This window comes from Rhamphochromis longiceps, linkage group LG11 (genome assembly GCF_057381845.1).
Source record: "Rhamphochromis longiceps isolate RC_006_pf linkage group LG11, R_longiceps_female_GT1.1, whole genome shotgun sequence".
Classification (NCBI taxonomy): Eukaryota; Metazoa; Chordata; class Actinopteri; order Cichliformes; family Cichlidae; genus Rhamphochromis; species Rhamphochromis longiceps.
The window spans coordinates 16,540,842-17,050,154 of NC_140567.1; the positions used below are offsets into that span (position 1 = coordinate 16,540,842).

At 40.5% G+C, this 509,313-nt stretch overlaps 35 protein-coding genes, 1 long non-coding RNA gene and 10 pseudogenes across 41 annotated transcripts; 17 read left to right on the forward strand and 29 right to left on the reverse strand.

Annotated features, from left to right (window-relative positions):
• The first annotated feature begins 2,859 nt into the window (after positions 1 to 2,859).
• LOC146658760 (hepcidin-like) lies at positions 2,860 to 3,330 on the forward strand. The gene is made up of 3 exons (XM_085422590.1): positions 2,860 to 2,946; positions 3,037 to 3,111; positions 3,244 to 3,330. Exons 1-3 carry the CDS (start codon positions 2,860 to 2,862, stop codon positions 3,328 to 3,330), a joined length of 249 nt encoding a protein of 82 aa, XP_085278716.1.
• Positions 3,331 to 29,069: 25,739 nt separating this feature from the next.
• On the reverse strand, positions 29,070 to 29,564 carry LOC146658761 (hepcidin-like). The gene is made up of 3 exons (XM_085421742.1): positions 29,478 to 29,564; positions 29,302 to 29,379; positions 29,070 to 29,165 (listed from the first exon to the last, which is right to left on the reverse strand). The coding sequence occupies exons 1-3, from the start codon at positions 29,562 to 29,564 to the stop codon at positions 29,070 to 29,072; spliced, it is 261 nt and encodes an 86-aa protein (XP_085277868.1).
• A 490-nt stretch (positions 29,565 to 30,054) lies between these two features.
• LOC146658762 (hepcidin-like) lies at positions 30,055 to 30,602 on the forward strand. 2 transcript variants are annotated; one of them, XM_085421743.1, is made up of 3 exons: positions 30,055 to 30,138; positions 30,226 to 30,312; positions 30,478 to 30,602. In XM_085421743.1, the coding sequence occupies exons 1-3, from the start codon at positions 30,055 to 30,057 to the stop codon at positions 30,568 to 30,570; spliced, it is 264 nt and encodes an 87-aa protein (XP_085277869.1). In that variant the 3' UTR covers positions 30,571 to 30,602. The 2 variants fall into 2 exon arrangements, with proteins under 2 accessions (XP_085277869.1, XP_085277871.1); XM_085421745.1 differs by having other exon boundaries at positions 30,055 to 30,132.
• Positions 30,603 to 33,655: 3,053 nt separating this feature from the next.
• LOC146658763 (uncharacterized) lies at positions 33,656 to 34,638 on the reverse strand. Its single transcript, XM_085421746.1, has 2 exons — positions 34,599 to 34,638; positions 33,656 to 34,506 (listed from the first exon to the last, which is right to left on the reverse strand). The coding sequence occupies exons 1-2, from the start codon at positions 34,636 to 34,638 to the stop codon at positions 33,656 to 33,658; spliced, it is 891 nt and encodes a 296-aa protein (XP_085277872.1).
• Positions 34,639 to 37,001: 2,363 nt separating this feature from the next.
• On the reverse strand, positions 37,002 to 37,496 carry LOC146658764 (hepcidin-like). The gene is made up of 3 exons (XM_085421747.1): positions 37,410 to 37,496; positions 37,234 to 37,311; positions 37,002 to 37,097 (listed from the first exon to the last, which is right to left on the reverse strand). Exons 1-3 carry the CDS (start codon positions 37,494 to 37,496, stop codon positions 37,002 to 37,004), a joined length of 261 nt encoding a protein of 86 aa, XP_085277873.1.
• Positions 37,497 to 37,986: 490 nt separating this feature from the next.
• On the forward strand, positions 37,987 to 38,534 carry LOC146658765 (hepcidin-like). Of its 2 annotated transcripts, none has more exons than XM_085421748.1 (3): positions 37,987 to 38,070; positions 38,158 to 38,244; positions 38,410 to 38,534. In XM_085421748.1, exons 1-3 carry the CDS (start codon positions 37,987 to 37,989, stop codon positions 38,500 to 38,502), a joined length of 264 nt encoding a protein of 87 aa, XP_085277874.1. In that variant the 3' UTR covers positions 38,503 to 38,534. The 2 variants fall into 2 exon arrangements, with proteins under 2 accessions (XP_085277874.1, XP_085277875.1); XM_085421749.1 differs by having other exon boundaries at positions 37,987 to 38,064.
• Positions 38,535 to 41,587: 3,053 nt separating this feature from the next.
• Positions 41,588 to 42,570, reverse strand: LOC146658766 (uncharacterized). The gene is made up of 2 exons (XM_085421750.1): positions 42,531 to 42,570; positions 41,588 to 42,438 (listed from the first exon to the last, which is right to left on the reverse strand). The coding sequence occupies exons 1-2, from the start codon at positions 42,568 to 42,570 to the stop codon at positions 41,588 to 41,590; spliced, it is 891 nt and encodes a 296-aa protein (XP_085277876.1).
• Positions 42,571 to 44,935: 2,365 nt separating this feature from the next.
• On the reverse strand, positions 44,936 to 45,430 carry LOC146658767 (hepcidin-like). The gene is made up of 3 exons (XM_085421751.1): positions 45,344 to 45,430; positions 45,168 to 45,245; positions 44,936 to 45,031 (listed from the first exon to the last, which is right to left on the reverse strand). Exons 1-3 carry the CDS (start codon positions 45,428 to 45,430, stop codon positions 44,936 to 44,938), a joined length of 261 nt encoding a protein of 86 aa, XP_085277877.1.
• A 490-nt stretch (positions 45,431 to 45,920) lies between these two features.
• LOC146658768 (hepcidin-like) lies at positions 45,921 to 46,464 on the forward strand (annotated as a pseudogene).
• A 3,065-nt stretch (positions 46,465 to 49,529) lies between these two features.
• LOC146658769 (uncharacterized) lies at positions 49,530 to 50,512 on the reverse strand. Its single transcript, XM_085421752.1, has 2 exons — positions 50,473 to 50,512; positions 49,530 to 50,380 (listed from the first exon to the last, which is right to left on the reverse strand). The coding sequence occupies exons 1-2, from the start codon at positions 50,510 to 50,512 to the stop codon at positions 49,530 to 49,532; spliced, it is 891 nt and encodes a 296-aa protein (XP_085277878.1).
• A 2,364-nt stretch (positions 50,513 to 52,876) lies between these two features.
• Positions 52,877 to 53,371, reverse strand: LOC146658770 (hepcidin-like). Its single transcript, XM_085421753.1, has 3 exons — positions 53,285 to 53,371; positions 53,109 to 53,186; positions 52,877 to 52,972 (listed from the first exon to the last, which is right to left on the reverse strand). The coding sequence occupies exons 1-3, from the start codon at positions 53,369 to 53,371 to the stop codon at positions 52,877 to 52,879; spliced, it is 261 nt and encodes an 86-aa protein (XP_085277879.1).
• A 490-nt stretch (positions 53,372 to 53,861) lies between these two features.
• Positions 53,862 to 54,405, forward strand: LOC146658771 (hepcidin-like; annotated as a pseudogene).
• A 3,054-nt stretch (positions 54,406 to 57,459) lies between these two features.
• On the reverse strand, positions 57,460 to 58,442 carry LOC146658772 (uncharacterized). The gene is made up of 2 exons (XM_085421754.1): positions 58,403 to 58,442; positions 57,460 to 58,310 (listed from the first exon to the last, which is right to left on the reverse strand). The coding sequence occupies exons 1-2, from the start codon at positions 58,440 to 58,442 to the stop codon at positions 57,460 to 57,462; spliced, it is 891 nt and encodes a 296-aa protein (XP_085277880.1).
• A 9,081-nt stretch (positions 58,443 to 67,523) lies between these two features.
• Positions 67,524 to 68,018, reverse strand: LOC146658773 (hepcidin-like). The gene is made up of 3 exons (XM_085421755.1): positions 67,932 to 68,018; positions 67,756 to 67,833; positions 67,524 to 67,619 (listed from the first exon to the last, which is right to left on the reverse strand). Exons 1-3 carry the CDS (start codon positions 68,016 to 68,018, stop codon positions 67,524 to 67,526), a joined length of 261 nt encoding a protein of 86 aa, XP_085277881.1.
• Positions 68,019 to 68,508: 490 nt separating this feature from the next.
• LOC146658774 (hepcidin-like) lies at positions 68,509 to 69,052 on the forward strand (annotated as a pseudogene).
• A 3,064-nt stretch (positions 69,053 to 72,116) lies between these two features.
• On the reverse strand, positions 72,117 to 73,099 carry LOC146658775 (uncharacterized). Its single transcript, XM_085421756.1, has 2 exons — positions 73,060 to 73,099; positions 72,117 to 72,967 (listed from the first exon to the last, which is right to left on the reverse strand). Exons 1-2 carry the CDS (start codon positions 73,097 to 73,099, stop codon positions 72,117 to 72,119), a joined length of 891 nt encoding a protein of 296 aa, XP_085277882.1.
• A 2,362-nt stretch (positions 73,100 to 75,461) lies between these two features.
• Positions 75,462 to 75,956, reverse strand: LOC146658776 (hepcidin-like). The gene is made up of 3 exons (XM_085421757.1): positions 75,870 to 75,956; positions 75,694 to 75,771; positions 75,462 to 75,557 (listed from the first exon to the last, which is right to left on the reverse strand). Exons 1-3 carry the CDS (start codon positions 75,954 to 75,956, stop codon positions 75,462 to 75,464), a joined length of 261 nt encoding a protein of 86 aa, XP_085277883.1.
• Positions 75,957 to 76,446: 490 nt separating this feature from the next.
• LOC146658777 (hepcidin-like) lies at positions 76,447 to 76,990 on the forward strand (annotated as a pseudogene).
• Positions 76,991 to 80,055: 3,065 nt separating this feature from the next.
• LOC146658778 (uncharacterized) lies at positions 80,056 to 81,038 on the reverse strand. Its single transcript, XM_085421759.1, has 2 exons — positions 80,999 to 81,038; positions 80,056 to 80,906 (listed from the first exon to the last, which is right to left on the reverse strand). Exons 1-2 carry the CDS (start codon positions 81,036 to 81,038, stop codon positions 80,056 to 80,058), a joined length of 891 nt encoding a protein of 296 aa, XP_085277885.1.
• A 2,363-nt stretch (positions 81,039 to 83,401) lies between these two features.
• LOC146658779 (hepcidin-like) lies at positions 83,402 to 83,896 on the reverse strand. The gene is made up of 3 exons (XM_085421760.1): positions 83,810 to 83,896; positions 83,634 to 83,711; positions 83,402 to 83,497 (listed from the first exon to the last, which is right to left on the reverse strand). Exons 1-3 carry the CDS (start codon positions 83,894 to 83,896, stop codon positions 83,402 to 83,404), a joined length of 261 nt encoding a protein of 86 aa, XP_085277886.1.
• A 490-nt stretch (positions 83,897 to 84,386) lies between these two features.
• LOC146658780 (hepcidin-like) lies at positions 84,387 to 84,898 on the forward strand (annotated as a pseudogene).
• A 3,077-nt stretch (positions 84,899 to 87,975) lies between these two features.
• LOC146658781 (uncharacterized) lies at positions 87,976 to 88,958 on the reverse strand. Its single transcript, XM_085421761.1, has 2 exons — positions 88,919 to 88,958; positions 87,976 to 88,826 (listed from the first exon to the last, which is right to left on the reverse strand). Exons 1-2 carry the CDS (start codon positions 88,956 to 88,958, stop codon positions 87,976 to 87,978), a joined length of 891 nt encoding a protein of 296 aa, XP_085277887.1.
• Positions 88,959 to 91,321: 2,363 nt separating this feature from the next.
• On the reverse strand, positions 91,322 to 91,816 carry LOC146658782 (hepcidin-like). Its single transcript, XM_085421762.1, has 3 exons — positions 91,730 to 91,816; positions 91,554 to 91,631; positions 91,322 to 91,417 (listed from the first exon to the last, which is right to left on the reverse strand). The coding sequence occupies exons 1-3, from the start codon at positions 91,814 to 91,816 to the stop codon at positions 91,322 to 91,324; spliced, it is 261 nt and encodes an 86-aa protein (XP_085277888.1).
• A 490-nt stretch (positions 91,817 to 92,306) lies between these two features.
• On the forward strand, positions 92,307 to 92,818 carry LOC146658783 (hepcidin-like; annotated as a pseudogene).
• Positions 92,819 to 95,895: 3,077 nt separating this feature from the next.
• Positions 95,896 to 96,878, reverse strand: LOC146658784 (uncharacterized). The gene is made up of 2 exons (XM_085421763.1): positions 96,839 to 96,878; positions 95,896 to 96,746 (listed from the first exon to the last, which is right to left on the reverse strand). The coding sequence occupies exons 1-2, from the start codon at positions 96,876 to 96,878 to the stop codon at positions 95,896 to 95,898; spliced, it is 891 nt and encodes a 296-aa protein (XP_085277889.1).
• Positions 96,879 to 99,241: 2,363 nt separating this feature from the next.
• On the reverse strand, positions 99,242 to 99,736 carry LOC146658785 (hepcidin-like). The gene is made up of 3 exons (XM_085421765.1): positions 99,650 to 99,736; positions 99,474 to 99,551; positions 99,242 to 99,337 (listed from the first exon to the last, which is right to left on the reverse strand). The coding sequence occupies exons 1-3, from the start codon at positions 99,734 to 99,736 to the stop codon at positions 99,242 to 99,244; spliced, it is 261 nt and encodes an 86-aa protein (XP_085277891.1).
• Positions 99,737 to 100,226: 490 nt separating this feature from the next.
• Positions 100,227 to 100,770, forward strand: LOC146658786 (hepcidin-like; annotated as a pseudogene).
• A 3,053-nt stretch (positions 100,771 to 103,823) lies between these two features.
• On the reverse strand, positions 103,824 to 104,806 carry LOC146658787 (uncharacterized). Its single transcript, XM_085421766.1, has 2 exons — positions 104,767 to 104,806; positions 103,824 to 104,674 (listed from the first exon to the last, which is right to left on the reverse strand). The coding sequence occupies exons 1-2, from the start codon at positions 104,804 to 104,806 to the stop codon at positions 103,824 to 103,826; spliced, it is 891 nt and encodes a 296-aa protein (XP_085277892.1).
• Positions 104,807 to 107,169: 2,363 nt separating this feature from the next.
• LOC146658788 (hepcidin-like) lies at positions 107,170 to 107,664 on the reverse strand. The gene is made up of 3 exons (XM_085421767.1): positions 107,578 to 107,664; positions 107,402 to 107,479; positions 107,170 to 107,265 (listed from the first exon to the last, which is right to left on the reverse strand). The coding sequence occupies exons 1-3, from the start codon at positions 107,662 to 107,664 to the stop codon at positions 107,170 to 107,172; spliced, it is 261 nt and encodes an 86-aa protein (XP_085277893.1).
• Positions 107,665 to 108,154: 490 nt separating this feature from the next.
• Positions 108,155 to 108,698, forward strand: LOC146658789 (hepcidin-like; annotated as a pseudogene).
• Positions 108,699 to 111,752: 3,054 nt separating this feature from the next.
• Positions 111,753 to 112,735, reverse strand: LOC146658790 (uncharacterized). The gene is made up of 2 exons (XM_085421768.1): positions 112,696 to 112,735; positions 111,753 to 112,603 (listed from the first exon to the last, which is right to left on the reverse strand). The coding sequence occupies exons 1-2, from the start codon at positions 112,733 to 112,735 to the stop codon at positions 111,753 to 111,755; spliced, it is 891 nt and encodes a 296-aa protein (XP_085277894.1).
• A 2,363-nt stretch (positions 112,736 to 115,098) lies between these two features.
• Positions 115,099 to 115,593, reverse strand: LOC146658791 (hepcidin-like). Its single transcript, XM_085421769.1, has 3 exons — positions 115,507 to 115,593; positions 115,331 to 115,408; positions 115,099 to 115,194 (listed from the first exon to the last, which is right to left on the reverse strand). Exons 1-3 carry the CDS (start codon positions 115,591 to 115,593, stop codon positions 115,099 to 115,101), a joined length of 261 nt encoding a protein of 86 aa, XP_085277895.1.
• A 490-nt stretch (positions 115,594 to 116,083) lies between these two features.
• On the forward strand, positions 116,084 to 116,627 carry LOC146658792 (hepcidin-like; annotated as a pseudogene).
• Positions 116,628 to 119,681: 3,054 nt separating this feature from the next.
• On the reverse strand, positions 119,682 to 120,664 carry LOC146658793 (uncharacterized). Its single transcript, XM_085421770.1, has 2 exons — positions 120,625 to 120,664; positions 119,682 to 120,532 (listed from the first exon to the last, which is right to left on the reverse strand). Exons 1-2 carry the CDS (start codon positions 120,662 to 120,664, stop codon positions 119,682 to 119,684), a joined length of 891 nt encoding a protein of 296 aa, XP_085277896.1.
• A 2,364-nt stretch (positions 120,665 to 123,028) lies between these two features.
• On the reverse strand, positions 123,029 to 123,523 carry LOC146658794 (hepcidin-like). The gene is made up of 3 exons (XM_085421771.1): positions 123,437 to 123,523; positions 123,261 to 123,338; positions 123,029 to 123,124 (listed from the first exon to the last, which is right to left on the reverse strand). Exons 1-3 carry the CDS (start codon positions 123,521 to 123,523, stop codon positions 123,029 to 123,031), a joined length of 261 nt encoding a protein of 86 aa, XP_085277897.1.
• A 1,224-nt stretch (positions 123,524 to 124,747) lies between these two features.
• On the reverse strand, positions 124,748 to 125,291 carry LOC146658795 (hepcidin-like; annotated as a pseudogene).
• A 490-nt stretch (positions 125,292 to 125,781) lies between these two features.
• Positions 125,782 to 131,494, forward strand: LOC146658796 (hepcidin-like). 2 transcript variants are annotated; one of them, XM_085421773.1, is made up of 3 exons: positions 125,782 to 125,868; positions 130,515 to 130,592; positions 131,393 to 131,494. In XM_085421773.1, exons 1-3 carry the CDS (start codon positions 125,782 to 125,784, stop codon positions 131,492 to 131,494), a joined length of 267 nt encoding a protein of 88 aa, XP_085277899.1. The 2 variants fall into 2 exon arrangements, with proteins under 2 accessions (XP_085277899.1, XP_085277900.1); XM_085421774.1 differs by lacking the exons at positions 130,515 to 130,592; positions 131,393 to 131,494 and adding exons at positions 125,967 to 126,044; positions 126,182 to 126,277.
• Positions 131,495 to 137,544: 6,050 nt separating this feature from the next.
• On the reverse strand, positions 137,545 to 197,222 carry rspo2 (R-spondin 2). Of its 3 annotated transcripts, none has more exons than XM_085422514.1 (6): positions 196,979 to 197,222; positions 196,027 to 196,313; positions 170,224 to 170,408; positions 162,241 to 162,384; positions 161,787 to 161,975; positions 137,545 to 139,062 (listed from the first exon to the last, which is right to left on the reverse strand). In XM_085422514.1, exons 2-6 carry the CDS (start codon positions 196,224 to 196,226, stop codon positions 138,947 to 138,949), a joined length of 834 nt encoding a protein of 277 aa, XP_085278640.1. In that variant the 5' UTR covers positions 196,227 to 196,313; positions 196,979 to 197,222; the 3' UTR covers positions 137,545 to 138,946. The 3 variants fall into 3 exon arrangements, with proteins under 3 accessions (XP_085278640.1, XP_085278639.1, XP_085278642.1); XM_085422513.1 differs by lacking the exon at positions 196,979 to 197,222 and adding an exon at positions 196,624 to 196,779; XM_085422516.1 differs by lacking the exon at positions 196,979 to 197,222 and having other exon boundaries at positions 170,224 to 170,412; positions 196,027 to 196,266.
• A 6,159-nt stretch (positions 197,223 to 203,381) lies between these two features.
• eif3ea (eukaryotic translation initiation factor 3, subunit E, a) lies at positions 203,382 to 230,951 on the reverse strand. The gene is made up of 13 exons (XM_085422517.1): positions 230,821 to 230,951; positions 229,617 to 229,734; positions 229,312 to 229,429; positions 226,522 to 226,564; positions 224,916 to 225,020; positions 219,835 to 219,960; positions 219,348 to 219,472; positions 216,145 to 216,271; positions 215,455 to 215,556; positions 211,453 to 211,562; positions 205,243 to 205,345; positions 204,640 to 204,774; positions 203,382 to 203,541 (listed from the first exon to the last, which is right to left on the reverse strand). Exons 1-13 carry the CDS (start codon positions 230,908 to 230,910, stop codon positions 203,506 to 203,508), a joined length of 1,338 nt encoding a protein of 445 aa, XP_085278643.1. The 5' UTR covers positions 230,911 to 230,951; the 3' UTR covers positions 203,382 to 203,505.
• Positions 230,952 to 239,465: 8,514 nt separating this feature from the next.
• On the forward strand, positions 239,466 to 263,713 carry emc2 (ER membrane protein complex subunit 2). The gene is made up of 11 exons (XM_085422518.1): positions 239,466 to 239,578; positions 240,387 to 240,500; positions 243,713 to 243,777; positions 244,718 to 244,803; positions 246,418 to 246,475; positions 252,117 to 252,202; positions 252,478 to 252,537; positions 255,579 to 255,660; positions 255,794 to 255,904; positions 257,624 to 257,728; positions 262,286 to 263,713. Exons 1-11 carry the CDS (start codon positions 239,476 to 239,478, stop codon positions 262,370 to 262,372), a joined length of 957 nt encoding a protein of 318 aa, XP_085278644.1. The 5' UTR covers positions 239,466 to 239,475; the 3' UTR covers positions 262,373 to 263,713.
• Positions 263,714 to 303,319: 39,606 nt separating this feature from the next.
• On the reverse strand, positions 303,320 to 308,736 carry LOC146658800 (uncharacterized). Its single transcript, XR_014913657.1, has 3 exons — positions 308,495 to 308,736; positions 306,420 to 306,573; positions 303,320 to 304,124 (listed from the first exon to the last, which is right to left on the reverse strand). It is a non-coding gene; the product is annotated as an uncharacterized LOC146658800 (long non-coding RNA).
• Positions 308,737 to 316,734: 7,998 nt separating this feature from the next.
• On the reverse strand, positions 316,735 to 320,480 carry tmem74 (transmembrane protein 74). The gene is made up of 2 exons (XM_085421775.1): positions 320,351 to 320,480; positions 316,735 to 319,709 (listed from the first exon to the last, which is right to left on the reverse strand). Exon 2 carries the CDS (start codon positions 319,640 to 319,642, stop codon positions 318,797 to 318,799), a length of 846 nt encoding a protein of 281 aa, XP_085277901.1. The 5' UTR covers positions 319,643 to 319,709; positions 320,351 to 320,480; the 3' UTR covers positions 316,735 to 318,796.
• Positions 320,481 to 335,526: 15,046 nt separating this feature from the next.
• On the forward strand, positions 335,527 to 343,950 carry trhra (thyrotropin-releasing hormone receptor a). Its single transcript, XM_085422519.1, has 2 exons — positions 335,527 to 336,707; positions 340,959 to 343,950. Exons 1-2 carry the CDS (start codon positions 335,901 to 335,903, stop codon positions 341,397 to 341,399), a joined length of 1,248 nt encoding a protein of 415 aa, XP_085278645.1. The 5' UTR covers positions 335,527 to 335,900; the 3' UTR covers positions 341,400 to 343,950.
• A 50,970-nt stretch (positions 343,951 to 394,920) lies between these two features.
• Positions 394,921 to 397,783, forward strand: eny2 (ENY2 transcription and export complex 2 subunit). The gene is made up of 5 exons (XM_085422520.1): positions 394,921 to 395,129; positions 395,371 to 395,451; positions 395,888 to 395,958; positions 396,796 to 396,870; positions 397,068 to 397,783. The coding sequence occupies exons 2-5, from the start codon at positions 395,384 to 395,386 to the stop codon at positions 397,139 to 397,141; spliced, it is 288 nt and encodes a 95-aa protein (XP_085278646.1). The 5' UTR covers positions 394,921 to 395,129; positions 395,371 to 395,383; the 3' UTR covers positions 397,142 to 397,783.
• An 83,853-nt stretch (positions 397,784 to 481,636) lies between these two features.
• On the reverse strand, positions 481,637 to 489,295 carry gdf6a (growth differentiation factor 6a). The gene is made up of 2 exons (XM_085422521.1): positions 487,520 to 489,295; positions 481,637 to 483,407 (listed from the first exon to the last, which is right to left on the reverse strand). The coding sequence occupies exons 1-2, from the start codon at positions 487,878 to 487,880 to the stop codon at positions 482,446 to 482,448; spliced, it is 1,323 nt and encodes a 440-aa protein (XP_085278647.1). The 5' UTR covers positions 487,881 to 489,295; the 3' UTR covers positions 481,637 to 482,445.
• A 9,847-nt stretch (positions 489,296 to 499,142) lies between these two features.
• sybu (syntabulin (syntaxin-interacting)) lies at positions 499,143 to 507,200 on the forward strand. Its single transcript, XM_085424162.1, has 6 exons — positions 499,143 to 499,365; positions 499,747 to 499,947; positions 502,129 to 502,228; positions 502,406 to 502,558; positions 503,825 to 503,980; positions 505,504 to 507,200. Exons 1-6 carry the CDS (start codon positions 499,143 to 499,145, stop codon positions 506,666 to 506,668), a joined length of 1,998 nt encoding a protein of 665 aa, XP_085280288.1. The 3' UTR covers positions 506,669 to 507,200.
• The last annotated feature ends 2,113 nt before the right edge of the window (positions 507,201 to 509,313 follow it).

The window sequence follows — 509,313 nt, forward strand, 5'->3', positions numbered from 1 at the left end:
GACAAGCAGCAAAAACTGTGGCCAAATCAATAATCTGGTGCATCCTTAACAATGCAACGACCAGGTCAACAACACCAAAAGGCTTGAAAGACCACATAAGACAAATACAGCAGATTACTGGTCATGAAAAACCCTTTCACAACATCTGTCTAAGTCAAGGACAGTCTGAAAGATATAGTCTAGGTTAGACTTAAACAATATAATTATTGTAAATACAGAGAGTTTACTGAGCAAGAATTGTGTCACTACCCAAATACCATTGCACCAACACTAAATTGGCTGTGTGAATAGGTGTCTCGGAGTGTTGGCCATTTGATGGGCTGGTGACCTGATTTCACCTCATACCCCACGCCAGCTGCACCACTGAATTACACAAACAATTAAGAATTAAGTTAAATAGAAATTTCTGTCTCAAGGTGATTTTTGTGATTTATCTGTAGGTAATATGCAAAGGTGGTGAAAATTCTGTTCCATTTTAGTGCCTGTAAAGCCCCCTTTTCCTAAGCAAAAGATATTACCTTTCTCTGGAGCAGGACTTTCCATTGACTGTATAGTGACAAAACCATACAATCCGGTCACCATACTGTGGAGTTTAGCTCTTTTTGTCACAGGTAAACACGCAGTTACTGAAAATAAATGTCATGGTTGATGTAGTGGAATAGGAAATATAGCCAAAAGTCAAAAGCATCAGTGTCATTCGGGAAGCATGCAGGTTCTGCCAGTGATGACGCAGCATGAACTTAACAGACCAGCTGTTTGTTTGAAACAAACAGGCAGAACTCAAAACTGCTCTGAAAATAAAGACGTTGAGGGTTGCAGCTGCAGTGGCTGCCATCCTAACATTTGTCTACAATTAGAAGGGTTCTGCTTTTCCATTTCTTGGAGTGAGATTACATTACATTACAAAGTTTTTTTTACAATGCTAAAAGGAAAATTATGTTTCGGCTGTGGTAGCCCATTAGCAGTCCGCTGGCAGCTTCAGACCGTCCATCTACCTGCAGAGAGTATCTGTTGTCAAATGGGGGCAGTGTCAAAAATAAGTGCTTGCGTTGTTGTAAATTAGCCAGCCATGGAGAACAACTAATTTATAACATACAAAGAACTGAAGTGAAACCGAGTGTGCACTGCAGCTACTGTCTGTACTTTTCATGTCGTATTCTTGGTCTTTGCCGCTGTCACTCCTTTCCTTGTTCCAGCTCGATTGTTAACCAATTAGCATTTGGCTAATGCACCACATCATACACGTTGTGCAGGAGTCTCTGTAGGCAAAACTACAACTGCAGTACCATAAATACAAAATATTGGGTATATGCAAAATTGTTTGATGGACACATGAGGGGGAACCAGTGAAACCTTCAAAGGTACATACAAGTAGCTTGGAGAAAGCACGAGAGCTGAAATAGTTCATGGTGTTTCTGTTAATCTGAGATTATTTAATATTGCATCTGAACGATATGAACCTCCAGTGAAAAACTGGAGCAATAAAAAAATAGAAAACTGTAGTAGGTCAGCTTGATGAGGAATTTTTGCATCAGTGTAGAGCAGCTATGCAACACCTGATCTAGTGCTGGCTTGCTCTTTGCTGAGTTGTAACAGATGCATATTTTTACTTCACATGCAGAACCCATCATACAGAAATGATTTAATTTAAAAGTTGTGGTTTGATTTGATTTAGTTACAGACTGTTCAGCCAAGAAAATCAAGAAATTCTCATTTCCCATAACCATTCACTGCAATTTCCAAGCCCCCTCCTGGAGGCAGTTACATGCTGCCAACAATGAGGCTGCCAACAATGAGGCAACAGTGACCCAGCTGAATGTAAATAATGTATCAGCAGACTCTACCATACGTCAGGAGAAGAAATCTCACTACTTCATTCTGTGTGTAAATTTTAAGAAGACATTTTTTTTTTTTGTCAATTTGCTATTTTTAATCATGTTTCTGGTGGATTTGGTAATCACCCACATGTAGGCTACAAACAAGCGTTTGAATATCTGTTATTTATGTCCTATTGCTACTTTCCATAATCCCATACTTCTAAATACATAATATGGTTTCAATCTTTTATAGTTCATGTAACATATTCCGCTATAGTTTCGTTGTTATATCACTGATAACATTTAAAATGGTGAATTCACAAAGGACCCAACTTCAAGAAAAATGTAGACATTCATATACAGATTTATACTTTTATCAAACAGAGTATCCAATCTTAAATTACAAATCCCGAACTTTAATGCAAAATTCTTTTTGTCAATTCTTTTGTCTTTTTGTTTATCAGTAGTTTACGTATTCATTAATCTCGGAAAAGTGAACTTTATTCTTTACGTCATGCTGTTAATGTCAGAGATGTGGTAAAAGCTTTATTATGTGGCTGATAGTATATTCAGCAGAGGTTCAAAGATAAGTCAAGCTCCTGCTTTATCAAAAAACATTTCATCATTTGTTGACCATGACATTGTAGTCAAGCACACAGGTCAAAAGGCTTTGACACAGTGAAGCCAGGGATTTTAGTCATTGCAAAAACTGCAGTAATTGTTAAGATAGCAGTCCAATGAACAGAGTCTGCAGTTAGGTTCATTTTTCACAGACATGACAGTCAGAAAGAAGTTAATGATTGAGCAGACACGAGTAAAACATGAAGAAATTCCAAATTTACCAGTCTTTGGAAATTTTTCACCCATTTTCCCGAGCGTCTCGTGTATGGTGCCAGTTATGAGGCAACAAAAGCCTGAGGGGATATAAATACTGGCACTTTTTCTATACTCAGCCATCGGATCAGAAAATCTCAAAGAGCTGACAACAAGAGACATCAAAACATCAGAGAAGAGCAAGAAGTTTAAGCTAAAACCTCTTAAGATGAAGACACTGACAGCTGCAGTTACAGTAGCCATTGTGGTCACAATTATGTGTATTCTGAGGAGCTCTGCTGTCCCTGTTGTTGAAGTAAGAAATTAACCTTTACTATTACAGTATTAATAACTCTATTGTGTAGTAAATTTTCTCGCTCTAAACATGACAACTCATTAATAGGAGCAATTGCTGGTGGAGCTAATGAACACTGACAATCCAGCTGCAGAACCTGAAGAGATATCAGTGAACTCGTGGAAGGTGAGCAGGGATATTTGAATGAATCATTGGGCTAATTTAAAAGTGCCCAGCAGGGAGCTACAGAGCACAAACAAGAGTGAGCTGTAAGGCTGAAGATGAACACTGTGCTCATGTTTCTTGTCTTTTACATAGATGCTGCATAATGGAAGACAAAAGCGTGGTATCTTTTGCGGCAGGTGCTGTAATGGCAAAGTCTGCTGGAGGTGCTGCTATGCCTAACTTGATTTGGTTTTACTCCTTTTATCAGCTGACAACTTTAAATTGTTAAAAAAAAATGCAGCTGTTTTTACCCATGCACAACTGTCTATCTATGCACAACTGTGTAACATGAATTGCTTGCAAAAATAAATGCCTGAATAATAAAATGTAGCATTACTATAATACATTTCAGTGTTATTTTGTATGTCTACAGAATTTTTTCTATAACGTATATGTTAAAAAAAAAGAGTTACCTCACTGATAAACACCTTAAATAAATTAGTTAAATATTTAAACTCCAGTTAAGGTACGTAGTTTGGAATAATTGGAAAAATATAGCAGCTATAGCTAAAAACAAAATTATATAAGCAATAGCTTAACAAAGCATCTTCAGCTAGCTATACTTCTCCAAGTCTCGCAGAAAGTCAGTTATACAGTAATTAATTGATCTGTTTGTTTTTGTATTAGTCAGCTCGAGCTTGTAGTACAAAATAATATATAATTTCAGGAACACTAGCTTAAAGCAAACTCTGTATTAACTAATTAGCAAGCTAGCATGCTAAGCAAGCAGGTAATATCAGAATATCAGACTATCAAAACAATATCAGTATCAGTTAGATTCAAAACAAATTTGCTACACCAAATTGAAACAACTACCTGAACGTACTTTTTTCAGGTCACTACTGCTGAATGCTGATAAAAACTGTTTTATTTTTCAGCAAAAGAAGAATTAGCATTGGTGTAATGGCTCTTGGTGACAGTTATTTGACTAATAAGGTATGTAAGGGTGAACGTGTAACCCAGGGTATTTTCTGCAAAACACAGCAAATTTACAGATACCCCATAAAAAACTCACATGCAGACATTCAACTGTAAGAGTACAGTCACTGCAAGCATGACTGCTCATAAAAATAGCACACATAAAGGGAACCTGAGCAGCAGCTAATGCTAACTAAGGAAGTCTTTGCAGGAATGGAATGAACTAGGTCAATGAACATAGCACAAAGATAGTTCAACAAAGAGAGTGAACATGATTTTTTTGATATACAGAATTTAGACAGAGGTATTTGGCAGTCAGACTCCGATGGCCCGTCGCCACGGAACAGAACCCCAGCGGTAGTAGGAATTAGAGCAGGACCCCTGGAGTCTAGTAGTGGAGATTAAGATGGAGGCTTCAGAGGACCCTGAGTGATGAGAGGTGGGGATGAGGAGGAGGTGGACTGGACAAAGGCATCTGCCAATGAGAACGACTAACGCACAATGAGATTTAAAGTACGCGCCATGAATGCTGATTGGCCTGTGGATTGGAGTAGACCAGTTATGTCACAAACATCAGATACCATAAATCATCCTAAGGGAATTTATGCATAAGCTTCTTTAATACATATGTGTGTGTGTGTGTGTGTGTGTGTGTGTGTGTGTGTGTGTGTGTGTGTGTGTGTGTGTGTGTGTGTGTGTGTAAGGAAATTTGAGAAAAACAAAAAACCTTGATCCAAAATATGACACTAATGGTTCATTCCATCTCAAATTAACATGGAAAAAAGTACGGGCACAGTTTCACATATTTGAGATGAAAATGAAGACTGATAAATGACATGATAGTCCAAAAAAGTGTTATTTTGAAAATGTTGGAAAAAATATTTGTAGTCGGTAATGCAATGAGAGGTATAAAGGTATAAAGATAAAGATAAATTGTGAATGTATACATAGTACAGTTTGTTGTTTCTGAGACAAGCACAGAATTCAGAAGGCTTTTCAGTAAACGTGACTGTAGTTTGGGATTTGAGTTATTGCAAAAGATGCAATATTTGTAAGCACAGCAGTGAAACAGCTACAGTAAGAATGTAGAAAGCCCACAGTGCTTATAATCCTTTGTAGTGGTATGTGAAGGGGCATTTACAATGACAGATCAATTCATGCCACATTGTTAAAATTCTTTTAAAATAAAATTTTAAAAAAGCCAGCTGTCATTTTCTTTTGACGTGTAAAATGTACTTTCATAGACAAGAAATTAAAAAGTATGATTGAAGAGCCACTGTTCATGGTATGTAAACTTTTGCAGATGTTTCCGGCTTTGGTTAATTTTGCAGTCTGTGATCTATTTACAATCGTGTAACTGCATCATCCAAATATTTTCTTAATAAATGTGCAGATCTTTCCCGTCTATAAATAACAAACTTACTAACTAAACATTACTACAATATAATGCTTAAATATATTTGTGTTATTTGTGCTTGCTTTATATATAAATGTTATTTAACTTGAATAACTAAAATGTGGAGATAAACATATACCTGTGGCGACTGCAGGCCTAGTTAAGTTACTAAATAATATTTCAGTCATCATCATTAGGCCAAAAACAATTTAGGCCCGTTCCTCATGTACAAGGTATTTTGGAAAACATAATGAAAGCAGAAAATCTTCATTTTAAAGAAAGGCCGATGTACAAAGTCTAATAAGTATATCTTACCATTGGACTGCACACTGAATTCCCCATTCAAGCATTGGCACTTAAGTACATCAGCAGATCTTGCTGAAAGTAAGTCATATACTAATTAATTAGTAGTGCACATGTTTAAACCCAACAGTAGCTATAGCAACTAACAAATTATCATTAAATAGCAAGTAAACTGAATGAAATTAGCTAACAATTATCATAGTGATAAACAACAGAATATGGTTATATGGTCCCATCTCGTCATTGCTGATGGAAATACACGTGAAGGCAATTTTGCCCTGCACAACAGGACTTCCTGAGCAGTAACAAACTTGGTTTGGTGGGTTTCCTTGACATTTATATACTCAAAAGTCTGTGGTCCTTCAGAAAATACTAGAATTTTTATCATGATTTGACTCAAACTAATAATAATCTTTCAGACTTTGCTATCTTAAAGAACCTTAAGCAGACCTGCAGATCTTTGGCATTCTAGCTGTCAGTTTGTTGAGGTCATCTGGAGAAATTCTACTCCATGCATCCTGAAGCAGCTCTGACCCCTCCCCCACATTGGAAAATCGGACCATCTCTCCCTGTTCCTCACACCTCGGTATTCACCACTCATCCAACGTGTGAAACCTGCTGTGAGGACAATTAAAGTGTGGCCAGAGGGGACAGACGCAGTGCTCCAGGACAGATTTAAAAACACAGACTGGAATATGTTCACCCACACAGACCTGGACCAGTACGCCTCATCTGTACTGGATTACATCTCCAAAACCACAGACAGTGTCACCACCCAGAAACGGATCACCATGTACCCCAACCAGAAGCCTTGGATGAACCGGGATGTTCGTCTCCTCCTGAAGGCCCGCAACACTGCCTTTAGGTCAGGAGATGCACACGCCTACAGCACAGCCAGGGCTAATCTAAAGAAGGGCATCAAAAAAGCCAAACACCATTACAAAAAGAAGGTAGAAGAACACTTCTCCAACTCCAACCCCCGACGCATGTGGCAAGGACTCCAGACCATCACAGACTACAGGACCACCAAACCCTCCCCCGCATCCTCTGATGTCTCCTTCCTCAACGAGCTCAACAACTTTTATGCTCGTTTTGAGCGAGGGAACCCCACAACCACAACCAAAGCAGACATGACGCCAGACCACCAACCTCTGACTCTCTCCCCCACCGATGTAGGAGCGGTGCTGAGCAGGATCAATGTCCACAAGGCTGCAGGCCCTGATGGCATCCCCGGGCGTGTTCTCAGAGCGTGTTCTGGGGAGCTTGCAGGAGTGCTCACAGACATATTCAATCTGTCCTTGGCCCACGCTGTGGTACCGGCCTGCTTCAAATCCACCTCCATCGTCCCGATACCCAAAAACTCCAACCCATCTTGCCTCAATGATTACCGCCCAGTAGCACTCACCCCCATCATCACTAAGTGCTTAGAGCGACTGGTCCTAGCACACTTCAAATCCTGTCTCCCCCCCACCCTGGACCCCCACCAATTCGCATACCGCCAGAACAGGAGCACAGAGGATGCAGTCTCCATCGCAATGCACTCTGTCCTCTCACACCTGGACAACAACAACACCTACGCCAGAATGCTGTTTATAGACTTCAGTTCAGCATTCAATACAATCCACCCCTCACAACTCATCAGGAAACTGACAGATCTGGGCATCAGTTCCCTCATCTGCAAATGGTTACTGGACTTCCTGACCAACCGCCCCCAACATGTCCGGCTGGATAACCACTGCTCATCTACCATCACAATGAACACCGGTGTACCACAAGGCTGTGTGATGAGCCCTTTCCTCTACTCCCTCTTCACCCACGACTGCAGACCTGCTGATGGTTCCAACACCATCATTAAGTTTGCAGATGACACCACGGTGATTGGCCTCATCAGTGACAACGATGAGGCCGCCTACAGGGAGGAGGTGGATCGTCTGGCTGAGTGGTGCGACAGAAACAACCTGCTGCTTAACACCGAGAAGACCAAGGAGCTCATCGTGGACTACAGGAGGAATGCTGACCCACATCCACCCATCCACATTAAGGGGACGGCTGTGGAGCGTGTGAGCAGCTTCAAGTTCCTGGGAGTCCACATCTCCGAGGATCTCACCTGGACGACCAACTGCTCCAAGCTGGTCAAGAAGGCTCACCAGCGCCTCTTCTTCTTGAGGACTCTGAGGAAGAACCACCTGTCCTCAGACATCCTGGTGAACTTCTATCGCTGCACCATCGAGAGCATCCTGACCAACTGTATAACAGTCTGGTACGGGAACTGCTCTGCCTCGGACCGGAAGGGGTTGCAGAGGGTCGTGAAAACTGCCCAGCGCATCGCCGGAGCACCACTTCCTGCCATAAAAGACATCTACAGGAAGCGGTGTCTGAAAAGGGCTGGGAAAATCATCAAAGACCCCAGTCACCCATCGCATGGACTCTTCACCCTCCTGCCCTCTGGGAGGCGCTACAGGAGCCTCCGGACTAAGACCACCAGGTACCGGAACAGCTTCTTCCCCACAGCTGTCAGACTCCTGAACTCTGCCTCCTGACATCTGACCCACGTTAAACTCATGGACTGAACATACACACACCCACAATGGACAACTGTACCCTCAAACACACAATAATAACATGGACTGAACCACCACTCACAACCACTAGCACTTTATATAGCCTCTGTAGAAACTATCTACACCCTCACTTATCTTAACTGCACTACTGTATAGCTCTGTGTAAATAATCATTCTGTACATTCGATAATCTTTAATCCTACAACTGTTTACAACTTGCATAGTTCCCATTCTGTATAGCTGTATATCTCAGATTCTGTAAAGTTATTTATTTCATATTCTGTATAGTTTTTCATATTTATATCCTGTTCATATCCTGTACATAGCTTGTACTCACTACAGCCTGTACATACTTATAGTTATAGAATATTCACAACATACTTCATACCGTGTACATTATAACATACCATAATAGACCCATTTCTGTAATATACTCACATATCTATATTATTGCTAATATATATTGTAATATATCTATATCACTAAAGCACTTCTGGATGGATGCAAACTGCATTTCGTTGCCCTGTACCTGTGCATGTGCAATGACAATAAAGTTGAATTCTATTCTATTCTATTCTATAAGTTGGACAGCTTTGATTGAGATGTTTTGGTTACCTTATCATTCTGTTCCCACAACAGCTCAAGAGGGATGAGATCCAGTTGCAGTCCAGTCATGTTAGCTAAACGCTTCTTTTCTAAACATGTCTTATATTTTTAGTTTTTCTGTGATGTCACGTCATTAGACTAACAAGACTTTCCTTTGGTGCTTCTCATGTATTTTTAACATTTTTGTTTATCCAAAATTACAAAATATAAAACAGGTGCACAAAGGAATATCTATCTTTTGCTTTTTTTTTCACTTCCCTGCTTCACAGGGTTCAGATGACCAACCACTGTCCAGGTTGTCAGTAGTTGGTCATCTGAACTAGGATGAGAAATAAGTTTTAAATTGATTAATATAATCAAAAAATTGTAAACATTTCAATTTTCAAAATATTAGGGCCTGCCTAATACTGTCCCAAAAACTGAGAATCTAATGATAGATTTCTTAGCTAGCTAAAATCAATTATTTGAATATTACTTTTGCTTTAAAAATAAGTTTCTTGTCCTTCACTTCCTAAGCAGTAGCATTAGGGACAAAGCTACACTTTAATTCTGGAGGCAGTGTATAAGGAGAGATTACCCTCAACAAAATGCATTGTGTTAGCTAGTTGGTGAAACAACTTGATCAGCTGTCTTATTGTGTCCTGTGATACTTTCTCTTTATTGCACGTGGATGTAACCATCAGTATCCTTGCATATGTCCACTTCCAGCTGTTTCATTTTGTACAAATCCAGCCAACATTTCCGAGTTTGTGTGGTTTATCCGTCTGACTTGATGCACCTCTCTGCACCATCTTTTCAACAACCTTATACTTATCACCACACTGTGTTTATGTGCTAAGAGAGAAATCATTTAATTGCAACTCAAACTGATTCTAAAGTACGATTTCTCTAACTCATCTATGCAAGACATTTTATATAGGGTGTAGTGTTGGAGAAAGTGGCATGGTGAAATATGTCTGCCAGCTATTTGGAGTTGAGTACAGGGAGTAGTTGATTGATGATGATTTGAGCCCTTCTCTATAAAGGGGAGAGAAAGAGGAATTGAGAGAGAGAAACAGGAAGGGAGAAGGTTGTAGGACACAGTTGTAGCAGGGAAGCTGGTTAAACTTGGAGACTCTGGTGAGGGAAAATGACATTTTAAAAGAAAATAGTTTTAACCTGGCCCGAATGGTTTTGCTTTTGAAGTTGTACCGGAAGGAGGATTCATTTTAATTAAGATTTACGTGGATTTGTTGTACTTAAAGCCTGGATTGGAAACTGTTGGACCGGTGGATTTAGGGAGTTGTAATGGAAAGTCTCAAGCGCAGCCATTCGGAGCAAACTCACATGTTACTACAGTCATAAAAGAACAAAAACAAAGCTATCCTTTTTCTGGTTTCTTATTCCACCCCCGTATCCATGTCTAAGCTTTCTCCTGAACGCCGCACAGCGACATCTGCAGATTGGAATGAAGACTGCACATCACAGGATTTTAAGGAGGAAAAGCCTACTCGGTAATTAGGAAGTGAGCAACCAGAAGAAGTCACTTGAATCTGGAGAGGAAGAGCTCTAGAGTGGTATTCGCAGGATCTGGTGTAGAATCACTCCGTACTGACGCAAGGCAGGTTAAGATGGGTGAAAAGCCTTTCTCGGGAAGATGCAAGACTGATATGTGATTGCCTGCTTGTTCTTCTGAGTGACCACCTTTTCCTGTTTGTAACCAAGTACATTACTTTGACTGTGGTGGCTTCAGAACTACGCCTTCAGCCCACTAGTCTGCTTCAAAGAAAAATAAGGCTTGTGTAGCCTATTTTCAGTGTGAGTGTGGTGGTTTTCTACTGGTCACTATTAGAACTTATTTCTTGCACTGAGGCCGTTTGTTTCCCACTTTCAAACAACAACTTTGATCTCCACATTTCGACTTATTTTTCAAAATAGTATTGAGCTTAATATCATAATTTTGACTTTATTCGCAAACTGAACAAATACATTTTTTTCTTAATGTGGCCCTAATACTTCTTCATAGAAAGAATGTCTGTAACACACCGATATTTAACCAATCAATCACTCACCTCAGCACTCTGACATTCACTTAACTTATTGTGGTCTGACCTGTGTGACATGCAGCAATAATAAACACCAGCTGTAAATGTTGTATCAGTTATGATCTTGATAGGCACTTGAATTTTGTCTAACTTCCAACAAACACAGAACATTTATTGAAGTATTTTTCTTACAGATGGATCAAATTAGAAGTCTGGCGTTAAGTCAAAGAATACACTCTTTAGTAAGCTAATGGCTTTCTTCCAATAGGCTATTAAAATTGGATCGACATCGTTTAGAAAATAACCAAGAAGCTAATGTGATCGTTGAAAAAACACTTTCTTTCTTTCTGTTTTTCCAATTTTTAAATATTGCGGCTTTCGATCACAGCTAGAATTTGGCATACATAATGGCATGTAATCACTGTGACTGGTAAAGATGTTCTGGCGAACATGGCTGAAACCCTGATGTCAACTGGTCAAAACTAAAGTATGACTGCAAAAACTGAACCGCAGTTTGGACAGATGTTGATGTCTCCACAAACAACATAGGTCCTACAAAGTGAGAAGTCTAGATGTGGTTATTACAGTGAAGGGAATAATGCATCCGTCTTCATATAGTCTTTAAACAATGACAACTTAATTGGTTAGTATACCTTTGTGAACAGGAAACCACACACCATCTTCTCAGTGTTAACAAAGTTCAAAAAGAGTTCCATCAACCACTAAAATATAGTTGTACATGTGTTCTTTAATATGTTGTAATAAAAAAGCTGTTTAGCGATGACATTTATTTGTTATTATTTAAAAAAATCATCTGACTGCTACAGTCACCTGGAATAAAGTCATACAGTTGGTTTGTAGATGCCACTCAACATCCAAATGTCTTAGTTTTTAGTTAGCCAAGAAGCGCAGTCAATATCAGATCTCTGCTTTTCTTACAAAAACTTTTAAAAAATCAACATTAAAAAGGAAAAGTCTTAAAGCAAAATGCTGAAAGTGGTTCAGACATAGACATGTGGTCAGAGTGCTTTATTCTAATGTGCTATTTTCATGGAAATGCTTAATTTAGAAGCATCTACTGCTGAATAATTAGATGCTTGTAAATTAGATGTTAATTTTAACTCGTAATAAAACGTTTTGGGGGGTTTTTAACTGGAAGGACCTTAACAGGAACTTGATCTACTTGAGGTTTTAAAGTGGTGAAAGACACTACTTATCATGAGAAAATCAAACGTCAGTAATATCAAGAGTGAGCATCACTGTCAACAGTGGTAGACTCAGTAATAATTCCCAGGTTACTATAATAACCTATACCAGGGAGAGAGGAGGGAAGCTTTTGATGTTACTGCATATGTGAATCTGTTAGGATCTATTTAGGTTCAAGTGATGCCAATTTTGTTATTGGATGCTGAACGCAAGGGTCGGGGAAGACATCTGCATACCAACCAAATGTTTGTGACTGTGCAGACTTGACTGCAGGGACTCTACATTACAATCCACCGACTGTGAATGTGCTCGAGACAGTGAACTTCAAATAGTATAACAGCAGTGACTAACAGGGTGTGGTGTCTTCTGCTGTTCGTGTCAACAACAGAGTAGAATCAACCTTATAGTGCCAGCTTAAACTCTAAGCTAAGGCAAAAGCAGGCTTGTTGAAATGACATGCTAAAATTCTGCCTTTTGTAGCACAAACTGTGGTCATAGTTAATGTTTTATATATGAATTTGAGCCAATGAGCATTTGAAATAGTCTTTTAGTCTTTTTTCTGCTGACATAAAAAAAATACTGGATAGCTCAGCTGAACTACCAAGTTCAGCTTCTTCCCTATGTGCTCATGAACAGATGCAGACAGATCTTTGGATTTTAAAAGAAAAAAAAAATTGTTCAATTTAAGCAGGAATTCCCTTCCGATGAATTCTGAGGAGACTTTTTTTTAAGAAGGGTCATCATTGTAAGGTTACAATAATTACAAAATTCATCATGTCAAAAACAGACACGGAATGATAAAAATACGGAAAGTCAAAACAAACAAGGAACATAATGCAAAGTCTAGTTTAGCAACAGAAGCTTTGCTCTAAAAGTATGAAGAGCGTTAAATTCTCCCAGAGAGACAAAAGCTTTCAGTTTTTTTCTGAAGGTTTTTTGTGACTGAGGTGCAAAATAACACGACTCTGTTCTACCTAGTTCAGAAAACATCCTGGGTACCCCAAAAGAGGAACCACCTGGAGGAGTGAATGTCATACCAGCTGTTGGAGAGCGATAAGAGATCACACACATAAGTTGCTGGGTTCACAGTATGCCCTGGTGGATAAAAATATATCAACGCTTTTGTGTCCTTAGGCTAAATGAAGGCCACGAAATCACATCATAACATAAACAGCGATGTGTTCCGACTCTAATTTTACCTTCAGATTTACTGCTGACCCTCCAGTTCACATGCGTTTTTGCCCACAGACAGTCCAGTTTTTTCAAATGTTTAAACATGTTTCCAGAAACTGCAGCTTAGTTTGGTGAAGTTTTTAAAATGTTGTCTATTTCACACAATATGTAACAAAACTCTGTCATTTCAGCCTGGTAATTTAAGTACAGTAAAAGAAAGAAAATCAATGCAGAGATACAAAAAGGTAACAGGAAATATTTGTTTGTTACTGTAATACAAATGACGCAGTTGAACTGACAATGAATAAATATGTAATAACTACCTTCTGCCTCCTAAGCCCCCCCGTGCTCTTACTCTCACTTTTCTTCTTTCTCTCTGTTCTTGCTCACCCATCTTCTTGCCTAATATTACAAACTTTAGTGAAACAAAAAAAACAAAACATATGAAAACTGACAAAATGTGACTTGTTGACCTGTAGCAGCCAGTTTGAACAAAGCTTTTTTCATAGAAATGTTATTACTTTATGCAAATGCAAATGTTTCTTTACGATTATTTATCCTCTTTTTATCTGATATATCTGAATTAAGTGTAGTAAATGGTGCAGTAATTCTGCATGGTTTTCTTTGTTGAAATGGTTGCACAGATGCTCAAATATCTTCTGACTGCATTTTGAACAAACCTGATGGAAGTCGATGAAAGATCATGTCCTGATTTGTTGCAGTATTATTATTCTCTGACTCTCACTACATGTGCTAAAAAGACTTGTACTGTACTCCTTTCAAAAAAATTTACAGCCTCCTCCAGAGTAAATAGACGTGGACTCCAGCTAACACAGTACACCGACAGCATGCACTCATTATAGACAGTGTTGGGTAAGTTACTTTAAATTAGTAACTTAGTTACATTACTAGTTACTTCTATCAAAAGTAACTCAGTTACTTCAAGTTACTCGTTACTTTCAGAGTAACTAGTTACTAGGGAAAGTAACTTTGGTTTTACTCAGAATTCTCTTGTTAATGTGTTGCTTCCGTAACTGGATACCCAGCCAGACTGCCAGTATTCTAGCTTGCTTACTTGCCATAAGTGCACTGTGCCACCTACCAATAGAAAGGAAAAAATAATGTGCACATTTCCACAAGAGAAATCCCACGCCTGGACCGTCGTTGACCGCCGCATGATTCTAGCCTGCTTTTTACATCCAACACAAAAACTGCAGTCGTGGTGCTTTCGATGGTACTCAGAACTTGGAAATTCTGCCTTCTGAATAGGAAGATGTAGGTAACACCAGACTGCAGATGAGCTGCATACAGGGCTGGACTGGGACAAAAAAAAATCGTCCCGGGGGATTTGACTAGAGACCGGCCCACCATTATAGGAAAAATCATAAAGCCTTTGAATGAAAACAAACGCTGTTGTGACAGTGATGTACACTGTTCTGATGGTATATATGCATCAATTTATCAATCATTTGTTGTAAGACTCAGATAATTATTTTTTTAAAAGCTAGACATTTTAAATGAGAATAAGAAAGAAAAGTATTTCCTTGTGCCCCCCTTTCCCTGTTAATGCCCTACCTGCCCCCCTGGCAACACTTTGCTAGACCCGCCCCTGCACAGTTACCAGCTATCAGCTAAGTAAAAAAAGGATCCTGGTGTTATTTGTCTCTCAGAAACAGTTCATAACTTCCCTTCAACTCATTCATGTCACCTAAAAGGTAAACCTGTTTCTCCATCACCTGTTCAGCTCTGATGATTCAGTAAGGACATCTCCTGGTTTCATCTTCATGTTTCCCTCTCACCACATATCCAAACCGACATCATGACCAGCAGGTTTACAGCTGTGGCTCCAGCAAACATCAGCTGATAGTAGAAAGTAATATTAAATAAATTCTAACAACAGCTGATCAAGCTTAAACGTACTGCTGTTGTTTAGACTGCGGTCAAGTGAGCCCTCACTTACGAAGTCGCAGTCAAGCTAGCCGCCCCGCCAGCCGCACCTAAAATGTTGTTGCACTACTCTTACGCATATTACGGTATAGGTGCCGACTGGCTTAGAAACGCAGTGTTTTCTGTCCTGACACTATTTTACTTCACAATCCACTCCCAGTTTTGGTTAATCTCCACTTTCCCCCCTGTGATCCACAGCCCAAATTACTGTATGATTCAGAGAAAATTAACAATAAAATTTACCCAATTTACTCAACTATACTTTTAATGTCCTCATCTTTGAGCTCAGATTACAGGAAAACTGAAAGAGGTGACGCAGATATCTCACTGGATTCTGACTCTGGGTGACCCCCACTCTGCATGCTGTGATCCACAGCCAAAATTACTGTACAGTTTTTGAGAAAATTGATAGTAAAATCTTCCCATTTTGCTTTACTGTACTCTACATATTGACATCTTTGATCTCCGATTACAGGAAAACTGTAAGAGGTGACGCAGATATTTCACTGGATTATGAATCTAGGCCATCTCCAGTCTTCACCCTGTGATCCACAGCCAAAATTACTGTACGGATTTTGAGAAAATTGATAGTAAACTTTGCACAATTTACTCTACTGTACTCTATATATTCTCATCTTTGAGCTTAGATTACAGGAAAACTGTAAGAGGTGACGCAGATATCTCACTGGATTATGACTCTGGGTGACCCCCACTCTGCACCCTGTGATCCACAGCAAAAATTACTGTACAATTTTTGAGAAAATTCATAGCAAAATCTTCCCATTTTGCTTTACTGTACTCTACATATTGACATCTTTGAGCTCCGATTACAGGAAAACTATAAGAGGTGATGCAGATATTTCACTGGATTCTGAATCTAGGCTGTCGCCACTCTGCACCCTGTCATCCACAGCCAAAATTACTATACAGTTTTTGAGAAAATTGATAGTAAAATCTTCCCATTTTGCTTTACTGTACTCTACATATTGACATCTTTGAGCTCTGATTACAGGAAAACTGTAAGAGGTGACGCAGATATTTCACTGGATTATGAATCTAGGCCATCTCCACTCTTCACCCTGTGATCCACAGCCAAAATTACTGTACGGATTTTGAGAAAATTGATAGTAAACTTTGCACAATTTACTCTACTGTACTCTATATATTCTCATCTTTGAGCTTAGATTACAGGAAAACTGTAAGAGGTGACGCAGATATCTCACTGGATTATGACTCTGGGTGACCCCCACTCTGCACCCTGTGATCCACAGCAAAAATTACTGTATGGATTTTGAGAAAATTCATAGCAAAATCTTCCCATTTTGCTTTACTGTACTCTACATATTGACATCTTTGGCCTCAGATTACAGGAAAACTATAAGAGGTGACGCAGATATCTCACTGTATTCTGACTCTAGGCTGTCGCCACTCTTCACCCTGTGATCCACAGCCAAAATTACTGTACGGATTTTGAGAAAATTGATAGTAAACTTTGCACAATTTACTCTACTGTACTTTTAATATCCTCGTCTTTAACCTCAGATTACAGGAAAACTGTAAGAGGTGACGCAGATATTTCACTGGATTATGACTCTGGGTGACCCCCACTCTGCACCCTGTGATCCACAGCAAAAATTACTGTACGGATTTTGAGAAAATTGATAGTAAACTTTGCACAATTTACTGTACTATACTCTATATATTCTCATCTTTGAGCTCAGATTACAGGAAAACCATAAGAGGTGACGCAGATATTTCACTGGATTATGAATCTAGGCCATCTCCACTCTGCATGCTGTGATCCACAGCCAAAATTACTGTATGGATTTTGAGAAAATTGATAGTAAAATCTTCCCATTTTGCTTCACTGTACTCTACATATTGACATCTTTGAGTTCCGATTACAGGAAAACTGTAAGAGGTGACGCAGATATTTCACTGGATTATGAATCTAGGCCATCTCCACTCTGCACCCTGTCATCCACAGCCAAAATTACTGTACAGTTTTGAGAAAATTGATAGTAAAATCTTCCCATTTTGCTTTACTGTACTCTACATATTGACATCTTTGAGTTCCGATTACAAGAAAACTGTAAGAGGTGACGCAGATATTTCACTGGATTCTGACTCTAGGCTGTCGCCACTCTTCACCATGTGATCCACAGCAAAAATTACTGTACGGTTTTTGAGAAAATTGATAGTAAACTTTGCACAATTTACTCTACTGTACTCTATATATTCTCATCTTTGAGCTCAGATTACAGGAAAACTGTAAGAGGTGACGCAGATATTTCACTGGATTCTGAATCTAGGCTGTCGCCACTCTTCACCCTGTCATCCACAGCCAAAATTACTGTACAGTTTTTGAGAAAATTCATGGTAAAATCTTCCCATTTTGCTTTACTGTACTCTACATATTGACATCTTTGAGCTCCGATTACAGGAAAACTGTAAGAGGTGACGCAGATATTTCACTGGATTCTGAATCTAGGCAATCTCCACTCTTCACCCTGTGATCCACAGCCAAAATTACTGTACGGATTTTGAGAAAATTGATAGTAAACTTTGCACAATTTACTCTACTGTACTCTATATATTCTCATCTTTGAGCTTAGATTACAGGAAAACTGTAAGAGGTGACGCAGATATCTCACTGGATTATGACTCTGGGTGACCCCCACTCTGCACCCTGTGATCCACAGCAAAAATTACTGTACGGATTTCTGATAAAATTAAATCCTATTCCATTACCAAACAAAATGAGTTCATTGAAGTATTTGCTTAACTACAAGAAATGTCTTTCCACACACAATTTAAATTTTTCAAAATGTCATTCACACACCACCTCAAGTATCAACTTCAGTTTTAGACATTATTTATTCAGTGCTTAATCACAACAATAGTCAACTTAAGGCACTTACATAATAAGTTAAACCTTACAATAATACATACAGAGAAAAACCCAACAATCATATGACCCCCTATGAGCAACAGTGGGAAGGAAAAACTCCCTTTTAACAGCAAGAAACCTCCGGCAGAACCAGGCTCAGGGAGGGGCGGCCATCTGCCTCAACCGGTCAGGGTGAGAAATTACATTTCTCAGATTACTGATTTCTCATATTACTACTACACAGTTTAGATACACTCAACAAAAATATAAACGCAACACCTTTGTTACTGCTCCCATTCCCCATGGGATGGACGTAGAGACCGAAAATTCATTCCAGATACACAATATAACCATCCCTCCCAAACAGTGGTCACAAATCAGTCCAAATGTGTGGTAGTGGGCACATCTGCCATATTGAGATAATCCATCCCACCTCACAGGTGTGCCACATCAGGATACTGATCTGACATCATGAGTAGTGCACAGGTGTACCTCAGACTGCCCACAACAAAAGGCCACCCTGGAATGTGCAGTTTTTTTGCGCTATTGGGGGTCTGGGGACCCAGAACCGGTCAGTATCTGGTGTGACCACCATTTGCCTCATGCAGTGCAACACATCGTCGCATGGAGTCTATCAGATTGTCAATTGTGGCCTGTGGAATGTTGGTCCACTCCACTTCAATGGCTGTGCGAGGTTGTTGGATATTCGTGGGAACTGGTACACGCTGTCGTATACGCCGGTCAAGCACATCCCGAACATGCTCAATGGGTGACATGTCCGGTGAGTATGCTGGCCATGCAAGAACTGGGACATTCTCAGCTGCCATCTGCCCTGAACAATGTGAACCATGATTCATCCGTGAAGCGCACACCTCTCCAACGTGCCAGATGCCATCGAATGTGAGCATTTGCCCACACAAGTCTGTTACGGCGACGAGCTGGAGTCAGGTCAAGACCCCGATGAGGACGACGGGCATGCAGTTGAGCTTCCCTGAGACGGTTTCTGACAGTTTGTGCAGAAATTGTTTGGTTGTGCAAACCAATTGTTCCAGCAGCTGTCTGGGTGGCTGGTCTCAGACGATCTTGGAGGTGAACCTGCTGGATGTGGAGGTCCTGGGCTGGTGTGGTTACACGAGGTCTGCGGTTGTGAGGCCGGTTGGATGTGCTGCCATATTCTCTGAAACGCCTGTGGAGACGGCTTATGGTTGAGAAATGAACATTCAATGCACGGGCGACAGATCTGGTTGACATTCCTGCTGTCAGCATGCCAATTGCACGCTCCCTCATTGCTTGTGGCATCTGTGGCATTTTGCTGTGAGACAAAACTGCACATTCCAGGGTGGCCTTTTGTTGTGGGCAGTCTGAGGTACACCTGTGCACTACTCATGATGTCAGATCAGCATCCTGATGTGGCACACCTGTGAGGTGGGATGGATTATCTCAATATGGCAGATGTGCCCACTACCACACATTTGGACTGATTTGTGACCACTGTTTGGGAGGGATGGTTATATTGTGTACCTGGAATGAATTTTCGGTCTCTACATCCATCCCATGGGGAATGGGAGCAGTAACAAAGGTGTTGCGTTTATATTTTTGTTGAGTGTATCTAAACTGTGTAGTAGTAATATGAGAAATCAGTAATCTGAGAAATGTAATTTCTCACCCTGACCGGTTGAGGCAGATGGCCGCCCCTCCCTGAGCCTGGTTCTGCCGGAGGTTTCTTCCTGTTAAAAGGGAGTTTTTCCTTCCCACTGTTGCTCATAGGGGGTCATATGATTGTTGGGTTTTTCTCTGTATGTATTATTGTAAGGTTTAACTTATTATGTAAGTGCCTTAAGTTGACTATTGTTGTGATTAAGCACTGAATAAATAATGTCTAAAACTGAAGTTGATACTTGAGGTGGTGTGTGAATGACATTTTGAAAAATTTAAATTGTGTGTGGAAAGACATTTCTTGTAGTTAAGCAAATACTTCAATGAACTCATTTTGTTTGGTAATGGAATAGGATTTAATTTCATCAGAAATCCGTACAGTAATTTTGGCTGTGGATCACAGGGTGCAGAGTGGGGGTCACCCAGAGTCATAATCCAGTGAGATATCTGCGTCACCTCTTACAGTTTTCCTGTAATCTAAGATCAAAGATGAGAATATATAGAGTACAGTAGAGTAAATTGTGCAAAGTTTACTATCAATTTTCTCAAAATCCGTACAGTAATTTTGGCTGTGGATCACAGGGTGAAGAGTGGCGACAGCCTAGAGTCAGAATACAGTGAGATATCTGCGTCACCTCTTATAGTTTTCCTGTAATCTGAGGCCAAAGATGTCAATATGTAGAGTACAGTAAAGCAAAATGGGAAGATTTTGCTATGAATTTTCTCAAAATCCATACAGTAATTTTGGCTGTGGATCACAGGGTGCAGAGTGGGGGTCACCCAGAGTCATAATCCAGTGAAATATCTGCGTCACCTCTTACAGTTTTCCTGTAATCTGAGGTTAAAGACGAGGATATTAAAAGTACAGTAGAGTAAATTGTGCAAAGTTTACTATCAATTTTCTCAAAAACCGTACAGTAATTTTGGCTGTGGATCACATGGTGAAGAGTGGAGATGGCCTAGATTCAGAATCCAGTGAAATATCTGCGTCACCTCTTACAGTTTTCCTGTAATCGGAGCTCAAAGATGTCAATATGTAGAGTACAGTAAAGCAAAATGGGAAGATTTTACCATGAATTTTCTCAAAAACTGTACAGTAATTTTGGCTGTGGATCACAGGGTGAAGAGTGGCGACAGCCTAGATTCAGAATCCAGTGAAATATCTGCGACACCTCTTATAGTTTTCCTGTAATCTGAGGCCAAAGATGTCAATATGTAGAGTACAGTAAAGCAAAATGGGAAGATTTTGCTATGAATTTTCTCAAAATCCATACAGTAATTTTTGCTGTGGATCACAGGGTGCAGAGTGGGGGTCACCCAGAGTCATAATCCAGTGAGATATCTGCGTCACCTCTTACAGTTTTCCTGTAATCTAAGATCAAAGATGAGAATATATAGAGTACAGTAGAGTAAATTGTGCAAAGTTTACTATCAATTTTCTCAAAATCCGTACAGTAATTTTGGCTGTGGATCACAGGGTGAAGAGTGGCGACAGCCTAGAGTCAGAATACAGTGAGATATCTGCGTCACCTCTTATAGTTTTCCTGTAATCTGAGGCCAAAGATGTCAATATGTAGAGTACAGTAAAGCAAAATGGGAAGATTTTGCTATGAATTTTCTCAAAATCCATACAGTAATTTTTGCTGTGGATCACAGCATGCAGAGTGGGGGTCACCCAGAGTCATAATCCAGTGAGATATCTGCGTCACCTCTTACAGTTTTCCTGTAATCTAAGCTCAAAGATGAGAATATATAGAGTACAGTAGAGTAAATTGTGCAAAGTTTACTATCAATTTTCTCAAAAACCGTACAGTAATTTTTTCTGTGGATCACAGGGTGAAGAGTGGCGACAGCCTAGAGTCAGAATCCAGTGAAATATCTGCGTCACCTCTTATAGTTTTCCTGTAATCTGAGCTCAAAGATGAGAATATATAGAGTACAGTAGAGTAAATTGTGCATATTTACTATGGATTTTCCCAAAAACCGTACAGTAATTTTGGCTGTGGATCACAGGGTGCAGAGTGGAGATGGCCTAGATTCATAATCCAGTGAAATATCTGCATCACCTCTTACAGTTTTTCTGTAATCTGATCTTAAAGATGAGAATATATAGAGTATAGTACAGTAAATTGTGCAAAGTTTACTATCAATTTTCTCAAAAACTGTACAGTAATTTTGGCTGTGGATGACAGGGTGCAGAGTGGCGTCAGCCTAGATTCATAACCCAGTGAAATATCTGCGTCACCTCTTACAGTTTTCCTGTAATCGGAGCTCAAAGATGTCAATGTATAAAGTACAGTAAAGCAAAATGGGAAGATTTTGCTATGAATTTTCTCAAAATCCATACAGTAATTTTTGCTGTGGATCACAGGGTGCAGAGTGGGGGTCACCCAGAGTCATAATCCAGTGAGATATCTGCGTCACCTCTTACAGTTTTCCTTTAATCTAAGCTCAAAGATGAGAATATATAGAGTACAGTAGAGTAAATTGTGCAAAGTTTACTATCAATTTTCTCAAAAACCGTACAGTAATTTTGGCTGTGGATCACAGGGTGCAGAGTGGGGGTCCCCCAGAGTCAGAATCCAGTGAAATATCTGTGTCACCTCTTACAGTTTTCCTGTAATCGGAGCTCAAAGATGTTAATATGTGGAGTACAGTAAAGCATAATGGGAAGATTTTGCTATGAATTTTCTCAAAATCCGTACAGTAATTTTGGCTGTGGATCACAGGGTGCAGAGTGGGGGTCACCCAGAGTCATAATCCAGTGAAATATCTGCGTCACCTCTTACAGTTTTCCTGTAATCTGAGGTCAAAGATGAGGACATTAAAAGTATAGTTGAGTAAATTGGGTAAATTTTATTGTTAATTTTCTCTGAATCATACAGTAATTTGGGCTGTGGATCACAGGGGGGAAAGTGGAGATACACTAAAAATGGGAGTGGATTGTTAAGTAAAATAGTGTCAGGACACAAAACACTGCGTTTCTAAGCCGGTTTTCACCCATACCGTAATATACGTAAGAGTAGTGCAACCACATTTTCGGTGCGGCTGGCGGGGCGGCTAGCTTGACTGCGACTTCGTAAGTGAGGGCTCACTTGACCGCAGTTTGTTTAGCGCGACATCCGCTGGTTTCCTCTTTCTGGCGCAAAGTGAGCGATAAACAAACAAGAGAGAAAAGCCGATCAGCTGATCACTGATCAGTTTCATGATTGAAGTAGCAACAGGAGAGGGAGGGGCAGAGGATGAGAGAAGAAGAGGCAGCTGTGCGGCGTAAACACAGAATAACTCCAGCTTTGTGTCTTTTTCATTGTAGCTGAAGTCCGGGACAAAATGTTCCTTTTCACCTCAATACAAAACCCGTAATATTTTCTCTGAATACCAGACGATTCCGTTTTTACGGGACGGTTGGCAACTCTAATAATTAACCGTATGAACAAAATAAAGTTCAACATCAGTAACATAGCACCCACCCAGCTGTATAGAAACTCCGTCATGCTAGCTAGCACGCAGTACGAAAAAGTCAGCATAACGAAAATAAACTCCACCTAAACTTGGTTTATGTGACTCAGATAGACTGCAGGTCATAACTTCTTACCTGAAGTTCAGTTCACCTGATACTCGGACCGGCGGCTGCTTCAGGTCTCTCCTCTTGCCTCCCTTTTCCTTCATCCACCTGCTGGCTTCCACCACTTGCTAATGTTATTGAATCTGTGGAAGCTCCGCGATAGCCACCACACGAAGTAACGAATAACGAGCCTATCTAAATCCCAGTAACGAGTAACGCGTTCCTGGTTTTGGCATAATAACTAGTTACCGTGCTCGTTACCACAATAATAACGTAGTTACTGTAACGCGTTACTTAATAACGCGTTAGTCCCAACACTGATTATAGATTAATGTGGTTGTTCTACAGCAACCACCAGAACTGGGATTATGCACTTGACTTGAGAGGAGTGAGAAAACAGAATTTAGTTGACTGCAATCTACAGTCTACTGACATCTAGTGGTGAGATTTTACAGACTGTGCCTTTAAACCCTGGAAAAATAAATCAATTTTTAAGACATGTTGCTAGAAAAGTCCAGCGTTCGTGTAGGTGAACAAAGCTTGCTAAATGATCCAGTCTGTGTTCAGAGATTAAACAGAATGATTTTTGAGTGAGACCAGTGGAAGTTGAATTGAAGTGTTACATTGACCATCATGCTTCCAGAATTGTGTTCACATTTCCACTTTCATTTCAGATCATTTTTTCTCATTTTTCTCTATTCTTAGTACACACCAAAGAGCAATGTTGTATTTATGTAGAAATATGTGCAAACCACCTCTTTACTGTTCCATGACTACAAGAGGAACATGAAGTATTCAAGGTGCTCCACCGAAAGATAAACATTTGCTTAATGACTGGGTGGATCAGTAAATTAAAACACACATTACACACATTTCCATTCACCTGCGCTGATGACAGATTAACTGTTTTAAATGAAACACACACTGGCAGTTTGGGTGAAATTTTATCGCATAATTGTTGAGTGTGTAAAGAGGCGTCCTGCTCTGACGTCTCCACTCCGCTGTAGATATAAGCAGTTACTCTGCAAGACTCTGACAGACCTTTTCCTCCATCCTCAGAGGAACCAAACTGCATCTTTTCTTTCAAAGCATGTTCAGTTCGACCTGCAGGTGAGTCCACACAGGTGAGTCTGCGACATCTCACGCAGCTCCTAAAGGCTATGTCGTTTTTATCTCAGTCTGAGTCTGTGGTATATTAAAGTAAGTGCCAGTAACATGTAAACTATTATCAAATAAATAATAAAACAAATGTAATCAATTGAACTCTATGTATTCTGTATATATATATATATATATATATATATATATATATATATATATATATATATATATATATATATATATATATATATATTTAATGTTAAAAAAAGTGAAACTTATAATCATCTGTCTGCTTCTGTCTGAAAGGTAACAGCAGCGCTTCAGTGTCAGATCAGAGGTGAGAGGAAAATTAAAAAAAAACCAAAGTTACATATCTCCAAAGTCATTAATATGTGTATCAATTTCTAACATCAATAAGTCATTGTTTTAAAGGTGCTTAGAAATATAGATTAAATAAATATAATTAACACACAAATTTATATTTGTGTGTCTTAATTCAATTCAGTTTTATTTAAACAGTGCCAAATCACAATAACAGTCGCATCTTTCTAGCATCATTGTAAGGAAGAATGTAAGATACAATAATAATAATGCAGAGAAAAACCCAACAATCATATGACCCCCTTATGAGCAAGCATGTTGGCGACAGTGGAAGGAAAAACTCTCTTTTAACAGGAAGAAACCTCAAACAGAACCAGGCTCAGGGAGGGGCGGCCATCTGTTGGGGTGAGAGAAAGAAGACAGGACAAAAGGCATGTTGTCTCAGACATGTAGCACATTGTACAACAAGTGTTTAGAAATCATCGAGTACTAAAGATGCTAAGAAACTCTCCATTAATGTTACTGGAGTGGAGATATCAGGGATAGGCACGGTTGTGGCACTGATTCACTCTTTAAAAATATGGTCACCCCGGTGTGTCGGCCAGAACACCACCTAAGGCCAAATTGTCAAAAAGTATGGAAGAAGGAACTTGAGGTTTGGTTTGAAGCACTTTATACTTACAGCTCAATTCCTGTGGTTGTAATCACAGGGGGGGGGTGTGTGGCTTTTTATCATTCACGCACACATCACATCCCACAGGAATCAGTGCACCCCCACCGGACCAACACTGCTCGTCCGACATGAAACTGGCCATCTTACTAACTGGATGATGTCACCAGACAGTGGGCTGGATCAAACTAACAGAAGGTTAAATATTAAATGAACAGTTTATAAACTTATATAAACTTACAAACACCTGTATCAGAATTTAAATAGAATTGTCCTGTGAACTTTGGGCCCTTTTATACAGTTACAGATATATGAACATCATAAGAGGTGAAAAGGCTGTTATCTATTCAGTTTAAATTCTTTTTTTTCTTTTTAGAATATATATATATTTTATAGCCAACGTAAACAGCTGAATGAAATTATACCACCCTGTTAGGTCAGACCTGAGCACTGCACAGCCTCCTGTACAACACTGCTGAAGGATACATGCTTTCAGAGCAAAACACTGCGCAGTTTAAGAGTACTGCTGATGTAAGCTGGTCGTGAAATGCTACACTGTGACTAATGAGGCACCTTGGACCAAATGAGTATAAATACCAGCACCTTTTACCGCAGCCAAGCATCACAAAGGAGCTGACAGAAGCCAGTCAGAGGATCTGACCAACATAAACCATTCAACCTTCCTGAAAATGAAGACATAACATGTTGCAGTTGCAGGGGCCCTTCAGGAGAGCTCTGCTACATTTGCCGAAACAGGCCGACTTAAATTCATGAATGAGCAGCCAAGACACTAACATCTGGTTTTCTTTAAGCAGCCACAAGAGCTATCGGGGGCAACAAGCAATGACAGTCCAGTTGCAACTGTGAGTCAGCTAACATAAGGAGATGTTAGCTGACTCACAGTTGGTGTGCTCAATTCATTCAATTAAAACAATGACTGTAAAATCACTCAAATATAAGTGTGTGCGTGCGTGCGTGTGTGTGTGTGTGTGTGTGTATGTGTGGTTCTTTTAAAACATATTTTCCCAATGCCTCTCTCCACAGGAGAAAAGGGGGGGCGGGGGAGGGGGGGGTATGCTAAGGGATCGGCTCATACTGCAGGCTCTTGACATTTTGCTCTTGTCTTTCGCACAAAATCAAACAGAATCCTGTTAGGTGTCAGGTGTTACTTTTGCTTCAGACAGTAGATTGTTTTATCCGTGCTTTTACTGACTACTGAAACTTATGGAAGCCCGTTTCTGCCACAAAAAAAAAAGTATCCATAACTTGGAATTTCAAGTTATCTTTCTCAAGATTTCGACTTATTAACTCAAAATTTTGACTCATTTTCTTGAAATTTCGACTTATAAATTCAAAATTTCAATGTATTAATTCCAAATTTTGAGAAAAGTAAGTCAAAATTTCGAGTTAGCTCTGCCAATCAACAATCTACGTGGAATGCACACTCAAAACCGGATCACAACTAATTGGCGCTTTCAGGAGTACGTTTGCTGATCGAAACGCCATGTGATTCCGCTAATAACTCAAGGATTTCATCATTTGTGAAGTCACGCTGAAAATAATCAGCAATTTGTGCATTCACGACTGGCTGTAACACTGGTAGCTTAGCTGTAGCATTTGTAGCTGAGGGCTTCAGCTTCCAGGTAACAAGGAAAAGACGTCATTCACGTAGATTACTGATTTCGACTTATTAATTAAAAATTTTGAGCTACATTTCGAGTTAATGAGTCGAAATTTTGAGTTATGAATACTTTTTTTTTTGGCAGAAATGGGCTTCCATAGCACTAGCTTCTGTGGGGGTGAAAAAGTTGTAAACAGGAAAATAAACAAAGCGGGTGGCTTATGAATGCTCATATGATTTATCACATCATTGGACACTGCACTAGTACTGCTACTTTACAGTATACAGTATACACAAAAACACACACACAGATTCTTGGATTTATTCGCAAGGTGTTTCAGCACATAAATGAGCTGCTCCACTCACGGTTTGCAGGTGCACAGACCCCGAACCAAAAGGCAAAAGCCCTAAAATGAAACCCATTACACAGCTATTCACAATGAATGGTCAACAATAAGCTAAATATAGGAACACCATAAGAGGGTGGATCGATTAATAGATGGAGGGATGGACTCAATAGTGAGCAACTGCAATACAAACAACTGCAGCACCATTATATATCCATCTTCTTTAAAAAAAAATAATTTTGTGTGTTATGCGTGTTTGTCATTATATCTCAAAGAATCAGCATTACTTTCCTTTTGCTTTGGTATTTGAGGACAAACTATGGTGAACAAGCAAATGCAGGCTTGCCTTTCACTTGGAATTTCCAAGCTGCAGGCTCAAGCATAGATGCTGGGAATACAGAGTGTTGCAAGTTCACCCATGAGAGCAGGCTGAACCATTGTGAGTTATGAGCGACAAAACGTGTCCTAGCTGCTTAAACAACATTGAGCAGCACACCAGACAGGTTTCAGAAAATAAATACAGCAGCCAAGGAAGAGTTAAGAGATAATAATTCTGTTTAGATGTAGGCCTTCTTTTGTTTTATGTACAGTAACTGTAAATGTTGCTTACACTATGGTTCTATGAGGCACTTTTACTGTGAGTCTGACAGGTTTTAGAAATTAGAACCAGCAACTAAGACAGAGTTAAGATGTAATATAACAACTTAGTTTATGCAAATGTAAGCCTGTCTTTGCTGGTTCACACACAGCTGTAAATCCAGTAGTAGTCCAGTGCCTAATACAAATCCAGTGCTTGTATTAGGCACTTTATACTGTGTATGAAATCTAAACATAGAAGAAAGAGTTTATAGCTTTTCTTTAACTCAACTACAGAAGCGCATTTTCTACAGGACTCAACACGTCATGCAGTGCTTTCAGAATATTGGTTATATGCTTATCTCATCATTCTTAAATGAACTCACAAATGACATCCACAGTTTGACGGATTGAATCTGAGTATTTAAAAAGTTATTATCTGCAGCAAATAAACATTCGAGATCCTGATCTGTTTTCATCCGTTTGGTTGGTTTAAAGAATTCTTTCATGAGCCATTAAAATTTTTGAAGTTATTATAGGGAAACAACGTATCAATGATAATGATATAAATAGTACATATTTTGGTTCTTCAATAAAAGTATCAGAATGATGCTTGAAAAAAGAAACTTGGAGTTGTAGAGCAAAGAAACAAACATGGATAATTTCCCATTTCCGATGCAGTGGAATTTCCCAGTCCCACTGATGCAAGACTGCTCCAGACATAGCTTTCGTACTTTGAGTGCTTGTTTCTCTGTGTGTGAACACTGTCCAGCCCACCCCACAAGAAAGTGGTTATGTAAATGGATAGATGGATGGATGGCCATTTTTAAAGGTCTAATAAAGGAAAAAGCTACATTTAAAATGACAACAAAAATGCACATTGCACTTAAATTAAAAGTTTATTGTGATAAACTGTGCAATACAAGCACGTGGTTGAGGCAGTAACTGAGGACACAATGTGACTAAAACAGTAGAATCTCACACATTAACTGTGACATACAGTTTGTTAATACTGAGTGGTTGTTGGAGCAGGAATCCTCAGAACCTGCAGCAAACTCCACAGATACCGGGGGTGCAGCAGCCACAGCAAAAGCGACACTTGATGCCACGCTTGTGTCTGCTGTTATACAGCGTCTGTAGGAAACACAAGAGACATGAGCACAGAGTTCATCTGCAGCAGCATCACTGCTCTTTATTTTCACCTGCTCTAACAAACACTTTCATTTAGCTGAAGTAATTTGGCCACCTTCACTCAGTTAGTGTTACTTACCTTCCATGAGTCCACTAATATCTGCTCATGTGCTGCTGCTGGATAGTCCATGCTCATTGGCTCCTCCAGCTCCTGCTCCTGTTAATGAATTGAGTGCAGTAGAAACCACATTGTAGCACTGAAACAAACATTTGCAGCTTGTAAGCTAATACACTTGGTTAAAGTCAAGTTCTTACTTCAGTGACTGGGACAGCAGAGCTCTGCTGAACACAAATGAATGTGGGCACGACGGCCACTGCAACTGCAACACTGAACGTCTTCATCTTAGGAAGCTTTGAGAGGCTCAAGTTCGACTCTTTCTCCTGGTCCGGATGATTGTTGTGAGCTGAGTCCTTCTGTCTGATGGTTAATGTGTGCAGAAGTGCTGATATTTATACTGATTTGGGCCCCTGCTGCCTTGTCACTCACAGCTCTTACTCTACCTGATTTCAGGAACATTGCAAAACTCCATATTTTCCTGTGCTATGAAATTGTAGGAATGGAAAATTCCTGAGGAAGGAGAAAATCTGTACTTTTCTCAGTCGGCATGAACTTTGACCTTCGGATGTTTAACTATATGGGTTTTCCCTGTCCTATTGATGCAAGCCTGTTCCCGACAGTAGTTTCTGTACTCTAAGTGACGAGGCAGCAGTGGAGCAAATGAGTATAAATACCAGCACCGTTTCCCTCAGTCAACCATCACAAAGGCGCTGACAAGAGTCAACGAGAGAGTCAAAGGATCTGACCACCTTAAACCACTCAAACCTCCTGAAGATGGAGACGTTCAGCGTTGCAGTTGCAGTGGCCGTTGCACTCATGTGTATTTGCATTCAGCAGAGCTCTGCCACATTTGCTGAGGTTACATACTGTGTTAAATTCATGTAATGTGCTTCTTCTGCATGAATTTGTTGTGAAGATGCTAAGATCTGTTTTCTTTCTCTACAGATACGAGAACTGCAAGAGCTACAAGAGGCTGTGAGCACTGACAGTCCAGCTGCTGAACATCAGGAGGTATCAGCTGACTCATGGGTGGTGAGTTTACTTCAATAAATGAATGAAGACAGTAATTGTGAGATCTCTCAAATGCAGGGAGATGTTTAAAATAAACTGTGCACTCACAACTTTTCATAAAATTAGAAACAATGAAGTGACTTGCAGCTGAAGATAAACTCTCTGCTCTTCTCCTCTTTCACACAGATGCCGTACCACAGACAGAAGCGTGGCATGAAGTGTCGCTTTTGCTGCGGCTGCTGCAATGCTGGTGTCTGTGGATTGTGCTGCAGATTCTGAGAATATCTACCTGCGATTCTCACATCAACCACTAAGTATAGACTGTTATACATGAAATGATTTGACTGCTTAGCATTTGTTAAAGTCTGACAGTGTTTCTTCATCTGGTCATCCTGCTGTATCAGTGAACAGTGTACCAAGCATTTGGAACTACAGTATGTTATTATATTAAAAAGTTCAGAGTCACTATACTACAACATGTGCTGTCTGTTTCTGTTTCTGTCTGACAAGAATTAAACATTAATGGAAACCAGTGACATGAAGCTCCTGATGTACAGTTTTTGTGCTGATGTCAGTTAAGAGTTGTTGCCTCATACTCTTGCCCATGTCGTATGTGGTACAACCTGTTAATAGAGCCAAGCCATTGATAGCAAAAGTAAAGTGAGCATATTTTCCCATATTTGTAATTATATGAGTGGGGAGCATCTCATCATCATTCAATTTTACCACTAATTATGACAAAAATGCAGTAATGTACAATAGCTTTGAGCTGATGGACTGGTTCATTGGTTATTTGAAAGTTAAACCAAGCATACTTTTTTTTAAAGAATGTAGAAGTGTTAGATAATGTTTCCTAGAAACACTTTCTATACAAGTTCATTCATAAATGTTTTAGACAACCTTATCTCGACAACCTTTCACTGAATTTATTTGGAGGTGTTTTCACGGTGTGCATATGAAGTTTCTAAGCTGCATGATTAATGCAGGAATCCCTCACACAGAAGAAAAAGAGAGAATAGAAAGATTTGCGTACAGCAGAAATTTGATACTGGACATAATAATAGAAAACATCTCAACAATACTGAGAGACGTTGCACTGTGGTGAAACTGTAAAGTAGGTGTAACACTGTGTAATGCTGTTTCAGATAATATCTGTACTGTATGTGCGCTGCATCCGTTCTGCAGAACATTTAAGCAAAATATTTCACGACACTTCAAAAAAAGCTAGAGTAGCTGTATCATGTGGATGTAGCGTATCACAAACAGGCTCAAAGCCAGTACAACCAAACGTGATCAAACGTCAGGCCAAGGTGGAACTGATTCCTATCTTCTGTAACTTCTACAACACTGTCCAATAGAGACACATGAATGAAATGCAGTGTCGTTAAAAACACTGATGATTTTTTTCATATTCTTCATTTTAAGAATTTAATATATTTACATCAGAATAAACTTTTAGGCATTACGCTGACTGATTGATGCAGAATTCCCGTTGGACTGTTCCCATCACGACCCAGGTGATCAGTCTCTCGATAGCTTTTCCTCTGGTTCCTGCTCTCTGCTGACACTCCTAGCTGCAGCCACGTTCTCCATTCCATCTCTTTAAACAAATTCTTATAAATAGTTTAACCATGTGCATTTAGTTCAGTATTACCTGTTGCCTGTGTCCTTGTCTTTTGGGAAAATACTTTACACAAATAATGGCTCAAAAAGGATTCCTTTTTTTTACTGTGCTGCAATTGATTACTGGATTATTTGTACCATTAATTAGTGTCAACTAATTTTTATTCAGTCTCCACATAGGATATTCTTGTGAAGATGGAATATGGGGGAGAGCAGAAGTGCGTTGAAGTTCCACAAAGGGATGAATGAAGGACATGCATATTGTATTGAAGAAATAAGTGATGAGAATGCTGTTATTTGCATTTACCAGCTCACCTATGTCAGACCTTTTGATAAACAAAATTCTAATGAAAGTGAGAACATGTATACTGTTACATCTTTCAGAAAATGTTTTGAAATTGTGGTGCACAGTTCAGAATAAATGTTTTTCAAAAACCATTGCGTCTTTTTAGTAAATGTTTATTTCCAAAAGAAATTTCTAGAAGTTCAGAACAGTAAAATTCCCACTTTTTAGAATGAATTAGAAGATAACTCTTACGTAGTTAAACTAAAATACTCTTTTGAGAGTTAATATATAAACTCTTAACACCAAGTGTTAAATTATCAACTCCAGACAGATTTGGTGTTTAACACTAAATCAGAGTTAACGTACCAACTCTCCAAAAAGAGTTAAATTTTAAATTCAATTCAATTTTTTTTATATAGTGCCAAATCACAGTAACAGTCACCTCAAGGTGCTTTATATTGTAAGGTATACTTACAAAGAAAAACCCAACAATCAAATGACCCCCTATGAGCAAGCACTTTGGCGACAGTGGGAAGGAAAAACTCCCTTTTAACAGGAAGAAACCTCCAGCAGAACCAGGCTCAGGGAGGGGCGGCCATCTGCTGCGACCGGTTGGGGAGGGGGAAGGAAAACAGGATAAAGACATTCTGTGGAAGAGAGCCAGAGGTTAACAACAAGTACAATTCAGTGCAGAGAGGTCTATTAACACATAGTGGGTGAAGAAGAAACACCCAGTGCATCATGGGAATCCCCCAGCAGCCTACGCCTAATGCTGGACATACACTGTGCGATTTTTGGCCCATTTTGAGCCGATTTTTCAGTCGTGCAACTGTTTTGGGGATCGACCCGAGTTTGGCCTTAATCGTGTGTCGTGCATCGTATACATGGGGTAACGAGAAGTGATTAACACCTCATGATCAGCTCCTGATCATCAGTCATTTGGTCGTAAGAAAATCAAACCTGTTTGAGGGTCGTGAGGGTGTCAACGCAGCGTCTCTCACTGCGCACGCGCAAACACAGAGATGAAAGCGAAAAGACAGAACAGCACGGCAGTGCAGCGTGTGATCCGGACACAAGCGATGGAGGCACAACTTGTAGAACTGCCAAGCTCATCCGAGCCTTTTCGATGTGACTTCACAAAATTATCGCGACCACAACAACCGTGAAAATAGTGTAAAATTTTGTGTTATAACCTTCATGCTATGGACGAACAGTGTGAGCACTCAGGTTGCACAGAGCATCGGGCCGTATAGTATGAGACCCTGCATCGTGACCTACGAACTTCTAACCCCTACGAGTCAATTGGAGAGTTTGAACAGGAGCTGAATAACGCGACTGAAAAAATTGCACAGTGTATGCCCAACTTCTGGCAGCAAAACCAAGGGAGGATTCAGGGTCACCTGAGTAGGCCATCAGCCTACTAAAAGGATACAGAAAAATCACGTTGAAATAGTGTTAGTTGTCATCACAGGTGCTGGTGGACTCATTTGAACACCTCCGAAATTTGCAAATGCGCAAGCATTCCTCTTCTTCTTCCAAATCCTCTCTGGACCTTTTCCTCGAGCCTCCAGTTTCATGGTTGTCAGTCTCTTCATGGGCATCTTCAAAGAGTTCATCACTACTGCTCTCAGAGTGATCATACACAATTGAGCTGGTCCCCGAATCAGAGTTTGCGAGCCTGGATCTTTTGCTATTAGGCTCTTCTTCATCTCCATCTTCCTTTCTGGACCTTTTCGTGGATCCAACAGACAGCGGTACCTCATCAGCAATATTACCAAGATGAGGACAGCCCTCGCTATCAGTATCACAGGCAGAGATGAAGTCAGAGTCATCATCAGAAAACTCCTCGCTCCATCTGATTCTTTTGTTGGGCTCCACATCTTCCACATCCATCACTCTAGACCTCTTCCTGGATACACCTGGCTGAGGATCCTCTTCTGGGATGTACGGGTGAACATCCTCACAGTCTTCAAATGCCTCATCAGAATCGTCATTTTCAATGCCGACAACAACAACAGCATTATGATCATCATGCAGTTCATTGTTGTCAACATTGGCATCATTGTCTCTCACATTAATATTGTGATTGTTTACATTGTTGACATTGCCGTCATTGACATTGTGAAAGTCAATATATAAGACATCATATCGATCCTCTAATTCATCTAGTATCTCAGTCAGCCTCCAAAAAAAGATATCATAGAGAGTAACATAAAGTCTTTCCAGTAAACCCCAGATTCCACCAACAGGTTCGTAAGCTGGCTCCTGATCTCCTCTTGGAAACATTTCTGGGTTAACCTGTCGGCCTGCAAGATCATTTTATCTTTTAATTAGCATTCATAAACATCTGCTGAAAATCAGTTTTTCATCAATTTTACGACTGAGTGCATGTGCTTACCATTACGGTTATTTTGTGATCCATCTCCGCTTCCATTCATTTTGACTACAAGGAACAGAAAACAACAATGATCACTAAACAACTCAGAATGTTCAGCGAATTTGCTTTTTTTGTGATAACTTTAGGCTACGTCCACACGTACACGGGCACTTTTGTAAACGGAAATTTTCCTTTTTCGTTTAAAAAAAATCCCGTCCACATGTGCAGTTTTGAAAAAATATCTCCTTCCACATGTAAACCCTAAAAACAAAGTCAGGAACATGCCAAATCCTAACCGTGTAGAAATGTTGGCCAATCAGAAGTCTAGAAGCCTGGGAGGAAAACCTCACAAAACCTTACATACTATACTTCTGAAAGGTTTTTGTCTTTTTCTGGAAAGGCAGCTAATGTTGTGTTACTTTCAAGTGCCTTCATCATTTCAAATGTTAATAGCTAAAGACAGCATTTTGGCTGGTATAGACTCACAACTTTGGAATGGACAAAATGCATATAGCATACATGAATGTAAATTTTTTAAATTACATTTATTGCAAACCGACGTCAGGATTTGTGTTGTGAGAGCGTCTGTGTTGAATGATGCTCACTCTGATGCCTCTGTCTTTCTAAATGGAGGGACAGTAACTGCGTGTGTTTGTGTAAGCGTGTAAAAACTGCAGATACTAAGATTAACAGCAGAGCTTCTGTCACTCTAAGATATGATTAAGAACATTTTCTAATTTATGTATAATTTGTCAAATATTACAACAGCTGACAAATAGTTAAGTCTTCATTTGTTTTCCTGAATAATAGAGCCACATCATCCTCTCTATGATGTAAAATATAGTCTAGACTTGCACAATGTAAAGTACAGAAATACTGTCCTGGCAGGCAGGAAAATCAGGCTTTATATTTAAGTAAATGATCTTAAGTCTATAAAATGAAATTTGAACTTACTTTAGTTCTTGGTAAGTTACAGAGCAGTTAATCCTCAGGGAAATGTAGAAATTTCACTAAATAGTCGTCTTCCTTCATACGGTTGCAGTGTCTCTTCAGTTGTGTTTTCATATGCTGATGTTTTCATTCAAAACATGTTTAAATGCTGCGATGCCATTCTAGCATCATAGACTGCGGAATGTACATAGATTATTTTTACATCAAGTTGTATGCACAGATTTTGATATCTTTTATATGGAGACAAAAAATACTTAAGACAGAAGTGAATCTTAAAAACTAAAGCAGTCAATGTGTGTTTTTTTTTTATTCTAATAGTTACTGTAAAGTTCTACTCTAAGAGATTCATCTTGGCCTTTATGCAGGGTTAAAGCTCAATAATGAGGACACACACAAAATATAATACATTTCTTTATGATTGTTAGGCAAAAACAAAGAGAACCCAAAGCTATCAAAACATATATCCACAGTCTTATTCTTGCTCTGCTCCCTAATTTTCCCCTGGAGGCATCACTATGGCAACAAAACAACATGCATTAAATGACGTTCCAAACAACAACAACCAAACTGTTTTCAGTGCTTAATATTTAACATGTCTTCATTATAAACTGTATTTGTGCAAATCAGTGAGGTTGATGTGCACAAGCTGGGATTCAGACTTCGGAGGGTTAATCCAAAAATTAGGTTTACATTGTTGTTCATGACAGTGCAGATTTCTGACGTTTTGTGTGCTTTAAGCATTTAACAATTTGATTATTTTCTAACAAAAAACAGTGTGAAACTCAAGTTACACTTGTGTTTGTAAATGAACTGCCCCATGTCGTGTAGCTTTCTGGATTTTATACTTATTGGGCTACATCTTTATTTATTACACAGGCTATACAGTACATAACATCAAAACTCACATGTTTTATCTAACTAAAGTGTTTAATTATGTGGGCTACAGACAATAATCAAGTTATGGACTCTATTTATATGAAAAATGTATATATTTACTGCATTTGAATCATTTTAACCATATGTAACCAACTGCGTATGTGTTTGAAATAAAAATAGAATATTTTGGAGAGTCTCCCCTCAAAGTCAGAACACTTTGGTGTTTGGTTAAATTGTGATTTTGAATCAGTTACAGGGGTTACTGTGATCATGAATGCTTTTCTCTCTATGTGTTAACACTGTCCAGGATATACCCTGCCTGTAGCCCTATGGCAGCTTTGATGGATGAATTGATGGATGGACGGTGCATAGCAGTCAGTTTTACAAATGTAACAAAGGAAAATACGACATTTAAAATGACAACAAAAATCCACATTATATCTACATGACCATAAAGTTTATTGTGATAAACTGTGCAATACAAGCACGTGGTTGAGGCAGTAACTGAGGACACAATGTTACTAAAACAGTAGAATCTCACACATTAACTGTGACATACAGTTTGTTAATGCTGAGTGGTTGTTGGAGCAGGAATCCTCAGAACCTGCAGCAAACTCCACAGATACCGGGGGTGCAGCAGCCACAGCAAAAGCGACACTTGATGCCACGCTTGTGTCTGGTGTTATACAGCGTCTGTAGGAAACACAAGAGACATGAGCACAGAGTTCATCTGCAGCAGCATCACTGCTCTTTATTTTCACCTGCTCTAACAAACACTTTCATTTAGCTGAAGTAATTTGGCCACCTTCACTCAGTTAGTGTTACTTACCTTCCATGAGTCCACTAATATCTGCTCATGTGCTGCTGCTGGATAGTCCATGCTCATTGGCTCCTCCAGCTCCTGCTCCTGTTAATGAATTGAGTGCAGTAGAAACCACATTGTAGCACTGAAACAAACATTTGCAGCTTGTAAGCTAATACACTTGGTTAAAGTCAAGTTCTTACTTCAGTGACTGGGACAGCAGAGCTCTGCTGAACACAAATGAATGTGGGCACGACGGCCACTGCAACTGCAACACTGAACGTCTTCATCTTAGGAAGCTTTGAGAGGCTCAAGTTCGACTCTTTCTCCTGGTCCGGATGATTGTTGTGAGCTGAGTCCTTCTGTCTGATGGTTAATGTGTGCAGAAGTGCTGATATTTATACTGATTTGGGCCCCTGCTGCCTTGTCACTCACAGCTCTTACTCTACCTGATTTCAGGAACATTGCAAAACTCCATATTTTCCTGTGCTATGAAATTGTAGGAATGGAAAATTCCTGAGGAAGGAGAAAATCTGTACTTTTCTCAGTCGGCATGAACTTTGACCTTCGGATGTTTAACTATATGGGTTTTCCCTGTCCTATTGATGCAAGCCTGTTCCCGACAGTAGTTTCTGTACTCTAAGTGACGAGGCAGCAGTGGAGCAAATGAGTATAAATACCAGCACCGTTTCCCTCAGTCAACCATCACGAAGGAGCTGACAAGAGTCAACGAGAGAGTCAAAGGATCTGACCACCTTAAACCACTCAAACCTCCTGAAGATGGAGACGTTCAGCGTTGCAGTTGCAGTGGCCGTTGCACTCATGTGTATTTGCATTCAGCAGAGCTCTGCCACATTTGCTGAGGTTACATACTGTGTTAAATTCATGTAATGTGCTTCTTCTGCATGAATTTGTTGTGAAGATGCTAAGATCTGTTTTCTTTCTCTACAGATACGAGAACTGCAAGAGCTACAAGAGGCTGTGAGCACTGACAGTCCAGCTGCTGAACATCAGGAGGTATCAGCTGACTCATGGGTGGTGAGTTTACTTCAATAAATGAATGAAGACAGTAATTGTGAGATCTCTCAAATGCAGGGAGATGTTTAAAATAAACTGTGCACTCACAACTTTTCATAAAATTAGAAACAATGAAGTGACTTGCAGCTGAAGATAAACTCTCTGCTCTTCTCCTCTTTCACACAGATGCCGTACCACAGACAGAAGCGTGGCATGAAGTGTCGCTTTTGCTGCGGCTGCTGCAATGCTGGTGTCTGTGGATTGTGCTGCAGATTCTGAGAATATCTACCTGCGATTCTCACATCAACCACTAAGTATAGACTGTTATACATGAAATGATTTGACTGCTTAGCATTTGTTAAAGTCTGACAGTGTTTCTTCATCTGGTCATCCTGCTGTATCAGTGAACAGTGTACCAAGCATTTGGAACTACAGTATGTTATTATATTAAAAAGTTCAGAGTCACTATACTACAACATGTGCTGTCTGTTTCTGTTTCTGTCTGACAAGAATTAAACATTAATGGAAACCAGTGACATGAAGCTCCTGATGTACAGTTTTTGTGCTGATGTCAGTTAAGAGTTGTTGCCTCATACTCTTGCCCATGTCGTATGTGGTACAACCTGTTAATAGAGCCAAGCCATTGATAGCAAAAGTAAAGTGAGCATATTTTCCCATATTTGTAATTATATGAGTGGGGAGCATCTCATCATCATTCAATTTTACCACTAATTATGACAAAAATGCAGTAATGTACAATAGCTTTGAGCTGATGGACTGGTTCATTGGTTATTTGAAAGTTAAACCAAGCATACTTTTTTTTAAAGAATGTAGAAGTGTTAGATAATGTTTCCTAGAAACACTTTCTATACAAGTTCATTCATAAATGTTTTAGACAACCTTATCTCGACAACCTTTCACTGAATTTATTTGGAGGTGTTTTCACGGTGTGCATATGAAGTTTCTAAGCTGCATGATTAATGCAGGAATCCCTCACACAGAAGAAAAAGAGAGAATAGAAAGATTTGCGTACAGCAGAAATTTGATACTGGACATAATAATAGAAAACATCTCAACAATACTGAGAGACGTTGCACTGTGGTGAAACTGTAAAGTAGGTGTAACACTGTGTAATGCTGTTTCAGATAATATCTGTACTGTATGTGCGCTGCATCCGTTCTGCAGAACATTTAAGCAAAATATTTCACGACACTTCAAAAAAAGCTAGAGTAGCTGTATCATGTGGATGTAGCGTATCACAAACAGGCTCAAAGCCAGTACAACCAAACGTGATCAAACGTCAGGCCAAGGTGGAACTGATTCCTATCTTCTGTAACTTCTACAACACTGTCCAATAGAGACACATGAATGAAATGCAGTGTCGTTAAAAACACTGATGATTTTTTTTCATATTCTTCATTTTAAGAATTTAATATATTTACATCAGAATAAACTTTTAGGCATTACGCTGACTGATTGATGCAGAATTCCCGTTGGACTGTTCCCATCACGACCCAGGTGATCAGTCTCTCGATAGCTTTTCCTCTGGTTCCTGCTCTCTGCTGACACTCCTAGCTGCAGCCACGTTCTCCATTCCATCTCTTTAAACAAATTCTTATAAATAGTTTAACCATGTGCATTTAGTTCAGTATTACCTGTTGCCTGTGTCCTTGTCTTTTGGGAAAATACTTTACACAAATAATGGCTCAAAAAGGATTCCTTTTTTTTACTGTGCTGCAATTGATTACTGGATTATTTGTACCATTAATTAGTGTCAACTAATTTTTATTCAGTCTCCACATAGGATATGCTTGTGAAGATGGAATATGGGGAGAGCAGAAGTGCGTTGAAGTTCCACAAAGGGATGAATGAAGGACATGCATATTGTATTGAAGAAATAAGTGTTGAGAATGCTGTTATTTGCATTTACCAGCTCACCTATGTCAGACCTTTTAATAAACAAAATTCTAATGAAAGTGAGAACATGTACACTGTTACATCTTTCAGAAAATGTTTTGAAATTGTGGTGCACAGTTCAGAATAAATGTTTTTCAAAAACCATTGCGTCTTTTTAGTAAATGTTTATTTCCAAATGAAATTTCTAGAAGTTCAGAACAGTAAAATTCCCGCTTTTTAGAATGAATTAGAAGATAACTCTTACGTAGTTAAACTAAAATACTCTTTTGAGAGTTAATATATAAACTCTTAACACCAAGTGTTAAATTATCAACTCCAGACAGATTTGGTGTTTAACACTAAATCAGAGTTAACGTACCAACTCTCCAAAAAGAGTTAAATTTTAAATTCAATTCAATTTTTTTTATATAGTGCCAAATCACAGTAACAGTCACCTCAAGGTGCTTTATATTGTAAGGTATACTTACAAAGAAAAACCCAACAATCAAATGACCCCCTATGAGCAAGCACTTTGGCGACAGTGGGAAGGAAAAACTCCCTTTTAACAGGAAGAAACCTCCAGCAGAACCAGGCTCAGGGAGGGGCGGCCATCTGCTGCGACCGGTTGGGGAGGGGGAAGGAAAACAGGATAAAGACATTCTGTGGAAGAGAGCCAGAGGTTAACAACAAGTACAATTCAGTGCAGAGAGGTCTATTAACACATAGTGGGTGAAGAAGAAACACCCAGTGCATCATGGGAATCCCCCAGCAGCCTACGCCTAATGCTGGACATACACTGTGCGATTTTTGGCCCATTTTGAGCCGATTTTTCAGTCGTGCAACTGTTTTGGGGATCGACCCGAGTTTGGCCTTAATCGTGTGTCGTGCATCGTATACATGGGGTAACGAGAAGTGATTAACACCTCACGATCAGCTCCTGATCATCAGTCATTTGGTCGTAAGAAAATCAAACCTGTTTGAGGGTCGTGAGGGTGTCAACGCAGCGTCTCTCACTGCGCACGCGCAAACACAGAGATGAAAGCGAAAAGACAGAACAGCACGGCAGTGCAGCGTGTGATCCGGACACAAGCGATGGAGGCACAACTTGTAGAACTGCCAAGCTCATCCGAGCCTTTTCGATGTGACTTCACAAAATTATCGCGACCACAACAACCGTGAAAATAGTGTAAAATTTTGTGTTATAACCTTCATGCTATGGACGAACAGTGTGAGCACTCAGGTTGCACAGAGCATCGGGCCGTATAGTATGAGACCCTGCATCGTGACCTACGAACTTCTAACCCCTACGAGTCAATCGGAGAGTTTGAACAGGAGCTGAATAACGCGACTGAAAAAATTGCACAGTGTATGCCCAACTTATGGCAGCAAAACCAAGGGAGGATTCAGGGTCACCTGAGTAGGCCATCAGCCTACTAAAAGGATACAGAAAAATCACGTTGAAATAGTGTTAGTTGTCATCACAGGTGCTGGTGGACTCATTTGAACACCTCTGAAATTTGCAAACGCGCAAGCATTCCTCTTCTTCTTCCAAATCCTCTCTGGACCTTTTCCTCGAGCCTCCAGTTTCATGGTTGTCAGTCTCTTCATGGGCATCTTCAAAGAGTTCATCACTACTGCTCTCAGAGTGATCATACACAATTGAGCTGGTCCCCGAATCAGAGTTTGCGAGCCTGGATCTTTTGCTATTAGGCTCTTCTTCATCTCCATCTTCCTTTCTGGACCTTTTCGTGGATCCAACAGACAGCGGTACCTCATCAGCAATATTACCAAGATGAGGACAGCCCTCGCTATCAGTATCACAGGCAGAGATGAAGTCAGAGTCATCATCAGAAAACTCCTCGCTCCATCTGATTCTTTTGTTGGGCTCCACATCTTCCACATCCATCTCTCTAGACCTCTTCCTGGATACACCTGGCTGAGGATCCTCTTCTGGGATGTACGGGTGAACATCCTCACAGTCTTCAAATGCCTCATCAGAATCGTCATTTTCAATGCCGACAACAACAACAGCATTATGATCATCATGCAGTTCATTGTTGTCAACATTGGCATCATTGTCTCTCACATTAATATTGTGATTGTTTACATTGTTGACATTGCCGTCATTGACATTGTGAAAGTCAATATATAAGACATCATATCGATCCTCTAATTCATCTAGTATCTCAGTCAGCCTCCAAAAAAAGATATCATAGAGAGTAACATAAAGTCTTTCCAGTAAACCCCAGATTCCACCAACAGGTTCGTAAGCTGGCTCCTGATCTCCTCTTGGAAACATTTCTGGGTTAACCTGTCGGCCTGCAAGATCATTTTATCTTTTAATTAGCATTCATAAACATCTGCTGAAAATCAGTTTTTCATCAATTTTACGACTGAGTGCATGTGCTTACCATTACGGTTATTTTGTGATCCATCTCCGCTTCCATTCATTTTGACTACAAGGAACAGAAAACAACAATGATCACTAAACAACTCAGAATGTTCAGCGAATTTGCTTTTTTTGTGATAACTTTAGGCTACGTCCACACGTACACGGGCACTTTTGTAAACGGAAATTTTCCTTTTTCGTTTAAAAAAAATCCCGTCCACATGTGCAGTTTTGAAAAAATATCTCCTTCCACATGTAAACCCTAAAAACAAAGTCAGGAACATGCCAAATCCTAACCGTGTAGAAATGTTGGCCAATCAGAAGTCTAGAAGCCTGGGAGGAAAACCTCACAAAACCTTACATACTATACTTCTGAAAGGTTTTTGTCTTTTTCTGGAAAGGCAGCTAATGTTGTGTTACTTTCAAGTGCCTTCATCATTTCAAATGTTAATAGCTAAAGACAGCATTTTGGCTGGTATAGACTCACAACTTTGGAATGGACAAAATGCATATAGCATACATGAATGTAAATTTTTTAAATTACATTTATTGCAAACCGACGTCAGGATTTGTGTTGTGAGAGCGTCTGTGTTGAATGATGCTCACTCTGATGCCTCTGTCTTTCTAAATGGAGGGACAGTAACTGCGTGTGTTTGTGTAAGCGTGTAAAAACTGCAGATACTAAGATTAACAGCAGAGCTTCTGTCACTCTAAGATATGATTAAGAACATTTTCTAATTTATGTATAATTTGTCAAATATTACAACAGCTGACAAATAGTTAAGTCTTCATTTGTTTTCCTGAATAATAGAGCCACATCATCCTCTCTATGATGTAAAATATAGTCTAGACTTGCACAATGTAAAGTACAGAAATACTGTCCTGGCAGGCAGGAAAATCAGGCTTTATATTTAAGTAAATGATCTTAAGTCTATAAAATGAAATTTGAACTTACTTTAGTTCTTGGTAAGTTACAGAGCAGTTAATCCTCAGGGAAATGTAGAAATTTCACTAAATAGTCGTCTTCCTTCATACGGTTGCAGTGTCTCTTCAGTTGTGTTTTCATATGCTGATGTTTTCATTCAAAACATGTTTAAATGCTGCGATGCCATTCTAGCATCATAGACTGCGGAATGTACATAGATTATTTTTACATCAAGTTGTATGCACAGATTTTGATATCTTTTATATGGAGACAAAAAATACTTAAGACAGAAGTGAATCTTAAAAACTAAAGCAGTCAATGTGTGTTTTTTTTTTTTATTCTAATAGTTACTGTAAAGTTCTACTCTAAGAGATTCATCTTGGCCTTTATGCAGGGTTAAAGCTCAATAATGAGGACACACACAAAATATAATACATTTCTTTATGATTGTTAGGCAAAAACAAAGAGAACCCAAAGCTATCAAAACATATATCCACAGTCTTATTCTTGCTCTGCTCCCTAATTTTCCCCTGGAGGCATCACTATGGCAACAAAACAACATGCATTAAATGACGTTCCAAACAACAACAACCAAACTGTTTTCAGTGCTTAATATTTAACATGTCTTCATTATAAACTGTATTTGTGCAAATCAGTGAGGTTGATGTGCACAAGCTGGGATTCAGACTTCGGAGGGTTAATCCAAAAATTAGGTTTACATTGTTGTTCATGACAGTGCAGATTTCTGACGTTTTGTGTGCTTTAAGCATTTAACAATTTGATTATTTTCTAACAAAAAACAGTGTGAAACTCAAGTTACACTTGTGTTTGTAAATGAACTGCCCCATGTCGTGTAGCTTTCTGGATTTTATACTTATTGGGCTACATCTTTATTTATTACACAGGCTATACAGTACATAACATCAAAACTCACATGTTTTATCTAACTAAAGTGTTTAATTATGTGGGCTACAGACAATAATCAAGTTATGGACTCTATTTATATGAAAAATGTATATATTTACTGCATTTGAATCATTTTAACCATATGTAACCAACTGCGTATGTGTTTGAAATAAAAATAGAATATTTTGGAGAGTCTCCCCTCAAAGTCAGAACACTTTGGTGTTTGGTTAAATTGTGATTTTGAATCAGTTACAGGGGTTACTGTGATCATGAATGCTTTTCTCTCTATGTGTTAACACTGTCCAGGATATACCCTGCCTGTAGCCCTATGGCAGCTTTGATGGATGAATTGATGGATGGACGGTGCATAGCAGTCAGTTTTACAAATGTAACAAAGGAAAATACGACATTTAAAATGACAACAAAAATCCACATTATATCTACATGACCATAAAGTTTATTGTGATAAACTGTGCAATACAAGCACGTGGTTGAGGCAGTAACTGAGGACACAATGTTACTAAAACAGTAGAATCTCACACATTAACTGTGACATACAGTTTGTTAATGCTGAGTGGTTGTTGGAGCAGGAATCCTCAGAACCTGCAGCAAACTCCACAGATACCGGGGGTGCAGCAGCCACAGCAAAAGCGACACTTGATGCCACGCTTGTGTCTGCTGTTATACAGCGTCTGTAGGAAACACAAGAGACATGAGCACAGAGTTCATCTGCAGCAGCATCACTGCTCTTTATTTTCACCTGCTCTAACAAACACTTTCATTTAGCTGAAGTAATTTGGCCACCTTCACTCAGTTAGTGTTACTTACCTTCCATGAGTCCACTAATATCTGCTCATGTGCTGCTGCTGGATAGTCCATGCTCATTGGCTCCTCCAGCTCCTGCTCCTGTTAATGAATTGAGTGCAGTAGAAACCACATTGTAGCACTGAAACAAACATTTGCAGCTTGTAAGCTAATACACTTGGTTAAAGTCAAGTTCTTACTTCAGTGACTGGGACAGCAGAGCTCTGCTGAACACAAATGAATGTGGGCACGACGGCCACTGCAACTGCAACACTGAACGTCTTCATCTTAGGAAGCTTTGAGAGGCTCAAGTTCGACTCTTTCTCCTGGTCCGGATGATTGTTGTGAGCTGAGTCCTTCTGTCTGATGGTTAATGTGTGCAGAAGTGCTGATATTTATACTGATTTGGGCCCCTGCTGCCTTGTCACTCACAGCTCTTACTCTACCTGATTTCAGGAACATTGCAAAACTCCATATTTTCCTGTGCTATGAAATTGTAGGAATGGAAAATTCCTGAGGAAGGAGAAAATCTGTACTTTTCTCAGTCGGCATGAACTTTGACCTTCGGATGTTTAACTATATGGGTTTTCCCTGTCCTATTGATGCAAGCCTGTTCCCGACAGTAGTTTCTGTACTCTAAGTGACGAGGCAGCAGTGGAGCAAATGAGTATAAATACCAGCACCGTTTCCCTCAGTCAACCATCACGAAGGCGCTGACAAGAGTCAACGAGAGAGTCAAAGGATCTGACCACCTTAAACCACTCAAACCTCCTGAAGATGGAGACGTTCAGCGTTGCAGTTGCAGTGGCCGTTGCACTCATGTGTGCATTCAGCAGAGCTCTGCCACATTTGCTGAGGTTACATACTGTGTTAAATTCATGTAATGTGCTTCTTCTGCATGAATTTGTTGTGAAGATGCTAAGATCTGTTTTCTTTCTCTACAGATACGAGAACTGCAAGAGCTACAAGAGGCTGTGAGCACTGACAGTCCAGCTGCTGAACATCAGGAGGTATCAGCTGACTCATGGGTGGTGAGTTTACTTCAATAAATGAATGAAGACAGTAATTGTGAGATCTCTCAAATGCAGGGAGATGTTTAAAATAAACTGTGCACTCACAACTTTTCATAAAATTAGAAACAATGAAGTGACTTGCAGCTGAAGATAAACTCTCTGCTCTTCTCCTCTTTCACACAGATGCCGTACCACAGACAGAAGCGTGGCATGAAGTGTCGCTTTTGCTGCGGCTGCTGCAATGCTGGTGTCTGTGGATTGTGCTGCAGATTCTGAGAATATCTACCTGCGATTCTCACATCAACCACTAAGTATAGACTGTTATACATGAAATGATTTGACTGCTTAGCATTTGTTAAAGTCTGACAGTGTTTCTTCATCTGGTCATCCTGCTGTATCAGTGAACAGTGTACCAAGCATTTGGAACTACAGTATGTTATTATATTAAAAAGTTCAGAGTCACTATACTACAACATGTGCTGTCTGTTTCTGTTTCTGTCTGACAAGAATTAAACATTAATGGAAACCAGTGACATGAAGCTCCTGATGTACAGTTTTTGTGCTGATGTCAGTTAAGAGTTGTTGCCTCATACTCTTGCCCATGTCGTATGTGGTACAACCTGTTAATAGAGCCAAGCCATTGATAGCAAAAGTAAAGTGAGCATATTTTCCCATATTTGTAATTATATGAGTGGGGAGCATCTCATCATCATTCAATTTTACCACTAATTATGACAAAAATGCAGTAATGTACAATAGCTTTGAGCTGATGGACTGGTTCATTGGTTATTTGAAAGTTAAACCAAGCATACTTTTTTTTAAAGAATGTAGAAGTGTTAGATAATGTTTCCTAGAAACACTTTCTATACAAGTTCATTCATAAATGTTTTAGACAACCTTATCTCGACAACCTTTCACTGAATTTATTTGGAGGTGTTTTCACGGTGTGCATATGAAGTTTCTAAGCTGCATGATTAATGCAGGAATCCCTCACACAGAAGAAAAAGAGAGAATAGAAAGATTTGCGTACAGCAGAAATTTGATACTGGACATAATAATAGAAAACATCTCAACAATACTGAGAGACGTTGCACTGTGGTGAAACTGTAAAGTAGGTGTAACACTGTGTAATGCTGTTTCAGATAATATCTGTACTGTATGTGCGCTGCATCTGTTCTGCAGAACATTTAAGCAAAATATTTCACGACACTTCAAAAAAAGCTAGAGTAGCTGTATCATGTGGATGTAGCGTATCACAAACAGGCTCAAAGCCAGTACAACCAAACGTGATCAAACGTCAGGCCAAGGTGGAACTGATTCCTATCTTCTGTAACTTCTACAACACTGTCCAATAGAGACACATGAATGAAATGCAGTGTCGTTAAAAACACTGATGATTTTTTTTCATATTCTTCATTTTAAGAATTTAATATATTTACATCAGAATAAACTTTTAGGCATTACGCTGACTGATTGATGCAGAATTCCCATTGGACTGTTCCCATCACGACCCAGGTGATCAGTCTCTCGATAGCTTTTCCTCTGGTTCCTGCTCTCTGCTGACACTCCTAGCTGCAGCCACGTTCTCCATTCCATCTCTTTAAACAAATTCTTATAAATAGTTTAACCATGTGCATTTAGTTCAGTATTACCTGTTGCCTGTGTCCTTGTCTTTTGGGAAAATACTTTACACAAATAATGGCTCAAAAAGGATTCCTTTTTTTTACTGTGCTGCAATTGATTACTGGATTATTTGTACCATTAATTAGTGTCAACTAATTTTTATTCAGTCTCCACATAGGATATGCTTGTGAAGATGGAATATGGGGGAGAGCAGAAGTGCGTTGAAGTTCCACAAAGGGATGAATGAAGGACATGCATATTGTATTGAAGAAATAAGTAATGAGAATGCTGTTATTTGCATTTACCAGCTCACCTATGTCAGACCTTTTAATAAACAAAATTCTAATGAAAGTGAGAACATGTACACTGTTACATCTTTCAGAAAATGTTTTGAAATTGTGGTGCACAATTCAGAATAAATGTTTTTCAAAAACCATTGCGTCTTTTTAGTAAATGTTTATTTCCAAAAGAAATTTCTAGAAGTTCAGAACAGTAAAATTCCCGCTTTTTAGAATGAATTAGAAGATAACTCTTACGTAGTTAAACTAAAATACTCTTTTGAGAGTTAATATATAAACTCTTAACACCAAGTGTTAAATTATCAACTCCAGACAGATTTGGTGTTTAACACTAAATCAGAGTTAACGTACCAACTCTCCAAAAAGAGTTAAATTTTAAATTCAATTCAATTTTTTTTATATAGTGCCAAATCACAGTAACAGTCACCTCAAGGTGCTTTATATTGTAAGGTATACTTACAAAGAAAAACCCAACAATCAAATGACCCCCTATGAGCAAGCACTTTGGCGACAGTGGGAAGGAAAAACTCCCTTTTAACAGGAAGAAACCTCCAGCAGAACCAGGCTCAGGGAGGGGCGGCCATCTGCTGCGACCGGTTGGGGAGGGGGAAGGAAAACAGGATAAAGACATTCTGTGGAAGAGAGCCAGAGGTTAACAACAAGTACAATTCAGTGCAGAGAGGTCTATTAACACATAGTGGGTGAAGAAGAAACACCCAGTGCATCATGGGAATCCCCCAGCAGCCTACGCCTAATGCTGGACATACACTGTGCGATTTTTGGCCCATTTTGAGCCGATTTTTCAGTCGTGCAACTGTTTTGGGGATCGACCCGAGTTTGGCCTTAATCGTGTGTCGTGCATCGTATACATGGGGTAACGAGAAGTGATTAACACCTCACGATCAGCTCCTGATCATCAGTCATTTGGTCGTAAGAAAATCAAACCTGTTTGAAATCCTGTCGGCCGTCGTGAGGGTGTCAACGCAGCGTCTCTCACTGCGCACGCGCAAACACAGAGATGAAAGCGAAAAGACAGAACAGCACGGCAGTGCAGCGTGTGATCCGGACACAAGCGATGGAGGCACAACTTGTAGAACTGCCAAGCTCATCCGAGCCTTTTCGATGTGACTTCACAAAATTATCGCGACCACAACAACCGTGAAAATAGTGTAAAATTTTGTGTTATAACCTTCATGCTATGGACGAACAGTGTGAGCACTCAGGTTGCACAGAGCATCGGGCCGTATAGTATGAGACCCTGCATCGTGACCTACGAACTTCTAACCCCTACGAGTCAATCGGAGAGTTTGAACAGGAGCTGAATAACGCGACTGAAAAAATTGCACAGTGTATGCCCAACTTCTGGCAGCAAAACCAAGGGAGGATTCAGGGTCACCTGAGTAGGCCATCAGCCTACTAAAAGGATACAGAAAAATCACGTTGAAATAGTGTTAGTTGTCATCACAGGTGCTGGTGGACTCATTTGAACACCTCCGAAATTTGCAAATGCGCAAGCATTCCTCTTCTTCTTCCAAATCCTCTCTGGACCTTTTCCTCGAGCCTCCAGTTTCATGGTTGTCAGTCTCTTCATGGGCATCTTCAAAGAGTTCATCACTACTGCTCTCAGAGTGATCATACACAATTGAGCTGGTCCCCGAATCAGAGTTTGCGAGCCTGGATCTTTTGCTATTAGGCTCTTCTTCATCTCCATCTTCCTTTCTGGACCTTTTCGTGGATCCAACAGACAGCGGTACCTCATCAGCAATATTACCAAGATGAGGACAGCCCTCGCTATCAGTATCACAGGCAGAGATGAAGTCAGAGTCATCATCAGAAAACTCCTCGCTCCATCTGATTCTTTTGTTGGGCTCCACATCTTCCACATCCATCTCTCTAGACCTCTTCCTGGATACACCTGGCTGAGGATCCTCTTCTGGGATGTACGGGTGAACATCCTCACAGTCTTCAAATGCCTCATCAGAATCGTCATTTTCAATGCCGACAACAACAACAGCATTATGATCATCATGCAGTTCATTGTTGTCAACATTGGCATCATTGTCTCTCACATTAATATTGTGATTGTTTACATTGTTGACATTGCCGTCATTGACATTGTGAAAGTCAATATATAAGACATCATATCGATCCTCTAATTCATCTAGTATCTCAGTCAGCCTCCAAAAAAAGATATCATAGAGAGTAACATAAAGTCTTTCCAGTAAACCCCAGATTCCACCAACAGGTTCGTAAGCTGGCTCCTGATCTCCTCTTGGAAACATTTCTGGGTTAACCTGTCGGCCTGCAAGATCATTTTATCTTTTAATTAGCATTCATAAACATCTGCTGAAAATCAGTTTTTCATCAATTTTACGACTGAGTGCATGTGCTTACCATTACGGTTATTTTGTGATCCATCTCCGCTTCCATTCATTTTGACTACAAGGAACAGAAAACAACAATGATCACTAAACAACTCAGAATGTTCAGCGAATTTGCTTTTTTTGTGATAACTTTAGGCTACGTCCACACGTACACGGGCACTTTTGTAAACGGAAATTTTCCTTTTTCGTTTAAAAAAAATCCCGTCCACATGTGCAGTTTTGAAAAAATATCTCCTTCCACATGTAAACCCTAAAAACAAAGTCAGGAACATGCCAAATCCTAACCGTGTAGAAATGTTGGCCAATCAGAAGTCTAGAAGCCTGGGAGGAAAACCTCACAAAACCTTACATACTATACTTCTGAAAGGTTTTTGTCTTTTTCTGGAAAGGCAGCTAATGTTGTGTTACTTTCAAGTGCCTTCATCATTTCAAATGTTAATAGCTAAAGACAGCATTTTGGCTGGTATAGACTCACAACTTTGGAATGGACAAAATGCATATAGCATACATGAATGTAAATTTTTTAAATTACATTTATTGCAAACCGACGTCAGGATTTGTGTTGTGAGAGCGTCTGTGTTGAATGATGCTCACTCTGATGCCTCTGTCTTTCTAAATGGAGGGACAGTAACTGCGTGTGTTTGTGTAAGCGTGTAAAAACTGCAGATACTAAGATTAACAGCAGAGCTTCTGTCACTCTAAGATATGATTAAGAACATTTTCTAATTTATGTATAATTTGTCAAATATTACAACAGCTGACAAATAGTTAAGTCTTCATTTGTTTTCCTGAATAATAGAGCCACATCATCCTCTCTATGATGTAAAATATAGTCTAGACTTGCACAATGTAAAGTACAGAAATACTGTCCTGGCAGGCAGGAAAATCAGGCTTTATATTTAAGTAAATGATCTTAAGTCTATAAAATGAAATTTGAACTTACTTTAGTTCTTGGTAAGTTACAGAGCAGTTAATCCTCAGGGAAATGTAGAAATTTCACTAAATAGTCGTCTTCCTTCATACGGTTGCAGTGTCTCTTCAGTTGTGTTTTCATATGCTGATGTTTTCATTCAAAACATGTTTAAATGCTGCGATGCCATTCTAGCATCATAGACTGCGGAATGTACATAGATTATTTTTACATCAAGTTGTATGCACAGATTTTGATATCTTTTATATGGAGACAAAAAATACTTAAGACAGAAGTGAATCTTAAAAACTAAAGCAGTCAATGTGTGTTTTTTTTTTTATTCTAATAGTTACTGTAAAGTTCTACTCTAAGAGATTCATCTTGGCCTTTATGCAGGGTTAAAGCTCAATAATGAGGACACACACAAAATATAATACATTTCTTTATGATTGTTAGGCAAAAACAAAGAGAACCCAAAGCTATCAAAACATATATCCACAGTCTTATTCTTGCTCTGCTCCCTAATTTTCCCCTGGAGGCATCACTATGGCAACAAAACAACATGCATTAAATGACGTTCCAAACAACAACAACCAAACTGTTTTCAGTGCTTAATATTTAACATGTCTTCATTATAAACTGTATTTGTGCAAATCAGTGAGGTTGATGTGCACAAGCTGGGATTCAGACTTCGGAGGGTTAATCCAAAAATTAGGTTTACATTGTTGTTCATGACAGTGCAGATTTCTGACGTTTTGTGTGCTTTAAGCATTTAACAATTTGATTATTTTCTAACAAAAAACAGTGTGAAACTCAAGTTACACTTGTGTTTGTAAATGAACTGCCCCATGTCGTGTAGCTTTCTGGATTTTATACTTATTGGGCTACATCTTTATTTATTACACAGGCTATACAGTACATAACATCAAAACTCACATGTTTTATCTAACTAAAGTGTTTAATTATGTGGGCTACAGACAATAATCAAGTTATGGACTCTATTTATATGAAAAATGTATATATTTACTGCATTTGAATCATTTTAACCATATGTAACCAACTGCGTATGTGTTTGAAATAAAAATAGAATATTTTGGAGAGTCTCCCCTCAAAGTCAGAACACTTTGGTGTTTGGTTAAATTGTGATTTTGAATCAGTTACAGGGGTTACTGTGATCATGAATGCTTTTCTCTCTATGTGTTAACACTGTCCAGGATATACCCTGCCTGTAGCCCTATGGCAGCTTTGATGGATGAATTGATGGATGGACGGTGCATAGCAGTCAGTTTTACAAATGTAACAAAGGAAAATACGACATTTAAAATGACAACAAAAATCCACATTATATCTACATGACCATAAAGTTTATTGTGATAAACTGTGCAATACAAGCACGTGGTTGAGGCAGTAACTGAGGACACAATGTTACTAAAACAGTAGAATCTCACACATTAACTGTGACATACAGTTTGTTAATGCTGAGTGGTTGTTGGAGCAGGAATCCTCAGAACCTGCAGCAAACTCCACAGATACCGGGGGTGCAGCAGCCACAGCAAAAGCGACACTTGATGCCACGCTTGTGTCTGCTGTTATACAGCGTCTGTAGGAAACACAAGAGACATGAGCACAGAGTTCATCTGCAGCAGCATCACTGCTCTTTATTTTCACCTGCTCTAACAAACACTTTCATTTAGCTGAAGTAATTTGGCCACCTTCACTCAGTTAGTGTTACTTACCTTCCATGAGTCCACTAATATCTGCTCATGTGCTGCTGCTGGATAGTCCATGCTCATTGGCTCCTCCAGCTCCTGCTCCTGTTAATGAATTGAGTGCAGTAGAAACCACATTGTAGCACTGAAACAAACATTTGCAGCTTGTAAGCTAATACACTTGGTTAAAGTCAAGTTCTTACTTCAGTGACTGGGACAGCAGAGCTCTGCTGAACACAAATGAATGTGAGCACGACGGCCACTGCAACTGCAACACTGAACGTCTTCATCTTAGGAAGCTTTGAGAGGCTCAAGTTCGACTCTTTCTCCTGGTCCGGATGATTGTTGTGAGCTGAGTCCTTCTGTCTGATGGTTAATGTGTGCAGAAGTGCTGATATTTATACTGATTTGGGCCCCTGCTGCCTTGTCACTCACAGCTCTTACTCTACCTGATTTCAGGAACATTGCAAAACTCCATATTTTCCTGTGCTATGAAATTGTAGGAATGGAAAATTCCTGAGGAAGGAGAAAATCTGTACTTTTCTCAGTCGGCATGAACTTTGACCTTCGGATGTTTAACTATATGGGTTTTCCCTGTCCTATTGATGCAAGCCTGTTCCCGACAGTAGTTTCTGTACTCTAAGTGACGAGGCAGCAGTGGAGCAAATGAGTATAAATACCAGCACCGTTTCCCTCAGTCAACCATCACGAAGGAGCTGACAAGAGTCAACGAGAGAGTCAAAGGATCTGACCACCTTAAACCACTCAAACCTCCTGAAGATGGAGACGTTCAGCGTTGCAGTTGCAGTGGCCGTTGCACTCATGTGTGCATTCAGCAGAGCTCTGCCACATTTGCTGAGGTTACATACTGTGTTAAATTCATGTAATGTGCTTCTTCTGCATGAATTTGTTGTGAAGATGCTAAGATCTGTTTTCTTTCTCTACAGATACGAGAACTGCAAGAGCTACAAGAGGCTGTGAGCACTGACAGTCCAGCTGCTGAACATCAGGAGGTATCAGCTGACTCATGGGTGGTGAGTTTACTTCAATAAATGAATGAAGACAGTAATTGTGAGATCTCTCAAATGCAGGGAGATGTTTAAAATAAACTGTGCACTCACAACTTTTCATAAAATTAGAAACAATGAAGTGACTTGCAGCTGAAGATAAACTCTCTGCTCTTCTCCTCTTTCACACAGATGCCGTACCACAGACAGAAGCGTGGCATGAAGTGTCGCTTTTGCTGCGGCTGCTGCAATGCTGGTGTCTGTGGATTGTGCTGCAGATTCTGAGAATATCTACCTGCGATTCTCACATCAACCACTAAGTATAGACTGTTATACATGAAATGATTTGACTGCTTAGCATTTGTTAAAGTCTGACAGTGTTTCTTCATCTGGTCATCCTGCTGTATCAGTGAACAGTGTACCAAGCATTTGGAACTACAGTATGTTATTATATTAAAAAGTTCAGAGTCACTATACTACAACATGTGCTGTCTGTTTCTGTTTCTGTCTGACAAGAATTAAACATTAATGGAAACCAGTGACATGAAGCTCCTGATGTACAGTTTTTGTGCTGATGTCAGTTAAGAGTTGTTGCCTCATACTCTTGCCCATGTCGTATGTGGTACAACCTGTTAATAGAGCCAAGCCATTGATAGCAAAAGTAAAGTGAGCATATTTTCCCATATTTGTAATTATATGAGTGGGGAGCATCTCATCATCATTCAATTTTACCACTAATTATGACAAAAATGCAGTAATGTACAATAGCTTTGAGCTGATGGACTGGTTCATTGGTTATTTGAAAGTTAAACCAAGCATACTTTTTTTTAAAGAATGTAGAAGTGTTAGATAATGTTTCCTAGAAACACTTTCTATACAAGTTCATTCATAAATGTTTTAGACAACCTTATCTCGACAACCTTTCACTGAATTTATTTGGAGGTGTTTTCACGGTGTGCATATGAAGTTTCTAAGCTGCATGATTAATGCAGGAATCCCTCACACAGAAGAAAAAGAGAGAATAGAAAGATTTGCGTACAGCAGAAATTTGATACTGGACATAATAATAGAAAACATCTCAACAATACTGAGAGACGTTGCACTGTGGTGAAACTGTAAAGTAGGTGTAACACTGTGTAATGCTGTTTCAGATAATATCTGTACTGTATGTGCGCTGCATCCGTTCTGCAGAACATTTAAGCAAAATATTTCACGACACTTCAAAAAAAGCTAGAGTAGCTGTATCATGTGGATGTAGCGTATCACAAACAGGCTCAAAGCCAGTACAACCAAACGTGATCAAACGTCAGGCCAAGGTGGAACTGATTCCTATCTTCTGTAACTTCTACAACACTGTCCAATAGAGACACATGAATGAAATGCAGTGTTGTTAAAAACACTGATGATTTTTTTTCATATTCTTCATTTTAAGAATTTAATATATTTACATCAGAATAAACTTTTAGGCATTACGCTGACTGATTGATGCAGAATTCCCGTTGGACTGTTCCCATCACGACCCAGGTGATCAGTCTCTCGATAGCTTTTCCTCTGGTTCCTGCTCTCTGCTGACACTCCTAGCTGCAGCCACGTTCTCCATTCCATCTCTTTAAACAAATTCTTATAAATAGTTTAACCATGTGCATTTAGTTCAGTATTACCTGTTGCCTGTGTCCTTGTCTTTTGGGAAAATACTTTACACAAATAATGGCTCAAAAAGGATTCCTTTTTTTTACTGTGCTGCAATTGATTACTGGATTATTTGTACCATTAATTAGTGTCAACTAATTTTTATTCAGTCTCCACATAGGATATGCTTGTGAAGATGGAATATGGGGGAGAGCAGAAGTGCGTTGAAGTTCCACAAAGGGATGAATGAAGGACATGCATATTGTATTGAAGAAATAAGTGTTGAGAATGCTGTTATTTGCATTTACCAGCTCACCTATGTCAGACCTTTTAATAAACAAAATTCTAATGAAAGTGAGAACATGTACACTGTTACATCTTTCAGAAAATGTTTTGAAATTGTGGTGCACAGTTCAGAATAAATGTTTTTCAAAAACCATTGCGTCTTTTTAGTAAATGTTTATTTCCAAAAGAAATTTCTAGAAGTTCAGAACAGTAAAATTCCCGCTTTTTAGAATGAATTAGAAGATAACTCTTACGTAGTTAAACTAAAATACTCTTTTGAGAGTTAATATATAAACTCTTAACACCAAGTGTTAAATTATCAACTCCAGACAGATTTGGTGTTTAACACTAAATCAGAGTTAACGTACCAACTCTCCAAAAAGAGTTAAATTTTAAATTCAATTCAATTTTTTTTATATAGTGCCAAATCACAGTAACAGTCACCTCAAGGTGCTTTATATTGTAAGGTATACTTACAAAGAAAAACCCAACAATCAAATGACCCCCTATGAGCAAGCACTTTGGCGACAGTGGGAAGGAAAAACTCCCTTTTAACAGGAAGAAACCTCCAGCAGAACCAGGCTCAGGGAGGGGCGGCCATCTGCTGCGACCGGTTGGGGAGGGGGAAGGAAAACAGGATAAAGACATTCTGTGGAAGAGAGCCAGAGGTTAACAACAAGTACAATTCAGTGCAGAGAGGTCTATTAACACATAGTGGGTGAAGAAGAAACACCCAGTGCATCATGGGAATCCCCCAGCAGCCTACGCCTAATGCTGGACATACACTGTGCGATTTTTGGCCCATTTTGAGCCGATTTTTCAGTCGTGCAACTGTTTTGGGGATCGACCCGAGTTTGGCCTTAATCGTGTGTCGTGCATCGTATACATGGGGTAACGAGAAGTGATTAACACCTCACGATCAGCTCCTGATCATCAGTCATTTGGTCGTAAGAAAATCAAACCTGTTTGAGGGTCGTGAGGGTGTCAACGCAGCGTCTCTCACTGCGCACGCGCAAACACAGAGATGAAAGCGAAAAGACAGAACAGCACGGCAGTGCAGCGTGTGATCCGGACACAAGCGATGGAGGCACAACTTGTAGAACTGCCAAGCTCATCCGAGCCTTTTCGATGTGACTTCACAAAATTATCGCGACCACAACAACCGTGAAAATAGTGTAAAATTTTGTGTTATAACCTTCATGCTATGGACGAACAGTGTGAGCACTCAGGTTGCACAGAGCATCGGGCCGTATAGTATGAGACCCTGCATCGTGACCTACGAACTTCTAACCCCTACGTGTCAATCGGAGAGTTTGAACAGGAGCTGAATAACGCGACTGAAAAAATTGCACAGTGTATGCCCAACTTCTGGCAGCAAAACCAAGGGAGGATTCAGGGTCACCTGAGTAGGCCATCAGCCTACTAAAAGGATACAGAAAAATCACGTTGAAATAGTGTTAGTTGTCATCACAGGTGCTGGTGGACTCATTTGAACACCTCCGAAATTTGCAAACGCGCAAGCATTCCTCTTCTTCTTCCAAATCCTCTCTGGACCTTTTCCTCGAGCCTCCAGTTTCATGGTTGTCAGTCTCTTCATGGGCATCTTCAAAGAGTTCATCACTACTGCTCTCAGAGTGATCATACACAATTGAGCTGGTCCCCGAATCAGAGTTTGCGAGCCTGGATCTTTTGCTATTAGGCTCTTCTTCATCTCCATCTTCCTTTCTGGACCTTTTCGTGGATCCAACAGACAGCGGTACCTCATCAGCAATATTACCAAGATGAGGACAGCCCTCGCTATCAGTATCACAGGCAGAGATGAAGTCAGAGTCATCATCAGAAAACTCCTCGCTCCATCTGATTCTTTTGTTGGGCTCCACATCTTCCACATCCATCACTCTAGACCTCTTCCTGGATACACCTGGCTGAGGATCCTCTTCTGGGATGTACGGGTGAACATCCTCACAGTCTTCAAATGCCTCATCAGAATCGTCATTTTCAATGCCGACAACAACAACAGCATTATGATCATCATGCAGTTCATTGTTGTCAACATTGGCATCATTGTCTCTCACATTAATATTGTGATTGTTTACATTGTTGACATTGCCGTCATTGACATTGTGAAAGTCAATATATAAGACATCATATCGATCCTCTAATTCATCTAGTATCTCAGTCAGCCTCCAAAAAAAGATATCATAGAGAGTAACATAAAGTCTTTCCAGTAAACCCCAGATTCCACCAACAGGTTCGTAAGCTGGCTCCTGATCTCCTCTTGGAAACATTTCTGGGTTAACCTGTCGGCCTGCAAGATCATTTTATCTTTTAATTAGCATTCATAAACATCTGCTGAAAATCAGTTTTTCATCAATTTTACGACTGAGTGCATGTGCTTACCATTACGGTTATTTTGTGATCCATCTCCGCTTCCATTCATTTTGACTACAAGGAACAGAAAACAACAATGATCACTAAACAACTCAGAATGTTCAGCGAATTTGCTTTTTTTGTGATAACTTTAGGCTACGTCCACACGTACACGGGCACTTTTGTAAACGGAAATTTTCCTTTTTCGTTTAAAAAAAATCCCGTCCACATGTGCAGTTTTGAAAAAATATCTCCTTCCACATGTAAACCCTAAAAACAAAGTCAGGAATATGCCAAATCCTAACCGTGTAGAAATGTTGGCCAATCAGAAGTCTAGAAGCCTGGGAGGAAAACCTCACAAAACCTTACATACTATACTTCTGAAAGGTTTTTGTCTTTTTCTGGAAAGGCAGCTAATGTTGTGTTACTTTCAAGTGCCTTCATCATTTCAAATGTTAATAGCTAAAGACAGCATTTTGGCTGGTATAGACTCACAACTTTGGAATGGACAAAATGCATATAGCATACATGAATGTAAATTTTTTAAATTACATTTATTGCAAACCGACGTCAGGATTTGTGTTGTGAGAGCGTCTGTGTTGAATGATGCTCACTCTGATGCCTCTGTCTTTCTAAATGGAGGGACAGTAACTGCGTGTGTTTGTGTAAGCGTGTAAAAACTGCAGATACTAAGATTAACAGCAGAGCTTCTGTCACTCTAAGATATGATTAAGAACATTTTCTAATTTATGTATAATTTGTCAAATATTACAACAGCTGACAAATAGTTAAGTCTTCATTTGTTTTCCTGAATAATAGAGCCACATCATCCTCTCTATGATGTAAAATATAGTCTAGACTTGCACAATGTAAAGTACAGAAATACTGTCCTGGCAGGCAGGAAAATCAGGCTTTATATTTAAGTAAATGATCTTAAGTCTATAAAATGAAATTTGAACTTACTTTAGTTCTTGGTAAGTTACAGAGCAGTTAATCCTCAGGGAAATGTAGAAATTTCACTAAATAGTCGTCTTCCTTCATACGGTTGCAGTGTCTCTTCAGTTGTGTTTTCATATGCTGATGTTTTCATTCAAAACATGTTTAAATGCTGCGATGCCATTCTAGCATCATAGACTGCGGAATGTACATAGATTATTTTTACATCAAGTTGTATGCACAGATTTTGATATCTTTTATATGGAGACAAAAAATACTTAAGACAGAAGTGAATCTTAAAAACTAAAGCAGTCAATGTGTGTTTTTTTTTTTTATTCTAATAGTTACTGTAAAGTTCTACTCTAAGAGATTCATCTTGGCCTTTATGCAGGGTTAAAGCTCAATAATGAGGACACACACAAAATATAATACATTTCTTTATGATTGTTAGGCAAAAACAAAGAGAACCCAAAGCTATCAAAACATATATCCACAGTCTTATTCTTGCTCTGCTCCCTAATTTTCCCCTGGAGGCATCACTATGGCAACAAAACAACATGCATTAAATGACGTTCCAAACAACAACAACCAAACTGTTTTCAGTGCTTAATATTTAACATGTCTTCATTATAAACTGTATTTGTGCAAATCAGTGAGGTTGATGTGCACAAGCTGGGATTCAGACTTCGGAGGGTTAATCCAAAAATTAGGTTTACATTGTTGTTCATGACAGTGCAGATTTCTGACGTTTTGTGTGCTTTAAGCATTTAACAATTTGATTATTTTCTAACAAAAAACAGTGTGAAACTCAAGTTACACTTGTGTTTGTAAATGAACTGCCCCATGTCGTGTAGCTTTCTGGATTTTATACTTATTGGGCTACATCTTTATTTATTACACAGGCTATACAGTACATAACATCAAAACTCACATGTTTTATCTAACTAAAGTGTTTAATTATGTGGGCTACAGACAATAATCAAGTTATGGACTCTATTTATATGAAAAATGTATATATTTACTGCATTTGAATCATTTTAACCATATGTAACCAACTGCGTATGTGGTCACCTACTCCCCCACTCACCTACAAACAACACCCTCTATTTCTCCATATTTTCACAACACGATCACGTAAACACATCCGCTCAACGGCAGCACATTCACAACAGCCTCACAGCACGCACAGACTTGCAGGACACATAAGGAAGCCACGCTTGTTCATATTAGTGAATATTCACACACATAGTCAGACTTATGGAGTCTCTCACCACACTTCTTTTTCTCTTTCTATTTACAAACAAGGGATGTTTCCATATTCTCTCCACCTGTCTAAACGAAACACCCAGCATACATCATTAAACATAAACGCACAATTAAGGGCATGCTGAGGTTTGTCACATGGAATGTAAATGGAGCTGGCACCAGAGGAAAGAGGTTAAAAATATTTAACCAGCTTAAAAAACTACAGGCAGATGTTGTTTTATTACAAGAAACTCACAAACCTGTCACAGGTTTAAATGAACTTAAAACACCTGAGTTTCCTAACGTGTTTGCAGCCGGTTATAATTCTAGACAACGGGGAGTAGCAATTTTAATACATAAAAATGTTAATTTTACAGTACTCGATACAGTTATAGATCCAGAGGGTAGATTTCTAATTATTAAACTATCAATATTGAACAAAAAACTATGTATTGTTAGTATATATGGTCCAAATGTTGATGAACCCTCATTCTTCCACGGTTTTTTTAGTGCACTCTCTGAACACCTTGATTGCACACTCATTCTTGGCGGTGACCTCAACCTTGGACTAAATGAAGAAATGGATAGGCTCAACACAACAGGAACTCAGCGTAATTGGCAGTCCACAAATATAATCAAACAGTATATTAACGACTTTGGTCTTTGCGATGCATGGCGCTCTCTTCACCCCACCAGTAAGGAATATACTTTTTTCTCGCATGTTCATCACTCTTACTCTCGTCTGGATTATTTTTTGGTCAGCAGCTCACTGCTGTGTGACATTTCAGACACTGAGATTCATCCTATAGCTGTCAGCGATCATGCTCCTGTATCTTTAACACTAATGCACAAGAATAATACTACGCCAAGTAAAAACTGGAGATTTAATATATCACTACTTAAAGATGAAGACTTTATTAAATACTTTAAAAAGGAATGGACTTCATATTTAGACTTTAATGACACTCCCGGAATATCTGCTTCTGTTCTATGGGAAGCAGGGAAAGCTGTGATGAGAGGTAAAATAATTTCTTTCTCATCACACAAAAAGAAAGAAGAAAACAAAAATATTCAGGAATTAGAAAAAAACATCAAATCACTAGAAGAAGCCTACGCGTCCCACCAAGATCAGGAAACATTGAACAAAATATGCAAAACAAAACTAGAATTAAATGAAACTATTAATAAAAAAACACAATTCCTTATACAAAGACTTCGCTTGCAGAATTTTGAACACAGTAACAAATCAGGTCGATTTCTAGCTAACCAGCTAAAAATAAATAAAGAAAAAACAACTATATGTGCTGCTAAAGATTTATCGGGGAACACAATATATGATCCTGGAAGAATAAACAACATTTTTAGGGATTTCTATGAAACTTTATACTCACCACAAATAAACCCATCTAAAAATGAAATTGATCTGTTTCTTGACAACGTAACTCTTCCAAAATTACTAGACAGTCAAGCAATGGAACTGGATTCGCCACTGACGCCAAGTGAACTCCAGGAAGCCCTGATAAGTATGCCCAATAATAAGGCTCCAGGTCCAGACGGCTTCCCTGCAGAATTCTACAAAGAATTCTGGACAATTTTGGCACCAGTATTCCACAGCATGTTGCAGGAAATCGAGGAAAAGGGCAGACTACCACCAAATATGAATTCTGCCAACATTAGTCTCCTGCTAAAACCAGGCAAAGATCCTTTATTTCCCTCAAGCTATCGTCCAATTTCTCTTTTAAATGTAGACCTTAAAATAATCTGCAAAGCTCTCTCAAAGAGATTAGAGAAAATGACCCCCCTCTTAATTCATCCTGACCAAACTGGTTTCATAAAAGGTCGGCACTCCTCAACAAACACTCGTAGATTACTTAATTTAATAGACTACTCATACGATAAAAACATCGAAGCCATAATATTATCTCTAGATGCAGAAAAAGCATTTGACAGAGTTAATTGGAAATTTTTATTCGCAACTTTACACAAATTTGGTTTTGGAAACTCTTTCATAAACTGGATAAGAATATTATACAATTCCCCAACGGCTCGTATCAGAACAAATGACCAGACATCCTCCAGCTTCTGTCTCCTGAGGGGCACCAGACAGGGATGCCCACTCTCCCCCTCACTTTTTGCAATTTTTATCGAACCTCTAGCAGCAGCATTTAGACAGGCTACAACAATTAAGGGCATAAAATGTAAGAACATAGAACATAAAATCAGTCTCTATGCGGATGATGTGTTGCTTTTTCTGCAAAACACACAAACCAACCTCTCTGAGGTAATTACTTTAATAAACTGGTTTTCAAGAGTTTCAGATTATTCAATTAACTGGCCAAAATCTACAGTTCTCCCCATTAACTGCTCCTTCCATAATTCTTCCTCTGCCCCACTGCAATCCGGAAATATTAAATATTTAGGTATTAATATCTCTCCTAAGCTTTCAGACTTAACTAAACTAAACCACATCCCACTTCTAAAAAAAGTAGAAGGCGATCTGACTAGATGGAAATCTTTACCCATATCACTCATGGGAAGGGTCGCCACTATAAAAATGATGATCTTGCCAAAAATAAATTACTTATTTTTGATGATCCCTAACAAACCATCACAAGATTGGTTCAGATCTCTGGATTCATATATTTCCAAATTCCTTTGGAAAGATAAACCCCCGCGTATTAGCTTAAAAACGCTACAAAGAACCAAGGATAGAGGAGGATTAGATCTGCCTAATTTTCACCAATACTTCTTAGCCAACAGGCTTCAGTTCATCTCAGAATGGTTAAAACATACCTTCTTAGTTGAGCCCTGGCTAGATGTTGAACAGGCACTATGCAAGGATCTAGAGATTTCAGACCTACCATTTATTAGCTCAAACATCAAAAGACATGAATGCTTTAAAAGTATCAACATCAGCTTTTCTCTAACAGCATGGTGGGAGTTTCTAAAAATAACGGAGTCTTCATTAATCCCATGCAAACGTACACCTATCTGGAATAACCCTGACATATTACAAAACAATAATATGATTAATTTCCCAGAATGGAGTTGTAAAGGAATTAAATACTTAGAACATATATTAGAGGGAACAGAATTTATTCCATTTGACAGACTAGTTGAACAATATGGGATCAACAAGACAAGGTTTTTAGAATATCAACAAATTAAATCCATAGTAAAAAAGAAATTTAACCTCAGTCAAGTTGAATTACAAACACCACTAAGTGCGGCACATTTTCTTACTCTTAAATCCCCCAAATTATTATCTAAAATATACAGAACACTTTCTAAATTAGATGAATCAATATCCCTTCCTATTGCAAAGTGGGAAGCAGATTTATCAGTCAACCTAGACCAAAACTTCTGGTCTCAGATTTGCTTAAAAACTTTTAAATTAATTAAAAATCCCAGTCTGCAATTAATACAATACAAAATACTTCATAGAGTGCACTATACAGGTCATCGGATGTTCAAGATGGGCTTTACATCTTCCAACAACTGCTCACACTGTCAAGGCAATACACCAGACAATTACATCCACGCTCTTTGGTTCTGTCCACCAGTGCAAAAGTTTTGGCGCGAGATATGTGAAGACTTATCAAAATGTCTGAAATGTAACATTCCAACCTCCCCCTTAGTGTGTTTGTTGGGCAGCTTAGATAATGTCACTTCAGAAAAGAATATAGCCCATATGATCTTCACTGCCCTATGCATAGCCAAGAAAACAGTCCTCATGAACTGGAAAAATAAAAATAATCTTAATTCTAACCAATATAGAAATTATCTATTAGATTACATTAGTCTTGATACAGCCTCTGCCACCACATTAGATCAATTGCTCTGGGCCCCTTTTATCAGCTCCATCACCTAGTGGGGGTGGGGGGTCATAGTTTGGTCCCGCCTTCACTGTTGTGATTGGTGAGGGGGTAGGGACAGGCTTAGGGCGTCGGGGGGTTCCCCGGAGGCATCTTCCTTGGGGGGCTCAACCCGGGGTAGCGGTCACGTCCGGTTGAGGGCTCTGTTGGCTCTCAGGTGACTGTTTCCTCGCGGCTGCGTGCAGCGGGGCTAGGGGAGGGTCTGTGCTGACGGACGTGGGTTACTGACCTGGTAGCCTGTCTGCCCCTGGGTGGGTCCGGGATGGGCGTGAGGTTTTGGGGGCGCTCCGTCTCTGGGCTGGGGCCCGGGCCGGGCCTCGGGGGCTCGGGTCCTGGTTGGTGTGTTGCCGGGGTTGTGGGCGGGTGGGTGCATGGGGGCCCGGCCCTGGAGCAGGGTGCCGCCGGTGCATCGAGCCGCCTGGGGGGCTCTTCAACTGGTGGGGGGGATGGTCACATCTTGCAGGAGCTTTCTTCTCTCAGGAACTCTCTGCAGGAGGGGGAGATACAGGAGAGGTGGAGGAAGATCTCAGCCTGAGCGTTTACCGTCTTATGTAGTCTGGAAGATGTGTGGTTGGTGGGGTGGGTGCAGTTTTCTCTGTGGTGGGGTTGGGTGGACTGTCCAGGGCTCTGTGGAGCCGGGGGGCGCTACTGCACTGGGCCCCGGTCTGATGGGCCTGGGCCCCCCTTCCCTGGCGGGTCGCGGAGGGTGGGAGTGCCTACTGGGGTCAGCGGGGGAGCTGGCCCCAGGGAGGGGTTACCTGCCCCTCCCTTCCTTCCCTCCCCATCTCCAGCTGCCTCCCTCTTCCCGCTCCTCCACAACCACCCACACATGCAGGGCCTTGGAGTGGGGGTATGTCACCAGGGTGCAGAGGAGGCTACCCCCCCCCCCGTCCCCTTCTGGCTGCCTCTGCCTCAATTTTATCCCACAACTTAGACATTCACATTATTCACACTCTCATTACACATACATATAGGATCTTGGGGGTGGGCACAATCACGGAGTCCAAATCACCATCAGGGTGTATACCTCACCCCTGACGTCGTTGCCCACCTCTCAATTTTAAATACACTTAGTCATTGAGGGTTAGCAGGAGGGACTATGCGCTTACCTGCTGCTCCTTGGCAGGTAGCTCCATGCCCTCCTGGGTTTTAATTGCACCTTAGAACACATATGCATCAACACTACAATGAGCGGGTGGAGGGAGGTTTGGAGTCTTCTCCCACCCCCATTCTCTGCGGCCTGCTGGAGCGGGAGGGCTAGTAGGAGGAGTTGGCCGTCCGACTGCGGTCTGGGGTGTGGGGCCTCCCTGCTGCTGCGGAGTCGGGGTGGTCTGCCTCTCCCCACTGCAGGGAAAAGGGTAACACCACCTGGGTCTGGGTGCAATTCCCCCCTCCAGGGGCAAGGGTACCTAGACCCGGTTTGTAGAGTACGCTTGGGGAGTGTGATTGTGTGTACAGCGTCTCTTTATGTCTGTCTCCACGTTGGTTGAGTGTGGAGTGAGTGCATATGAGAGCATGAGGGTGGGAATGGATGTTTGTGTCTGTGTGTGCCTGTATGTCTGTGTCTATATGTCAGGTTGGGTATCAGACGCCACCTCTCTGGGGACACCTCAGGTCCTCCAAGGTTTGGAGGCCTATCTCCACCCACCACCACTTCCCCTGCCGGTGGCGGACTCCCTCAGGTGTCGGTGTGTTGGTGGTTCTTTTGTGTCTGGGGGTGGGCGTCCGGGTGCACACCGGCTCACTCCTTGGCGGCCGCTTGTCGGGGCCTGGGGCCTGGGGCTCGCTCGGGCCCCTTTGGAGGTGGGGTGCCCCCGGCCTCTCGGCCTAGGGCTCGGTCACTCAGGCGCAGCTGGGGGCCGGCGGAGCTCACGGGCGCGTCACTGCAACTCCCCCTGACTTCTGCTCCGCGGCTGCTGGGCGAGCCCTCATCTGGGACTCTCCTCAGCTCTTACTGGGACAGTGGCGCGGCTGCCCCTCTGTTGGTCTTCCATGGTCTCTTGTGTTCTGGGGGCCTCTGGATGTCTGGAGTTTTGATCTCCTCCATACCCGCTTCACACCCTGGAGGACGGGGCTGTGGCCCCCCCCACACTCCCTAGCAGATCATTACATGGAGAAACCTTTGGAATGCAAGCATGCTGATCCACACAGGTATGCACACATGGGTATTCACAGACGCGGACTAAAGCTTTCTTGGCTGCTGCCTCAAAGCACACTGTGCGCTGTCTATCTTGCGTGCTGCACAATATCGTTTATTACTTAGTAAATACTGATATCTATGACTAGCTAGTTTATTGTGATGGTGCTTTGTTTTCTCTATTATTATGTTGCTCTTTGTTGTTTGCTGTCTCCTCTGTTTGTTTTTGTTTGTTTGTTGTTTTTTTTTTTTTTTTTTTTTCTCCATACAGGTGACCCAGGAGTTTTTTTTTTTTTCTCTCTCTTCCCCCCCCTTCTCACCGTCTCTTCTCCCCTTTGGTTTTCTTTCTTTCTCTCCCCCTCTCTCTCTCATTCATTCCCCCTGTCCTATTTATTAAAAAAAAAAAAAAAAAAAAAAAAATGACAAAGGATGAACTGAAGCTCTGCCATCACGTAATGTCGCATACTGCTGTTTCTGATGTCATTTAAGAAGAAAAAAAAAAAAAAAAAAAAAAAAAAAAAAAAAAAAGAAATAAAAATAGAATATTTTGGAGAGTCTCCCCTCAAAGTCAGAACACTTTGGTGTTTGGTTAAATTGTGATTTTGAATCAGTTACAGGGGTTACTGTGATCATGAATGCTTTTCTCTCTATGTGTTAACACTGTCCAGGATATACCCTGCCTGTAGCCCTATGGCAGCTTTGATGGATGAATTGATGGATGGACGGTGCATAGCAGTCAGTTTTACAAATGTAACAAAGGAAAATACGACATTTAAAATGACAACAAAAATCCACATTATATCTACATGACCATAAAGTTTATTGTGATAAACTGTGCAATACAAGCACGTGGTTGAGGCAGTAACTGAGGACACAATGTTACTAAAACAGTATAATCTCACACATTAACTGTGACATACAGTTTGTTAATGCTGAGTGGTTGTTGGAGCAGGAATCCTCAGAACCTGCAGCAAACTCCACAGATACCGGGGGTGCAGCAGCCACAGCAAAAGCGACACTTGATGCCACGCTTGTGTCTGCTGTTATACAGCGTCTGTAGGAAACACAAGAGACATGAGCACAGAGTTCATCTGCAGCAGCATCACTGCTCTTTATTTTCACCTGCTCTAACAAACACTTTCATTTAGCTGAAGTAATTTGGCCACCTTCACTCAGTTAGTGTTACTTACCTTCCATGAGTCCACTGATGCCTCCTCATGTGCTGCTGCTGGATAGTCCATGCTCATTGGCTCCTCCAGCTCCTGCTCCTGTTAATGAATTGAGTGCAGTAGAAACCACATTGTAGCACTGAAACAAACATTTGCAGCTTGTAAGCTAATACACTTGGTTAAAGTCAAGTTCTTACTTCAGTGACTGGGACAGCAGAGCTCTGCTGAACACAAATGAATGTGGGCACGACGGCCACTGCAACTGCAACACTGAACGTCTTCATCTTAGGAAGCTTTGAGAGGCTCAAGTTCGACTCTTTCTCCTGGTCCGGATGATTGTTGTGAGCTGAGTCCTTCTGTCTGATGGTTAATGTGTGCAGAAGTGCTGATATTTATACTGATTTGGGCCCCTGCTGCCTCGTCACTCACAGCTCTTACTCTACCTGATTTCAGGAACATTGCAAAACTCCATATTTTCCTGTGCTATGAAATTGTAGGAATGGAAAATTCCTGAGGAAGGAGAAAATCTGTACTTTTCTCAGTCGGCATGAACTTTGACCTTCGGATGTTTAACTATATGGGTTTTCCCTGTCCTATTGATGCAAGCCTGTTCCCGACAGTAGTTTCTGTACTCTAAGTGACGAGGCAGCAGTGGAGCAAATGAGTATAAATACCAGCACCGTTTCCCTCAGTCAACCATCACAAAGGCGCTGACAAGAGTCAACGAGAGAGTCAAAGGATCTGACCACCTTAAACCACTCAAACCTCCTGAAGATGGAGACGTTCAGCGTTGCAGTTGCAGTGGCCGTTGCACTCATGTGTGCATTCAGCAGAGCTCTGCCACATTTGCTGAGGTTACATACTGTGTTAAATTCATGTAATGTGCTTCTTCTGCATGAATTTGTTGTGAAGATGCTAAGATCTGTTTTCTTTCTCTACAGATACGAGAACTGCAAGAGCTACAAGAGGCTGTGAGCACTGACAGTCCAGCTGCTGAACATCAGGAGGTATCAGCTGACTCATGGGTGGTGAGTTTACTTCAATAAATGAATGAAGACAGTAATTGTGAGATCTCTCAAATGCAGGGAGATGTTTAAAATAAACTGTGCACTCACAACTTTTCATAAAATTAGAAACAATGAAGTGACTTGCAGCTGAAGATAAACTCTCTGCTCTTCTCCTCTTTCACACAGATGCCGTACCACAGACAGAAGCGTGGCATGAAGTGTCGCTTTTGCTGCGGCTGCTGCAATGCTGGTGTCTGTGGATTGTGCTGCAGATTCTGAGAATATCTACCTGCGATTCTCACATCAACCACTAAGTATAGACTGTTATACATGAAATGATTTGACTGCTTAGCATTTGTTAAAGTCTGACAGTGTTTCTTCATCTGGTCATCCTGCTGTATCAGTGAACAGTGTACCAAGCATTTGGAACTACAGTATGTTATTATATTAAAAAGTTCAGAGTCACTATACTACAACATGTGCTGTCTGTTTCTGTTTCTGTCTGACAAGAATTAAACATTAATGGAAACCAGTGACATGAAGCTCCTGATGTACAGTTTTTGTGCTGATGTCAGTTAAGAGTTGTTGCCTCATACTCTTGCCCATGTCGTATGTGGTACAACCTGTTAATAGAGCCAAGCCATTGATAGCAAAAGTAAAGTGAGCATATTTTCCCATATTTGTAATTATATGAGTGGGGAGCATCTCATCATCATTCAATTTTACCACTAATTATGACAAAAATGCAGTAATGTACAATAGCTTTGAGCTGATGGACTGGTTCATTGGTTATTTGAAAGTTAAACCAAGCATACTTTTTTTAAAGAATGTAGAAGTGTTAGATAATGTTTCCTAGAAACACTTTCTATACAAGTTCATTCATAAATGTTTTAGACAACCTTATCTCGACAACCTTTCACTGAATTTATTTGGAGGTGTTTTCACGGTGTGCATATGAAGTTTCTAAGCTGCATGATTAATGCAGGAATCCCTCACACAGAAGAAAAAGAGAGAATAGAAAGATTTGCGTACAGCAGAAATTTGATACTGGACATAATAATAGAAAACATCTCAACAATACTGAGAGACGTTGCACTGTGGTGAAACTGTAAAGTAGGTGTAACACTGTGTAATGCTGTTTCAGATAATATCTGTACTGTATGTGCGCTGCATCCGTTCTGCAGAACATTTAAGCAAAATATTTCACGACACTTCAAAAAAAGCTAGAGTAGCTGTATCATGTGGATGTAGCGTATCACAAACAGGCTCAAAGCCAGTACAACCAAACGTGATCAAACGTCAGGCCAAGGTGGAACTGATTCCTATCTTCTGTAACTTCTACAACACTGTCCAATAGAGACACATGAATGAAATGCAGTGTCGTTAAAAACACTGATGATTTTTTTTCATATTCTTCATTTTAAGAATTTAATATATTTACATCAGAATAAACTTTTAGGCATTACGCTGACTGATTGATGCAGAATTCCCGTTGGACTGTTCCCATCACGACCCAGGTGATCAGTCTCTCGATAGCTTTTCCTCTGGTTCCTGCTCTCTGCTGACACTCCTAGCTGCAGCCACGTTCTCCATTCCATCTCTTTAAACAAATTCTTATAAATAGTTTAACCATGTGCATTTAGTTCAGTATTACCTGTTGCCTGTGTCCTTGTCTTTTGGGAAAATACTTTACACAAATAATGGCTCAAAAAGGATTCCTTTTTTTTACTGTGCTGCAATTGATTACTGGATTATTTGTACCATTAATTAGTGTCAACTAATTTTTATTCAGTCTCCACATAGGATATGCTTGTGAAGATGGAATATGGGGGAGAGCAGAAGTGCGTTGAAGTTCCACAAAGGGATGAATGAAGGACATGCATATTGTATTGAAGAAATAAGTAATGAGAATGCTGTTATTTGCATTTACCAGCTCACCTATGTCAGACCTTTTAATAAACAAAATTCTAATGAAAGTGAGAACATGTACACTGTTACATCTTTCAGAAAATGTTTTGAAATTGTGGTGCACAATTCAGAATAAATGTTTTTCAAAAACCATTGCGTCTTTTTAGTAAATGTTTATTTCCAAAAGAAATTTCTAGAAGTTCAGAACAGTAAAATTCCCGCTTTTTAGAATGAATTAGAAGATAACTCTTACGTAGTTAAACTAAAATACTCTTTTGAGAGTTAATATATAAACTCTTAACACCAAGTGTTAAATTATCAACTCCAGACAGATTTGGTGTTTAACACTAAATCAGAGTTAACGTACCAACTCTCCAAAAAGAGTTAAATTTTAAATTCAATTCAATTTTTTTTATATAGTGCCAAATCACAGTAACAGTCACCTCAAGGTGCTTTATATTGTAAGGTATACTTACAAAGAAAAACCCAACAATCAAATGACCCCCTATGAGCAAGCACTTTGGCGACAGTGGGAAGGAAAAACTCCCTTTTAACAGGAAGAAACCTCCAGCAGAACCAGGCTCAGGGAGGGGCGGCCATCTGCTGCGACCGGTTGGGGAGGGGGAAGGAAAACAGGATAAAGACATTCTGTGGAAGAGAGCCAGAGGTTAACAACAAGTACAATTCAGTGCAGAGAGGTCTATTAACACATAGTGGGTGAAGAAGAAACACCCAGTGCATCATGGGAATCCCCCAGCAGCCTACGCCTAATGCTGGACATACACTGTGCGATTTTTGGCCCATTTTGAGCCGATTTTTCAGTCGTGCAACTGTTTTGGGGATCGACCCGAGTTTGGCCTTAATCGTGTGTCGTGCATCGTATACATGGGGTAACGAGAAGTGATTAACACCTCACGATCAGCTCCTGATCATCAGTCATTTGGTCGTAAGAAAATCAAACCTGTTTGAAATCCTGTCGGCCGTCGTGAGGGTGTCAACGCAGCGTCTCTCACTGCGCACGCGCAAACACAGAGATGAAAGCGAAAAGACAGAACAGCACGGCAGTGCAGCGTGTGATCCGGACACAAGCGATGGAGGCACAACTTGTAGAACTGCCAAGCTCATCCGAGCCTTTTCGATGTGACTTCACAAAATTATCGCGACCACAACAACCGTGAAAATAGTGTAAAATTTTGTGTTATAACCTTCATGCTATGGACGAACAGTGTGAGCACTCAGGTTGCACAGAGCATCGGGCCGTATAGTATGAGACCCTGCATCGTGACCTACGAACTTCTAACCCCTACGAGTCAATCGGAGAGTTTGAACAGGAGCTGAATAACGCGACTGAAAAAATTGCACAGTGTATGCCCAACTTATGGCAGCAAAACCAAGGGAGGATTCAGGGTCACCTGAGTAGGCCATCAGCCTACTAAAAGGATACAGAAAAATCACGTTGAAATAGTGTTAGTTGTCATCACAGGTGCTGGTGGACTCATTTGAACACCTCCGAAATTTGCAAACGCGCAAGCATTCCTCTTCTTCTTCCAAATCCTCTCTGGACCTTTTCCTCGAGCCTCCAGTTTCATGGTTGTCAGTCTCTTCATGGGCATCTTCAAAGAGTTCATCACTACTGCTCTCAGAGTGATCATACACAATTGAGCTGGTCCCCGAATCAGAGTTTGCGAGCCTGGATCTTTTGCTATTAGGCTCTTCTTCATCTCCATCTTCCTTTCTGGACCTTTTCGTGGATCCAACAGACAGCGGTACCTCATCAGCAATATTACCAAGATGAGGACAGCCCTCGCTATCAGTATCACAGGCAGAGATGAAGTCAGAGTCATCATCAGAAAACTCCTCGCTCCATCTGATTCTTTTGTTGGGCTCCACATCTTCCACATCCATCTCTCTAGACCTCTTCCTGGATACACCTGGCTGAGGATCCTCTTCTGGGATGTACGGGTGAACATCCTCACAGTCTTCAAATGCCTCATCAGAATCGTCATTTTCAATGCCGACAACAACAACAGCATTATGATCATCATGCAGTTCATTGTTGTCAACATTGGCATCATTGTCTCTCACATTAATATTGTGATTGTTTACATTGTTGACATTGCCGTCATTGACATTGTGAAAGTCAATATATAAGACATCATATCGATCCTCTAATTCATCTAGTATCTCAGTCAGCCTCCAAAAAAAGATATCATAGAGAGTAACATAAAGTCTTTCCAGTAAACCCCAGATTCCACCAACAGGTTCGTAAGCTGGCTCCTGATCTCCTCTTGGAAACATTTCTGGGTTAACCTGTCGGCCTGCAAGATCATTTTATCTTTTAATTAGCATTCATAAACATCTGCTGAAAATCAGTTTTTCATCAATTTTACGACTGAGTGCATGTGCTTACCATTACGGTTATTTTGTGACCCATCTCCGCTTCCATTCATTTTGACTACAAGGAACAGAAAACAACAATGATCACTAAACAACTCAGAATGTTCAGCGAATTTGCTTTTTTTGTGATAACTTTAGGCTACGTCCACACGTACACGGGCACTTTTGTAAACGGAAATTTTCCTTTTTCGTTTAAAAAAAATCCCGTCCACATGTGCAGTTTTGAAAAAATATCTCCTTCCACATGTAAACCCTAAAAACAAAGTCAGGAATATGCCAAATCCTAACCGTGTAGAAATGTTGGCCAATCAGAAGTCTAGAAGCCTGGGAGGAAAACCTCACAAAACCTTACATACTATACTTCTGAAAGGTTTTTGTCTTTTTCTGGAAAGGCAGCTAATGTTGTGTTACTTTCAAGTGCCTTCATCATTTCAAATGTTAATAGCTAAAGACAGCATTTTGGCTGGTATAGACTCACAACTTTGGAATGGACAAAATGCATATAGCATACATGAATGTAAATTTTTTAAATTACATTTATTGCAAACCGACGTCAGGATTTGTGTTGTGAGAGCGTCTGTGTTGAATGATGCTCACTCTGATGCCTCTGTCTTTCTAAATGGAGGGACAGTAACTGCGTGTGTTTGTGTAAGCGTGTAAAAACTGCAGATACTAAGATTAACAGCAGAGCTTCTGTCACTCTAAGATATGATTAAGAACATTTTCTAATTTATGTATAATTTGTCAAATATTACAACAGCTGACAAATAGTTAAGTCTTCATTTGTTTTCCTGAATAATAGAGCCACATCATCCTCTCTATGATGTAAAATATAGTCTAGACTTGCACAATGTAAAGTACAGAAATACTGTCCTGGCAGGCAGGAAAATCAGGCTTTATATTTAAGTAAATGATCTTAAGTCTATAAAATGAAATTTGAACTTACTTTAGTTCTTGGTAAGTTACAGAGCAGTTAATCCTCAGGGAAATGTAGAAATTTCACTAAATAGTCGTCTTCCTTCATACGGTTGCAGTGTCTCTTCAGTTGTGTTTTCATATGCTGATGTTTTCATTCAAAACATGTTTAAATGCTGCGATGCCATTCTAGCATCATAGACTGCGGAATGTACATAGATTATTTTTACATCAAGTTGTATGCACAGATTTTGATATCTTTTATATGGAGACAAAAAATACTTAAGACAGAAGTGAATCTTAAAAACTAAAGCAGTCAATGTGTGTTTTTTTTTATTCTAATAGTTACTGTAAAGTTCTACTCTAAGAGATTCATCTTGGCCTTTATGCAGGGTTAAAGCTCAATAATGAGGACACACACAAAATATAATACATTTCTTTATGATTGTTAGGCAAAAACAAAGAGAACCCAAAGCTATCAAAACATATATCCACAGTCTTATTCTTGCTCTGCTCCCTAATTTTCCCCTGGAGGCATCACTATGGCAACAAAACAACATGCATTAAATGACGTTCCAAACAACAACAACCAAACTGTTTTCAGTGCTTAATATTTAACATGTCTTCATTATAAACTGTATTTGTGCAAATCAGTGAGGTTGATGTGCACAAGCTGGGATTCAGACTTCGGAGGGTTAATCCAAAAATTAGGTTTACATTGTTGTTCATGACAGTGCAGATTTCTGACGTTTTGTGTGCTTTAAGCATTTAACAATTTGATTATTTTCTAACAAAAAACAGTGTGAAACTCAAGTTACACTTGTGTTTGTAAATGAACTGCCCCATGTCGTGTAGCTTTCTGGATTTTATACTTATTGGGCTACATCTTTATTTATTACACAGGCTATACAGTACATAACATCAAAACTCACATGTTTTATCTAACTAAAGTGTTTAATTATGTGGGCTACAGACAATAATCAAGTTATGGACTCTATTTATATGAAAAATGTATATATTTACTGCATTTGAATCATTTTAACCATATGTAACCAACTGCGTATGTGTTTGAAATAAAAATAGAATATTTTGGAGAGTCTCCCCTCAAAGTCAGAACACTTTGGTGTTTGGTTAAATTGTGATTTTGAATCAGTTACAGGGGTTACTGTGATCATGAATGCTTTTCTCTCTATGTGTTAACACTGTCCAGGATATACCCTGCCTGTAGCCCTATGGCAGCTTTGATGGATGAATTGATGGATGGACGGTGCATAGCAGTCAGTTTTACAAATGTAACAAAGGAAAATACGACATTTAAAATGACAACAAAAATCCACATTATATCTACATGACCATAAAGTTTATTGTGATAAACTGTGCAATACAAGCACGTGGTTGAGGCAGTAACTGAGGACACAATGTTACTAAAACAGTAGAATCTCACACATTAACTGTGACATACAGTTTGTTAATGCTGAGTGGTTGTTGGAGCAGGAATCCTCAGAACCTGCAGCAAACTCCACAGATACCGGGGGTGCAGCAGCCACAGCAAAAGCGACACTTGATGCCACGCTTGTGTCTGGTGTTATACAGCGTCTGTAGGAAACACAAGAGACATGAGCACAGAGTTCATCTGCAGCAGCATCACTGCTCTTTATTTTCACCTGCTCTAACAAACACTTTCATTTAGCTGAAGTAATTTGGCCACCTTCACTCAGTTAGTGTTACTTACCTTCCATGAGTCCACTAATATCTGCTCATGTGCTGCTGCTGGATAGTCCATGCTCATTGGCTCCTCCAGCTCCTGCTCCTGTTAATGAATTGAGTGCAGTAGAAACCACATTGTAGCACTGAAACAAACATTTGCAGCTTGTAAGCTAATACACTTGGTTAAAGTCAAGTTCTTACTTCAGTGACTGGGACAGCAGAGCTCTGCTGAACACAAATGAATGTGGGCACGACGGCCACTGCAACTGCAACACTGAACGTCTTCATCTTAGGAAGCTTTGAGAGGCTCAAGTTCGACTCTTTCTCCTGGTCCGGATGATTGTTGTGAGCTGAGTCCTTCTGTCTGATGGTTAATGTGTGCAGAAGTGCTGATATTTATACTGATTTGGGCCCCTGCTGCCTTGTCACTCACAGCTCTTACTCTACCTGATTTCAGGAACATTGCAAAACTCCATATTTTCCTGTGCTATGAAATTGTAGGAATGGAAAATTCCTGAGGAAGGAGAAAATCTGTACTTTTCTCAGTCGGCATGAACTTTGACCTTCGGATGTTTAACTATATGGGTTTTCCCTGTCCTATTGATGCAAGCCTGTTCCCGACAGTAGTTTCTGTACTCTAAGTGACGAGGCAGCAGTGGAGCAAATGAGTATAAATACCAGCACCGTTTCCCTCAGTCAACCATCACAAAGGCGCTGACAAGAGTCAACGAGAGAGTCAAAGGATCTGACCACCTTAAACCACTCAAACCTCCTGAAGATGGAGACGTTCAGCGTTGCAGTTGCAGTGGCCGTTGCACTCATGTGTGCATTCAGCAGAGCTCTGCCACATTTGCTGAGGTTACATACTGTGTTAAATTCATGTAATGTGCTTCTTCTGCATGAATTTGTTGTGAAGATGCTAAGATCTGTTTTCTTTCTCTACAGATACGAGAACTGCAAGAGCTACAAGAGGCTGTGAGCACTGACAGTCCAGCTGCTGAACATCAGGAGGTATCAGCTGACTCATGGGTGGTGAGTTTACTTCAATAAATGAATGAAGACAGTAATTGTGAGATCTCTCAAATGCAGGGAGATGTTTAAAATAAACTGTGCACTCACAACTTTTCATAAAATTAGAAACAATGAAGTGACTTGCAGCTGAAGATAAACTCTCTGCTCTTCTCCTCTTTCACACAGATGCCGTACCACAGACAGAAGCGTGGCATGAAGTGTCGCTTTTGCTGCGGCTGCTGCAATGCTGGTGTCTGTGGATTGTGCTGCAGATTCTGAGAATATCTACCTGCGATTCTCACATCAACCACTAAGTATAGACTGTTATACATGAAATGATTTGACTGCTTAGCATTTGTTAAAGTCTGACAGTGTTTCTTCATCTGGTCATCCTGCTGTATCAGTGAACAGTGTACCAAGCATTTGGAACTACAGTATGTTATTATATTAAAAAGTTCAGAGTCACTATACTACAACATGTGCTGTCTGTTTCTGTTTCTGTCTGACAAGAATTAAACATTAATGGAAACCAGTGACATGAAGCTCCTGATGTACAGTTTTTGTGCTGATGTCAGTTAAGAGTTGTTGCCTCATACTCTTGCCCATGTCGTATGTGGTACAACCTGTTAATAGAGCCAAGCCATTGATAGCAAAAGTAAAGTGAGCATATTTTCCCATATTTGTAATTATATGAGTGGGGAGCATCTCATCATCATTCAATTTTACCACTAATTATGACAAAAATGCAGTAATGTACAATAGCTTTGAGCTGATGGACTGGTTCATTGGTTATTTGAAAGTTAAACCAAGCATACTTTTTTTTAAAGAATGTAGAAGTGTTAGATAATGTTTCCTAGAAACACTTTCTATACAAGTTCATTCATAAATGTTTTAGACAACCTTATCTCGACAACCTTTCACTGAATTTATTTGGAGGTGTTTTCACGGTGTGCATATGAAGTTTCTAAGCTGCATGATTAATGCAGGAATCCCTCACACAGAAGAAAAAGAGAGAATAGAAAGATTTGCGTACAGCAGAAATTTGATACTGGACATAATAATAGAAAACATCTCAACAATACTGAGAGACGTTGCACTGTGGTGAAACTGTAAAGTAGGTGTAACACTGTGTAATGCTGTTTCAGATAATATCTGTACTGTATGTGCGCTGCATCCGTTCTGCAGAACATTTAAGCAAAATATTTCACGACACTTCAAAAAAAGCTAGAGTAGCTGTATCATGTGGATGTAGCGTATCACAAACAGGCTCAAAGCCAGTACAACCAAACGTGATCAAACGTCAGGCCAAGGTGGAACTGATTCCTATCTTCTGTAACTTCTACAACACTGTCCAATAGAGACACATGAATGAAATGCAGTGTCGTTAAAAACACTGATGATTTTTTTTCATATTCTTCATTTTAAGAATTTAATATATTTACATCAGAATAAACTTTTAGGCATTACGCTGACTGATTGATGCAGAATTCCCGTTGGACTGTTCCCATCACGACCCAGGTGATCAGTCTCTCGATAGCTTTTCCTCTGGTTCCTGCTCTCTGCTGACACTCCTAGCTGCAGCCACGTTCTCCATTCCATCTCTTTAAACAAATTCTTATAAATAGTTTAACCATGTGCATTTAGTTCAGTATTACCTGTTGCCTGTGTCCTTGTCTTTTGGGAAAATACTTTACACAAATAATGGCTCAAAAAGGATTCCTTTTTTTTACTGTGCTGCAATTGATTACTGGATTATTTGTACCATTAATTAGTGTCAACTAATTTTTATTCAGTCTCCACATAGGATATGCTTGTGAAGATGGAATATGGGGGAGAGCAGAAGTGCGTTGAAGTTCCACAAAGGGATGAATGAAGGACATGCATATTGTATTGAAGAAATAAGTAATGAGAATGCTGTTATTTGCATTTACCAGCTCACCTATGTCAGACCTTTTAATAAACAAAATTCTAATGAAAGTGAGAACATGTACACTGTTACATCTTTCAGAAAATGTTTTGAAATTGTGGTGCACAATTCAGAATAAATGTTTTTCAAAAACCATTGCGTCTTTTTAGTAAATGTTTATTTCCAAAAGAAATTTCTAGAAGTTCAGAACAGTAAAATTCCCGCTTTTTAGAATGAATTAGAAGATAACTCTTACGTAGTTAAACTAAAATACTCTTTTGAGAGTTAATATATAAACTCTTAACACCAAGTGTTAAATTATCAACTCCAGACAGATTTGGTGTTTAACACTAAATCAGAGTTAACGTACCAACTCTCCAAAAAGAGTTAAATTTTAAATTCAATTCAATTTTTTTTATATAGTGCCAAATCACAGTAACAGTCACCTCAAGGTGCTTTATATTGTAAGGTATACTTACAAAGAAAAACCCAACAATCAAATGACCCCCTATGAGCAAGCACTTTGGCGACAGTGGGAAGGAAAAACTCCCTTTTAACAGGAAGAAACCTCCAGCAGAACCAGGCTCAGGGAGGGGCGGCCATCTGCTGCGACCGGTTGGGGAGGGGGAAGGAAAACAGGATAAAGACATTCTGTGGAAGAGAGCCAGAGGTTAACAACAAGTACAATTCAGTGCAGAGAGGTCTATTAACACATAGTGGGTGAAGAAGAAACACCCAGTGCATCATGGGAATCCCCCAGCAGCCTACGCCTAATGCTGGACATACACTGTGCGATTTTTGGCCCATTTTGAGCCGATTTTTCAGTCGTGCAACTGTTTTGGGGATCGACCCGAGTTTGGCCTTAATCGTGTGTCGTGCATCGTATACATGGGGTAACGAGAAGTGATTAACACCTCACGATCAGCTCCTGATCATCAGTCATTTGGTCGTAAGAAAATCAAACCTGTTTGAAATCCTGTCGGCCGTCGTGAGGGTGTCAACGCAGCGTCTCTCACTGCGCACGCGCAAACACAGAGATGAAAGCGAAAAGACAGAACAGCACGGCAGTGCAGCGTGTGATCCGGACACAAGCGATGGAGGCACAACTTGTAGAACTGCCAAGCTCATCCGAGCCTTTTCGATGTGACTTCACAAAATTATCGCGACCACAACAACCGTGAAAATAGTGTAAAATTTTGTGTTATAACCTTCATGCTATGGACGAACAGTGTGAGCACTCAGGTTGCACAGAGCATCGGGCCGTATAGTATGAGACCCTGCATCGTGACCTACGAACTTCTAACCCCTACGAGTCAATCGGAGAGTTTGAACAGGAGCTGAATAACGCGACTGAAAAAATTGCACAGTGTATGCCCAACTTATGGCAGCAAAACCAAGGGAGGATTCAGGGTCACCTGAGTAGGCCATCAGCCTACTAAAAGGATACAGAAAAATCACGTTGAAATAGTGTTAGTTGTCATCACAGGTGCTGGTGGACTCATTTGAACACCTCCGAAATTTGCAAACGCGCAAGCATTCCTCTTCTTCTTCCAAATCCTCTCTGGACCTTTTCCTCGAGCCTCCAGTTTCATGGTTGTCAGTCTCTTCATGGGCATCTTCAAAGAGTTCATCACTACTGCTCTCAGAGTGATCATACACAATTGAGCTGGTCCCCGAATCAGAGTTTGCGAGCCTGGATCTTTTGCTATTAGGCTCTTCTTCATCTCCATCTTCCTTTCTGGACCTTTTCGTGGATCCAACAGACAGCGGTACCTCATCAGCAATATTACCAAGATGAGGACAGCCCTCGCTATCAGTATCACAGGCAGAGATGAAGTCAGAGTCATCATCAGAAAACTCCTCGCTCCATCTGATTCTTTTGTTGGGCTCCACATCTTCCACATCCATCTCTCTAGACCTCTTCCTGGATACACCTGGCTGAGGATCCTCTTCTGGGATGTACGGGTGAACATCCTCACAGTCTTCAAATGCCTCATCAGAATCGTCATTTTCAATGCCGACAACAACAACAGCATTATGATCATCATGCAGTTCATTGTTGTCAACATTGGCATCATTGTCTCTCACATTAATATTGTGATTGTTTACATTGTTGACATTGCCGTCATTGACATTGTGAAAGTCAATATATAAGACATCATATCGATCCTCTAATTCATCTAGTATCTCAGTCAGCCTCCAAAAAAAGATATCATAGAGAGTAACATAAAGTCTTTCCAGTAAACCCCAGATTCCACCAACAGGTTCGTAAGCTGGCTCCTGATCTCCTCTTGGAAACATTTCTGGGTTAACCTGTCGGCCTGCAAGATCATTTTATCTTTTAATTAGCATTCATAAACATCTGCTGAAAATCAGTTTTTCATCAATTTTACGACTGAGTGCATGTGCTTACCATTACGGTTATTTTGTGACCCATCTCCGCTTCCATTCATTTTGACTACAAGGAACAGAAAACAACAATGATCACTAAACAACTCAGAATGTTCAGCGAATTTGCTTTTTTTGTGATAACTTTAGGCTACGTCCACACGTACACGGGCACTTTTGTAAACGGAAATTTTCCTTTTTCGTTTAAAAAAAATCCCGTCCACATGTGCAGTTTTGAAAAAATATCTCCTTCCACATGTAAACCCTAAAAACAAAGTCAGGAATATGCCAAATCCTAACCGTGTAGAAATGTTGGCCAATCAGAAGTCTAGAAGCCTGGGAGGAAAACCTCACAAAACCTTACATACTATACTTCTGAAAGGTTTTTGTCTTTTTCTGGAAAGGCAGCTAATGTTGTGTTACTTTCAAGTGCCTTCATCATTTCAAATGTTAATAGCTAAAGACAGCATTTTGGCTGGTATAGACTCACAACTTTGGAATGGACAAAATGCATATAGCATACATGAATGTAAATTTTTTAAATTACATTTATTGCAAACCGACGTCAGGATTTGTGTTGTGAGAGCGTCTGTGTTGAATGATGCTCACTCTGATGCCTCTGTCTTTCTAAATGGAGGGACAGTAACTGCGTGTGTTTGTGTAAGCGTGTAAAAACTGCAGATACTAAGATTAACAGCAGAGCTTCTGTCACTCTAAGATATGATTAAGAACATTTTCTAATTTATGTATAATTTGTCAAATATTACAACAGCTGACAAATAGTTAAGTCTTCATTTGTTTTCCTGAATAATAGAGCCACATCATCCTCTCTATGATGTAAAATATAGTCTAGACTTGCACAATGTAAAGTACAGAAATACTGTCCTGGCAGGCAGGAAAATCAGGCTTTATATTTAAGTAAATGATCTTAAGTCTATAAAATGAAATTTGAACTTACTTTAGTTCTTGGTAAGTTACAGAGCAGTTAATCCTCAGGGAAATGTAGAAATTTCACTAAATAGTCGTCTTCCTTCATACGGTTGCAGTGTCTCTTCAGTTGTGTTTTCATATGCTGATGTTTTCATTCAAAACATGTTTAAATGCTGCGATGCCATTCTAGCATCATAGACTGCGGAATGTACATAGATTATTTTTACATCAAGTTGTATGCACAGATTTTGATATCTTTTATATGGAGACAAAAAATACTTAAGACAGAAGTGAATCTTAAAAACTAAAGCAGTCAATGTGTGTTTTTTTTTTATTCTAATAGTTACTGTAAAGTTCTACTCTAAGAGATTCATCTTGGCCTTTATGCAGGGTTAAAGCTCAATAATGAGGACACACACAAAATATAATACATTTCTTTATGATTGTTAGGCAAAAACAAAGAGAACCCAAAGCTATCAAAACATATATCCACAGTCTTATTCTTGCTCTGCTCCCTAATTTTCCCCTGGAGGCATCACTATGGCAACAAAACAACATGCATTAAATGACGTTCCAAACAACAACAACCAAACTGTTTTCAGTGCTTAATATTTAACATGTCTTCATTATAAACTGTATTTGTGCAAATCAGTGAGGTTGATGTGCACAAGCTGGGATTCAGACTTCGGAGGGTTAATCCAAAAATTAGGTTTACATTGTTGTTCATGACAGTGCAGATTTCTGACGTTTTGTGTGCTTTAAGCATTTAACAATTTGATTATTTTCTAACAAAAAACAGTGTGAAACTCAAGTTACACTTGTGTTTGTAAATGAACTGCCCCATGTCGTGTAGCTTTCTGGATTTTATACTTATTGGGCTACATCTTTATTTATTACACAGGCTATACAGTACATAACATCAAAACTCACATGTTTTATCTAACTAAAGTGTTTAATTATGTGGGCTACAGACAATAATCAAGTTATGGACTCTATTTATATGAAAAATGTATATATTTACTGCATTTGAATCATTTTAACCATATGTAACCAACTGCGTATGTGTTTGAAATAAAAATAGAATATTTTGGAGAGTCTCCCCTCAAAGTCAGAACACTTTGGTGTTTGGTTAAATTGTGATTTTGAATCAGTTACAGGGGTTACTGTGATCATGAATGCTTTTCTCTCTATGTGTTAACACTGTCCAGGATATACCCTGCCTGTAGCCCTATGGCAGCTTTGATGGATGAATTGATGGATGGACGGTGCATAGCAGTCAGTTTTACAAATGTAACAAAGGAAAATACGACATTTAAAATGACAACAAAAATCCACATTATATCTACATGACCATAACGTTTATTGTGATAAACTGTGCAATACAAGCACGTGGTTGAGGCAGTAACTGAGGACACAATGTTACTAAAACAGTATAATCTCACACATTAACTGTGACATACAGTTTGTTAATGCTGAGTGGTTGTTGGAGCAGGAATCCTCAGAACCTGCAGCAAACTCCACAGATACCGGGGGTGCAGCAGCCACAGCAAAAGCGACACTTGATGCCACGCTTGTGTCTGCTGTTATACAGCGTCTGTAGGAAACACAAGAGACATGAGCACAGAGTTCATCTGCAGCAGCATCACTGCTCTTTATTTTCACCTGCTCTAACAAACACTTTCATTTAGCTGAAGTAATTTGGCCACCTTCACTCAGTTAGTGTTACTTACCTTCCATGAGTCCACTAATATCTGCTCATGTGCTGCTGCTGGATAGTCCATGCTCATTGGCTCCTCCAGCTCCTGCTCCTGTTAATGAATTGAGTGCAGTAGAAACCACATTGTAGCACTGAAACAAACATTTGCAGCTTGTAAGCTAATACACTTGGTTAAAGTCAAGTTCTTACTTCAGTGACTGGGACAGCAGAGCTCTGCTGAACACAAATGAATGTGGGCACGACGGCCACTGCAACTGCAACACTGAACGTCTTCATCTTAGGAAGCTTTGAGAGGCTCAAGTTCGACTCTTTCTCCTGGTCCGGATGATTGTTGTGAGCTGAGTCCTTCTGTCTGATGGTTAATGTGTGCAGAAGTGCTGATATTTATACTGATTTGGGCCCCTGCTGCCTTGTCACTCACAGCTCTTACTCTACCTGATTTCAGGAACATTGCAAAACTCCATATTTTCCTGTGCTATGAAATTGTAGGAATGGAAAATTCCTGAGGAAGGAGAAAATCTGTACTTTTCTCAGTCGGCATGAACTTTGACCTTCGGATGTTTAACTATATGGGTTTTCCCTGTCCTATTGATGCAAGCCTGTTCCCGACAGTAGTTTCTGTACTCTAAGTGACGAGGCAGCAGTGGAGCAAATGAGTATAAATACCAGCACCGTTTCCCTCAGTCAACCATCACGAAGGAGCTGACAAGAGTCAACGAGAGAGTCAAAGGATCTGACCACCTTAAACCACTCAAACCTCCTGAAGATGGAGACGTTCAGCGTTGCAGTTGCAGTGGCCGTTGCACTCATGTGTGCATTCAGCAGAGCTCTGCCACATTTGCTGAGGTTACATACTGTGTTAAATTCATGTAATGTGCTTCTTCTGCATGAATTTGTTGTGAAGATGCTAAGATCTGTTTTCTTTCTCTACAGATACGAGAACTGCAAGAGCTACAAGAGGCTGTGAGCACTGACAGTCCAGCTGCTGAACATCAGGAGGTATCAGCTGACTCATGGGTGGTGAGTTTACTTCAATAAATGAATGAAGACAGTAATTGTGAGATCTCTCAAATGCAGGGAGATGTTTAAAATAAACTGTGCACTCACAACTTTTCATAAAATTAGAAACAATGAAGTGACTTGCAGCTGAAGATAAACTCTCTGCTCTTCTCCTCTTTCACACAGATGCCGTACCACAGACAGAAGTGTGGCATGAAGTGTCGCTTTTGCTGCGGCTGCTGCAATGCTGGTGTCTGTGGATTGTGCTGCAGATTCTGAGAATATCTACCTGCGATTCTCACATCAACCACTAAGTATAGACTGTTATACATGAAATGATTTGACTGCTTAGCATTTGTTAAAGTCTGACAGTGTTTCTTCATCTGGTCATCCTGCTGTATCAGTGAACAGTGTACCAAGCATTTGGAACTACAGTATGTTATTATATTAAAAAGTTCAGAGTCACTATACTACAACATGTGCTGTCTGTTTCTGTTTCTGTCTGACAAGAATTAAACATTAATGGAAACCAGTGACATGAAGCTCCTGATGTACAGTTTTTGTGCTGATGTCAGTTAAGAGTTGTTGCCTCATACTCTTGCCCATGTCGTATGTGGTACAACCTGTTAATAGAGCCAAGCCATTGATAGCAAAAGTAAAGTGAGCATATTTTCCCATATTTGTAATTATATGAGTGGGGAGCATCTCATCATCATTCAATTTTACCACTAATTATGACAAAAATGCAGTAATGTACAATAGCTTTGAGCTGATGGACTGGTTCATTGGTTATTTGAAAGTTAAACCAAGCATACTTTTTTTTAAAGAATGTAGAAGTGTTAGATAATGTTTCCTAGAAACACTTTCTATACAAGTTCATTCATAAATGTTTTAGACAACCTTATCTCGACAACCTTTCACTGAATTTATTTGGAGGTGTTTTCACGGTGTGCATATGAAGTTTCTAAGCTGCATGATTAATGCAGGAATCCCTCACACAGAAGAAAAAGAGAGAATAGAAAGATTTGCGTACAGCAGAAATTTGATACTGGACATAATAATAGAAAACATCTCAACAATACTGAGAGACGTTGCACTGTGGTGAAACTGTAAAGTAGGTGTAACACTGTGTAATGCTGTTTCAGATAATATCTGTACTGTATGTGCGCTGCATCCGTTCTGCAGAACATTTAAGCAAAATATTTCACGACACTTCAAAAAAAGCTAGAGTAGCTGTATCATGTGGATGTAGCGTATCACAAACAGGCTCAAAGCCAGTACAACCAAACGTGATCAAACGTCAGGCCAAGGTGGAACTGATTCCTATCTTCTGTAACTTCTACAACACTGTCCAATAGAGACACATGAATGAAATGCAGTGTCGTTAAAAACACTGATGATTTTTTTTCATATTCTTCATTTTAAGAATTTAATATATTTACATCAGAATAAACTTTTAGGCATTACGCTGACTGATTGATGCAGAATTCCCGTTGGACTGTTCCCATCACGACCCAGGTGATCAGTCTCTCGATAGCTTTTCCTCTGGTTCCTGCTCTCTGCTGACACTCCTAGCTGCAGCCACGTTCTCCATTCCATCTCTTTAAACAAATTCTTATAAATAGTTTAACCATGTGCATTTAGTTCAGTATTACCTGTTGCCTGTGTCCTTGTCTTTTGGGAAAATACTTTACACAAATAATGGCTCAAAAAGGATTCCTTTTTTTTACTGTGCTGCAATTGATTACTGGATTATTTGTACCATTAATTAGTGTCAACTAATTTTTATTCAGTCTCCACATAGGATATTCTTGTGAAGATGGAATATGGGGGAGAGCAGAAGTGCGTTGAAGTTCCACAAAGGGATGAATGAAGGACATGCATATTGTATTGAAGAAATAAGTGATGAGAATGCTGTTATTTGCATTTACCATGTCAGACCTTTTGATAAACAAAATTCTAATGAAAGTGAGAACATGTATACTGTTACATCTTTCAGAAAATGTTTTGAAATTGTGGTGCACAGTTCAGAATAAATGTTTTTCAAAAACCATTGCGTCTTTTTAGTAAATGTTTATTTCCAAAAGAAATTTCTAGAAGTTCAGAACAGTAAAATTCCCACTTTTTAGAATGAATTAGAAGATAACTCTTACGTAGTTAAACTAAAATACTCTTTTGAGAGTTAATATATAAACTCTTAACACCAAGTGTTAAATTATCAACTCCAGACAGATTTGGTGTTTAACACTAAATCAGAGTTAACGTACCAACTCTCCAAAAAGAGTTAAATTTTAAATTCAATTCAATTTTTTTTATATAGTGCCAAATCACAGTAACAGTCACCTCAAGGTGCTTTATATTGTAAGGTATACTTACAAAGAAAAACCCAACAATCAAATGACCCCCTATGAGCAAGCACTTTGGCGACAGTGGGAAGGAAAAACTCCCTTTTAACAGGAAGAAACCTCCAGCAGAACCAGGCTCAGGGAGGGGCGGCCATCTGCTGCGACCGGTTGGGGAGGGGGAAGGAAAACAGGATAAAGACATTCTGTGGAAGAGAGCCAGAGGTTAACAACAAGTACAATTCAGTGCAGAGAGGTCTATTAACACATAGTGGGTGAAGAAGAAACACCCAGTGCATCATGGGAATCCCCCAGCAGCCTACGCCTAATGCTGGACATACACTGTGCGATTTTTGGCCCATTTTGAGCCGATTTTTCAGTCGTGCAACTGTTTTGGGGATCGACCCGAGTTTGGCCTTAATCGTGTGTCGTGCATCGTATACATGGGGTAACGAGAAGTGATTAACACCTCACGATCAGCTCCTGATCATCAGTCATTTGGTCGTAAGAAAATCAAACCTGTTTGAGGGTCGTGAGGGTGTCAACGCAGCGTCTCTCACTGCGCACGCGCAAACACAGAGATGAAAGCGAAAAGACAGAACAGCACGGCAGTGCAGCGTGTGATCCGGACACAAGCGATGGAGGCACAACTTGTAGAACTGCCAAGCTCATCCGAGCCTTTTCGATGTGACTTCACAAAATTATCGCGACCACAACAACCGTGAAAATAGTGTAAAATTTTGTGTTATAACCTTCATGCTATGGACGAACAGTGTGAGCACTCAGGTTGCACAGAGCATCGGGCCGTATAGTATGAGACCCTGCATCGTGACCTACGAACTTCTAACCCCTACGAGTCAATCGGAGAGTTTGAACAGGAGCTGAATAACGCGACTGAAAAAATTGCACAGTGTATGCCCAACTTATGGCAGCAAAACCATGGGAGGATTCAGGGTCACCTGAGTAGGCCATCAGCCTACTAAAAGGATACAGAAAAATCACGTTGAAATAGTGTTAGTTGTCATCACAGGTGCTGGTGGACTCAGTTGAACACCTCCGAAATTTGCAAACGCGCAAGCATTCCTCTTCTTCTTCCAAATCCTCTCTGGACCTTTTCCTCGAGCCTCCAGTTTCATGGTTGTCAGTCTCTTCATGGGCATCTTCAAAGAGTTCATCACTACTGCTCTCAGAGTGATCATACACAATTGAGCTGGTCCCCGAATCAGAGTTTGCGAGCCTGGATCTTTTGCTATTAGGCTCTTCTTCATCTCCATCTTCCTTTCTGGACCTTTTCGTGGATCCAACAGACAGCGGTACCTCATCAGCAAGATTACCAAGATGAGGACAGCCCTCGCTATCAGTATCACAGGCAGAGATGAAGTCAGAGTCATCATCAGAAAACTCCTCGCTCCATCTGATTCTTTTGTTGGGCTCCACATCTTCCACATCCATCTCTCTAGACCTCTTCCTGGATACACCTGGCTGAGGATCCTCTTCTGGGATGTACGGGTGAACATCCTCACAGTCTTCAAATGCCTCATCAGAATCGTCATTTTCAATGCCGACAACAACAACAGCATTATGATCATCATGCAGTTCATTGTTGTCAACATTGGCATCATTGTCTCTCACATTAATATTGTGATTGTTTACATTGTTGACATTGCCGTCATTGACATTGTGAAAGTCAATATATAAGACATCATATCGATCCTCTAATTCATCTAGTATCTCAGTCAGCCTCCAAAAAAAGATATCATAGAGAGTAACATAAAGTCTTTCCAGTAAACCCCAGATTCCACCAACAGGTTCGTAAGCTGGCTCCTGATCTCCTCTTGGAAACATTTCTGGGTTAACCTGTCGGCCTGCAAGATCATTTTATCTTTTAATTAGCATTCATAAACATCTGCTGAAAATCAGTTTTTCATCAATTTTACGACTGAGTGCATGTGCTTACCATTACGGTTATTTTGTGATCCATCTCCGCTTCCATTCATTTTGACTACAAGGAACAGAAAACAACAATGATCACTAAACAACTCAGAATGTTCAGCGAATTTGCTTTTTTTGTGATAACTTTAGGCTACGTCCACACGTACACGGGCACTTTTGTAAACGGAAATTTTCCTTTTTCGTTTAAAAAAAATCCCGTCCACATGTGCAGTTTTGAAAAAATATCTCCTTCCACATGTAAACCCTAAAAACAAAGTCAGGAACATGCCAAATCCTAACCGTGTAGAAATGTTGGCCAATCAGAAGTCTAGAAGCCTGGGAGGAAAACCTCACAAAACCTTACATACTATACTTCTGAAAGGTTTTTGTCTTTTTCTGGAAAGGCAGCTAATGTTGTGTTACTTTCAAGTGCCTTCATCATTTCAAATGTTAATAGCTAAAGACAGCATTTTGGCTGGTATAGACTCACAACTTTGGAATGGACAAAATGCATATAGCATACATGAATGTAAATTTTTTAAATTACATTTATTGCAAACCGACGTCAGGATTTGTGTTGTGAGAGCGTCTGTGTTGAATGATACTCACTCTGATGCCTCTGTCTTTCTAAATGGAGGGACAGTAACTGCGTGTGTTTGTGTAAGCGTGTAAAAACTGCAGATACTAAGATTAACAGCAGAGCTTCTGTCACTCTAAGATATGATTAAGAACATTTTCTAATTTATGTATAATTTGTCAAATATTACAACAGCTGACAAATAGTTAAGTCTTCATTTGTTTTCCTGAATAATAGAGCCACATCATCCTCTCTATGATGTAAAATATAGTCTAGACTTGCACAATGTAAAGTACAGAAATACTGTCCTGGCAGGCAGGAAAATCAGGCTTTATATTTAAGTAAATGATCTTAAGTCTATAAAATGAAATTTGAACTTACTTTAGTTCTTGGTAAGTTACAGAGCAGTTAATCCTCAGGGAAATGTAGAAATTTCACTAAATAGTCGTCTTCCTTCATACGGTTGCAGTGTCTCTTCAGTTGTGTTTTCATATGCTGATGTTTTCATTCAAAACATGTTTAAATGCTGCGATGCCATTCTAGCATCATAGACTGCGGAATGTACATAGATTATTTTTACATCAAGTTGTATGCACAGATTTTGATATCTTTTATATGGAGACAAAAAATACTTAAGACAGAAGTGAATCTTAAAAACTAAAGCAGTCAATGTGTGTTTTTTTTTTATTCTAATAGTTACTGTAAAGTTCTACTCTAAGAGATTCATCTTGGCCTTTATGCAGGGTTAAAGCTCAATAATGAGGACACACACAAAATATAATACATTTCTTTATGATTGTTAGGCAAAAACAAAGAGAACCCAAAGCTATCAAAACATATATCCACAGTCTTATTCTTGCTCTGCTCCCTAATTTTCCCCTGGAGGCATCACTATGGCAACAAAACAACATGCATTAAATGACGTTCCAAACAACAACAACCAAACTGTTTTCAGTGCTTAATATTTAACATGTCTTCATTATAAACTGTATTTGTGCAAATCAGTGAGGTTGATGTGCACAAGCTGGGATTCAGACTTCGGAGGGTTAATCCAAAAATTAGGTTTACATTGTTGTTCATGACAGTGCAGATTTCTGACGTTTTGTGTGCTTTAAGCATTTAACAATTTGATTATTTTCTAACAAAAAACAGTGTGAAACTCAAGTTACACTTGTGTTTGTAAATGAACTGCCCCATGTCGTGTAGCTTTCTGGATTTTATACTTATTGGGCTACATCTTTATTTATTACACAGGCTATACAGTACATAACATCAAAACTCACATGTTTTATCTAACTAAAGTGTTTAATTATGTGGGCTACAGACAATAATCAAGTTATGGACTCTATTTATATGAAAAATGTATATATTTACTGCATTTGAATCATTTTAACCATATGTAACCAACTGCGTATGTGTTTGAAATAAAAATAGAATATTTTGGAGAGTCTCCCCTCAAAGTCAGAACACTTTGGTGTTTGGTTAAATTGTGATTTTGAATCAGTTACAGGGGTTACTGTGATCATGAATGCTTTTCTCTCTATGTGTTAACACTGTCCAGGATATACCCTGCCTGTAGCCCTATGGCAGCTTTGATGGATGAATTGATGGATGGACGGTGCATAGCAGTCAGTTTTACAAATGTAACAAAGGAAAATACGACATTTAAAATGACAACAAAAATCCACATTATATCTACATGACCATAACGTTTATTGTGATAAACTGTGCAATACAAGCACGTGGTTGAGGCAGTAACTGAGGACACAATGTTACTAAAACAGTATAATCTCACACATTAACTGTGACATACAGTTTGTTAATGCTGAGTGGTTGTTGGAGCAGGAATCCTCAGAACCTGCAGCAAACTCCACAGATACCGGGGGTGCAGCAGCCACAGCAAAAGCGACACTTGATGCCACGCTTGTGTCTGCTGTTATACAGCGTCTGTAGGAAACACAAGAGACATGAGCACAGAGTTCATCTGCAGCAGCATCACTGCTCTTTATTTTCACCTGCTCTAACAAACACTTTCATTTAGCTGAAGTAATTTGGCCACCTTCACTCAGTTAGTGTTACTTACCTTCCATGAGTCCACTAATATCTGCTCATGTGCTGCTGCTGGATAGTCCATGCTCATTGGCTCCTCCAGCTCCTGCTCCTGTTAATGAATTGAGTGCAGTAGAAACCACATTGTAGCACTGAAACAAACATTTGCAGCTTGTAAGCTAATACACTTGGTTAAAGTCAAGTTCTTACTTCAGTGACTGGGACAGCAGAGCTCTGCTGAACACAAATGAATGTGGGCACGACGGCCACTGCAACTGCAACACTGAACGTCTTCATCTTAGGAAGCTTTGAGAGGCTCAAGTTCGACTCTTTCTCCTGGTCCGGATGATTGTTGTGAGCTGAGTCCTTCTGTCTGATGGTTAATGTGTGCAGAAGTGCTGATATTTATACTGATTTGGGCCCCTGCTGCCTTGTCACTCACAGCTCTTACTCTACCTGATTTCAGGAACATTGCAAAACTCCATATTTTCCTGTGCTATGAAATTGTAGGAATGGAAAATTCCTGAGGAAGGAGAAAATCTGTACTTTTCTCAGTCGGCATGAACTTTGACCTTCGGATGTTTAACTATATGGGTTTTCCCTGTCCTATTGATGCAAGCCTGTTCCCGACAGTAGTTTCTGTACTCTAAGTGACGAGGCAGCAGTGGAGCAAATGAGTATAAATACCAGCACCGTTTCCCTCAGTCAACCATCACAAAGGCGCTGACAAGAGTCAACGAGAGAGTCAAAGGATCTGACCACCTTAAACCACTCAAACCTCCTGAAGATGGAGACGTTCAGCGTTGCAGTTGCAGTGGCCGTTGCACTCATGTGTGCATTCAGCAGAGCTCTGCCACATTTGCTGAGGTTACATACTGTGTTAAATTCATGTAATGTGCTTCTTCTGCATGAATTTGTTGTGAAGATGCTAAGATCTGTTTTCTTTCTCTACAGATACGAGAACTGCAAGAGCTACAAGAGGCTGTGAGCACTGACAGTCCAGCTGCTGAACATCAGGAGGTATCAGCTGACTCATGGGTGGTGAGTTTACTTCAATAAATGAATGAAGACAGTAATTGTGAGATCTCTCAAATGCAGGGAGATGTTTAAAATAAACTGTGCACTCACAACTTTTCATAAAATTAGAAACAATGAAGTGACTTGCAGCTGAAGATAAACTCTCTGCTCTTCTCCTCTTTCACACAGATGCCGTACCACAGACAGAAGTGTGGCATGAAGTGTCGCTTTTGCTGCGGCTGCTGCAATGCTGGTGTCTGTGGATTGTGCTGCAGATTCTGAGAATATCTACCTGCGATTCTCACATCAACCACTAAGTATAGACTGTTATACATGAAATGATTTGACTGCTTAGCATTTGTTAAAGTCTGACAGTGTTTCTTCATCTGGTCATCCTGCTGTATCAGTGAACAGTGTACCAAGCATTTGGAACTACAGTATGTTATTATATTAAAAAGTTCAGAGTCACTATACTACAACATGTGCTGTCTGTTTCTGTTTCTGTCTGACAAGAATTAAACATTAATGGAAACCAGTGACATGAAGCTCCTGATGTACAGTTTTTGTGCTGATGTCAGTTAAGAGTTGTTGCCTCATACTCTTGCCCATGTCGTATGTGGTACAACCTGTTAATAGAGCCAAGCCATTGATAGCAAAAGTAAAGTGAGCATATTTTCCCATATTTGTAATTATATGAGTGGGGAGCATCTCATCATCATTCAATTTTACCACTAATTATGACAAAAATGCAGTAATGTACAATAGCTTTGAGCTGATGGACTGGTTCATTGGTTATTTGAAAGTTAAACCAAGCATACTTTTTTTTAAAGAATGTAGAAGTGTTAGATAATGTTTCCTAGAAACACTTTCTATACAAGTTCATTCATAAATGTTTTAGACAACCTTATCTCGACAACCTTTCACTGAATTTATTTGGAGGTGTTTTCACGGTGTGCATATGAAGTTTCTAAGCTGCATGATTAATGCAGGAATCCCTCACACAGAAGAAAAAGAGAGAATAGAAAGATTTGCGTACAGCAGAAATTTGATACTGGACATAATAATAGAAAACATCTCAACAATACTGAGAGACGTTGCACTGTGGTGAAACTGTAAAGTAGGTGTAACACTGTGTAATGCTGTTTCAGATAATATCTGTACTGTATGTGCGCTGCATCCGTTCTGCAGAACATTTAAGCAAAATATTTCACGACACTTCAAAAAAAGCTAGAGTAGCTGTATCATGTGGATGTAGCGTATCACAAACAGGCTCAAAGCCAGTACAACCAAACGTGATCAAACGTCAGGCCAAGGTGGAACTGATTCCTATCTTCTGTAACTTCTACAACACTGTCCAATAGAGACACATGAATGAAATGCAGTGTCGTTAAAAACACTGATGATTTTTTTTCATATTCTTCATTTTAAGAATTTAATATATTTACATCAGAATAAACTTTTAGGCATTACGCTGACTGATTGATGCAGAATTCCCGTTGGACTGTTCCCATCACGACCCAGGTGATCAGTCTCTCGATAGCTTTTCCTCTGGTTCCTGCTCTCTGCTGACACTCCTAGCTGCAGCCACGTTCTCCATTCCATCTCTTTAAACAAATTCTTATAAATAGTTTAACCATGTGCATTTAGTTCAGTATTACCTGTTGCCTGTGTCCTTGTCTTTTGGGAAAATACTTTACACAAATAATGGCTCAAAAAGGATTCCTTTTTTTTACTGTGCTGCAATTGATTACTGGATTATTTGTACCATTAATTAGTGTCAACTAATTTTTATTCAGTCTCCACATAGGATATTCTTGTGAAGATGGAATATGGGGGAGAGCAGAAGTGCGTTGAAGTTCCACAAAGGGATGAATGAAGGACATGCATATTGTATTGAAGAAATAAGTGATGAGAATGCTGTTATTTGCATTTACCATGTCAGACCTTTTGATAAACAAAATTCTAATGAAAGTGAGAACATGTATACTGTTACATCTTTCAGAAAATGTTTTGAAATTGTGGTGCACAGTTCAGAATAAATGTTTTTCAAAAACCATTGCGTCTTTTTAGTAAATGTTTATTTCCAAAAGAAATTTCTAGAAGTTCAGAACAGTAAAATTCCCACTTTTTAGAATGAATTAGAAGATAACTCTTACGTAGTTAAACTAAAATACTCTTTTGAGAGTTAATATATAAACTCTTAACACCAAGTGTTAAATTATCAACTCCAGACAGATTTGGTGTTTAACACTAAATCAGAGTTAACGTACCAACTCTCCAAAAAGAGTTAAATTTTAAATTCAATTCAATTTTTTTTATATAGTGCCAAATCACAGTAACAGTCACCTCAAGGTGCTTTATATTGTAAGGTATACTTACAAAGAAAAACCCAACAATCAAATGACCCCCTATGAGCAAGCACTTTGGCGACAGTGGGAAGGAAAAACTCCCTTTTAACAGGAAGAAACCTCCAGCAGAACCAGGCTCAGGGAGGGGCGGCCATCTGCTGCGACCGGTTGGGGAGGGGGAAGGAAAACAGGATAAAGACATTCTGTGGAAGAGAGCCAGAGGTTAACAACAAGTACAATTCAGTGCAGAGAGGTCTATTAACACATAGTGGGTGAAGAAGAAACACCCAGTGCATCATGGGAATCCCCCAGCAGCCTACGCCTAATGCTGGACATACACTGTGCGATTTTTGGCCCATTTTGAGCCGATTTTTCAGTCGTGCAACTGTTTTGGGGATCGACCCGAGTTTGGCCTTAATCGTGTGTCGTGCATCGTATACATGGGGTAACGAGAAGTGATTAACACCTCACGATCAGCTCCTGATCATCAGTCATTTGGTCGTAAGAAAATCAAACCTGTTTGAGGGTCGTGAGGGTGTCAACGCAGCGTCTCTCACTGCGCACGCGCAAACACAGAGATGAAAGCGAAAAGACAGAACAGCACGGCAGTGCAGCGTGTGATCCGGACACAAGCGATGGAGGCACAACTTGTAGAACTGCCAAGCTCATCCGAGCCTTTTCGATGTGACTTCACAAAATTATCGCGACCACAACAACCGTGAAAATAGTGTAAAATTTTGTGTTATAACCTTCATGCTATGGACGAACAGTGTGAGCACTCAGGTTGCACAGAGCATCGGGCCGTATAGTATGAGACCCTGCATCGTGACCTACGAACTTCTAACCCCTACGAGTCAATCGGAGAGTTTGAACAGGAGCTGAATAACGCGACTGAAAAAATTGCACAGTGTATGCCCAACTTATGGCAGCAAAACCATGGGAGGATTCAGGGTCACCTGAGTAGGCCATCAGCCTACTAAAAGGATACAGAAAAATCACGTTGAAATAGTGTTAGTTGTCATCACAGGTGCTGGTGGACTCAGTTGAACACCTCCGAAATTTGCAAACGCGCAAGCATTCCTCTTCTTCTTCCAAATCCTCTCTGGACCTTTTCCTCGAGCCTCCAGTTTCATGGTTGTCAGTCTCTTCATGGGCATCTTCAAAGAGTTCATCACTACTGCTCTCAGAGTGATCATACACAATTGAGCTGGTCCCCGAATCAGAGTTTGCGAGCCTGGATCTTTTGCTATTAGGCTCTTCTTCATCTCCATCTTCCTTTCTGGACCTTTTCGTGGATCCAACAGACAGCGGTACCTCATCAGCAAGATTACCAAGATGAGGACAGCCCTCGCTATCAGTATCACAGGCAGAGATGAAGTCAGAGTCATCATCAGAAAACTCCTCGCTCCATCTGATTCTTTTGTTGGGCTCCACATCTTCCACATCCATCTCTCTAGACCTCTTCCTGGATACACCTGGCTGAGGATCCTCTTCTGGGATGTACGGGTGAACATCCTCACAGTCTTCAAATGCCTCATCAGAATCGTCATTTTCAATGCCGACAACAACAACAGCATTATGATCATCATGCAGTTCATTGTTGTCAACATTGGCATCATTGTCTCTCACATTAATATTGTGATTGTTTACATTGTTGACATTGCCGTCATTGACATTGTGAAAGTCAATATATAAGACATCATATCGATCCTCTAATTCATCTAGTATCTCAGTCAGCCTCCAAAAAAAGATATCATAGAGAGTAACATAAAGTCTTTCCAGTAAACCCCAGATTCCACCAACAGGTTCGTAAGCTGGCTCCTGATCTCCTCTTGGAAACATTTCTGGGTTAACCTGTCGGCCTGCAAGATCATTTTATCTTTTAATTAGCATTCATAAACATCTGCTGAAAATCAGTTTTTCATCAATTTTACGACTGAGTGCATGTGCTTACCATTACGGTTATTTTGTGATCCATCTCCGCTTCCATTCATTTTGACTACAAGGAACAGAAAACAACAATGATCACTAAACAACTCAGAATGTTCAGCGAATTTGCTTTTTTTGTGATAACTTTAGGCTACGTCCACACGTACACGGGCACTTTTGTAAACGGAAATTTTCCTTTTTCGTTTAAAAAAAATCCCGTCCACATGTGCAGTTTTGAAAAAATATCTCCTTCCACATGTAAACCCTAAAAACAAAGTCAGGAATATGCCAAATCCTAACCGTGTAGAAATGTTGGCCAATCAGAAGTCTAGAAGCCTGGGAGGAAAACCTCACAAAACCTTACATACTATACTTCTGAAAGGTTTTTGTCTTTTTCTGGAAAGGCAGCTAATGTTGTGTTACTTTCAAGTGCCTTCATCATTTCAAATGTTAATAGCTAAAGACAGCATTTTGGCTGGTATAGACTCACAACTTTGGAATGGACAAAATGCATATAGCATACATGAATGTAAATTTTTTAAATTACATTTATTGCAAACCGACGTCAGGATTTGTGTTGTGAGAGCGTCTGTGTTGAATGATGCTCACTCTGATGCCTCTGTCTTTCTAAATGGAGGGACAGTAACTGCGTGTGTTTGTGTAAGCGTGTAAAAACTGCAGATACTAAGATTAACAGCAGAGCTTCTGTCACTCTAAGATATGATTAAGAACATTTTCTAATTTATGTATAATTTGTCAAATATTACAACAGCTGACAAATAGTTAAGTCTTCATTTGTTTTCCTGAATAATAGAGCCACATCATCCTCTCTATGATGTAAAATATAGTCTAGACTTGCACAATGTAAAGTACAGAAATACTGTCCTGGCAGGCAGGAAAATCAGGCTTTATATTTAAGTAAATGATCTTAAGTCTATAAAATGAAATTTGAACTTACTTTAGTTCTTGGTAAGTTACAGAGCAGTTAATCCTCAGGGAAATGTAGAAATTTCACTAAATAGTCGTCTTCCTTCATACGGTTGCAGTGTCTCTTCAGTTGTGTTTTCATATGCTGATGTTTTCATTCAAAACATGTTTAAATGCTGCGATGCCATTCTAGCATCATAGACTGCGGAATGTACATAGATTATTTTTACATCAAGTTGTATGCACAGATTTTGATATCTTTTATATGGAGACAAAAAATACTTAAGACAGAAGTGAATCTTAAAAACTAAAGCAGTCAATGTGTTTTTTTTTTTTATTCTAATAGTTACTGTAAAGTTCTACTCTAAGAGATTCATCTTGGCCTTTATGCAGGGTTAAAGCTCAATAATGAGGACACACACAAAATATAATACATTTCTTTATGATTGTTAGGCAAAAACAAAGAGAACCCAAAGCTATCAAAACATATATCCACAGTCTTATTCTTGCTCTGCTCCCTAATTTTCCCCTGGAGGCATCACTATGGCAACAAAACAACATGCATTAAATGACGTTCCAAACAACAACAACCAAACTGTTTTCAGTGCTTAATATTTAACATGTCTTCATTATAAACTGTATTTGTGCAAATCAGTGAGGTTGATGTGCACAAGCTGGGATTCAGACTTCGGAGGGTTAATCCAAAAATTAGGTTTACATTGTTGTTCATGACAGTGCAGATTTCTGACGTTTTGTGTGCTTTAAGCATTTAACAATTTGATTATTTTCTAACAAAAAACAGTGTGAAACTCAAGTTACACTTGTGTTTGTAAATGAACTGCCCCATGTCGTGTAGCTTTCTGGATTTTATACTTATTGGGCTACATCTTTATTTATTACACAGGCTATACAGTACATAACATCAAAACTCACATGTTTTATCTAACTAAAGTGTTTAATTATGTGGGCTACAGACAATAATCAAGTTATGGACTCTATTTATATGAAAAATGTATATATTTACTGCATTTGAATCATTTTAACCATATGTAACCAACTGCGTATGTGTTTGAAATAAAAATAGAATATTTTGGAGAGTCTCCCCTCAAAGTCAGAACACTTTGGTGTTTGGTTAAATTGTGATTTTGAATCAGTTACAGGGGTTACTGTGATCATGAATGCTTTTCTCTCTATGTGTTAACACTGTCCAGGATATACCCTGCCTGTAGCCCTATGGCAGCTTTGATGGATGAATTGATGGATGGACGGTGCATAGCAGTCAGTTTTACAAATGTAACAAAGGAAAATACGACATTTAAAATGACAACAAAAATCCACATTATATCTACATGACCATAAAGTTTATTGTGATAAACTGTGCAATACAAGCACGTGGTTGAGGCAGTAACTGAGGACACAATGTTACTAAAACAGTATAATCTCACACATTAACTGTGACATACAGTTTGTTAATGCTGAGTGGTTGTTGGAGCAGGAATCCTCAGAACCTGCAGCAAACTCCACAGATACCGGGGGTGCAGCAGCCACAGCAAAAGCGACACTTGATGCCACGCTTGTGTCTGGTGTTATACAGCGTCTGTAGGAAACACAAGAGACATGAGCACAGAGTTCATTTGCAGCAGCATCACTGCTCTTTATTTTCACCTGCTCTAACAAACACTTTCATTTAGCTGAAGTAATTTGGCCACCTTCACTCAGTTAGTGTTACTTACCTTCCATGAGTCCACTAATATCTGCTCATGTGCTGCTGCTGGATAGTCCATGCTCATTGGCTCCTCCAGCTCCTGCTCCTGTTAATGAATTGAGTGCAGTAGAAACCACATTGTAGCACTGAAACAAACATTTGCAGCTTGTAAGCTAATACACTTGGTTAAAGTCAAGTTCTTACTTCAGTGACTGGGACAGCAGAGCTCTGCTGAACACAAATGAATGTGGGCACGACGGCCACTGCAACTGCAACACTGAACGTCTTCATCTTAGGAAGCTTTGAGAGGCTCAAGTTCGACTCTTTCTCCTGGTCCGGATGATTGTTGTGAGCTGAGTCCTTCTGTCTGATGGTTAATGTGTGCAGAAGTGCTGATATTTATACTGATTTGGGCCCCTGCTGCCTTGTCACTCACAGCTCTTACTCTACCTGATTTCAGGAACATTGCAAAACTCCATATTTTCCTGTGCTATGAAATTGTAGGAATGGAAAATTCCTGAGGAAGGAGAAAATCTGTACTTTTCTCAGTCGGCATGAACTTTGACCTTCGGATGTTTAACTATATGGGTTTTCCCTGTCCTATTGATGCAAGCCTGTTCCCGACAGTAGTTTCTGTACTCTAAGTGACGAGGCAGCAGTGGAGCAAATGAGTATAAATACCAGCACCGTTTCCCTCAGTCAACCATCACAAAGGCGCTGACAAGAGTCAACGAGAGAGTCAAAGGATCTGACCACCTTAAACCACTCAAACCTCCTGAAGATGGAGACGTTCAGCGTTGCAGTTGCAGTGGCTGTTGCACTCATGTGTGCATTCAGCAGAGCTCTGCCACATTTGCTGAGGTTACATACTGTGTTAAATTCATGTAATGTGCTTCTTCTGCATGAATTTGTTGTGAAGATGCTAAGATCTGTTTTCTTTCTCTACAGATACGAGAACTGCAAGAGCTACAAGAGGCTGTGAGCACTGACAGTCCAGCTGCTGAACATCAGGAGGTATCAGCTGACTCATGGGTGGTGAGTTTACTTCAATAAATGAATGAAGACAGTAATTGTGAGATCTCTCAAATGCAGGGAGATGTTTAAAATAAACTGTGCACTCACAACTTTTCATAAAATTAGAAACAATGAAGTGACTTGCAGCTGAAGATAAACTCTCTGCTCTTCTCCTCTTTCACACAGATGCCGTACCACAGACAGAAGCGTGGCATGAAGTGTCGCTTTTGCTGCGGCTGCTGCAATGCTGGTGTCTGTGGATTGTGCTGCAGATTCTGAGAATATCTACCTGCGATTCTCACATCAACCACTAAGTATAGACTGTTATACATGAAATGATTTGACTGCTTAGCATTTGTTAAAGTCTGACAGTGTTTCTTCATCTGGTCATCCTGCTGTATCAGTGAACAGTGTACCAAGCATTTGGAACTACAGTATGTTATTATATTAAAAAGTTCAGAGTCACTATACTACAACATGTGCTGTCTGTTTCTGTTTCTGTCTGACAAGAATTAAACATTAATGGAAACCAGTGACATGAAGCTCCTGATGTACAGTTTTTGTGCTGATGTCAGTTAAGAGTTGTTGCCTCATACTCTTGCCCATGTCGTATGTGGTACAACCTGTTAATAGAGCCAAGCCATTGATAGCAAAAGTAAAGTGAGCATATTTTCCCATATTTGTAATTATATGAGTGGGGAGCATCTCATCATCATTCAATTTTACCACTAATTATGACAAAAATGCAGTAATGTACAATAGCTTTGAGCTGATGGACTGGTTCATTGGTTATTTGAAAGTTAAACCAAGCATACTTTTTTTTAAAGAATGTAGAAGTGTTAGATAATGTTTCCTAGAAACACTTTCTATACAAGTTCATTCATAAATGTTTTAGACAACCTTATCTCGACAACCTTTCACTGAATTTATTTGGAGGTGTTTTCACGGTGTGCATATGAAGTTTCTAAGCTGCATGATTAATGCAGGAATCCCTCACACAGAAGAAAAAGAGAGAATAGAAAGATTTGCGTACAGCAGAAATTTGATACTGGACATAATAATAGAAAACATCTCAACAATACTGAGAGACGTTGCACTGTGGTGAAACTGTAAAGTAGGTGTAACACTGTGTAATGCTGTTTCAGATAATATCTGTACTGTATGTGCGCTGCATCCGTTCTGCAGAACATTTAAGCAAAATATTTCACGACACTTCAAAAAAAGCTAGAGTAGCTGTATCATGTGGATGTAGCGTATCACAAACAGGCTCAAAGCCAGTACAACCAAACGTGATCAAACGTCAGGCCAAGGTGGAACTGATTCCTATCTTCTGTAACTTCTACAACACTGTCCAATAGAGACACATGAATGAAATGCAGTGTCGTTAAAAACACTGATGATTTTTTTTCATATTCTTCATTTTAAGAATTTAATATATTTACATCAGAATAAACTTTTAGGCATTACGCTGACTGATTGATGCAGAATTCCCGTTGGACTGTTCCCATCACGACCCAGGTGATCAGTCTCTCGATAGCTTTTCCTCTGGTTCCTGCTCTCTGCTGACACTCCTAGCTGCAGCCACGTTCTCCATTCCATCTCTTTAAACAAATTCTTATAAATAGTTTAACCATGTGCATTTAGTTCAGTATTACCTGTTGCCTGTGTCCTTGTCTTTTGGGAAAATACTTTACACAAATAATGGCTCAAAAAGGATTCCTTTTTTTTACTGTGCTGCAATTGATTACTGGATTATTTGTACCATTAATTAGTGTCAACTAATTTTTATTCAGTCTCCACATAGGATATGCTTGTGAAGATGGAATATGGGGGAGAGCAGAAGTGCGTTGAAGTTCCACAAAGGGATGAATGAAGGACATGCATATTGTATTGAAGAAATAAGTAATGAGAATGCTGTTATTTGCATTTACCAGCTCACCTATGTCAGACCTTTTAATAAACAAAATTCTAATGAAAGTGAGAACATGTACACTGTTACATCTTTCAGAAAATGTTTTGAAATTGTGGTGCACAATTCAGAATAAATGTTTTTCAAAAACCATTGCGTCTTTTTAGTAAATGTTTATTTCCAAAAGAAATTTCTAGAAGTTCAGAACAGTAAAATTCCCGCTTTTTAGAATGAATTAGAAGATAACTCTTACGTAGTTAAACTAAAATACTCTTTGAGAGTTAATATATAAACTCTTAACACCAAGTGTTAAATTATCAACTCCAGACAGATTTGGTGTTTAACACTAAATCAGAGTTAACGTACCAACTCTCCAAAAAGAGTTAAATTTTAAATTCAATTCAATTTTTTTTATATAGTGCCAAATCACAGTAACAGTCACCTCAAGGTGCTTTATATTGTAAGGTATACTTACAAAGAAAAACCCAACAATCAAATGACCCCCTATGAGCAAGCACTTTGGCGACAGTGGGAAGGAAAAACTCCCTTTTAACAGGAAGAAACCTCCAGCAGAACCAGGCTCAGGGAGGGGCGGCCATCTGCTGCGACCGGTTGGGGAGGGGGAAGGAAAACAGGATAAAGACATTCTGTGGAAGAGAGCCAGAGGTTAACAACAAGTACAATTCAGTGCAGAGAGGTCTATTAACACATAGTGGGTGAAGAAGAAACACCCAGTGCATCATGGGAATCCCCCAGCAGCCTACGCCTAATGCTGGACATACACTGTGCGATTTTTGGCCCATTTTGAGCCGATTTTTCAGTCGTGCAACTGTTTTGGGGATCGACCCGAGTTTGGCCTTAATCGTGTGTCGTGCATCGTATACATGGGGTAACGAGAAGCGATTAACACCTCACGATCAGCTCCTGATCATCAGTCATTTGGTCGTAAGAAAATCAAACCTGTTTGAGGGTCGTGAGGGTGTCAACGCAGCGTCTCTCACTGCGCACGCGCAAACACAGAGATGAAAGCGAAAAGACAGAACAGCACGGCAGTGCAGCGTGTGATCCGGACACAAGCGATGGAGGCACAACTTGTAGAACTGCCAAGCTCATCCGAGCCTTTTCGATGTGACTTCACAAAATTATCGCGACCACAACAACCGTGAAAATAGTGTAAAATTTTGTGTTATAACCTTCATGCTATGGACGAACAGTGTGAGCACTCAGGTTGCACAGAGCATCGGGCCGTATAGTATGAGACCCTGCATCGTGACCTACGAACTTCTAACCCCTACGAGTCAATCGGAGAGTTTGAACAGGAGCTGAATAACGCGACTGAAAAAATTGCACAGTGTATGCCCAACTTATGGCAGCAAAACCAAGGGAGGATTCAGGGTCACCTGAGTAGGCCATCAGCCTACTAAAAGGATACAGAAAAATCACGTTGAAATAGTGTTAGTTGTCATCACAGGTGCTGGTGGACTCATTTGAACACCTCCGAAATTTGCAAACGCGCAAGCATTCCTCTTCTTCTTCCAAATCCTCTCTGGACCTTTTCCTCGAGCCTCCAGTTTCATGGTTGTCAGTCTCTTCATGGGCATCTTCAAAGAGTTCATCACTACTGCTCTCAGAGTGATCATACACAATTGAGCTGGTCCCCGAATCAGAGTTTGCGAGCCTGGATCTTTTGCTATTAGGCTCTTCTTCATCTCCATCTTCCTTTCTGGACCTTTTCGTGGATCCAACAGACAGCGGTACCTCATCAGCAATATTACCAAGATGAGGACAGCCCTCGCTATCAGTATCACAGGCAGAGATGAAGTCAGAGTCATCATCAGAAAACTCCTCGCTCCATCTGATTCTTTTGTTGGGCTCCACATCTTCCACATCCATCTCTCTAGACCTCTTCCTGGATACACCTGGCTGAGGATCCTCTTCTGGGATGTACGGGTGAACATCCTCACAGTCTTCAAATGCCTCATCAGAATCGTCATTTTCAATGCCGACAACAACAACAGCATTATGATCATCATGCAGTTCATTGTTGTCAACATTGGCATCATTGTCTCTCACATTAATATTGTGATTGTTTACATTGTTGACATTGCCGTCATTGACATTGTGAAAGTCAATATATAAGACATCATATCGATCCTCTAATTCATCTAGTATCTCAGTCAGCCTCCAAAAAAAGATATCATAGAGAGTAACATAAAGTCTTTCCAGTAAACCCCAGATTCCACCAACAGGTTCGTAAGCTGGCTCCTGATCTCCTCTTGGAAACATTTCTGGGTTAACCTGTCGGCCTGCAAGATCATTTTATCTTTTAATTAGCATTCATAAACATCTGCTGAAAATCAGTTTTTCATCAATTTTACGACTGAGTGCATGTGCTTACCATTACGGTTATTTTGTGATCCATCTCCGCTTCCATTCATTTTGACTACAAGGAACAGAAAACAACAATGATCACTAAACAACTCAGAATGTTCAGCGAATTTGCTTTTTTTGTGATAACTTTAGGCTACGTCCACACGTACACGGGCACTTTTGTAAACGGAAATTTTCCTTTTTCGTTTAAAAAAAATCCCGTCCACATGTGCAGTTTTGAAAAAATATCTCCTTCCACATGTAAACCCTAAAAACAAAGTCAGGAATATGCCAAATCCTAACCGTGTAGAAATGTTGGCCAATCAGAAGTCTAGAAGCCTGGGAGGAAAACCTCACAAAACCTTACATACTATACTTCTGAAAGGTTTTTGTCTTTTTCTGGAAAGGCAGCTAATGTTGTGTTACTTTCAAGTGCCTTCATCATTTCAAATGTTAATAGCTAAAGACAGCATTTTGGCTGGTATAGACTCACAACTTTGGAATGGACAAAATGCATATAGCATACATGAATGTAAATTTTTTAAATTACATTTATTGCAAACCGACGTCAGGATTTGTGTTGTGAGAGCGTCTGTGTTGAATGATGCTCACTCTGATGCCTCTGTCTTTCTAAATGGAGGGACAGTAACTGCGTGTGTTTGTGTAAGCGTGTAAAAACTGCAGATACTAAGATTAACAGCAGAGCTTCTGTCACTCTAAGATATGATTAAGAACATTTTCTAATTTATGTATAATTTGTCAAATATTACAACAGCTGACAAATAGTTAAGTCTTCATTTGTTTTCCTGAATAATAGAGCCACATCATCCTCTCTATGATGTAAAATATAGTCTAGACTTGCACAATGTAAAGTACAGAAATACTGTCCTGGCAGGCAGGAAAATCAGGCTTTATATTTAAGTAAATGATCTTAAGTCTATAAAATGAAATTTGAACTTACTTTAGTTCTTGGTAAGTTACAGAGCAGTTAATCCTCAGGGAAATGTAGAAATTTCACTAAATAGTCGTCTTCCTTCATACGGTTGCAGTGTCTCTTCAGTTGTGTTTTCATATGCTGATGTTTTCATTCAAAACATGTTTAAATGCTGCGATGCCATTCTAGCATCATAGACTGCGGAATGTACATAGATTATTTTTACATCAAGTTGTATGCACAGATTTTGATATCTTTTATATGGAGACAAAAAATACTTAAGACAGAAGTGAATCTTAAAAACTAAAGCAGTCAATGTGTTTTTTTTTTTTATTCTAATAGTTACTGTAAAGTTCTACTCTAAGAGATTCATCTTGGCCTTTATGCAGGGTTAAAGCTCAATAATGAGGACACACACAAAATATAATACATTTCTTTATGATTGTTAGGCAAAAACAAAGAGAACCCAAAGCTATCAAAACATATATCCACAGTCTTATTCTTGCTCTGCTCCCTAATTTTCCCCTGGAGGCATCACTATGGCAACAAAACAACATGCATTAAATGACGTTCCAAACAACAACAACCAAACTGTTTTCAGTGCTTAATATTTAACATGTCTTCATTATAAACTGTATTTGTGCAAATCAGTGAGGTTGATGTGCACAAGCTGGGATTCAGACTTCGGAGGGTTAATCCAAAAATTAGGTTTACATTGTTGTTCATGACAGTGCAGATTTCTGACGTTTTGTGTGCTTTAAGCATTTAACAATTTGATTATTTTCTAACAAAAAACAGTGTGAAACTCAAGTTACACTTGTGTTTGTAAATGAACTGCCCCATGTCGTGTAGCTTTCTGGATTTTATACTTATTGGGCTACATCTTTATTTATTACACAGGCTATACAGTACATAACATCAAAACTCACATGTTTTATCTAACTAAAGTGTTTAATTATGTGGGCTACAGACAATAATCAAGTTATGGACTCTATTTATATGAAAAATGTATATATTTACTGCATTTGAATCATTTTAACCATATGTAACCAACTGCGTATGTGTTTGAAATAAAAATAGAATATTTTGGAGAGTCTCCCCTCAAAGTCAGAACACTTTGGTGTTTGGTTAAATTGTGATTTTGAATCAGTTACAGGGGTTACTGTGATCATGAATGCTTTTCTCTCTATGTGTTAACACTGTCCAGGATATACCCTGCCTGTAGCCCTATGGCAGCTTTGATGGATGAATTGATGGATGGACGGTGCATAGCAGTCAGTTTTACAAATGTAACAAAGGAAAATACGACATTTAAAATGACAACAAAAATCCACATTATATCTACATGACCATAAAGTTTATTGTGATAAACTGTGCAATACAAGCACGTGGTTGAGGCAGTAACTGAGGACACAATGTTACTAAAACAGTATAATCTCACACATTAACTGTGACATACAGTTTGTTAATGCTGAGTGGTTGTTGGAGCAGGAATCCTCAGAACCTGCAGCAAACTCCACAGATACCGGGGGTGCAGCAGCCACAGCAAAAGCGACACTTGATGCCACGCTTGTGTCTGGTGTTATACAGCGTCTGTAGGAAACACAAGAGACATGAGCACAGAGTTCATTTGCAGCAGCATCACTGCTCTTTATTTTCACCTGCTCTAACAAACACTTTCATTTAGCTGAAGTAATTTGGCCACCTTCACTCAGTTAGTGTTACTTACCTTCCATGAGTCCACTAATATCTGCTCATGTGCTGCTGCTGGATAGTCCATGCTCATTGGCTCCTCCAGCTCCTGCTCCTGTTAATGAATTGAGTGCAGTAGAAACCACATTGTAGCACTGAAACAAACATTTGCAGCTTGTAAGCTAATACACTTGGTTAAAGTCAAGTTCTTACTTCAGTGACTGGGACAGCAGAGCTCTGCTGAACACAAATGAATGTGGGCACGACGGCCACTGCAACTGCAACACTGAACGTCTTCATCTTAGGAAGCTTTGAGAGGCTCAAGTTCGACTCTTTCTCCTGGTCCGGATGATTGTTGTGAGCTGAGTCCTTCTGTCTGATGGTTAATGTGTGCAGAAGTGCTGATATTTATACTGATTTGGGCCCCTGCTGCCTTGTCACTCACAGCTCTTACTCTACCTGATTTCAGGAACATTGCAAAACTCCATATTTTCCTGTGCTATGAAATTGTAGGAATGGAAAATTCCTGAGGAAGGAGAAAATCTGTACTTTTCTCAGTCGGCATGAACTTTGACCTTCGGATGTTTAACTATATGGGTTTTCCCTGTCCTATTGATGCAAGCCTGTTCCCGACAGTAGTTTCTGTACTCTAAGTGACGAGGCAGCAGTGGAGCAAATGAGTATAAATACCAGCACCGTTTCCCTCAGTCAACCATCACAAAGGCGCTGACAAGAGTCAACGAGAGAGTCAAAGGATCTGACCACCTTAAACCACTCAAACCTCCTGAAGATGGAGACGTTCAGCGTTGCAGTTGCAGTGGCCGTTGCACTCATGTGTGCATTCAGCAGAGCTCTGCCACATTTGCTGAGGTTACATACTGTGTTAAATTCATGTAATGTGCTTCTTCTGCATGAATTTGTTGTGAAGATGCTAAGATCTGTTTTCTTTCTCTACAGATACGAGAACTGCAAGAGCTACAAGAGGCTGTGAGCACTGACAGTCCAGCTGCTGAACATCAGGAGGTATCAGCTGACTCATGGGTGGTGAGTTTACTTCAATAAATGAATGAAGACAGTAATTGTGAGATCTCTCAAATGCAGGGAGATGTTTAAAATAAACTGTGCACTCACAACTTTTCATAAAATTAGAAACAATGAAGTGACTTGCAGCTGAAGATAAACTCTCTGCTCTTCTCCTCTTTCACACAGATGCCGTACCACAGACAGAAGCGTGGCATGAAGTGTCGCTTTTGCTGCGGCTGCTGCAATGCTGGTGTCTGTGGATTGTGCTGCAGATTCTGAGAATATCTACCTGCGATTCTCACATCAACCACTAAGTATAGACTGTTATACATGAAATGATTTGACTGCTTAGCATTTGTTAAAGTCTGACAGTGTTTCTTCATCTGGTCATCCTGCTGTATCAGTGAACAGTGTACCAAGCATTTGGAACTACAGTATGTTATTATATTAAAAAGTTCAGAGTCACTATACTACAACATGTGCTGTCTGTTTCTGTTTCTGTCTGACAAGAATTAAACATTAATGGAAACCAGTGACATGAAGCTCCTGATGTACAGTTTTTGTGCTGATGTCAGTTAAGAGTTGTTGCCTCATACTCTTGCCCATGTCGTATGTGGTACAACCTGTTAATAGAGCCAAGCCATTGATAGCAAAAGTAAAGTGAGCATATTTTCCCATATTTGTAATTATATGAGTGGGGAGCATCTCATCATCATTCAATTTTACCACTAATTATGACAAAAATGCAGTAATGTACAATAGCTTTGAGCTGATGGACTGGTTCATTGGTTATTTGAAAGTTAAACCAAGCATACTTTTTTTTAAAGAATGTAGAAGTGTTAGATAATGTTTCCTAGAAACACTTTCTATACAAGTTCATTCATAAATGTTTTAGACAACCTTATCTCGACAACCTTTCACTGAATTTATTTGGAGGTGTTTTCACGGTGTGCATATGAAGTTTCTAAGCTGCATGATTAATGCAGGAATCCCTCACACAGAAGAAAAAGAGAGAATAGAAAGATTTGCGTACAGCAGAAATTTGATACTGGACATAATAATAGAAAACATCTCAACAATACTGAGAGACGTTGCACTGTGGTGAAACTGTAAAGTAGGTGTAACACTGTGTAATGCTGTTTCAGATAATATCTGTACTGTATGTGCGCTGCATCCGTTCTGCAGAACATTTAAGCAAAATATTTCACGACACTTCAAAAAAAGCTAGAGTAGCTGTATCATGTGGATGTAGCGTATCACAAACAGGCTCAAAGCCAGTACAACCAAACGTGATCAAACGTCAGGCCAAGGTGGAACTGATTCCTATCTTCTGTAACTTCTACAACACTGTCCAATAGAGACACATGAATGAAATGCAGTGTCGTTAAAAACACTGATGATTTTTTTTCATATTCTTCATTTTAAGAATTTAATATATTTACATCAGAATAAACTTTTAGGCATTACGCTGACTGATTGATGCAGAATTCCCGTTGGACTGTTCCCATCACGACCCAGGTGATCAGTCTCTCGATAGCTTTTCCTCTGGTTCCTGCTCTCTGCTGACACTCCTAGCTGCAGCCACGTTCTCCATTCCATCTCTTTAAACAAATTCTTATAAATAGTTTAACCATGTCCATTTAGTTCAGTATTACCTGTTGCCTGTGTCCTTGTCTTTTGGGAAAATACTTTACACAAATAATGGCTCAAAAAGGATTCCTTTTTTTTACTGTGCTGCAATTGATTACTGGATTATTTGTACCATTAATTAGTGTCAACTAATTTTTATTCAGTCTCCACATAGGATATGCTTGTGAAGATGGAATATGGGGGAGAGCAGAAGTGCGTTGAAGTTCCACAAAGGGATGAATGAAGGACATGCATATTGTATTGAAGAAATAAGTAATGAGAATGCTGTTATTTGCATTTACCAGCTCACCTATGTCAGACCTTTTAATAAACAAAATTCTAATGAAAGTGAGAACATGTACACTGTTACATCTTTCAGAAAATGTTTTGAAATTGTGGTGCACAGTTCAGAATAAATGTTTTTCAAAAACCATTGCGTCTTTTTAGTAAATGTTTATTTCCAAATGAAATTTCTAGAAGTTCAGAACAGTAAAATTCCCGCTTTTTAGAATGAATTAGAAGATAACTCTTACGTAGTTAAACTAAAATACTCTTTTGAGAGTTAATATATAAACTCTTAACACCAAGTGTTAAATTATCAACTCCAGACAGATTTGGTGTTTAACACTAAATCAGAGTTAACGTACCAACTCTCCAAAAAGAGTTAAATTTTAAATTCAATTCAATTTTTTTTATATAGTGCCAAATCACAGTAACAGTCACCTCAAGGTGCTTTATATTGTAAGGTATACTTACAAAGAAAAACCCAACAATCAAATGACCCCCTATGAGCAAGCACTTTGGCGACAGTGGGAAGGAAAAACTCCCTTTTAACAGGAAGAAACCTCCAGCAGAACCAGGCTCAGGGAGGGGCGGCCATCTGCTGCGACCGGTTGGGGAGGGGGAAGGAAAACAGGATAAAGACATTCTGTGGAAGAGAGCCAGAGGTTAACAACAAGTACAATTCAGTGCAGAGAGGTCTATTAACACATAGTGGGTGAAGAAGAAACACCCAGTGCATCATGGGAATCCCCCAGCAGCCTACGCCTAATGCTGGACATACACTGTGCGATTTTTGGCCCATTTTGAGCCGATTTTTCAGTCGTGCAACTGTTTTGGGGATCGACCCGAGTTTGGCCTTAATCGTGTGTCGTGCATCGTATACATGGGGTAACGAGAAGTGATTAACACCTCACGATCAGCTCCTGATCATCAGTCATTTGGTCGTAAGAAAATCAAACCTGTTTGAGGGTCGTGAGGGTGTCAACGCAGCGTCTCTCACTGCGCACGCGCAAACACAGAGATGAAAGCGAAAAGACAGAACAGCACGGCAGTGCAGCGTGTGATCCGGACACAAGCGATGGAGGCACAACTTGTAGAACTGCCAAGCTCATCCGAGCCTTTTCGATGTGACTTCACAAAATTATCGCGACCACAACAACCGTGAAAATAGTGTAAAATTTTGTGTTATAACCTTCATGCTATGGACGAACAGTGTGAGCACTCAGGTTGCACAGAGCATCGGGCCGTATAGTATGAGACCCTGCATCGTGACCTACGAACTTCTAACCCCTACGAGTCAATCGGAGAGTTTGAACAGGAGCTGAATAACGCGACTGAAAAAATTGCACAGTGTATGCCCAACTTATGGCAGCAAAACCAAGGGAGGATTCAGGGTCACCTGAGTAGGCCATCAGCCTACTAAAAGGATACAGAAAAATCACGTTGAAATAGTGTTAGTTGTCATCACAGGTGCTGGTGGACTCATTTGAACACCTCCGAAATTTGCAAACGCGCAAGCATTCCTCTTCTTCTTCCAAATCCTCTCTGGACCTTTTCCTCGAGCCTCCAGTTTCATGGTTGTCAGTCTCTTCATGGGCATCTTCAAAGAGTTCATCACTACTGCTCTCAGAGTGATCATACACAATTGAGCTGGTCCCCGAATCAGAGTTTGCGAGCCTGGATCTTTTGCTATTAGGCTCTTCTTCATCTCCATCTTCCTTTCTGGACCTTTTCGTGGATCCAACAGACAGCGGTACCTCATCAGCAATATTACCAAGATGAGGACAGCCCTCGCTATCAGTATCACAGGCAGAGATGAAGTCAGAGTCATCATCAGAAAACTCCTCGCTCCATCTGATTCTTTTGTTGGGCTCCACATCTTCCACATCCATCTCTCTAGACCTCTTCCTGGATACACCTGGCTGAGGATCCTCTTCTGGGATGTACGGGTGAACATCCTCACAGTCTTCAAATGCCTCATCAGAATCGTCATTTTCAATGCCGACAACAACAACAGCATTATGATCATCATGCAGTTCATTGTTGTCAACATTGGCATCATTGTCTCTCACATTAATATTGTGATTGTTTACATTGTTGACATTGCCGTCATTGACATTGTGAAAGTCAATATATAAGACATCATATCGATCCTCTAATTCATCTAGTATCTCAGTCAGCCTCCAAAAAAAGATATCATAGAGAGTAACATAAAGTCTTTCCAGTAAACCCCAGATTCCACCAACAGGTTCGTAAGCTGGCTCCTGATCTCCTCTTGGAAACATTTCTGGGTTAACCTGTCGGCCTGCAAGATCATTTTATCTTTTAATTAGCATTCATAAACATCTGCTGAAAATCAGTTTTTCATCAATTTTACGACTGAGTGCATGTGCTTACCATTACGGTTATTTTGTGATCCATCTCCGCTTCCATTCATTTTGACTACAAGGAACAGAAAACAACAATGATCACTAAACAACTCAGAATGTTCAGCGAATTTGCTTTTTTTGTGATAACTTTAGGCTACGTCCACACGTACACGGGCACTTTTGTAAACGGAAATTTTCCTTTTTCGTTTAAAAAAAATCCCGTCCACATGTGCAGTTTTGAAAAAATATCTCCTTCCACATGTAAACCCTAAAAACAAAGTCAGGAATATGCCAAATCCTAACCGTGTAGAAATGTTGGCCAATCAGAAGTCTAGAAGCCTGGGAGGAAAACCTCACAAAACCTTACATACTATACTTCTGAAAGGTTTTTGTCTTTTTCTGGAAAGGCAGCTAATGTTGTGTTACTTTCAAGTGCCTTCATCATTTCAAATGTTAATAGCTAAAGACAGCATTTTGGCTGGTATAGACTCACAACTTTGGAATGGACAAAATGCATATAGCATACATGAATGTAAATTTTTTAAATTACATTTATTGCAAACCGACGTCAGGATTTGTGTTGTGAGAGCGTCTGTGTTGAATGATGCTCACTCTGATGCCTCTGTCTTTCTAAATGGAGGGACAGTAACTGCGTGTGTTTGTGTAAGCGTGTAAAAACTGCAGATACTAAGATTAACAGCAGAGCTTCTGTCACTCTAAGATATGATTAAGAACATTTTCTAATTTATGTATAATTTGTCAAATATTACAACAGCTGACAAATAGTTAAGTCTTCATTTGTTTTCCTGAATAATAGAGCCACATCATCCTCTCTATGATGTAAAATATAGTCTAGACTTGCACAATGTAAAGTACAGAAATACTGTCCTGGCAGGCAGGAAAATCAGGCTTTATATTTAAGTAAATGATCTTAAGTCTATAAAATGAAATTTGAACTTACTTTAGTTCTTGGTAAGTTACAGAGCAGTTAATCCTCAGGGAAATGTAGAAATTTCACTAAATAGTCGTCTTCCTTCATACGGTTGCAGTGTCTCTTCAGTTGTGTTTTCATATGCTGATGTTTTCATTCAAAACATGTTTAAATGCTGCGATGCCATTCTAGCATCATAGACTGCGGAATGTACATAGATTATTTTTACATCAAGTTGTATGCACAGATTTTGATATCTTTTATATGGAGACAAAAAATACTTAAGACAGAAGTGAATCTTAAAAACTAAAGCAGTCAATGTGTTTTTTTTTTTTATTCTAATAGTTACTGTAAAGTTCTACTCTAAGAGATTCATCTTGGCCTTTATGCAGGGTTAAAGCTCAATAATGAGGACACACACAAAATATAATACATTTCTTTATGATTGTTAGGCAAAAACAAAGAGAACCCAAAGCTATCAAAACATATATCCACAGTCTTATTCTTGCTCTGCTCCCTAATTTTCCCCTGGAGGCATCACTATGGCAACAAAACAACATGCATTAAATGACGTTCCAAACAACAACAACCAAACTGTTTTCAGTGCTTAATATTTAACATGTCTTCATTATAAACTGTATTTGTGCAAATCAGTGAGGTTGATGTGCACAAGCTGGGATTCAGACTTCGGAGGGTTAATCCAAAAATTAGGTTTACATTGTTGTTCATGACAGTGCAGATTTCTGACGTTTTGTGTGCTTTAAGCATTTAACAATTTGATTATTTTCTAACAAAAAACAGTGTGAAACTCAAGTTACACTTGTGTTTGTAAATGAACTGCCCCATGTCGTGTAGCTTTCTGGATTTTATACTTATTGGGCTACATCTTTATTTATTACACAGGCTATACAGTACATAACATCAAAACTCACATGTTTTATCTAACTAAAGTGTTTAATTATGTGGGCTACAGACAATAATCAAGTTATGGACTCTATTTATATGAAAAATGTATATATTTACTGCATTTGAATCATTTTAACCATATGTAACCAACTGCGTATGTGTTTGAAATAAAAATAGAATATTTTGGAGAGTCTCCCCTCAAAGTCAGAACACTTTGGTGTTTGGTTAAATTGTGATTTTGAATCAGTTACAGGGGTTACTGTGATCATGAATGCTTTTCTCTCTATGTGTTAACACTGTCCAGGATATACCCTGCCTGTAGCCCTATGGCAGCTTTGATGGATGAATTGATGGATGGACGGTGCATAGCAGTCAGTTTTACAAATGTAACAAAGGAAAATACGACATTTAAAATGACAACAAAAATCCACATTATATCTACATGACCATAAAGTTTATTGTGATAAACTGTGCAATACAAGCACGTGGTTGAGGCAGTAACTGAGGACACAATGTGACTAAAACAGTAGAATCTCACACATTAACTGTGACATACAGTTTGTTAATACTGAGTGGTTGTTGGAGCAGGAATCCTCAGAACCTGCAGCAAACTCCACAGATACCGGGGGTGCAGCAGCCACAGCAAAAGCGACACTTGATGCCACGCTTGTGTCTGGTGTTATACAGCGTCTGTAGGAAACACAAGAGACATGAGCACAGAGTTCATCTGCAGCAGCATCACTGCTCTTTATTTTCACCTGCTCTAACAAACACTTTCATTTAGCTGAAGTAATTTGGCCACCTTCACTCAGTTAGTGTTACTTACCTTCCATGAGTCCACTAATATCTGCTCATGTGCTGCTGCTGGATAGTCCATGCTCATTGGCTCCTCCAGCTCCTGCTCCTGTTAATGAATTGAGTGCAGTAGAAACCACATTGTAGCACTGAAACAAACATTTGCAGCTTGTAAGCTAATACACTTGGTTAAAGTCAAGTTCTTACTTCAGTGACTGGGACAGCAGAGCTCTGCTGAACACAAATGAATGTGGGCACGACGGCCACTGCAACTGCAACACTGAACGTCTTCATCTTAGGAAGCTTTGAGAGGCTCAAGTTCGACTCTTTCTCCTGGTCCGGATGATTGTTGTGAGCTGAGTCCTTCTGTCTGATGGTTAATGTGTGCAGAAGTGCTGATATTTATACTGATTTGGGCCCCTGCTGCCTTGTCACTCACAGCTCTTACTCTACCTGATTTCAGGAACATTGCAAAACTCCATATTTTCCTGTGCTATGAAATTGTAGGAATGGAAAATTCCTGAGGAAGGAGAAAATCTGTACTTTTCTCAGTCGGCATGAACTTTGACCTTCGGATGTTTAACTATATGGGTTTTCCCTGTCCTATTGATGCAAGCCTGTTCCCGACAGTAGTTTCTGTACTCTAAGTGACGAGGCAGCAGTGGAGCAAATGAGTATAAATACCAGCACCGTTTCCCTCAGTCAACCATCACAAAGGCGCTGACAAGAGTCAACGAGAGAGTCAAAGGATCTGACCACCTTAAACCACTCAAACCTCCTGAAGATGGAGACGTTCAGCGTTGCAGTTGCAGTGGCCGTTGCACTCATGTGTGCATTCAGCAGAGCTCTGCCACATTTGCTGAGGTTACATACTGTGTTAAATTCATGTAATGTGCTTCTTCTGCATGAATTTGTTGTGAAGATGCTAAGATCTGTTTTCTTTCTCTACAGATACGAGAACTGCAAGAGCTACAAGAGGCTGTGAGCACTGACAGTCCAGCTGCTGAACATCAGGAGGTATCAGCTGACTCATGGGTGGTGAGTTTACTTCAATAAATGAATGAAGACAGTAATTGTGAGATCTCTCAAATGCAGGGAGATGTTTAAAATAAACTGTGCACTCACAACTTTTCATAAAATTAGAAACAATGAAGTGACTTGCAGCTGAAGATAAACTCTCTGCTCTTCTCCTCTTTCACACAGATGCCGTACCACAGACAGAAGCGTGGCATGAAGTGTCGCTTTTGCTGCGGCTGCTGCAATGCTGGTGTCTGTGGATTGTGCTGCAGATTCTGAGAATATCTACCTGCGATTCTCACATCAACCACTAAGTATAGACTGTTATACATGAAATGATTTGACTGCTTAGCATTTGTTAAAGTCTGACAGTGTTTCTTCATCTGGTCATCCTGCTGTATCAGTGAACAGTGTACCAAGCATTTGGAACTACAGTATGTTATTATATTAAAAAGTTCAGAGTCACTATACTACAACATGTGCTGTCTGTTTCTGTTTCTGTCTGACAAGAATTAAACATTAATGGAAACCAGTGACATGAAGCTCCTGATGTACAGTTTTTGTGCTGATGTCAGTTAAGAGTTGTTGCCTCATACTCTTGCCCATGTCGTATGTGGTACAACCTGTTAATAGAGCCAAGCCATTGATAGCAAAAGTAAAGTGAGCATATTTTCCCATATTTGTAATTATATGAGTGGGGAGCATCTCATCATCATTCAATTTTACCACTAATTATGACAAAAATGCAGTAATGTACAATAGCTTTGAGCTGATGGACTGGTTCATTGGTTATTTGAAAGTTAAACCAAGCATACTTTTTTTTAAAGAATGTAGAAGTGTTAGATAATGTTTCCTAGAAACACTTTCTATACAAGTTCATTCATAAATGTTTTAGACAACCTTATCTCGACAACCTTTCACTGAATTTATTTGGAGGTGTTTTCACGGTGTGCATATGAAGTTTCTAAGCTGCATGATTAATGCAGGAATCCCTCACACAGAAGAAAAAGAGAGAATAGAAAGATTTGCGTACAGCAGAAATTTGATACTGGACATAATAATAGAAAACATCTCAACAATACTGAGAGACGTTGCACTGTGGTGAAACTGTAAAGTAGGTGTAACACTGTGTAATGCTGTTTCAGATAATATCTGTACTGTATGTGCGCTGCATCCGTTCTGCAGAACATTTAAGCAAAATATTTCACGACACTTCAAAAAAAGCTAGAGTAGCTGTATCATGTGGATGTAGCGTATCACAAACAGGCTCAAAGCCAGTACAACCAAACGTGATCAAACGTCAGGCCAAGGTGGAACTGATTCCTATCTTCTGTAACTTCTACAACACTGTCCAATAGAGACACATGAATGAAATGCAGTGTCGTTAAAAACACTGATGATTTTTTTTCATATTCTTCATTTTAAGAATTTAATATATTTACATCAGAATAAACTTTTAGGCATTACGCTGACTGATTGATGCAGAATTCCCGTTGGACTGTTCCCATCACGACCCAGGTGATCAGTCTCTCGATAGCTTTTCCTCTGGTTCCTGCTCTCTGCTGACACTCCTAGCTGCAGCCACGTTCTCCATTCCATCTCTTTAAACAAATTCTTATAAATAGTTTAACCATGTGCATTTAGTTCAGTATTACCTGTTGCCTGTGTCCTTGTCTTTTGGGAAAATACTTTACACAAATAATGGCTCAAAAAGGATTCCTTTTTTTTACTGTGCTGCAATTGATTACTGGATTATTTGTACCATTAATTAGTGTCAACTAATTTTTATTCAGTCTCCACATAGGATATGCTTGTGAAGATGGAATATGGGGGAGAGCAGAAGTGCGTTGAAGTTCCACAAAGGGATGAATGAAGGACATGCATATTGTATTGAAGAAATAAGTAATGAGAATGCTGTTATTTGCATTTACCAGCTCACCTATGTCAGACCTTTTGATAAACAAAATTCTAATGAAAGTGAGAACATGTACACTGTTACATCTTTCAGAAAATGTTTTGAAATTGTGGTGCACAGTTCAGAATAAATGTTTTTCAAAAACCATTGCGTCTTTTTAGTAAATGTTTATTTCCAAAAGAAATTTCTAGAAGTTCAGAACAGTAAAATTCCCGCTTTTTAGAATGAATTAGAAGATAACTCTTACGTAGTTAAACTAAAATACTCTTTTGAGAGTTAATATATAAACTCTTAACACCAAGTGTTAAATTATCAACTCCAGACAGATTTGGTGTTTAACACTAAATCAGAGTTAACGTACCAACTCTCCAAAAAGAGTTAAATTTTAAATTCAATTCAATTTTTTTTATATAGTGCCAAATCACAGTAACAGTCACCTCAAGGTGCTTTATATTGTAAGGTATACTTACAAAGAAAAACCCAACAATCAAATGACCCCCTATGAGCAAGCACTTTGGCGACAGTGGGAAGGAAAAACTCCCTTTTAACAGGAAGAAACCTCCAGCAGAACCAGGCTCAGGGAGGGGCGGCCATCTGCTGCGACCGGTTGGGGAGGGGGAAGGAAAACAGGATAAAGACATTCTGTGGAAGAGAGCCAGAGGTTAACAACAAGTACAATTCAGTGCAGAGAGGTCTATTAACACATAGTGGGTGAAGAAGAAACACCCAGTGCATCATGGGAATCCCCCAGCAGCCTACGCCTAATGCTGGACATACACTGTGCGATTTTTGGCCCATTTTGAGCCGATTTTTCAGTCGTGCAACTGTTTTGGGGATCGACCCGAGTTTGGCCTTAATCGTGTGTCGTGCATCGTATACATGGGGTAACGAGAAGTGATTAACACCTCACGATCAGCTCCTGATCATCAGTCATTTGGTCGTAAGAAAATCAAACCTGTTTGAGGGTCGTGAGGGTGTCAACGCAGCGTCTCTCACTGCGCACGCGCAAACACAGAGATGAAAGCGAAAAGACAGAACAGCACGGCAGTGCAGCGTGTGATCCGGACACAAGCGATGGAGGCACAACTTGTAGAACTGCCAAGCTCATCCGAGCCTTTTCGATGTGACTTCACAAAATTATCGCGACCACAACAACCGTGAAAATAGTGTAAAATTTTGTGTTATAACCTTCATGCTATGGACGAACAGTGTGAGCACTCAGGTTGCACAGAGCATCGGGCCGTATAGTATGAGACCCTGCATCGTGACCTACGAACTTCTAACCCCTACGTGTCAATCGGAGAGTTTGAACAGGAGCTGAATAACGCGACTGAAAAAATTGCACAGTGTATGCCCAACTTCTGGCAGCAAAACCAAGGGAGGATTCAGGGTCACCTGAGTAGGCCATCAGCCTACTAAAAGGATACAGAAAAATCACGTTGAAATAGTGTTAGTTGTCATCACAGGTGCTGGTGGACTCATTTGAACACCTCCGAAATTTGCAAACGCGCAAGCATTCCTCTTCTTCTTCCAAATCCTCTCTGGACCTTTTCCTCGAGCCTCCAGTTTCATGGTTGTCAGTCTCTTCATGGGCATCTTCAAAGAGTTCATCACTACTGCTCTCAGAGTGATCATACACAATTGAGCTGGTCCCCGAATCAGAGTTTGCGAGCCTGGATCTTTTGCTATTAGGCTCTTCTTCATCTCCATCTTCCTTTCTGGACCTTTTCGTGGATCCAACAGACAGCGGTACCTCATCAGCAATATTACCAAGATGAGGACAGCCCTCGCTATCAGTATCACAGGCAGAGATGAAGTCAGAGTCATCATCAGAAAACTCCTCGCTCCATCTGATTCTTTTGTTGGGCTCCACATCTTCCACATCCATCTCTCTAGACCTCTTCCTGGATACACCTGGCTGAGGATCCTCTTCTGGGATGTACGGGTGAACATCCTCACAGTCTTCAAATGCCTCATCAGAATCGTCATTTTCAATGCCGACAACAACAACAGCATTATGATCATCATGCAGTTCATTGTTGTCAACATTGGCATCATTGTCTCTCACATTAATATTGTGATTGTTTACATTGTTGACATTGCCGTCATTGACATTGTGAAAGTCAATATATAAGACATCATATCGATCCTCTAATTCATCTAGTATCTCAGTCAGCCTCCAAAAAAAGATATCATAGAGAGTAACATAAAGTCTTTCCAGTAAACCCCAGATTCCACCAACAGGTTCGTAAGCTGGCTCCTGATCTCCTCTTGGAAACATTTCTGGGTTAACCTGTCGGCCTGCAAGATCATTTTATCTTTTAATTAGCATTCATAAACATCTGCTGAAAATCAGTTTTTCATCAATTTTACGACTGAGTGCATGTGCTTACCATTACGGTTATTTTGTGATCCATCTCCGCTTCCATTCATTTTGACTACAAGGAACAGAAAACAACAATGATCACTAAACAACTCAGAATGTTCAGCGAATTTGCTTTTTTTGTGATAACTTTAGGCTACGTCCACACGTACACGGGCACTTTTGTAAACGGAAATTTTCCTTTTTCGTTTAAAAAAAATCCCGTCCACATGTGCAGTTTTGAAAAAATATCTCCTTCCACATGTAAACCCTAAAAACAAAGTCAGGAATATGCCAAATCCTAACCGTGTAGAAATGTTGGCCAATCAGAAGTCTAGAAGCCTGGGAGGAAAACCTCACAAAACCTTACATACTATACTTCTGAAAGGTTTTTGTCTTTTTCTGGAAAGGCAGCTAATGTTGTGTTACTTTCAAGTGCCTTCATCATTTCAAATGTTAATAGCTAAAGACAGCATTTTGGCTGGTATAGACTCACAACTTTGGAATGGACAAAATGCATATAGCATACATGAATGTAAATTTTTTAAATTACATTTATTGCAAACCGACGTCAGGATTTGTGTTGTGAGAGCGTCTGTGTTGAATGATGCTCACTCTGATGCCTCTGTCTTTCTAAATGGAGGGACAGTAACTGCGTGTGTTTGTGTAAGCGTGTAAAAACTGCAGATACTAAGATTAACAGCAGAGCTTCTGTCACTCTAAGATATGATTAAGAACATTTTCTAATTTATGTATAATTTGTCAAATATTACAACAGCTGACAAATAGTTAAGTCTTCATTTGTTTTCCTGAATAATAGAGCCACATCATCCTCTCTATGATGTAAAATATAGTCTAGACTTGCACAATGTAAAGTACAGAAATACTGTCCTGGCAGGCAGGAAAATCAGGCTTTATATTTAAGTAAATGATCTTAAGTCTATAAAATGAAATTTGAACTTACTTTAGTTCTTGGTAAGTTACAGAGCAGTTAATCCTCAGGGAAATGTAGAAATTTCACTAAATAGTCGTCTTCCTTCATACGGTTGCAGTGTCTCTTCAGTTGTGTTTTCATATGCTGATGTTTTCATTCAAAACATGTTTAAATGCTGCGATGCCATTCTAGCATCATAGACTGCGGAATGTACATAGATTATTTTTACATCAAGTTGTATGCACAGATTTTGATATCTTTTATATGGAGACAAAAAATACTTAAGACAGAAGTGAATCTTAAAAACTAAAGCAGTCAATGTGTGTTTTTTTTTTTATTCTAATAGTTACTGTAAAGTTCTACTCTAAGAGATTCATCTTGGCCTTTATGCAGGGTTAAAGCTCAATAATGAGGACACACACAAAATATAATACATTTCTTTATGATTGTTAGGCAAAAACAAAGAGAACCCAAAGCTATCAAAACATATATCCACAGTCTTATTCTTGCTCTGCTCCCTAATTTTCCCCTGGAGGCATCACTATGGCAACAAAACAACATGCATTAAATGACGTTCCAAACAACAACAACCAAACTGTTTTCAGTGCTTAATATTTAACATGTCTTCATTATAAACTGTATTTGTGCAAATCAGTGAGGTTGATGTGCACAAGCTGGGATTCAGACTTCGGAGGGTTAATCCAAAAATTAGGTTTACATTGTTGTTCATGACAGTGCAGATTTCTGACGTTTTGTGTGCTTTAAGCATTTAACAATTTGATTATTTTCTAACAAAAAACAGTGTGAAACTCAAGTTACACTTGTGTTTGTAAATGAACTGCCCCATGTCGTGTAGCTTTCTGGATTTTATACTTATTGGGCTACATCTTTATTTATTACACAGGCTATACAGTACATAACATCAAAACTCACATGTTTTATCTAACTAAAGTGTTTAATTATGTGGGCTACAGACAATAATCAAGTTATGGACTCTATTTATATGAAAAATGTATATATTTACTGCATTTGAATCATTTTAACCATATGTAACCAACTGCGTATGTGTTTGAAATAAAAATAGAATATTTTGGAGAGTCTCCCCTCAAAGTCAGAACACTTTGGTGTTTGGTTAAATTGTGATTTTGAATCAGTTACAGGGGTTACTGTGATCATGAATGCTTTTCTCTCTATGTGTTAACACTGTCCAGGATATACCCTGCCTGTAGCCCTATGGCAGCTTTGATGGATGAATTGATGGATGGACGGTGCATAGCAGTCAGTTTTACAAATGTAACAAAGGAAAATACGACATTTAAAATGACAACAAAAATCCACATTATATCTACATGACCATAAAGTTTATTGTGATAAACTGTGCAATACAAGCACGTGGTTGAGGCAGTAACTGAGGACACAATGTTACTAAAACAGTAGAATCTCACACATTAACTGTGACATACAGTTTGTTAATGCTGAGTGGTTGTTGGAGCAGGAATCCTCAGAACCTGCAGCAAACTCCACAGATACCGGGGGTGCAGCAGCCACAGCAAAAGCGACACTTGATGCCACGCTTGTGTCTGCTGTTATACAGCGTCTGTAGGAAACACAAGAGACATGAGCACAGAGTTCATCTGCAGCAGCATCACTGCTCTTTATTTTCACCTGCTCTAACAAACACTTTCATTTAGCTGAAGTAATTTGGCCACCTTCACTCAGTTAGTGTTACTTACCTTCCATGAGTCCACTGATGCCTCCTCATGTGCTGCTGCTGGATAGTCCATGCTCATTGGCTCCTCCAGCTCCTGCTCCTGTTAATGAATTGAGTGCAGTAGAAACCACATTGTAGCACTGAAACAAACATTTGCAGCTTGTAAGCTAATACACTTGGTTAAAGTCAAGTTCTTACTTCAGTGACTGGGACAGCAGAGCTCTGCTGAACACAAATGAATGTGAGCACGACGGCCACTGCAACTGCAACACTGAACGTCTTCATCTTAGGAAGCTTTGAGAGGCTCAAGTTCGACTCTTTCTCCTGGTCCGGATGATTGTTGTGAGCTGAGTCCTTCTGTCTGATGGTTAATGTGTGCAGAAGTGCTGATATTTATACTGATTTGGGCCCCTGCTGCCTTGTCACTCACAGCTCTTACTCTACCTGATTTCAGGAACATTGCAAAACTCCATATTTTCCTGTGCTATGAAATTGTAGGAATGGAAAATTCCTGAGGAAGGAGAAAATCTGTACTTTTCTCAGTCGGCATGAACTTTGACCTTCGGATGTTTAACTATATGGGTTTTCCCTGTCCTATTGATGCAAGCCTGTTCCCGACAGTAGTTTCTGTACTTAATGATGTCACAAGACTTTAAACTTAACTATAACATAGATCATAGGTGTCAAACTCTGGCCCGCGGGATATTATCTGAAACAGCATTACACAGTGTTACACCTACTTTACTTTACTTGGTTTAACTTTCAAATAACCAATGAACCAGTCCATCAGCTCAAAGCTATTGTACATTACTGCATTTTTGTCATAATTAGTGGTAAAATTGATTGATGATGAGATGCTCCCTACAAATATGGGAAAATTCCACCAGATGTAAAACTCACTGTGGTTCTGTCCTCCTATTCAAAAATATTGTCGTCTTGAGTAACATATCTATAGAAATCTGAATAATGCTGTGAGTGTAAAACCTTAGCTTTTCATGAAAATGGTGAAATAATGAAAAAATGGTGAAAAACTTCATGAAACAACATCAGTTTAGAAAAACACCAAAGGATGTCTTCATGATGACTTAATTAAAGAGCACTAGTAATAATTGTTTTGACAGTTTTTGACAGTTTTGGACAGTTACTGTAAAGCTGCTCACTTTACTTTTGCTATCAATGGCTTGGCTCTATTAACAGGTTGTACCACATACGACATGGGCAAGAGTATGAGGCAACAACTCTTAACTGACATCAGCACAAAAACTGTACATCAGGAGCTTCATGTCACTGGTTTCCATTAATGTTTAATTCTTGTCAGACAGAAACAGAAACAGACAGCACATGTTGTAGTATAGTGACTCTGAACTTTTTAATATAATAACATACTGTAGTTCCAAATGCTTGGTACACTGTTCACTGATACAGCAGGATGACCAGATGAAGAAACACTGTCAGACTTTAACAAATGCTAAGCAGTCAAATCATTTCATGTATAACAGTCTATACTTAGTGGTTGATGTGAGAATCGCAGGTAGATATTCTCAGAATCTGCAGCACAATCCACAGACACCAGCATTGCAGCAGCCGCAGCAAAAGCGACACTTCATGCCACGCTTCTGTCTGTGGTACGGCATCTGTGTGAAAGAGGAGAAGAGCAGAGAGTTTATCTTCAGCTGCAAGTCACTTCATTGTTTCTAATTTTATGAAAAGTTGTGAGTGCACAGTTTATTTTAAACATCTCCCTGCATTTGAGAGATCTCACAATTACTGTCTTCATTCATTTATTGAAGTAAACTCACCACCCATGAGTCAGCTGATACCTCCTGATGTTCAGCAGCTGGACTGTCAGTGCTCACAGCCTCTTGTAGCTCTTGCAGTTCTCGTATCTGTAGAGAAAGAAAACAGATCTTAGCATCTTCACAACAAATTCATGCAGAAGAAGCACATTACATGAATTTAACACAGTATGTAACCTCAGCAAATGTGGCAGAGCTCTGCTGAATGCACACATGAGTGCAACGGCCACTGCAACTGCAACGCTGAACGTCTCCATCTTCAGGAGGTTTGAGTGGTTTAAGGTGGTCAGATCCTTTGACTCTCTCGTTGACTCTTGTCAGCTCCTTCGTGATGGTTGACTGAGGGAAACGGTGCTGGTATTTATACTCATTTGCTCCACTGCTGCCTCGTCACTTAGAGTACAGAAACTACTGTCGGGAACAGGCTTGCATCAATAGGACAGGGAAAACCCATATAGTTAAACATCCGAAGGTCAAAGTTCATGCCGACTGAGAAAAGTACAGATTTTCTCCTTCCTCAGGAATTTTCCATTCCTACAATTTCATAGCACAGGAAAATATGGAGTTTTGCAATGTTCCTGAAATCAGGTAGAGTAAGAGCTGTGAGTGACAAGGCAGCAGGGGCCCAAATCAGTATAAATATCAGCACTTCTGCACACATTAACCATCAGACAGAAGGACTCAGCTCACAACAATCATCCGGACCAGGAGAAAGAGTCGAACTTGAGCCTCTCAAAGCTTCCTAAGATGAAGACGTTCAGTGTTGCAGTTGCAGTGGCCGTCGTGCTCACATTCATTTGTGTTCAGCAGAGCTCTGCTGTCCCAGTCACTGAAGTAAGAACTTGACTTTAACCAAGTGTATTAGCTTACAAGCTGCAAATGTTTGTTTCAGTGCTACAATGTGGTTTCTACTGCACTCAATTCATTAACAGGAGCAGGAGCTGGAGGAGCCAATGAGCATGGACTATCCAGCAGCAGCACATGAGGAGGCATCAGTGGACTCATGGAAGGTAAGTAACACTAACTGAGTGAAGGTGGCCAAATTACTTCAGCTAAATGAAAGTGTTTTTTTAGAGCAGGTGAAAATAAAGAGCAGTGATGCTGCTGCAGATGAACTCTGTGCTCATGTCTCTGGTGTTTCCCACAGAAGTTGTATAACACCATACACAGGCCTGGCATCAAGTGTCGCTTTTGCTGTGGCTGCTGCACCCCCGGTATCTGTGGAGTTTGCTGCAGGTTCTGAGGATTCCTGCTCCCACAACCACTCAATATTAACTTATGAAGCTTTAAAATAGTCAGTTTTAACTGTGTTCATAGGATGAAACATTTTGATTTGGTAAGGTTGTATTTTCTATGTCTTCAATGATGTGACTGTATCAACATATTTAATCACATGTGTGTACTCATTAATCAAGTCTGTCAAATAATAACATTAAACGGTACTTCAGAATAATTCTTTTGCTCTGAAAAACAGATTTTATTACACTGCAGCCGATAAAGAGCAGCTTTAAGTTCAACAGTAGTTAGACTAAACGTGAAGTAGAACATTACTTCACGTTACATTTTTACATGGATGGCCTATAACTTGAAGTCATTATAAGATAAGATAAGATAAGATAAGATAAGATAAGATAAGATAAGATAAGATAAGATAAGATAAGATAAGATAAGATAGAACTTTATTAATCCCTCGGGTGGGTTCCTCTGGGAAATTCGACTTCCAAAAAAAGCACAGCAACGACCGAAGTTACAGTTACAGAACTGTTATATATATATATATACACACACACACACACACACACACACACACACACACACACACACACACACACACACACACACACACACACACACACACACACACACACACACACATATAAATACAGAGACAAATATAAATAAAATATACAAAGGGGATAAATAGAATAAATAGGAATAAAAAATAAAAATACAAGTGAATTGCACATTTCAAGTATTGAGTCTATTGCACTGTTGACTATTTACAAAAAGTATTGCACAAGGTATTGTACAGTGAGGTGCAGAGGCACTACAGCTTAGTTGTTCCCTCCTTTGTCCTCCTGTTTCTCCTCCCTCTCCCCTCCAGAGAGGAGTTAAACAGTCTGATGGCGTGTGGGACAAAGGAGTTTTTAAGTCTGTTAGTTCTTGTCTTGGGGAGAAGCAACCTGTCACTGAACAGACTCTTCTGATTGTTTATGGCCGTGTGCAGAGGATGCCCAGCATTGTCCATAATGTCCATCAGTTTCTTTAATGTCCTTTTCTCTGCCACTGTCACCAGAGTGTCCAGCTTCATGCCGACCACAGAGCTAGCTCTCCTGATCAGTTTCTCCAGCCTGGATGAGTCCCTCTTTGCTGTGCTGCTCCCCCAGCACACCACAGCATAGAAAAGTACTCCAGCAACCACTGACTGGTAAAACATCCTCAGGAGCTTCCTGCAGATGTTAAAAGACCTCAGCCTCCTGAGGAAGTACAGTCGGCTTTGGGCTTTTTTATACAGGTGCTCTGTGTTGCATGACCAGTCCAGTTTATTGTCCACCCACAGCCCGAGGTACTTGTACTTGTTGACCACCTCCACCTCCTCCCCCTCTATCTGAACTGGCAGTGGACCTTCTCTGGACCTCCCGAAGTCCACAACCAGTTCCTTAGTCTTTGAGGTGTTGAGTTGCAGGTGGTTTGTGTGACTCCATGCGACAAAGTTCCTCACCAGACTTCTGTACTCCTCTTCCTGATCATCCCAGATACACCCCATGATGGCCGTGTCATCTGCAAACTTCTGAATATGGCATAATTCAGAGTTGTAGCAGAAGTCAGAGGTGTACAGGGTGAAGAGAAGAGGGGACAGCACAGTTCCCTGTGGTGCTCCTGTGCTGCTGACCACTGTGTCAGACGTGATGTCCTTCAGCCTGACGTACTGTGGTCTGTCGGTGAGGTAGTCGGAGATCCAAGCGACCAGGCAGGGGTCCACCTCCATCCTGTTCAGTTTTTCCTGAAGCATACAGGGCCGGATGGTATTAAAGGCACTGGAAAAGTCAAGAAACAGGATCCTGACCGTGCCTTTTCCCCCATCCAGGTGTGAGTGGGCTCTGTGTAGGAGGTACAGGATGGCATCCTCCACTCCGACACCCACCTTGTATGCAAACTGTAGTGGGTCCTGGGCATGTTGTACCTGTGGTCGGAGGAGGTTGAGGAAGAGCCGCTCTAGAGTCTTCATAAGATGTGACGTCAGTGCCACCGGTCGGAAGTCATTCAGCTCATTGGGCCGGTTCTTTTTGGGGACCGGGACGATGCAGGATGTCTTCCATAGGGCGGGCATTATGTGGCACTACATAACATTTTATATAAATATAACATAGACAGTTCAATCGTTACTCAGTAGTACTTCTCACTGTATAAGGACCCAATGGTATATGACAGCAAATGTGCTATGAAGTGTTGATTCATCCACTTTATGCAGCTATAACTACATTTATATAGATGGCAACAGCTGAAAGCAGTAACCAGCTAAACTGGTTCCTGCCAAGTCTGTATTTGTGCGTCAGCACTTTAGACTTTAGCCTCTCCATGCTTGGGACCTTATATTTATGGCATTGTTGTTTGGGTTTTTTGATTTAGAAGTTAATTTGTAAATTTAACATGGAAGTCTATGGGGACTGGCTTGTTTTTCAAGCAGAAAAATAGTACCAGCTAGTGGTTTTTGGCACTAACATCTTAGCTTTATTTTTTAGCCCTGGAGTTTGTTTGTTTTTTGTCAAACATTTATATAGACTCATTATGGACATAAATTGAATTTATATATTTATATACACAGGCTCTAATATATCAATAAATTCAAGCTTTTGCAACTAATTCTTGTTTTAAGGATATTTTCTGTACAATCATTCCACCCTGGAAAAACAACAGTTCAAAGAAAGCATTAAAAGCCCAAAGTTACCACGACATTCATGCCCATGATGAGTGCATGTAAACTTTAGACCACATCTTAATTTCCCGTACAGATCTTTTGATCTGATGATGGATTAGACTTTCTCGTTTTGTTTCCATTTGTTGTTCTTAACAAGTTGGTTAACAATTCACAGTGTAGGTTTGGCTGTTATGTAGCTGATCATTTTCAGTGATCATTTATTGGTGTGAAGTGTTCAAACTAAACTTGATCACATTAAGTAATGCATAGGAGGGAGAAGAGGGGGACTACTTTTATCAGGACTTAGAGGAAAAAGGTAAACAAATCCCAGCTGTGTGATCTCCATTAATGACAACACTGCAAGAAGCTCTTGTTTTTCTGCACAGGTACTTTAACACTGCACTCATTACTCCAGTGCTGAAAGCATTACTCCTCAGGGGCTGGAATCTTTTTAAAAATAATGAAATCATCCATCAATTCATCAATATATTCGAGGTGGATTTGTAGCTGCAGTGGTCCTTACAGCTACTATAAATGAGACCAAAAAATGAAGTAATTATTCCTTATAGTCCTAAAAAAACAGTTAAAAAGGCAGAATGTATTCCTACAGAGCCAATAATCCTACTGTTGTTGTTGACACAGATGTGCTCATTAAGCTAAAGCTAACAGGTCAGCGAGGTCACGGTACGTGAGACAGAGTGGAGATAAGGGATTTTGGTTATTGCACAAGATGTTTAGTAAAATTCAAAAGACCCTTTCAACCTTTATCAGAGTAAACACAACGTGCACTCCTGTCATTATTGATTTTGGTATTTCCCTACAATTTATTTCCTTGAACAGATTTACATTATTAAAGTGGTTGTAATAGAGTGACAAAATTTAAAGATAAGCCGTTTGCTCTGTGTTTAAGTTGACAGTTACATGACATTTGATACTGATCCATTTGAAACCCACTCAGTCTAGCATCTTCTTATAAGAAAGTTCCAAGCACTGGACACGTTGATTTGAAATAATAATTAGTGTATTAGTAGCATAGTGCAGAATATAGGTGACAAACTGTGTGCTGTATTAAACTGTTGCACTCATGAAAATTCAATACTATGGCTGAATTAAGGAATTAAGATTATTGAACAAATACTGTTCGCACCAGTGCAAAATACTTAACATTTTGTTGTTTGGGAATTTCCTATTACAACACCCAGCATCATTTAAGTAGTGTTGCAAGTCTTTCCCAAGAAGGAATAAAGTACTGCCAGTGACAAGGTAACACTGTATAAATAACAGCATGATCAGCAAACAGAGCCATTATGCTCAAAAGCGCTGATAGCAGAAATGAAAAATTCAACCTCTTTGACAAGTTAAACTGCTGAAAATGAAAACATTCGCGTCTGCAGTCATCTTGGCTGTCGCACTAACTATTTACATTGAGGGGAACGCTGCCTTCCCATTCACAACCGTGAGTAGCCTGCTTGATGTAAATTAAGATTTATTCCTTTTTATTCAATGCTCATCAGCTCTGTGTGTTTTACTGTGTTTCTGAATGTATGCAACTAATCAACAGGTAGAAGACATGGAGGAAGAAAAGAGCACTGATGATCCTGCTGCAATGCAAGAAGAGACGTCAGTAGAAACATGGATGGTATGCTGAGTTGATCAAATACTTAAAATAAGTCATGAAGCTTGAGTTCATTCAATTTCTAGTCTACAGTGTTTTCAAGTAGCACTTCAAAATACAGCCGACAACCCATCCTGTAATTTTACAGGGCAATTTTTTTATATTTAGGGTGCATTTTCAGTACCCAAAAAATACTTCAAAGAAGCAGAACAAAGCAGTAGCAAACTGAAGTTTTAAAGGATAAAAAGACAAAGAAAATATACGTCAAGTGTATTTGAGGAATTAATAACTGAGATATTTTAGAGGAAAGGACAAACGGTGTTGCCCAATCTTACATTGCAATTTTAGGGGAGAGGGCTGTATTACTGTATCATTACCCCAACCACCCTATATTACACTGCAATTACTCATTATTTTGGTGTCCACATTGTTGCTAGAAATATGTGCCAGTAAACATTGGATTTAAAGCCACTCACACTACATAAAAACACAGTAGAATTTCGGCTTCTTCTTTCCTTTAAAACCTCTAGTTGTCACAGCCTTGACGTACTGTACCCACACCAGTATCTGGGGAAAATTAAACTCTAGGTCAGGAAAATTCAATTCAATTCAGTTTATATAATGACATATCACAGCAACTGTCACCTCAAGATGGTTTATATTGTAAGGTAAAGACGATACAATAAGACAGAGAAAACCCAAACAATCAAACAACACTCTGTGAGAAATCACTTGGCAACAGTGGGAAGCAAAACTCCCTTTTAACAGGAAGAAACCTCTTTGATGTATTTATTGTTCAGACGTATTTCAATTTTTTTTCACAGATGCCGTTTGACATCGGGGAGAATCGCAACACTAGCCCCGTCAGATGCCATCATTGCTGTGACTGCTGCCTGTTCAGTGGCTGTGGCATATGTTGCCAGTGAGGCTCAGATTTGAGTAGCTTCCATCAAAAGCAGCTTTACTTTCTCATCTTCAGCTAAAAAAACATGATGTATGTATTTATCCATGCTGTATTTACTATTATGTACAATAAACAACTGTGATGATCAGAAAGAGGGAGTGTCTAGGGACAAACAACAGAGGCGGCTATATTTTCCGAGGGTGGTCTGCTGTCCAAGTGCAAACCAGGCTCAGCTCTGCAGTGGTTCACTTATTATCCAGTACAGAACATGGAGGTATGGCATCCAGCCATGGTGGTGTGCATGCTATTGTGTAACTTTCAGCATGGCTGGATCGTGCCTCACTATTATAATGACCACAAAGGTCAAATAAATGATGCGGTGTTAAACCGGTGTAGAAATAATTAGGGAACACACAGACGCAGGCAGTCTATCTGACAGAGTTGTGAATGGATGGAACAATATGCAAAGAAGTCAACAGATTGCAAGTGACATGCAGAACAATGGCAAACCCTGTGGTTGCTGTTTAAGCCTGTGTGATTACAATTTAATTACCCCCAATACACACAGAAGTGCAGATACACAAAGAAAAACACACACATTCGCTTACACGCATGCACAGACTACCAGTCTGGAGCCTGGTAGACTCCTGCTCTGATCCCACCCTCATTCAGCCTTGCAGGGGGCTGAGAGGCATGCCAGGCTTGCCTCACGTCCAGACGGATGCCCGTTGTACGCCCCCATACCGACAAAGCTGCTGCCAAACCACACAAGGAGATAGTAAATGAGTGCACAGAGCTCTGTTCAGCTTCCTTACACACACAGAGACACGCACACACACCATGTGGTTTATTTTATCTGACTCATACCCACATACACATATGAGGCACAGTGCAGGCAGGTAGCAATTAGGGCCCTGTTCATCGGTAAATGCAGTACACTACGTCTATAAATCTTTTAAACTAGTGATATTTAAGTGTGTAAACTAAACTTCTCGGGTGGTAAGATGAGGAAATCACACAGTGCTGCTTTTTGTTGGTGATTTGATTTGCAGGGGAAGGCGTTTAGCCAGAAAAATAATAATAATCATACAAAAGAAAGCCACTTTAGATCTTTAAGACAAACACAACTGGAACAAAGAGCTTTATGTAGCACATAATTACTGGGCTACAAACTCTTGACCTGATGGCAGCACTTGCTGAAATGTCTGGAAATAAACATGGGCATCAGAATTCAAAGGGGATGCCAGCCCATCTGATAGTAAATGTAATTTACAAATAGTCAGTAACTGTTATTTGAAGGTTATTGACCTGCCCGTGAGTCAGAAAGCTCCGCTTTCTGTGTCTGCACTGTCTTGTGTCTGCATCATTCAGTCTGCTGTTGCACTGTTTTTGCAATTTTTGCACACTTGCACTTTATGTAGTCCTGTAGCATGATCTTGGAGGAACGCTGTCTCGTTTCAGACTCTTAACTGACAAATCAGTTATCACTTTCTCCAGTTAATCACTTAAACCAGCAAAGAGCAGAGTGTCAGCCACTGACTCCACTGCAGGTCACGCTCGACAGCAAAGGCACGCACACACGCACGCTCAATCTGGGCTGGAAATGTCTGCGATGAGGTCAAGACCTCCCCTATAGCTGAGTTGATTAAACACGTTTCTACAACCCACACACTGCCCAATAAAATTTGCTGTGCTGAAGATGATGACTGTGCTGCCCTCACTGGGGGCATCACTGGCTCCAGTCTTCCCAAAGAGCCCAGCCCAGGGACTTACCCTCAACACCCTGCTTCAGCGGCTCCACTTCCACCTACTCACCACGGGCCTTAAGGGAGCAATCAACCTGGCTTCTTATTAGAAGGATAACAACCATTTGCACGTGTGTGTATATGTATGAATGAATATTCCTTCCACAGACCCTCCAAGTGGAGCCAAAGGTTGCTTCTGAAGCATGCTACTGCATAATCCATCCCTGAATCAAGGAGGGGTTGGGGATAAACATTCCTGGACAATGAGAGCCTGCTTTACCCCCTGCTGTATTCATACCCACTTAAAATCTGCTTACCCACAATGCAATACCTGGCTTAAGCGAATAGCCCCCCAGGAAGGAATGCAGTGCCACTACAGAACAACATATCCCTACACGTAGAAGCCACTAGTGTCAGCTATGGCTCACATAAAGCCCCTCTGGGCTCTGACTGAGTACATTATATCCCATTCAACTGGTCTTAATATACTTTAATAAGACCTGTTTTTGATTAATTCTCCCTTGAAACCAGTAGTAACGCAGCTACTAGGCAGTGGGCACATATAAAAATTGAATGAATGGAGCAGGGCTGCCAGAGAGTCAGAAGAGGGAAAATAGGAATCCTTGTGGATTTGTCCTCACCAGCTGGCTCTTGAGTCCAATATAATGGTTGTGCCCATGGCTCTCAAAGCACCAGTTAGAGGAAATGTTTGCCCAGCCTGTAATGCGTTTAAGGTGTGCAGTATGATTCATTTCAGGTCATAAAGCCCTTGCGTGTCACATCCTGAGTGGTATGAGCGAGTTGCTCTGCCTATGACTGAGCAGGGACAATGGCTTTGTGTTGCATTTGAATCCCAGTGAAAAAGAAACAGCTAGGTATTCCAGAAGAACGCGGGGTTGAATCGGCCAGGAAAAACAATAGTTACGGCACCCTTAGGAATCGCCACGCTGGGTAGGTATAGAAATGCCTGTCTGCTCCATGTAATGGATGGTGATAAAAATGTCCCATGTTCACTTCTGCACCTGCTGCAATGAAGCTCAACTGAAACACTACCAGCGCAAGTGACTCATAAATATCCCCATCTGTCATCCAGAAATTTAAACAAAAATATATGTGTGTCAAAGCATGGCAATATTAATGCACAAGGTGAGCATTATGACAAAGGGCCTACGTTTCCTGTCCCGCAGGTGAGGCCGACATAACGGGGCTACACGACTGCGATCATCCACGCAGGCTTAACTGGTGCACCGCTACTCCAACTTTGAATCTTTTTACAGTTTCCCATTTTGAATGTTTCTGCTGCAAAGCAAATGACTGTCACAGACAATTAGCTTTTATTGAAGACTGTATTTATTCTAGGGATTAACGTGTTCCCTAGCAACTCCAAATGAAGCGAGTTCCTGCTTTGAGAGTTGACTTTGGATTGCATTGTTGCAATTAGGAGCGAGTTTAGTAATAAAAGTCACCCATTAATGCCACCATTTCGCAGCCTTGTACACATCATGATGTCTAACATATGGCAAACTTGTTCAAAATATTAAGATCTGCTTGTCCTTTGACACCAGTATGTTCCTACTCAGTGCTGTTTCAGCCCGTGCCAAACACCATGGCTAACCCACCAGAAGATTAATGATTCCAGATTTCCGTCAACTCGCAGGGCAAAGCGATGGCTCATTATACAGTTATTAAAAACAGCAAATTATTGCAACATTTATTATCCAGGGCAATCTTATTTGCCCCACCAATGTCATAACTTCCACTTCTGCCATGCACATTGGAACAAATGTGTCACATATGCCACAACTGCTTACTCGCATTAAGCTGCAGCATGTTTAATATAGGGCAGAGGTCTCAGCACCCCTCCTGTTATCCTCCTACTGTCTTGTGAGCTCCATACATGGCCGACAGCAGATACGCTTAAACGCCATCCCAACCTGCTTTAAAAGCACTGATCTATCCGAATTCAAGCCCACTGGGTCATTTCCTGTTAGTGGTTTCACTTGTTGTGCCTTTGAAGCAGGCTTTAATAATAGGACCCAACAGAACTAATGAAAATGCTCTCTGTCAGATTAAAAGGGAGCTTCAGTCTCAGCCACCTAACCGCATTCAGCACAAACATTAAAAAAAATGCGCACAAAGGAAGGCATACACACACTCACACACTTTACAGAAGTGGTTTGCACAGGGAGGACCATTCCTTCTGATGTGTGCATGACTGTTAACCTCCTCAACAATACTGAGAATTGCAGCAATGTCCTTTTTCTCACAGTCACAGAAAAACAAATGAGTGGAAAGGGACAGACCGATATTAAAGAATAACTATAAGAGTTTGATCGCATCGCATCAAATGTGCGATGTGATTCTTTGTACTTTCTTTTTTCCACTGTGGATGCTGCAATGTGTGCTTTAGTGGTGGTCTTGTGCTTAATGAATCCACTTCAGTGGAGTTCCTCTCCGTAAGCTGTAAGGTTTAATCCCCAAGTCTGGAGTAGTGATAGTCTGGCCCGGGAGATGACATCTGTGAATCGTTCATTAACTTGGAACCAGCAGCAGATGTCTTTAAAAACAACTTACTCAACCTCTATGACATGTTTAATTCCTTTCAAAAATTTATTTCATTTTTGCTTTGTTTCATTTATTCATTGGCCCAACTGGTTGTTTATGGGCTCCCTTTTGCCATCTTTAAATACATTTTTTAGAAAGTAAAATTTTACGACAGCTCTAGATGGAGGCCTAAAACTACTTAATACTACTTGTCTGTCAAATAAAGGCTTGCATCTGGGTAAGTTTGTTAGCTAGAGTTAAAGTTAGCTACCTTTAGACGTGCATTAAATTACATATAAGGTATTAAAGGCCATGGGTTGGCCATTGATGTTATTCCCCCCAAAATTTGGCTGCTTCCAAAAGCCCAAATAACAAGACAGAAAATGTGGATTTTTTAAAAAAAAAAACTAAAGGAAAGATCTCAATGGGAAAAAAATCATGCTAGAAATCTATACTGATACGGACTGGGTAATGTCTTTGGAACAAAAGGATGCCACACTGTTTGCTTGAAATGAAAATAATCAAACTACAAAGTGCAGATTTGAAAGTCGCTCTTAAAATCAGAGTGAAAAAATGATGAGGCAGGCTAGTCCATTATACTGGAATTTCACTGCAGCAGCTCACTAGTTTGTATGGCTCCCTAATGTTCTTGTACACATGCTTGACAACATCAGGGCATGCTCCTAATGTAACGACAGGTTCCTGGAGATCTACTGCCAGATCTGGAACAGGCTCAGTGAGTCCTATCAGTGACCTGGCAGCACCTGATCTGGATCCTCTTTGTGAACTTAACATGCTAGCCAAAAATGATTTCTTTGCTATAGCCATACAGGGCTTATTTAAACAATTCTGACATTTTGTATTGCGTTTGATTAAATGTTTCTATTCTCATTGTTCTAATGTCATGGTAACTAAAATAACCAAACGTGTTAGCTATTCTTTTGACTTGATAACCTTTTACTACATGTTGGTTTTGCGGCTCCACTGTTAAGCTTTGAAAAGCCTCCTGGGTAAAGTCTGCCGTGTCACTTGGAACACCTGTGAAAGATGTTCAGGCACTTAAAGCTGCATATTTGGCCTTAAGATAGACATGGAGCCCATAAACTGAGGGGTATTTCAACACTGACAGGCTCCCTGTGGAAATATCATTTGTGATTTCAGGGGAGGTTAAGCAGAGCAGGAAGACTGTGGTCTCTTTCTCCCAGGATGATATATGTATGTGACACAGCGCGATTCATCTGCTACTGGGCATCCATAAGCTGTCTGGCAGATTTGAATTTTTTTTTCTTTCCTTCATTTTTTGGGATGGTGATTACGCAGCGTGGACCTCGGGTTAAATTAGCCATGACTTGCATTAGAACATGCTCTCTTCACCCATATACCAGATAGATTTAGCATAAAGCTAAATTTCTCTGTGATTATTTAATGTTTTGAAGATCACAGAAGTAAGTGCGACGTGCATCACTTAAGTTGGTGATCGATTGTGTGTCGCATGACAAAAGACACAGCCAAACGCAAGTTGTTAGGAAATTATAGTGTAATGCTGGAGATGGATGAGCCACCAATGACATCCGCTGGTTTTGTAGCTTTCACGAGGCTACGTCATAGTGAATTACAAACCCTTAACGGTGCTGTCATGCCGTTAAGGCCTAGTGGACCATATCCAATCCTTTGGCTGGAGATACCACTTGTCTCATGCAGTATGACATGACGGATTTCACAAATGTTTTTGAAATCACTCAATGGTACTCGGAAAAAAAAGACAAGAAAACTACAGTTTCAGAGTTTAGCCACATATATTATAGCCACAGACAATAATGAAAGGCTTCATCATACAGTCACATGAAATGTTTTTTAATAAAACACAACGTACACATATGCAGTCCTATGACCATACATTTGCTGGATCCTAATCAATAAACCTAGAATATGTCAAAGCATAGTTTTATTAGTCTTGTTTTTTTTTTTCTTCTTTAAAACATCAAAATCAGTAGATGAGGTCAAATGAAAGGAATACAACACCTGCGTGACAGACGAGAAAGCGTTTCCACGTGTTAAAGATATGCACTGTTATAAGGAACGCAAAGAATATTTCAGCATATAAGAGTAACAGTATGAGGCAAAAATTCTCACTGAACCAAAAAAAAGTACAAAACAGAATTAATAAATAAATCAAATATATACCATATAAATGAAATAGCTATATGGTGGCTATGTTTATTATTTGTTTTTAATCATTTTAATCTGTAGCTTGTATTACAACCTTTTTTTCTCTAAAACATTTAGAACGATAAACGAGTCAATACTGAAAATACAGTAATAAGCTTTCAATATTAGATCAACTATGTACACGAGTCTGTTGCCATGCTAGTTGAACAACTAAATTTATTCTTTTCTTCTTCTTCTTTTTTAGTTTTTTAACCACACTATACAGTTAGAGCATAAAGCGGTCTGAACGTAAACAGTTTGTGCTGAGAATAAAATACTTTGCAACTATGCATGGTAATTTCTTTTAATATTACTCTCAAAAATGTACATAACATAAAGGCCACAATGGGAACACTTGTCTCCATGAATAAGGAAGGTAAGGATAGCGTTGACATAAATATAGGGAACAAAAAAATAGTCTCTCTCTCAGGTCAAGATGCCATTTTCTTGTCCATCAGCATCATTTTGCTTCCTCGAGCATATTTTTAAATCTCTCCCGAACAGTTTATGTCGCCAACTCCCTCACAACCTCACCGTCCCCTTCCTGGCTCCTCCGCCTCCGCGGTACCTCTGGTGGCTCCTCCGTCTTCCGTCACCCCAGACGTTGAATGACATGGTTAATGACGATGAAATGAGTTCGGTAATGTCAACTGTAAAGATCCACAAGGTAACAAGGCTGGGAGAACAGAGTCACCTGGCTGGTCACTGCAGCTCGGGGAGAATTAGCAGGAGGCAGAGGCATGAAAGCATGTGTTTGGTGTGGTTGTGGTTTAGTGTTGTACTTATATCACACATTATATGCTGTATATTGTTGGACTGGCAGATTTATGAGTCCTGGTTGGCAGGGCGAAGGTGGGATAGGGCTGGGCAGCAGGACGGGAGGTGGCGGGGTTCGTGATAGTCGTCAGTCAGAATATAGGTGCAGCAGCGGCTAGCAGCTTTGCGTTGGTTCTTTGTTCACTGGGTAGTTTCAGTCCTCACTGGCTGGAGCGTTTAGAGGCCAAGTGGTCACTGTGCTGGTTCTGAGCTCGAAACCGCAGCCTCTGCTTGTTCTTCTTCTTTGGCTCTTTGGATCGATGCTTTCCTGAACCACCTGAGCAGAAACAAGAGAGAGAAAAGATTTTTCATTTTAATCATTACCGTCAGGTGTGAGATTCTCTGAGTGAGAGCGATTTTGTATTTTACACTGCCTCATGTCAAACTCGTTCTCTTCTTTAGCCTAAGGTTGGCAGGTCATTTCAGTTAATTTTATTATTATTAACCTCCGGCTCTCTTCCACAATGTGTATTTTCTCTCGTGTTTGCTGACAATTGGCTTGTGAGGGCCTTAAAAAGGTACGTATGTGAACTTTTGCCAAAGCCTGCATTATGTAAAAAGTGAGTCCTACGTTAGGAAACATCACAAATGAGGTCTTAGCTTGCTCCAGCCCTCAGAACTGAACCCCAATTTTAAACAAACGTCTGTACAGCCCAACACTTCACTGTCACTGCAATAGAGAGCAGCAATAAGTATGGGAAGTTGCATAACTCTTTTCCAAGTTGGAAAGGTCCCCCAGCCCAAGGTTAATCCATCCCAGGTTTCACTGGGATGGGCAAAGCATGCTGGGAACTGACTTCCTGCTCTCATGGAAGCGTGTGTGGTGAAGGATCTGCACCCAAGGCTCTCTGTGACAGAGAAAACTGGCTACTGAACCACAAGGCAACCAATCTGGCTGCCAAGGCCACAAATAAGATAACGAGGTGTGTGTGCAAGATGTATGTGTGCAGAGGGAGGAGAGGGGAGGCGGGTGAGTGTGAGGGAATTTAGGGGGAAAGAAAATCTAATGGGGGGAAAAGTGGAGTAAGGCTTGGATGATGAGAAAGATATCTGGATCCTGATCTAGAACACAAAGAAACAAGCCACGCTCTGGTTCGCTGACATGGGAAACACAGGAGGAAAGTGCTACAGAAAAACAAGTCTCATATGGTGGCCTTCACCGCTTCGACATCTTATTACAGCAGTTGTTTAAGCTTTTGTCTTGAAAGGAAGGTAACGGTGTGTAAAATGTGGCCCCATCTCTAATTGCCTTCTCATACTGTATGTGCTGGTGTTGCGTTGGCCCTTCAACGCACCCATACAAAAGACTGTTTTCCCGTTCTCAGGGCTGCTCTCTGAGGTAGATTTGAAAATATTCACTCATTTAAGCTGACACGCATGAGAAAGCAAGATATTGCTCTAGTAACAGGGTTTCCCAATGAATAATACAGATGCATGCAAACATCAAACCATCTCTGAGTTATTTCCTGCAATTAATCTAATCTTGTTATTTTCAGTCACTTTGCCAATCTGAAACATGGCAATAAAGTTTCTTGCACACAGCTCCTAGTTAACATCACCCTTTGAAAACAACTTTCACATCTCTTCCATCAAACTCTCATGCCCTTCAATTGAAAATATTGCCAGGGGACTTTGTACACTTGCTTAGCTGATTCTACTCTAGATTTTCTGCGTGACTTAATGTAGAATAATATTAAAGTAAGTCTGGAGCTCAAAGGCATTTGGCCTATAGGTTCATTTTCCTAATTGCTCTTTAAAGAGGTAATTTTCATTCAAAACAGTGTTGCTAGGTGCCTGATAAACATGGCTTTCAGTGCAATCAAGTCAGGATAAATTACATTTGACAGCAATAAAGTACACGGTGCTGCATTAAACTCTCGTGGGCCATTCCTTGGACGCAAGGCTGCATTTAAACTGAAAAAGCCTGCATTTACAGCAATTGCTTAAAACAAATAAATATGTGAGAGTTAAGTTAAAAGGCTCTTTTCCTGGCTAGTTCAGGACTGGGCAGGGGATCTGTAATCCAAAGAGTTTTACGCTCACAAAACACACACACTGAAACAAACTCAGCAGCTGCACAAGCAGGCTGACTTATAGAAAATCAAAACAAAAGTTCACAAATTAATAGTTACGCTAATTAATTACAACCTGAAATGCCTGATTAGTACCTCTTCTACATCATGCACTGCTACTATCACATATTTTATTGAGCAAACTTGAATTTTTTTATTGTTTTAAATGATTGTGAAGAGAATGAAAATTAAAATTTTTAGTGACAACAAAACTGAGCTACAATCAAAGGCAAAACAGAACCTGCAGTGTAATTCTACATGTAATGCCTAAAGCTAGTTTTCTTAGCATTATTTTTTCTGCTCGCTGTGCCCCTGACCACATTTTCACTTGCGCTTCTCTTGAGTGCTTATTGTTGCCTGGTTACAAAAAAACATCGCCTGCCCAGTTTTTCTTCTCCTCCTGCTTGATTTTGATTAGTTAGTGTGAACACTGGCATTGTTCTGAAAGTTTAAGTGTTGAGGCCAACTGAGTAAAGACAGTAAACACACACACAGACAGACAGACACTGATTGCATTTATTTCCCACAAAGAAACAGCTAACTAGCTAAACAATGGGAATGGTAGATACGGCGCTAAATAGGGCTAAAGCTAAGTTTGCTTATTACATTCCTGTTGCAAATTAGGAATTTGCCATCCTTAATATCATTATAAATTTTTACATGGTATAAAAAATGTCATATCACAATACCAATGATATTAGCAACACCATGCATTTACATTCCCAAGCTGGCACAACAGCACAAGCCCAGACATGTCTGACAGCGAGAGCCACATGTCAGTCTAGGGAGGAAAAGGGAGGTACTCCAATAAAGCTTTGCAAAATATGCAAGAAAACTGTTCTCGCTAAAGGAGGAAACAACAAATTGTTTTGCCACTTGAGGCACGCCATCAAGTACAACCACGCAGTAAAGGCAAGAGAGCTGGAGATATGCCACCCAGAAGTAAACAACTGGACCCCATATGACATGATGGAAATTACTGACTCGGTTACACGGTGGTAAAGGCAGGCTTTGAGCAAATGGTTAAAAAACCCGGCCCAGGTTACAGCATCCCAGATAGGAAATATTTTTTTAATTTCGATTTATTACGTGACATTGTGGCAGGTTCCTGAAGAGCTCCATTATTAGATCATTTCAGTCCCTGCTATTGTAAACTAAAGAGTTAAACAGTTGTGTTACAATTTTACTTAAAATTTACACAGAAAACACTATCTAGGCTACTTTACTGTGTCACTGGATATAATGCCGTGTCAGTATGGCTGCATTGCTAATGCTGGCACCTTGTTGCAATATGTTCAGACTTTGAATTAAATAGTCTATCATCAATGACAGTAGCTCGCAAAGGATGAAAAGAAAAGAAGGAAAAGAAGGATGGAAAATTCAATCCATTTTGTTTGCACTAATAAATGCTGCTACCTATAAGCTCCAATCACTGATATAATCACCAGTTGCACACTTCCAATATAACTTTGGATGAATTGACATTCACTGTGCGTTTATACACCACTGTGCACTGAATAATTAGTTATTATTAATCTGAATGCTTATTTAATAGAACTTATTCTTTATGGTTGGTAACCTTTGCATTCAAAGTCTCAAAACAGTGCCTCCATCGTTAGCACCCTCTTGCAACGTTGTTTCAAAAGCTTTTTTTCCTGTTCAGTCTTTTGGTGTGTGGCTGTGGCAAGTTGATGACAGCCATCAACAATGAGTACAAGCAAAATCATCATCCTCCATATGGAACACAGGAAGTAAAATAAACATGGGGGCCTTCACAGCAGAAACCAAATACACTGCCTTCTAGCCTGTTCCCTAGCTTTGGTACCCAAAAAACTTTACTTTAGCATTTGCATGAATCCTGACTCTGTCCACTGGCTCCTTGTTGTTTTTATTATTAATTGAAAGGCTCTCCTCTCACTTTCTTTGTTTTCAATATTTTACCTGTCTGTGTTCCCATGTTTTCATCCCAAATGTTTCTTTTGGGGGTTTTTTGGTTTTTATCTAGCAGATATTGACAAGTTCAGACTTTTCCAAGCCACTAGTGACTCCTTCCAATCATACTCCTTCACATCAACATTACCAGTACATTTCAAAGCTAAGCTCACGCCCCCAAGCTAACTGATAGTGCTTCATAAACACACCTCAACAGAAAATTAGGACCATATTTCATAATCCAGTCTCAACGCTGACAGCTAGAGGGCAACCACTCCCCACATAAGCCCCTTCCCCCCTGCATCTGGTGCGGTCCCAGTGTGATGTTTTATCATATCTACCCTATGAACTCCCATTTAGCCTTTCCTCAGGGTACAGTGCACACTGAGCTTTCATCATCTCATATTTACGACCGATGTAATCACTTAAGCTGATTACTAGGGTTCACAGAGGAAACAGTTTAATTTGCATCAATTGCTTTCAAAACCAAAACCAAATTCATAAATCTTACAGCATGTAAAGATAATTTTCTCTTGGAAGGCACAGTGGCCTTCAAATCATTCTCCGTCTTTGTTTTGCATTGAAACTGGCACAGCAAGGATCAAATCAAAAGAACACGACTTTTATAAGAAAATTATCTCCATTTAAAAAAAAATAAAAAATTCTCTTTCCATTCTGGCTGCATTTACTATCAGCAGAGCAAAACCGCAACTTCACCAATGTTTGGTTCTCCTCCATAGATACAGTCTTCTTTGCCAACTTGACGTTCGCATTCGGGTTTGAACTGAAAAGTGAATCAAACAAACAAACAAAGCTCTCAAGAGCAAATCAAAATGTTTTTGCATTTCGGAATCAGAAGCAGAGCCTGCGGTGGGATTGTTATTTACCGCTGTCAAAAGTGACCTTTGTGGAATTCTTTTGTGTATCAGTCAGCGTGCGAGCACATGTGCGAATGATGTGCGGCATATGCCCTGTACGCTTGCGAGTCCATGATCGTGAGCTTCTATATCACCTTTGTGAGCTTGAGAAATACTTTGTGTCATTTCCAATTTTTTCAGCTGCCAAACCAATGAGCAAAGAGATATTAAACCTCTCCACAAGCACCGTAGAGGACATTCCTCAATAACCTCTTAAAGCCATTGAGGATCTGCTACTTTTTCTTTTTCTTCCCTATCCTTGCTGTTTCCCCTCTCCATGTCCCCGACTTTCTATTTGAGGCTCTCAGTATGGTACAGCTCCAACTAAGAGTTAAGTGCTATTAGACGTATCATATTATTAGGATCACACTCCAGAATAATATCTTCTTGCGGAATGGCAATATGACTACTTGTCCAACTGATGCACTGAAAGATAATCAGTCAAATCCATATCCAAGGGGAAGGGGGCCAAAGCCAAAGCTCCCTTCATCTATGTCAAAGCCAATATCTTTGTTTTGGAAAGGGGAAGCAAATTGAAGAACATGTATAAGTTTACATGAGAGAAATCAGACTTTTGTTTACTTTTGTCACCATAAAGAGATTTTCCCGTTAAAGTAAAAAAAAACCAAAAAACTACTTTTTCACTGTTTGCTCACGCGTTATTGTGAGGCTACTGCTATCTTACCCTATCGTCACAGAGGCCGCAACCTCCTAAAAAGAAGCAACACACCAACCAATGGGCAGGCCAAGTGATTTCATCCACTCACGGCTCCGGCAGCAGTGCAGGAATCAAAGGCCTAATCTTATCTCCTTTGCTTTGCGGTTTGAGAACAAAAATCGATGGCTGACCTCGAGAAGGCATTAAGACATACGGTAAATGGGATCCTACGCTGCTGAAAACTTGCCCCTGCTCTTCTGTTACCCCATCCTTTCACTCGACACAGACGGTCAATTAATAAGTTTCGAAAAACATGGAATAGGGACTGGGGGCAGAACAAAGAAGAAAAACAACAACAAAACAACAACAAAAACATTCAAACAGTTTTGAAGAAGATTCAATGGGACTCAAGGAAGGTAAAGCCGGAATTTTTGGCGGCTCGTCTTTTTCATAAACAGGCCAAAGCGGAGGCCATTATTTGTGAGGGAAGGAGAGAACTACTGGCGCCAGTGAGATTTGATTTCAGTGGAAGAAATTGGATTAGCAGCCATTAAGGGCCTCCTCACACATACATTTATAATGCTGTGAAGGGGAAAGGATCTGCAGCCAGCCAGTACTCACACACCGACAACTCCTCTGTCTGGGAAAAGGTTACGGACTGACACTGCCCTATATTGCCGCTGAACTCAGTTTGCAGTTGATTTATAGGTGGGACATAGCCATGTGACCTCAGCTGACCCGTGGTTCATTAAGGCGTGGGCCTGATAGGTAAGCCAAAACTTTTAATGGCGCTTTGTGCTGTTTGTGTCCGCCTGTGGGGGAAACGCTGCAGAAGGGTGATTTGACATTGGAAAACAAGGAGAGCGTGCTACAGGATGAAATTATGTATAAAAAGAGGCCACAGTTTGTAACAGATACAGATGCGAAAGGAGAAAAAGCTCCAGTATTTGAAGTACTGTGGCAGAGACACAGAAGTCAGATAGTAGGAAAAAATAAATCAGCCCCTTGACAGAGAGGACAATCATTTACAAGATGCTCATCTTGCCAGCCAACTGACAAAAGGCCCTCTGCACAGCGTCACTTAGCCCTAACAAGGTTATTCTGGATCACACTCTTTCATTCACTTTCGTTCCGTCCTCCTTCCCTTTCACCCCATGCTCTGCTTACTATCACCACGCTGCTGGCAGAGAATGATTTAAAACATACGCATTCCGATTTAAAAAGCTAATGTTGGGATTAGGTCGCTCATTATTTTCTCATCTATGACCACGGCAGAGGATAAGCGCAGAGATTTTAAAAAGCAGGTTAGCTCTCTGCTCTGCTCTTTGATGCCTTATTTCACTGACAGTAAGTTAAAGCGAAAACCGGACTCGGAGATTAGCGTCTCTAAGCAGAGAAGTCCTGGCAAAATATGCATGACTGACACGGTGATTAATGCGCCCGATGGTCAGCACAGACAGTTTTGTTTTTCCCCCTTGGGAGATGAACGATAACACCAGCAAGATGCAGCCGCAACCTGCACAGGTCGGCTACAGAAGCAATGAAGTTCTCCTCCATCAGTCTACTCAGGGTTCAAAGTCATGCTCAACTTTGCCCAATACACTAACTGTTCCCCCGGGTTACGACTGCTGCTGGCTCGAGCACTCACAAACAAGTTATTAACAAGAGACCTTGACAGATGCTTAAATTAGACTATCTTCCAAAGAAACTCCAAAGTCAAATCTTGCCTTCCAGAGATCTTTCTTCACATTTACTCACTTAAAACATTCCAAAATGTTGGAAAGTCAGGAATTAGTTCTTCCTGCTGTACAAGAAAGCACACAGTGGATCGATTCCTTAGGCCAGATTTGAAAGTTGGAAAATTGGAGCACGTATCATTTCCCACGTTTCTGAGATACAGTTTACTGGCACAACATAACATGATAATCCTAGAGCTAAGGTAACTACTCAGGACAGAGAAATAACATGCCAATGAATATAATAGGAGCCAGCGTACAGTATATGCCCATATGAAATTTATCTTAAAAGATGTTTAGCTAATCATAGTAAAGTATGACTTTTCTAACTATTGTTTACGATGGAGGCTAATTACATTAGTTTACCAATTCATAAACAAATTGAATTAGATTTTTTACATTATGTGGCCCATTTACAAACAACTGCAAAGCCTTCAAAACTACACATCTTTATTCATTTGTAGAAAGAGAGGATGGGTGAAGTAGCCTGTTTAAAGCTGAAGGTGTTTTTATTACAGAAAATCAGCAGCTACTGTATCTCAGAGGCATGAGCCACCACCACCATTACTGTCTATTATGTCAAAATGTAATGTGTGTATATTTGTGTTCATCGTGTATTCATCATGCTGAGTGTGTAGCAGGGATTTATTAAATACAAGAGGATTATTTTGAAATGCATCAATTTGATCGATGTTTTGTTTGCTCTGTTAACTAGTCAGCTAAAGATGCCAAATACCACAACAGGAGCTGTTGACTGATGTATCCATGGTTTTATACAAAGGTTTCCCAATGTTGCACGACCGAGCACACCAAAAAAAAAACAAAAAAAAAAAACGGTGGAACAAATGTATAATCTACAACCTTGAGAAGAATGCTATTTTCTCATCTGGCTACTGGGCTTAAGAACAGACATGATTTTGGCAGGTTGTGTTGACTGATAGAACATCAGTTCAAAAGAGGTTAAAGTGAACCACTAAAAGAGCAGGATGTTCTTTCACTTTAATACTGTATCACAAACACTCTTGATTGAAGAAAAGAGCCCCACGCAGGAGCAAGATGGTTCCTTACCAGTCCCTTTAAGAGCTAATTGTCTAAAGCTGATATTGAAAACTACACCTCGGTTCTTTGCCTCAGTTAGCATCCCGTCACTGGACAACAGGTCATATACACCGCACAAACACTTAACCTCAAACTATAAATGCTTCCTCTAAACTGCACTGAGCAGATGCCTCGTCAGTAGACAACCGAACACAGTGATACAGGGATAGATTTCCTCATCCTCAGTGGTAAAGCGGTTCAGTCATTATTTCTAATCGTTTGGTGAGCGTACCAGACACAGAAAAGGAAAAATTAGGTCTCAGGGGTTAAATTACATGACGTAATCTGGTTTCTGGTCTGTGACATCCTGCAAACTGTTACGGTTTTCCCACTTCCACTTGGGGTTGCCAAAATGTAACAACTTGGGAGCAGGGATCGTACGCACGCTGTCGCCCCCTGCAGCAATGAGAGGCTGTCTGAACATAGGCATGCCGCTAATGCGAATCAGCCTCCTCTCAACTCGGAAGACGTGCCTGCTAGAGAGGTACGATACTCACTCTTCATTTTTCTGTTTGAATTAGGGCTGTATAACTGATCATCATTGATTTTTTTTTCTTTTTCTTTCTGGTAAATGGAGCCTTGCTGTATTGCGGTAGCTTTACACGGCTCATGGTGTCATGAGGGTAACGTCAGCAGCCAGTCTGTGAACAGGCATTAAGACCAGCCTGCTGAGTCTGATGCCCCTGGAAACCGCAGGGCCCAGAGAGAAATGAGCAGCCCCCTCTGCGGTCTGCTATCTACCGACTGACTCATCGACACATCTGGGCCTAAGTATACGGGGGCTGCGCTGGCCCGTGGGCTCTTGGGTAAATGATGGATAATTAGCTCTAGTTGACTTTAATGAATGGCTTAATGTTGTGTTTCATTTCTGATGACAAAAATATAAAGCACAGCAGTTATCAAAGGGAGGCCCCTGCACCAATGTTCCTGAAGGCTTTGCCACTGGCGTGGTCTATTTGCTTTTGAATTTGTTGTGCGCATGGGGGAGTGAGCTAAAGCGAGCTACAGTGTTCAGCAGTGTAAAATATAAACATGGATCCAAAGATCGGGGAACTTGCTGGGATCTACAGTACAGTAGCAAATTCATTATTCTAGACAGTAAGCTATTACAGATGTCAACTCTGTTTGTCTTTACTCAAAGATAGGAAGAGCTACAGCACTCCAGTTTAATTTCCATGCCTTCTATATTAAGATGAGATCTCTATAGAGTCTTTGATCCGTCTTATAATTTCCACATGCGGTGATATAAAGCAGGAAATGTGCTGCAGAGTTATCATAGTCATCCATCTTAGTTTCCGATAAGTGCTTTGCATCGAACTGATGAAATTAAGCTTTTTCAGCAAACACATGATCGAGCATGGATTCATTTATTCTACTGGACACTCGATAACAAGATTCTCAGAAGCTTGTGTAATATAACTGCCGTTTACATTTCTGTGTCTTTACAGTGATGTACTGCTGCTTGCTGCTGTAGCTCTTGATCTTATTTGACGGTTCGGTTTCATGCACTTGTACACCATCCACCTTGTCCTTGATACAGTTAATCAGACTTGCGATCCACAGGCAAAAGCAATAAAAAAACCACTCACTCCAAAGAACCTCAGCAATCTTCCTCTCTGTGCATAAACAGGCATGTCAGCAGAATTAAATGGGCACCTCTAAACGGATCTGGGCAAGAAAAGGAGATCAAACTATGGAGGTGATATAAGTATTTGGAGCATTATTTGTCTGAGGAGGGGAATCTGCATCTCCAGGATTTGTTGAGAGTCTGGGGCTCATGTAACGCAGGGGGTCAACCCCCAATGAAGCATCCTGGCTGGGGGATTTACCTGGATCAGCCACCTCCTGTGAGCCTGGAAGGCCTGAGCAAGAATCTCTCTGCGTAACAGTTCCCCAGCCTCCTTTATAGACAGGAATAAAATGGGTGTTAGCATACGCACGAGGGGGCACACAATAAGGTGTATTAAGAGTGGAGAGGGCTTTCTGTATCCCTGTTTGCCAAGTAGCATTCATCCCAAGTGTTTCTAGGCTTAAACATGAAATCGATAGCATAACCAGCTAACTAGCGTACGCTAAACAGCATTGCTTCCATCATAAAAATAAACAGTAATTTAAGGAATGTCTGATCTTGTATTTGTGCTTACTGTGCTTACAGTATTTATTGACTCTTTTCTTTATTTCTAAGTGTATCGTCTGCTATTGAATTTGGCTTACAATCACCTTTTTAACAAGCCAGCTAATCATCTATGGTCAACTGTGTCATTGAGTGTTTTCCAATGTGTTTGAGTGCACATGCTCCTCTAATCAATACATCCTCCTGTCTCTCTAGGTCTGTAAGGGAATGGGGAAGGATATAGAAAGAAATTGTTCAGCAAGACTCCCTTTTTACATCTCAATTCTGCACAAGCCTTTTCATCCCCCACCCCTTCTCTCTACTGGGAAACTTCAGGAGGAAATCCCTCACATGTTTGGACATGGAGCACAACTGTCCCAAAAGAGGACCAGACCCTAACAAGCGGGGAGCCAAACTAAGTCAGATGGGCTTAGGCACAAAAACATAGACAGGGGCCATCAGGATCATGGTGCAATCCCTGTGCAATGGCCAGTGATGAGAGAATCAAGGCTGGCAGCCACTTTTTTGTTTTCCTTGATTGTTCACCTAACTCTCAAAGGGTGCTGTTGTTCAATCTCCTCCAGTGATCCCACAGACGGCACATATTTTTTGATAAAAATAGTTCATTAGTTCACAAAGGAAGGAAGGGGGGAGATGCGTTTGATGTTCGCTGAGCTCCTGTTGCACAGGGAGAGAGGTAAAGCCAATTCAGGAAGGGCTTGATCCTCTCTAAGGCCTGTGCTGCATCAAACACTTGTCAAACACCAGACAGACAGACAGCTGAGTGGCTCTGACAGATCCGATCACAGACACGAGCAATAAGAGTCACTGCCGGCTCAGCTCCTCTATCCAGGCACCACTCACTCCCTTGTCAATAATCCCCCTTAAATTCACAAGAACACAAACAGAGGGCTTTTAGGCATATGGCAGACATTTTCTTGTTGTTTTTAGCTGTGCGTGATTACAGTGCAATTTCAACAGTCGTTTCATGGTCTCACCTCACCAGGGAGAGAGAGTTGTGTACTCCAGCATCTGTCATAGATGCAGCAGGGGCAAGAGAAAGGAATCGAATCAAAGAAAGACTTAAGCGCTCTCTAATCTGAAAGAACTGTCTCAAGGCCTGCTGGGATCATGGTCCTGAACCTTGCCACCCAGTGAGAAGGAGCATTTACATTTGAGGGGATTTGATATGGTACCTGGAATAGGTTGACTTTCGTTGAATGGCCCATTCAGTCATTTCTTGACATTTTCTTTGGAGCGCTATCATATTCTGTGCACTAAACGGACCATTTTTAACATGACAGAATATTCAAACTCTGAGAAAATGCCCTTTGCGCCACTAAAGCCAGTGTGCTAACACAGTCTAAAAGAGGTCTGGATAAGCACCATTTGCTCTTCTGTAACTTCTCCAAGTTTCAAGAAATTCAGCCAGATCATTTCTGTTGTGTAATTTCAGTGACAGACAAGCAGACTAAGAGGACTGAAAATGTATTATGTGCAATCAAAAATGTAAATTTGCCCGTTATTCTCACCAGGATTGTCTCTGTGAGCTTTCCAGCTCTTCTATTGCACTTGGATTGCTGACTGATAGTCCCATTCTGACCATCTGCATGTATGCATTAGCAAATTCACCATCCTTAGACCTCAAACTTGAGCTGAGAACAAACCTCAAATAACGTGTCAAATTGGCCCAACTTTCATGTCAAGGATCATCACCGATGATGAGATCTGGGTCACTGGCTATGACCCAGAGACCACACAGCAGTTTTCAGTGGAATAATCTGAAATGTCCAAGCCCGGAGGCGGTGAATCAGATCAGGAGTACAACCAGAAAACACGTTCATCTTTATTTTCGATTTTGGACTCTGGGGTCAAACTGTCAACATGGAGTGCTAGTTTAATGTCCTAAGTCATCTGAGGGGAAGAAATTTGGCGCATGCCATCGTCTGACCAACGGCATAGCACTGATTAGGAAGACGTTTTTCAGTCACACAGACATAATTGTCATTCAACACCCACCCTGCTTGCCCTTAAAATGAAATCCAAGCAGTAGGATTGCTGTTTTGACACACTGGAGAAGACCTTAAATAACCTTAAAGTGTAATTTATGGTCCTGCAAATGCGTCCGTCTGCGTCCGTTTCCTTTTGGGCAGCAAGCGGAGAGGGGGTTTTCACCCACCGCAGACGTGCTCGCGTGCAGTACTCCAAAATCACAACTGCACGTCGCTGGACGCGGATGTCGTACGCATGTGCCAAATGCTGATTAGTTGAAAAGTGGGCCGAAACATGGAAGGGAGCCACAGAGGAGTTCCGTGCAAATAGGAAAACCACGGAAAAAACTTCAAAGATCAAAAAAATAAAGCACGAAAAGTACGTTGTGTATTCATTTTCAGTTCAGCTTTCATCTGTTGCAATGTCGGTCTTCTCCGTGGATGGCTCACAGACCAATGACAGCAGACCGGATATACTACATACTCTAACTCAAGAACAAAAACTTCCAGTAGACTGTGAACCATGAATTCTACTTAATGATCATAGCAGCGTTTAGATCCAAATTGTGCGTGTTACTTTATAAGTGCAATGTTCGGTGCCCTTGCATGGTCAAACTAACTGTAACTGTAACAATAAAAAATAAAAAAAACCTCTGCAACAGCAAAAACACAACAGAAGTAGAAAAAAACCCAAACTCTCACAAAACACAATGGAAGTGTTTCTGGGGACACAATAATGTGACGGACCAGCTGCCGAAGTATCAGATAAATGTTTGCTATTAGCCGTTTACTCACTTTTGGAGCTGTTCCGTCACAGTATTGTTTCTTCCAAAAAACTTTTATTTTGTGATTTATTTATTTTTTGCTTTTGCATTATTTTTTCTATGTTTGTGTTTTATTCAACTTCTGTTGTGTTTTGTGAGCTTTTGTAGAATTTCTCTCTTTGCTGGTGTTTTCTTAAGTTGCAGTGAATTTGACCCCTCAGGAACACCGTCAAAAAGTAGTTACAGAAGGATTATTGCACTTTGTTTACATCAAAGTGCTGAAACCCTAAATCAAGAGGAACGTGTCATCCACCCAAAGAAATACAAAGATGCTGCATTATATTATTCTTGTCCTCTAATATATTGCTTACAAAATAACAAACCATGGTAACATTGCATGAATTGCTATTTGCCTTTGAAAATTCATGGTCTGGTGCACTTATGCCACCTGCAATTGTCTAACAATAAAGAAATACTGGTGAGTCCAGGCTGTAAAACTATTGGACATAGTGAAGAAGTAAGCTTTAACAGAATCAGATGCTTGACCTATTTCTTTTTCAAAACTAGACTCATCAAGTAGTCAAAAACCTGAACCAAAATGCATGGCAACAAGGCTCAGTGTCTGCTGGGATGGAAAAAAAATAGGCAAAAGCTTGATAACATGCTAGCATTTCAACTTTAATAAGACACTACTTAGTCAGTATTAGCTTATATTAGCTTACAGCTAGATCTGTCCTGGACAAGTGGCTAAAAATCAATCAAGTTAAATACCCTACCTGCCACTCGCTCCAAACTAAAAGCATGTAAGAAGCTAATAACTTCAGATTGGCTCGTGGAAGCTACTTTGTGCTTGTGTTTTTTGTTCTTAGTCTGAGCATGTCAGGGTCACTAACATCCTGCATTCACTCATTTAAGCTGACATTGTTAACCTGTGACATTACCCTGGCATTTTGCTTTTAGTTGTGTGCTGATGAGAGTGCAGTGTTCTTCAATGCTGGTACGCTGGGCTTGGCCTCTACTTACCACCGTAATGGCTGTGCTTTTAGTCTGCACCCCCTGTATTTGTCACTTAGTTCACACAGACACATAGAAAAACACCCCAGACATACACGCAGCCAACGGCCAGCAGGTCTATACTTGTTCTTTGTTGTGTCTACATGTCTCTGCGCTGGGTCCACGTTCATGGACATGAGTGGGTCAGAAGCCACAGCCTCTCTCTCTGAATCACTAGCTGTAATTAAACGCTGTGATGGCTCTATACAGACACTCGGCAGCAATGGAGAAATAAAGTGAAGGCGATGGAAAGAGGAGGAGAGGAGTTGAGTGGTGTGGAGTGGAGCTGAGTGGAGAGGGATTCTTGGAGGCTGAGCCAGTGCAACTGTGGACCAGATGTTTTCAGGCTGTCCCGTTCGGCTCCTCGCCTGCCTTCTATTCTCCTCAAGCCAGACCGCTTAGAGAGTGAGGACCACAGAGTGCCGCTTCAAAACAATGTGCGCCACGCGAACACGTCCTCCTCCGTGGCATGCACTTTATTCCCGCACTGTGATATGTGATACACGAGCACTAGCGTGTCATTCGAGTGCGAGACAGGAAAAGAGAATGGAAAGAGGGACGAGGGAAAGAGTAGATAATGCGGTGACTTGTTCTGCCTGTGAGGTCTGTTTTACTGTTTATCGGTGTCTATTACACGTTTCTCACACTCGGGCGGTGTAAACGGGTGTGCGCACGTGTGCATACGCATCCTCATCTGTCTGGCGTGTTGTGGATGTGGAGATGAAAGCGTTCGTGGGCCCCACAGGAGAGCTGGCAGCAGCGGCGGACTGGAGGTCTGGCAGACAGAGAGGCGTTGCAGGGATGGGGCGCGATCAGACAGATCACTGTTTGACCAGTTCGGGTTATTTAAATATGAGGTGACAAACCCCAACACGGGCCTGCTTCAAGCTATGGGTGCTTCATATTTTCAGACTGGAGAAGAAATGATGGCTTTACATTTTGCCTTGTTTCAGCTTTAAGAAATTACAATAAATAACAGAGTTGACTCTTATACTCCTATAATTTCATGCTGGAAAAGCCTCTAAAACCATAGTAACCTCCAAATACATAGCAATGAACTTCAATAAACATTTTTTTTAGAGGGCAAACAGGTTCCATATAGTCACATATTTTACAAAAGGCCAAGGAGTGCTACATATATGATCCATCACAACTTCAAAGATCAAATCAGAAGCTGTTTCCATCTATCCTTGTAAAGACTGTCTTGTCTGCAGTTAAAAAAATAATAATAATAAAAAAAAAAAATCACAGGGTGTAACGGCACCAATCAAGGGGTCGTTGGTCGTTTTATGGTCATGACCGTTTCATGGGTAATATCAGCCCATACACTGCACAACGGGGGGGGGGGGGGGGGGGGGGGGGGGGGCATGAGAACATGAAAACATTCCACTACTGTAGAACATTTCCCCTCCTCCCCCTCTTCTACCACCTCCTTCTCTCCCCCCACCAGTTTGCTGCCACTTTGTTTGTTTGTGTACGTCTGTTTTTGATGGGGTTGTTGATGTCGGCCCATATGCCTCATTTCCTCAGCCAGAAGACGACAACGGAAGCCGCGCAACCGACGCAGCGTCCCCTCGTCCCCGACAGAGTTCCTCTCTGAAAACAGTGTGATTGCAGTGAAATGCTGTCTGCAGTCACGGGTGAGCGCAAGCATCAACTTTTGGCTGTCGCCATCAGCTAGCTCGCATCAATGGGAATAAGGACAGCAGTAATGCACATTTCAATAAGCCCAGTCAAACAAATAAGAGGACGTCTGTATCTAATGTGCGTACACGAGTCTACAAAAGGCAGTTCAGCAAAACCACAACTTAACTGGGCCAAAGAGTGTGAAAAAAAACAACAAAAAACCCTCACACCCCTCCTCTTTCTTCCTGCTTGGAAAAGACCAGATGACAATAATGTGGAGCACGGAGCCCCAGTGAGTGCCACTGACCCCTCCTCTTCCAACGCCCTCCCCTCCCTCCATCCCCCCGGTCTTTGAAAGGCCTCCACATGTTTATGGTTCATGCCTGTGGTATGACGATGGATTCTCCATATAAAAGCCAGCAGGATCATGGGTGTTTCAAATATTGCTCTCTGAAGACAGTTGCAGACAAAATGACAGCAGCCATATTTATTTTGGTCAGAGAGCAGGGACACTTAGTGGGAAGTTAATCAGAGACACCCCTGTTTCCCCGCAGGGTTCCAGCATCACCCCCACATGCCCTATAAGGAATGTACCCAGGGAAGAGAAGTCTCTAAGAAGACTACCGGTAATGACTTTCTCCTGCAGTGGAAGATTTAACACCACCACGAGAGGCCAGAAAAACAAACCCAAAGGTTCGGTTTGAGACCATCGGCATAAAGCACGTGTTGATGGTCTGTCCAGACAAGAGCCTAGACAATCAATTTTAGGGAGATATGAAACACAAGCGGAGAGATGGGGAGAAAATCATGGCACAAATGCGCACACGTGATAGATGAAGTGTTAATTTGTGCGTGTGACCGTGGTGGTGACCGTAACTGCCATTGGCACTGAGATGCCGGAGACCTGGCCAAGGCAGTGACAGGTTGATGTGTCTGTCCTCTTCACCCACGCTCTTATTCACTCCAGCACAGCGCAAAACTTCCAAAACACGCTCACCTCAGTTTTACAGAGCCACAGCAATGTGTGCAACACATGGAATTTGTCATGTTTAAATTAATTCGCTTTTTTTTTTTTCTCGTCTTTCGTCTGCCCCAGATTTGGTAAGAATTTAATTAAATCAATGATTGATGAGTGTTTGTGCAGTGGGTGGTGGTGGCAGGTGGGCGTCATCACAGTCAGACACCAACTCAAGCCCATGTGACCGCAGCCAAACCATCAATGCTTTCCAAAGAAGGCAGAGTGCTCCTGAGGCCCCCTCACCAGCTACTGTGTCAGCCCCTATGGAGCAGCCTTATTAAATGTAGATTAAGCCGTGGCTCCATCAGTCACAACAGGCTGCACTGAGAGGCACAAATAATCACTATGACAGGGTGGCTGCCAATTAGGGCTCTCCTTCTGTCCTGGGAAAGCGCTCCTCACTCCACTCCCGCTGGCGGGAAGAACTGATCCAGATTGTCCGTGATGTTACCCGGGCCAGAGATCGCCATTAATCACCACCTGCCATTGTAGTGCGGTAGAAATCAGAGCGAAACTTGTCATCTGTGCACCAGCTCCACTGACTTCCTGTAGCGCACACCCGGCGAACATTAATTGGAATAATGAGATAAGTACACAAAGGGAGAGGAGTGCAAACCTTTACTGTCGAGAGCTTTGGGTAGAGTTTAGAGCGGTGTCTCGAGCAGAGCTCTGTCGTTGTTTGGCTTGGACCCACTGCGCTGTGAGCTTTTCTGCTGAGCCGAGAAGACCACGCTCCATCAATTAGGCTCAAGTTGAAAGTGTGCATCTGTTTTAGAAGCAAAAAAAAAAAAAACAGGAAAAAAAAAACTGGCCTCATAGTCGAAGGCTACATCCGACAAAAACACACACAGAAATGTGTTTGGATGTCGGGTTTCCAAGCCAAACACAGGCCAGACTCAGATGTGATCATGCTGAGTGCGTAACTCAAATACTCAGAAGTGAGTGGCATCTTTCGCCAGAGCTTAAACCCCTTGGCTCGGTGAGTATAAACACCAAAATTGTGTCTCACACGCTCATAGGCATACATATAAACTGCTCGCTTAAATGCGAGCGCTGGCAGAATCCAGAATTGTTTGGGGTCGCGAGCGGTGTTTGCCACAGACAAAGCAGGCTGAGCTGAGCTTCCTCCAGATTGGATTTAAGGCAATCACCATCCCTCTGTGCATCATTTTACAGGAGCAGAGACTTTCGAGCAGATGGTTCGCAGACGGTGAGGACTAGGGGGGTCCGCAGTACTGTGGATTCACCGCAGAACCAGACTGGGTTCAGACAGAACCTGGCATAAAATCCCACCAGTCAACCAAATCTTCCTGGAGTCTGGTCTATCCAGGGCGGATCTGCGTTCCTTTTAGTCTCGTACATCAGACTGTTGGTAGTGTGCCACTGCTCTGTCACGTCCAATGGCTTAAATGGAGACAAAGGACCTCAAAGGCCTAGAGATGTCACACTGCAGAGGAGTGATGAGGTGATACACTGATTCTAAGTGGGTTTATCCTCTTCTACACCCCTGCCTCAGAATGTATTAAAAAAAAAAAACCCCTCAAGGTTCAAATTGATGGCATTGGGAATGGACTGAGCAGCAGGAGCAGAAGAAGTAGTAATCACAGTTACAGTATAAACATAAACTGCACAGTTAAGTTATGACAGGCAGTATTAGTGGTGGCTGGATCCAAGCACTTAAATGACTGATGGGATGGAGGGCTTGGCCTCAGCTGAGCCCTACAGCAGAAAGGGTTTCTCTGGTTACACATACGAGAGATCAATACTCTCACTAAGGCCTGCAGCTCTCCCAAGTGCAGGTACATAATCCAATGGCCAAAGATAATCATTATATGCTCCTTCTCTCTTAGTCTTCCTCTCTCTGCCTCTTTCTGTTTCTCTCTTTTTCTTTCCATGAGGTCAGCGATGTGCCTGCGAGTCTTCACGGGCTCAGAGTAGCAGTCGTAGAAGCGTAACTGTACACTGAAGCACATTGTTCTAAAAAGCCAGATCCTAAATGTCTTTTGGTTATCACTTCCAAATATTTGCAAAGCTGTAAATTTTTACTATTTCATAATTTCATATTGTAAATTTTTTGTGCTTGTTCGCTTAACTTTGGCCTTGGCCGCAAATATCTACCTTTACCTAGAAACCTAATAAACACCTATGGAAATACAGCTCTGAGAGCTGATTTGCAGAAACGGTTGGACATGAGCCCGAATTACAATGGGCCATTTGTGTTGGATTTTACTCCCTCTTAAATGCCAAATCGGGGATAAGAGTTTTGAAGGCTTTATGTTGTTTACACAACATTTAATGTCACTGCCATCGCCGAAGCGGCCATTGTTCAAAGATTACAGTAACATGACTGGGGAAAGAGAGAAAGCTGAGGCAACTCCAAAGATGGTTTGATAGGCAGAAGGAAAATGAACTTCAAATGGGCATCAAACTCATCGCACACATCTGCTTGTAAACCAGTGAATCTGATGACAGGGGGCTGCTGGGAAATCTCTGTAGGGAATTCCTTAAAGACATCACCTATCCTCTATTCCCATCAACACACAAGTCAGGGAATGGGAGGAAGCCAGTGCTGATAGTGTCAGAGCTGCTATTAATAATGTCTCTTTATTGTTTCTAGCCTGGTCAGAGCAATGCTCCAGGGATCCAGGGGCTATAAGAGCATTTTACCATCTCAAAGGTACAATGCGTTGCCATGGTGGTCCAAATGTAGGTTATTTTTGCAACTTTTTTCCGTCATTCCCACCTGGAAATGACAGGATTTCACTGTTATTTCTTGTAAGTTTGGAGAACTACGTGAACGACAACCAAAATGTTCCTGGCTAAACAACGTGGCTCCGGATGCTGAAAATATACACTAATTATCTGTCTACTCATTCTATGTGTTGTCATGTATGCAGTACAGCTGTAATGCTGCAATAGCGTTTTCTTTAACAGAACCCTTCACCGCATGTTTTGTCTGTCCGTGCGCCACAAACCTGCGTAATCAGGATCCTGCTTTCCTAGCAAACACTGGCCCAAATGGATCCCAGCAGTGCGAGTGATATACGGTGTTTACACTGATCGGCAACACCCACTGAAGACATCAGACGGTGCGTCATGTTCAATGTGAAAACTCACCTCTTCACTTTATCTGGGCTTTACTTTTTCCTCTTGTGCACATTTTACAGGGGGATTAAATCTCTGCAGACACAGAAAGGGAACGAAGATCGCTCGTGTAGCGTCTGTTTGTGCCCTGCCTGAGCTGGGAGACAGGGATCTGTCTGTGACGTCCAGTGTAATTTAAATACGTGGCTGTGTTGAAATGCATCCATAAATAGCATATAGATACATGCTTCCTATTATTTTCTGTCTCCATTTAATCCATAGCATCTTTACAATGTGCAGTTATACAATCCTGTGCTGATGTCTATGTGCTTTATGTATAAATAAAACATTGATTACTGCATTGCAAGGTTTATCATGTGCATGTTTCTGACTAAACTGTCAGAGACAGACTCCATGACGGTCCGACATCCTTTAGTGGGACCTGTGACCAATTCTGGTATTCTTTGGTGAATGCCAATTGAGCTACATGGTGCTAAACTGACAGCACAGGTCCCACTGAAGGACATCACGCCCCCCTGTACATGAGTAGCCCAGGACACACTGGAAGTCATTTTGTTGGGCTCTGGCAGCCCTCCACTTGAGAACAAGAGAACAGATACTGGTCCTGTTTTTGGTCGATGCCCTGTGCAGCTTTCTTTCTGCATCCTCCAAAATTTAGAGACTGCTGAAAGACAGCAAATCTTCTTGCAGCAGCACATATACAATGTGTTGTCCTGAAGGAGCTGGACTACCTGTGCTAACTGAATGTACTGGAGGTATTGTCTCACGCCACCAGTAGTGATAAGGATGCCAACAAAAAGAAGAACTTAAGAAAATTAGTCTGAAGAATGGAGAGAACAATGGACTGTTGTCACCATCTGTATTCAAGCAAGGTGAAATGATTTCAAAATTCTTTATGCTTCTTTACTGTACAGATTTATATCAATGATCATTAACAGACTTTTTGTTACACTTTGATGATCGAGTATCATTTTCTGAGCAATGTATTTTCTCAGATAATTGCATTAAAATCAGGCCAAGAAGAACAGGCACCATAAACTCTCTAAAGGTCCAAGTTCAGTGATTGAATCAATTTCAAGCATCCTCTGCCAGCACTGGTGAATGTGGCCGTGCCCTTAACTTTAAGCACTGATGCAGTTTAAAAGCGTTAGCTGAAACAGTCCGAAGATGTTTGGCAGTAAAAATTCTCTTTTTACGCCTGTAATGTTAGCTATTTTAACATGGGAAGCTATGTGGACTGAGCTGTATTTGGAGCCCCCCTCAAGTGGACACTTAAAAAACTGCAGTTTCCGCCTTCTTTTTCAGTCCCGGATGTCGCTGCTTGGATTTCACTCACGGACGTGATTATTTGCCGGCGTCTGTCGGCTGAGCTCCCAGGCAACAGTTCTAGATGTGTGCACTGCTTCTCCTCCCATTTACTTCAGCAGCTTCCATTTTCACATTGTATTTATTTGAATTGTAGAGTGTTGCATTTCACCGGCCTTTGCCAAGAAGGGATTTTTCACAAGCAGTGAGGAATTAACAACACATGCCTAAGTCTGAAATTTGCCTTTATTTAACGGGCCACCGCAGCACTTCACAAGCCCAGAGAGCCCCAAGATGCACACACAGTGACACTTTAACACACGTTTTGTAACCACTAGAGATGTAACTCAAGTCACTGGAAAGGGAACTGTACTGAGAGGTTTACAAAGACTGGATCATCAGTAGCGTTAACTAAGATGGACATGGGCAAGTCTGGTGTCGAGTTTTTAAAGAATCCAAAGGGGGGAAAAAAGCTTCTGCTACGCACTCTGTTCATAATTAACAACTCTCCATCACTGACTTCATGCTTGAGATAACTGACGACAGTAACCATGTACAAAAATGCCACATTTTAATTAAAGGAGGTCATAAAATTTCTTGGAAAAGGTCAAGCAGGCATGGCAAAGTCATGAAGAGGTGCGTGGGGGTTGGGAAGAATTTCCCTGACAAACAGCAGAGCGCTTTAGGAACTAAATGTGCCATGGAATCACAGTTTCCAACCCAGACAGCAGCAACCGCCTCGGTACTGCTGAAATATGAGAAACTATCAGGGTTTATTTCGAGTTTATTTACTCTTTCACCACTTCGCTAAATGACCCTCCCATTCAACGGTCTAGGCCAAAAATGGAGAAAAATCCTCAAGGTTAGAATATTTTCCTCTTTCTGTTAAACACTGTTTTGACAGGCTGAATGATATCTGCCACTGTAATTGCTTCCTTATTTGGTGAATTAAATATTTACACTTGGCCTATTCTAATCCAAAGTTTATGAGAGACGTAAAAGCACATTAAGGGAAAAGACATTTATTTTAAAAGCACTACTAACTGAGGCCGTCACCCCAAATGGTGTGTTTGGACCATCTAAGAGAAAATGGTTTACTTTTTGAAAAAAAAATATTTCCTTTAGCTCTATTTGCACACTGAGAATTTCCAGATTTGACTTCTCATTTAATGGCCTGACATGCATGCAGCACGCACCGCAAATATCTCTCAAGTTGACGGGAGGAAACAGAGACGGCCATTGAGGAAACCTGCAGTTTGTACTTTGAAGAGTTCCACTGAGGAGATGGAAGAGAGGGGCGAGGAAATATACCCAAGAAAAAGAGCAGGCTATCTTATGGCCGCCATGGAAAAACTGTGATATTTCACGCAAGGAAATGTGACGGCACACCTCAAAAAAAAACAGATTCTGAAAACACAGGTACAGGAGTTACATGAGACAGGTGGAACTCTGACAGGATGGGAAGAATTCTCCTTTGGGATAAGTGCACTGTTTTCTTTAATATTGGCCCGAGTAGAGCAAACCTTAAAGTGAGTGTGGATAAAATCGGGACTGACTGACAGAAAGCCTTTCTCATACACAAAAAGCAACACATGGCTGTGTAACTTCCTCACCGTTCCTGCAGTGCCGCTTGGCCATTTTGCACATCCTGGACTCGGCGATGGTGGGACAGGGTATTGTGTCCTTGGGTGGTTTCTTTACAATGTGCCGCGTTCGGGTCTCCAGACCCCACTTAAAGCCACAGGTTTTGTTTCTCCTGGTGCAGGCTCCCCATTCGCTCCACTGACCCACCTCGCAGCCCTCTGCAGAGAAAGACAGAAAAAAGTGATGTGCCGTGAAACCACAGCGCTATTAGGGGTCAACACAGATACCCCGGGGTCAAGATTAATGCAAGCTGAAGGAGCTTTTACTTGGATGCCATAACTTCTTTGTGTGTGGTCCCATTGTTTTTTCTTTAATAAGCAACTCACACTGAGAAGTTATAGAATACTGTTTACAGATAAAGAAAGGTGTAAAAGAGAAGGAGGCATTTCCATTTTTTCTACATATTTGTTTCACTTCACATACCTCCACACTCCATGGTATCTTCCAGCGGGGCAAAGCCCTCGGGGCACTTATCAAAGCAGCGCCCTTTGTGTAGGTAAAAACCCGATTTGCACTTGGTGCAGAAGTCTTTACTGAAGCAGGACTCGCAGTTCTCTATCCTGCACCCTGGAGGGAGAAGCAAAGAAAGAGGGAGAGTCATCAGCAAGCCTCTCATCTGGAGCTGATCGAGAGCTAAGGGGTTTTGGGGAAAGAGGGAGGCCTTGAAGGAATTATACTGTCTCTCCCACAAAAAAAAGAAAAAGTCGATAATGCTTTGTGATTCATTTCTCTACGGAGCTCTAGTCTATATCATAGGACTTGTTTTCCCTGACATCAATGTGTTTTCACCTTCGTGTTCTTGTTGCGCAGTGAGCGAGCAAACAGTGTGAAAACGCAGCAGCAGAGCCGGTGAGGAATTATGTCACGCTGACCTCTTTCAACAGGATGAACTGACATCCAGCACATGAGCGCACATGTTTTCAACTAATGCTCGTGCTGAAACAGGAAGAACACATCCCGCCGGAGCTCTGAACCTCTGAGTCCTTAATATGCTGTCGTATCACTTCACACGCTTCCGATCCGCGTGCGTTTCCATAGCTAAAGATCATTCGGAACTCGGGTTTTCATTAAACGGCGAATAGTGGCTCTTGATCACAAAAGCGGACGACTCTGTGTGGATGCTTTGGCTACAATATGAAAGGGTGGCAGTGCGTTTTTTGTTTTTATTTTTGGAGTGGAAGGTGGGACGGGGACGACAAGATTTTCTATTGCACAGCTAAATAAATGCTGAATCCTTTAGTCAGCAAAACCAACAGCGCACTTATCCTCCCACGCCACACCCTGGTGCTGCACATGACACCCTGTGCCGCGCTTGCAAAGAAAGGCAACGGCAATGTGTCATCAAGCTCTCTGCAAATAACACATCAGGCAGGGCGAAATTACAACAACCACACCAACGGGGCGACGCACAGGCCCACATGATTAGTAGGAGCCTCCCCGGGGCTGTCTAATTTATGTTGCTACTCAGAAACATTATGTGGCTCTTTTGCCCAGTAAATTCAGAGTGAACCAAACCTTTAACCTGCAGGCACCATCCACCTCAGACTGGAAGGCTGGGTTCTTGTGTAGGGTGTCGTCTGCTCTGCTGATTGTGTCCTGTATGAGGATGCATAAGCTTACATGCTTTTTCTCTCACGTGTTAGTGGTGGAGGCTGAGGGCTGCTCTTTTATCTGTGACCCTTGCAGGGCCCAGAGATGGGAAGGTTCTCACAATCACACCCCTTAATTACACCATCTTCAGCTAACCATCAGGCCTCCTCCTCGACATTCCTCCAAAACAAGGGGGTCCCTCCCGCTCCACTTTGAACCCTAAAGTATGGCCTCTGCCCACTCACTCTGGTCTCACGCTTTCCCGACCAGTCTAAACAAACCATGGACACACACACACACACATATGCACAAACACACACATACCAATAAGATAAGGCTAGTTATAAATGCGATTCCACAATAAAGCTGCACTCCACATTCTGAAAAATGAAGGTGGACTCATCATCAATCACTCGCTCCTTGAGCTATTTCCTGCTTTCACACATCGCTTTTGCTTTAATAATTCAATCATCTGATATTATTGTATTATTATTATTATTCATCTACATATTTTCTAGTTTCATTACGGATTTTCTGGCGTTGACCAAGCGGTTCTGTTATAAATGCACTCTGCTGTTCTTTTTAAGTATCCTGCCTCTGTCTGGATAAGGAAGTTAAATCAGCAACGCTTGGGTCTGATACAAAACAAGCCCAATACAGGGAGCGAGCAAATAAATCACAGCGCTAATTGGAAAGCACAAAGCTGTCTTTTTACCCCTCACACTTCCCAGGCCTGTCATCACCTGAGAGACTTTTAGCTTTTGGACCAAAAAATAAAAGAGGGAGCGGGAGAACAAGAACATCTGGCAGCACTCTGAAGCACTGGGGCTGTTGTGCAATCCTTGGTTATTGACAGTAAATATGAGCAACCCAGATGTGCGGAGGTTTATGTCCTTGCAGAAGCAGCATAAGCACTTGACAAGGTTTTTGATTAAAACATCACTCTTGGTTTCAGTTTTTCAGATGTAGCCAGGCAAAGGCTCAAACACCCAGGTATCTAGTTTTCTAAATAGCAGATAAGCAATGATGTCATGCTGGGAAATGGATGAGGTGGACGACAACATCAATGCAACTGCATGGGAGTTAGAAATGAAAGTAGGCAAAGCCGGAGGGTCAGAGGTCGTCGGCATGAGGGGCAGGTTAGGAAGGGAATCCCTGTGACAGACATTCAGAGTCCAGCTATCAGCCAAAAGGCTATCTGGAACAGCGTGGGCTATCTGAGGCACCGGAGAAGCCCCTATACTGACCACCGACCAGCTCAGCAGTGAGAAGGCTAGTCCAGCAGCTCCAGAAACAGATACAGGGGAGTGGGTTCACTCTCCCAGCGGGATTAACCTCTGGACCACCTTTAAAGTCTTCATCTAGGTGCCACAGGGAAACTAATGAGAAATAATGAGGTCATCAGATCCCAGAGAAGGCCCGGTGTTCCTGTGACTTAAACTTATTATCATCATTATCTCCCAGCCTGGTTCTGGCTGTTACTTATATGATGAACACTGGAAAGTGTGTGTGTGTGTGTGTGGTGGGGGGCAGTGGCTGAGGATGCTCAGTTTTGAAGAGATTTCGTCAGTGCTTCACCACTGTTACAATGTCACTGCTTCACTTTTCTTTTTTCTTTTTCATCTGATTTTGCACTTCAGTTGTACGCGGTTTGCACGCCAAGTGCTTTTGAAGTCAAGACATGAGTCACCGAGTGTCCCTTGTCATCTAATAGCACATGCTTGGCAGAAGGAAGTCCCTCAGCTGTGGTCTGGATGGGGAACCCACTGATTTGATCATGGACACTTGAAGCTCCGTGTCAGATTCTGTCAACTTGCTCCACTGGCTCACAGCAACATGTGTAATCACTTCATTTATTGACACGAATCCTCGCTGTGCAGAGAGAGATGGTGTTAAATCATATTGTTCCTCACAGGCTTATAGCTGAGCCCGGAGTTGGGCTGTCAGGCCAGTCATCAGTCTACTGAGAGAGCCATCTCCACAAAACTAACCAGACTTGATGATGCACAGCAGGAGTGTCCATGTTATAAAAAGGGCCTGGCAGAGTGAGGGGGAAAACAAGCCCTCTTTTTCCATCTTTCTTATCCAGCCTAAGTCGAACAGCTCTAACCTACTGTAGGGGCCCTGAATTTGGCTGACATGGAAGCTTTGGCTTGCCCGCTGCCACCCAGCCATGTCGTGTGGGGCTGCGGACGGCAGATGTTCGTGGCAACAGCCAGCGCTGCCATGTTCTTCCCGACACTCTCCGTGCGTTTTTTTCCCCACATGGCTGCACCTCCGCACACAAGCGCAGAGCAAGGTGGAGCAGAGGTGATGTTTCTGTCAGTCAGTATCTCCCAAAGAGAGATCAGGGATGACAGACATGTCAGCAGGTCCTCGTAGTTTCACTCCAAAAGGCACAATCTTGTGATATGCTGGGCTCCTATATTCCAGCATGTACTCGCAGACAGCTCAAGCTTCAGACGGTGGTCAAGCGTAGACAGCCCTTCCACTCTTGCACTTTGGCATGCATAATTATGCAGGTCTCTGAGAACAAACCCAATTCAACTCTGTGTCTGGGTGTAAGGTCCTGGGAGCGGGCTTGGTTTGGTGGGCCCGTTGTATTGTCTGGCAAATCTGAAAGTGCGGTTAGTAAAGCTGTGATGATTAAATGTCCCTTGGTGAAGCTCAAAGGCCAAAAGCAACTGGTCTTTTTGTTGGTTAGACTGCAATGGAAATACCCACATGCTCAGAAGCAGAGCGAGGAAAGGGGAGCTTAAAGGAAAGACTCCTGCCACTGTTGAAAGCTAAAGGCAGCAAAAACTTAAGTACCTTTACGCACACTTGTGCCCATATGGTTAACGATCATGATGCATAACGGATCTGCAACCCAACAAATTCCCAAAATGCACTTTAAAATTCAAATGATCTTGGAGAGGTTACATCCAATGAGCTTTTATTTTGACCCATAACAAAAAAGAAAGAAGTCTCTAGAGCACAACAGACTGGCACTAAATTAGGGGCAATTTTTAAATCACATTTCCAGGATACTGGATCTCAGGCCTTGATTTGACTGGTTGGTGGTTGGCAGTGAACGCAGCGTGGGGTTTTTAAAGCTGCTGCATTGGGGTAAGGCAACTGTGCTGGCAGCTAGAGTATGTCTAGCAGTGGGGGGTCTGTAATACACCCCGAGGGAGGAAGTCTTCAATGCAGCCCTGCACTCATGCTGACTCTCTCAACACTTTGTCTCATACAGAAGACAGCTCTGATAGTCGCCTTTCAGCTCATAATTCTTTCAGCCAGTGAGCTCGCTTGTGATAGCAAATGACAGAATATGCTTTGGATGAGGATTGTATATTAAAAGCAAAGTGATATGAAATGTGACTTTGCAGAGAGCGTGACTTCTCTACATTCATGCAGATTTGGCTGTACACAAAGCAGCGCACTGTGTGTCCGTTGCCACAAATCTTCCCTGCAGAGCGGTGGGCTGACACTCACAGACACCGGTGTGGGGCCTGTTCTGGGCGACTGATAAGAACTCCCGTGGATAACACTGGAGTTATAGCATATGGTTTATGGCTCATATCAACCCATTCATTAGCTGCTGAAAGGAGTTTCAGGGGAGCAGAGGTCCAAGAACATAAAATATGGTCACACAGAAAGATATTATGCAACAAAAAGACATTACTGACGAACCAGCTCCATCTCCGTGATGGCAGTAAACACTGTGGCTCCCATGTCTCAAGCCTCTTTGGAACCTAGCTGAAGTGTAGCTGCAAATGGGCTTCCAGTTACGTTACGCCACAGAAAGCAGAGCTCCCATTGTTTCAGTCTCTAATTATGGTGTTATCTTCCCTGCAGTGAATGGGAAACCCCCCAGAAAAGTGTGCATTAAATTTAAAATTCATCATACGGCACAGTTTCTCAAGGTATTCAGAGGAAATTCAAGGAAACATTTTAGTAACAAGGAGCAGCAGTCAACGTTGAGTTCTTTGCGGATTTGCAAAGAGCAAAGATTTAAATGATCATACATTAAAGTATTGCTGTTGGCTTCAATTTTAGTAGAACCGCATTATCACAGTTTTTGGCGAGCACTTTCCCAAGACATGCTAGTCAGGTGGACCAGACTGTCTGCAGTGCACAGAAGCTGGGTGAGAATGTGATCCTCTAAAGAATGAAACGCGTGAATGACGACCTGTTAGAAGACCAGAAAGCCACAAGAAACCTGCTTTCCAGATGAGCCAGCTGACCCTAATAGAGATCAACCATAATAGTGCATTTGGAGGATCTTTAACTAACAGTTGTAGTCAAGGATCTCTATATTTATGACCAGGAGCTTGATCCTGAACAGCAGAGAAAGTACATCTGACATCTAAATTTACAGTCTGAACCATGACTTGTTCAACATAACAGTATACATACGATTTTTGTATTTGTCTTAGATTCCATACCAGTGAAACTACAGCCCTCTGTCTAGCTATCCTTGCTTTATATTGCATAACAATGTCAGTTTACGGTTTTCCTTTAGAAAAAGTGAACATTAGATTTCAGAGAGAGTCCCCAATCCTATCGACCTCTTGCTTAGTAGAAGAATTTCAGAACAGCCCTCAAAAAAATTCTTGAATGTGATAAGATCACACAGACAAACTCGGATTTAATAATAAACAGCTGTCCTCTAAGTGATTTCAGAGGCAGTGCTTAAAAAACACCAAAGAAACAGGGCACAGAGAACCCCTCATCATCGCCATTCATGTCCACTGTGTCTGAGTTCCAGTTGCCTGCATTAGCTCACAAATATTACCTTCCAAGTCGATAAAATGTCCGCAATAAAATGATCGGATGCCAGCTGTTTAGTGGAAATGACACACAGAGCGCAGTTGAGAGTGAGACTCGAATAGGAAACCGGATTAGAGAGCCACAGCTGAAGCAGCGATCACATCAAAGTAGTTCTCGCATTAAAGTCTGATGCTACCTGACAATACAAGATGTTGTTCTATGAGCAGTTTGCATGGCCAGTGATCCAGATTAACTTCCCACACATCAGGATCCGTTAAAGTCAAAATTCAGCCTGTGTGGGGCGGTGCAGTCAGGAAAGCAGGGTTAAAAAGTAACGTTTTAAAAGACTTTTTTTTTCTCTTCGACCAAAAAACAAGATGTCTTTCACTTCTAGCTTTCTCTGAGTAATGAAAATGGGATAAAGTGACTTTGGAGCCTTTAGGATTTTGCCTCTAATGTGGGAAAACTGATGAACTATGAGCATGCAAAGAGCAAGGGTTTTGTTTGTGGGTATCCAATTGATACCAGCAGTCTGCTAAAAGAGACGTTCAAAGTTTCAAACTGCACTACAGGATATTTCTGCAAACCTTTTGTGATCTTGTTATCCTAAATCCAAAAAAACATCCTACAAAAAGGAAAAACCGCCCATTTCGAATAATCTCAATCTCAATGTATTTCCTCAATATTTTTAATTTTATTTAGTTAGTAAAGGTTTAGCTTTATGTTTGGTAAGAATGGGAACAGGCTGACCCACAAAACACTGTTAGTAATTAAGAAAAACGTTATTTTAAATTCATTCATGAATTTATATTTTGAACCTTTTATAGTACTAATTTCTGAACAGAGCCTCAAAGACTGATGAAGAATCACAACCTGACCAGGTAAAAATGAACATGCGCTGATGTTCCACTGCCAGATTTCTGGACACTGAAGTTTCACTTTCAATAGAGGCCGTTTATGGCTTGAAGAAAAAAGAAATTGGTAGTTTGGCTGTAATATGCTTTTATTTTAATATCAAAATGAGCCAATCTATATATTTGCATCTAGATGGGCTACGGTTGCTGCATGTCAGAGGCAAAGGTACGGACATCCTCATCTGGGACTTAATTTCAGTACGCCTGTCAGAAGTTTGGCCTAGGATTTAAGTTCCACTGTTTTTATATGAAACACTCAGCCAACACCTATAAAGGTCCTCTCTATTTCTCTCCGGCCATATTTCACGTTCGTAAAGGTTAAGTTACGAAAGTGAAACATGAAGAGGAGAAGGACATATTTGATTGACGAGCTATTGTTAATAGTATAATTTAGAGTATGTAAGACCAAAGGTGTGGTCCAAAACACTAATATGCCTAATGATGAGGGGATATTTAATATGGTTTCATTACTCAAACAGTAAATAAAAGTAAGTCAAGTTCTGAATTATATTGCCTTTCTCTAAATACTAAATACAATATTAGTCTAAGGTGTAGTGCCACTTTTATTGCTTTACTTTTCTTAATCAAACTCTCCAGTCAATGCACAATATATTGGTGGGTGGCCTGCTTTCTGTTCACAGGCAAAAAAAATTTCTTTGACTCCCAAGAAATTACACTGTCTAATGAAAACCTCAATCCACAAGCTCCGGCAATCAGTCGTTAAAACAAGTAAGTTTCCTTCCCTTATTCTAACATATAAACATCTTTCTCCATATTGCATAGTATCTCGAAAAGGACTGCTTTACCGTACTGCTGTTTAATGTGGCCCTAAAGCTAGTTTTGGCCTAATTGCATTTGCATTTTGGTTGCATTTGTGGTTCGATTTCATGCCTTCAGACAACCTCGCGTTACAGAGGCTGCTAAGACAAGGCTTCACCAGTTACATCCACCTGTGTGAACGGATGAGCCATTCAAATTGTCAGGCATGTGCGTCTCCTCTGAGTAAGTCGCAATAAATCATTCGCTGTGGGAAAATGGGAGGTGGTATTGTATGTCTGGCTAGGGAGCCAAGGGTGGAAGGAGATTTTGGGGAGTGAAGGTGGAGTGTATGAGGGATGCTGGTAGGTTAAACTCGATAGGATCTTACTGGAGCACATGTTGAGTTCGGGGCTGCGCATGCCGTAGTATCCGGCCGGACAGTCGTGAAGACACTCCCCATACTGCCTCATCCTCTCCCTCCGCAGAAACAGGAACAGTTTGGGCTGGCAGTTCACACAGCCGTTATCCCTGGAGCACACCGAGCAGCCTTTACAGATGGGGTACGCACCATAGCTAGCTGCAGGAAGGACAAACAGGGGGGGTGGGGGGAAGAAAGAGGGTGACATAGGAGCAAGAGTTGATTAGAATCCGGAAGAATCTGTCACTTTTTTTCGATCAAAGATTTTGTTCACACAAAACACACAGATTTATATTTCCTAAAAACTTTCTGAAATCAGCATTTGTGATCGATCCTTTATTGAACAGTGAATTTACCATCATCAATCAATGATCATCAGACACAAAAAATAATTTTTATTTTCAGTGCGTGTGTGTGTGTGAGGTCAGTGCTTCTGTTAGCTCGACTACCGCTGGAAGATGTAACTTCCACGGTGGTTCAGATGGCTGTTTATTCTGAACCAGCAACAAAGAAGCAGGATTCCTTCAGATCCTTGTATCATTACTCATCTGCGGATGACCGTAAGTTCACCCTGTGACAGGGACGAGGTGAACAAGAGGCAACACACTCAACTGTGGGAGGGCTGACCGTTAGAATAATACCTAAGTACAAGAGTAAAAACCCAAACAACCATAATAGATATATCAGCAGGATATCCTTCAATTCATAGTAAATATGTCCAATTCAACAATTTGTCATTCATGCAAACTCTAGTTCGCCTCTCAGCGTTCGAATGCTGATTGGTTATGAATGTGAATATTGCATTAATTCTGGTCAGAGCTGGCCTCCTAAACGATTGTGTTGAGACAGCCGATGAAAGCCCCCAGAACCGCAGCAGCTCTAGCCTCAGCTCGAGTTGCCTGTGGAAGACAAAGGAGCCAGTAAAAAGACAGTCCTTTCTACAATTAAGTGACTTTCAATCTAAACTCCTTAGCATCCCGTTTACAGGAAAATATCCTCGGGCCATTCCAAACAAGAGACACTTCAGATGTTCTTCAAGCCAAGTCTTGAATATCACAGGCAGGGACTGGGTAACAGCGGTGCTTATACTGTGCGACCTACCACAACGCTTAATAAAACGCTGTGTAGCAAGCTGGACAGCCTGAGAGACAGAGCAGAGCATGCCTGCATTACTGGCCATAGATCCACATATTAGATTTCTCTGAAGGGATTCAACCAGAAAAAGTGAGAGCTAAGTGGGCCCATTGCAAGCATCAGTTTGTAATCATGTAAAAAATAAGTCAGCGCATGTCGGAGGCTGCCTTGGTCTCATCTTTTTTTCATTTGTTTTGTTGGAGCGCTGGGAGACAGTCTTTAGAGAGGTATGCTGGCTCTGCCAAACTGTGCTCGTATTCCTGAAGCCAGAGTGGATGGAAGTAAGATTAAGTGCTAATCAGAATGTGTCTCTGATGGTCTTTAGGGATGAGGTTTACAGCGACACTCCATCGATCACAGCAGCGCCGTGATGTGCGCTCCAACTCCATTCATCACACAGACTGGGGATGGTTCATCTCCAGTCAGCACTTGCTCAGTAAGACATGAATGAAAACCCCAAATTAATACTAGCGTTGGCTCTTCCAATTCTCAGATGGAAAATCGTGTCTTATATTCAACTGTCAATCCAACATTTTAGTTGTGCCAATGCAGCTCCAAGATGGCATCCTCAAAGTCATCTGGCGGATACAGGTGCGCCTTACCTAGCATCTAGTACAACTGGACAAATGTCAAGTGCTTTCCTTACCTTACAGAAAGTGCTATAATAACGTGCAGGAACTTAAAGCCGACTTCTATTTCCCGTCAGGTAACGCTATCGCTATCACGAGAATCACTCCCCCGAATATATCTCATATTTCATTCTGTCAATCCTTCCATTCTGTAAGACTAAACTGCATCATTAGACCCAACCTCAATACTCAACCATATATTCCTGTAGAATACACAATCTGGGTGCATTTACAGCAAACTGACATTCGCATTAAACCAGTCACATGTACTCCCGTCTGCCCTTGCTAAATCTGAGCATAGCACTGACAGAAAAGGAAAGCCAACTTGGCAAAGGTAAACCTGTCAGGCTGGAAAAAGTTTATTTCTGCAGCGCGTTTCAAGCGGGCTCAAACCTCTTAACACTATGCTAACAAAACTATCCTAACAAGAATGAAAGAAAAACACTATCCGGGCCTGTGGTCATCCCAGACCATTGGCAGGTCAATCAACAGAGAAATTATCAGAATCAGAATCAGAATCAGAATACTTTATTGATCCCTGGGGGAAATTATTTTTTGTTACAGTGCTCCATTTTAAACCAACATTAAGACAAGACAGACAATACGCTAACTAAGAATAGTACAATATATACATATATATACATACATACATACATAAGTCACTTATAAATAAATATTTGGAAAAGAAACATGTGTAGTTGTAGCAGCAAACAGTGTGTTAAGTGGATGCGTTGTACAGGGAGATGGTTATAGTTATTGAAAGGCCTTTTGATGAGCCTGGCTCAAAGTTCCCGCTCATTCTTTGCTCTCCGTTGTTTCTGCTTGTTGCTAATCTCACGGTGTCGGCAAGTGAGGACAGCGCAGTATACGTTGTTTGAATGAAGCATTTCCCGTGTCCTGGAATTACCATATGACTATGGGGAAAGTAGGGAAGGAAAGGCTGAAGGCAGTGGAGAGAAACTCTTTTGGTCCAGATCTTGGGGAGATTAGCTTGTGTGTGTGCGTCTGTGGAAAGGTTTGGAGGTTTAGGCCACAGGTATGTCAGGAAAGAGGCCACAATTCACAGTGTCTGGAGCTACGCTGTCCAACTCACGTCCCACACTACCGGCATAATGTCTAGTGCACTTTACATCAATCTGCCGACTGCCAGCAGGTTTCAGCCATTCTTAAGAAAAACATCCAAATGTACTTAGAGCAGAAGAAAAGATACTGAAAAGTAAATTAACAGACATCTCCATATATTACAGCAGTTTAATTTAATTTGGGAGGACCGTATAGTTAGTTTGCTAGAGAATATGTTCCAAATTGTAAATGTGGTCCCTTTTTCTTTTGGCATATTATGTCTTTCCTATTTTCAGACACCAGGTCTACTTAAACCCAGTCTATCTTAATGCTAAGTGTGTTCAGACACATGTTCCATGTTCTTCTTCTGTTCTTCACGCCCATGCTCTTCTTCTGTCAGTCACTTTGAAATTAAACTGACCCACAGATGTAGAACAAATGGACCGAGTGGTCAACATCTCATTATGGATACCAGGTTTAACGTATACGGTATGTATTTTGAGACTTCGGGAGAGGACTGCACATCATTAAAAGCACCACTCCTTTCACATGATAAAGTGATGTCGTTTACGATTTCAACCACAAAGTGCTTATTACGTGAAACAAAACAAATCCGCAGTTCCCACTTCTGACAGCTGAGTAAAGATCCCCCTGGGCTTCAAGTACTCTATTTACAAAAGCCCAAATCCATACGAACATCGCTGAAAAAGCCTCCACGAGGACATTTTAATACAAAAACTTAATAAGTGCCTCAATGTGTCATGTCTACAAGGCAGAGCGCTGTGCAAAGTTGCTGTTCTCATACAGGAACCACATGAAGGACCCCTCACATATCGTCTACCTCAGCCTTCACAAATGTACTGTGACAGCTAAACCCTGGTAAGTCCCGAGGGAGGAAAATACCTTGAAATCATTTGCATTTATAAAGAGAATTTACATAATGGGTACATTTTTAAAAGAAAATGCTGGCAGTTTGGAGAAGATTACGTCTGTGTGCAAGTTTAAAGCAGAAGCCAGTTAGCTTAGCAAGATCTAACTTTCCTCATTACAAAAACTGTCCAAAGTTTAAACACAGTACATGGCAAGTTAATTTATAAATAATTTATAAATTTCTGGACAGATTATTGATATGGCTAGATTATGATTATGCTGTTTCCCTATGCCCCAATATTTATACTAAATTAAGTTAAAGACCTGCTAATTATAGCTACATATGTAGCTTACAATATGAGCGCAAGACTGGCCCAAACCTTATTTAACCTTTGTCAGAAAGTGTACTTTCCAGTGTGCCACTAAGCAGTGTCCTTTCAGCTAATTTACAGAGGATTTTCTTTTTCTTCATGCTTCATGCTTCTATCCAACTAACTATCCAAAAACCCAACTGCACCTGGCATCTTGTGGGCTGTCTTCTCTAGAGTGAGATGGCAGCCAGTTTGGAAATACTCTCATGTTATAAAAATATAATAATCACCAAAATTAAAATTGATCATGTTACAGTGAAATATGCCATGCAGTTCCAACACCTGTTTTATTTTAGATCAATAGCAGTTAGCTTAAAGGTTTCTGAGAGTGACAAAGGCAGGGTGTTATTCTGGAATCCCCTTGAATTGCATTACTTAGACATCAACCTTCTCCAAATGAGGAATGACCAACTTGATGCCCCAACACAAAAATACAGTGCTGTGAAAATGTATTGAATGGTTGGTTACAATTACAGTGGAGATGACAGATCTTGTAACGCAAGTTTACATGTTTGGCTAGCATTAGCGCTGTCAATATGCTCTAAAATCTGCCAAATCTATCTTTTAAATCTCATGTCAAAGTAGAAGAATCCACAAGATCAAGATTACCCTTCATTAAGATCCCATACAGGAAGTTTGGCCATAAAAGTAAATACATAGGAGTAGAAGCAGTAACAGCTAACTAGCGCAACTGACTCTTGACTTCATCCATCAGTTATGCATCTACTATAGGATGCCACTCACATATTTGACTGGGAAAGTACCCAGTCAAGAGTCATAGCTATGCTAATCAAGTGGTCAAGGCTGCAAGAGAACATGTTTTATAAACCTGCTATTAAGTATGTATGCTGTTCATCTTAAGTTTGTCGAACAACAGTTAGAGTCACAGCATAAGAATGACAGCGTGTTTGGAGCGCGGCAGCTTTCGTTTTGCAGCCTGGGAAATTTAACTGCATGCAGCTCAAGAGTAATTAGGGCTGCTTTAAGATCAAGTTGAAAAAAAAAAAAAAAACACAAACTCCATTGCAGGTAGATTTTTATGAGTCCAAAGCCAGCGTGACAGATTATGCTCATGGCTGCCAAAACCATCAGCATACGCCATGAGGTTCCACCCACGGTCAGCTAACTTCCTGCCTTGCACTCACCTACCTACTGTTACCCATGAATACATTCATATTGAAAGATTCCAACTTTCTGCACTCCAAACCCCTAACAAGGCAAACTGCATATAATTTTTGTGTTTCTTCAAGAGCGGTGAACTTCACAAAAAGAACAAAAGACATGTTTTAGTAGGCTTCAGTGATGTAGGTCTTTTTTTTAGATTGACTTTGTTAACAAATCTTAGGTCATTACTGATGAAGACTGATTCTCTGTAACCATTTTCAGGCCCTTAAAGATATACATTTTATTTTCATTTCCTTTAATTTTCATAGGATCCTTGTATTTATGTTTTTTGGGATGTCATTTTCAGATGCAAGGATTTTTTTTGTTGTCTGTGGCCAACAACATTTAGAACAAAGCAGTAACATGATTCTGTTTCATGCCTCGGCTCCTCAGTTCAAGTCACAGTGTCATTCACTCAGCAAAAAGTAACAGACCATAGTTTACCTTGACACCTGTCATTTTAACCAAGCACTAAATAAAAAACCAGAGAGTGGGCTAGCAAAAAGCGTGTCCCGGTTAACTGCTGAGGTGATGCAGAAATGCTGCAGACTTGTATCGGTATCATAACACGGTGGTGAATTCCGAACTCAGCAAAACTGAAGACTGGTGCTTATATTAAAACACAACTCTTTCTATTCTCATAGTTCTGCTTCATTTCTCCAAGGGCCCCTGGTATGTAAATCTAATAATGCAGACTGTGAATGCAGCTATCCAGCACACTGTCCATTATTTGGAAAAGGCACTTTACAGTGCAGGACACATATATACATACGGGGAATCTTGACATCATCCAGTAACACGGCAAAAATATATCAGCCGCTTCATCTATATTATCCATAAATGTCACATGGTCAAGAGGCAGTGATGGAAAACCTCAGCTTTTGGAGTAGCAGCAGGTCACAAAGACTTGCACTCTCATGTGGAAAGCGCCACATTCACCAACAGAATTATACGCTTTCCTCGTGGCACTGGGACTATTATTGTTTATTGTCTACCTCACTTGTTCCCCTTAAATGCTGGTATAAGCTTACTGCTGTTCCACTTAAGGGGAAAAAAGAGAAAGCATGGGACAAGGAAAGGGCATATACAGGACAGCGCAGCAGCCTCCAGCTGACTGGCGGCGAATCGTACCAGAAGGAGCAAAGCAGCCACTTTCTGGATCTCTTCAAACCACCAAACTATCGAGGATTACGCTCCATAGCTGTAGCAGTGTCAGCCCTCACACCCGCAGTTCACAAGCGGTTGTAACATCTCAACATTGTTCGAGCATGGAAAATGACATCAAACGACCTGCTTTTCGGGCCCGTGACTTTGTCATGAATTTGGAAGTCGCACTTAGCTAAAAAATTGCGGAGTAAAAGCAGAAGGGGTAAAAGAGGGGGGTACTTTGGGCCTGTGTGCTGAAGGCGCATTTCTGTTCCAATTTAGCAGAAAATATATTGGACTTGCCTCTGACTCTGTTCCAGCTGGAAACAGTCAGGTTTTAGGATCTATGCCTTTTTCCCCCCGGTTTACTTTAACAGATCATACTGTAAGCACATGTTTATAATTTGGGACAGTCCTGCTGCTTATAATGATTTTGCAGCATGAGACTGAGCAAACACATTTTGCTGTCAGACATATTAGCCCCAGCCAAAGTGTTCTTGTGACACAGATCCACCGTGTGACGCAGGCAGCTCGGGGATTTGAACCCTCACTTAAAAGCGTGGTTGTTAATGTAATGGCGAATGGGTAAAACAGGCAGCTATGGTTCAAACAGGCAAGTGGAAAAATGGCAACATGAAGGCAACACTTTTTAGTGCGTAATAAAACAAAAAGTCAAACTAATTTAATTTGGTGTGACTCAACAGGTCGGGCCACAGTGCCATGCAGGTGAGAAAAATAGATTTGACTCACTGGATAACCACGGATGCAAATGAATGGAAGGAATAGTTTGACATTTTAACAATTTTTTGGAGTTTTTTTTTTCTGTTTGTGTTTTTTCTGAGAGTTAAATAACAAGATTGATACTGGTAGGGTTAATGTGTACATGAGAACTAACATGTTAGAGTCTCTGGTGGTTTCCCTATTTACTGCGCTCAGCCAAGACATACATAAGTTTCAAACTTCCCATAAAAAGACAATTTATTTGCTGTACACGCATAGATTCAACATGATTACACAAGATAAAACACATTAAATAGCCTAGTGAGCTTTCAAGGGAATGTTGGTTGTTTTGCAGCTTTAAAATTCAATGTGGCCTAGCTCTATGTCTCTATGTCTCTGTCACGTCAGAGTAAAAACAGGACAACAACCTCTTTGTGACTAGGAAAACTTGGTGGTTGATTTTTTTCTGCTGTTTGCAACCAAATGAGAGTATGAACAACAGGTCACCCAGAGATTGAGCAGTCAACATCCTCAAACATAATTTAACGACAAGTTGCCTGATGGGAGGCAACCTATCTACAAACCATTGCGGCTCAACACAGACTAATTGCAACCACTCTTAGACTCTAAGTGAAGGTTTTGGTGAAGGGTTGCAAATAACTAACATCTAATTTATAAATGCAGATAGACAGAAACATGCTGTAATCAGTCTGAGTGAGTCTGCGTCAATGAGTTTAACTCCCCTGCAACACAACCCTTTGCAAAAGGAAGCTCAACACCTGCTGTTGTTCTGGTTATATTCCTACCGGTATATAAAAGCAAGGCTGCCAAGAATCTATGACTCCATCTACTACTGTTTTATCACCATTATTATGCACCAAAGTCACTGTGAACACAGTCTTCAAAGCAACATTTTTAATGCAACAAGGTTGCAAGTTCATTCAAAGTGTGATTTGAATGTCCTTCCTGATTTTGCAGCTGGTCAAATAGAGATACATTGAGAGTGCTTCCAAGATTATCTGGAAACACTCTGCACCTTTAGCCCATCTGTCCAGTCGAACTCTCAACCTTGCACTCCTTTCAAGTCTGTATGAAGACCCCAAGTTAGTTCACTTCCTAATATCTTTAAGACTTAAGTCCCTTATTCAGGTCAGACACAACATCTGGATTCCTTGATGTGAAAGAGACCTTGTAATTCCTGTTTGGAAATTCGTAATAAAAGATGAATCACTAACCTGCCTCTCGCAGTGTTTTCACACTTTCAACCACAGTGATGGACACTTACACCCTTCAGCCAGTGGAAAGCTGCTCAAAAGCTGGTCATATATGAGAGGGGGAAAAAACAGAATGACCTTGATGTGGTGGTCAACTAACGGCATCGCCTCTTCATTGTGGGTTGCGGTCCCATAAATGTTTTACAATTTTGCCTTGCCATGAAAACAGCAGAATATCTGTTTGCAGTCCGTGTCAGCATTATTTAAACAATGCAGTGAAACAATGCAAACCTCTAATCATGTTAAACTTTTGTTCCAGTGGAGTAAGAAAACAAAAAAAGTCAATTCTAAAAGAGTTGTGACACTTTAAAAAGCATTTGTTAGGAACGCTGCATTTATGGGCCTATTTTATTTTTGGTATATTTTATAGATTTACAGCACAGCTTTAAAGTGGTTTAGAAAAAAATGAACCAAAAACAACAGTGTTAATTGTAGCACTTTGACACTATTAAATGCACAAAATATTCCCTATTTAATGCACATGAAATCTGTTCTCTTTCTTGCCATTGTTTCAGTAAAAATGGACAAAAAAAAAAAAAATCAACCTGTCTGCTGCCTGTGATGGGTCATCATCTGTTTTTCATTCTCTTGGTGGTTAATACTTGTTTTATACATTTACACTAGGACTGGCCAGTGCAGGTGCAAAAGGATCTTGTCATATTTAATCACTGGGGCACTGCAGGAGTTAATTGATGAGTCACGAAGATGGACTTTATCACCCCCTAAACAGGCACCATGAGATGAACATGTGGTTTGCATTTCTTGCTGGCTCCATTGCTTCTTCTTGTCTATCTTTTTTCAAAATTTCAACAAAAGGTGATGATGTTCTTGTGAAACACCAGAGTTATTTCAACCCATTTTCAGTAACTCACACCAGACTAACGATGGTGCCAAGTGAAATCGACAGGTTCAGAGCACATTAACAAACAAGCAGTTGGATATTGGAGATTTTATCAATAGCAAACATGTTGTTTAAACCAGTGAGGTGATGGAATGTGGACATTTTTATGCTTTTTTTTTAAAAGGACTGGCCTGGATGAATTATGGACCTCTACGTAAATTTGTGCCAACACATTGACCTTTAGTTGCAAAACTACATGGAGTATAATAAATTGTTTTATGGTTTTTTATTCGTGAGACTCCAGAGGTGATGCATAGCACATTTGGAAAGGATTAGATCAATTGTCCAGGATGTGGTTGCAAAATACAGTTTAAAAAAAAAAATCTGCATCATTCAAACACGGCAAGGTATGTAGTAAGCTAATTGCAGATGATGGTCCATTTTCAGCCCTTGTACCAGATAATTCTCAGATCTGGTTTTTGCTTTTTGCGAAGCTACTTAACAATGACAAATTATTCGAGCATAAAAAAAACGCACCTAAATCAAGCGAGTGTGTCGATACATAACAGACAACTTAGCCAGGCGACAGTTTTAATAGTGTCCTTAAGGACTTTGTTACTAGCAGCTTGTCACAAAAACATATAATTTTTGTCCCACTTCTAAAGTAAAATCCAGAAATAAAACAGTATTTTTGATTCCCAAAGAGATTATAGCTGAAAATCTGGCATATCTCAGCATGGTGTGCAGAGATGCACTGGGCCCTTGAGTTGATCCATGTACTGTCCACTGAAGCCTCATCAGAAATGGTGTCAGTGGAAGTGTGGCTGTCAAGAAGCCATTATTAAAGAAGGCAAACAGAGAGGAAAAATCTGATTTTTTTTTTTTGCCAAATTAGAAAAGAACTGGAGTGATAATCAGTGGAAACAGGTTTTTTGTAGTGATGATGTAGTGTTTTGATCAAATCATTGTATCAAATCACATCTATGGAGGACATCGGGAGAGAGGTACAACAGTGAGTGTCTACAGCCATCTGTCATGGTTTTGGGCTGCAGTTAAGCCAGTGATGTTTATCAAAATTGTTGGAATTATACATGCAGAAAAGTACAGTCGAACTTTGATCCACTATGCAAAAATCATCTGACAAGTGTCTGATTGGCAGCAAATCCCAAACACACTGCCAATGCAACACAAGCATACATGGATGGTAAAACATACAATGGTACACTATCAGTCATTGACTGGCCTCCCCAGAGCCCAGACCTAAACGTTAGTGAAGCAGTGAGAGATCCAAAGAAGAGCTTTGAATGTCTTTCAAGATCCCTGGGGAGTTATTCCTGAAGACTGCTTAAAGAAGTTCTAAGAAAGCTTGCCTAAGAGAGTTCAGGCTGTGCTGAAGAATAAAGATGGTCATACCATTGACTTTCAGGCTTGTTAGAACTGTACAAACTTTGTTTTTGTTTTACATTTCAGTGAATCACGGCACCCATTCCCCATTTTCCTAACAAAATATAAAGAAATGAGGAGAAGCTGATAACTGATAACCTAGTGTATATCTAGGCAGTCTGATATCAGGAATGTCAGTACATTAACAGTTTTTGACACTGACTGAAAGAGCATAAACTACTTATGAAGTATAAGACATGCAAAATAAGAAGTAATTCCCAAAAGAAAGAAACCCATTTGGAATTTGTATAGTTCAGTATTTACACTCCCTCAAATTCACTCAAGCTGTGGGAAAAATGTGTTCTCAGAACAGAAGGAAGAAATGGCTGAGGGGAAAAAGCTGGGTGGAGGGAAAGGTGGAGTGGCTGTGATTAGCCACATGTTGGTAATTTATCACACATAAACCTCACACCTAATTTTCACACCTGTAGCTCACCGTGTGGGTAGTCTAGTAATTCACTCACACACGCACCTCCACACACAAATACACACTCTTACACCGCTGGGTGGGACTTGGCTGTGGGTTTTCCCAGTGCAGGAGGCGACCGAGGACATCACAGGGATCAGCAAAGTCATCGGGCATATTTGGCATATTTGCACCCCATGTAGCTTCTGCTCCATCTCTCCCGCCCTAACCCGTGCACACGCTCCCCTCCCCATGTGTCATCACCTTGACTAAACTCATCTCCACTTCTAGCTCACACATCTGAAAAACAAAAAAACTTGGACGTGACTTTTTCGTACTTGCCAGAAACATATTTTTGGAGCTCCAGATGGAAGATAATCATCTTTTGCTGAAGTGTCACGCAAAAACAGACCGTAAACTTAAGGTTTTGTTACTTCCTATCACTGGCTCACAAAGCTGGGAAAATAAATTATTTTTTTAAGTAGAAAAAGCTGGATGGATCACAATGAACTGCTAAACGTGGAACTCTGAAATAAAAATATAAGAAATTGCCATCAATGCTGTATTAAAAGCTCAGATTTTTACTTGAAAAAATTAGCTTACTTTCACGCTTTTTAAATGTTTAGCAATTACAGTAAATTGTGGAATTAGTGTTAGTGAATAGTAGCTGAAGGTAGGGCAAATTCCATCATTGTAAAATTTGATTACTTGGCTTTACTTTAAATTATACAAACTTACTCTCTCTCAAAAACATTTATTAGCCTCAACTTAAGATGGTCAAGATATGCTAACTTGGTTTTTTTTGTGACCATTACTCAAGGTCAAAGGTGTAAAATAAAAGTTCTCCTATCAAGTTAAACACACTCTATGCAACTTCAGTTGGATATGAAATATTGATCAGATAATGATGACGATGACTTTAATATAAATGACGCACTGTGCCCCATACACCGCACAGTTTAAGAAATGCTGGTTATACGAAGATAAAGTACAAAAGTCACATATTCAGATTATAACAAAACAGGAGTTTTGTTTCCTCATGGATAATTGTGACTTTGTTTTAGTGTCAGAGCAGGTCGCAGGAGGGGTCATCTTAATATTCTATACAAATATAGGTTTTAATATTAAATTCTATACAGTGGAACCCCGACTTACGAAATGAATTCGTTCCCGAGGGTCTTCCGTAAGTCAAAAAGTTTCGTAAGTCGAAGCACCCATTGCGCCTTTTGAGTGAGGTGATGCTGAACGATAGGCTATAGGCTAATTGCTAACTAGAATAACAATATGTCGTTCAAGTGGAACAGCGAAGCGCAATTACGAAAGCCAAGGGGTTGTCACATCATTCGGAAGGCATTCTGGGCATTCTGGGCTCGGCCAATCAGAGCCAGCGGATTTCGTAACACGGACATTTTGCTGTAACACGGGCAGAAATATTGCCATTCAGTGCCTTCGTAACTTGAATTATTTCGTTCAATGGGGTATTCGTAAGTCGGGGTTCCACTGTATTGTGTAACTTAATCATGTTTTATATACAATTATTCTGCTAAGGAACTTTAAAAAAAAAAAAAAAAACATACAGTATGTTTTATCTTAAATGAAAAAGAATGAAAGTTTAAAGGAACAGTGAAAAGAAACATACTGGTTTCTTTTCACTGGTTTTGGACGTTAAGAAAACACACTGAATGTTAGATCCAGGAAAAGACTGCCAATTGTGAGGACTCGCATAAATCAGCCAGTTACTAAAAGCTTTGACATTTTCTGTTCGCCTCACAGAGTTTCATTATTTATTTTCTTAGGGGTAGCCAAATTTTGGGAGACGGGAGCAGGAGCAAAGAGCTGCCACCTGATGGAATCTTCATTTTCACAGAATGTGTTTGAATCAAGTCATTTATCATTAAAAAAAAAAAGAGAAAAAAACGAAAAGAACATGAACAGCTGTTGAAAAATTATTCCTTATTAAGTGCTTAACAAGATACTACTTCACACTCGCACTTCACCCACTGAGGCCAAAAGGGAGATCTGACGTGCTTACCGGGGTCAAAAGTGGAGAGCACCACAGGGGGCAAATGGCAAAGACCTGGTCTCGCTTTCAGTTGTGGTGCCTGACACTGAAAAAAAACCTAAAACTCCTAAACATCAAAGCCACACTTTTCTCTCTCTGTCAAAAAAAGAAAAACTGGACTGGATCCAATATCGACTTTTTCACGGGAAAATACCGCAACCTTGTTTGTTTTCTCACTTAACTGCCTGCTGCCAGCTTTTCGACGAGAGAAATGGTCACAGCACAGGTCATTAGAAGGCTGAGACTTATATTTCTTTCACTAAAGCTGCCATTATTTTGTTAAGTTCTCTTTAACTTAATTACCAGAAAGCGCACACATACACAAAGAATCTTTAAAGAGAAGTTCATCTGAGGTACTTCTCAAGTCTGCGATGTACAGTTTTGCGTAGAGCCGCCTGCTCCTGTAGCAGGTGCCTGGGTCACATCTGGCCTCGTGTTTTCACACCACCACAAACCGGCACCTGAATGGTTGGCACTGCCCAGATTTCTTAACAGAAACCGGCTTGTGTTGGCTCTGAGAGGCCAGGACTCAGCCCGCGGGAGGACATGTTTCTTTTCTTATATTGCCTTTTGAGAGAACCTTGGAATAAATGCTTTCATAACGCATGAAGGAGGGGGGCATTTTGCTGTAGCTGAATTTTCTTTCAGCCCGAATACTGCACGTGCTCTTCAGTATTTGACTACTGCACCCAAAAAAAACAAAACAAAAAAAAGAACACAGGCTTCCAAGGTATGTGTTAGATGTTTCAATAAGATTTAAGAAGCCGATACTCGCATCCAAAACCCTCTGGGTGGTAGGAGGGTTGTCAAGTCTATCATTACATGCAATGGAGACAGATGAATGGATTGAATGGCTGTGCCCGCCTTTTACCTGCACGCCGCTGCGTTTGCTGCTACAGCTATGAGCAAATCAACTCAATAAAGATTCAGTATCTTCTTTGTTACATATATCAAATAAATGTTGAGGTGAGATCATTTATTTTTCTTATTCTATTTCACTAAGGCTTTCACCCTTTGAATACAAATGTGTGCACTCATCGTCATTGCTGATGCTAAGCAGCCCCATGCTGTCCATTACACTTCACTAGTGTTCATTACCGCACCAAGGCGGTACCATCTCTGAAGCCATTAGCTGGTAAACATATAAACTACACATGACCCTTGTCCACAGATACCTATTAGTTATGACTCCTGCTGGTGACAGCTGTTTACACAGCTAAGGCCGCATGCTCCTGAGCCCTGGCACTACTCCAAATCAAATAATATCCAGTTAAGGAGAAGTCAGCCAAGATGTAACACAAGTGCATAACTAGAAGGGGGTGGGGGGAGGGTGAAGGAATTTGACAAATGTTAATGGACCTCTTTCTTTCTTTTTTTTTTTTTGTTCTTTTGAAGCTTATACTTCTCTGTCTAGCATTTGTCTCTACCACAGTCATGTCTCATTGTCTGCATCCTAAAACAAGATTAGTGAGAAACCCTAATGGAGAAAGAAAAGTCAAAGGGCAGTCACCACAATTGATGTGCTGTTTGACAAGGCGCAACATAAAAATGCGCTGCATTAAAATCATAACAGCTTAAAAATTTTCTCCCGCAATTAGACTTTCACTCGTGTGTGTGCGTGTGCATTTGTGTCCAAAGCCCATGTGGCATGCAGCCAGAGGAAAAAACAACAACAAGACAAACAGCGACAAAAATGTCCCCGACCACAAAATACAACGCTGCATACAATACAACAAAATGAACTGTATTACAGTGAACACAGCTGTGCCCATTCTGTGAAACAAATGGGACTGCATCTCATTCAGTGACGGACAGCGTTACCCAAAGTGTAGATTTGACTGAGAGGGGAGGAAACTACACCTAACTTGTCGTTCTCATATTAGTTCGGGGATAATCGAGAGCGCGCTCCAACAAACTGCTTCAAAATCTCAGAGACTTCACAATTTGCTCTAGTCATTTAAAGCATCAACCTATTCTGTGAGTCCCACATGGATGCATTTTCATTTGTTAATTTGTCAGTCATTCAGCCAGGTTTTTCCTAATATTTGTAAGCAATATCTAGGCCAATCACAGGAGGACATCCGGTCCAAGTGTAGCCCACTTAGACTGTCAGAAATAAACCTTACTGCTGCAGTGCTTACAATGAAGCTGCTTTAAGCAATATCTTTTAGACTAACAATGGACTGAATTGGTATTTGATGAAACAATCCCTATTTTTAAGCAAAGCGAAGAAGTAAACAACTAGAAACTTAGTGCGTAAAATCTGCCTGGCTTAAAAAATTTACAAGGCCTGACATTAGCAGCTTAAGTGTTGCATATATTCTGTAGAAGTTTGCAGAGACCCCAGCACAGTAAAAAGAACTTGCTACTCTGGTATTTGTCACACGGTCAAAAACAAATCTCAAACTGATCACTAATGATTTAACCGGACAGCTGGAAAGTCTAGATAGCAAAAGTTAGTTTTGGTACTTCGATTGTTCAATCACACCTTAAACCAGATTTGTTCTGCACGCGTGGGAAAATGCACATGCTTCCTCTTACTGCTTCAGTTTAAAATTAATTTGTTTTCTTTCTCACACTGGGTTAAAGTGTGTATGTCAATGACTTTTATTGTGAAATGCATGAAGAGGAAGAAGCCCACAACAGAGAGCATTTACAGAGAGCCTGTTGATTGCTAGTACTGGTGTTTCATGAAAAGCGGCAACTACTCGTGCTCGAAGGATAGTCAGTGAAAATGAGTGAATGAAGCTACAAGGCTAACATAATTATTTATATCTGCTTCTAGAGAAAACAGCTAAAAAATACTGTCGTTACATGACATCACACTATTACATTAGTGTAATATTTAGTGTAACTTTCTTTGTCTTTGGGCGTCATTCATAGACAGTTTAAAGGATGGATATCATCCACTGGTTTCTGAAGTCTTGTTTTAAAGCCTCAAGATTAGCATTTTCACTGTCATCGTCTTGGTTTAAAGAAATAAAAATCAGATGTGTTGAGGGGGTGCACACCTGACTGTGAAACTACTCTTTGGCATGTGAGTTGTCAATAATGAGTTGGCAGCCAATGAGCATGGATAATCCTTTTTTTTTTAAACAAAGTATGACAAAGATTTGCAAATGAGACAGTTTTCTATTCAATACGTCCCAAAATGAGTGACTGAGCCCATAAACCCACCAGGAAAGTGTTTGCAGAGGTAAAGACAGAAAACGTAATTAAACTTAATTGTGACTGGAAGTCGTTTTGCAACCACAGCTATTGCCATCTTGTGGCCTTTAGATGGAATAAAAGTTTATGCTTCATTTAACCAAACCAATGTCTAGGGTTACTTTTACAGTAAAATACTAAATAAATAAATAAACAAATAAATAGTTTAATTATTGATTAAACCAATTTCATTCATTTTTATAGTTAATGAAAGTTTCTTTTTTCATTTTGTTTTCTTATTTTTCTTCTTTTTTTTTCTTTTCACCAAAACAGTGTATAAGCAGAATTTTCTATGTAATTTGACATTCTTAATACAAATAAGGATCAAATTTATTCAGAAAAAATATTTTTCATAACTAGTCAAATAAAATATAAATTTTAATCCTAAAATGTTAAATGAGAGTGTAGCAATTTTATGTACATCAGTCACACAGTGTACGTGTTGGTGACTTTTATTGTGAAATTCACAGGAAGAAGCCAACTACAGATCCCATCTATAAAGAGCCCATTCATTGCTAGTATCACATGCTGCATGTTCCAAACCTGTCAATTCTGATAAAATAAGCACATATAAAAATAAAACACTGTTATTTGGGAAGGCTCGGGGGGATTTTATGTCAAAAACACATCCTTTTTCCAACAAATAACCAGCTCCCCATGGAGAGTCACACCTACGGCACCAAAGAAACTCATTGAGCGAAAACTTAAAAAAAGCCAACACAGATGTTTTGTTTTTCCAAGCTCAAGGTTGGGAATGAGCTCAGATACTGAGCGTACATACTTACAGTTTGACAGCTAGGATGCTAGCCGTTTAGCGAGGAGTTTAAAGACACACAGAGGTGCTCTGTTATCTCGGATATAATCTCACAGCTCATCAAGCTGAGTGACAAGTATTGGGGTGTGAGACTGAATAAATCTGACAGGAGAAGAAGTACACTTCACTGCCTTGAGGCTAATGTTGCTGTTACTATAGCTTCCATTACAAGATTGACCTACAATCTTGTTGCTTTGCTCTGATAAGAGACAGACCAGATCTTATCCAATCCTTCCTCTATCGTGCACTCTCTGTTCCCATCACTCCTTTTTGCTCCTTCTACCCCGACCTCATAAGTCTACAGGGTATGACCCTCTAAGACCTTTTTAAATCCGACACGCAGGCTACGTTGCTGTTGGTCTGTTTCCTCCTCCTCGTCCTCTGCCTTCCTTTCTCTCCACAGAGGGAGTCAAAGAGACAATGAGCTAAGCATCAAGGCCCAGTAATGACTCCCAGCCCTGTTTCTGATTAAAAACACACCGGGTGCTTCTGCACTCCACAGGCAGCTATGAGGCCTTCCTCTCCTCACACCATGAGGCTTGAGAGTTAGATGACAGAAGCACAGGCCAGCCTCAACACAGCTCCATGGCCAGGAAAACAAAACCAAAAAATAAAATAAAAAATCCGGTCTAAGCATGACACGTTGTATCATTCAAAGCTCTTGTCTCAACTAGTCCAAGCCTAATTCCACAGGCAAGTCCTTATTTAGTCTGAGGGTGCCCAATTACCAACATTAACCTCAACCTCAGCCAAAACCATAACAAAGCCATAACAGAGGGTGCTTACAGTCCCCGCCAACGATGCATCAAGGGTGGGGGTAAAATATCTTGTCACGGTTATATGTAATTGAAAGTGCATTGGTTTTGTCTTTCACACAGTATACAATGATACTGGCAAACCAAGATAGCAAGAAAAGCGGATTTTGTTGAGCGTTCTTCAATAAAGCACCTCAGTGCCACTCCATAGATGGCTGTACCGCACCACGCACTCAGCAGGCGGCAGTGGGGACTTCCCTACCTTTACCTCTCCGTGTCCATACTCAGGCCACCAAATTACAGACGTGCCGCAGAGAGACGCTTTATTGCATCTGACCAGCTCACTTCCTCTCCATACCAAAGGCATTACATGCTGAGCTTTATTTTGATGTGGCATGTAAGCATAATTAGAGGTCCCATAAAAGAAGGGAGGGGGGGAGAAAAAAAAAGAAGGAGTCTTGTCCATCTGTCGAGTGTTAAGGGGTGGGCTGGGCACGGGGGTAGCAATCAGAGAGCCCCATGCCTCCTTCTTGTTAGAGCCATTCTAACAGGCATTGAAGCAGACCTTAGCACCAAACTCGAGTCAGTGTGTGTGTGTTTGTTTCTGTACATGCTGGTGTATTTTCTCAAGGGGCCTCCTTGAGTTTCAGATTTCCGGGCTTTGCAGATCAATGCAAAGTAGGTACTAGTCAACACGCACACAAAGGATCATATCAATATGGTAAACAAGAGCACATACTGAGTGTGGCTTTTTCTAGAAACACTATACATTAGCCTTCCTTCCAAAGGCTCTTGGGCCCTAAATGATCCACTAAACATTTAGAGCCAGCCGGCTATAAAGAAATGGAATATTCATAAAATATCTTAAGGAAAATTACATGTTATGTGTTGTGAAAACACATTTTTTGCTTTCTGGTTGTCATTTTATGCTGTGTAGTGTTGACTAAGGGCACCCTAACCCTGACCATTTCACATATTGGAGTGATAAAAGCACACGATGTGATAAATGTGCTCAATATTCTATTATGTATGCTATGTACGTTTTCCAAAAGTGACGATTTCTATCGATATACTTTTGATATCTGGACGTTTAACATAAAACTTATCATCAGACTCAAGCTAGCTTAAAGCTAGCCTGAAGCTAGCCTGAAGCTAGCCTAATTCAATGGTTCTCAAAGTGTGTGTCGCACCCAGCTGGTGGGACCCACAGTTCTGGCAGGTGGGGCGCAAGTTACCTGGCAGAAAAGTCAGGTTTAACATCGGAATCCCTTTTACTGCGGAACAAAGAAATTTGCGGCAGTTACGTTAATAATATGCGCATCCGCTGAAAAGCTGCACCCGCGTGTGTAAGTCGACAGCCGCAATAAAGAAGTGTACTGAAAAGTGCGAACATGTGGTCAGGTCTGTCGTGCATCATTTACAGTGGTGCCGAAACCCAGGATTGGAGCACAACAGACCCGGCCACATGTTCGCACTTTTCAGTACGCTTCTTTATTGCGGCTGTCGCCTTACGCACGCAGCTGAAGCGTTTCGGCTACAGCCTACATACAACAACAACAGGACCCACTTAATTCTGTTTTAAGCCGCTCAGGTGCGTCTGCCTCCCCCGCAGCCGTGCCGCAGACCACGCCCCGCCACAGCTCTGCAGTCAAAAACAGGCTCACTGCAGCCACTAAGAGTGAAAAGTATTAAACTCTCACTAAATCCTTTATTTTTCATCTCTGTTCACAAGTTTCTGGATTTCTTTTTTATAAGGCTAAGACCCAACTTTATTTTTCCATGTTTGGGAATGTTGACATTCTGTTTAACTTGTTGCTTTTTTGAAGAAGTGGTGCAGACGAATGAAGCAGTCTAGTGACAAAAGTTACAGTTGTTTGTTTAAAACAAAAGTTACTGAAGGATTCATTGTGAATGAGTTGATCTTATGAATAAAGCTGCTTTTCTGTCATTGTTTTGTTTAGATGGGGCGTGAAAGTATTTCTTCCTGCCGTGTGAGGAATGATGTAAAAGTTCGAGCACCACTGGCCTAATTTCATGTAATAACTAGAAGAAGGAAAATAGGAAAATAATCAACATGTAAAGAAGGAAATGTATGTTTTTATACAAGTTTTTATACTTCTTAAAATGTGAAAGGACAGCTCAACACTCAACCTATTCCTTTTTTTCGTGGAGGTCATGAGAACATTAGGTATCACTGCTATGTGTATTATGTGAACATACAGCAGCAGTCTGTCAGCTAATAAAACAGTACATAAATATTTACACCATTTTACAATTTTATAATAATAATTACATTGTTGTAGAAACCTTAAAGAATACTGTATATACATATGTAATTGTAATAAACTAGAATAACTGCAAATAGCGAATCCAAGTGCAGTAGTTTACTGCAGTTTAACACAAACCGATGTTACAGGGAAAATATAAAATCCCACTAGTGTAAGTGTAATTTTTACACTTTCTGTAGTGTGTTAAATTACATTGTGTTAATTAGTGAGCTTTGCGTGTGGTTTTGTTGCCTTTGGACAGAGTCAGACTGACTGTTTTCAGCACTTACACTAAACTAAGCGAACTGGCTGCTGGCATAAGCATGATCTAACTCATGTGAATGAACACATTTCTTAAAATGTCCAGCTTTAAGCCTAATTTTAATGCTTTGTTTTGTGTAAAGCGAAAGGGGAAATGGCTCATTTTAACAATTCCCATGATTAGATTCATTGAGGAAAAAAAAAAACACAATAGATGCCTATTGTGTTCACATCATTACCTCTAAACAGCTCTTCACTGGATTCTTTTAGAGGTGTGTATTAGTAACGTGAGAGGTAAGCAGCCTGGAAATGCATTCTGGTGTAAGCTCGAGGGGCTCCATCCCCAGCTCTGGGCAGCTCTCCCACCTGGAAGGACCTTGTATGTGTTTTTTTTTTTAAATACTCTTTTTGTTTTGTTGTTTTATGTGTGGCACTTAGAAATGATTCCCAACATTAGAATCTTTTATGGCCCAATAAACTTGAGAGAATTGGACCAAATTGGCTGCTCATATTTAGAAGCTTTATAAGGAAACGTATTAAGGTGTAATTGCTGCGAAGGAACAGGCATAGGTGAGGGATGCAAAAAAAAAAAAAGTCTTCACACTCTGGACAGACACTGTAGTTTTTGTCTGCTGCTGAGAGATTCCAGTCACCATGAGGAAACATGGAGTGTGTTCTAAGATTTTATATAATAGCTTTATTTTATTTCACATTTCCGAAAAAAAAAAAGAAAAAAATTTTACAGCGTGGTAACACATCGCCTAAAATTGAAAACATCTGTTTGGCATTTAGCTTTGCCAGTATATGGGATCCTCAGATGACAATAGTTGAAAGTTGGAAAGGAACATCCCCATGCGTATCCCCCTCCTAACCCTCCAACCCAGCCTCCCTATCAAAAAAAAAAAAAAAAAAAAAGCCAAAAAAGGTGGGGAGAGAATTTATGAAAGAGAGCCCGAATCTGGAGATGGAAGAAGTTGATAGACGAATATGAGTACATCTCCTACCTCACGATCACACGCTCATAAATAAAAAGGTTATTCAGCAAACTCAATTCATTCATTGGGATTTACTGAATTTTTCAGATGGTAAAACAGTGGAGAAAAAGCAGATCGGATCATCCTACTTTGTCGTGGAGCCCAATAAAGAATCCAGATCTGTGTCTCCCTACAGAAGAAGGTTCATGCCACTGCATGTTTTTTCCTCTTGCTGGGGGGTTTTCAGCAGTGTAGCATGGCACGAACACACTGAGGAGCCTTTCACCGGCTTCACCTGATACCGCTGGGACTTGAAGTGGGAGCTGCACTACAGGCCGGGATCGACGTGCAGGTCAGACGAGGAGCTAGTCTTTCGACAGAGTTCGGAGGCTGGGTCAGACTAATGTGATTTATCAATATAGTGCATAAGTGAATCATTGTCCTTAATGGCCACGATAATCCCCAAGACAGACCGTGAACATGATTAGTTGAAGAAGTTGGGGTGGGTGAAGGGAGAGGATGTGTGTTGTGGACCCTTGATCATCGGTAACATGCACCTGCAGGGTGTCCATGTATCTGCCAGTACTCTTCCTCTCTCGCTCACACTCTCTCTCAGACACACACAAACACACACACACACACACAAAGATTTACACTTCTCGAAGCTTAGCTGACAGGGCCTGGGAGAAAAAAGACAGAGCTCTGTTCCTTGACGCTGGAGCTCGAGCTCAGGTCAAGACTCAGCCCGCTGTAATCCCTCTCAGGTGATGCTGTTCACATTCAGCCGCTTCCAGCTGATCTGCTTAAATATGCCTTCCTCATCCCCTAAAAAGCCCCCTCCTCTCTCTCCTCAGCACAACCTCCAAGGATGGTGAGTGAGAAGGACGGATCTCTGCTGAGATCAGATCCGATGGCTTTTCAGCATTTTCCGGAGACCAATCCCGAATAAAACAAACACACTTTCAAGTGTTAGCTATGGAATAAGAAAGAAAAAAAAACAGACGAGTGAGGCTGCAGTGCTAACATCACCTGGAGTAGAGTGGCATCATGTGAGAAGGTCTTGTTAACAGACGTGCCATCAGGCTTTTTCCCTCCACACACACTTTTTTTCCAGACTAGCGAGGGTTGGTTTAAAAGCAGCTTCTTGGAGCGTTCCCTGTCATTCCCCTTAAACACTTAATCAACAGATTATATTGCGCTGAAGTGCTGTGTTCCAACATTAACACTTACACCCACAAACCTGGGACTTTGTGCAAGCTTTCAGCACACACAGGTCCACAGGCTGATGTGCAGGGCTCAGAAAAGAGAGCGCACTATGTGCAAGTAGCTAAGCTGCATCTAAAAAGAAAATCCACCAAACTTTTGCTGTATTATCAAAGTAAACCATAGAATCAGTTAAGAAGAGTCCACTACCTGAGAGTATCACGTTTTCACTCATTTTCAGTAACATCTTGTGATTTTTAGCACTAAAACCATATTCCCCCCCCACACACACACAAACACATCCATGCTGCAAGTGTCATGCATCTCTAGCCTCGCCCCCTCCAACTTTGCATTGGTTTAATCTAATCACTTTGGTCCTTCAACAGAAAACACGCAAAAAAACAAGCATCTGGGAACCCAGTTAACACAGTTGAGTAACAGATTCCACAGCTGAATCTGATCTGAACCATGCTATGACCTGCAGGGAATTCAAATTTGGGATTTCTGGCTTGATGCACAAAGGGTTAACAGTATCACATGGCAACTTTTCACCACTCTCGACTGCCATTACCTATTCATTACCAGTTAAAACGGCTTAGGGCCCCACTGTGTATCCCTGTTCCTTCAGGCAGCGCTCCTACTCGAGCCTGATTTTATGGAGTCAGCAGGTGGCATCATTAGCCAGAGAATAAAAATGAAAAGTAATACCCTTGTGTCTAGCTATGATATCATAGCAGGGCTCATTGGCATCATTTTCCTATTTCTAGTGGGCACGATAGGGGGTAAGGAGGTGTAAATTTAATATATTCTGTCATCTGTTTTACTTCTTTTTTTTTTTTTTAAGTGTATATGCACAATTGCCACAGTCAAAACAAGAGGCTGGTTCATGCCATGCAGTGTGTGAGCAACACCAGACCAGCCCAGAAAACCACACAAAGATCCCAATCTTGACCGCGCGCCGGGGGTCACATGCAACGGCAGCGTTACTCCTTGACAAACCCGCCCGCCCCCATTCCCCTCATTATGATGGCATCTCCATTCCTTACACCTCGCTCAGTTATGCGGCTACGTGTGCCATAGCATGTCAGTGGCAAAAAAACTCTCTTTTCTTTTGTTTATACTCATCAGTGTTTGGTAAATTAAGCAGGATGTCTTTCATTCCACGTTACAGCAGTTTCGCCTGGGGGAGCCGAGCACGGCCAAACTGAGTTTTAAACGTGCCTGGGTCTCAACACTCCTGAAAGCTTTGGATAGCTTCCCCGTGCATGCCAGACAGGCTGTATATAAAACTGTCACAGGAACCTTGAGGGCTAGAAAAATATTCAAGCATTTCTAGGCCTATTGGACAATGATCTCTTACACATGCTTCTTTCAATATAACCGTGATAAATAAAGGAAGGAAACAAATACTGAAGACTTGGCTGACTGCCCACTGCTTGCTAGGATGGCAGTTTTGGCCCAAAGTGCTGTATATCCACCCCCCTCAATACAGACGCACACACAAACACACACGTATACTTTAAACATTACAATAAAGGCCAAACCTGTGCATATTTGCACGGGGTTAGCATGACAAGTGTAACATCCGCTCTGAGAGTGAGCGGTAACAGTGTGTAGCTTATCGTCCTCAGCCTGAAGCTGTTCTTGAGGTCAAATGTGTAAGTTAACCTTTTGATCTCGTCCCTGCTGGTTAGGCCACCCCCCAGCTCTCTTCCTTCTTTCTCTCTCCGAACTCTCCCTCACACACAAACAGACAGCAGCACAGATAAAGAGGCACCTAAAGACAAATGTGCACCGCTGGATTTGCTGCTTGACCATCCAACCCTGCAGATTACAGGCGCTCTTAAGGGCGAAACACTGCTCTTACCACATAAATGGCACTCCATATCTTGTGTGCTATCTAAAAGTTGCACGGTGCAATGAGAGAGAGAGATGCAGAGAGAAAGAGAGGGGCTGAAAAACGTGTGTGTGCCAGTACCCCGCAGTGATTGCCTGATTATTTGCAGATGGGCAGTGGAGGGCTTGCAGAGTGTGGAGGTTCCCCCTGGCACGCAGCGCATATGATTAAATATGTGATTGCCTTACAATTTACATGAACCCACCCCCCCACCACCACCACCCCCCTTTGACTTTAAATGAGTTTTTCAAGTGTCCTACCTTTAGACGTGGGTTGTTAGCGCCATGCGCAAACTGGACCACATTTCCTCTCACGGTCACCCTAAAAAGGATCTCGGCAATGTGTTATGTCACAGGTCTGAGGAGGGCTCCGCAGGGGCCACTTTCCTAATCCGGCTGGCTCCTCATTCATACAGAGTAGAGAGTGGTATTTACGAAGGTGCTGCTCCCCCCCTCCTGCCCCCGACCCCTCCTCACAGCTCCTGCGCCTCTGCAGGGTGATTGTTATGCGCTTTTCCTACCAACTGTTTAAAGTGGTTATGAGATCAATTAAAACCAGCTTAAGAGGTGGTAGGTGGGAGGGAGGGTGGAGTTGAGATGTGGCATCCATAAGTGTGAGGACGGGGATTCCGTATCTGTCCACTGAATAAGTCACCTCCTGCTCGCTACAGACCCAAAGCGCTATTTATTTATGTAGCGCTTTACGATTTATGTAGCGCTTTACGTGCCTCCAACACACTGCACCTTTTCTGGTACCAGAACATCCACAGATAGCCTGAATTAACGCTAATCCAGTTCGCTCTTTGTCATTTTGGATGCGCGTGGCCCATTTTGCGCACATTTTACGCACCAGTTACCGGCTCTGAAATCATTAAACAATGTGGAAAATCTTATTTTAGAGAGGTCAGTAGGTTACATGAGATGCTGTAAGAATGAGCTGTAGCTCAAACAACTATTCATTTTTTCTCCTTTTTGCATGGATTTCTGGAATGTTCTGGTTTGGATCGACGGCACTAAGTTACGTGCGTTGAAAACAAAATTCAGATTTAATTTCATTTTCTAAAAGAAAAACAACAACAACAAAACCCAACAACTTTCCGCCCGCGTTTAGTGCGCACAAAACAGGGGCTACAAGTAGGAGCGAAGAGGACTTTTTACAGAGTGTGTGAACAACCTTGTTTAGGCTAGTTACCTCCCCGGACACACACAAACTCTTTGCGAACCCTTAAAAGTGATGCTCCTGTAATACTGGAAGGTTTTAACCTTCTAGTTACCTCTTTTGTTTCTCCTCCAGCGGTGCGACGGCGCCTGACAGTTGCTGTACTCCATACAGTTCAATATGATCAGGGCAAATGAGAAGAGTCGAAACTGCATCTGGACGGCGGTGTGTAGCTCGGACTCCAGTTAAAATCTCGAAATCTGTGAAACGTCCTCCTCCACGTTTCTTTAGCTGGTCATCGGATGTGTCAAACATAAGACGAGATGTGACATCGTATCAAGTCGCCGACTGGGATCATTTTATGGAGCGCGCTGATCCTCACTGAGTAAAAGTGTCCGTGCGCTGAGGGGGAGAATGACAAAGGAGGTTACTGTGATAACAGTGTAACGAAATCAACACCTTCCCTAAACACTGATGCGTGGGGATGATAGAGGAGTGCACTGAAGCCCCCCCCCAAAAAAAAAACAACAAAAAAGCAGAGAAGCTTCTGTGTGTTAATGTGTCGGAACAATCGCAAATGTAAAGCTCAAAGGGCACCCCTCTCTAAAAATAAAAATAAAAATAAAGGCAACTGTGCGTAGTGGTCGCCAAAAAATAAAAATAATAATAATAAATAATAATAACGCTCCGTGAGTAACGTGATGTTGTGTACCTTTCACAAGATTAAGTGCAATTCCGCTCCGGTTCCACTTTCAGCTTCCCACCTCTGAGTGCAAGTGCGAATGGGGAACGTGCAGCATCCCTCTGTGTGTGTGTGTGTGTGTGTGTGTGTGTGAGTGAGAGAGAGAGAGAGAGAGAGAGAGAGAGAGAGAGAGAGAGAGAGAGAGAGAGAGAGAGAGAGAGAGAGAGAGAACTTGTGTCTCCAGAAGAGAACAGAGGTCCGAGGAGGAGGAAAAAGGTGGTAGCGGTAAAGAAGGGGAGGTGGTGGAGGAGAAAGAGGAGGAGGGGGTCCTTTCCTCCTCTCTGTAAAGAAAGGGGAAAAATTGGGGTGCTTAGATTCCGTTTACCTGCGTTTCCTCTCTCAGGCTCGTCCACTTGGCTTCCAGCAGAAACACATGTGTTGCTTGTTTGAGAGCGTAAAACGAGAGCCGGTGAAGTGAGTCTGCGTTTTGCGCGCTGCTCAGACTGAGCGGTGACTTGGAACTCCCGATCGGTCCTGATGCTCGCTGCTGCCTTTTGCCAGATATAAGCGCCGTGTCGCTGTCACGTGTGGAGACTCTTCGCGTTGTGTGTTGCTCCTTATTTCAGATGTTCGAGATGACATTTCTTGTATTCCCCCCACCCTCCCTCCTCTCCCCTCCTTCCCCTCCTTCCCCTAGCCCCCTAGCGCAAACTCGGCCACACTGGCCAATCCGAGGCTGCCTCTGGGTCCTAGTGAGCATTAAGAAAAAAGCTGGATCGTCATTCAAGAAGAAAAGAAAAAAGTTGATGTATTCGTTTCTGGATAATGGGATTGCAGTCCGTATACAATGGACTTTTTTTCTGCCAAACGACAAGATTATTTAGGACCCAAATCATCATCCAAACACGCCCCTTTGCCCTTCGGCAGAAGTTTCAAATCAAAGTTTTTGACTCCTCTCAACTGGAGATGTAATTGTTGCACAGCCAGTCTATCTCGGTTGAGCTTTATTCCACTGACGATGGCCCTATTTAATAATTAGAGGTTCACCCCACGAAAAAGAAAAATTATCTGCATAATTTATGGTAATAGCATGGGTAAAGTCAACCATATGGTCACGCCTATTTTACTCCAACCCCCACCCCCTCTCTGAAATTAATGCTAATCGTCGGAGAGGCTGTAATTGTGGAACTTGGATCAATCATTCAATCGTTTCTGGGAGTTTTTCCGCTTTTCCCCTCATGCCGGGCCTTCCAGGGTGACCCACGTGACCCCAAAGAAAGGACATATCCAAGTCGGTGAGCCTTCTCCTTCAGTCAGGAGCGTCTCACCTCGTGGGGAAAAGCTGGAGCTCGTCCACTACCCCCCCCCCGACATTCAGACTGCCGGCTGACCTGCAGATGAGTGATTACAAAGGGCAATGAACGTATTAAAGTTGGTGACGGAGGGCTTCAGGTAAAACAGCCACACACATAAACGTGGCCGTGTGCAGAATACCATTTTCTCCTGATGTTTTCTGACCCAGTGGAATCCAAGTTGTAAATGCTCTACCCCCTTCAGCCACTAGGTGTGGCACTTAATCTTTTATTTATTTCAGGAAATTATTTTCATGTGAGAGCAGCTCCGTTGTCCACGTCAGTGATCCTACAAGTGGGAGGTCAAGAAAAAGGAAAAAAACAAAACAAAACAGGGCAGATATATTTCTTACACTTCAACCAGCAGAGGAGCCAGGTAGTTTAAAAAAAAAAAAAAAAAAAAGAACACATTACTACTCAAAAACCCGGTGGTACAAGGCATGATTTGGTCACTAGAACCGAAAAAATGTGAGTGAGGGAAACCCTATGTTTAAAAAATAAATCCTGAAACTTATGGTGACCTTTGTCCTCACTTTGTTTATTTATTTATCCAGACATTGTGGTCAGGAGGCCTGTTAGCCACAGGCAGAGCTGCTGGTTTGGATTTGTCTCTAAAACAACATCTAAGAGTGCACGGTTAAGGTGAATGTGATAATTTAGGCCTCCGGCACTTTTATTTTCATGATGTGTCATGGAGAAGGGGGTCGGTAAACCAATCACTTTATTCTCTCCATCCCTCCCCTCCCGCTCCTTGCAGTGCACAGAAGTGGGGATGAGGGGGGGTGACGTCAGCATTTGGATGGTCTGGCTTAGAGCCCTCAGTGCCATAACAGCAATGAGGGGAGCTGCTGTTCACTCTGCTAATCAGAGATCCAGGCTAGATGGTCTCCATCGTGGGTTTTTTGTCACAGTTTATTTAGTTAGAAAAGGAAAAAAAAAAAAAAAGCCACTCCACAGTGGTCATCTACAAATCGGAATATCCAAAATGTCCAGGGCAGGATGAGAGTGAGGCAAACTGAGAAAGTTCAATCTGTTTTTAGCAACTTTCCATGTTTGTGGCTCCAAATGGAAAGAGGGAAACTTCAATATCCCAAAATAATCCAACATGACATTCACAAACAGAGCTGAAACATTACAGTCCACTTGTGCAAACAGTTTTAGAATCACCATAAATCTAGAAAACAAAACCGTCTCCCCTCAGGGTTCACTTTAGGAGCTCTTCCATTAGATTTAACTGAAAACGTGAAATAATCTAAACAACTACAGTTCACCTGCTGGTGAAGATCGATGAAGTTTTGGAACAGCTGATAAACCTGACCTCTAAGGGAGACTGCGTTGAATAACATGATCCTATGTATGACAATGTGCCCACGTCTGATCAGACTTGTTTTGCATGTGTTTTATCTAGGGACGGATTGGTTTGTCATTAATCTTTTGTGTCCGTTTCTGTGGTGTTTCGAATTCCAGTTCCTTTTTTTAAATGAATAAACCCAAGCTCATTCAAAAACAATAATGAAGGGCTGAAATGCTTCAAAAGTGGGGTTTTTTCTGCAATGAAGACATTACATTTCCCTTTAATAAAATGGAAACAGACCAAAAATCCTTTTTTGAAAATCCCCCTGGCATCAGCTGTTGATTATCAACAGTCCTGTTAAAAATTAAGTGCATCCCTACTGTTTCCATAGGAAATGTGAGGGTTAGTAGCAGCCAGGTGCAACTAATCAGCTGCACCTAATTAACTGATCATCAGTTATAAAAGACGTTGTTGTGGCAGTTTGCCGGTCTGGTTTATTCTGTTGTGTTAATACAATGCCACAATCTTCACAGTAACGTCACCCAAAGGTGAGACTGTGCAGTGCTCATAGAAACATGTTAAATCTTACAATTCATGACACTACAATGGGAAAAAGACTGAACAAGTATGGCTTGTTTGCAAGGGTTGCAGGGAAAACCTCTTCTTTGTAAAAAGAACATGGCAGCATGACTTAGATTTTCAGATTTGCATGTGTTTGGAAAAAACTAAAAAAACTAAACAACCCCTCCAGCATATCAGCACATATACCTCATACCAACTGTCAAGCACAGTGGTGGAGGGGTGATGATTTGGGCTTGTTTTGCAGCCACAGGACCTGGACAGCCTGCAGTCATTGAATCAACGATACTAAATAGTGTCGTGAAGTAGACAATAATCCCGAGCACAGGAGAAAATCTACAACAGAACGACTGCAAGAGGGGAAAAAAAAAAAAAAAAAAATCAAGGTGTTGCAATGGTCCAGTCAAAGTCCAGATGTCAACCTCAACGAAATCCTGTGGGGTGAGCCTGTGGCTCTGTATAAACAAATACCCACCGACCTCAATGAACTAAAGCAACACTGGAAAGAAGAGTGGGCCAAAATTCCTCCACCATGATATGAGAGAGCGATAAAGTCAGACAAAAATAATTAGTTCAAGTTATTCCTGCTAAAGGTGGTTCATGAGATTTTGTTTGTCTGCACGTACACATACATTAATACACACACACACACACACACACACACACACACACACCTACCTATCTATATATACAGACATGCAGACCCTTTCCAAAAAATTAGAATATCATGGAAAAGTTTATTTCCATACTTCCATTCAAAACATTAAATTTTCATTGATTATAGATTCATGACCCACAACTTAAATGATTTCAAGTACGTAGTTTTTTTTATTGGTACATAATTTGGGCTTCCAGCTCATAAAACCCACAAAAACAGGAATTCAAAAAATTAGAAGCAAATTTTACAGGGCATGAATGTTTTAACAGTGTCACACACAAACTCATCTACTAAACTAAAAGCACCTGCACAGGTTTTCCCAGGTGTCATTAAATTGCTTCAGTTTATTTCAATTGTCTCAGTTAGGTTCAATATAGTGAAGACTGCAGACTTGACAACTGGCCAGAAGAGCATCACTGATACCCTCCATAGGATGGGTAAGCTACAAAAGTTCATAGCTAAGGAGGCTGGCTGTTCACAGAGTGCTGTGTCTGAGCATATCAATGGAAAGTCTAGTGGAAAAGCAAAATGTGGCAGAAGATGCACCAGCAGAAGAGATGACAGTGGCCTTCGGCAGATTATCAAACAGAAGATTTAAGAATATGGCAGAGATCCAGCTTCAAAATCCACCACATTCAGATGCATCCAGGATATGGGCTATAACTGTCGGGTTCCTCGGGTCAAACCACTTCTGAGCCCGAGCCAACGTCGGAAGCGACTCAACTGGGCCAAGGAGGAGGACTGGACTGTTGGCCAGTGGTCCATGGTCCTCTTTTCCGATGAAAGTACAGTGTGCCTTTCATTTGGGAATCAAGGTCCAAGGGTTTGGAGGAAGACGGGTGAGGAACAGAACCCAAGCTGCTTGAGGTCCAGTGTGAAATATCCACAGTCAGTCATGATTTAGGGTGCAAAGTCCGGTGCAGGTGTTGGTAAACTCTTTTTTAAATCCAAGGTCACTGCAGCAGTCTACCAGGATGTTTTAGAAAACTTCACAATTCCTTCTGCTGAGGATCTGTACAGAGATGGAGATTTCATCTTCCAGCAGGACCTGGCCCCTGCCCATACCACCACAAGCTCCAAAACCTGGTTTGATGGCCATGCCATCACAGTCCTTCACTGGCCAGCCGGACCGAAACCCCATTGAGAATCTATGGGATATTATCAGGAGGAAAATGAAGTCCACCAGACCCAAAAACCTTTAGAGCTGACAGCAAGCATCAAGGAAATCTGGGCTTCCACGACTCCCAGGCAATGCCACGCCGCATCGAGGTAGTGATTAAGGCAAAGGGATTCCCAACCAAGTATTGAAGATTGACATATCATTTTGAAAGTACGCCATTTTTAATTGACTTGATGTGATCCTTTTTTTTTTTTTTTAATGCAAAAACTGAGAAGTAAATGCTAATGTCTTCATGGTATTCTAATCTTTTGAATTCCGGTTTTTGTGGGTTTTATGAGCTGGAAGCCCAAATTATGTACAGATAAACAACTAAGTACTTGAAGTCATTTAAGCTGTGGGCCGTGAATCTATAATCAATGAAAATTTAACGTTTTGAATGGAATTATGGAAATAAACTTTTCCATGATATTCTAATTTTTTGGAAAGGGTCTGTATACATACACACACATACATATAGTTCAGTAGTCTTCACTTTACATGTTGGTGAATTTAAATGTGGCTTTAATAGGCAGCTTTTTTTTATTTATTTACCTTTTCATTTATTCTGTTTGTAACTGTGATAATCATTTCCAACCAAAGAAGATAAATCTACATTTTAGCAGATGTGTTTGTGTCTAAAACTTGAAGTATTTTTTAAATTCTGCTAGTTTTTTTTTGTGTTTGTCTTGATGAGAACCATTTCAAAAGAAACAATTCAATCATAGTTAAATTCTGATATCACACCTTTTCCAGCAAAGCCCAGAAGGGATCTCAGTTAAAAATAGAACCGATTGTGAAACCCTGCTCCGATACCTATGTTTACAAAGCACGCTGAATAAATAAAATGGGACATGCTGTGTACTTTGAACAAACCCACTTAAAAAAAAAAGAACAAAAAAAGAAAAAACAGGTTTTCATATTTCACCTCTAAATGTACACAGTGCACTTGTGTTTGTCAACCGAGCTGGTCTGTGACGCATTATGAAAGAAAATAAAAAGAGGGAAAGCGCCTATTATCGGTCTGTCCTGCTGCTTCTTGGACAGGACAGTGTCACTCAAAAGGAGCATGTTTACGGGTGAAGCACACATACGGGTGATCAAACACTCGCTGCACTTTCTGGAAAGTGCAGGTGTATTTTTTTTTCTTTTTAAACATAGAATTCCTTGTTTAGCAGTTCAGTTGCATGTAGGAAGAAAATTAAAGGCACATGAAGGATCGACACCCTGTTTGTGAGCAATAAAGAGGGAGTTAGGGAGAGTCAAAGGACTTGAGTTATGAGAAGGTCGAAAGCAGAGAAAAGTGGGGGTGGGGTGGGACATTAAAAAGATTGTGTCCGTCTGGCTAATGGTTCTTTATGGCTCCCTCATGTCCTCAGATGGACAGGATGACTGGCACACAGTATGACCACTGGTAACTGCACATCACCTCCATTGCCCCCCCCCCTCCCCCCCCTCTTTCCTTCAGCTGACATCCCACTCAGGGAGGCTGCCTGCCACAGTGAAGTGAACCACTAAAAACACCATAAAACCAACAGACTAAACAGCCATTCATCATTACACACGCACTAGTCTTAACTGTCCCACTCGGTGACTCAATGCGAACATTAAAACTTCATCAAGTATTACCGGAGCAAAAAAAAAAAAAAAAAAACAAGGAAAGAGAGAGAGAAAAAAAACAAAGTTCTGACCACTCAAACCTCAAGTGCAGAATGTAATGTCCAGAAATAAGACAATCATGGGTGAAAATGGTTTTGTTGGTCACTTTTATTGAATTGGTGATGACTTGAACCAAGTGCAAAACAGTAATCTGCTCTTTGAGGGACAAGTGTGGGGGGAAAAAGATGCAACACCACAGGGCACGGGTGATCCATCAAAATCCGCTTTCCTGACCTGCCCAGCTCGGTGTCTGCAAGAGAAGCGTGAAGAAAACATCACATTTAGACCATTTGCACATCACTGTGAGCGATCAAAACAAATCTTTCTTGTTGACTGTGGGAAATGTAAAAAAAGTAACATACATGTGCAAGCAGTTATATGATGACGTTTTCCCCTTGTCGGGTGTGTGTAATGTGTGTGTTCTGTTGGTGAGTGCTGGGTGGCTGTGAGAGCTGACAGGGACCCTAAGCAGCTGGCCCACATGGTAGGGCTGTAAATGTTCCCTATATGCAAGTAATTTGTAGCCTTAAGGACAGCAGGATGCAATCGTGCTCTGTGAGTTGTTTGCAACCTCTCTTTTTTGGTCTAATTACAAAAACTCCTTAATTGGGGGGGGGTGCTTTTTTTATAGGATAACTTTAGGGTTGCACTCCCGCTGCAGACATTCAAACAATAGGGAGGAGGCTAATTGAGCACATCAAAAAGATACTCAAGAGGCGCACGGTTATCATGAATGCTGTAACTGCCTGGTCTCGGTCGTGTCGGGCTGCCCGTCAATCCGCTCTGACAGATGTCAACTTTTCAGGGAGTTCGGAGCATCATTTTAGCATTGCGCGTAGTTGCAATGTTTGAACTGCCTACATAGCGCCATAACGTGCAAGGTCAACATCAAGAACAGACTTAAAGGGGATGACTGGACCCCGAGCCAGACATCTGTAACAGGTCCTAAGTGCAGAAAACTCCAGACTTTGACTAATGTTCACCAAAGCCAGAGTGAGGGTCCACCTTATTTACGCTGCTGAGCTGAGTCACTGAGCTCGGGCCTCGTTTTATGGTTGTTTGGAATCTACCTTGTCATTAGGCCTTTGAAGAGCAATGGAGGGATGAAAGCATTAGCTCTGTTAAACTTGCTCTTCCGTGTAAAGAGAGCTTTTGTTGACGGTTGTTCATCAACATTCTTGAGCCTTGTTCTTCTGAGCTGATCATTTGAGGTGCTTTGAACTACCCTGAGTGCACGCTGACCTTCAGTCTGATCAGTTAAGTGAGTTTTGCTTCCCCTACAGCGACGAGCAGGGAGTGGAGATTTGTGTGAATTTTTATTTTAATGTACACTTTGTGCATTACTCACCTCGTTTCTGCTGCTCTGGGCCTGCTTTTTCTCAATGTTCATGGCCAGCATTTGGCTGCGGAACGAGAGGCTCTTAGTCTTCTCAATCACCTGCTGGTAAGGCGATATGGCGTTGTTCCCCATGACCACATGGCCCTAGAAGAATGGATAATAGCCTCATAATAATGCCAATAACTTTTAGTCTCACAGGCATGCTATTCTACAATGACCAACCAGAAGTATCACATAGGTCCTATTCGTTTCTACTGTAGGCACATCTAGATAATTCTATGTCATTCTGGTAGACTAAGCTATGATTTACTGATTACAGAGAACTGTTGCGATGGGTATGCCATAACATGTAGGATCAACATAGAGCCTCATAAGAGGATATGTAACAAGGCTCAGATACTGCGGTTACAATGTCCTTATAGCTACCCTTCCATTTTAAAAAAAATAATAAAATTTTAAAAATGAGGATAGCGTTGGGCTCCTTTTCCCTCCTGAGGTTACACAGAAGTGGTTCTGAAACAGCCCCCAATTTGCTGAGATTTGTTTTAAAGGATTTGATTCATTACTTAAGCACAGAGCTGACTGATTGAGGAAGAAGACAGAGGGTCTCACCAGTTTGGAGTCTATCTTGGCATCCAGCCTGGCGTTGCGGATGAGGTTGACGATCCATCTCTCGGCTTCCTCGGGAGTCATGTTCAGTTTGTCTGCCAGCATGCTGTTGAGGAAAAGGAGACAGTGAGCTCTAACCTGGTTCGGTTGAAATAATTCAAAGTAACATTGATATTAAATGTTCTAGAGACATTAAAGAGTTCCCAGAGGATGTGTCTTTGGTCAGCAATCAAGTTAGAATTTTAATTTGACCAATACTTTTAGCCAATGACAGGATATCGGCAAAAATCAGCTGTTCTTGTACATTAGTGTACGTGTGTGGAATAGCACGTTCAATACCAATGTATGTAGATCGAACTGTCACGACTTCTGCATGAGTCTCAATTGTTGTAGCTTGAAGCACTATACTGAGCCACCAACAGTCTAGCAAAGTCTAAAAAACAGCTGATAAAATCTCACACTTTAAGAGGGATTTTAATATAAAGTCACGTGAAAAAGAACATTTTCACAGAATTCCAAGCAGACTTATATAGCAGTAAGTACACATTTACTGCTTCCATAGGAATTAAGAGGGTGCCAGGTGCTTCCGATCAAATACACTTGATTCAGCAAGTGTGAGCACCTCTATAAAAACAGAAGAAGAACACACGAGACTTCTGGAACAACATGCTTTGGACAGACGAGATCAAAGTGGAGATGTTCGTCCACACAGCTTGCACAGTGGCACCTTTAGTAAAAACCAAACACAGCATATCAGCACCAAGACCTCATGCCAACTGTCAAGCACAGTTGTGGAGCAGTGATGATTTGGGCTGATTTTCGGAGTCATGGGACTCATGGAGTTGAACATCAACAGTACAAAAGTATTGTAGAGTCAAATGTGAGGCCATCTGTCCAACAGCTAAAGCTTGGTCTGTATGGGGCCATGCAGCAAAAGAACGATTTCCTGCACTGCAGCAAATCTACAACAGAATGGCTGAAAAAGAAAAGAATCAAGGCGCTGCAATCGCCGAGTCAAAGTCCAGATCTCAACCTGATTGAAATGAGAGGACTTTAAGAGAGATGTGCATAAATGATTCCCCACAAAACTCAATGAAATGACGCAACGCTGTATAGAAGAGCAGGCCAAGACTACTATGCCAGAGACACAGACAATTTCATACAGAAAAGTGTTACTTCAAGTTACTTACACTAGGTGGTGAGTCTAATCTACTAAATCATGGAGCTATACTTAATTTTTGAAAACTGCCATTTTCAAATAAAATAAATAAAATACCCCAACTGAATTTTACTGTTAATTCTCAGGTAACATTTAGCTTCTGGAAACCCTGACTTCAATTAAATGTAGCTGCTGTGTGTGCTGATTCATGCATGAAATATGTTCTAACACCCAGTAAATCGTATTTAATGCTACTCTATGTTATGACCGATGTTGCACATTAGGTCCCAAATGACTGGTTATTATTTCCATTTGACAAAGTTTATAAATGGCCAACACATTGCACTTCAGGCAAAAAATATATATAACACACCCAAACACTTCTAATGGTCCCCTGCTAATGGGAGCTTGATTTACAGACTTGTATGAACAACTCAATTTGAAGAATGGGTACTACCCCATGTTGTGAACCTCTGTAATTATTTAACTCTTTCTCTTTTTTGTCCAGGAAACACTCTTTGTCCACCTGGCTGCTAAAGCTCATCAGACAACTCCAAACAGCAAATGTCCCCTGAAGTAAAAGCCAGGTAGGAGACCGGGCTGCTCTTTGATAGAGCTGGATGTAGATGTGTCACAGTATAAGGAGGGGGTTATGAGGGTGGCTGGCATTCTTTGATCCAAAGCTTTCCCCATTGCAGCTGGCTTCCCTTGTGGCTTTCAAAATAACTAGACCCCCTCGATACCCCCTTCCCCCTACATTTCCTGCCTCTTTCCTCTTGTCTGACCCTCACCACCCTCCACGCCTACCACATTTCATATCAGGGCCCCAATAAATATTCCCGGCCGCTTTGAGCACTACTCAGAATGACTACAGCAACTCTCATCTCAAAACCATGAAACCAGCCCCTCCCTTGAGAAGCACAAATCCTGCTGGCACAAATGCGTGAAATCGGTATTCCTGCAAAAAAAAAAAAAAAAAAAAAAAAAAAAAAGCAATAGCACAGGTTAAAAAGGCCTGTATTAAACAACTGACTTTGTTAATGATCGCTTCCTGGTCAATTAACCCCATTTCGCGAGACCCCTTCAATATAAGTAAGAATCTGCCCAGACAACACCACTTTTCACTCCATGCCTCAGCAAACAAATTCAACCACTAGTACAGATTTCAACTGTCTCTCAGAGGCTTATTTAAGACATTCTTTTAGTGGGAAGTAATCTTATTTTGGATTTGTGATATGTCCGTCTTACCTCAAGGCTTAAAAACTTAAAAAAAAAGACTACCACTTTCTAACCCATGAATGTTGGTCAAATGGTGGCAAAACCACATAAAGAAGGGAAGTGAAATGATGTCAGTGTCTGGATGAGGCATTAAAAGTATAAACAACAAATAAAAGGCATTACCTCAGCATAATGAGAAAAATAGGGTTTGGTCTCCAAGTGACAGTGCACATCTCTCAACACTTACACCACAAGTGAAGTGATTGAGAAGGTGGATAACAGGACAGAAAAAAAGGCAGTTGCGAGGAGTTCCCAGCAGCCCAGAGGAGGGGAAAGGATATGAGGAGACTGATGAAGCTGTCACTCATAACAACAAACCTTGTAACATTAGCTCTGCCGGACAGCTGATTACACTTCAGCTCATCAAACCTGTGGAAAATGATCCATGACAGCAACATTGCTCTGATGGATCATTGTCTGGAACGTCACAAGTTTGTGTGTAGGCTGTCTAAAGACCCAAGTTTAGGTTTGATGGTTAACACATGTCGGTGATCGCACTGACACCATTTCACATCAGCAAGTGTTAATTTAAAGTAAATGATGCGCTGATGAGTAGCTGCAGCTCACACTGTCAACTCGGAAATTCAGGATTTCGATTTCATGCTCTGTGAGGCAATGTGTTGCAGGATCTTGAAGACAGTCCTTAATAACTCTGTATGTGGGATCATTAACGTGGTACAGGATGACTTATTCAGTAACATCAGGCAGGCAGACTGGAATATAAGGGGTATAGGCATCAAAAGCACCTAAAACCTTTGAAGGGTACTATACATCGCACTCTATCAAGCTGACTGATATTAGTAACAATTCTTCAACTATTTATTTAACAATTAATCTAACGCAAATTCAAAAGTAAATTTGAAACTGGTTCTAATTTCACTCCAGTGAAGGTGTTTGCTGCGCAGGAATAATGTGGGTGTTTTGTTTGACAATTCAGGAAAGTCGGGACGCATGTCAGTCAGGTCCAGGTCAGATATGGTGATCAAAACAAACATGATCTGGTTTCCTCGCTGGGGACTTGAGCTAATCCTTAACCCTTCTCGCTGTTGTCTTTGCAGTATAACACAGGAACACAAAGTGCCCCAAAAGGCCCAAGGCCTTGGCCTGTACGAGTCAAAGCCCTCTAATCTAATTTATAAAATAAAGTCTGGCAATGTTTTGCTCCCAGGAAGCACATTTGTATATCAGAGCAGGGTAACTTTATCTTATGTTCTAGTGACAGTGTTCTTCAACAGCTAGCCTTACTTATATCTCAGAGAGAAGGAAGATCAGAGGGAAGGGGAAAAAAGACAGAAAAGGACAGATGTGGGAGCATGCAGTGCGCAGGTCAGAGTTAACAACCCACACTATTGACATCTTTTGGCCTTAAAGCTGAACAGGCAGCTTCCACGCCTGGTTTTATTTTACACAACCATGATCCTGTTCCTTTGGGGAGAAGGATCACTTTCATTTCGACCCCTTACTCACTCTGGCTCCTGAGCTTTCGACTTCAGGCTAGGGGACTCCTGTGAGTCTCAATACCAAGCTCACACTTGAACAGAGAGGTCAGGCATTGGGGTCTAATTCAGTTAAGGGAGAGAGGAGGATTTTGGGGGGGGGGGTTCTTCTCCAAAGTAGACCCCTTCTTAACATGGCTGGCCTAAAATGAATGCATTGTTAAACACTAACATATGATAGTGTTTAGGAGAGTCCAAGCCATTTGGAGCAACCTCGTTTTCGGCTTGGGGTAAAATTGATTTTTCGGAGAAACCGAAATGATTGTGTGGTCTTTTTAATGACTCACTTGTGAGGTGGAAAGCTCTTCAGTGTTACTTCCAAATACACACGACACCCCTTCCAAATACCAGTGAACTGTTGTGTACAACACAATCCAGTCATGAGTGGGGGTGGGGGGTGGGTGGGGGGGGACAAAACTTCCCCAAATGACCACGTCTCAAGCATTTACTCATAATGTCAAAGGACAAGTGTGCATTTGAGGTCACAGCAGGGTCTGAAACATTTATGGAAGGACTAAGGAAATAAAGCCTGTAAATCAAACAAGGAACGCAAAGCTAAATTGGAAACACGCACGCACACGCACACACTCTTGAGACACTGAAAAGTCTAGACAAAAAGACATGTGTGTGTGTGTGTGTGTGTGTGTGTGTGTGGGGGGGGGGGGGGGGGGGGGGTGTTGCAAGTGTGGGCTAAATCACATTTTCTACTACTTTTGTATCTCAAGCTGTGGGCAAAAGGCAAGCTAAATATCTGTGAAACCATCATGGCCAGCAGCTATAAAAATGTCCTCATTAAAAACAGCCATCAAATTCATTTGAGTCCACGCTTGGGTGCAGAGGGCTTCTGGGTAGAGGACTAATGACTTGGAATTTAGTTGTCTGTCAAAAACAGACATGTTCTGTCCATCGTCACAACACCACCAAAAATAAACACGGAAATCCCTAAAACGACCCTTGGTTTGTGTTCCTGCTTCAGAAACCTCAACAAACAAGAGAGTTGAGGACACACAAAAAGGTGAAAAGTAGAAAAATCACTGTTCAACTTCCTCTTTCAATGTTACCACTAACCTTTTGTGGTCCTTAACAAGTAAATGGATCCAATTGCACTAAGTCTGCCAAAAAGAACCAGGACTCCTAATCAATTCCAGACAATCTGCAATTGGAGATTTCGACAGGGCCTGATCATGTTCCATAGTTCAACCTTGACTACAGACTTCCACAGCTCTATGTAGCAGTCAATGCAATCATTTTCGTGTCAGAAGAAGTAATTCATTCCCTCTTTCCACTGAGCATCACGTGTTTGTGAACCATACTTGGAAATGCAGCCTTTCCTTCAAATCTTTAGCAGTCACAATAGGCCTGAGGGACGGCATACTGCTGTGTGAAAGCAGTGGAAAATGTGTACTGTAAATTAGTCTGGAACAGTATGAACAACAGAATAACATATGCACTTCCTAACGTCAGAGATAACACTTACAAAGACAAGCGGGATTTCTCTTTATCTTTATAACTCTCTCAAATTGATGCCAAATCCTATAATTTTTCTTAATTACAAACAATTACTATAATCTTTTTTCTTTCTCGCCGCTAATGCTCACTATAATTAGCATTTACTAAATTTCTTGGTTTCGGGGATGGATCCAAGGTCAATTTTATTTTAATGTAACTAAATTGAATTTCAAGCTAACAGTCAAATTAAGACCTACAGAACCCCCTGACCTCCATTTACCCAGCCGAAGAGAGCTGAAATGTTTATGTGTACTGGAGCAGCTGGGAACATCTAAAGCAATCCAAACCCTGACCTCTTACTGGAAGACAACTTGTAGTGAACTGGCCTTGACAGGTGGTCTTAAAAGTTTAGTAAGCACAGCAACCTGTAGAGACCTGGAAGCAGTTAAACCCCATAATACTTATCCCCAAGATGTGTGGGGTTAGCATGGCTGTGCACGGAGAGGCCAATAAACACTCATTTCAGGAAAATTCCTTTAATCGCAAAGCAGCTGTTCTTACTTCCTGCATCTTGAAGTGTAGCGATATTAAACAGTATTTCCTGTTAATCATTAATGATGTCAGTCAGTTTTCCTGTCAAACATATTCTACGTAGCAGCACACAGGCATTCACAGCTTTCAAACCGGCCAGAAGTGGTTTTTGGTTACACATCCTCTTTGCAACTGACTTCATGTAGCAACTGCCAGCAACTTCCAGGAATTACTTGCCAACTAGTTGGGGAATACACATCCAATACAACAGACAACTATTGAGCAATGTGTGTTACTAACCTGATGCTAATGCACTGGTGAATTCTGCAGAAGGTCTCAAAGATGAAGAGCCGTGCGTTCTCGATGAAGTCCTCCAGGCAAGCAACCAGGAAGAAGTCATTCACAAGAACCTAAGAGACGGAAAGAAGTTCATGTTAGAGCACTGTACAACAGGTATGAAAGCAATGCTTATTTCTATCAATCTAGGACACTGGCCTAAAATACACACAACTCTGAGTTTGGACCAGACAGAGTGGAAAGTCATGAGTGCTTTGTCTGCCTCTTTTATTTAATGTCATATGTAATAAGGGGGAAAAGAATTCAGTTCACTTAAGCCCAATTCCAACTTGGTTTTTGCTGTAGTAAATAGGGTAGGAAGAACTACACTGTCTGCATTTTTGTTTCAGAATAAAGTTCCCTCTCTAAGTAATACACTTCAAAAACAACCACAAATCTTCAGATTCTACAACCACCACATTACACCATTCAGTAAGAACAGATGCAGCCACAGAGATGACCACCCTGTCAGCGACTTATCACCGGTCATCTAGGCTGTTGGTTCAGTGTCAACTCTCTCTCTCTCTCCTCTCTGTAGGATTGTCAAATTTCACAGCTACTGTCGTCCAGCATCTGCAACACCACAAGCTAAATTCCATTCACAAATGACACTGATTTTTTTCAAAAATATGTACTGGGGAAAAAAAAAAAAAAAAAAAAAATCACCTGTGGCCGGTTACAATAACAAATGCAGCCTCATTTTGACTCTTTCTTACTGCTGCATATGGCCTATTCATCCATTTATCTACTATAAATGTTCATGTTCCAACTACGGTCCCAGAGGTACTACTGTATGAAATGCTCCCATTTCCCAGTGCTTACTGCATTCCAATGCACCAGTGAGAGCTATTTCACATCACAGACCTCTATCTTCAAAAGTTCTGTAAGGATTACCAGCTCTTTGTTTTCTTAAGCCTAGAAAGCTGCTATCTGCACAAAGTTCTGCTTGAATAAATCCCAACTACATGGCGCTATCAGGCAACACACGTTTTCAGCTATGACAATGCTTATCTAAGGCTGATAAACTTTGAACAGCTAAGTGCCCTAATTATTGTCATCTGGGATTCAGACCACAAAGCTTAAACAAATTCTGGAAGGGGCCCGAAGAGCCCATTTATGTGCAATCTGAGGGCCGGACTATAGGTAGCCCTATACTTTTCATTCTTTTGCCATGCAAGCATCTAACATCTGACAGCGATTCCAGATTTGGGTGGAGTGGGAAAGAAACAAATAACAACTTGTACAGCCTAACCAAGCTAAACTCCCTATTTGAAAGCACTTGGCTCATACTTTTGTACCGGCTGCAGTGAACTGAAGTTGGGAGAGCTGAAAACAATACGCATGTCGTGCTATTGTGGCAATCAGCAAATAAATGGGTGCCACTGTTCTCAGCGGATCAAACGTGAGGCACTACAAATGTTCATCAAGACAAAAACCAATTGCAGTGTGTAGTGGTTTACTTCAATCACTCCATGGTCTGTGAGATCCTTTAACCAATGAAACTATTCTCTTGCGTGTGACTTTTCTTTCCCCGCACAAATGTCTCACCGACTTCAAACAAGACCATTTTGGGAACAAACACATGTTTGCATAGCATCACAGTAATGCATTAGAGGTGCTGTTAAACACTTTGGAACCACCCAACTCGTTGTGAATTGGACAAGGTTAATAGAAGCCTTTTGTGCCAACTGGACATGCTCTGATAAGACTGACAGGTAAGCTAGTGTTAAAAGCACCTGGAATAACTTGGGCTCTGAGAGGAAATTGGGAGTGAGCATCTGTTTCAAGCACAGTCGAGTATGTAAACAAAACCCCACGAAGTGAGGTCAGGACCTACCCAGAGAGCTCCTAAAAAGAGCGTGCAAGTGTTTAACAAGGACGGCGGTGTCATATTTTAGTCAGTGTAGACCTTACAGAAAAATATTTTTTTCCCCACGTTGGATGTGTTCTTTTTTTTTAAGTATATAATCACATAAAAACAAATTTGGCTAATTAATTTCATTTTAAATTTCTCTAAGTAGCGATATGGTGAGGCAGATGACTCCATATTAGAGAAAAGAGAATAAATCTAAATGAAACAGAACCTTAAGTATACCACTGACATGAGTTATAAACATTTTCTCCTAAGAAAGAGCCATTTGATCAGGCCACATGTTTTTCATTTATCTGCAAGAGGCAAAAGATGAAACGGGGGCCAAATAGCCCTAAGTTTAGTCTTTCAATCCTCTGCACCTCCAAATTAGCACGTCATCTGGGAAAGCCAAATTGCAGTGTGTATGCAGAGAATGAACTAAGAGATTAAGTTCTACTAAATAAACACACAATATGTACATAGCAAAACAATCAGGACACCTGCTCCGTCTTTAAATTTGATTACTTACCACAGAATGTGTCCAGAATATCCTTTAGAGTATCCATGTATCTTATATACAAAGGTCACTAATGCAACAATCTTTGATAAACTGTGGCAACTGTCTAGTTTCAATGTACCTATTATTTTGTCTGTCACACACAAACCTGACAGAATTCAAATGTAAAAATTGCGCAAAATCTTGAATTAACCTTAAGAAAAAGAACACTGCTGGCAATATTTGAGATCAGAAGATACAAATTAAGCCAAATAACTCAATTATGCACCACAGTGCCCAAAATTAAATTAAATTGACCTTAAAGTGAAAAATGAGTCAGAAGAGCCATTATTTCTTATTCACCCAGTCTAATAACGCTTTCAAACAAAAACCTGTGGCATTTTTAAATCTCTAGTGGTAGAGTGGGGCCGTTTTTTAAGAGTGGGCTCCTGTTCTGCTCGTCTCACACTAAGCAGCAACCTCCAGAGCTAAAAAAATGTAAACAATGCGAAAGTGCCCGAAAGAGAATTTCATGTTAAAACGATCAATTTTAAAGCGTTAGAACGCATGTTTACAATCTGGTGCTGGCCTCTATAGATGGTTTCCCCCTGTAAAAAATAAAAACAAAACAGAAAACAAAAAACAGGGGTGATTTTTTTTTTTTTTTTTACTTTTTTGTTACTCCACCAGCCCAGACATTGGTGTGACCTCTTTGCATGACACGTGTCCCAGCAAAGGCAGCTGTAGCCAGTCTTTTGTATATAGTCAGTAATATAAAAAGACTGGACCAAGTTGTGTGCGTTTCTACTGCAAATTATTGAAATTGGGTGTATGACATGAAGGAGAACATGGACTAAATTAGCACTATTCTCTAGAAAAGACTGAACACAGACCTTGAATAGGTTTTGGGAAAAAAGAGGGCAGAATGTTATTTTTATTTTGCATCATGTCTTTGCGGGTTTCTTCCGCAAAGTGAGCTGTAAATCTTATCTTGTTCAAGGACAAGTTCTCAAATCATCATGCTGTTCAGTGTGTTAAGCTTTGTAGTCAACACACAAAGAAGACTTTTACTGTAAGCTACTCATATTTCATATTAAGTTACATTTCATCATTGCAAACCGAAATTGAAACAAATGCTCTGAACAGTGGTGTTATGACAGATCTCCCTCTTAAACCGAGTGTCTGCACGCCTCTGCAGAGACTTGTGCTTATAAAGCTTTTATTGTTAACGACTAGGCTGATGGGTCAATTACAGGACATAGCATAATCTGACTGAAGCCTGAGTCATACAGTGTCCAAGGAGACCTCTACATATCAGACAGTGAGATACAAGGCCCAGCCTATCACTGCTCTGCCTCACTGGACCCACGCAGAACTGTGGCGAAAAGAATCGCTGTGTGAACGTGCAGAAGGTCACACACAGATGACACGATTACTAACCATTAATACTATGATGCTCTGTGTGAAAGTTCAGGGGTCTGACCCACAAATCAGACGTCCTCAGAAGACCCCCATATTGTCACGCAGATGAACAAAAAAACCAAAACAACATTTCTTCTCCATTTGGGAGCAAAATGATGAATTTACTGTTGGTGAGATGACTGAAGTGGGTACTCACCGATTCACATTCCCTGAGCTTCTTCTGAGCACTGTCAAAGTCAAAGTTCACGTACAGGCACTCCACAAACTCTGTAATCGGATCTTTGTAGGTGTAAGATTCCTGAGAACATAAAAATCACAGGTACAAACATATTTGTGTGTCTAAGTTAGAAAGTTAGGGCTCATCGACAGTAAGGTGCAAGTAGTTTATACAGTTTATTTAGAAATAAATACGACAAATATAGCAAACGTAAATCACTATCTGTATATGAAGTTCAAGCGTTTTACAATGTAGTCAGAACCACCACCTGCTGGACACAATTGCTAAATAAATGAAACCATGCTCTGAACTCTGAAGGGCTCTAAATTTCTTAACTCACATAAGGCTATAGAGCAGACAGTACTGAGGACATCTTTTATTCATTACCAACAGCCAATCAAAACAGTGCTTAGATCTCTGAACCAGCTACTGTCATTGGTAGATAAGGCATGGGCACACAACAGTTAATCAGTTTACTGCCATTCATCAGGAGTTCAAGGCTTCTCTTGCTTGACTCAAACTATAATATATTTTGTGCTTAAAGTGAAGTGTTAGCAATGCTATTGGGTTACATGATCAGTTACCCACCCTTCAAAGCCAGTATGGCCAATAAGTAATGACCTAATAACTGTGCACTCTGTGACAGATTTTTTTGTGTGTTTTTTTTACCTGTTGTATGACCTTCACCAAATCCTTCAGAACTTGCCGACGTTTACGGACATCCTTGTTTGTAATGACCGCTGTAGTTAGGTAACGCAAGATGTGGGGGCACATAGTCTGGATAGCATTGAGGTATCTGGAGTGAGGTAGGATGAAAGCAATCACTTTTAAGACCAACGTAAGCATAGATGTGATCTTTACAAGGACACATAATATAACATTTTGGGATTCTTATCAGGCTCCTGGCATTTTCAACAGAGAAAATCCTTTTCAGCTAAACAGATAAATGTCCTAACGGGACCTTCATTGGGTCGGCCTGGGTTCAAGTTTTAGCCATTTCTTTCATTAGCATCTTAGGGGGGGATTCTGGCAAGAAGATACAGATCAGTGAGCAGGGACCTGCCCAGTAGCTGAAACTCAATCCAAGAGGGACTGATGCTCCAAGCACAGGTCAACTTGCTAAGGGCTGAACACGAGAGAGACAACACTGTTTCAGGCTCATTATAATCCCACACCAACTGTGGAGATACTGTTTCTGTAAAAACATGCTGCACGCACAACAACTGGACGCAATATTAAAACCACCTGCCTAGTATTTGTGACATCAAAACAAATCCAAATTAGAGACATGGACATTTAACTACACTTCTTTCTGATAGCACTTTGTGGTATTGAGGGAGTCGGGGGGGGGGGGGGGGGGGGGGGGGGGGGGCTAGCATCAGGTCCTTTAAGTAATTTGAGTTGCAATGTTGAAACTACGTGGACTTGTTTTTAACAACACAACCCACACATGTTCAAACAGATTGAGATCTGGGAAATTTGGATGCCAAGACAACATGGTCATATTCCCAAAACCATTGTTGAAAAATGTTTGTGGCAGAATGTAATATCCTGCTGGAAGAGGCCATTTCCACCAGTGAATGCCACTGCCATGAAGGGGTGAACATCTTCAGCAATGTTTAGGTAGGTGCTATGTGTCAAAGTAATCTTAACATGAGTTCCAGGACGCAAGGTTTCCCACCAAAACATTACTCCAAGCATCACACTACTTCTGCCAGCTTGTCAGCTTTCCATAGTGCATTGTGCTGCTGTCACTGCCTCAGGTTAAGGACCAGCAAGCTCTTTGCTGTTCACATGGTGTAAAAGTAAATTGTGATTTACCTTCTTTCATTACTCCATGGCTGAGTTCTGATCTGCTTGCATGCTCTTTATAAATAGTTTTGACAGTGGACTGGAGTCATCGTGTACTCTGCCCAGTCTGTGGCTATCCAAGAAAATATGCACCAAGTTGCAATTCACTGTGTGTTCTGACAGTTTTGTAATACCCAGTATTAAAATGCCCTTATCATGACTTTAAGAGGGTTTGCAATCCTTTAGTGTGCAGTTTAATTTTTTTTGTAAACGGTTAGCAGACTTTTGAAAGCCACGGTCCTTAGCCAACTGAATTCACCTAATTGTTTAGCCCAGGTAGGTTCCTTCAGTTCTCCATAGCTAAGGCCAAAGGAGCACATGTTACTCAGAGGAGCGGTTCTAAACCAGGCTTAATTATCAAAATCAATTAAAGGGACAGGGGAACCTGTGGCATTTGTGAAGTTCAGTCTAAAAATGGCAGTGGGCTACCTTTAAAAAGCCACTGTTGGCCTGGTTTTAGGAGAGCTCCCTTTCTTGCTTTGTAGTTGCTTGACTCCCGTGAAGAAGAAGGAGAAAAAAAAAAAAAAAAACCCACAACGCTCCCTGCTGTGTTCCTGATTAACTTACACCTACTCATTCTCCTGGGGGCTCCAATAACAAGCAATCTTGCATGAATCACTGTACCATAGCCTTCTTGGTGCATTCACTCTAACCCACTTAGGAGACTTGTTTTTTTTTTTGAGTTTTCAGGCAACAAGCATCACTGCACTGGTTTACTGAAGATGCTACTGAGGCATGCAGCCAAGAAATCAACTATGAGTTCAGGTTTCCTCTATTTAAGGAGTCTGTGTGAGAACACAGGAACAGGTCCCGTTTTACAGCTTGTAGGAAAAAGAAAGTCATGTCAAACATCCCAAGGAGGGATTTCAACAATCAAGTAACACAGGGTGTACTACTGCAGTACTGTTTGACTATTTTGCACCAGTCTTATACTTTGTTACTGGATATTATTTCCCCTGAGGTCTGCGCACTCTGTCAATAGTACACAAACAAGGCTTTGGACCAACATTTGCTGACTGCAGGGGTAAGGGAGGTCAAATGTGGAGCTGAAGGCCAACCACTGGTCACCAACTTCAGCCAAAGGAAGTACTGGTCAAGAGATGGGAAACAAGAGCCAAGCCAAGCCTCAGCGGGGAAAACATGAGGTTTCAAGACTGTGAAACTGCAAAGCACACAAATCTACCTCAGTTTGTCCAAACAGATGGCTGGGTGAGCTTTTCATGAGTAATTATTGGGCAGGCCTCCTTAATCATCCACAATAAAATTAAAAACTGAGTAAAATTCAGGGAACCAGACATTTGAGTGTGCTGTGTTGTGGTCGCCTGTCATACTGTCTGTGGAGCCCAATCATCTGTACAATTATACAAGCCTGCAATCAGAACAGGGGAGGGAGCTAAGACATCAAAATAGGTGGTGTGCAAATTTTAACACAGTGTATAAAGTTTCCGATCTGCGATACATATGGCCTGGTTCTCGACTTGGAGAGTAAACAGACCACACGAAAACACACTTCAGAAACCACTTTGAAAAAACCAGCAGTGTTTCATGAGGAAGCCCACCACCAAAAAAAAACGTGTCATGACAGAAAACAGTTTCCCTCTAAATCAAGTTCAGCGTGTAAAATGTTTTATGAAGCATTTTGATATATACAAGTCAGATAACACGTTAGAGGGTCAAAATATAACACTGTAACCACAGCATATCATTTTTTTTTAGTCACGGCCATTCTCAAAATGCAAAAAAAATAAATAAAATTTTTTCGAGACATTATCTCATTTTCATTTGCATTTGTAATGCTAAACCACAAAATGCCATTCTGAGTGTAGTTTAAACAGCCAACAGGGCCGAGTCTCAACCACACTGCAAAACTGTGCCTTTCTTCTTTTAGACATTGTTCAGGGGAAATGTATCTGATCTTTTCAACTACTTCCTGGGATTGTTTCAACAATTTTCAAATTCCTCTCTAAAAGAATGATTGAAGTCAAAAGACTGAAAAAATATATAATAAAAATGGTACTTACTGTGGCTGATACAGAAAGAGCTCAATGATATTGTCCCTGCCCTTGGGGTGGTTGAAGAAGACAAACAAAGACCAGTGAATGAGCCACGTCCTTTGCTGAAGAGACTGGAGAGGGGAGCTGACGGTCTGGACACAGCCAAGGCCAAGGCAGAAACCCAGTCGAGCATGAAGACAGACACGAAAGAAGGTCCAAAAGAGACCACCAAAAGGCAAAGAGAAAAAAAAGAAAGTAATTTTATGTCACAAATATGTTTCAAGACAGTTATATTAATGCTCTTCTCATCTTCAAAAAAAAGAAATCACCTCGGCTTCCAAAGAAACACCGATAATGACTTAACACAAATCCAAGTTCTTAAGCAGTCAGATGAGTGTGTGTGGCAAGAAATAAAACGCCACAGCAGAGCTGTACTGCAAGTGAAATGTCAATACGGGAGTCTATGTAAGGGAATCTAAATGTGGTATCAAATTCTGAGAAGTGGGGCATTTACGTTGTTATCGATAGTCTCTCTCAGGCGGGTGAGATCCTCCATGGCTGCCTCCCAGTTCTGCATCAGGATCTCAGAGGCCAGTTTGCCCCACAGCGAGTTCAGGGCATTCCTGTCTGTAGATGGGACCTTGAAACGGACAACATGATACATTTGTTAAACTGATGACACAGTCCCACCTGCAAAACAAGTGTTTTTCCACATTACTTGACAGACCAAATACTAATTAAGGTTGTTCTCATACAGGCTGGCAGACCAAGCGGCAACATCTGCATCCATACGCAGCAAGCCAGGGCTTGTCACCATTTGCTTGGCTTCAGTAGCAGTGTTGTATGATACAGTAACTTTTCTCATTTATACCCTTCAAACCAATTAAATTATGTCATGGCAGGGGAATGGAGCTTGACAGACAAGAGAAATGAATTATGAAAGACTTTAATAGAACCACATTCAAAGCACTTTTGGGTAAATTGCCACATTAAGGACATATTTGAAGAATGTGTCACTGAAATTTCCTGAACAGTCCTACAGAATTATAGCATTTGGTTGGAGAGTTCATTTGACTGGGTAATGCCAATAAGGTCCTCAGGTTTAAAAACGCTTCAGCAAGATGAAACATTGTTTAAAATTCGAATTGTATTTATTGCAAGGGGATACTTTTGACTTGTTTGCTATCAGAACTAATCCAAAGATTATATCTCATAGATTGATAAAATCAGGGCACAAATCGGAGACTGTTCTAAATGAATGTGGCACATGGGTCATGACTTTTTATTTGCTAGCATGGCTGTGTAGTTAGGATGTTGCTGAATCAAGATCGCACTGCCCAAGTCTGTGCAACAGAGCGGCACAGGAGTGATAAAATAAGTCTTCATTAATATTTAAATGATCCAACTTCAAAATATCCAAGAAAATTGGAGTTGTTATTATTTCTTGCAAATATTGCTGCTCTTTAAACAAGAAATGAAAAGTGCCACCCATCACCTTCAATAAATCTGGACAACTCTGTCTTAATCACAAGGTAATTAGGCTGAAATATGAACCAAGGCTAACAAGACATCTTTGAGAGGATAATTACTCTCAAACGTGTTGCAGGCTACAGTTTCTGATTCCCAGAACCCAGCTAAAACAAACAAACAAAAAAAAAGAAAGAAAGAAAAGAATCCTGTAATGAAACGCAGGTTGAGAATGCCTCTGAACCTCTGCGATGCAATCACTCTGTAGTGGACCACTGGACTACACCCTAGGGCTCATGGGAAACTGTGCGCCACAGTAGTCCACGATAACACCAAACACCAGACGCATTGACATGAGTCAAGCAGGAAGTCGGGGTGGGTGTCTGTGGAGCGTCCAGAGAAACCTAGATGCTAACCAAACGCCCCTGTACAACATCGGACAGCTGCTGTAGTAGACTGTGAGACACGACAGATGCACACACGCAGGAAACGCTTCAAACAAAAAGGAAAAATAAGAGAACAGGTTTCCGCTGAAACTGAAATTGGTGATTATTTGGCTATAAAGGGATTTCTTGCTTAGCAAAAAACAGCTACAGTCTGATAACATTTCATCAAGCTGTTATAATATGAGATGATGGCAGGTAAAGGGAAAATATTTGGAAAATCTCTTGTGGTATTCCCCCAAAGGAGAAAACAGTAAGATGCTGTGTGCATCCAACCAGTCGGAGCAGCGCTCTTTGATCACAGAGCACGTCTCTGGTCTATAATGAATGATTTTTTTGAAGGGGGGTTTGCAGAAGTCACAAGAAAGATCAGCATTGTAGCTCTGAGAAGAAACTGGCTATGCTGCCGATATAAAGGTCAGCGTTTCATCTGTTCTAGTGTTTTGTTTTGTTTGCTATTTTTTCTCTCTTGGAAGTCCCTGCCTGCTACGTTTGGCTGACCTCCAGGTCATTATGGCAGCTTTCTACACACACACACAGTCTGGCTTTTCACTAGTCGCCACGCTAGAAAAGTTTCAATACCTGGGTTTTTCCAGCAGTTACCTTAAGTTTCCATTGGTTTGTGAAATGGGCACATTTTCGCTGACTGACCAGCAACAATAAATTTACTGTGCTGGGGATCCGTCGGGATACTCAATCTTTATTCTTAACATTCAATCCCTGCATTAAGTGATGATATGAATAAGTTGCTCTTTTCGGGCTAGGCCACACTGTAACAAGACCTGAGGCATGGATTTTGCAAGGCTGGCTTCTTTCGTTTAATTGACTGGGTTTCCCACGTTAAATGACTTTATGGAACCTCACCTCTCCCATACGGAAGGGGGGGGGGGCAGACAAGGGGCCTGTGAGGATGGGAGGTCCACAAAAACACAAAAAAAAGACAGGAGGAGGAGAGGGAGTAGTGCACAGAGTCTCACTAATGAAACCCATTTCTACCTATTCCCCTTTCTAAAAAGCCTCTCGCATTGTCAAGAGTAAGCAACAGATATCCAGTTACAGAGGCTGGAAATGAGGAAACTAACAATTTGAGGGTTAAAAAAAAAAGGGACTCTGCTGGACTTTGAACAGCATACCTCAATTAGAGCAATTTTGGTTTATTTAGACTGAGTTGCAACGCCATAAACAACTGTTGTTGGGATAGTGGGTCATACGCCTTGCAAGCTTTTGAAGACTTTTCTTACACGCTACTGATTTGTCTCTTCCCTTAACAGATCTGAGCACATCAGTAAAATACCCAACTGCTTTGGGCTAAAAGAGTTGTTTGTAGGGAAGAATCGTTGCCAAGATTTTCAGGAGGGGAACAGAGATGTGCATGACTAGTAGGACTGCCACGATTAGTCGACTAGTCACGATTACGTCGACGAATGTAATAGTCGACGCGTCATTTGAAGCTTTGAAGCCAAGATCCCAAAAGACGCAGGAATAAGTAGTAGGATTTAAGAGTGTAATAACGGACTGAAACAGAAGACGGCAGCACTGCATGCACAAGGATGCCAACTGCCGTTAAACCCCGAAGAAGAAGAAGCTGTGTCCGGTATCGTAGCTGTGTCCAAATTCAGGAAGCGCATCTTCCTGTGCCTGCATTTGTAGGCCAATTACATTACAGCGACACAACGAAGACTGTCCAAATTCCAAGACTCCGACAAATGCGGCCTTCATTTCCCCAGATTGGGGATGGGTCGGGTGTATGCTTCATGGCCCAACCTATCGACCATCAAAATAATCGCTTGTGGCAGCCCTAATGACTAGGCAGAGTCACTGACATCCAAAAGACAGGATGCAGTGCCGTATCAAATGCTAATGAGGACAGAAACAACCAAAAATGGTCTTAATATTTTTCACTCTAATAAACAGACAAAATGTTGATATTATTCTGCCTGGCCTGCTTTAGCACAAGTCCTTGCTTTACCACACAGCTAAATGCTGAAACAAAAGAACAACAAAGCTAGAGGACAAGTGAGTGACACTGTGAAACCACCAACTATGCAGGCTGCTTCCATCGCTCATTATAGGACATTCAGCTCCAAGTTTAACTCACAAACACTTGATCTAAGATCACACACAAGGAGTAACAATAGAGTTTAATTTCTGCAGGGCATTTTGATTTATTCCAAATGACTTTAGTCAACAAATTGTACAAGCTTGGAGAGTCCCCTACGTGTCACAAAAACACCACGATCACTGATCATTGCACTTACCAAAACTTGGCAATTGTGATTTTTTTAATGCATCCAGGTGAGTCCACTCTCATTTTCTGATTCTATACACAATATGTCTTTGTGTTTGTAAAGTAGAGGCCACCCGATATGAGGTTGCTTTCTTTTTTTCCCTTTTTTTTTTTTTAAAGAAACAAGAGTGATACTAATATATCCTCCTGGGCATTTAAAAAAAAATGTTTATGGATATTTTTTCTTTCAGACAAATTAAACATAATCAGATTTCCCAGGCATTTATTGGGTGTAGTTATAATTCCTTAATAAGATAACATGACATTGCCGTTTACCCCCCGCCTTTTTATTTTAATTGTCAGAACATCCAGTGGATTACTCATTTATGCTCTGCCCAACTCAGCTAAGATCAACTGTTTGTGTTTCTGGCGTTCCAAACGTGTGTTGTGTTGCCAACAGGGAAGATGCAAAATTCCTTTCGCTGGACAAAATAAGCATCATCAAAATTCATAATATGGTTGAAGGGTGTTTCTCGTCTCTTTTTTACCTTTTTAATTTTCATTTATTAGCGGTTTTAAATACTGATACCACTACATTGGAAAAACAGCTAATATCAGCCAGTACATCAGCCTCACAAATATGTCAGTCAGGCTCCATTATAGAGAACATAGAGAGCGTGCATGTACATAAACTGAATACTGGCAGTGGTCTCGGTGAACAGTAATTATCTTTCTCTGCGAGACAATCACTGGACTTTGAAACATCTTGAAAACTACTTAATAAAACTTTGGCTTTGTCCTCCAGCTCATCACTCCAAATTCAAAATAGAAAGATAGCTGTATGATGAAGACAGCTATTAATTACGTACAGTTAATTTTCATCCCCCATGATAATCACACACCCTCTTAGAAACACCTTGCAAATTGCATGAAACCCTCTTAATGGTAACTGGGAGATGCCTTGCATAACTAAGTACATAAGCTCAGAAGTCGTGACTAGCGACTCTCTGGCCACAGCACTCAAATCAATAAGCTGTCTACTGAGTCCCGCCCCGTGAGAAGACTACAGACAGATTATGCAGTCCGCCACTGATCACTTGGCCCAGTAAAAGATCCTACTCAAGTCCTAGAGCAGCAGTCTCCTCCTAATACAGAAGACGTGCAGGGAATTGAACAGGCAATGACGTAAGCTTTTCACATTCAATTACTTCTAAGTGTTCTTTTCCTCTGCTATGCAAGCACTGGCATATGGAGGAATTAAAGCTATCTGGCAAACCTAATGTGACGTTCAATTTTAATATATCACACGAACGCCTTGAGCTAGTATATAAATGAGGATAGAAAAATAGTACTGGCACTCTGTTAAGTGAAGGGGTACCGGTTATCAGCAAATGCCACCATTCATGTTCAATAGATTGTAAATGTGTTGAATGTGTGCGACCAAAGCTGAAAGCTTACCAAGACACGGAAGAAGTAGAGGTACTCTGCAGCACCAGAGTAGTTTCCACACTCGTACTGGAACTTGGCATACCTGTACAGGGTGTCTAAATACTCCTGACGAAACTGCAAGAGAAATACAGCATAAACACAAATGTTACAGAGACAACGTGAATTGCTGACAACGTGAAATGGTAAGACTAAAACTTTATAAATACCATTTCTAAAGGGGACATTGGTATGTATTGAGACCTTTTCTACAGTAAAAAAAAAGATGAAATCATTGAAATGTTGACCGATTATCAAAATTATATGATAATTCTTTACAGAACATTATACAGTTGTAAATTATGTTTATAAAGCTTTTGATCATATAAGTAAACAGGTGATGTGGTGATGGTGTCCTGTTTCACTCACTCGTTAGCATTTTCACCACTTGTTCTCTTTTACTTTCTCTAGTTGTTTGGTTCAACTGAGAAAACATTGTGGCTTGGGTTAAAATGAAACAAGTTAGGAGAGACCGTAGGCGAGGCCCCAGTTTCACTACTGCCACAAGCAGTGTGTCACAGGAATGTGCTCAAAGACAACTTCCATGTATCTCAGGTTTTAAAAAAAATGGCCGCATTTCATGCTATTAGAATCATGATGTGAGCTTACGATCAGGAACAAAATAGCAATGTCAAGTTTTAAACCATCATTGCATTAAATAAAAAGTAAATAACATGAGCTGGTATCATCAGAATGTAATCAGCTGAAATACAATATATATATATATTAACACATTATGGATAAAATTCTGATTTTGTTTTGTTAAAAGTAAAATAAACACAAAAGTTTAACAACAGTCATAACAAAAACTCCAGAGAAACACAAATGACCTATAAATTAAATCACAAATATGACAATATTCCATATTTATTTGTTGCATCTGAATAATTCCCTGCTGTGGTGGCACACTGCTAAGTCATTTTTTTCCCCCCAATGAAAAGGAAGGGACTATTTAAATTAAAAAAAGCAAAACAAACCAAAACAAAATGCCTTCCAAGATGTGGTTATATGAACTATATATTATATATGGGGCTATCATTTCAAGCCTACATGTCTTCCTATATTTAAATGTCCTTCCTGTCCAGTATTTCAGAGCAGCGTGAGCTAACGTCAAGCCATTCAAGAAGATTCAGAACAACCGTGACAGGCAGCAAGCGCCTTTTGCCGCCCAAGCCTTTCCCAGTGCATACTGAGGGGCTCTGAGCTCGGGCTGTGTCGAGGTGCACTGAGGACAGCATGCAGGTCAGCGGGATACCGGAGTAGGAGGGGACCGATGGAGGGGAGGGTAAGAAGCCAAACATCACGGTAAATATAGAACCTCCGGCATTCTTGCGGCTCTATCCACGAGTCCCGAGCTACTCCGTTTATTCTTAACAATTCACCACAGAATGTAAATGTCCACAGAATTTGTGCAAGCCATACAAACCCCGAAAATGAGTTAAGGGTTTTGGGAAGTAATTTTGCATTTCCCTGCTCGGCCTGTCCCTCCCGCTTTGCCCCTAAAACAACCATGAGTTCACAAAAGAGCCATGGGAAATGCAGCGAAGAAGTGAGATGTCAGCAAATCAGGCCAACTTACGTTATGTTTCTCTGCCAAATAGTCAAAGAGCATTCGTCCATCTCTGGAAGACAGAAACAAAAAGAAGAAAGCAAGACAGTTCCTTTAGTTAGAGACCATTTAACTTGAGTTGCCGTTTGGCTAAGGAACTGGCATTTAGACCATCATTCAGGTATATTTTTCCACTTTTGGGCCAAATCAAGAACCATACATAAATGAAGACCATTTCACTTTTAAAATGGTGTGATAGGCTGTTTATTACATTTGGTTTGGCCAACATAAATCTATGTTAGCCATGTCAAACAAATGATGTCTGGTGAATAAAGTGAATACTGATTTTTCAGCACAGCCTCTGTGTCTCTATGGGTTTGCCAAAATAAAGGAATGCACTGGCTTCCCTTAACTGTTCTCTCCTGAATGCATTTTACAACTTTGCCTGTGACCTAAAATCTATTTATGTGAACACCACATAGAAACTATGTGTGTGCCTGGGTTGAGTTCGCTTTCACAGTGGGAATGAATGAGTGTGCATTTACTGGCACAAGTGTGATGTTTGTTAAATGAAGTTGATTTAGGCTCTGAAGCTAAAGATCCTTTATATCCACCCTCTACTGTGAAATTTCAGCCCGCTGTCCACGCTAGTAACACATATTGCGATCAATTAACACACCCACTAGCATGTGCAGTTCTTGCCACAAAACACAGTTTCTTAATAAGGTTCCACATAAGAAATATCCTGAGGCCAGAAAAGATTTACTCAGGTAAGACGACTGGCCAGTGGCTGGGGCTGATCAGGCTGAGGACAGTTATATCATTAGTGGGGATCCAGTTAACCCTCTATTAACCTTTATTTCCTGACAAGCAGTTTTCTTGTAGGGTTCTTGAAAAGACTGTTGTTGCTGTCAATTGGTGCGGCATAAATAAAATAGAAAACACAGTACACCTGAGTTGAGGACAGAGGCAAAGTAACAATTTCAATTTGCTGGTGATTAGAGTTATATAATTACCATGTACCAGGCAGACATCCTCCTACTCCCTGTCCAGTGGGCTACTTCACACTAACAAAACAGTCTGTGTTGACAAGTAGACATCTGAACAGCAGCTCAGATTGCATTTAAAAGCACATCCACAGCTTACTGATGGTTGCTTTTATACACTAATAACCCATGCTTGTATCATTTACTTAATTAAGTATGTCGTTTCTATATGCAACCCACGTGGGGGGAATAGACAGATCCATTTCTCCTACTACGTGTGATGTGATCTTACTAGATTTTTCCACATATTGCTCATGTTTGTGGTCTTACATGCAAAAGACTTGTTGCATATGTGGCAACAAGTGTGACTATACTCAAGTGTAACCACAGCTTTCCCAATCCTCACTAAGAGCAGGCTGTGTGTGTCTGTTGGATGGCGGTGCTGCTGCTCCTGCCCTTCACACAGAAGCTCCAAAAGAGAGATCTCTCTTCTGGATTGGGAACATGCATCATAGACAACCGTCTTAATCTTAACGTAAATTAGAAAAGAAATTGGTGAGATAAAATTTTCGAGATAAATTTAATGTAGTAAAGTTAAACAGGAAATGTCTTATTTATTTCTCCAGTATCAAGAGTAAAACTGACAACATTACAACTTCATGGCACTCCAGTGTTTAATCATTGAAACCCTAGGCTGTTTAACAGTGCTTAACAAACTGATGATGTAAAAGATCCAATCTGTCGCTTTGCACCCATCAGGAGATGTTAGCACACACACACAAAACCCCCCACCAAGCAATCAGTAGCTTGTCTACTCAAAAACCCCAAAGTGGTTTTCAGTGCTTTAACAACTCCAAACAAATGAGAACATAAATCACTGGTCATCCTAATGGTGATTATATTCCACAGAGTGTATCCAATAATGACAGATTGTTTATAGATATGGTAAAACATGATTTACTATGACAGCTGAGTTTGGATTACGGCTTCAGAAGAAGTCTTAAAAAAAAAAAAAAAAGCCTGGTAAGTGGTAACTTCAATACAAACTATAGGATGAGAGTTTTAATCTAACACACTTGGGGAAACTGTTTGATGTGAATCTTCTGTTAAACCATTTAACCCTTTATTTCCAGCACCAGGTGATCCTATAAACGAGGCATAACGTTAAAAACAAGCAACTGCATTAAGCAGAATTTAGTCCAGAATCGTGGGATAAAACTGTCATTTTTAATTAAAGACAACTAACCCCCGGTGAGTTTCCTATTGTTTTATAAACCAAGAAAAGATTGATGTAAAACATAAGACAGAAACTTTCTTCCTCACTTTGTGCTGACAGCAAACGAACAATAAAAAGACAAGCGCTAATACACTGTTGCCACTATCAGGCTTTGAATCTCACACAACAGTTTCTACAAGTATGTGGCTTAAATAAATAAGTGCAGCCAAAGCACAAACCAGAAAGACATTAAACTAGAAAATGATCTTGATAAACCCTACACACTCTTGCCAAGAAACAAATGAACAGATAAAGCTGGATATGACTGTTTTAATTGAAATTACCACAAAACAGTCCCGATAAAGTTAATCATAACATTATCCATCTGCCTTTTTTTTTTTTAACTTATGTCTTCCTGAGAAGGCTAAGTACATTTTTTGTTCAATGTGCAGCTCCTTGGACTTCATAAAATCCATTAGCTATGCTGCTGTGCCGGTTTTACTAACCCAAGAGCCAGTAAATTTTACAAACTCCTCATGTTTGGCATAAAATCTGTTTTGGGACACTAATTAAATACAGCTGAATGATATGTTTAGAGTAGGAAATAACAGATTCTACCTGGTTGACTGCATCTGCCTTGTTGTCTCAGGGTCTTCAAACATCTTCACGATGGGTTCGGTCTCTGACTGCAGCTGCTTTAGCTGGGCCACAACCTCTGTCCTCTTCTCCTTCAGCGCTGACACAGGAAAGAGAAAGAAAGTCATTAGATGCAGCAACACTATAAACTAGCAATCAATACACCAGTACTAAAAATGGCTGTAAAACCAAGTTTACTGATAAATCAATTTTTGAATAAGTGTGTAGAGTAGTGTATGTTTCAGCTCTGGAGAAACCGGGATAAGCCACTGAGCACCACCACTTACTATGGGGAATTTCCTTCTCAGCAAACAGGCTTCTGTACACATCCATAGCAAAGTCCACCATGTTTGTGTCACTGAGGAGGTCCAATTTCCCACGAAGTAATTCCTGCTCATTGTAGATCTAAAAAACATGTCAAATAATAGGAAACAGAACAGAGGACAGAGTGTTTTGTACATTAATTCAAACCCTGAGATTCAAAGTTACAAAGACTGATTTTCTTTTAAATTATTATAAAGCACAATGTACTGAATAAATTTAGCACATCTCCTCCATAACGTCGGGCAATACATTAACAAAAGCTGACAATTATTTTGTATTTGTAACAGCGCACTCTCTTTGTTGGCTATAGCCGATTCAACTAAAGGCGGCAACAGTTAAACCAATAACGTCTAGTATGCTATTTTCCGTAGATAAATAGTTTCAGACGACCGGGAAAAAACTTGCTCGTCTTATTAGCTTTCTGCATCAATCTGCTGGCCACAAACGTTGTATTAAGTGAACCAAAACGTCCAAACTAAATGACTATTTCAGCACTGGGCATGATTTTTTTTCCAGTTGTTCGCTTTTTCAGGTTTTGGGGTTTAGCTTTACCGGAGAGAAAGAGGACTACAGTATGTTTCATCGCCCGGCACATTCACACGGCAATAACACTGAACCGAATAAGGACAAGTCTGGTACCACCGCCAAACAACTCTGTAAAACCAGCTGCTTCGAGTTTAGAAAACGTGGACTCATACACTTAGCTAAACTTAAAACTTGCATTTAAAACTTCAAAAAAAAAAAGCGTGGTTTTACCAGTGTAAAGTGAATCACAGTCAAATGCACAACTTCCGACTCGGGTCTTTCAAAATGGAACAAATTGAATTCTTAAGTGTGACACTATAGCTCATAAAATCTTGTGTTATACGTTTTTCTTCAGCCATATACATAAATCTTTACGCTAAACGTTGATCTTCTCTTTTTAAAAACTCCTCGACGTTTACAGGCTTTGTTCAAACGGTAACTTTAACTTTATTTATTTATTTTACTTTGAATGTCGTTCCTACATTTCACACTTCCGGTTAAATGTCGTTTCTTTACAAAGCGGCAAACAATGTGGCTCGTGGAGTACATGGGTTTTTACAGCAGCTTAAACACCGACATCTGCTTGTTAAAACACCAAAAAAAAAATGTACCGAAATGTTAAAGTTTTCATCTACTTCGTACCTCTTTGACAGACAGGAATTCCAGCAGAGGAAAAACGAGATGTCGGTCTAAAAAGTGGGCAATTTTGGTAGTGAGGTCGTACTCCGCCATGTTTGCTCCGGGGGAAAGGGAAGTAGTAGAATGACGCAGCTGTTTGCTGAGAAACTAACCAATCAGCGATATCCTCACTGAGGGGAAAAAAAATCTAGCAGTGGGTTTAGAAGTGTTTCCAAAGGCCAATATGATTTCGCGTAAAATTCTGTACATAGTATGAATTTATGTTACCAGTATACCATTTTGAGGAGAGATAGATAGACTGTTGAATTTTGTTGGTATTGTTTTACAGCAGCAGGATAAAGAATAAAAATAGTAGCTTATAATAATAATAATAATAATAATAATAATAATAATAATAATAATAATAATAATAAAACGTTAGAGTGATATGTATGAATTTAAGACAAATCTTATTCCTGACAGGTGTGTTTACCTGTCACAGGAAGAAGCCTTATTATACAGTTTAATAAAGAATGGCAGGAATAAATTGCTGAAGCGTTCTTTATGGGTTGAATCAGTCTGAGGGAGAAGAAGTTCTGCTGCCTCAGAAGTGTGGAGTGGAGCAGCTGTGATGGATTGTTCATGATGGAGAGCAGTTGTCCTTCACTGACACAAACACCTCCACATACAGGCAAACGATGGTTCCTGCCTTGTGAATCATTTTGTTGATCCTGCTGGCATCTCAGGCACTGATGCTTTATGATGATGAATAGCAAACAACAGGAAAGTAGATGGCACTTGCTACTACTGACAGGTAGTAGATCTCCAACATCTTGCTGCACAGATTAAAAGTTCTGAGCTTCCTTAGGAAATAGTCTACTCATCCCTTCTTGTACACTATACTGCCGGTCCTTCAGTCTGTCAGTCAGGTGAATGCCCAAATGTAAAGTCATGGTTCTCAACTATGTTCCCTAATGGCAAATACATTATTTCCAAGAAACGTGCATGATTTTTAAAGTGTAGTACTTCATTTTATTACTCCATGACAATATGGTTCTTTGTCATGGAGTATAGGACATGAGTTTTACATACATTTTTACCCTTTTACTGTGTTGTTGCTTATGTGTGGAAATGAGCAAGGTTTTTTTTGTCTTTCCTTCACTGGTTTCTGAGAAGGATACATGACTGTGACCTGTAATACTTTCAGAATTCCAATAATTTCCTTGTGGTGTTTGTACAGTGAAACATTTCATTTATAAAGAGGGGTCCATGTGAACATATTGTTGAATGTGAAAACATGGGCTTTCCTCCAGACACCACCAATATTTCTGCTGTATGACTTCTTTATGGGACGAGAACGGTTTGAGGGCAAATAAAGTCATATTAACCACCACTTGCTTGCCATCTAAATTTTAATGAAAACAACCGCATCATTTTCCAATTATTTTCCTTTTCCTAAAGGTTAGAATGTCTTCACTGTGCATCAAAACTATCCCTTGTCCACCTTCATTTCAGCAGCTGCCTCATAAAGGTGCCCATGTGTCTACCATACCCGGTCAACAACAGCCAATATCAGCTACTGAATGGCCCATCTCTAATGGGTTTCACTGCTACCTTGTTTTCCTGACAACCACACGGCGCTGTCTTGTATCCCCACACAATTCTCCCCTTGTTAGCGCCAGTCTCTCCCTCTTCCCCTTGCACTTCTCCCTGCCGCCTGACTGCAGGTAGAAATGAGTCATAAACAGACACCACTCACCGTGGCCAGTTTCTGTTTTACTGGGTGCTTCTGACACAGCCAGCTCTCGCTCAGTGGCAGCACGCTTTAAATGAAAAAGAAAAAAGAAAACACAGCTTCGACTCTCCTCAAACATCTTTTTTGTTGTCTGCTTGGTCTCACAAATGGTTGCAGTAAAAAAAAGGTATCCATGAAAATTATTCGGTCTGTTTGGCAAGTATGATTAGGGAATTTGTTACTGTTAGCTCATTCATAGATTTAATATGAGGCCAGTTTGGCTGCCACTTAGCTCGCTTTATAAGATCACAATAAAATACCTTCTGTGTTACAATATTCTTTACTAGATTTTGCTGATATAAGCAGGCAGCAATGCTTCTTTTCTTTTCTTTATTGCTGTATTCATATTTTTACATACTTCCGCTTGTACGCTTTTTTTTCTTGCAGGAGTTCTTCAGCTGTTTGAACTGATCTTTTGTTTAATCCTTAAGTCTATTTCACTTTTAGGAACAATAGACCTTACGCTTTTTTTAGAAACCACGCTTCCAGTAAATATTTTATTTTTCCTGTCAAAATGTTAGGGACTGCACACAAAAAGTGCAGGAGATGGGAGAACAGGTCATAAAGGGGGCAGGGGTAATTTTGGATCTTGAATTAATATTTTTATTTCAGCTTTCCTTTACATAGTAATGCTGCTATAAGTTCAATGTGAGGTACTCGATTAAACGTAATGTACCAGTATATGACAGAAGCAATATAGCATCATTATTCTGACATGTGAGAGTGGTTTTCTGTGTCTACAGGAGAGTTCAAAGAAGACCTTAATCGCCTCGAGAACAGGCTCACTTTTTCACAAAGTGAAGCGTGCCTTCTCACAGCCCTATTAATTTTCATCCAGTTACCGTGAAGGAAAAAACCTCCGTATGGTCTTCCAACCTAATTTATTGCAAAATGATCAAAACGCAGTAATTGCTCCTTCATTAAACATAAATATGTGGAATATATTGTCCATTTAAAGTGTAATGTGAGTTGTGTACTTGCATTTTATGTGCAGGCCATAATACTTGTTATTACACAATATTGAATTAGGAAGCAGTGGTGAAAAAAAAGTCTTCACTGGGGCAGACAAAGCCAATAAGCATTCTCGGATAGGTTAAATGATGTAGAAATGATGTAATTTAAACAGGGATTCAAGGGCCAAGTTGGATTGGTTTCTTTTGCTTCAACTAGCCAATCCTCACAAAAAAAGGTACTTGGGAGGTAGTATTTTGGGAAATGTGAAGGGGAATTCTCTTTCCTCTCTTTTGACTTTGTTTCAGTTTTCTTCTCCAAAGCCACAGTAATGTTATTTTGCTAATAACATATCGATCTCGCAAAAATATGTTAAACCGGTTCTTCCATCCAGACCTGAGAGTCTCTGAATGGTCATAGTATAGGGCATAAAAGAAAAAAAAGATTTTCTCTTTTACAGTGATCAGTTGCTATCATTTTTCTGTTGAACATAACCTCAACCATTGTTTTTTAATTTCAAACAGAAGTCTCAGAATACATAGCCGTGAGCATTAAACAGCCCAAGACAGTGAACACAGAGCTATGTTCAACTCATTTCTTTTCAAATGTCCACAAGTAATATCACCTTATAATGTGTGATCTACATCAGATGTACATCAGTCATAGGATAAGTAAACCTCAGTTAGACAACCAGAGACAATAGATGAAAATGTGCTGAAAAAGGGAGACAGGCATCAGATGTGAATCAGAATCACAATCAGAAAGGGTTTTATTGCCAAATGTTGAGCAGGTTTAAGATAAGATAAGATAAGATAAAACGTTATTAATCCCTCGGGTGGGATAAATAAACTATACGAAGGGGATAAATAGAATAAATAGGAATAAAAATAAAAATACAAGTGAATTGCACATTTCAAGTATGGAGTCTATTGCACCGTTGACTATTAACAAAAGTATTGCACAAATGTTTACAACATTAGGAAATTGCTGCGGCACTTAGTGCGAAACGTGCTGTAAGACAAACACTTAAATAAACATGAAAATAAAAATTAAAAGTGCTAAGCAGATTGATGTATACATGTACGCAGGTGATGATCAGTGCAAAAATGGAACAGATGCAGAGAACACAGTGTAGGGTCATGTGTTTGTGGTGGGAACAGTTTTATGGTTGTTGTTCATGAGTCCAACAGCAGAGGGGAATAAACTGTTCTTAAGGTGAGAGGTTCTGGTCCGAATGGACCAGAGCCTCCTGCCTGAGGGGAGCAGGTCCAACAGACTGTGTCCAGGGTGAGAAGGGTCAGCTGTGATCCGAGCTGCACGCCCCAGTGTCCTGGAGGTGTACAGGAGGTGTGAGCCACCGTCATGGCTGTCTACTGAATATTAAGCTGGAATTAGAGTTGACTATCTTAGCTTAGCTTAGTTTAAATGATCTTTGTTTCATTTAGCTCAACATGAGAACTACAAATGGGGAAAATGACTGTAATTGGCATAAATGATTATATCAAGCCACAGTTACTTCGCGGAAGTCATTGCTCAAGGAAAAAGGAAAATTCAACACAAACCGGTATGAAAGCTAGAGTTTTACACTTGAGCTCTGTATGAACTGAAGAAATAAGATACGTTGTGTTTATTGGTGGGACTTTAGCAGCTCTAGTAGGAAGATTTTATTACCTTGGCACAGAGGCTGGGTTGGCTAGGCGTTTCCCTGTTTTTTCCAATCATCAGCCAGAGCTAACCTAGCAGGCAGTTGGCCGTAGCTTCATATTTACCAAACAGATATTAGCCTGAATCTATAAAGCCTGAACCATGAAATAATTACCAAGAAATAAATCTAATCATTTTTAACCTTTAGTGTGTTTATTAATCTTTCTGATAAATAAAAAAATATATGAATTTACATTTATGAGTTTTAATTTCTATCATTTTTGCTACATCCACCACCTTTGTTCAATTTATGGTTTTAAAATTAAAAAACAGTGCAATTTATTTATTTATTTTCAGGAAAAAGGTCACAAAAACTAATTACAAAGTTAGAAATGTGTCATTCCCCTCATTGTTATTAACAAATGGAAAGGATTTCTTTTCTGAGGTTGAGGCTTGTTAATTGTTTTTGCACCCAGTCCTACTGTGATAGTTGTCTCTCAGATTTAATTCCGATCCTCTGTGTGGATATATTTCATGGTGGTCTGCTATCTAACTTAACTATGTCCTGCCAATGTTTCTTCAGCTTTGCCTTCTCCAAGCCAAGGTGCTTCACGGTCACCCCACCCAACAGAGTAACTAATGATTTTCTCCTGTCAGCTCTCAATGGTACACAACCAGGGGTAGTGAATGAAGAGGTCTGGGCTCAAAGGATTATCAAAACTTTAAACAAAGCCCATAAAATGTGGAGTAAATATAAACAGTCATCCACCATTTATGCCTCTGTAAATCAAAGCATGTGTGTTTTTGTAGGATGAAGCAGTTGCAGGCAGTGACGGGTTTGACCACACGTAACATCCAGGTTCAATACTGGGATGTTGTCAGGAACAGCAACACATTTCAGCATGCACACGTGCTATCTATCACTCTACATGTTTGTCTTGCAGAAAATACTTTTCGGCCTTAATGGGATAAACTCAAAGGGCGCTGGAGAGATGGGCCAAATATTCCATGAAAAACCTCAGCTCTTTGGTTCCCTGAAAGCTTTCTTGGTCAACAAATGAATCCAAGAGTGGGAGAGGAGATGACAGTGCCAAAGACACCCACCACTGGCCTCAGTCTAATATCTGTCAAAATATAAATCAATAAGATCTGAAGACAAATGACTCGGTGCTGGAGGTTGCAAAGCCAAGCATCCCTGAGCTGAATCTGAATTCCGGCATCTCATATGAATTTCAATGATTATTTTTGTAAACTTTTTAGATATGCATCACCTTGCTCTGTTTGCATGTCAGGTTATAAATCAGCAGCCCACACTCCTGATTCAGGGCCCAGTGCTGACTTCAGCACCGTCACACTCTATGGCAACGAGATGAAGGTTATCGACCAGGCCCATGGGCCAGAAAACGATACAAACTCCCAGTGTGCACCCAGTGGCACCGGGCAGAACATCTGTGCACAAGTCACCTTGATTTGTTTTCAAAACACATCAGCAATAACACAGAGGATACACAAGGGAGCTGATCAGTTTTTGACCCGTGTAATCCTTCCTCAACAAGCACTGTTTCCATGTTTGCTCCTTTTGTTATGCACAGCTTCACTTTTCCTCTCTGTAATTTTCTTTGAAAACATGACATTAGAGAGAATGCGGCACTATCTCCAAATTTGCGGCCATGATTATTCTTACCAGAAAGAGAAAAAAGGGAAATCTGATAACTCCAGATTATGTTGTAAAGTTATAGGCATGTGCTGCACTTGGGCGATTTGAATTTCTTTTTTTTTTCCGTGGATTTGAAATTCTGTAATAACTGCTATCGTGTGTATTTGTGCACTAGACAAAAAAAATTCTCTTGCAGCCATGGAAAGAAAGTAATACTGGTGAACAATACCCGTGCCTTCCATGATTGGCAAACCTCAACTCATACCCCCTGGGAAGTTGTAGAAGTGCTTTATATTTCAAATTCTACCCACACACACAAAAAAAGAAAAGAAAATGCTGCTGGAATGGATGAGCTCCACCAGCTGCCGAGACTTAGAGTGAAGATGATGTGATTCTTGGATTGGACTGAGAAGACATTTTCAATATTTGGCTCGGAGGTGTCAAAATTGTCATGCCACTGCCAAATGCTCTCTTAGAGATCAAACATTCTCTTTAATAAGACTGCCCGAGGGTTATGTAAGCTTAAACTCAAATATAAAGTCTTCCAATATGACTTCTTTCATTATTATTATTACACATTTCAGGAGGAGCGGAGCTACATGCTCATTTGGAAGTGAATAGATGGAACTGTCAAGAGTTTGTAGAAATCACCTGCAGACTGAGTTGAAGTCTGCTGGAGGTAATCTCACGCACAGTAATGTGGATTTAGCAAGAAAGGATGATTGGATGTTAAACCAATCCAGCAATACATAATATACTACATGTGGTAATACTCCAATCCACAATGAGCAATCAGGCTACTACACAAGGTGTCAGGGGAGCAATACATCTTAAGGCCCGTGCTGTGTGAGCACCGTCAATTACCAGTGCAGTGCTGCTCTGACATGAGACTGAATATTGTTTTTGGCATCGAAGGCAAGAGGGAGAAGAGCAAGACAGTGAGCAAGCCTAATTGTGATGTGCCATAATTTCCCGCTCAGGGCCTCTCAGTCATATGGGTGAGGTCAAAGGTGCAATAGAGGGAGTCCATCAGAGGCAAGGCGTGCTGAAGTCATCTGTACAGAGTTATTCGGTGTGAGGTGAAGTCAACTTGGTCAGACAGGAGACCTAATCAGATTTCAAAGTAAATACAGTGCCGCCGGCTCCAGAAGACTGAGTCCAAACATTGCTGCTAATTGCATCTGTCTTCATTTTCCGCATCTCACTGTACAACAGCAGCGAAAGAGAAACCTAGATGGAACAGGGACTATTTCAAAACCGCAGAGAGCACCTCAACGTTACCTCAATTTTTAGGTCGTAACTGTTCATTTTAGAGATTGCCAACTCTGATTGCTTCTGTCAGAAATCAAAATATAATGCCTGTGAAGTGTTTCTACTGGAATATTTCTTTCTTCTTCTTCTTCTTCTTTATACACGGAGACTGAAAAGGAAAATATATATAGTCTTGTCCCGTTTGCCTTATGTGGGACAGAGCATGGAAACCTACGTAAGCACAGTCAAGTAGCACAATTTGCTGCAACTGATCTCCTGTATTGTGACATTTCTGTACAGGAGAGCTGCTCCAAGTTAAACAGACGCCTTATGTCAAGAGGCTTTTTTTTTTTTTTTTTACCATCACCACATCCAGCTGCATCTCAAAGTTATGGACAGCTTGTTCACAGAGTGCTTTTACCATCATGTCCTGAAAGTCCCAAGAGTTACGCCCGCCACATGGTGTTTATTGTAGGTCACCATTAGGGCCCTGGCCCTCAGTGACACCTTGGCAGACGGGGGAAGGCTTCCACCCCAGAGGAGCGTGAGTGACTGTTTTACTGTGGCGGTTTCGGTATTCTGTACTCCAGCAAAAACCCAACCACATATCAACTGACTGCCATATGCAGACTTGAAAATTACAAGTGCACAAATAGTCAGAGCTGAGTGTAATTTAAACTGTACATACAATGTTATTAATTGTGTCTCTGACAGGCATGATGACATTTCATTGTTGCCCTATACTGGTGAAGCCAGACTGTTTTTTTTTTTTTATAAATCATATCAGTGTCCTACAAAAAAGAAGAAGTCATGGACAAATAATCATGTTGCCCTCTCACCGTTAGAGCATCGGCAAAGTATGCATAGCACTAGGCTATGGTCAGTGAGCAGCACTGGATATGACATCAAATCTCTGAAATGTCTCTGTAAGCAAGTTTGTGCTGAGTCCACATCAACAAGTGTGTAATGTGGTAAGAGAGAAGTGTGCGAGCAAGCATCCACAGCGAGGGGATGAGATTCACAGAGGCTCCTGAGGGAAATCAGAATAAAACGGTAGATTTGCTTGGAAAGCACATTTCATATTTTCAGAGGAAACCGAGATGCCGATTATCCTACCCGATACTTAAAAGGGAAACATAAAACCGGCAATGGAGCGCGAAAACGACATCATCTGGATTGTAAATGCCTTCTGTACCTGCTATTTATTTTGGGATGTATTGCTGAATACTGCAATGCAAGAGAGGGACCTAATTTACCCTAAGGCTAAGTCTAGACAAAAACACTAAGGATTTTTTATTGTATGAATAAAAAATACGTAAGCTGTTTGGATGAATTATAGCACATCTCAAGCGTTATGAAAGACTTGGACTTAATAATAATAATGCATAATCGCAGCAGGCATGTCCATGACGTAAGCACGGCGTACGTTATCACAAAGGAAAAGATGGCGTCGGTAGCAGAAATGTACGATGTAGGATGGGAAGGTAAGATAAAATATAAAATAGCTACTCTTCAAGTGTCACACAGGCACGTGTTCTTACTTTTTGAAAGCTTCTGGCGTTATCTTGCGCACTGACATGACGTGGAGTCGTCGCTGTTCCAGACTTAATATACGAGCTCTCAAGCTACCCTTTAAAGTGGTTAGCTAAACATAGTTAGCAAAGTGTGCTACCCAGTCAGTTTTATGTTCGCAGTAGTCAGTAACCGCTTCATTGTCCCTAGCTTCAGCGTAATGATGGCGTGAAAGCACCGGGAGTGTGCAGTGGAAACCGACGTTTGTCTCTTTGAAGAAAAGACACAGGGCTTGTTATCATTTTAGCCCGGGTTGGCCTAATGCAGCGGCTAACGGTAGCCACCACAGACTACGCAGGTGTCGGGTCCTGTAAAAGAGCTGGAACACGGCGACAGTAACGCAGTACCGTACTAATGTTGATGCTGCCTTTTCTCCGCCTGCACTTGTGTGCATTCATAACGTCTCCTAGTTGCTCGAACATTTTCGTGTCATGCTGTCAAATCTGTTGAGCTAAATACATGCATAGTATATGAAGTTTGGTGTGTGTAATGGTCCTAATATCGTAAATCTCTTCAGCCACACCGGTTCAAATGCCGGACAGGTTTGAGTGCATTTATAGGTAATAAAGTGTGATTTAGAAAAGCTGTATGCCGCTCACACTTGACAATCGTGTGGTAGAGTGCTACAGAAGTGAAGGTCTTGAAATAGTGAATTGTGTTGCAATCTGTTAATTTTCTCATTTTGCAGTTGTCCTTATTTTTCATTGTCTCTGTCCAAAGAGATGAGAGATAAGCTGCGGAAATGGCGAGAAGATAACTACAGAAACAGTGAACAGATTGTGGATGTTGGTGAAGAACTCATCAGTGAACATGCATCTAAACTGGGAGATGACAGTAAGTGTGTCAAGGCTGAATAAATCTGAAGATTGTCATCTTATGTCATTATAGACATGTTTTTTGTGTGTGTGGTTAGGTGGAGTGTTAGACTTAAGAATACTGATTATATTATATTATTTGGTAGTATTAAAACAGGTAACTAAACATAAAAGCAGAGAAAATTTTGTCTTTGTATGACAAATTCAAAACAACAGGAAAAACTTTATACTTGTAATAAAACAGTGAGTTGTTTGTTCCTTTTCACTAGTGGCGACCTTCAAAACTGCAGTATTTAGGCAATAGTTTAGGATTTAGACTTTGTAGTGACTAAAACTACTTAATAACCCTCAGTAAAATTTGTCAGTAATAATTTTCTTGTTCTTAGAGAGAATCAAAACGTTGTGGACTTTTTAATTTCTGGACATGATCTTGAGCTTACTGTGATGTGGATCATGCAGATAAGCAAAGACAGTTCTGAGAATACAAGTCTGGACAGGGGATAATGCTTAAAATGAAAAAGGGTGAACGGAAACCAGTTCATATTTTAATGTCTTTGGTTTGATGAGTAAACGTCGATACAGAAATTAAATTGGTAGATTGTCAGGAAAAACACTAAAACATGATTATTTTCCAGAAATACAGTGAGCAGGAATACAGCCCTACACAGTTTAATAGTGTAAAGAAAAAAAGAATAAGGAGTGTATTCAGTTACCTTTCACAGTGCACACCATATTGTTATTCCTGCAGATTTTATTTATTGTTTTAGCTGCCCTGCTGCACTACTTCGTAAAACTCTCCCTTTTCCTCAAATCATAATGATTTACAAACCCCTTAAAAGAATCGGACGCACACTTGACATGCTATGCTTTTATTGAAACCAACTCCTAAATTGGCTGTGAAATGAGATGGCAATTATCAAAACATGAGTTGGAATCATTAAAGTGAAGAAAAACTAAGGGCATTTGTTTGTTTTGGCATAAAACCTTTTGGGTGGAGGCTGGGTGTATTTCATTTGGCTGAACATGTCTAGTTTATTTATCAAAGCTGCTGGCTTAACATGTTGCGCTGATTTCCATTAGTCGACTTGTGCAGGCACTCTGTTATGTGTTATAGAATGTTGTAATGTCACAGTTGACTTAAAGAAAAATTGTCAATAAACATTTCATATTTTTAAAGCTCACCACAGAGTTAAACATGTTAAAGGGTTAGTGCGTGTTATGTTGGTGAGGCTTAGCATGACTTGCTTCACAAGCAAATAAATATAACATGGAAGAAAATGCAGAAAGTGTTGTCATATAACCACCTATAACACCTATGTAAATTTCCATTAATAATTTTATTGGTGTTGAAAAATGTTGCAATGTTTGGATTGTTTAAGAATTAGCGGTATAGTTATATAAATGTCACCCACTTATCAAAATAATTTTATATCTTATTTCTTTAGAAACTGATATGTACAATCTTTGTATTTGTAATGAAAACAGTCACAATATGTTGTTAACCCGACCACATTTAGCAGATCAAACTTGCTTTGGCACAAAAACTACAGTCTGTGTTATAACAGTCATACAACCCTGAGCGAAACATCTCAGCATGGAATCTACAGAATTGTTAGTTTAACTACTTTAGTTTCACAATGCGTCAGCACTGTTTTTAAGAATATTAGTAATATTTGCAGGATTTTTTCTTCAGAATATAGCTGCACCCTTACTAAACCGCCCAAATTGTGACTGTTGTTTTTTTTCCCTGATGCCTCAAGAGATAATTATATCCATACTAACACTTTGTATTGTATTATTAAAGTAGAATTTATTTGGAAACTGTAAACAGACTGGTTCTTATGTAGTGTTTTTCTACTTTACTTAAGCACTCAAAATGTTTTATGTCTCATTTCCCCATTCACAAATGCTTTTTCTATGCCTATGTGTTTTCTATCTAGCGTTCACACAGATTCACACTCTGTTAAATTGGAGTTCAATATTCTACCCGAGGATGCTTTTGGAATACAGATTTGAGCGGCTAGGGATTGAATCACTAACCTTATGATTAGTAGATGACCTGCTCTACCTCTTGAGCCATAGGCACCATTTCAACATAATGAGGAAAGCAAATTATGGGGTTGAGTGTAACTTTCAAACAGTCTAACTTAAGGACCACCCGGCACACAAAAATGAATTCACACAAAACCATATTAAGATGTTCCACCTGTGTTTATGGTTGTGTAAATGCTTTCAAAGTGATCTGCAAAGCTTCTGCATCTAATATGCATTTAAAATGATTGTTAGGACTAATAAAAACATAGTTTTAAATAAATATATTTATTTATATTTGTTGTGCAGTCAAAGTTATTTTTAGGATCATTCCATCTAACATAGTAAAATCTGAGAAAATTCCCACTTGACCCCCATATAAGCTTTTTTCACTACTTGGAAATCTATAGTTCAGTTCCCGTCCAGATGTCAATTCCACATGTTGAAGTGTCCTTGAGCTAGATACTGAACCCCAAGTTGTCACTCTACTCACTGGAGTGTTGTGTGTCTGTGTGATAGTTATAAACCATGCAGTATAGTATAAACATAGGTAACATTTAGTACAAAGTACTTTTTTATGCTCAAAGTAAAAAAGCTGTTTAAGTAATAATCCATTCCCCACTTACTTACTTACAAAAATTAAATTCAAAATCTCACATTAAATCAGTGACATTTTTTGACACTCTGAAAATTGACTGAAATTGAATTAACTGAAACCAGTTGAATCCAGTTGTTATAAAAAAGTTTTATAATTTGAATGTACATGTGTGTTCCTGCTCTAAGAATCTTCCTTAAATGTAAAAGTAAAACTACTGAAATTGAATACATTTTATGACCAGTTCACTGCTAGCAAATCAATAGTATGCCTGTAAAATTTTTCAGAAGGGTGTTTATGGATGTTAGTAATACAGCATGGATGTTTTTAAGTAATAGTCAGTGTATGTCAAAAGGAAAATAATAAATGTTCCATGATGTATTAAATGAAACAGAACAGTTCTTTTAATAATAGTAATAATAATAAACTCTTGGTTCTCATTGTGGAAAGTGGGGAAAAAACATCCCATGCAGTTGTTGGGGACAGACTCTTAAGTCTCTATGTCAAGTGTATAGTTTAATATATCAAGTTTTAGATGTTATGACAGACAGTGGAATGGAAAGGGCGTCAACACTTTCTTCTTTGTCTGTGTGTTTTCTGCCCAGTATGGATTATTTATGAGCAGGTGATGATTGCAGCCCTGGACTGCAGTCGGGATGACTTGGCTCTGGTAAGTTTTCGTCGCACTTCCTCACACACCCAAAAGCTTCACTCTCTCACAACCATTACTACTTTGCAGCACCTGCGCTGCCAAATGTGAAAATCTGATTTTTATTTGGCCAAGTGGTCTTTACTTTGTCTGTACTTTGGAAAAACAGTTTAATAAGAACTGGAGTTAGTGGATGTAACAAATACATGGAGATGCACGCTTCAAGTGTTCACTGAACTTGGCATCTCTAACAAAGTTCCACCTTTTTTTTCTCTTTAGGATTTATTTGTCACGTAGTGTCACGTAATTATTCAGAGTTTAGGTTCAGAAATATGAAAATGGTCAAATCTGCATGCAAAACTAGAAGGGGTGGGGGGGACAGTAATTCAAGTAGTTCATCTCCAATCAGTATGGATGTGACAGCTCCCTTTGGCTAAATGAGTGACTCACCGAGTACAGAGAAGGCTCGAACTCAATCATTAGAATTAGTTGTCTGTTGGCTATCCTCTCAGCACTTCTGCCAGAAAAAAAAAAGCAGAAGGACTAGACTTAAGCTGATGGATAGCAGATACGATCCAGGTCACACTGCAGACTTTTCCATCTCATTCATGATAATGCTGAATGCTATTGTTACTATTGTCTTCTCTTTCACAAATTCAAACTTTGTGTAGAAGAGGAAGAAAAGGTGGAAGTAGGAGAATCTGCACTTTTAAAAAATATATTTTTCTTTTTTTAAATATAGTGATGTGGCTGTCCCAATGTGTAACAGAGAAATAACAGTTCATTTAAGACAGTGAAGTTTGCCTTATGGGAGAATGTCTGTATTGTTGGTTGTTCAGTTAAGTCCCAAGACAGACCGTTTGTATCAAAGAAGCTTTGGTATTTGCGTGAGAGTCAGCGTAACATAAAGTTTAAATACTGCCATCTATAATTGGTCTCCCTTCTGCCCACATCCTTGCAGACCTGTCTACAGGAACTGAGGAAGCAGTTTCCAGATAGCCACAGAGTGAAGCGATTAACGGGCATGAGGCTGGAAGCTTTGGAAAGGTAAGCATTGGGAGAGAGGGCAGGCAGAAAAAAGCACGGCCTTACTGTTATGTATGGTACTTTGAGAGGCTTGGGGACAAGAAAATGTTAGCAGATCCTAAGTGGTACAATGGTCTGGGTATATGTAAGTACAGTGTGTGGGGTAATGTGTGTTTATGTTGGATCACCCAGCATTCCTTTTGGAGAAAGAAGGGAATGGAGTGGGGAAAGGTTCAGTGCTGGGTAGTCCTGTGGCCCTTTAGACTGAGGTAAGGATTCCCGGGAAGGAAGTGGTTAGATCCCACTGTTATTCTGGGGGTCTCTCAGCACTCTCTGGTTTCTATTCTGCTGTTGTTTCCTTATTTTGTTACTTCTTATTCGCCTCTTTTTTTTTTTCTCTTTGCCTTCCCTGTTTTGATCTCAGTGCTTTAAGAGCGTCTTGGCTATGTAAATATTGAAATGCCACCACAATCAGAACAAGGAGTCTGAGGAAGGAAGATAAACAAGGGGGTATTTTAGTTTGTACTGATCTGAAGTCAGGGTAATTCAATCTGTTTACTACCTCACTCACATTCCCCACCCCGATTACCATTGCTGGTTTATCGGTTATGTCAGAGTTTATGTGATAATTGAGAGTGATTGCTTCAGCACTGTCAGATTAAATAAACTCCACACTGGGATCTAATTGGCAGCAGACAGAGCTACACTTCAATGACGCAGCTTCAAACAGTAAGGGCCTTCCCCTCCACACATGCATATGCTTGCCACACATACACACACATGCTTGGTCCCTAAATAAATAAAGCAAATCAAAGTGGCTTGTGAGTGGTTGCCTGGTGCCATCTGAAGTCTCCCAAAGTGTGGCTGAGTAATAAAGTGAATGTGAGGGAAGCATCAGTGCTGGAAGTAGGGCTGCTCATTGCTAATGGGAACCAGAGGTGCTTCTGTCTGTTGCGGGATTAACCATTTGTGATCAAGGAACCATGCTGTTGTTTGCTAAAACATCAGTGCTGCAGATTACTCCTTACAAGCAAAAAAACATTCTTTGGCGCCTGGTTTCACATCATAAGTGAGGAGCACATGCATCCGATTGCAAGATTTTTATTTATTTGTAACCATGTATCCATTATTTATAGCTCATGTATTTGTTCTTGTTGGCCCTGTCCAACAGTCTGAAGCACACTCTTTGGGATGCAGCAGGCTATCAGGTTCATATGCATGTTTTGTGGTAATATGTGGGCCCAGAGAGAAAAAGACTGTTGCAGACACAGACAGATGTAAAGGCAGCATTTTAATTTTGTTTAAAGGTGAAAACAACTCTACACAATCAAATGAAAATACAATCTGAAAAACAGGGAGTTTTATTTGTATTGATGTCATGAGCCATTGTGAAATTATATAAGCCACCGTATGACCAATAACCTAAACTTAAATGAAGGTTTTTCTTTCTATAGATTAATACTGATTTCTGTACAGCCTCATTGTAATCCTAGAAACCTGCCATAATGTGTACAGAAACTTAATTGTTTTGAACTCTTTTTTTTCCAAACCATCTAATTTTACTTGACTGGGAATAGGGATTGGTTTAATTTTTAATAAAATGTTTTTTCTTCCCCCCACTTTCCCATGCTGAAGGTACGATGAGGCCAACAAGCACTATGATGCCATTCTCCAAGACGACCCCACCAATACGGTAAGGAAAGAAAAAAAGAAAAGTCCCCTGCTTAGCGCTCTACTTTGCTTCACTTTGTGGTTTCAGCTTTTTGGAGGGCTTTAAATCTGTCGAGGCAATTTGGTGTTAGCAAGGGAGTAGCTAAGTTAAACTCCAGTTGGCCTCTGGCCTCAACCACACTGCTGATCAGCCTATCACCCACACAACTAAAAAGTGTTTAAGGGAGGGGGCTGGGTGGCTGGGGGGGTGATTCATAGTCTTAGTCAGTGGCAGACATGTTTGGTGGAAGTAAAGCGTAAATATAGCTCCGGTCTTTGAAGATGATGATTTACTGGGCCTTTTAGACCTCCACCCCAACTGAACAGGGATAAGCTCCCTTCCCTTCACCTTTGCTCTCTACTGGCTTCAGGTGCAAAGTGCTGCTGGATGTTAAGCTGGTAATACAAACAAGTCTGAAGTAATTCTCTGAAGCCCACCCCTTGCCATCTTTTCTTTTCAATTTACTATCCATCACTGTAAAATAACTTGCAGAAACTTGTCTAGCCAGTGTTCTGCCAAACCCACATACCTTAAACACAATGTACCTGCTGGTAATTGTTTCCATAAGGACATGTGGCCAAGCAAGAAAATAAATCTTTTAAAGGGTTTTCAGAAGAAAGCAGCTTGTTTATTTTGGCTGTAGCCTCCCCCCCCCCCCCCCCCCCCCCCAAAAAAAAAAAAAAAAAAAAAAAAGATGTGCAAAAAGTCCTGTGCCATGGTGCCATATGGATTCCTTTAGATGCATTAGATATTTTCTTTCAGCAGGCAGTGTGCTAGAGACACATCATAGGTACTTTGGATTTCATTTCACAACATCAGCTTTGTGCTTTAAACAGGAATAAGCTTGTTCTCCGTGTGTCATGGAGAAATAGCCTCCCTATCTTTATCTTGCAAGAGCTGCTGCCTCCCATCAGTCTCTGTCTGTCTCGCACTCACTTTATAATTATTTGTCGCTGTTTTACACTGAGATTGTAAATCATTTTTGCTGGTTAGTATAAATATAATTTTGTTTTACATTACAATTATAAATATACATTTTTATTTATCCACCCTTATGCTGGATTCAGACTACATAACATTGACAGAAAAGCTACAGAAAAAAATAACTTTAGCATTACATCTTCCTTTAAATCTTGCATAACAGTTCTGTAACTACTGTAAGGCTTACCAAGGTAAACATGGTGGATTCTGCCAGCTGCTGAGAACTTTTTACACCAGTCAGCTGTGTAGAGCTGTAAACATGACAAAACAAAAGAGAAATTATACTTCTGTTGCAATTGGTTTAACATTCTTTTCCTGGAAATTGTTAGCTGGCACCTCCTTCCTACCAGATGACATCATGCATATCAGAAACACTAGCTAGCATGATTGATTATGGAGCAGTGTGTTGTCTTTCAGTGTTCAGTGACTGACCGTGACTGTGTGTCATAACAGCTACTAGTTCAATGGTATTTTAACGAATACAAATTAAGCATCAGATCAAACGTCAAATTCAAAATGTTTTAGCTTTCATTAAGGCTAGAAATAACAAGAACTTGAAATTCAGTTTTTCCTCTCACTGTGATGATTTGTTGGTTGTTAGAAATAAAAAAAAAAATGCAACTTTTTCAAGAGGTAGTGACAATTTATTTTAAAACCCGAAAACTACCCTGAAAATAAGACACTCAGCAGGAGTCATATAAGGTTTATTGTTGGATTGATAATAGTTTTGCCATACATAATGTAAAATATGGATATAGTGAAGTGCCTAAAATCCTGCATTCTATCTGAATGCCACCATATGGTGATAGCTGTGGTTGGGGAAAGAGAATTCAAGTCCAAGTCAAGTCTTTGGGAAAAATGTTTTTTGTTTTATTTTGTTTTGGGGTTTTTTTTTTGTCACGTGACATCTGTAAACATTTTATTGCTGAGTAAATCTTGGTCATACTATGTTTCAATTGAAGGATTATCTGTGGTATGAAGCTGCATGTTTACTGGCTAATGAGTTGTCAATCACAGGTCATTAGACAATCCCTCCTCCTTTTCAATACATCTGGTCTTTTGCAACCAAGATGGCAAAAAAAAAACTTATCACAAGGCTTCAGAACAGGACTTTATAAACCAATGGATGATGTTATGGTAGTGTTATACTGTCTATGGGTTGTTCTGAAAACAATGAAACAGATACACAGCTGTTGCTTGATTGAGCAGTAAGAAAGATAAAAAGTTTAATGAGAGGTTATTAGATTAGTGTCTGAGCTTAATGAGTGCAGTTATTGAACCAATCCGGAACCAGACATGCTCTGGATCCAGCAATTGCAAGCATGGCTGCAACTAAAGCACAGAGCAAACATTTTAAAGATGGGTTACCAACAGTGATTAAATTTTTCAGTCATGATGCCTACCAATATTTGGTAGCACAAAAGTGTCATTGACATTTTTGTCATAGCCTGCTCTCCTGAATGACTCTGTCGGTCCGTTTCAAACAAGGAAATAAGACTCGGGTGATTGCAGTGAATATTCTGACACGCTAACGAAAATGAGATTCAAGTTGCAAATTCTGTGATTTTCTTCCAACGCTGTCATTGTCACGTACAGTGATTGGCACTCAGCCAACTTATGTTTGGTTATTAGAATGATCTGTAGTGAATTGTTTAAATATATCCACTGTTCTGATAATGTGAGTTGTAATTTCAGTGAGTCCCAGGACACCTCCCAGACATGGCACAGATCTAATGTAGATTGCAGGGACATACTCGGAAAGGGAATGGTCTGTTTCCTGGTCTCTGCGTGCTAGAGACTGCCACCCTTTCAAGCGTAGGCTGACATTCAAACCTGGGACTGGGAGTGGAACAAAACAGACAAATATGTCCTCTGTCTCTGAGATGTTAACCTTAAACCTTTTTCCCAAAATCCTTGTCCTCAATGGGTGTAGTGATGCAGGGTGGAGCGACGATTCAGTGACATCACTTAGGTCACCTGTCTTATTGTGAGGGCTGCCTCCTCCCTACATGTTCTCCAACATGCTCTTAGGATTCGGGCAGGGGATGGGCCTGAGAAATGGCGGAAAATTGGCGACCACAAGGAAGACTTGCGAGGCATCCCAGCATGCGAAGCACAGATTGGAAACTGAGCTGTTGTAATTACAGGCTGTGGAATAGATGTGGTACCCATTAACCAAAATTGTTGAATCAACAAAAATTGCTCAAGGTTTTTTTTTTTTTTTTGCCATGGCGCTGTCCAAAAAATGTTTCAAACTCTTAGCCCTTCCATTGCTTGCTATGTTCCAATACCTACAGCAATGAGCTGGCAAAATTCTTGTCTGCGTGCATAAATGCGATTTTTCCACCTTTTTATTTCTTCCTGTGAGTATTTTAGATTATGTGGTGCAAACAGCATTTGCAAAAAAGGATGTGCTAGTTTAGGATTTGTTTAAGAATGAGTGGACTTAGTGATTACGTTAATATTAAATTCCAACGCTCTCATTTCACCCTAATTGTTCAATATAAAAAGCTAGTATTTCTTAAATAAGCCGCTGAGGTCACACAGACGACTTCTGAGGTTGACCCACAATCATATGCAATTAGAGATTCATTGCTAGACAAGAGTTTATTTGTGCGGGAAAAGCAATGTGAAGTTTAAAGCCTCACGTCAATGTTTATTGACCACATAAATGTGAAGTATACTCTGAAAACTCTTGGAAGCGTTTGACTTTCAGACTTTAAAAAACGATTCGATAGTAACTTAAACAATCTGCTGTGTATGGGTGCAAACATACCTGTGGGGAAAAAATAAATAAATAAATGCATAAAATACATTTTTAACCTGTTTCACACATGTCAAGTGTGCCACCTGTGTTGTGTGTTCATGTCTCATCATAGGGAACGAATGCTGTAGGTCAACTCATGGTGCAGTGTTGACACAAATATGCTAGTCTGTACTTTTTGAGTGTCCTCAGAGCATTAATTAAAAAAAAAAAAGTCATAACGACAGAGGGATCAGATAGTCAAATGCCAGGTTTTTGTTTTTTTTCTGGATCAGTAGCTAGAAAAGAACAGGGAGGAGTAGGTTGGAGTTACTTTATGTTTAATAAAGTGCTCTGAAATGTCATAGCACTTTATTAAACATAAAGTGCTATGACATTTCAGAGCAACAAGTTCCATATGTTGTTTTGAGCCCAAAGATGTTCTTTATCCAAGAAAAAAAAAAAAGGGGGGACAGAGAGAAGTGGGTGTGTGTTGAGGAAAGATCTTATTTGTGTCTTTAATTTGAAGTGAGTATAAATTCTAATTTCATGATAGACTGCAGATTAAATTGGCGCCCTCTTTGTTTTAATAGTCTGAATACAGGTAGGCAATAGAATTGTGATGCACAATGTTGCTGTATGGATACAAAGCGTGTCACTCCAACTCGAGAGAAGAGGCCCAGCCTTCTTATCTCTTCTCAGATTTTATTGGGAAAGTGCTGACCAGATGTAGTGAGCACATCTCTCTCCTTTGAAGAATTTCAGGACACTATTCTTCATCTGTCTTGTTAGCTTCTTGAACAATAAGTTGCAGCTCAAAGATGCGCAGTCCAGATCATCCAGGCTTATTAAAGAAGAAGGTATTAAAAGGAAATAATTAGCCATTCACGGTTCACTGCTGGTTGATAAATTCATGAAATGTTAATTTTCTCTCAACTTGCCTGCCTTCTGCTTATGTTAAAATATTCTTTCCTTTATGACGATGATGTCTTGTTGCACAGCGCTCCTTTTATTTATTTTTTTCGGTTAAAGCTGCTGTGTGTCAGCAGGTCTTTGTCCCAGCTTGATGGATAAGTGGATTTCTTACGATGGCATTGTCAGAGGAGACCCAGATTTACAGCCCCTAGACATGACTCATACACAGCCCTCAATGGCTTTGGTTATGAGAGGAAGCCCCACTCAATCAAGTGCCAGTCCATAAATAAAATAAGCTGTGGCAGGGCAGTGCACTCCTAATGGAGCAGCAGCCCCTGTTAAGGTTTTCACTTACTATCAAAAGAGAAGAAGGAGGTGGTCTGGGGCGAGTCTAACATTTGGAAAAGTCAGGGCAATACTTTCTAATTCAGATTGATGAGAATCTAATCCACCTTAAGGTCAATTCAACATCAAAATGAAGCGGAAAGCAATTTTCAGCTGATGTAAGTCAGGCTGGTGCAGCGCTAGATGCGTGCTGTGCCGGCAGGAAGACAGGCGTTGGGGTTTGGAGGAGTGTGCCATTTTCCCCACTTGGTTAGGGGATGACTCACCACTTTATCTCAGCCACTGAGCTCATTCCAACTTCCAAACATTGACTCATAATGTGTGTCCGTATCCCGTTGGACATGGTCGCTAACTATCTCCAATTATGATTAAAGTCCCGCAGTAATAATATGAATAAACTTAACAAAGTTAACTTGACAGAGTCTTGTCTTTTTGACTCTGTGGCTGTTACTTTGGAAAGAAAGTGCAGTTTTTTCTTATAGAAAATGATTCATTGTCATAATGGAACTTTAAGAAAGCTTGTGGTACACTGAAAAGTGAAACACTTAGACTCACAACTCTTACACTCCCTCATGCTCTTTACCCTCTCAACCACTTGAGAAGCTGAGTTCCTAATCCTGTTTACACTCTGCTCTATAGGCAGCAAGGAAGCGCAAGATCTCCATACTGAAGGCCCAGGGGAAGAGCACTGAAGCCATCCGGGAGCTCAATGAGTATTTGGAGCAGTGAGTGTTTGTTACAAGGGGGGGGGGGGATCAGCCACCCCTTCTCTTCATCTCCCCAGATTTTTATTTTAATTAAAAACGAACCTGCTTTCAAGAGTGCTGGCATGATTTGAGCATAAAATGCCAACAAATGCTGTCAGCTGCAAGACTGTCATTGTTATTATAATACACAGTGGTTGCTTAATCCTAATATTTTTTTTTCTTTAATATGTTAGTTTCATTTATTGTTTTACTCCTCTGGAGGAAGAGAATTTAATGTCAGTATTTGTTTACAGGTTTGTTGGAGACCAGGAAGCATGGCATGAGCTGTCAGAGCTCTACATCAACGAACATGAGTAAATGCATTTTTATATTTTAACCAAAACTATTGTAGTATTCACTTCCCTGAAAGCAGAGCCAAATTTCCTTGTATATATACTTTTTCATCTGCCTGTTCTATGTACAGCTTTAAAAAGCTTGCATTCTTTGTGGTTATATTGGGACCCACCTTTGCAGTTACAATACCCAAATCCAAACACTATTCAAGTCAAACATTTGCTATGGTCATTATGATCAAACTGATGCATTGTTTTATACAGTTGGAGCATAAACAAACCCTTTTCTTTTAGATAAAGGATTCTCCAATATGTGATTTTGTAACAGTTAACACAGGGAACAGCATCACCATGTTCATCATAGTTTATTAACAAATGCACATGGATTGATCTAGACATCTTGTGTAGCAAAAATTTGGTATTTAATTGTTGTTTAAGTGTGAGTTGTCGTGTCAAGGTTATCAGACAAAAAGTGACTTGGTACAGCTGCTTCATGTTTAGGTTGCTTGTGTCAGGACTTCACATCATTCTGATGGCTTGATCTCCAAAGGGCCGTTGGATGGCCACAATGGAAGGCGTTGAGATGCCAAACTCAGCCAGGGGTCTGAATAGAACCCTGGCTGAGTTTGCCACATAAGACTGGTTTAATAGGATTTCAGGCTTAAGCCCCCACCCACTCCTACATATGAGAGCAGAAAGACTCCCCAGCCTGATATCTCAGTTGCCAGGGAGAACTGCCAGACAGACAAGAGCACTGTAAGACAAAAATAATTTTGTTTGTGTCACTGTTCATCCTTCCTTAATTGTCTGGGGCTCAGAAGTTAGTCAAGCGGTGTCTGTAGTTTAACAACATTTTTTTTTTTAAATATATATATATATGCGTGTGTGTGTGTGTGTGAGAGAGAGAGAGAGAGAGAGAGAGAGAGAGGGACTTGACTGTTGTTGCTCTGGTAGGAAGGCAGCAGCAGCAGGAATGTGTAGCACGGTGAGAAGGCTACTTATTGGATATTTCATGCTTTGTCTGGGAGGCTTTATTGCTGTAGTAGCCAGAGGAAATCCTAGGGTGAGCGGATTATCTCCAAGCTTATCCCAACACTTCTAATATCACACCATTCACTCCCACAGCCCTCTATCTACAGGCGTGTCAATTTCTTTTCTTTGTCTTCTTTATTTTGGGTTACAAACTCCCTGTTTCCCCTCCTCCTCCTCTTCCGGATAGTGAGGCATTATCACCACTCTTTTCCACAGGGATAGATCAGGAGGCAGAGGGAGAGGACACTTGCTGTGAAATTCCCAGGAGAAGGTGGTGGCACTTTAGCCGCCCCCCTGCCACTAGAGAAAACAGAAGTTGATGGAGAAGCAAAGCAAGAGAAATAAACTCTCCTCCTCTCACTGCACAACACCCTGGAAGCTTAAAATAAACAAAGCAGTCTGTCTCTGCCTTGCTGCTGTTAGGGTTGTAGTAGACAGCATTAACAGATTAAGAATGTAATTAATAGCCTCTGAGCTGACACTGTTAAAACAATCCGTATGCCGCTGATGTTTAGACAGGAGATTATTTTGTCTGTTGCAAGTATTGCTCATAGCCACTGTTGGAATCTGCTGCTGGCTCTCATTCTGACCCAAGTTATGAGCCTGTTCAACCAAATTGGACTGGTCATCCAAAATTGCAGGATAAATAGTAATAATTTTTTCAAGCATACTTTGAATCCAATTTTGTCCAATGCATAGTCAGAATGTGGTATTAAAATGGGGGGTACGCCACTGCTGATGGTTTTACTAACCTCCAAAAGAAATAAATACAGAGTCTCACACATGATGGTGACACTACCCTCGCTCAAGCACTGTGGTGTAGAAGGAGCTTAGAAGCTGCCATAAAGAGCACATTGGGTTAGAAGCTTTCGTTGAAGAGTAGAAGAGGTACAAATTTGGCTCCAGTACAAGACTGATGGAGCAGGCACTGGTGTAGGCCACAGCTATTGCACGAGCACATCTGAAAGTCTTTATAGAGAGGAAGTAGTAATTGTAAGCAGCCCCCAACCTCCCAAGCCCTCTGATCTCCCTTTCTACTCAGCCCCTTTCCACTGTTTTTTTTTTTCTTCTCCTTTCTGTGTCCCCACCTTTCTTTAGCTCCTATGCTCTTAATTTTTCAGCTAGTTACCATGGCAGACTTCAGGTATACTGATAAGTTTTTCATGTTATTTCAAGCATCAGTCGGATCATTTCATTTCTCACAAAAGCAATAAAAAAAGCAAAATGCGTCTTTGCATTTTGCTTTTTTTTTATGAAGTGAGAAATTTGAGAAGTCTTTAACAGGGTAAAAGCCTGTTCACACAAGCAAGATTTTTGTTTTTCAGCTTATTCTTTGATAAAGTTTAAGTTATATGTAAAATCTTGAAAGGCAAATAAAAATACAGAATTCCTTAAGATATTAAGGCTTGACTACAAAACTTTGCCCATTTTCTGTTGATAGGTCTGCTCTCTGTCTCGGCTATGTGCCTATGTGCTAGCTTGCATTTGGTTAGGTGTGCAGACGTTTTATGGCTTTGTGTCCAATGATATACTGTATCTTAGCTTGTCTTGGCCTGGTCCTGTGAGGGGGGGAAACTGTGTATTAGAAGTGGAGTGGCAGCAGATTAGGTCAACAGCTCAGCAGTCTGCTGCTGAGAAGTGATCTCATCTGAGTATAGGCACAGTGTGCCAGCTCTTACTGTAGTGCTGACCTCAGGAAGGTAGTTAACTACACATTAAAGACAGGAAAAACACACAGATGGACACAGTGTCCCCAGTGGAGAAAGAATCACCACACTAGATAGGCTTTTACCTTAGCAAGCTGTCTAGACCAAATACCCTTTATTGTAAGCGTCTGAATAAACCTCTCATCTGGTGGGCCTTTATATATTATAAGTCTGTCACCTGTGAAATGACGTGTACCCTGTGCAGTCTCATCTCAGACCTGTGAATTTACTGAGCGTACCCGTTGTGCTTCACAGTTGAACAACCTTAAGGATGACACATCCACAGCTGTATCAAGCTTACTGTTTTCTTTGTCGCTTCCACAGCTATGGAAAAGCTGCATTTTGCCTGGAGGAGCTGATGATGATCAATCCTCACAATCACTTGTACTGTGAGCAGTACGCTGAGGTAGGTAACCACCTGGATGTCTGTCACCAAATACAGAGCTGATCATATGTTGTTTATTCAGATGTCATGTTGTCATTGCTTGAGCTGCCCTTTAACACGGCTTGTTGCTTGTGTTTAATGCCTCCTCACACAGGTGAAATACACTCAGGGGGGGCTGGAAAACCTGGAGCTGTCCAGGAAGTATTTTGCCCAGGCGCTGAGGCTGAATAACCGAAACATGAGGGCATTGTTTGGTCTGTACATGGTGAGTGCTGCTTTGAATGAAGAGAAAGTGGGAAAGAAATACAACAGTGGTTGAGCCTTTTTTTGTAACACTGTGGTTTTTCAAGGTTGAGGCTGGCCACAGTGTGTCAAGACTGTACTTTCTCTATCTGTATGTGTGTGTGTGTATGTTTTTGGGGAGAGCTCTCAGACGGGTCAGCTCGCTGCTGACTCAGACGGTGAACTCCAGCACTGGAAAAGCCTGCCCCTCTGGAGCCCTTTATTTTAGTAATAATACCCCCTTGGTGAGACTTTTTCATGTTTATGACTTGAATAAATAAAGTAGTTATGGGCTAAAAAGGAGAAAAGCATAAGGAAGAGAGCAGCACAGCTGTTGCCAGTATTTTGTGACTGCACTGGCAAATTATACAATCAGGTTCTAGTTTAATTGGAATATTGGCCAGATAGCCCATTCATCTACATATTTGTTTAAACAGGATATTGTGTGCTAGTGCCAGTGCATCATACGTAAGGGAGATCTGACATAAAAACACAAACAAAGCAATGCAGGGAGCAATAGGCAGAAAGTGGAAGCAGCTCTTTACGCAGCGAGCCCTGGTATTTTCCTGTTTTCTGGACTGGGATTCTTCATTTAGTCCAAACACCTCACAGCAACCCACACCCTCTGAAACATCACAGGTCTAGAAGAGGAGCAGTGAAGGTCAGATCCAAGACATTTAGTCCTGCTAATTCTCAAGTCTGACTGGCGAGAGAGCAGGTTTCTTTTTTCATGATTATTATTATTATTATTTTTAATATATCGTCCAAAGACCCTTGGGTCTTTAAAGGATACTTCAGGTGGTTATTTATTCTTGTAGTAGTTAAAGAACTGTCTTAATGTGTTTTGCACATTGTTAGCTAGCCTCGATGGTCCAAACAGTGACAGGTGCAAGTTCAACATAAGGGAAAACTTTCACCATCTTACACCATCTGAGTCAGTGTGGCACAAGACCTGGTAGCACTGACCACAGACTGGTTGTGGACTGGTAACTTACACCACTCACTTGGGGATTCCCCTCCACAGTTGTGCACACAGTTATTCAGGGATAGCCTGTCTGTGTTGACATCATCTAAATTGAGGTTTCTCTTGAGCTAAAAAAAATAGAAATAAAAAAAAAAAGCTTACTAAAAAAATACAGAAGCCAAACCATTTTACAGAAAAAAAAATAGGGCCAGGTTGATTGGTGCGTAGCTAAAGTTTCAGCACACTGGTAGGTTGGGCTTTGAAGTGCAGGCAGGGTAAGCCCTCTGGGGTTTGCTGCGTGGAGATGATGGCAGGAACATGGGAAAGACATGGGATTTGTGGTTCGGAGGGGAGCTGTCGGGGCAGGCAGAGACCGTGATTCACATGGCGCTCCTTTCATTTCACGTCAGGCTTTTTTCAAAACATACAAGGTCCTTTCATCGGCGGGAATCAATGGTGTTGGAGAAATTAGGCCCTGTTAAGTGACAATTTACGTATGAAGCATTAAAATGCTCACTTTTTCCTCTCCGTAAATGATTTCCCCTGTGTCATCAGGCCAAGGTCTGTTTTTTCTCTTCATTCTGCCACAATGACTAGTGGAGTGGTAGATGGTAAGAGTGGTTGCACATTCATCTCCATTACGCTTTTATTGCTGTTTCACCAAGTTTTGATATAAGAACACCCCTTCCCCTGTTCTCTCCTTTGCATCTTCCTTCCATCTTGTTTTTTTCCTTCTAGTCTGCAAGTCACATCGCTGCCAGTCCTAAAGTTAGTGCCAAGGTGAAGAAGGACAACATGAAGTATGCTGCTTGGGCTGCCACTCAAATAAATAGAGCCTATAAGGTGAGTTACAAATAGACTTTAATCTAATGTGATGTGAGTGCACCTAGCTTTTAATTTTTCTTTCTTTGGTGTCTCTTTCCTGCTGAAAAACATTTTTCCCCCACATCAATCTTCACTCTACCAGACACTGAAAACCACCGATCAGAATTTTCTGCTATGTTGCAGCTTTCATGGAGTACTTGCACACAATATTCAGAGATCCTAAAATCCCCCTTATTTGCATAGAATGTGAAAAGTATTCCCTACCCAGTATTGACCCTTAAATGCACAGCAGTCCTGTAGGATGCCTTTGACTTGCATGGCTGTAATAACAGCCCTGACGTCTTTTACTGTGTCTGGGTACATTTACTGTTAATGTGTTGACTTAAGGCCACAGCGTCTGCTAAGACTTTATCCTGCAAACTGGCTTCACAGATGAGCTTCTTGCAGAGCCACAAGCTGATTCTCAGAGGACAACACTAAACTATAGCGTGAGAGTAGTCTACTTCAGTCTTTCTCAAAGTGGGATATAGTGACCCGTAGCTGGATTTGAGGAAAAATGTAGGAGGTTCATAGCAGTTCCAAAAACCGTTTACGTATGTTGTCTGATTTCTTCAGTTCCAGTGTTTAACTAGCTGCTGTTTTAATATTTTACAAACAGATTCAGTCTTCCCTGTGAGGCGGTCTTCCATTAAGTATTTGCTTTGCCCTATTACTGTAGAGAGCAAAATTTGGGAGAGAGAGAAAGATAAAAAGGAAGCCATAAATAAGGTTAATAAAGGATGGATGTGGACATGCATGCATGTATTTGCTGCTTTAGCAAGGAAGGGGCAAAAGTAAGGAGTTTGTCAGATGGTATCACTAAAATGGTTTACAGTGTCGTCCTGGCAACCAAAGTACGAAAGCATAAAGATTATTTGCCATACTTGCCAGATGTATTGCTTATTTGGGCACCAAACGATTGTAATGTAATAAGTGGTTCCTCACTCAGCTTCTGTGGGTCCTACAGAAGCTGAGTGAGGCTTCCTGCTGAGCCTCTAAAGACCTTGTCTCACCACATTTGACTCTACTTGCCTTATAGGCACGTTTCACATGTTGAGCCCTCAGTCTGACAGTTCTGTTGGAAAAAGTGTGCATGTAACATGATGGTGAACTTTTTTGCAGAAGTGTCACAAAACGGCTCTAAGCTGTCACTTGCTCCTTTGATTTGAGTGAAAAAAGAATAGAAATAAAATAAAAATAGAAGAGCTGTCGTTGAAGTGGTACAGCTTATTTGGTTTAGATTAGCACTTTTATATTTGCAGAATGTCTTGATAAATTTAAAAAATGTTGAGCTGGCTTAGTCAATGCAGAATGTCTTCACTGAAGTCAAGTGCATACTACTTTTCACTTTGATTTTTGTGCCTACTGACCTTATCCTGTCTTAGAAAAGCTTTGATCTTAGCAGGGGAAAAGATGAATATCCCACACTGATAGCATTTTTTTTCATATATCTAAGACTTAAAATAAGAAAACAGCCCTGATGGTTTTTTTGGTTAAAATAGTGAAACTGTATATTCTTGGAACTTTCATTCCTAAGAAAAATAGCATCTTATTGGGCTTTACCAGAAAGTTTTTAAATGTTGTTACACAGTAGCATAACAGGGAGTGTGTTAAAGGCTTTAATCAGAGACAGAAAACACATCTGTAATATAACTAATGAAAGAAATTGATTGATACATGATACACTTTCATAGTGCCTAACTGTATAAAGTTTTTATTCTCATTAGTTTTATAGGAAGAAAAAAATCTTTGGTGTATTTTTTTCTGAATTGACCAGTTCTGCAACAATTTATATTTTTTCCCAGGGATTTAATGTGCTTGAAAAAATAATGGCCAAGATGAAAATACTCTGGGCCAAGTTGTAATAGCAGGCTAAAGTAGTAGCTACTCTTAAAGGCCATTGGACAAGTGTGTAAAAGCTAGATTATGTGTGATTTTGACCCTGTGCTGACGATAATGAAACACCTCAGTCAGTCACACCTTTATCCTCCAGGGAGCATGATGTGAGATTCATCGCAGCCCTCTGCTTCTGCCCTGCTCTGCAACCTCCTAGTATTTGTTTAGTTGCTTAGTGGAGTTGTGTGGATTTCAATTCAGCTGTGAGCGTGCGACCACATTACGGGTATGCATACCTGGCTGCCACCATGTGTCACGTGTGCTTCTTTTTTTCCCCCTTCTTCCCTTTGTTGTGTGAGATGAGTTAAATGACAAGGTGTGAGGTTGCCTCTTTTAGTTCTTCGATCTCACCTCGGGTAAAATGACTCTTGAGATGCCCTCCATCAGACAGCTGCTGGCTGCTGTGCGCTTGTGCTGGCTGATTGATTGCTCCTTTAAAGCGTCGCCCTTGTCAGTCGTCCACTTTTATTAGGCTCCGGTACCTGGTGATTGTCATACCTTTGTGTGAGGAAACTGTGGGCAGGTGAGTGTACGAGGGAGCAGACATTGGTGAGGGGTCATGACTGACAGGGTTGCATTTCAAAAGAGAAAAGAAAAAAAAGTAATTACTGTGGTGAAGTTGGATGTGCAGGAGACCTGGAGATGTGTGGGTTGTTGTTCCATCAGGGGTGAAAGTAGTACTACATAGCCTGGCCTCTTTTCCTAACTCTCTAAACAAATTCTCTGATTAGCTCTTCTGTCACGGACAGAGGCTCACACTGCGTCATGACTCCATTATCAGATGCTCTAAATAGATGTGGAGCTGTCTAGTCTGCTCCTACTTGTAGAGCAGAGCAGGAGTTAATGTGGTGGTCTCACCTCAGGCCGAGGAGATAATTGACTACTGGGCTCAGAGTAATGGCGCATTAGACAGCAAAGCAATGAAATGCACAGATCATTATAGCTACCCCACCACACAAACACACACACACACCCTAAATCTAGAAGAATGAGTCACCCTTGGAAATTACACACCCAATTGTACACCTTAGCCAACTGCCCTCTCTAAGTTGGAGTTTGGCAAAAGGAGAAGGAAAAAGCTTTTACCATGGAAATACAGTATGGACTAGGTTAAGCCTACATTTATTTCCTGTTTGTAAAGGCTTGAGAAGGACCAAACGTTGAGTGACTAAATATGTCACAGCAATAAATCAGTGCTTTATGGTATATGTAGAATTTTAAATAATCTGCTTAGCGGTGTTATTCCTCAAACATCCCAAGCATCATTTTTTTTTGGTCACACCAGCCTTCTTCATGCCTTTCTTCACTACATCCATGAACCTCCTCTGTGGTCTTCCTTTTTTCCTCCTGCATGGCAGCACCATATTCACTGTTCTTTGTTCCTCCTCTGTACATATCCACACCATCTCAGGCTTACCTCTCTAACTTTGTTTTTAAACTGCTCAGACTGATTACAGCTGCATGTGTCAGCTCAACTGTCAGTAAAAGTGGCTTTGTGCTATTACCCAATGGATTAGCTATGAAAATATGAAATTAACCATCTTATAATTGTTATGAGACTGAGACCACCTCTAAACATGTTAATTTCATTACTGGAAACAAGACTCACTTTTAGGGATGGCGTTAAGTGGGCCCTTCAGGAACTGCAGTTCTTCAGCATGTGTTGGCATGCTAACATGCCAAATTTGATTGGCTGATTATTAGCATTTTGTTAATCTGATTTTGACTCTATTATTATGCTTTTACATTTTGCATGACCTCAACCTGCTGACTACATGAATATAGAGCCTTAGAACTGTTTACTCTGGATTTATTCACTGCATATATGTTGTAGTTTACTATACAGAATTGTCATAACATACAGTAACTACAATTAAGTGAAAATGAGCAGGGCACATAACTTTTATCAGCTGATATCATTTGCCATGTATGTCTTTCTTTAGACATGGTTACAGACAAAATTAAATCTATGCCTGTATAGGTAAAGTTAATTGAACTGACTCATTTTGGGCCCCTGGTTCCTTGCCGATGGTTAAGGAAGGCGCCTTCCGTAGTGGTATTTTTTGAGGGGGTGCCTTATCCATGGCAAAGTTAAATTGGGTAGAAAAAGTGTGTGCTTCTGTGTGTTTGCATGAGTAATCTGATACATGTCTGCGGATTATAATTTGCAGCACTTCCTGCAAAACCCTGTGGACACAGTGCAGAAATTAGAGTAGGGTGTTACATACTTCTATACTAGAGGCCATGGAAGAGGACTAATGTGGGCATCCTGTCTTGGAGCGCACTCAAAATGAAAATGGCACTTACGCAACAGTTGAGGAAAAATCCTGATTGGAGGTATTATTTTACTTTGCATGACCCATTTACCAATTCTATTTAATGACCACTGTTGCGTCTCTGATTATTTCTGCTTCTATGCTTCTCCATTCTAAATGGGGAAAAGGATGTTTTTGGTTAGTTGTTGAAGCATGCTACTGGGTGGATGAGGTTATCTCTGATTCTGTGAAGCTGTGTTTAAGTGTGTTTGGCTCTCCATTACGTTAGTTGGCAGAGAGATCTAATGAGTTGATGTCCTCTTTTTCCCCCTTCTCTCCGCCCTTACTCTGTCTCTGCCACTCACCTTTGTTCTCTGACTTGCAGTTGGCTGGTCGTGGGACCAAGGAGAACAAATGCTCCATGAAGACGGTGGAGGAGATGCTGGAGTCGATGCAGATCACAATGTCCTAGACGCCCTTGTGTACATCGGTCCTTGGAGCAACATGGCAGCTCAAGTAGCCTTGCAATGTGACCAGAGTGGTTGTAGAAATTATTATTTTTTAATCAGGTTCGGTTCTGTAAGAGGACATTTGTTATGCTCAAACACATTGATTTTGCCACCTGCCTGGGAGTTAAATCCACATATTTCAAAATGACTAACAAACATACAAAGTGTCTCCTGGACTGTACTAACCCTCCCATTTCTAGGTTCTTTTAAGTTCAGCTAATATCACTAATTACTACATTTGCATTAATGATATGACTGTAACCAGGAGAAAAACAAGCTGTACAGTAAATGTTATTTTTAAGAGATCCCACATGTCTGCACTGATGTCTGCTACTGTCTGTTTCCATTCTATCTGTAAATGAAAAAAAAAAAAAACTAATTTAATAAACCAACTGTTCCCCCCCCTATTTTATTTTATTTTTGTTAAATCTTTTAACGTGTTTTCATAGAAGTTGAGTATAAATTTTCTACCCATCTGTGTCAGTTTAAGAGCAGGATACGTAGGTTGTTTTTGGATTTCTGTTTGTTGGCAAATTTGCACCTGCAATAATTGTCCTGGACGATTTAAGAAGGGCATCTGTCATTAAGGCAGCAGCAGGATCAGAGGTATGACATATTCCACTGCTTCTCAGTTACCCCTCTGAACAGCATTTGAAACAGCTTTAATACACTTGCGATTAACTCTGTCATTAACATGTGGCATCTTGTTAAAAACAAAAAACAAACTGTTCATAAAGAGAGTGCATTCATAAGAGGAAGGGAAGAAAAAACATCTTAGTTCTGGTAAGTTTTGTTACTTCTGCCGTTCACTCAGTTCACTCAGTTCTGTGATGGTTGAATGTGAATCCCATCCAAATGTGCACCTCAAGTTGTTGCTCACCCGTGCAGGGTCAGCTGTTACTTCCATTTCTTTTGTTTATTAAGTCAAGGCAATTGTCTCATAATTTCACTCTTCGGCGGATGGAAAACTTGAGTGTCGAGTTTATGGTCTTTTTTTGGACAGCGTTTAAGCTGAGAGAGTAACTAGCCCAGAGATGGGAGTGTGGAAAGCCATTTTCTCAAGTTTTTAATACTCTCTGACCTTGGTCAGTGGATGAACGTGTCTGCATTTGATTTTTCTCACCAATCTGATGGAATCGGTAAAAACCAAGGGACATTTGAGAAAATGCGGACATGAATTCTTTTTTACAGGAAAAGCACTGAGGCTAAATTGAACTCTTGTAGTTGCACAATTGGAGTAATTTGATTTGAAGCTCTGTGTGTGTGTGTGTGTGTGTGTGTGTTTTTTTTTTTTTTGTTTTTTTTTTTGGGGGGGGGGGGGGGGGGGTGTTATGTTTAATGCTCCCATGCACCCATGTAAATATTTCAGTACTTCAGAAGGTCATTTATGAACTTATAAAAGCTGAATAAAGGTTGTCAATCAGTGTGTTTGAAGTCATTATTATCATTATGAGATACAGGTCTTTAGGTCTAGCCACACTGAGGCAACAGTGCCATCTGTAGTCTAGATGAAGAATTTGGGTAAAGCCTTTGCAATACAGCAGTGAGTGACATACATTGGAAAGAGGCTGTGAATGTCATGCACTAACCTTAACCTGTATGTAATGTTATTTTTAGCCTGTCTGCAACCTTGATTTGTAGAGGAAGAAAAACTGTGTTACACACCATTTAACAGTCTTGAATCTGATAAATCTTTTCCTTGTGTTCAGCTGTGCGGTCCAAACATATCCTTGTAGAGTCAAGGAAAACAGAATCTTGGCCTGTGCTTGTATTAAGTCAGACTAAATCTTAGCATCACTTCTACAGAAGCACCTGCTCATCAGTGTTTTCTCCCTGTGGTCTAGGGTCTAGGAGCATGACTTTAGTGCATACCTGATCCTAAAGCTTGAGGAGAGAACCTTCTAATCCCTCTAAGCTGCTGGCTCAGCCTGGTGTGTATAGTGAATTCACTGTTAGTGCTGCTCATAATCCTGGATTCTCTGGGAGATTAGCCCTTGGAAAGGGTTTGCTTGTCCTTGGCTGCTCTACAATGGTCAGGTTAGCTGAAAAAGGATGAGCCTGAGGATGAGGAGCTTATGAGGACTGGATAAGAACTGTGCCTGATCAGCCTATTCATCAAAAGCTGGGGTGATGACAGTGATTTACAATTAACACTTGCACTGAATGACAAAGATTGAATTAGGTTATTTCTCAAGTAATATTACTTTTATTACAGGACACATTTTTTTATTTTGTGATCATCAAGTGCTTGGGCAAAGGCAAGATGCTTGCTGGTAAACCATTAAAGCACTGTCAGATATGAAAAATGTGCCCCCTAAGATTGAAAGATGCGCCTAAGAGTTTTAACAAAATTTCTTTTGGTAACCCAAGTGTATGACTCTGAATGGCAATGCTCATCAACTGCCCCCGCTTTGAACAATATATTTGTAAAACTCTTGGATGGATTTCAATGATAGACACTGGATGATTCCCACAAGTATTTTTTAAAACAAAAGCAGATAAAAATGTTGGGGTTTAGTTAGCTTTTTGGCTGTGACGTTTTCTTTTTAAAATATTCATCATACCCACACGATAAGCCCACTGACACAGGTGATCGCTGGCCTTTGCTACTGCAACACTGGGACTGACATAGTAACTGGCTGGAAGAACTGGAACAACATGTTGCAAAAACACGGAGAGTTCCCAGAGGATGAAGCTTAATGACATTGGGGATCCCTCGAGTTTTCCTGTAACACCATTATGAGGTTTACATTTTTGGTGTTTAGCCTGAGTCTTGACCACTTGAATGGATAGCCCCATTCATTTTGAAGTATCAGTTGTCACATACTTTCATTATAACTAAGCACTGATCTAATGATGTTCCCAACAGCTATACAATATATATGATGCTAACTAGCAAATGGAAATATGCCAGATAATGCTGCCAAATGTTCTTGATGCCATTCTTGTGCCCGTTGGCACAGGAGGCCACAGGCACACGTAGCAAGATTGACCCTTTTCTATTCTATTTTCAGTTGCAGTTTGGTTACGTTTACATAACAAAATTAAGTCAAAAAATGGTTTGAGCTAAAATGCAAGAATGTTAACTACATTTCTCTGGCAACAACCCGTAAAGAAAAGTTTTGACCATGCACAACTGTTTGAAGTTGTCTAGTATTTTAACAAGTTGAATAATATTATACTGCATCTAAAGGGCAAGGAGCTAGCCTGTGGAAAAGACCATGGGATTGGGACAAGAGTTTGTAAGAAGAGTGACTGTGCAAGATCAAAGTAGAGGAGACGAGAAAAAAATATGAGTGTAGGTAAGGGGCAGACAAATGCAAAAAGTGCAGCAGGGTAACTTCCCCAAGGTGAGGGAGTGAATGGAAAGAAGGAGTGAGGTTTCCTGAAAATTCATCCATCTTTGTCTGATTTAGGGAGAGAGACTGGAAGTGCCAAAGATGGATGAGGCATGCAGTGCTAAATCCAGCCCTGTCCAGTCACACAGCCGGGCTTGGCGATGAGATAGTGTTTTGGCCAAGAGCAGGGACGACCTGACCCGCTCCTTTTTTTCTTTTTGGGATGCAGAAGAAGTAAGTAGCTGGATTGCTTAAGATGGATCTGTCAAGTAGTACCTAACTTAAAGACCTGCAATGAGATGTCTTTCATGCAGTTGGCCCATCCGGGGCTCAGTTAGCAAATTTGCAATAATCTGCAACTTTGAGCGCTTTGTTCCATCTCAGTTACCTTTGAATATTAACACGTGTACACTGCAATAAATGACTTTCCTTAATTCTGTGGTATTTGCATAGATCTGCTTGGCTTGTCATGTCAATATAATGCTGTTTTCGCAATGAAATTCATTTTGTGCACAATGTTTGACACGCGTATATTCATCAAAGCAGTTTTTATTTTTTTTACTTAGATCCAGCTGAAAGCATCTCATTCACCCATTTGCATAACATAGTCAAGAACTGCTTCAATACATGCTGATAAAGAGGTAAGATGGTTACATTTAAAACTGAAGGGATTGCAATACATAATACATTGCAAGCATTGCTTATGAACTAGTGGTGTAATCTGGAAAAACTTTTTTTCTCTGGCTCCTATTGCACAATGTCTCCTTGTTGGTTCTGTTTTATTTTTCCTGTACACAATTGCACAGGTATGAATGCAAAGTTAATTTTTTCTCCAAGGGCATCAATGCTGGGAAATAATTTCCTCTCAAGGCAAGAGAACATCCCTGAGAAAAGCATGTGAGTGTGTGAGAGAGGGAAAGAAGACGAGAATGTGTGGTTATGAAAGTGTGATTATGAATGTGTGGACAATGTGCAGGCATGCCTTTGTGTCAGCTTGAGTTTGCGCGCACATGCAAGCGAGACTATGTGGTAATTTCAACAATATGAGGAACTTTTGCCCGTGGAATTAAAACTATTGGCCTCAGGCGATGCTTGTACTCCAAAGCCTCTTGACCAGGAGGCTCCAGACTGCTGCTATCTTCTTCCAGAGGATATTCTGCGGCCTCCGCACTCCTTTCTGGTTGTTGCGCTGGCTTCTCAGCTCCAGGCTCTCTGGCAGAGGTCTCGACTGTGCACATGTTGAGGCTGTATCCTGTCTGCAAAGTCTGTCACAGTGTAGGGCATGTGTCAAATCGGAGAGGGGGCAAGTCGTTGGCTCCAGCAGACAGTTGTTCTTTCCAGCCCAGGCTTCCCAAACCACAAATCCCCTCTCAGCATGTCTTCTCAGCCAGAATGCACAAGCCTACCCCAAACAAGGCCTGGGGCCTAATTACAAAAAGGAGGGAAAACCAGAATTGGCTACTGATTGAGCTTCCTGGGTGAATGTTAATGGCAACCACAAAAGGATATTTTATACTCTGAGAGTGATGCAGCAGAGATTGGAAATATATGTGGAAGCTGGGGAGGCTGCACAGGCAAAGCTTTACATGCTTTTATGAATGCAAACAAGCAATAACATGTTCTTTGATTCCATAGGCATTGTGAGACATCATATTTGTGTCTGCGCTGCCATCCAGGAATGGTAAACATTACTGTGCTACAGTTCTGGTCTCAGAGGAGTTCCAAGGCACTTTGCCAAACCTCATTCCAACTGGGAACAATGGGACACACATATTCCTTCACATTGCAGCTTTAGTGGTGTTTGAGCACTTCCTTCTCTTGAGTTTGAGTACCTATATATCATGTCAACAGTGTAATGCCTGTCATTCAAATACTGCATTTTATCGCAGTCATGTATTGTATATTAGTAGAGCCTTAAACCAAACTTTATTGGACACTCATTGAAGTACTTGGAAAGTTCAACCATATTACATATTACAAATTATTATCAAGAATTTATAGACTTTTTTCCAAAATGTTTCATTTTTATGTTGCAAATGGTTAGTTTGGGGGCAGGGAGGGGTTATATGCCATCTGTGACATAGCCTGATCTTCCCTAATTGCCTGTGAGAAACCCACGGGGCACTAGGAACTCATGGAAGCTGTTTTTTGTGTTTGTGCTAAGCTAGGATAACAGCCTTAGCTTTGCACAAACTTTAGGCTTCTATGGAGCACTATGGAAGTGGAATTCATGGCATATTAGCTTATAAATGACCCAGGTGCTTTCCTACTCATTGTAAATTAAGGACACAATAAATGATTTCTTCATGGGTCCTAAATGAATGCTCGACTGCTAACTGCTGTTACCTACCTACCTGTTGCATTATGATGCGCTAGGCCAAGGATCTTGCTTTAAGGCATGACCAGTAGTATCGTTATTAATTACATCCATCTGAGCCCATAAGAGCTGCACTTGTGTGTGGTTTAATTTATTCTCATGATAGCTTGTCCATTCCACTGCTTATAGGGTGGCTGACCATCAGTCTTGGGGTCGTTACTCAAGAAATGTACTCTAATACGCAGTATTCATTACTTTTCTTAAAAGTAAATCCATATGTTGCTTACTCCTAAAATGACCTGAAATGCATTGTCAAATAATTACCAGTTAACAGTATAAACATTAGGCTACAGTTCCACACAATAAAACAAATGTGAATCCTAATGAGGACACACGTACAGTCTTTCTTTTAGTGTTTTTACATGTGAACACAAAGTTAAGCTGCAAACAAAGGAAATCAGATCTTGAACTTCTGAAACATGTAAAGGTAGAAATGGAGGCTACAAGCCTGACTACTCATCACTGCCTTTGTTACCTGTTGAAGATCAGGCTCTGCCCTGACGGCGCTTGCAGTTTCCTGATACATGCTAATTATGGCAGTGAGAAACTCAGAACCCCGACTGCAGGATATACTGATATGCAATGTGGTCCACTAACTCCCTTTGTATTATCTACTTCACACTATTTGCCTGAATCTCATTTTGTATTTTCTAAGGTTACAGTACATCTTCCTTTTACATCCATCCAGTCAAAACCCATCACACCCTTTCCCTGTGACAGGATTTGTAATAGACATGAAAACACACCAGTACACTCTTGTTTGTGGACAACAGGGGGAATTTTTGAGTAGGTTTTCACGATGAATAAAAATCAACTCTAGCATATTATTGCCGCGTACAATTTTATGTGTGGTCACGTACACATATGTACACCAATGGATACTTTGGTCACACAAACGCATTCTTGTCAGCACAAACTTGGCAGACTAGCAATGCTACCATCTGCTTGCAGAGAGAGAGGAGTATGGCAAATGGTTGACCTCAAACATTCAAGGTAATAGTGATGGGTTCCATTCAGTCTCTATCTCCCAGACAGCACTAGAAACCCTGTTCCACTGCAGTTGGATGTCATGCAACATGAGCCACAGCACAATGACAAAGTGCTTCTCCAGTTAGTTGGCAGTTACTGTGATATTTCTCAGACATTTACGTAGTTTTGTGTAAACCTGACAGACTCGTTTATTCATCCAGTTCTTACATATGTAAATTGTGGAGCCAGTTTCCAACAGTACTTTAAGGTAAGATTTTTTTTTAATGATAATTGGGAGTAAAGTTCTACTGGTGGAGGATTCTTTGTCCTTGAAAACAGCATAAAGTAAGTAACAGATCACAGAGAGAAAGCTTGAAGCAGTGGGGCGTTGCCAGCAGACTAATAGAAAAACTGAAAAACAAAATAAAAGTACTTGGTTTATGAGTTGGGTCCTCATCAAAAATGAATAGTTAGAATGCTTGCCAGAGTAAAAAAAAAAAAAAATCCATTACCTATGGCAGCATTTTAATGGACTCTTTGTTCATCTGGACTTCGAACAGCCAAAAGTTTTAATTATGCATTTCTCCATTTCAGAAACACTAAAACATGCATATATTTTGGGAGTCACTAATAGTACTTGTTAAATCTGATTTCCAGTGGCCATGTTAAAGTTAAAAGTGTGCATGCAACTTTATGATTCCCCAAATCTAATAAACAGTAGGTGTAAATTCTTGCATATAAATCAGTACATTTCCTATATTAAATGACAAAGTTGATCAGCTAAATTGCACTTGCCCCCGTGACCTTCCCTCGGTATTAGTGTTGGCCAAAGTTTGAAGGTTTTTGGCAGAGCCAAACCACAGAGTCTAATTTCAGCACATATTCCTCTGAGGTCAAAGTGGGATCTTTCACATGAAAACAGATTATGGAGATACTTCTTCCACTGTCACATTTTACATTGCAAATTGTGTTGATCTGTGCAAAAAGCATAATGTATTTCAATCAGTACTGGCAGTGATCCGCTTTGTAAACTTTTAATTATTCATCAGTTATCAAATCTTGCAGAGGAAGTAACTCAACAAATATGCTGAAAGGCAACAAACAAACACAATAAACAATTGTTCTTGATCAAGAATGCTTCTATAGCTAGTAAGGCTGCGATGATGGTTTTAAGAACAACAGTTTATTCCACTAAATGCAATATAATTGTATAAATAATGTCAATAAACTCCCCAACATTTGTGAAACTATTGAAACTATTGTACTTTTGCATGTATCCACTATTACCTTTAAGATTGCACAGCATTTGACAAACAAAAAAACATAGAAGAGGATTATGTTATGGCTTACTCACACTATATGAAAAATAGGACAGCAACCTCCCTGTCTATGACAAACTGGTGGTTGCCCAGTGATTGCGTTGAATTTTTTCCCATTTGGTGACTAGATTGTTTACATATTGCAATCAGTCTGAGCACAACCACAGCTCTGTTCTGGTTTTATTACTATATAAAAGCAAAGTACCTACACTGAAAAAAAAAGACCATGTTGGATTTACTTAATTCAGTAGTACTCAGTTAAACTCAGTTAACTTATTCATATTCAATAAACCTGTGCATTTTGTGTTGATAAAACGTGATTGAAACATGTTTAGATGAAGTAAGTTGAGCTCTTGGAATATTTTAATCCTTCAATATTTTGTCATTTTATTCCAACACTATTCAATAACTTTTACCCCGATACTACTTGGTCATTTAAATACTACATACGTTCAACAAAGTCTAGGGTCTGGTTAACATAAAAATTGAATGGATTTACAACGACTACTATCTTTATCCAGGTTGCGGGGGCATAACCCTGAAGTGATCGGTTACGAGGCAGGGTACACTCTGGACAGCTCACCAGTCTATCACATAGAGACATACAACCATTTGCACTTACATTCATGGGCAATTTGGAATCACCAATTAACCTAACTCAAATAACTACATGACTTTTAACTGTGGGGAGAAGCCAGAATACCCACTGTCAACTAGCTAGATTGTGGATTTGAACCCAGGGCGTTCTTGCTGTGAGGCAACAGCACTAACCAACACGCCACCAATCCAGATGAAACTTGAGGCTTGAAATCTGTACGTTTTTGTCCTTGACAGGCTAAACCACATTAAAAGGCAAGGCGATAGCATACATGTGGTGTGTGTCTAGTTGTCTGCCTCTTATAACGCCAGTGATTTTCCTGCAGTTTGAAATCTCATGTGATCTTGTGAATTTCATGAGTCCAGCAACTAACCACTCTTACTAGATTGTATCATGTCATCTCAACAAGAACAAATTAAGTTGTTGAATTTCATATAGATCCTACATGATTTAATTACATTCACCATAGAAACATGAAATTATTTTGTTCAAATTACAAGTTAGACTTTTGTAAATGTAACAACCACCCAATTTTCTTTTTTTGGTATACCAAAAAAGTAAAGGCTGCTGCTCGAATTGACTGACATGGATGCCTTCCTCAAACCACGATCCAAAGCGTGAAATCATGTGCGGTGTTGCGAGATTTAACATTTCTATATTGTTGACTTACTTCACTCGAACATGATATGAACAATTTAATATTCCCTCTCTGCATATCATGTAGTTTCTGCACAATATAGTTACACTTAACTTTAAAGCATGAGGGAGTTGTGTTGAATACACGCAAGACGCTCACATAAATCCAAGAGATGGACAATCCCTTTTTTTCAGTGTATGTCGCTATGCAGTTACTTCCCTGTCTTATAAATGCAGAATGTAACATCACACTCACAGTGGAATGATGTGTGTTCTTTGTGGATGAATGCATGCATTCAATGCATCGTTGCAGATGCTAACATGTGACTGGATCAGTGTTACAGCTGGAGAATTTATTGGTGAAATAATTCAGTTATAAAAGCCCCAAAACACACCAGCACCACCACTCATGTTTTAGCAGTTTGCTATTGCGAGTCAACGACAATCACACTATATCATCAAATAATGGTAAGCTAACATTTTGTGTAAGGCTTGAAGTGTGAAGATATTAAATTGTTACATTTTAATATAGTTGATCAACTTACTCTAAAATGTCTGGCATGTCCAATAATAGCTGACTGGCTCCTGCGACTAGCAACAAGCACTAATATTCAATATTTAAACTGAAATGTGACTCAGTATTTTATGATCAGATGGAATGTAACCCCTAACCCTGCCCCAAGCATAAATTATGCGTATGCTTATTTATGTATTGCCAGTCCATTTTTTGCAAAATGTCAGTTACTATTGTCATTGTTTTATCATTTCATATTGTCATATAATTTATAATTTATCAAGTCCAATTATAAGAGTATCCCTTTTTGCCTTTAACTGATTTTTTCTTGTTAAATTGCTGCTTTTCTGAGCAGTGGCTCTTTTTCCACCACTGAATAACACAGTGCAAAAGTTCAAACCACCTTCTTCAAATATCATCATCACACTGGCTTTAGGCAGAATTACTTAAATGACACCAGTCTGGATATTGTAGCTGTGTATCAGCACGTCCAGAGGAGCATCAACAACACCACAGCAGACAGAAAGGGCAGATCAAGTTCTTCTTTAAGCTATCAAATTTTGCAAGATCCAATAAAGTTTACCTTCTCTTTGGCAACTGAGACACTTTAGTACAGCTCAATAATCTCAATTGCCACTGCCTGCTCACATTAAGCCCACTGTATCATGCAGCAATGCAACACTCGTAAAGATTTGGATAAGTAATACATATCACATGCTGAACGCTGCATGCTCTTCAGAAGGGTTAGGTTACCTTTGTGGTGAAAGCTTGTCAATAATTGCTGTTTATACCTCTGGAAACTTTGTGCAAGAATTTTCTCTTCCCTTGGAAAATAATCATTGATGCAAATTTGATTTGTTGTGGAGGTAATGATTCAGTCCAAGATCAAGGCTGGTACGATTTCCTTTTAGCCCAAATTGGGCTATTTTTCCTTTTAGAGGTCTAAGCAACCGGGATAACAACCCAGAACTATTACGTTTCTCGACTCTTTTGCCCTCACGCCTCAACACTCTTATGGTTCTTATTTTGTTTTGATACATGGCTGGAATGGTATCAAATCCTTAAAGTAGCAGAGTCTGCAAGTCTACCTGAATGTTCTGAGGGTAAACCAGGAGAGACAAGAGGCCTGAATTACAATTAGACCAGTTGGTAGAAAAAAACTTGGACTGTGGTATATACATATTGGAAAAGCTGAGGTATTTGTAAGAAAAGGGGAAGTAAGTTGAACTTAATTGGTACAGAGGGAATGAGTAAGATTGTGGTTAATTTTCTTTCTTCCACCAATGAACCAAGCTCATATATGGTAAGTCATGAATGGACCCATTTCCATACCCAGATCCTTGTCCCTCAGGGCTAAGCATAGTCCCTGGAGATTAATAACCCTGGTTTGAGACTGCAGACATTAAACCACAGACACCACCATCATATAAGCTTCCAGATTGAGGGTTGGCACATTACATTTGAATAAATACCTATCCTTGGCGATACATTCCATCTCATTACCCATCCTCACTGTTACCACTGACGTCATTGCAAGCGTCATCCAATACTGCAGCCACAGCAAGGTCTACAGAGGTTAAATATGATGTCTTTAGGTTTGGATTGAACAGCTCCTGTCTGTTAGCAGTGGAATAAGGAAAGCAAATGGTCCGTCTTTAAAAAGGAGAGAAGCAGTGATTTGTTCGTGGCTGCAGAGTCGAGGCCTTTGCCTAAATCATCCAGAACAGATGCCCCGATCCAGCTAGCTGGCATCTCAGCCTGCACCCTCTTTTCCTCCTTGCTGGCCAGCTCTGGTGTCTGGGAATCTAGGATGCTGTAAGTCATCATCAGCCAGTCAAGTGGGAAGCCAGAGCTTTATATGGATGCCGAAGTGAGAGGGTTAGGATGATGTGCCAGCGCCTGTGAATTCAAAGCTGCTGGTAGTGTTATTTTTAGTAGTAGCAAAAAGTGCGCTGTGATGGTAGCAGCAGGAGTTGAGCCAGCAATAATGCTACTTCTGACAATATCAGGTTACAAGATCTTATTTACTACTGTGATTGTAAGCATATTTATGGTAATTTCATGTGCTTTCAAAAGTAGGGGCAAATAACACTATAATTTATTAAAGATTGAAGGCAGGATACATGGTGAGTTCCTGTGCTCTTTGGGACCGTGTGTACATAATTTCGTTCCACCTCATGTTAACATGTGATGCGAATGACAAATAAAGCTTCTTGAATCCTTGAATTCATAAAAACAAATGAAGCATAACCCTAGTAGTGCTTGATAACAACAACAGAACTAACTATAGCCACCATGCTACTAGAATTACAGTTAGGTCCATAGATTTTTGGACAGAAACAACTTTTGTCTAATTTTGGTTCTGAACATTACCACAATGAATTTTAAATGAAACAACTCAGATGCAGCTGACATGCAGACTTTCAGCTTTAATTCAGTGGGTTGAACAAAAGGACTGCATAAAAATGTGAAGAGCTAAAACATTTTTTAACAATCAATTTAACTGCATTTAGCTGGATTTGAGCTGACAGTATGTTTCCAAACACCTCAGAATTCATTCGGCTGCTTCTGTCCTGTGTCACACCACAGTAAACACTAGTGCCCACTGTGTCACACCACAGTAAACACTAGTGCCCACTGTGTCACACCACAGTAAACACTAGTGCCCAGTGCCACTGGCAGCCATCCACGCTCAAGCCAGCACACTGCCTCCGCCGTGTTTTACAGATGATGTGGTACACTTCGGATCATGAGCTGTTCCACACCTTCTTCATACTTTTTTCTTGCCATCATTTTGGAAGAGGTTGATCTTGGTTTCATCTGTCCAAAGAATGTATTTCCACAACTGTGCTGCCTTTTTAAAAAAAATGTTTTTAGCAAAGTCCAGTCTAGCCTTTCTATTCTTTGGTCGCACTGCACCTTGCAGAGAACCCTCTGTATTTATTTTCACGCAGTCTTCTCTTTATGGTAGACTTGAATATTGATATGCCTACATCCTGGAGAGTGTTGTTCACTTGGTTGGCTGTTGTGAACGGGTTTCTCTCCACCATGGAAATGATTCTGCAATCATCCACCACTGTTGTCTTCCGTGGACATCCAGGTGTGTTGCTGAGTTCACCTGTGCTCTATTTCTTTATCAGGATTTACCAAACTGTACATTTAAGGATGGCTTGTTTTACCTGCATGAAGATCTCCTTTGACTGGATGTTGTCTGTTCTCAGCAAAATCTTCCAAATTCAAACGCCACACCTCAAATCAATTCCAGGCCTTTATCTGCTGAACTGATAATGACATAATGAAGGAACTGCCCACACCTTCCCATGAAATAGCCTTTAAGTCATTCGACCATTTACTTTTGGTCCTTTTAACAAGAGGGTGGCACATGTTAAGTAGCTGAAACTCTTAAACTCTTCATTCAGTTTGAATGTGAATACCCTCATGTGACACACCATGGACCCACACAACATTCGGTTATAGTGCATCAGTTTATATTTACAGGGTGTCAACCACTAGATGCTTTTCTTCACGGCAGCTCTGCCACAGAGCTTCCTGTTTGGCACCTTGACTGCTCTGGACAGCTTCCCAGCTGCCTCAGCAGACACACCCCTCCCTGGTCCTCAGCGTCACTTCAAAAAGAGGGACATTCCTTAGAGAAATCCCCTCCAATATTACTGTAAAATGTCCAATATATATGGACCTAACTGTATATAGTATAGCATATAGTATATAGTACAGTATAACTGAGTTTTCAAATGTTAAGATATTGAAAAGATCAATCGGTTACACCCAAAATAATATTTTAGATAATAGTAAGCTTATAAAATAAAAATTGCTTTCTCCAGTAATAATGTATTTTTTTAAAAATCGTATGAGGAATGTCACTACCAATCACTGATGTTCTGCACTTCAGCTAATTTGGTGAGCAAATTTAAAATGATCTAAAGTTGTGAATACAGGAAAAGCAATAATAAAAGAGTGACAAAGCGTTGTTTGTGACAAAACGGTTAGGTACAAGGACCTAAATTATAGTAAGTGAAAAAGCAGTCAATGTCCAAAAAAACTTTGAAAGACCTTCACATAATCTCTACAGCTATTGCTCAAGATCACTGGAAAATTTTAAGTCTGGCTTCTTGGAAACAAAATATAAAGAAATGAGGGATGGCTCAAGAACCTATTCCACAATAAAAATGTTTTTTTTTGGTAGTCAAAATTTTTCATGAGAGCCAAAAAAAGTGAAAAAAAAAAAACCCAAAACAAAAAAATACAAAAATATACAAATACAGATAAAAAAGATAAGATAAAAAACAAATAATAATATAAATTCTGAGTTGACTGTATAGCTACTTGAAACATTGCCCTGTGCATATTATGCTGAACAATTTTAGAATTTTTCAACAGAAGGGCAGATATAAAACTGCCACACACTTGACATAACAAGAAATAATTGATTAGGAGGTCCAGGCAGTGACTTAGGCTTGATGACTCCTGCATCACAAATTGTTTCTAATGACAATGAATATCACCATTTAGGTTACAGTTAGAATTAATGCATGTAAGCATTGCACAGTTCCTAGTAGAGATGGACCGATCCGATATTACGTATCGGTCCGATACTGACGTAAATTTTTTCTCAAAAATCGGCTCATATCCTAGTAAGCTGTAGTACTTTTTCCTTTGGGAAGGTACCATCTGTGCAGTCTGCAATTCTGTTGAAGAAAGATGTTGAATCTATTTAATTATTCTTGAAAAATAATTGATTTCTGTGCATTTTTTTCACACTGCATCAAATTATAGTTGATTATGTTGATTAAGCATCATGTTGATTATGTTGATTAAGCATCATGAGGTGGAGGGTGGGTGTTTCCCCATCTTTTTTTTTTTCTTTTGCTGGGAGTTTTAGAACCCTATTATTTAGGTTGCTTACTCTTTAAAATACCAGAATAGGGAGGATGGAGTAGGTTTGATCAGTATTGCTGAACTATGAAATATTTGGGTGCTGTGTATTTTTTGCATACAGGTATAACAGAATAGTTTTAGTGTTTTGTTTTGTTTTTTAACTTGAGTATGAACTTATACAAAAACAGCAAGATATTAAAAAAAACCGTTTTATTGATTAAAAATACACTATATCGGCTTCATATCGGTATCGGCAGATATCCAAATTTATGGTATCGGTATCGGACATAAAAAAGTGGTATCGTGCCATCTCTAGTTCCTAGCACTAAATTCCTGGAGAGTGCCTGGACTCTTTTCAAGAATGGAACACATGAAGGTACAAGCTGGGTTTGGCCAGTAGTGTTCACAAACTCCCACTGTGTTTAGATACTTTCCTGAATATGAGAGAGTCATTTATGTGTGATTATATGGGGAGATTATGAATGCTGTATGTTCTTACAGACTGAACAGTACCTCAAAATATTTGGCCCCTGTGAAGTCTCGAGGCAGTGTTCTGGATGGAATTCAAAAAAGGAACTCTATTGTTCTGTTGAAAGACTTCAACACTTGTGGGTGATGACAGAAAAACCTGGAGTTGACTGAATAGGTGGAACAAGAAACAGAATGGTTCTCTCTAGCCTGTTAGAGTATTTATTGCTGGGGTCATTATGTGTACAAATGGGTTAAACTACTGTCAGCTTAAAAAAAAAATTAAACATGTGCTATAGTAGATTAAAAAAAAACATACTGCTGTGATGACAAATTCTTTTTTCTGCAGCATGTAGTCTGCAGCATGTCGCTCCGCTTTTACTCCCGTCGGCAAATCTCCACACAGGAAATGAGGCTCTGTAGTGTGCTGGCAGGTGATGGTCAGGTTAGGATTAATGTTTTGAAACAGAAGTGTCTCTGTTCCTCTCTATCAGCTCATCGCAGCAGCTACAGTATTGGCAGCAAAGCCAGAAAACCATGTCTGTAACATTTCCTTGAAGAAATAGCAAGAGTTTCTGATTGCAGGATGCAAGACAGCAACCCTAAATAGCTGCAATTCTTAAGAAACTACAGATTGCATCTTTGAAGGGCATTCTGATGTAGGGTGATCAGCATATACACTCAGTAGGAGTGTTTTTGGTTAAAATCCTTTAAAATATGCTGATCTGACTCTGATCAATTTCTCTTGTTTGTTGGCTCATTTGTTTTCATGTGGTGATGGTTTATTGAAAAGGTGGGTTGTAACTGAATCCAGGTCATCCCTTTAATGTAGTATCACCATTGGTGTAACTGGGCTGCAAACACTAAAAGTGTTGTTTGTGCTGTAGACAAGATGCAGTGCTGGCAGTCAGATGGGGCGAGTGTGTAGTGTAGTGTATATATTTTTCTTATCAATGAGGATACATTTTTTTTTTCCAAGTAAATCCAGCATGTCCAAATTAACACTGTCGGATTTGATTTCAACACTATTAAAGTGTCTATATGGGTCCACACCAGAGAGTGTTAATTTAACTCTTTTTGGAGAGTTGGTACGTTAACTCTGATTTAGTGTTAAACACCAAATCTGTCTGGAGTTGATAATTTAACACTTGGTGTTAAGAGTTTATATATTAACTCTCAAAGAGTATTTTAGTTTAACTACGTAAGAGTTATCTTCTAATTCATTCTAAAGAGCGGGAATTTTACTGTTCTGAACTTCTAGAAATTTCTTTTGGAAATAAACATTTACTAAAAGACGCAATGGTTTTTGAAAAACATTTATTCTGAACTGTGCACCACAATTTCAAAACATTTTCTGAAAGATGTAACAGTATACATGTTCTCACTTTCATTAGAATTTTGTTTATCAAAAGGTCTGACATAGGTGAGCTGGTAAATGCAAATAACAGCATTCTCAACACTTATTTCTTCAATACAATATGCATGTCCTTCATTCATCCCTTTGTGGAACTTCAACGCATTTCTGCTCTCCCCCATATTCCATCTTCACAAGCATATCCTGTGCGGAGATTGAATAAAAATTAGTTGACACTAATTAATGGCACAAATAATCCAGTAAACAATTGCAGCACAGTAAAAAAAAAAAAAAAAGGAATCCTCTTTGAGCCATTACTTGTGTAAAGTATTTTCCCAAAAGACAAAGACACAGGCAACAGGTAATACTGAACTAAATGTAAAACCTCAACCTTTTTAATTTTTACCTAAACCGTGTACACAAAACTCTGGAGGGATCTAAATGCTAACGTAGAATCCAGTCAGGACATCTGCTACTGCTGTATGCTCGTTTTTTTTTTAATGGGCGATCGTTTTCAGGCTTCAAGTAGCACCATTATACCAACATTTCACATTCTAGACATTGTTTTAGGTGTATTTGACCAAAGGTTTGACTGAAAATTCACATGCAAGCTTTTTTTCAAGGCTGTGGTATTTGCCCGCAAACAATACCTTTCAGCTAGCTAAGACAGAATATTATGCTATCACCAAGCAACACGGCTAATGCCTTTCACACAGCTTTGTCTCAACTCCAAAGAGCCACAGAAGTAAAAGCTCATAATAATAATTGAAACAATCTTTGAAAAAATGACTTACCAAGCATGGCAAACAACTCAAATATGTAGAGCAAAATGTTCTGAAACGGCTTCACTTCAGCTTCGATTGGAGCCTATGGTGCTGGGGGCGGAGTCTGTCAATTTACTCTGTTGGTGTCATAGCCCCTCTAGGAGTTCAGAGTTAAGAGGTCAAGAGTTAATGTTTCCATTGTAACACCTCCAGATTTGACAGAGAAACACTCATTTTTAACATCCGAGTTTAACTACTATCATTTTACACCTCAGAGTTACATTAAAAGAATGTGACTCTACTTAGAGTAAAATTAACTCTACTTTTGCAAGAAGACTATTAACACCAAAAAATTTAACACTTTTGAATTTGCTGTGATACATGCAAGTTTTTTTTGATGGGGGCAAAATTGTAATATTTTGTAATTTATTTATTTTTTAAATAGCAGAAGCATGGATGGTGGAATTTTCTTCATACCAGAAAACCACACCTTGTTTTGCTCATAGTAAGCTAAATCTTTGGTTACGATAAGGTGTGAGACAAGGCTAATAAAATCAGTGGCTGTCAGGGTCCTTCAGCAGATCTGTTGGCTCAAAACTGGAAGATATAAAGTTCTGTCTGTGGCTTCATTGTAGTTTTCCTGTAGTACTTTATGATGTCTTAATATAAAATCCCCAGTTATTCGTATTTGCACTCATCCTCAGAAAAGTATTTTATATTTCTAGGATTCAAAATATTGAGTTTTGCCCATATGAGCAAATATTTGCCTGCCTTAAGCAAGATATCAACTTGCTGGTATGTTGTACCAGAGAACAGTAGAGTTTAGCCGCATGTAAAAGTCTGTACAAAATTTTTGGGTTATCTATCCAGTGGACATCGAGATATTTACTTGCTAAGGAAAAACTTTGGGAGGAAAAAATAATCTGATCTCCAAAGTCAGATACCAATATACACGAATGCTTAGAAACATATAGATATCATGGCAGTTCAATCAATATGAACCATCCTTGAAAACAAACCTTGAAAATAAAACTATGCAAAAGTGAAATCAGCTGTTTTCAGCTCAACATCATGGTAAGAGCTAGTGGGAAACTACGGTTCATTTGAGTGGTCCCTGATTGTACCCCAGATCTACAGACCCCATATGAAGCCTTTTTAAGAACACAAAGGCTCTGAGTTACTAAACAGAGCCATTAGTGTTGGGTAGACCAGTGGTCTGGCCTGAGGGCCTGGTTGAGCGGCAGGGGTCCTGTGGTAGGAAGTTGTGGTCTGTAGACGGCAGGCAAAGGGATTTGGAAGCGTGAAGCCCAATTCACATGGCCTACTGGCTGGACCAGGGTATGAAAGAGATAGGGTGTCTGGGAAAATATGTGGATATTTTGGATTCATCACATTTGGAGACCACAGAAGACACTGAATCTTACTATCTATCTTCATCCAGGCATCTTGTGACAAGCATAACCCTAGTATTACTTTTGTAGAATATGCAAATGTTATTTCATCCCCAAACAACAGTAAATGTAGGTTGATACTGCAGATAATGTATGTACTGTGGTTCATCCACAGTACTGGGGAGTAACGGAATACATGTACCATTGTTACGTATTTAAAATACAAAAGACAAGTAACTGTATTCGGTTAAAGTTACCAGTTAAAAGGGTGATAATTAGAATACAGTTGCTTTGTTGAAATAAATGGATTACATGGTCTTTTACTGTTTATGCTAGGCTATCCCCTCTCTAATTTTGGTAATTTCACACATTGCTGGAGACCCAAACAAAACACGAAATAAGAGGCTCTAATGTAAGCGCCTTGTTAATGTTGGTGTCATCAGTTACACAATGGACCTGAAGCCAGCACAACAGAGCCAGCAGTGCATGGGCAGGAATACATTCCTTACTTGGAAATTCCACTTCGTATTTAAACAACAAAGGGATGGGCGAAATTTGACCGTTCAATGCGAACTCTGTTTGCCAGCAACCAAGCTGCTGTCAGCGTCAAAAAACTCCACCTCCAACCTAAGGGAAGTAAGTTATTTAAAAAAAAAACAAACTAATGTTAGCCTACTGCAACTACCTTGTTTTAGTTGTGGTAGCTACCTGGGTTATGTGCCACTTCAGTATCTTTGATGTACTATTGCTGTGTGATTTATTACTATTACTGAAGGCTACTTGCCACCAAGCTAACATTGTTAGCTGCCATTAACTGAGGTTAGTTCATAGACTGCAGACTGTTATACTTGATGGATAGCATTAACAACCTCCTACCCACAAATAATCATGTGCAATTCTGAAAGCAACGTCTACAAACTTACCTCAGCTAACGCCAGCTTGGTGGCGAGCAGAGATGGACAGTAACGCGTAACGCGTTACTGTAATCTGATTACTTTTTTCAAGTAACGAGTAAAGTAAGGGATTACTATTGCAAAAACGGTAATTAGATTACCGTTACTTCCCGTAGGAACGCTGCGTTACTAAAACCGTGATTTTTTTGCGAGAATGTCTCATGACAGTGACGTAAGCGAGTGCGCCGTTAGTGACAACAGCTGTGTGCAGATCAACAATGGATCACATATCGATTGTGAGAGAGAGTATGAGCGTGCAGCGTTTAAAGCGTGGAAGTACTGACCTTACTTTGAGTTTGATTCCATAAAAAGTGAAAAAAACATTAGCGTCCATTGTGCGTGGGAAGAAAACTTCTTTTTACAGCGAAAAAAACCCCTAAACTTCCAAGCAAGCACCGAGTGCGCAACGACGTAATGCGCAACTGACCGCTGCACACCTGCACCAAGGTAAACCTCCGCCTACTGCAGTCCTGCTTTACAGGTGAAAATAGAGCAACAGGACCGCTGAGTCTTTGACTTTATTTATTTTCTGCTGTGTTTTACTTGCATCTATTTGAAAGAGTGAGTGTAAACACAAAAAATATTTTATTTTATGTGCTGGAATGTGTAGAAAATAGGTTTAAATGTTAAACTAATTTATTCAAGTCAGAGAATGTTGCATATAATTAAATTTTTGCTTGATGCATAGAGTTAAAAGATTAAAACTGATAAAACAAGTTAAAAAAAGAGACTTTTCCATTTGATTACATTTTGTATGATGGATTATGCAGAAAAAGTAGAATTGGGCTGAAAGATCTATCGCTTTATCACCTATTCAGGTTGTAAATCGTGTTTTTAAAAAGTAACTAAGTAACTAAGTAATTAATTACTTTTGAAAATAAGTAATCAGTAAAGTAACGGGATTACTTTTTTGGGGAAGTAATCAGTAATTAGTTACTGATTACTTTTTTCAAGTAACTTGACCAACACTGGTGGCGAGTAGCCTTCAGTAATAGTAATAAATCACACAGAAATAGTATATTCATGTAGTTGTAAAAAGCATGACAATATATCCAAAGTATTCAGATTACGTAGGCACTTAACGGCAATATTTCTGCCCGTGTTACGTGTAACAAAATCCACTGGCTCTGATTTCCTGGGCCCAGAATGCCTACAATGCCCAGAATGCCTTCCGAATCATGTGACAACCCCTTTGGCTTTTGTACTTGCGCTTCGCTGTTCCACTTGAACGACGTACTGTTGTTGCAGTTAGCAATTAGCCTATAGCCTATTGTTCACTCAAAAGGCGCGATGGATGCTTCGACTTACGAAAATGTTCGACTTGCGAAAGAACCTCGGGAACAAATTAATTTTGTAAGTCGGGGTTCCACTGTATTAGTGTTACTAATTACTAATTACTAACTACTTAATCAATATTGTATTTAAAATACTTATCTAATTACTGTGTCTGAAAAGTAACTTAATTACTCAATAAGTTATTTAACTAAATACTTCTTAAAATCCCTATAAACCTTGAGTGGACAAACAATAGAAATTAAACTCTTTAAATAATAAATAAATTTTTTTTAAAGACGGAGACTCTACAGTACGCAGCGATAGCATCTCTTCCACAATGTAGTCTGCATTCATTTTTTAAGCTCACCTTCAGACGCTTTCTGTGCTGCTGAAGTAAAATCAGGTTTTGCCTGCTTAGCAGGAGTTGCCGCGGTGTTATCCATGGATGATGAGCAAGGATCACTCAGAAGTGTTCGTCTCTGCTTTCGTGTCAGGCGCTTCAGTAGATTACTTGTGCTATTAACAGCAGCCGATATTTTTTTCTCCCCAGGACATAGCTTACATATTACTGTAATGTTCTTGTCTGCTTGTTTCAGAAAAGTGAAGAGACGGGAATATGTCCATTTCATAAAACAGGCATCCGACATCTTCTGCTTTAGAATACGACTATGCAGCACCTGCACTACAGCGATGTTAAAGCGGCAGAGTTTACTTTTACCTTTAGAAGATAAATTATTGAAATTAAATAATGATATTCAGCGAGTTTAATTATTTTACAATGTAACGCAAGTACATTGTAAGTAACTGTAATTAAAATACCTAAAAATGAACAGTAATCAGTTACTCTACTTTTTCAGTGGAAAAGTAATTTAATTACTGTAGTAACGCGTTACACCCAACACTCCTCGAATGTGGGTTAAAGCTTTTATTCTAAATGTTGTTTTGGTCTCCAGTGTAGTGAATGTATGTCTGTCTCTCTAAAGCTGCTTTCAGTATAGCCCTTATTGACAAGAGATCAACACAGCAGATGGCTCCCCATGTTTAATTTGGCCAGTTTTTTATTTCTGTCTCCTGACAGAACTGCATGGATCACTACACTATGAAACCATTTGTTTTCTCTTCCTGTCTTTTACTCAGTAAAAACGTTATAAATAAATTAAAAAAAATTAAAATAAGGCTTTTAATCAATTCTGAGATATTGTTCTGGTCAGTTAAGTAGCACAGAGGGCTGTTAATAGGTTTGAGGTGCACTAGAGGGGCAACAATGACAAAACCCCTAAAACAGGAATGGTTTTATAGGTGGAGATTACTATATTTTTCCCTTTTTCTTTTTTGATTGTTTTTTCACTAGTTTTGCATTTGGCTAGGCTCAATGTCACTACTGGTAGCACGAAATCATACCTGGACCCTACAGAGGTTACACAGGTAGTCCAACTCCTCCACAAAGAAATCCTTGGACCCATTGTCAGACCCTTCACTGGTACAGTGGTTCCCGGGTGCCTCCTACTGTATGACAACATCTGGCTTCATGTAGTGAGAGTATGGAGGCAGTTCCTGAATGATCAAGAAATTTATACCATTGACTGACCCTCAAGCTTTCCCGACCTAAACCCAACAGAACACCTCTAAGGCATCCATCCAATGCTCCCAGGTTGCACCTCAGACTGTCCAGGAGCTCAATAATGCCCTGGTCCATATCTGGGAGGAGATCCCCTGAGACACTATTCATCATCTTATTATGGTAAATGGTAAATGGCCTGTATTTATATAGCGCTTTACTAGTCCCTAAGGACCCCAAAGCACTTTACACATCCAGTCATCTACCCATTCACACACACATTCACACACTGGTGATGGCAAGCTACATTGTAGCCTGGGGCGCACTGACAGAGGCGAGGCTGCCAGACACTGGCGCCACCGGGCCTTCTTACCACCACCAGTAGGCAACGGGTGAAGTGTCTTGCCCAAGGACACAACGACCGAGACTGTCCAAGCCGGAGCTCGAACCAGCAACCTTCCGATTACAAGGCGAACTCCCAACTCTTGAGCCACAATAGCCCCACTTATGAGCATGTTCCACATTGTTCGGCATGTATAAAAGCACATGGGGACCATACAAACAACAGAGTACCATTTTGAGTTGCTGCTCATGACTTTATCAAGGCTTAAGACTTTTGCACAGTATACTAACTATATTCTGAGTAATTTTAAGAATGTAAATTTGACCCTTTGGGTTACACTTTAACAAAGCCACAGGGACAATGGGAATCCCATTTTGCTAGTAGACTATCCCATTCTTTGTGTTTGAGCTGTGGGTCTGGACATAGTGAGTTCTTGCTTTGCAGAGGGCCAGTGGTTATCACTTCAAACACATACCACATCATTCTCTATCCAGGACCCTTTTTACCTGTGGTTGCATGTTCTTCCAATACTAATTAAACTCCACAAACCTAAGGGCAACACAAAAAGCCAACTGCTAATTTGTTTACTTTCAACAGCTCCACTCCCTTTCATGTGATATGTGTCTTGGGGAGCTTCTGGCACCTGCCAGGGGCTTTCTTTAACGTAAGGGTGAGCCAGACTGTCCTCATGAACCCAGCAGCTCGTTTCAGTTGCAGTAGACTTGACGAGGAAAAAGAACTCAAACTGTGGTTGTGTTCAAGTCTTGAAGCACTGACACAGTGATATCTTTGAAATACTGGCTGTGGTGAGCAGAGAGATGGTGCTATCTGTCAAATCCTGATTGATTTTATGATTACATCAGTCTTCCTGATTGTCCATTGTCTTCTCAACCATTCACTCATACTCCCAAAGCGTACACACACACACACACACACACACACACACACACACACACACACACACACACACACACACACACACATTTTTGCAATGATTCAAACTTTCTGAATAAAACAGTGCTAAAGAGAATCTCTACCTGAGACAAATTTTAATCAAATAAACTCAGGAAGTAGTGTATAAAGTGAATGACCCAGAGACTTTGATAGTTTCTGATTCTACTGGTTTCTTTTTCCATTCTCCACCCTTATTCTGCTGTCTCACTGTCTCCAGGGAAAGGGAAGAACATCTGAAGATGATCACAGAGGGCATGTTCATACGTAGTCTTTCAGGGCCCCAACTATTGAGAATATAGTGAAGCAGAGAAGGTCATCATATCTGTGGGCGCTTGGCAGGATGACTCATGCCGGGTTATATATTGGTCACAGCGGGGCTTCCGTTCTGGAGTTTACACACTTTTCACAGGATCATCTTTCCAACCACCATGGGGCTAAATTCCACATGTGCATGCTAACTTCTGTTACTTTTGCCTAAAGCAGGGGGTAAAGTGGACACGGACCAGCAGGTGTGATCTTTTACTTAAAAATGAAGGTAACATTCCCTCGCCACATGATGTAGGTAAATGATTTGGATCAGAAAGACAGCATTTACCAGGGTATAAACATTTGTGAGCTGGTCTATATGAAGAGGTTGAGAAGATAATTGTATACAAATGCATGCTAAATTGAAAACTTCAATATAACCCCAAGAATGTTTTTTTGCTGTTATGATTCAGCCAAACCCTGCACACATATTGATAACCATAAGCAAAGCTCACCCTTGTGGGTATTTTTTATTTCCAGTATGAGCATCAACTTTAACTGAGCTTTTGCTCTACTTCAAACTTCAGTTAGTTCTTGGATAGTATTAGTACAACTTTTTTCTTCTCAAGGGGAAGCACTTGCTTAAATCACGTCTAATTAGTTGATGCACCCCTTATGAATGTAATACAGAGATGTACTTTGGTCTGGTGTCCTCACTGCTGGAAAAGACTGCAGCCGATCGGATGAGTCACCCGTCAATAAAATCAATGGAACCTTCATTTTCCTAGTGGCATCAATGCGGCTGTTATTGCACGCATGCAAAAGAGATATTAGTTGTTACAGGACGTACTATGACTATAGCAACAAGGACATTTAGTTAGTGCATTGAATAGTAACAAAGATATCATACATATGTTTAAGTCAAATCTGAATAAGATAAGAATAAGATACTATATACAATAGAATGAAATACAATGTTGTCAGAAAAAGAGAATTGCAATTAGTGTTATTGCACATGTGTGGATGTGTGTGTTAGATCCTTGTTGTGGAGTCTGAGAGCAGCAGGAAGGAAAGACCTGCGGAATCTCTCTGTCCCACCATGCCTTGTAAACCTGCAGTCTCTCTCTTGCTATTACACATAGCCCTGACTCAGACCTGCGTAATGCAAATGTGTAACTTGAAATAACATATTTGCATTACTAGATCAGTAATTAGCAAAATAGCACCTTTGTTGTTATTTTTATTTCTCCCCTCTTTTCACCTCTTGTGATTAGACGCATCTCCTTTCTTATCTTCACCCTCTGTGAACTCTGTGTTGACTTTTGATCCATTTAGCAGCTCATTAGTTGACTGGTACTGCAGGCCAGGAGTGGAACCAATATGTATCAGGTTCCTGCAAGCCCCCAAATTGGAAGAAAATTAGATTTTACCTTTATAAAACTGATAAAGTTGATAACAGGTGCTCTTCAAACTCAAATTGATTGGGTTTGACATTAGGACTTTAACAGTATTGAACTGAGGTAGAGTTACTTACAGTTACTGGGTTTTAAAATGGAGTGAGGCTCTGGCTCCATTGATCTGGATACAAGTGCTTGGTGATGGAACATACAGTGTGATGTCATGACAGTGGGGTTGACAGCCTTTATCCTTGTGTCCCCTCTTGTGGCTAGTTGCACATGGACACATATTTTTGTCATTAGTTCTGGGTCTGCCATGAATGCATTCAGCACTTTGAATAATTTCTCTCCTGATGTTCTTTGATGCAGTTCTTTGGAGAAGACAAAGTCTCCCAGTATTTTAGCATCTCATATTAAATTATATAGTGAAAAAATGGTATGTACAGGACTGCATAAAGTCCTGTGAAAAACTAAGTACACCCTTACTAATCCCATAGAAATTTAGAGTATAACTAGCACCAGGTCCTAATAATCAAATGCACTTGATTGATTTTCTGCAAGTGTGATCACTTCTATAAAAGAAGAGGTTTAGCAGTTTGCTGGCAAAGGTGTTCGTTACCACAATGCCACAATCTTACCAGGAGTGAACATCCCAGCAAATTTACCCAAAGGTCAGATCATGCAATTCTCAGAGAAATTGCCCAAAACCCAAGAACTACGTGTCAGATAATCATTCCACTATACTACGTGTCAGTTAGCATGTTAAATGTTAAAATTCATGACAGTACAATAAGAAAAAGACTGAACAAGTATGACGTGTCTGAAAGGGTAGCAAGGAAAAAGCATCTAAAAAACATGGCGCATGACTTAGATTTAGAAAATTGCATCTGAACAAACAACAGGATTCCTGGAATAATGTCCTTTGGACAGACAAGACTGTTACACATTTGCAAAAACCAAACACAAAATATCAGCACAAACACCTCATACTGTAACAAAACACAGGTCCCATGTCTGTGTTTTGCAGCCACAGGACCTGCACTCATTGAAGCTTTCACTGAGTTGACCATGAACTCCTCTGTATGCCACTATGTTTTAGATTCAAATGTGAGGACATCTGTCTGAGAGCTAAAGCTTGGCCTGCATGGGGTCAACCGAACCAGATAATGATCCCAAGAACAGCAACAAATCTACAACAGAATGGCTGAAAAAAGAAAAGAGTCAAGGTGCTGCAATGACCCAGTCAAGGTCCAGACCTCAGCCTTATTGAAATGACAGGATCTTAAAAGAGCTGTCCATAAACGAATGCCCACAAACCTCAATAAAGGCTGTAAAGCAAAGTGTGCCAAAATTCTTCCACAATGATGTGAGAGATTGATAGAATCATACTGAAAATGATTACTTCAATTCATTGCTGCTAAAGGTAGTTCTCAAGCCTCTGAATCATGTGTTTTAGTTTCACGGGACTACAAAGAGACGTGTGGAAACTCTCTTTTCACATCACTGTAGATAATGGTTCAGCTACATCTGTTAGTACAGTTTTGCTCTTAATCAAGTCAAGCCTTTCCTCCTTCCTCTTCCTTCTTCCTCTTTATTACAAATTTAAACAAATAAACACTAAAAACATGCTTTTTACTGGTACATATTTCACATTAAGAATTAATTTTGAGTTACAATTTAATATTCAAGATGTAAAGTAAACTGGACTGAAGAGAATTTCAGGCAATGATTTTGTCCTCACTTCGTTACAGACTGTAGTATATAGCATCATTCACACTCATTGACCTTTAGTTGCTTTAAAAATTGCCCGTACAGTTAAATCTCCAGCATGTGCAGGAGATTCCTCTGAACCTCTGCAGTTCCATACATTTTGTCACTCTTGTAGCTTTCACTTTAACGTCTGCCTTCAACACTTTAGGATTTATGGAGGAACCATTCTAACATCCATGAGAGGTTTATGAACCCCAGTAAAATGTTATTTTGTTCCGTCTCCCAAATGGTCAGACCACAAACCATTCAGTCGTGGCATTAACAGTCAGTATTGACCTGTTTTTCTGCTGCGGCCTGCTCCCATGGCATCCAGTCAAGACTGTGAAGACAGGCCTCCAGCCCAATCCTTTGCTCAGATGGAGAGAGCAAACTGAGCCAAGCACTTCTTATTCTACAATAGTCGGGAAAATTTGGATACTGTCCACAGCCTTTTATTGGTTCAGGCCCTCTGGGCTCTCGCCTTGATCACAGCATCAGACTTTTTCTGGGATGTTTTCGTGTGAACCAAGGATCACACAGGGTCAGACATTTTAAAGCATTGCATGTGGTGTTTGTCATTTGTGTTTGTCTGTGATCAAAATCAATGTTCAATATGGTTGCGCTGAATGGTTGTTTATTCTGACTGAAGTGAATATGGATGCCGACAGCCATCTTGGCTAACCCACTGTATTTTATGATTTTAACATTGAACAGAAGATTGAACTCTATAAAGTTCTCAGAATATTAGATTTCAGTAAGTATTAACTTCTGAATTGTCTATCATTATTTAATTATAATTCTGTGTTCTATCAGATTGGACAAAATAAATTATTTAACTTGTCAGCTTCAAGTCCTGTGTGAGTTTTGTAGCTAAAGATCATTACTATTGGTCCATTATTTCTGCTTTACTGTCTCAGGTGATGTTTACTTTGAAACCACACATAATAATATCTTTACTCAACTGTGGCTCGTTCTTGTTATTCAAAACTGTATGACTGGAGACAAGCTAGTAATGTGCCCCCACTGAAACACATTCATTCATTCAGTTCATGTAGTTACTGACATATTTGACATTCCCCTTCAGATCATTGACATCTAACATGTCTATTGTAATTGTTTCATCATATTTTAGGACTGAGATTTGCTTTAACCCCAAGCCTATTTGGCTGTTTCAGATGCCACTGAGAGTGTCCAGCCTACCTATCTATTCCAATGAGCAATAAATCCTGTGACGAACCTATGAATGTGGTTTCCTGAAATTTGGTGGAAAGAGTGCATCTTAAACTGTACAAGGGAAAAATACATTTTCCCACCACAAAAGAATTACATGAAGGAGACATGACTAAAAACAGGCGGTGGTTTGACATAGGAATAGCACAGTGGAAAGTAAGGCTGTTGTGGTTGGAGCAGTGGAGAGCTAGGTACTATGCTATGTACTTTTGCCTGTAAACCAAGGGCTAAATTCACAACTCGTTATCATGGGGTGGGGAGTGTGTGTTTGTGTGGTGGTGGTATGAGGGTCGACCATAAGTTTTAAAAAAGTTACTAGCCTTTTAGAGAAGCAGGTTCACCTTTACGAAATTATTATATGACTAACAGCATGTCATAGGTTTTATTTAAAGCGTTTTGCACAATTCTGACCTTAAATCTGTAGCTTCACTCACGTTTTTTTCACTCTCTCTGTTTTTATATTGCACTCCATATCCCTCCCCTCCCTGAGCCTGGTTCTGTCAGAGGTTTCTTCCTGTTAAAAGGTATTTTTTTCTTTCACACTGTCACCGAGTGTTGGTCATAGGGGGCTGTATCAACAGCAGATCAAATAACTGGACAATGTCAAAGGAGTCTTTCACATGAGGAATTCACGTCTTTGCAGTTTCTCACAGAATCAAAGATTTTAAAAGAAGCTGTCATTACCATGTAAAATCTGAATTGTGTAAGTAAAGTAAAGTAAAATTTTATTTATATAGCATCTTTCTAGATAAAAAGATCACAAAGTGCTTGTTGGAATTTAGCAAGAACACAGCCTTAAGGCACTTTGGATTCAAGCTCCAGCCTCCTTATGACAGTGCTAACAGCGCATCACCGTGCCGCTAACTCAGATAATATATAGTCAAAATGCAAGTTTAAAAAGGTGGAAAGATAGTATGTACAACTGGATGTAACTATGCAACTCGATCGCTATTGCTAGATTATTTACTTGATCATATTTAAGTTATTATTGTGACATTCATCGATTTACTTTGTTGAATATTACCACTGATTACCATCATTATTTGCATGTCACTAGACCTGTTGATAATATGTTTATCTTGTATATGTTCAGCTTTCCTGTCCTGCCCTCTGGCAATACGAATAAACGCCACTTTGACACTAGTCAGAGATTATGAATGTTAATACTGATAGAAACACTACATACTGGAAAACAAGCCTCAGCCCTCTATTTGTCAAAGTTGAATGTTTTGTCTTCTTTTTCTAATGCGATTGGATGCCTTGAGCATTTTTTCCTCATTCATTTCAGTTGACGTACATGTTAAATCTTTACATGATAGCTAGATATACGAGTCGCCTTTCTCGCTCGCTGTGTGTTAATAGACCTCTTTGCATTCAGTCATTATTTGTTATTAATCTCTGGCTCGCTTCCACAGCATGTCTTTTGTCCTGTCTTCCTTCTGTCACCCCAGCCAGTTGCAGCAGATGGCCCCTAGTTGACCCTGGTTCTGCTGGAGGTTTCTTCCTGTTAAAAGGGAGTTTTTCCTTCCCACGGTCGCCAAAGTGCTTGCTCATATGATTGTTGGATTTCTCTCTGTATGTATTACTGTATTACTGCCTTGAGGCAACTGTTGTTGTGATTTGGCTCTGTATAACTAAAACTGAATTGAATTGAACTAAATATATACTAATTCGAACAACAGAAAGGATAAATGTTGCCTTTTAACACAGTTGTTACATGCTGTGATGCCACTTGGCTGAATAAAAATGCGTGTTGTGTTTACTTGTGCACTTGTTATCCTGGTTATGATTTTTGAGGGACATGCACATATAAAATTACATCTTAATTCCTGTTACCTACTGGACTGATTTTGTGTCATAATGTCAGCTCAAAGCTATAACACAGGAATCTATATGTGAGCAGCCTCTGTGAAAAAGCTACCCAGCCGCTATGCAATCACAAATTTAAAATGCATGACATTTTAATACAAACTAAAAAAAAAAAAAAAATCACAGTAAGCTATATGCAGTCATTGTATACAATTTGCACCATCGGTACTACAACTTTTACCTCAATCTTAACCAAAATGCACATGTGGTACAGCAAGATGGAGGTTAATCTGTGGAAACTGTGCTGCCACAGTCACCAGCGCTGTGACAGGTATATTTCCACGTGTCCTCTTCTCAGGGCAGTTAATCAATCAAACCTACATGCAATAAAAGCAAAAAGGGGGTGTGATTATTATTCTACTAAATGTGATGCTGTCAGGGTGCCATTTTTTTCCTCCTTTGCTTCATTGCTTTTTTTTTTTTTACAGCTGGTCATAGATGAATGTTTTATGGCCCCCCCAGCTCCTAGCACACGGGCGATTCGGTAATGGGGGCCTCATATTCCCGTAAGACTACTTTTTAAACAGACTGACATTGTAATTATTGCTGGAAAAGGGCTGTGATACAGCAAAAAAAAGGAGAGCGTATCTTTGTGTGGCCTGTGTAAAAAAGCTCTCCTGGAAGCCTGGGGCCATATGACTGCATGAAAAGACCTCGGCACCAAAAGCTCGCACGACCCTCACTGATGGCTCAGCCTGTGGAAACCATCCTGAATGTCTTATTTATTTTTTTTTTGGGGTTCTGAAATAACAATGAGGAACAATGGAGGCGCCAGCCCGCAACCCATGCTAATCTCGACACACCTAGTTTAGTGTTTAACTGACGCTCGACGCACCACTCGGTATTAATGCAGCTATGTAGCGTTTTTGTGCTAAAGAGAGAAGGTTGACAAATAAAAAGAGTGTTAGAGAGTTATGGGGTGGCTTATTGGACCCAGGCTGAGGACCCTGGCCTGAGCAGAGGTCTGAGCTGTGAGGTCATCCAGACAGAAGATTAAGATTTTACACGTTAGCGGTTGTCGCTCTGTGGGTGGTGCGCAGCAAGGACAGGGGCCAACGTATTAGCTGTCATACTTGTACCCACATATTGGATTTCTGTGAAATAATATTTGGGTTTCTGGACTCCTCTGCCCCACATTTAGTCCAGACTGTTCACATAGCCTCAAAACCCCCAGAGAAGCATGTGAAAATCTAAAAGATAGCACTTCAAAACCAAGAAGAATGTGTAATAATACCCAGAGGCCAAACTCGTGTTTCCTTCCATATCATTCACTGCATTTCTCGTGTAGTCTGATTTATTTATGATTTTTTTTTCTGAAATGACAGAAGTAAAATAAACCACATAAGACTGTCATGAAACTTTTGAATAAATTTCACAAAGAAGTTGTCTTGATAACATTTTAAAGTATGTCTGACTGCAGCGCTAATACAATTCTGAAAGACTCTCTCCATTTACGTTTAAAATTTTAATATGATACTCAGCTATGGCGTTCAGTTGTCTCTTAGCTTGGCTGAAGAATGTGGAGGGACTTGTCTGAAATACGTTTTCCTTTTTACTGCTTCCTAGAAACCACGGTGCATATCTTGTGGTCATTCTTTAATTAAGACAATTCAAAGAAAACTTTAAACTTTTTATTCTTCGTGCATCTGTCAGAGTAGCATCCCTCATGTGCCTGTTCTGAAAAAAAAAAAGTTAAATGGACAAATGTTAAATGCTATGAATGCAAGTACATGATATCGATTTTGTTCATTTTGGTTGAGTGAATTTAGTTTTTAGGTTATTATTATTATTATTATTATTATTATTGTTGTTGTTGTAGTTGTTGTTGTTAATAATATCGTTATTAATATTATATAATTAATTGAATATAATTATGCTCATATGCTTCCAAGTCAATCATTCCATCCTGCCTTTTATGCATAGGGCATCCTAATATAAAAGATGATGATTTCAGAACGAAGCTGATTGCTAATGCAAAAAAAGGGGGAAAAAAGAAAAAAATCATGAAAAAGTTATTTTTTTGTAATTAAATTCAAAAAGTTATATTTCAAATGTTTCAAGTCTTTTAAAAAAAAAGTTGTTCATAATTATGGCATATACCTCATAAAATCAGAAATCCACTGTCTCAATGTCTCAATGTATAGCTCTTAATCTAGTTTACTGCACATGAATACAGTCAGTGAAAAAGTGTTTTTTCTGCAAAGTCTGGCTGCTCACAGAGTGCCGTATCAAAGCATATCAAAAGAAAGAAAGATGACTGGAAAAACGTGAAGAGAAGAGGCGTAAAAACAGAAGGGATGACTACTGCCTGCAGACATCTTTAGGAAAGGGGCTACAAGGGACGATTATTGACTTGCCTTTCAGAACTCTGACCTTTCTGTGCTGTACTGTAAAAGTCTTTGTCATTGATCTTAGGAAATGTTCTAATCATTTAATTTGAGATGTTTCTGTAAGACAGAATCATAAAAAATGAAAGCAAAGAAAAGACTTGAAATATTTAAGTTTAGATGTAATAGATATAGTGTATGAAAGTTTACTTTTTTAAATAAAATTTTTAAAAAATCTGATATTCTGATGCACTAGCACATCAGTCTCTCACACCTTAGTTTAGAGGTTGCAGGCCCAGATAAGTTGATGGTGTTTCCTTTAGGTCTTTTTTAATGCACTGTTTTAACTTTGTGTTTGTGAATGCAGCAGTGACTGCAATGTTCTAGGTGTGTTTGCTGACATTAACTTCATAATGGATTCATATTCGTTTTTGATGAATTGCCTGCTGGGAGCTGAAAATCACAGGGGTTAACTGACTTTTTACAGATCTTTGGATTTCTCTGCAAGATTTCTCTGACAATTTGAATGTTCTCTAAATGATGAAAAAACCCAAATCTTTGCATTTTTAGGCTGAGATATGTTACTACTTTTTTGAACTATTTGTTCTCTTTGTCATTCTTAAAGGCTTATTGTAACAGGCTTTGTTTTTACCCAGTCATGTCACTCAATTGTTGCTAAACAGTGCTAAATAATTTTCGAGTGAGCAGCTGGGTCTTTCTTTAAGCATCACAAAACTCTTTCACATCCTTTCCTGAGTTTTAACATTAGTTCTCTTTGTATTACTTGCTAATAAATAGGTTATTTTATGATTTGCAAACTACAGTTACGTTCCACACATTCCACAATTGTAGGCATTTGGACAGACAGAATGGAGAATTCATACATTTTTTAGAAGCAAAAATGAAATAAGATACAGCCATCTTTCTACATATAAGATGTTTTTCCATCTTATTCTTAGGATCACATAGAACTGAAAGACAGGTAGAAACAGTGAAGCTTCACAGAGGAATTGCATAGACATTTTCTAGATTGCATGAACTTTAATGACAGATTTCATTTAGTTATTCACAATAGGGCTGCCACAATTAGTCGACTATCAAAATTGTCGACGACTAATTTAATAGTCGACGCGTCATGTGAAGCTTTGTAAGATCCCAAAAGGCGCAGGAATTAAGTATTAGGATTTAAGAGTGTAATAACGGATGTACAAGGAGTCCAGCTGCCGTTAAACCCCGAAGAAGAAGAAGAAGAAGCTGTGTCCCAGATTTCATAGCGCGGCCCTGCTCAGTTTCCAGCAGCTAGTTAGTTTTAATATTACTGTTATTATTCTTCCTGGGTCACAAAATAAACGTTTAACATGTTTTCAGGCAAGAATGTAGCTGTGTAAACCTCAAATATCTGCTCAGTTTATCAAGACACCACATATTTTCAAAAGCGCTCCGATGTTTTTGGATACGTCTGTTACCCACTAGCTCGATAGCTAGCAAGGCTCACTGAAGCCCGTGAGAACACCGGACTCTGGGCAAATCGTTTTCAAACCCACCGCCGTCTTTTGCTATCCAGGTTAAACATGATATATAAGTCACTTAGATAACTTAAAAATTATATTGTTTGGCTTTTTTTTAGTGTTTTATTTGTTCCTGAGTAAATCGGTTTGGCTGAAATTAAAGTTATCGTTTTTACACAGCTGAATAAACGTCAAGCAGACAACTGATTACCAGAAGTGTGAGCTGCTCAAGAATATACTCCGGTGTCCTGTTATATTTTAGATAGCAAGGAGCAGACGGCTGAGTTTATTAAACTTCACCGAAACAAACTGCAAATTTCATTAAAATTTAATAAACTATCATCTTGTCTTTATTTTTAGTTAGCACATACCTTAAACACTTAAAGCTGTAAGCTAATTATAGTTATAGAAGAGCAGGTGCATGCTGGTGCAATAAGCTGTATGTTTTACGTCCAATGGATGCATGATCTGATTAGCCGACTAATCGCAAAAATAATCGGTGACTAGTCGACTATCAAAATAATCGTTTGTGGCAGCCCTAATTCACAAAGGTGTAACAAAGTACACTCTAAAGAGAGCCAAAGACTGTTAGAATCAGTGGTTAAATCAGATGTCTGAGCCGTTTCCCTTTAATTATAGCTTCAGTTTTGATGAAAATTTCTGGTAGAAAGTCTGAAGCTGCCAGTAAGATGTACATTTTTAATGCCTTCTACTTTGAATCCTAGAGAACAATCCGGGTCTTGGAGAGCATGAATACATCCATGACTGGAGCCAACAGTAAGCTCCTGAATATTTTAACATATTTTCAGTCAATTTTCTGTTAATGCAGGCTAATTAGGAATTGCTTATTCGTTGCAAAAAAGAAAAGAAGTCACTCATTTGGACCACAACACCGTTGATAGACCTCACATTCCACCTAGTAATGATATAATGGGAATTACCACATTTCACTGACTGTGAAAACAGTCATGGTTAGCAGTCATAACAGAACAAGAGCAAACCTCCGCAGTCATAATTCTGCCTCAGAGGCAACGGAGTCACTGGCACGAACACAGCCACTGACGTTGAATAAAAACTGAACACCGTCAAGGTCACAGTGCCACAATCCTCTCAAGCACATTGCTTTGGGAAGTGGGAGATGTTGAAACACATGTTTTTCATATTGGCTTTGTGGCGTGGAGTTGATGAGTGCTCTGTTACATTAGCACAGCATGCAGCGCTGCTGTAGGAATCGCATTCAATTTCATCTCTCCCTAATTACTCGCAATAAGCTCTCACTCGATTTACACGAATCCCTCTCAGGAGCCGCACTGCCATAAGAGTCATCAGCGACCTGGTATCCTTTTCAGTGGTAATATTAGTGTGTTTCAGTACCCTCGAAAGGTCCATTAAAAAGGCCCTTCAACAACATCATTAAGACAATTTACATTTGAGGATCAAGCAAAAGCAGCATGTGTTTCTTTTTTTTTTTAAAGCTTAAAGTTTTCCCATGAGAAATGGAAATGGAAACCAAACATTAAAGCCCTAAAACAAATAGCCTTTTATGATTTACTTTATTGACCTGAAGCAGAGGTGGGAATATTAAGGACTTTCCGACCTGGACACTGTCATAATCTCTCAGCCTTTGCTCGCCAGGATATTTTATATTTGCCCTGCCTTGCCCTCAGTGCACCTGGCTGTGTAAATAAGATGGGATTTGTGCTGGGCTTGTTAATGATGTTTGGAAGTATGTTATGGTCATGAAAGTAGTAGTAAAGTAATAAATAATGAGCAGATCTCGTCCAAAGTATGCACGCTCTCATGTGGATGGATTTGACATTGTTCAGAGCTGTCAGATTAATTTGTGTTTGTCCTGTCTCCTTTTCCTACCCTTTTCCCCGTACACACATGCACACACACACTGTACTATCCTCTTCTAGGAACAAATGAAAATGGACACATAGTTAATGATATTAAAAGGAGTCCAACATTGGCTATCTTCAGTGCCCTATACCTCAGTCTCCTGCTTCGTCCGACCCATTGGTTTCAGTGATAAAGCAGGTCGTTTCCCAATTACACCGCTGCTGTCACTGCAGAGTAGCCAGAGAGCAGTTTCATGCACTCTCCTTCATTTGTCTCCATCAGAGTCAAGGGCACATATGTGTAACATTGCAGCATTTCACTGGCTCTTGATTCTAAAGTTCATGGCAAATGTCTGCTGTATGTACAGAAAGCAGTGCACCTATGCATTTGTCACATTTTATTCATTAAAAAAGCCCTTTGGCATTTCATGATACATGCATACACCTACTTGTCATGGCATATCGCCACTTTCTAGGGATTACCATGATCCATCGAAAGTGGAACAGTGAACCTAATCCTGTCCAGAGATAAGTAAACAATGCTAATCACCATTTAATATATTATCTCTTAAGTTGCACAATAACTGTGTATATTTATACACCCTGAAGAGTTTTATGCTAGTTATGTAGAAACTTTGTTCTATAACGCTGAGGCAAAAGGGAAAGACCCTGCATCCTTCCAAGTTATAGTCATACATAAACCCCTCTGATCTACTATAAAAGCCATAATAAATCACTTTTACATGTTGGTTGTTTTTGTAGATTTAACCAACACTTAGTGAACTTTAACTGTACTGGTTGGCGGATTGTTTTTCTTCTGCTTTCCTCTGTTTCTGGTTCTTGTATGGAGGATCAGAGCTGTGTCTTCAACTATAATGCAGCAGATTGTAGTTGAAGAGTCTGCAGTTTCCAAGCTCAAAGGCTTTGCATCAGGTCTGCAGTAGAATCGGTTCTGGAGTAGTCAATGTTTAGACCAGTGAGTGATCTCAAAAATAGCCTCGCTGGAAACCATCCAGACATGCATGAGAAGATGAGCTTCAACAGGAGATCAGCCAAATTTAAGAGATGAAGAGAAAATAATAATGGGAACAAACTAAAGAAAATAAAGGAAATAAAGGACAAATAAAGCAAATTTCCAATAACAACTTTGAGAGGTGCAGTGGAAAATGTGCTGTCTTTGGTATCATTTTCTGCAAACTCTCTGGCCAGTTTTTGGAGGGCCAATGGAAATAAGTGCTAGACTGGACTCCCAGAGATCACAATATTGCTGTGTTTTTCAAAATAAAACATGCCAAAGCTGCAACCAGCTACCCCATTATCTTCATATAAAGTTACACATTCTCTTTATCACATGCATTTTGCAGTAGTTGTGACTGACTCATCATTTTTATGGAAAGCATCCCCTGCAAACGTCAGAGTCCTCCTCTCCTGCCTCTCACCCTTTCACCCCAGAAGAGAGTTTATATTCTTGTTTACAGCAACATGCCAGCAGCCCTCTAGCCACACAAATGCTTCTTATTTTCACTGCAACCCTCTCTCTGTCTCTTTTTGTGAGGCTTTTGCCAGAGCAGGACGGCTCTTTGGGTTTAGGAAAGAAAAGGCCTGACAGCTGCCAACAACCATCGGTGGTTGAGAAACAATGGCACGCCCTGTGTGATTCTCACTGCTCCTCGAACCTAAGACGTCCTCCCTGCTGTAATCCTCTGTTTCTTTTATTCGTCAGATCACGGTTGCCTCCTCTGATTGGTTGTGTCAGCTTTGGCCCAGGAACACTGAGACGACCTGACCAACATGGTCAAGCCCCTTGCCAAGAGGACAGAAAAGAAAGAAAGGGGGAATGAGAGAAATGCTTTAATTGCTGCAAGAATCTAGACAGTTTGGGAGAATTTCCTTAAGAAATGTGTGGTTAATAAGACAGGCGAAAAGTGGCGGTGCGATCCAGCGGACTCGAATTTGCTCCACTTCCTGTTCTGCAACTTGTGTGGCAGATGCTCTTGGTTTTGGCCCGGCTGGGACAACGGCTGAAGAGTCATGAGCAATTTTTAAAGTGCGGCTGGGTGGGTGGGGTTAGGGGAGGGTTGTGTTTGTCACAGCAACAGAGGTGGTAGTGGTTATAGCGATGTAGGGGAAAGCCATGGGTAATAGATGTTGACAGATGCGGAATGGGTCGACATGTTCAAGATGCAAAGGGAAACAACTGAGGAAAGATGACTGAGCATGGGCGGTCCCCAAGTCCACACTTTGCAGCCGGCTGATAACAACTGCAATTCTGACATGTGTTTTTTCATCGATTTGAGATTTTTCTGAAATACCTCTACTATTTCCCGATATTGGAAGATTTGTTCACACAGTAGCTATTAGTCATTTCTGTGGATATGTGTAAAGCTTCTTCGAGCCCATTGCTTTGGCCTGATGCTTAGAACTGTGAAAGTGATCAGCGCTGCGGTTTCTGTCTGCATTTCAAACATCTCCGGCAGTTTAATTCAGTGTTTGATCCTGACAGAAAATATTTAAATAAAGCCCAAAATTGTGTCATCAAATACCAACACACATACAGTTCACTTTGGAGAGGTTTGGAGCAAAGACACGTTTAGGCCCATTTTAGTGAGTTTATTGGAGTGGACGCATGGGGAGAACAAGATTAATGGCTTCAGCTTTATCTTGGCAAATCAAATTCCAATAAAGCTTAAAGAAAAATTAAAATCTGGCCAGTGCGAGCACTAAACTGCCACTTGATTGATGCATGAGGCTAAAAGTAGTTCCAAAAAATCTGCAGGTGATTCTTTTACAGCCCAGACATCCAATCCAAACGCAGGAGTTTTTATTAGCGGCCGATTGTTGATACAGGGATGCTCATTTCCTAAATGAAATGCAGCTCATCTGTGCGTGCCTGTCAGAGAGAAAGATTTATAATGACCTGGTTGAACATTTCATTGCTGGACATTTAATTAGAACTCCTTATTCTTTGTTTAAAACCAATAATTCAAGTAAAATGAGTCCAACAACCTGCACTAAGGATCATATTCAGAGCTTCCTTTTGGCTGCCTATTACAATTCTTTTATGCTGTTACTTGAGATTGAGTCAGTCATACAAACCGAAATCCCGACGTGCTTTTGAGGAAAATGAAACAGTTTCTTATTCTAGATCGCTGCAGTCAAATAACATTTTTTCCCCTCACAGAGTTCACACAGTTCAGAGAAATTGAGAGACACTTCAACAGGGAGAATGCAAAAATACCATTGTGGGACTGGAGCTACAAGTTGGGTCTAACCAAACAGGACTTTGTTCCAAGGACTCGAGCTTTTCACAAAGAGAAGGCTTTGTTTTTATACTTTGATAGTTTGAAAAATCAGACATCTCTGAGTGAAGAAATTATCTCTTGCCATTGTGCAGAATCTCTGAGGGCAATTCTCCAGCAGAAGAATTTTAGAGATTCTCACTCTATAGCTGTTTTCACGGGTGAACTTCAGACAGTAATGGGAGGATATGTTGCAGCGTTTTCTGAAGTTGCCCTTTCTTATATGTAGCAAACAGCTGAAAATGGTACACTTTCAACTAAACATGTGTCCTTGTCCTTTGATTTAACCTCCTTTGGTTTACAACCACAAATCAAAAAAGTTGGGCCTCTATGTAACATATAAAATAACAACAAAGTGCAAAGATTTGCAAATGTATCAAACACATATCTCATTCACAATAAAACATAGAAAATATATCAAGTGTTTAAACTGAGTCATTTTACTATTTCAGGAAAAACAGTGACTCATTTTGACTGTAATGTCAGTAACACATTTCAATGAAGTAAAGGAGAGGAACATGTTTACTACTCTGTAGCATGCCCCCCTTGACAGTCCCTAAATACCTGGGAGACCATCTGTTGGACTTTTGGGAGAGGAATATTGTCCCATTCTCGTTGCTCAACAGTCCTGGGTCTTCTTTGCCATGTTTTCCATTTCACGATGCTCCAAATGTTGCAGCTGATGAATGGTCTACACTGAAGGCAGGTCAATTCAGTACCTGGACTGTTCCATTATGAAGCCGTGTCGTTTTAATAGATGCAGTGTCCAAGGCCACCCCTGAAAGCGCTGTTGTCTGGATGGGAGCATATGTTGCTCCAAAACCTGTGTATTCCTTTCAGCACCAGTAGCACCATTCTAGGTGTGCAAGTGCCCATTCTTTAGGCACCACCACACCATCAGAGATGCAGACTTTTGATAACACTGGTAACAAGCTGGATAGTCCCTCCCTTCCTTAGTTTAGGTGATGCAGTGCCCACTTTGTCTCAGTACATTTGAAATGAGTTTGGTCCAGAGTAGCCGGCAGCGTTCCTGGATCATGCTCACATACAGCTTCTTCTTTACATAATAGAGCTTTAACCTGGGACTCTCTGGCAATTTTCCTTATATGCAGTGTTTTCTGAAAACATTCTTGAACCCAAGCAGTGAAAACAGGGATGAGATCAAGGGCAATATTACTTTTCTGCCTTGTCCCTTGCACACAGACAGTTTTTTGATGATACTATGTAGCTGATGAGATATTCAAAGTCTTTTACTCTGAGAAACATCTGATAATGTCGCACAATTTGTAGACACAGTTTATTTTGTAGATTTGTCTGCTTCTTCACATCTTTACTTTCGAGAAACTGAGTGCCTAAACGCCTCAGTTAGATGTTTTTTCCTACACTTTATGCAGGATCCCAACCATGCTATCCTTACCTTGTCGCTAATGGCCATCACATCCAGTTTATACTTGGCTGGTTAGACGCAGCTGAATTTCCAACTGTGCTGCATCAGACATTTGCGTTCTCACATGAAACCCCTTTGGGAAATGAAACAAAACTTCAGGACTGCTGTGGATGTGGGAAAACAACTTATTTTTATTGCTGTGACTGTCTCATTTATTCTCTGCTCTCACTTTCATTCCTGCTGCCCTCCTAATATCAGTGCTGTCTAACATCCATCATTTGCATTTTGTACAATCATACAATAGATTAACTTCAGGCTATATCTCCTGTACCTCATTCACCGTAGGATACCCTCCTGACCTCAGGGTTCAGCATAGGGCCAACATATGGCGCTCTTACAGGTACTGAGAGCTGAGGCTGCTAGAGGGAGGCAAGATGGATGGAAACTATTATGGGTCAAGCGCTCCTTGAGGCCTGTGTCATAAAGCCTATCTGACTATCAGACTAGATATATATGGGTGACAGGACAGGAAAACATGATATCGTCTTCTGATATTTTGGACTCATTACACATTTTTTGCCACAATACAGGGCAAAAATGTGATACTTAAGCAAAGATTTGTAAAAAGAAGAACAAAGACACACACAACCACCCACACAAAACTTTTTTCTCTTTTAAATAAACATGACAATATTTTCTCGCTTCATACCATTAGCTGTACTCCAGGATAATGCACATTAACACCAGTGTAGGGTCATGAGACAGAGCCAGGGGAATGTATGGGGCTGGTGTGGTGGCCTGTGGTCGTGTGCCAGTCAGGCCATCATCGAGAGAAGGCCATCCCCGCGAGAGAAGATATCACCATAGCCTGGTTGGCTGACAGTTTCAGGGCCCTTATTGAAAAATCAATGTCCATTTGTGCGTCCAGCTCACCTGGCCGTCTGCCAGCTCGGCTGAAGTCACCTAATGAAGCCTGATCCCGTTACCTGATTCCTGATTCACTGAGTCAAAGTGACTTTGCAGCTGAAGTCATCCACCCATCAGAGACCTCGGGGATGAGTTCAACGTGAACCAGGCAGCATGCTGTTGTTGTTGTTGTTTCAGTTTGTATCCTCCTGTTCTTTTTGGTGTAGAGCAGCGGGCAGACCTGCATATCTGCAGGCAACATGAATCATTCATAGTGAAAGCTGATGGTTAGCTTAATGCTTGTTAGAGCTTATCAGAGCATATTTTGATTAAATTAACACAAACATACTTTAAAATCACTTATCATTTACAGACATGAAAATATTCTTTTTCACAAAGTGAAAAGAAAAATTGATGTTTCAAACATCCACTCTTATGCTGCATCAATGGCATCTTGAAGTGACCATAATCACCAGTTTTCTGACTTGTAAATAGCATACACATCATGTGAGTTGAAATCATGAGCAGAAAATTCTTCTGAAAGTTCCACTTTTCTGACTTAATGATATAGTAACAATGCAGAAGTGCCCGAAAAAGCAGATGATGTCTCACATCAGCCAAATCCTGTCGTATGAGGTAATTAAACACAAATCTAATAGACAGAGCAGTATTATTGCGCATTATTCATGTCAGGAAACAACTTTACTGTACTGCCTTGATGTGAATACCGATGGGAATTTTACCAAACTTTACAATCCAACCTATATACCATGAATTTTAATGCTCATGCGTGAGCCAAATACTGCAAGAAATCAAATTCTTCTCATTCCTGCTTCTTTACAAGGCAGGAATCCTGGCTGCCCACTCACTGGCTACAAATACACTTAACAAACTTTCAGATCAGTTTATAGTTTAGAGGCAAGTGCGAGAACAGTTAGAAGGTGTTTAATTCGCCTATATTTGACCACATTTACAAATATTTGTAGGGATGAACGTAAGTGTGTTGTATATGGAGGGAGAGAAGCTGAGTACTAAATTATTAAACTGTTTCCTCAAAATAGATAAGGTAGGATGAGATACATTCCTGTAATCATCCTGCAATCATTCCTGTTTTAGCATTTGGAAAACTTGGGTAACCCTCTCTCTAATAGCATACCGTAAATGACTCACACCAGGATGGATGGCTAAAACCAAAATGCAGCCTGTTTCCTAGACTATACACTGTACAGTAGATTGTAGCTGTGGTCATCTTTTCAAACTCTGTGGATAGACCACTGTAATATCACAGCTGAGACTGAGGCTTTTCTTCCAGTCACTCCACTCATAGTTTACCATTAGATGGATAGAAGGACTACACTATGGTATTGTGCATTGTGATTCATTTTTAGCCCATGCAAGGACTGTGGTCTAATTGTGTCCGGGAAACCTTTCCTGTGTGTAAACGCTCGGCCACTCTGACTGATCATTATGTTAAATGTCAGCTGGCTCTAAAGTTGTGGCTGTGGCAGCTGAGCAGTAAAGCCACCCTACTTCGGTGGATTACTGCTCTCTGAAGTTTCATCTATCCGCGGATGAGTGGCCAACAGCGGCAGCAGGCTGTAATCCTTTGGGCCACAACAGCAGTGCCTGATCTAAGGTGGAATGAAACATCCAATCGTAAAACTCCAATCAGCAGGCTGGGGGCAGCAAGCTGATCTTGCAGCCGGTGACGCAGATGTACAATCCCTCCCCATTTGACTGGGCCCTGCGCTACTCTGTCCAACAATGGAGAAAAAAAAAACAAGCTGGGGGGGTTGATGATTAAGTGTTTCGAAGAGCATTCGTGATGTACCTTCGTGAAAGGTTGACTCGTGTTGGGCAGGACGAACGGCGGGAGGAGGAGTAAGGTCAGTGAGGATGGGGAGACGAGAATGATGAGGAGGAAGTTGTTGGAGTAGGAAAGGAGGAAGAGAAAGAGGGGAGGAAGGCACTGCCGAGGGCATTGCACATGATAAGAGACAACATCGTCCAAGAAGGAGAGTGCTCTGCCTTTAAAGCAGCCGATGCTCTCAATGTTGAGCTGGCATTCATTACCAGAATGACGTAGTCTGTCTGTGCGCCATGTCTGTCCCCAGTCTGACCCTGAATTCACACTGGCCCCTTCCTCCTCTCACTGAGTGGGAACCGACACTGCCTGGGCCTGTGCTGCACCAATTCTTTAACATACATGCATCAGAAGGTTTTCTCTAAAATTCCTTTAGATTTTGGGAATGCCCCCTCTTGGTAGTTCCACCACCCCAGATCAGCCACCCTCCAGTCCCCCTTTCTTCTGCGCCGCGGAGCCTCGTGGAGGAGGCAGTGTGTAATGCAATTTGGTTGATTAAAAGAAAACATTAAAGCACTACCTTATTGAATTTGACGGCACGTACGGATCCGGATCTCACCGGCCACTCTGTTTTATTGGCCGGAATAAAGGGGATCACGTCATTCCTTGTTGCCCCCCCTCCCTCCCTCCCACCTCCACACCGCCCTCCCCACCCTGTGGCCCTGCCTTCCCAGACAAACCTTGGCAGGAGGACGTCCTGGCAGGACAGAGATTTGTTTAGACCTCGTCTCCCTCTTTCCTAACTCCCCACCCTTTTCTCATTGCACCTTTCTAACCTTGCCACCGCGACAGAGAGAGTGGTGGTGGGAGTGGTGGAGGAGGGGGGTGATGGAGCTGGAGAGAAACACACAAATGGAAAGACAAAGTGAGAGAAAGACCCTTGGCGTAAGCGAAGAGGAGTGATTTCATTTCTGTCAGTTCACAGGCTGATAGGTCATCAATCTCATGAGTGGCATGGGTTAGAGGTATTCACCTCCTTATCTCTCGGTGCAAGATGTCTTATTTGCTGTTCCTAACAAGTTACAAGTACTGTAGTCTATCATTTAGACTCTGAAGTGCAATTGTGTTAGGGAGATGGGATGGGTGGTGGTGGTAGGGGACAGAGATGCATGGGGTAAGCCTTCCGTGAATATCAAACACCTGCCAATCTCCTCAGTAAAGGCCAAGTACACTCTCAGCTTGCCATATCCAGTCCATTTATTAGTTATGGTGATGGGGCTAGTCTACCCGATCGTGTATGGGAGCAACAAAACAACTTCTGAATGGAAGTCCTCTGTTTAGATGACATCATCTGTGGCTGCTTCAATTACGCTGCAAGAAATGAATAACAGCACACAAGGGATGATGTAATGCATCGGCCCTGTGTGCAGCCACTGAATTTAGACTTTTAATCTATATCGGTCTCGATGCATTGTTGACTCCAAAACCCTTATTACATCATCCACAGTCTGTCTTCAGCAGAACACAAGAAAGAAACTTTTTTTAATCCAATAATGGTGCGACAGCATACTTAAATGAGCAGAATTTGGTGTCCACTGTAAACAAAGATGATGAATATATTGTTGCGTGAAGGTGATTCAGGCAAGTGCTTGTTGGATACCCCCTCTGCCCACGCCTTCGAGGAGTCACAACTAGAAGGGCAGCATCCAACAGTTTTTGCAAATTTAGTACTGGGACCTCAGCGGCAGAGCTGATATCAACCTCTGGATGCACAATACACAAACAGACTTATAACTTTTAAAGACATGAGTTTGTTTTAGATTCAGCGTTTGGCAGATTATCAAACAGCGTCTGGAACCCTCACCCCCAAACCACTCCAAAATTTGATCTGGATAGGCTGCTTCCTATAATTACAATGGACTAATTCCAGTAATTTTCCAACCCCCCTCAGTCCAGCAAGCATCCCCTCCTTTATGTAGCCATTAGCAAGGTAAGTAAGTGACTGCCCTTCCCCACGGAACTAATTCTGCATATATTTGTGTATCACCATGCCTTGCGCTTTATTTTAGGCTAATGTTGTTAGTGTCCAAACTTGATAAATCTGTCCTGTTTGAAACAACCAGTCTGTTGCCTTGTCTTTTCATAGTAGAGGGTATGTGAGGGGAATTGTGTCATTTTTTTTAAACAAAAACTAATCAAAAAGCAGAAACAGTGCAGGAAAAACTAAGCACACCCTAATATTCAGTAACATGTAGCTCCACCTTTAGCAGCAATTACTTGAAGTAATGGTTTTCTGTATGACTTTATCAGTCTCTCACATTGTTGTGGAGGAATTTTGGCCCCCTCTTCTTTAGAACCTCGTTTAAATTCATTGAGGTTTTCGTTCATGCACAGCTCTCTTAGGGTCCTGCTTCAGGAATTCGATCAGGTTGAGGTCTGGTTTTAACTGATTCTTTTCTTTTTCAGCCACTCTGCTGTAGATTTGGTGCTGTGCATGACCCAGTTTGGGCCAAACATTACCTGACAGCAGAGATGGGCAGTAACGCGTTACTGCAATCTGATTACTTTTTTCAAGTAACGAGTAAAGTAAGGGATTACTATTGCAAAAACGGTAATTAGATTACCGTTACTTTCCCGTAGGAACGCTGCGTTACTGCGTTACTAAAACCGTGATTTTTTGCGAGAATGTCTCACGACAGTGACGTAAGCGAGTGCGCCGTTAGTGACAACAGCTGTGTGCAGATCAACAATGGATCACATATCGATTGTGGGAGAGAGTATGAGCGTGCAGCGTTTAAAGCGTGGAAGTACTGACCTTACTTTGAGTTTGATTCCATAAAAAGTGACAAAAACATTAGTGTCCATTGTGCGTGGGAAGAAAACTTCTTTTTACAGCGAAAAAAACCCCTAAACTTCCGAGCAAGCACCGAGTGCGCAACGACATAATGGGAAACTCACAGAGACACTGCCGTATCCTTCCACTGACCGCTGCACACCTGCACCAGGGTAAACCTCCGCCTGCCCCACTCCTGCTTTACAGGTGAAAATAGAGCAACAGGACCGCTGAGTCTTTGACTTTATTTATTTTCTGCTGTATTTTACTTGGATCTATTTAAAAGAGTGAATGTAAACACAAAAAATATTTTATTTTATGTACTGGAATGTGTAGAAAATAGCTTTAAATGTTAAACTAATTTATTCAAGTCAGAGAATGTTGCATATAATTAAATTTTTGCTTGATGGATAAAGTTAAAAGATTAAAACTGATAAAACAAGTTAAAAAAGAGACTTTTCCATTTGATTACATTTTGTATGATGGATTATGTAGAAAAAGTAGAATTGGGCTAAAAGATCTATTGCTTTATCACCTATTCAGGTTGTAAATCGTGTTTTTAAAAAGTAACTAAGTAACTAAGTAACTAAGTAATTAATTACTTTTGAAAATAAGTAATTAGTAAAGTAACGGGATTACTTTTTTGGGGAAGTAATCAGTAATTAGTTACTGATCAGTAATTAGTTACTGATTACTTTTTTCAAGTAACTTGACCAACTGCCTGACAGACAGATAATTGATTTCAGGTGTTCCAATAATTTCCATGGTCACAGGTGCATAAAATCAAGCATCCAAGCCAAACATCACCAACCACAATGCAAAGTGTTGGATGCAGTGGCGCAAAGCACGCCAACACTGGACTCTAGAACACTTCTCCGTCTGGCAATCCAATGGAGGAATCTGGGTTTGTAGGTTCCCAAGACAACAGTACATGTCGGACTGCACTGTGCCAAGTGTAAAGTTTGGTGGAGGAGGGATTATGCTGTAAGGAACTCTTAATGTTTCAGCATATGAAGACATTTTGGACAATTTCATGCTCCCAACTTTGTGGAATAACTTTGCAGATGTCATCTTCTTGTTCCCACATGGCTGTGCACCAGTTCACAAAGCAAGCTCCATAAAAACAGTCAGCTTGGTGTGGAAGAACTTGACTGGCCTGCACAGAGTCCTGAGCTCAACCTGACAGAGCACCTTCAAGAGGAATTAAAGCAGAGCCTGTGAGACAGACCTTCTCATCTAACATCGGTGAATGACCTCAAAAATGTGCTTCTGGAAGAATGGTCAAAAATTCCCATAAACACTTAAACCTAAACCTGTGGAAAGCTTTCCCAGAGATTTGAAGCTGTTATAGCCAGGGCTGCACATAAGTGGTCCGCAGGTGAGCATTTGCTGTCAAAATAAAAGACGCGCACCAGATAAGAAGTTGGAACGCGCGTTTGCGTACATAAGTTGTTCTGGAGGAGGACAGACATTTGTTCAGAACTCTTAAAGATGTCGAAGAAGCAAGCTCCGTAAGCAATTACTTTGGTGTCCCTCCACCGCAAAAGAAGCTGGCCGACATCATATTAAACCCTATGGATTAAAAATGGGATGTCAATGAAGGCAGACGAGCAAATACTTTTGGCAACATATATCATTTGTCAATATAGATCAGTCTGTCTTACAGTATCTTGTTCTTTTCATCTAGCAAACCCCTGGTAAATTCAGAACTCTGCAGTGTGAATGCATGTAAACCTGCTCCTGACAGTTAAAGGCAGGAGTGCTAAAGAAGTGCAGGACTTGCTGGGATAAGCTAGCGGTTGGCCTACGGATGTTCCCAATGGTTGACTGGAAGCTTATTAGTCATCATACTAATAATCAAAATCACATTTCTTCTTCAGTGTTACACTCAGTCCTCCCCTGAATAGTTGCTTTTACTTGAATCACAAATTGATTGTTACAGGAACTTTGGATGTTGAGGCATTTCAGTATTAAACTTTGTCAGTGAGATATTTTCTGTTATGTAAAACAGGACTAACATCTGCTTCTCACTAAACCCACATGTTTTGAATTGACAAGAGTAAAAGAGAGGATGAAGCATTAATTAGCAAAGGATGAAAACTTTATAAAAGCAAAATTCCAAAGTCATAAGCACCTCCTAGGTTTATATACCAGTTTTTAATGCATTTACTGGCCGTTTCTTAGGTCAGACCTGCGCATGCATGATTTCAAACTCTGGCTGTCACTTTTCACCATTTCAGCTGCATCATTGCAAGGTGGACCATGAAGTAGACAAATACAGGGAAGGGAAACATGAGAGGAAGAGAGAGGAGAGTTCCAGAAAAAGAGGGGGAGGATGAGATTGCAGTGGCGGTGAATGTAGAGGAGAAAAGCAAATTTGAAGGTTAGGATGATGAGAATGCACTGACTCACATCGGTGCGATGTGCCACTGAGAAACTCGAGATGCGAGCAGATACGATTGAATGCTAGAGTTTCCCGCAAAGAGCCCCCTTCACAGCAGAGCATTGAGGGAGGTGGGGGGGGGGGAGGTTAGGAGGGTGGAGGTATTATTGCGTTAAGACATCAGATCCAAGGCATCTTCATCTGTGTATCAGTTGCATCAAACTTTGAAATTGAAAAATGAGAGACATGGGAGATAGAAGAAGGAAAAAGGTGGATTAAAGTGAGGAAGTGCAAAGGGGTTGGAATCTTTACAGTGAGGTAGCAAAAAGCCATGAGCTTAAAATGGGAAAGACAATAAAAAAAAGTGTAAGATCTTTGGGAGGTAAAGGAGCATTTTATAACCTCTCACCATTTCAGACTCGTGGTATTCTGAGGAGCCACAGGCCTGGATGAATTATTCAGTTTCTGGCTGGAGGATCTCCTCTGGGACTGCCGTTAGCTCTCCTCTAACGTTAGAGCACCACTTGACGGTAAATGCTCGCTGGGACAAACAAGAGGTCCTTAAAAAAAGACCTATGCACTTAACTCACACTACAGCAACCCTCCTCCCCCACAACACACACACACACACTCACCCCCTCGTCTTGACCTCAGCCAAGATCAATACGCAGCCAGAGCCAGATGTTGCACAATACCTCGGCGGGGAAGGAAGGTTTCTAAGAGGAATCCTCCAGAGGAAGTTGTGTGCCTGCATTTATAAATGTACCGAGGGGCATGCCAGTAGATTGTAGCGCTGTGAGAAAAGGTAGGGTGGCTCGCATTCAATTTTCACGTCACTTTTTATTTATTTATTTATTTATTTTTACAGAACAGCAGTGATTTGCAGAGCTCAGCGCTGTAATCCAGGGATTTCACACAGCCTATCCTCAGAAAGTCAGACCTTCGGTGCTGACAGGGCAATAAGTGCATGGGCTTTGGATTTCATTGAGAGGTCCAATGCTGCCATCTTCAGGCAATAAGGTGAAGCATCATCATCACTGACGGCAATATTACTGTATATGGGTGATTGTAATTCTAGCACAGCGATCCTTTTCTTGGTGCATGTAACTGATATCGCTCTGAGGACTCTATACTTATACTGGTACAAATGAACAAGATAAGCAGAAGTGACTGTTCATGAAGATAAACGTTTCCTCTGCTGTAACATCCTCCAACGATTTCCCCATCATAATGTTAATAATATTATTGGTAAATTGGTTCGCTGTTGAGCATTGGCTTTCAAACCAGCTGTATATTTTTTTCATGATGTCCAGTTTCAATAGGTTGCACAAACATTTTACTGTTCACAGGTTTCTCCAAACCTTTTTTGAGTTTGAACAGGTTCAGCCTAAAGTGCTCACATCAAATCAGATCTGCTCGTGAAGTCCCAGCTCTGGCCTTCTTCGGCCTTTTAGGATAAATGTTTAAAATAAACAAAAATATAATAAATAAAAAGAAATGTTTAACTTCTTAACTTCCACACATGCACATGGTGTTTGGGATATTGGAATATTGGAATTTGGAGTTCAATTACCATGCCCATATATATAATTTTCACCAAGCATGTGGTTAAAAAATCTAAACGTACTTGTGGCATTGGTGACCTGGTGGAAAAAAGTGATACCACAAAAGTTATATCTTAGTAAAGGTTATATATTAGTAAAGAATTAGCATTGAGCTTGCAGCCAACTACTGAAGTTATATGACACAAGATATCCCCTCTAATGTCTTAAAGTATAGTATCAATCTCAATTTGAAGACAGAAAGATCGATTGTGGATTTGGAGTGTCAAACTATATATATATTCTCCTCTCACCCGCCACTGCAGGCAGTTTTTCTCTTTCAAGCTCGGGTCCTCTACCAGAGGCCTGGGAGCTTGAGGGTCCTGCGCGGTAACTTTGCTATTCCTAGGACTGCGCTCTTCTGGACAGAGAGCTCTGATGTTGTTCCTGTGATCTGCTGGAGCCACTCGCCTTGCTTGGGAGTCACTGCACCGAGACATTGCCATTCAATAATGGTAATATGGTAATGTCTGTTCTCCCCCCCACAGCCCCCCCTTTTTTGCCTTTTTAACTGTTTTCATTTTCTTTGTCCTCACAAGAAATAAATGAAAACAACAAGCTCATTATTTGGTCCTCTCTGTGTTTCAGTTTATCAAGCTGTCCTTTCTTTACATTTTGTTCAGCTTTGGAGAGCTTGTTGGCTTGTTGGCTGTGGGTTCAAGCTAAGGCTCAATTCATTGGAAAGCTACCACTCATGCAATATTTGTTTTATAATTCTTTGAAAGCTTGTAATGCATAATTAACCCAGAGTAAGGCATTTTCACATAAGGCTTTTTAGTTTTTAATGTAATATATTTACTTACAAATTTGTAGCTTCACATTTATGTTATTGCAAATTCACTTAAAGTAAAGACTCTGAATACCTCTTGAAAAAAAAGGGAGCTCTTTTTATTATTTAGATTCTCTCTTTTTTTCTGGACCCGATCTATTTGCTGTTGAAATGACCGACTTTGCACAACATAATCAATAAAAGAGGTCTTATTTTAAGATTTCAAGGTGTATTCACCCTATCGACAACCTCCCTCCCTCCACCAGTCAGTATCATCTCTCAGCAGACTGATACCAATCAGTAACACAACACTGCAGGGAAAATGAAATGCAGTGCTGCAGTCAGCTTTGCATCGCCTGCTTTTGGTCTGGGCCTCAGACCAAACACTGCTGCTGACTCCCTCCAGAGTCTATCCTCTATCTGCTGCTGAATTCCAGATAATGCTGATTTCTGTTTTTCAAGCGGCATGTAGGAAGAGCTGAAACTGCAAATGAACAAATGAACACAAGGAGACTGGATTTATTCCTGGAGGTGGAAACAGTATTATTCTTTGAGTTAAACATCTGTGGATGTATCAGCAAGCTGCAGTTTTCATCCAAACATGGAAATGTAATTATATTGGCAGGCTTTTATGGCAATAGTTTTGCTGTCAGTAGAAGCAAAGACAACAAGCTTGCTGATTTGATCTTGAAAGGTCAGCTTCCTGATTTTTTTTCTTGCGATACTAGTCACTATGCTCTAGGGATAGACTGATTTTATGCACATACACATGCTCACCAGATCCTATTTCCATATCTTCTTGAGTTGCGTTTTATGTTTAACCCAAGCAGAATGCATGCTATCATAAGTATAATAAACACGATACTAGTTACACATCAGCATACATAGTAACTGTGCACATGCTAGAACTGGCATTTAGCTTAAAGCACAGCTGAAAAAATAGAAACACACAATCATTCGAGGCAGTATAGATGTAAATGTGCTGAATATTTCCATTGCATTGTTCCAACGTCGTAGAAGAAAAACAAACCGCTTTCTTGGCTTGGTGAAATTGTTCTAATTTGATACAAATTAAATCAATAGATCCCAGCAGTACTGTGTGATTTACAACAGAAGGGGCTAAACAGCGAGGTGATCAAGAGGTGAACAAATCCTATGATTTGTTGTGCAATACGTCTGCATTACAGGCATCTGCTAAGCTGAGGAGGCATTGAGCGCAATGCAAATCTCATGGTAATGGTATTGTTAAAGCAGCCACTGTGTAACCACATCACTGGCAGGGGCACAGCCTCTGCCATTGCAAACAGCGCATTAAAAATTCACTGTAGTGGATGATCAGAGAGGCTGAGAGAGACACAGGGAGAGAGATGTAACCTGCATTGCCTCCTTGCAGCGGCTGAGTGGTTTTACTGTAAGATTGATCTAACCGATCACCTCATTTCCTCTCTCATCCACCATAGCAGCCAAAGCACTGATAGTTTATCCGTCTGAGAAAGTGATTTTAAGGTGCCAAGTACAACACAGGAAATGGCCCTGCAGACGTTCTTGTATCTGGTTATGGCAAGCCTTATTGCCGACTGTGGGATGAGGCAGCTAAAGAGGCATCACTGAGGTTTGCCAGCGAGGGAGTGACAGAGCAATTCTGAGGACTGTTTCAGTGTCAGCCATGCAGAACACGGCTGACCAGAGACGTAAATCGATTTGACATGGAGCAGTAGTTGTGGTATTTTCTTGTAAGAATAGGGTTTTGTTTCAAAAGCTTTGATGTCATCTAAAAGTGAAACCGTGGGAAGGGGCTTGGATGAGCCTGAACAAGGATGTTCTTGGAGTCTAAATGTAAAACAGCCCAGCTAAGTGCATCCATAGCAGTGAGCTTTGCGGACAATGAGCTTTCCAAAAAATCCAATATGCATATTGACTAAAAATATCCTGTCTTAGTACGGTGGTGGAGGGAAGAACCAAGAATGAAGTCATATCCCCGAAGAGTTTGGCTTTAGCTTTCTCCTCCAAAGCAATCAATCAGAATGGAAATTTTTTTTGTGGGCCTCACTCTCCACTGATAGACAGAGAGCAGACACAGGATAGCCATGAATGTACAGTATCTAATATGTATGACCAATGAGAGCCAGTTGTTTCTGTTTTTTCGTTAAAAGACACAGAAACCACCAAAAATTTACACAGCCAACAATTGAAGAAGAATTAAACGTTTTAGGAATTAGCAGTTTGATCACCAAGTTCTGTGACTTTGCCCATAAAAATCCCAAATCATATCCAATTTAAAGTTGGCTAATCTCCCCTTGTCCTTGTGGCCCTCTGGTCCGCTTCCAGTGCGGTGGGTGTGTTCTGATTGCTCAAACTTGCACACAAAACTGACCTCTCGTGCACGTTCTGTGTGGAGAATCTGATGTGTGGAGAGGCCAAAGAGCAGTCTTCAATGGAAAAGTCTCCAATACTGGAAGCTAGAGAAGGGGCATCGAGGCAGCAGGTGCATGCTTGTCATTTTGTTGACATTTACGATGTTTTATGGTGTTGTGCAGCATGAATTTGACCCTGCAGTTCAGACTGGTAAAATGTATTTCCACTATGACATCCTAATACATCTAAAGGAGAACATTTGATGATGGACAGACATAACCGAATATATATGTATACATAATATAGCTTTCTCATCCACTGCCTGCATTTAAAACCTCTGTAGACCATCTTTGGACTCTGTGTCCACAGAAACAGTTTGAAATGAAATTTTCAGGTCAGCAACTCTTTAATCTAGAAAAGGTGACATGTAACACCTATGCCAACTCATATAAATACACCCATACTCACACACATACGTGTAGTCTTAGCAATGACAGGATGGGGAGTGTAATATCACCTTTGGGAAATTAGCTGATGGCAGCAGTTTGACTGCACCTCAGCCTTACCCGAAAGGATCGACTTACGGAGAAGTCAACCAAATATCAATAAGGGTGATTTAGCTGTGCACTGCTGAAGGATAAAGAGCTTATGCATGAAACCTCTGGAAATACACTTGAGCTTGGCGTGTAAAATGCTGTCGCTTCAAGCAAATCCCCTGATTAAATCCCCCGAACACATTTAGTTGGCTGTATGAGGGGAAGCCCGGTGTTGGCTGTGAGGAGGAGGACAGAAAGAAGAATGGGAGATACAGAGGAAAAATGGGAGCAGGAAAAGAATAGTATGTGAAAACCTACAGCATAATGCATTATATACCACACATGATGCTCTTTGATGTGAGTTTGATGTGTGCCCCCCTCTGGGATTTATGGCCTTCTGTGTGTTACAAGAGTGACATTGTCACAGATGTTGCAACATTTGTAAATTAAAGGCAGTGCAGTGTTATATTTCTGGATTTTGATCCAATTGCTCAATAGTATCATTCAGAATTTTTGGCAGTGGCTCCGTTGGTGTTGACCTATCAGTGATGAACAGGTTTCATTTTATGTGGAATTACTGGGGAGTGTGAAAGAAAGAGGAAGTGGGAAGAAATGAGAATCTAGCAACCTAACTTGGATGTTGCACTTCACCTCCTCAGCCAACGAGACCAGGAAAGCCCTCTCATTGAAATATGATTAAGATTTACAGCTCCTATGAAGAGAACAGGACAATTTGCCTTATTTGGATCATTAATTTTTATTACCTTTCCTGGAAATGTCTGCATTTAGTGTTTTATTGCAATTTTGAAATGTAATGGTTGCTCTTCAGGGATGTACACACAGGAAATTAAATGCTCTAATAACAAAAACTTGCATTAGTCCATTGTTGACAAAATCCGGGCTCATACATAAATGTCTTTTGCTTAATCTTACCATCTCAGGCCATTTTTCCATCATCTCCCATCTTCCATCAACTGAATGTCATTCAGAATGCATGTATATGCTCTGACAGTATATAGAAGCAATACAACCGAACAAAAGCACAGCAACAGCCCCGAGCTGTTTACCATCGACTAATAAGCCTCCGCATCTCATTAATAGAGGCTGACTCATGTCGTTTTGAATGTAAGCCTTGAAATAGGGTCACACAGCCCGAGAAAAGAAAGGACAAGAAACTAAGGTAACAGTAAGAGTCACTTGAACTCGTCTTGCAGAATGCAACATTTGGCTGTTCATAAGAATATATGCAAATAAGAATTAGCGCTTCATGCATGATTTATGAGCCTTAAGTGCAAAAAATGACTTTTTTTTAAAGACAATTGTGTGAGATTTTTAATAGGTTTTTTTTCAGCCTGCATTAAAAACCATCAAGGAGAAACATAAGGTTATTTTAACTCAGACTAAGCCTAGACCAAAGTGAATTCCTCCTTAACCAAGAGACAGAAGCAGGTCTTCACCTTGTCAGGTCACTAGAGCATTAACATTTTTAGCAAGTCTGCACAGGATAAACCTCTTTTCCTAAGCTCTATGTGCTCACCTGCATTTCTTTTCTCTCTCTCTTTTTTAACTCAGCAAATCAGTGTGATAACATCAAACATAACCTTTTAAAAAAGAGTGAGACATCACTTAAGAGAGGTAATTAGCTCTTTGAAGTAGTGACAGCTTTCCGTTTGGGAAATAGGGCAGCGCTTTCATCTGTGATTAGCTGTTCTTAAGTCCATCCTCAGGTAGCAGAAGATGGAAAGAGACTGGTAAGCACAGGCTTGCTCAACCTTGAAACGTAACAGGCACTTGGGTTGTGGTCTTTTGGGACCCCTCCCGCAGGCGTGTAAGTCTAAAATATGCTGAAGGTCTGCAGGGGGAGGGGAAGTCTGCTGTGGCAGCGAGAAGGTGAGGCAAGAAGCTGAGAAAGAGGAGCAGGGCAGATCAACAGAGAGCAGAGGAAGGTGCAGAGTGGATGTGATGGCTGTCAACTGCAGTCAAATTTGTCATAACTATCAAATCAATGTGCAGCTTTGGCTTAGATGCATGAAGCCAGCCTTACTGGCTTACCTCAGCACTGCACCAGAGAGGGACTGTCACTGGATATTACCATGTGGACTGCTGAGCCTATTCGCCCATGTGACAGTAAACAGGGACAACGATACATCCCGTCTTACTCCCACTTTCCTGCTCTGGGGACACAAGCATCCCCCTACTTCCTGAAATGTGCCTATGTGCAATTTTGGTGTTTGCATTATATATGAATAACCAACGGAATAACCTTAGTAATAAATGGAAGCTCTCAGGGATTGTATCTTGAGCCAAAAATAAATAAATAAATACAATGTTTGTGGCACAAAGCTCTTAATGCTCTCCCTGCACTTTTTTTTCTAATAGTTTAGTCATAAAAAGATCATTTGGGAATAATTTAATTCCAAATAATAGATTTCTGGTAATAACTGCTTTGGATGCTTTTCTTGTTCACTCTTTTTGCCACGTGGAAATGTAACTGGAGGCTTGATCTGTTGCTACACTATTAGATAAAAATGTTGCAAACTTACAGTTTGAAATTATAAGTACAGTATATGTTAGAGAATGACAATGTGAATGGTATTATATCCCAGTTAATCACAATTCTTTTATATGCAGAGCAGCAGCTTAGGTAATAGTTTCCTCCACTTCATCTTCTAAGGAATACTGCCCGGATGAGTGGCTGGGACTGGATCTAGTTTTCAGGTTGATCGAGCCGTACAGTTTGGCCGAACGCTTGGAATAAGCGATGACCTTTCTTCTATACATCTCTCCCTTCCACATGGAGATCATCAGCAGCGTGGAGAGCACCACGCCGCCCAGCGTGAGCAAGCAGAGTCCCGCGATGACGCAGCGATCCAGGTGGGCACCTATCCGGGCGCTTTCCATCTCCAGCTTCTCCATCTCTCTCGCCGACACGCTATCGCGGTCCACCACCACATCCCTGGGTACAGCGTAGGAGATGATCACCAACGAGATCCCGGTTACCAGGAACGTGACTGCACTGATAAAGCCGTAGTCAATAGAATTCCCGGAGCCCTCCCCGAAGGAGAGATCATCCTCGGACATAAAAGAAAACTCGGGGAGAGTCTCAGAGCAGGGCTCGCCGTTGCGCACGGCTCTGTGAGTACTTTTGCAACTAGACTCCGGGCTGGCCAGTCGCAGGTTGACATTCTCGTCGATATAGGTGAAAGATGTCTCTAATTCCTCGTCGCAACAAACTCGAATTTTTTCCTCACCGAGGTGACCAAGTTTAATCTCCGCGCCCGCCTTGCGCTGCGCTGTCCTTGGTGTTGAAAGACACCGGCCATGGCAGCTGCGGACCGGGTTACAGGCGCCCTCCCCCGGGATCGCTCCTCCTGTTGATCCACTCGACTTGCGGGCATGCAGCTTGGCCGAAACGCGGTCAAGGGCGTCGGAAATGTCGGGCTGTTTTCCTCCCTCCTTTGCGGGAAGCAGCTCTGGGGAAGCCATTCGTGTTTCACCACCCGCTGGTTCACTCTGAGCCTTCCTCCCACGATGTTTTCACTCCACAGCATCCCTATTAAGAACACACACCACGTCTAAGTTTAACGGTGCTTATAAATGAGATTCATGTCATTGTAGATAGCATTCTTCTTTTTCTCATATTTCATAATTCACGAATGCGCTAAAACTTGTGCGTAAAATGAAGAATACACATATAGTTAAAATAGAGTAATGCTGACGAAAAAACCACTTTAAAGTTGATGAGATGGTTTAAGAATGGACCTTAAAAGGCGCTTATATGCCAGTGCTTAGCCAAATGACTCTTAATCCAATTAGGTAAGCAAAACGTACAAATCGAGATTAAGCTATCTATTTTAATTCTGTTTTAAAATATACAGTGCTTGATCCATAAACACCTTTGTGAAACTGAGCTATAACTAATCCCTGCAAGCAGAGAGATTCATAACCACTATCAGCCCGAGTGCATATACTTACAGTAAAAAAGCATCAGTAGCTTTAAATAAAAGCACCACTAAGATATACCCTAATCGTCCTGCACACTTAATTTGGATTCAGCGTAAGATATGAGATGCTCCTCTGCATAAGGGTTGGACCAGCGATGCATATTTTTTCTAATCCCTGACTAAAAAAACACACACAAAAAAAACCCCTCAATCCTCCTCAAGCTGCATTAATAAACAGAAATAAACTCACCGCGTTACTTAAGCATCCCTTTCGACTTCTCTCCGTCACAGCGGATGATACCACACAACGGAGGCAGACAAAAAAAGCCTTATCGGTAGATATGCTTTGAATATATTCTGAGCTTGCTCAGTGCTTTGGCAGACCGGCTGCACTGAGGGGAGCTCTCCCCTTAGTCCCTCCCACACACACACAGCCTGCGACGCCCACGATGTGGCGCTGAAAGGAGCGCTGCTATCTGTGAGTCGATTGCGATCGCTGTCCGTCAACAGAAACCAAGACTTGAAGGGCTGAGGGAAATCCTTATGAATGGCACCGAAATGCCAGTTAATAGTTGTAAAGCGCACTATACTTGGAAATATCGTAAATAATGTATAAGCTCAAATGCCATCAACAAATTGAAAAAGAAAAGTCTCTTGGTGAAATTAGGAGTTTAGGAAAGATTCCCAAGGTCTCTATGAAGGCAATGTTAAACCCCCACAGAGACAATTCATACAGAGATGCTAATGCAGTAGAGATAAGGGAATTAAATTAGTTTACAGTGGGGACTCCTCGGCTTACTGGGATAGGTCTGGGCACTAGGTCAGTACTCTGGGCTTCTTGTTGTTGTTCTGCTGAGGGGAGCTTCTGTCTTTGGAAATAGCCTTTGCTGTGATGTGTGTATAACTGTTCTGCAAACAAAGGCTGGGAGGGTCAGACTTTTCAAAGTGTTACTGTTTTGTAACAATGATTGATGTCATTCATGTCACCTGCCAGTGCTTTTAATGTTGTGGGTGACCACTAATGATTTATATAAAAACAAAAGTTTTTTCTGTTTGCTTTGCTTTGGCAATAAGGCTCTAGTGATATTTCAGCTGCTGTTCTGTCTGCTAATCATCTTTGCTTTCCAGCAGTGATGCATCCTTTTGCCAGGACATCTCTTTTTAAACCACACATTTCATGTGTTGACTTTTTTAAACTAGTGGCAGGCGAAATGTGGGATGGAAAGAGGGGGAATAAAATGCTGTAGAGTCCCACATAAGGTGGGGCACCTGGTCACTCTAGATCCCATGTAGCCTACTCTACAGGAAAAATACAGTACAGCATTTTAATATTTCTGTAGCCACACAACTGAAGATCATAGACAAACATAGAGTAATCTCTTCTGTATGTCAATTAATGGCATCATCATGCCAGAAAAAGCTATCCAGCTGTGTTTTGTATATCCATCTGTTCTTTTGAGCTCTCTCAGAAGATTACTGGTCACTATTTCAAAGCGCTCCTAATCCATGTTTAATCTAGACATATAATAGGTCCTCTGATCTGTGACCCTATGTAAATGTTTTGAAAGGTTTATGTCATTCATTCTACATCTTCCACGTACTCGTCTTGGTACCATACTCAAGGATTCATATTAATCAAATGACTCTTTGAGAGTGTCACTTTGTAAACGAAATGCTAAGTACGAACTACCAGCAACTGTTTAAGTGCCTAATCCTATTTTAAAACATATATTAATTTGCTGACTGTTCCACCTTATTTGGTGCAAGCAGACAGCAGCTATAAATATAGTTGCCACATTTTCCTTGGGTCCTGGTGGCTGGGTGAATCGCTTTGGCTCATTTCCCAACAAGACTTCCATTTAACAGATGAGTAAGGAGAAAGGGACAGGAGTGGGAGGGGGGGGAAGAAAGAATGGCAGGAAGAGGCAAAGATTTACTTTACCCTTTTTGTTCCAGAAATTAGTTTTCAGAGGGATGTGAAGCACAAATCCTCCCAGGTCACTGACTGATAGATCATAATGGTTTATCATAATGGTAGTCAGAGCCAGTCCTGTGCAGAGAATCAGAGGCAGCAAGCTGAAATCTGTAACAACAGCCAACATGAGATGCTATCTGTCTGCAACAGTGCACCACTTTTCCTGCTGGCAAGGACATCACGCCTGCAAGAGGAGGGGCAGCAGGGGATTCAGTGCTCCTAAAGGGTGGATATATCCATATATCCTTGTAGCCTCTTCTACCAAAGGCACAGACCCGCACACAAGAGTAAAGACTATGAAAGATGGATGTTCTTTTCCTTTAGTCAGTAGTGGATGTCATGGTTGGGATAGAGGGGGCAGCAAGAGGGACAAGAAGAGCTAGACACATGTGGGTGTGTGAATTATGAAATGAATTCATGAATGAGAAAATAACTGAGTTCACCTTACTTGCAGCTGCTCCGGGAGCTCCTGGAGTTATTTAGTGTCCAGGAGCAGCAGACTGCAAAGCAACATAGTTAACAAAATCGCATGAGATGTGAAATAAGCTGCTACCAGAAAAAATGCCCAGAGGGTCTTTGTACCTTCTTGCAGGTTTAATCTAACAACGTTCTGCATAATGAAGTTAAAACAGACTAAAAAACAAACACGTTCCTAAAGAGAAATCATTTATTGCTGTATAATGATATAGGCTGTAGTGCAGCTTTTGTAGTTTACGCTCCAACACAGTACATGTCATCAGGAGTTGTCCAGGGCTGAGCTCGGGCATACTCTTCAAGAAATGTTCAGCCAAATGAGATTCCAAATAATAATTAAATGATTAGATTCAATCAGTCTAATACACTCACCTTTACACACCACTTGATTCAATTCAATAAGATACTATTTATACAGCTCCAAATCACAACATCCTCTGCCACAAGGCGTTTTATACTGTAAGGTTATTACCATGCAATAATACAGAGAAAACAGAGGAAAACCGCAGCAATCAGATGACCCCCTATGAGCAAGAACTTGGTGACAATGGAAAGGAAAAACTCTTAAAAAACTGTTGAAAGTAAGAAACGTCTGGCAGAACCAGGCGCAGTGAGGGGCAGCCATCTGCTGTGACCGGTTGGGGGTGAGGAGAAGAAGACAAGGTAAAAGACACTGTGTGGAAGAGAGACAGAAAATTATATTAACTAATGATTAAATGCAGAGTGGTACATAAACACACAGGGAGTGGAAAAGGTGAGTAAAGAAGAAATAGTGCATCATAGGAAGCCCCCAGCAGTCTAAACCTATTGCTCCCTAAGGGAGGGTTCAGGGTTACCTGATCCAGCCCTAACTATAAAACAAAGTTTTAAGCCTAATCTTAAAAACAGACAGGGTGCCCCTCTCCTAAATCCAAACATGGAGCCGGTTCCACAGAAGAGGTGCCTGAGCCGAAGGCTCTGCCTCTCATTCCACTTCTAAATATCCTAGGAACCACAAGCCTGCAGACTGACAAAGAAGTGCTCTATTTGGGTGATATGGTACAATGAGGTCTTTAAGAAAAGATGAAGTCTGATTATTTAGGATCTTGTATGAGAGAGCTGTGAGCAAGGCCCACCACTTCAGCTGCTTTTTAATGCATATATCTTCTCAGCCAATCACGTGACAGCAAATCAGCGCATTTAGACGCTCAGACAAGATGACTTGTTGAAGTTCAAAGTAAACATCAGAATAGGAAAGAAAGCTGCCAGATGGACTGGACTAAGTATTTCAAAAACTGTTGATCTACTGGGAATTTCCCAGTACAAAACACAACATTTCAAACCTTGAAGCAGACAAGTCATAGCAGCAGAAGAACATATTGAACAGAAATGGGATGACAGTGGACTGGTCTGATGTGCCTTGATTTCTGGTGATGGTAGGGTCAGAATTTGGTGTAAAGAGCACGAAAGTATGGAAACATCTTGCCTTGTATCAACAGTTTAGATTGCTGTTGGTGGTGTAATGTTGTGGGAAATATTTTCTTGGCACATTTTGGGTCTCTTGGTGCCATCTAAGCATTGTTTAAATGCCGGAGCTTACCTGAGTTTTGTTACTGACCATGTTCATCTCTCTGTGATCACAGTGTGCCCATGTTCTGATTTCCAGCATTGCTTTGACTAAGGTGTACCGATAATATAGTCTCCATTAAGTGCATATAAAATATGTGAAACAAAGCAATTTGCTAGCATTAGCTTGCTAGCTTTAGCATGCTTTAAAAAAAAGTAGGCTTTCTCACAAATAATGATGGAAAGAAGATTGCCTTATAAATTACTTTTGCAGGCTGAAAATTTTTCCTGCTTTGTTTGACTTTAAATATTTTCCATAAATGTAACTTGTGTTGTGGCTGATGTTGTCTTGGAACAGTGACAGTCACAGTCGTATAAAGAAATTGTTAAAACTATAAAATGTTTAGAGATGGTTCTGATTATGGAAATATAATGTCAAGACTAACAAACTGGGTATTTTAGCTCTATCCATCTGGACAAAAACATATTATTAATTTGATGCACCCTCATTAAATTATTTCCACTGAACTGCTCGAGTGTTACCGTGGGGCACAGCAGTTTGGCTCAACATGCAATCATTTGTGATGGGGAAGCGTTCAGCTGTTTGACAAATGTTTTACCTTTTCTGAGTAAAGTTCATTTTTATTTATTAGCTTTATTGTATGATGGTAGTACTTCTTTACTCTTAACTGTAAGAAATAATATGAGTGCTGTATGTTGACCAGCAGTTGAGTATTTTTTGTTTTTGGTATTACTACATAATACTAAAAAAGAAAGAAAAAGCACAGTAAAGATGTAGAAACTGTGAACAGAGGAGAAGTTAGTGCAGTTTATGGAGGTGAGATCACAGGAGTTCAAAACAGATTCAATGGTCGGAATCACAAGAACTGGAAAACCAAAATGCTCAGCTCTCTGCTGGGATATGAGCGCTCCTTACTTCATGGTTTATCTTTTGTTTTACTTTTTCTGCACATGATATCCAATGGAAAGTTCAATACCACCAGGAATTTATTCTACCAGCAAAGGGGTAACTTGGGCTAGGGCTATCCCTGGTTAAGCATGAGTAGATTCATTCTTAATAGACATTAGGTTGAATCTCAGACTACTTCTTTTTCATCATCATCTTGGTCATGAAACTTTTTCCAGTGAATTCGTCAATTACTTTTGAGCTTCTGAAAATCTGAGCTAATATAATACTTTTGTTAAACCCTTTGAATTAAAGCTGAAAGTCTGCACTTCAATCACATCCTAATTGTTTCGTTTAAAATCATCTCTGATGATGCACAGAGGCAAAATAATCAAAACAAAACCAAAAAAATAAATGTGTCTCTGTCCAAATACCTATGGACCTAAATCTAGAAGAGAGGAAACTTCTCCCACTAGCTCTAGCCTTTCTGCATATGTATTTGAAGGTGTTTCTGTGTGTTTTTGTCAGATGGAGTTGTTAGCAGAACGACTGTTGGTGCAGGTGAACTTCTCACAGCTGTGAGCGCTGCACCAAATCTTTGGCCCCATCCTACTGCTCTTCACTGAGTCCTCACCCTGAAAAAAATTCTGGTAAGCTTTGCTACTATTTCTTATCTAACAAAACAGAGGTTAACTTGGGGAGTCGAGGATAGTTGCCCAACACAAGATCCTTTTACAGTGATCAGAGTGATCGCCAGTGTTTTTTTAAAAACATTTATCTAAGTGCAAAGTTTCTATAGAGACAGCGTCCCATAATGAAAACTGCAGAGAGCACGAGAGCCTGTCTGTGTTTCGCTCAGCAGTACACACACAGAGCTCTGTAACATTACAAAATTGACTAATTTGCATCATTTTTAATCAACTTTTCTCCCATATTCCAAATATTCCAAATAGTATGTATAATATAATTCACCGGAGAAGTATGTCTGATTTAGTTATTCCTGTTTTAAGCTATTGTACTCTGATAAGGACTTGTGTTTCATGAAAGCTCCTGTAGTGTGTCTGATGTGAGATTTAGGGTTGTCTGTAGTTATAAAGTTTTCTGTTTAAGTGTTGATGTTGTTCATTGTTTTGGTTACCAGTGAATACTGGTAATAAAAAACCCCAACTCGGTTTAGACAGCAAGTCAGCATGAGGCATCATGGTTACATGTGTGATCAAGCACTTGTCACACTGCTTCTCAGTCTGATGGGTAACTGAAGTATAAGCTGAAGAAAGATCTGGAGATATGGATTATTAAGGTAGATTATAAGTCCTGAATTTCTTAAGCTCAATACACTTTCTTTAACTGCATGAGGATTTGCCAGTAAATTAGCAAGGACAGCAACACACTCCCACTGCCTGCAGTGAAAACTTTGTTCCTGTAAGTGCAGAGAAAGGCATTGAAGTCTCTGTTCTCATATCAGCAAGGCCTGGAGGACTGGAGGGCTGCCCCAGCCTCAAGCAAAGACAGTTTTCCTGGAAACCTAGAGGGACTTGCAGGTGTCTGCTCTCAGAGTCAAGTGGCCCCCTCTATCCCACATCCTGTGGAAGACATGTTTTCCCCTCTCATGGGGGATCTGCTAGAGCTGAGAGCCTTTAAGCTTATCTTTCATATAGCCATGCTTTATAAAATCCCAGGGGGTAATGAGTAGAGCAGCATAAAACAGATTTGGCATAGATGAAATTACCGTTTTGAAATTGGTTGGCTGATTTATAACTGTTGAATGAAACTTCTGAAAAAAGTTAAAGAAAGCAGAACTTTCCTATAAATGTATGACCTACACTTAAAGTAAAACTCCAGTATTTATTGTATTTAACTCAAAGTCGTCTTTAAATTACAGTGTCCTCTCTCAACCATGTAAAAATGCAGATCACGCGATCCTAAACAACATCTTTCGTTTTCTAATCTGTTGTCCTTAGAATCAGAAACGAACATGTTTCTATGCAGTACAAGTATATTTACAGCCTAAAGCTATCCGGCAACTAAGCTCTTACAAACGTCCTACAATTCAATCTTTAAGTTTATTAGAATCTTGCACTATTTAATAATCAGACAAGCTGGTCACACCGCTGAATTGGGCCCCTAAACTCCGGCTCCTAGAGTCAAAAATCACTAATGTATTCTGTCATATTGAACATATTCTGCAGGCCCTTCAGCACACCTCCGCTGACCTGTTTAGTGCAGTTCTTGTTCAGACCATAGCTCTTGGAGATGACGAGTCGCTCCATTATCTGAGCTACCCGACATCTGATGTGGGTGACACACTCGTCCTGCAGGCAGGCGTTGATACTGTGACACTTGGTCAGCACTCTCATCATGCCCTGGAATGTGCAGGGCTGGTTGAACTGATCCCTCCCGGCTGTGGCTTCAAAATTGTGGTCAGGCTGGTCATCAGTAGCTGTAATCTGTAAAACCACAATATTCAACATGCTTTACTGTGTTATGATTTCTACTTTTTGGTATGTGTCTGTCACTGAATGTTCACTGACTGTTCGTGGAGACAGCTTGAACTGTAAGAGCGATACAGCTCAGTGAGCCGTTGCTCATAAAAAACATATTTACATACAAGGAATATGGATGTTTATCTGCACTTATTTGTGAACTTTTTCCCCTCATCGATTGTATATTATTTTATATTCTTTTGTAGATTCATCGCCCCATGAATGCATGAGAACAATAAAGATCAAAGAGCAAATACTGAGGCGGGGAATATTACGGTATATGAATCACACAATATGGTTCTGCAGCAGACAATCTTCTGCAAATTGCACCATTATTTAACACTCACAGAAAAGGATGTCTTTAATCATCTGCACCTGACGTCACTAGTGGGAGAGTATTTCACTCAACTAGTAATTGCTGCAGGTGGACGTCTCACAGCGTTGAGCAAAGTGCTAAGACAATGAATCCAACCTGTAGCTTATCACTGAGTCATCTCACCGTAGGATCACACATATGTCTGGGCTTTTACTGTTATATTAATGTTACAGAAGTTGAGTTGATGCATCTGATAGAGGGGAAGACTAGTTTCCCAATGCAAGACATATTCAAGTAATCCACGTATCACATGCAGTAAGTTACATTTTTGCAGTATGCTGAGCAGTTTTTCAGTTATTTAATCACATTTTTGCATAAAGATTGACCATCATATAAACTGCAGCTTAATGTGACTCACACAGAACTGAAGTGTCTTCCATTCATGCATGAATGTAGCAATACTGTTGTGTCAGTGAATGTAATTAGATTAAAAAAAAAAAAAAAACGTAAGTAGACCTACTGATGGCATGTTTGCTGTCCACAGCCGGATGGGTCATAGGTTTTTCCTTTGACTTTGATAAATACCTGCAGCATCAAAAATCAGTGTGGCATGTATGTTTATCCACATGTTTGCCTTGTTATCGGCTCTCAATTCCAAAGTCTGCATCTCTGATGGCATGGAGGTGCAACAGTGTGTATGGAACTGGCAGCTTGTACATATAGAAAGGTATCTACAGGTTTTAAAGCAACACGTTCTCATCCAGATTACAGCTTTTTCAGAGAAGGCTTTGCACATTTCAGCAAGACTGCTAACATGGCTTAGTAGTGGATGACTCGGGTGCTGAGCTGACCTGGCTGCAGGCGACACCTTTCATCAGTTGGAAACATTTGATAAATCATGAAAAATGCAAAATATGACAAAGAAGACACAGGAGTGTTGGCAAATGAGAATCTGATATCAACGAAAGACTGGGACAAGATATCTCTCCCAAAATTCCAGCAGCTGGTGTCCTCATTTCCCAGATGTTTAGGGTCTGTTGTTTAAAAACGAAGGGATGCTGCATAGTGGTAAACATGGCCAAGTGGGTCCAGGCGATGTGGGAAAGCAACAAAAAGTGTCCAGGTCGGAAAAAGGAGACAGGGAGGCAAAAGGGTTAAATAAAAGAGTTTTATTAAAGTTTCTATTAATAACTCAGCTAAAAGAGACGGGCAAGCCGCTATCACCATTTGAAGAAACAAACAAAGACTCAGGCATCGGTCAGTAAACTGAAAAGTAAGTTAAAAAAAGTTTAGTCAAGAAACACTCCTCTCCACAGAGCAGGAGTAAACCATCACCGAACACAGCTCACTAGCTGCAACCACCAACATGACTCTCTGGCACCAGAGCTCACTTTTCTCTGGCCTTAAATACCTTTAACTGCTGATGTGAGTCAGCTGTACAAAAGAAAAGGGTGGTAAATGGCCTGCATTTGTATAGCGCTTTTCTAGTCCTTAAGGACCCCAAAGCGCTTTACACTACATTCAGTCATTCACACACTGGCAATGGTAAGCTACGTTGTAGCCTAGGGCGCACTGACAGAGGCGAGGCTGCCGGACACTGACGCCACCAGGCCCTCTGACCACCACCAGTAGGCAAACATGGGGTTAGTATCTTGCCCAAGGATATTTGGCATGCAGCCAGGAGGAAGCCTGGGATCGAACCACCGACCTTCTGATTAGTGGCTTTTTTTTTGGATCCGCGCTTGTAGGTTTTAAAGGTGCTGCAATAACAACCTTGAAAGATTCCCAATACATTTTCTGAAACAGTGGACAGAAATACAATTCACCCATGACAGAGGAAAGACATAAGTTTGAAAAAATGTTCATACTTTTTGTTTTCTTTCTTGTATTTCAACCCCATTCAGTAAATCACTGGTTTCAATGTCTACGTACATTTAGTAACCAGTTTAGGAAGAGCTCTTTCAGGCCATGTCCACACATTTCAAATATAAATGGCAGGAAAATCTTCTCAGTTATTGTGGGTGATTTTAGGAGCTGCCTCACAGCTTGAAAATAACAAGTGCAGTCAAGTTGTAGGTCAAACTAAGCCATGAGTACCATATGCTTCCTGCAGCTAGAGGTCATGCTAAGGTCTCTTATGATGAAGTGTGCCACATGGCAGGGAACAGTAGATTATTAATAAGCAGGTGTACACAAGAGTTTGTTTGGGAAATCTGGCACGCAAACCCTCGAGCAGCTCTTAAAAGGCCTTCCAGAGAGGAGAGTGCTGGCAGACAGCGGGGTGACGAGGGAATTAAGTGGAAGGCCTACTGGGTTAGTTGGGATATTTTTTTATTTTATTTTGAATACTCGATGTAGTGGTGGCAGCAGACACTGTTATAAATTATTTAGCACTTTAGACCTTAAAGTAAATTTGCAGTGACTTTCTTAAATGACGCGGTGTGTCTGGTTTCAAGACAGACACTGTGGGATAATGGAAGGATAATAATGGCTTTCCTACTGGCTTGTATGTGTTTGTGTGTGTGTGTAGGCAAAGATTTATACTACATGCAAAGATTAGCCTTCATACACACACACACACACACACACACACACACACACACACACACACACACACACACACACACACACACACACACACACACACACACACAAACAGCCTTTGTAATTAAGAAAGGCAACTCAGATAATTCATTAAATCCACCATTTCATCGACCCCTCTTCTCTTTATCGTCTCTTTATCATAATTAATGCGATGTTATCCCTTCACGCCACAGCTGCTTTTGCATTATAAAGCTCTCAGTGCTCTTGATGATAATGGTCTCTCCTGTCTTCTGCCTCTGTGTCTCCATCTGCGACACTGATTATCTCTCACAGCTATTATGCTGTGGCCTAATTAAAACACAACAAACCGCATGTTTTAGCGTCCGGATCGCATATTTCTTTTAACAAATACATAGTCAACGTCAGTTAAGCTCTGGGATCTCTGTGTGCAGGCAAAGTCACAATTGCTATTTAGTATGGGCAAGGCAAACATTTTTGAGAAAATTGAATGAGTTTTATTCATCGGGCAAATGGGAAAGCCTTGTGTTTGAGCCAAAGAACTCATTTATATTTGGTGAATACAGTGAGCCAAGCACTGAGTAGTCTACTGGCACCACTACCATCAGTACCGATTTTTGCTTCTCAAGTTTACCTTGAATTTTCGAGTTGGAACAAAAGGACCTCTTTCTTAAAAGCTGCAGCACATGAATAATGGATTGCATTAACACAGAAGCGACTGATGTGAATTTGCGAATGTGCCCAGTGATAAGATATTCAGATATCCGTAGCCACTCGCATAACAGTTCTTTTACCTCCTGGGCAAAAGTAGATAGAGAGACCCCTTTACAGCATCAGATGGCTGGCTCTCCATCACGATTTGTTTTGTGTCCTGTAATCTTTCAGCAACAGCCGGCTATTCCTGGAGATGAAACATCAACCCAAAGAAACACTGAAGGGATGCGTTTCATAAATATGAATTATGGAGACAAAGGAAAGAAAAGCATTTCTATGTAACCCAAAGGAAACTGTTAAAGGACTCTATAGCACAAAAACTGAATAGATATCAAATTCAAACAACATTAGGCCTTTGAACTTCTTTTAAAAAAACAAACAAATAATACAAAACTAGATAGCAGCCACTTGCTCACACTTTCAAGCATCCAAAATGCACTCACAGACCCTAAGTACATGTGCATAGATCTCTCTTATCTTTAGTTAATAGTCAGTCATCACACATTTCTGGCAGCTTAGCTCATCTTGTTCATTTAAAGGCAGTAGCACACCTTAACCACCAGGTGGCATTGCAGACCCACAATAAATGATGGTGAGAGTTGGAAACAGCATCAGGACATAGGTGAAAGTTATGAACTGGTTAGCTGTGAAAAGTACAGTTTGTTCAAGTACTGAACAATGTTTATTTCTATTTATGCCTTTATGGTATTTTCAGAGAAAAACTCTTTGACTTAGATTTATTTTTGAGTGAATGTGAATCATGATCACATGATCATATGATGCACAGAGCTGATGAACATGAACTTCACACTGTTATGACATTGTGCAGTAAAGAAAACAAACATCATTAGCCTGCTTTTACTTGAAGGGATAGTTTAAGATTTTGTTTGGCAATGAGTTATTGTTATTGTTTGTGTCTAATATGATGTTATGATCGTGAGAGGATTGTTGTTGTAGTTGGATGGCTATCTTCAGACTCTCTCTCCCATGGCCACCAGCTCATTCTTTGCATCAGAAATCAAATTCTCTAAAATGTCAAACCGTTGTTGCAAATAAGAAAGGGACTGACAGTAACATTTCCACTTCAGTGATAAATAAATAATCTCCCAGTTATGATCCTGAAATACCTACAACAGAAAACAAAAACAATGATCAGATTTGATTCACACATGCCTGACTAATGATGATTTGGTACGCAGTCAGCAGAATGCAGCTACATCACAGCGAGCATGATCTTGCACATTACTAGAATCAATATTCGTTAAATGCAAGCTTGTAGGCCTGGATGTGTTCTTCAGGGGAGTAATTACAAATTTTTTTTGCCCACCTGCAAATTGTGTGATTTTACCTCTTGACCCCTCTGCCGTGATGAGTGATGATCTGTCGTGGTCTCCCACCTGAACCAAAACACTTCACTTACCCGGTGGTGCAGCGTAATAGCACAGAGAAAATCAATACAGAGGTGACAGTGAATTAAAGCCACTGGATAAGGACACTGATATAAAACCTTTGCAAGGATGCTGGGATTATCCCAAGAAAGCCAACTGGCTAAAGACTGCGACAACTCAGGAAGCCTAAAACCAAGATAACTGCTGATCCTTTTACACTGTCTTGCTTTTTATCCATACATCCTGTGGACAATCTAGCCACGGTGTGGAAAGTAGCTCTTTTCCTACACGCCTTTCAGCTCTTGTTGCTGAACAGGCCTTCTGGGAAGGTTATCCACACAGTGATATAAACAGCTGCATTGCCTACTCTGCTAATATCTGAGTAATCCATCCTTCTTTTACTCAAGCCTGTGCAGCTTTCCTGGGAAAACAATCAGTATCACTGTAATCTGGACTAGTGATGAGCAACTGCCTCAGCTGGTTTGCTCATCCTTTTTTGTCTGCGGGGCCTAAAAACACCACAGGGATGAGAGGAAGAGCGCTAATCAAAAAGAGTTAAATCATGCCTGCGTCAGTTTGATAATCCACAGTGGATTTCCATGCAGATGGAGATAGAAGTAGACAGTAGAGGACTTTTTTCCCCCTCCTCTCCCTCTGAGAGGCACTTCACACACACGCACATACAACTCCACCTCAGCTCATGTTACAGGTGTTATCCCCTAGGAAAATTGTTGCTGGTGGGTTCCCGCCTTTCTCTCTGTCTACGTAGCAATGTAGACAGAGAGGTATAATGGAAAAGCAATGCTGAACAGCGTGAACCTTCAGCTCCTTTCCTTCTTGATGAGAAAATCATGTTGATGCAGGTAGACAACAGAGAGTGAGAAGGAAGCAGCGACAGCCCTTTCCCCTGCTACGCTGATCACAGAGTTCACCTGCAAGTCAATTTGAATAGAGACGCACTGTGTAATACAAATCTCAGAGACATAAATGAGCTTAAAAACATGTAATATGGTACAGATATGCTGCTGTCAGACATTAGATAGCTCCGAGTCATGCTGCCAGTATTTTTGGAACTACCACAGATGACACAATATTGCACAATATTGCACTACGGAGATATTAAAGTCACCTTTTATATATTTGAAAATTTTATATCCTTATACTGCCATAACAGGTTTTCTTTGGTGCCTGCAGGACTCAATAACATGTTTAGTATTATCTTATTGCACTTTATGGGATTATGTTTTATCTTTTATTACATTACTATGTTCACGTGGTTCCAGGTATCTGGATATTGACACTCTGTGTAGCTTTTTTTACCCTCTCTCTTTATGAATATTACTAGGCGTAAGGAAAGGTAAGGCATAAATGAATAATGTGCTGCATGTATGTGTCAGTTTTCTGGTGGTGGTACTGATTGGCACTTGGCTTGTTCAATGATATACTGGGGTTTTTCCTGCACAAACACCTCTATGATTAAGAGAGAAAATATATTTCCCAATGGGAATCAATTCCTTGGGCAAAAAGTGTATTCAGAAGTAAAGATGTCATCAGAGTATTGTCCCTGACTATGCCCATCCCTTTATGACCACAGTATACCCATCTGTTTTGGCTGCTTCCAGCAGGCTTACATCCCATGTCACACAGCTCAGATCATCTCAAGCTGGTGTCTTGAACATTGTGGTTTGTTCACTGTACTCAAATGATCCCCACACTCACCAGCTCTCACCACCTTTGGGATGTGGTGTAATGGGAGTGTTTAATGAGAAACAAATCTGCAACAAGTATTTGATGCTGTCATGTCAATATGGAGCAAAATCTCGGAGTAATGTTTACAGCACCTTTCTTAAGCTACACCATTAATTAAGGCAGTCCTGAAGGCAAAAAGGGGGTTCAACCCACAAATTATCAAGGCATACCCAATAAAGTCCCTGGCAAACTTATATTTAATATGTAAAACCTCCAATGTTTCTGTACAAGCAGAAGCATTAAAATATTATGAAATGCAAAAATGACACATTTCTCACTGAAATAATGAAATCAATTTGTTAATTACAGTAAATTTGCCGGTTTTCTTTTCATTTTTATGCAATTGCTGGTTGATTCAATATAGAACACTTACAGTGTAAAATGGGAGTTTAAAGGTGAAAAGGAGCTATTTATGAAAGAAACAAGGCTTTAGAGTATTAATGTATTAATGGCTTATAAGTGTGCTTTCCTCCTAATCATTAACAGTCAGGGTTATCTGTTCACTTGTTTAACTTTCTTTATTATATGCATTTTAAGGAGTACATAATTATAACACAGTACAATAATATTACAATTAGATATGACGGCATAAATAACTCTAGCAAATGAGTGCCTAACACAACTTGATCTTTATTATTATTAGATATAATAAATACATTTCAGTTCAATGTATCCCGTGAATGAGGTGTTTTATTTAAAAAAAAATCTGACTCTTCACTATGATTTGTTCATATGCGAGAGCATTGATTGGCTGTTAGCTAATCAGCGGTACAAACATATAATAAACAGAAAATACATTAAACAAAGATGAAAAAGCATCATTGGCTTCTGGGCTATAAAGAATAAAAAATATAAAAGAAAATTTACATGAGATTTGTGTGTGTGATGGGCCTAAGTTTGCCACATTAGGTTCAACATAGATGGGAATAATTAATTAGGCTTAAGAATATGGGGATTTTTCTCTCAGGTTAAAACTCTGGATATGTTAAAATAGCATAATTAAAACAAATTAAAAAACAAAACAAAAAATAACTGCGTCACATACACAGCAGAACACTTATTGTGGAGGTGATGATGAAACTGATCTAGTAAAGCAAAATCCGAGTTTAACTGGAAATCACTCTAAAACCTTTATTGGTTTTCCCTCTTATTAGAACTTTTGTCTTAGTTTTACTTTTTCTTGGAATATTACTTTCAAAATTAGCATGTATTTTTAGAACGGCCCCACGGGAGTCCCTGGTTTGAAAAAAAAAAAAATGTTCGTGGCTCCGGTGCGTCAGCCTGTGACTTCACTGGGCTGGAAGGAGCAGAGATGCTCTGCAGGAAGCTCCCAGTCATGACTGTGTGAGCGGTGAGACGAGAGCGAAGCGTGGAGCCTGCAGCACCTCCTCTCCTCTGGCTGCAAACTTCAGACCTCTTTATGATGTGTGAAGGGAAAAGCGCGCTGGAGTTTGATTTGATGGCTTTTCGATATCACAAAGTGTAATGGATTTCGCTGAGAAGAACAGACAATTTGACTGGATCCTGTGCGGATGAAATTAAGTTTTTAAAGGATTTATAGAAAGGGGCTCTTGGTGGATACAGTTCGTACTGTGGCCCTGCAGAGATTTTTCACTGTGTAATGCATGTTTCTGAAAGCTCGGTGTAATTTTCTTAAAACTCCAAAGAGCGACAGCTTCCTCTTGTCATGAAAAATCTCACCATGGATAACATGACTGTGGAAAATGACACTTCGGTGCACGACAACCAGACCCTTGGAGTGTGGACTGACTATTCATTTGAATACAAGGTGGCCAGCGTGTTTTTGGTGACTCTAATATGTGGGGTTGGGATCGTGGGGAATGTGATGGTCATACTGGTAGTCCTGACCACCAAACACATGCGGACTCCCACTAACTGTTACCTTGTGAGCCTGGCGGCGGCTGACCTAATGGTCCTTACGGCCGCCGGGCTGCCCAACATCACCGACGCCCTGCACGGGCAGTGGGTGTACGGCTACGCGGGCTGCTTGGGCATCACTTATTTCCAGTACCTGGGGATAAACGCGTCCTCCTGCTCCATAACCGCCTTCACAGTGGAGCGCTACATCGCCATCTGCCACCCTATTAAAGCGCAATTCTTGTGCACTCTATCCAGGGCTAAGAAAATCATCATGCTGGTGTGGGCGCTCACCTCTGTTTACTGCATCATGTGGCTCTTTCTGTCAGACACTAAAAAGTTGATCTATGACAACGTGGTGCTGCTCACCTGCGCCTACAAGGTGTCCAGGAGTCACTACCTGCCCATCTACTTCACGGATTTCACGGTGTTTTACGTGCTCCCTCTCATGCTGGCCACGGTTCTGTACGGACTGATCGCCAGGATACTTTTCATCAATCCACTGCCTTCGGATCCGAAGGACAGCACCAAGAAGTGGAAGAAGGAGACGACTCAGGGAGGGAGGATGATTAGCACCAGCTCCTCCAGCAGCACCACGGCTGCCTCCCGCAGACAGGTAGCTCATTATCGTCACCATCATCCCTGTAGCACTTTTCTGCGTGAGTTGGGTTGCGGAGGGACTGTATTTCGTTCCAATTAAAAACAAGTTAAATGTTTCATTTCCAGCAGATTTATTCTGCTTCTCTGCTTTTTCTTCTTCTTTTTAAATCCAGATAGATAGTCTGACAATGAAATGTAGCCCTGCGTTCAGTTATGCTAGTCTAAGTTTATGGTGACAGGAAAAAACCTGTCTGTTTGGGATTTGGAAGATTTTGTACCGCATGAAACAGAATGAGAACACCCAACCTGGGTTCCTTGGCTTATAAGCGTTTCTTTAAATAGAAAGAACGCTTTTTAAAAAGCCGTTTCTTTAGTGAAAGATCCACAGCTTCGTGGATTACAGACATTGAGAGAAATTAGACTATGTCTTCTCGTCCTTATCTCCGTGTGAGGGGGTAAAATTTTAAAAATCCTGCAAAAAACAAAAAAATCTCAAAAATCCTCAACTGCAATTCCATCAATGCTGCACCCATATCAGAGGCGGGGCTACATTCTTAATGGTTGTATTTCAGGCCGACATTGCAGGCACACACGTGTCTGCAGTCACGGTGCATGAGTAGTTGGTGGATTGTTGCGTTTCAGACACGTCTGTAGGGTGAGACCTCACCCTCTCCTGACGAATTTTCACTCGGACCCAAGCAGACCATGCAAATGCCTAAACTATACTGTCCCTCTAGCACAACAGGGAGGGCCTGTCTTAGTAAGGGGGTTTATGGAGGGGTTTAGGACAAATTCATATACCTAAACGCAGCTTCTGTTAATCTTATTTTATTCTGAAAACTTTCCATTAATCTTTAGTTCCTAAAGTACTGGTAACTGAGCCTGGTGGAGTGTAAAACCAGCCAGTTCATTTCCCTTTCTTTCTTTCTTTCTTTCTTTCTTTCTTTCTTTCTTTCTTTCTTTCTTTCTTTCTTTCTTTCTTTCTTTCTTCGTGGAACAGAGGAGATTCTATAGCTTAGGACTGAATAAGAAGCAGAAATTTTGAGATAGTCCATCCTAAATATAGGCCAAAAAATGAATTATCTTATCTTATCTATGTCTTTTGTTAAACACACGGCCACATGCAGTACTGCTAAACAGTCTAAAACAATTTCACTATCTATCTTCTGTTTAGTTTTTTCTTTTTAACATTTTAAAAACAGTTTTATGAATAAAACTGAATCCTCTAAAGGTAAGGACACCATGCCAGACACCTAGGTAGGCTGCAGGGAGAGATGTTTGTTTATCAGATCAGGGGAAGAAGCCTTCCTGGAATGACAAGGGGGTGTGGTAACCCTGAGGGAGCTCCATGCTCTGCTGGGTAGTCAGATCAGTTAACCCTAACTCAAATAGACTTTTAGTCCTTTTCTCCATCAGTGGGGTTTTTATTCTAACACATTTCTGCCAAAGCACAGCCAGATTTGCTTGTTATCGTCAGCATTCACAACTCAACACTGACACAACCAACAACCCCTCCCTCCTACCACATACCTTACCGAGTTACCTAAATGTCAACAGCAGCTAAGATTAGGCACTCCACTTGCTGATGGCACTTGCTCTGCCCCTATCCAAGTCAATTAGACTCACCTCACTGCAGCTGAGACAACATGTCATGAATATGGATACGGGTTGATTACATGCACGTTTAAACATCAAGATGTGGTGTAAATTAATAAATCCAATCTTTGTAAAGTTGTGATTAACGATTTGATCCAGTTACTTAATAAATTATATAAACATTAAATAGGTGTTCAAATAGGTCACTAATATTGACGAGAGACTTTCAAGCTGGAAAGATTTTTATCTCATCAAATCTTTTCATTTTTTTAACTGGATAGTTTGGTATGAGCCACTGATGTGTAGCATCAATGTTGCTTTGATTAAGTGATGCACCAATTGAGCAACAAGCTGATCAGCAGTATACTTGTCCCTCTTTCCCATGTTAGAATCATGGTAAAAACTATCCAGTCCCTGAGGGGTGTGCTTATGTAGCACACCCAAATTTTGTATAAATCCGCTGTAAAAAGGACCCATTTTCACTTTTGTTTTTTCTGATGTCATTATCCTCGGGTGACATAGGAACACACTGTACATGTAAACCTAATAAGCTTGCTTCACAGTACACCCATCTGGTGTGTGCTGCTAATTCAGGTGATTTTTGTACAATGCGAGTGACTCCACCCTAAAACACTTACCAGATAAATAATTGGCAAAACCCCAGTGCAGCAGTAAAAAGGTCAATCCACGCCTCGGTGTATGTGTAGCCTTGTTATTTGTTGCAATGTTCGAGCAGACCTGCTGGCATTTTCACAGCTTTTACGATCAACAAAGTTCTCAATTCAAATTATACCCCTAGTATATACAAGTGCAATCAGGTGAACGAAGAAGAGTTTTTGGCTTGAAACAGGTGATTTTCTGGTACTATAGCATGCTGTATTATAAGTTAGACCATTTTTGGCAACCTTTTCATGAAAATGTCCAAAGGTTGTGACAGTGTCTTGGTTTGCTGGTTCCAGATGATCAAAGTTGAGCACAAAGGTCTAAAGACAAAAGCAGAGTTCTGTATTTGATAGGGACTCAGAATTTCCAATCACCAAACTGGAAAAGTCGAAGAAAACACCCACTTGATAACTTGGACACATTTACTCAGCTCTGACATTCAAATTTTGTTCATAACCACTATGGTCAAAGGAAACTCTTATTACTGTCCACAGTAATCCATGTTTGACAGTAAGGCTCAGCGCTGGCACCTTCCTGCCTTTGCATTTGCATGCGTGAAAAGCTTTACGCTGAGAGGTGCAGCATGACCCCTAAGAACACAGATCCGAGCAGGCATCAATGGCATGACATTGATGAAGTCAGACACAGCATAAAAATGAGGAGCTAAGCTGGAGGTGGGTCACGTTGTATATGAGATTTGCAAGTGGGAAACACAGAAGTGTATCAGCTGAACCACCAGCTGTTTGCTTAGCTGTTATCAGCTCATATTGATACTGATATAAATAAATGGTCGTGACAAGTTTAAAATTTTTTAAAACAAGGTTTTTTGAAATTTAGTGTGGGGCAGCTTTCCTCTTCTGAGCTCAATATTGTTGTCTTTAAATATTGTAGTAACGCTCCACCATGTGGGAGCAGGTGAATGATGACCCCATATATGCTGCAGTTTTAAATCTTTGAACCCTGGTCAGAAGTTTTGTCATGAGTTTTTAAATCATGGCGTGCTGTTTTTAAGGACATTTTTTGTGCCATGAAAGCACATGTTGAGCTTTTTGTTTGCCATTTCAGGCTGTACCCATTGTAAAGAGATTAAATAACCAACACAGTGGCTGGGTGGAGGTGGCTTAAAGGCGGGAGAACAAAGGTTCATAAGGTCAGGAGGTAAACTGCTTATCCCCGCCTCAGGATTTGATTTTACCTTTTTTTTTCTTTAGAATTTTACATTTTGCCTATTCAATTTGGCAACACCACCAATTTTCAAATTATCCCAGTGCCTTCACATGAACCTTGAAATTAAAAAAAAAAACAACTTAGATTATCTGGTCAGTTGGTGACACCTGTGGTCACTAATAAGGATTTGTTTTGTTGTTGTTGTTGTTTTGTGTAGAGGTATTTTTAACACATTGTACTGTGCTCTGACATCTGAAACAAATAGGCTGTTTCACAGGAAAAGCCACTTCACCAGCTGAATGTTTCCAATGAGAAGCAGAAGTGTTTGATGTTCTGCAGCTGTATAATAGGGATGTTGATAGGCTGACCACACTGAGAACAAATTTGTAGATGAACTACAGAGTTGCATACATTAAATAAATTAAATCCCAAAGGAATCACAGTCAAAACTATGCAGAGTGTTAGTTACAGACAAAAACTAATATTAGCAAAAAAAAAGTTAGGGGTGAAATTTCATACACCACATAAAGATGTTTTTTCATTTAACTGTGGGGAAGGCGCAGCTGCATGTAAAGACAATGTCGATGCATGATAGGGTGTTGGTTTTGTGCATGCTGGCTCATAGCTTACTGGGTAAAAAGCTGTTGAACAACCCTGTGCAGTAGTGCAATGTGTTGGGCTTCATTTACACCTGATGAGCATTTAAAAACTTTTTATTATGCTGTCCGAAACAGGTTCGTCTTGTAAATGAGTTATTGAATCTCAGTGAGATTACCTGTAAAAATAAAAGTTAAATAAAAAAAAAAAGCTTCTTTAACACATGAATGAATTTTTTTCCCAGGTGACAAAGATGCTCGCTGTGGTGGTGATCCTGTTCGCCTTACTTTGGATGCCCTATCGTACCTTGGTGGTGGTCAACTCTTTCCTGGACAAGCCCTACCTGGACACCTGGTTCCTGCTCTTCTGCCGTCTCTGCATCTACCTAAACAGTGCCATCAACCCCATCATCTACAACGCCATGTCTCAGAAGTTTCGTGCCGCTTTTAAGAAATTGTGTCACTGTGGCCCTCAGCGCATGGAGAAGCCTGCTTCCTACAGCGTGGCCCTCACCTACAGTGTCATCAAGGAAACGTCCAACGGGGAAAGTCCTGACCACTTCACCACAGTTATGGATGAGCTCCACACACCGTCTGCTCAGTACCTACCTGCCAGCATCCTGCCAAATGCCAAAAAGATGGTATATGAAGAGCCTTCTCCGTCGAGCAGGGATGTCAAGGCCTGACTAGAAACAACCTTTTTTCACCTTGTTCACTGCAAGTGAACAAAAAAAGGAGAAACTCCAGAGTGTGCCTGAAACACAGCTTAATCCCTAGTCCATTCCCTCATTATCAAACAATACTTAAATAGTCAGCTTCAGACAGAAGTATATACTAAATGGACGTTCACTCATTTTCATTTCATTTTCTTAACCGCTTGTTAACTTGGGTTTGCAAGCAGCTGGCGCCTATCCTAGCTATCATATGGTGAAAGGCAGGGTGCACCCTGGGAAGTTCGCCAGTCTCTTGCAAAGCAATCACACGGAGACAGACCACCATCCACGCTCACCTTTACAGCTAAGAGTAATTTAGAATCACCTGTTAGCACAACACACGTCCTAGAGGAGTACCCACAGTGACTCCATAGAGGCACAGCGAGAACATACAGTGGATTCAAACCTAGGAACTGGCTGTGTGATGAGACCTTGTTTATGTACAACTGTTCTTCATATTTATGGCTGATCACTTTCTATTCGCTTGACTCTGCCCAGCTTCCTCTCCCTGTTCTGGGAATGGAGCTCTTATTTTCCTTTGACCTAAAGTGGTTAGTAACAGTCAGACGATTACTTTTATCACCACAAGTATGCCATAAGCATACCACATTGCACACTGACAACTAATCATAGTAGTATTCTGTTACATCGACAGTTCGGTTGATGACTTTCTGTCAGTCTAATGACATTTTGATATAATTTCATTCTCTGGCCAGGTGTGTGTTAGCATGGAGCAGGTGCCCATGTTGTATTATTCCTTTTGTTAATCTTATTCACAGCACACGGCAACATTCATGAGTAGACCAAGAGGATGTGAACCCTCTACCATGACATGCTGTCACACTGGACTATAGTTGAAATAGCAACACACTAAACACACTAAAATAAAGATAAATTATTTCAGTGGGGTGGACAACTAGATGCTAGCGCAGGTGTTCAAGAGTTTACAGTGAACCTATAAATGAGGTTCATTTAGATGCGTCCCAGCAGATTCCTGGGTTCAAGTTTTCATTTTATTTATCATCAAGCATTTTATAAAGTTTATCTGTAATGTAACTAAGTGCTTTTGCTGTAAAGTAACATTTTACTTTCTTTTATGTTTACATTTTTGAGTGTTCTGTACAATATTAGACTTTTGTTTTGTTTCTGTGCTTGGACTGCATACACTGTATCACCTGTACATCAAAGCCTCTCATTTCTCAGTCGTTAAAATGTTCTGTCATGATAAATATTTATATTGTCTGCATTACGCAGCCCCATAGGATATCGTTTTACCAACCCTACCATACACAAAAGCAAATACAAAACTCTTTTTCCGTTGCTAATGTACCACTAGAAGGCTAGTACAGGATTTTACATAAATCCAATGCACATGACATTTTAGTCTTGCTACAGCACTACAGGGAAAACACAGATGTGGAATTATGTGACCTTTTAAAAATAGGTCTAAATATGAGAACAACTTTATCTTGCTTTCTCAATTTAAAATCCACTGATGGCTAACGATTTCTCTGTGGATTTCAAACTAAACAGTGACAAACACTAAAGTCTTCTGTTGGCTACTGTGACTATGACAGCTGTGGAATCAGAGCCCGTGGGGGGGGGGGGTGAGTGGCCGGTGTATCATAATGATAAGAGAAGAATGTGTAGCTCTGATGTGCAGAAAGAGAGGCTGTTTGTTAAAGGGTCTGGTAACAGTCGTGACAGTAATTCACTGAAACTGCAGATTGCAGCACTTTTGTGGGATTTATCCGCTCAGCAAAACCCAACAGAGCAATGATGGAAGGTGTAAATAGATCGCAACGACGTGCCATACTTGAGCTGGCGCAATCCACACTGTGTATATTGCTCACACCCCACTATTAAAGGATGAATTTTCTAGTGTTTCTTTGAGCTACATGTACAGTGTGTGTAAACTGAAGACGGCTCAAGGGGATAAATAAGTAAGGAGCTCAGTGAGAAGGGCCTTTTTTGTGTTAATCTAAAGGCTTTTTTCTGTCAATATTGTGAAGTTGCTTGAAATTGATTGTGCAGTGCAATGTGAAATTCAATTGGTATTGTGTTTTCAAACATGTGGCAGCAAAATGGAATTTGTATTTTTCATTTTTAAAAAAAATAATAGCTCATTTTGATCTATTGTTCCATCAGTGTGTTTACCATCATTTCACAACAGCGGGTGGGGGCTGAACTCCAAAGTGGAAGAAAAAGACCGTGGTTTGTAGTAGTTGTAGCGTAAAGTACCTCTTATTCGTACAAGTTTCAATTTCTTCCTTTGTTCTCGGTTGAAACATATTTCTTTGACAAACAGCTGCGATGGAGATTTTTTGTTCTGCACGGTGCACTGTCTGCAGCATGAACTCAGGCTTTTGTGAAGTGCTACCTGATGAGTTTCCATCTGATGCAGTGTGGGGTTTTTTGTGCACTTTTCTTTCTGCAGGTGGCTTTTCTCTGCTTTATCAGTTTGATGGCTTGTTTTGTATTTTGTAACCTTCTTTGTCAATAATAAACACAGATGATAATTACACGACGCTGGAGATGGTGCATTATTGCTACGTCGATATACGCTCTTTTGTTCCCGATTCTCTACAGCTCCACCACTTCTGATCTATTACCAGCAGCCATTGAAGAAACTGCCTCATCCAAGATACCCTTATGAATCAGGCACAGATAGCTCTGCGAGCTGCGATCACACCGAGGACATCAATCACAGGTGTTGATTGCTTCGTTCTGAAACCACTCAGCATGTGGTGGCCTCGTCTCCTCTCGCTGAAAACTATCAGAACCCAAATGTGCTCAAAACAAATAATGTGACAACCGTGTGAAATTTATGTTTACTGTAGGTAATGTCACTAAATATCTGATCCGTCAAAGCTCCCTCAATTTTGTTAAGTGATAATGCCACCACTGGAGTCACACAGTAATTTCCCATGCACTGTGGTGGAGCTGGAAAGAGCTTAATGTGCCAGGAGAGAATGTCCCTGGAACACGGAGGCACTGTTTGCCGACTGCATTTCATCAGCTGCACGCACTCTAGCTGTAATCTGACTGGCACACAATTGTTTTCACAAATGCATGTGAAGACACAGATTTTATTTTAATCCCCCTACTGTTTGTTGCTCTGTGTCTAATTTGTAAACTTATTTGGAAAGCTTTCCGCTTGTGGTGGAACTTGAATAATGAAAAAAAAAAGGTCTTTTCAGCAACTCCCTTATTCAGAAAGCTCTGCATATTTGAGTTGGCAGGTTTTATACTGGATGCCATTCCTGAAGCAACCTTAAAGGGATTTGCGTCTTCTCAAAATAGCGATCTTTCACATCTTAAGTGAATGTGAAAAATGCTAAACTATGGAGCTACTAAAAGTAAGAATAATATTATCCATCAAATTCATCTGTAGCTTTCATTATTGTATCTTTTTTGATGAATGAAATTACATTCTGGTGGAAGCAGAGAGTGTTCTAACTGGACAAGCAGGAGGATGACAACTGATGCGTGAATTTTGAGATGTCTACCAGCTCATCCCTGCTTGTTATTTTATCACTGCTCCAGCTGGCTGTTCTTGTCAGGCTAAAATGACCCTCTGGCCACTGGTAAATGTCCCAGTGCTCCAGATAGGCAGTCTGCCACAGAATGTTTTAAACTATGGACTCAGGCTCACGTTCTTCAGTATGCAGATCTATTCCTTTTTAGCCTGACTTGTCAAACTGACTTGCTTTTCTTTTTTGATTGTTACCTGCAACGTGTTCTAACTAGAAACTGCAACTAAATATTTTTGGAAATGGGAGTATAAATATAAGCTAAACAGAATCAAACAAAGTGTGTCTCAAAGCTATAACTCTTTCCTTTCTTCAGTGTCTTTTAATGCTAAAAAAAAAAAAAAACTCAAGCAAACTAAAATGCAGCACTGCAAACCATGTGAGAAGTTCACACTGCTTTTTGCTCAGATGTTCTGGGGGCAGTAAGTAAGGAGAAGGAAAGTCTTGTGTTTCTGAATATTGCATATATCTGTGATTAACCTCTGCTCCTTTCCAGGTCATCTGCTACTTCAGCTAGTATACAGGCTCACAGGTGTGAAAGATTACCTAAAACTAATACTGAGATCAGATTATGGAAAGTATGTATGTGCAACAATTATTTTCCCCTATCACACTCTGTCCAAAAGAAAAAAATGCATATGACTTTAGCAATGTAAGCATTGTGGCCTTACAGTGATAGTGCCTCTGTTCCAGACTGCATAGTGCTGATATTTCTCTGAGGGTGGATTGCCTTAAAAGTTTGCGCATGAATCTCAGAGGATAAATCGAGATGGCTTTGATGATCACTGGTCTTTTTTATCTTGTGCTGCCCTGAGGTTCAAGTATGTGGCTCTTTGTGAAATGTCCTGACAGCTATTGAATGAATTTCCATAAACTTTCCAACAGACATTCATGCCTACTTAGGATAAATTATTAGCACTTCAGCTCAGAATTATAGCTTGTTCAATAATTCAGCTCGTGATCTACTCCAATGAGTGAACATGGCAAATAATTGCCAAACATTAGCATGTTAAAGATGAGAACATGCCACACAGATTTGAAGAGTTGTCTGTACCTAAGTATGGCTTAATAGCACAACCTTTAATCTTTACTCCTGCTTCTTTTTTTATGCTTGACAATGGTAGAACTTGTTCTTGCGCAATCAAAAACACGGTGATGGGAAAGCCGAATGTTTCACAAAATTTCAGTGAGTTCGTCATCTGTCGGGTTCAGATTTGAGGGTCGGGAGTATTATAACAGAGCTGATTACATATTCACACTGCCCACCCATTCGCCTAGTTTCTTTGAACTGGAATAAAAATGCAAAGCCCACCTTCACTGCCAAGTGATGGTGAAAGGTTCAGTTGTCATTTGTAAAACCATTTCAGCCATTGCTGCAGCTGAAAAGAAGAAACCATTGAACAGCACCTTCAGGGCTCTAACACAGGTCAAGGTGAAACCTGGAAAGTCAAAGAAACATGCAAACAAATAATTCCAAGAATATATGCACATAATCAGTGACCTCCTCAAAGAAGGAACACATACATAACTACCACGCAAAAAGGATGAAGCGCTAAAGAACTTGTCTTTCTTCTCATTCCCTCATTCAAACTCAAAGAGTTTGGGGAGTTTGCAAGTGAATTTCCAGTTTAGAATAAGCTTTCTGGCATAGAGGACAACCTAGATGTCTGTGAGGTGAGTCCAGTGGCAGAACCCCAAGCCAGGCAATGCAATGAGAGTGTGAGGTATTAATTCTGAGTCTATCTGACAGACATTTAATTGCCGTGGCTCAAACCTTTTCCATTACAAAACAAAGACCAAAAACTGATGATCAGCCAAGTTTGCAACTCATGCAGGTAGCACCACCAGCTGCAAAGTGACTTACTCTGCTCAGTGAACTCAGTGTACAGTTTTGAACTGCATTAAATTGTTTCTAATGAGAATACATTAAATCCGGTGCCCCAGTACCCAGATGCTGCTGTCTTTGAGTGCTTTCCACCTCATTTACATCACAATAATAGTAATTATGTTACAAGAAGGTCAGGATAATATTTCCATATTCATGGAGTTCAAATGTGAATGAATCTTACGGTGATTGAAATATCAACTGACATTAATTGGTGCTACCTTTTATACAGTTAGTCCCCAAGCATATTTCTCATGTGTGACCACTAAATCAAAGCTTCATTAGAGAAACAGCTGAGTAAACCCCAGCAGTTGATATACTGACATGCAACTAATTCAAGCTTGCCAAGACACCTGCCTTTGATTATACTCCTGTCAGAGTATTACACTACTAAATAGGAGTAAAAGCCACAGAGGTACCAGCTTTTTCCACCGACTGTTTCTAAACACATTTATTCAGTGAAAAGGAGTAATGATAATAAAGATGCACTGGCCTGGGAGAGCCACATTGCTTTGACAGAGTTTCAAACTATTGAAAAGTAGACAGGAAGTCAGACTGAAGTAGCCAAGAGGATTAAACGCCTCAGCAGTGGGCAGCTACACCGATGGCATGTTCCTGGCTTATTCCCTGCTCAGCTTTCTAGCCCTATTACATATTCAGTGCCGGGTAATTTTCATGTCCATTTTGAATATGAGGAGCAAGACGGGAAATTATGTTTCAACCCTGAGCAGAATGCCAAGAAAGAAATTTTAATGGGCAAAGAACACTGTTGTGATAATTTAGCTCTTATTCAAATTAGAAGAATAGAATAGAATAATCCTTTAATTGTCCCACAAGGGGAAATTTGGTTGTAACAGCAGCCAAAAAGACAAATATACAAACAAACAGTACACAGGACACGGAACAGAAACATACACAATTTTTCTTACATATTTACATTAAGATGTAAATACAATTACCATTGTAGGCTGGATGTGAAAGGATGTGAAATATTGTAAAAGTAAAAATAGTTGAAATACAACAGCACAAGTGTGCACATAGAAATATTGCTTTGACCACAGACAATATGAGAGAGTCAGAGTCAGATTGATTTCTAATTGAAATGAAAGGTTTTTTTTCATTTTCATCTTAATAATAATTTAAAAATAACTGTGCAAATATGTGTCCTGAGGCACTTCAAAAACATTTGCTTCTAGAAAGGCGTTGCTTTGACTTAAAGAGGAATTCACTGAGATGTATATGCTACTGCTAACTAGCTAGCAACAGTAGTTAGCCAAGACAAGCTACACCTTATGTGATCCTGATCAAACTGTCAATAAGGATATTAATATAATAGAATAAAAGCAGAATTATAAATTCACTAATTTGTGTGTATCAACATTTTGAGATATGTGCACATAAATATTTGTTCTCACTTTAATTTACCTCTCATTTTCAGAGTGCAAATGATTAGCAAAACAACTATGGTGGCATTTTGAAAAAAATAGGGATTCATCACATCACAACCAGGAAGTAATTCCAAAAACATAAAAATACAAAGTTAAAGTGAAAAAAAAAAGAGAACTATACAACTCAAATAGCAGACAGCAGTAGGATGGTCAAAGAGGTTGGAATTATGGCTGTTCTTTCCAATCCAGTAACTCCGCAAGTGGCAGTCATTATGTATCTGCTAATTGACTTTAAGAAACAAACTTTAACTGGTCCGTACACTGACTTTGTCTGACATCACACATTTGCCTCCTACTGATTCTGATGATCATCTTGGAAATTAGTAAAGGCTAAAAAAGTGGAAGAGCTTATCTGTTGCCAAGGCCATATGTGTCATGGTCCTGGGTTGTGTGACCCAGTGTTTGAGGTTTTTTTTTATATATCTTTGGTATTCATTTGTGCCCTAGTTTAGTTCATCTAGTTAATTTCTAGGTTGCTGTTTACTCCTTTGTTTCTTAGTTGTTTATGTCATCTCCTCCTGTACTCAGTCTCCCTGGTTCGTGCGTCTACCTGTCATGTGTCATGTCTGTGTGGTTATGTTAAGTTCATGTCATGTCTAATCTCCATGTTTCCTGTTTTACTTTGAAAGTCTGTGTCCAATGTCAGTGTATTTAGTTTCACTTCTCCTGTCCTGTCTTTAGGTTCATGTGTGTCAGCTGTGCTCCCATGTGTGGCCACTTCCCTTGATCATCCCTTGTGTGCATTTAGTCTCTGTGTTTCATTCAATCTGTGTTGCGTCGTCTGTGTTCCACACCCTATGTCATGTCAGATTCCAGGTTTAAAGTTTATTTTTCTGCTCATCTGTGTCCGCACCTGGGTCCTCCAAACACTCTCCACACGGTCAGCCACTGCGGACCATGACCCATATCTATGATATTGCTGATAAACAAACATCAGATTGCCTCTTGTCTTTCTGGTTTTTCTCTGAAGACTTTTAAAAACACACATTGCTTCTTGGAGTATTTATTAATGTCAAAGTATTTATTAATGTCACCTGTCTTTATCCTGCATGCAAATGACCAAATACATTCTAAAACCTATGTTAATATGTCCTCTGATGGGAGTCTATTTCCCCCTTGCAGACACCTTTTCAACACCACAATAAGATGGGCAACTTTATCAAACAGTGTGAGACTTAGTGCCTCACTCTGAATGTCTCTAAATGAAATGCTCCTTGATGCAGGGCAAGCTGTTGACTATACGCAAGAAGTTATGACAAGAAGTTATCAAAAAAACAAATTGCCCCGAGATAATCCACACGTATACGGAGATAACATGCAAACTCCACCCCATCTAATGCTTTTTTCTTATTTTAGCCATATTGTATGTTTAAGCTTCTGGGTTGGATTATTATATGAAACACTGGTAAGGTTTCAAATTGCTCAGGCTTCAGACTGCTTTGAATTCCCCCTTTTTAATGTTTATTTTCTACTGAAGCTGATTTACCTGTATGGTCATCTGTTCCCACAGCTGTTTAACCTTTAATCATTTCTTCTTAGCTTCCAGAGTGAGTTTGCTCATTTCGGTTTAGCTTTTACTGTTTAAAAATGTTTGATTTTAGTATCGTCAGTGTTTTAGTCTTTTTCATTATTAGGATATAATTTGTTTGAGTTGGGGGGGAGATACAGGGAGGGTTTTTTTTCCCTGCAAATCAAATACTAGAATAAAGATACAAAGGAGCACAAAAAACCCCAAACAGACAACATGCTTTTAAATTTAGTGGTCCTCATCTTAATGCTCTGACATTCAGAAAAAAACATCCACAGCATGCACAAAAAATGCAACAAAATGTTTCATTTTGTTTTAAGACACTTGAGGCTGTATGGGGTTAGGAGTTACATCATGTTGATGTGCTGTTGCAGAGTCCTAGAGGGCGACATCAGAGAAAGTAACCCGACAAAGCAAATGAAAAGCAGGACCACCAGCACAAAACAGCAATAAAGGTAATTGAAATGAAGGAACATAACCACTTATAGAGGCTGTTTTTGTTTGTTTTTATTTTGTCCCTTCATTAAGCTCCTGAACTCCAATGTTAAAGATTAGTAGAATATGGAAAGGCATATATGCTGGAACAATAAAGCAATTTGCAACACTACAAAAAATCCTTCTTTTCATCTTTCATGTTTTCATCTTTCCATGTATGTTTTCTATGATTTCTGTGGTTTTATTTATAGTCAGATACCAGATGTAAAGCAAGGAGTGGTGCCATACAGACTATAACTTTCTCAATATGCTGTTACTAAAAACCTTTATGGTATTTTGATGTGAAGTTTTGAGACAATATTTCCTAAGCTGGTGTAAAGTGGAAAGAGATTAGATAAGATTAGATTAAGATATAATAAAGTTGTGAATAAAGTATACATGTTGCCGTTTTGTGAGAGCTAAGATCCTGTAGAATTTGTTTGTGGTTAAAATGAATCCCAGTGCTCCCTATTCGTCAGTAGCGCAGCTTCTGCAAAACTGCTCTAAGGCGTAAGCTACAAACCTTGATGGTACATACAAGCATCAAGCGAGGCATGAAAAATCTGGACTGAAGAGGGGAAAATAAGACCATGCTGGCTAATGTTTCCATTACCTCAGCCAATCAAAATGTGAAGAGAAAGAGAATGACTGTGGTATGAAAGAAGCTGTGTAATCACAGCTAGGCGCCTCAGGAAATCTCTCAGGAGTGCAGCCTTTATGAAACAAGTCAGTGGACAATAAAAGTAGAGGGAGGATGCTGAAAACAATTTGCGACAGATGAGCTGGTCACCTGTAAGGTAGACTTCGTAGAAGACGACTTTACGCACTGTTATTCAGCACTTTTACACATATCTGTGAAATTAGCATTGGGATATGGAGTCTTTCCTCAAATTTAACGAACCCTTTCTACTTCAATTGCTAATTTCAATATCGTGTCAAGTCAGCCAATTTTACCTGTGTTTTAACTGTTTCCTCAGGTTAAAAATGTAGTGTTGGGTGTTTAACTGATCTGCATGCAGAGAGTCAGAGGATTAGGGCGGGATCCCCTGAGCACCTCACACGAGAGCTAGCTAGGGAGGATTCTTGGTTTGCTCCCCCCCCCCCCCGTGGAATTAGGCTTCTTTTGAAGGGACTGTTTTTGTTTGCAAATTGACTAGTCATACACTCACCGACCACCTTTTTAAGTAAACCTGTTCAACTGCCAATCAACCAATCACATGGAAGCAACCCAATGCATTTAGGCATGTAGACCTAGTCAAGACAACATCCTGAAGTTCAAAATGAGCCTCAAGAGTGGACAAGAAGTGATTTCAGTAACTTTGAACATGGCATGGTTGGTGATGCCAGATGGGCTGACCTGCTGCTGCTATCTGCTAGGATTTTCCTTCACAATCAGGTTCTCTATGGTCTAGACTCTAGACCATAGAGAACCTCTCTAGACTCTAGAGAGAATGAGCCAAAAAAGAGAGAAACTATTCAGTTCATGGATGACAATGTCTTGTTGAAGCTAGAAGTCAGAGTGAAATTGCTAGACTGCTCTGAGCACACTTTGGGCCCCTTAGTACCACCTGAGCATTGATTAAAAGCTAAGGTAAGGTATTCCCAGACCAGCTGAGAGATATAATCTCTCCAGTGTGTCCTAGGTCGGCCCCGGGGCCTCCTATATTTTTTACAATTTAAATTATTATTTTATAATGAAATTCTACAGAGATGACCCTACATAGTGCTTTCTGCCACCTGTTTGGGTGCATTAGCTGTTTTTGGGGCCAGCTGTGACCTGCCATTGGGCTGTTTCTGGCATACACACAAACCGTGTTAGCCAAACTTGAACAGAAAGCTGCATTTGTTAGACTAAAAGTTACACTTTAACAATAAAAACATACAGGTGTGTGTAGTATTTACAAATCAAAATACAGTTTGTCAAGCATGATCAACTGACGGTGTTTCCTGCCATGTAAAAACATACAATCCAATTGTGTAACAGATGACAGTATTGCAGTAATGATGACTAAAATCTGCCTAATTCACCATCACCTCATTAAATTGGAAATGTACTAATATTTCCAGTTTGATGGCATTTATATTACACATTTCTAGCCTGATTAATCACTGGACAAGCTACACACTGTGAGCCACGTTCAGTCATTTAGGCTTTCATACAGCTCTTTAGCAATTTTCTTTAATCTAGGGTTGAAAATGGATAGATGGATACTACGACATTTAAATAAGGAGCTTGGGACTGAACCAGCAACTTACTAAATAATGATCATTCCCATCCACTGTCAATCTCCACCTGTGGAACTAGCAACAAGCATACATCACTGCTATCATTACCTCGCCAGGCACCAAGATCTCATGGAGCCACTATGATAAGGCCTAAATCTTCTCACGATTATCATAAACCCGCCGAGAGAGAGGAGGAGAAGATAGATGGAGAGCTTGCTAAAGTGATTGCCAGTGACCTCCAGACATTCAAAACTGTGGAAGGAATGGATTAAAGCAATACAGCAAGACTCTCAAAACTTTTCCATCAAAAGAATCATGGAAAGAAGGGCATCTGAAGTGTCTGCAGTTTGAACATCAAGGGCTAAAACATCATTTCAGTCAGTGCCTCTATTGTCAAAAGAAAATGTATATGTTGTGCAATAATTTGTATGGCTTTAATATGCACTGCACTGTTACAGACCTTCCTGCACTTCCATGTGCAAACATGGAACATCAGAGCTGGTGAACAGAGAACCCAGTCGTGATATTTGCTAAGTCTGAAAAAGCATGAAAGGATGAGTTGGGTTGGAAGTGGGTTGCAAAGCGACTTGCAGAAACTGGTGGTGGGATGTCTCTTACAGCCAAACTTTTTAGCCAACTCCCTGTCCCTCTGTGTGTGTGTGTGTGTGTGTGTGTGTGTGTGTGTGTGTGTGTGTGTGTGTGTGTGTGTGTGTGTGTGTGTGTGTGTGTTTAAGGATATATTCAATCTTCAGTGATGCAAAATACTGAAAAGCTCAGAGTGCCAATTAAACAATAGCTGGACAACATGCATCAACATTATGTTTACAGTCAGCATGAATCAGCAGATAAGATGCTTATATTTTTAGCTTTTTAAAATGGGTTTTCTTTTACAAAGAGGGCTGAAGTGTTTCCTCAGCTGGTGCTCCAGTTTCTTTCTTGTGTGTGAAAAGTTCCATATGGATGCGTATTGAGCTTAGGGTCATTTAGCTCATGTTTGCTGTGGGGTGGGGGGTTGTACAATTCAAACACCACAGACCTGAATGTAGTGCTTTGTAGTTATTTGCTCAAATTGTTGCTAACACTGTGTGTTAACACACACAGTGTTTGAAGGAAATCAGCCAGTTTGCTAAACAAAGAAAGATAATTGATTTAACTTTTTGTAGCAATCACTGAACATAAGAAAGGCAAAGAATAAATGATTTAAAAAGCAATGTGAACAGAAAAAAAATCTGAGAAAATATTTTGGTCAGTTGATGGGAACAAGGTCAGGTGTGTGTGTAAAGCGCAGCACATTTAATTTCCAGTTCGCATTCCCGTCACATTGCTGACGAGGTGAGCAACATGTAGCCTTGCTGACCTTGGTCCTGCCTTTCTTCTTCTGACAGATGATAGCAACGTTGCTGAGCAACAATGGCTAGCTGTACCTTCCAGCCAGGACATAAAACTGATTTTAGGAATTTAAATGACCATTTTGTTGAACTTTGTATTCATATCCTATACACCGTGCTAATAAAGAACACATTTTTTTCTAAACTTGTCAGAATAACTTTTTGTGAATCCCAACTCAGTGAATGCATAAAGCAGATTACATTTACCCTAACTTATTTATAAACTTTCCATTTAATCCAAAGGTTATTTCATCTTTTTTCCAAAGCACCGTCCAGTATTCAGAAACTAACAGTAAATGGTTTTGTAAATTTATAGCATATTGCTTCTATCTCTTTTTTAAATTATGATGATTGTGCATGCCATTTTGTTTACAGTTCCAGCTGAAGGTTTGCATACTATGCATATCTCTTGAGCTAGCACTGTTAAATTGTATCCCCAAAGGAGTGAAAATTAAGGGAGTGTACAGAAAAGGAAAGGGAATGTAATTTCATCAGTCAAGGTTGTCTAAAATATTCCAGATTAATTTCTGTTGTATTCTTACCTCGTGAAATTCACAGTAAAAGCTCAGATAAAGACACACTTTTCCATAATATTGAGTTGCCCTGTTGTTGAAGCCACTTCAAGCAGCATAGGTTCTTAAAATGAAAAGACAGCAGTTGTTTACGGTCCATGCCTGAATCAAAGTACCAACAGGAGAATCATGACCCTGTCATGGCTCACCTTCACAGAAGAGCACCAGCACTGAGCTGAAGGAAGAAAGAAAAAAAACTTGGACCAATAACAGGTACACAGATATGACCTCCACCCTGCATCTTTATAGATTCAAAACCACATACCAGGTTCAATAAACCTTTTTGTGCATGCTGACATAAAAAGGACTTTAAAGATAAGGTTTGAAGTCACTCCTGGACATACGGATTTATGGAAGAGAGGGACATTTCCTTTTTGTGGTTAATTTTTACACTACTTGTGTTGGTAGGATTGTATTTTTTTTATCAACTTTGGAGTAGAGAGTGTGCTTCAAATCTAGGCGCTGTCAGTAAAAATGATCAAGAAGCCAAAATGTTGCCAGGCAGTGCTTCTTTTTAAAACAAAAAGACAACCTTCACACAACCTCACAGTCAAAACCAGTAGATTTTTCTAAGCGCCTCACACATCTAAGCAGATTATAAAGACTACGCAAAGCCCCATCCTGGTTACAATTACAATGTCGGAAATGCATTGCAATTGTAGAAAGTGGTATTACTACTGTTTTCAGGGTAATCTTGTCTAAAAAAAAAAAAAGAAAAAGAAAAAAAAAGATTATGTTTTATATTTGGATTCTACTGAATATCAAGAATAGAAAACCTTTCAGGTCAGAGGCTAGACCTGAAAGTCCTAAGGTCATGCCTTTAGCATTTTAAGACTTAGTTGGGAAGTTGGTCTAATAGGTGGCTCATTGTGTAGTAGTTTACACATTTGCTTGGCAAGCAAAGAGATGCTGGTTGGGTTTTTGCTGAAGACACAAATCCCTTGAGGCCTATATATGGAAGGGCATCTGATGTAAAACTCTGCCAAGTCAAAACATGTGGGCCTACCTGCTGTGGCAACCATTGTGACAAGGGAGCAGCTAAAAGCTGCAAATTATTATCCAGTTAAAACTTCAACCCACAAGCCCACTACTTAAAGTCATCCATCCATCCATCCATCCATCCATCCATCCATCCAGCCAGCCATCCATCCATCCATCCATCCATCCATCCATCCGTCCAATTCAGGGTCAAGGTGGCTGTGAGACTATCCCAGCTACCATAGAGTAAGAGGAAGAGTAAACCCTGAACAGGTCATGTATCTGTCACAGGGCCAAACAGACAGAGAACCATTCACACTCACACTCATGAGCAATTTACAATCACTATATTAATCTAACCCCACAAACTGCCAACGCAGAAAAAACCCAGCCAAATGGTGGATTCAAATGCTACAGGACATCTTATTTCAGTGAATACAAAAGTCTTCTCTTTTTTTCAGTTTTAATACAGAAATTAACATTAACATTTTTCCAAAGAACATTTCTGTTTTCAGACAGAAAACAGACCTAATTTTCATGATTTGTACGTGTGTGTATTTTAACCTTATTTTGTATAAACCAGTTAAACTGTTACCTTTCCCTTTTCACAAATACATTTGAGCTGACATTTGGAGTATTTGCAATACTTCTACAAGGCTGTAACATTATCAAAACCCTGATATCTGTATGTGTGTAACAACACAAACAGTAGTACTTAATGGTCAAACAAAGACATGTTCTTTCATGAATCTTCTAAAACCTGCACGCTGGACACTTTATTAAAAAGGACAGGAGCTGGATCAAGTCTTTACATGCTGAATGCTGTCCAACACAAACTAAACCTGATATACCATCACCACCACCAGCAAGCACACACACACACACACACACACACACACACACACACACACACACACACACACACACACACACACACACACACACACACACTTCCAGAATAGCTTCCAATCATGCACTGAATTGGCAGATAATTGCATGGATGTCTGGAAGTCAGGCAGGTGGTGTCTCATCCAGAGTAATGTAAATAGCACTGAGAAGTGAATTTGGCTAGCTCTCCTGAAACCAAATCATTGATAGGGTTACTTCATGATATTCACATAGTGTTTGTCATTGCATGTGAGATGTAAATGGTAAATGGAGTTGGTCGTATATAGTACTCTTCTAGAGCATGGCTTATTCACCCAATCGCAAGAACTTTTTCTATGCTTAAGTGCTTTCTATCTAACATCCACAGTCCTATACATGAATCAGAGAGTAACTTGGGGTTAGTATCTTGCTGAAGGCATGCCCACTGGAGCATCCAGGAGTCAAACTACCAACATAATGATGAGAAGATGACCTGCACCACCTCCTGAGCTACAGCCATCCCCTATTTTTAATATGTGATTGAATCAGCCTTACACTATCATAGCAGTACTCTACATAGAGTTAATTTAAAGAAAACACACTCTGAGCCATGAATAAGGCAAAACTTATTAAACACTAATATTACATTTACAGTAGTTGGACCATCATAACAGATGAAATTTCATCTCAGAAATGACCTAGTCACGCTCCCAACATGAACTTTGGCTGAAATCTTTCTCATTTTTTTTAAGGATTTATAGCACGATCTGTTCAGAAAGTACTTACAGTTCTTCCTTGACTACAATTGATTACCTTTATAAAAGAGCTGGCATCTCTTAGTCTGTGGAGAGATTCACTTTTCCCATAAGCTGCTGCCTTCTTATTCAGCAGTAAAGCAGGATGTGAAGGGAAATAGTGGCTGATTTGTGAGCCTTGTTACAGTTGGCGGGTAGCAGCTTCTGCCTGCCATGGAGTGCAATTAAAGCTGAAGGGAGAACTGGTCTGTCTAACTGGCTTTGCCCATAAATCACAAACTATATCTTGTATAATTGCATATATTACCAATGCAGACTGCATGCTTTCTGCACAGTATTATGAATTAGACAGCTTCATCGGAGACGCTGTAATAACTATTTGTTTTAATAGGATTCTCATGGACTCAACTACTCGCACAGTCAATGGATCTTTAAAGTTGCACCAATAGATGTTTTAAATAAAACACGAGCTGGAAATACCCTGTAAGGTTTCTTAAGTCTAAAATAGAGCACAGAGGAGAGGGTGTAAAGGATTTGGATCCATCTCATGGCCTGAAACATCTGTTTAAAATTTTAAAAATGTTTGCCAAAAAAAAAAAAATAGTGTACTACTTGCTAGACAAATATCTAATCAGCCACATGGCAGCATTTTTGCAAATAGACATGGTCCAGATGACCTGATGAAGTCCAAACCGAGAATCAGAATCAGGAAGAATAGTGATTTAAGTGCCTTTGAATGTGCCATGATGTTGCTGGCAGATGGGCTGGTCTGAGTGTTTCAGAAACTGCTGATATACTGGGATTTTTCCAAACAACCAACTGATAGGTTTACAGAGAATGGTCTAAAAAAAACACCCAAGAAACGGAAGTTCTCAGGCCGAAAATGCCTTGTTGAAGTCAGAGGTCAGAGAAGAATAGCCAGACTGCGTTGAGCTGATAGGAAGGCAACAACCAAGGTATGCAGAAGAGCATCTCTGCATGCCAAGCCATGAAGCGTATGGACTACAGAAGCAGAAGACCACACCAGATGCCAGTCTTGTTAGCTAAGAACAGGAAACTGAGAGTAGATAATCTCATATTGTGGTTAATTAAAACTTTGTGTCACTTTACCATCTAGCTGCCACAGTGCTGACCTTTATCCATTATATCCACAGTATACAAATCTTCTGATATCTGTTTCCAGCAGGATGCCATGTCACGAAGTTCAAATCATCTCAAGCTTGTTTCGTACACATTACACTTTGTTCTCAGATAGCCTCTACAGTCACCACATATCAATCCAATAGACCAAAAGGCCTTTGGGTTGCTGTGGAACTGGAGATTCTCATGAGAGCCAAATGTGCACCAACTCTATGAGCCTCTCATGTCAATATGGATCACTGAGAAATATTTCTATCACCTTTTTGGAATCTGTGCCATGAGGAAGCAAGACAGCCCTGGCAACTGGTAAATGGGATCAACCCGATACTAACAGGGTATACTTAATGAAGCGGCCAGTGAGTGTAGAACTGCAGTTAATTAGAAAACAAATTTGGTCCAAAATTACGCGTTGATGGTAAATAGGAGCAATTTTATTACAAACATTGCCTTTAGGGCAGCCTTATGAGTCATAAGGCCTGCGTGGTCACTTTGTAAACATTAAGTGTAACATCTAACATTGTACTGAACCTCACAGATGATGTGTAACTGAAAATGTAATTTCACAAACATGTTACGCAACATTACAATAATTGCCAACAATTCTTCCAATAGCATTTACGTATTCAGCATGGTGTCACTACAAAATCATGCCCGGTGTAGGCTTATTACCATGTCTGAATATGGCCCTGCCATTTCCTTTGGTGTTAAGGACCTTTTTTTTTCAATGACATCAAAGTAATAATTACCTAAGGAGAAGCCAGAGGAAAGGTCATATAAGTATGCAGCTCCGGACACGATTCTCCTAATCACGCTGTTTTTCTGTGAGTTGGCCAAGGCAACTTTGGAGTCGTTTTCCTCTTTTTTACTATTTCAAAAGCTAATTTATTTAATGATACTCATCACCCCATCACCATGGTGATGCCTGGGGACAATAGATACTCACCAATTTCTATGTTTTTCTGGAAAACAGGCAAACATAAGTGTCTTAATTCAGCCGTAACTCATCAATATGCTATTTTAATTTCAGTTATTTTTATTTACATTTTTTGTTTTCTAACAACCTTTTCATTTTATTTTTACTTTTTTAATGCCTCTTATTTACATTGCTTTTGTGTCTTAAATGGTGCTCCTCAGTTTGTGACTTACCGTCTGGCATTTTATGTTACTGTCTTGCTCCGAGACATCGGAAGTTCTTTGTCTGATAAATGAGGCATTCACGCCTTTATACGAAACTTCATTTGAAATGATTAAGAGCTTCTCACACAAGCAAAATGCAATCCTTTCAATTTAAGGATTCAGCCACTGCATCACCGCTTTTCTCTCTGTTCCAGCTTCCCAGAGGAGTCGCCTGTCAGCTGCTCAGCACTGGCTCTTTTTCAGTATCTGGATGGGGGTGGGGAAGTCATTTGATAGCACAGTAACTGTTTTTTTTTAGAGGAATTTTAAAAACCACACAGTTCAGTTAAAGCTACACTGTAATTCATCCTATGTCAAAAAAGCTATTTTGCACAAAACAAAAAGCTTAAATTCTCTTTCACTTTTATGTGGCATAAGGAAAGAATTCATCGTATAATCAAATCATTTTATAGATATGTGTGCTTGTTTATGTGTGCTTTTACATAAAAGCACAATAGTGAAAGCACATTTCAAGTATTTTAAATTAACACAGGTAAATGTCGGGGGTTTTATTGTTTTGTATAATTTAAATGTGGGAAAAACATTAGATTACATAAATGATCAGATTTGGACTTTTTCTTCAAACTGCAGTAAAGTTACAACATGAAGGGAAAAAAAGTCTTAAACACAGTGGTGCAGCCTGAACTAAAGACATGCATTTCCTCACTCATATTGGCCAATGTACTCTGAACAAAATACGCTTTTATAGCAGTATTTTATGAACAGTTACATAAAAAATAGCACATCCAGGCTTGAACATTACCTGAAGAAAGTAGATCTGTGCTTAAAGGATAACAAATTTACCATCTGCTTGATAGTTCTCACTCACACCAATAAAGAAAATCTCTAGTCACCTATAATTAAACAAATGAGCTGGAGCCTGAAGCAACAGGTCACCAAATCTATAATCAGTTTAAATTCAGGTTGTTGTTTTTTCTGTCCACCATATACAACTATTTTAGGATGTGGATCCAATACTTTATATTTCTGAGCAGCATAGCAGATTTTTTTACAGCCTGGTTACTAGTCGGTACAGGTAGCCCATCTGGGCTGTAGATAGAGAAGACTGACAGCTAGGATATGAAATAAATATCTTTTTCATTTTCCTTTTTAAAATGTGAGACTATACTATGATATTATTTATTTTCTCATTAAGGAAGCTTCTTTGTTTTTCAAATGACAAGCAGGTTCTTCCTAGATCTGACTGTTCCAAGTGGTGATTTTGATATAAGCTACAGCTACACAGAATGAATCAGTTTGCTCAGAGATCTCAGAGGCCTGCTATTGTGAAACAAGGCATCAGCATGAGCGCTGAGAAAAATGTCCTGACCTTTTTGAAAACCACTCACTTAACAGGCACCTGTGGCTTCATACAGAAACCTCTTAGTGGAGACTCAATATTTCTTGTTGCGATTAGAGAAAACCTCCTCCAATGAGAGCTCGACTGTGTCTGCATTAAGGTCAGTATTTAAGTGCATTTTCTATACTAAAAGAAAACTTCACAAACTAAACTTCATGTGGCTCTGTAAGAAGGTAGCATCACTCACTATATATGGGGAAAATTTATAAGGCTTTCCTATGATCTAAAAATTTTCCGTGACAAACAGCATGGTAACCTCAGGGGGAAATGCTACTCTCTTTTAATACAGAGACCAACAGGTGTGATCTGCCTTGACAGCCAGGAAAGGAAAATAACCTCAAACTCTCAGGTCTGTGGTTTACTCTCCATGCTTCACCTGAGTCGTTATGCCCAGAGCAGCTTTCACTTACCTCACCCATCCATTCTCTTCAGTGGCTGAAGTGGTACCTGAAGGGATGAGACGAGTTATTTTGGGTTCATGCTGGCTTCTATTGGAGGAATGTGAGGCTCTCAGTTTGATTTCATACATTTAATTTGGACAAGCTCAGGCATGTCATTAGCCCCTCTGACACCTAATAAATGATTCCACAACTTATCATTTTATGGATTACACATGATTTTATTGCTTTCCAAGTTTCATGAGCTTGTTGTTTTCGATTAGCAGAAGTGACCAAGCAAAAGACCAAAGCTGAGATCAAATTGTTTGTCCTCAGACAGGAGGAGCGACTGAGGCAAGACCCCAGAGAAAGGTTGCACTTGTGTTCGCAGGTCTGACGTAAATGGACAGCAAAGCTCCATGTCAAAACCTCTGTCCTTTATGGCTCATTAAACCCTGCTGGTCTGTGGCCACCTACAGTCAAACTGGCAGACAGGAGGGGAGGCTTGCAGGTAGAAAGACGAGTAACCAGGCAGGCAAGCATGAGCACAGTGCAGCAGGCTCCTGACAGAGAACATTAACATACCCTTGTTCTTCATGCTGCCTACACGCTTGATTAATGAGGACAAACCCGATGGATGGCTGAGTGAGGTGGTGAGCATAGGCAGAAGGGGATAAGGAGACAAAGAGAGGGGGATAACTGAGAGGCAGAGGTAAAGAGAGTGAGGCAGTAAGAGGAGTTTGGAAATAGCAGACAGAAAATCAATTACAGAGCTTAGACACAGTGATCTTTCTTTCAGAGCTTCTCACTTCAGAAGTTTGAATACTCTAAGCTTTATTGTAGACAAGGTTTCTGTACCTAATGCCATCATAGATTCATTCATCAAAAAGCTTTTCCCCTTTTAATAATGGTGCTTTTAGCCTGAGTGATGGTGAAATGTTCATCCTTATTATACACGCCGGTCACACTGAAAAAGTATCACTGTCACCACACAATTACATGTCAGATCATTCCATAATTTAATTTTACACAATAACAGTGCGTGCGCTGAATTAGCTAAAAAAAAAAAGGGCTGAGGGGAAATCAGTCATGTATGCATTGTCATATGCTCTAACCTCGATGTCTGTAAAGTAAGGTGAACGATTAAGCAAAGATGTAGTTATGCATACTTGATGCTTAACATTTAGTATTCATTACCATATCTGTTACTGACGTCAAGTCCCATATGGAAATGATGCAGATCAATTTTCAGTCTTTCAAATGAAACTTGTAATAATAATCAAATTTGTGTAACATGAAACTTAATTCACAAACTTATGTCTACTATATCTGACACCAAAGCCACATCCCATTATACTAAATTATATGTTTATAGTAGATTTGTGTTGTATGAAAGTTAAAATTTTCTGACTTCTGCGTGTTATACTTGTATAACTATGCATGTGACGAATAAAGAATCTTGAATCTTGAAGGAGGCCTATGGTTTGAAGGCCCACATCTGGATCCTGGAATGGCTAGAATCTTACAAGATCAACAGGACGCTAAGAGGCTTCATCAGGAACTCAGTGGGGATGTGGCGTTCAACACTAGAGGCCAACTTCAAGCCCATGGCACAGGCCATCATCAAGTGTGGGGTCTAAAAAGGAGATGCTCAAGCAGTGTGCCAAGGGTAAATGAGACATCAATTCACTGATCCACACCACCAGAATCTACATCCTATAACTTTAATTGAAACCAGCTAACAGTTTTCTTTCATATTTCTGATGGAACAACACGGTTATACAGTCGAATGGAGGAGACTAACATCACGTAGCTAGCGCACAAACGTTACTAGTGGTACCCATGGATAACGTGAAAAAACTCTCATATTCGGTCACATTAAACATCTTATAAACAAGAATTACACTCCAAACATGTTAAATAAGTATCAGTTTTACATAAATGTACGTAGTGCTTGTATACTGCTCTCTGAGACTTGAACACATCTGAGACTTGTTCTTGATGCTCAAAATACTCAGGGTGCCACACAACTACCAAGTACCTCTGCAGGTACTTGGTAGTTGGAGCTTTCCTTGAAGCCTCTTTATGGTTCCGATTTGCCTGTGGGATCCCCAGGTATCTGTAGCTGTCTTCTATGTCTGCAGTGTTGCCTTTTGGTAGTTTGATATATACAGAAATGACTACCTTCCCTCTCTCCATTATCATCTGACTACACTTCTCTAGTCCGAACGACATTCCGATGTCATTGCTGTATATCCTGGTGGTGTGGATCAGTAAATCGATGTCTCGTTCACTCTTGGCATACAGCTTGATGTCATCCATGTACAGGAGCTGGCTGGCAACTGATCCATTCTGTAGTCAGTATCCGTAGCCAGTCTTGTTAAAGATCTCACCGAGGGGGTTCAAGCCTATGCAGAACAGCAGTAGGGACAGAGCATCTCCTTTGTAGATCCCGCACTTGATGGTAACGTGTGCTATGGGCTTGAAGTTGGCCTCTAGTGTTGTCCACCACATCCCCAATGATTTCCAGATGAAGGCTCTTAGGGTCCTGTTGATCTTCTATAGTTCTAGGCATTCCAGGATCCAGGTGTGGGGCATCGAGTCATAGGCCTTCTTGAAATCAATGCAGGCAATGCACAGGTTAGTCAGCAAGTAAGTCAGGAAGCTGGTCTGCAAGACTAGGCTGCTCAGTAGCTGGTGTTTTGCGCCTCTGGTATTCCTGCCAATCCCTTTCTGTCTCCCACTCATGTATTGAGCCATATGCCTGTTCATCTTAGCCACTATGATGCCTGACAGGAGCTTCCATGTGGTACTGAGGCAGGTTATTGGCCAGTAGTTGGATCGGACCGGTCCCTTCTGGGGGTACTTGAGGATCAGGACTGTCCGACCTTCAGTTAGCCATTCCGGGTGTCTCTCGTCAACTAGCAGCTGGTTCAGTTGTGCTGCCAGACACTCATGGAGTACAGTCAGCTTCTTCAGCCAGTAGGCATGAATTATGTTGGGGACTGGTGCTGTCCAAGTCTTCATACTGGAGACCAACTCTATACTGTGATGGTTACTGGACCCTGTTCAGGGAGGTTACTGCGGTCTGCCCTCAGATCCACTAGCCACTGAGCATTGCTTTTATGGGTTGCGTCGTTCACCCATATGCCCTTCCAGTATTGCTCCGTCTCCAGCCTTGGTGTTGCCCTTCTCATATTGTTCCCCTGCCACTGACAGTACACCTTGGCTGGTTCCGGGGAGAACCACTGTCTTATTCTACTGCCTTCGATCTCTCTGGTGTATCTTACACTGGAACTCCTTCTACCAGGGTTACTTGCGTAGTAGCATTCAAACAACGCCCTATTTTTTGTCTCTTGCCCAACGATGCCTTCTTGTTCCAGTAGCCCATTTCTCATCAGGGTGAGGGAAAGGGAAAGTGAGAAAGCTAATCATACTCTTTTATTAGGTGGGTTGTATATTTTTGACTATAGAAATTTCATATTAAATTGTATACATTTGACCAAAAAATTGAAACTTTAGCATTAAAATGTAGAAAAAATCAATTCAAATTAGACACACTTAACATAAAAATGTAATGGCAGATATTTTTACTGAAAAATGGTCTTTAGTTATGAGTTATAAGCAGACATTTTTATGTATTGTAGTCAGGTCAGCTGTAATTTAAGAGGGAGGGCAGCTTGTCCACTAATTGCAGGGTTAGTCACTCCCTGACACCTCTGCTGCCACGAGTGTATGAATGAATAGGGGTGGTTAAAACATTGTAAAGTGCGTTACCATGGTGATAGCTGTATGTAAAAACATCATTTAAATATTTAATCAAAAAGTACAACTACTATATGGAAAATATATGGAAAAGATAATTTGCCTAATTTGCACTTACTCTCTAAACAGCATACATAACGTTTACTTAATTCTTGTTTACAGGTTTCTTTGATGACTGTGATGCTGGTCTGACATGAGAAACGTCATTCTCAAAACTCTTAATGCAGTTCTCAAATCAGTAACGCATTTCCTCTCCCACATTAAGATTTCTCATTATGTTTGTACACACTGCTATTGTTTCTACACAGCACTACTAAAGATTTTTTCATCATTGTGTTGGTGCATTTCTCATCCTTCTCTGACATCTCATGAAAACAGTTTGTGCTTTTGTCAGTCAGAACTCTAAACTCTCAATTACCTTTATACTCTCCCATATTGCATCACTGTTTTCAGTCAATTCACTTTCTTTTTTTTTTAATATGCATAAAATAACAAGGCATCTAACACATTGTTAGTGCCAGTCTTGAAATTGTCCTTCAGTTGAAAACAAATAGACATGCTATCAGCCTTGTTTTATAGGTGCATATCATGACACTGCTAATTACACTGAAGCATATACTATACATTTACTATGCAGTGTGACTTTCCTGTACTATACTGTTGTTTGTGATATGTTCTACAGCAGGTTGTAAGTTTGTATACTTTGTTCTGATTTCTGATAGTGTGCACAGATAGTGTAAAAAATGGAAACCACTTGCTCTTTGGCTAACAATTTCAATCACAAGTTGTTAGCCAATTAGTAGACCATAGATTATACTCCTTTTTGACTAATAGTATGACCACAATTTACAAAATAAACTTAAACTCTGTTTTCAATGTATAGAAACAAAAATGAATTCATTTAATGAGTTCAGTCACTCATTTTGTCTCACGTGTTATGTTTTTCTCAATCGCTTTGGCGCATTTCTCACAGAATAAAAATCATTCTGACTACTTGTAATGCAGTTCTCAAAACACAGAAACAGAAATCTAATTGGCCTTTCTCATTGTTTCATACACACTGCCATTATAATCTCTTTTGTTTACAGTAAATGTTCTGATAAAGAGAAAACATCCAGTGAGCAGCAGTTCTCCGGGTGTAAGTGCTTTGGTGATGTCGGTGGTCAGAGTAGGATGGCCAGACTTTTTTGAGCTGATAGGCAGACAACAGTATGCAGAACAGCTGTCAGCTAAAAATACGAAACCGAGGCTACATTTTGCACGGTTCACCATAATTGGGCAACAGAAGATTAGAAAAATGGTGTACTCCAGCAGCCTTCAAGCCACCACATCTCAGTCCAGTAGAGTACCTCTGGGATGTGGTGGAAGGGGAAATTTGGATGAGCAGATGATAAATCTGCAGCAACTGTGAGACGCTATCATGTCAATATGGATCATCTCAGGAGAATATTTCCAGCACAATGTTAAATCAGTGCAATGAGGAATTATGGGAGTTCTGAAGGCTATAGGCCTGTTTGTATGTAACTAGCATTGTCATGACGTGCACATGTGAAACAGTAGGATGTGTTTTCATTTGTTTCAACTTAACCTCTTCAAAGAACATGTGTTTAGATTTGCTTTCCATTGAAGAGCAGTTTCACTGCTACCACTGACAGTGTGTTACTGATCTTACTGTTCTTTCATACATATTTGAAAACATTTTTGAAGTAATTTCACTGAAAACACTAGTGCAATACTGGACAGTATTCAGGAAAGTGAGAGAACTAGAGTTCTGAGTGACAAAAGTGTAAGCTATTGTGATGACTGAGATGAATAGTGGATCAATACAACACCAAATACCAAATCTCCTCTACCAAATGTGGTAGGAAAATACATGTTTGAGAACTGCAATAGGATTAGTGAGACTGATGTTTCAGATGTGAAACCCGATCAGAAAGTGATTGCCCATTAACTGTAAAGCAAAGGCTAGGTCAAGAAGCTGTTGCTGTTCCTGTTGACTACCATAGAACTTTTTGCAATCACAGCTATTGCCATCTGGTGACCTTCAGATACAATGCAGCTTTAACAGTTTTCCAGATTTTACACACTCGTTAGCAAAAGTATCACTCACCCCTCCAAATTATTGAATTTAAGTGTTTCGGTCGCTTTCATGGTCACAGGTGAAAGCACCTAGGCATGGAGACTGCTACTGCAAACATTTGTGAAAGAATGGGTCGCTCTCAGGATGTCAATGAATTCCAGTGTGGTACTGTCATAAGATGCCCCCTGTGCAACAAGTCCAGTCATGAAATTTCCTTTCTGCTAAATATTCCCCAATCCACTGTTCCATTACAACAAAGTAGAAGTGATTGGGAACAACAGCAGTTCAGCCAGAAAGTGGTTGATAAAATCACACATAAACACATAAAATCACAGAGTAGGGCCAACGGAAGCTGAGGCACATAGTGCACAGAGGTCACCAACTTTCTATGGAGTCAGTCGCTTCAGACTTCCAAACTTCATGTGGTCTTGAGATTAGCTCAAGAACAGATGTCTTCTCTGGAGTGACAAATCCTGTTTCTCCATCCTGCAATCTTACTGATGATTCTGTGTTTGGTGGTTGCAAGGAGAACAGTCCTTGTCTGACTGCTTTGTGCCAAGTATAACATTTGGTGGATGGGGAATTATACTGTGGGGTTGTTTTTCAGGAGTTGGGCTCGGCCCCTTAGTTCCAGTGAAAAGAACTCCTAATGCTTCAGTACACCGAGACATTTTGGACAATTTCATGCTCACAACTTTGTAGGAGCAGTTTGGGGATGGCCCCTTCCTGTTCCAACATGACTGCACACCAGTGCAAAAAGCAAGGTCCATAAAAACATTGATGAGCAAGTTTGGTGTGGAAGAACTTGACTGGCCTGTGCAGAGTCCTGATTTCAACCTGATAGAAGACCTTTGGGATGAATTAGAGTGGAGACTGCAAGCCAGGCCTTCTCGTCCAGCAAACCTTGTGGAAAGCCGTCCCAGAAGAATTTAAGCTGTTATAGCTGCTAAGGATGGCTAGTATCATATTAAACCCTATGGAGTAAGAATGGGATGTCGCTCAAGTTCATATGTGTGTGAAGGCAGACAAGCAATTCATTTTGACAGTATAGTGTATCACCTTCCTTTATAATGTCTGCAAGTTTCACACCTATCATTTTTCAGCTTCAGCAACATATTGTGTAAGGTTTGATTGAAATTTAAATTATTTAAATAAGTGAGTAAATGTTTGATAAAAATATAAAAACATTAATAAATGAACTGGTACTCCTCTACTAAGTGCTAAAAGCAATTACTACTACAAGTCTCATACAGCCTTTCATCCTCTCCTAAGCACTATATGTAACAGTCACATGCACACTCATGCTCTGATGAATCCATCATGGGCATCTCAGGGATTGGTATGTTGCCCAAGGACACGTCAACACCTGGACATAAATTGATTGGGAATTGGGCCACCGACCTTCTGATTGATGGACAACCTGCTCTAGCACCTGAGCCACAGCCACTTGCCTGCTTGTGTCACAATATTGTAACAACTTTTAGCACACTGCACTAGTCTGACTATCACCTTTTTATAAAAGGCATAGACATTTACACATCTTACATTCCTATTCAAATGTAGTGAGCAAACATTTTAAGGTAACCAAAAAGCAACCCTGTGTTGTGCACTTAATTTAAGACAAAGAGTGAATAAAGCAGTCAGGAGGGAATGCTTTCACATCTAGAACATAACCTATCTAATTCTAATAAAAGATGTAACACAGTGTCCCACCTGCCAGCGAGGCTTTCCAGCTGTGGATGGCGCTGGCATGTTTCAGCAGGTGGTGGCTGGATGTGGACTGCTTCCCCAGGCTCAGTTTAGACCAAACTACATAGCGTGACAGGAGAAATGTCAGCCACCGTTGAATCCCAGTGTGCTCACTGGCTGCAGTAGAAAAATATAGATCTCTAGTCACTACTATGAGAACAGACAATGGTCAAATGTTCATATCCCAAAGCTCTGAGCAAATGGAAAGACTGATCAATATGTGACCACCCATACAGAAAAAATTAACTTTTTTTTCTTGAGAAATATCAATATAGAGTAATACTGTAGTACATCCACTCCAAAACACACTCCAGTGTGTGAATGACGGTTTTTCAAAGCTTTTCAGGCCTATTTGCCATTACTATGTGAGGCACGCATTAACAAATACACATCTACATCTTAAGCAAATGTTTTCAAAAGAAGAAAATATGGCATTTAGTTTCTACATAACAAGAGCACATACACTACCACATGTAGTCCACCTGTTTGCCACGTACCATTTTTGCTGCAAATGAGCCGTCAGCCTCTTTCACCTGCACTTGAGAAGACATGGGCTTATCACAACAGTGCATGACAGAATAAAATGTTAATGGAGGGCAGGCCATGCAAAGGGAGGCTGCTGGAGCACTGATGAGCCTCTTGACGCTCCCTCACCGGGCAGAGCTGTCACGGTTAAGGCACAGTGTTGACAGAAATGTGCCTACTGACATTATCGCTCTTCTTTTGGCTTTCATAAGGATTATGAAAATGAACTCAGCAATCATAGCAACAGCTTTTCTCTGTTTACGTACTGATGGGCGGACTTAATGCAAGTCCTTCAGGGACTTGTAAAACAGTAGTTGCCAACAGTTTATAGCAGCTGGCAGTAGCTTTTGTTATTAAGAAGTAGCAGCAGTGGGATATTTTAGGTTGTTACTGCAAAAAGAGTAAATCGAGTAATACTTTGACATTATGGGGTACCGGTATATGCGGCAGCAGCAAACCTTTTTTTGAAAAATCAAATACTCTTCTATAATAAGATATGACAGATATAAAAATTTTAAGGAAATTTAGTGACCAGATAACAGAACTAACCTGGGCAAATTGGATCTTGATCAGCAGTGTTGAGATTTTGGGTTAAATCTAATCCGTCCGTGTTAAAGTAAATATTTCTAACTCTCTAATTGAACACAGAGTTCATGAATGTAAAACCAGAGTGAGTTTTTTGGTCACTTACAATTCTTTTTTTTGTTTTTTTACCAATTTTATAAACATGCACAAGATTGCACAAAAATATGGAAAGTGTGATATGTAAGTGTGATGTGTAACCTAATTGTAACCTTTTGACCTACTCATGATGGGGGTGGGTTGCTTAGGGAATGTGGAACAGTCCACCTGTGTGGATGTCAAGGGTTACTTTGTCTTTTCCAAAACATTGCTAAGCCACCTTTTGTGGGATTCATATAGACCATCCTGTCTGTTTTTTCCCCCTTTTTGTTTAGTTTTTTTCTGTCATTTTCACCTTCTGAATACAACTTACTGTGCATTGTTGGCGGCACAGCTGAGGTCCATTATACTTTTCAAAAATTGATATTCCCCATTGGGCAACAACTACCTTTTCATACTCTGTCACAGTGGGAGCAAAAAACTGCAAAGGAAACTGATAATTGAAATTTCATGCTCTTGATTAAAATTTGGTTTGATTTATAAAAATATATTCAAAAGAGGCAAAATTTAAAAGAATTGTCTCCAACGCTTTATCTGGCGTGAAAACAACTCTATTGTAGTCCTTTGTCAACCTTACTTATCACTCAAAACCATTTTGACAGCAGTTGCATGCAAGCTGGATTACCCAAAGAAAACCACACAAGAGGGACAGGAAAAAATGCAAACAAGAGAGGTGACAAAGCTAGACAGGAAAGTCACACTGCAAAGAGGTGACAGTGAAGACACACCTACAGTCAACACCATAACTATTAATGTGAACATGTGTAACTGCTCCTGTATTCTCTGTGTACGGATGGCAGGGACAAAAAATGAAAGACCCAAGTTCCACGCAGCCCCAAGACCCACTGAGGTAACCTTACCAATAGAAACCAACCAAAATACAGCAACATACCTCCATAACTAATATAAAATAGAGAAAGGTGTTCAAATTGAATGACAGCCTGCCACACAGCAATATATCATAGTTATTGGTGGCTGGAATGCCAAGTGAATAAATCCTCTGAAGAACTTGCTTCTTTAAGTACGGTGTGGTCATCAGTTTGGAGCCAATCATCTTCAAGCTGTATATTGCAGAGGGTAATTAACACTGCCCATCATCATCATTGGCTGCACTCTGCCAGCCCTGCCAAATCATCCTGTGTCAGGAAACACTCGCTGCGTGAATTCAATCACAAAGAGGGTGTTGCAGCCAAAACGTCCTTCAGATTCTTTGGTTACTAGCAGTTTGCTCATAGTTTGCAATAAAGATGCTGACTTGTCTGCAAACACCTGTAGTTTAACTTAAAAAAGTGAAATGAAACCCGAAGCTGAAAATGTTTGCCCTGAAGGTAAAAGCTGCAACCAACACATTTAAAACATCCAGTTTTTACTTTAAAGGCAACACGGTTTCTGGTTTGCGTCACACTTTATACGGTCCTGGTGAGTTGTTGCAATCACCCACCAACTGGTCATAGAATATACACTTTTCCCTGGCAGTTGGGTCACTGACTGTGTGAATGGGGCTTTAACATTTGCTTTCACAGCAACCTCCCGCAACCACTCTCTCAACCAGTGGTTGGCTGATGGTTGCCAAGAGGTCTCTGGGCCTTAAGCAAAACATCCAGACCTTTTTATGAGAATAAAAGAAAAATGCACTAATTATGAAATACAACAGCAGTTGCAACACCAGCCATAATAATAATAAAAAATTACCAGGAATGTGAACTAAATGGCTGTGTAAATGTGTTTGTTAGAGCTCAAAGATTGAAAAGTTTGGGGAAGAGGTCAGGGTTAAAAGATTATAAGAAAAAGAAATAACCCCAATAAACCCGAAGATATTCTTACATGTGTTTGTTTTGTTATTATCTTGTTTTTTTTTTTATTAATGTTTTCTATCCACAAGGGCACAATTATAATCAAACATTAATCATAAATGGTTTGACGTTCTGGATCAGACAGAGCAGTCTGAATAGTTTTCTCTATTATGTTTTTTTAGTCAATAAAAAATGTGAAAAGAACACATGTCTGTGTGTGCGTGTGAAAGGAAGCTGTTTTATGTTTATTTTTCTGTTTGTCTCTTGGTTTTTCCTTTTTGTTAAAAAACAAAACAAACAAAAAAAAAACATAGTGTTGGGAAAATTGCCATTCTTTTTCTTCTCTTCCCTTTCACCCTCCGTTATCTTACCCATCAATCCTGCTCTTTAAAGATGCATGAATTATATTTTTTGTTATTGCTAAAAAAGAAAAAAAAGTACAAAAAATTGACATTTTTGACGCAGAAATGACAAAGCATTCTGGATGGATCTGTGATCCACAGCTGCTTAATAAGGCAGATATGATAGAGCTTTTCCTTCAACATTTCCCCGGTCAACATGTTTCAGTGTCCCTGTGTTGCTGTGAAAGCACCGTGAAAGTGCTGTACAAATGTGTGCGTGTGAGTGGATGAATGTGGCTTGAAGTGTATTAACAATGAGCCATGGTCAACGATTGTAGAAGAGTGGAAAGGAGCAGGATGCAAGTGCTAGTAAATCTGCATCCTCTCTATCCTTAGATGTACTACATTGAAGGACAGTATATACCCAGATGCAACAATTTCACATTAAACCATATGCAAATGACACCATTCAGTTAAAACCTAGCCATATTCAATACTACACATATCACAGCGGCTCATTATTCATTACCCTGCATTCTGCATGAATAGCACATTATTAGCACATTATTGCTGTGTACCACTGCCTATTATTTCTCGAAAAAGTAGCATTATGTTCTTGAACTGCATAACACTGCAAATGCTGTTGTTATATATAATGTAACATTTTGATAGGCAAAAGCATCACAAATGCAACTGAAATAACCTAACTGGTTATGTAAAATATTTACTCCTATCATCATTGTGACAGTTCAATAAAACCCTGTAACATCTGCCTCTGGATGTGGATTTGAGGTGGTGGTGTGTGTTCAGGTCGTGGTGTTCCACAACAGCACATTTTAGTTGAGACGCCCCTTTTCATGTGCTTACGTCACTCATACAGCTGTTGCACTGCAAAGAGACCAGCGATGCGATTGTGTGAGGGTGAATGTATTAATCACCAAACCATCCAATTTAAGGTCCACTTCATCCAGTTCTTTTTGCACTTTGCACTGCTGCACCTTCATTAGCCAAAATAGCAGCTGTACTTGGAGACGCCCACGCAGTCCATTCACCCGGTCCACTTTGAGCTTGTCGTTGAGCTTGCGTGGTTAACATCGAGCCCTACAATTTGCGCAGTTCGTGAGAGGCACTGCTTGGCAAAATTTGTTACATTTGGACAGAGGCAGGGTATCTGTTTATATATTTTCCCTCTATTTATATTGAGCTGAGCTTCAGACTGTATGCAAAGAATAAGAGCCGTATGATTCTCTTTTTGTTGTGCTCAGCAAGAAAGCAAAAAATTTCCCCAAATGTTCTTTATTTAAACATTGAAGTTTTCTCAAAATGAGACTGCTCTGAGAGAGTAAACACAAATGTGTTGAAGACTGATTTATTACAGCTAATATTTGTATTATTAACATTAGATATCATATAACAACCCTTGTTGACCCCCCGGCTACAAACCTGGTAGCAGACTGACTGCATCTTATTGACATTTTATTACCATCTTGTTGAAACAACATTGCTTTGCAATATTGTACTTGTACTCTGCAGTACATTATCTTGGCTCCACACACTTAAACACTGAGGATGATATTCATTCTTTTTTTTTTCTTTTTAAATCAAGACTGGAAAAGGCTATGAATGCCAGACGAGAGCAGCAAAGGAGGATCAAGAGTGTTATCAGCAGCAGAGGGAAATGAGATGCAAGAGAGGTGAATGTGGGTGATCTGCTGGAGTGGTGAAAAACAGCTGGCCATTGGGGATACTATCCTCTTTCTATGTAAACAAGACAGTTCCATCCCAATCCGTGTGACATATCAAAATCCTACTGGACAGCTTAAAAAAATGTTGTTTTAAGAGTGAAAGTGTGGCAGACATGCTTTTATGTGGGAGGTAAATTGCGCTCTCTGCCTGAGTGCTGAGCCACTGCCAAAGCCTGTGTGTAGCTGGACTACAGAATCTGGTTATTGGCCCGAGAGCTTCATCAGTGCTGCAGTGCCTTTTGCAGATGATAATTTTGTCCCAGCGTGTTATCTTGCAGAATTAGTAGTGATATACTTTAAAAGGCTTTAGACAGGGACATACAAATGGAAAATGTTTTTGGAGAGGGCAGACAGAGAACCAAAAATCAATGAGAAATGTCACACTGATACATTTTTTAGAAACCTTGGATCCCCAGCAGCTTTAATCTATCAGATTTCATCTCAGTCCTGGAGTTAAACACAGGCGGTGACACATATGAAACCATGTAAGAGAGCCACATTTTCCATCTTCAACTGCTTTTCTTTGATGGAAGACTTAAGATTAGAGAAAAGGGCAGTATGCACAGTGAGAGCACAGTAAGTAAGATCATTGTGTAGGAGTTGATCATTATGACAGCCATAAATGCTATTCCATAAACAGTGTGCCCTATTATCTCCTAATGCATTATTCATCAGTAAATTGACTCCCCTGTGATGCGTTATTAGGATTCCGTGAATGAAATGTCACCAGCAATATGCTTACATACTAACATTAGATGACACTATCAAATAAGGATATCATGCTTTTTAATGCGCAGGTAGTTTGCAGCTCAGATTGAGTTGGCACCATAAAATGATGTACTGCAGCTTAGCTGACAGTCGTCCAAATGAATTTCAAGAAGCTGAGATCAATATCAAGCGAGCTCAAGAAGTGAGCATCTAATCAGAGTCTTTAAGAGAGGCATAGTGGGATTTTATCACATCATAACAAGCGACAGAAATTGACTCAGTGCCAACTGGGATCACCTTATGCCTGGATGCAAACACATGGACACACACACAGTGTATTATCAGATCCTGTGTAAGCAACCCTAGATTAACTCTGTCCACAGTTTGAAGAGCAGCTTCCATCCTACCACCTCACTACAAAACAGATGGGCCTCAGGCCACAACACAGACTGCTCTCTTTAACAATTTACCTGATTTACAACCTCTTATACCAGCTGCAGTTCAGGCTGAATAAACAAGGAGCAGATGGCCACTTGTAGGCACAAGTGTCAATCAAGGGAGATGGAGCCAACAGGGGATGCTGGAGAATCTTAAGACACCCATGTGTGAACATGCAAATGTATGCATGCACATACACACATGCTCAAATATTGTGAAGCATGCACGCACAAGGGTCATGCAAGTATTTCACACCTCTCGTAGCGAGCCAGCCTTCAGTGTTAGTATTTTTCTTTGTCACTTTAACTAGTTACTCACATTTAAATATGAGGGTACAAACTCTTGTTTTGATATCATCATTTTCCAAGGCAGATGTTTTCTAATATGGGTATACACATTTAGTTGACAGTTCTGTCTTATTTTTCCCTCCCTTTTTTGTTAATAATGTACTTTTTGGGTTTCCCCCAGCTCCAAAGAACCAGTCAGCTGTGCGAGAGAACCTTTTATACAAGCAGGAAATGGAAGGATTCAACAAGCAGGGGACATGGCATTAAGTTAACCTTAATGGGGTTTTTGTTTAGTTGACCTTATCTTGACATGAGGCCTGTTTAGTAACTAATTTGGATTTTTTAACACTATTTTGGATTACATGGACACTGTTAATTATCTTTCATTCAATTAAAGTTTAAAAAAAAGAAGCTTTTTATTGTACACATTTGTCCTTGTGCCTTACTGCTTGGTCTCTGACACCACTCATTTAATAAATACAAACATAAATAAATACATAAAATAGAATAAAATCAATCCCACTATTTTTGGTTTTGAAGAAATGTCTTTCACTGGATTTACTGATCAAACAGTTTTGTTTTGTTTTTTGTTTACTTGAGTCATTTGTGTCTTTTAATTAAATACTGTGCACATTAAAAAAATTATGTGTTTTTTCCCTTGTGTTTTTTCCAAAATCTACTTTAAATATCAGGTGGTTCCAATCAATTGTGGTAAGCAACGTCTAAAAAATTAATAGTTTTTTTACTCTAAAATGTTCAACAAAAAGCCATTAACCCTCTCAAGGCAGGCGTTGCAGATTTGCAACAGTTAAAAACTAACAACCTGATTACCCCACATACATATTTTATGAGGTTTTTTTTACTCAGAAGTACCACTGCAGGTATTCTTTTGTGCATTAGCAACAAAAACTTAATTTGAGCCTGAGAGGGTTAACTTAACCCACCAAAACACAAATGACACACATAATTCAAGTCAACTTAAATGTTTTTACAAATTGTGTGGAACCACTTGACTTAAGTTTTTTTTTAACACTTTAAAGCCTGAAGATCTGAATAATAGCGAGAAAATGCACATTTTTTTAAGTGTTTATTGAACCTTCTGATACATTAAAATAAAAATTTGAGAGTTTACATTTTTAAATAACAATTGCTACATCTGCCTATTTTTTAAAAAAATGTATTGCTTAAATATGTATTGTACAATTTTTTTTTTAGTTTTTTGGGTGGAATGTACTGTTACATATTAACTGTACGAATGCATTGTTTTTAGGTAGCTATGCTGCCTGAAAACTCCCTTCCCTTCAAATCTCAACTGCATCATCAGTTAATTAAGCTAAAGTAAACATTACTTTCTCTTATAAAACACAGTACTATTAGAAAAAAGTCTTTCTAAGGACACTGGTGATGGATAAGGCAGAAGACCTTTATCAATCGGATCATGGTTGTGGGTTGAACAGCAAAATTTTTAAAAAAGTAAATTATATTTTAATGTTCTGTGTCTTTTCCTAAACACTTTATTTTGAGCTTAGCAGAAAAGGAAATGAAATGTGAAATTAAATTCAAAAGGAAAAAAAATCTCGAAGGATAGTGCTGAGGGAATCCAGCTGCAGTTACACTAGGCTGCATTATAATGCAATGGTTGATGTTGTTGAAATGTGCTTCTCAAAGTCAGACCAAACAGTATGTTCACTGCAAAACGAACAATCAACATGAAGGAAAGGGCAGTTCCTTTCTTCATCAGTTGCTCGAAGCTCTAAATAATTAACAACAGTCAAAGCTTCTCCACAGTTTTCTGGGTTACCAGGGTGACAGGTAGCTTCCTGTCTAATGCATCTACTGTAAGATAGATGATCAGAGAAAGACAGATGGCAGGAAAGCATGAAAATGAACTGTAAACACATTTTTGAAATGTATTTGTATTTACTTTCATATTTAAATTGTAGAAAGAAAATTCTTTGGAGACAGGGTTCTTTGGACATAATGTCCAAATGAAGCTGGTCAATAACATCTGTGATGCGGATCTGTAGCAGCTGTAGCAACGACTGTGTATCCTAAAATACTGACTCATTTATGATTGTTAGCTTCTTATTCCCTGTCAACGTTAAAGGATTTTTTTATTTGTTACTACAGCCAGAGGGTGATCAACAAGTCAGCGTGGATTCAGAAGTATTTGTATGCACGCATGATGACGCAAACCATCATAAAACGGCTGCTTTATAACACTGCTAGCATTCAAAATCTCTGCAGGGCATCTCTAATATTAAATTGTGTTAGATTTGTTCTCTGGGCCCATTATTCTAATGCAACAGTGCCGCAATTAAAATTTCTGTATTTCATTATGGCTGAACTCCAAATTTTAAAAAAACAAACAAACAAGTTAATGACATTAAGGCATCGACTCACTGCCCAACCCTTTCCAATTCCTCTCCAAGATCTGCAAGATCTGACAAAAACAAAATGTTCAGTAATCCTTTAAAACTTTAGGTTTTCATATGAATACTAACTCCACACAGATAGCATTTGTTGATTAAAGGCTGAAAAAAGTAGGTCAATGTCAGTATCACTGGATGGTATGAGTTCTGTAAGTGGTGTTAATGATATTTCCTGTGCAGCTTCTCTGTGCTGCTCTTGTAACCTGTTTCATTGCAGTTATAATGTCTTTTTAATGCTCCTTAAGGAGAAAAGCATACATACACAAGGTGGACAATCACTATAGCACACAATGAATGGCTTGCCACAGCTCAGTCCAGTTCACACAGGTCACAGAGCCACCTAAATTATTTAAGGAAAACAAGCAGTTCATACATCATTAAAATGCACTTGTCACACTAGTCAACAGTTTTTTTCCTTTTATTGAATGTATTCTGACAGAAACATACACACACTGCCTTTGTAGACAGAAGAAGAAGGACAAAAAAGAAAAAAGTAGATTGTGTCCAGAGGGACTGCAGGCACTCAGGCAGTAACATAAAAATATATATATAAAAAATACAAAGATAGTTGTGCATGGGGTGACAGTGAAATTAAAGCAATGGTTTTTACTTTACTGGCCTACTCTTCACTTTCTCTTTCTCTTTAATCTTCACTTTGTCATTTTCAAGTGTAAAACCTTCAGTCAGACCCCAAAAAAAGTAGCTGGTGTCGCTGGGCGGATCCTCACAACCTGGAGGTTAATTCTAAGTGCAAAATAGAAATAATAAACCCAGTATCAATCTGACAGTGAGCAATGTGTGGTCATTATTATGTCCATTTTTCTTCCACTAACTAACCATTAACATTCAAGTGCAACAAAGTTATAACTGTGTTTACAAAATAAATATTTTTATTCATGTTTTAATTTCTATTTTTCTTAGAAACTACTGAAACCCAAAACATAAAAAAATATACATTTATGATGGCAGCTCACTCATTTGAATTGTATTGAAAACATAAAAAAGAGGTCTTTACCTTTGGCGCTATATAAATAGAATTAAACTCAATTGAACTGAGAATGCAGAAATGAAGAAATTAAAAATGCAGAAGAAAATGAACACATGAACTATGCATAAATGAATTTAAAACATGAATGCATTCATACTACTTAGTAATTAATAAGAGGAACAACAAATACAGAAGCAAATAAATAACAGAAATATGACTTGCCACAAGTCATATGGGGGGGGGGGGGGTGTCCTCCATATTTTGCAGTAATGAACTGACTGTATCGACAAATTGTTTGATTTGCTTTGGAGACTTTGGGTTTACACACTAAGTTGGACAAAAAGTGTACATTTTTTGTCTTTTCCTAGGAAACATTTTGACATGTTATAGTATGAAAGACACAAGGGGAAATAATTACATTAACGGTGACATCCCAGTAGGTTGCAGTATTAATAATAATAATAATAATAATACATTTTATTTGAAAGCGCCTTTCAAAACACTCATGGTCACTGTACACAGTAGAATAAAAGCAACATAAAAGCAAGCAGTTTACAGAATCATAAAAGCACAAGACATAAACAAATAAAATAGCAGATATGGAGGAGAGAGATGATGAATAGCCTTTAATGTGTACAAGAGTATTTTGAAATTGATGCGATATTTGACCGGGAGCCAATGAAGCTGCTGCAAGGCAGGAGTGATGTGGTGGACAGAAGGGGTCCTGGTGATGATACGGGCAGCAGAGTTCTGGACGCGTTGGAGCTTGTGGATGGATTTTTGAGTAAGGCCAAAAAGAAGTGAATTACAATAATCAATCTGGGAAGTAACAAGGCTACGGACAAGAATGGCAGTGGCATTGTAACAAACCTTTTGGGTTATAGCACCACTAGAGGGGGTTGCCCAACTATTGTAGTAGCTATGGGGGTCTCCTAGTGGGTGTGTGAGTTGTTAGCGGCAGCCATTCCATGCTGCTCATGTTCCATGCTCCAAGAAAACACCTTACTTACTGTTGTGACAAGCTGGCGCTGGCGGTACGAATCCCCGCACATGTAGGTTCGGACGAGTACAGCCGAGGAGACCTGGCTTATAAAGTGTAATGTTGCTGACGGCGAATAAAGGTCTGTTATTGGATTTAACTGACTAGCTCCGTGTTATCCGGCTAACCTCCAAACCACATGCCCGCTGGACCTGCTAACCGCTCCTTCCTCGCCAGACTGCTGTTACAGCATGTGGGGTGAGAAAAGGATGGAGACGATTAATGTTGCTTGGTTATTGGTTATTTTTTATAAGTGCTGTTTCAGTGCTATGGGAGGGACAAAAACCAGACTGGAACTGTTCATACAGATTATTATTAGTTAAATGTGAGTGGAGTTGTGTGGCAACTATTTTCTCAAGAATTTTTGAAAGGAATGGTAGATTGGAAATAGGCCGAAAATTCTCAAAAATATTGGGATCTAGACCAGTTTTTTTGAATCATTATGCTGAATGCAGACCTGCAGATCACACATTACCTGCATCTTTTTGTCCTCCCTCACAACACCAATGAATCCTTCACTTCTTTAAAGCATGTCTCAGGGCAGTCCTTCACATGTTTTGGTTTCCGTCACTGTTGCTGTTGTTCCATCACGTTAATCTCTCACAAAAAAACACTCTGTTGTGTTTATGAGATTTTGTTGTTGTTGTTTTTCTACTTTTATTTAAATTTTATTCAACTTTTGCCTTTATTTATGTGCTTTTGCAGCGTTCTACTTGCTGATGTTCTTTTAAGTTACAGTGCATTTGACCTCTCAGGTCTACCATACATTCATTATCACACCAACCTTTAAAAAACATGGTTGTGTGGGAAAATGCCAGTATTTCAGTGGTTTGTAAAATACTCAGATCAGCCCATCTAGAATGAGAAATCATGGCATTTTCAAAGAGTCTGTTGATCATCATGAACTTCAGCAGGCTGGTTACTGAAGGGTCTCTTTTGGACTCTTAACTAGAAAGTACAAATAGCCTTTTTCACATTTCAAGTGTTTGTTTTTATTATTTCTGGCTCTGCAGCTGTCTGCTGCTGCAGCCATTATGCTAATGACTGAATGTATAAATTCACTGAGATTTAGAAATAGAAGGGGCTGCTTAATTAATATGAACAGGTAAATTTTTTTAAAAGTATATAACATCCTTAAAGTGCAGCATAAAGTAGTGTTTGGTATTTCAGTCGTTTTAAAACACCTGTTTTTCCCCCCATAAAATGGAGACTCTGAAGTAATGACTTCATCACGTAGCCTTCTTAACTCTGCTTTAGCTGTTTTGTTTGTCATTTCTTTTCACATTGTTTTTAAATGCTGCTCTTAAGAGAATGTGTTAAAAGCTAGTCCATTAGAGTAAAAGAACAAAAGAGCAGAGCAATAATGATGTGTTGTGCACTGCAGTCTTGAGGTGAGGTAGCCTCTCTCCCTAAAATTCATTTTGTCTGTGTCCTGGTAAGGTTTAGTGGTTTTTGCCTTTTACAACTCATACTTTAAAGAAATATAAAGCTGTATGCTTTTCGGTCTATAGAGCTTTGGAAATGCTCCAGCGTATAGGCAGAATTGATGAGGAAGGCCACGTTTCATTAACAGAAAGGAAATCAGGGCAGTGGTAGAAAACGAAATGAGCCATAACAGCTCTGTTTGTTTGTGACATTAAAACCAGTCTCTTCAGCTCTCATGGCATAATAGGTCACTAAATGAAGATAAAGCGCGCGCTGGAAAAAGCTGGGGGAGGAGAATTATTAAGGCAGTACATTAACCTTTTCAGGGAATCCGAATAATGACAGATACTCACTGACCTCATTTCAGCGAGTGTACAATGCGCTGCACTGTACAACTTCCGGCACACCGCCATTTACAATCATACACTTGGCTGTAACTGTGGCAACCTGGTATACAGAGTAGTTAGACAGTTTTAAAGTGGCATGTTGTGGTTAAACAGGATGGTATTTGTGTATGGGTGCAGAGCTCAGTCTCTAAGCTTTGAGATAAGGAGGAGGAAATTTAGAAAATGTACTGACTGTAAAGGCTGTCTGCACCGGTGCTGTGATTAAATGTCATATTTCATACAGTTAAAAACATTAATCTCCTTTTTGCAAATTTCAGAAGGGGCACTGATTTGGGAAGCAATTACAATTACGTTTTCATCCACACATGGTGAAAAACTACGATGAAATGCAAAGCAGCAAGCTCACAGATGTCATCAGACTGGTCGAGCTGCCTAACTTAAAGTGAAGCAAGTCCTCTTTAATCAGACAATCACACTGTTTTGTTATGTTAAAGCAGCATGTAAGCCACTGTTTACTTTTTGGGCTGATTGTGTCCTGCCCTCAAAGTCAGAAACAGAGACTCGGGTTTGTTAAGAGGGTGTGCTAAACAAGATTACCTTTATCACAGTGAGCAGACACAAAAACTGTGTTCACACCAGTGTCAACTGTTATAATAATACCCAAATACTGCACGAAGTGGGCAAGAGCGTTCAGCCAAAAATAAACAAATTCTAAAATAATAAACACAGCAAGTTAGAAACTCTTCAAGGGAAACTTTCATCTCCTTGGGACCTTAATAGTTTCTCTAGATTTCATGGTAACTCATCAAGTGGTTATTTTTAGAGATATTATTGATGATTTTTAAGAGAGAGATATTTTAATCTGAACCAAACTAAGCTGCAACGCCAGAGACTGGCAAAAAGGAGAAACAATACTAATTAAGTGTCTAATTAATAGATTGTAAAACAAATAAACTGCTGAATCAAAATGAATAGATACTATACATACAGGACTGGGCCACCTACATATTATATCCTTAACTCTTTACTTTCTATGCTAGACTAATCAAATTATTAGGTGTGTTTTATTGCATGATTTGATGTTGTAGACATCAAATAAAATGATGTGTCATCTTTTTGAAAGTCTTGATGCCTAAACTGTCGTGCTAATGGCATGGGTACTATCCAGTGCTGGGGTAGCAATGTTCTTACCCAGATGTTTTTACCTGGTCTCTGTTTCTTAAAAATTAGAAGACACTGATGGTGCACAAACTACTCTCATGTTCATAAAGCTGAAATGTAACAGCAAGGCAAAACACAAAAGATCTCAGTCTCATTTTATAATTTTTTAATTTTAATAAATAACATGCCAGCTGAGTCGTGTAAAGTCTTAAAGGGCAGGTGTGTAGGAATGGATATGTATCAGCTAAACTGGAATGAAAGTGAAAGTGTTCATAATGCTATGTAATAATAGGATTGCTTAATAAGAGCCCTTTGTGTTTACTTGGTAGATGTACAGATAAATCAAACACTTTCTGTAGGGACTTTTACATTTTAATGTTGACACGAAATCTGACCTATACCATAGACCCATCCGTCAGTCCATCCATCAATTTTCTTCTGGTATTCCAGTTCAAGGTTAGAGTTTGTCCCAAGCTGTCATAGGGTGAGAGGCAGCGTACATCCTGCACACGTCACCCTATAGTCTCATCTAAATGATTAAAAACAGCGAAGGAGGTACATTTAATTGGTCTCAGCCTGTAGCTTTACCAGATGTCACTGAATTCTACACAGCAGTTGTTTAAAGTGATCAGAACGTTTCGGGTGAAGAAATGTAAAAGGCTTTTACAGCACCAAGTTTGAGGGCACAGAATTCCAGGAGATGACCAGGTTGTCTTTATATTTTTAATTCAGTCTGTTCCTTATGTTGGACATCAACCTTTTCAGTTTCAGGGTGAATACCACTGAACCCATGACCCAGCTCACAGAACAGCTCGGATATAGTATTTCAAGGAGAAGTGATTCTGAGCCCAATTCTGAAATGCACTCAAGTAGAAATCTGACCTATACCAAGAAGAAGGAGGGAATTAGATAAGGCTGACTGCACTTTTTAAATCACTAGTTATTCTTTAAAACCTCTACACAGCTGCGATCTCTGATGACGTTACATTTATATTTATAGTCACATGTCGCACGTTTTAGTGAAACAGGTGGCGTGAATTAAGAACATAATTTTCACTTAGAGTTCCCTGCAGCTTTCATCGTTATTTCTGCTCTTATGCAATTAGCTGCGTAAACAATTTCCTCATTCAAGAGGCTGTGATTACCACAAATACAGTGAGGAATCTTGTTTGGAAAGGAGAGTAGGAGCATTTTGATAAATATATAAGGGAGATGAGATTTTTGTTGCAATGATGAAATTTCTGTTTGCCAGGCATAATTTGAATATACTCTGTCTTTGCTGTGTCCTCCCATAAATCCACATCCAGGCATCCTAGACTTTAGCCTATCACATCAGATCTATTATGTCTGTCTCGAGGGAGATTTCCCAAACTTGTTACCAGCTACTGGCTAAAGATGGATATATTTCATGAAACTGTAATACTGCAGAAGAATATAGTAGACTGTTAAGACTGAAATTTTCATCATCCTTGACAAAACAAAAGTGCTATTGACATTTAATTATTGAAGGAAAAGTGTTGATTCCATGTGATGGACTGGCAATATATCCAGTGTGTAGCCTGCATCTTGATGCAGGGAGGCCATGTGCCCGGCCCCCCACAAGGCTAAGGCGGATTAGCTGTTAGAAAATGATGGATGGCCACATGTAAAAAATGCTGACGCACTCTAAAGTAAAAAAGCAATGCGACTGATCCTTATTTTTCATCCTCACACACATAGTGGTGTCGAAACGCTGAAGCACATCAATATGCAGTGATGAATACTGAGTTGTGACAACAAGTCCAAATACTTCAGCACTGCTCGTCCATCCCTGACACCATGATAACTGCTTCTGTCTCCCTGCAACAGTGATCATGACAGAACTGCTCTGTCAAAGCTCTGACTGCAGGTGCTTGTTTTTCTTTACTCACCAGAAACAACATGAAGCCACATATCTGTGTGTCTGCATACATGTGTGTGTTAAGCCATGACTCCTTGACTGTGTGTTATATTTTAAGGTGACGAATGTTTCTCACAAAGCGAACAATCTATTAAGTGCGGCTGCCCTTCTGGTTAATGAAGTCAGGGAGCTTCAGAGCACACAGAGCACTCTTCACCACCAACAAGAACAAACAGGAACGCCTGAGCGATCACATCACTGTGACTGCTACCCCTCCCCCACCCGACCATACCAGTTCACCAAATACAACTAAAACTCAGCACCACATCATTTCGAAGAAGCACCTGTGCCGCACGCTGGCAGTTCAGTCGCTTCCAGATACAGCTGCTCAGTATAAACTCAATTTAGGGTTTTCTGAGCTCATTAAGGAGGAGAAAATAAGTACACCTTTGCAACATGAGTCACACTTCAGGGAAATGATTGGAGAAGTGGAGTCCAAGATTTAAAAAAAAAAGACCTCCTGCCTTAATGCCCTGATCTGGAAATAATTACAAATGAGTTGAAGTTAGGTCTGTAGAGGCTATTAAGATTAATACATTTTAAAAAATGTGCATTAAGTGTTAGAAGTTGTGAGTTATTTCTTAATTTCTCTCAATATTTCTGTCTGACATATCAAAAATGTAAACAGGTGTTGGGCAGTAGCACATCGCAGAGCAATGTAATGACTTTTCCCAGTGCTGACTGGTCCAGGCAGGCTACGATGCGTCAAGGTATCCAGGTGTCCTGTGGTTTGCCATCTTACCAAACGATGAGATGCTTAACAAGGGTTCTTGTCTCCTGTCCATTGCACGGTTTATCGGTTACGCCCTCTGGCAGCTCCCCTTTGCAGCGCAGCTCAGCTGTAATTCACTTAGTGAAACTGGGCCTGGCTGCATGTGGTAATTTAACCATTGTCAACCTCAGCTCAGAGAAGAATCTAGTTTGGAAGAAAAAGAAGGGGTTCCATTGTAGGTAGAATTCTATTTTCTACTTACCTCCTCCCACATGGCAAAACCATCTGAGGGCACATGTCTTTCCCTGAAAATGCTTAGCTGCTTTCACAGGGATATGAGCATTTTCTTCCACTTCTAAACTGAAAATCAGAAATTTACAGGACGAGTCTCACTGGTCTGCAGATGTGAAACCTGCTTGTATTTTCAAATACTGTTCGAAGTTTTAGAACCACTCCCATTTCCTTCAAAGAAGAGTCATCTCCAGAACAAAACGATGCCCTTGCATGGCAACTAAACAGAGTCAGTTATACTTTTTTTGACACAAATCAAAGGTCACACTTCTGTTAAAAAGCTTTTAATAGTTTGTGTTCATCATGTCCTGACTATCCTTCGCTGCCCATATGGAAAAGATATATATAAATCTTATAAAGTTTGTATCTGTCTTGTGTGAAACTTGTATGAAAAGCATATAAGAGTGAAAACAGATATAAGATCCCTTGAAAAATTATATAAATGAAACTTGTATGTTTTGGATACTTACTAAAACAATGTATGAAAGTAATGAGAAAGTGGCCACTTGCATGAGTAAATCATGTAAGTTTTTACTATTTCTTTTCCATGTGGGTGGCTACCTTACTTTAGAATGAATTTACAAGATTTTCCACTTCACGCCTGAGTACGGCCCCAAACTATATAGCAGAAATTCTGACCCCATATAAGGCAGTTTAGCTTTAGATCCTCAGCCCTTCTGGCTGTTATAAAGTCAAGGGTTCAAGGGCCCTTTGTCACGGTTCTGGGTCATGTTGACCCAGCTTTTCTAGATTATGATTTATGTTCTGATTGATCAGTGATACTGTTTTGATTATGATTATTATTCAGTAGGTTTTGGTCAGTGTCAAGTCTGTCTCTGTCTAGTCCGTGTCTTAGTAAAGTGTGTTTTGTTTCCTGTTTTACTTTGAAGGTTTTTGTTCCTGTCTGATGTCAGTGTTCCAGCTCCCTGTCTCTTTAGGTCTTATTCCTCCCAGCTGTGTTCCCTTTCTGTCTCCAATTCCTTGATGACTCCTCAGTGTATTTAAGCCCAGTGTGTTTCTGTGTCAGTGTTGCATCGTTAACGTCTACTCACCCTCACGTTAATTGTGCCGCCTGCCTGCCTAATTTCTGTATTCCCAGTTTAGTTAAGTTTATGTTCCTTTTCTGCCCAGCAATAAAGCTGAGTGTTTTGAGTTTACATCTGCCTCTGAGTCCTGCATTTTGGGTCCTTTCTCCCTGCCTGCCTGCACATAGCCATGACACCCTTAGGCTTTAGGAACTTGAGGATACAAAGCGTGACATATTTTTTTAAGTGTTCCTTAAAATTCACTTTCATAGGGTTGCATTTATGTGATGTTTAAAGGAGCTTGGAAAGAAAAGTGTCTGGACTTGTTTAAGTTGCTTGAAGACGTTTCACCTCTCATCCGAGAAGCTTCTTCAGTTCAAATGGTGGGGAGTCCCAGATTTAAGCCCTATGGGAGTGTCCCCAAAGAGGGATATGGACCCCTTAATGATCACACAAGGTGTGAGCCAAGGTTTTTCACACCTTGGCTCGTGTTTGAAACACAATCAGGAACAACTAATAATGAAATTGGGGAGATCATTAACTAGATGAAAAGATTAGCCAAGTACTTATGGCCTGTATTTATATAGCGCTTTACTAGTCCCTAAGGACCCCAAAGCGCTTTACATATCCAGTCATCCACCCAATCACACACACATTCACACACTGGTGATGGCAAGCTACATTGTAGCCACAGCCACCCTGGGGCGCACTGACAGAGGCAACTTATGGAGTTGTTGTTAAGTGCCTGATTTGTTCACTGCTCATTTTTAGAGGAACATCAAAACCATGTGGTTTTAGCATATAGGTTTTGTGTAAAAAGTAGCAGTCTTACTATGTGAGATTGCATAAAATGAAAAAAAATCCAGCAAAGTACATGTACCTCTAATTTTTGCGTACTTGAATATTTAAGGAAATGCATTTAGTTACATTCCAACACTTTTAATCAGTAAAAACATCAACATTCATGCCACAAAAGAAATAGCTGCTAAAAACAAGGATTTTAGAAGAGGATGCTGACTAAACATAAGCACCAGCACCGTATAGGCATAGAGCAATCTCTGATGTGATCAGTGGGCAGCACAGTGGAGCAGTGATTTGCACCATCACCTCATAGCTCATCCCACGATCCAAAGACATGCATGGGATTAGGTTAATTAGGGATTTTAAACTGGCCATATGTGTGAATATGTTTGTACATGGGTGTCTGTCTCTATCTGCGATAGACTGGTGTCATCCTGTGACAGCTGGGATGGTTTTCTCATTTTGGCTAGCCAAAATGAACATCATTAGCCACTCTGGTGGAAATCATAAATTCAATAATCAGCACGATGAAGTGAGTTCTCAATAAAGTTGTGTTGATATCCTAAGTAACAAATTTATGTATCTTACCTAGCTTGTGGGTTTTCTTTTGCAACAGTGAGTTACTTTTGCAAAACTACAGAAGAAAACTGCTTATTATGACAGACAGAAGTAGTGAAGGCCCTGGGAAATCACTGAGATGATGGAGCCCTGTCTCTCTCTAGACCTGACGCAGCACCAGCACAAACCCTCTTTTTGTTCTTTTGTTCTTTTGCATTAAAAAAAACACTATTGGGATTTACTGAGGGTGCATAGTAACAACACAGTTAAATTTTTGTGGTGGGCTTATTTAATATCGATTTGTATGTCTTTCAAGATGTCAAACCCTTGGGGAGGAAAATCACCCCCCATCGGTGGGGGGCCCCCCACCGATTTAGGGCTGAAGATGCTGAAATATCACAGCAGCAAAATTCACTAACATCTGCATACATGAACATACAGCATGGGCGAGAAACGAAAAAGTAAGATAGTGACAAGTCAGTGTGAGCCAAGGACCATGGGGTCATTTTAATTTCCTATGTCACTGGCGTCAGTTGGAAGGAACGCAAAGTCCTAACGCATGAAAAATGAAATCACTTGTTATCATTATGTGTTTAGCTGCCTGACACTTAATAACTCGTTAACTGAACGTTGCAATGCAGTTCTGGTCCACTTTAACCCCTGAGGAGAACATGAATCATGCAAGGTGATTAACTATGGCTTGGGTAACCAGTTTTGTGCTGATTGCAACTGTTACTAATTGCTGAAAACTGTGAGTCATCACTGTGTCATCACCACACCTGTTTCAGGCTAAGTCACGTGTATTTCTGGTTTTCAGAGGGTGGTTTCAGGTAGTTTTGCTTATTTGAAGAGGTATGCTGGATTCAGATGAATAACAGGCATTTTTTAGAGAATGAAGTCGTTAGCTGTGTTCAGATTGTTCTGCAGAGTAAACCAAAGCCTCTATTTGGGTGTCTTTACTCAGTAACAGTACGCTCACACATATCTCCAGCATCTCAAATCAGCTTTCTCGTATTTTGTCTCTTTCACTTCTCTTATCAAACACTGACTCGTATCTTGTTGATCACATACTGTATCATGCTAAAATGTGTGTCAAAATACAGATATTATTCTTACCCATGCAGATATTAAACATATTACATTACTGTCTGATTCTTACAGTGCTGTCATGCAGGTTTAATGAATGAAATTAAGAGTCTCACAGCAGTACTGATGCAGCTGGCTGTGTGGAAGATTCTTTTATTTGACTTTAATAAATGCATGCAGCATCACACAACATGCAGAAACAATAAGTACCTCTTTAAACTGATGCTGATGTGCATATTCAAGCATCTGGCACAGCTGCAACGGTTTATTAAAACTTTAATTGTGAAGTAACTATTTTTAAACATAACTTTATTGGGTCGTGATTTGACAGAAATAATGTTCTTTATTCTTCTACACATTCAAGAAGGTTTATATAAGTGAGCAGTTTGGATTGAAGTTAAAGCATTGTGGAAAAATCCCGAGCTCCATCATGACTGTCGGAATGAAGAGTTTGCCGGATTTTGGGACAAATGGATAAGATAAAGTGGTCAAAACAGCGATGATCCTCCGGGTTCAGAGACATGCAAAAGCAAGAGCAATTATGGCAGTTAATCTGCAACTGATGTGCCACCATGGGTGCTGAAAAAAACACAAGAGTCCACACACAGAACAGAGAAGATGACGTAAAAGAGACATTGGTGAGCAGAAGGAACATTAACCTGGAAATTTCTTTGATGCCTGTGCAGAAGAGTGACGAGGGGTACCGAACTGTAAGAGAGCTGTCATCTAGACTGTGCTGATGCTTGCTGTATGTCTTGGAAAATGTCTGAGAAGCAGATGGCAGCAGGAAATGATCTCTCGGAACTTGGGTCACACCAGAGGTGATTCGGTGAGTGACGGGAACAACGGAGACACTTCTGGCATCACTGCAAACGTCGAAAGACATTTTTATGAGTTCATCATTAAATTGGTTGTTCTGACTCTCTTACTACAGTTGTTCCCCCAATGCACTACTTTGCATTCCAAGCTAAAAGGACATCACAGAAAAAGACAGTCATGGTTCTCCTAGTCGAACTCAATATTCCACATAACATTTTGAACTTATTTTTACTGGGCAAATGCAGATGGTTTCCACCCCTTTATTTCCTGTTGCATCTCGCAGCCTCTCCTTATGCCAAGCATGAAGTGCAGTACAACTATTATTAGCACACCCAACACTGAATTGACTTCTTGCGGTGGTGCAGGGTTGTCAGCTAGAAGGCAAAGCCATATAAACAGCTAATTTAATTCTGCACGCACAATTTTAGAGTTCTAGGACAGAGTCACGGGGCTTATGACCAGTAGCAGAGCTCAGGGAAGTATCTTCAGCTTTTCATTTAAAGAATTATCCAGTTTTAATGCCTTCTCTCCTGTGTGTCTGTGTAGATTCAGTGACCCAGGTCATGATAGTCTTGAGAGCTTGATAAAAGAAGGCTAGTGGACTTTGTTAGGTTTGCGAAGACATTTCCCATCTTATCCAAGAGGCTTCTTCAGTTCTAAAAATGACAGAGAGTCCCAGGTATTTTCCCCCAGGGGGAGGAGTCATCCCATTTGGAAGTGGTTCTGAGGGTCATTGGCTAGCATAGCACCTAGCCATTGTGGATGACACTGGGGTCTCACACACCCTTATGTAGCAGGTTTCCCAGAGAAACTCAGGAGACTTTTCTCCAAGCATGGCATCCCAGTGCCCCTATCAGCCACTTATACTACAGTCTTGAGATCTCTTCCCAGCTGCCTCAACCTCCACTCACGTCTTGCCTCAGGTGGCCTCAATAGGTCACATAATAAGGTGGGGCAAGGTTTCACAGTGGTTTCACCTTTAACCCCCGGTGATTGTAATGACCCATGCTTTTTTTTCACACCTTGGTTCATGTGGTGACTCACATGATCAGTAGTGGGTCAGTGACCCTCAGGATGCAGCACAATCATGTAGCGGGAGTTCTGACAACCAAGAAAATAATTATAGAATCACAATAAACTGAGCAAAGAACTATAAGTTCTTCAAAAAAGCCCAATACTGAACCACATCTTCTGACTTATGGTACCCAATTTAAAAAAAACAACAACTTTAAATCCCTGTAGGTCCTGTGCGTTGCTAGAAGCGAAGCACATCTCTTCAGCTACCTGTCCAGCGGCCCCAGGCTGCTCCAGCAGAGATAAGTGTGGTAATAGACCAACACTATGTCAGTATTAGAGGTGAGGAGGGAGAGAAGATAAAGAGTCTGAAAATCTCTGATTGGAAGGGAAAAAAAGTTATAACCAAGCTGTGGAGACTGGAGCTCTCCCCCTCTCAAGCTAAAGGCACATGTGCTTGTCTACAAACATAAACAGTAGTATGAACTCCTTATAGTGTCTTTGGGATGAAAAAAGGTCAACAGCAGCAATGAAACCCTCTCTATCTTTTCATTTTCTTTTCATCTCACTGACCAAATGTCAGCAGAGAAGAAGATAGTTAACCAAGGCTCCCCACACAGACAGACAGACAGAGAGGTTTTCTCTGTCATGCAGTCCTGCATGCACACAGAAGACCATTACTCATCCCAAAGCAGGTACTGCATCAATCAGTCTGACATAAGGCAATGCAGGGGGAGGAATTTCCCACTCAAACAAGTAAGGGAGTCCTGCTAAATTCTCCCCTTAGACAGTTCTTGGTCAGAACTCAAAAGGCAGTCTCCCTCTGGGGCATAAGATTTCTACAGTCCTGCTCAGCCTTTGACATGAGGTCCTGTAGCTACCCTGTCATTTTATTAAAAAGGTTTCCAGACTTCTCACACCGTCTATCCTGCAATGAGAGTCTATCAGTTGTGGCTGAGTGTGACTCCCCTAAATTTGAGGAAACAGCAGCAGCAGTTAAACTTATGCAAGCAACTGAGCAGAACTGGAGTGGTAGCTGTGGTACAGTCTTTTATAATCATAAAGGAAAGAAAAATCTTTTTTTTTTTTACATTTATCAGTTATTTTGAAGACATATCCTGACTAAAGTTCCAGCTTATTGACTGGGTAGGACAAGAACTGGTAACATCTTATCAGATTTGTGCAGTCTTCTTTTGGCATGAATCATGACCTTTGAATTTGCTTTATTTTCCTGTTTCTCCTCTCCCTCTCCATCCCCTGCCTTATTAAAAGACTTTGTATTCTACAAGTCTGCTTCATTAGCGTTGGAAAGTTAGATTTCTTCACTCATCTGTGCAAGGCATTTTGTGCCCTTAAAACTTCACTTTTACATTTCTTCTCAGTGGAGCTATATCTGCAGGCTTCTACTAACTTTTACATTAATAAAGCTAAATCCATTTATCATTCCTCTCTCATACAAAGAACTCTGGAGGTGGGGAGCACAGAAAAATGGCTGCAAAAGATTGAACTGCTTAGGAAAAGGAGCACTGCTTGTTGCAAATGAAGATGCTTTTCACTCCTGCATTAAAATGATTATCAAAAATATAGATAGATGCTTTTTTTTAAAGTAGCTATGCATCAATGTGCCTGAAAGAACAACAGTTGTAAGTTTATTTGGCATTGCCACTTCTTCACAAAATGAACACAAAAATGCTTGTGCATCCTTTCTGCGACATAGTTATGTTGTTGTTGTTGTTTTAAGATTTAAATGTTGCTTAATGATGTAAAATGAGCAACAGAAGGGAACTTTAAATGATCAATTAGTGACGCCAAACAAGTGGGGATAATTACAGCTCCTCCTTTTGAGAAGCAGGGCTTCTTTGGTGGTGTCACATTTTTTAAGATCCGACGTATTCCAAGTTCAGGTTAATAAAAAAACAACAATGGAAGTCTGCAATATGTGAATGAGCAACTGACCAAAAAGTAAATGAGTGAATGTAACATATTAGGTCAGTCTGGAGAAGACACAGGCTGACCATTCAATGACTTCTTTCTTTCGTTTTTTTTTTTTTTTTTTTTACTACAATGCTGGGAATAAAAAAATGATGTATGCCAATGAGGTTCACCAGAAGCTAGAGGTCTTTATGTGAGACAGAAAACTGAACATTTCTGCAGAAGTCTCTGGGGGAACCAAAAAAAAAGGTTTTCAAAGGCAATGCTTTTTTTTTTTTTTTTTTACAAATTATGAGAAGAAAAGGCAACACTGGATGCCCAGACCTTTAAAAAAAGTGTCATGTACCAGCCAAGTCACAGGTGGCTTTATTGCAATAGACAGATGCCCTATGTGCTAGTGTTTTGGGGGTATTTGGAGCACCACTTGTGCTCAGCAGAAAGAACGAACTAGGTATTCATTTTCGTTTTCAACTCTCTGCATGAAAGCATTTTTCTAGGCCCCACCATCTGAACTCTGATGTGTGCTCTCCAGGACACCAGTATTATTGCTTCCACGCCACTCCTGTGCAGCGCCAGCTTTGTTTCGCATTGTCATTTTACAGTGGCTGTTTCTGACTAACTCTCCAACTATTTTTTCCTTTTTCCCCCTTTTTAATATTACTCTTCGTCTCGCAAAGTAGAGGCAGTTTAATGTGAAGCTCAAAAAACTCAATTTGGCTGTTATCAAACCTTCATCTAGTTTTCAGAGTCTCTCAGGTGTTATCAAAGATGTAACAGCAGGCGAATATGTTCACTGTGGTATGTAATGAGTATATGAACAACATCAGACATGAATAAACAACCACCAGGCATCACTTACTGGGCTTCTGTGCACCATAAAAAAGCTGATCTGGAGAAGCCTCGTTCATTTTGCATCAAGTCACATTATCGAGCCCAAACTGAGAACACTCAGGCTTTGCTTTTGTTTACTATCCAGACCCTCCATCATCTGCATGCACCATTTTCCCTTAGATACTTTTCATTACTTGTTAATATGAATTTGATTAAGAATTGTATTTTTAATTTGCCCTGCTTAACATTAGCTCGTAGCTGGATGCAGCTGTCATCTGTAATCTAAAATCTGAACACTTGCACTTAGTATTTAAGCTTTAATATTTTCTATATATTGTATATATAGAAAAATATTGACTTTTTGTCTACTTTTTTAACTAATATGTATACACAAAACACACTGACATACAAAATAGTACTTGCAATGTTGAGTAGAGCCTATTTTGGAACTTTTGTTTACTACCATATCAGAACGTATACAGTGATAAAGATGTAGTGGGTTTTACAATTTCTGGATGTGTGATGTGACACGTGCAAACTCAGACCAGTAGTGTCTGAGTAGTGTGTGTGCTGTCTCTCACACACACATGAAAAAGCATCTAACTGCAGAGCATTAAAGCTTCTTTCTTTCTTTCTTTGGCATCCAATTTGAGACTGCTTTCCAGCAGCAGACCTCTTCTACAAGACCTGTGCTGAAGAGATGTTGTGGAAGAGTTAATGCTGCTCATAGAAACTAAATGAATAATACTTTATTTGCCCCATCTCAAAATACCACTGATTGTGCTTGCTTCAAACAATACTTTTAACTGCATTTCCAATACAACTACGAACTACAGTCAACCAGCTATCATGTTTTTAAGATAAACAGATGCTTAACTAAATTCCTTAAACTTGTAAATTCTTTTAGTGCTATTTCTTAAATTTGTAAATTCTGTAACTTATTGTATTATTTACTTAGTTTAGTCTGTTAATGTTACTGTCTTGGAGCAACTGTAACACACATAATTTCCTTCGGGAATAAAGTATTCTCATTCTGATTCTAATTAACCCATCCAAGTCATGTCTTGAAAAGCTGGTGACCAGGTCAAGCTAATAAAATGCATGTAAGGCACAGTATACAGCAGCAGGGACCAATAGCTGAGGAGCTCTAAAGGTCAAAGTGAGCTGCAGATTTCGATTAGAGTACATATCGTAATCAACACCGCCGCCGCGTGACCTATTAGAGTATTGCACTGCATGGTCTGCGAAGCGTAGGAACCATTGAACGCAGCTGTGTTTCCTCTCGGAGTGTAATACGTGATGGTTAAATCCGCGAAGTAAAAACAACTTGTGATTCTTTTCGTGGATCTCTTGTGGAATCGGATATTTGTTACTTAAAGCACAGCTTGTTAGCGCCGTATAGCGCCATTTCTATTTTTGATGTAGCGTATGCTTACCGAATCTGGTAAAGACTGAGACCTCTGTCATTCAACTTTCTCCGGAGTGTAAGTAAATGTTGACTTTTGACTTCGGTTGTGAAGCTCACATTTTTACTGGCTTTAAAGACCTGAATGCTGGGAATGGGAACTAATGTGGTTTAAAGTACTTTAGTAACGTGGGTGTAACGTGGTAACGCGCGCGCGCGCACATTCACGTTCGGGTTACTGTTGTTAATGAACTAACATGGCTACATTAGCCCGATTTTCCTCTGGATTCACTATACGGTGTGTTCTTTGTTGTTCTTAGGAAATCAAAGATTATGAGTAGGGAGTCCAGAATGAGAGCAACAATAAACCAAAAGTTGACCGAGATGGGAGAAAGAGAGAGGTGAGTCGGTTATAGCCCTTTCTTAATAATGATATATTCGTATTTGTTCACTGTAACTAGCTGAATCCATGCATGTGTGACTGTAAAGCTTCTATAAAGCACAAGCTCTGTCACGTTTCAGTACGTCAGTAGTGCTCAGTGCATCAGTTGAGTTAAAGACATTACCAGCTATTGTAAAGCAAACATGTGGCTGCTACATGTTCACTAGGCACACATTTCATATAACAGTAAATACTCAACTCCGGTTGATGCTTCAAACTAGAAAGTATCTGCACTTATCACATCTTCATTTCAGTGGCACGCATCACTCTGAATAACATGTTTGTAAAGCTGACGGTGTTTATATGAAACAGTGGGATTTCCAGCTGTTATTCATAACTTCATAACATTAGGAGATAAGGGCGCAGTGTGATATGTGCTTGTATCTTATGGACAGATTGAAAGAGATACTGAGGGCTAGGCTCACTGAGTGCGGATGGAAGGACCAGATGAAGGCTCACTGCAAAGGTAAAGAGAACAGTGGTGTTGTTATCATAAATGTCACATCAATATGGTCAGGTTATAGGATTAAAAAAACAAAAACTGAACTTCAGGCGGTGTGATGTGGTTTTAAAGAGGCTGATATATTAACAAATGTAGATTACTGTATGAAAGTTGGAGCATATTTAAATATAGTTTTTCTGTAAATCTGACTGGTTAAACTATATTAATATGTAACCAGTGCCATCTCTACTATATTGACATTAAAGTGACCTTTAATGTCTGTTTTGAAGTTATTAAAGAAACCCTAAAATAACAGCGCCCAACAGCATGTGGTAATAAAGTTGCTAAATGTCAGCATTAGAATAAACATTTTATACCTGAGGTGGAAGCACCTGGGGTCGCTGCACAACCCAGCCAAAGCCCAGGCTTCACTGTGCCCAGCCTTAATGATGCACAGTAGTGCATGCCCTGTCTTAACAATTTATCCTTCTTAATTTGAAGCAGTTATGGATTATCGTATCAAAAGAAAAGACACATTAACTGAAATGAGATCATTGGATGTTGTCAATCTGCATGAAAACATCCTTCGTTCATAAAACAATGTGAGGAAAAGTCGAAAGACTTGATGAGATGAGCATAGAAATGTGTTCCCCTAGGCGAGACTAGCACCCTTGTCCTGTTGAAGCCAGTTGAAGCCATGAAGACAGTGCACTCTTGGCATGCACATGGTTAGCTGCTGAAGCTAAAGTTTGACTGTAGAAACTCCTTTCATTAACTAGATGTTGGAACGAAGCTTGCGGTTGTGTTTTGTTGTAGACTGATGTGAGACTGACTCATCTTTTGCTTTTGTTCAATATGCAGAAGTCATCAAAGAAAAGGGCTTGGAGCACGTGACTGTGGACGACCTGGTTGTAGAAATCACTCCCAAAGGCAGAGGTACCTCACTTTCTCTATTCAAATGAAACCGTGTGTACTATAAGTATCAGTTCCTGTCTAGGCTCTCCTTTTTTCCCGTATTGTTTATATATGAAAACATAATAGTTTAGATGATCTAAATTGGCAAGGTTGTGTTTGTGTGAGTTTAGACACAGAGATTGTTCACAGCAACGGATATAATTTTTTTTGTCTTGCAGCCTTGGTGCCAGACAGCGTGAAGAAAGACCTTCTACACAGAATAAGAGGCTTCTTGGCTCAGCATGCCACATAATTTGGATTAATGTTTCATTACACCACCTGTCTATACTACCCTAATACAGATTTATATTTCTCATGAGTTTAATGCATTTCAGAGACAAATACCAGTCAGCCACAACATTAAAGCTACCTCCTTAATATTCTGCTTTGACAGCAGCCCACAGACACAGAACCTGCCTGTCTTGTCTGGCCCCAGGATGTTGGCAGTGCATACTTTTAAATCCTGTACGTTGCGGGATTTGGCCTCGGGATTGTCCCAGCTCATTCCGAGGATGCTCTGTCAGATTGGCCGTTCTGTGCCTTGGTCAATGCCGTGGGCTTTCTGTCATTTTGTCAATCAGTGTTTGCAGTGTGGCAGAGTGGGGAGTAATGCTTGGTTTTCCACAATGTTTGGATGGCAACAAATGCATGCTGGGATTAAAGGGTTCCCATTAGAACATGGTAATGTCATGTAATGAAGTAATCAATGTTATATACGTCTCCTGTGAGTGGTTCTAATGTTGTGGCTGATCACACAAAGTACTGACAGATCTAGTTGTTTCTACCAATCCTATGCCTCCCACTATTACAGTTATGTAAATACACCTACCTTGCTTATGTAGTCATCCTTTGTACATGAGATGTGCTGTTTAAATAAAGGTTTTTCTTCTTTGAACTGGAGAAAGTCATTTTTAGAACAAATTCCTTCAGATTGAAGCAGTTACTGTCCAGACTTGTTTTATGGGCACAAGGTGGAAACAGTTGCTGATATCATGATTGTATTTTATATCATGATGATGTAAACCATGAAGAAAATCATATCCGATAACTTTGATTTAAAAAAAATTTTAAATCGAATTCTTGCACATTATCATTCCAACATCCAATTTTCATCTATGCCAGTGGTAAATGTATAACGCAATTTATCCTACTACTTTTATGTTATTATTTTAATACACAAAACGTCTGATATTTCTATTTCAGGCTTCTTGTGCAGTGGGATAAGTAAGAAGGCTTATGTACAGGCCCATCTGAAAGTTTGCCAGTGAATATGTAAACGACTCCAAAATTGAGCTCTTTGGGATCAACTCAACTGGCCGTGTTTAGAGAAAGAGAAATGCTGATTATGATCCAAAGAACACCACAGCCAAGCACGGAGGTGGAAGCATTATGTTTTTCTGTACAGGACAGCTTTACTGACTTGAGGGGCTCACGAACAGGGCCATATACCATAAAATGCTGGACGAGAACCTTCTCTCAGCCAGAGCACTGAAGATGGGTTATTGCTGGGTCTTCTAGCAAAACATACCACCAAAATAACAAAGCAGTGGCTAAAGAAGAAGAACATTAGAGTCACAAAATTCAATAGCAAGTCTCCAGACCAATAGAAAATCTGAGGAGGGAGTTGAAGCTTTGAGTGGCCGAGCAGCAGACAAGAAACCTGAAGGATTCAGAGAGTTTCTGTAAAGAGGAGTGGAACAAAATCCCTCCTTAGACATGAAAACCTGGTGACCAACTACAAGAAACATCTTACCGCTGTGCTTACCATCATGAGTTTCTCCTTCAAGTATTAAATCATGTTTTGCTGGGCGATCAAATACTTATTTCACTCAGTGAGATGCAAATCAATTTCAAACTTTTATCTAATGTGTTATTTTCTATATTTTTGATTGATATTCTGTCCATCTCCATTAAAATTAAACTACCATAGAAATTAGAGAGTTTCTTTCTTTGTTCATGAGCAAACTTAACAAATTAAACAGGGGATCAAATAATGCTTTTCCCCACTGTACATTATAAATTAAACGTGACTGATGCAATGTCTTTATGTACCAAATCATTTCCTGACTTAAAGCCCATTGTTAACTTCAAATACACCTGCTATGCAGAGTCAAAGCCTGTCAGCCAGGTCTTGGTAAAGCTGCAGATTATTCCTCTCATGCCCATTTTTAAGGTAGAAACAGGACATTTATCCAGATTTCTGTGTGAATGAACTAGATTTTGACTACATTTACATACGTTTATGGCCGAAACTAAGGTTTAAGTTTGGGTGGTACAACTGGTGACTGCTAGCCTAGCCTAGCACTCTTGTCTTCTACATGTAGGCACTTTATGAAGGAAATAAAATCAGTTTTTCAACCTATAAGATCACTGGACCTTCCAAAAAATTTGAGTTATGCTGCAAAAATAGTTTTGTGCTGTGAATTTCAGAAATCTTTTAACTTATATGGATGACATTTGATGTCGAGATGCTACCCATATCCCCAAAGAAGGTCAGGAGTTCTGTTTAATTGTTCAATTGTTTTTATAGTTTTTTCCCTCTGATTTTTGATTGCATTTTATAAGAGTGAAAGAATGACTTTTTTGCCTTTGGTATTCTGTCTGTATTTACTCTGTAGACAGTTATGCGAGAACAAAATGATATGCATTCCTAGGACATGTGCTTTCCATTGTATTCCAGTGTAAATGAGGGCCCAATTGTATGTGCAGTGTGTAATCCTTGGTATCAACACAGCAGGCAGCTTCACACCTGGCCCTTCAAAGATGGAACCAGAACAAAAATGTGACAAATGAGAGAACAGCTTGAAAATAGTTGACGGGGGAAAGAAAAAAGTTATTTCCCACAGCCGCACGAATCACACCCAGCTGGTGCTGTGAATTAACATTGTCCTTTGATTAAATGGACTTGGATGCGAAGAAGAGCCATGATCCTGTAATGACAAGCCTGGTGCTGCTTTACTTCCCAGAATAACAAACTGTTCCCAGCAGAGGGGAGAGATCCTGGAAGGATGAACAGGGGTGACCTTCTTCATGGAGGGGACATGTTTCCTTTACTAAAAACCTGGTTGTCAGGTCATTTCAAGGTCCTCGGAGGGTACCGGACAAAATGAACAAGTGTGCTCAAGTGTTTCAATGAGAGCTGGGGGGTGGGGGTATCCATAAAACATAAATTACCACAGTCTAAAAGAGAGCTCATTTCTGTTTTAGTTTAGATGTTGTCTTTGTTTTGTGGTTTTCCATCCACCGTATACTAAACCTTATCACGAGGGTTATTAAAATGCTTCTCTAGTTACACATGCACGACACCTAATTGGTTATGGATGCACTGTTGCACTGACATAGGCCATGAACTCCAAATGACCCGCCCCTAGTAGCACATTAGCGGGTGGAGAGTGACTCTGCTCTCGTCACCCACGCAAGACAGAGAGTGTGTTTTCTTAGCCAAAGGACCTGCTGTGACATCAGCTCAGGTGACAACATGCTGATATACAGTGGTGCTGCAGAGGCCAAATGTAACGCACCCCTTCAACCCAGCACACACGCTCCGTTTTAATGGCCGGCATTAATCCCAATGTTATCAGCAGATCTCCCCGGGCCCTTGCATATACAGTAAAAGGGGGGTTAGGTGCACTGTGGCGCACTGCAGGCTGACATTGGACTGAATTCCCAATGATGCAATTTATTATCATATAGTTTTTTGTTTTTCAAATTTACATTCTCACCCTCTGTTCTCGGCTCAGGACTCAAACTGCTCTGCAGAGGAGCTGTACAGTAACCAGATGACTCTGCACATCAATAAAAAGAAGTTAAAGTTGTGAAAAACAATGAGTGAAACATGATTTAACAACTACCTCTTCTCATTCGCTGGTTCAGGTGGACGCATCTGTGGATATGGCAGAGATTTTTGCAGGTGCTGATGGTCAGAATGATTCGTGGCATCCTCCGAATGAGCCACAATCAGTCAGGCAACAACAAAGAGCAAAGTCAATATCAATCTGTGCACTTGACATTTGAAAGGAGAAGACAAACGTGTTATAGGTCTGTGTGTGTGTGTTACCATGTGCACTTATGTGCATGAAGGTTAAGTGTGTGCAGATACGTTCACCACTCCCAGAATCAGACCGCTACAGCACGACAGCAGCTGTGTCAATAGGTGAAAGAGCCAAATGTGTAGCCCCGTATGCTGAGCCCCAGTACTCGGCAGTGCTCGGCAGTGCTCGGCAGTACTCGGCAGTGCTCTCTCGTTCTCTCTCTCTCCAGTGAAATTGGCAACATTCAAAGACCATAAACACTTCTCATACTGTACAAACTATCTGAAGAAAAGGGCAGCTCAGGGTGGAAACATGCGGCAGAAATGTGCTTGTATTATAAACACAATGTTGGGAAATGATGATGTTACAGTGCATCTCCTTATTTGGGATAACAGTGCACCTGCTTCAGTGGGGAACAGTTTAAGAAGTGCCCATGAAATCTTCCGTGCCAAGCAGTGTTCATAAATGACTCTCATGTTTACAACAGGATATCTAACCTTTCTTACGTATACAACACAGCTATAGGACTTTTTCTTAACGGAAAGGGCAAAGACAGTGCATGAAAGGCAAACGGTCAAAAAGGGTGTTTCAAAACCAAGAGAGAGAAAGGGAGAATGTGCACCTCCAAATTCTCAAGACCCGATGTGCAGTTGGCCCTCTTTACTGTCAACACATGTGAATGCCACGCTCGATAAATTTCTCTTTGAATTCCCCCACTAGAATTTATGAGACGTGCAACATGGGGTTGCAACTCTTTTGAAGCCTACACACTTGCAGCGCTTGGTGCTGTCTGCATTCACGTTTCGAGCGAGCCCAGAGGAGCAGAAATACGGAGGCGCTGGCATGCAGCATCCTGCGGCGAGAAGGGTTTTAAATGTATTTACATTCTGTTGAGTCTCCTGGGAACTGCACTGCTACAAGCTAATGAGGCTGCAGAGCAAGTTTCTTTCTGTTATTCCTGGCATCAGTGCGCCAGTCACAGGCATACCACTCTCACCCACCTCCCCTCCCTTTTCCCTCTCAGTAGCCCAGTGCAAATAATAAATAAGAGGAAATACATCATCCCCCTTTTTCAGTCCCAGAGCCAGAGTGGGTCTGCCAAAGTTAACACAAAGCAATCGTAGGTAATGATCAGCAAATGTGTATAAAGTTTCATAGAGCTTGACTTCACATAATTCTTGTTTAGATCATGTTGGCTGGCTGAAGCTCAACTGTGATGCTGGTGCAGTAGGAGCCACACATTCAAACCCAAGCACACACACACACAAGCAATCGCTCGCACAGTTTTCTCTCATCATGCTTGCTTGTGTGTGATGCTTCGAAGCAGCACTTCTGTTTTATAAGTCGCTGTAACTGATTTGATATGGTATAACGCTGTGGCATGAATTAGCTACCAGTCATAAAATTGCAGAATTTTAACAGAGGCTTTGTGACACGCTCATACACATTCATTCTGCGCACGTGTTGTCAGATTTTCCATTCATTTACACACGTCGGTGGCTCGCGTACAAAACATTTCATCATGGCTCAATTGATGAAAATTATTTGCTCATTGTAAGAAAAAGAAGAAAAAAGAAGGGGGAAGAAAAAAAAGCTTTATTGAGTTGGTTTAGTGCTTTACCTACAGCACAGCCAGTGTGTAGAGGGAAAGCCGGGGGGTCTCTGTGCAACAACACGGAGGAAAGAAGCAAAACACAATCCAGACATTGTTTATCCTGTTTCTGATGTAAAGGCCACTTACTGTCGTGTCCAATGCCTAACCCTTAATTTGCTGCTCCAGCCTTTGAAGTGTGTGCATTTTTCTGTTTCCTGACACTACCTTTCCCCCTCTTGCGCTCTCTCTCTCTCTCTCTCTCTCTCTTGCTCTCGCACGCTCTCTCTCCTCCAAGCCCCAGCAGTTGATATTGCAACAGGATAGGCCATGTTTCCATGTAGGGGCTCCTTTTAGCCCTGCTCTGATGATAGAAAACACAAGTGGGGCAGGAGGGGGAGAAAGAAAAAGAGTGCTGGGCGCACAGATCCACAGAGAGGCCCCAGCCCCTGCCCCGGCCCAGACAACGCTGCAGGGGATTAGAGCACACCCTGGCAGCAGAATGGTTTCACTTAAGAATTTCAGTAATCACTTTTAGGAGTGTAATATATAGCTGACCTTCGGCAGTGCCACACGACCCCCCGCTCCCCCAGCCATTTGATCAAAGGAAGCGGCAGTGGCTGTGCAAACAGGCGCTATCAGTGGACTCCAATGGATTTACTGCCTGCTTCTTCTCTCTTGTCTCCCCTGAGTCGTGTGCTGATACAAGCCGAAACCCAGTTTCATCTTACAGAACCTATTTTTCTCCCAGCACTAATTTACGGGCCAGATCATGACTTAAGGGAACTTAAAGGAGGCAGAGGATGGAGGGAGGAAAGAGGGTGGCTCAGGAGGCCTCGGGGAAGGGGAGAGAGTGGATGTAGGAGCAGCTCGGGGCCCTTATCCATTACCTGCTGGCTGGGCTGAGAAGAGTGGGGTTCTCATCATCATGGGAAAAGCCCAGTAGGGGTTCTCGTCTCAGCTGGAGCAACCAAACAGCATGGCTTGTGCACTGCAACAATAACTGCAAGCAAAAAGAAGCCAGAAGGCCAGCCCAGTAGGTTTTATATAGTGCCCTAAACCACAGGAGGCTCTGACAAAGAAATGAGAATAGAGGATGTGGGTATCATAGCAACTAATAATAATCTAGCACAGCCAAAGTGTTAAGATGGGTTTTTTTTATCTGCAGCTTAGCCTTTCCTTATTTTTAATTAAACTCATGTACACCTTTCCTCTTAACATACCAGGGCACATTCTGGCATTTTAATGGGCTATTTTATTGCTACAAGATTTCCATCAATCATAAACAGGTAATTACTGCAAACATTCCTCGATAAGGAGCAGACTATCAGCGAACAATGTCAACATGTTGACCTTTACGCTTTTATAAGGAAATATCTTTCAGCTGGTTAAATCTCCAGCAATTTGTAATTTGTGACTCAAACGCACCCATTCGGTTTCATGCTCTTGTTAAAATGTTTCTCGGGGGCCTTTCTGGTTTCTGTTCATTTCAAAGCGGTTGTTTTTATTTTGACTCAGTTTAGCAGTGATTTATCTGCTCTCTTCGTTTCTATTTCGGCACGAACGCCGTGGTTTTTGCAGAGCAGCAAGTACCAATTGCGACCAGCTGAGGGAGCCGAAGAACAGATGACAGAGGGGGAAGTACAGTGAGCACTCTGCATGAGAAGACATAGCAGGTCATTTAAACTGCTGCTGATTCATTAAGAAAATTGGAAATACACATGGAATGTTTTGCTTTGATTTGAATTTTCTGTGTCCTTTGGATAAACTCTCTGTGGGACATCATTATAAGTCCCCTCCTTGCCTGTACTTATACGATCTCAATTTTCCCCACAGTTTTTCGGGTGCATAAAAGCACTTCATTCATAAAGAATTTAAAGCTAACGATAAACAGACATATCTTCTTTGGTTGGCATGTCATGGAGCATTTATGTGACTCAGCTGATGACAATGCATGCCATGTTATTACCTGACCACAGAAAGTCCTGTCCTTTTATGAGTTTCTCAGGCAAGCACTGGGAGTGAAATAAAGAAGAATGTTCCTTATTTTGAGCACCTGAAAGCAACTCAGCTGTATGTTTTGTTTGTCCCAGAAACAGCAGGGGAAGACCCAAGGAAAACCTGCTATGGCAAAGAGACATTACTCCTCATTTTCAAAGGCTGTGAGATATATAAAGACACAGATATTCGACTTCTTCAGTCTATACTGATGTGAATCTAGCCTGGTAGTTATGTAATTGCGGTATATAACAAGAAGTGATGAGAAGTAAGTGCAGGTGTAGCACATTTGTCCTGAAATGGTCCTGGATTCCACTCATTAGCTGATAAAGTTTGTTTGGAGAGCAAACAGGAGGAAAAAGTAAGTATTTTATGGTGTGACGCAGCTATGAGCAGACTGATAAGTGCAACGCCTGAGTGCTTGCCATTTCATTACCGTAATGCAGCTGGTTATTTTGATGCTAATTGGTGGTGAGTCAGTTTCAGTAAGAAATAATAACTCCTGGCTTTGCTTCATAGAAGTCATTTCGGACTGTGATAATGCAATCGCCTTATTAGTTTTGAGTTCAGAGCTAGCTATGTGAACATGTGGTCAACAGTTGCTTTTGGGAAAATGGGAGAACTCTGCTGACCTTCATGATTATTGCTAATTTTGTGGAAGACTGTGCAGCTTGCTGGGTGGGCAAATAAGCTTTCAGGCTTAAAGATGATTAACAACAAGTCTATTCTAATTAGCATCAAGTTGTTAAAACCATTCCATCGGCTCTGTGCTTTATAATCATTATCATCCAGCCCCATCTATTTCACACACATTGTGTTTTGTCCCTCTGATCTTACTATAGATATGTATGGACAGGGAGGCCAGGCTGCCTGTGTGAATCAGTTGTGGGTGTGTGAATCAGCTGAGCCACATGTGGCTGCCGTGGCCTTGCTCCCTTGCGACCCAGCAGGGCTCAGCCACCAGCTGCCTTTCACCCACTGCACATTCCTGCTTTATTCCCAAGCTCACCTCACTTCTACTACACCAGTCAGGACAAAATGTATACCAGCTGCAACATAATTAAGTAAATAGGATTCTTGCACAGTTGTTTAAGCCACCTTTATTGAAAAGGTAGCTGTGTAACATACAGGTGTATCTGCACCCAGGCACATGCACATAAATTCAGGCACTCAAAGGCTATGGCTATGGCTATGGCTTTAAGCTGCACTAAAAGGACTCCAGGAATGTCAGTATTGATCTGTCACTTTGAGCACAGGTGTCAAAACATAAGGAACAGGGGCCAGAACTGGCCCAGCAAAGACTCAAATATGGCTCGCTGAACGGCCTTGGAAGTGTGAAGGAGGGCATAAATTTAGGACTTTTAACTGTAATTTTATGGTTTTTACTGCTTTTCCTAATATTAAAGAGCTACCCCATGGGCATCCATACCCCACCAAAGTAATTAAGTAACAGACAAAAAATTAATGACAGAAAGGCTTATTTTTACAGTAAGCCCACAAAAATAATAATAATTTAAATTTTTTTAAAAAAAAGCTCAAACAGTCATGCTGACACATTTCTGTCACTAACTACAGCAGCATTTTTTTTTTATCATGTATATAAACGTCATGGTAAAATTCCTCTTCTTTTTTTACATTATGACATCACAGGGATCAAATGTGTAGTTAAACCTCTTTACACTGACAGAAAGTTTCACTAGTTTTGCCCACAGTGCATGGCCGCAGCCTAAAAAGTAACTTACTATTGGATGGATTGAGAGGAGCTTGTTTTCAAGGCATCCACTGTCCCGAGAGGATGAATTCTATGGTGACTGGTGACTCCCTTCCTTAAAATGAGGGTGAAAGACCTGCTCCGTTCTCCATCGGTGTAAATTGAATTGTATAATGTTAAGTAACACCAGATTTTAAAAAAACTACTTCAAACACCCCTGAGGTGAGTAGGCCAGTATTTCAGCAATTTCACTTGTTATTTGCAGCCTTTGTCAAGACCAAATGTCACACAAGGTGTTTGTATGACAGTAGTTTATTATTTCTTATTCAACTAGCATGCTGAAAGTAGGTTGCGTAAAAAACAAACAAACCCTGAGCTGCTCCTCTGCTTCAGTGAAGTGCAAGCACGCCTGGGGACTCTTTCTTTACAATTTGATTCTCTTCTGGCTGCATAATTACATCACATATCAAACTGGCGTTTAAAAAGCAAACTGAGCTGCATTATAGGTCCACAAGGTACTTCATAAATCAGATTTATTCTCTATCATCATCGCGTCTTCATCCAAAAGGATTACCCTCTAGAGATATACAAACACACACACACCAGTATTTGTGTACCAAGAAGCTGCACACTAGAGTGTCCGCATCCACTATAACTATCAGACACACACAGCTAGACATACACACCCTTCCCTCCAGACTGCTGTTACAGCACTCCAAGCACAGCTGTCAAAACTCAAGGACTTCCAACACAACAATAGCGAGATGGCTTGGGAGGACCAGAGACTGACAGAGAGAGATGAGAGGAAAAGAGATGTTGAAATGACACCTGTGGACAACTCAGGTCGGGCCCCCAGCCCCCACTGTTCCCTCTTTTCTGTCACTCATGTGATCCACCTCCTTCTCTTTCCGATCCCTCCCTCTAAATACACCTCCCTTTTGCTCCAGGCACGAACCACTGTTGTCTCACATCAGCTCTCATAACAGCTCCGGGAAGACCTCCCTCAACCTCACGCCTCGCATGTGAGTCCACACGTCCGAGAGGAGTAATAACACTGAAATCCTCCAAATCAGGTCATGTCAAATTAAGGGAGGTATTTCGGGAGCCCACCCAAGTCTCCGAAGGGGTCAGCTGAAAGCTTGCTCAGGGCCATATTTGCATGTCAAAATATGCTGAATGACTTACACTGCATCACAAACTGAGACTGGAACGTGGTCTCTGAGTGTCGTACAGTCTCTGAGATTTGTTTTTGCGAAGTCAGGTGCAGACACGGGTGAGAAATCCTCATGGCATGCAGGGACTGGCAAATCAAAACTTTTGACTTAATTGCAGCAAGCAAGTGCTTCTCGGTTGAATTGGCTGCAATAATATTTTTTCTCCATTTACATTCCAAATCCTTGGTAAGAAGAATAACTTGAGCGCTGTGTTTATTTTCACTGGTGATGCCACTTTTGGACACCAAAAACATGTGTTTCCTGAAGTTGAATCAAATGCAAAAATGCACACCTGGTGTTACAGCATGCAACAGGGGTGATTCCAGGAGTAGGTCATGAAAGTGACCTAAAACACTTTGCATGCATCCTGTGCACTACACTAGAGGGGTCATATTTAAGACACACACTAGTGGCATACAAGTTAACAATCATAACCAGAGCAGAACGCTTAGATATTTTTTTTGCTGGGACAGCAACTGCCTATAGCAATCTATGTGACTAAGGTGGGATTCTCAAAGTTTTGATGCCTGACCATCATCTGAAGAGGGCCAACCTAAAAAGAACTCAAGCACTATTAATTGTCAACCTGTTTCAGTCAGCTATAATAATAATAACTTCAACAGAAGAGTCCAAATGAAAGAGAAGTGCTCCCTTAGTTAAAGCTGATTTGCACCATAAATAGGTAGTATAGCGTGACGTAAACTCGATACGATACATAAAAGCATAAATTCTTTCCTTGTTACATCACTGGTCACACAAAATGTTACCGAGGGGTGCCATTGGCCCATGGGCCGTATTTTGAGAACCAGGGCTCTAGGAAAATTGCTTTTATCTCTGCTTCATTTGTGATTACACAGAGACGTGTTGGACACTGATAAGGTTTGGACCTTGCTTGGACTTACAATCATCTGCAGTCAACAAGCATTCCAAGGAAGTCCAGCTAACCCACTGATTTATTGCCGAGTGCAGAGTGCGTGGATTCCAGTTTTGAAGTAGCTGGTTGCACGGTAGTTCAGCGAGATAGCTGAGCTACATAGCAGTCTGGGACTTATTCAGGAAAACTCCCAAGGGGGCTGTTGACTGGAAGGAGGTGGTAAATTCCCAGTCTGAGGACTTTGTTTCTGCTGCTATTGTGCAGCAACTTGAGAGGAAATTTGAGCTCATCTAACTTCACAGTCTGCTGTGTGGAGTTTGGAAATGGAGGAAAGCATAAATGGTTGTAATTAGTATCTGTATACACAAACAAAACTGACACTTCTAATTTGCCCTTTTACTTCAAACTTACTTACTAAATGCTTTCTGTTATCACCAATTTATTAGATTTGGACAATGAATTTTTAGTGTAATTTGTGCACCCAGCACCTAAAATATCTTTGTTCTCTTTTTCATTAAATTTAATTGATCTAAAAATGTTTAAAAACACTACACGGACCATGAGTTCATGAGTTCAAATGGTTTTACTGTGGTAACATTTCTTACAGTGAGAACAAAGCCAGGGGCAGAACAGTGAGTCTCCATTCAGTGAGTCCAGCAATAATTATCTGCGGGTTCGTCACATGAATTCATTATCCTGTCATTACTGGCAATAACGTTGATAAGTGCAGCTTTAGAATTCGAGTGTTAGCCTCCTCAAAGTGACAAACCATACATTATACTAAAAAGAACTGTTTATTCAGAGAAACCTGGACTTAACATTACATCTTTCAGTAGCTCTCTTTGGTGTTTGGCTTTGCTTTGAGAAAGTTAAGAGCCACCGCTCTTTGCTATTGACACAGCAGATAAAAAATGAAAAGCTACAACCACAATAACCTTTTTATCATCATCACTGCTTTCACATATTTACCACAGTGAAATAAAATAAGCATACTTTGTAAACTCATCTGCATGATTCATGTGAGCTGGTGTATACAGGCCCTTTGCAGCTGAAAAAGATGCCAAGCGCTTTTCAAGTGCAAGGAAACAGTGTGGTTTCACAATTCCTAGATTAGGACTGAAATCTGCAGTCCCCCCCCACCTCTTTAAGTGGCTGTGGTGCACACACAAACCCACTGAGACCATAGAAACATACACAGTGGTTTAGTGTTGGGCACTGGCCAAGATAAATGACTACTTCAGGTGAAAACAAACTATGGCCCCAGCAGATTCTTTTTTCTTTTTTTTTCCATTTGAAGGTTTTGGGGCAGTTTTCTTTGTGTGCCAACTGTTCTTTCACATATGCTCTAGTTTGGCTCTTCAACCTTCTAACACTCTTCGGGCTTGTGAATTATTCAGAATGAAGAATTAAAGTTTAAATGGTGTTCTGCAGGCACAATGTTTCACATGTGGAGATGTGGTCAGAACTGAAGGTGGAGCAACCCTTTCAAATCGAAATTCAGGAAAATAAAGAGAAGTTGCAAATCTGTCATTCATGTGGTAGGTTGATAGCTGGAGAATAACTGATGCATGTTATGACCCACTGTAACAATGACTTAAATGCGGTCATTTCATGGATTGCACTATGCCAGAACAGCTGAATATGCAAACTGGATATTTAGGGGAGGACTGTTTTACACGCAAGTATAAATGATTTTCCCAGCTATTCGGTTACTCTTAAACCACTGCTGTTTTGAATTTACGGTGCTGTTTGTTGCTCTAAAAACATGAGCACAGTCTTGATTAACAATATAAAAACATCTTCTCTTTCAGTGCCTTATCACCTGAGTCCCACCTGAGGGTAGGGGGGGGAGGACGCCACAGAAGACCCGAATGGCTTTAATTAAGAGAACAATTGCTTTAGTCACACTATTATGAGCTCAGGGTGACTAAATGCAAAAGGCCCTGAAGGAGCATTTCAGAAGATCTCTGGCATCCTATTCAATGTTGACCACCCACCCCCCATTGCTCATTACTAGGACCACCAGCTGGGAGCAACATTACCAAAATGAACAACAGCAAATGTCATGAGTGATTCAGCTTTAACTGTCACCCACGTTAGAAATGAGATACAGAAGTCACTAATTAATTACTATACAAAAACCCAGATTTATCCAAAAAAACAACAACAACAACAACTCATGGATTAAATCAAAAAGTCCAGGATTTTGACCTGATCACCAAACAACTCAGAAGATCAAAAAGGATCTGAGGCTAGAGTCTATACCAGCAGAGAGACATCCAACCAAGTACAGTCATATTCACAACTACAGCCAAATTATAGTCACCAATCAACCTAACATGCAAGTCTTTGCACTTTGGGAGGAAGGAGAGGTACGCATGGAGAAACGCTCTCCATACAAAGGCCCCAGAGTTGATTGTCTCAAGTAACTAGTTGCCTAGATTTGAACACAGAACATTTTTGCAGTGAGGCGACTATGCTAACGATCGCACCACCATACAGTCCTACCATATATGTGTCAGATTAAAAAAACAAATATATATATTGTCAGCAAAAAAAATTATTTTGAGAAAAATCTTGATGCATGCTCAATCATCCAGGTAACTTAATCCCAAAAGGTTGATTCTGTTTGTCTGGACGTAACATTTCCAGTGGAGAAAATGTTTCATCACTCAGCCAAGTGACTCAACCTTATGGTTATATGGTTTCCTCAATATTATAAATGGTACATTTGCACAATAACTGAGTTTACTCCTAGTCTTGAATCAAATTGAATTAACCTGGCTTTTATATGTGTGCCATCAGACAACTGATTTGAAAACTGTATTTTGTTTTAACAGTTCAAACATTACAATATATTATACAAAGGCCTCACTTTGATTTTCTTAAAGATGTATGAATCATCCCCAAACCCCTCAGAAGAATCTTTCTTCTGAGAAGAAGGATTCTTCTGAGGGGTTTAGGGAAGACGTACACACAGGAATATGTGCAGAGGCTACTGAGGTATTAGACTGAGATAATGGAAAAGTCCTAGATGAATGGCCTAATTATCATCTAAGATACTGGTATGTATACAGTTTGTGAAGAGCTTACCCATCAAATGAATCATTTGATGTATTCATGTTAGTGAAATCCCTGGGTCTCTCTCTGACATTCCAAAGGCCTCTCTTTTACCTTCCCTCTCCTGTTTCCTGGACGTAGCGTAAATGTTAATGTATACAAATATATAGATTTCATACATGAACTCCAAAGTCATCAGGTTCTAAATGAATCAGCAGCCATCTTGGGTACACTATTTAGATTTGTAACTCAGCAGAGCTGCACACTTCCACTGCGCTCAGGCTTTGCTTTGGCAACAGGATTTCTCCTTGGAGAGGAATGAATGTGCAAATGTGTTACAGGTGGGATTCATTAAACCGAGACCTGGCACATTGGTGCTCGCTCTGCACAGTTACCACGTTACAAAACCAAGAAGAGGCGAAACGCTAACATACAGCTGTAGCGTACAGAAGTGTGCGCTTCATGCACAAAAAGCTAGCAATGGAAAAATATATAAACACGAGCATATTGTGCATTAATAAGCACATCCATACACATTTGACATCCACAGCTGAGATTTAATAGCCTGATTTCATTGCTCTCCAATGAGCTCTTCAAAACAAAATAACCCATTAATAGAGCTGTTTGTGCCAGCATTATTTCACAGAGGATGAAAAAAGAAAACGTTTTGGGTTAATCCCTGTTCTGCTTCCATTTCCCTCGTCTCTGAGATAAAGATTAAACCTGTCAATACACCATATTTTCTGGATAAATACCATGTGTTCCAAAACTTAACACATGATGAGAAGCTTATCCTTCATCTTCTTCTCAATGTCAAAGCTGTGATATTAATTTCTATGAATAATGTATTTGAGCTGTGGTCACATCACAGAGCATGCTTACAGATTGTAACTTCCTTTGCCATATTTTTTTTTCTGTTGCACAGGGACCATTAAAGAACTAAAGGCATTTACTGAGCAGCGATACTGAATATGTAAGAGAGAGCTGGGTGGAAACTGAAGGTGTTCAACAGATCCTAATTATCACTGACTACTACAATGCGTGGAATTCGTTTACAGTGTTGGAAGCAATAAAGTCTTGGGTCTTACAGCACTAATGGGAACTGGCTTGCATAGTTGTGTGCTTTTTGATTTGATTTCAGGCGTATTTGAAATTTTCTCTTGTAAACTCGTTGGCTGGCAGCTGTTTCTTGTCTCTCCACACATACGGTTCGTGCATTCTCTTTAATGTGTGTATATTTAAATGTCTTAAAAACTTCAGTGTGTATAGGTATTATATTACAACCAAGACTTTCTTACTTCTTGAAGGAAATAGCAGTCCTATTACAAATGAAAAATGGACTTTGTCAATTAGCTATAACAAAGAAGTTATGGTGTCTAATGTTGACTAGCGTTTAACAGATATTACTCTAGTGAGGTTCTGCAGTCATGGGACTGCTATCCACATGACGTTACCTTGTCCACCAGTTTGGATGTGTGATACAGGGTCAAGTGGTTAAGGTTACAGTTACACAAGCCTAGACATCATTTGGCAACCATCTGCCAGCCATAGTTCACTATGGAAAAAAGTATATTCCCCAGGTTACTTGAATTCTCTTCTCACAGATAGGTATATGTTGCTGCACTAAAAACCCTCCTTGCAGTTGCTTTGATTGCTAGCAGATTGCCCCCGGTCACCCATAGTTTGCATAGAAGATGCTGACTTGTCTGCAAACACTTGCAAATAATTCTTCGAGCTGTAATGAAACTGTGAAAAGTGAGACAAAAAGCGGAGAATCTTCTGTTCTGAACGGTGAACAAGATTAAAGAAAATCTGTTGATCAACACAGAAACCGTTTGCCTTTAGCATAAAAGTTGCACCTTTTAAAATGTGCTGGATACAGCAGTAAGACAAATTTTGTTTAATCTTGCTTTTCATGTAAGTACATTTAGCTTTAAGTTTAATTTTTACAAGCCAAAATTAGCATCCAATTTAACATCACACTGAATCACACATAGAGCTTGCAAACTAAGCTAGCTAGTGCTAGCGTTAGCGTAAGAGCGCTAAACCCCAAAATCACAAAGTTAAGGTTTTCTACTGCTATCTGGCATATTTAGATTTATCTGTGAAGTTTGTTAGACCATTTCAAGTATTTTTGTCAATTGTTGGTCATTTCTAGAATAATACGGATTGGACTATGATGGCAATTCACAAATCCATTAAATGCACGTTTAAAGCAAAGAAAATATAATACATAGATATACAGCATCTTCTGGATTGGAAAAACACAGAAAGTGCAACTTTATGTGAAAGCCACCAGATGGCGAAAGCTGTGGTTGCTAAAAGAAATTCTAGCCATATAGAAGTCTATGAGAAAACAGCTTTCTCTCTTGACCTCTGTACACATCTTCCTGCTGACTTTATAGGTTCAGACAGTCATTTTAGGGCCGTATTTAATAAAATAATTAATCTGTTTTGTAAAGTTTGGTTATACTATGTTTCAAAAGGGAGTGATTATCTGTGGTGTGAGACCACATTGGTTAGTTGTTGCTTGTCAATCACAAATAATTGGCCAACAGGCGTGTGGTTTCACGTCACACCTTCACCATTGTTGCAACCAAAGATGGTGACTGCAGAAACCCTCAACTTGAGGTTTCAAAAGAGGACTTCAGCAAGCAGTGGGTGATGCAATGGTAGCTATGTCCATCTTTTATATTGTCTATGGTTTGAAATCTTACCTCAGTTATAACTGATAGTACAAACTAAATTTTAAAGAAGTGAGCAAATTGGATATCATCATAATTGAAATATACATGAAGTATTACCTTCTTGTAAATCTTGTAGATCTTATTAAGTTCAAACAAATGGCGACAGAACTTCCAGAGGCAACAGTTTTAATACAAACTCAGCTGCTCTTTATAAATGTAGGTGCTATTTCTGAATATTGAGGAATATTTAGATAATGTAACATTGTGATATATTTATCAAAATGCAATGTGGCATCTTTGCAGGTTACATTATTATTATATAGCATTTTGATCAGGCTTCATGTGGCAAATTTGTTAATTTTCAACTTACAAGTAATTTAAGTATTTTTCATCAAGTATCACTTCTAACACATTAATTTCACATATACACAGTTGTAGCTATAGGAATTCAGGTTTCTCTGCACTTGGACAGCCATGAATCAGTCACAACCACCCACCAACCATTTACACCTGGTGATCAGGGCAGGGTGCGTTCAAGTGACCCTCTGTACAAAGTCCACAGCCAGATAATTATTTCCAGTTGCAATTAGAATAACCGCAAGATTTTTTCTGTGTGAGCAAAGGGGATCAGCAAATATCCTTTTCCCTAGTTTTTGCTTTTTTGACATGCTTATATAAATACCCTCCACCTGGTCATGGGAGTGCCTTTAGGGGAGCTATCAAAGCATTCATAAAAATCAAGATGTATGTGACATCCAGTGGTTTTCCCCTGCGCTGCACACGGCAGGCCAACTCAGGAGGGCCAGAGTTGGGGTAAAGTTTCCCCTCTTTTACTCCCTGACTAGCAGCTGATCCCTGATTGACTGTGATGGGCTTTTTTAGGCCCTGCATGTATTTGTTTCACAACTCAGCCCTCACTTTGTCATCTCTCTTCTCAGCATGGTGTTTCAGTGGCCTCTGCTGCTGCTGTGTCTGTCAGTCCAGAACCTAACCTGAAATCATTTGCTTGGTTGTCCACTTCACATTTTGCTCTTAAATAACTCTTTCACCACAGAGCTCTCATTCCTCCCATGCTTCATTTACAGATTAGGGTCTGCCTTGGCATATGTAAAAGCATAAGAGGAGGCGGATATTAGGACTGCGAATGACTGCATCTGCATATGTACATCCGTCAGTATCAGTGAGCGCCATGACGTGCGTATAAAACGTTTACAAAATTGGGACTGATGACATGCACACTCATATCTTGTGATCAGAAACTCTGGGAAGGCAGCCATGATGGAGGTCTGCCTGACTTCTGTGTGTTCAGCTCTGTGAAGACTGATTGTTCTGTCTGAAAAAGGTTAATACGGGATGGAAAAGCTGAATGAAAAGCAAACAGATTTGTGGGGGGAATGGTGCAAAGCAGGGTCTCAGATGTGTTTGAATGGCTTAAAGAAAAACAGAAATACCTCAGATTTTCTGCAATGATTGACGAATGATGAAATGTGGTGTTAAAGCTGAGAAAACCCTTATTTGTATTAGTCATGCCAGGGTGTAGCTTTAAGCGTGGTGACATTTACCACTTTGGTCAAAAAAAGAAAGGAATTAAAAACCATCTGCTCTCTTACATCTTGTTTCCTTTCATTTTTATTGCAATGGTACTAACAAACCCGTAGGGGGCAGTGTTTATTTTACTCAGCTGGGTTGAACTCTGGCCATAACTGGGCATATATGGTGCAGGTGAGTGCTGTGGCCAGCCTACAGAGATGGCCACATACTTTCCATTCTTTAATGAAGCCCTTCAATGACTGCTGGGCTACAGCACTTAAGACACACACATGCATTTGCACGTTCCACTGGTGGAAGGCCCCTGATGCTAGACTCTACATAGGGATGCTTACTGTATGAAGTATTTTGAAACATCAAACAGCCAACAGAATGTAGATGTCTGAAGGACAGTAAGACAAAAGCCGAGCCCTGACATAAACAGCATTATTCCAATAAAAGGAATGGCCGCAATCACTGGGACATTTTTGGAGAGATGGCACTTTCCATTGTTGCCCTAACGCCTTTGGTTGTTTAACCATGCAGATCTGTTTAAATGCCTATTCCTTTGTAATCTCTCGCTTCAAACCAACCACTGTGGTGGTTATTATTATTATTCTGTCCAAGTCTTTATCAAAACCTTCAAACTTTTTTAAAAATATGTTCTTCTATATGGCTGTTATCCCGCATTAGCCATCAGAATTCTGCTGAAAAGAAACTATAGCAGCTGTTCAAATAGACTCCTCTCCATTGTGAAACTCACAATTACACTTTTTTTTTTTCCATTTTGGATTCCTGTAACTTACAACCGCCTGGAGACTACAGCTGGCCAGCGCATCGGTTTCTCACAAAATTATTAATCCGAAAGACACGTCGGCCCACCATAAAGCTGCTCCACTCCAACATCTTGTGCGGCAAATGCACCAGACCCGACCACTGTCAGCAGCAGTATAACATGGCCATCCCACCGGCAGCAGATTGTAACACGAAGCAGAACAAAACATCCTTGTAATCTTTGAGGAAGATCCAATCGGACGAAGTGGGAAGGAACATACAGTAAAGGGGAGGCAAAGAGGATGAATAACACATTTCTTTTTTGGCTGCAATAGCCCACTCAGTAGGATATTAAACAAATGAGAGTTGTTGTTTTTTTCAAAGTCAAAGACAAAGAAGATCAATTAGATTTGAATTGCTCTCAGTAGACAGAAGAAATCAGCTGTCGTGACTTTTAGTCGCATGGTTTTGATCAGCGAGAGAGATGAGACAGCCAATTTGGTTGTTGTTCAGCTGGTCTTTCTTTCCACTCCACATACACCTTGTCAACACATTTACCCGCTTCCTCCTACAATGATGCATTTGCCAATATTTAGAGTCTAAACTGACAGGACACACATTTGAAGTCTTTGTTTGTTTCTTTATTTTACTCTGTTGTAAACCCAGTAAACATCACTCACAATGCAGCCAGTGCAGTCTTGCTTGCTTGCTTTTCTGCAGAAGTTCATACAATGTTATACCCCAGAAATATTCAAATCATGTTCATTTCAGGGTTTTTTTGGCATGTTTGCCCTGTATAAAACCTAACACAGTTTTTAAAATCCTTTTCTCAGTACCACCCCGTGACCCAACCACTGGCCAGACCCATCAGAGATTAAAGGTGAATTCAGGGGCAAATCAGTTTTCAAGTCTGAAACACTCATCGTCAGCTTCCCACTGTGCCATTACTGCACAGGCATACACACACACGTATATATGCACACACATGGTCAACCCTCATCCTTCCTGCTATGGAGGTCATGACCCCATGTAACAGCACCACAAAAGGAATGAAGGAGCGGATGCATGACCCTTAAAGAGTAAGATGATCATTTTCAGTAGGCCAAGGATGACGTATGTGAAGTTTTACATATATGGATGAGGTATTTACAGGAAGAACTTTACCTTCTGTAACTGTTAAATGTGCACAACATAAGTGGCAGCTCTGCCTAGTAAATTGTGAGATATTAAATGTAAGATTAACACTCCAAATGTTTTTTGCATTCTAACTTTTCCATGTCACAGGATATAATATTATTATGAGTCAGAAATATACACACACAGGCAGACACACAAAAAATCCTTTACTTTTGAATTGTTGCTTACAAAATTCTCTCGAAACAGATTAGACCAGTTATTTTTCCTTTGCAGCTTACCAGCTCAGTCTCAACACAATTACCTGCTTAATCTGTGTAATCTTGCTTGTTAGTCTGTGTGTGGTTTAGGACTGTATGTCCATGTCACCCAGGCACATTTGCAAAAATGAAAGGCATAAGCATTTAAAGTTTTTTTTTCTTTTTCTGAAAGCTAGATGAAAAGATTGACCGTGCTCATGAGCGTAAGCTCAAAGTATAAATTAGCTTAGTTAAAACACTATAAACAAGCAGTAAGAGCAAGCTTCATTTTCCCCAGATATTAGAGTGCCGGTGACTTAAAATCAGAACTGTCCAACAAAAAGAGTCCCATTTTTTCCTTTTCTTTTTTCCTTTTTTCGGTGAGCGTCTTTCAGCACTGCAAACACCACGAAATCTAGAGAAAAGAGGCCCAGTGAAACTGTAGGAGGCTAAACATGGATGGCCCATAATTGGATACTGACGAGTGACAATATGTATAAGTCTGATTTAGTCAGTGAGAAAAAGGAGGAAAGACCGAAACATAAAAGAACTCTGGCCTTTGTTTGACCAATAGGGAGTAGATGCTAGTGACTGACTGTGCAAGCTACTCACATCACCATCTTGTCACCATCTTGTTTTCATTCTTAAAACTTTATTTTTACACTTATATTACAAGAAGTATTTACATACTATGGTGATGTGATAAAGAGACTGTGGTATTTGTTTTGTTCTTGTTGAAGTGCTAAATCTGAAATGTCATTCACTGCGTATTCTGCCAGATGGACAGTACGGCTCTCCTGACGTGAGTTTTCACAGCAGTTGAAATGACAGATTGCTTTTTTTTCCTTTTAAAGTTCAGCTTAAATCACCCATGGAAGCACTGTAAACACTGGCTGTGTATTTGATCCAAGTATCCCAGTTTCCTGCTAATGCTAAGTTTGGCTAGTGAAAACCTTTTTTTTTTTTTTAGAAAAAGAAAAAAAAAAAAAACATATATGAACCACACCAATAAATGCCAAAGCTTCTTGTCTACTGGATGTATAAACAGAGATATTTTGACATACACAAAATCCTGGCTTGAAATCTATGTGAAAATTTCACATTATTAAAGGTTTGGAATAAAGTAAAAGCTTCCAGGTGTTAAAAAGCTTTTAGAAACTTATATTGGCATGACAGTAATGCAGTTTTTATGTTCCTGTGAGCACTGAAATACAAATTTATTTAGATAATGCTTTCAAACAACAGCACAAAAAGTCCCTATACTGCCAAAACAGGTGGCCATATTTCCTTTAAGAAGATCACTGAAGTTTCTGCTATGTTGACTGCTGCTTGCTGCTTGGTTTGCCCAAAATTACTCAATATATGGCTGATTTATTTACATTTATGAGGCAGTTTGATTAATGAGCTATGTATTAAGATACCTTTAGTTGTTGGCTATAACTGGCTTCTTCTTCATTTGAAATAGTCTATTATAATGTTTAGATTTTTAAGACAACATTTAGTCTATAGTTATGTATATAGTGTGTAAATAATCGTCTTATTACTGTCTTCCAATAACTTTAATGACTCCAAAGCAATCTTGATGTCACAGAGGGGCTTAGTTTATCTTAGCAATAAGTGGAAAAAACACAGCTGTAAAGACCTAATACAGCATTAGCTCAAATCGCCTCTACCCCCACTGTCATCCCCTGATAGTCCAGGCATCTCGTCAGTTATCTTTCTGTGAACCTGTTGCTCCTCAGTGTCTCAGGCCAACCACTGCAGCTTCCCCTTGCAGCGAATTTTCATACACACCGCTGACAGCTATCTCCCAGAGCAGTTGTTGGTAAACACAAATGAACTGCTTACCCCAACAACAGGTTTCCTCTAACCCCTAATCCAAGCCAGAGGAGACCCCCCTCTTACCCTTTTGACCTTTTCCTCAGACCAAGCTCCCTCCACTCCTCCTCATCCTCCTCTGTGGTGGTGGTGGCAGTCGATGGGCCGGTGAGATAAGCCTGAGTGGAATTCCTGTCTGGGTGTTCTTGGGAGTAGTCTGGGTGGCAAAGGAGCATCAGGGAAAATCACTCACCACTCTAGTCAATAAGGAACCAGTTTGAGCCACGGCTGCGTTTCACGTCGAGGTTTTTTCTGTCTCTCTTCTGACTGTGTTTGAAGTTTTACAGTAGCAAGGATAGATTTTTAGAGAGGAAACAGTGCTATATTAGTTGTGAGTCTGTGTGAACTTTTCACAACCTCTAACCTGAGGTAAAACAGCCATAAAAAGCCTTGGTGTGCATGAATCAAAGAATCAGCTTAGCACTGAAAAAGAGCACCAGGAATGTGATCTTATACAAATCGGATTTCTTAGAATTATGAAAGAAAAAAACATTTAGGTCATAGTTATTCTATCACCAGACATGTTTTTTTGTGTTTGGTTTTTTCGGTACAATGACATACGCAGAGTGATTTGTCAATATCTAAATGTAATATACTACTGCAGACCGGGGTCATATCGGCCATATTAACCATGCATCTAGCACTTCCTTAGAGACTGTAGGTCCATGGTAGGGGGCCACTCGTCTGGGAAAGAATGCTGGTGTCTAGAGTGGCCTGGGCTAGGCAGCGGCGTGGCCATTGTGCCCCAGGAGAAGGTAATTAGGAAGTGAAACCTTGACCAGTTGACAGCAGGCTTTGTTCAGGGGCGAGTGGGCCAAGAGAAATGCTTTTGAAAGCTTTTTCACTTTCTTTGCAGTGGCGACCTCAACTCCTTCCTCCAGACACATGCTGGGGGAGATCATATATGTTTATATATGTGGAATATATATATATGAGGGGGAGGGGGGTTAAGTGGTGGTATTTATTGAAAGAGAAGAAATCTATAGGCAGTCCGTTGTTTGACATGGGCAGCAAAACAAATATACAGAGTACAGTACCTGTTTAACAAAAATGTCACTCCTAATCCGAGTTGAAATATGGTTCAATTATTTGTTTCCTTACTTATCATACCCGCAATATATGTTACATTTGAAAGATTCTTACAATTATGCTAATAACAGCCACATCCTGGGCAGAACAGCAGTCCATCCAGTTCAGGATGTTTCTGAGCTGCAGCTGCAGCTGGAGCCCATAATCAACTCTGCTGTTTACTTTTCCTGTACTGTACACTTGCTGTCCAGCATTAAACTTGTGGATGAGCCAAACAACCAGCATCACTCTAGTGAGGGCATCCAGCACTAGGAGCCCACGCCTGTCCTGTCCCTGTTGACCCCGGCATTTTGCTCTGGGCTCCTAATGTGACAGCAGAAGTGTGAACATAGCTTTGGCAAAGAGTAAGTTGCAGTAAGAGGAAACTACACACAGCTGGTATACAAGATCCTGGACTGTGTACTTGTATATATAGTCCTTAGCTCTATGTGCCTGGTTTTTATAACGATTTCGATTTCATACAGTACAAAGTGGAACTATCACATGTTTAACCTGAAAAGCCCTTGACCACAACAAACACATTCCTCTGTGCTTGAAATTGAGCACTAGCCCCGCAGCTAGTCTATAAACCACAAGAAGAATACGTGAGGAATCTCCCAAGTCCTTTGTTATCCTCTTTGTTCTCTACTTTATTATGGCAAGTCTTTCAGCAGGGTCCCTTTGTTACACAGTGGTCTCATTCAGCTCAGCCTCATGACTCGATTTCTGCCCCTCCACACCGGCTCCAACGGGTTAAATGATGCGTAGCTGCTGCCTGAGTAACTAAACCACGGTAGATGAACGTGAAGCCATCAAACAGCTCATTAAACTGTGTGCTGCGATCCTTATGATCCAAACAGCTTGAAGATTCAAAGACAAATAAGTTGATGCAAATTTGTCAAAAGCCCCCGTGTTTGCTTATTTAAACATTAAAATAGCCCCAAACATTTACAGTTTACAGTTTATAACTGTACAAACTCTGGTGTGGATCTTCAAGCACACCTCACCGTTGTGTTTTGGAAAAAAGTACATCACCTACTTAAAGTGGTTATTCTTACCATCACTCAGCTTTTATGAAGTTCTTAGGGAAAAGCTGCAACTTTATGGGTGGTTCTTGCGCTGCTTTTGTGCATTTACAGTGCTTACGTCTCTTAGCACAGGTGTCACAAACAGGCTTTTCCAAGTAAATGAAGTCAACTGATTGCTCTTGACTTTCTCCTGGAGACTGTGGAGCTCAGCTGGGACAGGGATCAGTCCTCTGTGACTGCAGTGATTAAAGTTTTATGTAGTTGACAGAGGAGTTAGAAAATGCCAGAGGACATTTTGCTTAATGATGCCATCCCCGAGGCCAGTATTATGTCACTCTGAATGAGGACTGAAGAGACAGAGGGATGACATTTTTACAGGTCGGGTTCTTATAAACACACTTGTGTGTGTCTGCAAAAGAAAGATGTGCCAAACACACACAAACACACACACAAACCTGCATGAACCACCACACAAACACACACATACATTCACCTAAGTACATGCATACGCTTCTCAAGTGCGACACCATAACACAGTCACTCTGCTGCTGTTGTATCCCGTAAGTGTGTGTATACGTGTGTGGTGAGTGCCATAGTTGGCTGGTGGGCCAGTGTTTGATGATGAAGTCATCAGTTTAAGTAAACTCCAGATGGCCAGGCAAGAAAGTAAAACAAGTGCCATCTGCTTAGATTCAACTGCTGCTCAACTTCTCCCCTCCCCGTCTCCCCGTTTCCCCCTCCCCTTTAGTTGGCACAGCTAAGGACCCGAGCACTCAGAACATTAATGCCATTAGTGAAATGTTTCAGAAGAGGCAGCCAAGCACAATGCATTACACTAGCACTACATTACCACCAAGGCCCACGCTCGCTGCTGGCTCACTCGGTCACAAGGTAATGCACAACCTGTAAATCAACTGCGGTATTGTGCCTTGATTAAATGAACGTGTATCACATTGTGCATATTGTTAACACAGAAGACAGCACAAAGGAGCGTATTTTAGTGACTTTAGTCTGACTTACCGTGCACGTCAAGTGCTTGACCTTCAGATTTTAGCTCATAATTCAAAGAACGTTAGCAATAAATTTTCATTTTGTCGACAAAAAATAACAAAAGGAGTAAAAAGAAAAAAAAACTTGTAGGTGTTTAAAATGTAAATTCTTTCACCTTCAGGGGACCGTGGATCTGCTTGGGAAATTCCACAAGAACTGATCTGTAAGATTAGGACACATTTTGTATGCAAAGTTGCCATTTTTGCCTGAAGCTGGTTAGAGAGATCATTTGACTGGAACTACAATGCATACTTTGTGGTTTGTCATGCTAACGCAGTTGCTTATTTTTTAGGCCATTCATTCTAATGGTGAACACTAATTTAATATATACAAATATATACTTGTTAAATACAAATATTTAACAAGTATATACTGCAGTCTGTTTTTTCTAATACCTGATCAAATTACAGTTTCTGTGCACTAACCTTACTGCACAAAATATGTCCTGCCTTTCTACACAACTTCATTTTTCGTGAATAGATCTCATCTCGCCAAAACATTTTTATCTTATTTTTATTCATTGAAAAAATGTCAGTACATTTCATCATAGCTTTTTGGTGCTGGTACAGTAGTATGTCACTCAACAGATTGAAGGTGTGTACCTTCAATCTACATGCAGAAATATAGACATACATATAGAAATATAGCATTTGTCTTATCATATTTAACAAGTGAATTTGTAGCCTTTTCATGAATTATTTCATCTGAATTACAACTACTTTGATGGTGTTGTTTTGCACCTAGCTACTTACCTATTGGGTCACCCAAAAAGTTGGGGACTTATGATGGCTTTACCAGTTATTTGATTGGCTTGTGTTGCAGTTATTGCCCTGTGTGATGAATAAGCTCAGGCAGGTTTGTTTTCTGTCCTCTCATTGATGCAGAACTCTCAGCGATGCCCTTCATCTGGTTTAACAACATTGGAGTCTACACATCGGTTAAGCTGTGAGTCCTAGAAGAAAAACAGGACCAATCTCCTTCACCACTCTGTGCTGTAATTAAGGCCACAGCTGGCAGTTCCCATTACGCCATCAGAGCACGTAGACTGACTATGTTCTGTGGCACTGCAGAGCCTTACCTCTCCATTTTCCCCCCTCTCCTCAGCACCTGTATATTGTAAAGAAGTGGGTCGGCCCAAACAGCCCTGCAGCGAACAGCCTGATGGCTTCGAGAGTGTTTGTTGTGAAACACTTTGGTGTAGCACATCATCTCTCCCCTGCTTCAGTGCACATTTTAGCATTCCGCCCCAGTTTAGCTGCGCCAGGTGGGGAAAAATGTCCACACGTGTTTTTAGGTTGAGTAAAATTCACACCAGCCTTTTTTTATATATTTGACAGGAAACTACATGGAAATGTGGCATAATGGAGAACAGGCAAGCGCCCCGACAATTGCTGTGGGGGCGACAACAATGAGGGCCACGAACAGCAACAAGCGAGGGTTTCATCACATCGGGCTACCCCCGAAGCCCCCCACCTCCTCTGTTCTCTCTCTCTCACTCACTCATTCTCGCCTCTTTCACGTCACTTTCGAGCAGGAATTTTAATGCTGTGCCGTCTTGAGTTTGCCCACACCAAATGCAGGCCTGTCCCCGTAGACCAGCTCTCTCCTGCCCAAGATCAGCTGTCTGACCGCAAAGCAGCCTGCTGCAAACACTAGCCAGACAACACAATCACACACACAAAGCGCTCCAAGAATTATCACACTGACAAAATTACAAGCAAACATTGTCAACAAAATAATTTGCTTCCAGCTGCATACCATATTGGTTTAGATGGAGGCAGTTAGAAAGATTACAATTGGATCAAGTAAAAACAGAACATTACCGTCCAAATCCATTTCAGATTGTGGGAAGTCTTATGTAAGGGGAGGGAGGGGAAAAAAACGAATGATGTGCACATGATTGGCAATAGTTGGCTATTAAAATTCCCTTCCCCCTCAAAAAAACCTACTGCAGGTGCTGCAGCAGGAAGATTAGAAGTAAAACTGAAAAACTAGAACCGACCAAAACACAGCGGCCCAAGGTCACTGCTGTTATTGTTCCAAGTGGCGCTGTCAAACATAAAAATGACCATGCATTTTTTTTGGTCAGTCTCTGCTTTGTTGATGTATGTTTATGTAAGAGTTTCTGTCAAAACACTGAAAAAAAAGATGAATGTGGCTAATTAAAAGAACATTTCTTTGGTAGTTGCTGTAATAGATACCTCATTGTGAGGTCCAGGGGCAAAAGCTCCCCTTTAACCAATCACGACCTCAGCTCATATTGAATTTGACTCTTGCAGAAGTACTTGATTTCTGGAGTCTTGCTTACCTACAACCCTCCCGTGCCTACACACACACACAAAGTCATATATGAGAAGTATATGTGCACACGCTATACTAGGGGAAAAAAAGTCTTTGGTGTGTCACATCAGATTTGTACAAAGGTGAGATTGAGGTTCACACTTCGTATTAAAAAATATGAACTGGTGGAAAGACTGAGTCCCTGTGAGTCACGGCTCTGAAGCGAATTGGACCGAGATGCTACAACATGAGCACACCTGCTGCACCTTCACGCTGCCCTCAGAATGTCCTCTGAGTCCTGCTCTGCCGTGTCAGAAAGCAACATGTTCCAGCTGACTGCAATTAAACGGTAAACTGGAAATACTTACCATTGATTTAGTTGTACATAAATTGGTCGAAATGTGTTCCAGGGAGGAGACGCTTACCTCACCGCTCACCACCCAGGGCGGACACACATCTACCAAACCAGGGGGTTTCACAATTAAAGCCTCCACCGACCTCCTCCCTCTTATCTTACCTGTTTGGATTTTCGTTTGTGTGTGCTTGTGTCTGTGTGTTTCAAGGAAACATGAAGATCATCTGGGGGGGGGGGGGGGGGGGGGGGAGCGCACAGAAATTGCAGGCTTCACAATCAATCAAGGAAGAAAGCTGCTAGACAAAAAAAAACAATTTCATGAATTGTTTTTTTTCCTCTCTCTTTCTTTATTATTTGAGTCTGTTAAACATCATAAATCCTCTGGATGGGAGATAGACTGGAGAGCCTCTGTGAGAGATTTATATCCCTTGCCTTTTTCTAATCCAATATCCCCTCCTCTCCAGCCATTCCCAAAATGGTTTGGCTGTGAGGACGCTGTGGAGGCTCTGCTGAGGGGAAACACACACACACATGTTCACACACCCCGAGTGACCAGAGCAACAAGAGGAATGTAGCGAGTTGCGCCACATCCCAGCTGGACTGACAGTGTGCGCTAGTGGTGTCCTCCTTTCCACCGAGGAGGATGAAAGGACATCGGCTCGTCTAAGACGCTGAAGGAACGCCTGGAATTAAGAAAAGGGGAAGCTCTCCAACAGGGGCTTGCCTGGGAGACGACCTCGGTTCACTGCTAAAGCAAAGAAGAGGAAGAAGATGCGGGGGAGCAGGAGAAAGGGAGAAAGAAGAGAACTTCAAAAACAGTCCCCACGACACACCTGTGATCAATTATGATCTGCAAAATTAGAGAGTTACTAACAAAAACCCCAGCCTGTAATAATTCATAATTATCAAAAGAGCAGAGAGAGAGGGAGCCTGCAGGGTTCACAGGGACTTTGGAATATTTTTGGAGGATGGGGGGGTAAATTGTACAATGTCCTCAGTGTGGCGTCCCACCTTAGGCCCCTTTCAACCAAAGGGTCAAACGAATCTAATTGTGATTCAGTCCTATGCTCGCATGCCTGTTGTCAGTAAAAATATTTGCTTTGAGCAGTGCAACCAGAGTCATATTATTGTAGAACATCAATGTTAATCTCCTGTTCCAAAAGCTCTTTTGGATTTCCAACTTCTAAAACAAAACTGCACGGTAAAATAAATAGAGCGGCAATAAACACCTACTCCACCAGTTTGAGCCGTGCTGTTTGTGTAGCTGCAAGGAGCTGCTCTGTAACACATTTGTGAGTTAATCCTGCACATTATCCACTGATATGAAACAAGTGAGCAGAGCTATTGGGGTCCAAGAACTGTCGAGCGAGGCCATGACAAAGAGGATGACTCAGTAAGGTGAGAACCTGCTCATAAAGAGCGCTATAAAATGCGATCCTTTATCTCTATCTCTGGTTGTTATATTTGCAGACACTGCTCTTATCTTAACGAGGGATTAAGCGAGATAAATGCACACAACCCTCGTAACTGCCTTTTTTTTTTTTTAGCACAATCATCGAGGCGAAATTTCTGCGAAATCTAAAACACAAGTGTGTAGATACTTCACTCAGAGGATTAAGGCAGGAAGAGATAGTATCAGTGTGAACTGCGATGCTCTAAACCCATCCCTTGCTTATCACTGCTGCTGCTAAACCTGTCAGAGAATCCCAGCAGTAGGAATCAGATACCAGCAGACACTTCTGGGAGGAGTGTGGGTGTGGTGGAGGGAGGAGGAGGAGAGGGGAGCCAAATGACACTCCTTTCCAAACAATCCCAGTGCCAGTGAATATCCCAGAGAATACACTCCCCCTGAAAGAAAATAAATGGAATCTCCTGTTTGGGTTAGATCGCTGAGAAAAAAAAGAGAGAAAGAAAAAAAAGAGGCCAATTTGCTGAAACTGCTCAACATGCTGTGTTTTAGTCACTGGACTTAACTGGAGGAAAAATGTGACGTGCGAGCCAAAATGGACAAGAATGATTGCTGTTCACTACGAGCTGGTAGTACACAGTGTTATCTTTTAAATTAAAGTTTAATTTGAACAAAGATCACTGCTGATGTGCTTATTTTAGATACATATAGCAGTTTGGGATGTTAAATTACAAGACTAAAAGTCTGAAAGGAGCAACAAAGTAAAACAGCTCAAGTCAAAACGTCAGCGAAACTGAACACCAAGTTTTCTCAGCTGCAGATATCCACAGTACGTATGTATCCACATCCATACATCACACTTGTGTTCAGTTTTAATTCTGTGAAAACATCAAACATTAAACATTTACACCGAGCATGTAAAGTGACGCTTATTAGCTGTTACGTGTTTGGCACAATAGACAGATAAGTGTAGGAGGCAGATACTGGAGGCAAACGATGTAATTAGATCACATTTAGTAGTCAAAAATTGTTTTTATAAAGTGGTTGGGTGCATTTGAATAGGGAAAAGCTGATAAGGATGGATATTTTTCTAAATAATGCATGTCAGCAGTGGCTGCTGGGACAAAAATTATTACACTGCCATCAAGGGTAGGACGATTGATCAGTCTCTCCATTTAATTTGCAGTATTTGCAAAGAGTTTGCAAGTTTTTGACTGGTTTTCTGTGTATTTGTTTGAGTCTGTTGTGTCATGCGCCAAGGCAAATGGTGATGCCGTCAGATAAGAACCATGTTCAGTGATGGAAACTGAAAAATATTTTATTGAAATCACAAAGGGGCTCTGATATTACTCTACAGAGTACAGCTTGTTTGCCAGCAGTAAAAATGCTGTCGGAATGAGTGTTAACTATGATGAAAGATCTACAGTTAGTAACAGACAACTCTGCTTTATTCTCCAGTTCCTTTATAGGTTAAAAGAATCAGCAATACTAAAATAATTTTCTTGGTATCAGATTAATACCAAAATTTGTAGTATTGTACAGCACTAGTCTGTAACTCATCACATTCTCAAGGTTGGGTATTACAAAATAAAGCAAACCCTGTGACATGTGACATTTGTACATGTCTAGGATCTGGGATCATTTAATCAAAAACTACTGAGAGCTTGAAAAAGGAAATTGTGGTGATGGCAACCAAAAGACCAGAAGTGTAATAGCATTTCACGGTGAAATAGCATGGCTCTGCATGGCCTACAGCCCTGGGAACCACATCAAAGCCTCATCCATTTCCCCCACTCCCCTATTTCAGAACCACTGCTCTCCTTTACTATGTACACTATTTTTAAAAATCCTGATTAATTGTAATGAACCTTTTTAATACACATTCCTTTACTGAAAATGAATGGTCATCTTTAATTATTTAATCTACTGTATTTAGGGGTCACATTGCTCAAATGGTTTCCCTGGAGGGCTGCCTGGTGAGGTCCATGGTGTACCCAGTTAGCAGGAGGCCAAGTCGGTCTCCCAAAAACCTTCTGCGCTAGCATGCACCTCATTACGTTAACAGCTCGCTGTCAGCACGGAGACAGGAAGTCAGACTGTTGTGCCATGATGAATGCTCTCGTAAGCAATGCATGTCAGGATGGCAGTTCAACTGAGGTATTCAGATAAAGGGTGGAGAAGGGGAGGTGGAGTCATTGTGTTGTTAAGTTGTGAGAATCCAAATCTATTCTCGTAACGTTCACACACCTTTGTTATTTTCCCAGCTACCTCTGCAGTAAATTGCATAATAGTAAAGTTAATTTTTAGCTGGGCATTTTAAGATGAATACACTCGAAAAGTCATATAATCGATGTGATTTTTAAAATCATCGCCATCAACAAATTTCGAATCTCAGATATCTCAATCTTCTTCAGATTCCTCTGCTTCTGGCACTGTTGTATATCTTTGACACCTAAGGTAAACATTTAAGATATGATGAAGCAAATCTTGTCTGTCTCAAATAAAGTGCATTCAAAAGATTTGTTAAATCAAATTGATCCGTGTTCGCTCAGAGTCTGCAGAAATGAGTGATGAATATCAGGTTGGCATTCATTTCAAACTTACTAACCCTGATTCCTGCAGTTTCAGACACTTATTTCCAATCGAGGCTCGCGATCAAGGTCTTGCCAATTTGTTGCATCAGTCACTGGACGTATGCGATTCCTACACAGTGGATCTGAAGAAACACCGGTGAGTCTCCTTTAATATACGGAAGTCAACAAGAAGACATGAAGGTGTGAGAAATAAGGCTAATGGTTATCTTGTGCTAACTCCTAGCTATAATAGCTGCTAGCTTAGAGAAAAGATTGGCCTCTGCATGTTCATTAGCAACTGACTGAGACCCTAAGTGAACAGAGGAATGAACAAATAATTACAGGAGATGATTCAGTACAATCCATTTAGCAGGAAAACTCTTCATTTTGAAAATTAGCAAACACTTAGATTCCTGCCCCACATGTTTGAATACAAGCTGTTTGAAAACTGAACACAAGGCCAAATGTAAACAGTTTGACAAACAGCAGAGTTATGCCTGACAATGTAACTGACTCCATAATTATTTTAAAGCCCTAAAAGCCCATTTGTGATTGGCTTACCCAGCCCTAAATGGCCTGGAAGTCTTTAGTCCATGGCAGCCGTGTTTTAATGGGAATTGAGGCATAAAACACTCGCCTGACACACACGTATGCTTTTTTTTTTTTTTTTTATTGATTTGCAAATAATACCCCAAGCACTTCATCTATAATAATTTTCTGGGAATAATTTGATTGCTCAGATGCTTGTTTGGGTCCCCTGTGTCAAACCCTCTTGCCCCAGTGTGCAATGTACACTATTTCAGCAATGAAAATAAACCTTGTAAATTCTGGGGTCTTTGCCAACAAGTACCCAGATGGTTCATTTAAAAACCATGAAAACAACACTACATGTTTCTACCCCCCTCAAACATATAATTCATATGTAATGTGTGTTGCAAATGCATCAGAATAGTATGTGTGTGTTTACATTAAAATTCATGGGCACCTACCTTCCATATGGTCATAGCCTTTAAAAAAAGGGGGGGGGGGGAAATATTATACAAGCGGATGTGAGAACCAGAGCAACACTTAATTTTGGTTAAGTGTGTGGGGCGCCAAGGACTGCTGACTGATGCAAGTGCATAGATGTTGACAGTTAGATTTCATATAATCAGATAAAGTGTATGATTGCCCCCAAAATCAATCATGATCAGTTTTAAAATCTTCTTACATATAAAAATACAAGATAAATGAAAAAAAAAGATTCATTATGTTATTGATCAGTAGCTCAGGTATATTATTTAGACAAAAAAAAAGCTAAAGACTGTCTAAATAACTTTTTAATACTACTATAAAAATATATTTAAAAATTGTATAAAAAGGATTTAATATTGTGCAAAACTCTTGAGCCACCCTTCATTTCTTCATATTGTTCCAGGAAAGTGAGAAGTAGGTGCAGTGAATTATTGAAACTTCTACTGAAATAAATGGTAAACTGATTCTTATATTGTCAAATTGAACACTCAAGGCACTTTATACAACATGCCATCACTTTTTTCTACCTAAGTGTTTCTAACATTGACACTGCAATGGCTGCATTGGAGAGCGACTTGAGGTTCAGTATCTTGCCCAAACATACTTTGGAATACAAGCTGGAACAGCCAGGAATCGAACCACCAGCCTTATGATGTAGTAGATGACCTGCTCTACTTCCTGAGATACAGCCACCCAGATTATACTGTATATGAGGCGAAAAGGAGAAGCTACTATTGGTGTATAAAAACCTTTTCTATGTTCATAATTGCGTCAATTTTGACAAGATCCCCAACACCACTGGCTGAAATGAAACCCCAAACCATGACAGAGCCTTTACTATGATATATACATGGCTGTAGACACCCACTGTTGTATCCATCTCCTGATCTTTTCCATACGTAATGATAACAATTTGAACAAAAATGCCAAATTTAGATTAATCTCTCAGACCTGTTGCCACTGATTTTCAGTCTACTTCTTGTATAGTTTGGCATTCCTCAGCCTTCTCTACTTCGAAATGACTTTCAGAAAATGTTGAGCTGCTGCAGATAGTTTTTTTTGTGACTTCTTCTTTTGTCCTTTGTCCTTTGTTTTACTCCGTGGAGGCAAAATATAAAGAAATGGGGGGGTTTCTCAAGACTATTGCACATTGCTCTGCATTTCTGAGGTCATAAATTGCGCCACACATTTTTCCAATATACTTGGCATACCAATGGGCCAATTCCTGTAAAAAAAAAAATGCATGTAAAGTGCATATGTGAAAAGTTGTAGGGAATGTAGAAAAAAGACACCAGATATATGGCTGTCCTGTAAACCACAAACCTGATCATTTGAGTAGGAAATCCAGCTACGTCATCACGCTCTTATCAAGTGGTGGCAATAACTCACCTTTTCATGTAACCTAAATGAAGGGGAAAAACAGCTTGTCTGTTAAAGTGTTTCGGTGATGGCAATAAATCATCCAAAAAATGCTACATGTAAGTCACAGTGCAACATGTCGTTCCTGCCGAGCTTTGGTTTTTATAGCTGGGGACAAAAATGCCTGTCTATGGGGTGCCATTTCTATATGATATTTTTCACGTCAGTGTTATCATCTGCTTACAGTTGATTGTATTTGGTTTTGAAAACCAATTTAGGTGTTTATTTAACCCAACTACACTGTAACAGAAAAGAGTAAGTTTTCTAATAAATTCCATGGTGACAGGGCACTCCCAAAATGATGATCCCTCCTTCTTTCACCATCTCAAACCAAACCAACCCCCATCTTTGCTCCTCCGGCATCATTCCCGACCCCTGCCAGTCTCTGGGAAACTCCCAGCGTGCTCTCTGCTCCACCAGTAACCGCAGGAAATGAGTCTCGGAGAGTGCTGAAGTTTAATAAAAAATAAATGAATGGGGTGTCCCGGGGATCAACTGAATGAAGAGTGGGAAACAGAGAAAGAGTGAAGTTGCAGTGGGTGCCCTGCAGTGGAGAACAGACAAGGCAGGATACAGAGAAGGAAAAACAACGTATAAATTTGAGCCTTTTTACTCTGTACAGTCAAACACGGAAACCAAAACCAGCTGCAACGAGAGGTTCTCGCGGACAAGAATGGAAACTCGGATCAACTAGCGGATCATTTAAAACCATCTAACCTTCTCTTTACCCTTCTGTACAACAACCAGCGGGCATTGGGCCTACAAACACATACTCAAACACAAATACCTTGTGCATGTGTGCACGCAGACTTAGCTGCATAGATCCTTTTCTTCCCTCTCCTGACACAATAACTCTCATGCTCTGAATGGAGGGACAAACATTCCAGACATGCCACATGTCGGGCTGCTGGCGAATCATTAAACTGTGGAAGAGAAACTGCAGGATACCCTCTTTTTCTCCCATGTCTTCTCTAATTACCCTTATACCTTTAATTGATGTTAAACATGAAACAGGTATTAACTTAAAGAGAAGGAGTAAAATGGAAATCCGCTGGGCACTTGGAGGCAACCGGATGCACTTTATGCGCCGGTGAGGATATGTGATAACTCTATAAATTAGGAGTGGGTGTTATCTCCCTTCGGCTGCTGGTTGCTCCCAGGATTGCAGCTTACCTCTGGGCCTCCTGAGGGAAAGAAAGAAAGAAAAAACAGGCTTGCCACAACAAGGGAGTGAAGTGGAGAAGTGGAGAAACAGCTACAGTAATATACGTTTGTTCAGCAAATCCAACTCTGAGCTGGACAAAAAAGGGGATTCGGAAGTGCTAGTTGTTGGATATCCACTCAGAGCTCGCATATCCTCGGGGCCCCGCTTTGAAAGCGTGGCCCTCTAAGTGCCTGAAGTGTAACACCAAGCAGTCTATTGAGAGGCAGGTGATGTGCAGAACAAAGGCAGGATTCAGCACCTCAGTGACACAGTGGGAAAGAGATGAGTGATTATTAGCCCCACTGAGGGCCTTGACAGACCATTTAAAGGCAGCTTCCTTTGATTGTGACAGTGTAATTGTTTCACAGATACAATCACGTTGAGCACTTACCTGGGGCAGTGGAAACTGGACTTTCATTAAAGTGCGGGATTGTCTCCAGGCTGCTTTGTAATTGTGCCTGTTGTCTTGTTTTGTGCTGTTGCCCAGACTCCGTCCCCCGCTTCTGCACTGAGGTAATCCAAAGGTGTGTGGGTGTGAATGCGTGGGGATTTGACTGGAGGCTGTCAAGAATCTACGGCAGCCATGAATATGGCATTTTAAGACAATTGAATTCACTCTGCAGATTTAAAAGATTGCCAGCAACTAAGGAAACATTACAAAACTGCAAAAAAAAACTAGTCGGACTTGCATGAAACAGTGACAAGACATAGGAATAAATCAAACTCAAGGAGTGTAAACATGCTAAATAAACAGTGGAGGAGGGTGGGAAGGCCTCTCGCTTAATCCTGGTCTCCTCAAAACAGCGAGCAAGCCCCTGTGTTTGTTTTTGATTCAGCAGGCTGAGATGACACAGTCTGTTGGGTGCTCTATTGGCCATGTGGTCTGGGTCCATTGAGCGTGGCTGTGTGTCCAAGGGCCAAGCTGATTAGATAATAAACTGCAGAACGAAGAGAGAGGACGGAACGTTTGGGATGGTCACTCTGCGTTTTTTGAGGGCGGGGGGGGGTTAGCTCTTGCAGCTGCATCATCTGTCAGGACGCTAAAGAGCTTGATTACTGATAAAAACCTAAAAAAACAAAAAGGAAAACAGTGCTGCATAAACATTTTTAAAGATCTTTAATGTGTTGACATCCAGCATTCGCTGCCAGCTATTATTCTGTATCAGGAGTGGAATGAACAACTTTAAGACATTTATCTGCTTTGTAAACACAGGATGTTTACCCGTTAGCTTAAGAAATTACACAAGTTGAGAGCTGGCCATGGTTTGCAGATTTTGCAACTTGATAAGAACAACATACAAATCATTGGCGCTTTGATATTTCGTGGATGTTTGATTTGAGAAGATTAGTTCCGGGGTAATAACAGGGCCCCAGCATGCTGCCAACCATGATTTGGCAAGAAGAAATACACAAATGCACAGCTGAGGGCTCGACATGAGAGCTCTCCCTCGCTTGTTTATTCCCCATGTCAAAAAGCGGTGTGAAGAATTTTTCATTAAAGAAAAATAAATTGATGTTATTATTAGTTGAATCAGTCACGCTTTCCACAGCGCATGTAACACAATCCCACTCCCCTTCCTCTTGGTTTTGTGTTCACGGCTCAATTTAAGTAATGCATTTTTGTTGTCAAATGACAAATGTACACTAACTAACATGGTGCAAGCCCCACTGACCCTTGTCCTCCATTTACATTTATGCGTAGATGGCCCACGGCTAATTTGAAATCTGTTGCTAGGCATTCAACCCATCCAGAGGAATTTAAGAGCTAGGCAAAATGTCTGCGAGGACACATGAGAGCAAGAGAAAAAAATGTGCGGAATCAAGTGAAGCAAAGACGCAAAGCTGGTTCAAAAAATGCCTACAACTGCCAAGATTAAACACAAAAATTTGCAACTTTCATCACTCTGTGTAGATCATTACTAATCTAAAAAATGGATGCAAAATAGAAAACCAGAAAACAATTGAGAGAGGCAAGTGGAGGTCACAGTTAAATGACGTTTGAAATTTTTCTATTGACACAGCGGTGGACCAAAACTCGTAACTCGTTTTACTGTCATTGAAAAACATAAATAAAAATTCACTAATAGATATGATGCAATATTTTGCAATGTGGACTGCAGGAGTATTTGTTCTGTTGATTGTTTTATGTATATTTTAGAGCGCATGATTCATTAGGTTTATTCATTTTTTAAAAATAGAGCTTTTCTCCCTTTTCTGTTTGTTTTATGCCAATCTCTTGTCATCCTTACTCCTTTCCTGCTAACTTCTTATTTATTCGTTTTTTACTTTAGAGGTGGCCTATTCGTTAGCTAAAGCATAGCTAACCTTATGCCAGGTTAGCTACAGTTTAATTTAGCATGCTAGACAACAGCCATTAATATAATGCTCATTTAAAGCAAAGTCTATTCACACTTTAGTGCATTAGATGATAAGCAGCAATGCAATGTTGCTAAAAATTTAAGAAAGAAATCAAACAGTGATCATAATGGATGACTTAATTAAAAAAAAAAAAAAGAAAGCTCCACTTGTGGATTTGCTCTCATTTATTCTAATCACTGAGCGTCATGTGAACATCATGTGACTTGTGGTTCTAGCTGTGGCCTGTGTGTAGCACTCTTCCTTGGCAGGACATTTGCATAAAATATAAAAAATATTTATATGTATCGAATACACAAAAGTAAGATGCATATTAATGTTGCATATATGAATTTAGCTTTAGCCTTTATACTAATAAGGCCAGAAAAAGAATAACAAATCAGGGACATTTTATTTTTGCCATTGTAATTTTTTCCTGCTTTCTAGCCCCTTCCTTTTCTTTCTGTAACTGCCCTTTATTGTAGTCTCTTAGTATTGCTATTACTAGCAACAATCTGCTCACCTGCAGCTCCATAGAGCCACTTAATCCATCTGTCATTATATTTATATCTGTATGTTAATATTTTTTTAATACGTTCCTGTAAAGTGACAGTTGACACCAATATTGCATCCCTTAGTGGTTTGGCGTGTGTCCACGAGTCCCAGCGCTATGCGTTCCACACAAGAGACTCATTTCTTAAGCCAGATCTCATTCCAAAGGGCTTAGGGGAGTGCTGTTAACGGGGCCCCCAGGAACAGAACCATAATGGGGATCCGATGGGCCCCGATCTCTGTGGAAAGATCAGTTCCTCTGCTTAATGAGACTCGGGGCCCCTTCATGCAGTCGACCTACCTCTCCTCATCATTTCTCACGTCTGTGAGATCAGATTCGCTTCTTTCTCACCGTAAATCTGGAGAGCAGCGGCCCTGATCGACGTTAATTACCTGCACTCCTCCTCGAGGAAGTTCCCTCACTCGTCAGGTGACTGGATGGACCGTTAATGTGCGATGGAGTTTCTACGCACATGTCCGTGCATGTGTGAAACGGGGAAATTGAGTTATGATAACAGGAGATGAGCAAATTGAATTCTCACACCATATATCCACACAGTGGGACAGCCCGATCCCTCCCTCCCTCCTCTCCACCCGACCCCACATCCACCTACCCCCCCACCGCCTCCCTCCCTCCAACTGCGAGAGTCCCCAGCTCTCAGTTTTTAAGTGCCTGAGCTCCCAGAATTTAAAATAATACGATCAGGTTTCCAGGCAGGTAAGTGCATCCAGACTTGTTATCTGTGATATCACCCGTGCTTCAGCCTTCTTCCTCCTGCTCTCTCGTTTTCTCCCCGTCTTCCCCTCCATCTCTCTCTCTCTCTTTCTAAGGTATCTCCTGGTTTTCTTAAACTGTACAGTGAAACCCAATACTTTGCATTATATACTTTGTGAAAAGCGGTTTCTGCAGCATCTTGTCATCGTTTGGGTGACCGGCTGCTGTTTGAAGTGCTCTCAGGTTCAGGGCTCGGCGCATAACAGTGACGGCTCGGCTGCACAACAGCGTATTATTTACCCAGATGGGGTTAATTGCTGAATAAAAGAATGGTTCTTTTCAGTTGACCATTGTAAAGCTTCACCCACCCCTCTTCCAAGCCTTCTTCTACACAGACACACACACACACACACACACACGCACAACTGCACAGAAATATGAGCTAATATACTGAAAACACACACACAGGGATGTATACATGCGCATAGACTCTTAGACACAAACATGTGCACAGCAAGAAAACTATTACAAGGATGTAAGCAACTAAACGAAGCACCATTCTAAAGATGTGTATCTATTGTGTGAAGGGTAGAGGCAAAGGGGGAAGTGCAGGTCTGCACTGATGGGTGATTATCCACCAGCTTCCAGCATCAGATCAGAACTGAAGGCGATGGCATCATTCCACAAAAATGCACGCCTCCCTCTGATCACATACAGTACAGTTACTTATCTAAATAAAACTCACATTGCCTGCCTAATCAGATGACATATGATGGCATGCAGTAAGTATGAGAGGTAAAATTCATAATGCGTGAGACGGAAGAAAGAGAGAGAGGGGAAAAAAGAGCTAATGGAGGAACAGGAGGGGTGGGAGGCAGAAACAGGGAAAATGTGAGAAAGAGAGAGGAGGAGAGGTTAAATAGCTCCCACACTTCAGGGCAGGATGGCAGGTTGGACAGGGCTTGACAAGTCCCAGAACAGTAGCCTCTCCTGATCCCCATTAGCAACAGCCTGACAGTATTTCTCCTTTGAAGACCAGAAAGTCAACACTCCATTTGTGGAGATAAGGGGCAGGTGAAGGAGTGAGCAAGGCGGTGAGGAAAACAGTCTAAGCTATACTGACTTAGAAAAAAAAAAAGGTTAAATCATTTGAACTTCTGCGCTGTTTCGCTGAAACACCGTGCACATTACTCCAGTGCCCTTCATCTTTCTTCCAAAACTGTTTATCAACGCATTAAACTGCCTTCCTTCCTACATATTATACACAGATGCAGCGAGCCAAAGCCATTAGCGTTCTCGCTCTCTGTCTCGGTGACCTGCGCGTCTCTTACAAGGCTCACACTCTCATAGCCAAGACATCCCCCACCCACACCACTACCACCCCTTTTAGAAAAGCCAGTGTCCCATCTTAGCCCCGCTCTTCAAACAGGTTTGCATTGATTAACTCAGGGGGCTTTCTCGCCTATCCACCTATTAATGATATGGCCTTCATTAACACCGGGCTGATGAATGGGCTCTGCTGGAAAGGCAAGTTAAGAGGAGGTGTTAACACAGCACCTGCCTGCACTCATGTGGCCACTTATTAACCAACAATGACCTTCCACATCATAAACCCACTGGCCGGCTATTTGCTGTCTAATAAACAGAGCCCCTCTCTCGCTCTCGCTCTCTCTGCCTTCCCTCTTCCATGCACAGACCCCTTTGCTTTAGGCCTCTCAGAGTTTATTGTTCTGGAGGGGGAAAAAAATAGATGCCTGTAAACTTTGGACACCTGGAATCAACTAAAATACAGATCCATGGGACCAAAAAGGAGTTAAGTAGCATAGGTGGTTAATGGACTGATGAAGAGCCTCTCCACAAGCCCTCTGAAGAGAAGACAGACGTAGCTATACATGTCTGAGCTTTTTCTCTCTCGACAATGTAGCTAATGGTAGCAGCTAGGCAGCACTCCAATGCTAATCTGTCATAATAGCAGGTCAGTATACAATGATCATACGCTGGGTAGATATAAGCCTATATATATGTGTGTGTATATATATAAGACACATTTGTCTTCCACATACAAGTTCATCAGGATTAATTCAGACATGACAGGAACATATGGACAATAACAATATCTCCCAATATTTGGACAGAAGGAAGAAACAAGAATTGTCTGCTATGGTGCCTCATTTTGTTTTGAAACCTTAATAAATCTCAACCTTTACTGCAGCAGGCACTGCACCATTACTCATACAGTGTATTCACTGATACAGTTCACACAAATGCGGCTAACTGGGACTCTTAATCTGTATTTGCTTGTATGCCGTAAAATGATTTTTCTTTCACAGTTTCATTCCTTAATAATCCCCTTTGACTCAACGCTGTACACTTTACAAAAACCACCTTACAGGGCTGGTGGATGGTTAATGCTAGTTTAGTGATTCTGTGCAGGTGCATGTTGGATGAGTAAAGGACCAAGAAGTGAGTCGATGCTTCTATAAGAAACTGGTTTGTATCTGAACCAGTCAACCTGTGTGAGCAGAAGCCTTCTCCGGGTGAACGTCTGTCTGATGAATATTGATTTTCAAATCAGTCTGACTGGATGTTGTTTTAATGTTTGTAGTAATAATAAATTTAATTTTACTTGTGGTTTGGTTAGGTTTAGCTCACTATTGTAGCTTGGATTAAAGTATGCTCTCTTGATTACCTCAACAGAAAGCATCTATATGCACACCTTGACACTATAACTCGAGGCCATGATATAACAGCTCGCATAAATGACCTCTCCAGATGTTTCAGGAAGATGGTCTCAAAAATGCTTTGGGTGATAAATGTTAAAATTGAAAGCGGGCTCTGATCTGATCCATGGTTTAACTGAACTGGTTCTAACTTTTTGATGTTGGCAGCCCACTTAGCAATACATGAGCACATCAGTTTAAATAGTGGTTTAAAAAAGACTGATGTAACCCCAGTAGATTGAGTTGGCTCTTGAATTGTGTCACAAAGCATCTGCTAGACTTGCCATTGGGATTTCCATGGTTATAGACAACATGTAGTAATCAAAATTTTGAAATATGCTTTTTGTTATTAAATGTTTAGCTGAGGAATGAATGAATAAAATAAGTTTAAATTCAGCCAAGTTAATAGTAAGGTTTAAAAAAAACTCTTCCATATAAATCAGTGATGACTGAGACTGTTGCAGGGATATATTTCTGTCAGTGTCAGAGTGAGTAGTTTTGGCCATTTACTCCGAGGTTAGAGTGCTTCATAGTGGTTGTGTGGATGGAGACCTCTCAACGGAGGCTATAGTTTGGTGCATGTCAGACAGACATAATGGTCTGGGGGCTGAGCCACCCGCTCAGTCCCTCTGCAGACCGGGGGAGAAATGGGAGAGAGAGTCCTGGTAATGGGCCCTAATGTGAGGACGTATTTATTTCATCCACTGGCCCAAGTAATTGGCTGTCTTTCAGTGTGGCCGAGGTTAAAACGCCGAGTGATGGATGGCAGTTTTGACAGAGGTTAGCTGGCTTCCGCTTTCACTGCTATTCTTCTCTCTGAGAGATGGATCCTGTCGCTGACTTTGGTGGAGCGATTCACTCTGAAGCCCTTTATCTCGGACCAAAACCTCAAGGCCAATTTTAGCCAAAACGCTAACTGTACATTGAATAAAACAAGAATTAAGGAAAACAAAAAAGCTATTAGCAATGAACAGAAACCTCATATTTACTCTGGACTGGAACATAATTCTCCCAGTTTGGGTTATAATGTCACATTGAAATTCCTTCATGTAGTACCAAAGTCACTATGGGAGTATGGGATAAATGGGCATGCCAGAGCTTTTAGCAACTAATCTTAATGAACGTAATGATGAGGGATGAATTTAGTGGGTAAAGCACAAACTGAACCAATTATAGAAAGCCACTGCTATGTTGGCATGAGAATATTTCCCTATTAGTACAGTAAATGTATCGTACAATAAACTCAAGCAATTCCCCAGTTGGGGAAAATAACAGAAAGAAACTGTGCAGACGGCTCTGATAATGTTTCAGTCGTTTATAGCCATTAGTGTTGAGACTTCATCTCTTTATTTATGTCAAAACTACACCAATGTTGATTGCCGAATGGATACACTTTGGACTTATCATCCACTGAAGTGTTTTTATTTGAACATTTCATCTGTTCTGAGGTCTGCCAAACCCGCAAAGAGCTAAATGTGTGAACTGATTCTTAAAAAATGGCTCCAAAAGAGACAGAAGCAAGTTTTCTTTTGTATTGTGAGAAACTATAAAAATATTTTAATGAAAGAGAAGCAAATACTTTGTACAATAATACCAAGAAAATACATGAATATAGACTAGCATGTGGTTACCTCACCTTTTGTATCTACCCATTTGCAGGTTTTAGCACCTGGCAGGTGTATTCAACCATCACAGGAAAATGGGTGGGGTGGGCATATTGAAATACCACAGAGTTTTCACTGGTGACTTCCAACTAAGCAAAAGTCATTTAATGCATCCTATAAATCTATTTTTTGTTATTGTTGTTCTTACCCCCCCCCCCTCATTAGTCCATGTGATTTAGCGTCCCTCTCTCATGCCATGTGTAGAGCACCATGCCAGGACAGCTGAAACCCCTGAAATGCAAAAACAAAATACAACAAAATACAACGATGAGGACACTTTAAAACCAGACGTGGACATGGTGCATGTTTTGCTTTTTCACTCTGAGGAGACTTGAAGAGTTATGTTCTCTGTTATCCTTCAGTTGATCCCTTGATTATAGTCATGCAGGTTATGCTGAAATTCTTAAGCAAGCTGGGAAAAGGGCTTTGTGCATGCAAAACATACTGCTTTATGGGAATGAATCAACCATGTGACAGCTTTTAAATTCCTCAGAGTCTCCCAAACAAATGTTACTCCTGATAGTCGGAAAGGAAGTCTTTGCCTCATCCAAAAGTAAATCAAATACATACTTACGTCTCTATTTTCTGTCTCACACACTTTTCTTGCCCCCTCCCTTCCTTCTGTGAAGCAGAGCCTGAAAAGAGAAGTTTCCCTGCTTCAGCAGACTAGGCCATAGGGATATTAGTCAAGACAGGCAGTAGTGTTGATTACTCATTGGCCATTAGATTGCTTTCACTGCAGTGGCTAAGCCTCCTGCATCATGAGATCGCTTGGCTGAGTGCAAGATTAGAGAGCGTGCTTTGCTCAAATCCCCCCGCTCAACCCCCGCCCTCATGCCCACCACCCCTTCACCCCTTTAAGCCACCCTTCCCTTTCCTTTCCCTACCCTGAAAAAAAAGCTCATCTGGCTCCCCTCAGGTCAGCAAGGCAGTGCAGCAGCAAGACAGGTTGACTAGCTGTGCAGTCCTTATTACCTCATTTCCTGTGACCACAGTTTTACCCCCTTTTCTTTTTCTGCTGCTGGAACATGTTTTATGATGGTTATACATAGTTAATGGTCCCTATGACTTAATTGTTTTTAGGGTCAATTTAGAGTGACAAATTTAACTGAACCCAATTGTTTCGCTGGCTCCTCGGAACGCATATGGTGAGTGAGGAGGGAGCGGTAATGTTTATGATCTTTGCGAGACCTGTCATACACACATACAAAAAGCCAGGAAAAGTCCCTGTATGCTTAAAACACATGGATAAACATACTGCCACACATACTTGTACTTATGACACCCATGTGGACAGAATGAAGGATGGTAAGAGCTCGGCATTAAATAAAAGTTGTCTGACCTGTTTCAACCTGAGTTTTATCCCTCGGTCTCTAATGTTGGCTTCTAAAGCTCTGACGGGATTCAGTAAAAGCAACAAAAGATTTCCTTCTTAAAACAGAACAAGAAGGTGCGGGGGGGGGGGGGGGGGGGGGTCCATACGCGGCACTCCGCTGTCCAAAAGTTCTGTCAGAGTCGTTTGGCAAAGTGAAGCTAAAACTTACTATGAGGGTTTATAACTTTTGAGCCTCCTCTTCAAAATAAGCTTGGACTTGAAAGCTGGTGAAGGAAAAGCAGGGAAAGGCATAGCAGTGCAGCTTAAAGCTCATTACCTTCTCTCCCTGGCACCTTGCTGAGTTGAAAAGGCTTGGTTGCCTCTCATAGACACATCCACTGGTCGCTAATCAGGTCAACAACGGAATTAACCAATCTTTTAGATTTGGTCACTGATGCTTGCAGGTTGTAAAAATACTTGCTTTTGAGTGTCATTGTGGTTTACTGTGATATAGCTCTTGTCTGTCACTTAGAACAAAGAGGGATAGAGAGTTAAAAGATCAGGCTAAGGCTGAGGGAGTTTTTTGGGTACAAGAACTCAAAAACTCATGTCATGAATCACAGAGCCCCTGTAGTAGTGGAAAGTATCTGAGCACATTTAAATAGAGGGTGCTGTTGTGTTTTTTCTAACCTAATTCTACTCCATTGCAGTGGCTTAAGTGACAGCCACTGCACTTTTTCTCCTCTACATTTACCAACAGCTGTGACTATCTTCTAAATATAATGCTTGCATATCAAACTCATGAACAGTTATCTGGAAATAGCTTAGACTCAATCAGCTCCATTATTTATTTATTTTTAAAAGTTGCCTGTGTTTATGAATAATAATTCATTAAAAGCAGTTTTTGTTAGAGTTTTGCAGATATTAAATGCAGAGATGATGCATGCTGCAAATCATGACCCTGTGGATTTGAAAAAAAGTCACTCTTGCAAGATAGTAACCTATTAAGATTAACTGTTAGGTTGTGTCCTCTTGTAGCCACCCCCCAGCTATATCACTAAAAGTTAAAGTGGACTAGAAAATCAAGTTATATTGTTTTATATCTTTAATGCTGATATTAATTTCTCTTTGAGGTTAAGTCAAATGTGCTTGCTATACTGAAGCTTGTAAATTTATCCTGTCTTCCTCCTCTAACCCCCGATCACAGCAGATCGCTGCCCCTCCCTGAGCCTGGCTCTGCCAGGGGTTTCTTCCTGTTAAAAGAGAGTTTTTCCTTCCCACTGTCACCAAGTGCTCACTCATAAGGAGTCACCTGATTCTTGGGTTTTCTCTCTATTATTGTAGGGTCTATACCTTACAAGACTGTTGTTGGGATTTGCCACTTTAAATAAAATAAATTAGATTGAAGTTTATAGTAAACAGATATAGGTAGCTAACATAACAGCTCAATTAAGCTTTTATAATTTTTTTCACAGTGAAGCACCTGCTAGATAGAAAATGGTAAAAGAAAATAGTTCCTATAAGCAAGTTCACAAAAGGACTTGTGGATTTTTTTAAGTGAATATATTATGATCCTTAATTTTTCTTTTTTTCTTTTTTCTTCTTTTTTGCAATCTTGGTATTATTTTGCTATTTGACCAGAAATGCTGTGCTGCACAAACAGAAACACTGCATTTCAGACCTAATTAACAAATAAATAAATAAAATGATTTTACTTCAAAGTATAACATTAAGTGTAATATTTGTCAATCAAAGTAGATTTTGTCTACTTGTTTTACCACTATACTACATTATAATATCAGTAAAATATGTGTAGCCTGTCTCAGGGGTTAATTTATTGTGGTTAATTTACAACTAGCTTTTATTACACATTTAAAGGATCAAACAACCCAAAAGATAGTAAGTGTTCAGAATCTTTATCTCTGCATTTCATCACTCACTACAGTTTCTGCTCTGCTGTGTGACACATGCACACACTTTAGGCCAGCTGGAGTGCACTAGCAGCCCTCCCTGACACAGACAGTTACCCGGCACATTGTCCTTGCTGAGAGGTACATCAATCACTCTGATGCAGCATGGTGCTAAACCTGGACCATAAAACTGCTAAAGCTGAGAGTGGCATGTGTGTGTTTTTCATTCAAAGAATTTTTACTGAGCTTTCTTTCTGAAATAACCCATCCTAACTTATTCTCTTTTCATTGCCACTTGTCCTCTCAACACCAACACAGAAACACACACACTGATAAACACTTCAATTTTAGACGGAAATAGGCTGAAGTTCAACTGGATGTTTTATCAAGTCTTTATTCAATGTGACAAAACAGCACCCGAAAATATTGAGGTTAAAATATGAGGTCGCACAGCTTTGACAGTTCCCACATTAAAGGTTATTGATCTCTCTTAGGGGACAGATGTAAATCTAAATGCAGTGAACCTCTGCAGCTGGCCCCCCTACACCTTAATCCTGTCTGCTGCTTCTCCCCTGCAGTCATGCTGCTTCTGGGAGCCAAGCGGGAAGATCATGAAGGAGGCTGGGAGGGTGAAGGGTTGGGTGGAAAGTGCTATAGCGGTGGAAGAGACCTGGGGTGAGGGCTACTGAGCTATGGGAATGTTACATCTCTGGTTAGATTACGGCTCCCAGATGTCCCTTCCCTATGTAGCCATGCACAAGGGCCTTTGCAGGACCAGGACTGGCCTTGTTCAACAGTGTTAGCATACATACATTGTTATTTAGTCACCGGTATTGCTAGTACGTAAGCTAGCATTTTAGCTTTAGCTCATTAGTGTTAATATGTTGAACATTTATATCTATCAAAAAAGGGGGGAAATGACAGAAAAAGTGATCTTCCAATCTAAGATAAAAAGGGTTTGCTTTCTTTGGAGAGAATAGCTGTCATCCAGTTCATTCCTCAGATTCCAGTGAGAAGCAAAAGCGAGACTCACCAGCAGCTCATTTGGCGTGATTGACATTATTTGCTACCATTAGCCACTAGTATGCAGTTGCCCTTTGACCCGCCAGCAACCATGTTGTTTGAAACAACTTTAAGCTGTACGATTTAATCTGCATGGGAAAAAAAGCTTGAGGAACCCACCTTTCCAGGGCCTCTCAGATCAATCAACAATTAGAGGTGAGATAATGGTGACCATATCTCCAGGGTCAGTGATCATATACTCTCCTCCCTGCCCAGCCTGCCTCAGCCGAATCCCTCCCACTCCATCACCAGAGTCAGAATAACAACCATGAAGGTTGCAGGTGTAGTGAGCTGTGCGTGTTTCTTTAACCACGGCAGTTTGACGTTAAGAAAAGCAGAAACTGACTTTTTTCACTTCTAAATGACAGTCACGGCGTGGAGGCAAAGAAACTGATGCCCTTGCCTAACCACACTGATGTTAAGTGTGAATCAGGCTGTACGAGACAGAGGCAAAGCAGAACTGGTTTGTGCTGTGAGCTCTGTGTTGGAGCATTTTGACTGACAGTTTGATCGAGCAGTTGAAAGCTTGTTTACCATCTACTGTGCATGGTCTATGGCAGCGCTGAGACATTTATGCCCAATAAAATAAGTTACAGTAAGGCAATGGTATACAGTCCAATGAAAGATATGCCAGTGACTGTAACAAATTTACTCAGCCACAGTCAAAAGGTTTTATTACAGAAAGAACTTGTTTTTATATTTTGAAATAGGAGTAAGATTCATGATATGGTTTTGACTAACTGTGCAGCTTTGCTTCCAACAATAATTCAGTGTTTCAGGTAAAAAGTTATAAATGTGACCACATCTACGCTCAGCACCACTGCAGGAACTTAATGGTCATAGTGTTGCTAGTGTACGTCCACGTTAAAAAGGGCCAGTGGTGTTGAAAAATGAAGAACACCTGATGTATATTAAGTTTGCAACAGGCTGAACTGTGACCCTCCCATATTGAGCAGCTGGTGTGAAACAAGGGTTAACAACATCTACACCCAGTCCCCCCATTTCATACTCCCAGTGCCTCATCTTCAGCCCCCTCCCCAAAAAGACTGCAGGCCACGTGAGGCAAGGAAGGGGGAACTAAAAGCAGGGCAAAGAGGACCATGGGAGGCTTAAAAGCAAGCTAGATGCTTGCCGCTACTATTTATGCCATTTAAAAGTAACAAGCGGTGACTTCTCAAAATGTTCAAGTGTTTAAACTCAGGTGAAAAAGAATCAAAACAAAACAAAAAAAGAAAAAAACTACCAAGGTGAGCACTTGCTGTAATAGGACTTTCTCTGACATGTGATATTGATTTGCTCTTGCCTGTCAGTAAAGTGAGTCATTGTTTAACTTCCTCTTCAACACCCAAAACCATCACCTCTCTCCACGGGATGAGGAATGTTTGGATGTCGAAGGATCAGAGTTCTACTGTTGGTAATAATCCTGCTCGCTGTGTTGGGCTGCGCTAACACATTGGGTTTACACATGCATTGATTGCACCAATGACAGCTCAAAGCCAGAACTGAGAGTAAACACAAGATGGTTCGGTGCAAAAATTCAAACTATGTACTTGGATATTTTTAAATGTCTGAAGCAATTAGGGCATAGCAGTGCTTGATTGTAACAAAGGACATCTGCCTGAGTACTAGGCTGAAATGTAGTTTGTAGCTCCTCTTTTTGTGTTATTTTACAATTTTTCTCGACTACATTTAAGAGGCTGAATTATGTATGTACTTCACAGCCTCATATAGTTTGATTAATGACTGCACTAATACGTTTATAAAGATGTTCAATGCACTATGGTAAGCCTACAACAATTATATTGATATATATTTACTGTACTCTGATCCATAAAACAGACATGCTGCTCACTATTGTCAGAAACAAATCTGCGTGCATCTGTGTGACTTTTACAGTATTGTAATTGTCTGGGCTTTCTTTAGAAATTAACATATTTTCTCTAGGAGTTTGAACCAAACAGTGTACCATGTGTCTTTATGCTCCGTGGTAGCCTGTTAATTGCTTAAATGTGTTTGTTCTTTGCCTTCTGGTGTGTGTTTGACTACAAGGAGGTTAATAAAATAATGTTTCCTTACTTGGGGCAAAATTCCCCATCTAAGGAAGTGTTAAAACCATTGTGCTTTTACCAAGCAACGCCAACCAGTCGTTTAAGCCTTTGTGGTTACTTTTTGTTTATTAAAGAATGTCTGACATAGAAAATGTTTTTTAAGGAACTCTTCCCCCCCCAAAAAAGGAAAGCATCATCCTGACGCATGCAGCTGACATAAGGACTTGTGTACAGTAGTGGTTAGTTGTTGTGAACACACACGTGTCTGCCGGAGACCTGTTTGTCTCTTCTCTCTGCGCTGCCAGATGCTGCACTGGTGTGTTCTTCCATATGGAACCACTCGGTTGAACAAACATAGAGGAGCCTGATCACCGCAGTGGGAAGGGAACCATCCCTTTGAGTAATAATACTAAAAAGTAGGCTAACTATGCATCAGCTATCCCACTTTTACAGGAGTCTACTTGTCCCTAATCCTCTATCCTTCACTCACCTTCTGAAAATATGTTTTTCACTGCTCATTTTGGTCCCATTTACACCTCAGGGGGCCCTGACCCTGTGCCAGTGACTAGCCTGTGACCATCTGGTAGCCATTGGCCACTATGGAAATAAAATGCATGTGCATAGTTTGCATGAAAGATACCAACTTGTCTGCAAACACTTGCCAACTATTCTCAGAATGGTCAGCTCCTGTGCTTAGCTGACTGAAGTGACACAGTGTGTTCTTCTGCTGCTGTAGCCCAGCTGCTTCAAGGGTAAATAGTAAATGGACTGATTCTTATATAGCGTTTTTCTACTCTACATCAGAACGTAAAGTGCTCATGATGTCTAAAACTCATGATTTCTAAATTCGATTAAAAGAACAGTAAACAAAAAAAAAAGGTTTAGCTGCACTTCAGCTAATTTTCACACAATTGAAGTTAACAAGAAAGACAGGATAAAAAACACAAGTGGCTGAATGCTAACATCGCCACGTTGCCATGCTTATCCATCATTATCAAGAGGCAAATTTTCATAGAGGTTCCCCTTGCATAGCTAAAATCAACAATAGATAACTGTGTGATAACAATGAGGTTGAATGCAGTGACATCCAGCCTACAAACACAAATGCCTGCATGCATGTCTTCAAACATGTGAAAAATCTTAACACACTTTAATGGACCAGGTCACTCCCTTGGATGTCATTTTTCAGGAGGCAGGGTAGTCCAGCAGACTTTACCAAATGTTCTCTGCTGTGATACCAAAAATTGATGAAGAAGTGCTAAACTTTCCCAGTTACTTTTGTTACATGAATCTAATCATCCGGTGAGAGAAAAATAAACCAAAAAATCCTACACCGTTTAAAATCAGTCAAGTCAGCTGTTTCAGCTTCTTGTCAGTTATTATATTTATTATATAAATATTATATAAAGCCACAATATGACAGCTTAGAATTGGACATGCTTTATCTTGAATATCAGTTTTTTTCATTTTTTGTTGTTGTTTTATTTCTTGCTACAGGAACATTTAATCTTTTAACTGGTGTTAACATTCAAAAATCCTCTGAATCAGAGCTTTGATATTTAACATACACTAGACGTACGCCAGCGCACCACCAGCTATATCATAATGTCTGAAAACCTTATTCCCCATGGAAGCCCGTCTTTGATCATAGGATTGGCTTCTTTCAGCCCCTGATGACACATACTTTTGTGCGTGTGTGTGTGTGCGTCAGTCTGCCTTGGGATCCCCTGGGGTGAAAATGAGCCAGCCAGTGTCATATCAAGACACGCACGCCACTACACACCTCACCAGTGGTCCCCCTATCTGCCTAAATTACAAGATATGGTTTATAGCCACTAAAAACAGCCATGAGTTTCTTAAATAAGACAGTGAGCTTATAAAGACAGACGTGCAATTAAAAGAAAATCCCAGATCCTTCTGGGTCTATAAGGAGCATATCATGTTGTCAGGGATTGTGATTAGGGCTGGATGTGATAAGGACAGATGTACACTGGACCTGAAGGTATGGCAGTGAGATCCTTTGAGCTGTTGGAAACAATCCAGCCTGAACTGGAACCCTGCAGTGATCGTCCTCTAAGGGAGAAGATATTACAAAATAGAAAAGGAATTCTCCTTTTTCATCTCTGTTGTACGATTAAAGTGGTAGTATTTATTTACTGCTGTAATGAAAAAAGACATAGAATAATGCACATGGTCATGGTTTTCAACTAGACCGCTGAGAAATAACTAAAGCCTTTCTGCACGGCCCCTCGTGACAGAGCTGTTTAGAAACCGAGGCTGCGTTACTCTTCAGCAATTACATACCCTGCATGTGATGTGATCCAGGCTGCTCTTGCACTAATTGTGGCATTTTAGTCAAAGGGTGGGGTCTCTGGGATCCTCTGCAAGGCAAGAAATACATGCACACATTCATCTATTCGCTCCTCCTGCTCTATACCTTCATGGAACACAGTCGACTCTGGCTAGCGTGACAAAACCTGGTGGTCAAAGTTGTTGTAAAAGACAACAAACAGTTCAATCTCTGTAACTTAAATATACACCTTTTCAAAGTAGTTAACTGAAAAAAGAATAAAGATGTTATTATTTAGATTTACAGGTTTAAGGACCTAAGTGTATATTTTGGTGTTTTAATAAATACGAATGCTGAAGTAGTAGAGTGGTTAAATGTACGGCTCTTTAAAAAACACGAGTAACGGCACATGTTTTCAGACAAAGAAAAAGGAGTGCTTATCATCCCCACACACCTAGCTAATGGGATTGTTGGTATCCCAAAGTTGCTGTAAATGGTTGGAACAGACGGTCCCTTTCCATTGTGTGGAGGCAACAACATCAAACCATTCAACATGCACTTTCTGAGCACTGCAATCAATTTCACCCAATAGAACAAGACCGTGTTTCTAGCAAATTTTTTAGGCTCACAGCCTTCTCTGAAAGGGTTTAAATAATGTATCTCATGCTGCAATGTTCTATTCTATTCACAAGTTTAGGACTGCAGTCATCTTGCATTTTTTATCAAAGAGCCCGATGCTAACACTTTAGGCTGTATATAAAGGATGGAAGTATCAAACATGGCATCACATATTTGTCTCTGGAGTCTATATGTTGATGCATCAACATCTTAATGCGTCAAAAGTGATGCACCAGTCAAACAAGTGTTGTTGTTTTGTTTTGTTTTTTAATTATTTGTTTTTGAGCCAAAAGGAGGAATCTATGGCGACCGACTCACCTTTGGAATCAGTTTCAAGTAGCCACTCCAGGGACTGCAGCTTTTGGCACCTCTGCAGTGACTTTAGGTTGGAGCTACAATTTAACTTGTAGCAGTGAAGGCAGGCAGTTTTACCTCATCATCCAGTCTCAGAGCGCTTTGTTTAATAACCTCTGCAAAAAGCTAGCACTTCTGAAGCCATCCAGTGGCACTCCAGTACATTTTGCAGATGTTTGACAGTGGGAGGACAGCAGTAATTTTTGACGTTTTCTCCTCTTTTTCAAACTATATAAGCAGAAAAAGGAGCTGTCATATTAAATAGGCCAGAGGGTTCTATGGTCAGCCATAACACGAATTAAACACAGTATCTATAATGTAAAGTCATCTATGCAGTGACACTTGCTTCTGCGCAAAAACAGCTCAGTTATGCCAATGTGAGAATTCACTGAAGTAATGACAAAAAGCATATCTGTAAAGCATTGTTCTACATGGGAGATTCTGTGAAATGAAAGATTATTATATGATGAGGATTTCACCAATTCACTTTAATCAATCAATTTAATCAATTTAATATTAAAATTTAGTCATGTAAAGATGTTGAAAACTGTTACCACAAAGCAAAATTTGAATTGCTCTGCTTCAGCTACTTTTTTAACTGCACGATCTGTCCTAGTTAAGCGCAGTCTGAGACTGTCCCTGCAGATCAGCTGTGAAACTGGGGAAGCCATTAGCATCAGCAAGACATCCCTCCAGGTCTGAGGGCTGCTGCAGTCCAGCCTTCGATTTGGAGTCAGCTGAGGCGTGTGGCGAGCGAGCAAGGTCTCATCATCACCACCACTCACAACCTCTCTCTCTCTCTGTGCGGGCCAAAGTGTTGACCATCTGGGAGAGATGGAGGAGGAAGACAGGGTCCCAATCCAACTAACTCTGTCAGCGAGGCAATGCATTTTCCTCCCGTCTGTGTGTGCAAAGGACAGAGCAAGTAACAGAGCAATATTAGAGAGGCAGAAACACACATAGCAGGAGAGAGGGAGAGAGCCTGTCCTCACTTCGACTAGTGTCTGCTCACTGCTAACCTCCCCAGGTTCTGCATTGCCTCATCCTATATGAGCTCAAAATGGGCTGGGACCCATGTGTCAGGGGTCGCACTGTGGGGACTAGGCTTGGCCTAAAAGCCTGGGAAACGTGTAGATATTTGGCCATATACATTGTCGCTGCCAAGAGCAAATACTGCATGCATGTTAGCTTTTGCACAAACATGGAAATAGACATATACACACATTTAAAAAACACACGGGCAAGTAAGTGGGTGTAAAGCTGTGAAAGAAAGAGAAGGAGGGACACTCTGTAGGTGAACAGGTTGAGAGCATCATGACTGTGCAGTAGGGAAAATCCCCCTGCAGGCTCCCATCCCCCTGTTGTCCTTCCACCACACACACACACGCGCACACACACCTCACAAATCATAGCAGCTTCTCACCAAAGTCCACATTCCTCAAGATTCAACTTCATGAGAAACATATGGCTGACGTGAATCACATTATTCCTGATTAAGTGAGTATTGGAGAAAAGCATCCATAATAAACATTTTGGATATTAGACATGAGTTCATTAGATTGCTGCAGTGCACTGTAGTAAAAATAATGCCCTGCCATGATTGGGAGTTTACATTTCTTGGCATTGTGTCAACGCAGCCTTCCAAAGATGGCTAAATAAATGCAAACACAACCATAATGAGCTATTTTCAACTCATTTCCTCATCATTCAAAATAAGCGAAGATCCTTTTTTTTCAAAACACCAGTGAAAGAAATGATTGTATTATTGTATATCCTTGTATTTAAACACATAAAGATGTGGTGACATTAGATTTCAGGTGCCATAGTCACGCTGCACTGCATTACAGGATATTTATGGCAGTGTAATGTTCTGTAGTTGCATACTCTTATATTCCCTTGGTGATTGTGTACATGTTTTTTAAAAAACAAATACCAGCTATTTTTGCACTCTGGTTATATACCTATATAAAGGCAAGGTTGCTGACCACCTATGCCACTTTGCAATAAGATTCCTGAAGTAACTATGTAACTTTTCTTTTCTAAGTGGACTCTGGATCTGAGTACTTAATGTGAATTTCTGTTTAATGAGAATTTATGTGTTTGTATATAAAAATAAATGTATAATAGAGGGCAATACATTTCAGAATTTTCCTTTTTATCATAGTTAATCATTGTATTATCACACTGTGTGACTATTGCACATAAATGCAAACTCAATCTTGCTATTTTATCACCTTAATCTTGATGCAGCACAGTCATTTTGAATCAAAGCAAATACTTCAAAGGCAACAAGAAGTCTGCAAGTTCACTGCACACGGTCGCAATGATTTTGGACATGCCAACCACAGTTTTCCTTCATTTGACTGTGGAAATATTGAAAACCAGTTGTTAACAATAGATGAATATCTTCTTTAAAGGAAACTTTACCGTAAAAACTTTAATACAAGATCAACAGCAATTTTAGAATATTTAAATCGTTGGTTAAGCCGATGGTTTGGGAAAGATGAAATAATTAAGATGAAACTGGTGCCCAGTTTTTTTTTTTTCTTCTGAAAACACAAACCAATGTAAGCTTTTCTCAGTTTTAGTTTGAATGAAACAGCTAACTACGTTACTATTCAAGGCTTGGAGTTCACTTGACTGTAAATTCTTCGTGTAGTGTTTAAAAGGTGAGTGCTTATGTTTTGACTTGTCAGATATGAATCACAGAGATTAAACAGTTTGAGGGCATAGGGTACAGTCTGGCCTGTGGGGACATGGCTGGAAGCTTTAAGAGTCATTACGTGAAGAAGAGAGTGGCGTGTCAGTGATGGTATGTCATTTGGTCATTGGATGCGCTGTACCCTCCAATTCACTCCATCCCACAATCAGCTGAGGACCCAGATGAAAGGAGCAAGACAGTGACAGCACAGCAAAGAGAGGGAAAATGTATAGAAAGAAAATAGACTGTAGGAGAAAAAAAAAGTGCTCCAGCAAACATTGGCGAGGGATAATTAAAGGGCAGGATCTAGTCATGCCATGCGATTACTCAATTCCTGCGATATCCTTGAGAAGTTCCAGACAGCTTGCTCTATAATCTAAAGCTCAACTGAAGATGCTGCAGAGGTGGAAGCGAAGGGCTAAGGTCACAGTGTCATGGCAAGGAGAGGCTTAAGGAAGATGCCATTCCTCTTATTTTCATGGATCTTGCAAAGTCTTGCATATTGCCATAAAAGATATAGAGTATGTGTATGATAGTGAGGAAATAAAACACTCAACAAAGGAGAAAATGAAGCCTGCAATGATAAAAAACAAAAACCTGTTCACTGCGTGAGTCATTCTGCTCGAGGGAGTACGGGAGTATGAAACTTTATTAAGAGCCCTCCAAATCCAGGGCACCTAAATTACAGCTTTGATTATTAATTACCCAAAAAGAAGCCATCTATTACTGCAGCACGTCATCATGTTGTTGGCAAAGAAGCCAGCCAGTGATTCATAACTATGAAGCACAGGAAACTACTCTGGTAAATTACACACAGGGCAGGAAGAGTGTGAAGCATGCACCATAGAGGAAATGCTGAACAGCCTGCAGTCATAATGACTGGGGGGAAAGAATTGTCTGAAGAGTTCATCCCACAGTAAAATTGAGATTGATTTTAATTGATCTAATGAATGTTTCCCATATACACTGAACAAAAATATAAACGCAACACTATTGTTTTTGCTCCCATTCTCCATGGGATGGATGTAGAGACCTAAAATTCATTCCAGATACACAATATAACCATCCCTCCCAAACAGTGGTCACAAATCAGTCCAAATGTGTGGTAGTGGGCACATCTGCTATATTGAGATAATCCATCCCACCTCACAGGTGTGCCACATCAGGATGCTGATCTGACATCATGAGTAGTGCACAGGTGTACCTCAGACTGCCCACAACAAAAGGCCACCCTGGAATGTGCAGTTTTTTGCGCTATTGGGGGTCTGGGGACCCAGAACCGGTCAGTATCTGGTGTGACCACCATTTGCCTCATGCAGTGCAACACATCGTCGCATGGAGTCTATCAGATTGTCAATTGTGGCCTGTGGAATGTTGGTCCACTCCACTTCAATGGCTGTGCGAGGTTGTTGGATATTCGTGGGAACTGGTACACGCTGTCGTATACGCCGGTCAAGCACATCCCGAACATGCTCAATGGGTGACATGTCCGGTGAGTATGCTGGCCATGCAAGAACTGGGACATTCTCAGCTGCCATCTGCCCTGAACAATGTGAACCATGATTCATCCGTGAAGCGCACACCTCCCCAACGTGCCAGACGCCATCGAATGTGAGCATTTGCCCACACAAGTCTGTTACGGCGACGAGCTGGAGTCAGGTCAAGACCCCAATGAGGACGACGGGCATGCAGTTGAGCGTCCCTGAGACGGTTTCTGACAGTTTGTGCAGAAATTGTTTGGTTGTGCAAACCAATTGTTCCAGCAGCTGTCTGGGTGGCTGGTCTCAGACGATCTTGGAGGTGAACCTGCTGGATGTGGAGGTCCTGGGCTGGTGTGGTTACACGAGGTCTGCGGTTGTGAGGCCGGTTGGATGTGCTGCCATATTCTCTGAAACGCCCGTGGAGACGGCTTATGGTTGAGAAATGAACATTCAATGCACGGGCGACAGATCTGGTTGACATTCCTGCTGTCAGCATGCCAATTGCACGCTCCCTCATTGCTTGTGGCATCTGTGGCATTTTGCTGTGAGACAAAACTGCACATTCCAGGGTGGCCTTTTGTTGTGGGCAGTCTGAGGTACACCTGTGCACTACTCATGATGTCAGATCAGCATCCTGATGTGGCACACCTGTGAGGTGGGATGGATTATCTCAATATAGCAGATGTGCCCACTACCACACATTTGGACTGATTTGTGACCACTGTTTGGGAGGGATGGTTATATTGTGTATCTGGAATGAATTTTAGGTCTCTACGTCCATCCCATGGGGAATGGGAGCAAAAACAAAAGTGTTGCGTTTATATTTTTGTTCAGTGTATGTGACAAAGGAAGCATTTAATAATCTTGATCAGGAGTCTCTATATAAAATTATGGACAATGTTCTCCTGTGCATGCAGTGGTTCTCTCTGAGTACTCCGGGTCACACAATCCAAAAGTTATGCAAGTATGCAAGGTGATTCTCGATTTGCTATGGATGTGAATGTGATGTGTGTGGATGTATGGGATGTGCAAAAGTGTCAAGCCACCCCTTGTTTCTTTATATTTTCCTAGGAAAAATGGAAATAGGTGCAGTTATTCATTGTAGCATGGAGACGTGAATGGAATAACAGAACAAACAAAGATTATGCAATTCTAACTAACCTAAAAGTCAAAATTAGTTCTGAACACCTTTATTCTTCAACACATCTTTATCATGGTCTGGGCGGGTCTGAGTAACTTTCCACTGCATCGGTGCCCCTCCTTTAGGTGGAGTCCTTGTTGTTCCTCACCTGATGGCAATCACTTCGGCAGTATTTATGACCAGCGTGCACAACCAGTCTTGGCCAGATTGTCTGCTAGCCTTAGTTAGTTCCCGCCCTCTCGTCGTTTCCTTGGTGTATCATAGTGTGTTGCTTACTTTATTCTTCTGTCTTTTAGTTGGCATCTGGAGCTCACCTACCAAGCCTCACCGTTACAAGCTCTCCTGGATTCTGGTTGCAGCTACTGGTAACTTCTATCCTTCCAAACTGCCAGTCTCTCCTGCCTGCCTCCCTGCATCGCACTCTGTACTCACCTGGACCTTTGGCTCACGCCTTCCCCTCCAAACAGTCTCCACCTGCAAGCACATAGGGCGGCTCAGTGTTATAATTCTTGGATTAACTCACAACTTTCTTTTGGACCCCTCTGACAATTCGTTTTAGTGCCCTGGTCTGCCATATTTCTTCCCGCCCAGTCCCTGTGATCCGTCATATTTTAGTTATTGTCTCAGACGTCTAGTTTATGTTCCTCACTAAATATAGTCTGAGTTTTCAATTTGCTTAAGACTACAGACATTGTGAATAAAGATTTTTTGTTACACTGCACTTCAAGCCTCCGGTTTTGAATCTGAGCTTCAGCCCATCCCATTTTCACGGGCCACTGTGCCATTTTGAATTCTTTCAAACAGGTTTCTTATCATTTTCTGTGTAGTCTTCAGGAATAGTTTTCCAGACTTCTTGAAGGACATTCAAATCTCTTATTTGGATGTTGGCTGCCTTTTGATCCATTCCCTGTCAACATGATCCCGTACTGCTTCAATAACGCAGAGGTCTGGACCATATCGAGGCCAAGCCACGATTTATGCTGTTCCGTTCTGTGTTTTTCAATCCAGGTATTCTATCCATTGGCTGAATTGTAGCCCCAAACCATGACAGAACCTCCACCATGTCTTACAAATGACCACACACACTCACTGTTGAGCCTCTCTCCTGACCTCCCCTATATATACTGCTGACAATTTAAACCAAAATGTTCCCATTTGGATTCATCACTCCAATAAGCCCTGTTGTCATTTTCAGTTCCGTTCTTGTGTAATTTGCCAAACCTCAGCTTTCCCCCCGTTTCTCGTCCTTAAAAATTGCTTCTTGACAGCCAGACTTCCACTGAGACCATTTTTCATTAGGTGATGATGATGTTTGATGATGTGTTTTTGTGACAGGCTGGTAGTAACAAAGGTAAAAAGACCCTAAAGATACAGTTTAAAATGTATTCTGTGCTAGGTTGTGTATATACAAACAGTTTCTTTTTCTTTTTTTGGTGTATTTATATTTGAGGGAAAACAACAGACATTCAGCAGCATCTTTGCTTGTGAAAACATTTTATATAAATCTGCCAGATTGGCCCAGAACTTTTTGACCTCAGTCGATTAATTAGCACTGTAGTAGCTGCATCCGCTCCGTCTGCCTGAAGATTTATGCCTGAAAGAAGGAGAGTGAAAAAAGAACACTCTCTGATTTCAACCTCTTATTTTTTTCCTTTTCTTGTCCTTCACACAGACCGTATCCCACCTTTTCTACCCACCTACCACCCTGCATAAGAGCACTGATCTATAAAAACACACAAACATGACACTGAAACTATGATAAACACCAGGTCTGTATTTAGAGAGGAGAGGAAATCAACTCCAGTTCAGGATGTGACCACTACCTCTGCCCAGATCAATCATGCTCATGCTCCACATGCAGACATGCATGTGGGGGGCAACTCTATCAGTTGGGCTTTACCTTCACACACACACACACACACACAAACTTAGAAATATGCACATACACACAAAGAAAAGCCGTTGTATACAAGTCTCAGTGCAATGCAACACACAGCACACAGAAAGTTAACAAGTCTCCCAAGCAGACAGGTAAAGAATGAGCCCACTGCAACTGGATTCCAGGGCCGTGGTGCTGGGTTTACACTTTCAACTCCCCCCTTCTTATCTCCCAGATTAGTTCGATAAGAGAATTATGAAGCCAGACGGACATCTAAAGCTTCCTGGGGGGTCAACGGTGTGATGAGAGACAGCATGGGAGGGGAGACGGCCACCTCTGAAACACTTAACCCTCCCAATACATATATATATATATATATATATACACACACACACACACAGTTGTGCGTGTGCATGCACAGTCCCCTCAACACAAGGGTTTTCCTTATTCCTTTGCTCCATCATCCCTTCTCTCCTTTATCAGAAAGAGAACAAGCGCGAAACAAAGGAGGAGGGAAGTGAAGGAAAGCGCTGAGTACAGATAGCCTTGCTTCTGCAACTTCCTTCCTTCTGTGCATTCCAGGTTTTGTGACCCTCCTTCAAGGACAAAGAGCTTCCCTCCTTTTCTTAAAATTCAGGGTTGGGGGGGAGACTCCTGTGCAAGTCGCAGGATGTAAAGGATGATAAATTATAGAGGTCAGCAAGTCACCTGGTTACAAGAGCGACTCAGCACTGTGCAGGTACAAACATCTGGACTTGGAATGTCTCTGAAATATATGCAACACAATGAGAAAAATGCCTTTAGTTTGAAAATTTTGAGGGTTTTTTTAAATATAGTAAGAACAAATGAAAGCAAATAAAAGAGATATGGATTGTAAAAGACTTTAAAATACCAACAACCTTCATAACATAAAATATATCTGCAAAGCTAGTCTGCAAAGTATTATGTGTCACAGCATCAATGAGAGCACCAAAAAAGCATCAATGGAGCTAAAACACTAACTAATTTGAAGTGTCAGGTGAAGGTTTCAGTTCATAGCGTGTACACATTGATAGCTAGCTCTGTCTCAAACTGAACATTTTTGAACATTTACACCCTCTGAATATGAACTGAGCAACTGAGTTGTAGGTGCTTATCTACACTGTGCAATTTTTACAATATTTGTTTTTTTTTGTTGTTGTTTTTTTGTTTTGTCTTTTTTCTTATATTTGACTGTGCAATAATCACTGTGCAATATACTCACTCAAATGAGCAATCCTATTTATCCATATTGTATATTCTGTATCTATATATATGTATATATGATGTATTTATGCTTATATCCTTACTCTCATTCCCCTTAATGTATCTGTAACATGCAACTTCTTTTGGTGCTTTGCTAGTGGAAACTGAATTTCCCGGAGGAACCCACCCGAGGGATTAATAAAGTTTCATCTAATCTAATCTATATGAATGTAAAGGTACATTTTTATATTCAACATTTAATTCAATGTTCAGAAACTCAGCCCCTGTTCTCAGTTCAGAACTGAGAACAGGGGCTTTTTTCTGAATGGCGACACCTATCATTCAGGAGAAGATTGCAGTGATTCCAGTGCACCTCAAGCTTTAATATAAAAACGTTATAGGGCTGTGATGATGTCACAGCTGGCACACGCAACAGTCAAAGCTAGAAGAATAAACTAAGCTTTAGCTAACTTGCTAGCTATCTAACTAGCTTTAGCTCTTTCTCTCAGGTTTTGATTGTGACCCCTTAGAGGTAATCAGGTTGTGAACTACTTCTGTAGAATCAGCCTAACCAGAAGCTACATGCTCCCTGAGAAAAAGAAAGAAAAAAAAGTCTGGTGTTTTCACTACTACAAACTCGTTTGAGAACAACATCTCCTGCTGGGTTTTCTGTTGGCAGTGAAAAATCTACCCCCTCACACATCCTCATTTGGATGAGCACCTACTTGATGCCAGTACCTAAGAGTTTTAAAGAGGCTTTAAAGGAACAACAAGCACTACCCCGCCCATACACCAAGTCTCTCCACGGTTCCCCGGCACCTCAAAACCGGCAAGTCTCGGCCTCCATCCATCCCATGATTCATCCTCCAGCTCTGTCATCTGTGACTGGTGACGCACCCTGCTGCCCAGGGCATAATTAAACTCTCACAGAGATCGCAGCTGCACGACACCTTCACCCTCTGTGTTCCTCCACTTTGGTATCATCTTCACCTATGATCAGGGCAAAATAGCTCCTCTGAACCTCCATAACTCCAACATTGCTCACACTTATGCCCTCACCCCCGATCCAGACCGGCCAACTTCTAATGCCAAGCTAATTTAATCCAAAAACACTTCCTATAGCAGCCTGTTAATGTCAGAATAGATTTCCTCTACGTTCTCTGTGACCCAGAAAAGAGCACCACCCTGCCACTTTGCCAGGAACCTTCCACGGTTTTGTGTTTCCCAACAAATGGCAAATATGCTTCAAAACCAATAAACCTACCCCTGATATTTATTAGGCTGTTATTCAAGTATTCCTACCCTGCCTGGCCAAATAGAGATGCACATCCATGGATTCATGCACGTGTGCGCACACACTAATGCAAACACGCACATGCAAGCAGTCACACACCTTTCGTCAGCTGCAGACACATTAGTAATTCTAATGAGGAGCAGAAGATTAAAGAGCTGTGTTGTCTTGGGTGTTACAGTACACGTCTAACTTTACTTTGAGGACCAGAGGTCAAGAAGAGGAACACGGAGGGAGGAAATTGAGAACATTTCTTGATTAAAGGCCTCTGGAACATCTAACCTTTGACTGTGCACATACTCAGACGGCATATGCTACCCAGCCTGGGTCCTTTCACTATGTTAAACCTCCAATAGCACCTGGAAATAAGCTAGGCAAATAGGCAGATGCTTAAGGATTCACATCACTTGCCCAGCCATCTTAGCAGAAGCAGTTAAAGTTTGGGTAATGTAAGTATAGAGAATGACACTAGCATATTTTAGTATGTACATAACATGCACACATTGAAGCTTACTCTCTTCTTTCTTCCCTCTACATGCTTTGATATCTTCTTTAGTATTTGGTCAGTTTGGGTTTGTTAGAGTAAAAAAGAAGTGAAAAAACACCAGGTTAACCTGAAAAGTTAGAATTCAGTCTAGAACTCAATCCTGTTGTGAGCAGACAAAGGTGTAAAAATTTTTCACACTTTAAACAACTTTATGGGGCTCATCTCCACCCCCTTCCTTTCATTCAGTCAAGCCGGTTTCCTCATGTCCCCTGACCTCGCAGTTCTTCTCTCCAACCAGGCAGTTTGCTTATCAATCCTCTCTCAGCTCCGTCATCAGTCTCTCAGTAAAAATCTGGTCCTTTCTTCCAGTTGTTTCCTCCACAACCAGCGTGTTTGCTAGGACCCTGCAACGGCTGCCCTTTTCCTGCTGACTTGGTTGGAGGCTAATAAAACTGTCTTGGTCAGTCATAAGACACCCTGAAAGAGAGAGAAAAGGGTGGGGTTGTTGGGTGGGTAGCTGGGTCACAGCTAAGAACAGGCTCAGTTCTACCTGACTGGCTCAGCTTAGGGGAGGGTTCTTGCTCTAGGACCTCCAAACCTGCAGGATGATAACTGGCATTTAAAAGAGACAGTAAAACACAAATATTGCATAAAGTCCTCAGGTCAAGTTAATTACAGAATATATGGGGATTTGATTGAATGGGTCTCTGGGGTGTGATCAGGCAGAGAAGCTGCAGGCAAGTCTTAGAACGTCGTCCGATGAGCGGCAGTGACTCACACACATTCCTTGAGCTGGGACCTGGTCTGTGTAAAGGACTTCAGTAGACGCAGATGATTCATCCTCCAGCCAGCATAAAGGCAGAATCCATGAGCCAATGTTGGGCACTGCCATATTTGAGTCTTGATTTTGGAAACATTCAGGCAAGCCATTTAAAGACATGTAGCTTCAAACTGAAAGCTGTGCTGATCTGTATTTTTATGTGAATTACAAGAAAGATATGCTAAACATTAATGAACAAATGTTAAATTAACACCACCCCGATTAAAGGAATCCCTGATCCAAATGCTAACTGCACAGCCAACGGTGCTGCATTTTTTTTTCAGGTATTTATATCACGTCTATTTTTATGTGGTTTGATGTTTATAGGAAGGTGTGATCTCAGATTTTAAAGAATTCAGTCTTAGTTATGGCACCTAGTAAAACAGTGATAACTCAAAGACTGCTGAGAATTAATTTAAGATGAGGGGGTTGTTTTATCTGAAACAACACTTAAACTGTCGAAATTCATGCATAACACAAGCATGGCCATAGTGTACACAATGCACTACCTGTAATGTCTTGTTTATACTCTACTGTGGATAATGCACACAGATAGCTGTCACTCATGTTATACTTTTTTGAAGACTGCTTGAAGTCCACTGCAGGGAGCACATGTGTAGTTGGAGCATTGTTAAAAATTTTATAGTGAAAAGTCCGCAGGTGTCATGATGGACAGGTATGTATGCACGCTAGCCGTCTGACAAAACTGAGCAGACTATAGCAGACTTGCATACTTGGGAGGTATAATAGAGGCTTAAGAGTGTTAGTGGAGGTATACAGGAAAAAAATGAATATAAACAAAATACAATGCAATATTTTAAAATAAAAGAATTGTCCATATTAATTTTTATGGATTTTTTTCCACATTTGTAACCATGAATGGAAGTTTACATGCCCATAAACTTCCATAAAAAAAGATAATATACTCACAAAAAGCTACCAGGCCATTTTCCTTTTCATTTATTTATTTGTTTGTTTATTTTAAACAGTGTAGGCCTAGCTGACACTGTTTAAAAGGACAGAATTACTTATAAATGGTTGTAATTCCCAGTTTCAAGTCCATTCACAAACTTCAAAATCTCACAATATGATCAACCGCGATTCCAACATTTTTTAAAGCTGTATTCTGTCAGGGTTCCTGGGTCGTTGACCCAGTGTTTTCTGTTTTGTCATGTTGTTTATTTTCATATCTGTGTCTTCTGTGCCAGCATACCGCCTGCGTATTGTGTTCCAGTTATTTCCATGTATCATTAGTCAGACTAAGTTCAGCTGCGTACTCACCGGTTTCTAATCATTCATCACCCAGCAGGTATTTAAGTCCTCAGTTCCATCCGATCCTTGTCGTGTCATTGATGTACGTCTGATGTTCAGTTAGCCAGCCAGTCCTTTGCTCATTCATTCATTCATTCATTCAGCCAGCTAGCCAGCCAGCCAGCCTTTTCCTCCCTCTGTACTGTTTGCTCACTCCTTCTGCAATAAACATCCACCTTCACCTACCTGCCTGTGAGTCCAGCGATTGGGTCCTCCTTCTCTCGTCCACGACACTACTCCTGACATATTCACTGTATTTGTTTCATTGGGATACACTTAAAGTAACAAAAGTTTAAAGTTATGACAATTCAATTATGATACACTTGGCTAATGTTAGGTTGATGCACTTATAAAGGACAAAATTAATTGCAGGTCTGCGACGACCAGTGAACACCACTCACCTGCCTGAAAGTCTAACATAATACCTTGTTGCACTGCTGCTGATTAGAGGCCCTGAATGTAAATGGACAGATGCTGAATTGTGCAACATGGATGAAATTGGATGTTACCCTGCTGCATAAATTTGGACACAGAGAATTATGTGCAAAGTTATATCACAAACAATGTTCCCTCTAAGCTGCGCGTGTGCGCAATTGCGCACTGCTGGCACGGTCTCTGCGCACAGAAAATCTGCATTGCGCGCAAAAAAAAAAAATCTAACCTGAATTGAAATTAAAATGAATAATTTAACAATTCTGTTTTGCAGTGTTAGTCAGTAAGTGACTGGCTGCTCCCATATGGGATTAGAACGATGCCACCTTATCCCATAGTCCAGCCAATAATGTGATTCACATTCATATATACGCAGCTAATCAACGTTGTTGAAAGGTTATGACAGTGTCCTTATGTGCCAACACCGGTGTTTTAGCTAGCAAAGCGGCGTGGTTGATGTGGAGTGAAGCCACATTAATGACAACGTGAACAACCATTGGAGATGTGAGCAGGACAGACGAAACAATTGACGGGAAAAGTGTGGACTTTATACCAGTTTTTAAATTGTGTTGATCGGCCACGTAAAACCAGAGTTATGATTAAAAAAACAATATGCACTGTTTGGTTTTCTTCCTGAATACTATTGTTGTTTATATTTACTGCTGTAAGAAACGGTAAAAACAGCGTTTTTTAAGTAAAGCGCTTGAAAGCACTCTCCACCTGTGAGGCTGCATTTTTAGGTAAACAGCTGCAAAAAACTTTGTTGTTTGCATAACTCAGTTACTTTTCTGAAGAAGTAACTATATAATTAATTGCCCAACACTGGTCTTTATATACTGTATTTTGCAGACAGAGAGTTACAGGACTCTCTCCCAGACCACAGACTCATACTCATAATACAAGTCAGAGCTTCATAAAAAAGAAAGAAAGAAAGTTGTGTTTTCAAATTGGAGTTCAAGTTATTTTTACTTCCAATAGTGTTAACATACTACACAGGTCGTGAACAAGTTTTTTTAAATTTTCATTGTAAGTGGGCTAAAGCAGTTAATTAAAAGTAGTCTAACATAAATGCTGTCATTTGATTATTTTAATAAACCATGTAACTTGGATGGATTCGATGCTGGCGTGTCCACAGTGCACATGTCTAATGTTGCTCACAGTGGTCCAAGGGACCGCACAGGGAGTTTGTGTGTTCGCTCAGACACATGAAAAATTAGAGGGAACATTGATCACAAAGCTTTATATTTGACAAAAAAACAGAATTCCATTGCAAAGCCAGTGTTGTTCATTCTTCTGGAAGTTGAAATTCAAGTTTCTGTGTAATCAGTGTTGGTCAAGTTACTTGAAAATAGTAATTAGTTACTCATTACTTCTACAAGAAAGTAATCCCGTTACTTTACTGATTACTTATTTTCAAAAGTAGAAAGTTACTTTATTCCTTAGTTACTTTTTTAAAACATGATACACAACCTAAATACACTATAAAGCAATAGACCTTTCGCCCAATTCTATTTTTCTCATTAATCCATCATATCGAATTGAATCAAATGAAAATGTCTCCTTATGAAACTTGTTTTATTAGTTTTAATCTTTTAACTTTATGCACATTGTATCAGGCAACAATTAAACTATATGCATCAGTCTATGACTTGAATACATTTGTTTAACAATTAAACCTATTTTATGCATATTCCAGCAAATAAAATAAATAATTGTTTGTTTTTGCACTCACTCTTTCAAATAGATGCAAGTAAAAATAAATAAATAAATAAATAAAATCAAAGATTCAGCAGAACTGAGTCCTGTCGCTGTTAAATCTATTTCACCTGTTTAGCTGGAGCAGGGCCGGTGGAGGTTTGCCCGGTGCCGCAGCGGTCATGTAGGTGGAGGGATCCGGGGGTTTCTCTGTGAATTTCACATTCCCGTGGTGGCGTGCTCGGTGCTTGCTCAGATTTAAGTTTAATTTTCATTGTAGAAAGTTTTCTTCCTACGCAGAGTGCAGCAGATGCTAATGTTTTTGTCACTTTTTACGGACTAAAACTACATCTCTGTATGTAACACAAATAGAAATTTCATCACACTGGATTGTTTGTGTGTTTGGATAGCTGGAGCGTGAAGAGCAATGGAAACAAGAGATTCTGAGATCTACTGAAAGTCTAAAAAATAAAAAATAAAATACACATGGAAAACATGATAAGAATACGGCAGAGGGTAGTATGCATGCTTTGTGTATGTGCTCACGTCTGTGTTTGTGTGTAGGTGTGTGTATGCATGTTTAAGGGGATCTGTTACGTTTCAGACAGGGGGTTACGTTACCGTTTCTGAGTGTCGGGGTGCAGCCGTGCATGCAATCAGTCTTTTTCTTTATAATTTTCAATGTCTGTTTTTTTGGACTCTATAACTCAGCACCAATTCACCAACACAATCGCAGCAATCCCAAACACACACATGTGAACATTTCCAAGCTAAATGATTTAAACCCCTTCCTCATCTAACTAGCACACGCCATGTGTTTCTCATGTTGCCCTGACAGTCCCTTTTCATGAGATCTTCATGTTTTATTTCAGAGTAAAAGGGACAGAAAGTGTGTTCTCCGTGTATCATGTTATAAAGTACAAATCACAGTGAGAGGGAGAGAAAAGCTGCAAAAGAGAAGAATGAAAGGTGGGGGGAAGCAGGCATGGTGGTGGTGTATAAATCTTCATGAGGTTTGCAGGGAAGGAAACTCTTATGGTGACGAACAAGAAGCACATGTAGCAAGCAAGCTACCAGGAAATTGGTATAGTCTTGTATGATTTTATAGGGATCTTGGGCATGCCCTTCACATTAATTAGGATGTGGAGTGCTGAGGTATTTTTTACAGGAAACTAAGTATGGAACCCCTGCTGTCTGCCTCAGGGCTCCAGCTCCTGAATGAAAAAAAAAACTCTGAGGACTCTGTAACCAAAGTAAAGCAGGATAATGCAGGTCATATGCACACTAACATGCTGACACACTACAAGAGGCTTAAACAAAGAAACATACCTATGAAAGCATGAAAGGAACATTATTTGATGAGTGCAAACAAATTACATTTTTTTCCTTAACCTTGCATTGGCATTGGTAAGGAAAGTAGGCTAATGACTCTTTCTGATGCCTTCGTTTCAACTAACGAGACACTACAGGGACTCATTTTCTATTTGGGGACACAAACCTGATCCCCCACAAGTTAAATTTCCGTTGTAAAGATGAAACACTTGCATTCTTACCTCAGATCTGCATTTCAGCTCTGGTCCCCACCTCATCTTTTTTTTTTTTAAACCAGCGTAAGTGTGTGTTGACTCCCTATTTGCAAACGCCTTCTTCTTTCTGCCCACCCAGGTTGCTCTTCAGAAGTACACAGCAGTAACTTCATCCTCCTTTGCCTTAAATATAGCACTCTTTGAAATGGCTGGTGCTCTGTCACCAGCCTGAACCGGCACCAAATGAACCTCAAAAAGATGATGTCAAACTGAATTGAACACCTCATCCTCACATGGGCACGCATTACGTATTTTGAGTGTGTGCTGCAAAAAGTCAAAAAACACTCTGACTCAGGACAGATTTTTTAACCCCTGGGATTCAATTTCTACTGATACTGCTTTACAATATTTTTTTATTAAACAAAAAAACTCGCTTATATCGTACCCTGGATTGTGAGGGTAACCGCAATTAGAATACCGATATATATATATATATATATATATATATATATATATATATATATATATATATATATATATATATATATATATATATATATATATATATATATATATATATATATATATTAGGGGTGCAACGATACACAAAATTCACGGTTCGGTTCAGTTCGATACTTTGGTGTCACGGTTCGATATTTTTTCGATACAAAAAAAATGTTCATGCCTTTTTAATTTGTCATTTATTAAAATTATAAATATATATTTTAACTCAAAAGTACAGTTTTTAAATTTAACCCTAACCCTTGTGCGTGTTTTTTATTTTGACAGCGAATGCGCACCTGCGGACCACTTATGTGCAGCCCTGGTTATTTAGCTCGTCATATTGCAGCCACAGAAATTCTTTTGTCCATGAAACCATAAAGTTGCACTTTCTTTTTGCCTTATAGTCTGATTTGTCCTAACTTTTCCGTTTTGTGGTAAGCTTTTCTTTGGCTGTCACTTCTTCACCCTGACCTGTCTTATTTGGCTCATACATATATATATATATAAATATATATATATATATATATATATATATATATATATATATATATATATATATATATATATATATATATATATATATATATATATACATATATATATACATCCTATAGTGGGGGGCCTTGGTGCAGCTCCTCAGTTCATGCAAAATCGAGCTCCCTTCCTCCTTCGTTTAACCCAACTTTCTTTTGATTGGCTGCCTCTGGTAAACAAAAAGGTTTAAATTGCAAATGGGTGGGGCTCATTAATTGCTTCTAACATGGATTTTTATTTATTTATTTATTTTGCTGCACATGCAATAATGTGTACTTCAGAATGTCCAGGTAACACTGTGGTTGAATAATTAGTAAATAATGTTAGTAAGAATTATGCTGTTGTTTTGTTTAGTCTTTGATGGTTTTGTGCAAGGACAGTACAGTGAGGAAAAGCCCTTTTTAGGTCAAATAGACACAGCTGAAAGTATGGAACTGCAAACAGACATAGCTTTGTTGAGCGCTAGTAATCCAGTGTGCATTGGCAGGCTCTTCATATTTCATTTCACTAAATAAAAAACATATAATAGTCAGTGCTGCTTTTATTTCTGATTCTTTGCACTCCACGCAGACAAGCCTGTGGGTAGACCCTGCTGTTGCAGAGGAGGAAGAGCAGTCGGAGTGTGTAGCGCTGCGTCAGAGCACGCTATGTCCAAATGTCGTGATGTATGTTTACATAATCTAATGCACAAGTTCAAAGGTGAAGGGGAAAAGGGCTTTTAATGTTTCCAGGTTTATTTATTCAGCCTAGTGTCTGGCTAAGAACTAACTCCCACCCACGCAACACCTCCCTCCGCTCCACCACCACCTCCACTACCACTCACCCACACACCCTCACTTCGAACCCTCCTAGAAGGGCTCCCACCTCAAATGACACTGCGAGGCCTGGGATGTGATTGGTGAAGAGCACAGTGGTGGTGGTGGTTGCAACAACTTCTATCCACATGTTTTCCAAGCCAAGTTAAGTACACACGGTAGTATGTAAAGCTAATAATTCAGCAAACAGCAGTCGTTTATTTCTGAAAGGGGGGCAGAGGAGTGGGGGTGTTATCAATTTCAAATACCTCGTGATTTTTTCTGTGCAGGAAAAGATCAGGTTCTTTAACCCTTGTATGGTGTTCGGGTCTGTGAGACCCGTGTTCAGTTTTTTTCAAAAGAAAAATTTAACAATTAATTATTTTTTCACGTGTAAATGTGTTGTGTCTTTCCACTCACTCCACTTGATTATAACTGATTTATTTATAACATTTTATATAAAAGAAAAACGAGAAGCACATTAATTCATAAATGTGATCTAACAAAGGTAAAGGGAAAAAATTAACCATGTTTGCTGTTCATATGTCTTGTAATTGGGATGAAGTAAACATCTGTTGAGTAATTTAACATAAAATTGTTTGATAGTGTTAATTTGGAAAGCCAAAACTCTAGCGGGTCCACCAGACCCATGAACACTGGCTGAGTAACAAAAATACGAACACCACACAAGGGTTAATGACAAGTTGTTTCTTTTTGAGAAGTGAAATTGGAATTATGCGTGGAAACCTGTGCATCTGTATCACATATGTATAAAACACTGACTGTGAACAATCCTTTTCACAGCAGATGGTCAGAATAGTATTAAATGCACACACACACACACACACACACACACACACACACACACACACACACACACACACACAATAAAAAATTCCTTTAGGTAGGCAAACACAGTATGCCAGACTTTAACTGTTGTTCTTGTGAGCACAGTCAATCATAAATAGTTGAGCCATTTTATTTGGCCAACTAGCTGTTAGTGGATAGCGTTGGCACTCCAGCCAGAGGCTCATAAAATTGACATGTCTGTAAATTCATGCATTTATTGACACAAACTAATAGATGCAATGCCTTTTCTGCTCTTTCATTCAGTGTTTTCTCGCCATCTTTTTCAGCCATCTGGACACTTTTTGGATGAGGTTTGAAGTCTGAGGGAAGTGCATTTTTTTCTTTTCCTTTTTTTTCAGAGAAAAGGGAAGCTTCAAAATCCTTTAGCAGAATGTTGCAGCCAGACGAAGTACACAACAGAAAGGTTTACTGTGCACAGATGCATTCATATTCAGTTTGACTCCAGGAACCGAAGCCAGAGAGTCATGGCTGGCTGTATGTTATAGCTATCAGTCGAATCGTGTCTTCAGACAAAGACAAACCATTACATTATGCATTGCAGTTTGAATCCAATTTTAGTGACCCTAAACAGGAATAAGCAGGTGTAAGAACAATAATAATGTACATTTAAAAAAAAACATGTACAACTGTAGATAATTCCTCAATGTGTTCACAAATGTGCAAAGCAGAAAAAAAACCCCTTCTGCAATCCAATCTATAATAGTAAGTCTACTGTAGACATACAGACAGATGTTTCCTGACCGATTTCCTTGAATGCTATTGTACTGTTTGGGTTCTCAATGTACAATTTAATAAACCATACAAAAATATTGTTTTAACACTTCAAAAATCATAGTTGACATCATGCTTCAGAAATCATGCTTATCTATCTGTCTGTCCACATCTGGTCTGATATATCTGGACTATAGGGTGGCTGTACGGTGCACCCATGCACTCTATTGGCTGCCACTTGCTAACCAAGCTGGCTAGCATTAGCATTAACTTTGCCTCTTACATCCACAGACGATCACTTCTGCTTCCAAAATAAACTGGAAATGAAAGTAAAGCTTGGACTAGGCTGTGTTGATCTTTCTATACAGTCTGGTTTACTTGTGATCGGTGGCGGATGTTTTGTGTTTTTATGTAGCACAAACCCTTGAAGAGCCCAAACAAATCTGTTTCTTTATTTTCTATTAGTGGAGATTTATATTTTAATATCACTGAGAGGAAACTGATAAATTGCACTTTTTTTCGTTTTCTTTTTTTTTTTTTCTTTTTTTTTTGGTCTGTAAATAACTTACTAAACAGTCGACCACAATGCACATTATGTGCATTAAAATGCATTATAAAGTATCGCAATCACATGCTCAGTTTAAGGTTCAGTACTTATCTACACACTGGCTTTAATGAAATCAGAACGAAAAGCAAAAATTATTATTATTATTATTATTATTATTATTAAAAAAAACATGGATCTCATTGAGACCCCATAAAAAAAACTAAAGTTAACATGGAAAATAAGGGTAAGAGTTGCAGCTAATTTGACTGATTATGCTGTAGAAGCTGAACTGACGTTGCTAAGAATCTGCTTCCTGATCCATCCCCTGTCCCACCCAGCAAAAGGAAGCACTGTACATTATGGATTAAACGTGCCATGAATTATGGGCTGTTTTCCCCCTGTAGAAGGTCCTTTCATGCGCCAAATGGCTCGGCAGTGAAAGAAGAATGAATGGCTCTCCTGTGGCTTTGCTTGTGATGTTATATGTATTCAAATGATGCATTTATGCAACCTATCCCCAATTTAAGCTAAAGCAAACGAGCAGCAAGCTTGAGAACAAGCTATCCCTGCTTTCCCAGTCTCATTTTCTCAGTTTCACCCTCGCTCATCCCTTCCTCCTCATGCTAACAAGATGTGCCAGGCACAGGACACCCTGCAGGCTCCAGAGAGCATTGCCTCTGTGGGACAGATGAGGAGCAGGCTTTTGCCGATCAGCCTGGCTGGAAATCAGGAATGCTCTCCTTCTCCACCTCCTCATCCTTTGCCACTACCTCCTCTCTGCCTCCTCCTTCCTTTCCTAATAGCTCATACCAAACTCACCAGGAGATCTGTGACCACACCATCCAGAGACCATGAGAAGACTGCCACCAACTTCCCCAGAGGTGCAGGATTATGAGCACAAATGCTTTGCATCTGTGCACTGTCTGTCTGTGCATGCCGCAATGGTATTTGTGCTATATGTAATGACAGGCAGTCTCATGTCCCCGTGAGGCGAAAGTGTCATTCAACGAGCACAGATATTTTTGGTCTTGCAAACAAAAAACAAAGTCTGTATTATTTTTTATTTTATTCATGAGCCTGTAAGGAAGCACTGGTGCAATTTAAATAGGTTCACAGACAAATGAATGGCACTCCATCATGAGAATGTACTAATGCACAAGCTTGTTAAGAGACTTCGTTTTGAAAATGATGAAAAGACGTTTCTCCCGTTCTGGTATTTTTATTATTTTATTTTTATGAGAACTTTGTTCCTCCCTTTCCGTTTTGCTTCTTTGCCTCAGTTTAGTCTCTTTACTGCCCTTTCTCTGGGGTTCAGCTGGAAGCGCTCTGTTTTCTCCACAAGAATTTTATGACTGTGTAACAGAGTGTTGAGACACAAAACACTTCAGCAGCACTGGAGAAGACGGCGGGACGGGACTGACAAACAGGGACACAAAGCCTCACAGACCGGAAGAGAATGTGTGTGTGTAGATAGTTAAAGTCAGTGTGTTGACTAAGCATTATTTATGGTATTTAAAGTTTTTTCCAATTGCTCACAGCAAGTGTCTTTAACTTCCAGAGGACACATGGTGTTAAATGTACCTGCGTTATCCAGTTGTGCTACGATCGCACAGTGATGAGCCACTCTGCATGCTTGTAGCATCTGTTCTATGTCTGTCTGAGGGTGAATGTGCATTTTTTGGGCCAATAAGTGCACAAGTGACAGGTTTGGATGGAACAGTTTGCCTCTGATTAATCAGATTCAGTGCAATAACCCTGCAATCCTAGAAGTTTGAAGCAAGACCCCAGATCTTAATTCAGACTTTCATTTCGAACCCCTCTGAAGTAGACAAAGAGGTAATTTGCAAAAGCATCTGGATCCGGTGGCAAAGCAGACCAGGCAGCAGAGCAAGTTCCCATCCGCAGCCCCTCTCCCGAAACTCCCTCCACCCAGCACCCCAACCACCACCCTCGTCTGTTTATCATAGGATCTCCAACACACAATCAAACATGAAAGGATGAGTGCTCGCAAGAGCCTTTCTAGATTTTGTGGAAATGTGACATCTCTGGAAACGTTTAGCCTGTCATAGCTGCCGCTGCTCTTCAAAGAGCGCCGAGAGGAATAGATTAATGTTGCTTCTGTAACAAACCTTCTTCCTGTCTGTTCGCCTTTCCTACTAAACATGTTGGCTCCCCATATCTACTGTAAGCATAAACAGAGATTACCGACTGTAGAACGATAAGAAGACAACAAATCATTCTAAGATGTGTACATGCATATCGGCAGCGTACTGGTCACGATTTTAACTCGATAAAGCATTTAGGCTTATTTTTTTTATATCGCAAAATGTTTGCATCTAAATTTCATTATGTCATCTAGATTTAAATAGGTTTATGCCTTTGAGTTAGGCTGACCAAATGGGAAAGGCATGGGGACACATACAATACAGCTGAATGTAACGGAGATTTTAAATATGTTATATGATTTATTTATTTTTTTGTTATAGATGAGTACAGGTTAGTAGGAATTAATGAATGTATGAAAATGAGGATACTCAGCATTAGATGAACACCAACTTTCTTTTACTCATACATATAAATGAGTGTTTCTTTCATCTTATCATCACTGCATGTGGTGCAAGTTCTACACTTTTTTCATATTTTTTTAAGGTGAGTTCAGATTGAACCCACACAGATTTTAGCAGTTGCTGGATACAAAGCCAAAGGGAGGATACAGATAGCTGCAAATCTATTAGCTGTAAATTCATCTGAAAAAGCTTGAAACTATGAAAATATGAAAAAAAAAAAAAAAACACATTCTAGAACAACTAACTACTTAAGTGTAAAGGGAAGGGGGGGGGGGGGGACATAAAATAGACCCGCACATACACACACACACAAATACAGTTGTGCTCCCATCACTTACAGTGTCTTACACTGATCTAAACTTCTTAGCCTCACAACGAACTCCAATTTATCTTCAACCTTAAATCAAGCCTCCATATTAAATATTTGTGTCCTGAACTAAGGAGCAAGTTGTTCTGTTCTTATGGTGTGTTTTGGTTGGGCTCCAAGTTATTGTGTTAGTAGCCTTGAGTCAAATAAATAAATACATGAACGAATCCCAAACAACTCCAGCACTGCCATTCCACAGTCGTTCCTGACCTTTGACCTGTGAGGAAGTTCAAACTGAATAAACGTAACTGTTATTTTGACTTTTTCCTCTATCGTGCTGATGATCTGCGTTCTTAAACAGTATTGCTTCAACTTAACATGACTGCTTTATATTTCAGTCACATTAGACCAAATTTAAAAAAAGAATGAGTTCATGTGAAGGAGACCAAAGTGCAGATGCAGTCTTGATAGACCTGTAGAGAGCAATTAGACTCATACGTCATAGTGAGAGAATAACAGCGATGGCAAAAGCATGGTGCATTTAACAAAGAGTTACTGTGAAAAAGAACAGCACTACAATATACGGTATATAAATACACATGGCATAATAGGTCATAGCAACAAGCTCGAAGTGAGTCATTTTTATAATAGCTGATAGTGCTTTTACTTACAGTTGTGGGGGAACCTATCCCAGCTGTCACAGGACAAAAGGCAGGACAGCCTGGACAGGTCGCCAGTCTGTCATGGGGATGACACAATGAAACAGACAAGCATTCACACCTAAAGCCAATTTAAAACCTCCAATTAACCTAACGTGCTAATCTTTGGACTGCAGCAAGCTGGACTATCCAGACATCAGGAGAGCATGCATATTCCCCACAGAAAGACGCCAACCAGTGAAATCAAACCCAGGACTTTCAGCAACTGCACTTCTGTGTGCCACCACTGAGAAACAACTTGGGCGGTACAGGGGTGGCTGATAAGAAATTGGACATGCAGCTAACATTTGCAGTAGCCAACTAGACAGCAGTTTTTGAATGACGATAAGTAGTCATTGTTTAATGGAGCATTTTTTTTGCATGAGATATTGACTTCTTAAATCACGTGTTTAATGGTCTTACAAGTTAAAGGTTGATAGTGCTAAATATTAATAGCGTGCACTTCCTTCCACCTGTTCCTAGAGTTTCATCATTGCAGATCGTCCGATTGTTGGGCTTTTTGATGGGCTTCTTGCCCTGAACTCTAACAGGTCTCAAGTAGCAGGAGTTGCTGCTCTATTCTGTATTGGAAGCCTTTTTCTGGGGGGGGTGCATTATGTGAAGGACAGACATATAGGGACAGAGAGGGTCAGACAGAGAAAGGAATGCTGTTTACTCATTGCACTCATCCATAAGAGGCCCCCCCAGCAGCCAGTCAGCCGGACACTGCCTCAAGTTCAGCGCCACACCCACCCAATATCCCCCCACCCCAAACCTTCCGACCTTAAACCACCACCACTTTACCAACACAAAAAGATGCAGCACGGCACTTTCCTTTTCACCCTAGCATGCAACTCCCCCCCACCACCGCCACCACTACACCACCCAACACACACACACCCCTGGCCTCCCCCTTTCCCACCTTTGTATCAGTTGAAAGGCATATGGTTACTGCCATCCGATTCCCCCCGGCTGAAAGTGCCTTTCACTTTACCGCAGTTCACAAAGAGGTCAGACTACGGCAAACAGAAATATTGTGTGAGAGCTCCCTTTTTTTGTGCCTGAGCTAAGAGATGTGAGAGACACAAGAATAGCGGGGGAAAAGAGAGAGAGATAGAGAGAGAGCCGCTGATAAAGTTACATCTGGTCAAACAAACCTCACTCCATTCCTCATGCCAGAAAAGGAGAATTTATGTTGCAGTGAATAAAAAGCAGTATTTGAGAGTACTGACAGAAACTAACGTCGGACGTGGTCAGCCATACATCATTCACTCAGCTCCGCGTCCACGTCCCACATTTTCACCGGTGGGATTTCCGTATGTAGTCGAAACAGCTGCATTTTTGGAAGCTTGCTGTTTTTTAGGCCACGGTGGTGCGATTTTCAGCAAAGGGCTTTGTTTCTAACTATCTATCTCGCAGGGAGAAAAATCAATCATCAGTGGGCAGGTAGGGCTGATAGGAGCGAGGTGTCGGAAGTGTCAAGTGTGTGTGCAACACGATGAGGCTGCGTTTCAGTCACAAACCCCTGGGTCCTCAGGGCTATCTAGTCTCTCCAGTCTCTCTTTGTGCTATCCTAGTAAATGATTAATAATGAGTGTTCCTCTGGTGACTTTGTTTGTTAAAAGACTTGTACCTGACAACTCTCGGCAGCTTGTGCACGAAGAGGAGATGGTTTCTAAGAAAGAGCAGGACCTGCTCCTATTTCAGAACATATCCCTGCGTCGGTTAAGCGGGTCGTAAAATAAGCCGAGTTTTTTTGAAGCTATGCAATCTCTACCCCACTGTCCCTATTGTTAACCTTAATAATTGCAGCCATGAGTTGCAGAGTAAATTTTCAATCCACAGCCCTGTAATTAGGCTGCCAATTCAGGCACCAATTTACGACCAATATTTTTCTTGGCATTAAAAAGCTACTGAGCTAAAAGATTTGATTTCCAAACGGGAACTCTGGGGAACCACACCAAAACAGCCTCTGGAAAGAAACCACGCAGCCAAAGAGTCTTCAGCACTTCAAACACTTCACTGGAAGCTAAAAGAGATTAATTCTGAAAATCTAACTGCTGTTTACTTTGCCCTTTATGAGGGTTTTTTTTTTGGTAGGATAACATTTGGTGAGAAAGTGTCAGAGTCGGTTTTACTCGAGGCCTGTTGTTTCCCCACAGACCAGGGACTCTTCGAGGAGGTCTTCCCCCAGCAAACCTCCCTCCCGCTCTTCTAACTTGAGCAACAGATTGACGACCAGCCATGAAGTGCACCCTGTTCCACGAGGCCATCAAACATTTATTCATCTCTTAAGCTCCTGCCAGCAACTTCATTCACAGACCCTGGGCACTGCACTGCGCTGGGTTGGGGCAGAACATGTTAGGTTAACATAAAGACAATGCAGTGAATTTACACATATAAACTCAAGCCAGTGTGTGTGTTTTCATATTAAGAAACGCACTTGTGAGGGTTTTATTTTTTTTTTTTACCCCTGAATGGAAGACTGTCTTGCACCATAAATCTGTCCCTCACTGGGAAGACAAAATGAAAATGGCCCCCGTCATAAAACATCTGTAATGGCTCCATCTACCACCAACACATAATGGGGCAATTACCAAGAAGGGGGCTGGGACAGCATGAAGCCCTTAGCTCTCTTTGGTAAACCACACAGCGCTTTGGTGTATGTGTTTGTGTCTCACATGCATATGTCTCTGCATATGCTTATGCTTTATCCTGGCTTGAGGCCTCTGCATGTAGATGTTCGCTTGAGGCCCAGAGAAAACTATGTTGCAATGTTCCATTTTTAACCTGTTCACTGACCCCTGGATGCTTCTCCCCTATGAAGCCCCACTGTCCATTCCCACAGCTAATATAAAATTGCATTATTGATGCCTGATCTTATGCAAGACCCGGCTCGGGCCTTGCATCTTCCACACCTCGTAATCAAGCGTAATTGAGGTTAACTGTACCACACGGTTGAAACGTTAGACAGGTAAGCCGCAACCTCTCATGATTAATGTAGTGTGTTAGTGTTCTGGGCTCTGACCTTTTGAGATAGGCCAGGCACCATTTTTAAGTGAAAGCTCTGCCTCTGCCGAGCTGTGGAGTTGTCCATCAAGTCCTCCTGCTACACCCCCTCCCTCCAAAGTCAGATTCATGTCTTGCTGCCTCATTGCCCCTGACCCATGTTTGTTTGCCTCTATGTCTTGTTTTACAATGCAGAACCAACACCTTTTTCGATACCACCCATTTTCAAATCATTTTTAAACCTATGTAGAGCAGTAAAAAAGTTAATCGACACTGAGTCGGTGTCAATCAGGACAGAAAGAATGGCACAGCTGGCACATCAGATTCTTTTCTAAGCCATAAACGGTTTTTCCAGCATAATCTGGGGTCACTTTGCTGATTAGTTCTTGTTTTTTCCTTAAAGGTTGCTACCACAAAACATAAACTTTAGACCTAACACATACTCGAGTGGCCCAAGCATGTAGGCCAGTGAAAGCTATGAGTCAGGCGCCCGCTGGTCAGTGACCTTCCCTCTGTTCTCGAGCCGCTGCACGGATGTAAACTGGCAGCGAGGTTACGTCCTTACCGTGCTCCCAAACATAAGCATTGTCACTGCGAACTGAGTAAATTTACTTTTCACTTGAGCTCATTCAGACACTCACACATGCGCTCTCGTAAAGACAAAAAGATGGACTCTGAGCACACAAGAAGACAAGCTGCCTTTATGCAGAGATCCACAGGAGAACCTAAAAGGTGCGCTTGTTAATCAAGGATGGCGAAGACCTGGGTCACCATCTGTAACATAGACCAGGGGCAGTGAATGGATGAGGAGGGGTGAAAGGGCACCCTCAGACATTCCTTTAGAAAATAAACAGAACACAAACTGGTTTCTCTGGACAGGTATTCAACGCAGATCCATCAGCCTGAGCTTTTGCTGTTTCTTGAAGGTTCTAAATGTGTTTTAATGTGACGCTACAAAGTAGACTTTCATGCTCGGGAAAACAATGCTCTATTGCTTGAAACATTTAAGTGGCATTCGACTGCAACTGCAATAAGATACACTTCCTTCATCCTCACATTTCAAAAGCCCAGTTGGGAGTGTGTTTAATGCAATTAGCAGGTTATCTGTGGTGAAGCGGAGGTGTCTGCTGTCTTCCTGTTACCGTATGGCCTGGCAGGAGGCAGGGATAGCTTTCTTTTGTACCTTGGAGGAACACAAGGCAGATGCCCTGTTAGAAGAGAGCAGCCCAGTCTCTTTTGTTACATCATAGCTGTTTAGGGTTTGGGGGTGTTTGTCCAGACTTTATTAAATTTCTCTGCTCAGACAATGTCTGCTAACCTGAGCAGTTTGGGTTGTCTTTTTGCAAAAAAAAAAGAAGAAGAAGAAAAGAAAAGAAAAGAAAAGAAAAATTAAGAAAGAAGAAGAAGGAAACCTTACAAATACATTTTTACTTTTTTATGACTCACTGCAAAGACAAAAAAAAAAGTGACCTCTGGCATTAAAGCAGAGGCAAGTGCATTAAATGTTTAGGGGCCAGCCCCCGCCTTTGTGTTTGAGCCAGTGGTTCAATGAAAGGCAGCAGTAGGGGTCACTTCAGGCATCTGCTCCTCTCCTGCACCACTCATCTGCCCATCTGTGTGTGCCGTTGCCCTTCTGTCCACTCAGACACGCTCACAGATACACAGATACGTCTAGAGGCTCACACTCGCTGAATAATGTGGGGTAAGTCTGTGAGAGTCAATTTATTCTGCGTCTGTTTGAACCCAGAGAAGCACCACCTTGCACTGCCTTGGAAAGAAATGTCTGGCTTTATTATTGAAGGGACGACACTATCTGGGAAACCGGAAATGGAGGTCAAATAAATAAATTATATGTGAGGAAAGAAAACTGTTAAATAAATTGACTGTATTCTTACTGGAGTGTATCAGTAGCAGTTTAAAAGTCAGACCTCGGCCAAATCTAAGCATTCTCATCTGTGTTTTCATGTCTCCAGTGAGCAAGTCAAAGCACAGCATCTAAGCCTTCGCAGAGCATTTTCTAATGCTTCTTAATGCCGGTTTAATACGTTTCTGTACTCGCTTAGAGGTCCCTGCTGTCTGGACGATCAGTGTGATTTATGCCTTTCCTGTCGCTGCTGAGGGCATCACTGATAAGAGAGCCGTTAAGTATGAGGAGCATTTATGTCTCCAGAAGAGCCGAGACATTTTCTAAACTCTTGGAGACGCTCCCGGGCTTTCACTGAGTACAGCACCTTGTAGATCTTCACTTGGGCAGCCTTACAGTTCTCTCAAGAGGAGCCTCCATGCACAGATGTGGGGTGTCAAGACTATTTGTGTTATACATTCTCCACATTTCTGATGAAAAGGACCCCTCTCTTTGCCAGTTTTGGTTTGCTTAGACTAATGTATTAGGACCGAGTTTCAAATAAACACAACTCTGGTTTTGTGCTCTCTCGCTCTCTCTCTCTGTGCTCGGTGTGGATGAAGGGACAATAACGCAGTTGTGATGGAGAACTTTATAGGAACGTTCAACTTAAGAGTGAGGGATTGAAGCGGGGTAAACAAAGCATTCCTTTCCCTTTCATCGCCATTTAACTGTTCCCTTAAAATCCCGTCTCACCTCCAGGCCAGTGCCCACCAGACCGAGGGACTTGTCAAATAAATATAAATCAAACAGCAAAGGTTTACTGCACGAGTTAATACGCAATAGCTTAGAAATTTCAACTTGATTGAGCAACTTTACAGTTTCTCTAATCCACAATCAGCTGCAAAGTCTTCATCTCTGGTGCGGAAAAGAGTCCTGTGGTGGTGCACCATATCTCTCACAGTAGCGCCCCGTTGATGGTTCTCCAGACATGTTTTGTGCATTTTATGTTCAATATAGGTATTTGTTGTGCCTGAAAATGAACAAATAAATGAAATGAATGAAATGATGAAATGTGGCCTGTTTGGGGTGGGGGGCATTTGGTTATACTCAGGGGAATGCTTGTTGTGTCAGTCATTTGCAGCGGCCGCTAAAGAGTGCACTTAGCATCCTCTGTTTCCGCGTAGCAAACATGTGGGGAGTGACATGATACTGTACAAGAGCCTGGACAACATATAACATTTCAAAGCAATTTCCTAATTGTTTCCAGGCCAAGGTCGATAGCACTCTATGGAAGCTATCCCTTCTTTCAAACTTTTTTATTTTCCTTCTTTTGCTTTCTTTTTTTTTCCTGTTTTCATCCACAGATTGGAAAACATTAAAGTATTAAGTAAACTTGACCCAGGCAGGACTAATTCATTGAGAAATAGCTGCATTCAGTGTCATATCAGCGACAATCAAGTCAGTGGATTCCCCTCGCTGTGGATGGTCACCATGTGGGGCAATTCTGACACATCCAGTCAGTGCACACTTACATTTGTGGTCTGTGATGAGAACGTGTTCACTAAGACCAGATCTGACCTGCCAGGAAACGTGTATGTGGACCGGATGCACTTTGTACATCTCATTCAGGGAATAAAAGTAAAACTACTCAGAGAGACTCTAATAAAGTAGTATCAGGTGATTCTTTTTTTCTTCAGGTAATGAGAGGAAGGATTTTATTAAGATAAATATAGAATATAGATAGAATATTGCGAGAGTGGGAAAATGAATGAAAATGAAGGGTGGAAAATGCAAGGGATTAAGAATCAGTAATGCAAGCAATTTAGTGTATCAACAGATTAAAAAGACATCTTATTGCCTTCCCATAGCTTCCCCAGAAACTAATCCCCTGCAAAGTTCTTACTGGACTTAAAAACACATCAAATTAATGCAAAAGAATTTTTCTTAAAAGAATAGTTGGCATCAATCATCAGAAGGCCAGACTGGTGGGCTTTCTTTTGAATTTTATTTGTACAGTAATGGTGTGGAATATTAGCCAGTAATATATGTAAATAAATGATCTTATATATCATTGTAAAAGCTCTTTACACTCTAACTGAATGCACCTCCTATATGCAATTATGAGGTAGACATTAATAATGGTATTTTCCACCCTCTGCAAAATATCAATACACCTTAAATTACTCTTATCCACGTAAGAAATATATGATTATCATGAAAACTCTGTACATCACAAATAATAAAATAATTATAGAATAGAAATTATACCGATTTGAGTGCATTTTTGTACATTTACAAAGAAATGCCGTTTTCTCATTTCTTCATTCGTTGCACTTTGTAGAGTTCTTTTGGGGCGGGGGACTGTACAAGTATTTACAACTCAAACAAACAAAAAGAAAACGAACAGCAGTGCATTCAAAGCTAATGTGCATTTAAATAACGTCTCGTTTGCGAGTCCTTTTTCTTTTTCTTGTCTTTTTTTAATATTTTGTTTTTTCGTCATCAGAGAAGACGAATTCAGCTGACCACATGTCCTTGGCGCAGTCAGTTGTGGAAGTGCATTTTGTAAAGATGCCGACTTTTGAGCTTGAAATTACGCCTCAGTTATGTGTTCTTTCTTTCTTTTTTTCTTTCATTCACGCATTAAGTCTGATTTTGTGTCCTTTCTGTCCGTAAATGCGCCCTCTCCCAGCGCCTTTCAGATGGTCTCCAGTAAGGAAAAACAAGAAATCTCTGTGAAGGCATTGCCACCACCACCACCATCACGACCACCGTCTTATCACCTCTCCTCAGACCAGTCTGTGTTTGTGTTTGGTAGATTAGATCAACCCCTTCATTTTTTTTTTATTTATTTGTTTTTTTTTACAACGGGCACTTGCTCGGGCCTGTAATGACTCCAGCTGGACAGTTACATTTGAGGCCTGGATGCACATACCCAAAAGAGTCCGGCCAGGCTGCCAGGATCACACGCTACAACAAAGCGCTGCTTAAAGGCAAAGCCCGCTGTCCTCGGCACGCACATGTGCGCAGTCGGACTTAATAGTTCCCCCCATCTCAATCAGAACGCCCTTCTCCTCGTGCCATGTGGACACATCGCACTTTTTGGGAAAAAAACAACAAGAAAAATCTATTTTATGATACTTGACGCCTAGTTGGGAAATATTGTGCTTAACACTTTAAGGCAGAGAGTGAAATTTAATGCGACTGAGTCTGAATAAATAAAAGATATGGCCTCGTGTGTGTGTGTGTGTGTGTGTGTGTGTGTGTGTGTGTGTGTGTGTGTGTGTGTGTGTGTGTGTGTGTGTGTGTGTGCATCCCTTTTGAATAAAAACAAGGCGCATCATGCGTCAAAACGCTTTGAGACCCATGAGGACTTTCTACCTTCAGCCTTGAACCCACTGAGAGTATCTTTAACAATCTTCTGTTGTTGTTTTTTGTTTTGTTTTTTCACAATAATGGCCGCTACCTGCACCCACACTGCTCCACCACCATATCCTCGTACTGTTTGTACACCACGTTATTGCCCGAGTCTATGTACAGGATGCTGATAGGGCTGAGTTTGGTGGGCACGCAGCAGCTGGGCGGGGTGCTGTTGGGGTCCATGGAGTTCATGAGCGTCTGTATGATGGCGTGGTTGGTCGGCTCCAGGTGCGACCTCAGGGGGAAGTCGCACACCCCCTCGCAGTGGTAAGCCTCGTAATCCAGGGGTGCAATGATCCAGTCGTCCCAGCCAAGCTCTTTGAAATTCACGTGCAGAGCCTTTTTGCTGCACCTGGATTTGGATTTCTTCCCGTGCCGCTTCCCGTGCCGGTTGCCCAGCGCCGTCCTCCTCCGCCGCCTGGGCCCTTCTCCTTTGGCCCCAGTCAGCGGAGATACCCCCTCCTCCTTTGCCACCTTCACTTCCTTCTCACTGACCGACCTCCGCGACTTGATCTGCTCCTTCATCTCGTTGAACAGGTTCTCCCTCTTCTTGGAGCGGGTGTAGGCCACCAAGATGGCCTTCTCCTGCTGGGACCGGCCGCTCCTGTCCAGCCCCAGCTGCCTCAGGTCGACCTCGGTGTCCGATTTGCCCAGTGTGACCCTTAGCTGGAGGCAAAGCTGGTTCTCCTGCTGATAGTGACGAGAGCGATGGGGGTGGTGATAATGATGCTGGCGCGCTTTAAACACTTCCCACACGTCCAGCACTTCCCAGCCGGCTTTCGTGGAATCCAGCAGGTCCAGGGACCTGGAGTCCAGCAGCTTGTCTGAGCGACAGGGGTAGAGCTGAATGTCGTAGAGGCCCGTCTTCTGCAGGGAAGTCTGCAAATCCCCGGGCGCTCTCCTAAATATCCTTAATTCCGCCCCGACCAGCTCCTCTTTTTCTGAAAGGGTTGAGACATCAAACAGATACTTTTGTCTTCGCAGAGGAGAGTGCAAAAGATCGTCTGCGGGGATAAAAGGAGAAAATAATTGCAGTCAGATTCACTTAGGGTGTACAGTGTTCAGAGGGAGGACGGGAGGGGTGAGAGGAAGGAGGGGGTCGGGGGTTGGGGGGCTCACATTCTCCCACAGAGGCCTTCTCTCTCTTTCTTGTTGTTCAAATGTCCACCCTGGACCTGACTGAAACAAACTGCAGCTGACAAGTCCCCAGTCTGGAGGGGAATTGAAAAAAGAAAACAACTCATACCATTATATGGAACTTAAAACAATTGTTTTTCTCGAAATGACGCCTTTTTAAAACTTTTATAGGGCTAAAGGCGGGATGAAGGTTAAGCTCACAGAGTTTATTTGAAAGCTTCCTTATATAAAATTTGCGGTTTCTTAATTTAATTTCCTGCAAAACGTGCACGTAGTTTGAGATGAATTATAAATTCTGTCTTTTTTTTCCCACTTGATATCACATTTCTCCGAAAATCACGGGAATGACGTGAACACTTTTTATAAATATTTTTTTTTCGAACAAAACTCCAGAACAACCTGCCAATATTTGCATTCCGTGCCACTTTTAATCAAAGCCAGTGTATTTTCGCAAAAATACCCACGCTTTCGTTCAACATGCTGACAGACCGATCATTAATTTCCACTTCTCTGGCTGAGCAGAAGAAGCCTGAAACTATTATTTCCCTAAAAGTCTGAGAAGCAGCCAGAGCACCAGAAAAAAATGTATTTAGTTTTCTCTTCTTTTTTCTTTTTTGGAGGAGGGGGAGAGAGATTTATTGCTGAGTCTTGTTTGTAAGAAACCCCCCCCCCCCCCCCCCCCCCCCCAAAAAAAAAAAAAAAACAAAAAACAAGGGGCTTTGTGATGCGAAGGGTCCTCAGCGCTGCCAGACACTAACGGACCAAGCGACATACTGTACACTCAGCTGAACAATACACAATTAATGCATTATTCCCCACTGGAGACCCAGGAGGTCAACAAATATTTCATCAAGGCGAAGCAATGAGACTGGAATTTAACACCGAGACAGGCTGCATGAGAAGGTGTTAGCACGTATTCAATTTCTCATTTAATGGAAACATTTTATTTAATTTGTGTGTGTGTGTGTGTGTGTGTGTGTGTGTGTGTGTGTGTGTGTGTGTGTGTGTGTGTGTGTGTGTGTGTGTGTGTGTGTGTTGAAAGGGGGAAAAACTGCATCTATGGCGAATTTTTTCGCCCTCCCCGGTGCTTTTTACTGTTTTCGAATTTTACCCCAAAGGAGCTTCAACAGTTTCAGTAAAACACAAAAAAGTAATTTAAAAAAAAAGACGAAAAAATGAATTTAGATTTAATATATGAAATGTTAAAGTTTTATTATACAAATATCTCAACATGTTTCAACTGTTTGTGATTTACTGCGCACTTTTTTAGTCAAATCAGTATTTTATCGTGATTCTTTTTATTATTATTATTCATTCATATTATTAAAGTGACTTGGCTAGATCGAAAAGCCCTCGTGGTCTGATTTGTAAAAGTTACTCCATAGAGATATTTAAATGCGGTTGTCAGTTTCCCCTGTGATCTCAGCCGAGTCAGACAGTAAAAGCAGATTGAAACCTTGTGCTCCTTTCAGTGACTTTGCACGTCTGGTTTGCATTACTTTTTTTTATAAGACCTCAAACAAATCGAATACAAGTTCACCAAATAATTAACAGTTCTCAATTCCCATATTCCTCATTAAAGTACTTTCCCTCTTATATTTAATCTCATCCCTGCCAACGACAACATCCCCCTTAAAACGCGAAGGGGACTGTCAGTGACTGACTGCAGGAATTATTTTGTTATTTTTGTAGACAGTTAAAAAAGAAAGTTACAAACTTTTCTTCATTTGAGTATTATACACAAAGCCAATTTTTTCCATTATGCGTAACACGCTTGACGGCGGATAATTGGGGGAGAGTGCGGTAGATTTTATTGCGTGGTTAAAGCCTGCATCCTGTGCACTTTTTTGTGACCTTGTTGGTTGTATCTGAGCAAATGCAAACCATGTTTTTGTCATCTATGCCTGTTTAGAGAGAGAGGGGGATAGAGAGAGGGGGGATAGAGAAAGAGAGCGAGAGAGAGAGAGAGAGGCCAGGCTGCACCATCTGCGCTTTAATGAGTTACCCCAAGTGCCAAAAGTAATTTTCAGAATCGGGTTATTCTTTTCTGATCTTGCCTTTTCTGACCTCCAGGAAACACCGCCTGGTTAATAAGCAAATTTCATCTACCTAAAAAAAATGTAAAAAGTGTGAAAGCAAAAGAAGCTACAGGTCTTTTTTTTAAAAAAGCTATCTCTGCACGCATGAGTCATGCGCAAAAGTTACTACTTTCCGCGTCAAAAAGCCTTCCCCCGTGTTTCCTGATGGAGGTGATTCAAATAGGGAAATGTCCCAGCTGAGGTTCATTGTGCAGGTTAATTCAGTGCAACACTTTAGGGATGCTGGGAGGAATCCCAGAAGTAACCGAAGGTACTTGAGCTGAAAGAACGGAAAGAAAAATAATTTTCCGTAATTAAAGTGGCGGTGGCAAAAAAAAGAATACAAACCACTTCACAGCGACGAAACTTCCCTTTCGATTTTTTCCTCTCTCGTCATTTTTTTTGGTGATGTGCCCATTGTGGCCGAGTTGGGTCATTATGGGAGAATAGACAGTGTTTGATATGTTATGACATGAACACTCAATTAGATCACCGAGTTCAAATACTCCAGTCAGCCGTTCGATGCCAAGCAGCTCTCAGAGGGTCCAGCTCGGGGTCACAGCTAGTGACACATCACATCAAAATCACAGGAGAGAGTGAGGCGTTTTTCCTATCAAACCAGCTCACACTGCAAGAAATGGCTGCACGGACGAGCAAAACAAATTTACAATCACCCCAACAAAGTCTCTCTCTTTTTTTGTTTTTTTCTGTCTTAAAAAGAACACGAGCGTGAGAGAACCGCTTTTATTTTCATTGCGCATTTTTGGTTGCTTTCTATGAACTTGAAATACATCTATTTAAAAATCAATTTTCTTGACAAGCGAAGAAAAACATTTGATTATTAGTTAAATCATTTCAATTGCGCATCATTGGGGCTGATATGCTTCCACGGAACAGCTCAGGATGGACATTTTTTGCAGCGCGCAGTCTGCGTCCTGGAGCCGAGGCTCGGAGTGTTTCAGACAGGAGGGGACGCAAACAAAGATAGCTTTTATTTCTCCCTCAAAGATTAACTCGGCGTATGTCCCCTTGTGTGTGTTGGATGTGTTAGTGTTTATCAGATTGTGTTTGTTCTCGCGGGCCGGTCAAATCACTTGGTTACACACGTTAACTGAGCCAAACACCTGCTTCTCACACCGACCCGCTTCTTCCCCCGGCCCTCCCAGCCCCTCTTTGTCAGAACAAGTTGGTCAAACTGGGCACCATGAAGGCAACAGATTCCACGCTTTAATATATGTGGGACTGGGGTGCTTGCGTTTGAAACTCGGATAATTATTTAAGGATTCTTGGGTAAAAGAACCGAACACGAAACTCACAGCAAGTGTTTTAAGTTGGGGGGGGGCAAAAGTTCTCTGTGTTCACGTGGAGGTTGGGAGCGGGGATAGCTTTTGCTACAGCCTGCATTGACAGTGATTTACAGCTTTCATCTAGAGAGCGCCTCAATTAGTGTTTTACTGTCGTGTTGCCCAGAGGTTAATTTAAGTGTAATATAATACTCGAAAGAAAAGTTATATGTTTCAGTCAACCGTGGGGAAAACACATCCAAAAATAAATAAATAAATAACCACGAAAATCAGCGCAGTGTTCAGGAGCAATGAATAAACCTGCAACTTTCAAATCTTTGCTTTTGTTCAGCACATTTTTTAAGAATCTCACTGGATACTGTGTGCGTAAAAGTCCGCCTGCACGGTGCTTTAAAGTGTGCGTAAAAGCAGCTTGTCCTTCACTCGTTATGCGTTACTGTCATTTCTTAGCAACATTTTAACAACCTCTACAAGGAGAATATTAAACCCGTCTGAAGGTGGGTGGGGGAGTGGGGGGGGGGGGGGGGGGGGGGGGGGACTGTGCCACAAAATTATGCAAGACTGAGCTGATGGAGACAGCAGCTGAAAGAAACCAACCTGTTCCTCTGTCCACAAAACTTGTTATGGTGTTGGCAGATTTAGAAGAGCGGAAAAAGCTGGCGTTTAGTCCGAGTTTCTCTGCAGCAGAGTATGTCCTGTATATGGAGAGCATGTACTCATGCGGAACAATAGCGTCCTTTAGATCTTCTTTGTGGTGTCCCGCGACAGGATGAGAGGACGCGAAGATGTCTTTTAGGAATTTGGAAGAGCTTTGTCCATCCTGGTGTGGGATCCTGGCACCCCTGTTCCTCCTCGGCGCAGAGGGAGAGATGATAGCAGCAGACTGGAAACACGGTATATTCCCAAGGAAAACAAGGAGGAGGCCCAGATATATCGTAATGACTCGAAATGCGTCCATGGCTGGAACATTCACCGGGAGATGTTAATAAACTCAATTTTTTCCCTCCCCCGCGCAGTGAAGTTAAATTCGAGGAGCTGGGTGAGCCAGAGATGGTGTGCGCTTCAGGGTCTGAGAGCAGCTAACTTTTGCGCTCTCCGGCCGCACCAGAAGAAGTGCGTTTTTCGCTCTGGACTCCACACAAGAGCGGAGACTGTTGGGCCGAAAAGAAACACGCCCACATGGTGGCTCAGTGCAGGGCTTCCCAAACAATTTTATGTCACAGACGTACTATAAAGCGTGCATGCTAGAGGACAGAGTGAAAGGGGGAAATAACAGTGTGGGAAGGTTTGGAATGTTTTTTGATTTATCAGTGAGTAAAATGCGTGCACGTGATAAATCTGATTTACTGTGAATGGCAAAAACTCGAGTTGTAACATTTTTGACATTTCTGTCTGTAGCTTGGAGCTCTTTTAAGGTAGTGGATTCAAAATGTAACGCAAAGTATTTACACGTCTCTGCTATTAAATAGTGCAGCTATTTTCTCTGCAGCACAATTACTCATTGCATGGTATGGTCTCAAACACAGAGAGTGAAATGTTACAATTAACCCCATAGTCTGGGTTAGTTGTAACATATCCTGGGGGTGAAATGTAACGCAATGAAATAAGGGTACTGACAAAATCTTAAAATGTAATCTTTTTTATTCAACACCTGAATGCGCTTAGATCTAGTTATGTAGCTATGTGTGTGTGTGACAGAATGCAGAAATCTAGCGTTTGAACATATACCAACCCCTAAAAAAAAGACAAATTATGGAATTTTCAACAACTGAAAATTTGATTAATTGTGGTTGGTCTTTCTTGAGTTTGGCCTCATTGGCTCAGTGGGCATTGTAACCTACAACTCTTGCACCAACCTTTGAACATAACAATGAAGCTGAATTACCGTTTTCATGGCTTACCTTGGTGTGGTTTGCAAAGTGCTTCAGAGAGATGAAGAAGTCTGTTTCTTGGACCCATCCTGATTTATTTCCACTACCAGTACTTCCTACTGGCCCATCTCTGACAAAGTGTTCTGCATAACGTATGCGTGGGAACACAAACATCGGAGGAATTGTGTTGCCAATGGCATTAACCGCATATACAAAGGTGACCAGTGAACCTCTCTGCTGATGTCATTACCCCAACTTGTTTAATATAAGTTAAAGTAATAGTGTGGTAAGTTGTAAAATCTGCATTATTGTTACAACTAACCCAGACTGTTGCTGTTACAACTGACCCAGACTCCTATAGCCATGAACTAGCTAACATTACAGCCAACGGCTAAAACATTAGCACTAAAGACCTACACAGAATATATCCCCATAGACATACAAATAACATAATTTAAGTTTGATGAGTTTAACTGCAAAGCAGACAATGCTATTAGAAATTGAAATAAACTTGCTTTTTGGCATACAAATTACTTTTTTTCTTCTTAAATTGTCCGTGTTTGCCAAAATGTGCTAATTTTTCACATGTGATAGAAGAACTGAATTGGGCATGTACAGGATGAGTCACATCATTTGAAACTTAGCCCTGACTGGAGAAATTGAAAGTGTTACAACTGACCGACGTTACAACTATCCCCGGTCTCCCCTATCTAATTTTGTGGATGAAATTATATGAGACATTTCACTGTTTCCTCTTATTAGCCTGTGTTTTTTCACTGGCAAGTTTGAAAAATTAAGCGTAGGCCTTGTCAAATTTGAGAAACACTGGAAGGGACTAACAGCCCTCCTTATCGGTAAGTCTGACAGTGTGAAAGCTTCCAAGGACGATGACGTTAGATTAGAGTTTAAGCGCAGATACGCTGAAGACACAAACGAAGTGATCGTAAAGTTGCGACATTTTTTAAAGAAATCTTTAAAGATTATTCATATTTTACAAAAAATATACCAAATGTAGGGAAAACTAACTTTCAGGATAAATATCATTTGATGATTTCTTTCTTTTTCCGTTTTTACTTTAATGACTGAGTAGGCGTAGGTTTTCAGAGGCAGAAATGTCATTAAATAACCAGAGCCGAAAAGGTTCCTGGGTTTAAATGTAACTCAGTGGTGTGAACATTGTAAAGTTAAAACGCTCAGCCTCGGCGTAGAGCCCTTCAAATGATTTCGTCGAGACTCTGCTGACCTCCAATGGCCTCTAGCGTACATTACAAGAGGGAGGGAAGACGTTTCCCACGTCCGCGAACAGAACAGAGACCAACGTGGGAGCAGCTAAGGGTTAAAATGTAATTGGTGTTGAAACTTTTATTCGTGATTAGCTTTCACTCAAACCTAGCCACGTGTTTTAAAGCAGAGCAGACTGTGAGACAGAGTTTGGTGATGGAGGGGATTTTTTTTTCCTACTCTGGTCAGTAAGAGTAGATATCCTTACTGTGGTCATCTCGGGTGCGCAGTTCTTGTCATGAGCAGCTGCTTTTCAAGATTTTTGTTGGCAAGAGGCAACTATCAGAAAAAAGCAGTTGTCCTCAAAGGAACTTTTAGCAGACAGTGAGAGGACTGCATCGTGGTCCAGTTAAAAATAAACAAGGATTATTTTGAACTGTGAATCATGCAAAGCTACTCTAGTAGAGTCTGGGAACAAAAATATGTCAGTGGAGATGAGCACAATTGCCCCCCTTTAAAGAGATCATTCCAGATATTTGTGTAAATGTATTTACAACACATAAGGTCAGAAGCATCATAGTTTTGATTCAGATTTTGCATTGAGTTTCCCAGGCCTTATCTTGTCTGTCTCTTTGCATTAGTAGCAAACAGAAGAAAATTATCATAATGGCGAAAGACTCCAGTGTTATCCCAAACATCAGAATCAGACAGCTAATGATGATCAGAACAAATAAACTTATCAACAAAGGAAGGAGATGTGTGTTTGGTTAATGATTTCTCTGTTGTAACAATGCTTCTTAGCAAACAGTTCTACACTGTTGGAAAACCTGTTTATTTCCTTAAATGGTGCCACATTTGTAAGTACAATGAATTTGTGGGTTTTGTCCGTTAAAAACTTGACAAATCTTCTCTGTCATTGCTAAACAGCTTATTCTGTTGTTGACGACAATCAGGTGATTAGCATCTGATTAGCAACACCTGTGAGTATGGATCCTGCCACAGTATCAGTTGGTGTTTGTTCTGATAAGTGTTGGTTCTGAGCATATTATGTTTGATATGGTCTACACCATGGGGCAACTTCAAGCCAGTGTTTCACAAAACCAAGTTTCAGCATTTTCTGGTACCATCTTGAGACTGAAGGCCACGTTCCATTTAACAGGAGATGTCAGAGACAGACGGACCAGACGATCTGGAACAGACTGCACACAGTCAATCTCCAGGCTCATAGGCCTGCCAGGAGACCTGCCATGACTGTCCTTCACTGTTAGGTCCATTTGTGGTGGACCTTGTGAAACTTGAGCTTGTGGAGGAATGTTATGTTCAGTGATGAGTCCTAATTCTGTTTACAGCGGTTGGATAATCAGGTAGTATGGAGAAGATCCGGAGAACGCTATGCTGATTGCTGCACTGATAGGGTAACAGCTTTTCGTTAGGCAGCGTGATGATGTGGAGCAGCATCTCCCTCACTAAAAAAAAAAACAAGGCTTATCATCACTGGAGATGATCTCAATGCCGCGAGATGAGATTCTACAATCAGTGTCGGTCCCATATCTCCACAGTCTGTAAACAAACTCTGTCCTCCAGGATGACAATGCTTACCCCCACAGATCGGGGTTTATCAGAGACTACCTCCAGAATTTTGGAGTGCCCGCCTGCAGTCCTGACCTCAACCTTATTGAACACTTTTGACCAAACACAAATTCCTTTGTTTTGTGCTTAGTTTGTTTAGTCTCGGCTGTCTGGCTTCCATATACATTGATAAACTATGCTAATGGTAGTTACTGTTCTGAAAATACTGAATATTGCCCCCTTAGTCTTGTTGATTTAATGATTTATTGATAGTAACTATTGCAATGGCAGGTCTCTGTAAGGTCACAAGTGTTGTTCGCAGGATCCTATATGCTTCAGTTCAAAATAGATCCTAATAAAAACCTGCCCATATCTGTGCTCCCTTTAAATCATTAAAAAAAAAAAATCTTTTTTTAATTTAGAATTTACCACAAACAAAAATATACTTTTTTTTTTTGATAAGGAACATAAAGTAAGACACAACCTATAAAAACACAAGTAAACAAACAGGTGTACCATCTAGTTAACACACACACACACACACACATACATACATATATATCTATCTATCTAGCTATATAGCAGTTCAAAAATATGACATACAGGATTACAGAGGTTCAAACAAATTCGGGTCGCCTTGACAAAATGTAATGTTTCCATTTGTCCCAAATCTCAACAAACGTGTCATACTGAAATCTGTGAGAGAAGGTAATTTTTTTACATTTTAAACAACCCATAGACCGTCTCGTGCCAGTCATTTAGTGATGGAATTTTCACACTTAGCCATTTCTGAGTGATAGTCTTTCGGGCAGCCAGACTCAAAATGCCATATAACAGCTTGGTCACTTTATCCACATTTACTGAGTATAAAAATCCGTATTGCTTAACTGGTATTGATCTTTTACTGATTGGAAGTCCCTAAGAGTTCCCTTATCATAAAACATACAGTATGCCGTTAAGCCTTGTCCTACCCAGTTTTTATATCTCGCATCTATTTTATTGGGTAAAAAAATCAAGATCATAAGAGCACCATCTTAAGATCCTGGTCTCTTCATTCCAATCATTCTTGTTAAGAAATTGTAACCAAAGCTTTAAAGGCAAGTTAATCCATTGGTTTCCTTGATTAATTTGTTTTTTAATAAGTGTCACATCCCCTAAGTTTGCCTGAATTGGAAAATCTCTTGAGGCAACTATTTCTATTTCTTTCCATCTTGCTTGGTAGTCTACATTGCACCAACACACTAGGGTCCTCAGTTGAGCTGAAACATAGTAATCTTTCAAACATGGGAACCCCAACCCCCCTTTATCTTTATAGCCAGCTAGTTTGGTACTTGATTCATGATCTTTTCCCCTGTCATATGAACCTGGAAATTATTTTGTCCCACTCCTGAAATTGTTAAGTTCCATCTTTTAATAGCCTCATTTATTTTATAGCACAAAGGTTTCAAATTTGCATGATATATTTTTGAGAGATCTTTAGGGATACTTACTCCAAGATACTTAATTTGCTCCAAATCCCAATTCAAGTTAGCTTTGGACTTAATTTCCTGATTTGACTTATAATTAAAAGTTAAAATCTGAGTCTTCGATATATTAAGTTTATAACCTGATATTGAGCTAAAGGTCTCCAGAAGTGATAACAGCTTGGGGAAGGTAACATTTGACCCTTTAAATCATTTTAAATCACATTTATAGCAGGACGGTGAACAAAACGTTAGGACACTGAAACTGCTTCAGCTACATTAAAGTGCTACTATTACTTTCCCTCCTGTTTCATGTCGAGCTGCTCTTTGTGGAGTAGGCCTGTGAGGGCAAAAATGGTAGTTGATTTTAAACGCGCATACGCTCAGCTGTTCTGTTTACCATCTTTAAATAAAACATCACTGCCCACCGAGCTTCAGTGTCTTCTTGTTCCAGCAGAGGTCCTCCGTGATACAAGACAAACTCCTGCTTAGAGGTGGCACGCTGGCATCTTAGTCACTGTGCTGTGTTTCCATTTAGAATCCACTTTAAAACGACTGGAATTAGCTGATGAAAATCCAAATAAATGAGGTAAGACAAAAACATTAACAGTCGAGTTATTTCACCGCGCTCAAAGTTTTATTTTTATGTCTGTCACTCTGATTTCAGCACATTTGCCAGTCAGCGGCGTGACAAAAACACTGTTTTATGTATGTGTGTGTTTGCAGAATCTGTAAACGTTACGGCATGAATGGCATTTAAAGCGCCAGCGTCGTATTTCAATCGGCCTCAGTTTCAGCACCATGGAGAGCCAACAGGCCCCGACAGCAAGTCAGCAGACAGTGTTTACCTTCATGTACATATTCGAGAAAGAAAAAAAAAACAACCTTCTGTATGTGTACAGCAGATGACATTTTTATATCTGGTATTTAAACGGTTCTAACTTGTATCCGTTGGGATGGTTTTAAGGAATGCCGCAAATCCGTGCAGGGAATGTAAAATCTTAGATGATATGGTTTCGATCAATGTTAAATCCTGTTAAATCTAGTTTTGCAGTGTCGGGGGGACGTGGTATTATAATATAGCATACTATTGCATCATGTGCATTTCTAAGAATAATGTATAGACTAAAGTGTATGTAAAATTGAAACGTGGACAGCACGCAGTGTACTGCTGTACAAAGTCCATATCGCTACACGGTGGGGGGGCTTCGGTGGTTAAGTAACGCCCCGCTCGTTATGTAACACACTTGGGATGGCGGGCACTTTATTGCGCGCGCACAGTCAGTGGTCTCACTTCTTGCCCAATCGCGTGCGTCGTCAGTCTGCACTCAGCTCTCATCCGCACAACATCCACACAGCAGCGCGCAGGCTGGCACCACCAGCAGAGGAACGACCCTTTGTGCTTCACCCAAACTGACGCGCATCCTTCTGAGAGACATCACCGTTTAACGTCACCGTCCACCATCCAGGCAGGTGTTGTTGTGTTTTGATCCTCTTATTGAAAACCATGTCGCATCAAATACGTGTTAGCCTCTAAAAATCTTCCCTTAAAACTATTTTAGGAATGGCAGCAGGTGGGGAGGGGTGGAGCTGTTTACAAGTTCAGGAGCGAGTCTTCTTTAGATTTTTTTCTCCAATCATGATATTTTTGCCTATGCGCATAAATATGACATGTTGGATGAAATCTGTCCACCCCATGCTTGAAGTTGTTTACAGCCAGAGACGTCCTGTAGCTGACTCCGCACATCGTTATCATGGAGACATGTCAGCGCCTAAGGTAAACATTCCCAGAAACTGCGGGGGCGCCACATGAAACAAAACAAAAATCCCACGGCTGGATGCGATAGGATAAAAATGTAAATCGAGCAACTATTAAATGGTTATATGAAAAGAACCGCTTTATTTGTTGGTACGATATTATCTAAATAGGCTTTATAGTACTCGGTTTAAAAAAAGAAAAGGAAAAATGGATTTTGAAGGGAGCTGTGGTAAACAAAGGGAGGCATGTAAACACATGGTGCGCTGTCCGAGGGTTTATTAATGATGGTTTAAATGGCTGCTCAAATTCTCTTTTATTTTGGGTGTGTTGACAGCACTGGAAAGACATGCAAACGAAAATGATCGCCACTATATGGAGAATAATTCTGTTGACTGTGGTTTTCTTTTGCATAAACACATCTTCTGTACTGGCTGGAAGCTATTTTACCAAAAGTCACTTTTAGTTTCAGAATGCTTCATGCTGAAAGTGAAAGTCACTTCCAAGCACTGACATCATGCATTTATGATGCAGTCTGTTTAAGGGTTGGTGGGCTTAAAATAAAAGTGGCAGGTATGACATGTGACTCAGCAGAGAGATTGAAATCATTCAATTGAATCTTTCCTTTTTTTTATTTCAGCAAAGGGAGGGGGAACAAGAGTCAACACCAGCTGGTTTTCACAGAAATCAAGCAATTTTAATGCCTCAGTAATAAACACAGCAAATGTACCGACTGCATTATGACGTTAATGTCAAAGTGGAATGAGAAGCTTCGCATTAGTTCATGTGTGTCACCACCATTATGAAAAAACACATACTCTGGGATGGATTAAGGGAATTATTATTGACGCCCACTCCATGCTGTTTTAAAACAACACCATCTGGATGAGGGGAGTAGCTCCAGTGGAGGCTTAAAGACTTGTTTACTTGTATCCCACTGACAGTTCTTATAAAACATCCTTTCCCAGTTCATCTTCTTACTAAATCAGCAACCTCCCATGAAGTTTGTTTGGAATACAGTTTTTTAAATTATTATTTATTTATTTTTGGATTGATTATTGTTCATATATGCAGGCAATTTGGCTGTTTGTTGCTTAAAGGGAGTCTTTGCACCTTAGGCAGTTCTTAGCCTCTTACTCAGCAGGTAGCCAATCAACTTTGTCTAGAGACAAGTAAAGGATCGAATGTATGGGTGCGAGTGGAAAGACTTGGCCGCAGTCAAATCATCAAATATGGGTATACCACAGATGGATGGGCAGGAATCAGTGTCAACACAATGTAACACAATACTACAAAACCAAGGTGCGTACAGTTCAAATAAAAACAACCTCAAGCAAAGCTAAGTAGAAAAAAGGAACCAGCAAATCTCTTTAGTTCATTTAACCAGGTAGTTTCAGTGCATAGGCTTATTCTGACTGAGACGTTTGACAGGAGCTATATATTTACAATGAAAGTCCTTATAGCCAATCGTAAAGCTAAAACACCCAGCATCATCAGCAGACTGTCAGAATCCACTGAGACCACTCTTTTTCCAGCCAATTGTTATTAAGACACTACATTCAAAACTGAAAACCTCAGCCTCTGAGAGATACTAGAAAGGAAGTCAAAAGATCAATAAAGTCATGTCGAGTCAGGGAACCATGGATGCCTTTGCTTTGCATAACGTCAGTCCATTCGGTGGCATCACCTCCAAAATTTGTCATCCTGGTAGCGGTGCTTCCTAATAGTTGTTTAGACACCACATTTCAGTCAGCACCAAAACTGTCAGACAGGCTGACACCACCATCCACATTTCCTCTTGACCACACCCTTTTTGATTGAAAAATCACACATCTCATCTTCTCTGCTCAGCTCTTGTTTCAGTTTATCCACAACCAGGTTTGTCTTTTAGTTGTTTGTTTTACCTTTAAAACCCATTAATGAGAGCCACAGTTAAAAGAAAATCCATTAAAAATATAAAAATATAAATATTCATTGATCTCATCAAATCAGTGGCACGATGCTCCGTAAACACGCTGGCTAGAGTACACAATGTTCATTCAGTCTGAGGAAAGCATCGAGCAGCTGAATGGTACCTCCCCTTCAACACTTCCAGATATTTCATCAGCGAAGGGCTGAGTAGGATGAGCAGCAGAAGCCTTCACTCTGTGCACATTCATACATAACTGGTTCCTTCTAGCTCGACTCTTTCGCACAGCTTATCCCCTTCAGTTGCTATGACTGTTGCTAGGGCACGGCAGCAGTCGCCCGGCCCTGCTTGGTGCCTATAATCTGATTCTGCCATGCTATTGCACCGGGCTTTTGTGTATTACTACAGCGAAGGATGAAATTGTGGATGCCTGAAAACCAAAAGAATAAAAGTGTAAGATAAAGTGGTGCAGTACAATTCAGAACACGTCAGTCTATTTTTGAAGAAGATGAAAGTGGAGTTTGAGTCCTGAGACTCTGTGTTCTAATTTTGCAGTTCAGTTTGGTCCTTTGTGGGTTGGAAAGGAGGATTTTGCACACTTCTGGGCTACTCATTAATGGATAATAGGTCGTATTGGGTCCTTAGTTTTGCAAAGGCAGGTGATCGAAGTACTTTTCTTTTTAATGTAGGAGGGGGGAAGGTGAGATCAGAGCCAAAGGATGCGACAGCAGCACACAGGCCCTGGGGTCAATGACATAATTCCCAATGCCACCCCCAAAAAAGAATCTGTATGTACTTATGCAACTGACCCCCTTACTCGAGGGTGCTGAGAGGCAATCAACAGGCAAGAGGAACTAAAGTAATTTTGTAAAGTTTATTCAAGCGTGAGAGAAGATCTGCATTATTTAGCTATGGAGCATCAATAAAAAATGCTTCTCTCTTGTTTAAATGTGCATGTACAAAAAAAAGTTCAGCGTTAGACCAGAGTTCCCTCTGCTTTGGCTTCTATTTCAAACCCTTTTATAGAAAAAGAAGCTACAGCATCGCTCCAGCATCCATTAGATTTCATTGATTGAAGCACTTTGTGGCATTTGGCAGGCAGCCCTTCACTTTTTGCACAGACAGCTGATAAGCAGAGTTAGCATGGCCTCATCTACTGTATTACTGTGCTTTATATCTATCATTTTAATCTGGGATAACTTTGATGAATAAGCTGAACATGAAGAGATTGCTCTTTGTATCTGCATCTGCACAAAGACCGAACTGTTCCAAAACCACAAGCAAACTGAGTTAAAGGTCCAGTGTGTAGAATTTAGAGGTATTATCACGTCCAACTACAGATGTAAGTACGTTTAGAACGAGCCCTTTATAGGCAGCACATCTTATAATAATTCTGCCATGCTGCTGAGCAGAACAAGCAAACCAAATATGGTTTCTAGAAAGGACATTTCACATTTAGACTGAATCAACACGCTTATGAGCTCTCCATCATGCTTGGAAATGAAAGGATTAATTTTGTTCCATTTTACAATGTGATGCCATTAAATCTCACACAGTGTTCCTTTAATTGATTTAAAATTCATTTCTGCCATATGTTTTTTGTTTGTTTTTTTGTCCAGGGTTAGGGTTAAAACTTAGATTTTCTGAACTTTTGATTAGCATCATTATGTAATAGTTTTCCTGCAAAGGTAAAGACATTTCAGCCCATGCTCTTCATGTCTTTATTGCTCATTGGCAAACTTCAGCATGCTAAGACAGTAAAGAGAAATGCCAAACCTCTGTACGTTAACATCAGCATGCTTGTACAATGAAGCTCTGCAACTATTAAGAGTCTTACATAGATGTAGACTCATAATTATTTTTACATAATCTCCTTTCATTTGGATTTTCTCTGTAATTCCTTGGCTTCATTTGATTGTTTATAGGCCGACTGATCCTGATATGAAAAGGTAGCCCACTGTTTATTTTTAGCATTTTTTTTTATTTATTTCCTGTGTTGTGCCAAGTCCACCTTCAGGCTTCTAGTGCCAGCTGTACCAGACGGCATTTGTCTGTGTGTGTGTGTGTGGGGGGGATTCAGTGGTGTAACAGGGTTCAGATAGAGGGCTTTTGTTTATTATGAGTTTGACTTCCACATCAAAATTCTTATCTATATATGGTCCACAGGAATGTGACTTACCTGTTTATCTTTTTTTCTTCTTTCACACTGATCAGAGGAGAAAGCGTGAGGCACGATGGGACCATTCCAAGAATATGAGGTGAGTCTTAACTGAATGCAAAATACTCTTTTTTACCCATAAAAACAAAGATAAAACAAAAATATCTGCAACCTTGCAGTTATTATCATAAGATAATTAATGATAAATATGACCTGAACTAAATCGTTTGGTAATTCAAGAGAAAAAAAAAAAGAAAATCATAGTTATCATACATGCACTACATCAGTGCCTCCTGCTCTGATAAACAGGAAAACAAATCACCACAGAAAGGGAGCCCCCGCAGCCGCATCCCACGTCTGGTCCTCCATCCTTTCCGACCAAAAGACAAGGGATCGCCTCTGTCTGATTCCCCTTTCTCAGAGGAGGAGGGCAGGGAGTGTGACATCAGCTCCGAGCACTCCAAGAGGACCATCAGCACCAACAGTTTTTGTTCTGGTAAGAAGCTCAGCTCCAGGGCAAGGGCAGGACATGCCTAATATGAAATGAACGTGACTGGTGGTCAGCTGAAAAATCTTATGACAATACTACAATGCAAACATTTTTAAAAATTTAAGCAAAGGTTATGCACGCTCAAAAAGAAAAAGCATCTTTATTTGGTTTTCTCCCAAACTAGCCTCTATTAAGAAACAGAGCAAAAAATGCAAAGAGTGAATGTGTGTGACCACAGAAACTACTTGACAGCTACTTTCTGGTGGTGATGAGCCATTGTAAAAGCTGTTGTGCTATCTGCCAGAGAGCAAACTTAGGTTGCGATTGACTGCCTGCCCTGCGCTGCCCATTCTTGGCTATTACTGTCTGTGTGCCTGTCTACAATAGATGACACCGGCTGCCCCACTAGTCAGTCTGTGTCCCCCTCCAAAACCCCGTCAGGCTCAGAGCAGAGTGCCCACGGATCGCCGATACTCCCAGAGCGCAAGACCAAAGTGAAGAGGGTGAGGGTGATGGCCGAGTGGAGCGGTGAAGCACGGAGCGCGCCGAGGCACAAGAGGGAGCTGAGGTCGGCCATGAAAGTCAGAGGTACAAAAAAAGAGTACTGAGAAAAATACAAAAACAAAATTTCAGATAAAGCAAGAAATCTCAAAATCTTCAGCTTAGCCCTGCTGTATTATCATCTGATCCTAAGGTTTGATTCTGTTACCACTCATGAGTTTTGTTTTGTTTCTACTCACAGACTTCTGTAGTGCAGCATGGTTATCACATAACAATTTCCCACTCTGGGATGCAGCTGCTTACTAAAAAGAAAATTGTGAATGGGAGAAGAGCCATTTGTGTATCTGTGCATTTTTTTTAATCAGAAAATTAATTTTTTTCTCTTATAATCTGAGGCAAAGGGGGGAAATGCTTGATTAATAATCAGACTGAACAAGGGGCACTGATTGGTGGGGAGAAATGTTTGGGAGCTTAACCAATTAGGCTGATTAGCAGGAGGTCAGCTCACTGAAGGTGCACAGACTCTTAGTTGACTCACAAAGTGGTGGAGGATCACTGAGATTTGAGCAGTTTTAATTGCTGTTGTCACTGGAAACAGTAATATGGTTTTGTTTAATGGAAAAAGACACTACTCAGGTATGACTCTGATTTCAGTTTTGAATCACTGAAACTCTAAAATGATGACCTGCTTTTGTTCTGCTTACATCTCTGTGCCCAGGCCTCAAGCCTTTGTCCTGCTGCAACAGGACAACAGCAGAGAGAGATTGCATAAGGCTGGATAGCATTGGCTAATTGTGACGTTCCAGTGATATTTATGAGGATATGGTTCATTTTTGGCTAAGCATTAGTATAGATTGCTCATAAATCTTATTGGAAATCCTGTTTAGAGATATAAACACCATAATCCTGCAGTGGTTGCTGAATGAAGGATTGTTTGTGATTTTTTTTTTTTTAAAAAAGAATATGGTTTTCTAATGCACAACAAAACTCAATCTAAAGCGGTTTCGGTTTCTAATGTGGCACGTTGGGAAAATGAATTGCTCTCATGCATTAAACTCAAATTAACTTGGGCTGTGGTTTAAAGGCAGGAGCTATATGTCTAGCTGGTAACTTTTGGCTTCTTTTAGCAGGAATTTTAAGTAGGATTCTTTTTTTAATTTTTATATTGACCTTCATTAAATTATGTAGAACCCAGAGTGTTGCTGGAGAAGTATAGCGGTGATCAAAAGTTGCACTGCGTCTTTGTGGATCCAGAGGAAGTATATAATGGTGTACCAAGAGAGGAACTGTGTGACTGCATGAGGAAGTCAGGAGTGGCAGAAAAATATGTAAGAAGACAGAGAGACAGTGGTGAGTTGTGTCGTAGGAGTGACAGATGAGTTCAAGGCAAGGATGGGATTGAGTCAGGATTTGGCTCTGAGCCCCTTCTTGTTTGCACTGGTGAGGGATGGGTTGACAGATGAGGTCAGGCAGGAGTCTCCGTGGACTCTGATGATTGGAGACAACACTGTGCCACGTAGTGAGAGTAGGGAGCAGGTTTGAAGAGAGTCTGGAGAAAAAAGGAATAAAAGTCAGTAGAAGAAAGACGGACTACATGCGTGTGAATGAGAGGGAGGTGGGTGAAACGGCCAAGATGCAAGGAGCAGAGGGAGTAAAGGTGGATGAAGTTAAATACCTGGGGTCAACGAGCCAAAGCAATGGATGGTGCACAGGAGAGGTGAAGAAGAGTGTGGGTGGAGATGAGTGTTTGGGATAATATGTGACAGAATCATGCAGCAACAGTGAAAGGGAAGGTTTACCAGATTGTAATGAGACTTACTATTATGTATGGATTGCAGAGCTGGACATGTTAAGATTTTCTCAGTGGGGGTGACCAGAATGGATAAGATTAGAAAGGAGTATGTCAGAGGGGCAGCTTGGGTCATGCAGTTTGGAGACAAAGAAAGAGAGACAAGGCTGAGATAGTTTGGGCATACGTAGAGGGGGGATAGTGGATATATTGGACAGAGGGTGTCGAAGATGCAGCACCCCGGTGGACATGGAGAGGGTTGGTGTGACAGGAAGATGCAAGGGATAAGCTGAGATGGAAGCGGATGATCTGCTGTGCTGACCTCTACAGGGAGCGGCCAAAAAAAAGGAGACATAATTTTGTAGAACCCACATTTTTACACTTGCAGGAATCAGTCAGTGTTTCTGCATCACTAAAGATGACTGTTCAACAGTTTGTTTTATCCTGTTGGGACATTGTGCTTTTTTTCCTTCCTTCAGGTAGTGAGGCAGACTTCAGCTCTTCCAGCAGCACAGGCAGCCTAAAGACCAGGGAGGTTCTCAGTTCCAATTCAGTTGGAAAGAAAGCTCCTTCACGCAGGTATGAGGTTTAATATGTGCATCATAAATCACTAACAGATTTGAACTTAAGTTTTCAAGACATGCATTATCCAGCAAGACTGCAGTGTGCATATACACACTTAAAAAAAATAAATTATTAATGAACACCCATATTTATTTGTTCTCATTAATTTTTATTTTTTTCTTTCATCTTAAGTCGCAGCACTCACATCAGGCCACTTCCGGTGTTCAAACCAGCCGGGAACCCAGCAGCCAACAGAGATGCAGAACTCTACGCTCCCTACCGAACTCCTCCAAGAGCTGCCTCCTCAACCAACAGCAGCAGCTGCACCTCCAGCCCCACTTCTAGGTAATAAATATAGATTTCATGCTTATTTGCCGTTTTCTCTTTATTTCCTGTTAAATGTGTTTGAAGTGTAACCTTTTTTGTAAGAGAAGCAGGTACATTTTGGAGACTGTAGAGGTTTAGGCTGTGGCTCGGGCCATGTGCAGTGACCACTAGTGAGTGGGTGGCTGGATTAGGCTCAGACAGTTATCATTTCCTCTCTTGCAGCTGGCTAGGATTATATTGGTCATGATGTGGCTGTAGCTGGGATTAATGGGGATTTAATATAGCAAATGTCTGAATATGGTACCCAGACAGTGACCTTTCTGACTGGGTCTCATCTGCAACTAGAGCGAAAGCAGTTTGCTTTGGCAAAGAGAACAGGGTCATAAAATTTTTCATACAACAGAATACAGTTGCCTGAGTCTTAAATATTGCTAAAACTGAATTTCTAACATGGTGCTTAAGGCAGCAGATTATTTGAAAGGCTCCGCTAGTTTGCATCTCAGCCCTGCATAAGCCTTCACTTTAAAAATCCACTCTCAGGAGCAGTCCAAACAATAGACACTCAACCCTTTTAGTTTCTGTGCAGACACAGAATCTGCCCTGTTTTCCATGCTCACAGCTTCCATAAGTGCATCATAATCCTCCAGTCCTGTCACTCCAAGACGTGCGGTTTGTCAGCATTCCTCTGCCTGGCTAAGTGTCATGTGACATTGCTTCCCCCTCACATGCTGCTTTCTCCAGGGCTGTATCTATTTCTGGCAGGGATGCAGCATATTTGCATCAAAGCCTAGAGTAACCCAGGTTGCTAGGATATCGTGCTGGTGAAAGAGAGCGTCTTAAATGCTGCTTTGCATATCATCCAAATCCGCTAGCTTTTTTTGGGGGGTGACAGGAATCCTTTTATTAGTTTTCTCTGAGCATGATGACACACCTATTTGAGGACATGTAGGGGACATTTGCCAAGGCTTTTTCCACTAAGGTGATTTCTTTGCTAGCTAACGCTGCTTGTATTCAGCATTTTAGGATTTTAAGTCTGTTGCCTGCATGTCAGTAATCCTGTGTCAGACAGTAATTCCAGGCTTCAGGGAGCATCTGCCCTGACAGCACTCTGAATCCGACTAATTACATTCTGTGGGGAGAATTTAGCTGAAGTTTTAAATTGGTTTGTTTTCTGCAGCTGTTTAAAAATGTCTGCTTGATGAATGACAGATAATCACTTTCCGAGGTGTAAACATCCACCGGCAACCTCATTTCCCTTTCTCCCTCTCTTTGTCTGCCCAACAGAAGGGCAGGTCTGGGCTGCTACCATTCATGTGGTGACAACCACGGAATCAGGCCTCCGAACCCTGAGCAGTACCTCACCCCTCTGCAGCAGAAGGAAGTGGCCATCAGACACCTGAAGACCAAACTGCTGGAGTCTGAGAACAGAGTCCATGACAGGTTGGCAGCCTCATGTCCAGCTGTTCAGTTTTAAGACAGGATGACAGCAAAAATGTACTGCTGTGCTGATGTAATGCTTGCATGCTGCAGTTCTGCTCCTCAGTAACATCTTGTGAAGTCTAAACCCCCTGGAAAAGGAGTGTTGCATGAGACTGCGCATAGCAAAGCATATTTTTAAAGTGTTTCTTTATTCGTATGCTGCGCTTAACAGTGATGGATTAAATAATGTCCTTGTCATTCATTAAATATGGGACTGTGGTTTAGCATGAAGACTCAAACAGGAGCATCTGGGCAAATGGCAAAATATGCCATTTTTATTTTGGGTGAAAATTTGAGTTATTTATTTTACTTTACTACAATTTCTTTGAATGTGTACTAAGACAAAAAGGAGGCATAGTAAGAAATCAATAGGAATGGCATTGCTGGGGCTAGATGGATTAATAGATGGGGCGACCGTGGCTCAGGGGGTTGGGAAGCTCATCTGTAACCGAAAGGTTGCCGGTTCGATCGTTGTGTCCTTGGGCAAGACACTTGTCTCCTCTGGCCTACTGGTGTTGGCCAGTGGGGCCGATGGCGCCTCGCTTCGATATGGCAGCCTCGCTTCTGTCAGTCTGCCCCAGGGCAGCTGTGGCTACAACTGTAGCTTGCCTCCACCAGTGTGTGAATGTGAGAGTGAATGAATAGTGGAATTGTAAAGCGCTTTGGGTGCCTTGAAAAGCGCTATATAAATGCAATCCATTATTAAAAGTGTGGTAGCTAGGTTACACCAGCCATTCGTAGGTGGCCCACTTAAAAACCCGGGAATCCCATGGTGCCCACTCAATTTTAAATTTTCACTCTAATCAAAATACAAGACAAAAGTTTCTTAAATTTTATTCAAAAACCATAAACAACACAGGTTGTTGGCTTTAAATTGATAATGCTACCCAGTCATATGTCAAGTGTTAAGGCCCATGTGTGGCCCACCTGCCACTTCGACACAAAATTCAAGACATGAGCAGTAATTTTAGGTCAGAGTAATATTGCAAACTAATGACCTCCTATTTGATTAAGTTTTTTTTACATAAATGTGTAACTGTACATACTTTCATACATTTCAAACTGAATAGTTATTCACTCCCCCCTTTGAATTCAGGCCATGAACCTTCACAGACATTTGTATTAAAGTGGCAGAAAACACAAAGTTACAAACTCAATAAGTGCAGTGTTTTTGTTTTGTTTTTTGTTTAAAAAAAAAAAAAAAAAACTCCCGGCATTTGTAAGTGGCCTAGGACTTCTGTCCATATGGTGTATTTCTCTCTTCTAACAGTAAATGTCTAGCCACCTAAACCCACACACAGTGGGTTGTCACAGCCATCCCCCAGAACATCCAGTCTTTAGCTAAACTATGTATAGCTTCAGACTTGGCATATAAGTGGCTTTTTTTTTTTCCAAACTTTACAAATTACATGGTAAAGTTCACAAGTGTGTATTCAAAAACTGTTCCTTTAAGTTACTTGGATGTTTTCCTCCCTCTTTATTAGAGAGACAGAGATTGAGGAGCTTAAAGCCCAGCTTAGCAGAATGAGGGAGGACTGGATTGAAGAGGAGTGCCACCGGGTGGAGGCTCAGCTGTCCCTCAAAGAAGCACGCAAAGAGATCAAGCAGCTGCGTCAGGTGGTGGAAACCATGAAGAGCAGTCTGATGGAAAAAGATAAAGGAATTCAGAAATACTTCATTGACATCAACATCCAAAACAGGAAGTTGGAGTCCCTGCTGCAAAGCATGGAGCTCGCCCAGAGTGGTGCCAACCTCCAAGATGAAAACACCCTGGACTTTATGTACGACAGCTCTGATGGCAGCGGGAAGAAGATGGTGGTGGATGAGGAAGGTGCAATGGAGCTGGGATACCAAGGAGCAGAGGCAATGGCAGACAGCGGGCTGCTGGCAAATGATGAGATGGCGAACAGAGCGGACATTTTGGAGAAGGTCTTCATGTCCACTGCAATGGACTTCAGTCAGGACTGTAGCAGCAAGCTGAGGGCCAGTGCAGAGTCTGGGCCCAGAGTGTCTGCGCTGTCAGGAGAGAGACAGTCAACCGATTCATCCACTGGAACCCAGCCCACTCTACCAGATATGGTTGCCACCTCAGGCACACTTCCACATGAGGACAAAGAAGTCCAGGCCGACATCATGCCCATGCCTCCAGACCTGCAGGCTCTGCTCTTTCAGCTTCTAAAGTTCCATGGGGTTGCAGCAGGAGATGCAGCTCTATCAGCCCCAGTTAGTCTTCTAGGGTTCCCAAACCTACCTGGCTCCATTTGCACCACCACCAAACAGCCTGACTCAACACCTTCCCAACCCAGCACATTTACAGAGAGCCCCGACACCTCCGCCGATTCCGGCACATGTTGCTCAGAGCCTTCCGAGAACAGACGATTCATGGAGGAGCTGGACTTTACTGTCGGCGAGGAGGATTCTCATCTGTCATCAGGACTGGATGTGGTCGGCAAGCGTTACTGGAGCAACAGCTTCCTCGTGGATCTGGTGGCAGTAGCGGCACCAGTATTGCCTACAGTGGCTTGGCTGTACTCACGGCATGGCTTGGACGGAAGCACTCCGGTGTACAACATTGCTGCCCTGATTAGGGGCTGCTGCATCATGGGATTGCACTCTCTTCGTCACATCACTCATAGGCCTGATGCGTAATGGCTTCCAATCCGCATGCAAAACCCCTGACCTTGAACTAAAGCACTTAAGCATCTTTCCAAGAGTATTTGTGACATCGTTGAACACTTGATATCAATGCAGTCATTTTGGTTTGAGCACTGTTATTTTTTTGCACTGTAGTTACCAAGAGGTGACATGGAAGGGATTATTTATAACAAAGTTTATTTATGTATTTATTTATGATTTACATGTATAAGCAGATCATCTGGGTAGATGGTTGTGTGTTATCATAGTCCTGTGGTGTCCCTAGCTGTTTAAAGCAAAAGTTCTTTGTGTTAAGAGATTTTCAGGAGGTGAAAGACTGACTGCTGCTTTCTGTTTGATGGGTGGTGGGTTCTGGAATGTTTCCTTTCTTCATAAAGTAACCTTAAACCTTCAGCCAAAGCTTTAATGTAAGTTCACCGTTTTGTGAATTTTTATTTTTATTTTTTATTTTTCCTCCCCTCATTCTGGGTGTAGAGCTTTACTTGGTACTGCCTGTGTATTGTTCATAGAAGCTAATGCTTCAAAGCAACTGACACTTGTAATGTGCCTGAGCAATGTGCAATACTGGTAGTAACATCAATGTCCTTGCATCTTTATTATTAAAGCATGATAATTCTGGCTATGTTGTAGTGTTTTGTTTATTTGTTTTTTGTTTTTTTTACATTTGCTTTTGGGTTTATTAAAATTCATGGAAATCTTTTTCCAAGTTTGACTTGTGTAAGGGTCCTGTTTGAGACAAAAACAATGGGAGTTTTTTTTTTTTTTTTTTTTTTTCTTCCCATAAATAAACGGGGGTGGGGTATCTCATCAGAACCCAAGTTCCAGCAAGCAACATGCTCTCGTGATGGTTCATCTTACGTAAAAGCTTTCTCGACCTGTCTACAGATGTCCCCTGGGTTGTGGTTCTGACTGTGGAGTGCATTAGATCCACTTTACTGGGATCTCTCAGAAGCTGTTAAACCTGCCCTTACACCAGTAAAAACTGGGTCAGTGCAGCTCTGAGTCTGCTCACATAAGCCTTTAGTGATTGCATAATACCCATCACATTCAGTGAAAATTAAAGCAAAAAGCTGATTAAATCTACATGAGCTAACACTTACATCTTTGCTACAATGGGTCCATTTCCGCTCCAGCTGTAAGGAGAAATGCTATGTTGACATTGCATAACCATGACTCCTCGGTTCATAAGGCATCTGAATCATCAGATGCTGTAATCCTCATATCAGTGTAGGGATGCTAGATTAAATGAGTGGGCAAGCATTGGTTTGAGCATGAGTGCACGCCAGTTTTTTTTGTTTTTTTTTTATAAAAGAACACTGGATGTGACTGCACCCACTTAGCTTATCCCCTTTCTGAAGACTGATGACTGCACTTTCCCTTTCTGAAAGTGGGTCAGTCTCTGAGAGGTTTGGCAGGCAGGCCGGCAGAGTCCCCAGGTAGATGGGACTGACATCATTATGATGGAGGTCAGATGTGTGATGACAATAGTCCGTCAGTACCTTCTACAGGCCAGTTTAGCATCAGACAGTTTTGATACTGGAATCTTCATGCATGCTGACGCTTGACTCTAATGCGTAAATGATTGATCATGAAAAGAAATGCTTTACAACATGGTAACCATCCTACATTAGCCTATTAGCCACATTGCTAACATTTATGGACTTGAGAAAGTATTATGATACAATAAATTCTCCACTTCTTTATTTCAATAGCTGGGCCCATGTCCTCATTTTAGGTTTGACAGCGTTTTAGTAGGTAAAAATGAATGCTTTGACATGAATTGAGCTGCGGTTTGGGGAAGGCCTCGAAGGGGACTAGCAACGGCTCCCGGGCCTGGCAGATCTCCATGCACTAAATAGAAGTGAAGAAGTTAAAGAATTGAGAACAAGGAGGGTGGGGCACGTAAACGAGAATGAACAGCTTGCAGAACTGGGGGAACCTATATAGATGACAACCAGAACGAGTGTTTGGAGGCGTGGTCCTGCTCCTGAAATTCCGATACACAATCTCCAACTAAGTGCAATCGTTAACACAATCTTTAAGTTTGTGTCACTCCATCAAGGTTTTGTCGCATTTTCTCCCCTTATTCACTTCTGTAGTTTGCAGCATTTTTCATGAGGCTGGTTTGCAGGTAGGAGATTAAAAAATAGAAAGTTCTAGGTCAATTTTATTTTAACATGATGATGTCAAGGGAAGAGTCTATACATATTTCTGTTTTGCGGGAATGTAATGGCAATTCCACCAATAGCTTGACAAATTTCAATAAAAACCAGAGTGAGATATTGGTAAGGTTCATCCTCTGGGGACCATCACTGATGGTAACATTTTACAGAGCTCTTTCCAATAGAGTTTTATTTCACTGTAGAAACAAGATGTTTGCCAAGTGGCCGACACCTAAAAAACACTCATAGACAGTGAAAAAGCCTGAACATAAAGGTTGTATTCATGAAAAATTATTACCTTTCCCACAATGGTTGCTGGAGTTATTTTACTATTTACATATCAGGCGTAGCCAGATTGTCTTCAGTCGAAGATATGAATCAAAATTTATTAAAAACCTGTGTAGGTCTAATACAGCAGAGATACAATTTGTCAACTCTGGACTCATTACTTTATATTAGTCCTATGTTGTGCTCAAC

Coding starts and splice junctions, on each gene's coding strand:
- LOC146658760 (XM_085422590.1), top strand. CDS start 2,860: ATGAAGACACTGACAGCTGCAGTTACAGTAGCCATTGTGGTCACAATT. Junction 2,947..3,036: donor CTGCTGTCCCTGTTGTTGAA/GTAAGAAATTAA, acceptor CATTAATAGGAG/CAATTGCTGGTGGAGCTAAT. Junction 3,112..3,243: donor TATCAGTGAACTCGTGGAAG/GTGAGCAGGGAT, acceptor TCTTTTACATAG/ATGCTGCATAATGGAAGACA.
- LOC146658761 (XM_085421742.1), bottom strand. CDS start 29,564: ATGAAGACGTTCAGTGTTGCAGTTGCAGTGGCCGTCGTGCCCACATTC. Junction 29,380..29,477: donor CTGCTGTCCCAGTCACTGAA/GTAAGAACTTGA, acceptor ATTCATTAACAG/GAGCAGGAGCTGGAGGAGCC. Junction 29,166..29,301: donor TATTAGTGGACTCATGGAAG/GTAAGTAACACT, acceptor TGTTTCCTACAG/ACGCTGTATAACAGCAGACA.
- LOC146658762 (XM_085421743.1), top strand. CDS start 30,055: ATGGAGACGTTCAGCGTTGCAGTTGCAGTGGCCGTTGCACTCATGTGT. Junction 30,139..30,225: donor GCTCTGCCACATTTGCTGAG/GTTACATACTGT, acceptor CTTTCTCTACAG/ATACGAGAACTGCAAGAGCT. Junction 30,313..30,477: donor TATCAGCTGACTCATGGGTG/GTGAGTTTACTT, acceptor TCTTTCACACAG/ATGCCGTACCACAGACAGAA.
- LOC146658763 (XM_085421746.1), bottom strand. CDS start 34,638: ATGAATGGAAGCGGAGATGGATCACAAAATAACCGTAATG. Junction 34,507..34,598: donor ATCACAAAATAACCGTAATG/GTAAGCACATGC, acceptor ATGATCTTGCAG/GCCGACAGGTTAACCCAGAA.
- LOC146658764 (XM_085421747.1), bottom strand. CDS start 37,496: ATGAAGACGTTCAGTGTTGCAGTTGCAGTGGCCGTCGTGCCCACATTC. Junction 37,312..37,409: donor CTGCTGTCCCAGTCACTGAA/GTAAGAACTTGA, acceptor ATTCATTAACAG/GAGCAGGAGCTGGAGGAGCC. Junction 37,098..37,233: donor TATTAGTGGACTCATGGAAG/GTAAGTAACACT, acceptor TGTTTCCTACAG/ACGCTGTATAACACCAGACA.
- LOC146658765 (XM_085421748.1), top strand. CDS start 37,987: ATGGAGACGTTCAGCGTTGCAGTTGCAGTGGCCGTTGCACTCATGTGT. Junction 38,071..38,157: donor GCTCTGCCACATTTGCTGAG/GTTACATACTGT, acceptor CTTTCTCTACAG/ATACGAGAACTGCAAGAGCT. Junction 38,245..38,409: donor TATCAGCTGACTCATGGGTG/GTGAGTTTACTT, acceptor TCTTTCACACAG/ATGCCGTACCACAGACAGAA.
- LOC146658766 (XM_085421750.1), bottom strand. CDS start 42,570: ATGAATGGAAGCGGAGATGGATCACAAAATAACCGTAATG. Junction 42,439..42,530: donor ATCACAAAATAACCGTAATG/GTAAGCACATGC, acceptor ATGATCTTGCAG/GCCGACAGGTTAACCCAGAA.
- LOC146658767 (XM_085421751.1), bottom strand. CDS start 45,430: ATGAAGACGTTCAGTGTTGCAGTTGCAGTGGCCGTCGTGCCCACATTC. Junction 45,246..45,343: donor CTGCTGTCCCAGTCACTGAA/GTAAGAACTTGA, acceptor ATTCATTAACAG/GAGCAGGAGCTGGAGGAGCC. Junction 45,032..45,167: donor TATTAGTGGACTCATGGAAG/GTAAGTAACACT, acceptor TGTTTCCTACAG/ACGCTGTATAACAGCAGACA.
- LOC146658769 (XM_085421752.1), bottom strand. CDS start 50,512: ATGAATGGAAGCGGAGATGGATCACAAAATAACCGTAATG. Junction 50,381..50,472: donor ATCACAAAATAACCGTAATG/GTAAGCACATGC, acceptor ATGATCTTGCAG/GCCGACAGGTTAACCCAGAA.
- LOC146658770 (XM_085421753.1), bottom strand. CDS start 53,371: ATGAAGACGTTCAGTGTTGCAGTTGCAGTGGCCGTCGTGCTCACATTC. Junction 53,187..53,284: donor CTGCTGTCCCAGTCACTGAA/GTAAGAACTTGA, acceptor ATTCATTAACAG/GAGCAGGAGCTGGAGGAGCC. Junction 52,973..53,108: donor TATTAGTGGACTCATGGAAG/GTAAGTAACACT, acceptor TGTTTCCTACAG/ACGCTGTATAACAGCAGACA.
- LOC146658772 (XM_085421754.1), bottom strand. CDS start 58,442: ATGAATGGAAGCGGAGATGGATCACAAAATAACCGTAATG. Junction 58,311..58,402: donor ATCACAAAATAACCGTAATG/GTAAGCACATGC, acceptor ATGATCTTGCAG/GCCGACAGGTTAACCCAGAA.
- LOC146658773 (XM_085421755.1), bottom strand. CDS start 68,018: ATGAAGACGTTCAGTGTTGCAGTTGCAGTGGCCGTCGTGCCCACATTC. Junction 67,834..67,931: donor CTGCTGTCCCAGTCACTGAA/GTAAGAACTTGA, acceptor ATTCATTAACAG/GAGCAGGAGCTGGAGGAGCC. Junction 67,620..67,755: donor CATCAGTGGACTCATGGAAG/GTAAGTAACACT, acceptor TGTTTCCTACAG/ACGCTGTATAACAGCAGACA.
- LOC146658775 (XM_085421756.1), bottom strand. CDS start 73,099: ATGAATGGAAGCGGAGATGGGTCACAAAATAACCGTAATG. Junction 72,968..73,059: donor GTCACAAAATAACCGTAATG/GTAAGCACATGC, acceptor ATGATCTTGCAG/GCCGACAGGTTAACCCAGAA.
- LOC146658776 (XM_085421757.1), bottom strand. CDS start 75,956: ATGAAGACGTTCAGTGTTGCAGTTGCAGTGGCCGTCGTGCCCACATTC. Junction 75,772..75,869: donor CTGCTGTCCCAGTCACTGAA/GTAAGAACTTGA, acceptor ATTCATTAACAG/GAGCAGGAGCTGGAGGAGCC. Junction 75,558..75,693: donor TATTAGTGGACTCATGGAAG/GTAAGTAACACT, acceptor TGTTTCCTACAG/ACGCTGTATAACACCAGACA.
- LOC146658778 (XM_085421759.1), bottom strand. CDS start 81,038: ATGAATGGAAGCGGAGATGGGTCACAAAATAACCGTAATG. Junction 80,907..80,998: donor GTCACAAAATAACCGTAATG/GTAAGCACATGC, acceptor ATGATCTTGCAG/GCCGACAGGTTAACCCAGAA.
- LOC146658779 (XM_085421760.1), bottom strand. CDS start 83,896: ATGAAGACGTTCAGTGTTGCAGTTGCAGTGGCCGTCGTGCCCACATTC. Junction 83,712..83,809: donor CTGCTGTCCCAGTCACTGAA/GTAAGAACTTGA, acceptor ATTCATTAACAG/GAGCAGGAGCTGGAGGAGCC. Junction 83,498..83,633: donor TATTAGTGGACTCATGGAAG/GTAAGTAACACT, acceptor TGTTTCCTACAG/ACGCTGTATAACAGCAGACA.
- LOC146658781 (XM_085421761.1), bottom strand. CDS start 88,958: ATGAATGGAAGCGGAGATGGATCACAAAATAACCGTAATG. Junction 88,827..88,918: donor ATCACAAAATAACCGTAATG/GTAAGCACATGC, acceptor ATGATCTTGCAG/GCCGACAGGTTAACCCAGAA.
- LOC146658782 (XM_085421762.1), bottom strand. CDS start 91,816: ATGAAGACGTTCAGTGTTGCAGTTGCAGTGGCCGTCGTGCCCACATTC. Junction 91,632..91,729: donor CTGCTGTCCCAGTCACTGAA/GTAAGAACTTGA, acceptor ATTCATTAACAG/GAGCAGGAGCTGGAGGAGCC. Junction 91,418..91,553: donor TATTAGTGGACTCATGGAAG/GTAAGTAACACT, acceptor TGTTTCCTACAG/ACGCTGTATAACAGCAGACA.
- LOC146658784 (XM_085421763.1), bottom strand. CDS start 96,878: ATGAATGGAAGCGGAGATGGATCACAAAATAACCGTAATG. Junction 96,747..96,838: donor ATCACAAAATAACCGTAATG/GTAAGCACATGC, acceptor ATGATCTTGCAG/GCCGACAGGTTAACCCAGAA.
- LOC146658785 (XM_085421765.1), bottom strand. CDS start 99,736: ATGAAGACGTTCAGTGTTGCAGTTGCAGTGGCCGTCGTGCCCACATTC. Junction 99,552..99,649: donor CTGCTGTCCCAGTCACTGAA/GTAAGAACTTGA, acceptor ATTCATTAACAG/GAGCAGGAGCTGGAGGAGCC. Junction 99,338..99,473: donor TATTAGTGGACTCATGGAAG/GTAAGTAACACT, acceptor TGTTTCCTACAG/ACGCTGTATAACACCAGACA.
- LOC146658787 (XM_085421766.1), bottom strand. CDS start 104,806: ATGAATGGAAGCGGAGATGGATCACAAAATAACCGTAATG. Junction 104,675..104,766: donor ATCACAAAATAACCGTAATG/GTAAGCACATGC, acceptor ATGATCTTGCAG/GCCGACAGGTTAACCCAGAA.
- LOC146658788 (XM_085421767.1), bottom strand. CDS start 107,664: ATGAAGACGTTCAGTGTTGCAGTTGCAGTGGCCGTCGTGCCCACATTC. Junction 107,480..107,577: donor CTGCTGTCCCAGTCACTGAA/GTAAGAACTTGA, acceptor ATTCATTAACAG/GAGCAGGAGCTGGAGGAGCC. Junction 107,266..107,401: donor TATTAGTGGACTCATGGAAG/GTAAGTAACACT, acceptor TGTTTCCTACAG/ACGCTGTATAACACCAGACA.
- LOC146658790 (XM_085421768.1), bottom strand. CDS start 112,735: ATGAATGGAAGCGGAGATGGATCACAAAATAACCGTAATG. Junction 112,604..112,695: donor ATCACAAAATAACCGTAATG/GTAAGCACATGC, acceptor ATGATCTTGCAG/GCCGACAGGTTAACCCAGAA.
- LOC146658791 (XM_085421769.1), bottom strand. CDS start 115,593: ATGAAGACGTTCAGTGTTGCAGTTGCAGTGGCCGTCGTGCCCACATTC. Junction 115,409..115,506: donor CTGCTGTCCCAGTCACTGAA/GTAAGAACTTGA, acceptor ATTCATTAACAG/GAGCAGGAGCTGGAGGAGCC. Junction 115,195..115,330: donor TATTAGTGGACTCATGGAAG/GTAAGTAACACT, acceptor TGTTTCCTACAG/ACGCTGTATAACACCAGACA.
- LOC146658793 (XM_085421770.1), bottom strand. CDS start 120,664: ATGAATGGAAGCGGAGATGGATCACAAAATAACCGTAATG. Junction 120,533..120,624: donor ATCACAAAATAACCGTAATG/GTAAGCACATGC, acceptor ATGATCTTGCAG/GCCGACAGGTTAACCCAGAA.
- LOC146658794 (XM_085421771.1), bottom strand. CDS start 123,523: ATGAAGACGTTCAGTGTTGCAGTTGCAGTGGCCGTCGTGCTCACATTC. Junction 123,339..123,436: donor CTGCTGTCCCAGTCACTGAA/GTAAGAACTTGA, acceptor ATTCATTAACAG/GAGCAGGAGCTGGAGGAGCC. Junction 123,125..123,260: donor CATCAGTGGACTCATGGAAG/GTAAGTAACACT, acceptor TGTTTCCTACAG/ACGCTGTATAACAGCAGACA.
- LOC146658796 (XM_085421773.1), top strand. CDS start 125,782: ATGAAGACGTTCAGTGTTGCAGTTGCAGTGGCCGTCGTGCTCACATTC. Junction 125,869..130,514: donor CTGCTGTCCCAGTCACTGAA/GTAAGAACTTGA, acceptor ACTAATCAACAG/GTAGAAGACATGGAGGAAGA. Junction 130,593..131,392: donor CGTCAGTAGAAACATGGATG/GTATGCTGAGTT, acceptor TTTTTTTCACAG/ATGCCGTTTGACATCGGGGA.
- rspo2 (XM_085422514.1), bottom strand. CDS start 196,226: ATGTTTGACACATCCGATGACCAGCTAAAGAAACGTGGAGGAGGACGT. Junction 162,385..170,223: donor CGAACTCAACATGTGCTCCA/GTAAGATCCTAT, acceptor TTCTCCCTCCAG/GGTGCAGGATAGAGAACTGC. Junction 161,976..162,240: donor AGATACCATGGAGTGTGGAG/GTATGTGAAGTG, acceptor CTTTCTCTGCAG/AGGGCTGCGAGGTGGGTCAG.
- eif3ea (XM_085422517.1), bottom strand. CDS start 230,910: ATGGCGGAGTACGACCTCACTACCAAAATTGCCCACTTTTTAGACCGA. Junction 219,961..224,915: donor TCTACTTCTTCCGTGTCTTG/GTAAGCTTTCAG, acceptor GTCCGTTTCAAG/GTCCCATCTACAGACAGGAA. Junction 211,563..215,454: donor AGCTCAGGGAATGTGAATCG/GTGAGTACCCAC, acceptor TCCGTCTCTTAG/GTTCTTGTGAATGACTTCTT.
- emc2 (XM_085422518.1), top strand. CDS start 239,476: ATGCATAATCGCAGCAGGCATGTCCATGACGTAAGCACGGCGTACGTT. Junction 243,778..244,717: donor GTCGGGATGACTTGGCTCTG/GTAAGTTTTCGT, acceptor ACATCCTTGCAG/ACCTGTCTACAGGAACTGAG. Junction 244,804..246,417: donor AGGCTGGAAGCTTTGGAAAG/GTAAGCATTGGG, acceptor CCCATGCTGAAG/GTACGATGAGGCCAACAAGC.
- tmem74 (XM_085421775.1), bottom strand. CDS start 319,642: ATGGCTTCCCCAGAGCTGCTTCCCGCAAAGGAGGGAGGAAAACAGCCC.
- trhra (XM_085422519.1), top strand. CDS start 335,901: ATGAAAAATCTCACCATGGATAACATGACTGTGGAAAATGACACTTCG. Junction 336,708..340,958: donor CGGCTGCCTCCCGCAGACAG/GTAGCTCATTAT, acceptor TTTTTTTCCCAG/GTGACAAAGATGCTCGCTGT.
- eny2 (XM_085422520.1), top strand. CDS start 395,384: ATGAGTAGGGAGTCCAGAATGAGAGCAACAATAAACCAAAAGTTGACC. Junction 395,959..396,795: donor GATGAAGGCTCACTGCAAAG/GTAAAGAGAACA, acceptor TTCAATATGCAG/AAGTCATCAAAGAAAAGGGC. Junction 396,871..397,067: donor AATCACTCCCAAAGGCAGAG/GTACCTCACTTT, acceptor TTTGTCTTGCAG/CCTTGGTGCCAGACAGCGTG.
- gdf6a (XM_085422521.1), bottom strand. CDS start 487,880: ATGGACGCATTTCGAGTCATTACGATATATCTGGGCCTCCTCCTTGTT. Junction 483,408..487,519: donor TTTTGTGGACAGAGGAACAG/GTTGGTTTCTTT, acceptor TTATCCCCGCAG/ACGATCTTTTGCACTCTCCT.
- sybu (XM_085424162.1), top strand. CDS start 499,143: ATGCACTACATCAGTGCCTCCTGCTCTGATAAACAGGAAAACAAATCA. Junction 499,366..499,746: donor CACCAACAGTTTTTGTTCTG/GTAAGAAGCTCA, acceptor TGTCTACAATAG/ATGACACCGGCTGCCCCACT. Junction 502,559..503,824: donor ACCTCCAGCCCCACTTCTAG/GTAATAAATATA, acceptor TCTGCCCAACAG/AAGGGCAGGTCTGGGCTGCT.